The sequence below is a fragment of the Podarcis gaigeae genome, assembly GCF_964106915.1.
Source record: "Podarcis gaigeae genome assembly, chromosome: 16".
Lineage (NCBI taxonomy): Eukaryota > Metazoa > Chordata > Lepidosauria > Squamata > Lacertidae > Podarcis > Podarcis gaigeae.
The window spans coordinates 16039787-16532492 of NC_139693.1; the positions used below are offsets into that span (position 1 = coordinate 16039787).

General features: G+C 47.1%; 20 protein-coding genes across 53 annotated transcripts; 9 read left to right on the forward strand and 11 right to left on the reverse strand.

Moving 5' to 3' along the window:
- Positions 1 to 27446: 27446 nt before the first annotated feature.
- EEF1G (eukaryotic translation elongation factor 1 gamma) lies at positions 27447 to 42635 on the reverse strand. Its single transcript, XM_083716504.1, has 10 exons — positions 42503 to 42635; positions 40607 to 40765; positions 39237 to 39300; positions 38482 to 38624; positions 37299 to 37442; positions 34801 to 34930; positions 32962 to 33148; positions 28910 to 29082; positions 28666 to 28790; positions 27447 to 27780 (listed from the first exon to the last, which is right to left on the reverse strand). Exons 1-10 carry the CDS (start codon positions 42515 to 42517, stop codon positions 27622 to 27624), a joined length of 1299 nt encoding a protein of 432 aa, XP_083572630.1. The 5' UTR covers positions 42518 to 42635; the 3' UTR covers positions 27447 to 27621.
- Positions 42636 to 42673: 38 nt separating this feature from the next.
- NAALADL1 (N-acetylated alpha-linked acidic dipeptidase like 1) lies at positions 42674 to 69122 on the forward strand. 4 transcript variants are annotated; one of them, XM_083716456.1, is made up of 20 exons: positions 42687 to 42794; positions 47854 to 47983; positions 49267 to 49439; positions 50509 to 50630; positions 51855 to 51977; positions 52542 to 52731; positions 54053 to 54146; positions 55159 to 55266; positions 56923 to 57008; positions 57899 to 58018; positions 59232 to 59317; positions 60280 to 60343; positions 61697 to 61764; positions 62135 to 62229; positions 62803 to 62893; positions 63721 to 63802; positions 64896 to 65069; positions 66068 to 66158; positions 67754 to 67846; positions 68732 to 69122. In XM_083716456.1, exons 2-20 carry the CDS (start codon positions 47943 to 47945, stop codon positions 68901 to 68903), a joined length of 2073 nt encoding a protein of 690 aa, XP_083572582.1. In that variant the 5' UTR covers positions 42687 to 42794; positions 47854 to 47942; the 3' UTR covers positions 68904 to 69122. The 4 variants fall into 4 exon arrangements, with proteins under 4 accessions (XP_083572584.1, XP_083572582.1, XP_083572583.1 ...); XM_083716458.1 differs by lacking the exon at positions 47854 to 47983 and having other exon boundaries at positions 42674 to 42794; XM_083716455.1 differs by lacking the exon at positions 42687 to 42794 and having other exon boundaries at positions 47153 to 47983.
- A 5940-nt stretch (positions 69123 to 75062) lies between these two features.
- LOC310833769 (uncharacterized protein) lies at positions 75063 to 82246 on the reverse strand. Its single transcript, XM_083716566.1, has 3 exons — positions 81895 to 82246; positions 79230 to 79412; positions 75063 to 75421 (listed from the first exon to the last, which is right to left on the reverse strand). The coding sequence occupies exons 1-3, from the start codon at positions 82219 to 82221 to the stop codon at positions 75308 to 75310; spliced, it is 624 nt and encodes a 207-aa protein (XP_083572692.1). The 5' UTR covers positions 82222 to 82246; the 3' UTR covers positions 75063 to 75307.
- An 8782-nt stretch (positions 82247 to 91028) lies between these two features.
- LOC310833759 (uncharacterized protein) lies at positions 91029 to 95141 on the reverse strand. The gene is made up of 3 exons (XM_083716556.1): positions 94674 to 95141; positions 92308 to 92463; positions 91029 to 91453 (listed from the first exon to the last, which is right to left on the reverse strand). The coding sequence occupies exons 1-3, from the start codon at positions 95091 to 95093 to the stop codon at positions 91277 to 91279; spliced, it is 753 nt and encodes a 250-aa protein (XP_083572682.1). The 5' UTR covers positions 95094 to 95141; the 3' UTR covers positions 91029 to 91276.
- A 4764-nt stretch (positions 95142 to 99905) lies between these two features.
- LOC310833770 (uncharacterized protein) lies at positions 99906 to 105668 on the forward strand. Its single transcript, XM_083716567.1, has 3 exons — positions 99906 to 100251; positions 102658 to 102837; positions 105300 to 105668. Exons 1-3 carry the CDS (start codon positions 99949 to 99951, stop codon positions 105399 to 105401), a joined length of 585 nt encoding a protein of 194 aa, XP_083572693.1. The 5' UTR covers positions 99906 to 99948; the 3' UTR covers positions 105402 to 105668.
- Positions 105669 to 107321: 1653 nt separating this feature from the next.
- On the reverse strand, positions 107322 to 116625 carry CST6 (cystatin E/M). Its single transcript, XM_083716575.1, has 3 exons — positions 116331 to 116625; positions 113871 to 113999; positions 107322 to 107717 (listed from the first exon to the last, which is right to left on the reverse strand). The coding sequence occupies exons 1-3, from the start codon at positions 116598 to 116600 to the stop codon at positions 107628 to 107630; spliced, it is 489 nt and encodes a 162-aa protein (XP_083572701.1). The 5' UTR covers positions 116601 to 116625; the 3' UTR covers positions 107322 to 107627.
- Positions 116626 to 118376: 1751 nt separating this feature from the next.
- On the reverse strand, positions 118377 to 124497 carry SSR2 (signal sequence receptor subunit 2). Of its 3 annotated transcripts, none has more exons than XM_083715456.1 (6): positions 124426 to 124497; positions 122823 to 122977; positions 121572 to 121670; positions 120722 to 120830; positions 120297 to 120374; positions 118377 to 118898 (listed from the first exon to the last, which is right to left on the reverse strand). In XM_083715456.1, exons 2-6 carry the CDS (start codon positions 122975 to 122977, stop codon positions 118788 to 118790), a joined length of 552 nt encoding a protein of 183 aa, XP_083571582.1. In that variant the 5' UTR covers positions 124426 to 124497; the 3' UTR covers positions 118377 to 118787. The 3 variants fall into 3 exon arrangements, with proteins under 3 accessions (XP_083571582.1, XP_083571581.1, XP_083571580.1); XM_083715455.1 differs by having other exon boundaries at positions 122823 to 123012; positions 124426 to 124483; XM_083715454.1 differs by lacking the exon at positions 124426 to 124497 and adding an exon at positions 124303 to 124323.
- A 1891-nt stretch (positions 124498 to 126388) lies between these two features.
- Positions 126389 to 131404, reverse strand: TSACC (TSSK6 activating cochaperone; the record flags this gene model as incomplete). Of its 2 annotated transcripts, XM_083715461.1 has the most annotated exons (6): positions 126389 to 126951; positions 127377 to 127535; positions 128309 to 128338; positions 129372 to 129439; positions 129546 to 129629; positions 131056 to 131188. In XM_083715461.1, the coding sequence occupies 6 exons, from the start codon at positions 131127 to 131129 to the stop codon at positions 126725 to 126727; spliced, it is 642 nt and encodes a 213-aa protein (XP_083571587.1). In that variant the 3' UTR covers positions 126389 to 126724. The 2 variants fall into 2 exon arrangements, with proteins under 2 accessions (XP_083571587.1, XP_083571586.1); XM_083715460.1 differs by lacking the exon at positions 129546 to 129629 and having other exon boundaries at positions 129372 to 129440; positions 131056 to 131404.
- Positions 131405 to 131481: 77 nt separating this feature from the next.
- CCT3 (chaperonin containing TCP1 subunit 3) lies at positions 131482 to 143561 on the forward strand. The gene is made up of 14 exons (XM_083715459.1): positions 131482 to 131620; positions 134256 to 134317; positions 134997 to 135047; positions 135176 to 135238; positions 135845 to 135941; positions 136719 to 136836; positions 137405 to 137591; positions 138130 to 138279; positions 138862 to 138994; positions 139092 to 139173; positions 139877 to 140057; positions 140870 to 141115; positions 141508 to 141639; positions 143155 to 143561. Exons 1-14 carry the CDS (start codon positions 131590 to 131592, stop codon positions 143260 to 143262), a joined length of 1641 nt encoding a protein of 546 aa, XP_083571585.1. The 5' UTR covers positions 131482 to 131589; the 3' UTR covers positions 143263 to 143561.
- A 1805-nt stretch (positions 143562 to 145366) lies between these two features.
- On the forward strand, positions 145367 to 155339 carry GLMP (glycosylated lysosomal membrane protein). The gene is made up of 7 exons (XM_083716505.1): positions 145367 to 145499; positions 149401 to 149658; positions 149894 to 150091; positions 151203 to 151421; positions 152670 to 152947; positions 153485 to 153634; positions 154588 to 155339. The coding sequence occupies exons 1-7, from the start codon at positions 145410 to 145412 to the stop codon at positions 154661 to 154663; spliced, it is 1269 nt and encodes a 422-aa protein (XP_083572631.1). The 5' UTR covers positions 145367 to 145409; the 3' UTR covers positions 154664 to 155339.
- Positions 155340 to 157759: 2420 nt separating this feature from the next.
- On the reverse strand, positions 157760 to 178545 carry TMEM79 (transmembrane protein 79). 4 transcript variants are annotated; one of them, XM_083716527.1, is made up of 4 exons: positions 178427 to 178545; positions 165020 to 165998; positions 162766 to 162979; positions 157760 to 160253 (listed from the first exon to the last, which is right to left on the reverse strand). In XM_083716527.1, exons 2-4 carry the CDS (start codon positions 165777 to 165779, stop codon positions 160037 to 160039), a joined length of 1191 nt encoding a protein of 396 aa, XP_083572653.1. In that variant the 5' UTR covers positions 165780 to 165998; positions 178427 to 178545; the 3' UTR covers positions 157760 to 160036. The 4 variants fall into 4 exon arrangements, with proteins under 4 accessions (XP_083572653.1, XP_083572652.1, XP_083572650.1 ...); XM_083716526.1 differs by lacking the exon at positions 178427 to 178545 and adding an exon at positions 173420 to 173508; XM_083716524.1 differs by lacking the exon at positions 178427 to 178545 and adding an exon at positions 173315 to 173465.
- A 2544-nt stretch (positions 178546 to 181089) lies between these two features.
- On the forward strand, positions 181090 to 213385 carry SMG5 (SMG5 nonsense mediated mRNA decay factor). Its single transcript, XM_083716433.1, has 22 exons — positions 181090 to 181437; positions 185937 to 186035; positions 186937 to 187060; positions 188736 to 188892; positions 191194 to 191283; positions 192384 to 192473; positions 193684 to 193762; positions 195723 to 195848; positions 196613 to 196681; positions 197380 to 197588; positions 198443 to 198580; positions 199597 to 200316; positions 201262 to 201431; positions 202248 to 202323; positions 203500 to 203675; positions 204127 to 204285; positions 205083 to 205142; positions 206170 to 206329; positions 206739 to 206829; positions 207837 to 207911; positions 208036 to 208174; positions 208658 to 213385. Exons 1-22 carry the CDS (start codon positions 181352 to 181354, stop codon positions 208739 to 208741), a joined length of 3177 nt encoding a protein of 1058 aa, XP_083572559.1. The 5' UTR covers positions 181090 to 181351; the 3' UTR covers positions 208742 to 213385.
- A 3460-nt stretch (positions 213386 to 216845) lies between these two features.
- On the forward strand, positions 216846 to 237682 carry PAQR6 (progestin and adipoQ receptor family member 6). Of its 4 annotated transcripts, none has more exons than XM_083716537.1 (8): positions 216846 to 217116; positions 227234 to 227442; positions 228531 to 228658; positions 229176 to 229381; positions 229516 to 229642; positions 232363 to 232459; positions 233013 to 233157; positions 234181 to 237682. In XM_083716537.1, exons 2-8 carry the CDS (start codon positions 227392 to 227394, stop codon positions 234450 to 234452), a joined length of 1026 nt encoding a protein of 341 aa, XP_083572663.1. In that variant the 5' UTR covers positions 216846 to 217116; positions 227234 to 227391; the 3' UTR covers positions 234453 to 237682. The 4 variants fall into 4 exon arrangements, with proteins under 4 accessions (XP_083572663.1, XP_083572665.1, XP_083572664.1 ...); XM_083716539.1 differs by lacking the exon at positions 216846 to 217116 and adding an exon at positions 217239 to 217359; XM_083716538.1 differs by lacking the exon at positions 216846 to 217116 and adding an exon at positions 218185 to 218644.
- A 5901-nt stretch (positions 237683 to 243583) lies between these two features.
- LOC310833125 (intelectin-1-like) lies at positions 243584 to 257843 on the forward strand. Its single transcript, XM_083715471.1, has 8 exons — positions 243584 to 243723; positions 245984 to 246056; positions 248695 to 248850; positions 249925 to 250172; positions 250722 to 250880; positions 252111 to 252231; positions 254085 to 254188; positions 257424 to 257843. The coding sequence occupies exons 1-8, from the start codon at positions 243616 to 243618 to the stop codon at positions 257574 to 257576; spliced, it is 1122 nt and encodes a 373-aa protein (XP_083571597.1). The 5' UTR covers positions 243584 to 243615; the 3' UTR covers positions 257577 to 257843.
- A 2144-nt stretch (positions 257844 to 259987) lies between these two features.
- NUDT17 (nudix hydrolase 17) lies at positions 259988 to 267215 on the forward strand. 2 transcript variants are annotated; one of them, XM_083716549.1, is made up of 9 exons: positions 259988 to 260089; positions 261022 to 261151; positions 261903 to 262025; positions 262479 to 262662; positions 263498 to 263523; positions 263871 to 263963; positions 264949 to 265047; positions 266332 to 266468; positions 266615 to 267215. In XM_083716549.1, the coding sequence occupies exons 2-9, from the start codon at positions 261056 to 261058 to the stop codon at positions 266775 to 266777; spliced, it is 921 nt and encodes a 306-aa protein (XP_083572675.1). In that variant the 5' UTR covers positions 259988 to 260089; positions 261022 to 261055; the 3' UTR covers positions 266778 to 267215. The 2 variants fall into 2 exon arrangements, with proteins under 2 accessions (XP_083572675.1, XP_083572674.1); XM_083716548.1 differs by lacking the exon at positions 259988 to 260089 and adding an exon at positions 260760 to 260870.
- Positions 267216 to 267754: 539 nt separating this feature from the next.
- Positions 267755 to 302341, reverse strand: PIAS3 (protein inhibitor of activated STAT 3). Of its 8 annotated transcripts, none has more exons than XR_014558889.1 (16): positions 299730 to 299869; positions 298050 to 298112; positions 289446 to 289911; positions 286963 to 287047; positions 284588 to 284638; positions 283965 to 284055; positions 282586 to 282720; positions 282139 to 282244; positions 281214 to 281287; positions 278764 to 278924; positions 277773 to 277909; positions 276542 to 276710; positions 275612 to 275742; positions 273947 to 273984; positions 268171 to 272457; positions 267755 to 268132 (listed from the first exon to the last, which is right to left on the reverse strand). XR_014558889.1 is itself a non-coding variant. In XM_083716467.1 (16 exons), exons 1-16 carry the CDS (start codon positions 299751 to 299753, stop codon positions 272179 to 272181), a joined length of 2082 nt encoding a protein of 693 aa, XP_083572593.1. In that variant the 5' UTR covers positions 299754 to 299868; the 3' UTR covers positions 271484 to 272178. The 8 variants fall into 8 exon arrangements, 7 of the variants coding, with proteins under 7 accessions (XP_083572588.1, XP_083572592.1, XP_083572591.1 ...); XM_083716467.1 differs by lacking the exon at positions 267755 to 268132 and adding an exon at positions 274604 to 274675 and having other exon boundaries at positions 271484 to 272457; positions 299730 to 299868; XM_083716462.1 differs by having other exon boundaries at positions 267755 to 272457.
- A 4488-nt stretch (positions 302342 to 306829) lies between these two features.
- On the reverse strand, positions 306830 to 339574 carry ANKRD35 (ankyrin repeat domain 35). 2 transcript variants are annotated; one of them, XM_083716432.1, is made up of 14 exons: positions 338593 to 339574; positions 331195 to 331329; positions 329914 to 330002; positions 329204 to 329268; positions 325974 to 326031; positions 322735 to 322805; positions 322181 to 322287; positions 321192 to 321376; positions 318443 to 318480; positions 315104 to 317455; positions 314259 to 314348; positions 312886 to 312951; positions 309971 to 310068; positions 306830 to 308485 (listed from the first exon to the last, which is right to left on the reverse strand). In XM_083716432.1, exons 2-13 carry the CDS (start codon positions 331215 to 331217, stop codon positions 310006 to 310008), a joined length of 3207 nt encoding a protein of 1068 aa, XP_083572558.1. In that variant the 5' UTR covers positions 331218 to 331329; positions 338593 to 339574; the 3' UTR covers positions 306830 to 308485; positions 309971 to 310005. The 2 variants fall into 2 exon arrangements, with proteins under 2 accessions (XP_083572558.1, XP_083572557.1); XM_083716431.1 differs by having other exon boundaries at positions 331199 to 331329; positions 338593 to 339573.
- Positions 339575 to 341771: 2197 nt separating this feature from the next.
- Positions 341772 to 345638, forward strand: LOC310833731 (relaxin-3 receptor 2-like). Its single transcript, XM_083716503.1, has one exon. The coding sequence runs from the start codon at positions 343467 to 343469 to the stop codon at positions 344805 to 344807; it is 1341 nt and encodes a 446-aa protein (XP_083572629.1). The 5' UTR covers positions 341772 to 343466; the 3' UTR covers positions 344808 to 345638.
- A 6198-nt stretch (positions 345639 to 351836) lies between these two features.
- ARHGEF2 (Rho/Rac guanine nucleotide exchange factor 2) lies at positions 351837 to 462815 on the reverse strand. 11 transcript variants are annotated; one of them, XM_083716423.1, is made up of 28 exons: positions 462502 to 462815; positions 449522 to 449949; positions 443652 to 443990; positions 438243 to 438414; positions 437222 to 437333; positions 434260 to 434299; positions 429783 to 429915; positions 382773 to 382917; positions 370810 to 370877; positions 369365 to 369428; positions 368458 to 368587; positions 367591 to 367700; positions 366829 to 366975; positions 365319 to 365569; positions 364844 to 364969; positions 364583 to 364700; positions 363131 to 363382; positions 362178 to 362254; positions 360755 to 360924; positions 360479 to 360546; positions 360195 to 360389; positions 359636 to 359740; positions 358881 to 358948; positions 358258 to 358299; positions 358107 to 358157; positions 356681 to 357091; positions 355637 to 355829; positions 351837 to 354461 (listed from the first exon to the last, which is right to left on the reverse strand). In XM_083716423.1, the coding sequence occupies exons 3-28, from the start codon at positions 443930 to 443932 to the stop codon at positions 354376 to 354378; spliced, it is 3615 nt and encodes a 1204-aa protein (XP_083572549.1). In that variant the 5' UTR covers positions 443933 to 443990; positions 449522 to 449949; positions 462502 to 462815; the 3' UTR covers positions 351837 to 354375. The 11 variants fall into 11 exon arrangements, with proteins under 11 accessions (XP_083572549.1, XP_083572551.1, XP_083572550.1 ...); XM_083716425.1 differs by having other exon boundaries at positions 355637 to 355826; positions 462502 to 462803; XM_083716424.1 differs by lacking the exon at positions 462502 to 462815 and adding an exon at positions 456818 to 456972.
- An 11728-nt stretch (positions 462816 to 474543) lies between these two features.
- Positions 474544 to 483046, reverse strand: LOC310834403 (toll-like receptor 2). Of its 3 annotated transcripts, none has more exons than XM_083717895.1 (2): positions 482927 to 483046; positions 474544 to 478148 (listed from the first exon to the last, which is right to left on the reverse strand). In XM_083717895.1, exon 2 carries the CDS (start codon positions 478121 to 478123, stop codon positions 475631 to 475633), a length of 2493 nt encoding a protein of 830 aa, XP_083574021.1. In that variant the 5' UTR covers positions 478124 to 478148; positions 482927 to 483046; the 3' UTR covers positions 474544 to 475630. The 3 variants fall into 3 exon arrangements, with proteins under 3 accessions (XP_083574021.1, XP_083574022.1, XP_083574023.1); XM_083717896.1 differs by having other exon boundaries at positions 482894 to 483030; XM_083717897.1 differs by lacking the exon at positions 482927 to 483046 and adding an exon at positions 481845 to 481940.
- Between the last annotated feature and the right edge of the window lie 9660 nt (positions 483047 to 492706).

Sequence of the window (492706 nt, forward strand, 5' to 3'; positions counted from 1 at the left end):
AGATTTTGTTTACAACAATTACATCCAGCTATCAATCTGATTAGCAAACCGGTAAAATGAAGATCAGAGGCACCAGATGAAATTGCTGAATCTGACAACCAGGAGAGAGAAAAACAGGAGGAAACAGCTCTAGAATTACAGTATATGCTGCTAACTAACAAATTAAAACTAGTAGGAATGTTCTGGCCTTCCCAAGGGACATGCAGCCAGTTTGAGCCTCTGAAATGCTTCCTTCTCTGGGGAAAAGAGATTAGTGTTATTTGTTTTCTGCCTTGCTGTAAGGTAAAGGTAAAGGTACCCCTGCCCGTACGGGCCAGTCTTGCCAGACTCTGGGGTTGTGCGCCCATCTCACTCAAGAGGCCAGGGGCCAGCGCTGTCCGGAGACACTTCCGGGTCACGTGGCCAGCGTGACATCGCTGCTCTGGCGAGCCAGAGCCGCACACGGAAACGCCGTTTACCTTCCTGCTGGTAAGCGGTCCCTATTTATCTACTTGCACCCGGAGGTGCTTTCGAACTGCTAGGTTGGCAGGCGCTGGGACCGAGCAGCGGGAGCGCACCCCGCCACAGGGATTCGAACCGCCAACCTTTCGATCGGCAAGTCCTAGGCGCTGAGGCTTTAACCCACAGCACCACCTGCGTCCCTGCCTTGCTGTACCAACTAGGAAATGGTCTTCAACTTTGACAGCCTTCTTCTAGCATCTGAAGGGCCGCCACGTGAACAACGGAGCAAGCTTTTTCCTGCTGCTTCAGAGGGGCAGACCTGAAGCGATGGATTCAAATGGCAAGAAAGGAGATTGCCTGATTTCCACTGCTACATATGCCATGTGTGTAAAACCGAATGTGCACAAGTTGCGGGCTTAGAAAAATCTATATATATATATATATATTCCTCCAGACTGGCACAGGCCTTTTCAAGTAGGAGCCTTTGGCTGTGTGCAGTGTGTGTGTGTGTGTGTGACCTTCTGGAAGCCCCCAGCGCAGCTCTGGAGAGAGAGAGAGAGAGTTTGCTGCTGAGCTTTGGCAGGCTGCACAAAATGAGCATGAGTAATTGCATGTCTGAGGCACTGGCTCATCGAAAGGGATGTGATATGGCCAGCCCTCCCTACACACACAGAGGCTTTTCCCGCCGGGACAAAACACAGCAACCCTGACGGTTGTTGCTGCAGTGGGCTTTGGGTCGCTGGAGAGATGGGCCACGATAGGGCGGCAGAGATGGAGAGTCCCTCTCACTTCATCCTCCCCTTAACAGCACTGATGGATGCACATCCAGGAAGAAGGGGAGCATGCCTCTGAGAGCATGCAGAATGCCCTTTGCAAGGGCTGGCGGTGAGTCGGTATGGTCAGGTACAGAGAGCTTCAGCACGGAGGTTTGGCAGCAGCATGGGACTCCCTGCCAAAGGCTATAAATCTTCCACAAAGACTGTCGTTTGTTCTCGGAATGTGATCCAGGGCAGTGCTTAATTTAAGAGGAAAGTCAGAATGGCTTATTTAGTCTAACAGGCTGCAATCACTCTGCGGTAAACAGGAGGCACTTTCAATATGCTCAGAGGCACCTTTATGCACACACACATTTTAAAGAAGAGGTGTGGCCAAAGGTGGAGAGGGATGGAGCTAAGAGGGCCTGGTTGAAGGAGCAAGGGTGGGGTTATCAGAATACAGAGGTCACATTGATACTATATGTTTAAAACACGGGTTTTCACCAAAGAATGCTTGCAACTGTAGCTTACCCCTCACAGCGCTACAGATCCCAGCACCCTTAACAAACAACCGTTTCCAGGATCTTGGAGAGGGGTGCTTTAAAAGTACGAAGAGGAAATGAGCAAGATTCTGTTTTATGCTATCTTCAATCAGCATGCCTAAGTGCTTATGTGCAGTGTGGTGTAGTGGTTAGAGTGTGAGGCTAGGACCTGGGAGAGCAGGGTTCAAATCCCAGCATGTTTTGCCATGAAGCTCACAGGTTGCCTTAGGCCAGTCCCTGCCTCTCATCCTGACCTACCTCACAGGGATGTTGTTGTGGGGAATATATGAGGAGGGGAAGCCTCAAAGTCAAGTGGAGATGTGAACCCTAGTCTCCTAGGTCCTAGCTTCTGAGCACTATGAAGCACTGCCTCTCTCTCTCAAATAAAAGACTTTCTCTTTCAATTTTTCTGAAACAAAGGGGAATGGGCTGCTAGACATTTTGTTGACTGAGGCGGAAGAGCTAATTTTTATGATTATGAATTGTTTTTAATGTTGTTTTGATCATAGAATTGTAGAGTTGGAAGGGACCCTGAGGATCATCTAGTCCAACCCCCTGCAATGCAGAAATATGCAGCTGTCCCTTACAGGGATCAAGCCTGCAACCCTGGGCATTATCAGCACCACAACATTGCAATCCACCCTGGGACCTTATGGTGAAATAATAACATAATAAAATAATGATAATGATAATGAAGATAATGATAGTAAGTGGCTCTTTCTCATCTGCTCTCTCAAGCCGAGATCCTTGGCCCCAAGGCCTATCAAGTTATTATTTCAGCTGAAATTCCCACAGGCACTTTCTCCTCTCCCCGGCAATAAAAATTCAAGAGCAATGATAATCTCCACTGAGAACCATTTGCTGCCTTTCCACGAGCTACAAACTTGGCCGCTTGAAGTGGCAGGGCCTGACTTGGCCTCTCCTTCTTCTTTGGCCATCACACATAGCCAAGTAAGATTGTCTTCCATAAACACGGTTTTAACAATGAATCCATAAGTGACTGTGAAGGTCAATTCTGGATCCACACGTCCTTCCACAGTGGGGACATTGGTTTCCAGGTGGAAGTTAATCACGGTGTGGATTTGCCAAGCGTGCCTTCCTCTTAGCACATTTCTCCCTTTCATCCTGAGTTCAAGTGTCTTCAAAGCCCACAACACCTTTGGTAAAGGCTGTTCTCCAACTGGAGCTCTCGCAGGCCAGTGTTTCCCAGTTGTCAGTGTTTATACTACATTTTTTTTAGATTTGCCTTGAGACAGTCTTTAAACCTCTTTTGTTGACCACCAGCACTATGCCTTCCATTTTTAAGTTTGGAATAGAGTTGTTGCTTTGGAAGACGATCATCAGGCATCTGCACAACATCAATCCATCAGACCAGTCCAACAAAGCTGATGTTGAAGAATCATTGTTTCTACATTGGTGATCTTTACTTCTTCCAGTACACTGATATTAGTTTGCCTGTCTTCCCAAGTGATGTGTAAAAATTTTCAGAGACACTGTTGATGGAATCTTTCGAGGAGTTGGAGATGGCATTTATAAGTGGTCCATGTTTCACAAGCATACAGTAAGGTTGGTAGTACAATAGCTTTGTAAACAAACATTTTGCTTTTCCTGCGAATGTCCCAGTCCTCAAACACTTTGCACTTCAACCGGGAGAAAGCTACACTAGCAGAGCTCAGGAGGTGCTGGATTTCGGCATCAGTGTTGGCCCTTGTGGAAAGATAGCTGCCTAGGTAGGAGAAGTGATCGACATTTTCCAATGTTATACCATTGAGCTGGATTTGTGGTGCTGCAGAGGGGTTATTTTGTACTTGTTGGTGCAGCACCACAAAATAACCCCTCTGCAGCAGCCCTGGGATCAGGTCACGGGCAGCTGCCCACATTCCTGGAAGAGGTCCTGGCTGAGGGATCCCCCACTCCCCACGCCTTGGCAATGTGGAGCCATTTTGGGCTCTGGACTGCCTTGGGCCAAGGGTTATGATGAGGACATCTCGGAAACGGGACCTCAGGGAAGAGTGGCTTGGACCGCCATCAGCTACCTCCATCCCAAGCCCTCCTGGCCGGCTGCTGCTTCTCCTGCTCCGAGAGAGAGAGAGAGAGAAAGAGAGAGAGAGAGAGAGAGAGAGAGAAGTTTGGCTATGTGGAGTACCTTGGCTTAAGTCCAGGCCACCTGGGAATCCCTTTTAAGAGCCCTGTCCATCTGGGGAAACTGCCTCTGTATGCGAGAAACGTCTTGCGTATGGATCCTTTTTACAACTGTCTGACTGCAAAAAAAAAGGGGGGGAGACTGCAGTTTAGGATGCGGGAAGGCCTTTGGGGTCCAGTTCCTCTGCAGAGGGTGGCGCTGTGGGTTAAGCCACAGAGCCTAGGACTTGCCAATCAGAAGGTCGGCAGTTCAAATCCCCACGATGGGGTGAGCTCCCGTTGCTCAGTCCCTGCTCCTGCCAACCTAGCAGTTTGAAAGCAAGTCAAAGTGCAAGTAGATCAATAGGTACCACTCCGGTGAGAAGGCAAACTGCATTTCCGTGCGCTGCTCTGGTTTGCCAGAAGCGGCTTAGTCATGCTGGCCACATGACCTGGAAGCTGTACGCCGGCTCCCTCGGCCAATAAAGTGAAATGAGCGCTGCAACCCCAGATTCGGTCACAACTGGACCTAATGGTCAGGGGTCCCTTTACCTTTACCTCCTCTGCAGTGAGTCGCAAATGGCCAACTGTGAAAGTGACAAGTGAATAGGGTTTTTTCTTGGAGGGGGAGCCGCCCCCCCATTTTGAGTCAGGCAGCAGAAATGTGGAGAATGATGTCCCCCTCTCTCTTTGGGGGAGCTCCCTGGCAGGCCCTTCAAACAGGAATGCTTCGTGTGGGGTGTGCACAGGGCAGAGGGTGGCCAGCTCACACTCTGCCCCTGTCAGTCTTCCACTACACAAACACACACACACACACACACACACACACACACACACACACAGAAGGCCTTGGCCTGGCAAGCAGTGCCCTGCGAAAGGGCTGAGCTAGCAGGGAAAGCGATGCTCTCTCGCATGACAGCTGCACACCACGCCAGGCACATTCCAACAAAGGAGGACATTCACACGCGGGCAGGCCCCAGAAATAGCCCCCTCCACGCTTCATAAATAAGCCCGGTGGGTTATAAAACCGGGGCGGCGGGAGGGGGCCTTTCCATGTTCTCCTAGGATTAGAATTGCATCATAACAACAACAACAACAACAACAACAACAACAACAACAATCCACTTCCTGGGCCATAGAATTGTAGAGTTGGAAGGGACCCCCAGAGGTCATCTACTCCAACCCATGTGACGTAGGACTCCCAGCTAAAGAATCTTTGACAGATGGCCATCCAGCCTCTGCTTAAAAACTTCCAATGAAGGAGAGCCCACCACCTTCCCAGGTTGTGGAATGGCTCTTACTCTCTCTTTTTTATATAATTTTTTTATTATGTTTTTGAAATGTTTTTATACATATAAAACATAGTGATTTCCAGCATTAAAATACAGAGTTCTTTCAAGCTCTTAGACCTCCTTCTCTCCCTCCATGGGTTCCATCCATCAAATTTACTGCATCTTTTACCCTTATCTAGTTATTATATACCCATAATTACCATTTAAACAATTCCACATTACAAGTCTTTACATCCCTGCCAAAGATTTTAACTGTTTACAGTGGTCTTTTAAATAAGTTACAGATTTACTTCAGTCTTTAGAAAATACTTGATCTTCCTGGTTTCAAATTTTCCCCATCAAGTTTGGCCATTACCACATATTCCATCAATTTCATCTGCCATTCTTCTTTAGTTGGTATTTCTTCTTCCCTCCATCTCTGGGCTAGTAGCATTCTCGCTGCCGTTGTTGCATATTATGCAAGTCTTTTATCTTCTCTCGGAAACTCTTCACCTATAGGTAAAAGGTAAAGGTACCCCTGCCCATACGGGCCAGTCTTGACAGACTCTGGGGTTGTGCGCCCATCTCACTTAAGAGGCCAGGGGCCAGCGCTGTCCGGAGACACTTCCGGGTCACGTGGCCAGCGTGACATCGCTGCTCTGGCGAGCCAGAGCTGCACACGGAAACGCCGTTTACCTTCCCGCTAGAAAGCGGTCCCTATTTATCTACTTGCACCCGGAGGTGCTTTCGAACTGCTAGGTTGGCAGGCGCTGGGACCGAGCAGCGGGAGCGCACCCCGCCGCAGGGATTCGAACCGCCGACCTTTCGATCGGCAAGTCCTAGGCGCTGAGGCTTTAACCCACAGCGCCACCTGCATACCTAGTAAAAAGGCTTCTGGCTTTTTAACAAATTTATTTTTAAACATTTTCTTTAGCTCATTATATATCATTTCCCAGAAAGCCTTTACCAATGTACATGACCACTACATATGATAAAAAGTTCCCTCTTTCTCTTTACATTTCCAACACAGTTGAGAACTTGTTTTGTACATTTTAGCAATTTTACTCGGTGTTAGATACCAACGATACATCATTTTCAGGAATGGCTTTTACTTTCAGTAAGTTCTTATTAATGTTTAGTTGGGCCCTCTCTCCTGGCCATTATGGATCTTATCCAGGAGACCAAACTTCCATACCTTTGAAAACTGTCCTTCCTTCCAGATTTCACAAATACACCTGAGCCCCATGGGCTTGTTTGCACCTTTGTGGGCCAGGAATCCCTGTGGCTAGCTTGCAAGGGATATTAGCAGAGAGCGTCTTGCACAGCAGCAGTTGTTGAGCCTTACCTCCTTCCTCCTCAGAGGCTGCCCTCTGAACCCCCTGTTTATGCCCATTTTACAGACGGATGAACTGAGGCAGAAAGAGAGAGAGAAGGTCGGATTGGTGAGCGCTACCCACCAGAGAGTTTGCATGGCTGACACTGGGAATCAATGGCTTTTGGGTGCCTTTGGATATAACTACCGGTAAATGTGGCAACTGCCTTCCAGAAGGCACAGAATCACAGACTCATAGAATTGGAAGGGATCTAAAGGGTCATCTAGCCCAACCCCTTCAATGTCACACAGCTGCTAAGGAAGGGTGGGGGGTGGGGCTATGTCAAAACTAATACTGTGCTAAGCCAGTCAGTAGAGCAGGAGACTTTTAATCTCAGCGTTCTTGCTTTGAGCCCCATGTTGGGCAAAAATATTCCTGCATTGTAGGGGGTTGGACTAGATGACCCTCGTGGTCCCTTCCAGCTCTAGAATTCTATGATCTTGGTCCCCTCCGTGTGCTTCCCCACATGGGTGGTACTGCCCCCTAGCAGGGGTGATTACCCAAGGCTGTGCTAAAAGGCAGGGGGACACTGGAGGTATCAACAACATCAGACTTTGGAAAGTTGCTATCACTGGATCAAGCCCACCAATTTTGTTGAATTAATTATACTAAATAGTTTTCATTGGATTTTGAATAAAGGTGCACTTAATTGTTAATGTTTCGACTTCTATTGTGTTTTATGCCTCAGTGGCTTGTGGAAACCACAATGTTCTGAATGTTGCCTTTTTACATTGTTGGGTTTATGGAACCAACGGGGTGTTGGCCGAAAAACTTTGGGAGCCACTGATCTAGACTACAACTCTCCTTAGTCACAGCTGGCCACAGCAACCCAAAACATCTGGAGGGCACCTGGTTGGGGAAGGCGCCCCCAGAGCAAGCCCAGGGTGTGGCCGATTGCATTGGGTGATGACTCTTTGGGAAAGCATTTGATAAATGCTGCTCCAGTAACACCCTCGCCACCACCAAGCTGTGGCTGATTGGCTGGGAAAGACCCACACCACTAGTCGCCGCTGCCCACGCAGGCCTGCCCTCGACCACATGGGATTGGCAGAAAAGTAGGCTAGCCTAAAGGGCACATCCAAGGGGGTTGCTGGGATTTCAGGGGTAGAGGAAGAAGGCTGAAGTAACCTCTGCCAGCCTGAGCTTCATGTGCTTGGAACTACAACTCCCATCATCCCTGACCATTGGCCATGCTGGGAACTGGATCCACAGAACACATGAAGCTGTCTTTTTCCTAGCCTAAGCTGCTTTTCTGCATTCTGCTACGGATCTGGGTTGGCTTTTTTTAAACAATTTAAAGCAAGAACAGCAACTCTAAATACATCACCAGACTAACAACAACAACATGTCGGGCTGGTAAAATAAAAATAGAAGTCTGAGTATGCTTTTAAACCTAGAATAAAGCCCATTGCTGTCATGGGTTGAATGAATCTTAAAGAAGAATAATGTCATATATTACTGAATCAACCAAATTCATTGATAAGCAGAGGGTGGTGACAGGCCACGTTCTTCCTTATTGACATAGGCAATAAAATCAAAAGCAAACCTCTGCAAATGTAGCCTTTTTACAATGTCCCTTGTAAACACGTAGGTGACTTGGAAACTACAACTAATTCAGAATGAGGCAGCTAGAGTGGTGACTGGGAGCAGCCGCTGGGGCCATATAACACTAGTCCCGAAATACCTACATGGGCTCCCAGTACGTTTTTTAGCACAATTCAAAGTTCCCTCAATTTGAGAATTGAAGTTACAGGGAACTGGGCAGAGGGCCTTCTCAGCAGAGGCACCCACACCCTCCCATCAGATGTCAAGGAGATAAATAACTCTACAACTTTTAGAAGACATCTGAAAGCAGCCCTATATCGGGAAGTTTTTAATGTTCGCTGTTTTGTTATGTTTTTATGTGTGTTGAGAGCTGCCCGGAGCGGCTGGGGAAACCCAGCCAGATGGACGGGGTATAAATATTATTCTTTATTTTAAGAAAACTGCATCCCATGCCTCCATCATTTTGCAGAGATGCAAAAAGGCAGAAAGAGGAAGCAAACGGTGTTTAAAAAGGGGACATCACTGGTTGTGGTGCAGTTAGGAGAAGTTTGGACTCTGATCTTTTTAACGACTTGGCTTGTTTCAAAATCTGGTGAGCCAGCCCCTGTTGCACTGTGGGGAGGGGGGGCACCTCCTTGCCATTCTTCAGAGTGGGGCCGCCCACCCTGCAACATTCCTCAGAAAACAGGGACATTTTACTGATGTGGAATAGAATGTCCCAATTTTCTGAGGAATGCCAGACATCTGCCCCAAAGTCCCCAGCTGAACAGCGCCATCAGCAGTCTGTGCTAAGTAGTGGCAGCTGGAGAAGTAGATGCAGTGAGGTGGGGGTGGAGAAATGTTGTTGTTGTTGTTGTTTAGTCGTGTCCGACTCTTCGTGACCCCATGGACCAGAGCACGCCAGGCACTCCTGTCTTCCACTGCCTCCCTCAGTTTAGTCAGACTCATGTTTGTAGCTTCGAGAACACTATCCAACCATCTCGTCCTCTGCCGTCCCCTTCTCCTTGTGCCCTCCATCTTTCCCAGCATCAGGGTCTTTTCCAGGGAGCCTTCTCTTCTCATGAGGTGGCCAAAGTATTGGAGGAGAAATGTTACGGTTCCCCTTCGGACAGCCAGAGCAAGAGCTAAGCTCCACATTGCTGCTAGATTGGAGCAGGCAGGCAGGGGCAGGAATCTGCTAAGAGGCTCCCGAATGTGAGAGGGATCACATTGCTGTAGCAACACAGCCCCCGATCTACTCCAGATGTGGCTCCACTGGTGAAATTGTGCGAGACCGGAAATGCCTCACCCCCTGGCTTTTCAGCTGCTCATGTCCAGCAAGGGCTTCCCACTCCTTTCCAGTGTGCGCAGCTTGGGGGGGGGGAGAAAGGTGTGGCGGGTGGGGGAGCCATAGCTAGCCAGAAGATCAGCGACAAATGGATTGTCCCCATTTTGCCCTCAAGAGCAGCAGCAGCACAGCAACCAAGTGGTGTTTTCCTTTGGATGTCAGAGAAGGTTCAGATGGTCTTCGTCATACAGTGGTACCTCGGGTTTTAGACGCTTCAGGTTACAGACACTTCAGGTTACAGACTCTGCAAACCCACCCAGAAATAGTACCTCGGGTTAAGAACTTTGCTTCAGGATGAGAACAGAAATTGTGCGGCCGCGGCAGCAGGAGGCCCCATTAGCTAAAGTGGTACCTCAGGTTAAGAACAGTTTCAGGTTAAGAACAGACCTCCAGAACGAATTACCGTATTTTTTGCTCTATAAGACTCACTTTTCCCTCCTAAAAAGTAAGGGGAAATGTGTGTGCGTCTTATGGAGCGAATGCAGGCTATACAGCTATCCCAGAAGCCAGAACACCTCCAAAAACTAGGTGTGTCTTGTGGTCTGGTGCGTCTTATAGAGCGAAAAATACGGTACCTGAGGTACCACTGTATTAGGAAATCCACAAGCAGAGGAAAACTGGAAGCAAATAGGCAAACGGTCTGCTTACGGAGGTTTGGACTCTGGCTTCATGGTCTCAGTGGGGAGGGGCCTCCCCAGTTCTGCCAGCTGCTTCTGCTGGATGCTGACTTAGGGACACAGGAGGCTGCTGTATACAGAGCCAGACCACCAGTCCACCTAGCCCAGTATTGTCTACACGGACTGGCAGCGAGTCTCCAGGGTTTCAGGCGGGGAGTCTTCTTCCCCGGACCTACCTGAATATGCTGCTGGTGATTGAAGCAGGGACCTTCTGCATCCAGGGCAGTTGCCCTACTGCTGATGCTCTTGCCTTTTGCTGGCCTACCTTACAGGGACATTGTAAGGATTAATGAGATCATATATATGAGGCACTCTAAGCATTTTAAAGCACTTTTACAAAGGCTCTATTTAATTATTGTCAACAGAATTTGGGGGTGTTAGAGGAGGGGTAGTGCCTCTGGTGAGGGGCACATCATGCTCCTTCTGGGGCAGTTTGGTCCCCACTCTGCACTTATCTCTCACCTGTGGCTCCTAGAAGCTATCATCATGCAACTGAGGACACACCTCTGGGAATGGCTTTGACTGGCCGGCTAAGCCAGGTGGGTCTCAAACCCTCAGTGAGTTAGGGACTTCCCCTGCATGCAATCCAGTGGATTACAAAACAACAACGAACCTATGGTTACGTGAAACATACTCAATAAACACACAAGACGTAACCGGCTGTACTTTTGAATAAATAAGGTATACTATTCATTGTATCAAATTGTAGATTTCAACAGAAGTCTCATAAAGTTCAACAAAAAAAAGCAGAAGACCCAGTGGATCAGTTCATTCTCTAGTCAGTTCATGCATAAGGTCCACTACTATGCTATAAGACCCACTATCCTGTAATATTACATATGAGACTGTACTACTGATGAAGCCTAGGATGGCGAAACAAGGCTAATATTCCGGAAATCCTTGTCTTAGACTCTGTGAAAGGATTCTGTGGAACTGTAACAACCCTTCATGTGGATTATTGGACTCTTTGAACAGACAGGTGGAATAGATACTTTTACGTGTATGGACCGGATTTAGGTTTGATGAGGCCCTAAGCTACTGAAGGTAATGGGGCCCTTTATATGTCCAGCTGTCCTTTGTCAACAACAAATTGTTGCTGTTTTTTTGTGTTGAATATATGCTCTTTGGTAATTTATGGACCTAATAGGTATCTAAAGCTTCCAGAAAGGGTTAAGTTTGAGAACCAAGGTACCACTCTATATAGAAATGAGCAAACCAGTGATATTTTAGGGAGCAGGCTAGCAGGTGGGGCCCATTACTTACATCATAGGAGCCTACACAACACAAAACACTGTTGCTGTATGTAGGTTTTATTTTATTTGTTTTTTATCTTGTATTTTGGAAATGTACATCCAGGTTTTTTTCCTTTAAATTTTTGTGGGGCCCCCAAAGAGAGTAGGGCCCTAAGCTATAGCTTGTTTAGCTTATATGTAAATTTGGCACTGCTTGCAGGATATCTTCGGGAGAGGAAAAGGCTAAGGAGTAAACCCTGCAAAATCCGGATTGCAGTCTCTTAAGACGGTTGGATGGTGCTTTGAACGCAACTCCTGCAGCCAAGCTGGTACCAAAAGCATTGCCCTGCTTTCCTTTGGACCACATCTATGAGGCCGGGATGGTGGTGCAGCCCAGGACCTCCATCCACACTGCCCAGGCTTGTGCCTCGGGGAGGCCACTTTGGTGCTGCTAATGCAATGGTTTGACTTCACCCAACTCCATTGCCTCATGAGGCAAACAGAGGCCAACAATTAATTAACAGAGTGGGATCTTATTTACTATCAGGCTTATATCAGGGGTTCTTGACAGGGGGCCCATGGATGGATTTAAGAGGGAGGGGGTCTGCAGTTTTCATGAAACAGCCCGTGGCCCCCCCCAAAAAGCAAAGAACCACAGGGCTTTAAAAAAGGCTGGGTCCTAGAAGTCGGTCCCCGGTGACTGTTTCACGCGTGGTCTGTTGCCCCAGCAACCAAAGCGTAACATTTTGGAGGAAGCCCGAAAGGGGAAGCCATGACTAAGACCCGTTTGCTTCTCAGAACACGGCAACCCCAGCAGGACGGCGCACGGGGTGGGGGCTGGGGGTATTTGCAGAGCTGGCTTCCGCAACATCCTTCCTAGCGAGTTCCGTTGCCGTGGCGACGGGAGACAAAGAATCCAGATATAATAGCAATAATGTGCCCAGGCAGGCGGTGCGGCCTCCGTGACTCACTGCTGGTCCGGATGCGAGCCCTGCCGAGTCACCAGCTTCATCAGCCGTTCCCCGTTGTGGCAGCATAAGCTATGAGCCATCCATGCTAAGGCGCAGCCTCAGGAATTCCCACCGTAACGTTGCCTAATATTTTTTTCCTTTCTGGAGAGAGAGAGAGAGAGAGAGAGAGAGAGAGAGAGAGAGAGAGAGAGAGAGATGCGTCAGGCTTCAAACTCGCACGGAATGCATGCCTTCTGCCCTCAGACATATGGGAACTGCCTGGGGTGACTTGGGGAGGAGAGCAAGGCACCCTGCACATGCTCAGAGGCACTGTCTTTCTGATAACTGCATCAAGGCGAGGAAGAGACGACATGACTGAAGTTTATAAAACCATGCACGGCTGTCTCATGGACGTTCCACGATGCTGAATGTTGTAAGATCCAGGGCAGATTTTTAAAATGTCCTTCTTCATGCAGAGCAGAGTTAAACTATGGAACTCACTGCCACAGGAGGCCGTGACAGCCAGCAGCTTGGATGGCTTTAAAAGAGGATGAGATAAATTCATGCAGGAGACGGGTGGTCAATGGTCACTAGCCAGGATGGCTCTGCTCTGCCTCCACAGTCAGAGGCAGAAATGTTCCCAAATACAAGTTACTGGAAGCCACAAGAGGGGAGAGGGCTCTTGTGCTTGAATCCTGCTTGCCAGTTTCCCACTGGGGCATCTGGCTGGACTAGATGAGCCACGGGCCTGATCCCGCAGCACTCTTCTTATGTTCTTGCTAAAATTCCAGCCTGCCCATGTCAATGAATCATAGAATTGTAGAGTTGGGAGGGACGCACAGGGTCATCTAGTCCAGCCCCCTGCCATGCAAGAATCACGGGAATCAAGGGAGAGAAGCTTTTCTGTCCTGGCTCCCCATGGCAGCAACTTCGTGATCTTTTCAGTGCCAGGACAAAATGTTTCTTCTCTTTGGGCGGTCCAGTCATGCATTCTGCCCTTGTGTGTTTCACGGCTTCCGTTAAAAGTTGTTTTGACTGCATTTCCTGGTTTTTAATCATTGCATTGCTATTTTGCTGCTCTCTTGTGCATCATCGCCATGCTATCTAACAAACAGTTTTAACGTATTTGTAATAAATGGTACATTTCCACTGAGCCCAATTTTTCAGTGCTGTGGAAGCAGGTTCTGGGCAGGCGCATAAATTAGACAGATCTCCCCCCTGAGGGTGATGCAAGATAAGTTAAAGGTAAAGGTAAAGGTACCCCTGCCCGTACGGGCCAGTCTTGACAGACTCTGGGGTAGTGCGCCCATCTCACTCAAGAGGCCAGGGGCCAGCGCTGTCCGGAGACACTTCCGGGTCACGTGGCCAGCGTGACATCGCTGCTCTGGCGAGCCAGAGCCGCACACGGAAACGCCGTTTACCTTCCCGCTGGTAAGCGGTCCCTATTTATCTACTTGCACCCGGAGGTGCTTTCGAACTGCTAGGTTGGCAGGCGCTGGGACCGAGCAGCGGGAGCGCACCCCGCCGCAGGGATTCGAACCGCCGACCTTTCGATCGGCAAGTCCTAGGCGCTGAGGCTTTAACCCACAGCGCCACCTGCGTCCCTCAGCAAGATAAGTTACCATATTATAAAAGAGTGCCTCTGAGCATAGAGCAGCGGATCTTTGTGCCATTTTGGAGAGAGCAGCCGGGTGCAATTTCCCTTTTCCAATGTGTGAGGCTGCAACTTCAGGGTGCGGGAATCTCTCAAAGATTTTGCCAGGCGGAACCCAGAGGCTTGAAAGCGCCACTTGCCACCCCCATGAAAAGATCCTTCATGCATTAAACCACTTCCTGACCCAAAAAATATCACAAGTATCAGGCCAGGCACTGAGCTACCTTGCTTTTTCAGCCTCTAAACAAGTTCTTAAAAAAGAGAGAGAGTTGCTCTCAGTGAAACACTGAACTGCGGCAGGTGCAAGTCTCGCCTGGTCACATGTTTTGTGGGCTCTGTAAATTCAGTTCCACCTGCAAGTAACATCTTGCACAGCTTATTTCATCACAAGGAAACCTGCAGAGCGGCTCTTGCCAGGAGCACCGGTTGCCCAAAGGGATTCAGATCTCGCCCAATGAACACCCTGCTTCAGCTTCCTCTTGCGCAGAACAGCCTTCCTCTTGCAAAGCTCATCTCCATACCCCAATTGCCCCTGCCTGCAATCTGGAAAGCTGTTTGTAACATTGGGAGAGGGGGAGAGAGGCAAACCACTAAATGCGGCAGAAAGGGTAGGGAGGCCCTTGATCCCTTGTTAGAGGCAAGACCACCAACCAAAGCGGCTAAGTTGCCAAACCCTTGCTCTTTTCAAGGGCTGACGGAGGCCCAGCCCACTTCCCTAACTGCAAGATCTTCTCCTTCCATGAAAACAATCTTGTGGCAGGGAGTGACTCACCCGCAGCGTGTCCAACGGTTTTATTTAGACACCGCAATAACTAGTTCTGCATTTTAGAGTGGGGGGGGGGGAGTTTTGTGGGTAGTGGCAGCAGGGACGTCTTGTGGGTGGTGTTCAAAGCGGAATAGTTTCTGCGAGAAAATCAGGCCCGTTGGAACATTTGTCCAAGTCTGAGCTACAAAGTCCTCCGGGGGGGGGGGGCTGCTCCATCCAGAGGGTCACTTTGACTTCCTTTCGTTTCCCCTTTTCACATCTAGATTAGGAACTCAATCACTTAATTTGCAAGGGACGCTTTGGGAAGCGAGTGCCCCAAATTATTCTCTTGGCTCTCAAGCCGGTTGTAAGCAACCGATTCATTTTGCTGTTGCAGCCCTGTTTAGGGAAGCTTTTCATGTTTGATGGATTATTGTATTTTAATATTTTGTTGGAAGCTGCTCTGGGTGGCTGGGGAAGCCCAGCCAGAAGGGCAGGGTATAAATAAATTATTATTATTATTATTATTATTATTATTATTATTATTATTATTATCATTATTCCACCTACCAACACTTGCCTCCGCAAAGGACATAATGCCAAGAGATCCATTTTCTTTACTTTATTGATTCTTAATTAAAATGCAAAATCAAGAATAGAACAAAATCACAGAAAACAGGTATGAGTCAAAAGAGGGAGAGGGTCCAGAAGGGGTAATTGTGTTGCTGTTTTTATTTTGATTATGTATTTTGTGATTTTATATTTTGATTTCATTATGTGAACTGCCCTGACACCTCTGGGTATAGGGCAGTATATAAATTCCAATAATAATAATAATAATAATAATAATACTGTTACATCATGCCATCCCAATTTCTGAGCGGCGAGAGACTCCAGGAGTTTCAGTGCCTGGTTTCCTTGGAATGAGGGTCAGTGGAGAAAGTGGTGTCTTTAGGATATATGGTTTTATTTACACATCTCTACAACTTGAGCATAGGACACAGAGGCTCACAGCATCAACACCCCAACAGATCTTGCTTCTCCTTCAGTTGCAGCTTTGGATCCAGCACAGAGCAAACAGGTCTCTGTGTCTCCAGCTTCCAGCCTGCTTTTCCAGCTCAGCTCACATTCACTGCACTGGCTGTTGTTCTCCTCCCTAGCAGCTAGATGGGTTGGGTGGGTGGAGGAGACCCAGGCACAGGCTTGGAGGGCACCATCACTTGGCTGCATCTCTTGCAACCTGCTCATTCTTTTGGGATGCTGGTGAGGACACTTAAGTGGCCAGCTAAGGCCACTGTCTTCCTAAGAAACTTGTGTGACTTAGTTCAGCAAATCTCCTCTATCAGATTTGAACCCTCCCTGCGTACAGTACCCCGGGATTTGGAAAGCATTAAGGGCACCATCCAAACTAACCCCACAAACCCACAACAATCATTTCAGCCTTTGGGTGTAGTAGAAAATATAATTATATAAAATTGAAAACACCATTAACATGGATAAGCCCTTATTATCGAGGTGGGGGGTTTGAGCTGCATTTCCAGCAAACCTTAATTTCTGAAGCTCTGCATGTTTCCCTATTTTATTGTATTATCCGCAACCATTTATGGGTGGCGGCGAGACTGATTATGTTCTGCATTATCAACGTAAACAATAAAACCACACCAAGACAGAAGGAAATTTGTCCTTATTTTTTTGACCTCCAGAGGTTCTCAATTTATACGGTCATTTTTTTCTAGCAGGGCTGATTTTCAGGCCTTCAATGTGTCAGTAAGAAATATCTTCTCCGGTGAGACCCATTTTCCAGTGGATAAATGCTGCCAGGCTAAAATTAGTGGCTGGGGGAGTTTTCTACACCCCCCCTTCCTGCACCTGGCCACCTGTCTCCCCAGTCTCTTCCCAGCTCCACCTACCACTCAGAGCTTTTACAGGTGAGCCAAGTCAGGTGTGCCACTCGCTTGGCTGAGCAGCCCAGTCCTGCAGGATGAGGGAGCCTTTACTGGGGGCGGTGAGGCCGATGAGATCCCAACAAGAGAGTGGCGTGGGTGGAGAAAGATATACCAACCCTGTCATTAGGCAGAGAGGATGGCCACATGGGTAGAGAGAGAGAGAGAGTGACAAAAACAGCCTCTGGGTCTTCACCCACGGAAAAGATTGCCAAGGGAGATTTGGAGCTGGTGGGGCTCCAGGTGCCTCATTTTCCACCTCCTGGTTGCCAGCGCTCTCTCTTTTTTTTACTCGTTCTGCTCCTGCGCTTTTAGCAGCCTGTAGCAGCAGGATTAAGCGGGTGAATTCCCTGTGCTTGGAAAAGCTGCACCGGTTCCTTTCCCGCCTGCCATTCTGCTGGTAAAAGGTCCAGGAGCAGCTAAACAATTTGGCGGCTTCGTGAAAGGGCAGGTGGGTTAGATGGTTACAAGAGCTGAGAGGGGATGGTCCCCACTCTCATTGCCCAGATGGGAAGAGATATTAAGTAGTTAAGAGGAGGGGGCTGAAAGGGAAGGCATTTGGGGGGGGAAGGGGAGAAGGCTGAAACAGGCAGAAACCAACAGGTGCAGTTCCCTCACTACCATTACAGGCAGATCTCCACAGAAAGAAGCTACATTTCTACATTAGAAAGCACAGGAGCTTTGTCAAGGAAAAAAATTGGCAACCGCAATTCTGAGCTGTTGCAGGGAGGGATGAGGGTGATGCCTGGGTGCATAGATCAGATCAGAAGCCTGTTTGGGTTTAATATGGTCATTCCAGCATAAATCCAGGAGTAGCCAAAGTGTTGCCCTCCAGAAATTCTTGCCCTAAAACTCCCTTCATTCCTGACCACAGGCTCCCCACTTGTGGTTTAGAAAGTCACTAAAGCAGGCAATGAAAATAACACTCTTTCTGTTTTTGCCTGTTCCCAGCATCTATTATTGAGAGTTAGACTGCCTTTGAATATGGAGGTTCTGTTTGGAATGCAAGAATGCAAAAACGTGCTTCCAACTGTTTTTACTTTATTGTTGATTTTTTTTAAAAAAATGTTTTAAATAGTTGTTGTTAACTGGTTTTTTATTATCTTTTCTCTTCATAAATTCATGTTGAGATGTTGTGTCTTCATTTTTACAATCAAGCAACGTATAAATTTCTTCCCTATGAAGAGTCCCGTGTCCTTTTCCCAAATGCAGCTCACCCCTGTTGCTAATCCTCAGAATGTGCTGCTCGAGAACCGTAGTGACAAATTCAGGGTCCCTTCATGACAGTCGCTGCCATGCCCCCCTCACAGACACACCCCCTTCTAAGATTACACAACCGTCTAAGATTACACAACCATCTTATTATACAATAATAATAATTGGGGGTGCATTGCAACAACCTTGCATGTTGCCTTTCTGCTAGATCTGCTGTTTTTCTGTGCATGCGGACGGGAAAATGATTTGGAGTGCTCCAAGATCTTCTTCCGGAGTGACTCAAGTTCTGTCCTGCTTCAAGCTCTATCATCCGCAACAGAACTAATACACACCCTTCTGTTGAAACTGAAGTGTTTTGTGTTTGCAATGTTCCTAAATGCTTAGCTTTGGAGCAGACAGAACAGGGTTCTTCCTGGACACCTCCAGAGTCTATCCTCTAGGAGTCCATCCTCTGTGGACAACTCACCTCGGTTCTGAAATAAAAAATTAAGGTCTCCTATATATAATAAATGTTCATGGATTTCCCAGGCAAACACGTACATAAATGTATGGGCCACATGTCTGAGGCAGCACAGGAGGGCGGCCCTGGAGCCATTTTGGCTCCCAAACTGACCAAATGTTTTATCTGCAAGGTCAAAGGAAAGTGGAAATGCCTCCCCATTGTCTTTTCATTCACAAAACCTGTCTTAAGGGTATATCTGTGTATGAATAGGGTGAGCCTGTGACCTGGCTCAGGAACTAAGTATTTGTCACTACAAAAGACTGGCCAGGCTCCCAAGGGTATCCAATCAAGTAAACATGAACAGGTAACCTGCCAGACAGGAGATAAACAACAACAGGAGATAAACAATGCGCTCAGATTTCTGTTGTAGACCGCCCTTTCTGTGATGTAGGTATGATGTGTCTAGGGGTGGTCTTGGAATCCAGGGCGGGCAATCTAAAATGTCTATATAACGGCGGGCACACCTGGGTTCTGGGTCCTCCTCCTTTCCTGCGTGAGAGGGAACACCCTGTTGCAACAGTTCAATAAAAATCAGGCTTACTGGTTGGCCTCTGTTCTTTTCTCCAACTGATGGAGAACCTACAAAGAACTCTACAAGGGCTCTTGTGTCCCCCATAAGGGAATAATGACAGATTTCCATTTATTACAGTTCACTCAGATGGGCTCCTCTCAGCACAAAGGGTGAGGAGACAGACGTCTCAGGGGTTGAAAAGCTCCTCTTTTTTCCTGCAATGGGTCTTTGACTTCATGTGACCCTGGACAGCCACACCGCTCCTCAAGAGGAACATGGATGTTGGAGGCAGCAATGCTTCTGAATACCAGTTTCTGGAAACCACAGGACGGGAAAGAGCTCTTGTGCTCAGGTTCTGTTTGCAGGTTTGCCATGATGGAGGAATCTGGCCAGCCACTGTGAGAACAGGATGCTGGACTAGATGGGCCAGTGGCCGGATCCAGCAGACTCTTCTTACAACCTTCTTCTGTTTGCAGGCAGAGAAAAGGGAGAACCAGCATAGGTCAGACGGGCACCGCTCCATCCAGCTTGCGACAGGCGCAAGGGGAGGGGAAAGCAAACACACGGCTTTCCTATTGCACATGCCGCACAGGGCACAACAGCAGGAAGCAGAGTGTGGCAATTGCAAATGACATTCGCATTTCAGATGGGCAGAGATGAGCCCCAGAGCCCTGACTGCTGCCTTCTGGGGGCTGGCTCCTTCCTCACTCACTGCCACTGCTAAGCTGGCTGGCTTGAATTGGGTGCTTCTCATCAACTGGGGAAATAAAGGCAGCCTTCTAAGCAGGCATGACCTGCCAATGGTGCCAAGACTGGGGGCGGGCAGAGAGGGGGCAGAGAGAGAGAAGTTTGCAAGGGAGATGGAAGCAGCAGCTTGTAACTGCCTGGCAAAGATGCCCGTTAAAACATGGGCATTGTTGTTAAACAAAAGGCTTGGGCGAGGCTGGGAGGTGCCCTGGGGAGGTGCCACAAGCTGCCTCTTTCCCAGAGGTCAGGGAGCTTTTGTCCCTCTCTCGTAACACACTCTTATAACTCAGGCGCATCCAATAAAATGGAAGGTTGGAACGTTCAGGGAAGTCCTTCTCCATGCGACGCATAATTAAACTGTGGAACCCCCTCCCACAAGATGCATGAAGAAAGGTTGTACATTTGGGACTGGTTTGTTTAGAGGAAAGCGGAGGAAGAGCAGGCATGATAGACGTTTATACAATTACGCCTGGCCTGGAGACAGTGGGCAGATAAACGTTTTTCTCCTCTCGTATTTTCCCCACACACAGTGCACAGTTAAACTATGGAACTCACTTCCTCAGGAGGCAGAGGTGGCCACCAACTTGGATGGCTTTAAAAGAAGATTAGACAAATTCATGGAGGAGGGGGCTATCAAAGCCTATTAGTCACTGGGGCTCTGCTCTTCCTCCACAGTTAGAAGCTTCTGAATACCAGTTGCTAGACGCCTCAGGTAGGGAGACGGTCTTGTGCTCAGGTCCTGTTTGTGGGTATCTGGTTGGCCGCTGAGAATAGGATGCTGGAGGCCTGATCCCTCAGAGTTCTTCTGATGTTGTTAAGATCTTCCTTTTGTCTTTCCTGAGGCTTCTGCCCAATCAATGTGCTTGGATGACCCCTGATTTACAAGAGAGGGAAACCTCTCTCCAGGCCAGGGATGGAGAACCTTTGTCATGTGTGCGTGCAGAAGCCAGGCCCTGTGACCAGGCCTGGGGCCTTCCAAAGTTTGTTCTGAAGAGGCAAGGCGCGGCCTCACAGGTGAGGCCAATTGGTAACTGAACGCACCTGGTGGCAAGAGCTGGGAAGGGATATAAGGTCAGCATTTCCCTTTAGCTCTTTGCCACAGCAACATGTTCCCTGCTTGGCTGCGTTTGGTTCCTTGACTCCTTGCTTCCTGACCCTCAGACCCTTAGCTTCTTGACTCCCGGCTCTCTGACCCTCGGACTCCTGGCTTCCTGATTCCTGGCTTCTGGACCCCTGTTCCTGCTCCTACCCTGCCATCTTGCCCCTGGTTCTGACATCTCCTGGCGGGATTTTGATCACCCGTGAACTGGACCATGACAACCTTTCCCTTCTGGTCAGCAGGAGCCTTCCAGGGGCCACCACCGAGGGGGCTACGTTCCAGCAAAGAACAGGGGAGTTAGACCCATAGCAACTTCAAAGGAGGAATAAGGGTCTTGTACAAACTGGCACTTCAGCTGTGAAGTGACACTTCACCCGTCCCCTTCGCCATTCACCTTCTGCCTTGCCAACTTTCCAGCTTAGGCAAGATTTTGAGCTGTCAGAGTGAGATCCTTTTCTGCCGCTGTTTTCAATCTGATGTTCTTATTTTTCATTTGCACATGTTCTTAGTCGCTTGCTGTTGTTTTTAATCATGATCTATTTATTTATTTTTTAAAATTGTTTTGCAATGCTGGCGTTTCTACGATTGCTTTTAGCAGCCTTGGGCCTCTGCAGCATGGAGAAGAGTGAAGGTAAAAAAAAATCTGACTTTGCGAAAAATAAAGCGGGCAGGGTCCTTTGCAAAGGAAGGGTCTTATTTTCACCCACAGCCTTTGCTGTCCTTTGAGCTATTTTGGTTCCCATTTCACAGGCGGATAACTGAGGCTGAGAAGAGACGCTCAAGGCCTTCATATAGAATCACAGAATTGCAGGAATCACAGCTCAAGAAACCCCTGGCAGGTGACCTCCAAACCTTTGCTGGAAAACCTCCAAGAAAGCAGAGCCCACCATCTTCCGAGGTGTTACTGTACCTGTGGCAGCGAAGGGGACCTGACCGCCACCAAACCACAGCACATTTCAGTTTAGGGACTAGCGTGGCTTCTCACCATGAGAATTCTCCGAGCTGGAGAGGGTTGGGTCAAGCGAAGGGGCCCTGAGTGCCGAGGAGCAGATTCAAAGCTGCGCTTTCTCTTCCTCTCCTCTGGCTGCCCTTTGTCCAAGCTCTCTGGCCGGAGCCTTTGCCACTTCCCAAGGAAAACACACACACTCAGCAGGGCTTGTATTCCAGGCCTGCATTCCTCCCCTGCTGCTCAAAGCCAGATGCCTGCAGGAATCTATGCCAGACCCCAGCCTTCGCTCCCCATAAACTGAACTCTGCCTCCCTCCTCCCGGCTGCTGCCTTCCACCCCCCTCTTCCAATAGGGAAGGAGTTGTAAATAACCATCTTATTTCAAAGCCCTGGCAGAGCTAAAAAAATTATTCCCCTGCTCTGGGGTTGAGAGAGCAAGTTGCTAGCGGAGGTTTGGATTACTGTGAGGGAAAGAGAAGGATGGAATCTCGTCGCGGGTGAAGCTTTTCCAGGCATGATGGGGGAAGCCTCTCCCCTGGCTTAAAATTAGTTAAAAAGGCGGAGGGGTCTGAGCCAGAAAAAGAGGTGGCAACCCTGTATTGTGACAGGACACAGGAAGTACTGCTTTATGGGACGTGCCATTTAACTTATTGATTTATAAAATGATTTGTATACCACTATATCATTTCTTTTTTTTAAAAAATCGAAGTGATTAATGGGAATAAAAACCTTTGGAACTCACCGCCACAAGATGTGGCTTATGATTGATTGGGCAGATTCAAGGAGGGGAGAGTCTTCCAAAGCCTATTAGCAGATAGGAGCCTCCACTTCCAGGTGCAATATGCCTTTGAGTCTTACATTGCTGGCGGCGAACAGGAGGTGAGGGGTGGTCCCTTCCGTTCTCTGCTCTGGTTTGAACACGCAGTGAAACTTGATGGACCCTAGACGTTGGGAGGGAGCAGGGCAATTTGCTCTGTGAGGATGGGAACTCTGCACGTGCTCAGAACTTCTCCAAAGACCAGCGGGCCTGAAGCCTCCATGCCGCTCTGGACAGCTGGGAGCTGCAATTGGCTGGAGCCGACCCGAGGAAGAGCAGAATTCGAGAACGGCTGAGTTACAGCCACCCAGCATCCAGGCCTTTGCGAGGAAGCAAGCGGGGGACGGGAAGAAAGCAGCTCACATACTCTGCCTTTCTCCAAAAATATTGTGCCTGGATGAGTCACTGCCGAGAGAGCCTGATCTCTCACACACAAGAACGGCGCTTGGGTGGGGCTGCGGTTCAGCAGAGGAAAAATGGATGCCAGATGTCCTGGCCGGAGGCCAAGGCTCCCTCCCCTTCCCCACAGCTGGGGTCCATCTTGAAGCGCCCCGCTGGCTGGCTGTCGGATCAGCGCAAAGAAATGGAAGTGAGGGGAGGACTTGGGCTCTAACTCCACCATCCCCGGATTTTAGGGGTTGTTGGGTTTTCTTTTTACACTCTCTCACACACACATTGAACTTCCCTCAACAGCCCTATCAAAGAACTCTGGACCCAGGCCCAGATTCCAGAAGCAGCCACAGAATTTATTGCAGCAAGTTGTTAAAAAACGAGAGAAGGGAATTGTTGATCCAGCCGTGCCCTGGCCCTCCCCCACCCCCAAAATATTTGCTGCTGCTCTCTCCCCCCCCCGCCCCGCCCTCCACCACCCCATAATTTTCCATTCCCTCCCCCACCAGAGGATAATTTCGCAGCAAGCCAACAAACAAAACTGGAACATAAAATTACGCAGTTTCGCTTGCTCTTAGCCCCAAGTCCACATCTCTTATTTTTGTTATTAGAATATGTGTGGTTCATCATACAGAAAGATGCTTTAAAAAAAAACAAACCCAGAGGAAATGTGTTTTAAAAAACAAACAAATCCAAACTTGTTTCTATGGCAGCCGAAAAGCAACAAGATTAAATGAGGTGGCGAGGACATCCGGTTCAGATCTCATCTCTGATATGAGCTAACTTGGGTGGTTTTTTTGGAGCCCATTCTCTCTCTGCACCTCAGTCTTTCCATCTGCAAAATGGGTGTGACGATTGCAGAGGATTGGGAGGGCTCTGATTGGCGGGACAAGGGTCAAATGCTGTGTTGTCAGTGGCTCTGTCAGGATAGGGTTTGGGTGCAGATGCCCCACTAAGCGGAACAAGGAGAACCCCCCCCCCTCAAAAATGTAGCAAGGCTGAAATACCACATTTTCTGAAAAGTAAGTCATCTTAAGAGGGAGGGGCTCTCATAACTCACTATGCCCAGCCTTTAATTACCTAACTGGGCCACTACTGTATGTTGTATAATTAAATAGCCCAAATCTACCTTCAAATCTGGAACTGTAGAAATGCAGCTCTCAGGTCTGCAGGGAAAATTAAACTCAGAGCAATTTTAAATTTTATTGATTACATTTCTACCCAGCCCTTCCTTCCTCCCCAGGGAATGGAAACCGGGACAGCATGTTTTCTTTGGCGGGGTGGGCTAAGGTACGGGGATTGGGGGACTCATCTGACGCAGGACAAACAGTTTGCGATGGGTGGCGGCAGCCTTCCAACGTTGGGGAAAGAGGCACTCTTTATACGCTTATGAGCGCTTGCCCCGTCCTTCCTTCCTTAGGCAAGCATGTTAAAACCCAGGCAGTGGCCTGAAGCACAGCAAGAAAGGCAGTGTGGCGCAGTGGTTAGCCATCTCATCCACTTTCCCAATTCATGCGTTTAACTCTGTGCCCACATCCTTGAGAGGTAAACCCTTCTGCACTAGCAGGCAACGGAATGAGTTCCCCGATGCCTCAACAGCCCCCAGCTGCATGCTAAGGGGCCAGGAAGTGGCCCCACTGAGGGCACTGGGGGTGGACAGCAGGCACCACTACCCTCCTTGAAAAGGGGTCCCAATCTGGCCGCGGAGCTCCATTCCAGGGCCCTTCTGGCTCCCTCCTTCCTCCCACCGTTGCATTTGGCCCTGAATGATAAATACCGAGCCGCTTGCGGCCAGGCCCCACCCGCCTAGCAGGATACGTGCATGATTCACTCTTCCTGAGGGCCCCCAAGAAGCCAGATGGAGGCGATTAACTTAAGCCCTTTCCTTACCCTGAACAAGCCAGAAAAGCAAATGTCCAAGCACATTCAGGAGGGACCAAGTTGCGGAAGAGGTAGCCAGGGAGACAGAGGAGGTCAGGTGGGGAGGGGGCAGAGGGCAGGAGGTTGCCAGAGGTGGCTTTGTGGCCCAAGGCCCAGATGTGATGTCTCTGCCTAGGATGGGTGTGAACCCAGAGAGGACTGCCCTCCTGGAGCAGCAGAAGCGAATTCATGTCCTCCATTTCTTTTGTTTACTGTTTCTGTTCCAGCTTTTTCTCAAGGTGGCCTGCACAGTTCTCCTCCTCCCGTCTATCCTCACGACAACCCTGTGGGGTAGGTTCGGCCGAGACTGAGCTCCAGGTCACACAGTGAGTTTTGTGATGGCCAAGAGGGGATTTGAACCCTGCTCCCTCCCAGTCCTGGGTCTGGAAACCATAACCCAGTTTTTGGACTACAGCTCCCATCATCCCTGCTGGTCCTGCTAGGTAGGGATGATGGGAGTTGGAGTTGAAAAGCTGCTGGAAACCCTGTTCTAACCCAACAACTGCCCAGGCAGATGGTGCCCCGGGGAGGCTCTTAAGTGTGACTGTGGCAGCTTTGAGGGCTCTGCTGTCCCTGAATGTTGTGGCCTCAACCAGCCTTTGTGGCCAACAGTGCAGTTTTAAAGCCACGAACTGGGAGGGTGGACGAGATTTGATGCTACAGAACGGCAGAATTCAAAGGGGAATTTCTCTGGGCCAAGGCACGAACCAGTTCGGCTGCCAAGACTTTCCCCTGTTGAGTTTCAGGAGAGTAAAAGCCAAGCCCTGAGAGGCCTGGGGGCCAAATTGAATTCAAAACACTGAAAACACCAGAGTTGGGTCATCTAGTCCATGCCTGCAATGCAGGAATAGTAGTTAAAGAATCCCTGACACATGACCATCCAATCTCCACTTTAAAATCCCCAGTCAAGTCCACCACCTTCAAGAACACACTTGATAGTTTTGTGACAGCCTAAACGGCTACCAAGTCCCTGGTGCAAAAAGCCATGAGGACCAGCAGCTTGTTTTCCTTTTTGAAAGACTTGCAGGATTAGCTCAGCCCCTGGGCTTTGCGCGTAGGAGGTCCCAGGGTCATTGTCTCCTCGCCAGAGATTCTGGAGAGTCGCTGCCAGTCAGTGTAGGCAGGCTGAGCTAGGCAGGCCGAGGGTTTGAGAGCATCCCCTGCTCCTGCGTCGAGTCCTTGGCCAACCCTTCTCTGCTTCCTCCGCTTGTCCCAGCGGGGCCTCAGAAATGGAAGGACATCAGTTGCCGGTTGCCAACACTGCCATGCACCAACTCTGCTTCCTTTGTAAAACGGTGGCATGTTAAATCCATTTTCTGACCTTTGTGGGACTCAGGGAGTGGCCTTCATTCAGACTGTTACGTGCTCAGCCTTCCTCTTGGGTCAAGGCCTGTCAGAAAGGCATGGCGGAATACCCAGATATTCCTTGCTGCTTGCTTGGGCATGGGGTGTCAGCCACACTCAAGCTTACAAGCCCATCTTATTTGTTTTAGGCAAGGCCTGAATCAACACCACAGGTGTGGTTCTGTTTGTGTTCTACCTTGGCCCTTACACCTAGCCTTGATAAGAAAATGGGTGGCGGCAGCGGGGGGAAATCACACCCTGAGTCCATGGCTGCTCCTGTGTTGCTCTTTGCAAAGCATCCACACTGTCCTCCCTTGGTTTAGCTGGAAAGGGGTGTGTCAGGGCTTAGAAACCTGTCTAGCAACTTCATGAAGGTGCCACTTCCACCCGCCCCTCCCCATTTCAAGGACTTAAGAGCCTTGATGGATCGGGCCAGTGGCCCATCTAGTCCAGCATCCTGTTCTCAAAATGACTGGCCAGATTCTTCCATCATAGAAAACCTGCAAGGAGAACCCAAGCACTCTCCCGTCCTGTGGTTTCCAGCAACTGGAACGCAGAAGCATTGATGCCTCCAACCGTGGAGGTGGAGCCCAGCCACTGCGGCAAGTAGTCATCGATAGCCTTCTCTTCCACCATGAATTTTTCTGATCCTCTTTTAAAGCCACCCATGTGGGTGGCCATCAATGCCTCCTGTGGCAGGGAGTTCCATAGCTTCGTGAAGAAGCCCTTCCTTTTATCCATCCCCAATATTCCAACATTCGGCTGCACTGGATTGTCCCCAAGATCTAGTTCTGTTCCAGAAACAGATCTGTGTTTTTCCTTGCCTTCGGAAAGCCTTCCCTACGGAGACCCCCATCTCTTTATCCCTTAGGCACAAGGCAAACACATCTGTTTCCCCAGGGGTTAAAGAACTGCTCACGTAGGCATTCTTAAAATGCAAACCAGCTAGACTTCCCCCATCCTATTTAAATATAGTGATTTAATGATTCCATTTTTCTTATGTTTAAAATTGTACATTGATTTCTCTCCGGCCCTCTTGAGTTTTGCAAGACGACTCAAAGGAGCAACAGGGCCTGCTCCCAACTTGTGCTAATGGAGAAAAAGTAAAGCGAGAAATTTTCACTGGTTTCTGACCTTTCTCCACCCCAGGACAAATCAGGGGGCCCCTCTATCTGGCAGGCATATTCTAGGGGAGCTGGAAGCAGCCAGGGGCAAGGGCCATGCCGTGGAGTGTAGAAAGAGGTTGCCTTGTAAGCCAAACTACTATCTGTAACCCCCTTGAGGAGCACAAAAGGAAACGTTGTCCCCTCCTCCTCCTCCTGGCACTGAGGCCTTCCACAGCCCCCCCCCCCCCAAGCACAGACCGGACACTGAAGCTACTAGCACACTCGGGTTTTTAATTCGCGTCTTTGAATGTCACGACGTCTCTCCCTGCTGAGTTGTTTCTAACGGTGGCGGGAGCTCTCACCGCTCCTTTGGAGACTACGACGCCCTTCCTTAGGTCCATGGTTTTGGGAACAGTCCCGCCCCCCTCGCCAGCTCTCTGGCCGCATCACTTGAAGATCTTTCCCTGGTTGAAGGCTTTGCCGACGTGCTTGAACTCGCCCTCCCACAGGAAATACTCCTTCACCATCGTCTTGCACTCCTCGCTCTCCGGGTCCAGCTTCCGCCAAGTGTAGGATTCGTAATCCACCTGCCAGTCGGGGCTCAGCTGAAGGAGACACGGAGGGAGCAGAGTCAGGATGGGCAGTGGGGGGGGGGGAGAGAGAAATAAAGGGGCCGCCTCCCTCCCTGCTTCACTTGTTAACTGTAAGGGCAGCTCAGGCTCGGCTGCTGAAGCCCAAAGTGGTAATCACCTTTAAATATTTAAACACTGGCACTGAATCTTGTTAAGGCTGCTTACGCCAACCTGGTGCCCTCCAAGTTGTTTCTGGACTACAACTCCCATCAGCCCCAGCAAGTATGATCCATATGTCAGGGTTTATGCGAGTCGCAGTCCAAACTATCAGGGCGGCACCAGGTTGGCAAAATATATTCTCCATTAGATATGACCATTGTGATCAGAAGTCAGTTTACAATGGTATTCTGCTTTTCTTACGTATAATAAAAATGCTGCAGGGTCGTCACGCTGCAGTTTGCAGTTCCACCGGCTTGTGGCCAGGCAAACTACAATGTGGCAAGAGGCGGTGGGTGAGAGGCCCATGTCAGCTGTGGAGGGACAACCAGAGTTGGCTGTTGCTAAGGTGTGCATAGCTTCACACTTTTTCTTCCTTCCAGGTGTTGTTGGACTACAACTCCCATCAGCCCCCAGCGAGCACAGGTTGGCAAAGGCTGCTGTAAAGTGCTCCTGGCATGGATGCCCACTTGATCGATCTATCGTGGCTCCTTGCTTGTGGAAGAGCAACATAAATCTAGCCTAGGTGCGTCTGACTAAAGATCCAATGAGGAGCCATCTGTCTGAGCTGCAGTGAGAACGGCTAATGGCAATGCTGCGTTTCCCTGACCCTCCTGCGAGATAAATAGCTAGGGAAGCTGTCAAGCTCAGCTCTCCCAAGAGGTCCGGTTCCTCACAGGTCTCCCTGAGGTGCAAACTCACCGGGAAGGCTAGCTCCTGCCCACGGAAGACCCAGATGCCAGAGATGCAGCTGGCATTGTTGGTGCCAAAGAGGATGACAGAAGCAAAGGCGTTCTTGCGCAGCTTGTCTAGGCGCTGGAACATGCCTGCCAGGAAAGAAAAGGGGGGGGGGACAAAGAGGTCACTTGACTGTCTGGCCCAGCTCAGAGGTCGCCAGCCCAGAAAACAATGGAGGTGGCGGCGACTGGAGTCACGGCAGGCTTACCTGTGATGAGGTTGCAGCTCATGAAGGTCTGAGCGAGCTCCTCGGGGAAGCGATACTCTGCATACCAGATGGACCAACCCTCCTTGTCGAAATGCTCCCAGAAGTGGGGTATTGCCACCGTCAGGGTGTCCTCGTTGGAGTACTTCCTCTTGAACTCGTCCATGACGAAGGAGCTGAAGGGAAGAGGACAGGAAAGGGTCGTAGGGAGCTGCGTTACCTCGGGTTGGACCAGAGGCGCATCTGGATCAGTATTGCCTGCACTGGGTGGCAGCAGCAGCTCTCCAGGGCTTCAGACAAGGGCCTCCCCCAGCAAGCAATACCTGGAGATGCAGGCAGGGACTGACCCTGGGGGGTCCTTCTGCATGCAGAGCCCATGGTCAGGCACTGAGCCACAGCCCTTCCCCGAAGACACCACTCAGCCTCTGCCGCACAGAGTGAACCTACTCTTGCTAAATTAAAGCGATGCTTTTAAGGCTTACTTTGATACCACAAGAGAAGTGGGCCAAATGGAGTTTTAGGGGAGGGAATTCTACCTCTGTGTGTGCGCTGGCAGGGGACACCCAACTGAAAAAGCCCCATCTTTGGTTCTCTGACAACTTGACTTGCTTAACGACAAGCAGCAGCAGGATCTCTTGAGGCAGACCTCCAGGTCCAGGCAGCCCACAGGCCTCCAAACAAACCCCATCCCAAAGCATTTTGCACTTCTGAAACGTTAGCAGCAGCACTCTGAAATGAGCCTGGAAATAAAGGAGCTAACTGATGCAAAATGCAGTTGACATCCCAATAAGCAGCCTGGCAGGGGAATTAAAAGCCCCAGTCTCTAAAGGCAATTGTGCGTAGAAAGAACAGTAGTCAATCCATCATTCTGCACAAGAAGAATAGAGGGAGGGGCACAGGTGAGCAGCTGCTGTAGGAAAGGTGACTGTCCTAAAGTGGGAGACCACAAGGTGTGGCTGCTAACCTTGTTCGATAGACATTGCCACAGCTTTTTCCAGAAAGTCGTCCACTTTTGTGTGTTCATCACGGGTTCAGGGGTGGGGGTATCTTAGCAAAACAGGCAGAAATTCTGTAGAAGCCCACTGGGTGACTGGGTCCCTAAGACGCTGATCCCAAACAGCAGCCCACCCACATCCAAGTTCACACTCACTGCAGAAGAGAAAAGCCAGCCGAAAATCTAGAAAAACCTGTTTTTGGGGAGAAGGGAGGGATCGCGTGGATGAAAAAACCCAAACCAAAACTCAAGTGGTATTATGACCCATCTGCCTTCAGAATGATGAACGCTATTAATTACGCCTGATACAGAACACATGGGGTAGGGGAGGGGGGCTTCCAAAAACAAGTCAGCTACTGTTTAAGAGTATATTGGCTCAGAGGATGGTTTGTGTTGGTAACAGCTGCAGTGTTGCATCAAGGCCAATATTAGCGGTGTGATTCCTCTTGTAGAAACACACCATGCTCTGAATACAGCTCGGCAGGGGAACATGTTTTACATGGGGGTGGGGGGGGAGAGTTGGCTGTCCCACCCAACCCAAGACTGGACAGGCCTCCTCTGCCGGATGCTTGAGGGTGAACAACATACATTTGAACATAGAAGGCAGCCTTACATGGTCAAGACCATCTAGCTCAATAGCGTCTACACTGACTGGCAGCAGCTCTCCAGGATTTCAGCCAGGGAGTCTCTCCCAATCCTATCTGGAGGTGCTAGGGATTGAAGCTGGGACCTTCTGCACTCAAGGCAGGTGCTCTGCTTCTGAGCTACGGCCCTTCCCATCTTCCGGAGCCAAGCCAAACCCAGTTTTCTAACCCCAACTTGTTTTGCTCTTTCACGCTTTAAAGTTTTAACACTTTCGCTTTACACTCTGCTGCTAGAGCTATTCAGCCTCCCAGCCATTCCAAGAGCTGCAGCTGACAGGGGTGTTGCAGCCCCAAACATGTGGAGGGCACCAGGTTGGCGAACCACCCAAGAAGTAAGGCTCCTTGCCGCTGCCCAGTGTTTCTTCCTCCCAAGCAGGGAATGTGGGCTCGGCCTGGCTGGGGCAAAGCACAAAAGCAGCCCTAGCACGCGGCAGGGCATGGGATGTGGGACAGCCAAAGCACAGCTATGGGCTGCCCCCTAGTGGGTGAACCAGGAGATTTTAAACAAGTGTGCAAGTTAAGCTTGTAATTTTAGGGGGCAGGCTATTTTCTTACAGCCGCTGTTAAGCCACTATTAAGCAACTGGGATTCAGAAACACTTGCTGTAGGGCGATTTACTTTCTGCCCACGTCTGGACTCCTAAGTGTCTAACAAGGGCAGCTAGGGAAACAAGGGAAGCTTGGGGGAGTGGAGAGGCCAGGAGAGGATTCTGCCCTGGGCTGATGCTGTGCAAAGTTCTGAGCATATGCTTGCCCTCCAGTTCCACTGGTTTTGCACTTGAAATGTAGCAGGCATATATACATATAGTGCAGCGGTGAGCCCATTTCAGTAATTTTTCTCCCTGAATGAGCAGATCTCCTAAGTTGTCTTTCATTTACTGCTTTTGGACAGAATGTGAGCTGCTGTGCTTGGCCAAGCCCCACATGAAAGGAGAGAAGCAAGTCCATTTGCCAAGCCCTACAGTACCTTGCCCTTCTTCACAAGGTCCACTGTGTAGACCACCTGAAAATACTGCTGGCCAGGATCCTTCCCACAGAACCATCTACTATTAACTCAAGAGCCTGCTGCAGCTGAACTATCCTTTCCCAAGGCCAACAACTGTCCTGTGCATTATAAGGTACGTGGTTCGCACCCCACCCACAGCCTTTGAAACAGAAGGGAAGCATGCAGCAAGCTACACACTCCCCTTTGGCTTGGAAAGCCATCCCTGCAGAGTTTGGGGGGGGGGGTCTTTGCCTGCACACTGCTCTCCCCCTGCCAGGGTTCTGGGGGACAGCTTGCATGCCCAGAACTGGACCCTCACCACCTGGGAGGCAGCAGGGGGTCATTCAGGAAAGGGCACCTCAACCTTCCCCAACAGAGAACCTTCCCTATCCCATCTCACTCCAAGCAAGCTGCACACAGGGAGCCTGTAAGGGCTGCACACCCTGGGATGCCGCCCGGCACTCCCTGCAAGTAATTGAGAGGTGGATTCTGAACAGAAGGCCTATGCCAATGGCAGCCAGCCCTGAATGTCTTCTGACACCACCCATAAAACAAGGGTCAGTCACCGGACTTAGGAACAGTCCAGGAACAAAAGCTTGGCTAGAACACAGCTTTTTTTTTTTTAAAGGAAAACTTCTAGACCTTATTTCAGAGGCAGAACCACTTGAACAACGCATGGGAAAATTTGAGGAGCCTCCAAAATGGCAGAATAAAATATCAAGTGGTTGGGAGAAGGGAGACCTGGTGCCTTGCACAACTCTGGGACTTCCCCAATATCACAAGCTGGGATTTTCTGGGGGAGGGGGGTTTAGGGTGGAAGGGACTCAGAACTGATTTGCTAAGTGGCCTCCAAGCTTGTACAACACACGCCCCCCCAATTCTCTGGCACTAGGGCTGAGCGATATATCAATATAACATGCAAAAATGGTTTGAAGTACACATCATGAGAACTGTTTCATAATATTTCAGCTGGCAAAATATCACAAATCACAATGTGTGTAACGGCTAGGCGATATCTGGCTTTCAACATCAGGACAACTCACCAGCTAAACATTGCAATGTTATCACAAGCTAACCCTCTCAATATCACCTGCTAAACATTGCAATAGGAGTCTAAAACAGATAAATGACAATATTCTCAATCATTACACACTCAGTTTCATCAGTAGGCAAGCCCCAAAGTAGTAGCAGTTGCCAGGACACTGTCCTGTTCACCTCTGCACGGTTCCTTCCTTGTTTCAGATATTGTGATATATCAATATATAACAATGTTTAGCTGGTGATATATCACAATACTGAAAACCAGTCATCGCCCAGTCCTATCTGGCACATGGACTTTTTCTAGCTATCCAGAAACAGAGGATTGTCCCAAGGCAGAAAGAGAGGATTGTCCTGAGGATTGTCCATCACCGCCACCCCGAGCAGGGCCTCACCTTTTGGGGAGGTGAGCAAAGGGGTCTTTGGATTTGGGCTCGGAGGCCAAGGCCTCATCGCACTCGTCCATCTCCTCCTCGGGCTCGGGCTTCTTCTCCTCTTTCTTCTCCGACTTCTTGTCCTCCTTGGGCTGCTTCTCCTTCTTGGGCACCTCCTTCTTGGGCTGGTTCTCGGCAAACTTCTTGGCTGCACAGAGAGGGAATAAGGAGGAAAAAGGTTTGTGGGGTGGGGGCAATGTCATATGTTGACCCCAGCCAATCATCTGGGAGTATGGGAAATGCAGTCCCAACATTTGGAGAGCCACAGGTTGGCCACACCCATGCCAAGCTACTTACTTCCAAGAAGGGACTACTGCATTGCACTCAGTGTGGGGCTTCACGCACACTTGATATGGAAAAGCTGCAGCTGGAATGCATGATTGCTGACAGGGGTGAGACCCTGTCTGCATGCACCTGGGCTCAAGAAACCTGCGCTCATTGCCAGTATGCTACTGGGCCAAGTTCAAGGTGTTACTATTAGTATATGAAGCCCTGAACAACTTGGGACCGGTTTACCTGCGAGAGCGCCTTACCCCATATATGCCCACTCAGCCACCTGCAGCTGCAAAACTGACACTGTTACGGGGGACACATAATGCCCATTTTGCACCCACAATTTGGAACTCCCTGCCTATTAACATCAGTCAGGCTTCTTTGAACTTTTTTCGGAAAGCAGCTAAATGCAGTTGTACCTTGGAAGTCTTGGCTCCTGAACAAATCAGCTCCCAAACGATCAAAACCTGGAAGTGAGCGTTCTGGTTTCTGAACGTTCTTCAAACCCTTCCCCTGTCTGATGGGGCTTCCACTGCTTCCGATTGGCTGCAGGTCTGGTTTCCAAACGTTTTGGAAGTTGGACTTCCTGAATGGATTCCGTTCGACTTCCAAGGTACGACTGTTCCTTTTTGCTTAGGCAAACCTGCCTAGATACTTAGGTATCTGGTGTTTCACACTTACTGAAGATTTTAATTTTCAAATGCTTTAAATAGCTGTTTCTAAGTGTCTACTGATAATTTTATTGCTTTATTATTTTCATGAACTGCTCTTTGGGGGGGGGGTTCCTTAGCCATCAAGTATTATAAATTTTTTAGGAAATAAATAAATAAAAATAAGCCAGCACATTGGTACGTACAAATGGCAACTCTGTTGTTAATTCCAAGCAATTTCTTTGGGTAGGCCGGTCATAAATTTGTGGCTGCCAAGCCAAACAGCACCAAGTTTTTCAAAAGCACCTTCTAGTTTTCTACTCTGCTCAAGACTTATTTTAATCTATTTCAGCAAGCAGATTTCATTAATTCCTAAGGCCGCAGAGGTGCCAAGTCAGCAGATCTGAAAAAGCATAAGGATGGAAGGTGGATTAATGGTTTAAGAAGCCAAGCTGGGTTGATTTGTCTAAGATCAGGTAGCTGAATCTGTAGATAACACTGGTGAGCTTTTTAAGAACAGTCACTTGTGATTAAGCATATGCTGCTGCCAGCAGAGAAACACAGTAAGGCAGACCATGCCCCTTCCTTGGGAGAAGAGTAAAGAAGGTCTTAGTTTCTGAACCACCCCACTTTCCAGAAGGAGGACAGATGGTATAGGGGAGAGATGTCATCTTTCTGCACCTGTGTCTCATTTCTATAGCACAAGGAAGAGAACCAGAGAGGGCAAGGACTGCCCAATACAGGGCACCAGTTCTCACAGAGCACATTTCTTTAAATTTATAAATCACCACTTTTTAGCAAGGACAATTCACAAACTATTTAAAGGCATTTTTAAAAACAAAATATGAATTTAAGTAGAGGCCTTTAGTTCCCTTACCATCAAACTGTGCCATCTTCTCACACAGCTTCACCTCTCCCAAGACAGCCTTGAACTGAGGCTGGTTTATGCAGGTCACAAACCAGCGGTTGACGTTTTCGTACGGCTGGCGGAAGGACGGCTCCAAAACCTGAAGACAGCAAGGAGAACCAGACTGAGTGGCACATGCTCATCTCCCCCGCCGTTTGGTCTGGGCTAGGCAGGTTGCATAAGACCGTGACTTCTGGATTAAACACGAATGGTCTGCAGCTTGTGTGAATAAACCGTAGGCTTCACATGACAACAAGGAGGATCAGACATCACCTAGCCCAACCCTGTGTTCAATGAAAGATGCAACTACACGCAGCGGTTCTCAACCTGTGGGTCCCCAGATGTTGTTGGACTACAACTCCCATCATCCCTGAGCTCTGGCCCTGCTAGCTAGGGGTGATAGGAGTTGTAGTCCAACAACATCTGGGGACCCACAGGTTGAGAAAGGCTGAACTACAGCATCCCTTATTTGTGGCCTCAGCCTTAGCTTAAACACCTCCAACGGAGAGCCCCCCTGAGGCAGACTCTGTCCCACTGCTGCAGCTTTCCCAAACCTGCAGGTGACATCTGCTTCCCTGCTGTCTCCACCAACCTCTTCCAGTTCTGCCCTTTGGAGCAACAGGGAGCAAGCCTGCTCCATCTTACATCAGCGTGAGACAGTTCTTCAGCTAACTCAGGGGTCTGCAACCCGCGGCTCCGGAGCCGCATGTGGCTCTTTTACACCTTTGCCGCGGCTCCGGGGCGGATACTAGCGAGGGGAGGAGGCGCATTGTGCGCCCTGACACTCCCCACTGTGACGGGCGCTGTACTGGCTGTGACGTCGCATGGGGGCGGTGCGTGCGTTAGTCACGCACTGTCCCGACGTCACCTTCCCACCCGCTGTCAGATCGCGGCTCTGGAGATATATTTGTTTTAAATGTCGCAATGGTTTTGCGGCTCCCAGTTTTTTTTCTTCTTCGGAAATGGGTCCAAGTGGCTCTTTTTGTCTTAAAGGTTGCAGACCCCTGAGCTAACTGGAGACATTACCATGTTTCCCCTTCATTTCCATCAGTTTAAAGAAGGTTAGAAGCTTTCACTTTTAAACCAGGGTGGATAAAAATCAATGTTTTTTAAATAAAAAAATAGGATTTTTAAAATAAAATGCTTTTGGAGGAAAAATCTTTCTAAAGATAGCTTTCTATTTAAGTTACATTATAGCCCAAAGGCTATTCATCAGGAAATAAGGATTTGTTTTAAGTTTTTCATATGTGCTAAAACTCAGACTAAGTTTTTAAAAAATTGTTTAACCACATCAATTACCAAACATGGATACATATGCTATAATGTTATTGTTTTAGTTCAATAAATTATTTAAAATTGTTATTAAGGAAATGATTTGTTTTCTCCTTCCAATAAAGTACAGCAGAAAAGTTGTTGAAATATAAACAGTTAACTTATTAAACCGCACAATAATTTCATAATTATCTATCTATGTATTTCTAATAGTATAACCAAATCAGTAATTCTTGATATAACTGTAAAACTACTCTGAAAATTTATTTTTCCAAAAATGAAACCTTCATCTGATTGTAAATATTAAGATTATACCAGCAAGAATGAGTCTTTCTGTTTTTTAAAAAATTATATCAAGTCTTACTGACTAGTGATTTAAATCAAATCCACTCTGTTTTATACTAACCAGTTGCCCACTGCAGCCAACCTTGGGGAATTTGGCAGTCTGAGCCATGGTTTGGTTCAACTCAATCATGGTCAAACCACTGGTTGTGATCCCAACTTGTTTGAACAAACCATTGTTTTGGATAAAACAGGGACTTCTTGACAGTTTAAATGTGGAAGTGAAAGCCCTCCCCCTCATGGCCATGCCAGAGAAAAGGGATGGTGGCAGAGAACGTGAGCCTCCCCACACCTAACAGAAGTAGGATTATGAAGGGAGATGTTTTACATATTGCATAAGGCTCATCGAGCAACTCTGGAGCATAATCTGGGTTTTTCTTCTCTTGACATTTGAGTTCCATCACAGCAGACCCAAAAGCCTGCTCCTTCCATGTTTTTCTACACTCTTTTCTATCCAAACTGCTCTTAACAGCCTTGTTCAAAGCATGCAACCTGCCAAACGGTGAGGATAGGACACTTCGCCCCCTGCAATCAGGTCTCGACCCACCTCAGCTCTGCACTGCTTCTTCCGTGGTTACCCCTGGTTCAGAAGAGGTGCTGTTTCCAACCCTGCCGCCAGAGGACTCCTTGCCCTGGGCACGTTTTGCCCCAGAAGGCAGAACTGCTAATCTGGCCCCCACAAGCTTCAATTACTCTCCGGAGTTGCAACTGGCCAGAGAAGTGGAACCTTGCTGCCCCTCCCCAATACCTACTAGGAGCAAATAGCACATAGGTTTATCGTGCCAGGAAATATGTTTACCACCATGCCCAGACGCTTCTGTCCTGTGCTCCTCAGCCAGCTCTCAGGAACTCACCTGCTTATAAAGCCAGAGAAGTGTGCAGACAATCGTGATGTCAGCCAGTGTGATGCATTCCCCCACCAGGAATGTCCTGGTCTTCAAATGGGCATCGAGGAGGGCCAGAATCCGCTTCACTTCCTCCTTGGCATACTCTGTAGCCTGGGGAGAGAGGGGGATGCACAATTTAGAAAGAAATCCTGAAGGGACAGCAGAATCTGCTGCAGCCAAAACAACCCTGAATAAAAGATTGAGTTAGTGCACTCAGAAGACAACAAAAAGGATAAAAACCCCAGGAAAATAGACCCACTGCAAAGTACATTTAACATGAACAAATTAAATACGCAACTCTGAAATAAGATGTGGAGTGCATCTTCTATTTTTAAGTGCCTGTCCTGTCCATCCAGCTCCACATGAATGAAGAACACCTGCCTAGTGTTCAAGGACATGCATAGCACATGTAAGACCCCTGAGTTCAATCCACAGCACCTCCAGTTTAAAAGACCTCTCAAGCAGAGGAGTCTAGCTTGCTAGTATGCACGACAGCTAAATGGGGCCTCTGGATTCAGGGGCAGTTTACCACCACTGAGTACCAGTTGTCAAGGGGAGGAGAAATAGCAGCAGGCTACTTGTGGGATTCAAAGAAGCCATCTGGCCTGCAGAACGTGTTGTGGCTCGATCAGGGCAAGGTAGAGAAATGGATACATCAACAGGGCCTGTTGAGACACAGCCAACCTTCTGTGGCCCATGTCAATGGGTAGGTGGGGCATGCTGCCTGCCAATCACATGACAGTGCAAACTGGGGTTGCAAAGGAAGAATCGAGGGTGCAGTCTAAGTTGGCTCTGCCAATGTAGTACTTCTTCTTGTCACATCTGACACTTCCTTTGCAGCTGTGGCTTGAACTTTTTTGTTGCCTGACATAATATGACACCTGGCACAGGAAAGGTAGGTGTGGTCCAGGAGAACTACCCTTATAGCTGGGAAATAACTGGCTAGAAACCTCACAGAACTAGAGCAAGGGGAACCTGCAGGGGCCCTTGAGATGCTGTTGGGATGCCAGTTTCCAGAAGCCCCAGCAGCCAGGGATGATGGGAGTTATTGTCCAGCAAAACCTGCAGGGCCAGAGCCTTCCCAACGCTGCACCAGGTGAGCCAATGGCCTGACTGTGCACAGGCAGCTTCACCTACGTCCAGCACTCACCTGTTTGTTGTAATGCATGATGCCCAGCGTGGGGAAGACCCACGTGCTGGCAGGAGGGACAATGTCGCTGTCCGCAAAGCTCACCCACTGGATGACCTGGGCAGCTGCCTCCTTGGTGGGTCCTCGCAGCTCCTCGTTACTGACTGGAGGAGGAAAGCAACTATTACTGCAAGGGCAAAGACCCGTCTCCCCACCCCATGGCTACCTCCATCTTATCCATCAGACTCTTGTTCTGCCTTTCTGTGCATTTTCCCCAAGGCAAAGACTAAAGCCACCAATTGTAATAAAAAAAAAATGAAACTATAATAGCCAGGATAAAGTAAATCAGAAACAAAACAACCAGAGGAGTTTTAAACTCAGCTTCCGAAAGTCAAACAAAAGATGTTGACCTGTCTGCAAAAGGATGACCAGGGAGAAGGAGGGTAAGAGAGAAGGGTCACAGGGGCCTCTCAAGGACAGCCTCTAGGCTGCTGTATTCAGAATCTCATCTGTAGTTCTTAAGAAAGCAGGTGAGGCATTTGGAAGAGTGAGCAAGTGCAAAACTCAGGACAGCGAGGGAAGGTGGCATAACAAGAACTGGCAGTTGCCCCAGGCCACCCACAGTTCCCTTGCACCTGCCACCAGCAGTCAACCAACCTCAAACCTTCTGCCTTGCACAGGAGTCCCCAACCAAGGAATTCTTGGTTCAATGCCCACAAACCCTGCTCCCACTTTCTATTAAGTTATCAGAAGCAGACAGAGGTGACTGGGCTTACCGTAGTGTGCAATGGCGTTGCTCTCAAACACACAGAATCCATCGTCCCCTTCGAAGGCTGGAACCTATGGAAGAAAAACAGCCTCTCTCAAGCCACTGGCTGGTCAAATGCAAAGGTCCCATTTGAAGCACCCACAACGCTAGGAAGCCAGCTAGTGCCCCCCTGCCAAGACCAATTCAACCCCACTCTTGGATGCTTGCAAAATACGCATAAAATTATAGCTTGACATTTGACATCACTACTGCATGTAGAAATCCATGCACAGCACTCCAAAAGTGGTACAATGGCAATACCAAATCTGGATTGTACAAATGGCCCTGTTTGTAACCAGAAGTCAAGAGGTGGGGCTACCTTGTCGCAGGTGCGAGGCTGAATACTTCCCTATTACAAAAACACAACTCCTTGCATATAAGAAAACAAGCATGTTTCGGAGAGTTCAGCCCAACCTTTTCAACACGCAGTTTCTCCCAGCCCCGCGAGACTTTCAGGATTGTGACTCCTCACCCAGAACAGAGTGGCAGCTCTTGAGGATTGTGCCAAACAAACATCTGGGTGTAACAATATGCTCCACATGACTATATAAACACTGTAGTAAATGTATTTACCATATTGGTCCAAATATAAGCCGTACCCAAATATAAGCCACACCTTTAAAATTCAGCGGCTTGGGGGAGGTGGATGGGCGCCGTTGCCCTGCACTCCCAACGACCATCATGGGCAGCTGTTTCAGCAGCGATATTGTGTGGTCAAGAATATAAGCTGCACTTTTAACTTTTCACAGTCAGAATTTGGAAAGAAGTGCTGCTTATATTCAGGCCAATACATTATATAAATGCAACACTTGCTGAGTTGTCATACCTAAGGAGGAATTCCCTGCAGACCAAGTGAGGAGGGATGGAGAGAGCATTGTCCTTCCTCCCTCTCCTGCCTGCCCACAGGACACAGTGTGTTTCTCAGGCTTACAGTAATTGCCAACTTATTTGCAGAATATACATGTTAAGAACATAACAAAGAGCTTGCTGGGTCCATCTGGCTCAGCACCCTGTTCTTATGATGGCCAACCAGATGCCTCTTACGGGAAGCCCACAAGCAGTTCCAGAGCACAAGAGCCCTCTCCCCTCCTGTGGTTTCCTGCGACTGGCATTCAGAAGCATTGCTGTCTCTGATTGTGGAGGCAGTTCTGATGTAGGGGTGCTGATGTTTTTACCAGGCATATCTAGAATACCTTTGCCACTATGCACAGTCACCTCCTGGCAAACTGGGAACAAGCCAAGGTGACCCAGCAGGCTCATAGGCAGCTCCCCTTTCACTGACTCTCAGCAAGGAGAGGCAGCTGGAAGACATCAGCCCAAGTGGGGCCAGTCACTCACCTTCCCAGCTGGGAATTTCTTCAGGAACTCCGGGGTCTTGTTGGTCTGCCCAAAGTGGAACTGTGGTGGGGTGGAGAGGACCTTGATCTTGGCGCCACTGTACTGGGCAGCTATGAGGGCTTTGAACGCCCGCCAGTTCTCGGGGTAGGTGTAAAGAGTCTGCGAAACAAAGGATCAGTGTAAGACACAATGCAGAACAGAGCTTTGATTTGCAAGAGGATATTCCTAGCACAGTACACCAGCTCCTGCTCTCTGGAAACACCCCCCCCCCCAAAATATATTTTCAAGTGGTGCTATTTTAGAACCAGAGATTTAACAGCTTACAGTTGACCGTACAAGATCTTACGGTTGTAGTATCCTACACTGCCGTCATACCTATCATTTCCTGCCTTGAGTCACTGCAACTCTGACACTGCAGTACTGTAGGAAATCTTGAGGTTACCACACCCGCAGCATAATGCTATCTCATCACTATGAACTAGAAACCTCAGCAGCCTTCTATTCTTGTATACACCCTGCCCACTGCCCATATAAACTACTTCCTAGACAATCACTCCACCACAGAGCCACACCCACCAATGAGCAGCCTCCAGGGTCTCCAAAAGGTTGCACTGCAGCCTGCTTTTCCATCAGACTAGTCTCCCCCTCACAAAAACCCACTCCAACTATACAGGAATCAGCCTTGTAAAGTCAAGTTACTGCTCTATCCAACTCTGCTACCCTGACTGGCAACTAATCCCCAGGATCTTATCCAGGGGTCTTTCCCAGCCATACCTGAAGGTGCTGAGGATTGAACTTGCAACCTTTTGTATGCAAAGATGCTCTACCCCTGAACTACGCCCCTTAACTCAGCGCCAAGCAGGCTACCCACCTTCTCCTGTATCCCGCTCTGCACTCAAGACTTCCAACCCACAAGCCCCCACTCCCATTTCACAAGCCATTTCCCACCGCTCCCCAGCAGTGCAGCAAGGCACCAGGCCCACCTCTCCTCTGACACACCTAATCAAGGCCTCAGACCAGATCTAGATTTAATCCAGCTTTCTTTTCCCATCACCAGACAGCCAGAAGCAAGAGTCTCCCTTCTTCAGCATAGACTGCTGCTAAACATGGAGGTTTCACTGCCCCACCATGGCTAAGAATCACTGAGCTATTGCTCTTTAGGTTGTCTAAGAGTCCCACTAGTTTACATTTCTCAGCAGCAGCCAGGGATGACCCCAGGAAATGCCAGAAAACCAAGAGTCCCCATCCTACTTGTTCACTCTCCAAATTGCCTGCTATTCTGCAGTAGACTGCCCCTACACACAGAGGATCAATGGCAGGCAGTGATTCCAGCACACACGAAGTCCCTTTAACACTCCTGCACCCCATAAATAAGAAACAGCATGGAAACATTACCAATGCCTTTACAAACACACCAGGGGCATCAATTTATGGGGAAGGGCCGCAGCTTAGTGTAAGAGAATCTGCCTTGCATGCAAATCAAGCCCCAGCATCTCCATTTAGGGCTGGGAGAGACCAGACTGAAACGCTCGAGAGCCACGGCTGCCAGTCAGTGTAAGCAATACTGAGTTAGATAGACCAATAGCCTTCCCACGGCGAGGTTCATAAATCTCCCATGTGGCTCCCTGGCACAGTCTAGCCACCCCAGAGAGGCAGCCTGAACCGAATGACATTAGAATTGGGGAGGGGAGGAAAGAAAGTATCCCTGACACTCCCACCTCGGCCCTTCCTGCCCCTCTCCTCCTACCCCAACCGCCTCTCCCCAGCAATATCCCCCCCAAAACAACTGGCTAGGGTCATTTTTTCTATGTGCCCCACTCCCGGCGCCCAAATGCTGCCCCCAAAGTCGGATGCAAACGGATTGCGAGGGGCCCCCAGGTGTAAACGCGAGCTCACCCCGGCCGCCGCCATCTTAGCGAGGAAAGGAAAAGGAGGAGCGTCGCGCGAGGCGGCCGTAAAGCGAGTCGGAACGCGGCCTATCCAGCGAGCGCGACGACAAGTCCACGCACGCCCCGCCCCCTCTCTTATAGTGCGTCACTGGAGAGGGGCGGGGCCTCCTGGTGACAATGCTGGAGGGGGCGGACGGCGCCACGTGGGAGGGGGCGGCGACAGCTAGAGCACAGAGATAAGAAAAACAGAAGATAGTTTACTGGCTGGATAGGTTATTTCGTGGTTCCCATTCTTGAAAGTGAGAGTTGTCTTATCGAAATTCATGTGGGGAAATCCAATATGTTGACGTGGTTGTGATTTAGTAATTGAGCATATCTGCACTCAAAGGGACGGTATAATAATAATATTTTTTTTCTGGGGGGACGCAGGGATACGCATACCCTAAACATTTTACAGATAGGTAGCCGTGTTGGTCTGCCATTGTCAAAACAAAAAAATTCCTTCCAGTAGCACCTTAAAGACCAACTAAGTCAGTTCTTGGTATGAGCTTTCGTGTATCTGAAGAAGTGTGCATGCACACGAAAGCTCATACCAAGAACTGACTTAGTTGGTCTTTAAGGTGCTACTGGAAGGAATTTTTTTGTTTTGCCTAAACATTTTGTGAATCTAAGTTTGGCCTCATTGAGGGACAGTATTTCAATATGAGTAGGAAAATGAGAGTACCCCTAAATATTTTTTTAGGAAAAAATCTCTGATAATAATAATAAATAAATAAATAAATAAATTCTATATTATAATATTATATAATATACTATTATTATATATGTATGGTGGCAACAAAGGAAGGTATTTTTGCTCTTTCTAACTTGGATCATATTCCATATGTTTTTAAGTTTGCAACAGAAACTGGCCCTGTCAATGTAAATTCCAATTTATTTATTTTTTTACTGTATTCCTGATTAATCAACTTAACACGCCACCGATGCAGACTGCCCTCGAAGTGCCTCAATCATGGGTCTGCATTTGGCAATGGCTGCCCATCTTTCCCTCCAACTCCCCACGTTCAGATGTTGCTCCTGCCACCCTCTCCAAAAGGGTATCTTCCCAGCAGGTCCAAAGTCAGCGCATGATGGCACCCCTGTGAGGGTATTGTGCACCCCCCCTCCCCCAGCACACACCCTGAGGGGGTGGGGGTGGCAACCCCCTGCCCCTTGCCCCCCCCCCCGCTGGGCATCTTGCAACCATATATATATATATTTACCTCAGAAGCAGCCTTCTTCTTTTTTCTCATCCCACTGTTTGTTTATATTATATATGCTCAGCCTGGTGTCTTGAATGGTGATGATACGAAAAACGGAACGTGCTGAATATCTATGTGTATATATTAAGGTTGCCAGATGTCCCCGTTTCCTGGGGACAGTCCCCGGATTTACAAATCAGTCTCCTGACAAAATTGATCTGTTTAATAGGAAGTTGCAAAGTGTCCCCGGATTCATTGAAAAAATTCTGGTAACCTTAGCATATACAGGAATTTAACATTTTTGATGATACAGTCATACCTCGGGTTAAAGACACTTCAGGTTGCGGACTGCCAAAACCTGGAAGTACTGGAATGGGTTACTTCTCCGTTTCGATGGTTGCACATGTGCAGAAGCACTAAATCACGTTTTGCGCATGCGCAGAAGTGCCGAATCGCAACCCGCGTGTGCACAGATGTGCAGATGTGGGTTATGAACGCTGCAGGTTGCAAACGTGCATCCCACATGAATCATGTTTGCAACCCGAGCGTCCACTGTGCTGTTTAATGGCAGAGAGAACCAGAGGCTTAGCATGAGTGGGGCTAGGGGAAACTTCACCCCGGTGCTGTTGTGTTTTTTGGGGTGGGGGGCGCATTCCTCACGACACCCTGCCAGCCCACAGGGTGAACAGGGCTTCATGAGCTGTTGCCCCCTTCTCCCGGCACCCTCTAGGTGAAGGACTCAACAAGCATGTGCCCTGCCAGCCCTATGCAGCTTTTGCGAGTCTCACAAAGCAGCGCTGGGCTCACAGGGAGCCATGACTGTGCCCATCTCTGGACTGAAGGGTGTATTCCCACCACGGCCACCGCCCTGCCAGCTCCATACCAATTTGCAAAAAATAATAATAGTGAGTTCTGGGATGTAATCTATATGGAACTTAAAAGAATGTTTAAAGTTCTTTTTTTAAAAAAACAGAGGCTTTCCTTTTGGGAATCTTAGGCCCCCAATATACCCAGGAATTCAAGGGAGTTATTTTTATGTGCCATCGTGGCGGCGAGAATCCTGATAGCCTCCAACTGGAAAGGAGAAAAGGTACCATCAAAACTGGAGTGGCAACAAAAATTAATGGAATATTCAGAGGTGGCTAAATTAACAGGGAAAATGAGAGACCATACAGATCAAATGTTTATTCAAAAATGGGACATGTATAAAAACTATCTTAAGAAGTACTGTAGTAACATAACGTCTGTGGCAGCTTTTGAATAACTTCGGCATTACATTGGATATGTATAGGAAAACATAATCCTCTTGATAATTGGTAGCAAAAACTGAGATAAACGGCACAATAAGGAAATGAATAATTTAAAATATATGGAGCTGATGTGAAGTCAATGGAACCTCAAGAAGATGATGACAAAGTGTAACAAACCTGTATAATTTTGTGTTATCTAGAAATAATTTTTAGGGACGCAGGTGGTGCTGTGGTCTAAACCGCTGAGCCTAGGGCTTGCCAATCAGAAGGTCGGCGGTTCAAATCCCTGCGACAGAATGAGCTCCCGTTGCTCAGTCCCTGCTCCTGCCAACCTAGCAGTTTGAAAGCACGTCAAAGTGCAAGCAGATAAATAGGTACCACTCTGGCAGGCAGGCATTTCCGTGCGCTGCTCTGGTTTTGCCAGAAGCGGCTTAGTCATGCTGGCCACGTGACCCGGAAGCTGTCTGCGGACAAACATCAGCTCCCTCGGCCAGTAAAGCGAGATGATCGCCGCAACCCGAGTCGTTTGCGACTGGCCTTAACTGTCAGGGGTCCTTTACCTTTTTTAAGAAATAATTTTATTTTGGATTCAATGTTACTTTGTGTTAAGTTCAATAAAGCATTAAAAAAAACACTGCCAGGCTGCCAGGCAGCGTCAGCCATGTCAACCCCACTGATATGGTTAGGATATATGGTTTTCTTTGCGCGTATAAACAAGCTGAGTCTAGGATGGGGGCGCTCCCAGCATCAGCTCCCCAACAGATCTTGCCTTCCCATTCTCCTTCACAGGAAGAATTGGCATCCAGCCAGGTGAGGTGGGAAAAGCCCACCCATTTGTCTTTGTGGCAGCCTCTTAAGGCACACATGTCTCCGTACTTAACAGAATGGAAGATGGCAGGGTGCCCAGGGATATGTTCTACAGGGAGCGGGCTTCAGGCACCCGGCTAGCTGACAGACCATCTCTGTATTACAAAGATGTCTGCAGATGTGACATGAACAGTGGCATAGCATGGGGGGTGCAGGGGGGCCGGCCGCACCGGGCGCAACATCTGGGGGTTAGGGGGCGCAAATCCACGGGTTAGGGGGTGCAAATTACTTGCCTTGCCCTGGGTGCTGACAACCCATGCTACGCCACCGGACATAAAGGGTGGAAACATCAATCCCACCATCTGGGAATCCCTTGCAGTGCCTGGAGATGGACATTCGAGTCTTGCATCCATAGCAGTGACCAGAGGAGGAATGACTGCTGGAGGAGCGCAGAGAGAAGGAATGCCACAATGCATCTGCAGCAGCACAAGTGGACGCCTTCGTCTGCCCCAGCTGCAACAAAACATCTCCACCCTTTATCAGTCTCTACAGCCACAGCAGGCGCTGCAACCTTCCAATGGTTTGACTCCACCCACAAAGGCACCCTCCTCCATTGTCTCCCAAGACAGATGGATGCCAACCACAAGGGTTGGTTAATGTTTCTAAATTTGCATCTATGCCTGTGCAAATATTTTGTACATCTTTGTCCTTCCTCTCTCCTTTTTAGTGATGCTGGAACGGCCACCCTAACAGGTAAGGGGAGCTGAACTCACACACCACCTTGTGAAGAAAGGAGGAATCTGCCTCCAGCATTCCTCTAAGTCAAGCTGTTATGTCTCTTCCTCCCCATCTCTTCAAATGCAAAAAAATAATAATAAGAGAGGCTACTTAAGATGCTTACCTGCAGGACCTGAGCAACTGGCTCTTGATCTTATTGTTCAGAAAGATGCAAGGGTCACTCTTCCCAGGAGAGGGCAGAGAGTAATTAAAAAACCTTTTAAAAGCTGAGCTGCCCTACACTAGAGCTGACAATATTTGCTGCTTACTTGTGGGCAAACCAGAACGATTATAGCATGGGTAGGCAAACTAAGGCCCAGGGGCTGGATCCAGCCGAAAAGCCTTCTAAATCTGGCCCGCGGACGGTCCAGGAATCAGCGTGTTTTTACATGAGCAGAATGTGTCCTTTTATTTAAAATGCATCTCTGGGTTATTTGTGGGGCCTGCCTGGTGTTTTTACATGAGGAGAATGTGTGCTTTTCTTTAAAATGCATCTCGGGGTTATTTGTGGGGCATAAGAATTCGTTCATTTCCCCCCCCCCTTCAAAATATAGTCTGCCCGCTCCCGCCCCCCAAGGTCTGAGGGACAGTGGACTGGCCCCCTGCTGAAAAAGTTTGCTGACCCCTGGACTATGGTGTCTAGGCTAGGATTAGTCCAGTTTTAGAGCCACAGAGCTCCTTAACTTTGAATTCTGTTTTTACCCACCTGCTTTTTCTCTACCTCTTTCTTTAAAATAAATAAAGTTTATTAATTTGGCATGTGTGTGATTGCCAGCCTCAGGGTTTTAGAATCCTCATGTGCTTAGAGGCTTGGAGTTCATGCTTAGGATCAGGATTGTTAGAGACCAGTGAGGTCTCTCGAGGTGTGGATGAGAATCGGGGATCGCAGGCTGCCTTTGCACTCTGAATAAATAGCTGGGAAACACAGGAAGTGTTGGTCTCAGAGTTCCTGGGATTTAGGAAGTTTAGTGTGGGTTTGCCAGGGAACAATTCTTTATAACCCAGCTGTTCAAAGGGCGCTCTGGCTCGGAGAAAATATCCTATCGCCCCATCATCAAACAGGGATAAAGACCTAGCAGAGCACTGGCCAAAGTGTCAAGAAGCAGCTCAGGAGGAATGGAATTCTCAACCGGGGCTTGGCTCTGTCCTTGAGGCCACACAGCCGCCTGTTTCATTCCTCCACTGGTGCTGGGGAGGCATGGCTGGGTGTGGAGTGCGCTGGCAGTACATTCTTGGGGCTGCGCTCTCCGGAGCCCTGCTGCTTACCGCTGGGATCTTGTTAGGGCACTATGCGATCTACAAAGAACCCCAAACCCCGGAGTGGCTTCACAGCCTCTCTAGAGACCTGGACCCAGCTCTGCTCGAAGACTTCATGAACCAGGTGGAAGCCGCACGCATTGGACAGAACCTCAAGTAAGGCTGGCGGAGGAAGAGGCAATGTCCTAAAGTTCTCTTTTTGTTCTGGGAGAAATGGGATTCCTTCCCAGGTCAAAGAGTCTAATAGAATGCCTGTACCTATTCATTCTCTCTAAAGATAGATTAGATAGATAGATAGATAGATAGATAGATAGATAGATAGATAGATAGATGGATGTATTATGGCTTTTGTGGATTAGAGTCCACTTCACCATCCGAGGGGTGAAGTGTGCCAGGGTGCCAGTCTTAAATGGGGCATTCTGGGATCCAAACAGAAAGATGTCCTACTTAAAACAGGAGAGTTGCGGGGTATGGAATGGGAGCTAAAACAAATTAAGCTGAGGTGTGTACATGCTCACATAGCACATGGTTATAATCAGATACTGAATAGGAGTTCAGAGGGGTTGCAAACATAGGGGAACCTGTCAGGTAATGCACACCAGGTGAAGGCATCCCCACATATGTCTGGATTTTCCCAGACATTACTAGGATTTCAAAGGCAGAAATGACGCCCAGGGGTAATTTCTGAAATGTGGCGCTTCGTCCTGGATCTTAGGCAAGTCAATCGAAAAATCACAAGTTCTTTTGTTTTTTGCATTTTTGTGAAAAGAAGCTCAACAATTTTGGGGGTTTCCTAAATAAAGCTCAACCATTTTGCTGGTTTCCTTTAAAAAAGCTCAAAAATTTGGGGGTCTTCCTAAAAAACACACTCAACAACTTTTAGGGTGTTCTGGTTTTTACTTTTTGAAATATGGCAGCCCTATCTAGGGTGTGCGCAGCAAGGGCCACTTGAAATGTAGTGGGGATAAATGACCTTACTGTGTTTCAAACTGCTAATGTGTACATTCCCTGCCCTCATTGGCTCGCTGGAGGAGTCTTAGACCCCTTGGCAAACTACGGTTCCCAGGATTCTTTGGGGGAAATGAAATGCTTTCAAGGTGCTTCAAATGCACCTTGTGTAGATGGAGCTGGCAACTGTATTGTGTGACGTGAGTGAACGTAGAATCAAAAAACTGAGGAGCTGGAAGGGACCTCAAGAGTCATCTAGTCCAACCCCCTTAAATGCAAGAATCACAGCTGAAGAATCCCTGACATATGGCCAATGATGCACGATAAATAAGGAATAAAATAAGGAGAAGCTTCTTGTTTCAAAAGCTGGGGGGGGGGAGGATGCTATGGTTTTGGGAAGGACTAATTATATGCCAGATTCCAAAATTTGCCCAAACTCCAAAGACCTACCCCACGCCAAGTCTGTTCCCCATTGCTCCCTCTTGCATTAGGGATCTGTCTTCCAAGCCCCACATGGCCACCACGAAGGGGGACGAAGAACTGGTGCAGCTGATTCTGAAAGCCTGGCGAGACCCCCAAACTGGCCTGGACAGCGCCACGGAAGGCCAGTACGAGGTGTTCCTCTCCTTCCCTGACCCTGAGAAACCCAACTCTGTGGCTGTGGGTGAGTGCTAGGTAATGGGGTGCAATGCAAAATTTATGTTAGGCCCATTATAAGTGAGGGCCGCGCCACATACACAGGAATGCAACCTGACCACCAAACTGGTAAGAACTGGTCAACGAGGAACCAAACTGCTCACTGCCAAAGAGAACAGCAACTCCAGATAAGGTACAAGGAGGGTTCCAATTTGTACAGTTAAAAAAATGGGTTGGGTAAATGTTTTCAAGGGTTGTGGTTGGATGAGAGAGGGTGGCAGGCTGGGGTGGCAGGAGGCAGTTGGGAAGAAAACAACCAGCTAAGATGATGTATATTTCCTGTATAGTGTGTGGCCGAATGGGAATGCTCTCTTGGACTAAGCAGGGTGTCAGGCTTCGGGAAATTGGCTTCCTCCCCCATGGCAGTAAATAAGCAGATCAAATGAAAGGAAATTCATACCAGTTAGTTTCTTTAATAAACACAGCGAGAGACAACAGAAAGCGTCTCCCTAGAATGGCGGTGCTCCCAATTAAGGCTTCCCCCCTCTCCTCTGTCCCTATTAATCTGCGTCACTCCTATGTCTTGTAATCTGAGCTTGCACTTTCTGTTCTAACACTCTTTGAGCTCCCCATGTCTTTGGGGATGGGGGTGGGGGGAGGTGGATGCTGTCCACAGACTGCAAATCTGTTAACCCTCTCTCTTCCTGTGTTTCTTCTCCTAGCTGTTCCCTATCCAGTATTTCCCAGATTCTGCCTTCTGAACTATGCCCCTCTGCAAACCACTGTTCCAAATCTATACTGTCCTCCTGCACCTGGGAAGATTCAGGGTCAGGGGGAAGGGGCGACTCCCACCATCTCTCCTCAGTGCAGTCCTCCTCAGCACAGTCCCTGCCACAGGGTAAAAACCAAAGCCAGCCAATGAGTTTTCAGAGCATATGTTTGGAATTGGGGAACAAAGACAAATTTGTGGGCCAAAATTTGGACACCAGGAAAAGGTGTGGGAATGAGTGAAGGCTGAGAGAGGAAACCACTGAAGGGAGAGGGTGGGGACACCTGCTACAGATGTTCTGATTAGACCCTCTTCTTCTTCATACCAGTGATGGAAAATGGCAGCCAAGCCTTTATCTCCCAGGAGACAGAGAAGAATCTGACTGCGGACCAGGCTGACAGAGACGTTGTGAAGCCTTATGCAGCTTACGCACCTCCAGGGAACCCCAAGGTGCAAAGCAAGGGCGTGGCCTTTTATCCTCCCTTATCTCTGATATCTTTATCTTATCTTCTGCTTGGAGTTTGCCCTCTTGATGGGCCAATCAAAGACACCACATGATCCTCAGGGGGCCTTGCCCTCCTAGGTGCGTTTTGCCTCCAACAGAAAGAGGCTTCACACAGACTATACACCTTCGGAGCACATTCAAAGTACGTTTTCCACCTCAAAGAATTCTGGGCCTTGTAGTTTGTTCAGGGTTGTTGGGAATTATGACTATGCGAGGGGAAAACTACAGCGCCCAGAATTCTTTGAGGGAAAGGACATGCTTGGAATGTACTTTATGGTACCGGAGGGAGATCCCAAATCTTCAGCCACCCTTTAAATGTCTGTGATGACAGTTCTGTCTCTTTGTGTAGCAGCGTCAAAGGATGATTTCAAGGTGTAAACCCCTCATATCTCATATCCTCTCCTTTCCAGAGACAGAAAGCGTGGGAAAGTGTGAGTTGGCAGCTAAGATATCCACTTTTTTCAGTGTGTGAAATATGTGTGATGCTGCCCAGACAATCTGGAGTAGCAGACATTGGAAGTCTGATTCAGGTCTGTCTAGGGATGGGTGGTTTGAGAGGGTGTGGGGCATTGCCTTGTCTGAGCAAGCAGGGATTTGAAGAAGAATTACAAAATGAGACCATTGTGGTGTTGTATGGTCTCCGTTTATGTGCTTCATTTAAAAAACAAAAAAACTTGTAGCTTAGGCTCCCAACAGCACAGGCCTTTGTGTGGTGAGGTCACCTTATTAATGATGATTATTTACCTGCCCTTCACACTAAGATCCTGGGGCAGGTGACATCAATTTAAAAAACAGTATTAAAAACAATTTAAAACAACTTACAATCACAGAAGCAAGGTGGGTCCTAAAAATATGCACCTCAAGTGTCAGAGAAAGAGGCACATATTCAGCATTTTCCAGAACCTTCCAGGCACACTTCTGTGGGGAGGGAGTTGATCAGTTTAGGGGCCACTACAGAGAAGTCCCTCTCTGTGACTCTTACTTCCAAAATGTCTCTTTGTGTGATCTATCTTGTTATGATGCCTGAAAAAGTATATTCCTCTTTCTGTCTTGGTTCTGTGATTCTTTATCGTTTTTCTTGTTTGTGTGGCATTGTCTTCGAAAACTCAATAAGCACTTAAAAACAACAACAACCACCCTCTCTTTTTTTAAAAAAAAAACCATTCCAGGGGAAACTGGTCTATGCCAATCAAGGAAAAATGAGCGACTACGAATACCTGGTCCAACAGGGCATTGATCTCAATGGCACCATAGCCATAACTCGCTACGGGGGTGCTGGCCGCGCAGACAAGGTAACTGGGAGGTGTTCCTGTTCCCAAACTTCAGCTTTTGTGGGACATTTTGAAATAACATCCCTAAAATCCGAAGTAGGGGTATACCTTTCTTAGGCCAACCAAGATGCTGCAGAATAATGAGGAAGTTTTTGAGCTCTCCCTCAGGCAAGATGTTCTGCAAAACTGGGGATGGGGAGGGAAAATGCTGGAGGATGCTGTTATTTATTCTTTTTTTAAAACAACAACAGTCCTGCCCTTCACCACCGGGTCTCCGAACATGCTGCAGCAATTTAAAATTCAGTATCTAAAACAGTTGAAAGCAAATTACGGTAACAGTCCAACTCCTGGAATGTAGGAATCCCAGCTAAATAATCCCTGACATATGGCCAGCCAACCTCTCTTTCAAAGCTTCCAGTGATGGAGAGTTTCTTGAACATCTTTTACCACCGGAAAGTTATTCCAAATGCTTAGCTGGAATTTCCTTTCTGACCATTTGAATCCATGGGTTGGGTCTTCTGCTGACATCTGGGCCTCTCGGGTCCCTGATGCACAAACACACCTGTCTGGATCTTGCCTTGACAGGCCATCAACGGCGCCAAATTTGGCGTGGTTGGAGTGGTGGTCTACACCGATCCTGGGGACATCAATGATGGCAAGGCTTCACCAACAGAGACGTACCCCTATTCGTGGTACCTGCCCCCCTCGGGCGTTGAGAGGGGTTCCTACAACAGCCACTTTGGAGACCTGCTGACTCCTTATTACCCAGCCAAAGGTGAGGAGGTTGAGGTGTATCAGCAAACACAATTTTAATGTATATGCAAGAATCCGTGTTTGGGGTGAGGGGGGTGGAGAGAGAACCAAGAGCCCACATGCCAAGCTGTTGTGTTCCAAAAGCAAGGAAGGATTGGACCCTGATTAGTAGAATACACACGAGGCTTGACCAGCAAGACTCTGGGAGGAGGTGCCAATAATAATCCTGTCCTCCCCTTGGCCCAGGTCGTTTTATTCACAAAAGAACTTTTTACACAAAAGAACTTTTTACCAATCAGATTTTCTCTGAGCATTTCAAAAAGCCCCACGTGGGACAAAGTCAGATCAGAAGAAATCCTTTTAACTACAGAAGACTACTTTGAGCATGCATACATATCTGAGAGTAAATAAAACAGGACTAAAGGAGGAATGCATTCAGCAAAACCCCGGAGGGTCATAAACAGGCAGGAAAGGAAGGAAGGATGGCAAGGGAAGAGTATTTACCATCTCCTTGTGAACTCTCTTCCTGGCCCTTAAGATCTACCTAAAGTTTAACAAACTACATCAAAGCTACCTTCTATCTTTTTGACCCAGGATGCCTGGTGAAGCAACTGGCCTGTGTATTTAGAATGCTTATACGTGCCTGTCAGGCGTAGAGAAAGCAAATGGCAGAGGTGCAGAGGCTTGTGGGATTTGATCAGAAATTATTGCCAATGAATCAAGCCCAGTCAACACAATGCTTTCATTGCGGACACAATGGCTTGCTCCATATTTCATAATTCCTCATAGCAATCCCACCTGACCCCCACACTCTGGATATTTGCACCCCCACACCAAGCAGACCTTATCCGGCAAGCAAGAAAGAGAGAGTGTCAAAGTTCTTTTCATGCCAGGTATTCCAACCAGACCCAGCAGGGAAACAGCTTTTAAGCTCCCCCCACCTTGCTTGGCGGGGCAAGGCACTGCTCATCATGCAGACTCTGTGAATCTAGAGATGCTCGCATGAGAGTTTGCAGGAGCTTAGCCCCGCAAGATATTGTGAGAACATCCCAGAGCCAACACACGGAGCAGGCTTTGCCCCACAAGCAAGCTTAAAAGTTCTTTACGTGCACTGGGTAACCCCAAGTAGACCCATTGCCAAAAGAGCTTTTAAGCTCTCCTCCTTCCTTGGATCTAACTTGTGCAAGTGGAAATAATGGATGAGCCCTAAGATGCGATCGATCGATCATGCTGTACATAAAAGGCTCCTGCCTGATGTCAACAGCCCCAGTGTGGAGTGTGGGAGGGTCCTAATATCATTGGAAACAACCCCATCTTTCTTACCTTCTCCTCCCCGCTTGCAGGTTTCACCTACAGGATTCCAGAGGACCAGATCACAGGGATCCCTCCCATCCCCACCCAGCCCATTGGTTTTGAGGATGCCAAGACGCTTATCTGGTGGGTGGTAGCTGTGGAGGAGGAGGTGCATAAAGGAGAGCGATGATGGGAAAGGAAGGCCAGGGTGTGCAAGGGGAGGGGGGGTGGAAGCTCAAACTTGGAGGGAAGAGCGTAAAATGAAATCCCACACAGATCAGAAGATGCTTAGAAATCTAGGTTTTGAGATTTTAAAATTCACATTTCAGAATTCAGTTTGAGGGAGAGTTTGGGAGGGAGAGGGGGGCTATGAACCTCGAATCTTGTTGGCTGATCTTTGGGGAGGGAAAGGTTATGTTCCAGTATATCATTCCCCCCTCCAAACCCCTCCCCTCATATTCAAGTAAGCTGCCATGCAACGGCTGTCTTGAATGTATACACCTCAACTTAACTGCAAAGTGAATGCAGCTTACGTTTTCAAATCAGATAGAAGCTGGTTTCGGGGGGAATGCATCCGACAGGAACATTTCTTAAGAAATTGCGACTAACATAATTTGTTCCCCATATACACCCATCCGACCGCCTTGATCTGCGGAACTGGCATTGTTCAACATGCCACATAATACCCATTCTGTATTTGTAAGAAATTATTCTTTCAGAGTGGTAGCCCCTACACTTTGGAACTCCCTGCCTCTTGATATTGGGCAGGTGCTTTCACTGTATTCTTTCTGGTGCCTGCTAAGAACATTTTTGTTTACACAAGCCTGCCCAGATGTTTAGAAAGCTGATGCGAGTTGTAATCTGTTTTCAGTCTATTGCCATTTTAACTTTTCGAAAGCCTTGAATTATTGTTACTTTTCTCATTGATAATTTTATTGTTTTAGCTTTTTTTTTGTAAACCACCTTGAGGTTTCTAAAGCAATGCAGTCAGTCAGTCAGTCAACACCAGCAGTGGGAGCACACTAGAAGCAGAATAAGTGGAAATGCACACCCAACCAACAAAATAGAACAGATGTGAGCTGAGGGCTAGGTCTTCTGGGATGGCAACGGAGAAAGGGCAGCATTTAGTCTTCACCCTCCCCTCTTGCACTTGCAGTAACCTGGCTGGCAATCCTGTGGCAGAGGCAGCTTGGCAGGGAGCACTGGGCTGTGTCTACCATCTTGGACCAGGATTCAGACAAGACGGGCTGTTCTCCAATGCCAGGTGAGGGATGAACAAATAGGCCAGTCTCAGTTTCTCTCTCCCCCACCCAGTATTCAGTTCAGCTTCTCCTATACGCAATTTTGAATGTAGTTTCACTTGACATCAGTAATTTTCACTAATACTGTATATGGATTGGATTGCACACGTTATCCTAGTATACACAGTCTGCCCCCCCCCCCGTACATTTTTGGTTAGCCAGATAACTTCAGTGCAACTTCAGAGAAGAGCAGACCTCGAAGGAAAGCTGTGCTTTGGTTCCTGCATTGTTCTGAGACTGTGAATGAGGATAAAAGGTAAAGGGACCCCTGACCATTAGGTCCAGTCGTGACCGACTCTGGGGTTGCGGTGCTCATCTCGCTTTATTGGCCGAGGGAGCCGGCGTACAGCTTCCGGGTCATGAGGCCAGCATGACTAAGCTGCTTCTGGCAAAACCAGAGCAGCGCATGGAAACGCTGTTTACCTTCCCGTCAGAGCAGTACCTGTTTATCTACTTGCACTTTTTGGGGTGCTTTCAAACTGCTAGGTTGGCAGGAGCAGGGACCGAGCAACGGGTGCTCACCCCATCGCAGGGATTCGAACTGCCGACCTTCTGATCGACAAGTCCTAGGCTCTGTGGTTTAACCCACAGTGCCACCCACGTTCCTGTGAATGAGGATAGGTTCCTATTAAAATGCAAACTGAACCACGTTATCCCCTGTACCTCCATGAAGTATCCATGGAGGGTTGTAGACAATGCAAGGGATGTTTGTCATTCTATATCTTTATGCGGCAGGTGGAAATGTTCCTCTTCAACCAGGCCGATTAATATTATTCAGCCTTTTAAATGTGTTTGTGGGATGAAGGGGTTATTTGTTTTGTTTTTCTTTTAACTATTCATTTGTGCTTTTACCTTGCATTTTTATCTTGTCACTGCCCTGAGATCATAGAGATTTAGAATTGTAGGGTTGGAAGGGATGCCAGGGGTCATATATTACAACCTGCTGCAGGTAAAAAGGTAAAAGGTAAAGGACCCCTGGACGCTTAAGTCCAGTCAAAGGCAACTATGGGGTTGTGGCGCTCATCTGGCTTTGAGGCCGAGGGGGCCGGTGTTTGTCCACAGACAGCTTTCCGGGTCATGTGGCCAGCATGACTAAACCGCTTCTGGCGCAATGGGACACCGTGAAGGATACCAGAGCACACAGAAACACTGTTTACCTTCCTGCCACAGTGGTACCTATTTATCTACTTGCACTGGCATGCTTTCAAACTGCTAAGTTGATAAGAGCTGGGACAGAGCAACGGGAGCTCACCCCGTTGCAGGGATTCGAACCCCCGACCTTCTGGTCAGCAAGCCCAAGAGGCTCGGTGGTTTAGACCACAGCGCCACCTGCTGCAATGCAGGAATCTCAGTTAAAGCATCTATGACAGATGACCATCCAACCTCTGCTGAAAAACTCTCCAAGGAAGTCCACAACCTCCTAACTTAGGTCCATTAATTTCAATGGGTTTATTCTGAGTCGGACTTGGTTGGAGACAACCCAGGAGGCCTCTTCTCTCTATCCTGCTGCTGCAAAGCGGGAAGCTCCAGTGATGTGAGAAGCCCAGAGCCAAATCACCCATATAAATGATTTCATTGTGTAATTGGGCGATTGAACCTGTCTCTCTTTTGTTTCCTAGTGAGGTCCAGGTCAACGTCCATAACTACGGAAGGATCAACACGTCTTCTAATGTGATGGGACTGATAAGAGGAAGTGTGGAGCCTGGTGAGTTGCTCTGGGCAAACAGATGCCTGGAGGGGGGGCATGGGGGCACAGAGGGAGGCAGGAGCATCCTTCTGGTGGTGAGGGGTCACTCCTAGGGCAACCAAAAGGGGAAGGAGTGACTCACCTATGAGGAAACGTTGAGACATTTGGGATTTTCCAGTGAAGAGGAAGAGGCAATGTGATAGAAGCTTATAAAAACTACACAAGCCGTGGAGAAAGTGGGAAGAGAAAATGTGGTCTCCCTCTCAGAGCTCTAGAACTCACAGGCATCTAGTGAAGCTAGAAGACTCAGGGATAAATAAACGAAAGCCTTTCTCCATACAGAACATGGCTAAACGCCGTGCTTTTCTTCTGGGGGTACTCACAGGCCCAAGTGTGTGGCACTGATAAAGATATAAGGTAAAGGTAAAGGGACCCCTGACCATTAGGTCCAGTTGTGACCGACTCTGGGGTTGCAGCGCTCATCTCGCTTTACTGGCCGAGATGACTAAGCCACTTCTGGCGAACCAGAGCAGCACACGGAAACGACGTTTTACCTTCCCGCCGGAGCGGTACCTATTTATCTACTTGCACTTTGAGGGTGCTTTCGAACTGCTAGGTTGGCAGGAGCAGTGACCGAGCAACGGGAGCTCACCCATGTTGCGGGGATTCGAACCGCTGACCTTCTGATCGGCAAATCCTAAACTCTGTGGTTTAACCCACAGCGCCACCCGTGTCTCTGATAAAGATATACTCTAATCTAATATTCTTAGCTCCCACCTAGTTGGTCCCCCTGTCCCCTAGGGGGCACTCCTGCCCACTTTGGGAGCCGCAGATCCATCCCTTTTCAGGCTCCTGTCCAACATGTGCCCTTCCATTTTTTGCCGAGTTCCTACTCCTTCCTCTGCTAGACCGATACGTCCTCTATGGTAACCACCGGGACAGCTGGGTGCATGGCGCTATCGACCCCAGCAGTGGAACAGCTGTCATGCTGGAGATCAGCCGAGTGCTGGGGAAGATGGTGAAAGAAGGTGAGCTTAGGGCGGGGGCTGGGATTTTATTTTCTTTGGTGGGATGTGAAACATGGCAACTCCAGGGGAAGGTGTGGTAGGTCTGGGCAGAGATGAAGATGCAATCCACATCAGCCAGTGAGTGGGCAGAAGTAGGTGGATATTCCTATGTTTGCAAACTAGGCAGCATCCCAGCTAGTCATTTTATTTATTCCATGTATATCCTACCTTTTTCTCCAAGGGGCTCCATGTGGCGCACATGATTCCCCGCTCCTCATTTAATCCTCACAACAACCCTGTGAGGTAGGTTAGGCTGGGAGGTGTGGGATGGGTTTTAATAGGTAGGAGAGGATATATTAACTGCTCTCTATCTCTCCAGGTACCCACGTGTGTGGGTTTCAAAATCCCATCCTTGGCAGCAAAATTTAAAGCATAGGATTTAGGCTGTAAAACCTTGCTTTGAGCAAATCCAGCTATGAAGTAAGCTGGCTCTCCCATTCTTACCCCACTTAAGATTCAGGCAACAACTTGGGAAGTAAGTTTAAAAATATAATTTACATATAGTCTTGCATTAGTTCACAGCAAAGGCAGCAGTAAAAACTAGGCAGGCAAAATACTTACCGTATATTTACAGGGCCTAAACCTTGAGCAAATGGAGGGATGTTTGCATCCAATGCTGGTAAAAGGAAGAGAGTGAGAGAAACAGGAAATACCAATGTACTCCTTCCTCTCAAGGAGAGGAGGGGAAATGACATCACATGGAGCCCTCTCTGTCAATTCTATTTCTATGGTCTTGGGTATCTGCCTATCAGCAGTACAGCTCTGTGGTCTTCACCTCTTCTCATGCTAACTAGCAAGAATGTGCATCTGTTAGGTTTGGCTGCTCTCTCCCACAGGAGGCAGGAACTGGCCCAATGTCACTCAGTGAGCTTCATGGCCAAGTGGGGATTTGAACCCGGGTCCTAGCCTGACACTCTAGCCACAACACCACGCAGGCTCTCAGAAGGAGAAGCAGGCTCTGTAAAAGCAGCCAAGGAAAGCAAGGAGCAGGACTGGCCAAGGGGCGTGTGTCTTGGAGAGAGCCTCAACTGAGAGCTAAAAAGAGAGACCCGTAGGGCTGCATTCAGCCTGTGGGTCTGAGGTGCCTCACCCCTGCTCTAGAGGTGCTCCACCTGTCTCCGATTTGCGCATTCTCATTCAAGTGTCTAGGAATAATGTGTCCGTTTCTTCTCAGGGAAGTGGCGCCCACGAAGATCCATTCTTTTTGGCAGCTGGGGTGCTGAGGAGTTTGGTCTCATTGGTTCTACAGAGTATACAGAGGTAAGAGGAAATGAGGTTGGTTGGATGGATGGATGGAGTAGGTGAGAGAGAGACTGAAGAACAGGTGGTTCTGCACTGTGCATTTAAGAATAAGAATAATAATTTTATTATTTGTACTGCAGCCACATTCAAAACACAATCCTATCAATTTAAGCAGTCATGGCTCCCCCCAAAGAATCCTGGGAAATGTACAGAGTAGCTTGTTTATCATGCTGAGATTTGTTAGGAGACCATTGTTCCCTAACGGAGCTACAGTTTTCAGAGTAGTTTAAGAATCAACTCCTCTCCCTAAGTAACTCTGGAAACTGTAGCTCTCTGAGGGGAATACAGGTCTCCTTTCAGCAACCTTAACAAACTACACTTCCCAGGAGTCTTTGGGGGAAGTGGTATCTTCTTAAAGTGGCTTGATTCTGCTTTAAATATATAGTGCAGATGGGGCTGAGTAGAGGTTGGAAAGGGATCATAGCTTGGTTGGGTGTTTTGTTGTTTACATTTGTGTTTGAGGGCTTATGTACTTCAGTTCCCAAAACGTCTGACCTCAGAGTCAGGAATCGGGCTGATGCAAAGCAACCGCCTTTTATTCTTACTATAGGAATGGGGGAAAGGCAGACTGAAATCTGCTGGGTGACTTGTAGCTGACTCCCAATACAGTAGTTTAATGCCACTATAACAAAAAGCAAACAAACATTTCCCGCAACTGCCCCTTCCCTCTGGCAAATTAGGCTGCTGAAAGGAAGGTTGGGGTTGAAACCAGGAGTGGATTTGGGGGTGAAAGGATCTGGTCCCGAAAACAAATCCCTGATAGGAGCAGAGAGCCTCTCTCTTTCGTAACTCCAAGCGCTCGTGAGGACTTTGTGGTGCAGGGGTCCTCAACATGCACCATGGGGATTGTCAGGGGGTGGGCTGGAGACCTCACACTTCCGCAGAAGTTTCTTTGCTTATCACATCTCTCCGCTGCACAGGAATTTTATAGCAAGCTGCAACAGCGCAGTGTGGCCTACATCAATGTGGACATTGCAGTCTTTGGTAAGCTCACCTCATCTTTCTACACTTTCAAGCTGCACTTGACTGACTTATAAATTTGTTGTAGTTATAATGCCTGGGAGAGTGTGGTCTGAGAGAAGGGTCCTTGAGGCAGCCCCCTGGCTGAAGAGAAGCAGGTTTGGGTCTGGTCAGTGTCTGGATGGGGGACCCTGGATGTGAAAATCCCACCTCATTTATTTTTTGAGGGATTTGGGTATGTTTAGCCTGGAGAAGAGAAAAGAGAAGAGAAGAGAAGAGAAGAGAAGAGAAGAGAAGAGAAGAGAAGAGAGAAGAGTGAGAGGTGATATCAGAGCCATCTTCAAATACCTGAAGGGCTGTCCCATGGAAGATGGAACAAGCTTGTTTTCTGCTGATGCTCTGGAGGGGAGGGCCCAGACTGATGGATTCAAACGACAAGAAAGGAGATTCCAGCTAAACATTAGGAAGCGTTTTCTGAGGGTTAGAGCTGTTCAGCAGAGTCATGGACTCCCTTGGAAGGTGGTGGACTCCCCTTCACTGGAGGTTTTCTCATTTTTCCTCATTTTGTTCTCTCATTCCAGATACAATGGTTCTGGCAGATAACATTGATGTTCGTTCTAGTGTACTGAAGTCAAGGAGTCTATAAAAAGACTTAAGAGGGAAAGAGAGAGGGCACTGGGGAGGGAATCAATGCAAAAATGTATATGCTAAACTGTTTGCAAGAGGCTCAGATAAGGGGCTGTAGATTATGCTTGTTTCCCAATGTGATAATAAGAACATTTGGATCATTTTTTTAATGGTGCTTCTGAAGGGAAAGAGTAAAACATGAACTCTGTTTTCACAGTGCATGACTGCAGTATGAAGGAGCAAAATGGCTCAACTTGATTTCCAAACTGCATTTCTTAAGGATTTTAGGTTGAGATGCTGCTGATTTACCAATGGTTATATACTGAGATTGTCATCTCAGCAAATTCCATCATTTTCATAAGCCAGTCTTCATTCGTTGCATCTTCTTCTTTCCATTTTTGCATGTGGGCTATTCTTGCCGCCGTCATAGAATTTTAAGGCCACAAAAGCTCTGGTCCAACTATACCCAGCAGAAAGGCCTGTGCTATCAGATTTTCAGCGTCTGATAATTGTTTATACCTCCATCATTCCCTGCCCGCCCTTGTCTCTTGGCCCCCTCCCAGGTATTCCCCCCACCCCCGAGGACATCCTACCCACTTTGGGAACCAATGGTCTACACACTGGCAAAAAAACTGAACGTACCCCTATCACACAAGGGACAGGAGCCTTACCAGGCAACAAGGGGGGAACCCTACATGTGCCCTGGGGTCAGGAGAGCTCCCCCTAATGCTTCTCTTTCTCCTTTGACAGCCAACGCCACCTTGAGGGCTCAAGGGACACCACCTGCACAGAGTGTCATCTTTGCAGCTGCCCAGCAGGTAACTGGAAGAGAATGGAAAGTCAACTCCAAAATAACAGTCTCTGTGTAGGAGACACGTTCTCGGTTTATTTTTCAGGGAAACAAAGGCTATCGGGGGTCACTGGCCTTACATTTGCAAAACTGGAGGAACAATCATGAGTGCCACACTCATTTTATTATGGGGAAAGGGACGGCAGCGGTCAGTCACACCTGAAGCAGCTTACAAATCAAAATAATGAAGTCAATCCAGCTTTGCAGCCTGAAAGGGGTCTTGGGCTTCAGAGCATCCTTGCAGAAGTGAGACCCCTAAAGACCAGCCTCCTCCCTAAGATGGGTTGTCATGAAACCTGCTCCATTTCTGATGGGGGCGGGGCTCGCTTCCCTTGTAGGTGAAAACCCCAGCTGCAGATTCTTCCCTGTCAGTCTATGAGAACTGGAAGCAACACTTCAGCCGAAACAGTTCAGTCTATGGCCTCATCCCCAGGTAAAACAATGCTGTGAATGTTTCCCTTTCTTAACAGCCCGTGGACCCCCTCACATTCACAGAGACCAGGTGTGTGGATGGGAATCACTGGCTCTCCAGAAGTGGCTGAACTACAACACCCATCATCCCTGCCCATTGGCCATGCTTGCTGGGAGCTGTACTTTTTCTCCTTTGTCAATCGCTTTAATGTATATATACTAATATTTATTTACAAAGGTGGTCTATTTTAGTGTATCATTTTTACAAAAAAAAATACATGGGTTGTACCCAGCTAAGTTCTACTCAGCTTACTGATATAATAGATTTAAATTCATCAAGCCGATTGATTTTGAGTAGGACTTCACGGGGGACAACTCGCAGTTAGGGTGTGTATATGATATATTCTCTGGTATTTATTTATAAAGGAGGCATCTTTAAAAAAAATTGAATATATATATATATATATGCATTGCTGTTTATAACTGACCAACCCGCAGTGGGGAGGGATTTGTGGGTTTGTTTCTGAGGGTTCTGTGTTCGAGTCTCTGCTTCAAAAGATGCTCCCCCGACTTACTGTCTTCCTCCTCCATTCAGCTTAGGGTCTCTGGGTGCTGGAAGCGATTATGCCTCTTTCATTCATTACCTGGGCATCACATCCATGGATATTGCTTACACCTACGACCGGGTAAATTGTAGCCCTGCGCTAGTTGAAATGGCCAATGGGTAAAGGGAGCTGGGAGATCCAGCAACAGCCCAAGGGGCACAGATTTCCCCTCTCCCTGATCAGTTTTTTAAATTTATTGATTCAAAGTATTTTTCTCCTGCTGTTCAAGAGGATCTTCTTGTAAAGCAGCAACTGCAATTAATCAACTTAATCAACAAATAGTAACAATGCAAAAATAAATAAATTGCAATGGATCACTTTACATTTTAAAACACCCAAAACCTTTTTTTAAAAAATCAGTTCCTAAATAACGGCAGTCAGCTGGTACAATCTATAAACCAAGAATAAACACAAGAATAAACCAAGAATAAACATTTGCCCAGTGAGGCTGCAGCAATGGACCCATTCATTTAATCAAAACATCAAACCCCAAACCTATTATATATTGTGGAAATTTGTTGGCTTGTCTATTTGCTATGAGTTTAGACACCTCTTAAGATATCACAACCAAATTTTGTATGATTGTTTCCAAGATCAAGGAGCAGCTTTTCATCTATGTTTGGATGCCATTTTCAAACAAGATGGAGGACTGAAGCTTTCAATACTGCTCTGATTTTATCCAAATTTTCTATGATAGTTCCTGAGATTAAGGAGCGGGATTTCCTCTATGGTTCAAAACCAATGGAAGCCATCTTGGATCAAGAAGGCTGACTAAGCCTTTGAAAACTGCCCTGACTTTAACCACGGATTTGAAAACTGAGCTGATTTCTTAGAATTCCTAAGCAATGCTGGGGGGCAAGGCTCCTGCTAACCACATGATTTGACCCTCCCTTCTTTCCTTTGCCTAGAGCAAGACTTCGGCCCGCATCTATCCAGCTTATCACACAGCCTTTGACACTTTTCACTATGCAGAGACATTCATTGACCCAGGTGAGGGGTGAGGGTGGAGCATAGAGAGTCAGCAAGAGAGTAAATCAGGGTTTGTTAAGGGTGCTGGGAATTGTAGTCCGGGGGTGGGGGCAAACCACAGTTCCCAGGATGCCTTGAGGAAATTCCTGTGCTGTAAAGGTATGTTGTCTACGCAGCCTAGAATTTCTGAGGTTGCCTTTGCTTCTCTCTTGGACTGCTGGGCTAATGGTTGGCAGCCATGAGAGCTACCTCATGTTTATCTGTTGCCTTAGCTGAATTTAAAGTACAGTGGTACCTTGGTAGTTGAACTTAATCCATTCTGGCAGTCTGTTTAACTCCCAAAACCGTTCAGAAACAAAGGCACGGCTTCCGATTGGCTGCAGGAGCTTCCGGCACTCAATCGGAAGCTGTGGAAGCCATGTTGGACGTTTGGCTTCCGAAAGACGTTCACAAACCGGGTTTGCGGCATTCGGGAGCTGATTTGTTTCGTTCGATTACCAAGGCACCACTGTATTCAATTCCAGCATACTTAGGAGCATAACGTTCGCACCTTAAAGGGTCAGTAGCTGACCAGGATACTATCTGTTTCTGTGGAGAGCAGGAGCCAGCCCTGCTTTTGCAAAACAGCGTAAATGTTGTTTGACAGTGAGGAGGCAGGACTGAAGATTTGGAGATATGCTTCAGAGGTCCAGACTACGGGGAGCCCGGAAAAATTAATAATTACAATTTGGATTACAATTTGGTCTTTTTTATTTTTGTTTTTAATTAGATTATGATGTGGACATGCTGACTGGCTGTCTTCATTGGAAAATCAATAAAAGTGATTTTTAAAAAGTTGTTTGACAGTGGAACGGTCTCCCTTGGGAGGTGGTGGACTCTCCTTCCTTGGAGAGGATTCTAAGCAGAAGTTGGGTGGCCATCTGTCATGGATCCTTTAGCTGAGATTCATGCATTGCAAGGGGGTTGGACTAGATGACCCTTGGGTCCCTTCCAACTATATACTTTTATGAGAGAGAGAAATCACTGGGACTGTGCTAGCTAAGTCTGCTAAGATTGGGCACAGGCCGGTTTGCACTGCTGCTGCATCTGAGGAAATTCTCTTGCCCCTTCCCAGGGTTCACCAGCCACCAGACTGTGGCACGGACAGCTGGCAACGTGCTGATGCGCTTAGCAGATGCCTTGATCCTGCCGCTCAACGTGAGCGACTACGGCGAGACGCTGCAACAGATGTACAGTGTTGCCAGAGAGGCATTCCAGGCAGACCTGACCCATCACAACATCTCGCTTGGTGAGACGGGTGGGAATGTGCGGGATTACAGGCTGGGTTAGTGGGCAGGTGGCCTGCAGGTAGGATCACCAGGTACAAAAGAGAATAAGGGGCCTGCCAGCCTTTTCTCCCCTTCATTAGGGGCTGGGTGTGTGGCAATTAGGGGTCATTAACTCAGATAAGTACTGGGGTTTACCCATGTGGGGTAATTAATAAAAGAATTGGCTGGATCCCTAAATCAGGCATTGGCAAACTCGGCCCTCCAGATGTTTTGAGACTACAGCTCCCATCATCCCAGTGGTCAGGGATGATGGGAATTGTAGTCTCAAAACATCTGGAGGGTCGCGTTTGCCTATGCTTCCCCTAGATCCAATGTGTGGGGCGAAGCGCATTCTTCAGCATGAGAAAGATCCCCAACAGCAGAGTTTTAAGGCCATAAAAGTAAGCCGTGTGTGTGAAGCATGAGGAATATAGGCTGTTAGTCCTTTTAGATATCTTGCTTAGTCCACTTACAGTGCTTCCCTTCTCTGCCCCTCTTGCAATGAACAGACCGCACCATTAGTAGTTTAAATGCTTTACTTACAAAGCACCAAAGGGTCGGATTCATGTGTTTTTCCATGCAGAAGCATGAAGAACACAGGTAGAAAATACTGGGATGTGAAATACCTCTAAGCACAAGGTCTGAGCTTGTAAAGGACAAGCTCAGGCACATCCTGTCTCCTTGGTGAGTTCACATGGTGAAAGGAGAGCGAACAAAGGAGGAAACTTAACTCCCTTCCTTCCAGGTGAGGGCTTACAGTTCTGTGTTCTTAACTCCTTCATGCATTAATGAGCCCCAGGCTTGCTAGTTATATTTGACTGCAATTCCCCATAGTTTGTAGGGCTGAAGTTTAAAACCACTGCTTAGGAATTTTGGCTTCAAATGGAACTATGGGCTTGTCTACTCAGGGTAGAAGCTAAACCTGGCCCTTAGGTAAACTCTTAAAGGCACTGATCTGTTTTGCTCTTTTGCCCTTCAGACCCACTCTGGGCCGCAATAGACCATTTCCAGGCCGCTGCTGCTGGTCTTAACCAGCGCATAGCAAACCTGAGGGAGGAAGCAAACCCCAGGTGAGAGTCTCCTCTTGTGGGGAACTTTGTACTATACATGCATATAGAAGTATTTGAATATGGTAGATTTATATAGTGTACAAGTTGTCTCATATCCACCAATCTGAATAACCCAGTGATGATGCCCTCTGGCCAGCCAGTGAGAGATGTTATGGGGCAGGGGCTTATTGGTAGTGTCTCCGCATTTGTGAAATTTGCGCTCCAGGAAATGTGATTCACCTCTTGAGATTTTTTAATGTGTGTTTCACTGTGCATTTGATTTAGTTGCTGTGATCCAATTACTCATTCTTAGGGGATATTAATCTGGTGTTCATACATTTTTGTTTAAAAAAAACCCAAAACTAATGTTTGCAACAACTCTGTAAGGTAGGCTAGTATTGTTATTTTATTTGCTTGTTTATGAAAATATTTATGGACAGTTATTTCATAAAGAACATCGAAGTGGTTTACAATAAAAATACACAAAACTATATAGTAAACACCATATAAAAAGTTTTTGAAGAGACATCGATTAACCATTGGGGATGGATGTCTTCTTAATTGTCTGCATAGGCCTGGCAGATTAGAAAAGTTTTCAGCAGGCATTTAAAAGTTGGCCCAAAAGGTGCCTGCTGAATGTCTAGTGGCAGAGAGTTCCACAGGACTGAGCCAATGACACTAAAGGCTCGGTTTCTTGTTGTTGTCAAATGAGCCTCACCAACTTGGGGAATGACCAGCAACGCCCCTGCAGATGATCTCTGTGACTGAGCTGGGACAGAAGGGTCAGGCGGTTGCTGAGGAACCCTCAACCTTAGTCACGCTGGGCTTTGTATTATTATTATTATTATTATTATTTATTTATTTATTTATTTATTTATACCCCGCCCATCTGGCTGGGTCTCCCCAGCCACGCTGGGCGGCTTCCAACAAAGTATTAAAATACAGTGGTCTGTTAAATATTAAAAGCTTCCCTAAACAAGGCTGCCTTCAGATGTCTTCTAAAAGTCTGGTAGTTGTTGTTCTCTCTGACATCTGGTGGGAGGATGTATCATAGGGCGGGTGCCACTACTGAGAAGGCCCTCTGCCTGGTTCCCTGTAACCTCACTTCTCACAGTGAGGGAACCGCCAGAAGGCCCTCGGCGCTGGACCTCAGTGTCCAGGCAGAACGATGGGGGTGGAGACACTCCTTTTGTAAGTCAATACAAGGACCTTTCTTCTGGCTTGGTGGTAGGTGAGCAGCTAATGCAGCTGTTTTAACAAGGATGCCATGTGTTGCCATCAGGTCAGGGGCTCTCATCAGCAGTCTGGTTGAACTTCCAAACCAGGCCCAAGGGCAGCCCCACACAGAGCACATTGCAGTAGTCCTGCCTCAATGGATGGATTACAGTGCATCAGGCTATCCCTGTCCAGGAACAGCTGTAGCTGGCCAACCAAACAAAGTTGGTAAACAGCACTCCAGGGTAGTGCTTGTTCCTGAGCAACTTGGCTTTCACATAGCAAACCAGCTCTGTGAAATTTTGCTGTGGGGCTGACACATTCTACGGTTGGTCCCAAGACGGCTCTGAGCCCAGCCCTCTTTCTCCCTCCTCTTTCTCCCCCCCCCCATTTCCTGAAAGCCCCCTGGACGTGCGGATGGTGAATGACCAGCTGATGTTGTTAGAAAGGGCCTTCCTGAACCCCAGAGCCTTTCCGGAAAAGTATTACTACAGGTAAGCAATACCAATGGACCGGCTTTCTGGCTTCTGTGGAATTCACTGCCACAAGATGGCAGTGGTGCATAACCTTTGAGATTTTGTTTTTTAACTTGCTTGCTTGTTTTAAAAAGGATGGGCTAACTGGGACCTCCAGTGTCAGATAAAGTGGACTTAGCAATGTCAGGCAAGGAGCAAAGAGCAGGAGCGGACTTGCTCATGGCTTCCTGGAGCAGTGGTGGGAAACTTGTAGCTCCCTGCACTTCAAAAGCCCTTTGCAAGCATTCAGTTACTATCTGTGGCAAGAGCAGTCTGCCCTCACTCTCTTGGCCATCTGCAGGGTGGGTGGGAGAGAGAAAGAAGGGGCTGGCTCCCTGCCTCCTATTGGCTGCAGTCCCACCCGCCACTGGCATACTACCCCTGATTGTTGCTCCCAAGGTGGTTTACATAAACTGTAAAGCCATGCAATAAAAACCATATTAAAATTAAATTCAGAAATCAGCTAACTTGTTATGGGAAAATGCATACCCGCATTTTCTATCCAAATGCGATTTTGGTTTTAAACGCAGTGTAAGGTGGTCTTTATGTGAGTATATTGTATTCAATTATGGGGTATCAGAGTTTTTAGGGACTAACCAGGCTGGGATAGCTGGGATAGCAGGCTTGTGGGTTTTTGAATGTCTGATGTAGATTTTTTCCAATTTTGTTGTTCTGTATGGGACAATGACAATAAAGATTACCGTATCGTATCATATCGTAGACCTGGCAGGATAGAAGAGTTTTCAGCAGGTGTTTTAAAAGTTGGCACAGAAGGCGGCTGCTGAATGTCTAGTGGCAGAGAGTTCCACAGGGCTGGACCAATGACTCTAAAGCCTCAGTTTCTTGTTGCTTTTCCTCATCCAGCCACGTCATCATGGCCTCTCGGTCATCTTCTCTGGCCACCTTCCCAGGACTTGCTGATGCCTACGATAACGCCAAGGAGGATGGCCGGTGGGGTGAGGTTCACAAGCAGCTCACCATTGTAATCCAAGCGATAGAGAATGCCGCCTCCATCCTGGAGCCTGTGGCTGAATAACAGGGATGATAAAATACAAATAGTAAGAGAAGCAGTGTGTTCTATTCCTCACTGACTTGCTTTTTCCACCCTGTTTTTAAAGTGGTTTTGTGGGTCATGGGTTTGTCTTATCATTGTTTTGTTTTTCTTCTATGCCTGTAAGCTACTCAGGGGATGCTGGGAATGGGGCAGCTTGAAAATTGTACCAATAAATAAATAAATGCTTTGCATTTGCACAACCCTTTGAACAATGTTGTAATTGGTTCACTTACATAGTCTCTGCAATCCTTACGACAGGGGTGGCTTTATAGCTCAAAAACAGCACTTTGAATTGGACCTGGAAACTAATTGGCAGCCAGTGCATTCAGGCCAGGATCCGTGTAATATGCGATCTGGCCGCTGAATTCTGCACCAGCTGAAGTTTCAGAACCGTCTTCAGAGGCAGCCCCATGTAGAACATGTTGCAGTAATCTAACCAGGGCCGGATTTAGGTTTGATGAGGCTCTAAGCTACTGAAGGTAATGGGGCGCTTTATATGTCCAGCTGTCCTTTGTCAACAACAAATTGTCACTTTTTTGTGTTGAATATATGCTATATAGTAATTTATGGACCTAATAGGTATCTCAAGCCATTTACACACACAAAAAAATGTATTTTATCAACTGAACTGAAATACAATTAAGAAGTATATTAATAGTGAAACACAATTAAGAAGTATATATACTTTATCTCATATTTTGGAAATGTACATCCAGTTTTATTTCTTTTAAATTTTTTGGGCCCCCCCCCCAAGAGAGCTTAGGGGGGTCCATCCAGGGGTCCTTTACATTTTTTTGTGGTAAAGGCCTATTTATCAATCAGGGAAAGCCTGTCAGAACAAAATTGCTTTGGATTGTTTCTGGAAAGGGATGCTCTTCCACAGACCGGGGCAGCCACCCAGAAGGCCCTGCTCTGAATCATTACACTGGGTCGAACAGAACCCTGACAAAGCTGCAAATCACCCCTCTCCTCTCATCAGATCAATCATCTGATGAACACAGAGGAGGCGACAACCCTGCCACTCTGCTCCCCATTACTGGATCTGTGGCTGGAGAGGGCAAAGTGCCCTCTGTGTATATAGAGTTTGTGGGGTACCCCCATCCACACACCTTTGACTGCACCCAGCACTGGCATGCAGCCCCTGGAGAGTTAACCAAAGGTGAGAAGGGTGGGGCAGATTGATTAGCTGCCTTTGCCTTACAATAAACCTGTGAGGTCGGCTTGAATTATTATCCTGCTGAGGAGGGAGAAAACAACAGCCTGCCTAACTTGGAGTTTTGCAGTGGATGGCTCATTCTTAGCCACTACGCATTAGCTGTAGGATTTGGGGGGAAATAGGAAGCCAGAAGTGTCCAGCATCCCCAACCGGAGGGCAGCTGTGTGCACACATCCAGAGACTGGGCAATGCTAGCAAATAATTAAATAAATAAACAAACAAATAAATAAATAATTTATACCCTGCCCTCCCCAGCCAGAGCCAGGCTCAGGGCAGCTAACAACAGTAAAATCACAGTAAAAACATAATGGGGGACGGGACCAATTTAAAATACTGGTTAAAATGCAATTTAAAATGCAGCCTCATCAAAACCATAAGGGGAGGGAAACATAAGGGTCAGACGAAGGCCAGGCGGAACAGCTGTTTTGCAGGCCCTGTGGAAAGGTGTCAAGTTCTGCAGGGCCCTAGTCTCTTGTGACAGAGCATTCCACCAAGTCGGAGCCAGTACTGAAAAGGCCCTGGCCCTAGCTGCGACCAATAGAATAGAATTGTAGAGGTGAAAAAGGCCCCAAAGCATTGTCTAGTCCAACCCCCTGCAATGCAGGAATCTCAACTAGTCCCCAGAAGCTGGTGGTGATCCCAGGGTTCCTCCCCCCAACTCACCCTGCCCCTCATCCAGCAAGAGCTCCTCTCTGCTCCCCTCGCTTTATCCCTCAACCCTGTGTCCTCTTCCTAGCCAGCTCCCTGGCCCCCCAGTCCCCTGCCTCTGGCCACACAGCTCCTGGTCAGCTACTGCCATAAGTGCAAAACACAGGGGAAGTCAAGCGCTATTAAAAAAAGACCATGGAAGAATATCAACAACCTAGTCACCGGAATGGAAATGAGGTTGGTGATAACAATGTTGTTTTTATAGACTTTTAAACAATTGATAGAAAGGTCCCATTCTGAAAGGGTCAGTTTATCAGGGTTTTAGTTGGCAAGGACTTTGTACAGGGTGTTATTCAAATACTTCAGAAGTACCTGCTTAGCAAACAACTCAGGAACCAGGTGAGAGCTCAGGTGATCTCGAGAGATGGGCCAGCTTTGGATTGTTATTTTTTAATGTCCCAATAAACTAACAATATTGGCACCTTTTGGTTTCATGTGAGCTCCTGAAAAGGTGATTGCTTTATTAAGTGGCAGCTTCGCTGAGATGGCAGATCTGTAACCTGGACCTCACCTTTCATCATCCACCTGATTTCATCTCTCTGTGGGACTTGGGGAAAGTGAATCAAACTTCATTTTGAATCCTCACCAATTCTCAACCATGAAACTCACTGGTTGACTTTGGGCCAGTCACTTTCTCTAAGCCTAACCTACTTGCAAGGTTGTCGTTTTGGAGATTAAATGAGGAGGGGGAGAATCATGCAGCTCACTTGGAGATCTTTAGAGGAAAAGGTGTGATATAAACAATAGGTAAATAAAGTTGTGCAAATATGTTCTAACAGGCGTAACCACAGATTGCCAATAAGGCGAGATAACAGCTAGATAAGCTGATTTTTAAAAGGGCAAACCTGTTGCAATCTTCTTGCAATTTCCAGTCTCTTCGAGGGAAAGACCCATGGCCTTGCTGTGTGCCAACTTCTGTGTAAATATTTTGCACTTTGCGCAATGTTCAGACCACCCATGGCATTGATGGGCAACGTGACTCTCCTGATATGCGCATATCAGAAAATAAAGTGAGGTCGCTGGGATACGTTTCAGATGATGGCTTCCTTCCAAGTCTATGACTTTTTGATCATCTTGTGGTCTGATACCCACAATAGGCATAAAAGGTAAAGGTAAAGGTAAAGGGACCCCTGATCATTAGGTCCAGTCGTGACTGACTCTGGGATTGTGGCGCTCATCTCGCTTTATTGGCCGAGGGAGCCGGCGTACAGCTTCCGGGTCATGTAGCCAGCATGACTAAGCCGCTTCTGCCGAACCAGAGCAGTGCACGGAAACGCTATTTACCTTCCCGCCGGAGTGGTACCTATTTATCTACTTGCACTTTGATGTGCTTTCGAACTGCTAGGTGGGCAGGAGCTGGGACCAAGCAATGGGAGCTCACCCCGTCACGGGGATTCAAACCGCCAACCTTCTGATCAGCAAGTCCTAGGCTCTGTGGTTTAACCTACAGCGCCACCCGCGTCCCCTTCAATAGGCATAAGTCTACTTAAAAGAGATGGTTCATCTAGGAATCTCAGATAGACTACCTCTGGACTTGGAGATTCCATAAGAAGATAAGAAGAGCCCTGCTGGATCAGGCCAATGGCCCTATTGCAGCATCACAGTGGCCGACCAGATGCTGGTGGGAAAACAGAAAGTAGGACCTGAACACAATATCCCTCTCCCCTCCTGTGACTTCTAGAAACTGGGATTCAGAAGAATTGCTGCCTCTGACTGTGGAGGCAGAGCTGAGCCATCATGACTAGTAGCCATCAATAACCCTCTCCTCCATGAATTGGTCCAGTGCTCCAAGTGGTGGCCATCACTGCCTCCTGTGGCAGCGAGTTCCATAGTTTAATTTCAGTGGGTCTTTGCTGGGGAAGCAGAAGTTGAATACAAGCCAAAGTGGGGCACCTGAACACTGCACCTTCTTTTTCTTGTTAGTCTTTCAAAACGTCTCACTTTTATGCACAAAGCCTCATGAGCTCACAATGAAATTAATTCTGTGTTGCGTGAAACGAGAGGCCTTAAGGAAGGATAGTGGAGAAATTTGGTTCAGCTCACATTTTAATGCAAACCTGCTTAATTCACACTTCCTGAAGCAGGACATAAAGTCCCCAAAATACAACCATTTTGAAATTCATACTTCTCCAAATTTTGCAATGCAGCTTTCTAACAAAAAATATGTAGGAAAAGGTATGTGCTTAGAGGAAAGTGGGCATGATAAGGCGTAAAGGTAAAGGTAAAGGGACCCCTGACCATTAGGTTCAGTCATGCCTGACTCTGGGGTTGCGGCGCTCATCTCGCTTCATTGGCTGGGGGAGCCGGCGTACAGCTTCCGGGTCATGACTAAGCCGCTTTTGGCAAACCAGAGCAGTGCACGGAAACGCTGTTTACCTTCCCGCTGGAGTGATACCTATTTATCTACTTGCACTTTGACCTTCTGATCGGCAAGTCCTAGGCTCTGTGGTTTAACCCACAGCGCCACCTGCATCCCGATATGATACGGTATACATTAGTGAAAATAACATACAAAAAAGCATGTTACGTTTAGGGAAATGAATTGCACAAATATTTAAATAGGAGAAATGTGTACTTAATTGTGAATGAATTTCCGTGAGAACTTTTTAAAATTTTATTTTAGCACCTCAAATCCCAGGCAGGAATGTGGCAAAATGAACTGAAGATTCGTCAGGAAAATGAGAAACTCAGAAAAACTAAAATGGACAGGTTCATCCAACAATAAACATGAATTAGAAAGATTCAAGGCTGCCTTTTCCTTTGGAGTAGACAGATAGGTGTGTCACCTGAGACTTTTGTCAAAATAGTGCCAATTTTGTTGGCTAAAACTACTGAAAAGTGAGACCGTATTATTTCCTCACCAAACAGAGGAGCACAATAGTGACTATATGGTTTGCTGCATATTCAGGTTCAAATAGAGACTTAAAATCCCCCCACAAGTTTTTATGACTCTATCCAAGTGATACCCCCTTCCTTCCTTCCTTCCTTCCTTCCTTCCTTCCTTCCTTCCTTCCCAGCTGCTTAAAGCAGTTAATATTTCCTTCCTTCTGGCACATGGGGGTGGAGGAAGCTATTTTAAGATGCTCCCAGGAAGTGGCTGCAGGTCATAACAAGCTGCCCCTACCTGGGGAGCTGCATAGGGAACAAGATGGCTGCCCCTGTCCAATGTCCTTGTAAGGATATGAGGGAGATTGTGAGAGATAGAGATGGCTGCCCCCTGCCCTGATACAGCCTTCAGACAGCCCTTCTTTTCTCTGTACGATTTCCCAGGAAGGGGCTGCACATTATAAAACAGCAGTATGTTATTGTTGTTGTTCATCTATGAGGGAGGTATCAGCTGCTCTAAGCAGGCCGTAAAATGTGAAAAAAGAGGCAGCCCTCAACCAACCTTGTAAGTACAGAACAGAACTTGCATGGGTCAGTTTGCGGGTTACTCAGCTTAATCCACAAATCCACGTTCTGGGCAGTGCAGGGGGTTGGTGTCTGTGTGTGAATGCGATGGGCACATTCACTCCAGACTGTGGACAAAACCAGAATCCTCCCTACAGTGGATGCTTGCCTGCCCCACCCCACTTGTGTGGGCATCCTTTTGGGGCATCTGGTTGGCCTCTATGAGAACATGATGCTGCACTATGTGTGCCCCCTTTGGCCTGATCCAGCAGGCACTTCTTATGTCCTTATGCATCTCCCCCAGCTTCCCTTTCCTCCCTTCAGCTACACTGTCATGATGACTTTCAGTTCATCCACCGGGTCCAGGTCTGGTCAATGCCAAAAACAGGGCAGAGGCACCGGAAGAACTTCCACAGTTGCCCATGTGGCAGAGCCAGGCTACTCCACTTGTGACACCTTTGGCAGAATATTTCACCATGTTGGGACTGTCCCACTTCAGCATCCCACCCAGTGGTCCTGCCTTGGAAAAGTCCCCTGTGCCGACAGCCCCTTGCACATATGAAATCTATCATGTCAGGGAGGTGGAGTTGAAGAGGTTTTTTATTTCCTCTGCCCTCATCAGCTTCCTTCCTTTTAGAGGGGGAAATATGCAATGGTCCGATTTCTCCACACTGATTCTGCTGATTGTGTGGCAGGGCTCCTAGCTACCATGCAGGGAGATTTCTTAGCTGTGATTATATAGGGGCATCCCTTCCAGCTCTACGATTCCATGAAGACACAGGTGTTTAAACTGGACAAACAGACAGAGCTGTCAAGTCACATGGCAATGCTTGTGCAAGTTAATTTTATTCTCCTATTTCAGAACAGTGGAAAACAGAGGCGGGGGGGGGGAGGGATCTATCAGAGTGTCTACGGGGAGGAGGGGACTGCGTTGGACTTGGACACCAGGTTTGCTTCTAAGTGATTATGTTGCAGCCGTGGAAGGAAAGGAGTGGACCAATCAGGGGAGGGATTTCTCCTTCCCCCACCTCACAATTGGCTGGCGGCAGCATCTGGGAAGGAGGCAGAGGCTTCAATCTTCACTTTCTTCAACAATTTTCACTTCTCTGCAGCGATGACCGACGACATGGTGTCGTCCCCCTTCGCCTTGTCCGCCAACATACATTGAAAACGTGCATTTCTGGATCTGAAAGCAGAAGAAGAAGAAGGCAGAAACGAAAGGAAGAAAGATGTCAGTCCGGGAGGGCCTGTTTTTATTCATTTCAATATGTCTCCACTCTTCTCTTAAAGACAAGCCCTATCAGGGCTCTCCCTGAGAACATGGCAGAAAGGGTTGCCTAGATTTGGGCTCCCTTGGGAGATGGAGGACTCCCCTTCGTTGGAGTTTTGAAAGCAGAGGTCAGATGGCCACTTGTCAGGGATTCTTCAGTTGTGATTCCTGCATTGCAGGGAGTTGGACTAGATGACCCTTGGGGAACTCTTTCAACTCTATGATTCATGACTACACACAGCAAACACAGGCAGGGATCCTGGGTGCAGCATTTGGCACTCGGGAAATATGTACTCTGGGTTTTAAAAGAAGTGTTCTGGCTTATATACGTTTAAGACTTGCGAAAAGCAAACAGATGAAACAAACCCAGCAGTGTGAATATTTGCAGAGCAATGGCCGGTCGAGTCCCAGGAATCAGAGGGAGGAGAGGACATCATTCTCCAGCCATGTCTCAAGGGTCCTTAACCCTCTCAACAAATAGTCAGATCAGTAAAGCTGACCTGGGCCAGCCTTAACATTAGGCAGAGGAAGCTGGGCTCCAGCAACAGCTGATTTTTTCAGTGCAACCATTGAGTAGCATTTGGTCAGTTATAATTTGGTATTAAGCAGAGCGTTTGCCACCAGGAAGAGGTGCTTTGGGGGAGTTTCCAGTCTCAGATTTTCAAAAAATCTCAGAGTAGCCTTCCTCACAAGGTTGTTGTGAAAATAAAATGAGGAGCAGCAGAACCACATATGCCACTTTGAGCTGCTTGGAGGAAAGGGTGGGATAAAGAATGCAATGAATGTAATATTTAAAAACTAAAAACAACAAAATGGGGCGGGGGGAGTGGAAACTTGCCACATGCCAGACCATTTCAGCCTATATAAGGCTTCAGCTGGTTCATGGAGGAGAAGGCTACTGATAGCTACTAGCCAGAATGGCTCTGCCCTGCCTCTATGGTGGGAGGCAGCAATGCTTGACAATACCAGCTGCTGGAATTTGCTCTTGTCTTGCTTGTGGGTTTCCCTTTGGGGAAGCTGGTTGGCCTCTGTGAGAACAGGATGCTGGACTAGGTGGGCCACTGGCCTGATTCAGCAGGCTCTACTGCATGGGTAGGCAAACTAAGGCCCAGGGGCCGGATCTGGCCCAATCGCCTTCCAAATCTGGCCCACGGACAGTCCAGGAATCAGGGTGTTTTTACATGAGTAGAAAGTATCCTTTTATTTAAAATACATCTCTGGGTTACCGTATTTGTGGGGCCTGCCTGGTGTTTTTACATGAGTAATAGGACCCTCGTATCTATGGGACCGCCTCCCTTGGTGTGTCCCACAGAGGAACTTATGGTCTTTAAATAAAAACATCCTGAAGGTCCCAGGCCTCAGAGAGGTTAGGCTGGCCTCAACTAGAGCCAGGGCTTTTTCAGCTGCGGCTCCAATCTGGTGGAACGCTCTGTCACAAGAGACTAGGGCCCTGCGGGACCTGACATCTTTCCGCAGGGCCTGCAAGACAGAGCTGTTCCACCAGGCTTTTGGTCAGGGCGCAGCCTGACTCCCTCCTTTGGCAATCTCCACAGAATTTTAGCTTAATGGTTGCCAACAATTTGATTTTAATTAATTTTTATAATGAAATGTTTTTAGAATCTTGTACTATTTTTATTGTTGTTAGCCGCCCTGAGCCCGGCTTCGGCTGGGGAGAGCGGGATATAAATAAAAATTATTATTATTATTATTATTATTGAGTAGAATGTGTGCTATTTACAGATAGGTAGCCGTGTTGGTCTGCCATAGTCAAAACAAAATAAAAAAATTCCTTCCAGTAGCACCTTAAAGACCAACTAAGTTAGTTCTAGGTATGAGCTTTCATGTGCATGTATCTGAAGAAGTGTGCATGCACACGAAAGCTCATACCTAGAACTAACTTAGTTGGTCTTTAAGGTGCTACTGGAAGGAATTTTTTTATTTTGTTTTGACTCTGGGTTATTTGTGGGGCATAGGAATTCATTCATTTATTTGTCCCCAAATATAGTCCGGCCCCCACAAGGTCGGAGGGACAGTGGACTGGCCCCTTGCTGAAAACGTTTGCTGACCCCTGCTCTACTGCCGGCAGAGGTTAACATCTTTATTGTGCTTCCCTTAGCCTCTTGGACCTGTCCAGGGTCCTGAATCATAGCTGATCTGTGACTGTACCCTGCTGGGCTTTCCTGGCAATCAACTGCCTGCAGAGGCAGAAAAAATAACGGTCTCTGGGAACTCCAAAACCTGATGAAGAAGCCTCATCCCAACTTAGTAGCCATTAGCTACAATGGCAGTTTCCCCTGCTCTGTACATCGGCTGCTGGGAACCATAAGTGGGGACAGTGCTGTGGTGCTCAGGTCTTCCTGCCTTGTCAGCTTCCCAGAAGAAACATCCAGTAGGCCACTGTAGGAATAGGCTGCTGGCCCTTTGGTAGAGCATAACCACTGTGACTAGTAGCCACTGACAGCCTATTCCTCCACAGATTCGTCTAATCCTCTTTTATAGCCTTCCAAGATGGTGGCCATCATCGAGACTAATGTGGGAGGGAGTTCCCCAGTTTAACAAGTGTTTTCTTCTCTCTGTCCCAAATCTTTCAACATTCAGCTTCATGGGATGTCCATAAGTTCTAGTGTTAGGAGAGAGGGAGAGAAGCTTTTTTTCTTCCCCCAGAGAATTCTGGGAATTATAGTTTCCTTTTCACAGAGGCACCCATTTCCAGCACCCTTAAGGAACTACAGTTCCTGGGACACTTGGGGGAGGGGAGGGCAAGTTGTGCTCTTTCAATGTGCATCAAATATGCTTCGAATAAACAGTGGTGCCTCGGGTTAAGAACTTAATTCGTTCCGGAGGTCCATTCTTAACCTGAAACTGTTCTTAACCTGAGGTACCACTTTAGTTAATGGGGCCTCCCGCTGCCACCGCGCAATTTCTGTTCTCATCCTGAGGCAAAGTTCTTAACCTGAGGTACTATTTCTGGGTTAGCAGAGTCTGTAACCTGAAGCATATGTAACCCGAGGTACCACTGTACAGAGTGCCTTTGCCCAAAATCAAGTTAAAGTCTCCACATAACTTCAATGAAACATAGAACAGGGAAAGAGACTCTGTGTTTTGAAGTTCGCAAGGAATTATGGTCCACCTCCCCTGACTTTGCGGGCTGGTTTCATTGGCATTGTTTAGAGCTTGCCAGTTGGTTGTCCTTCAAAACCATGGATGGTGGAGTGGAAATGCTGTGGTGGAAATGGGAACTTATACAACAATGCAATCTGGACAGGCAATGGATATGGGGAAAGGGGAAGGATAGATCCAGATTTTACACACAAGCAAGATTAAGAGAAAGAAATAGTAGAGAAACAACAAGTAATGATTTAAGGTGGGGAGGGCAAAGGGTTGGGTAACCTCATTTGTTGTTTTTTGTTTTTGTTTTTAAGGGAATAAGAAAATATACAAGCCGGAATGGATAAATAGACAGCCGAGAGAAAGGAGGGAAATTAAATTTTAAAATGTGGAATTTAATGTTAAATATAAGTAATGGAATGAGAATTGGAAAGAAATATGCAATATAAAGCAGTGAATAGGGGAAAGAAGGGACACATCTACGAAGAAGGCAGTGGAAAAATTGCATTACATTTGATGTCATTTAACACTGACATGTTAAAAACGTGGAAAACTAATAAAAATTATTCGACAGAAAAGAAAAAGAAATGCGGAACAAAACTGGTTGTTCTCTCACCTCCTCATCTTCATCGGACAGAGGATGGCAGTCCGACAGATCTTCTGCTGACGACGACTCACCCATGTAGTCATAATGTCTGATGCGGCCGCGTGGCGACGGTCTAAGAAGCTCCTCGTCATCCCTCGTGCAATTGGTCTTCACCATATACACCGTGAATTCCATTATGAACCCAGGGGCGTCCTGAAGCCAAGAAGGAGAGACATTTCATTATTACTTTTTTAAAATTCTTCTTTATTGATTTAAAATATCATCTTACATATATATTACAGACAGTTACATCAAAATTAAGCATATAATAGAATTAAAAATATAATAGAAAAAAGATAAATAAAATAAAAATAAAAAGCAAAAAAGAGTTAACAATCAGAAATAAATATTGGTTAGAACATCCTGTCTTTTCTAATAAAGTCTTCTGAAAGAAACTTCCAGTCGTTCTCGTTGTACTTTTTTCTATTGTCTTAATTTTATCGCACAGTTTGTTTTGTAACTTTTCCTGTATATTCATCCAGTATATTTATTCCATTTGTTTATTATAGACAAGTATTATTCAGTTCTGCTAGGATAATGTCATTATTACAATATAATCTTATATATTCTTTGAATAGTCTCCATTTTCTGAATATTTTTTGATTTGGGGCTCCTCTGACTTTTCCGGTCAGCTTTGCTAATTGAAAGTACTCTTTGTTGTTTAGTCATTTAGTTGTGTCTGACTCTTCGTGACCCCATGGACCAGAGCACGCCAGGCACTTCTGTCCTCCACTGCCTCCCACAGTTTGATCAAACTCATGCTGGTAGCTTCAAGAACACCATCCAACCATCTCATCCTCTGTCGTCCCCTTCTCCTTGTGTGAAAGTACTCTACTCTAGCATGAGTGATTGCCAGTCTATTATTGTAGGTGTTGTTTCACATTTCCAACTTCCAAGAAAGGGAGACATTTCAAGCCTTCCTCTTCTCAGTGTGAAATGTTGCATTAAGCCAGGGCTAGTTCAACCAAATCCCAGTAGCTGTTTCAAAGGTAAGGGCCCAACCCTGAGAACATACATAATTAAGGAAGGGCTCCTCAAAGCACATGCAAAGCTTTTCTTTTGCCTTAATGTTGTCTCACCCAGCTCTTCACAACAGCCTTCACCTTTCAGCCTGTGGCTTATGGGGGCCAGGTCAGAAGATGTAGGTTCTCAGGCATGGTCCCCTCAGGAGGCCCTTCCCTTTTAGAAACTGGGAGCAAGGCCTTCCCCCTCCCCATCCCACCCCCACTTCCTGGGCCTGTCCCTCTGTGGCCCACCAGCCTAGTGGGTAGAGGCAGGAGAGATTTTTGCACAAGTCCCTCAAATCCTATGGAGAGAAAGCCAAAAGCTGAAGGTTGCAATTTAGAAAAACAAAACAAAAAACTCACTTGATGTTCTCAGATGGCGGGGGGATGGGGGATGACTCCTGGAGCTGCCCAGTCATGGTTCTCTATTATTAAGCCCACCCATGAAATTGCAGTTCCCTTTCCACAGAATTGGGACCATTGCACCATCTATCTATCTATCTATCTATCTATCTATCTATCTATCTATCTATCATCTATCTATCATCTATCTATCATCTATCTACCTATCTATCTATCATCTATCTATCTATCATCTACCATATCTATCTACCAGCTGATATGTTTCATTTGCACAAAAGTAATATTTTATTTTTTTAAAATCACTCCAAATACCTGTAAAAATATTTCTAAAACTAATGTTGTTGGGGTTTTTTTTTTTGTTTTTTTTGTTTTTTGTTAATTGGTATTTGAGCAAGCAGAGGGAGGAGACCAAGACAGGGCGGATGCATCAGGACTAGAGAGACACCTACCAAGGAATCAAAAAAGAGGAGTGGGGAATATCAGTGGCCCTCGAGATGTTTTTGGACACCAGCAGATTCAGTAGCCAGAATGGCTAATGGTCATCAATGCTGGGCATTTAGCAACATCTGCAGATGTTCTGAGACTGGGAGCTGAAGGGAACCCCATGAACCCCAGAACATAGACAAGTCAGACCAGCTGTATTCCCAGCTGAGGGTAGCCTCGGTGGCTGGACGTGCCTTTTACCAGCTGTGACTGTGGTCCAGCTACAACCATTTCTGGACCAGGAAAGCCTGACAGTAGTTTGTGCACTGGTGACTTCGAGACTGGATTACTGCAATGCACGCTGTGTGGGGCACCTCTTCCACTTGATCCAGAAGTTGTGGTTAGCAGAATACTGCAGCACGATTGCTGACAGGAGTGAAGCCCTGTCACCACGACACTGGTGCTCAGATATTTGCACTAGTTGCTGATTTTTCTACTGTTAATGGTGTGGCTGGGGTCAGTTTCCTTGCGAGATCGCCTTACCCCATATGTGCCCGCTTGGCTGCTTCAGTTGGTACCACATAGTGCTCATTCCCCATCTGTGAGAATGAGTGGCAGCACCTACACTATGGAACTCCCTGCCTATTAATCTCAAGCTGCATTCTCTTTGCTGCATTCTTTCTGGCGCATGCTAAAAGCCTTTTTTGTTTAGGCAAGCCTGTCCAGATATAGAACATTGATGTGTATTTTAATCTGGACAAACTTTTTTTTTTTTGCGGGAAGGCAAGAAAAAAGAGCACACACACACCCCTCCCTGGGGCTTCCCAGCCACCTGTTCCTCTTACCTTGATTTTAAACTCTGCATCCTCATATAGCTTATAGAAATGTTTGGGGTTCTGCGCATTAAAGTAATCTGTAATCTTTCTCTTGAAGTAATCCCTGAGAAAGTGAGAATGCTCTTCATCTTTCAACCTAAGCCGATCGTGTTTCGCCCTTTCCTCGTACTCTTCCTCCGATGTGAGCGGCCGTGCTGCTGCCCCTCGACAACAGTGCCACTGTCCTTCGTCCCCTGATTCCGGCTGATTCTCTTCTTCCTGTGCCCCCCATGCCGGCTGACCCAAGAGCAGGACTCCCAAGAGGAGCAGCGGCAAACACAGCCAAGATCTGGTCATTGCGGCAAGGAAAGCGTGGGAACTCAGAGGCTACCCGGCTGAAGGCAAGGAGCCTACAGATATAAGGATGGAGGAGGCTCCGCCCCCTAGTGGCTCCGCCCACCCCAACTGGAAGGACCCCGCCTCCTTCAAGACACATCTGCCAGGTCAGAGACAAGAAAAGTGAGTTGAGTCTGAGAACCCAGCACAGGCTTCTGACCTCAGCCCCAGCCTCTGGGAGGTCCCTTTCGCTCCTCTGATTCAAATACCTCTCATAACAAGCTACTGTCTACTAATCAAAACAGGCGCTAGGAGATTTATTTCTTTGGCCCTCTGTTCTCCCCAGTGAGCCCTCCGGGATGCTACAGTCTACTTCCTTGGGATGCTGTGAGGCGAGAGGGCGTCCCAAGGATGAACACCCAGAAGAGGGTCTTGAAGCTGGATTCTTATTTTATTTTATTTTGAATATTTCATTCTTTTCACCAGTGCTTTTTTTCTGGGGAGGACGCAGGGGCAAACATTTTGTGAATCTTTGTACTTTTGTCCATTCACTGTATTTATTTTTCCTGATTTGTACTATAAAATGGTGATTTTCTGGAGTCAAAATGAGAGCACCCCTAAACATGTTTTAAAAAGAAAAAAAAGCACTGGTTTTCACTGACTTCTACAAGGAGGAACAGTCAATACTCAACAATAGACAACAGATGTCTATTTAATTACATTTAACTTTTAAGTCATTTCTGTTTTTAAACTAAGGTACCATTTCACAAATCGCCGTGTGTCCTTGGAGGCCTATAACCATGCTCTATCAAGGTTGCATAGACTATAAAACTATGCCAGGTAGATCAAATAGTGGGGGTTTTACGTCTTGGTCACTTGTTGTCAGTTTGTCCATTAACATCAAGTGCCAGAGTTGTGATATCCAGATCTCAGACAGTCTTCAATCTTAAATTAACTTTTTGCAGTAATTTGTGCGTGTTTTTTTAGCCCTCATGAAAATTATTCAGTATTTTTGCATGAATTTCTCTTAGTAAATGCATTTTTGTCTGCAGTCAGGGCCAGGGAATAGGGAGAAATGGGATGGGCTGTGCATTTAAAAGCCAGACTGATCAAACCCACAAATATAATATCAGCCTTCAAATCTCTTGCCTGTGTCTCTGATATCTTTCAACCTGAAGTTTTGGAAACCTCTGATTCCAGCGATGCCCAAGTGCCTTTTGCCAACAGCTGCAGAGACCACCAAATGAGCAGCAAAACACGGGCATTGACCCCCTCTGTCTTCAAGGAAACTGACATAGAATCAAACAATTGTAGAGTTGGAAGGTAACCCAAAAATTCATATGGCCCAGCCCTATGCAATGCAAGTGTTAGGAACTACACTGGATGGCAGAGCATTCTTTTTCCTGAGGAAAGAGGGCCCCAGCTCCCTAAGGACAGGGAACCCAGAGGTGCAAATCTGAGTTAAGGCTTAGCTTCCTAAGGTCAGGGAACCCAGAGGTGCAAATCTGAGTTGAGGCTTAGCTTGAAAATCAGTGCCCAGCAACGTGGCTCAAGCGTGAAGTATTAGCAAGCACTGTGGAGCTTGTGCATATTCTTTCAGACAGCCTTGGCATTTACAAGATGGCTCAAAACTCACCGGCGTTCCTCCTCATTCAAGGAAACGATTTGGGGCCGTGTTGGCAGAATCTGGACACACAGAGGTCTCCTCTCCCCTCTTCCCACCTTTCCAAGATTAGGGTGAAGACCTCTTGAGTCCTCCTCAAACTGACACCCTCCACACAGCATCACACACACTCCCACAAACTGGTTACCCTCACGGTCATTTATAGAGTGACAATTTTGTTGCAAGTGATAAAACCTGAAACTGAAGTGATTTCGAAGTGGTTGTTGTTGTTTATTGAATTTATATAACTCCCTATACCCGGGAGGGTGGTTCACAGAATAAAATTAAGATATAAAACCACAAAATACATAATAAAAAATAAAAACAACAACCCAATAGCCCTTCCCCAAAAAAACAACACAATTTAAAAGGGCATAGGATGTAAATTGGATCAACCAAAGTCCTGGTTTAAAAGGAACGTTTTTGCCTGGCACCTAAAGGTGTTTAATGAAGGCACCAGGCAAACATTCTTGGGGAGAGCATTCCACAGACGGGCAGCAGCGGAGCAAGCCAATTGGGCGCCTGGGGTGGCGCATGTGCCTGCGCCCAGGGGCAGAGCCTGCGCCCAGGACATTCTATGGGGCCTCCAGAGTCTGCCTGCCTCCTCCCATTCAGTCACCCTACAGCCGCTGTTTGGCAGACCATTTGGGCAGTGCGGAGCCTGCAGGCGCCCAAGCCACCGCGTCACTCCCAGGAGAGACGTGTGGCTCGGGTGCGCTGCAGGCCCCGCTGTGAGTGCCGCCTAGCATTTTGTCAGCCCCTTCAGTGATACCTCGGGTTACAAACACCTCGGGTTACAAACACTTCAGGTTACAGACTCCGCTAACCTGGAAGTAGTACCTCAGGTTAAGAACTTTACATCAGAATGAGAACAGAAATTGTGCAGCAGCAGTGGGAGGCCTCATTAGCTAAAGTGGTACCTCAGGTTAAGAACGGTTTCAGGTTAAGAACGGACCTTCGGAACGAATTAAGTTCGTAACCAGAGGTACCACTGTATACAGCCTTGTAGCTGCAGCCTACTGCTAAGTAACGTTTGTTCCTTCTAATGCAACCTGTGTGGTATTGCAAATGTCACATGGTGAGAGCAGTAGGATAGCTGTAGTTCAAAGTGCCACCAAGACGCCAGAGAAGATTATGGACTCTGATTCGCCTGTGACTGTATCACAGGAGGCGGAGTGACCCGGTACTCTTGATCACTTGTAATCTTGTAGATGCTACCATAATTGCAAATCCTGCATCTAGGTCAGGATAGACTCCAAATCTCATCCCCCCCATGTCCTTCCGGCTGAGTAGGTGGGAGTCCAACAACCTCAAAGGGGCGGGCATCACAGCTTCCTTATCCCTTCTCTGAGGACTCCCCCAAACCTCTTATTCTCCTCTCTGTACCCATGGAATCATAGCATGGTAGAGTTGGGAGGGACTTCCAAGGCTCATCGAGTCCAACCCCCTGGAGTGCAGGAATGGCAGCTCAGTTTTTTCTTTAGCTTGCCCCTCTGGCCCCACTGCCTGTCCTGCTCCAGGCAGCAACCCCCTCTTCTCCTCTCACTTCATCCCCTCTTCCTAACCAGCTCCCTGGCCAACCCAGTTCCCTGTCTCTGCCCTCACTGCCAAGGTCAGCAAAAGAGAAAACAGCATACGAAGCATGGGGGAAATAAAGCGCTATTAAAAAAATGAACAAGGGCATCCAATTGCCATTCACCTGGATGCAATTATGTCATCAGTAACTGTATTATTTCATTGTGCTTCTGGACATCTTACAAGGAACTGCCATTCTGAAAGAACTCACTCACCAGGATTTTCTTTGGCAAGGTCCAGCCGGGAGCATTATCCACGTGGAATGATGGTACCCAGTTCTCAAACACCCCATGGGCCAAGAAAAATGTCAGGTGATGTCTGAAAAGAGGCCAGCTTTGGATTATTGTCACAATAAGCCTGACATTTCCGTCGCTTTGATGGAAACGGTTCTAAATGTCACTGAGCAGTGTGGCACGGCGCTCCTTGAGCCTTAATTGCAAGATTAGAATGTGATTTGGCCAGGACACATGCTTGGCTTGCAGAATGCCTCACTTTCAGGCATCTCCAGGTGAAAGCAAAGCAAACTTTCCTGAGGCTGATTCTGGAAATGGAATCAGCACGTCACGTTAAGATCCTGGGCGCTCGGGGCCAGAGCTTGCAAACAGGGATAAGGATTGCTGGAGGAGACTAAAAGAGTGAGCTTGTGGCTATTGGAGCCTAAGGGTGTGTGTGACTGATTGCTCTGTGGGGACACAGGATCTGAAGGGGAGGACTTATAGCTGAGAGGCAGCCAGGCTGAGGGATGTTAGGGCCTGGACTGAAGAGGAGGGCTGGGGGTCGCCCCCTCCTTCTCCTCTGCTTCCCTTGGAGGAGGAAGGAAGTGGGGGGGTCACCCCACCTTCTCCAGCAGTTTCAAGAGAAAAGGGAGACAGGTTTGAATTGCAGCAGAACTCAGAATATTATTGGCACAAAAATGGAAGCAAGAAGAATTACCAACAAAAGAAGAACGGCAGATGAAATTGATGGACTATGCAGAATTAGATAAACTAACAGGAAGGATTCGAAACCTCTGGGACCAGAGATTCTTAGAAGACTGGAGTAAATATATGAACTATTTGAAAAGTAACTGTAATGAACAGATTACGCAAGTAGTACTGCAAGAAGTTTTGTAAGGAGGACTATTTGAAATATTGCAAGAAAGGCTATGAAGAGAATTATTAGTTAATGATAATTAAGAGTAATAGAGAAATTAAGAAATGAAGAATAAGTGATAAAAAATGGAAAATCATCAGAGGTGTTGATGGAAGTCTAAAATATTGTATAAGATAAGAAGTTATGTTATATGATTGTTGGAAATGGTATGTTAAAAAAACCCAAAAAAATGTGTGTGTGTGTGTGTATAGAGAGAGAGAATTACAGCAGAACTCAGGGCTGCCAAGTTATGAGGTGTTAGGAGAAGGACAGGGAGGGGGAGAACTGCCAGCAGAGACGTCCTTGCAAAGCATGGAAGAGCCACCATCCCCATGTACACGCCACTCAATTAGAATTCAAGAGCAAAGGGCCCAACAACATTTGACTCCTGAGGCCCCCCATAGAGCCACAGGCTGTTGCTGGGGAAAGAAGGGAAGGAGTTCAGAGTGAGCATCCAGTCCTATGGAGTTAAGGACTGGATTCTTTGTCTTGCACCACGATGACTGAATGAAACCATAAATATGAACTTTCTTGTTTCTCCCTTGATCCTTGATGCTACCGGGAGAGAATTCCCCCAAGCCTGATAAGGGAGGAGTTAGCAACCAGCAGCAGTCAAACTTAGCTCAGTGCAGATCCTGGGAGCTTGCAAACTGGGGCGTTTACGAAGGCGTTTAGTGGGGGAGTTTAAGGGGGAGACCTTCTGTCTCTTGGTGTTTATAGGACCAGAGACATGGAGGGCGAGGGAGCTGGTGCAGTGACCTATAACACCTGTGCCATGTTTGTCATTCTGCCAGAGGACAAGCAACAGTACACTTGTAGCAATGGCAGGCTGGTTGAGGCCCGCCTAGCCACAGCTCAAGCAACAGGGCAACATGCAGAGTTTCTTGAGAGAGCCGAGTTGGCTGAGACTGAGCACCAAGAGAGATGGGGTGCCTCCAGGGAGGAGAAAGATTGCCCGTTGCAAGTCTAACCCCTGGAGGAATGTGGTGCACAGACGTAGGACAGTCACAAACCACATTTTGCCATTGGAGTTGCAAAATTGCTTCCATGCCCTCACCTTAGACAATGATTCTGGGTCAGAGGAGCTAGGACAGCAGTTGCCAACCTCAGAAGACACAAAGGCAGCTGTGAAAGGTACAGTGCACAGTATGATTGTTGCCCCCCTCCAGAGGCGAAAGAGACAGGAGGAGATGGATTCAGAAGGGTCTTTTTCCATTCTTGATTTAACCCCGTCAGATCCAAGGCTACTGACCCGTGGATGAGTATGCTGATAGCGTCCTTGCTGTCTTCTGTGGAGTCGATGTTGGAGAAAGGGAATTGCAGCCTAGAGATGACAAGCTGGGAGGAAGGGGGCAGAGCACGCGTTCTGGGGGCGGGGTGTCCAGCGTGGTGGTGGTGGGCAGCTGTGATGGAACCCCACTGGGATTGCACTGCCAGGGGCGGTGCGCTCCCCTGCCCCCCTCTTCCTCCACCAGTGGTCCTGGGGTGCTTTATGCTCCTGTGAGGAGAAGGCGAGAGCACTTTGCATGCCTCCAAGTGGACTGTGAGAAGGAGTTGTTTTAAATATCCCACATAGAGAAAATACTTTGTAGATAATCCGGATTGTCTGTGGAGCCTGTTGTTTCACCCTTCCAAAACACACCCACACCGAGAGAGAGAGAGAGAGAGAGAGAGAGAGAGAGAGAGAGAGAGAGAGAGAAATGGTCAATTTCTCTATTTGAGGATGAGAAAGAAGTCTAGACTCACAACTGTTGTTATAGGTTTAGGCAGGGTGGGTGAGCGGGTGTGAGTCTGGATACCTCCTGTGGGTCTCTTCCAAACCTGTGATCCTGTGTGTATGTGAGGCTAGAAGATGAAAGATGAAAGTTTCAGGACAAAGGAAAGGACTTCTTCACTGAGTGCGTCATTTATACAAGTATATAATCTTCATGCCATTTTAGGCTGTACCTCCATGGTGAGAAGCTGAGGCACACAAGTGGAGCACTCAAGTTCTCCTTTGGGCTTCTCAGAGAGTCAGAGTGGTTAGAGTATTGGACTAGGCCCTGGGAGACCAGGGTTCAAATCCCCGCTTGGCTGTGAAGCTCCTGGGGTTTCATTGGGTCAGTGCTTGGGCATGTTTCCTGCCTCAGATATCACAAATCTCTCAACTGACCTCACAGGGTTGTGGGAATTCAAGGAGGAGGCAAAAATCCATGAACGTCTTGAAGAAAAAGGTGGGATATAAATGCAATAGATAGATCAATAGATTCTATAGGAGGAAGTTTCCTGAAACTGCCAGGCAAGTTCCTTTGTCAAACTAATGACCTACCATCTGCCATGCATATCTTAAGGAGTGAGTTCTGTTGCCATAGAAACAAATAGGTGGGCCTTTCCTGCCTCATTTGGCTGGAGACATCATCCTAGCCATTGTCCAGGGGTCAGCAACCTTTTTCAGCAGGGGCTGGTCCACCGTCCCTCAGACCATGTGGTGGGCTGGACTATATTTTTGGGGGGAAATGAACGAATTCCTATGCCCCACAAATAACCCAGAGATGCATTTTAAATAAAAGCACACACTCCACTCAAGTAAAAACACGCTGATTCCCAGACTGTCCATGGGCCAGATTGAGAAGGCGATTGGGCCGCATCCGGCCCACAGGTCTTAGGTTGCCTACCCCTGCCATAGTTAAAAAAAAATAATGTGTGTGTGAGAGAGAGAATTTTTGGATGGCACTGGAAGCTGGCTGCACAGAGTCTTGGTTCACTCTGTGCTAGACCCAAAGCTGTGACCTGGGGCTCCCCTGGAAACCTAATAGAGAAGTAACATCTGTTGGGGTATTGTGAGCTCCTCCATCCTATGCTCAGGCTGAATGTATGTTTAAACTAAACCATATATCCAAAAGACACCCATCTCTTTTGACCTTCATTCCACAGAAACCAAACCCTGGGTAAAGCATCGCTGGAGTCTCTCGTTGCCGGACAATTGGGTTGAGCACAACATTTATTGCAGGGCATAGGCGCCGACTCCATGGGGCCTGAGGGGGCCCGAGCCCCCTCAAAAATTCGTTTGGGGGGGCTCTGCCCCCCCAATAATTTAAGAAAATTATTAGTTATATTATGCTTTGTAAAATCACAAAATTATGTTGGTATTTTTTATTTTCCTTGTTTGACGATAGTTACCTTTTAAAATACATTCAGTAATGAGTTAAAACAAAGCCACTCCCGATCTAGAGAGGGGGTGGGGTTGTGGGCTCTCGACCCATCAACAATCTCGCGGGGCTGGCGTCAGCCCCACGAGAAGCGGGGATTCCCCCTAGCTCATTAATATTCACCGCACACGGCGGCAGCCAATCGGCTGCCGCAAAGGGCAGGCCCTCACAGGTTCACTTAAGGTCGGGTCAGCCCGGGGCTCGCCCCTTTCGTTCCCCCAGCAGCAGCGGTTTGGAGGTCTTGGGCCCCCCCAATATTTTTTATAAGTCGGTATGGGCCCCCCCAATATTTTTTATAAGTCGGCACCCCTGTTGCAGGGATGAAAGAGAGGTTGCTAAGAGGGGCACTTTCTGCTTCAAGGTCAAATAAAGTCAGGAGGAGGCCAAAAAAGACCCCGACTCATAAATGAATGTCTGTTACTCACACAACACAGCAGTCAAGTGGTGCAGCTCCTAGAGGACCATACCATGAAGGCAATGGGGGGGGGATGGAGAATTGAGATTGGACCTTTCCATTTCCCCTTATATAAAAAATATCCTTGCACTTAGAAAACTAGCCTGTTGAAGAAGATGGGCTCCGGCAGCCCTCACATTCTGTGTGTTGTATTCAAGCATGCATATCTTTCACCCGAACAGGTAAAGTTCAGCGAGGGTTGCGCTATCCATTTCTGATTATCGTGCTTCTCTATCCAGCCCACCCTCCAGAGCGGCCATGATGGCTTAAGGGGACACTCAGGAGAAAAGCCTGATGAGGAATGATTGAGGGAGTTGGTGGTACCAGAGCCCCCTTCAAGTATCTGAAGGGCTGTCAAACAGAATATGAGGCAAGTTCGTTTTCTTCTTCTCCAGAGGGGAGGATCTGAAGCAATGGATTTGATTTACAAGAACAGACAACTAAACATTGGAAAGAAATTTCTGATAGTAAGAGCTGTTCGACAGTGGAGCGGACTCCCTCAGAAGGTGGCGGACTCTCCTTTCTTGCATATTTTTAAGCAGAGGTTGGGTGGCCAACAGTCAGGGATTCTTTAGCTGTGATTATTATTATTATTATGGCCAAATAATACTTATGTTTTCCAAATTTTTAACAAATCAGTAAAAAATTACATCAAATTTAATATATTTTCCCTCAAATTTAATACATTTTCTCTCAAATTTAATACATTTTTTTCTTAATTTTTTGTTTAGCCAGGATTTCTGCATCGCAGGGGTTGGGCTTGATGACCCTTGGGGGAACCTTCTGACTCTTTTGTTTCTATGAAAACACACAATAATGCTTGTGCAAGTCAATTTTATTATCCTACTTTGGAACAGTGGGAAGAGAGCGATTCTGGGGTGCGGAGGGGACTGCGGTGGATTCCAACGCCTCCTTTTAGTGGGAGAGTTTTCTGGCTTGTATCTAAGTGATTACATTGCAGGTGCGGAAGGAAGGAAAGAAAGAAAGGGGTAAATCAAGCGGGGGCTTCTCTCCCACCGCTGCCAGCAAAAGTGGGCATCAGCATTCAGAGAGGAGGCCAAATCTTCAATACTCTTCAAGGGAGGGTTCAAACATTTCTTCCTCCTCCTCCTCCTCCTCCTCCACCTCCGCCTCTTCAGAGATTCCTTCCGTTCTTCCAGGAACATGTTCGCAATACTCATCAATCACAGTTGCCCCTCCATATTTTTCATCTAGAAATATTTTAAACGTGCAGTCGTATTTCTAAAAACGGAGGTAAGATGGGGGGGGGGGGAGAACAAGAGACACATGCAAATTAAGAAAACAAAAGATGAGAAATCCCATGTATTGAAGACAATCTGGCAACACACTTATTAGGAAAGAAGGAAGGAAGGGGCTCTTTGGTTCCAGTGGTTTGCCTCGGGTTAGACACAGCCATGGACTCAGGCTGCAGCATTCAGCATCCTGAAAAGGCCAGCTCTTTATGTTGGGGAAACAGTCAGAGACAGACGGCAACTGCTTGGTTGTCCAGGGAATACAAGCAAAGGAAGGCTGAGCTGGATCTAACATAAGGAGAGGCTGCTGGATCAGGCCAATGGCTCATCTAGTCCAGCAACCGGTTCTTACAGGGGACAACCAGGTACCTGTGGGGAGCCAGCAAACATGGCCTGAGCATAAGAGCATCTCCCCCCTCCTGCGGTTTCTTCCAGCATTATTTCCTCTGAGCGTGCAGGGACAGCACAGTCACCATGGCTAGGAGCCATCAATAGCCTTCTCCCCCATGAATTTGTCTAATCCTCCTTTAAAGCCACCGTGGTTGGTGGCAATCACTGCCTCCTGCAGGGGAGAGTTCCAAAGATTAACGCTGCTTAACTATTATCCTTTCCCGCCCTGCTGAGCTCCACAAGGGCAACCCAGAGACTGAAGGTGGGGGAAGCTGATAGGCAGGCCCACCCCTTGTAAGACTGTGGGCGGGGGGGGGGGCAGGCTGAGGTTGGTAGGGCAGTGCCCCATTCCCCCTAAAGGGCCAGCCTCCCTGTTGCTCCCAGGACATGTTAAGACATCTGACATAATCTGGCAGTCCGGACTGAAAAACAACACCGATTCTGTTATCTTACCTCCTGTTCGGATTCAGGTAGTAGCACACAACCCTGGCTCTCCAAGTACAGATCGGAGTACCGCGGGACGGAATCCTCCTGGTTGCTCACATCATCCTTTGTGCAGTTGGTTTTTGCCAAAGTCATCTCAAAGGTGAGTATTAACCCTTGCGCCTTCTGGAAGCAGAGAACGAGAAAGACTTTCGAGCTGAAGGTGACACACGGCTCTGCTTGGCCAAGTCGTCTCCAGAGGTGTAGGTTTGCATTAAGGCAGGGCTTAGCTTGGAATGTGCTAAGTGCGTAAAATGCAAAAAAAAGGTATCGAAGCATGTGCAGAGTGCCTTTCGCTCACCACCAGGGAATTGCTCCCAACCCTTTGACTGCTTGACATGTCAGGCCAAGTCAGGCTGTTGTCGTTTTTGCATTTGTATCTCACCTTTTCTTCAAGAAGCTCAAGGTGGAGAACATGCTTCTGCACACACACCCTCTGTTCTATCCTCACAAGAACCCTGCGAGGTGGACTAGGCTAGGAGAGAGTGACTGGCCCAAGGTCACCCTATGGGCTTCACAGGTGAGTGGGAATTCAAACCCTTGTCCCCCAGGTCCTATTCCAGCACTCTAACCACTACACCATGCTGGCTCTCTGAGTCCCTCCAGTCTAGGGTTGCTTTGTGTCTGGAATTTTGAAAATTCAACAAAATGTATGGGTTTTTGCCAGCAGAACCAGGAAGTGACTTTTTAAAGGGGGTGGTGGGGAGATTCTTGCTCTTGGATTCCAAACACACACACACACACACACACACACACACACACACACACACACCGGTGTTCTCTGACTACAGAACCAAACTTCATACTGTTGCAGATTAAGGAACCTAACCCTTGCCATTTACAGAAATCATCATCATCATTATTTTTGATAGGTAATTGGGATTTGGAGAAATGTAGAAAATAGGGAAAGGGGTTTGTGTATTGTTTATTAGTTAATTGTTTTATGTAGCCTCTACTCCATATATTGAAAGCACTCTTAAACCTCTTTAAACATTCATGGTTCTCCCCGCTACCGCAAGAAAAATAATCGTCAAAAATGTAGTTTCTTAAGGGTGCTGACTTCACAGAGTTCCAAACTTTCCTAACAAGCTACAATGCAGTTTTCCAACCAACCAATGTTTACAAAAATGCATGTACTGGGGCGAAAGTGTGCCTAAGAATGTACCGTAAGTAACATGCAGAAATGCATTGTGTTTGGGAAAAGATGCCTGCAAAAAATGTGAGACAAAACTGCATGCAAAAAATTTTGTTTATTAGGAGAAATCTGCACTCAGGTGGTAAGGGATTTTCATGAGGATTTTTTAAAAGAAATAAATCTGTGGATTGCTGGGATAGCTCAACTGGTAGAGCATGATAATCTTAATCTCTGGGATGTGGGTTCGAGTCCTATGTTGGGTGAAGGATTTCTACATTGCAGGGAGTTGGACTGGATGACCTTTGTGGTTCCTTCCAACACTACAGTTCTATGATTCTAAGCTGGATTACTGAATTTCAGACTGGGAAAATGAGGGACCATCAGGTTGGGAAGTCCTGGTGCAGAGGGAGGGCAGGGGGCTCAGTTGCACCCATAAGCCGCACCACCTGAATGCTAGAGGACCCTCCACCCTATACAAGGGGAATCTCAACAGAACAATATTTTCCCCACTTTATGTGCCTTTTCTCAGCCACAGGAGAGAGGATGGGCCTTCTCTGCAGTGGCTCCCCATTTGTGGAATGCTCTCCCCAGGGAGGTTTGCCAGGCGCCTTCATTATATATATTTTAGGCACCAGGCAAAAAACCTGGTTCCTTTTCAACCAGGCCTTTGGCTGATTAATATCCAACAGCCTTTTAAATATATCTGCAAGAAAGATGGGGGTTATTATTTTACTGCTTTGTTTTCACTATTGGCTTGTTTTTAATCCTGTATTGTATTCTGTGAACTGCCCAGAGAGCTTATGATGAAGGGTGGTTTTTAAATCTAATAAACAACAGTAATGAAGGTCCCCAGGTGTCTTACACCCAAAGGGTAGGAACCGTACCAATGGATTCAAGTGCCAAGAATGGAGATTCCGACTAAACATTAGGAAGGACTTTCTGAGGGCAAAAGCTGTTCAACAGTGGAATGAACAGTCCCTCAGAAAATGGCGGGCTCTCCTTCACTGGAGGTTTCCGCACAGAGGTTGAATGACTATCTGAAAGGCATTCAGCAGTGATTCCTGCATCGAAGGGGATTCAGCTAGATGATTCTTGAGGTGCCTGCCAATTCTACAATTCTAGGATTCTATGGTCCCATAGTCCACACCCACACCCACCCACCCACACTTGGGGAACCTTTCACAACCTCTGCTTTGCTCACCTCAACATCCATATGGCTGCTCTCATAGTGCTTGTAGTAATTGCCATATCTGCTTTGCCAATCATATTTGTTATAGTGAGCCACCGCCATATGCTTCATGAAGTCATGCACTGGCCGTGCGCTGTATGCTGCCTCCTCCTCCATAAACCTTCTACGCGCTTGAACCATCATCTTCTCTTGGTCCTCAAAGCTGCGTGGCCTCCAGTAGTCTGAATCTTCCGGGCTTTCCTCCTCTTCCCAATCCCCCTCTTCTTCTTCAGCCGAAGGTGGCACCATCTGCTCCTCAGGCTCCTCTGGGACAGGCTCATTGGACTCTCCCCAGGAGGGCTGCTCTTCTTCTTCTTCTTGCCCCCATGCCGGCTGCCCCAGGAGCAGGGCTCCCGCGAGGAGCAACGATAAACACAGCCAGGATCTGGTCATTGTGGCAAGGAAAGGCTGGGAACTCAGAGGCTGCCCGGCTGGAGGCGAAAGCTCTGCAGATATAGGGATGGAGGAGGCTCCACCCCCTGGTGGCTCCGCCCACCCCAACTGGAAGGACCCCGCCTCCTCCAAGACATGTCCACATCACAGAGGAGAAAAGTGAGCTGAATCTGACAAGCTAGCACAGACTCGTGGCTCCAGGCTCAGCCTTTGGGAGATCCCTTTTGCTCCTGCAGTTCAATTACCTCTCATGAAAAGCTATTGTTTACTAAGGTGCTCGGACAGAGGTTTCCCAAATTGTGGTCCATGAACTTCATGCTAGTGGTCCAAGGCATGCCTGCATTAAATATTATTATTATTATTATTATTATTATTATTATTATTATTATTATTGGATTCCTTTAATAAGATCTGCAAATACAATAAGCAAAAACCAAACATCAAGCTAGAAATAATAATTAAACAGTTGTAAGAGTAAGAGGAATAAGAATACAATAGAAGAAGAAGGAGGAGGAGGAGGAGGAGGAGGAGGAGTGTCACAAAATATATTCCATAGTGGAATGTAAGGTTCATATTTATGCAAAACTTATCAAATAATCATGAATCCATTATTGATTTCTAATTGCATTTTTACTACAGTGGTACCTCGGGTTACATACGTTTCAGGTTACAGACACTTCAGGTTACAGACTCCACTAACCCAGAACGGACCTCCGGAATGAATTAAGTACCCGAGGTACCACTGTATTTATTTTATTCCATATAATGTGTTTTCTTTCATAACCCTTTGAATTCCAGGGAATCCATACCAAATTCTATGGAATTTGTACCAAAACACCATCACAAGCTATTCCTCGCAGAAATGTTTAGCAACAAAAGTGGTGAGGTTGAATTGCATTGGCACTTATAGCCCTCGCTTTATCGCACTCCCAGCTGTGTGGCAGTTCCAGCTGCCACATGCAATCTATAGCACCATACTGTACAATTTTGTAAAGTGCCAAAGGTTCTCACCTTCTCCTCTTTTGCACTGTGCATAGTAAAACTGCTCCAATCAAACAAGAACACCTATTTTTGTTTAATTTCCCCTGCTTAATTTAGCTTAGTGCTTAATTTTCCTATTGGCACTAATCACCAGGCTGTGTGGTCAATGTTTTACTCTCTAAGAATTTTGAAAATCTGGCTATTACGGGCCGGTAAGATGCTTAAAATGCAGCTTTATATTGTTCTCTAGGTCAAGATTAAGCAAGGCCAACTCTGAGCCTTTGAGTGTGTTTTCTGCAGTTATCTCTCTGATTACTTGGAAGACTTCCTTGCAGAATGTAGCCACCTTGTCACAGCTCCACCACATGTGGAGATGTGGAACCCAACATTGCACATCTGCCCCCAAGTGAGCACCACTAATGTGGGGCAGGTGGACTGGAGTGAGGTGCCACTTCTGCAGAATTTCCCATGCCATTTCTTTGGGATTTTCCCTTTGTTAATATTGTTTTAAGCAACAGCAATAAACCTAAGAGCACAATAAGAGCCTGCAGGATCGGGCCAATGGCCCATCTAGTCCAGCATCTTGTTCTCACAGTGGCCAACCAGATGCCTGTGGGAAACCTGCAACCAGGACTCAAGCACAAGAGCCCTCTCTCCTCCCACGTTTTCCAGCAATCCTGCCTCCAGCTGTCTCTATCTATTTTCTTGTTGATATGTACAAAGGCATCTAATAGGTTCATGAGACTGGACCATGCTGGTGCTTCTTCATTAACAACAACAACAACAACATATTATTTATACCCCACCCATCTGGCAGGGTTTCCCCAGCCACTCTGGGCGGCTCCCAACCAAATATTAAAAACACAATACAGCATTAAACATTAAAAACCTCCCTAAACAGGGCTGCCTTCAGATGTCTTTTAAAAGTAAGATAGTTGCTTATTGCCTTGACATCTGATGGGAGGGTGTTCCAAGGGCAGGTGCCACTACCAAGAAGACCCCGTAACCTCGCTTCTCACAGTGAGGGAGCTGCCAGAAGGCCCTCAGCGCTGAACCTCAGTGTCCGGGCTGAACACTGGGGCTGGAGACGCTCCTTCAGGTATACAGGACCGAGGCCATTTAGGGCTTTAACAGTCAGCACCAACACTTTGAATTGTGCTTGGAAATGTACTGGGAGCTTGTTCTTCTGTATGCTTGGTCATTTTATCTTTAACAATACTTCCCACCACTTTTCCAGGCGAAAGCGAACCGCTCTGTGATTTCCAGGATCTCCCCTGGATCCCTTTTAAACATGTATAATCAGAGGAAAAATCAGGTGACACAAAGATTCTCATTCCCAACTTTCTGCACTATAGAATCATAGAACTGTAGAGTCAGAAGGGACCAGAAGAGTCATCTAGTCCAGCCCCCCGCAAAACAGGAATCTTTTTGCCCTATGAGGGACTTGAACCCGCAACCCTGAGATTAAGCTCATGCTCTACTGACAGAGGTATCTCTCTCCACACATTTATGATTACAGTGGTACCTCGGGTTAAGTACTTAATTCGTTCTGGAGGTCTGTTCTTAACCTGAAACTGTTCTTAACCTGAAGCACCACTTTAGCTAATGGGGCTTCCTGCTGCCGCTGAGCCGCCGGAGCACAATTTCTGTTCTCATCCTGAAGCAAAGTTCTTAACCCGAGGTACTATTTCTGGGTTAGCGAAGTCTGTAACCTGAAGCGTATGTAACCTGAAGCGTATATAACCCGAGGTACCACTGTACTGGGGAAAGCTTTCAATAATAAAACTGGGCTGTTGCAAATCCAAGGAACATTCATAGATGCATTATATGGAGAGTCAGGCCATGGGACAATCAAACTTAGCATTGTTGACATCCAGGAGATAGCCAACCAAATGCTTTTCAGATGGTGCAGGATTCCAGCTGCCATCATCCCGGACTATTGGCCATGCTGGCCGCAGGGGCTGCTGGGAGCATCTCGAAGGACACGGGTCCTACTCCCTGGTTTAATCTAAACTTAATGGCAACAGCTCTCCAAGCTTTCAGAGAAGACACAGACCTCATTTGTCCACAGGCTTGCTTTGCCTCAGTGTTGACAGTGTGTGTAGAAGCAGGAGCTCCCTCTACCCTCTCCAGTCCAACCAGTCACCTCACTGGGCCCTCTTCCTGGCCCAGAGCACCACCTGTCCCTGCCAAGGTCAGCAGTGGAGATAATGGAATATAGAGCACAGGGGAGATGAAGCGTTATTATTTTTAAAAGATGACCAAGGAAGAATATCAAAATGCAACCGAGCTGAATGGAAATGGCATCAATGATAACGATGATATTTTTGGATGCTTTTCACACAAGGAACAGGGAGCTCCCGTTCTGAAAGGGGCGATTCAGCAGGGTTTTTGTTGGCAAGAACTTGGTCCAGGGCGCTATTCAAATATTTTGGAGGTACATGATTAACCAACAGTCCAGGTGAAGCCTCAGGTGACCACAAGAGATGGGCCAGCTTTGGGTTTGTTTTAATGTCCCAATAAACTAATAATCCTCCCAACTTTTGCTTTGATTTGAGTCCCTGAAAAGATCACTGCCAATGCATCAAGAATCTTTATCAGATGTCCTTATCAATATATCTGACAAGAAGGGCTTTTGGGGTTTGCTTGTCTGTTTGTTCTACGTTTTAAACCTCTTAATCTCCCTTTGCCTCATTTCACCTCATTTGGGGGCCTGAAGAACGTTTGTTCAGCTTCATTTCTCTTTGCGTTCATCCAGAATGAAAAACATAACTGTAAAAGATTTCTTTGGTGAAGCAGAATACAGTGGTACCTCTGGTCATGTACTTAATTCTTTCCGGAGGGCCATTCTTAACCTGAAACTGTTCTTAACCTGTTTTTTCATACGTCAAAAACATGTAGAAAAAATTATATGATGAAGAAATACAATAAACATTAGAAGCTGTTTGCAAAACTGTGTATGCTGGTGACTATCAATTGCGCCTGTCATTTGCCAGTTCACTCAATACCTCATTTTCCTAGTCTTAAATTCAATTCCCCACATTTTTGCAGCAACTCATGACAGTTCTCCAGAGTTATAGCACAAATTTATCTGAAGCAGCACGTGTTTGTTGCAGTTCTGACTAATGTACCCATTTTTGCGAGAAATTCCCCTAATTTTGGGGAACATCGTTAGTTGGAGAGTAGCATTGCAAAATTCAGATAAACACAAATTTCAAAGAATGGCTGTGTTTTGCTTCTCATAAAGTATGGATCTGAGTGATTCCTTTTTAAATGCAAACTGAATCATATTTCTCTCCATTCCCTGGCAGAACTGCATACACACAAAAAATGCTTATTTATGGAAAAACACTGAAGAATTCTCATGAGGAATGAGAAACTAAAATGAGAAACTGAAGCTGAATTTAAGATTGAAAAGAAGACACATTCTTCCATTCCCAGGTGGAAGTGAAAAATCCAGCTTCTGGGCATTTGTACCAGCTTGGGACGCCCCCTCGCCTCACGACATCCCAGAGAACTGAATTGCAGCATCCTGGAGGGCTCACTGGGGAGAAAAGAGGGCTGAAGAAATAAATCTCTTAGTGCCTGTTTTGATTAGTAAACGATAGCTTGTTATGAGAGGTATCTGAATCAGAGGAGTGCAAGGGACCTCCCAGAGCCTGAGCGTGAAGTCACAAGTCTGTGCTGGGTTCTCGGACTCGACTCACTTTTCTTCTCTCTGATCTGGTTGCCTTGTGGACGTGTCTTGGAGGAGGTGGGGTCCCTCCCGTTGGGGTGGGCAGAGACACCAGGGGGCGGAGCCTCCATCCCTATATCTGCAGGGCTCTCGCCTCCAGCCAGGCAGCCTCTGAGTTCCCAGCCTTTCCTTGCCACAATGACCGGATCCTGGCTGTGTTTGCCACTGCTCCTTGTGGGAGCCCTGCTCCTAGGTCAGCCAGCGTGGGGGCAAGAAGAAGAAGAAGAGCAGCCCTCCCGGGAAGAGTTAGGAGAGCCACTTGTCCCAGAAGCGTCTGAGGATCCGATGGAGCCGACTTTGTATGAAGAACGGGAGGCAATGGAAAGCTTTGAAGAAGGAGAACTGCTGGATTTTGGGTCCCTGGCTGTGGACTATTTTAACAAGCTTCCATATTATGATGGTATTTACAGCAGCGTGGAGGCCAAACCTCCAACATTCAAGGTAAAGGAAACAGGCACCCCAAGGGCTCTGGGGTGGTGGAATGTCCCCCATTTGGAGCACCCTCTCTCTTTTGCCCCTAGGCAGACACCCAATAGCCATCAGACCACCATAGCGGTGTTTGAGGGCAGGGATAAGAGCCACTCAGCACTGCTCCCCTCCTCTTGTGGTTCTGGAGCATATCCCCCCCTTTGTAAGTTGTCCACAAGATGACATGGAAGTGGGTGGGTGAAGATTTGGAAGAATAAGGTTCCAAGTCCTTGTGATGGTAAAGAAGAAGAAGGCAGCCTTAGTGTGTGCTTTCCCATGTCTTGTGGGGCTTTTGCAGGCAAGGACTTCCCCCTAGTTGGCTCCCTTCTCCTGCCCTGACAACTGTTCTTTCTTTTCTTCTCTCCTTCTTATGCTTGTCTAAATACCAATTACTTCCATCAGTTAATAGCCTATAGCAAAGGTTTTCAAACATTTTGAGTCCAGGGCTCTCTCGAAAAGCTACATTCTTTCTGCGGCTCCCCTGTGGGGCTCAGGAGCCCAGTTCTGTCACCCCTTGCCTGAGGAGCCTGCAGCCCCTCACCCCTTTTTGAACACCCATGTGGAGTGTTCCCTCAGCCTCCTCTCCTTTCCCCTCTCTTTGGGAGTCCTCCGGGCAGCCACCACTGCCCCCGTCTCTGAGCCGCCACTTCCTCCCCCCCGCCACCCCAAAGAGAGGTGCCTGCTCACACCTACCCACAGGGGCCTGGGAAGAGGATGCCCCCCCAGAGACTGGCCAGAGGTGAATGTGAGGCCAGCACCCTGCTCACCTTGGGAGACAGCAGTTGCAGCGGTGGGCCCTGCTGGGCCTGCATGGTGAAAAGGATCTCCTTCAGCTCTCAGGCTGGATTGCCTACTCTGATGCCACCTCAGCTCCTGGCAACCAGCACCCCCTGGCCAGCGCCAGAGGCACCATTCGCCTGGGGAGCTTGTAGCCAGGGCTGCTGCAACAAACAGCTGTGCAAGACTTTGGGAGGCAGAGATGCTAGATGGCATCAGAGGAGGGAGGGAAGGAGAGAGGGACAGAGGCCAGTGTTGCCCGTGGCACCCCTGACCGTCATTCAAGGCATCCCACTGAAAACCACTGCCCTCAATTCCATGGTTTGGTTTTATGGCTGCACAATGCTGGCACCTTAGGTGGACAAAATGGTGCCTCCTTTACCACCAGGGAAAAAGGGGAGGGGAAGATCTACATGAGAGAAAAAGTGGGGGGGGGGAGAGAAAGAGAAACATTGGGCTCTGCTGGTCCTGTGGAACCTGCTGGCTGAGGCAATCGCCTCACCTTGCCTCATGGGTGGGCAGGCCCTGTTGCTATAGACAAGGGTGACAACTTGTCTTCGCTTGTCCCAGCCCCCTCCCATCTCTTGGGTGGGGGCTGAAGCAACCCCCCCAGGGGTAATGGGGGTTGTCAGCCCCCTCAGTATTGGGGGGGGGGTGACTGGACCCCCTGATTGAAAATGTTGAGGAGTCTGGAGCCCCTAGCACCCCCTATACCTGGCACCAATGGCTGTAGAATTCTGGGATTGCATGAGAACTAAGAGCAAAAATTTCCTCTCTCTTCTGCCAGCTGGTGCTGGAGAAGAAAAAGTGTGGGGGGGTGGAGCCAGAGATCACATGAAGGGAGGGGTGTGTGCAAAGTGCTTAATGTCAAAGAAGAAAAGGGGGTGGGAGAGATTTCACCCTCACATCTCTGAATTTGCCCTATAAGCCACACATTGTAAGGGCTGGGTGTGGTTCCCTAATAGCCATGAAAAGGCACTCTGCACATGCTTTGACACCCTTTCTTACACCTTTCACACTCAGGGCAGATCGGCACCATACATACAATGCACATTCGATACACATTTAAAGCACATGGCTTCCCCCCCACAAAAAAAAAACAAGTAGCTTGTTAAGTCTATTGCCAACTGCAGCTAGTTGTGGCACCAAGGAAACAAATGCGGTAGTTAGGCGGGCACAGAGGGATAAAGTATATTTCTAGGTGGGTGAGTTGCATCCCATACATCAATATCTCTCAAAGAAAAATAGCAATATGTGGTGATAACAGAGTCCAGCCATGGGGCAGGGAGTAAAGGGGGTGGGCTCTTTGGGGTGGGCACTTGCCCCTCTGTCCCACCCCCTTTGGTGTCTGTGTTGGTGGGAACTATGATGGGGGGGGGTCACCAGGCTAAAATGTGCTTTAACTGAACAGTGTAGACATTTGAAAGCTTGAGCCTTGTCCCTGAAATCAGATTTCAGGGCTGAAATTAAGACTGACTTGATGCAAAACCCTTATTCCCTGAAATATTGCCTCTGGGAACACACATGCACAATGCCAGGCCAGGAGCTGGTTGGCATCACAGAAGCTGGGAGCTTGAAGCGGCTCTTATTCTCTGCTTCCAGGATGCCATTGGAACAATGGTGCACATGAAGATGTTACTGGCGAAGACCGACTGCAGAAAGGAGGACCTGAGGGAGCGTCGTGACATGTTTGAACATATGGTGCATTTTATGCACTCTTCAAAGAAGGAGCCATTGCCGGAGCTGAAAGGTTGCAACCTGCCACCTCCAGACGAACAGGAGGTGAGCTAACAGCGTCCATTTAGTCACAGCATCATAGCATTGTAAGGTTGGAAGGGACACCCCAAAGGACATCTAGGCCAAGCCCCTGCAGATTAGAATCTTATTATTATGGTCACAGACCAGTTCCGGCTCACTTACAATATCGGGAAAATCATAAAACGCAACAGGAATACATTGAATTGCAATTGGGTATAACAGAGACTATTCAGATATAGCGGCAGTTAAAAAAATATATTAAATCTTGATCACTAAAATATAACCTAAAATTATCATTTAAAACTTTAATCATTTTGGTAGTACAGTGGTACCTCATGTTAAGTACTTAATTCGTTTCGGAGGTCCGTTCTTAACCTGAAACTGTTTTTAATCTGAAGCACCACTTTATCTTATGGGTTCTCCTGCTGCCACTGCACCGCTGGACCCCGATTTCTGTTCTTATCCTGAAGCAAAGTTCTTAACCTGAAGCATTATTTCTGGGTTAGTGGAGTGTGTAACCTGAAGCGTATGTAACCCGAGGTACCACTGTACAGCTTGTCCCCTAAGTTTTATGGCACTCACACAGAATTTGGCCACCCTTAGTGTGATCTCTATATCCATGTCCTCTACCAGGAGTTTTAGACATTGAAGTTCAGACCCATTTGGAGATTTTTGTATAACAGGAGTGATAAATATCGAGCGTATATCCCCGTAGAAATGGCCGCATAACAAGAGACAGTTTCTACCTCCATCAAGCCACAGAGGCAGACTTGTTCCATGTATGGTTTACTCTCGAATCTGCCCTGCAATAAGGCAGATGGCAGCACGTTGAATCTATGGATGCCCATATGGAGGGCGCGAGGGAGCAGCAGTCCGTACAGTTGCCATGCAAGAGGCGCCCATACTGACTGCACCTTCGGCCTCTCTACACCTGGGGGGCAGGGGCCATCTTGTCAACCCCCCCCGAGTGTCACCCAGGGTGGACCGCCCCCTCTGCCCCTGAAGGGAATGGCGGGGGGTGGGGGTGGGGACCCCTTGCTGCAGGCAGAGGAGAGAGAAAGGTGGAAAACCTTGCCAGCTACACCCACTTCCGCCAAGGCAGGATGGGGGAGAGCAAGGCGGCTTGGCAGTGTGGTGTCTTAACTCACGACTCACTTCTGCTGTTGAGATAAGGGAGGCGAGGCCAGACTGCAGGGTTGGAAGCAGTGGACTGGGGAGAATCAAAGGAGGCCAGAACAAAATCAGTAAGACAGGAGTGTCAAGCAGCAGTTATGTAGCAGGAGGAGAAGCAGACAGTCCACTACAAACTGACACTGAATGTGTAAATGTTTGTTGGGGCGTAGGGCAGCTGTCTGGTGGCACCCCAAGAGACCCAAATTATTGCTCCAGGTAGTGCCCCATGGTTTCTAGGTTTTTGAGGGGAAATGTTTGCATCACTGAGAGAGGGCTTTCCATAGTACTGTGCTGTCTTTATTATTTTTATTTTAACCAATTCAGTTTTTCTTTTCGTTCTGTTGAATTCCGTTAGAGTTCAATAACTTTTCAATGGCCTTTTTATATGCTTTTAGCTTTTTTGAATTTTATCTGCATTGTTTAAAGCTATCTGAACGATGAAGCAATACATAATAATGAAGAAAACTGATTGAAAGGCGGGCTTTGTTTTTACATTTCTGGAATGACAATGGAAATGATATTTTTAAATTTTATTCATGGTACTATAGAGTTTTTGTTATGTTTTGTGGGTGGGTGTCCCCCCTTTCATATGTCATTTTCTTTTTTCTTCCTTTCCCCTCCTCTCCCCACCCTCATTTTTTTCATTTTCTGCATGAGAAGCAAGGCTGCTGGATGCATAATGGCTTTGGCTACATTCTGTTTAAATATATAATATTATCTGTAAGCCGCCTCGAATCCTGTCAGAGGAAAAGGCAGAGTATAAATATGCAATAAAAATATTTTTTAAAAAAGAAAAAGTTTAAAACAACTTAGCATCACAGAAATAATGTGGGTGCTGAACATATACTCCTCAAAAGCCAGAATATAGAGGTGAGGCTCAGCTATATAGCTGCAAATATAATGGTTTAAGTGTGTTTTAGGTGCATTATACAAATGTGGCATTAGATGGTGCTAGTGAGCTAATGGCAAACGCCATTTATTTTTAAAACTTTTTTTTTAAAAAAAGGATTTGCACAGTGTTTTTCAAATATGTCTTGATTCAGCCATGTTCTTCCATTGAAATAAGGTTCGTTCTTAATGAGAGCAGATCTGCTCATGAGGCAGAAAGTTGAAGGCAGGATCCAACCCTGCTCTTACTCAAGGCCTCCACAGAATTCACTGGGAAACTTTCCATTTGCTATTAAGGAGAATTGCTGTGGCCACAGTTTTTCATCGTCATATTTGATGGCATGGACAAACCCCTACATTTCTAACTTGTTTCTTTCATCTCCCCCCCCTCCTCCCCCCCCCCGCACTGCCACACTTGTTCACAGAATCTGAACTGCAACTTCAGAATATATATGGATGCAAGAGAAGGCTCGGTATCTGTGGTTCACCACAAATGCAAACCGCTGCATGTTCGAGACTTGTGGTGAAGACCCTGCCTAACCCCTGGATGCTGCCGCCAGTCAACTGCGGTGGGGGCAGGAGGAGGAGAAGCCCCCACCTTGGTCTGTTCCTCTTCCTCCACAGCTGCAAAATAATCACGTAGATGCACGCCTAGAAACTCTCCCACTAAAAGGGGGTGTCTGAATCCACTGTGCCCCCTCCTCATCCTAGATGCTCTGGTCGCTCTCCATCTCTGTCTCTTTTCGTTCCGAAATAGGGGTAATAAAATTAACTCGCACAAGCATTGCCATGAAGTTGAATGGCTTTGTAAACTTTGTGTGTGTGTCTTGTCCACCCTCTCTGCCAGTAGTGACTAGTGCTTATTGGGATAGGTAGGGGAGAAGGCAGGGAGCTGAACAGCCAGTGGCGTACAGTGGTACCTTGGTTCTCAAACTTAATCCGTTCTGGAAGTCCATTCCAAAACCAAGGCGTGCTTTCCCATAGAAAGTAATGCATAATGGATTAATCCGTTCCAGGCTTTTAAAAACAACCCAAAAACAGTATTTTAACATGAATTTTACTCTTTAACGAGACCACTGATTTATAAAATGAAAGCAATAAACAATGTACTACAGCATGGGTAGGCAAACTAAGGCCTGGGGGCCAGATGTGGCCCAATCGCCTTCTAAATCCAGCCTGCAGACAGTCTGGGAATCAGTGTGTTTTTACATGAGCAGAATGTATGCTTTTATTTAAAATGCATCTCTGGGTTATTTGTGGATCCTGCCTGGTGTTTTTACATGAGCAGAATGTGTGCTTTTATTTAAAATGCATCTCTGGGTTATTTGTGGGGCATAGGAATGCATTCCTTTTTTTTCTTTTCAAAGTATAGTCCAGCCCTCCACATGGTCTGAGGGACAGTGGACCGGCCCCCTGCTGAGAGTTTACTGACCTCTGTACTAAAGTCACACAATCAATCAATCAATCAATCAATCAATCAATCAGTAGCTGAACTGGGTTCCACACAGTCACAGAAACAAAACAAAAAGAGCCACAAAAACCAAAAGGCAAAATAAATAGCAAAAACAGACAGAGCTCAGCGTAACACTCAAAACAGAAGTGTGGCACTCAAATCGGAAATCTAACACTCAAAACAGAGCATGTTCGGTTTCCGAAAAAAAGTTCACAAACCGGAACACTTACTTCCGGGTTTGCAGTGTTTGGGTTCCAAGTTGTTTTGAGTACCAAGGCGTTTGAGAACCAAGGTACCACTGTACTAGGACTTCCCTCGAACTAGACACTCTGCTTCTGTTGACGCAGCCTTGAATTCCATTACTGTTGTTTGTTTTGTTTTGCTGCAGCATCACACTGTTGACTCATGTGCAGCAGTGGTTAGGCAGCATTTCTCAACTTTGGGACTCCAGATTGTTATTAAGACTACAACGCCAAACATGGCCAGTGGTCAGGGATGATGGGAGATTTAATTCCAACAACCTCTGGGAACCCAAGTTTGAGAAAGGCTGGGTTCTGGCATCCGATGAGGACCTGGGAAAGACCAGGGTTCAAATCCCCACTCAACCATGATGCTTACTAGGAGCCCATAGGCCAGTCATTGCCTCTGAGCCTAACCTACTTCACAGGGTTGTTGTGGGACGGGGAAGAACTATGTTTGGCACCGTCAGTTCCTTGGGTCAAAAAGTGGGAAGCAAATGAACTAAAACAAACAAACAGGACTGGGGAGGGGAAGAGCTCATACACCGGCAATGTTCAACCTTGGCATGTATTGCAAACTCAAAACACTGTCTGGTGACCCACTTCCAAGAATTTAATTTCATTCCCCTCGAGGTAGATAACAGAAACAAGGTGGAATTATTTCAATACAATGGATGGAGTCCTTTAGGTGGTGGAATTCTGTGCAGGAAAGTGAGAATGAGCTCGTGAAAAGGAAAAAAGCAGTAACACCCGAACACTGACCAAGTGATATCTTTATTGGAATGAATCACCAAGTTACAAAGAAAAAAAGAGGTTTGCAAGACCATCAAAACAAAGAGAGAAGGAGTATATTTGGAGGCATGGTAGAAAAGCCCCAGTGCAATTTTAGAAATGTGGGAAATGTGATTTCAGTATTAAAATAGTGATTTTCCATTCTTGAGATAGGCGTGGAGTAGATAGTTTCAAGCTTGCACTGGCCCCCCAGGAATGATGCTTTGGCCTGAGTTCATCCAGGCAGCAGGGAAGCCGATGTCCATCCGATTCACCCCCAGGCGCGACGTTCAGGAACTGGCTGCTCTGCAGCTCATGTGTGTCAGTCGCGTGTCACTGAGCCATGGACGGGACCAGACGTGGAACTCACAGATTTGTTTCTGGAAAGAGGGGAAAGGAGAGAGAAAGAAAAATATCCAGACAATTAGAGCTAAGTGTGGGGGGGATTATTATAATTGATTCATTAATCACCTTCTAAACCACGTTCAAGGCAATTTGCATTATAGGTAAAGGTAAAGGTACCCCTGCCCGTACGGGCCAGTCTTGCCAGACTCTAGGGTTGCGTGCTCATCTCGCTCTAGAGGCCGGTGAGCCGGCGCCGTCCAAAGACACTTCCGGGTCACGTGGCCAGCATGACGAAGGTGCTCTGGCGAGCCAGCACCAGCGCAGCACATGGAACGCCGTTTACCTTCCCGCTATAAAGCGGTACCTATTTATCTACTTGCACTTTAAGGGTGCTTTCGAACTGCTAGGTGGGCAGGAGCTGGGACCGATAGACGGGAGCTCACCCCGCTGTGTGGATTCGAACCACACGATCATCAAGTCCTAGGCACTGAGGTTTTACCCACCCGCGTCCCTTTCAATTTGCATTATAAAAAACAGTTAAAAACGCAAAACAGCTAATGCATTTAATGCAAAATTAAAACCCTAACAAATGAACACATGTGGCAAAAATCCTTTATCCAGCTGGGAAAGCTTGGCAGAAAAAAAATATCTCCAGTTGTTTCCAGAAAGTGCAGATCGTGGGTGCCCTGTTATATCTGTGGATGCTATTCCACAGAAGAGGGGCAGGGTAGCCACCCTAAAAGCCCTGCACTCTGAGTTACTACAGCACAGGCTTCCAATACTTTAAGAACTTGCAGGAGAAACTCTCCCACAGACACAGCCCAGTCACAGTTGCCAAACATTTCTGGTGGGGGAATAGGAGAGAGGCCTGGAACAGGAGCAGTCTATCTGAAATACGGAAGCATCGACAATCAACAGCATAGGCCTCAAAGAGAGCAAGGAAGGCATTATTGCGAACTCGGAGCAGGAGCAGGAGAGTGGCATAGAATTGGGAACCAGCCCTGGTGTGGAAATGGCTCATCATGGGAATGTGGATTCTAGACAACCTTGTTCTAGCAAGAGCCTCATGAATAAAGAGAACAGCTAAAAAAAAAAGTTGGTCAAGGAAGGCAGAAGCACTGGAGGGTTTTTGTGCGATGACGTGTCCTCACTAAACAGGAGTGCAATGCGCAGGGCTGCTTCCTTCCTGCTCTCAGGAAGAACCTTCCCTGGAGAGGTCACAGGGATTTCTTCTGAAATCTCAGAAACTGCACAGGCAACATTTCCAAGACAAGCAGAACCTGTTTCAGGATAGACCTGCCAGTGCATCTTGAGACATGTCATGTTCCACTCCCACGTTTTTTCCAGTTTTGAGAACATGAGGAGGAGGCAGGAAAGAGGTCAGTGAAAGACGGGCAGCTAGCACACAAAAGGGAACTGGATGACGGCTTGGGATTCTTTGGGAGTCTCACCCCTGGATGCCTCAAACCCCAATTATGCCGTAGTCAGCTGGGCCTGCTCAGTGGTGAGTCAAATGAACTTCATACACACTCACGAGATTCGCATCTCTGTTGCTTCGTCAATAAAAACACAGGGTTAAGGCAGAGGGAGCCTTGGCTCAGATTCAACACAGCGCCAACAGGCTGAAACAAAATGACGCATTTTGAACCAATACAACTATAGCTGGTGACCCTGCTTCCATCGGGGTTAACTGGAGTCAACCTCAGAACATATTTGAAGCAAGAGAGCACCTGCCCCTTTGCCTGGACTGCACACATTCAAGCTGCCACTCATCAGAGGCACAGTTGTGGGGGGGGGGAAAGACACCAAACTGTCCTTGTTGTCTCCCCTAGTGCAGCAGGCTTGAAGAGTCCATCTCATTGCCCCATTGCAGATTTTCAGACCAACCAAGAACATTTCCCCAAACATTCCAGCTTCGTACAGAGGTGATTCTCAGGCACAGCAATGCGGATTCACTGGGAAACTCCAAACTGAAGATGATTCCTAATTGTGCCGATTTGCATCAGAACGGTTTCTGACGCCCTGGAGCATGATCTAATTTAGCAATGTTTCATTTCCTTGTATCGAATAAGCAAAGCTGGTTCCCTAATCTTGCACCTGTAATTAATTGCATCCATTAATTGTCCCTCTTGAGCCAACGAAATGTCAAATTTTCCATGGAAAAATTAAGCACTGCCATTTAATGCTGTATTGTTTTTAACACTTGATTGGAAGCCACCCAGAGTGGCTGGGGAAACTCAGCCAGATGGGCGGGGTATAAATACCGTATTTTTTGCTCTATAAGACTCACTTTTTCCCTCCTAAAAAGTAAGGAGAAATGTGTGTGCGTCTTATGGAACGAATGCAGGCTGTGCAGCTATCCCAGAAGCCAGAACAGCAAGTGGGATTGCTGCTTTCGCTGCACAGCGATCCCTCTTGCTGTTCTGGCTTCTGAGATTCATAATTTTTTTTTCTTGTTTTCCTCCTCCAAAAACTAGGTGCGTCTTGTGGTCTGGTGCATCTTATAGAGCGAAAAATACAGTAATAAATTATTATTATTATTATATTATTATTAATATTTGGGGGCGGAAGTGGAATTCTGATGGTATGGGGGCAAGAGGCTTTGGGAACCATTAGGGGACACAGATCTGGAGACAGCTCTCCTTCACAAATGAACAGAAGCTTATTCAAGGACAACATAGCAGTGTTGTTGTGAAGGAGAACTTGCTGGTGACTTGACTTGGGCCCTGGGCTTTATTAGCAGAAAGTGATGTAGGGTTGCAATTTGCTAATACAGCCCCCAGAACATCTTCAGTCAGCCCAGCTGGTGAACTATTTACCAGACCATATTTGGGGGCATCACCCAAAAACATGTACCAAGACCCATTTTTTCTTTACAGGCATTTGAGCTGCTGGCCTTGTAAAATCCTCATCTCCCCCTTGTCTGAGCTATATTTGCCAGCCATTATGTGTTTAGCTCATTACGATAAAAATATAAATGACAAAATAGATTACAGTGGTACCTTGGGTTACATACGCTTCAGGTTACAGACTCCGCTAAACCAGAAATAGTGCTTCAGGTTAAGAACTTTGCTTCAGAATGAGAACAGAAATCATGCTCCAGCAGCGGGAGGCCCCATTAGCTAAAGTGGTGCTTCAGGTTAAGAACGGTTTCAGGTTAAGAACGGACCTCCGGAACAAATTAAGTACTTAACCCGAGGTACCACTGTATATTACAAAACATAATATTCTACTATGTTAGCCGCTGAACTTTTTTTATAAACTGAAAGGTAAAATACAATGCTTTTTATCGCTAAATTACAACACAAAAACGATTTCATCTATAAACTATAAAATTATTGATCACAACCAAAACAGCAAACTCTTATTTCTTTAATTTTTTTAAAGCATGGCTTTGTTGCCCATTAGGCATAATTGGCCACTTTTATGATTTAAATGCAAAATGTCAGACTGTAAGAATGAATTTGTATTGGAATTTAAAATTCTAGTAACAAGCAAGCTCCATTTTTTAAAAAAAATAAACATATTTCACACACATCCTTCAATGTCTCATTGGCAACAGGAAAGGTTTGTTAACAAAGCTACATCCTCACACTTCCTTGTGCCATTGCAATATGCCAAGTGAAATGTCAGATTTCCAATTGTTTGCTATTACTAGTCTAGCCACCATTAGCTGTCACAAGTTTCAGGTCACCCTTGGGAGGTGAAATATAAAGGTATAACAATTTATCCAGACATAATGTTTGGACAGTTAAAATAATCTTCAGGTTGTATCCCATTTTAATTATACTCTGAGTAAACCCATTGAAGTAGACAGACATGACTAACTTTACACCATTAATCTCAATGGGCTCATATGACTAATGTCCTATGAGCCCATTGAGATTAATGTCCTATGAGCCCATTGAGATTAATGATGTCAAGCATCACAAGATATACAAGATGTGGCAATAGCCACTGGCCTGGATAGCTTTCCTAAAGGAATTGTGTGGGGGAGACATGTCAACTAACGGCTATTCAGCTAACAGCAAAACAAACCCTCCTTATACAGAAGCAGTCTACCCAGAGTGTGAACAAAAGAACAACCAGCACATTCATGTCCTATCTGTAAGTGTCCAAAGGTGGTCAGCTGGTTACTGATGAGCAAAACTACTATTGCTTTCTTTAAATAAATAAAACCCATGCCAAACCCTAGCAAAATGGTGAATGAGGAAGCCCCATGGAAATCCCATTTTTGCTCGGGTTTCAGTGGTCCTCCAGATGTTGCTGGACTCCAGCTGACACCAGCCAGAGACTACTGAGGTGGGAAGTCCATCAACACCTGGAGAGCCACAATTGGTCTTCATCCACAAAGGCTGCTCTGATTCACTTCTATGCAACAATGGCAGGTCAACAAGGAGGTGTGGTAGGAAATACCCACTGGCCAAGAGACTACACATTTCAAGGGTTTGTGGCTTTCAACAGCTCAAGTCCAAGCTTTTCTGAAAAACCGCACTCTCTCATACAAACCTGCTCAGGTTTTGAGGTCTTTTAGGGAGGCCTTTCTCTTGGTCCCACTACCCTTACAGACCCACTTGGTGGGGATGTGAGAGAGGGCCTTCTCAGTGACAGCTCCCAAATTTTGGAGCTCCTTCCCTAGAGAAGTTCGACTGGCTCCCTCCTTGCCTTAGTTCCTCTGGCAAGCAAAAACTTTCTGGTTCCAACAGGCTTTGAGAAACGGACCGCTTTTAATGAAAGGGCTGGTGCCATGCTCTTCTTGTTGTAATTGTCTGGCTTTAATAGATTTTATATATGGTCATAGTTTTCATTCCACCAATGTTTACTTTTTTAATGATTGCTTTTTCTATATTCTTAGAGGTTCTTATTTTTATCTGTAAGCTGCCTTGAGTTCCATCAGGGGAAAAGGCAGGGTGTGAACAAATATAGTAACTGTGGAAATGACAAGAAGATTAAACGGCTGGCTGGCTGCCAGTTTCAACAAGCGAAGCTGCCTCTTGCTTATTTACAATGATTAGTCATTATACACAGGAAGGAGTTCCTCACAACATTCTTAGGACATGATAAACGCTACTTATATAATGCTCTAATCTGACACCAACCAGGTGAAATAGGCCTAAGGTTACATTCTGCAAAAGGAAGGCTGCAGCTGAGTGCCAGGACATCTGCACTGCATGCAGAAGGTTCCCTGGTTAGATTCTTCAGCATTCCCAGGCAGGACTAGGAAATACCCCCTCCCATCTGAAAAACCCAGAGAGCTGTTGCCACTCAGCATCGACAGCTGTGGGGCACCCGGACCAAGGGTCTGATTCTGCTTAAGGCAGATTCCCTTGCGCTTGCTGGCAGTGGGGAATGCTAGGCACAGACTGGCTGCAATGCGGGGCTTCCCTTACGCTTGAACCAGAAGCTGCAGTTAGTGCAGAATGCTGCAGCACAATTTCTAACAGGAGTTGACCCTGTCAGCTTATTAACACCTATGCTCAGAGACCCACACTGCTTGCCGATTTGCTACCGGACCAGGTTCAAGGTGTTACTAGGAGTATATAAAGCCCTGAACAGCTTAGGACCAGTTTACCTGTGAGATTGCTTCACCCCATATATGCCCAGTCAACTACTTTGATCTGTGGAACTGGCACTGTTACAGGTGACACAGAATACTCATTTTGCATTCCTAATAAATCAATATTTTAGTGTGGTAGTGTAACACTTTGGAAATCCCTGCCCAATGGCATCAGCAGAGGCTATCACCGTATCCCTTTTGGTGCCTGCTAAAAACAGCTTTGTTCAGGCAAGCTTACCCAGTTAGGTAGAATATTGTCTTTTAACTGTTGTAACGCACCCTGGGAACTAAGGATGAAAGGTGGGCAATTAATAATTATAAGAATTATGCTCTCATCAGCTCTAGCATCCCACAGCTGACTGTGGCTGATGGAAGCTGTAGCCCAGATCACCAGATGAGCACCAGGCTGTTCAGGGAATCATTATTGTATCTTGGGATTATGCAACAAAACTGAGGATATTCACAAATTCCTAAGGCTGTATGAAGGGCTGGAAAGTCGCATCATCAAAGCTGCTCCATCTACGGCAGTTTTAAACTGTGTTGTACAGGGAACACCCAGCCTTTCTTATCACTGAATAAACACAAAGAAGCTGTGAGGTCGCCGGTCAACACATCTGGTTCCTAGTCTCACCTGCTGTTCTCCTTCCAAGGGCAGACTGCAGCGCTGGAGGTCCTCAGCACTCAGGTTTGACCCTCCCTTCTTCTCACACAGGGTATTCACCAACTTGACAGTCAAGTAGTATTTCACGCCCTCCACCACCTGGAAAACAAATTAGCCATTTGACATTTAGCAGAGTAATGCAAGATATATATATATATATATATCTTGAGAGAGAGATACGGAGGCAGGAACTAGATTGATGTAAACAGATGCAATTAAAGGTTAGTGTCATTAAATGAACCATGTGCTCAGTTCTACATGAAAAGAGTCCTGCTGGATCAGGCCGATAGCCCATGCAATCCAGCATCCTCACAGTGGTCAGCCAGGTGCCCCAGGACCCAAGTACAAGAGCACTCTCCCTTCGTGAAGTTTCCAGCAAACAGTGTCCAGAAGTATTACAGTGGTACCTCGGGTTACATACGCTTCAGGTTATAGACTCCACTAACCCAGAAATGGGACACAGGTGGAACTGTGGGTTAAACCACAGAGCCTAGGACTTGAGGATCAGAAGGTTGGCAGTTCGAATCCCCGCGACGGGGTGAGCTCCTGTTGCTCGGTCCCTGCTCCTGCCAACCTAGCAATTCGAAAGCATATCAAAGTGCAAGTAGATAAATAGGTACCGCTCTGGTGGGAAGGTAAACGGAGGCGTTTCTGTGCGCTGCTCTGGTTCGCCAGAAGCGGCTTAGTCATGCTGGCCACATGACCCGGAAGCTGCATGCCGGCTCCCTCGGCCAATAAAGGAAAATGAGCGCCACAACCCCAGAGTCAGTCACGACTGGACCTAATGGTCAGGGGTCCCTTTACCTTTACCCTTAGCCCAGAAATAGTACCTCGGGTTAAGAAATTTGCTTCAGGATGAGAACAGAAATCACGTGGTGGCGGCGCAGCAGCAGCGGGAGGCCCCATTACAACGAATTAAGTACTTAACCAGAGGTACCACTGTACTGCCTTTGACTGCAGAGGTAGAGAATAGCCATCATGACAAAGAGCCATTGACAGCCTTCTGCATCTGTGAATTGGTCCAATCCTCTTTCAAAGCCATCAAAATGGGTGGCCATCACTTCCTTTTCTATCACCAACTCGGAACCGATGGCTTTTTAATATGCTAATATGAGTTTGTATTTTCTGGGAATGTATTTGCAAGCCACCTGGGGGGGGGGGGATATCCTGAAAGGCAGGACAGGAGTTGCCATAAATAAGTAATGTTACCTCTGAATCTTTTTCAGTACCTCTCACTTCCTGCTCTGCAAACACACACTGCACCTCCACAATCCTCACCCTCAGTGAGGACTACCTTGTTCCTTTTTGTCTCAGGACCCTAGACTTCTACATCCCAGTGCCATTTCCCCCCAGGGATGGTGGGGGAAAGAAAGCCCAGTCTACCTACCTAGATATTTTAGCCTTTCTAGCGGGGGGGGGGGGGGCTGAGTTTTTAACCTTTTGCTTGACTTAAGTTCACACTGAAGCATTTAAGAAAACTGAATTTAAAATGAGCGTTTGTATGTACACATCATTAGTCTACAGCAGGTGTCAGAACATCATGCATTTATTCAGCTTGCCACTTGGCCTGGGGGCATTTAGCAGTCTGTGACAGCTCTTAAGGAGCCATGATTTCCAATCCTGTCCTTTTGTTAGGACTCCTCCCCCCTACAAAAAAAACATCACACACACACTCTCTCTCTCCTATTGTGTCAACCCATCTCAATTCTCTTCCCTCCGCCCCCAGCTTCCAGGAACTTAAGAAGTTGCCTTTAAACCGACAGACCGTTCATCCATCTTGCCCATTATTGTCTACACTGACTGGCAGCAATGACTCTCCAGCATTTCAGGCGGGGGGGGGGCGGTGTCTCTCCCAGCCCTACCTAGGGATGCCAGGGACTGAACCTGGGATCTTCTGCATTCAAGGCAGATAAATGACAACTTGCACTCTGCTTTTCAATTTGGGACATAGCTGTCAACTTTCGTATTTGAAAATAAGGGATCAGCAGCCTCGAAACTAAGGGATCAGTAGCCTCACCTGTCCCGGGGACAGTCTACGGGATATCTAACAATCCGGGATAGCAGCGGGAAACGGCGCTGGAATAAGGGAATTTCCCGCAAAAAAAGGAAGGTTGACAGCTATGATCTGGGACCTTCTACACGCAAGACAGATGCTCTACGGCTGAGTTACAGCCCTTCCATTCCCCTCTCCACCCCCCGAGGCCCTCCTTCCTTCAACGACTAGGCTACTTCTCTATGTCAGCCTGCGCCCTTTCGGATGCTTTGGGCTGTGGGCTGGAGGCTAATGACAGGCCAAGACAGCAGGAGGGCACCAGGCTGGGGAAGGCTGGTGTGAAGAAAGAGGTTAAGTGGTTTTTTAAAAAAATAGTTTTAGGGATGGAGAGTGGAAAAGGGGCCCAATAATTTCTTGCAAGCCCCCCGCGTCCTTACCTGGCTCTCCGCTTTGAGGATGCTCAGCTGCCGGCAATAGAACATGTTGTTGCTGGCCTGGTTGTAGGCGGACACGGCGAAGGCAGCGGCCTTCTGCACGTCGGGATCCGAGACGGAGCGAGGCGTCAGGCCTCCGGGCATCCCGATGCTTCCCGCAAACAGCGCCGGGAGGAAAAGCAGCAGCAGCCCAAGGCAAGAGGAGATGCGCATCGCGACAGGTGAACACAACTGCGCCATTGCTGAGAATGAGCTGGAAATGAGCGCGGCCATAGGCTGATATAAAGGCCGAGGCCACGCCCACGCCGCGGAGCCGGCCAATCAACGACGCCGGAGGCGGAAGCCTGAAAGGATAGGTAAGGCGCGGAGCCACGCCCACTCCTGGGGAGAGCTGCTCCCGCTGGAAGGAAGACGTAGGCGCAGCCTGGGAATGTTCGCGCCTTTACCTGGGAGTAAATCCCACTAAGCAGCGTGGGGCTTCCTTTTGCGTAGGCGCTGCAGAGGACGGCGTGGATCTTTCGGTGGTGGGTCACCTCTGGGTTGCAGCCTGACCGGAGGTGACCGATTCAGATTCAAAGCAGCGCAAATATAAAGGATCCTTCCTCAACCAGGTGCCCTCCAGATATTTGGACTCTGGTGGGACTTGTAGTCCGCTAGAGGGCACCAGGTTGGGAAAGGCAGCTGTTGCTGAAAGATCCTGTGCTGTATATGGACAAATGCACACCAGACATGTAAAACACATCCAATGCGCATGGTGGTGCTGTGGATTAAACCACAGAGCCTAGGACCTGCTCATCAGAAGGTCGGCGGTTCGAATCCCCGCAACGGGGTGAGCTCCTGTTGCTCGGTCCCTGCTCCTGCCAACCTAGCAGTTCGAAAGCACATCAAAGTGCAAGTAGATAAATAGGTACCGCTCCGGCAGGAAGGTAAACAGTGTTTCCATGCACTGCTCTGGTTGACCAGAAGCGGCTTAGTCATGCTGGCCACATGACCCGGAAGCTGTACTCCGGTTCCCTCGGCCAATAAAGCGAGATGAGCACTGCAACCCCAGAGTCGGCCACGATTGGACCTAATGGTCAGGGGTCCCTTTACCTTCACCTTTTACCTCCCCCAAAATTCTGGCAACTGTAGTTTCACATTCAGATTGTTCCTCAACAGCCTGAACAAGCTATTATTCCCAATATTCTGTGTTTTAAATGTGTATTGCATGTGCTTTAAATCTTCCACTTGGATCTGACCTGTGTCACTACAGCAGCACTCAGACCAGGCAACAGATTTGTAGAAAAGACTCTACAACCTGAAATTAGAGACAATGCATGTACTTTTGTAACCCAATAAAATCTTTAATAAAAATTATTTTTTAAAATTGAGAAGTGGGTCCTAAAATGCCTATTTAGGAAAATGGTAGGATCCTGCTCTGAAAAGATTGGATACTCGCGGCTTTAAGGCACTTAAAAATAAGTATTGTTTTTCATTCCTTTTAAATTTGTTAGCAATGTTATTACCTTGTAATTTAAATACCTTATTTTTCCATGTATAAAGACAATGTTTTTGCTAAATACTAGAAAAATACAGTATTTCCTTGATCTTCCCGCGGCTGCTTCCGCCACCATACAAGTGTTACCTCCTTCCCTCCTCCCCTGCTGCATGTGCCACTCTTTCTCGTGCGTGCACCCACGGGTGCAAGGTGCCACAAACTGTGCAAGGTTAAGGGCACCAACGGAGCACTGTGAGTAAAAGTGCATCCGGGGCCTTCTTCATTTCTCAGTTTTGGATTCAAAAAAATAGGGGTCATCTTATACATGGAAAAATGCAGTAATATCCTTTTGAACTGGGCCTGCACATATTTTACAGAACCTGACGCAGGTCAAACAATGCCATTTGTTTCTGTTCAGTGCCCCCACTTCAAAACATGCTGGTGCCAATGCCTTTCCACCCATCTGGTGCCCTAAAGATGTTTTGAGCGACAACTCCTCCCTTCCCACTTGCACCAGAGGTAGGAGAAGGCCTGCTTTTGTGCTAAGGGAAGAGAAAAGAAAGCACAGCAGATTCAAAGTTTGTGTTTTATTTTCCATGATAAAAAAACACACACGCACACACACCATTCTGAGGCACAACAGATTTCTCTGACAGATTATCTAATTCTTCACGTTTAGGGCTCTGATATTTTCCCTTCCTTCCAGTGCCCTCCTGTGGCCAAGAAGAGCAGATTTAACGCAGAGAAGGAAGAGGGGTGGAACCTCCGTCACTGAGGCTGGACGGATCCCTCAGCAGAATGGCTAGGAGGGCTGGCAGAAAATGTGGGGCCTGTTTTAATTCACTGATGGGTTGGTTTTTCTTTTTACGGCAGCTGTTTCTTGAAGAGCAACACCCCAATTTGTTTGGAAACGCTGGCTGCTCTGCTGTCGCTCCTGAGTACCCCTAGAACCGCAGAGGGGAACACAATCCACCTGGCGCAGCTCAGTTCTTCTTGCTCTTGGGGGTGTCGTACTTCCTTTTGCTCGAGTACCAGAGGAGCAGAGGGATGCCGATGGAGGGGAGCGTCATGACCCCAAAGGCTGCCCAATCCAGCTTTATAAAAGAAAAGGAGGTGAAAGGGAAATAATTAGTCGTTTCAATTCAACAAGTTCATTGTGCTGGTCCAGTGGTTTCCAAAGGGTGGGGGGAGGCAGCAGTGGGATTACAGAGGTAAGGGGGGCAGCTGGAGGTGTAAATGGCTATTAGACTTTGAAAAGCTGGCACCACAGGATCAATTACAGATAGGTAGCCGTGTTGGTCTGCCATAGTCAAAACAAATTCCTTCCAGTAGCACCTTAAAGACCAACTAAGTTAGTTCTTGGTATGAGCTTTCGTGTGCATGCACACTTCTTCAGATACACACACAGGATCAAGTTCATCAACTCTGTTGAGGTCATTTAACTAAATAGTTTAAACTAGATTTAAACTAGATTTTGAACAGATGTGCAACTAACTGTTAGCAAAACATCTTCCATAGTGGGTTGTGCACACCACTATTCTGAATAGTGCTTTTTATAGAGTGATGGACACTGGGGATTTAGTTTATGGAACCAAGGGGATGGCGGCCTGAAAAAGTCTGGGAAAAACTGTGCTAGTCAAAAGCTGTGACTGTGATGATTATATTATAGTGTTCCAAAACACAAGCATAGTGATAATATAACAAACATAAATAATACAGTGCTACCTCTGGTTACGAACAGGATCCGTTCCGGAGGTCCGGCCGCATCCCGAAAACTTCATATCTGGAGGCGCCTTTCTGCACATGCATGCAATGTGATTGAGCGCTTCTGCACATGCGGTGAAACCCAGAAGTATATACAGTGGTACCTCGGGTTACATACGCTTTAGGTTACAGACTCCGCTAACGCAGAAACAGTGCTTCAGGTTAAGAACTTTGCTTCAGGATGAGAACAGAAATCGTGCTCTGGCAGCACGGCAGCAGCAGGAGACCCCATTAGCTAAAGTGGTGCTTCAGGTTAAGAACAGTTTCAGGTTAAGAACGGACCTCCGGAATGAATTAAGTACTTAACCTGAGGTACCATTGTACTTCTGAAGACGTGTGCATGCACACGAAAACTCATACCAATAACAAAATTAGTTGGTCTCTAAGGTGCTACTGGAAGGATTTTTTAAATATTGTTTTGACTACGGCAGACCAACACGGCTACTAAAACCTGTTCTTAATGGCTGCTAGCCATAATGGCTAAGCTCTGCCACCGCAGTCAGAGGCAGCAATGCTTCTGAATGGAAGCTGCCGGAAGCCACAGGAAGGGGAAGTGCCCTTGTGCTCCAGTCCTGCTTACAAGTTTCCCACTTGGGCACCTGGTTGGCCACTGTGAGATCAGGATGCTGGACTAAATGAGCCATTGGCCGGATCCATCAGGCTCTTATGTTTTTAATGCCCCCAGTGTTGTATTGGAGCAGGCTGACAGCACTGCTTTATTTACTTACAAAGTGTGGCGAAAACCTCCGGTCAAATTCACGCTGGGCGAGGATCCCCCCTTGCCCTGGAGCGCTGGTGAAGCCCACCTGAAAAGAAAGAAAATTGAGGGGGTTTGTGTTTGTTATTATTATATATTTATTTATACCCCACCTTTTCTCCTGAAGGGCCATGGTGCTTGCGGTCATGCCAGGTCTCCTTGTCAAACAACCACCACAAAACTCTAACCCAGGGTTTCCCAGACTTGGGTCTCTAGCTGCTTTTGGACTACAATTCCCATCACACACACCCTTATCAAATTTCCCTGCACAAGTCATAGTACTCAAGAAAGGCAGGGGTCAGTGGTAACTACAAAGAATGCCTTTGCTTGTGAGCCGAGCCAAAGCCTGTGGGCCCCCGCAGACCCCGGGCTCCACCCAAGGCGCTTGCTACTTACCACCACCTGGGCCCCCTCCTGCGCCAGGTACGTGATAGTGGCCGAGGTGAAGTTGAAGTAGCCGGCTTTCAGGGGTCTCAGGACCACCGTGTGGGACACATTGCTGGCACTGAGCGACAGTGGCTAAGGAAGCAGACTGTGTCACAGGAGCAGAAAGGAAAGGAAGAGAGGGGGTTTTCGGGAGAAGAGACCAGGGGGTGGTTTGGGTCTTACTGCTCATGCGTGTAACAAGTTCACTTGCTCAGTGCTTCAAGATAAATAAGGGACAATCCCCAGGGCATGCTGAGGCTTATGATCTAAACCTAAATGTTTTGGGGGGGCCCTGCCCTGATAGTGCCACAAACGTATTCCCAATGTCCCTTCTCTATCCTAAAAAAAGCATTACATGCGACTCAATTTATGCAGGGGTTGTGTTCCAGTGATAACACAAGAAAGTCAAAGTTGCATCTAGTCCAAACACCTTGAGTGCAGTGGTGGGTGGGAATGACAAAGTCCGCCCCCCCCCCGATGCCTGCCCCCTTTTTATTTTTGTCAAATGCATAAAGCTGAATGCACACAAGTTAAAGGTGATTTAAGTGGTGAGTTACCTGCATTCAGAATAGCGGTTTGCACGACCCAGTAAGGAAGGTAATAACACAACAAAACTCAACACAGTAATATTTAACTGCACATTTATTCAAAGTCCAATTAAAACTATTGAGTTTGATTAATTGGATGGGTCATTGGTCTGATCCAGCAGGCTGCTCTACTGTTCTTATGACTCTAAAGGGTCTAAAAAGAGCCACTGTCACCCCTACACACACACACACACACGCACACCCCGCCACACTCTGTGCAAAAAAAAGGATACGGTGCAATCCTGTCCCACTTGACATTGAGCATCCCAGAAACAATGCCGAAGTCTTCAGGAGGAAACGAGTCGTCCGACAACTCCACCTCTAAGGCAGCACTTGACGCCAGCAGATAAAAGGATTGGGATAACAGTATTAGTAACAAGACACCATTTGAAGGCAGGGTGTGTGGGGTGGTGGGACCCTTACCTAGATCCCTTCCAATCTGGCTTCCAACTTGAGTTTGGAACTAAAACTACCTTGATCACCCTGGCAGATGATTTGTATTGTGAGATGGAAAGGTTGAGTGAAATCTTATGGATTCTGCGGAATTTCTTAGCAGCCATTGACCATGGTGTCCTGTCCTTCCCAGAGGGTAGGTCCCTGAAGTCTGGTGTGTAGGTGCCATAGCAATCCATCTTATTCCCAAATGCTATTCTTTAATACCTACATTATGGACCAATGGCAGGAGGTACCTGGAGATAAGGGCTAGGGTGCCATCAATATGCAGCTGACAGCAGCTTAATTTTTGATTAGCCAAGTAACCTTAATGATTACCAGTATTTTTTAAAAATTGAAAGTAACTTTTTTTTAAAAAAGTTATATGACGGTAAAGAAATATTGAGAATGATGATTTAATGCATTTGTACTCAATTTTTCTCCCAAATTGGAATTCAAGACAGCTTCCAACATTTAAAAAAGTTACAAAATACAATGGAATAACGACAACCTAAAAACAATAATTAAAAATACAACAAAACACATTTAGAACCAGCAATTAAAAGTACAGTTTGCCCCGAGAGCAGCCCAGTGGTCAGCATTGTCTGTGCCTTAGTTTCCAAAGGTCCGACTGAACAGGAAAGTTGTAGCCTGCCGGCCAAAGGATAACAAAAAGGAAACTAGTCTAACCTTTCTTGAGATAGAATTACACAATCTGGGAGCAGCCACACAGAAGCCTCTCTCTTGGGTCACCACCAGCCATGCATCTGATGTTGAAGGTGCACTCCCAAGGTTCATATAGGGAGATACACTCTTTCAGGTGGCCTGGGCCAAAGCCCTAGAGGGCTTTATACGTTATAACCAACACTTTGAATTTTGCCCAGAAACAGACTATTAGTCAGTGGCAAGAGAATAACATGCTTCCTGCAACCCGCTCTAGTCTGCAGGCTGGTCACAGCATTCTGCACCAGCTGCAGCTTCTAAAAACTTTTCAAAGGCATCTCCATGAAAGAGCATTAAGATACCACCAGCCTTTCCTATGAGGGATTTACCTAGAGCCAACATTGTAGATGTTGTACTGCAAAGTGAGATCCCGGCCCTCGACGGCATATCTGTTCAACAGAGACTTGGAGGCCAAGAGCCTGGCCCCTTCCTCACAGTACACTGAGGAGGTGGCAACCAGCACGGCAAGAATCAACAGCTTCATCTGGAATGGAGAAGAGGATGGATTTGTAGTTGCACCTGAAGCAGAATATCATTTGGTGAATCTGTTTATAGTGTGAGGAAGGGAAACAGTATCAGCATAGCAATTAAATGTCTGTTTATTTTTAAAAACCTGCTGCCAAATTAATCAAATTGAAATTTTGTTTTAATCGGTTAGCCTAACTGATTCACCAATTAAAACACTGCCATCTAACTAAACAGAGATTAGAACCCCTACTTTGCCTCTAAACGAATATGGTTTTGGGATGGCTAAAGAGTGTATAACCCTAATCCATGATAAATGATCTTTGAGCATCCATGCTCAAACATGAATGAAATATGGCCATGCCTCCAAAGTTAAACAGGTGACTTAAAATAAATCAGTAAAAATACAATTAAGAACCATACAAAATCTTAGCACAGTGGATTACAATTGCTACAACAGGAATAAAACCGATTTACGGAGATCTCTACCGTGATCCTGTCCTCTTTTTTTCTTCTGTCAGGACCCTTCCCCAATTACTCAGAAATTGCCCCATAATAAGATTCCATCAAGAGCCAGTGTCATGTAGTGGTTAGAGCATCAGTCTAGTAGGATCTGGGACAGACATGGGTTCAAATACCCACTTGGCCATCATGAAGTTCAGTGGGTGACCTTGGGCCAGTCAACATCCCTCTCAGCCTAGCCTACCTCACAGCATTGTTGTGGGAATTAAATTAGGAGAGAGATAACGGTGTGCGCCACCTTGAACACCACAGAGCAAAAGGTGGGATAAAAATGCAATAAACAGTAGTAGTAATAGTAGTTCATCTCGCCAAGTGGTCATTCTGACTGCCAGCTGCTCTCCAGAATCTCATTCCATGAAAAGAGGCAATATTGTGTAGCAGAGTGTTCGACCTGAGAGAGAGACCAGGGTTCGAATCCCCACCCGGCCAGGAAGCTCACTAAGGGGATGACCCTGAGCTTAGTCCCTGTCTCTCAGCCTAACCGACATAACACAACACGGTTGTGGTGGGGATTAAATATGGACTAGGATTTAGGAGACCAGGGTTCAAAACCTCCACTTGGCCATGAAACTGCTGGGCGGGCGGGGGGGGGACCTCACTGTCCTCTCAGCCTAACCAACCTCAAAGGGTTGTTGTGGGGATAAAACGGGGGGACGGGGACCCACGTGCACCACCTCGAGCTACTCGGAGGAAAGAAGATGGGACACAACTGCTGTCAATGAATGAATGAAACTTTCTCTGCCAAGCCTCCTTGCACCCAGCACCCAGTTCCAATCGCCCTCCTTTTCCCCTGGCAGAATAGACCCCCCTCCTCCACTCAACCTGCATTTCCCCAACTAGAAACCCCTCTCCTCCTTTTCTCATACACAGCTGTCCTCCAATCAGACCCCCAAACCCGGTTTTGCCTGCCAAGACCACCTCCCCTCCCCTCCTGCGCTCGCCCACCTCGGCTCCTGCAGCTGCCAGCAGAACGGAAGGGAGAGTCAGCACTCACCGCGGCCGGAACTCCGCCTCTCTCTTTCGCGCGCGCGCATTGCGTACTTTCCTCGCGTTGCCGCTGAGCTCGCTGGGAAATGTAGTCCTCAGCCCCTGCTTAAGAACCTAGGTGGAGACAAGCTGGAGGATGCCAGTGGCCAATTTGGCTCAGCATCCTGTTCTCCCAGATGAATCAGAGGGATGCCCATAGGAAGGTCCCGAGCACAACAACAAACCTCCTCTCTTGTGGCTGCCAGAGACCAGCACCTGGTCTGGCATTTACCGCCTGCTCTCAGGTTATTTTGGTGCATAGCTGTCAACTCATGAGAAGAGAAGACTCCCTGGAAAAGACCCTGATGTTGGGAAAGATGGAGGGCACAAAGAGAAGGGGATGACAGAGGATGAGATGGTTGGATAGTGTTCTTGAAGCAACTAGCATGAGTTTGACCAAACTGCGGGAGGCAGTGGAAGACAGGAGTGCCTGGAGTGCTGTGGTCCATGGGGTCACGAAGAGTCGGACACGACTAAACAACAACAGCTGTCAACTTTCAGATTTGAAAATAAGGGATCAGCAGCCTCGAAAATAAGGGATCAGCAGCCTCACCTGTCCCGGGAACAGTCTACGGGATACCTAACAATCCGAGATAGCAGCGGGAAGCAGCAGGAAACTGCGCTGGAATAAGGGAATTTCCCACAAAAAAGGGAAGGTTGACAGCTATGTTTTGGTGCTAGAATATGCAAAAAAACCCACGAAAGATCATTAGAAGAGCCCTGCTAGATCAGACCAGTGGCCCATCGAGTCCTTGCATAGTTTTATAAGCTTCTATCATGCCACCTCTTTCTTGCCTTTTCTCTAAACTAGCCATTCCCAGAAGCTGCAATCTTTCCTCCATCCTTCTCCTGAGCCTATTCTGAACCTTTTCCAAGTCTACAATATCCATTTTGAGTGGAGGTGACCAGAACAGTATTCCAAATGTGGTCTTAGATATGTATAAAAACATTTTGATAGTGGCAGTTTTATTTTCAATCCCTAGCATGGAATTTTCCTTTTTCATGCGTTCCACACACTGGGTTGACATTTTCATTGAGCTATCCATTAAGGCTCCAAGGTGTTACTCCTTTTCTGCCACCACCAGTTCAGCCCCCCTGAGAAATTAATATTTTATTGCCTCCACATGCATCACATCACTACACACTTGTTTACATTGAATTGAATTTGCCATTTTACTGCCCATTCACTCAGTTCAGAGAAGTCCTTTTGGTGCTCTTTGCAAACTTTTTAACAACCCTGAAAAAATCTAGTTTCATCAGCAAACTTTGCCACTTTGCTGCTAAGTCCTAACTCTAGATTGTTTATGAACAAGTTAAAAAACACAGGACTCAATACCAATCCTTGGGGGGACTCCACTTTTTACCTCTCTTCGTTTGGAGAACTGTTCATTTGGACATTTAACTATCCAATTGGTCACTGTAACTATTTTGTGTTCAGATAAATCACCAATTCCTCTGCCTATTTTGCATTTCATTGCTCACTGAACTCATTTTTCCACACCCACCCAGTGTGATGTATGCCAACCAATTCAAGATTTCACTCCGTGCATCTGATTGGCAGCATTGGCAAAGCCCTGTGGAAAACTTCACCCACAGCACTTTGCAAATGGACAAAAAAGGGGTTGCCTGATGTCACTGTGACATCAGGTGATTGACACGTGGCTTGCCCCACCCTCCTGTCAAATTTGGCCTGCAGGAGGTGGGGGAGACAGCCAGTTCCCCAACCCTGCTTTAACCCAAAGAACACCCTCATTCCTAGCTGCCACTTTTTATTTAGAGCAAAATGTTTTTGTTTATTTTAATTGCATTGGGCGAGCAAGCTGGCCTGGCTTGTCTTATTCATCATGAACCTTTCCCGAAAAGATCACACTGCAGAACCATGTTTATAACAACCATGTTTATTTTGAATCACTGTCTCTTCCCACACCACATAATACTGCCAGCCAGCGCAGAAAAAGAAATCAAATTTTACAAGCATTGCTAATCTACGGAAATCGTATATTGTTGCAGTGTGTGGTAGGAATAGGTACACAGTTGCTCTAGGGTAGCTTTTACCTACCTGGCAGCCCTCCAGATGTGTTTGACCACAATGCCCATCCACCCCAGCCAACGTGATGGGAATTGTCACCCAAAATATCTGAAGGACATGAGGTTTGCTACCGTGGCTCTAGGGAGACTGAGAGCTTTGAGTTGGACAGGAGGGCACGTGCCAAGGCTGCTAGCTGGTGGGGCTGGGAGAGGAGGCAGAGCTCTTCGTGGTGCGTTGATCTGACTGCCCCAGGCGCTCCTGGTTTTGTTTCTCCTGCCTGGCAAGGAGGATGTTCATGGACTCTCGCATGTCTTCGAGGAGGGAGAGCTGTGCCTGTGCGATCTGCGTCTGTGTCTGGATGTTGTTGTGCATGCACTCCAGCAGGCCAAAACACTCCTGGGGCTGATGTTCAGGGGCTGGGGAGAGAGAGGAGGAGGGAAGGGAACAGGCAGAGGTTGGCTGAATCATCCACATTTTCTGCAAAGAGAGGGAGCCAAGATGTTTGGTTTCCAAGGTATGACTGTATTTGGAAAAGACAACCTGTGTACCTATATTTTGTAAACTTGCTTATGTTTTTGTTTGTTTGTACTTTTGATTCCATTTTAATAAAAACTTAAAAAGCGGGGATAGGGAACAAGATAAAGAACCCTAGAGGGGAAGGGAGGGGTCAGTGAGTCACTCAAAGCAGATGGAGCAGGCATACAAATATTATATGCATCTCTACATATAAAGATGTGTACGCAATGTGTGCACAAATTGATGTCCACTTTTTTGGCCATGGGGCTACTCTAAGATGGTGCCCCACATGCATTTAAAGCATGAGGGGGTTCCCCTAACTTACAGAAATGTCTCTTTCCCTTCCCGATCCGAGCTGTCTGGGTATATGGCAGGCCTGGGCTGGGCCTCCACTGAGTTGACGGGAGTTCCAGGAAACTGGGGGAGGGCTTGGCCGGACACAGAGGCTTAAAAGAAGGAGGTGGAGGACCATCAAAGTCTTCTCCTGTTGAGAGAGAAAGAGTGGATCAGGTTGCATGGCCAAGATCTCTAGAATCCTGCGATCAACTCTCACATCGTTAAAAGTCATCTTAGTTTATTAATCGTATGAACTGGGTTAGTCGCTGAAATTTGATTAAGCGATTAAATTTGCATGCATTTGCATTTGGATATAAAAATTGTTTTGTGCAAGAAGCGTAATTTATTATGAGTAGCGGGCATTATCTTGGAAAATACATTCCCTCCTGTGTTAGGGAAAACAGGGAAAGTACTTAAGATGCTGATATCACAGACAGAAAGAGGAACTGAATGGGTGGCAGCTGATTTCAGCATCAACTTTCAGCCAGGCCTTTGGCTGATTGTCTTTGTCGTTTTAAATTAGTTTGAGGGAGGGTGGGGGTTGTTCTTTGGTTTTGTTGTTTTTAATATGTACTTTGGTTTTATTCTGTATATTTATGCTGTGAAACACCCTGAGATCTTCACGTGAAGGACAGTATTTAAATATAATAAATTAATAATAACTTTTAAACTGTTCCTGCTGCTGTACCATTACCAATAAAAGCAGCAGATTGCAACAAGAGAGCAATTGCTTTTATCTGTGTACCAGGAAAAGCTTCACTGTTAATTCTTGCATCTCAAACTGCTGTTAAAAGGTGCAGCAATAAGCACTTGACTGAAAAAACTCAAATCACTGGAAACCCAGATGAAAGTGACTGAGTTTGGCTGGGTCATCCCTCCCACCCCCACCCGGGGCAAAGATATCTAAATAAAAACACTTACGTGGGACTTGTGAAGATCTTCTTGGTGTACCTGAAAAATATAAAATTATAGTTATTATGGATCTTTTTGGGGGTGAATGGGTTGCTCTTTTTATTTTGTAGATATTCATTTTATTCCTCTGTAAATACTTTTGCTGTCTCTTTCGTCTAGGGAGAAAAGTTGCTAAGTACTTTTATCTGACCCTCCAAACTCAGCCCTGGGACTTTTAATAAATCTGCAGAACTTATTCTACCTCCACCTCATTAGCTTTCTCTATGGCTTGTTGTGGCCACCATTGCCTCGGGTGTAGCTGCCACGTTTTTCTCACCATAAGGCACATAGGAATGCAGGGAATTTAGGGCTGGTGCCATGGCTGCCAACACAACTTAAGAGGTACATGGTATAAGTGACATCCATAAGATACTAAAGGGTCTCAAACTGAGACTGTAGAGGGGCCATGCAGCTCACTTCTGGCACCAATGTTGCAGCTTGCCACAGGAGGGAACTTTGGGCTGCTCTTTCCTGGGCTGTAGCATCACCTCCCCTGCTGATGGTCAGGAAGTGGTACTTAGCGTTCCCATTTCCCCAAAGCATGGCAGCCCTAGTGGTACTGCAGTTACCAAAACAGCAAGTGCTAATACAGGGTTGCCAAGTCTCTTTACCCCAGTGTGTGTGTGTGTGTACATGTACTTGTGTGTAGAGCACAAAGACTGAGGGGTGCAGCTGGGGGACAGCACACGGAGGTATTGCAGTACATTGCTTGATGCCGCACATTGGGCAATGTTGGCCCCCTTAACAGCGTAGGCAAGTTGGTGCCTCTGACTGTGATAATATATCTTGCTCACTTGGGTGAAAGAGAGGGGTGTTTTTACGGACCTCTAACTTTTGTGTGGTTGTACGAAAGGGAAGAGTCACAGTAGATGCCCTGCCTGCTTTTTGGCTTCTGGCCTTGCCCACCGGGGATATGTGACTCCCACAAGTTTATCCATGAGGGAATGTGGCTCCCGGGCTGGAAAAAAATCCCCTATCCCTGGTTTAAAACGTTAGCTGGAGAAGGGGAAAGTCTGATGTGGGTCTAACCTACTTTTCCGATGCTGCTTCTCATCCTGGGGGTTGACATCTGGCTCCATCTGAACGGGACTGGAACTCTTACCTGGAACAGGAGGAGAGGAAGAAAATAGTTATTAGTATCACAAGCAAGAGTTTCCAGGTTGGGGAGGGTTAAAGAAAAGGAGGTCCAAGACTGGAAAGCAACTCCCCTTTCATATGGACTGGAGGGAGAGCCTTATGTTTCTTATTTAAGGCCAAGATGGTCTTCCGGTGTCTTTCTGGTTTCATACTGCTGCGGTTGGAAAAAAATGATAGATTAGAGCATACTCAACAGGGTGCACTCGCTTTCCTGGGCTGGCAGCCACTTCAAACCTCAGAAGACAAACCCTAGGTAGACCTTTTGAGCTTGTCACAACACGTCCCGCTGCATCCTGGCCAAAGGGGACACCTCCTCCTCCTCCTCAGTCAGAGGGGCCTTCTTGGTGGCTGCTCCCAGGATTTGGAACACCCTCCCTAAAGAAGCCAGACTCCCTCTCTCCTTGCTGTCTTTCTGCCTGCAGGTGAAGTCTTTTACTGTATTCCGAAAGGCTTTGGGAAACGGACTATTTTTTAAAGGAAATGGCTTTTGATAGGGCGGTGCTGTTTTTATGATCTGTGTTTTAATCGGTTGGTTTCTTGTATTGTTGTAATTCTATTAGAGTTTAATTACTTTAGAAATAAATATAATAATAGCAATAATAACAACAATCACTGACTGTCCCTCACTGTGCTCTGTTTTTACATTCTGGGCAAGACTGGGAATGTGTTTGTGAGGAGTTGCAAACTCCACCAACTGATGACCAGCCACTCTTCCTCTTCTCCCAGGTATAAAAAGATAGAGAAGTCCAAGATAGCATCTTGGCTAAATGCAAAGCAGGATGGTAGGTGTGCATCGACACTGCACAAAACATTGCATGGGTGACTATAGGAGAAGATAATATCTTTTGCAATCTATTGTGTGTGTGTGTGTTGCTTAATTTTAATAACGGGGTGTGTGAAAATATTCCAATAACTTTTAACCTGGCACTTGCCTAACTTCCAATTTATGCACTTTCGGGATTAATTTTAATTGTATTTATTTTGGCCTTGCATCCTGTCTCTGCCACAAACTCACCAGGTGTCCTAACCATTACATTCTCAGCCTTAAATCTTTTTATAGAGTGCCTGCAGCTGGCCCCGTGCTGCATGTAAAACCTGTTACTAAGAACCTGAAACTGAGTTTGCTTATTTCTTTCTCCCACCTGATTTATTTTCCTTTTGTGTCGTATATTTTAAAAGCAGATCTTATTTGTATTGTTCTCTGTAATGATGTTTTCTCAGCTGAAAAGTGGCCTATTTTCCTTTTTCTTTAAATAAAATGATCCAGAGGATGCAGCAAAATCCAACCCTATAACCCGTCTCCCAGGATATTTCACCCTGGAGAAAGCTCAATATCTAACTAGCTGCACTTTGGCAGCTCAAAAGGCATCTTCGTCAGGGAAAATACTACAGCTCCCATCATGCTCAGCGGTGAGGATGGGCAAGGGTTGGCTTGGGAGTGAATGGGGCACGGATTGAAACTTCAACTCCCATGATGCTCCTCTGACCAGAACTTAAAACGAGACCACAAATCCCATCATGCCTAGGCTCAGGCCAGTCAGGACTCCGGAGCTCCTTTTTGTGGTTTCCCAAAAACTCGCCTCTGGGGTGCGACTGCGCGGGGTCGGAGCGCGGCAAGTGCTGCAGCGACCGCCGGTGTGAAGACTCCATCCATCTAACCGCTGACTGGGGCCCGTGCGCGTGCGCACTTCCGCCTTCCTCAGAACTCTGCGCAGGCGTAGTTGGCGTCCTGCAGCTTTCGTTCTGCGCAGGCGCGTCCAGCGGGGGCAGAGTGAATAGGGTGGGAAGACGACGCGCAAGCGCATTGCTTTTTCCGTTTTGTAGAGAAGCGCCGCACGCGCTACGCGAAGGGCGGGGCGGGGGGGGAGAGCGTGAGTAGTCCGTTGTCCTATCAACCGATCTTGGTGGAAGAGGGGTGGGCGGGGCCATGGTGACAGAGCCCGCTTCCTCATTGGTGGCGGCTGAGGCGCCTCCAACCCTGATTGGCTGTGCAGCCGCAGCAGTCAATTTAGGCTGTTCGGGCGCGGTGAAACGGCATTTCCCCCCTCCCTTTCCTTTCCTTTCTCCTCCTCCAGAAGGTTCCGCGCCGGCTTCCCTCACGCGTCGTCGTGAAGATGATGGGCCAGCGCCCCGTCCTCGTGCTCAGTGAGTCTGAGGGAAAGAGGGGTGGGTGAGAGGAGCCCCTCCATGGACCCCGCCCCTCCTCTGCCACCCCACGAAGACCCCCCCTCAGAAAACCCCCTTAATTCGGTTACCTCACCCTTCCCCAATTCCCTCCCATAATATCTCTTTTCAGATATGCACAGAAAGTATATGTTGGAGGCCACTCCTTATTATTGCCCCCTCGTACTAAATTCCCCATATTAATGCTCTGCCTCCTTTAGCCCCCCCCCAGTATAAACTGAACCCCAACATTCCTGGTTGCTCCTGTCTCGCCTCCCCGACTGTATAATAAATATGCCCCATAATTTAAATATATCCCGCCTCTTTTATCTCTGGACACCCTCCCTGGAAAGTATGTTATGGAGACCCCCTTCCCCTCTTAACCACCCACATTCCTTGATGCTCCTGTTATGTCCCCCTCCCACAAAAAACCAAGTGTGTAATAGGAACCTTTCCTGTTCCCCTTCAAATTCTCCTCAACAACGTTCTCCTTCATTTATACCCTCCTCCCTCCCAAAAAAGTGCCTATTAAGAGGCCTTCTTGTTGCCCTTCAAATAATTTTTCTCCTGCTGTATTAAAACACTTCTTGCTCCGACCCGACCCACCTACGTTTCACTGAATTCTGCCCTGTTTCACGTTCTTCCACAATTTCCTAGATTCTGTTTCTTCCCCATCCCCCCCAAAAGTATGTGTTGGGCATTTCTCCTGATCATTCCAAACCCCTCCCAGAATGCCCCACTTCATTTAATCCCCCCCTCCATACTCAAAAAGTGTATATTGGGGGGGCTGCTTCTACTAAATCTTCCCCATAATTTCCTGCTTCTTACATGCTGCCTCCTGCCTTCCCAGTTAATAATCATGTATTAGGTTGAGCTACTATGAGCCTTAATAGGGTTTGGGTCCTGATCTGCTGTACCCCATTGTGTTTCAAGCTGGGCGTATATTGTGGATGTGCCTTCTCTTGTCAGTAAGCTGTTTGCGTTGAAGGTGCTCCCTTCATCAGTCTCCTCAAATATGCCCCCCAATAATTCTTCTCCCTCTGTATTAAACACCTCTTCTTCCTACCCACCTTTGTTTCACTGAATTCTGCCTTGCTTCACATTTTATCACTGTCTGTTCCCTCACACTTTACACATATTATTCTCCATTTTAAGATGCCTAAGGCAGCACACAGAACTAGGAATGAATGTTGGTGTCTTGACTCTGTTGATTCTTCTGTTATTTCCCTGGTGTCCATGTGCTTGGTTCTGCTGCCCTGCCTCCTTTAAAAAAATATTCTCAGTAGACTAGTTTTGCTATTTTGTTCTGATTACTAGTTTTTTGGCTCCAGTATTGGATTGATCTTGTTGGATCCTCCTTCCATTCATAAAAGGAGAATCAAAGTGAGATTTGACACACTATCGGAGTGGATAGAGAGAGTTTCCAAATATGGGTGTGGATTTCTGGTGCAGAACGCGCCACATGTAAATATCTGAAATGGGGATACGCTTAAAGTGTGTGCATTGAGAGAGTTCCCTAAATCAGCTTTCTGTTGCAGGCTCAAATATCATACAATACATTCCCCTGTCATTGCCAACAGGAGTTAGGTTTCCCTTGGTCTCTCCCTAGATTCAAATGAATGTAGTTGAAAATTGAATAAGCCAGTGATAGCCCTTTCCTTGCTCGTCATAGTTATTGGATGTTTTAATATACCTTCCTGTCTTTGTTGGGGTCTGGGGAATGGAGATTGTAGCTGTCTGACTGCAAACTGTTTCTTAAAGGCCCTTTTCTTAAAGAGATAGATAGATAGGAACATTAATATGTATAGAGAGATAGTAGATACTTAGCAATTAGCAATGTGTGTTTATTCTACACATTTAACAATTTATATACTGTACTGCTTAACTGCAAATTGTTTCAATTGCATGTTTAGTCAGGAGGACTCATGGGAAAGAACTCATAAATGAAATTAATAATAATAATAATAATAATAATAATAATAATAATAATAATAAGTAACTACCCCCAATTGGTAACAGTTTTTACTGTGGTATGCTGATTGTAGAGTTGTTGCAGTAAAGATGTTCTGTCATTAGCATTTGAACATTCTAGACTATTGTGGGGGGAAATAATGTGCCATGTAGCCATTAAGACAAAAATTGGTATTCCAGAAGCCTTGCTAGTACAGGAACATCACAAGCAACTATATTGCCATTTAGGGTTGGTTGGTTATGATTTGATTTGGCTACTAGAGAAGTGATGTCCTACATTGCCTGCTACAAATTGTGTAATATTCCATTTCTGTTCCTTTTAAGACATACTTTATTTACCTATGCTGTGCTGTTATGCATTCTTACCTGAGAATACTTCTCATTGAATATGGTGGGATTAATGTCTGATTAAGCATGCATAGGAATGTGCTATTTGTGGCAGAAGTCACAGATTATTGCACTGGGCCCATTCTAAAGTCCCAGGGTGGGGAGGGAATAGGAAAACAAGGAGGAATGAATGTGAACGAAAGAAGTAGTTAGGGTGAAAATGGGAGGTCTACAAAAGAAATTTTAAGAAAGAGAGCCTGCATTTTTGTGAACGAGTTGTATTAGATGATTTTCATAATTGTTTTTCTGTTTGCTTTAGGTCAGAACACAAAGCGAGAGACTGGCAGAAAAGTCCAGACCGGAAATATTAATGCTGCTAAGGTATATTTTTCTGTAAAATGCATTGGGGATGTGAAAGACAGCCTGTTAAAAGTGCACACAGGAGTGGGTGGTGACCAGATAAAAAGAGGGTAACACTTTTTTACTTTTAACCATTGCCTAGTAAAGAAAGTTTCATCAAGGACACAAAGCTCTGCTGCCAGCATTCCTTCTTCCGTATTTGGTCAGTCTAAAAGAGACGAGAGGCAGACACACAAACACACAAAAATAGAAGTGGTCCCTCATTGAAGTTTTGGGTTAAAGTTGGATCCTGGGTCTGAAAAGACTGAAGGCTGCTGATTTAATATTTGATGCAACAGAACTGTCAAGCCTTTGCATAATAATATCTAATTACCTTTTCCCCATGGTCTCCAGAGTTCACTGTCTTTTCACTTCCTTTCAGTAGCACACAGTTCTCCTGTCTCCTAGCCAAACAGATCTTTTTCCTCCCTGCACAGAGGATGACCTGTTTTTAAGTGTTCTGTTGGCAACAGCTTGCTCTGCAGATGCTGGAATGTTTATGAATATTCCATAGTGTCACAGCATGTTTAGGCTTACAGTTGACAGGCAGTAGCTAATTTTGTGTCTCATGATGTTTCTGAAATTCAGCGCATAACTATCAAGGATGTACCTAAGCTTTTCTTCTAAAATTATGTTGCCTTATCAATTCCTTCCATTTCAGACCATTGCTGATATTATCAGAACATGCTTAGGACCAAGGGCCATGATGAAGGTGAGAATACTTTTTCCCATCATTGCTCCATTAATTCACAGTAAAGAGAGAATCTGAATACACATTTTCTTTTGTTGATATTTCATTCCATGTAATTTGACATAAGTGTTTCTAAATCTCCAATGCAGATGCTGTTGGACCCAATGGGTGGCATAGTTATGACTAATGATGGCAACGCTATTCTTAGAGAAGTAAGTCTCCTTGGTGCTCACAGGAGTTGTAGTTTCTTAAGGCTTAGCCAAAAGGCAGGCACATCCTAAGAAATAAATATATTGTCTTGCCACATGTGATTTGAAGAATTGTGAAATTGAACGGTGGGAAGTGCCTCTTAATGGGAATGCCCCAGAATTAACTTTAACAGCCAAAATGGCAAAATGGCTTTTGAGAAGCACTTTAGGGCTTTTGAGAAGCTCTTATTCCACCTCAAACAGGAGTATGGGGCCTGCCTTACATTGTTTTTCAAAAGCACTGTTTGAAGCAACTTCCACGCTTCTCTTGTCCACTCGCAGGAGAAGTGCACAATCTGCTTCAAACAGTGCTTTTGGGAAGTGCTTTAAACTCTGCTCACCAGATGATGAATAGGGATTAATTCTGCTGCCTCAGCTGTATGATCCTGTTCCCTGGTAGGAACAGGATGCACGGCCAATATAGTGAAGCATTAAACCCTGTCCTGTAATCCCATTCCATCTCTATGTAGGTCTAATTCAAGACCCCCTGGTGTTTCAGGAGGTTTCAATAAGGGAGCAGGAGTGCTCTAGAATGCAAGATTTGTTCATGAGTCCTTCCTTCCCTTACAGATTCAGGTCCAGCACCCAGCTGCCAAGTCCATGATTGAAATCAGCCGCACTCAGGATGAAGAGGTGGGCGATGGGACCACATCTGTGATTATACTTGGTAAGATCACTCTGCGTATGCTCTTTTATGCCTGCCTGCACAAAAGAAACCATAAATCAGAGAAGCATGTTGGTGCATTAAATGGCCACAAATGATTCACCTCTATTGAGGTGTTGTGGGTATCATTGTGTGGGAGACAGGAGAAATATTGAGCACTGGACGCAACTTGTTATTTGAATGAATGGAAACTGGACACAAGAGCATTGTAATTCTGTTTCACAGATCCTTTTCATTTCAATGGGACATGCAGGAGAATCTCTGGCTTTTACCCTGTGTTAAATGGTGCAGGGGTACCATTTGGATTTGCCAGCTCTTTGTAAAAAAACAACATGTCCATAGGTGTTTGCATATTAATAAAGCCAATTTAACATGAAAAGGTGTTGGCTTTCCCCAATATGATCCATTCCCAAAAGAGCAAACCTAGATAGAGCTTGTAACATGAAAGAATCAGATAGTCTAGCATTATTAGCAACAGTCTAGCTCAGTACTTCTGTCTTGGCCCACTGTAAGTTACTTGCTGTCAAAAGGAACTATTTCTCCTCCATGCCTGGAATTGATGACATTTCTGGTTTTTGCCTCTATTTTGTACCAGCTGGCAGAGCGATCATTGGGGGAGACCTGGGGATAAAGGTCTTGAGAAGCTCTGACTAATTTGTGTCACTGGCCATAACTTGTGCTAACTGTAGAGCACACCTTTCGTTCGTTGCTGTGTGCAATTGAGAAGCATTGCGGTTGGTTGCAGAAATCCTCGTTAACTGCTCTCTGTTTGCTGTTTAGCTGGTGAGATGTTGTCAGTTGCAGAGCACTTCCTTGAGCAGCAGATGCACCCAACAGTGATCATTAGTGCATACCGAAAAGCTCTGGATGACATGATCACTGCTCTGAAAAAGATCAGGTGAGCAGGGAAGCTGAAAAGTAGAAGGGGATATGGTGGATGGGCAGGTGATCTGATGACCCATCTCTGGACACCTGAGGGATGTGACAAAAAAGGCAAATGAAAAGCCCAGAGCTAGGTAGAAGTGCTGCAGGAGGAGTTGTGATCATCACTTTGCCCAAGTGTTTGTGCATCTAGGTGCAAATTCACATTTGATCCCTGTCTATTCCTTTCTGAGGAGGGACCCCTGTTTACATGACATACTAAATTATTTGCATCTCAGGCAGGGTTATCCGCCTGAGATCTTGAAGTTCTGTTGTCAGAATGGACAGTACTGGAGTAGATGAAATACTTGACTTGGTTTAAGCATCTTTGTTAAGAGCAAAGCATTCCAAATCAAAATAAAGTTGAAACATGTAGCTGGGGCAGTTGCAGAGAACTTCATGACCATCCAATCTGCTTCAAGTGTGCTTTGATTTGGTCTTTGGTTGTCCCCAAAGTCTACTAGCACGCTCAGCCAGCAGTGAACTGCATAAAGTTCTATTCTGTTTGTCTTCTGGATGACATGCTTTATGCTTGGTTTTTGCAGCACTCCAGTTGACATTGGCAACCGAGAAGCCATGCTTAAAATAATCAACAGTGCTATCAGCACAAAGGCTATCAGTCGCTGGTCAGATCTGGCCTGCACCATTGCCCTCGATGCAGTCAGGACAGTGGAGTTTGAAGAGAATGGCAGGAAGGAAATCGACATCAAGAAATATGCCAAAGTAGAAAAGGTACAAAGGAAAAAAATGTACTTCTTTTTGAAGGCCTGGAAGAAAATGATTTGAAGCCCCTTAGGAATCACTGACACCATCTTACATTTGTGAAATAAACAAACAAAAATACAGAGAATGAATATAGATTGATCCTTCTGAGTTCATATTTGCTTTCAAGTATGGAAGAGCCTTGCTCTCAGAGTCAGAATATTGTTTAAAGCATACAGTAGTTTATAACCAATACCAAAACATGAAAGGTAAAAAGGTAAAGGACCCCTGGATGGTTAAGTCCAGTCAAAGGCGACTATGGGGTTGTGGCGCTCATCTCGCTTTCAGGCCAAGGGAGCCGGCGTTTGTCCACAGACAGTTTTTCAGGTCATGTAGCCAGCATGACTAAACCGCATATTTACAGTAAAAACAAAGGGAAGGTTATAATAAAACACATTCACATGCATTACGATCTACATGCCTTCGTAGCAACAAATACAAAAGAGATTGCCTTTCCCCCACTTTTCTCTTGTTCCTTACTTGTGGATGCCCTCTTTGCCTCATCCAGATTCCCGGTGGCTTTATTGAGGATTCATGTGTCCTGCGTGGGGTCATGATCAATAAAGACATCACTCACCCCCGGATGCGTCGCACCATCAAGAACCCCCGCATCATCTTGCTGGATTGCTCATTGGAGTACAAGAAAGGCGAGAGTCAGGTATGTTGGGCTGCAAGTCTCATCTACGCTTCAGTGCTGAGGGCTGGAATGGGCTGAACCCAACCACTTCTCACATCTTTTTAAACATTGTATTCTTATTGTTATCAGTTCAGAATACAAAAGATACAATTCAAGATATAAGAAAGGAAAGAAAGAGTTAGCCATCTAAACAATAATTGAGATTATAATTTGTGATCAAATGATACAGGCTCATCATGCCCTCAGCAGTCTTCATTGATGGGTTTATGTTTTCTTGTATCTTAGAAGGTAAAGCTAACTCCCAGTGTGCTGGCTGAAGCTGATGGAAGTTGTAGTCCAAAACATCAGAAGGGTATCAGGTTGGGAAAAGTTGACACACCATTTTATGTACCTCTTATTCTTTTAAGAGAATTATAAGCATTATATATTGTCAAAGTGGTCAGGAGTTATACTTTCCAGTTAGTGGAGGATGCATATTTAACTTTCCGGTTAGTGGAGGATGCTTCGGCCTAAAAGGCAGCAAATAATAAAATAAGCAAAAGTTTATGAAAGAACCAAATATGCCCAGTGGAGTATAAATCTCACTTGTCTTCTTTTATGCAGACTGACATTGAAATAACTCGTGAGGAGGACTTTGCTCGCATTCTGCAGATGGAGGAGGAGTTTATTCATCAAATGTGCGAGCACTTGATCAAAGTCAAACCAGATCTCATCATCACAGAGAAGGGAATCTCAGGTAAACACCAAAGTGTGTTTTTGTGGGTAAACATCTGGTTATTAACATTTTCTCACCTCCCTGCCTTTGCATTGTACTTAATATTTTTTGTTTTCAGACCTGGCACAACATTTCCTAATGAGAGCCAATATCACAGCCATACGCCGGGTGAGGAAAACTGACAATAACCGGATTGCAAGGTGATTGCAACACTGATTTTTTGTGTGTTTTTTTTATCCATACAAGCTGGTAATGTTGAAGTGAAGGAACATGTTTTTGATGGCATGCCAAGGATGCTTTCTCTTCTTCTGCATTCCATCAGTTTGTTTTTAATCTTTAGGGTAGCAGCTATCTTAGCCCAGGGCAGAGCATAGTGGTGAGGAGCCAGATATTCTTCTACTTTCCCTCCGTGTTACTACATGCTGGCTGAGGATGAAAGCTCTGATGTTCTGTCTGTTTAGTCATGGTTGTATATATCTTTTGGGGAAAATTTGGAAGCGTGGGAGAATGCTTAAGTTCTGGAAACTTCCTTTTATGCCTTAAGCCAGCTGTGGGGGGGGGAGTAAGGGATTAGAAGCTTCCTGATATCACTAGTAGGAAACACGGATGGTTGGGGGAGGAAACTTCACTGCCTGGCCTTCAAAACTGCAAACTTATCTGAAACCAGGCAGAGAGGCTAGGCATGCAGCTGATTTGTGTCCTGAAGCTAAGGGTTAGCAATCCTCTGAAGAGCAGATAAGGACACAATTTCCCAGCGGTTCCCAGACCCAGTTTTCCCCTCTTCAGAATTATCCACTAGCAAGAAAATGAAACTGTTGTTAATGCCTGTCCTCCAAGGAAGAGTCTTGGATGCAGGTGTGGAGCTACAGCATTGGAGTGGTGTCTTTTGCTCTTCTTCTGCAGGGCCTGCGGGGCTCGTATTGTCAGCCGCCCAGATGAGCTGCGTGAGGAGGATGTTGGGACTGGGGCAGGACTTTTTGAAGTGAAGAAAATTGGGGACGAGTACTTTACATTCATCACTGAGTGCAAGGATCCCAAGGCCTGCACCATTATGCTCCGGGGCGCTAGCAAAGAGATTCTGGCGGTAAGCACCCAGTCATTAATAGGAGACAGATAGGCAACAACTTTTGTTCAGGGCTCCCCCCCCCCCCCCAGGGAAACAGGAGAGATGTGGCTTTGGAATTGAATCACTTAAAGATGATCCAAATCTATGTCAACCTGTTTTGAATGTCGAGAGTTTAAAAGAACTCTCTGGAACATCTAGTCCAGCCTTCCTCAACATAGTGCCCTTCAGATATATTGGATAGCTCCTGTTATTCCCAGCCAGCATGGCCAACGGTCAGGGATGATTGGAGTCGAAAACATCTTGAGAGCAGCAGATTGAAGATGGCTAGTCTAGATCACTTCAAAGAAGCTCTCTGAAACTCAATATCTTTCAAACTCCTGATGGCTCTATGTGCACTGTTTGTTTTCAGAATTAAAGTTGGCACTTGCTTTGAGTGTAGTCCTAAAACCTTTTTGTTTTTGAAATGTTGGTGTGTTTGCTGCCCCAAGATCCTTCAGCAGGAAGGGCAGGAGAAAAATTCAGTTAAGAATAAAAAGGTTTATTAATTAAAAGGGTTAGTCCCTGTGGGTGTTCTGTGTGTATTTCTGCATCAGGAATAGTTGGCGCATTCTGTTGCTCCTTATAGAATTGCCTGTGCTCAGTGGATTTTGTCTAAGGCAAGGTAAAAACAGTGACGCCTGCACCAAGCGGCCTCCCCTGTGGGTGCTTCACGAGAGGCTTTCCGTATTTCATTCATTTAGTTATTGTATCCACCGCCATCTCCCCTTTGAAATGTTCACCGGTTTGCTAAGCATTTTGGCATGAAATGTGAACCTTCCCCTTTCTTGCAGGAGGTGGAGCGCAACCTCCAGGATGCCATGCAGGTCTGTCGGAATGTCCTGATTGATGCTCAACTGGTGCCGGGAGGTGGTGCTTCTGAGATGGCCGTTGCTCATTCCTTGACAGAGAGATCGAAGGTCATGACTGGGGTGGAGCAGTGGCCCTACCGTGCAGTTGCCCAGGCCCTAGAAGTCATTCCTAGGACTCTGATCCAGAACTGTGGCGCTAGTACCATCCGCACACTCACTTCACTACGGGTAAGGGATGTGTTTGCTGTTGCTGCTGTTCTGCTCTGATTCCTCTCCTTTTGTCCTTGCAGCTAATAGCTGAAGATTGCCAAAAGCAAGAATTGTGCTAGGTACTCTGTGCAGAGTAGAAATGATACTGTCTGCTCAGAGGCCCTAGAAATCATTCCAGAAAAGATTGTGAGTTTTGAACCTCAAATGTTAAATCAGCTTGGAGTGAGCGTGAGCTGAGTAGATGGGAGTCCTTTAGGAATGGTCACAGGGCTGCTTCATGACCTTTGGAACTTGCTTTTCAGAATTGTGGTATTGGTGGGTGGCAACTGGATTGTTCAGTTGAATAAATAAGTAGAAATCGGGCATTTCTGATATTGCATTGCATCAGGACTTTCTATTGTTGCTTACAGGCCAAGCACACCCAGGAAGGCAGTCAGACCTGGGGAGTAAATGGGGAGACTGGAGCCTTGGCAGACATGAAGGAGCTGGGTATATGGGAGCCTTTGTCTGTCAAGCTGCAGACCTACAAGACAGCTGTAGAGGTAAGAGAGAAACTACATGCCTGATTCCACAGAAGCCAAAGTTTTCACTACCCTGCCAAAAGAGGTCTGTGGCAAGAAGTGGGTGTAAAGTCTGCCTTGTTCATTGCAAGTGAAATTTTTATTCCAAAGTTCTCTTCTGGGAGAATGCTTTCTTCCCTCTGCAGTCTGCTGCTATGTGCCATGTTCATACAAGAGCACTGAAAGAATTTTTACTGGCTGCCCCACAACTTTGCTTCTCTTGCTTCTCTAAGCCTGTTGATCAGGCACAGGGAACCTGTAGCCCTTCAGACTACATACATCTCACATAATGCCTGAGTGTTGGCCATGCTGGCTGTTGGGAGCTGGAGGCCAACAATATCTGGAGGCCAATGGGTTATTCAGCCACGTTGAACATCTTTGGAAAACCCTTTTATATATTATGGGTTAAGTCTGATAATGAGAGTGAAAAGATGGCCTAGTTTGCTAGTCTGACTTTCTTGGATGCATTATATTTTTATTTTAGATGCCCATCTCTTTAATCTCATGCCCCCACCTGTCTTAGGACATGCTGTAATCTATAAAATATACCATATTGGCACAAATATCAGATGCACCCGCAAATAAGCCACACCTTTAAAATTGAAGGGGGAGGAGAACAATATATATAACCAGGCTACTTCCGGGGGGGGGGGGAGCTGGGCTGCTTTGCTGGTGGCCTTTCCACCTTCTCCCTTCCTTAGGCAGCTCAGGGAAGGCTTGGGAGTGGCGGGCAGGTTGAGTGTGGCTGCTCCACACTCCCGGCTGTTCTCTGGAGTGGGGGGGAGCCACAACACTTTGCTGGCGGTCTCCTCCCCTCTTTCCCCTGGTGGAGGCTTGGGAGCAGCGGGTGGGCTGCACACCATTGACCCATGCTCCTGGCTGCTCTTCTGCCCTTCACTTTGCTGGCAGCCTCCCCTCCCTTCCCCCTGACGGCCAGGGAAGGTTTGGGAGCGGCGGTTGGTACGCCGCATAAGGTCACAAATATAAGCCACACTTATATTCCACATGGGGGAAAGTGGCATATATTCAGTGTTCTAATTGGTGCTTGTGAAGTGGGTGGAAAAATTGAAAGGTGAACATCCAGTTATATGTTGGTATTGGGCACACCAAGGAGAAGGTCTAGGATCATGCAAGATTAAATTGGGCATTTGGATAGAATCTGAGCTTCGATGAAATTCCTGGAGCCAACATTATACAGTACTAGGTTTAAAGTTCTATGTCTCAGATGCCACAAATGTATTTAAAGTACAGGCACACACAAATCCTGGGGGCTGTAGTTTTCCCCTCAGAGCTACAATTCCCAGTGCCCCTTGTAAAGCTATAGTTCACAGGATTATTCGGGGGCAGTGCTTTAAATGTATGGTATCTATACAGCCATAGTATAAAGACCAGTTGGCAGCAACTTGTGTTACCTTACAAATCACAGGAGTATAGGATGGGAATTCTGCCTCTCCCAATATTATTGTTCTTACTGACAAAAAGTTTTCTCCACCTTAGACTGCCGTCCTCCTGCTGCGTATTGATGACATTGTTTCCGGCCATAAGAAGAAAGGAGATGATCAAAGCCAGCAGCAGCCTGGAGCCCCAGATGGACCCCAAGAGTAACTTTGTGGAGTTTGGAAAGCTATAGGGAAAGCCATGCGCTGGGATAGCTGGACATGGAAACCACCTGGATTGATTTCGAGTGCTGCTTTTCTTCTCTCCCCCCTCCCACACCTGGGTTCAAGGGCAGTCAGTGTCCAAATACCAATTTGTTTCAAGCTTGAAGCGGAGAGGAAAAAGGAAGGGCAATGATGTGTTGGTTACCCCCATTCTGTTAAGGAGACACTGACGCTTTATTTAAACGTATACTGTAGCTTCTTTGTGGCTTTATTAATAAAAATGTCACCACATTCATAGATCAATTTTCTTTGTCACTTCTTCCTGTCCATAGCTGTAATGAGACTTCTTTCTGTGGTGTGGTCTCAAATCCAGCTGCTTTGGAGCAGTTTCACACTTTTTGCACCAGCATAGCCAGGCTTGCCTTGGGCAAGGGCTACAGCCATACCCATCTGTCTTGTGCATGTATCTTAAGCACCTGGTTGATACAGTCAAATATTTTTGAAAATGTCCATTTTTTCCTCCCCGAAGGGAACTCCAAACAGTTAACATCAAGCAATATTAATTGATGCCATATCAAAGGTATGATAAAACCGTTATGGAACTGGTAAGCAGAACAGATTGCCAGTTTAGTTTTCCCCAGTTTAGCACAACTTAAACAAGCCAGGTCTTCATCAACCACCAGAAGGCATATAGTGAGGTGGCCATATTGAGAGGGTACTCCACAGTGCTGGTCCCACAATCATAGAGACCCTGTTCTTCAAGCAACATACAAAAACTACTGGACATAAAACTGTTACCAAATGCATTTTGACCCTCAGATCTTCCTCAGTGGTCCTAATTGCATATATATACCTACATCCAGATTGTCAGATGTTGGAGAACAATTTACAAACATCCCAGAAACAAATTGGTATCCAGTACAGTCAACCCAGGATCGGTATAATATGCTCAAACTGTCTTGCCCCAGAGAGCAACCTGGCACTGGCTGAAGTTTTCAAACTGTCTTCAGAGTCATACAATGTAAAAACCATATAAACAAGTTTAAATTGCATAATGTACTCTTAATTACCAGCATAGGCCTGGTGGAATAGAAAACTTCAAAGGCATTTAAAAGTTGAAACAGAAGGTGCCTGCTGCATCTTCATTGACGAGTATCCTACAATACTAGGCTGATAAAATTAAAGGCTGTTTCTTGTTTGCAAATGAGCCTCACCAACTTAGGGAACAGCCAGTGATGCTCCTGCTGATGATCTCTGATGGAGCTGGGGTATATAGAAGGTAACCTGGACCTATGTTCAGGACTTTGTAAACTAATCTGGCTTGGTAGAAGATAGGCAGCCAGACAAAGATATCCCATGTTCTTGGCCAGATGCCCCCACCAGCAGTCTGGCACCAGCTGCAGCTTCTGAACTAGACCCAAGGGCAGCCCCACATCAAGCCTGATACAAGTAGTCCAGCCTTTACGTTACCAATGCATGGAATACAGTGATCAGGCTATCCCTGCCCAGGAACAGCTGTAGCTAAGAGCCGAACGAAGCCGTCCAAGTTGGTGGCCACTGCCTCCAGTGGGAGCAACCTCCATAGTTTGTGAACTATGTGAAGGACTTTATTTTACATATACAGTGGTACCTCTGGTGCTCTGTTCACAACATGAGCAGAATGCAGTGCGCGGGTCGCCGCTTCTGTGCATGTGCGTGATGTTATTTTGAGCATCTGCGCATGCACAAGTGGCAAAGCCCGGAAGTAACACTTTCCGGTACTTGTGGGACGCAACCTGAAAAGATTTAACCTGAAGCAAATGCAACAAGAGGTATGACTAAAGTTGCTTCCAACAGAATACAGAAAAGACATCGAAAAAACAAGCTTTTGGGAGAGGCATTTGGTTAGCCATTGTGAGGCCAGGATGTGGGACGGATGGCCCTTTGTACATGCACCATGGCACTGTTATTCTCGTCCACAAGCCTCCTTGCTTTTCCTTCTGCTGCAGGAATCCGGGTTTCGTTCCACTCTCTCCCAAGAAAAGAAACCCAGGAAGCCGACTCCTCCACGCAGCGGCCCCTTTAAGAGCCTCCTCCCTTTTTAAGAATGAACCGGAATGATCAGCTGCAGGTGTCACGTGGTCTTGCAGCCCAGGCAGTTGGAGGAGCGACATGCAGGCAGGCGGTGGCGGCTGGGTCTGGCTGCCCCTCCTGTGGCTGGTGGGGAGCCGGGCAGGGGATCCCGCCGGGTATAAGAGGAAGGTAGGACGGCCCAGGGGCCGGTGGGTGGATGCCCTCCTTGGAGGAGATATATTTCTAAGGGATGTTTGAGGGCTGGGTGAGGTCAGCCGCTGCCAGCCTGGGCTGGCTCATGGTGGCTGGGGCTGATGGGAGCTGTAGTTGAAAACATCTGGTGGAGGGGCAGGTTGGCAAAGGCTAGGAGCCTCGGGAGCTGCCTTATGCAGAGTCAGAGCATTGGTCTATCTAGCTCAGTGTTGCCGGCACTGACTGGCAGCAGCAACTCTCCTGAGTTCTGGCCAGGGGACATTCCCAGTCCTACCTGCATTATACCGACTCAGACCATGCTCCATCTGGCTCAGTATTGTCTACACTGACTGGCAGCCGTGGTTCTCCAGGATTTGTGGCAGGAAGTCTATTCCATCCCTACCTGGAGATGATGTTGGGGTTTGAACTTTGGAGCTTTTAACATACAACCTAGGTGCTCTCCCACTGAACTGTGGCTCCTTCTAGTATAATGGGAAATTGCCTTATACCAAGTCCGACCATTTGCCCATCTAGCTCAGTATTGCCTGCACTGGTTGGCAGTGGCATTCCGGGGTTTCAGGCAGGGATTCTATTCCAACCTTACCTGGACATGCTATTGGAGATTGCACCTGGGATCTTCTGAATGCAAAGCAAATGCTCTCCAGCTTTTCTCAACCTGTGGGTCCCCAGATGTTGTTGAACTACAACTCCCATCACCCCTAGCTAGCAAGACCAGAGCTCAGGGATTATGGGAGTTGTAGTCCAACAACATCTGGAGACCCACAGGTTGAGAACCACTGTGAGTCTACCCATTGAGCTGCAGCAGACCCTGATCAATGTTGTGTACCCCAGGAATGGGGCGCCCCTTTGGTCCTCCAGGTGTTGGGCTCCATTGCCCATCCACCTGGCAATATAGTTCAGCAACACCTGAAGCTTTATTTTTACATGCTAATTTACACTTATTATGTTTTATTTTCTCTGTTACGCCTGTTGAAGGAAAGAAAAGTGGGGGGCTGGAGAGAGAACACCCAGTGAAAATGAGAAAAACAGGAAGAGAGAGGAAAACTGTGCTGTGTTGTGGGTGGATTTTAGGACTAGGGGATTTCCATGTGGGCTCCAACCATTTCAAAGACCCAACTTTGAATCATGTCCTGCCAAATGGGAGCCAGTTGTTGTTTTTAACCACTGTGTGTTTTTATGAGTTCCAAATCCTTGCTCCGTCATAAAGCCCTGCAAGATTCCTCTTGGGGCTAGTCAGCATTTCTGTTTTATATTTTAATCCTCCTTCCTCTCTGTTGCTCAGGAAGGCATGGTTTCCCATTTGTGTTATCCTCACAGCATCCGTGTAAGGTGGGCAAGGCAGAATAGAAGTGCCTGGGCCACAGAGGTCACCCAGTGAGTTTCATGGCTCAGTGGGGATTTGAACCCCTAGCCTGACACTCAGTCCACTGAACAATGCCGGCTCTCCACCTCTGAGCCTGGCCCACCACATAAGGTTGTTGTGAGGGTGAGATGGAAGCAGAGCCATACATATGCCACCTTGAGCTTCCTGAGAGGAAGTGTGGGGTTAAAATACAAAAAAAGGATGCATGTACATGTTTTTAAAATGGCAGATCCAATCTTGTAAACTGGGATTCGCAACTAGAACCAAGACACTGAGCTTTTCAAAGACAGTGTGTTCCTGCGTTGTCTGATTTTTGCCTCCTGAAAATCTTGCGCCAGGGCCAAATCTGACTCCTGGGAATCTCCACTTGTTCCTCTGATCTCTGAATGGGGCACCAGTGTGTTAGACTTTTCTGGTGCCCCATTTTTTATACTGAGGGTGAGGAGATCAAGCAGGAGTTTCAGACTCTCAAATCCTGCCTTCGGCCTGTGAAAAAGATGTAGGTGTGCATTGGTATTCCCTGCTTAGAAGCCAGATCAGGAGTCTGTGGGGACTTAATTTTTCTCCTGGTGAGACGCTACCCCCAAGTTGCAAAGTTAGGGAATCAAATCCATTCGTTTCCTGTCAGTGTTTGGGGTGTAATAAAACCCACATTCCAACCTCATTGCCTGCTTTCCCACTCTACGCTGCTTGGGCTGAGGCAAATTACAGGTATGTTTGTGTTAAAAAAAATACTTTTCTATTGACGTTTTTAAAACCAAGGCCCAAAATGCCCTGCAGTAAAAATACAAGGAAGGAAAATGGTCTCTTCCCTTAGTTCCGCAATCACTTTTGGTTTCACAGTACATTAATATTTTTTTAAAATGGAGATTTGTCCTTATTTGCTGGGCTAACATCAGAAAGAAGAGTAATAAACACAGTCCTGGACTGCCTTTCTCAATATGGTTAGAAGTTCTTTTATTTAATTTCTAAAAGTTGTCGACCCTAGAAGTAGTTCTTAGTGAGCTGATATGTAAGGCAAATATTCCTTGCTTTTCAGTTATGTAATACTTTCAGTTCATTCTTTTTTTACAGTGGGAATTAGATATGCTGATCTGGTCACATTTCAGTGTTTTGAAATGGCCATTGCCGGCTGGCTGCCTTCCAGTTGTTTTGACAAAGGCAGGAGGGATTTGCAATCCAAAACTGCTAGATCCTAAGTTGGTTTTGGATTGTAGTTTCCTTTGAAAATAAACTAAATGAAGCTCAAAGCACTCTCTGACAGTTCTCTACACCAGTGTTTTTCAACATTTTTTGGGCAAAGGCACACTTGTTTCATGAAAATAATCACAAGGCACACCACCATTAGAAAATGTTTAATATTTTTTTTCTTTAATGGCAAACAAAAACGTTGCGGACCGTTCTCTGCTCAGCGGGGATCGATCCGCTGATCCCCGCTGAGCCGGCAGCTCCGTCTCCGCACTGTGTGCGGAGAGGGAGATGTTGGAGCTCTGCTGCTCTCTATGGGGAATCGGATGAGAGCGGACCGCCTGTCCGCTCTCATCCGATCCCATCCGATCTGATCTCCACCCAGTCTGGCACCCGCCTAGTGGGAAAAAAATTGACTTTTTTTAAAAAAAAATCTTTCGAATTTTTCAATTTTTCCCACAGCACACCAGGCAACATCTCGCGGCACACTAGTGTGCCACGGAACAGTGGTTGAAAAACACTGCTCTACACAACGGGAGGGATTTTTGCATGCCCTCTGCCCCCACCCAGCACTGGCGTGAGTCTTCCAGAAGATTGCCCAGATGTGGGAATGTGGCCCCTGAGCTGTGTATTGAGTGTTGGACTAAAACCTGGGCAAGACCAGGATTCGAATCCGCACTCAGCTACGAAGCTCATTAGGTGACCTTGGGCCAGTCACTGCTTCTCCCAACCTAACCTACCTCACAGGGTTGTTGTGAGGATAAAAATGGGGAGGAGACAACAATGTATGCCCTTTCCTACTCCTTGGAAGGTGGGATGCAATAAATAAATAAGTGAAACACTCTTAGGCCACAGGTAATGAAAAGCCCATAAGGGATGCGGGTGGTGCTGTGGGTTAAACCACAGAGCCTAGGGCTTGCCGATTAGAAGGTTGGCAGTTCAAATCCCCGTGACAGGGTGAGCTCCCGTTGCTCAGTCCCTGCTCCTGCCAACCTAGCAGTTCAAAAGCATGTCAAAGTGCAAGTAGATAAATAGGTAAACAGCATTTCCGTGCGCTGCTCTGGTTTGCCAGAAGCGGCTTAGTCATGCTGGCCACATGACCTGGAAGCTGTACGCCGGCTCCCTCGGCCAATAAAGCGAGATGAGCACCGCAACCCCAGAGTCGTCCGCGACTGGACCTAATGGTCAGGGGTCCCTTTACCTAATGAAAAGCCCAAGGCCTGGCAAATAAGAAGTGTTTATGCCTGGTGCCTAAAGATACGTAATAATGACTTTGCCTGGTGTTTGTGAAGCAGATTTAACGCCCATTGGGACGCCCATTTCCAGGTCTCCCTGGAGTATAACCCTGGCTGGAACAGCTCTGCCGTGAACCTCCTGCACGTCCGGGCGGTGGGTCTCAACGACACCATCCATTATGTCTGGAGTACCATCGGGGCACCCACTGTGTTGCTGGTCTACACAAGAAGCCAGAGCAGTGGTCTCCACGTCAACTGGACCCGGCTCCTCTCCCCCTCGCCCTCCGGAGCCATCCAGGTCGAGCCAGCTGGAAGCGTTTTGTATTCCATGGCTGTCATCTTTTCCAAGGTAAGTTTGGGGGGCTGCGGAGTCTGAAATGAAGGCAGGAGGTGGTGTGTGGGGTTATCCAAGTGGGGTGGGACGAAAATGGCAGCAGTGGGGAGAAAAGGGGTGTGAATATAGCTGCTCCAGGACGTTGGGCATCATCTGGCTAGCCACTACGAGAACACGGTGCTGGGCTAGATGGGGCCTCCTTTGGCCGAATCCAGCTGGGCTCGTCCTACATTAACACAGATGTTTCTAGGTGTTTGAGTACAACGGCACAAAGACCTCGAATCTCTCCAAAGCTAACGCAAGCAGCTTCTACCCCACCTATGATTTGGCCAACTTCACCTGGGACAGCCTTGATGGCCAGCTGAACAAGACTACTTTGACAGCGACGTTTCAAGGGGTTGGCCCCGACTCTGGAGGAACCTTCCGGAATGGAAGCATCTCTTTCCAGGTAAAAAAGGGCGTGGCTTCCCCTCCGACAGGTCAGAGAGCCAGTTGCTGCGTGTTGTCATGACGGGCTGTTGTAGATCATGCCGTATATCTAATCAGTGATGAAAGGTGGAGTTTTTCTCTCTTCAACAATGGATGTGTGTCAGTTGCAAATAAATATAAGGCGGCTTCGTTGTTGTTTTTTTCAAACTTGGTTCGCTAGATGCAAGTCAAATAAACATGCTAAATCAGATCACTTTTTCGGGAGGGCATGGGGAACATCTGTGGTTGCGCATAGTTAAACTATGGAACTCGCTGCCACAGGAGGCAGGGATGGCCACCAATTTGGATGGCTTTGAAAGAGGATTCAACAGATTCATGGAGGAGAAAGCTGTCAATGGCTACTAGCCGTAATGACTATGCTCTGTCTCCATACTTGGAGGCAACAAAGCTTATGAATACCAGCTATGGAAACCACAGGAGTGGAGAAGGCTCTTGTGCTCAGGTGCTGCTTGTCGGTTTCCAATAATAATAATAATAATGATGATGATAATGATGATAATTACTTATACCCCGCCCATCTGGCCAGGCTCCCCAGCCATAATGGGCATCTGGTTGGCCACTGTGGGAACAGGGTGCTGGACTAGATGGGCCACTGGCCTGATCCAGCAGTCAAAACAAAAAATTCCTTCCAGTAGCACCTTAAAGACCAACTAAGTTAGTTCTAGGTATGAGCTTTCGTGTGCATGCACACTTCTTCAGATACACTTAGTTGGTCTTTAAGGTGCTACTGGAAGGAATTTTTCGTTTTGACTATGGCAGACCAACACGGCTACCTATCTGTAACTGATCCAGCAGGTTCTTCTTAAGAGAAATATAAGGAATGGAAGGAGGAGGGTTGGGAAACCTTTGGCCCTCCATATCCAGCCCCCATCGTCTCCATTGGCCATACTGTTTGGGCCTCATTGGCAGTCCAAAGATACACCTGGACAGCTGTGGCTTCTCCCCCCTGGGCTGTTTTTATCTAGCTATGCCACAGCGCGTCTCTCGCAACTGCAGGGCACGCACTGTGAGACTCTCTTGCCTAACCAGCCAACTCTCCACCGTTGGTGGTCCCCATCGCTGCTCCCCAGGTGACGGCGTACGAAGAGACCAGCCGCGACGGCCCGCTCCCGCGTCTCCTGCACACGGCCAACAGCTCCAAGGTGGACTTTGTCATGCGCGGGGTCGCTCCTCGGGGCAACCGCTCTCGCTTTGCGCTGGAGATCGTCACCGTGGAGGAGAGAGGCAGGCATAAGCAGTTGGAATCCACCCGCTCGATCGACGACGAGTATACGCCGACCATATTCGAGGTAATGAATACGGGGCATGAAACTTGCATTGTGCAGAAAGGGCGCCTCTGAAACGCGTGCAGAGTGTCATTTCCCTGCTAACTAGTCACGCTTAGCTCCAAGTATTGACGTTAGGAAAAGGGGCTTCTGGCTTAAGAGGGTACCAGGGAGGTAGGTATTAGCCCTAAAACCCCAAACTGAGGTTGGATGGCCATCGGCCAGGGATTCCTTAGCTGTGATTCCTGCATCGCAGGGCGTTGGGACTAGAGGGCTCTTGGGTCCCCTTCCAACTCTATGATTTCTCTTGCCTGGAAATTATTTATTTACCGTATTTTTCCATGTATAACATGCCCCCGTGTATAAAACGACCCCTATTTTTTGGGACTCCAAATTGAGGAAATGGGGGAAGATTGCCCACAGTTGGTGAGCTTGGGGGGGGGGTTGCCAACAATCGCTCACCCGCCTGACTGCCACTGCCAATCCCACGCATCGATGAAGCCACCAGCAGCCGCCAATCACCCGCCCAAATACCGCAGCAGCAAATCGCCAGCAGACCTTGCAGCACCCACCAATCACCAGACCAAACGCCGCAGACAATCTCCTGCTAGTGGCAGCCACCACTAGCCCGTCCCACCTCGGCACTATCCGTGTATAAGATGACCCCCAATTTTTAGCATTTTTTTATAATAAAAAAACCCTTGTCTTATACACAGAAAAATATGGTAGATAAATAGACCACCATTTCCTACAAGGATCTCAGGGTGCCATACAGGCTTCTCCTGCTTCATTCTGTTGTTACAACAGTTCTGTGAGGTAGGTTAGAGACAGACAGACAGACAGACAGACAGACAGACAGACAGACAGACACACAGAGAGCAATTGCCCCAAGTTGACTAATTATCAGTAGTAGTAGTAGTAGTAAGCCCCAGTGGTATCATTACACTTTAAATCAGGGGTAGGCAAGCTAAGGCCCAGGGGCTAAGGCCCTTCTAAATCCGGCCCGCGGACGGTCCAGGAATCAGTGTGTTTTTACATGAGTAGAATGTGTCCTTTTATTTAAAATGCATCTCTGGGTTATTTGTGGGGCATAGGAATTCGTTCATTTTTATTCCCCCCCCCCCAAAAAAAAATATAGTCTGGCCCACCACATGGTCTGAGGGATGGTGGACCAGCCCACAGCTGAAAAAGGTTGCTGACTCCTGCTTTAAATGTATGGTGTGAATATGACCCTAATTTCACGAATGCCCTCTTTTCCTTTTCTTGGAGCAGATGGCCCAGCTGGTTTCCGTCCCCCGCAACGACAGCACTGGGTTCAGCTTCCTCCAATGGAAGACGGCAGCGTACAGCGCCTTGCAGCCCAAGCGGGAAGACACTGTCCACTGCGAGTATTACCAGCTGGAGATGGAGAATCGCACGGTTCCTCGGCCTAGCATAGCCCACGCCTACTTTGGGGAGGAGCTGGAGGTCCACAACGGCGTGGCCGCCATCAACATCTCCTTCGGCAGCGAGGACAGCGAGGCCTACCAAGAAAAGAGCTACCTGAGCTGGTGAGAAGTGGTCTTGGGGGGCTAGGTATCTTTTCCCTGCGTAAAAAACAGGTGGGGAAAAGGAGGCCCCTCTTAACCCCTACACCACATGGACTGCGGATGGAGAGGAGGGAGAAGCAAGCCCATAAGGTGAGGTAAAGGGACCCCTGACCACTAGGTCCAGTCGCAGACGACTCTGGGGTTGCAGCGCTCATCTTGCTTTATTGGCTGAGACAGCTTCCGGGTCATGTGGCCAGCATGACTAAGCCGCTTCTGGCGAACCAGAGCAGCGCACGGAAACGCCGTTTACCTTCCCGTCGCAGTGGTACCTATTTATCTACTTGCACTTTGATGTGCTTTCGAACTACTAGGTTGGCAGGAGCAGGGACTGAGCAACGGGAGCTCACCCCGTTGCGGGGATTCGAACCGCCGACCTTCCGATCGGCAAGCCCTGGGCTCTGTGGTTTAACCCACAGCGCCACCCATGTCCCATATAAGTTGAGGTATTGGCTAACAATTTTTCTTCTCTCCCCCCACCCCTCCTGTCACCCCTTCCAGGTCTGCGCTGATTGGCTTCGGTGAGCCCCCCAAGGACGGCTTCTCCCCCCTCGTGATCGCAATCCTCGCAGTGGGGCTGGGGACTCCAGTGCTGCTCCTGGTGGGGGGCAGCATCACCGTCCTCGTCTCTCGGAAGAAGCCCTATTCAGAGTACGAACCCATCAACTGATTGTTGTCAGTGGACAGCTGCCCTCAGCGGCTTGGCCAAACTGGCTTCTGGTAGCTTAACTCCAGAGGCGTTTCATGCAGCTGTTTCTGGGGAATGTTTCTTCTGTTTCCTTCAGAGGGACGTCTCAGTGGCTTAATTTATCTCCTGGTGAAGATGCTCTGGTCTGCTTACTGTGTTTGGGTACCCTCGGTAGATGGATGGTGCTACCTGGTGGGGCCATTTGCATTGTCCCCCACCTGTATTCTCTTGTGGAGGGAGGAGGGAAGTGTGTTTCTATAGTTCGGCTGCTTATCAAGATCACTCCCCAGAAGTTTTCCTTCCTACCACTTGAAATTACTGCCACTTGGAAGACTCTACCGTGATATGTGCAGTTCTCAATATTCCAGAGGCACAGGGGTGTTTACAATGGGACAGGGAATGTGTGGACCATTAGACATACTTGGACTCCAGCTGCTGTCGTCATCCCTGATCAAGGGCTGCTGGGAGTCGGAGTCTGTCAGCATCTTGAGGGCTGCAAGTTCCCGGTCCCTGGTTTACGGTGCCCATTTCCCAAAGAGGGTTCTGTGGTTTTTCTTTCACTGGAGAGGCTGAATTGTCTTTTCATTTCCCCTGCCAAACACCCTGCGATAAGCTTTGGGGAGGCGTAGTATTTTGGGTCCTCCGTTCCCTCAGACATTCACTTTCTTACCCTCTCAAAATACCGGTATAACGGCGTCTTTGCACTGCATTGCTTCATCAACAATCTCTTGACCAGACATCTTTCCAAAGATACGTTCTGCCTTTCATTTTTTTTTTTTAAAAAAGCATTGTCTTTTTTTCAATGGGTTACATTTACAAAGTACTGTTTTTTTTATATAAAAAGATTGCTGAAATGCCTCCTACAGTTGCAAACTTCTTTTCCAATTGAGGCTCCTCTGTATTATTTTTTTTTAAGGGAACAAAGCTTTCCCCTGGTGGAGCCCTTCCGAGATGGTGGAGGCTGCAGCTGTTTCCCTTGCTGTGCAATATAATGATGGTGGTGATGATTTGAACAGCTATATCCTCTGGTTCTCTCTCTCCGTGATACAGCTGTCAAATGTGGGAAGGGAAGCTGGCAACCCGTTTGTCTTTTTTCCTCACAAAAAGGGTAAGCCACTGTTGTTGTGTTTACAGGCTAACGGCCATGAAACAAAGGACAAATTGCACTATTGACTTTTAAGTAATGCACCTTTTCCTTATTCTGGAAGTTGGGATCAGAAAACTAGGACACCCCAAAATTGTTGAGCTTTTTTTTTTAAAAAAGGAAATCTCTGAAATGGTTGAGGTCGATTGTCAGAGGGCTGCTTGAAGAGCCAGTTTGGAAGCTCTCGTTTGAAGCAAGAAGGGCTTCCATTTGGGCTACGTGGACATCTTTTGGGGTTGGTAAGGGGAAACCAATTCTGATTCCTTCTTTGGTGTGAAGCATCACAGCACAGCCTAAGGCAAATCTCCCCAACCTGGTGCCTTCTGGATGTTGTTCAACCCAGTCAGCACGGCCAATACTCAGGGATGATGGGAAGTGTAGTTCAGCAATATCTGAAGGGCAGCAGGTTGGGGAAGGTAGGTCATGGGGGGGGGTTCATTTGCAGAGGTTGTCGGGGAGTTTATGTGCATTTCCAGCTGCCACTTGTCTTTTGTGGACCAATTAAAGATTATTTTGTTTTGGAATTGGTTTTGTGTGGTTTCTGTATGCCAATGCCTCTTTCTTTTGGAGCTAAATTTAGGGAGGTGAAGAATCGTTTTTTAATTTTCAGTGTTGGTATGTGGTCGTTTTTTAAACCCTTTCTGTTTAAGGAAAGGTCAAAGGTCAGCCGCCTATTCATCTTTTCTTGCGTTTCCATAGAGTGACTCTGTGAAACAGTGGAATCTACGTGTTTTTCACTTCTGCCATTACTGTTCCTGGTTTTGCAATCCTCTGGCTGGCTTCTTGCCACCCGCCTCTGCAAACTGCCAATCCCACTTCCCATTGTGCAATGCAGGCAGCACTGATAACAGGCACCCTCCTAAGCCTGTGTTCTTCCTGGATCTTCCTTGTCCTCATCGCTGGTCTCTCTTTCAGGTAGCCTGCTTCTGTCACCATTTCTCCACCCTGCTTGCTCTCTTGCTCCACGACAGAAATGGGAATAAGCATGAGGGCAAGAGCAGAGCCTCTTGGCTAGGGCTGCTTTTGTTGCTGTTGTCGAGAAATCACACTATCGATAGTATTTGCAAAGATAGCAAATGATCCGCAGAGGCTGGATTATCTTTGCTGCTGCAAAGCTATATGCAAAACTTAGCTTCCTTGCCCTGCTGGTGTCACCCTGAACTGATTCCCCACCCCTATACAACCATGTCTAAATCACTTTGGTTCCTTCTGCCTTGGCTGCTGTCTTTTATTTATTTTGTAAAATTGATCGTAAAAGGACGCCCTTAAACCAGTTTACAAGAAATATTAAAATTGCCATTAAGAAGAATTAACCAATAATTTAAAACTTCTAGAAAGTTAATAAACTAGAGAATAAAACTCACACCAACTTTCTAAACACTGTATCAGCATAGACTTGTAGTGAGTCCTATTGTTTATCTATGTGCTGCGTGAAAAAAGTACTTTTTCATCTCTCCTGACATTTCCCTTCCTGCCCCCAACACCCAAAAAACACCCGATGAGCAAAAAACAACCCATTACCCAGTCACTGCTGCTGTGTAAGCAAACTGGCACTTTTGTGGTGAGCTGTTGGTCACAGACACATGGTGAGCTCTAACATCCTATCCCTACTTCTGCTTGCTTCTCACGGGAGCAGAACCGAGCAGTTTCTTTCCAGGGGCACAAACCTTCCAAGTGTGCCCATTTCCACCAACTGCTGCCTGCCAAGGCATGTTCAGATTTCAACAACCGGTTTAGGAGGGAGCTGTTCTCTCAAGATCTCCAGAGAGTTGTTGCAGCGTGTACGTCAGGTTTTAAAAATAATGATGATGATGATAACACAGAGGTGGTGTGCAAGCCTTAAGTCAGGAAAACGTCATACTTGTGCAAGACCTCCAAATTAAATGGCTATCACCTCTGCTTCCCAAAAGCAGCAGCTTTCATTGTGCCCACTGTGAAACAGAACTGCAGAATTGTAAGAGACCCAAAGGGTTGTCTAGTCCAGGCTTCCTCAACCTTGGCCCTCCAGATGTTTTTGGCCTACAACTCACATGATCCCTAGCTAGCAGGACCAGTGGTCAGAGATGATGGGAATTGTAGTCTCAAAACATCTGGAGGGCCGAGGTTGAAGAAGCCTGGTCTGGTCTAACCCCCTGCAATGCAGGAATAGGATAACTAAGGGTGATAGGATTTGCTTAAAAAGAATATCCTTGGACTTCTGGTCTGCCTGCAGAACGGAATGGCGGTGCGAAACGGGTCATCTTGTCGACAGACAACCATTTCAGGCTATTTGGACCTGTAGGGGAAGTGCCAGGGCTAGGCGCTCCCCTGAAAAACCCCCACGGAAGAGTGGGATCTTGAGGGGACCAGCTGTGTGGTGGGGGGGGGGGGAGAAGCATTTGTTTAAAAAGAATAGCTTCATGATTTAACTATGATTAACTATGCAATGGCATAGTTGTGATCAGTACAGTACACACACAAATAGAAAATGATAAGAAATAACATAGGTTATGTAATATTCTTAAAATATACTAGTGCCTTCAATGAAAAGTATATCATCCAAAAATAGAGAAATTGCATTATTACTCCTATATAGATGATATTACATGCCTGCCAGGTTGCAAAGAGAATTTACCAGCCGCTTGCTGGAGAGGATTTAAGGGACGGGGAGGATGTTGCTGCATGGGGTGGCAATGCCTAGCAGCACAAGATTTATGAGTAAAGGTCTTAGCTCCTCCATAGCACCAGACCCAGGTTTAGCCTTGCCATCACTTCCCCCCACCTGAGAAAACTCTGCAAAATATGTTATATAAGGACCTAATGATCCACCTAGTAACAGCAACTAGGCTGGAATTTGTCTGGCATTGGAGACAGCATTCCCACTTCACCTTAAAGGTTAGCAGCTGTAGAAAAAGTCACGTCACCAACATGAGCAGTTTGGAAAGCTCTGGCTTAGGACAACAAATGGTTTTTAAAACAATATTTATCACAGCATGAGTCAAAGACAAGTGTTCCACAAACAACTGGGCCTCCTTTAAAGGCCTTCACATTCCGAGATGGAGCTATGGGGCAGCTGTATCTCTAGAGCACACAGTCCATGTACATCCTCAACAGCAGCCTCAGAAGGATCTCGGAAGTCTCTGCAGAGGTGTTGCCACTTGGTGGAGGGAGCCTCCTGGGACGCGGGTAGCGCTGTGGGTTAAACCACAGAGCCTAGGACTTGTCGATCAGCAGGTCGGTGGTTCGAATCCCCGCTGCTCCTGCCCACCTAGCAGTTCGGAAGCACGTCAAAGTGCAAGTAGATAAATAGGTACCACTCTGGCGGGAAGGTAAACGGCGTTTCCATGCGCTGCTCTGGTTCGCCAGCAGCGGCTTAGTCATGCTGGCCACATGACCCAGAAGCTGTATGCCAGTTCCCTCGGCCAATAAAGCGAGATGAGCGCCGCAACCCCAGAGTCGTCTGTGACTGGACCTAATGGTCAGGGGTCCCTTTACCTTTACCTATGCAAGAGAAGCATCCTGGAAGGAGGCGGCTCCTGGCTGTCACTGGGTGTGGCATCTCAGAAATCCAAGACATAGGAAGAGCCCTGCTAGATCAGGCTAACAGCCCAAGTAGTCCAGCATCCAGTTCTGACAGCGGCCAGCCAGGTGCCCCCAACGGGACCTTAGTACCCTCTCCTGTAGCCTCCGGCAACTGGTACTTTAAGGGCAGTTGAAGAGGTAATATAGTCCCCACGGACCAATGTTTAACTCAAAGGTTGACAGGTCAGGAACGTCCCAGATCCTGAGACTTCAGGACTCAAACCTGAGACCAAGGGGTGGCCCTGTGGTGGGAACCCTGGTGGTTCTTGCTCTGCATTTCCTCCTATCACTGAACCCTGGAGACGGAGGTTAATTGGGAGAGAGGAGGCAGGAGTAAAGGTTGGAAAGCCCCTTTCCCAAGAGTCTGTGCAATAACTGGCAGAAACAGAGGTTAATTGGGAGAGGGGAGGGAGAGGGTAGACCACCACCCCATAGTGTATGTGCAATAATTTGCAGCCAGGTCCTGCCGGGCTGAAGCTTGCTATCTGCATACACAGTCCTCTTTTATGCTTTTTTATTAATTGCACTTGCTCAAGCCTTCCCTTTGCCACTTAGCAGGGGTCCAAGCCTTCCCTTTGCCACTTAGCAGGGGTCAGGCAAACCTGGAGACTTCAGGCCAGTCCTGGAGATCCAGCAACCCAATTCCATTCTACCTCTGCCTTAGGCTGGCTTTGGACTGGGACACTGATCTCTCTGACCAGACAAACTTTGCAGCCCAGATTCTTGTTGGCTGGAAGCATGCCTCATATCCAGGTTTTCCTATGAATCTAGGTGCACGTTGGGTCATGTGACAAGGAATCGATGGATTCAAATGACAAGAAATGAAACATCAAACATCAAGAAAAACTTTCTGATGGCAAGAGCTATTCAGCAGCTTAACGGACTATCTCGGAAGGTGGCAAACTCTCTTTCCCTGGAGGATTTTAAGAAGAAGTCGGATGGGCATCTGCCAGGGATTTTTTAGCTGTAATCCCTGAATTGCAGGGGGTTGGACTAGATGATTCTTGGGGTCCCTTTCAATGCTACAATTATATGGTTCTATGTAGTGTCCATTTCCTGCACAGCCTGGCCGTACCACAAGCATTTCTGGGTAACTCTGATTTCCTCCTACTTCCAGGAGATGATGACCTACAAATTGTGCTTTTTTTCCTTTAAAAAAATGTTTAGGGGTCTTCTCATTTTGACTCAAGAAAACCACCATTTTATAATTCAAATCGGGGGAAATAAATACAGTAAATGGACAAAAGTACAAAGATTCACAAAATGTTTAGGGATATGCGTACCCCTGCATTCCCCCAGATAAAAGCACTGCCTACAAACGTCCCTGCCTTCAGACTTCTCACACAATAAGGCTACCTGCACTTCAGATTTCAACTTTGCAGCTGGTCTAGAATAAGCTTCAATATTATAGGATACAATTTGGCCCCTGTTTTGAGGACAAAGTGGGCTCAAAGTAATGGGGAAGAGGGCTCTTGCCCTACAGGTGTACCAAACATTAGGACTACAGCAGGGGACGGTGGGCACCCCGTCAGGTAGTAAGACCAGAGTGCCATCATGTATAATGTCCATTGGGTCAAGGCCAGTGTCCAAGGCAAGGCAGCGGCCATCCAAGAGAGGGGGCCTGGGCTGAGGCCTCTCCCCCTCCCCCCGCCTGCCCTCTTCAGCCCCAGAACCGAGGCTTGGGGGCTGCCAGGCGCTGCTCCTTCTCTTGGGAGGACTTGTCACTGCTGTCGGCCACAGCAAACATGTTCTCTGGATCCAGGATGAACATGCTGTAGAGGTTGAACAGCAGCATGGTGAAGAGGGGCAGGAACGTCAGGCCGAATCCGAAACCACGGAAGGAGCGGCCCATGGCGTAGGCTAGCCAGTAGAGGAGCCTGGAGGAAATTAGGGGAAAGGGGGGGAGGGAGGAGAGAAAGCAAGCAAGAAGAGGGTCAAAAGATGACCGTGATTGTTATGTATTCAGTGGTCTCTGTTTGCCTGAGCTTGACTTTTGGACTGAGCCCCTGTGTTCTGATTCGATACATGATAACCAATCACAGGACATTTCAGGATTTGGGCCTCTGCCATTGGCCCTTAAACTCTGAGTTATGATTCGCAGCTTGGAAGTTTGGACAGCCAATCATGTTGGGAATGGGAGTGGCCCAGGCCTTCAGAAATGTATATAAGCAGTTGCTTTGCCCCTGTTGTTCAGTTGTTAGTTCAATGAAGGTTCTAGCTGTTATCACTGTGTCTTGCCTTGTGGGAACCCACTGACACTTCAGTGATGTTAGATGCCGTCACTACCTTGAAGATGAAAAATGGAGATTTAACTGGCTTTTGTGGGACAGTGCAGCAGGGAAGGGGTAGCCCCAGTGGTACCTCGGGTTAAGTACTTAATTCGTTCCGGAGGTCCGTTCTTAACATGAAGCACCACTTTAGCTAATGGGGCCTCTGGCTGCTGCTGCGCCGTCAGAACACAATTTCTGTTCTCATCCTGAAGCAAAGTTCTTAACCTGAAGCACTATTTCAGGGTTAGCGGAGTCTAACCTGAGGTACCACTGTATAGTGATTAGTGCGTTGGACTAGGGCTCAGGAGACCAGGGTTCAAATCCCCACTCAGCCACAAAGTTCATTGGGTGACCTTGGGCCAGAACCTGCCTCACAACCTAACCTACCTCACAGGGTTCTTGTGAGGATAAAATGGAGAGGAGGAGAAGTCTGTAGGCCATCTTGAGCTCCTTGGAGGAAAAAGCTGGCATATAATCAACCGCCGGTCTCCCAAGGAATATTAGACAACGTGCCTAAAACTCAGCCTCACCTCTAATGAGCTAGATTAAACTGGCTGGTCACCTGCTGGTGACCCCCACCCAGTTTCCCCCTCCTGCCAAACAGAGCAGGAAGATGGGGGCATAAAATCCTTTAGACTGAGACAGACCCTTCTAGGTCAGTACTACCTGCAGGGCCACCAGCCCTTCCATTAGGCAAACGGAGGCAGCCTGAGTGCCCCCCTGGTCTTGCAGCTTTTATCTGCTGGGCTGTCCTATCACCACCTGCCCAGTGAGGCTCTCTCCTTGTCCTGCTCGAGGATCTTCCTTCAGAGCAAGGCACTCTGCCTAGAGGGGCCCTGAAAGTGCATTTGCTGTAGCAGCTAATGATGGGAAGCAGGGCGGGGGGGGGGGGAGGAGAGGTATTCTAGGCTGCATTAGCCCCCGAAGCAGACTGTGGCAGCAGCACAGGTACTTTCATAGGATCCTAGGCAACTGCCTTATACTGGTCCAGTTAGTGTGGTGTAGTGGTTAAGAGCGGTGGAGTCGTAATCTGGTGAACTGGGTTTGATTCCCCGCTCCTCCACATGCAGCTGCTGGGTGACCTTGGGCTAGTCACACTTCTCAGCCCCACTCACCTCACAGAGTGTTTGTTGTGGGGGAGGAAGGGAAAGGAGAATGTTAGCCGCTTTGAGACTCCTTCGGGTAGTGATAAAGCAGGATATCAAATCCAAACTCTTCTTCTTCTTCTTCTTCAGTATTGCCTACACTGGCTGGCAGCAGTGGCTCTCCAGGGTTTCAGGTGGGTTTCTCTCCCAGCCTTACCTGGAGATGCCAGCAGGGACTGAAGGTTTGGGCAATTAATGATTGGGAGTTGCTGTGCCATTAAACTTCAGATAACAGACTTTACAACATCCTGGTTTGGAATGGAGTCAGAGGAAGCTGCGCTGATAAAAAGACAGTTGGAAAAATATATACTAACTAAGATGTATTCGACGGATGAAAGTAAATGATGTTTGATGTGATTGAGAATCGTGGACTCAAGGGCGGAGAATTATAAATCGTCAAAATCGAGATGTGGGAAATATGGAAACAATGAGGAGAGGCAGGACTGAGATGTGGAGATACGCTTCAGACATCTAGACCGTGGGGAGCTCTGAAAAATTAATAATTATAATTTGGACTATAATTTGGTCTTTTTATTTTAGTTTTTTATTTCAATTGGAGTATTATGATTGGGTATATTAATTGGATGTTTTTTATTGGGAAATCAATAAAAAATTTTTTTTTAAAAGAACCTGCGACCTTCTCCATGAGAAGCAGGTGCTCTGTCACTGAGACACAACCCAGAGTCTGCTTTCAAAGCCAACCTGCCCAGACCGTCTTGCTCAGGGAGAGGAATAGGGGCCTCCTAGCATCTCTCTGCACCCTTAACAAACCACAGCTCCCAGGATTCTTTGCGGGGAGAAGCCATGACTCTTTGAAGTGGTACCCTAGTGTTTTAAAAATGGATGGTGTGGACCTGGCCATGGCTGCTGCATTAGGGGCCTCCAGACAAGGAGGCTCTGCTGGGGCTGCTGTTGAAATTGTGCCTGTGCTGCCACCACTAACCATTCGTTGCGTTTCTGCTTTTCTCTCTTACCGTGAAATGGCAAAGAGGGCTGTCAGCAGAGGGATGAGCTTGAGGCCTTCCTGGGGCAGGTAAGTGGAGAGGACGGAGATGTTGAAGAAATACAGGATGAAGAGCTGGACCGACTGGGAGACGTAGTGGCGGTGGATCTCCACCTCCCGGCGCAGCTCGCCAAAGGGCTGCAGGGAGGAGAAGCAGATCCGCGAGACCCCGTACACGATCATACCTGCAGAATGAAGAGAGAGAGAGAGTGCATTCACACACCTGAACATGAAGATGCAGTGGACTTCAAAGGATGCCAGGACCCTGCATCCCAGGACATCTGCTTCCGAGCTGCATTCAAGGCCCTCGTATTAATTTACAAAATCCAGAACACCTAAACCCTTTTATTCCAGCTCAATCACCAATATGATCTGCAGGAACGTCTTTGACTATTCCCCAAGCTGGCAAGGCTCATTTGACAACTAGAAAACAAACCTTTAGTTTAGTGGTTCCCAGACTTTCTCAGGGACCTGCCACCTTGGTTCCATAGACCTGGTTCCAAGGGCCACATTCACACCATCCATTGAAAACATTGTGACACCACTTTAAACAGTTGTGGCTTCACTGAAAAGAATTCTGGGAAGTGTAGTTCATTAAAGGTGCTGAGAATAGTCAGGACACTCCCTATTCCTTTCATACTGGGAATTGTAGCCCTGTTAGCAACTGTTTTGAGCAGGCTATTGGGCAAGTGATTTGGTTAAAACTGGGAGGGGACAAGAGGAGGCATTTGTAAGAAATCCCTCTTTTAGTGTGGCAGCACTTACACTATGGAACTCCCTGCCTATTGACATCAGACATATACAAGAGAAGCAAGACCACTCTAGGGACCAGGGTAGAGAAGAGGTGGGTTGTTGATATTGCAAGCATTGGCCAATCAGAACTGTGCAACATTAAGTTCTACTGGAAATGGCACAACTAGTTTTTCCTCCAATCTTAGTCCTGGGCAGGGAATCCTAGATCCATTTGCAACATGATGTAGATGCCCTTTGGAATCACAGGTCCGATATTTAAATAGCATCCTCATTCAGCATAGCATCATGTACAGAGTAAAGCGAGAACAGGTCCCAGCTTGATCTGCCAGAAAAAGCAAGTCTGTTTACACACCCTCAGAATATCAACACGGAAATCAAACAATAAAAAGCCCTGAAGAATATTACAGGTCGGGGTTGGGCATCGCCTGAGAAGCGCATTTGTTCACCTATTGCACAAATGCAAATTCTGGGATCTGGCACAAGAGTGTACATATATTTAATTGCTCTCTGCTTTTATGAGCAAGTTTATAGTTTCCATAGTTTCTATGATCTCAGGCCAGAGAGGGAGAGCAAGAACGGTCGTCAGTATTGGTGGGGAAAGTTCTCAGCGCTAGCAGAAGCCATTATGCAAAGTGTGGAAATAGATTAAAGTGTGCTAGATTTGCATAACTGATACAAGTCAGCAGCTGGTACATTTGGGATACTGAGGAGGAGCAAGAATGGGGGAAACTGGACTGCAGGGGTCAAATGAACAACAGGACGGGGGTCAAAAGAGGCCCTCTCTTTCCAGCCCTCAGGACTCCCCTCAGGTCACACCTCCTCACACCAGGCAAACCCCCCTCCTTGGTCCTATTTTGCACCCTAGAATCATAGGGGTGGTACCCCATTTAATCCACCCTCCTGCAATGCCCTCCTTGAGTACTTTTGTCCTTGAATTCCAACCATGCCTTTCGCTCGCCCAGTTGGAAGAAGAAGAGTAGTTTGGATTTGATATCCCGCTTTATCACTACCCACAGGAGTCTCAAAGCGGCTAACATTCTCCTTTCCCTTCTTCCCCCACAACAAACACTCTGTGAGGTGAGTGGGGCTGAGAGACTTCAGAGAAGTATTACTAGCCCAAGGTCACCCAGCAGCTGCATGTGGAGGAGCGGGGAAGCAAACCCGGTTCACCAGATTACAAGTCCACTGCCCTTAACCACTACACCACACTGGTTCTCTCAGTTGGAAGATAGAGGTGTGTGTGCAACTATGTGTAAAAACCAGCCTACTATATACAAAGGTACAATTCACACTTGTGGTTCTGCCATCTTTTACCTCTGGCACCTGCCCCACCCCCAGGCAAGTGGCCCTTGACCAGATTCCTAAAAGGGAATGTGGCCCTCAGCCTGAAAAGGCTTCCCAAAGGCTTTTTGGCCAAACTTGGCAGGGAAACCCTTTCTCCCCTGGAGCAAAACCCACAACCAGACACTTACCTACGATGATTGGGAAGGTGGCAAAGACGCCGCAGCGCATGGTGTAGACCAGGCGGGAGCTCATGGTGGGCATGAAGGGCGCATCAAAGGGCAAGAAGACATATGCCCCGTAGATCAGGCAGGGGAAGATGACGGCGGCTCCAATCATGGAAGCCACTGCTTTGAGGTTGGCTGAGCTGCAGGTGCCGTTTTGAAGGCAAGGCCACCTCTCGGTGCAGGTCTTGCCTGGCTTCCCCTCGTAGCTGGGCGAGTCGTCAAAATGAGCCGAGTAGCCACGGGAGATGAAGTTCTGCTTCTCGAGGGCGGCGTTCTCCCTCTCGCAGCGGATAATCTCATCCTCTTCATCGTACGCTGGGTACCATTCCTTTTTCTCGGTTACTGGCGTGCGTTCGATGCAGTAGGGGTCAATGGGGATGAAGACTTGGGCCGCCACCGCAGGCATGCAGTTGTCATCCTCTTTCTCCTCCTCCTCCTCCTTCTCCACCACCACTTGGGTAGCAGGAACTCCAGAGAAGGCCTCACTGTCCACACCAGGCCCCATAATGGCCTCTTCCCTGCTCCCCTCAGGACTTGGTCTGGAGTCAGTCTCCAACGTTTCCAGCGTTGGCGTCTCACAAGACGTATCATGACGGGCTTGATCCCATGGCAGGGTCGCCTCAGAATTCTGCTCTGGGGTGTAACTTGTCACTTCCTGGTTCTCAGGCGGGTCCTTTCCCAAAGCTACCATCACCATCTCCTCCAAAGGGATAGCAGCCGCCATTTTGGGACCTCCAGGAAGATCTCCAGCAAGTTTGGACTTCTTCTCAAGGGGACAGTTGCATCCAGTGGGCTTCTCAAGCTAGCGCGCCATAACAGCAATTTATCCCTGGTCCTGATGACTCCCTGCTTCCGGGAGAGCAATTTAGATCTGGAAAGCGGAGGTGCAATCTGTTTCTGGACAAGTTTATAGCTAGGCTCGCCTCATCTTCTCCATCTGTCTCTACAAAGGGGTGGAAAAGCATACAACATGACTCAGTTTAAAGGCAGCCATTATAGGACTGTTCTATAAAACCAGGCTTCCCAACTCAAGCAAATAACAACAGTGGAAAAAGCTTAAGGACATAAAAATGTAAGAAAAGCCTGTTGGATCAGGCCAAAGGGGGGCCAAGCAGATGATTGTATTTACAAGCATTACTGCCTCTGACTATGGAGGCAGAGCATAGCCTCCTCCTCCTCTATGAATTTGTCTAATCCTCTTTTTTTAAAGCCGTCTACTGCCTCCAGTGGGAGGGAGTTCCATATGTTACCTATGACGTTCTTTTATCTTGTCCTGAATCTTCCAATGTTCAGCTTCATTGGAAGTCAACAAGTCGTAGCTTCAAGAGGGAGAAAAACTTATCTCTATCCACTTTCCCAATGCCAAGCATAATTTTATAAACTTCTATCACGTTGCCTCTTTCTTGGCTTTTCTCTAAAAACTAAAAAAAACCCCAAATGCTGCAACCTTTCTTCATTACGGTTACCCTTTTGTGAACCTTCAACCTTGGCACAGACAGTCTTGACTCATGAGAATCAATAAGGGCTCTCATGAGCGCCAATGACAGAACTGTAACCCTGGGTTAATATTTAGAAGGGAAATGACCAGCCTCGATCGTGAAACGGAAGCCACAGACTTGTGAGCTGGATGCCCGGGCTACTAAATCCAGATCAAGCAGGACTAGGTAGGCTCTGGTTACTCAGCGATGATGAACTGGGCTGTCACCTAGCCAGAAACCAGGACCCGGCCCAAACAGAATGCTACCTTCCTGGCCTGTTGTAAGAAGACTTGGAGGATTATAAAGCCAGGAGGAAAAAGGGAAGGAGCCACACCCCACAACTCTACCCATTTTCCCTAGCTACTCTCATGATTCCAGCTACAACCCAGGACACCAATGTGGCATCACTTCCCTCCAAATTACTCATCATGGCCTCTTGGGTGGAACATTTGGCTTAACACTGTCTGCTACCGAGCCGGGTCCCTTGTATTAATTTTAATAGTGCTGTTTTTATCATCTATACTTTAATATATTTATTTGTGAGTTCCATAGTTTAACTATGTGCTGCGAGAAAAGTTCTTTCTTTTATCTGCCCTGAATCTTCCAACATTCAGCTCTGTTGAATGTCCACAACTTCTAGTCTCACGAGAGAGGGAGAAAAAAATTCTCCCTTAATCACTTTTTCCACCCCAAGCATAATTCTATAAAAGTCTGTCGCTGAAGTACCTTAGCAGTACTTTTTTTCCTTTTCCTTTTGTACCTTAGCAGTACTAAAAAAAAAAAACAAGCAAAAGAATTCATGAGCTCAGATTTCTTTAAATCTGTTTGTCTTCTGTTAGTGATTTCAGAGTTCTAGATCTCGCTGGCCAATGATCTTTCCATCCCTACTGTAAAATATCACCTGCACATTGGCCTTCCCTAACCTGGCGCTCTTTAGATGTCTCACGCTACAACTCCCATCAGTCATGCTTATTGGGGCTGATGGGATTTATAGTCCAAAACACCTGGAGGGCTCCAGGATGGCAAAAGCTGATAGACGTCAAAACATGTATATATGAAGTAATAACAAATAAGGATTTTGCAAAAGTGCAACCACATTTGGACTATTCTGTACAGGAGGTCACCTCACCGCAAAAAGGATATTGTGGAGTTGGAAATGGTTTAGAAAAAGGACCTCAAAATGATCAAGGGGATGGGATGACTGCCCTATAAGGAGACGTGGCAGTGTTTGGGATTTCTTACTTTAGAGAAAACGTGGGTAAGACGTGAAATAGAAGTTTATAAAATTATTTGAGGCACGGAGTAAGTTTTTCCTCCTCTCTCACAACACTAGGATTTGTGGGCTTCCAATGAAGCTGAATGTTGGAAGGTTCAGGGCAGAGAAAAGAAAGTCCAGTGTTAAACTCGCTCCCACAGGAAGGCAGAGATTGCCATTTGTTTGGGTAGCTTTAAAAGATTAGACAAATTTATGGAAGAGAGGGCGGTCGACAGCTGCTAGTCACAATGGCTATGCTCCGCCTCCACAGCAGAGATAATAATAATAATTTTATTATCTACACCCCACCCATCTGGCTGGGTTTCCCCAGCCACTCTTCTGAATACCAGTTGGTGGAAACTGTTACGTTGTGGGTGAACATATCAGACGACACAGCGATTCTTCAGACAGCTCTTGTTTATTCAGAACTGAACTGAAGGGTTTAGCCAACCTGCATATATGGAGCTCAACTACAAAGCAACAGTAACAATTTTCTGTAACTATCCAATCACTGAACGTCACTTTCAATTCCTTATTTGCATATGCTGACCTGAGTGAAAACTATCTACAATTTCCCCCTGCAGGTCCAGGGTGAGAACTTCAGTACAGTACATAACAGAAACCACAGGTGGGATCAGAGCTCTTGTGCTTGAATCCTCCTTGCTGGTTTCCCACCGGGAATTGTTTGGTCATTGTTAGAACAGGATGCTGCACTACATGGACCACTGGACTGATCCAGCTGGCTCAATCTTATGCAATGGGGCTCTAAGGAGAGGCTGCCTTTGCTGTGAAGGGACATTGCCCTGAGCTATGAATGCACCAGTGCAGGCCCTGTGGAAAGGTACTGGTGCCTGTGTTGGCCTTGGAGATCTGGAGACAGGCTGGACAGCCTCAGCCAGTTGGGTGCCCTTAGTGATGAAACAGTTTGACCGGGTCAGCTATTGGTCAATGCAGCCTGCAGTCCCAAAAAATATTAGCCGCTCTTGCCTTGGCTCCCTTAAATGAAAGGAAGCTGCTTGTTTTGTTTTTAAAAGCTGGAATTGTAGAATTGAATTTTATAGTTCCATGAAACACCTGCTGTCTTGTTCAAAATCACTGTCCAGTCTGCTGCTAAAACAAAAAATAAAGGCAGCTTATTTTCAGCTGAAACAGGCAAGTCTAGGGTGGCTAATCTTGTTGGGGCCCCGGCCGCAGTGACCCATGGCTGACCCTCACAGAGGGGAGAGATGCTTGTCAAAGTGGGCATGGCAATAAGTCAGTGTTCAAAGACTGCCTCCCAAAAGGGTACATGAGAGAGGGGTCAGTAAATGTACAATGCAGAAAACCGTGCCATGTTTTTATTTTTGCATTTGATTGAAGGCCCTAGCTGGAGAGGTCAGTGGAGACTGAACCAGGAATTTTCCGCATGCCAAGCGGGCACTCTGCCACTCAGCTATGGGTCATAGGTAAGGCAAGAGTAATGGGGGATGACATCAACTGAGCTCCTGCAAAAAAAAAGGAGGAGCGGGAAGGCAGGCAAGGTGGAAATTCCAGAACAGTTCCTGCAAATGGTCCCTTCCAACTCTATAATTCTACAACGCTATAAAACAGTCTGTTCTTTTAGGTGTTTTCCTGGGCAGCTGCCTCCAAGCCGTGAGTTGTTGATCAGGAATGACCGGCTCCATTAAATAACCGTCCTTCTCTCACCACCAATACGCAAAAAATCAGGATTATTATTATTTGTGGAACAGTATGGAAGCCATGCTCTCTATGTGGGGCTTCCTTTGCGCTCTATCCAGAAGCTGCAATTCGTGCATATAGGACACAGTCCTTCTAAGCATATAACATCCCTGCTCAGAAATCCACACTGGTTAAAAATTTGCTACCAGGCTAAGTTCAAGGTGTTACTATTAGCACATAAAGCCCTCAACAACTCGGGGCCGGTTTACCTAAGAGATTGCCTTACCCCGTATGTGCCCACCTGCTTAGACTGGTGGAAATGGCAATACTACAGGTGCCACGTAATACCCGTTCCACATTTGTAAGGACTCAGTCTGTTAGTTTGGCAGGACCTGCACTTTGGAACTCCCTGCCTGTTGAGATCAAGGAGGTGTCTTTACTATACTCTTTTCGGCACCTGCTAGAATTTTTTTTTTTTTAGACAAGCCAGCCCAGATGTTTAGAAAGTTGAGGAAATTTTAACCTTCTGGTTAAGATGGAAACCAGTCAGGCAGCTGGACCCAGAGCCTCATAGTATATGCGATTCATTTCAGTTTTAATTGTATCTATGCAGTCTTAAATCAGACTATTTTTGCATCTTGGAAAAGCAGCAGACAGCAGGTTAAAGATGTGGAGCTGTGTGGCTTGCTGCAATTAATAGAGTTTATGTCTAGTATTTTAACTTTTGTATGTTTTAAAGTAGGGTTGCTAATTTCCCTCGATTTTGTCATCTTTTTGTAAACCACTTTGAGGAGTTTTTTCTTACAACCAAGCAGCGTGTAATTTTTTAATTTCTTATTGAAATAAAAATAATATATAGGTTAGTTATTGTTCCCTATGAAGGGAACGATCATCACTGGCACTCTTGTAGGTGCCACACAATATTCTTTCTACACTTGATGTTTTAATGTGGAACCTCCCGCACTGTGGAACTCCCTGCCTTTTGACAGAGAAGTTCCTTTTTTGCACTCAAAAAGAGTGCATGTAAAAAAAACCCCAAACATGCTTGTTTAAACAAGCTCAGATACGCAGAGGATCAGCGTGTGCTTTAATTTGTTTTTAGTTTATTGCTGATTTTATTTTTATTTTCAAAATGTTTTAAATAGTTGTTTTTACCAAATAATTTTATTGTTTTATTCTTTCTGGAAACCACATTGAGTTTGTTTGTTTGTTGTTGTTTACAATTGTGCGGTGTATACACGTTATGGAAGAAAAGTAAATAGAATAAATCATTTGCTAAGCTTCTGCTCTGCACATAGAAGGTTCAAGGTTCTCCAAAAAGACACCTGCCAGTCAACAATGCTGGGCTCGGTACACAAACAGTCTGACTCTCTATAAGGTCCCTTCTTCCGTTCTTGTGAACAATGGAACTGCACCATTTAAAACAGCCAGCCGACAGCTGCTGCCTTATTAGGAAACGTTAAAACTGATAAGGAGAATTACTTTCCATTTGTACGGGGCTTTTTACATTGTCCCAATGCTCTTCACATACAGCAAACCACACTGAGTTTGGCTCTCACCATAGTTTAGAAGCCAAAACATGATTAGAACTTTGAAAATGTACAACAGGCAAACAGGGTCCTGATCAATTACTTATTTCATTTTTCTGCCTGCTCAATGTTCCTGGCTCAGATAGCTCTCATGCTGTCCTCCAGATACTGATTGATTGACTGATTGTATGTTTTTCAGTCACCTGCCCTTCTCCCTAAGGTCTCAGAGTGGGTTACAACAATTATAACAGAATATTAAAAACCAGTTAAAAGAGCTTACAACCACAACAGTAAGGTAAGTCTGAAAAACATACGCCTCAAGTGTCAAAAGCCAGGAGAAAGAGGCACATCTTCAGCATCTTCTGAAAGCTGTAAGGTAAGGGTGTCAGATGCTCCTCATATCATACCATATCTTAGGGGCTGCTACAGAGAAGGCCCTGTCCCTAGGCCACCACCTCCTGAAGATTTGAGAGTGGAATTACCAAGAAGTAATCTTAACACCCAAGAGAGTCTGTGGGGAAGGAGGCAACCTTAAAGGCATTTGAGGTCTGAATTGTTTAGGGCTTTAAATGCTAACATGAGCTCCTTGTATTGAACCCAGAAACAAATTGGCAGTCAGTGCTGCTCGTTTAAAACAGGAATAACTTGGGATATAAATGGAACCCCTGCCAGTAATCTGGCTGGACCAACTGAAGTCTCCAAGTCATCTTCAAGGGCAGCCCCATGCAGAGTTGTACTTTAGAACTACAAGTTCCAGCATCCCATGCTGGCTAGGGCTGATGGGAGTTGTAGTCCAACACATCTGGAGGACACCAGATTGGTAAAGAATGACAAAGATTAAACTTCGGGGTCCCTTCCAACTGTACAATTCTAGGCAACTGATATAAAAGAATTAAAACATCCAAATAGTACATCAGAAAATATATATATACACAGGTGAACCAGGCATTCTCATGACAGACTTGGGAAATAATATATAAATGCCAAATATATATAGGATCAGTTACAACAACAGGCTTGCAAAGTTAACAAGCTTCTGTCAACCTTGGAGAGAGTCAGAGACACGATATCTAAATAATGAAAATCTGGATAAAGTTCAGGCTCATACACCTTTCCAAAAGGAAAAGGGAACAGAAGGTGTTCTAGGCTGTTCTGGTGAGGAATTAATGAAATAAATGACGGGAGGTGAGTCATAACATTTATCTGTGGTAACATCACCTCTGACTACAATGCAATGTTGTGTTAGTTTGTCCACAAGCACAATCTTCAATCGGCAGAACTGGCACCATCACAAGTGCCACATAATACCCATTCTGCCTTTGTAAGAACTCGATATTCTAGTGTGGCAGCACCCAAACTCTGGAACTCCCTGCCTGTTGATATCAAGCAGGCGCCTTTTTTTCGGCACCTACTACAAACATTTTTGTTTAGACAAGCCTGCCTGAGATAGAATCATAGAACTGAAAGGACGTTTCGAAAGCTGATGCGAGCTTTCATCTGTTTTTTATTTATTCCTATTTTTACTTTTTGAAAACCTTAAATTATCAGGACTCAAGTCTTCTTATTTACAATTTTATTGCCTTCTTTTTTTTTGTAAAACACTTTGCGTGTTTGCTTCCAAATCCTATACCACTTTTGCATAGTTAACATACAGCCCTAGTCTGACTGGGAGTTGCACATTCTAAATGCGCCCAGAGGCCCCAAAAAGTTGGCAACCCCTCATTTGAAAACTAACAATTTAAAGCAGCAATCCTGTGTGCGTGCAGCTCAGTAGAGTTCCGTATCCAAAGCAAACATCCACAATATTGCTTCGTAATGCTGCCGATTCTATCTACACCTATCTGGGAGACCCATTGAGCATCACCATTTACCTCTTTTGAGTAAGGATCACAGAACTGTGTCTAGAATTTCCCTAGAGTAGAATTCCCTGTGCAATTCAGATGTGCAAAAAGATTTCTTCCTTTCTTACCTGGTTTTCTTTGTGTATCACTAACACACAGGTCTTATTTTAAAACTTTGGAGCCCAAAGCCTGTGGCATTTATTAAAAACACTGACCATTTTCTAGGAAATGCCAGTTTTCCCACCACACAAACACAACATGATGCTGGGGGGGAGATCACAACCGAAACACAATGGAAAATATTTCTGCAACCCGTCTATGTTTAGGAGAGAGGAAGAACCCAAGGTGGCTCCTATTTCTGAAGAGGAAAAGGTACAGAAGCAAATTAAAACAGGGCTTACCCAAATGGAGGAAGGCATGGCTCCCACAGTAGCGTCCCCACTTTCTGCTCCCTCCAAATCCCCTCTTCCCCAGCCTTCACGTCCCCCTTTTTTTACCTGGGGGGAAAAAACTGAGCTTGTTCCAAAAACCAGGAAGCAGATCCAGTTTAAGAACGGTTGTTCTCTATAGCGACTATAATTCTCTGGAAATGCTCACCTTACCCTCTGCTTTCGCTTGGACTTTCAAACCTGTTTAACCAGCCCAGGTGGAGCTGGGATTAAAGGGCCAGGGGGGTGGCTTGCCTGGCCCCACCCTCCAAGCCTCTGAGTTTTGAAACACATGCACATCCCTCCTGGAAAGTGTGGATGGAGTCGGCTAAGTCCCGCAAGTTCTGATCTCTCTTTTAAACATACACGCCAACTTTATTTATCAGTCAAAACAAAATAAATTCCTTCCAGTAGCACCTGGTATGAGCTTTCGTGTGCATGCACACTTCTTCAGATACACTGAAACAGAAGTTACCAGACCCTTCTATATAGTGAGAAGGTGGGGAGGGGTATTACTCAGAAGGGTGGTGGGAATGGGTGATTGGCAGATAGCTGTGATGAGCCTGTTTATTTATCAGTATTAGCCATTTATTCAGGGATCAGCAAACTTTTTCAGCAGCGGGCCAGTCCACTATCCCTCAGCCCTTGTGGGGGGCCGGACTATATTTTTTGCGGGGGGGGGGGGAATGAATGAATTCCTATGTCCCACAAATAACCCAGAGATGTATTTTAAATAAAAGCACACATTCTACTCATGTAAAGACACCAGGCAGGCCCCACAAATAACCCAGAGATGCGTTTTAAATAAAAGGACACATCCCACTCATGTAAAAACACGCTGATTCTCGGATGCAGGCTGGATTTAGAAGGTAATTGGGCCGTATCCAGCCCCCGGGCCTTAGTTTGCCTACTCATGCATTTATTCATTTCATTTCTATCCCGCCTTTCTTTCCAAGGGGATAGATGTGCTTCTCCCCCTCCTTTTTCAATCCCCACAACAACCCTGTGAGGTGGATTCAGGTCGGTAGCCATGTTGGTCTGAGGCAGTCGAAATAAATTAAAAAATTGTCCAGTACCACCTTAGAGACCAACCAAGTTCGTTCTGGGTATACTAAGCTTTCATGTGCACGCACACCTCTTCAGATACCTGTGAGGTAGATTAAGCTGAGAGGCAGTGGCTGAGCTCAAGGTCACCCAGGCAGCTTCATGGCAGCCGAGGCTGGATTTGAACCCTCATCTCTCCCAGGTCCTAGTTTGACATTCAAACCACTACACCATACTGGCTCTCAAGATCAGGCTCAGCCCTGATTTTAGGGCGCCTTACACCTGGAATTTCCAGGATATACACGGAATACCGCAGTAGGAAGCAGTGTCTGGATGGAAATGGGAGGTTGTCTGGGAAATCTGAACGTATGGCAAGCCATGTTGGCAGTGTCGCTTATGCTCAACAACTTTTTTGACCGCATTTTCACTTTTTGAAATATGGCAACCCTATTTTATGTGACTCCTTCTCCTCCTTTGTTTTATACTTCACAATAACGTCTCTTACTGTTTTGGTTTCAGGTAGCAACGCAGAGCAACCAAGAAGTTCCGTTTCTGAGTATGAGTGGGGTGTCGTTCAAAAGGGAAATTTCAGCATGCACAAAAAAAGTATACATTTCCAACAAAAGAGACACAAATCTTTGATTCCTGAGTATGCTAAAGGTATCCAAAATTAGAAGCGCTGGGGAAGGCAGCAGTATTATTATTTTTAATCACATGTTTTGATGGGGATTTCTTTTACTTCAGACCTGGGGATGGATGACCAAGTTGTGGGTGCACTCTAATGGACATTTTGCTGCCGCCCAGTCACACTTCACAGTTCAAGTGACTGTGAAGGAAACCAGAACAGCCAGCAGTTTTGGGAAGAGAAGTTTGTCTTTCACATTCCAGAGGACCGATGTGAGTGCTCGCTTCTGTGTCCCCAAAACACCTTCTGAACCTGTGTATTTGCAAATACCCCTCACAAAAACAATGCAATCGGTTTTGCCTCTTATGTCCTCTTGAAGTGTTAAGTTCTCTTCACCTTCCCACCATTTGAGAATGGCAAACATGTTTTTTGGTTTTGGTTTTAAACTGGTATCGTTTCCAGAGCTGAGCCAAGTCTGAGCATGATTCCTGTTGAGCAGAGTGCAGTTCTGCTGTCAGGTCAATATTTGTTTTGCCCAGTTGTATACAGGAGCCTGAGCCGAACAAGAGTTTGAACGGCAGGTTTCAAACTGCTGGGTCAACAAAGGCAAATTCCGGAGGGGAAGGCATGCAAACCTGCTAAGGTAACTCCTCAAAATGATTGATTTTTAACAGGCGAGGTGCAGGGGTAGGGGCAGGAATGCACAAACTGGCTAAAAGGCCACAAAATGCACGTGGCACAGTAAATCTGTGCCATTTTCAGGCTAAGCTCAAGTTTATATAAGGTATAAGATAAGTGCATTCACAATACAGTGATTGGTGATAACATTATGTTCCCAGAGTTTCCTGGGCTGTAGCTCAGTGAAAGAGTAAGTGCCTTGCATGCAGGAGAGCCCAAGTTCAATCAGCCATTAATTGGGAGCCATAAGGACTAGAAACTTGTACAGTATCTAGTTTTAGGAGGAGAGCTCTGGCTCACTGGCAGAACAGAAGGTCCCAGGTGGAATCTATGCATATATAAAAAACTGTGAAAATACTGAATTTGCCAATAGCTCACCATTGCCATCTAGTGTCACAGTTGTATAATGCACTTAAAATGCACTTAAAACATTATATTTGCAGCTGTATAGCTGAGTTCAATTCCCTGCCTCTCCAGATATGGCTGAAAATGTCCCCTGCCTGAAACCCTGGAGAGCCATTGCTGCCAGACAGTGTAGACAATACTGAGCTAGATGGAGCACCTGTAGTGGGAAATAAAAGCTTGGACCCAATGAAGTCCTAAACAAATGTAACTTACTGCAGTTTCACTATGAAGTTTCCCTTTTGAAGTCATTTTGCTGGAAGTCCAGTGACCCTGAGGTAAGGACTGGCAGACTGAACTTTTATCCGAACCGGCTTCTGAGCATCACTTTGGGTCAATGTCAAATTTATGTCAATTTATCCTTTTGAGTAGCAAATGGGAAATGATGGACACGTCACAAACAAATTTTACATGGTGGTTCCTGAGATCTAGGAGCATGTTTTCATCTATGTCTGTATTAAATTGGATGTCATTTTGAATCAAGGTGGCAGAGGAAGCTTTTTGGTTTCTTAGAATTCCGCTGGGTATGAGGCTTTGTGTGTGTGTGTGTGTGTGTGTGTGTGTGTGTGGTAGATGCAAATTTAGAAGTAATTACTATCATTGAAACAGAAACATAAGATAGTTGGTTAGATAGAGCATGGTGTTGATAATGCCAAGATTGCAAGTTCTCCCTCCACTTTTAAAAATAATAATATTATTTTCACATATCCAATTATTCCAACAACTGTATTTCCCCCAAATTTTTTCCTCCCATCTCCCCCTCATACCCCTCCCTCCCCCCTACGACTTCCCTCAGTTCCTCTTTCTGATTTATTAACACATATTATTCCCTGCATGTTATAAAAATGTAAAGATCCCTGGATTATCCATCTATTATATTAACAAATAAATTTGTGTACACTTATTCAACACTTGCCAGGGAGTCCAGTTCATTCTGTTGTTTCTTCAAATATTTTGTAAAAAGTTCCCATTCTTCTTTGTAGTCACAGTTGTCCTTCTCACGCAATTTGTACGTTAGTTTAGCCAATTCCACGTAGTCCATCAACTTCTCTTGCCATTGTTCTTTTGTCAGGATTTCTTCATTCTTCCATCCTTGTTCTATTAAAACACTTGCCGCCGTTGTTGCAATAATGCCAAGGTTGCAAGTTTGATCCTCTTATGGTACAGTTGTATATACCTGCATTGCAGAGGGTTGGACTGCTAGATTATCCCAACTCTACAATTCTAATGATTCTACACCTCCATACCCACTGGGCCTGCTTAGTGTTGTTGTTCGGGTGCTGCTAAGCCATTTAAGCCTTTTTGGGGTTATGTATATTTCATAGAATTGTAGAGTTGGAAGGGACCCCAAGGGTCCGCTAGTCCAACCCCCTGCAATGCCGGACTCTCAGCTAAAGCATCCATGACAGATGACCATTCAACCTCTGCTTAAAAACCCCCAAGAAAGAAGAGTTCACAACCTGCCAAGGGAGACCATTTAAACCAGATTTGGGCCAGGCAGCCCCACAAACAGAGGATTGCCTTCTCTGAAGAAGGACACATGGCCACCCTACTTTGAATGTAAGTGGAGAAACTGGGTGTTCTTTTCTTTCTGCAATCTGACTGAGCCAAGAACAATTATTAATACATATTAGCCTCCTCTCCACAAACTCTTTTCTATTAATTCATGGTGTTGGATTTAGTCAGGGATCAGTACCTGGTAGGGTTGCCATATTTCAAACAGTGAAAATACAGACAGAAAAGTTGTTGAGCTTTCTTTCGTTGAGGGCGGGCAGGCAAAGTTGTTGACCTTTTTTAAGCAAAATCGCAAAAAAAAGAGAAAAGAATAAAGTTTGCCATGAGTTGCCATACGTCCAGATTTTCCCATACATTTTTGTTTTTGATTTTTGCCCAGACACTGCTTCCGATTGCAGTGTTCCTTATATGTCTGGGAAATTCCCTAGTATGGTAACCCTAGTACTGGCAAACCTGGGCAGGTATTGGGGGCACCAGGACTCGGAGGGGGCTCATTGGTGCTGACCCCTGCCCCTTGTGAGCCAGTGTGGTGCAGTGGCTAGAGAATTTTGACTAGGACCTGGGTGACCTTGGGCCAGTCGCTCATAGCTGTCAACGTTTCCCTTTTTAAAAGGGAAATTCCCTTATTCCTTGCAAGAAAAGGGAAAAGTCGACAGCTATGCAAGTCGCTCTCTCAGCCTAGCCTACCTCACAGGGTTGTTGTGGGGATGAAATGAGGAGGGGCAGAACCACGTGAGCACATTCAAGTTCCTCCTTTTATTTTATCTATTTATTTAGCAACACACACACACTTTGATCGTAGTAACACCATTAGCAAATTGGCAACCAGCACTGGTCTCTGAGCAGAGGTGTTATAAGCTGCCAAGGTCTTGCTCCTGTGAGCAATTGCACTGCAGCATTCTGCATTAAGCCCTCACCTGGTTTAGCCAGCCAGTCGAAGCCATTCCTGGGGTGTGGCTGCTGTCGCATGCTGACAGCTTCTAGGAGCCATAGGTGAGAGCTGAGTGCAGGGTGGGGACCAAAGATGGACAAAAACTACCCCAGAAGAAATACGACATGGCCCCCACCAGTGTACCCCTCCCCTAACACCCCATACACGTATCATCATCATACTAATAATAAACCGCTGATTTCCTTCCTCCCCAATATGACCACGTTTGCTTGGCAACCGATTATGTTGTCAATAAAGTTTATTTGAATGCAGTTTGAAGCTGGAAGAGCGGCCATCTTGCCCTTACTATAGTCCTGGCAAATCTTATGGGAAAGGAAACGCGCTTAGCGACCAGTGTACGAACTCGCGCGGCGATCTAAGTTGATATCGCGAGAGAAGCCGAAGCTGCCCTTTTCTTTGCCAGTCACCGGGGAACTGTCGTCACACAGAGGCCCCCTGCTGGATTCTTGCCCTCAGAGTGCTGTAGAGGGATCAGAAAAATAGAAGAGAAACACAGTCTTTTCCTTGGATTAGGACTTCCAAGTTTAGTTTGAAAGATAAACATTTTAAAATCTCTCGGGGGAGGAATCCATTTATTACTATTTTCAAAAATGACCTGCTAAAAATTCCCCTGCCAATTAAAAAATTCAGTTCATTATCGCTATATTGCAGGGGAGGACTGATAGATAGAGCAACTTATTGGTGACGAGCTACAATCTCCATGGTTAATATTGCAGGCTAGGGGGTCAAGCTGAGAAACGACGTTTACACAACAGCCCTGCAGTGTTGTTATCTCCACATTGTAGGTTGGAGCCAGGCTGAGACTGTGAGTAAGGTAAAGGGACCCCTGACCATTAGGTCCAGTCATGGCCGACTCTGGGGTTGCAGCGCTCATCTTGCTTTATAGGCCGAGGGAGCCGGCGTACAGCATCCGGGTCATGTGTCCAGCATGACTAAGCCGCTTCTGGCGAACCACAGCAGCATATGGAAACGCTGTTTACCTTCCCGCCAGAGTGGTACCTATTTATCTACTTGCACTTTGATGTGCTTTCGAACTGCTAGGTTGGCAGGAGCTGGGACCGAGGAACGGGAGCTCACCCCGTCGTGGGGATTCGAACTGCCGACCTTCTGATCGGCAAGTCCTAGGCTCTGTGGTTTAACCCACAGCGCCACCCGCATCCCTATGAGACTATGAGTAGTGTATGACAATTCAGCAACCACTTGTAATGTGGTAAGTTAGTTGAACCAGGCAAGCTAGGTAAGTTAGTTAAAAAGATGACTGAAATCCCTCTTTGCCCACAAAGGTCACTGAGTGACTCCTAGCAGTCAGCCTGGACAACCTCACAGGCTTGTTGTGAAGATAAAATGGAAGCAGGGGAGCACTGACTGGTAAGATGGCTCTTTTTGTTTGTAAATATTTTTAAAACAGAGAGAGCAATTATAACAGCAGGTGAACATTGAAAGGCGAAAAACAAAACTATAAAAAGGCACATAGGGTAAGCACAGTTACACATGGGTCAAGTAACAAAATCCAAGCCATGGAAGAAAAAAGTTAGAATAAATGTCTTCACATACAAAAAAAAAAGTTAGTGTAATCTGATTATCAAGTCTAGTTCAAGATTTGCCAGGTTTGTGATGAGCGTTGTCTTGAAAATGATGTCTCCATTGAATATATAGTAAAGGAATGCCAAATTATATAAAAGCATGTGGATGTTCTTGTCAAATCTAAAATTATGCACAATTTTCTTCATTATAGCTACATTCCAGAGTGAGTGGTGCCAAGTGTTCAACAGTTAGATTTTGGGCTGCTTGCTTCCCATTGAGTTGCAAGTATTATCTGAGCTTCGAAGGGAATTTACAAGGCCAGTTCTTTTGGCAATATTGGTATCATCAAAAATATTCAGTAACATTAACTATGGACAGCGAGCAAAAGCTTTTTGCTTTTCTGCCAATCATTTCTGCCAAAATTAAAACTGAAAAATCTTGCGTAAGGTGGCACCTCAGAGTTACAGGCTCTTGTAACCCTACCTGGAGCTGCTGCTGGGGATCAAACCAGGGACCTTTGGCACTGAGAGCCAGTGGTGGTGCAGACAGTGGTTCGTGTCAGACTCAGACCTTGGGAAAGACAAGGGTTCAAAAATCCTCACTCATTAGCCATGAAGCTCACCTTGGGCCGGTCCTTGCCTCTCAGCCTGCCCTACTTCTCAGGATTGTGATGATTGTGTGTGTGCGTGTGTGAAGAACCATGTACGGTACATCAGAATGAGGGGGAAAGGTGTAAAAGACAGACAGACAGACAGACAGACAGACAGACAGACAGACAGACAGACAGACAGAAAGCAAAGCTTGCCACCAGGCCACTGAATGCTCCCTCTTTACTTTTCTAGATCTATGTATGTATATGTATGTATCTATGCGGCCCTGGCGGTCGGGGTGGGTGGCTCTCGCGCGCGCCAGGCCCGGTCTCGCGAGAGGCGCGGGCGAGTTCTCGCGCGACTTGGCTGAGGTGGGCAGCCTCCTCCTCCGCCGCCGCGGCAGCCCCCGGGATCCCGATCGCGGAAGGAAGGAAGGAAGGAGGAAGGAAGGAGGGAGGGAGGGAAGGGAAGGGAGGAAGCGCGCGCACGGCGGGGCGGGGGAGGAGCCGGAGCGCGATGGCTGCCGGGCGAGGGGGCCGCCGGCGGCAGCAGCAGCAGCAGCAGGCTCGGCGGCAGCGGGGGAGTCTCGAGAGGCAGGCGGCGGAGGAGGAGCAGCAGCAGCGGCGGCGGCCCCTGAGGCAGGGGCGGCGGGACGAGCAGCAGCTGGAGCGGCGCCGCGGGGAAGGCTGGGCCTGGAGCAGCGGCGGCAGGTGGAGCTGCTGAGGGAGCCCTTCGGAAGCCGCCGGCCACACGCGGGGCAGGCCCGGCTGGGCGCCATGAGCCAAGGCAGCGGAAGCGGAGGAGGAGGCGGCGGCGGCGGGGAACCCGAGGCCAAAGCTCTCCACACCAAGAGGCTCTACCGGTGAGGGAGAAAGGCAGGGAGACCCCACCCCCATCCCCGGTTTATCCCCCTCGGAGGCCTCTTCCCCGCTCCCTCCCGCTAGGTGTAGATACCTGGTCAAATGTTAATGTATCTATCCAACTATATCTCTGTGTCTACCGAGGTCACGGTGGCGGGCATGGTCCCCCCCCCCCCCAGTCCGCTCATATTTCTAACTCGCCCCACAACCAGCCCCGGGGCGGGGGGGGGGGGTTAGGCGAGGGTGGTGGTGATTTGCCCGGTACCAGGGCGGGTTACAAGAATTAAAACGCAATACTGGGACCCAAGGCTCTTTCTCACACACACACCCCACGGTCGTCCCCCCCCCCACTTTATCCTCTCCTGAGGTTGAAAGGGCGCAACTGAGTGGCCTAAGGTGCCCCCTTTCCCTCCCCCGTTTTATGTTCTCACCGACCCTGAGGAGGAAGGATAGGATGATCACCATTATTTATTAGCCACCCACCCAATATTATGACCTGGGGATCTTTCTCACATCCATCTCTTCATCCTCTAGTCCCCCCTTTTGGGTTTCTGAGAGAATAAGGGGGGTTAGGACCAATTCCCCACCTAAGGGCCCAGAGCAGGTTACACCTGTTTAAACCCAAGGATCTTTCTCATCCACCCACCCCTTATCTTTTGTCTTCCTTTGCATTTCCCTTTGCAACCCTACAAAAGAGCACAATTGACTGCCTTAGGTGGCCACCCCATTTTGTATTTTTAGTGACCCTGAGAGGGATTGTAAAGGTGAGGGGAGCTGTAGAGGCCAAGGTGCCTTCTCACCCTTCTTATTACAGTACTAAAGTTATTGTGCCCTTTCACCAGGAGGTCCCGGGGCAGATTACAGCAATTTCAAATTCAGAAATTTAAAATAGTTAAAACTTATTTTGTATAGCTCAAGGTTCTTTCTAACCTCTCACACACCCTTTATTCTCTTTATTCCCCATGAGGTCAAAAGAGGACAACTGAATGATGTAATGTGCCCCCCCCCCCCAGTTTTTCTTCTCAACAATCCTTAAGTGAGGATGAAAGAGGGTGACTGAATGATACCGAGGTGGAACAATGTGACTGAATGACTCAAGGTCCCCTCCCCATCTTCTGAGCAAACCTGTGAGGAAGCCTGAGCTGAAAATGGGCCCAAATCCCTTCATCCCCATCTTATCCTCACTTGTGAAGGGGTATGCTGTGAGAGAGAGGCTGGACCAAGGTCACCCAATGGCAGCAGGGATTTGTACCTGGTTCTCTCCCAGCCACCCGTTTCTGCCTTGATCCCACAGATAGCTTTCTCTCTTAGATGGAGCTTGGCAAGGAGGAAGCTTTCCTTAAATTTGGCAAACTCCCGCAAGCGTATGGATCCGTTGTTCTTTTTTCTTCTCCACTGGGTGATAGGAGGCATTTGCAATTATTTTATTTCACCTTGCTCTGGTTTTTTAAAAGGTCCAGCCCTGCCCTTTTTTTTAATCCACCCTGACCGTATCAGCCAGTTTCTTCTTCTATTCCCACTTAAGCAGAGTACGATGGGGCAGGAAATCCAGAGTCAAGGGTGTAAAGAAGTTGACAGTTTCTCCATCCCAACCTTTTTTTGGCAGGGAGGTAAAGGCAGACATTCTTAAGTGATTCTCTTCTGTGGCACTTAACAAAGCCCTGTCCGCTGCATCTGCCTAGTTCCCTCCATCATAATTTTCAGAATGTTATATGGAGGCAGGTTACTTCACAGATGGATTATGGCAACTCTCAGTGGCTATTGCACTGCATGCAAGTTGAATGCTGGATGCACTTGGTTGCCCTGTCTCTCTGCTTCATAGCATATCACTAAAGAGTAAATAATTCTGTTCCTTTCTGTCCCCACCTCATCTGCTTTCCCTGTGGCTCCACATAGATTCTCCTGTCTCCTTCCTGACATTTTCTTAGACAGCAACCTGGATTTAGACCCTCCAGATGTCGCTGAACTACAACTTCCATCAGCCCTAGGCCAATGACTGGGAATGCTCAGAGTTTTGAGTTCAGCAATGTCTGGAGGGCCAAAGGTTTTCCACATCTGGTTTAAGACAGAGTGGCAAACCCATGAAGCAGATTAGGCCCACCAGTACTCATTTTCCTCCCCATAATGGTGCTGGATTGGGAGGAAATATTTAAAGCTCTTCGTGCAGCCATCATGGTGATGGGGTGATCTGAAGCTCCGTTGCAGTGCTGGGATGAAATTAGAGGTTTAAACCTTGTCACCAGGTACTATGACAAGGATATGTGTGCTGTGTGAATGGTTTGTGAAAATGCTCATGAGAGAGTGGCACATGACCCTTGGAGGGTAAGCCAGCCTTTTTCAAGGTTAGCTTTCTATGGTTTAGGCATTTCCCTGCCACATCGTAGGTCACATAGCTGTATTTTTGTGAAGGGCAGTGTGGAGTGAAGGAAGAAAATTGATGATGTAAGTGGTTTTTCTAAGGTCACTTGGTGAGCCTTTGGTTGAGTTTGAATCCTTGGCCAAGTACAGCTGAGGCTTGAGATGCAAACAGCTTTCCCTGCCTTCTTCCCTACAGTCAGAATGCTTGTCATTGGCTTGTGTTCATGGAGCATGGTATGCATTGCCATTTTCGGGTCTTTTAATAGACTGAGGCATTAGACTTGCTTTCTGCCAATGAGCAAACCCAGCAGTAGGTATCGAAATGCGTCAGCCAGGTCCAGTGCCAACCTCTTAATACCCCAAAGTGGCACTGCTTTCAGTTATATTGAAAATATCAAGTAGTTGGAAGGTCAGTACTTCTTAACTGTGAAGCCTTTAGGTTTGCTTAGAGAGTAAGGGGAAAGGGTGTGTTTGAAGCCTGGTGCTGAGCACCAGATGGCTAACTACTGCCCCAAATAGTCTTCACGTATTCCTTGCAGGTTTCTCCAGCTAACTTTCCTGCTTCAAGTTACCCTGCACAAAGTTGTGCTGTACAGTACGTGTCTTTCTCACTGTCAAGTGAGCCCAAGTCACACCCGGCTTCCCCCTAGCCAACCTTGCCTGTGTTTTGCTTCTATTGTGCAGTCCCCAAGCTCAAAATTTCCCTGTGCAGAATCTTGCTTGCAGAATGTCCTTCATTTTTTAAGGATGTGTACTGTGGGTCTATTAATGTGGACATGTTACCTGTGTCCATGCCCATTTTTGGCCCTGGCTGCACCACCCAGTACTGGCATGTGGCCCCTGGAAGGCTTCTCACCAGAGAATAGAGCCTACCCTTACATTACAACCTTAGAACCACATGGTATTTGGCACCTGTGCAAGCTTTTAAATCTTGGAGTGGGACTTTCCTTCAAGTTCAGAACTTGAGGGTAGTATCTGCTTGCGAGTTGCTGCTTTATGGGAATAGGTTGTGTATAGGCTACTCTTTGCACACACAAACATACCCAGAGTGTGTGTGTGTGTGTGTGTGTGTGTGTGTGTTTATTGCCTGCCCTTCAACCTAAGGGTGGGTTTTAACATTAAAGCCCAACAACCTGCAACTATAAAAATTGGACCTAAAAACATACACCTCAAGAGGTTTGCTTCCAATATCTTCATCTGGAAGTATGGAGAGGTAGCTAACATTCTGTGGGAGCAAAGGAGAGAAAAACATGAGTGTACTCTCTAGTCAGGATTCAGCCACCGGCGGAGCTATGGACTTTCTCCATGAGTGGAGACTAGCCTGTCAAATGCGCCTATTCTTTCTTCCTAACAGGTATAGACTCTGAAAGGGTGGCTCTGTTAGATTCTTGTCTGAAAACAGTCTGGTTACACCGTGACAGACTTATTATGCTACAAGCATTTGTGGACTAGAGCCCCCTGTCAGATACATTTTCAGCTGCTGATGATGTGGATTGACGGCCAGGGAGTAGCAAGTGACGTGCTAGGTCAGGCCTGACTTCCTCCATGCAGCTGAATTCTGAGGGATGCTTGGAGAAAGGAACAAGCACCTGAACTGGCTGTGCATTGCTTAAAACTGGAGGCTTGCCTCTTGCAGTAAGGGTAAACACAGTGACCAAAGGTAACTAGCCGGGTGGTGTGGCTATTGCACCCCAGAATTTTATCTGCAGAACTTGCACTTTTGCAAGTGCCACATGCTGTTCATTCTGCATTTGCGAGGAGTCGTTCCTTTTGTGTGGCTGCACTGGTGCTCTGGAACTCCCTGCCAATTGACATTAAGCCTCACAATACTATTTTAGACACCTATTGAAAATGTTTCTGTTTCAGCAGGCTTGTCCAGACACATGATTTGGTTACATCTGTTTTTAAACTTGTTTTAGTGTGTTTAAATGTTTTCAGAAGCTTTAAAATGTTTTAAATACAGTATGCTTTTATTTTATCACAGTACAGTATTATTTTGTCACCCATGTATCTTGATTGGGTGAACAAGCTTTAAGAAACCAAGGAAAGGAGGAAGATCATGGCAATACAGAATTCCCATGCAGCTCTCAAAAGTTGTGTCTTCCTTATGTTAATACTTTCTGTCCTTTTGTGTCACTTGTAGAGCTGTGGTAGAAGCCGTGCATAGACTGGATCTCATTCTTGGAAACAAGGCAGCTTATCAAGAAGTTTTTAAACCAGAGAACATCAGCCTGAGAAACAAGTAAGCAAGCTGAGTCTCTCTTTATTTTTTTTAAAGTTTTGTGATATGATATATACGCCCGCCTTTTATCAAGCCAGTGGATTATTCAGTGCAGGATATTGCTTTGTTCTGCAGCAGATTTCAAACCTGTGGTCAGAGCTGTTGCTTTACACATAATGTTGTTTGGGAACACCCTTGCAGAAAATTTCCCCCATAATAAAGTTTACCTAGCCTATTCACCCGCACATACCTTTGTTAATTATGTGACACAGAAGAAGCTTCCAAGCAGACTGTGCTCCAGCTCTCCCAGTTTTAAAAAGCTATCTTGCCTGGAGACAGTGACCAGGCAGTCTGGAAGCTAGACTGACTGCCACCTTGTCCTGCTTTTTCCTTGGCTATTTAGTTGCCTCGACTATGTGGGGCTTCTTTTTTTAGTATAAAAAGTATTTTATTGCTTTTTCACTTATACATTTTTTAAAAAAATAGAATAAACTACAGCAATACTAGTTAGTTTGTCATTTCTCAGGGGAAATGCCATAAGAGCAGCTTAAAGTTGGAACTGCTACTTAAAACAGGTTTATACTGCATATTAAAGTTTCAGTAAGTCCCTCCAGATGTTTCTATGGGTTGAGGAGGTTGTCTTGAATGATTGCCATGTCTCATATGGGATGCCAGGTGTTGTAAAAAGTAAAGGGTTCATCTGGCCTCTGGCTGCCCTGCCCTGACATTTTGTGTTAAGTTGTATTTTGTTAAGCTGTATTGTGCCTTTGACCAAGATTGCAGGATGCAGTGGAAGATGGCTGGCTTCAGACTGTACATCTTTTGGGTCTGCTGGGAAGGGATCATAGCTTAAGTGGCTGTTTTTGCTAAGTTGAAGGCTAACCCCCCTCTCTTTTGCCCACTCTCCAACTTCCTGCTCTAGGTTACGTGAACTATGTGTGAAGCTGATGTTCTTGCACCCAGTGGATTATGGGAGGAAAGCAGAAGAGCTGCTGTGGAGGAAAGTTTACTATGAAGTCATTCAGCTCATTAAAACAAACAAAAAGGCAAGCTGTCTCTGAACCTTTTTGGAAAAAGCATTTTAAAATTGAAAATAAAAAATAATAATGTACCCCTGCTTTCCCTAGCCTGGAAGCATAGTGCAGATGTAAACAGTAATAGCAAAGTTCCTACAAGACCTGAAGTGGAGAGAGACTGAAAGTTGCTAATATCAGTATGAAGGAAAATGTTAACACAACCGTATACTGCGTAATATGGCAGGTGCAGCTTGTCCTGTTGTCTTTCTTTGTGTACTGGATGAATGGCCACCAGTCCATCATAAAAGTTGGTGGGATTTTGTTTGCTTTCTGGCCACATGATGTTTTTGCGTCAGTTTTTCAGAAAGTGTTATGTCCCAAATTTCGTTTCCCCCTTGATTTTTGCATTTAAACCACTGGTTCTGAAACTTTTGGCCCCCCTCCCTCTTGATTCCATAAATTCACCCCCAGTGTCCCGTATCACATAAAAAACATTCAAAGTAGCAGTTTACACAACCCATTCAGGAAGATAGTAACACAATCATATTCAAAACTGCAACGATTAAATGCACATTTATTCAAAATCCAATTAAAACTATGTAGCTTAATTCACCAAAATGGATGAACTTCATTCAGTGATACCAGCTTTTCAAAGACTGATAGTCATTTACACTTCCAGTACCCCCATGCTGCCCCCTTGCATCTTAGTTCTCCCCCTAGGTAATCCGCCCTGGGGGCAGTGTCACCCTTTTTGGCAACCACGGATTTGAACCCTTTGCTTCTTTCCAGTTTCTAGCTACCAATATTCCTGCTGCCATTAATAAGTAAACAATTAAATGTTTGTACTCAACCCTTGGTCGCCTCCACTGAATATGCTCAACATTGCTATTTCAATGGGTTTCTTTTAAAAAGGTTTCCCCAGTATTCTATTTTTACAAATACCTCATCCCATGACTCAGATCTCATCCTTGATCTTGTTGTTCTAACATGTAAAGGCAGCAACATAAAGTGGATGAGCTACTTCTCTTGTGGGGTCACAGTGGTGGTTCTTAAGCTGCCTGCAGCCTTGGCTGCAGATTACACAGAGCAGCACCCCACATGACCCCTGGTTCTCCTGACTTTTTCCTTCCTTGCTTCAGGTTTGTGGAGTGAATAGTGCAGAGAAATGGCTACGACCATGGAAGCCTAATTAAGGAGGCAACGGACGGTGTACTTGCATGCAAAACTCCTTTTGTATGCAGCATGCAGAGGAAGGCTAACTTTTGAGTTGGTGATTGCTCCTTATTATCAGCTGAGGGGAGAGAACAGCAGCAACGACTGCCCCAAATCCCCTTCTGTTGACTTAAGGGAGGGTGCAGCTGTTCACAAGCCCACCATTGGAGAATAGCGGAGTTATACTTGCTTTCCAAAGCGTAAAAGCCGTAAACTGACTTTTCACCAGCAAAGTGGCCCTCAGGCTGGCACATCTCATCCGTGGTAGGGAGACGACAAGTAGCAAAATGCCAGTGTCAGCCTACACATTGCAAGTTCTACAGAAGAGGGGTGGCATAGAGTGGCCAGAAAAAAGAGTTTTCCGCCGAATTTAGCTATGGCTTTGTCTACCTTTTGAGAACAGGGAGGGGGATGAAGGTGATGATGAAGCAACTGGGGATATGTTCTAACTTTATTTTCCCCTCCCCTCTTCTTTTTGCTCCCCACCCCACAGCACATTCACAGTCGCAGCACCCTAGAGTGTGCCTACCGGACCCACCTTATTGCTGGCATCGGCTTTTACCAACACCTTCTTCTCTATATCCAGTCTCATTATCAGTTAGAGCTGCAGGGCTGTATTGACTGGACACATGTTACGGATCCTCTGATAGGTCAGTATCCAGATGCTGACATACGTTTTATTTACCATTCATTTATTGCATTTGTACCCCTACCTTTCACCCCAAGGTAACATCCGTGATTTTCTTCCATCTCATTGAATACCCACAACAACCCTGTGAGGTGGGGTAGGCCAAGAGGCAGTGAGTGGCCCAAGGTCACCCAGTGAGCATCATGGCCTAGTGGGGAATTGAACCCTGGTAATGGAGGCAAATTTAAAAGCCAAAGCTATAATTTCAATGGGCATACACTACATTTCGCCAGAGTGGGGATGGTTGCAACCACTTGAGCCGTATGGCTCCTAGGATGGCCAAGTGTCCTACTTTACAGGGGGGCAGTTCTCTGTTTGAAGGAGCATGCAGTCCAAGTCCAGTTTGAAAATAAAGAGCTCTGAGAAGAGCAAGTGGGGGTGGTTGTGGGAAACGTTGAAATACCTCGGCTGCAGTTTGAGCAGGCACACATTATGTTTAAATGATGGCAATAAGCTTGATGGCCGACTAGGGATTCAAGCCCTGTTCTTCCAGGTCTTAGTCCAGCACTCTAACCACTACCCCACACAGGCTCTCTGTTTTAAGAACATTTTATTCAATGCAATGGTTACTCAAATCATCTGCACTTAACCATTTACTTATGTAATGGAAAAGCTTAGTATTTGAGATGTCCCTCCCACTGCAAACTTTGCACAAACCTTATGAAAACGATGAGAGCACCCAGCTTTTAAGAACAAGGGCGTAGTCCTTGTCTACTGTCTACCTCTTAGTGTGGCAGGAACCACCTCTGGGATGCCCTCCACTCTGTAACATACACATACGTCATAGTCATATGGAAGCTGGGAGCCATTGAACCTAGAACCTTCTGCATGCCAAGCATGTGTTCTGCTGCTAATCTTTGCTCCTCCCCATATCCAAGGTGGTTTGATTATCCTGGCCATGTTTGTATTTCTCAGGAGCACTTACGATGGTCTTTCTTGACTGGGCTGTTGCAGCATTTTAACACACATTTGGGCAAGACAATCAGAATTCAGAAATTTGTACATGATTGGCAGTCGGATGACTGACTCCTTGAAAAAAAGGGAGTCCATACTGAAAAGTGTCTAGATACAGATATTTTATTTTAAGATGTTATCAGTGTTATGCTTAAATCTAGGAATGTGAAAAATATGAGGTAAGGTGTTGTTTTGTATAGAATTTTGTTGTGAGTTTTGCATTTCTAATAGGGCTTACATAATTCACTTCTTTCGTTTAAACACGTATGGGTCTTATCCATCTGTTAAATGGGGCTTTACAAAATGGCATCTGGGTTGGTTTTTACAGCTTTGCTCTTGGTGTAATTAATCTTGATTGCATTATAAGCTGCTGAGTTCTCAGTAAATGACATAACATGGAATTTTCCAGACAGTTTGTGAAGGATCTGGTTTTGCAGAGGCGTTTGAGGGAGGATCTGATGTCCAGATGAGTCCTTTGACCCCTGTGAGATGGCTAGAAACGGCTTTTTTGTTCACTTGGACATGCTCAGTTCTTGACTGGTGGGAGTCCATCGCTTTCTTGATGGCTGCCTTCCAGAATGATGCACTGAGAGACTCGTGTCCTTGGCAACCATCGCTGTGAGAATCCCATTAATACTGCTGCAGAACTTAAGCCCTCAGAATGCCTTCTAATCCACATTTAAGATTGTGTAGCTTTTGACACATTAATTGCACTTTGAAATCTTACCTGGGTTGCTATTGTGGTGGGGGCAGAACTAAAACCCATAGCTGTGGGGCTTAATGTATGTCCAGAGTATGTATGGATGTCGTTTTTGTTCCAAACATTTCTTACAGTACTCTAGTACAGAAATTAAGGGGACCTTTTTGTATTGCATGTTGTTCTCCAGCCTTTGCCAACCTGGTGTCGCCCACATGTTCTGGATTACAAACTCAGCTGGCTCCAGCCAGTGGAACTAAAACATCTGGTGCACAGCAGGTTGCTGAAGGCTGTTTTGCTGTCATGAATATTGGAGACGGGTGGTGGACAGCATAGGACTGAAACCCCACCCCCTTGGCCACATGAGGTCATCTCTGCCCCCCTGAGGCTGTTCAAGCTTTTTACTTTTCCAAAAATAAAAGCAGAGGCTTTCAGGAGATCACAATCTGCAGTTTGTGTGGTCTATTTGTGGAACATGCCGAGCCATATGAGCAAAGGCAAACATGGTGGTTCTGGTGCGGGCAGACTCTCCACCATCGGTTTAGAGCCCCAGCTGCCTTGTTCTTGAGCAGTGCTCATCCCAGGTTACTCTATTCCTTGTGTCTTCCATAGGCTGCAAGAAGCCTGTATCTGCATCGGAGAAGGAGATGGAATGGGCGCAGATGGCCTGCCACCGGTGTCTGGTTTACCTGGGGGATTTAGGTGAGTGCTAACAGTGAAAATTGGGCTGCTGCTCTGGCCCAGTGAATCCACAGTTTTCTTGCATTGCAAAGGGAAAGCAGACTCCATTCATTAAAGGTAAAGGTACCCCTGCCCGTACGGGCCAGTCGTGTCCAACTCTAGGGTTGTGCGCCCATCTCACTTAAGAGGCCGGGGGCCAGCGCTGTCCAGAGACACTTCCGGGTCACGTGGCCAGTGTGACAAGCTGCATCTGGCAAGCCAGCGCAGCGCACGGAAACGCCGTTTACCTTCCTGCCAGTAAGCGGTCCCTATTTATCTACTTGCACCCGGGGGTGCTTTCAAACTGCTAGGTTGGCAGGCGCTGGGACCAAGCAACGGGAGCGCACTCCGCCGCAGGGATTCGAACCGCCGACCTTTCGATCGATCGGCAAGTCCTAGGCACTGAGGCTTTTACCCACAGCGCCACCCGCGTCCCGACTCCATTCATTACCGACTACCAAATGGCTTCGGACTGCCTCATCAAAAGCCCCTTTAATAATTCCCTATTTGAACTCTGTGTAGATGACAAGGATGTGTTAATGATATTCCGTGCTTGTTGGGCTTCCTCCTTTTGGCATTTTTCCTTAACCTGAGCTTAAGACTCTTCCAGGATTCCGCCCTCCAAGTTCTGGGGTTTGGGAACTAGAGTTATCCTAGTACAGTAGTACCTCGGGTTAAGAACTTTGCTTCAGGATGAGAAAAGAAATTGTGCTCTGGCGGCGTGGCAGCAGCAGGAGGCCCCTTAGCTAAAGTGGTGCTTCAGGTTAAGAACAGTTTCAGGTTAAGAACAGACCTCCGGAAGGAATTAAGTACTTAACCCGAGGTACCACTGTAGAGTTGGAGGCATTTATGTTGTGTTTTTAGATATTGCATTGGACTTCGGTAACTTCAAGAGGATTGTGAAAAGTTATTTAAACTTTCCAACTGCCCAGAGATGTGAATTTGTTTCATTTATTGAATAAAGCCTCACTATTTCACTTGCCCGTAAGGCCTCCCAGATGGTTTTGTCACATTGTGCTGCAATTCTACACCTTTTCTTACTGCAATCCATAAGTCTCTTGTGTGTGCTTCTTCCTCATCAGCTCGGTATCAGAACGAATTAGCAGGTGTGGACACAGAATTGCTGGCCGAGAGATTTTACTATCAAGCCCTTTCTGTTGCACCACAAATTGGTAAGTGTTTAGTCCATGTCATGATCCTTCCACCAGATTTGTCTACCAGGCAATTTTGTCTTCAAGTTACTAGCCCATTGGAATGTTTGCCAGCCTGCTCACAATGTATTTGTATTTGTAAATTACTGCCCTGCCTCGGGCTGCTCTTGGCTCTTGTTGGAGGCAATGGAGCAAGGGAGTCTTTGACAGATCTGAGCTAAATCAGGCCTGTGATGGTAATCTCCCAAGCTGAAAGCAATGTGGGTGTATAATGTACATGCACACTGTCCTTCCTGTGTGTTGTCCGCTGAGAGAAATCCCCAGTGCTCAACAGCTTCAGGACTTTCCCCACATGGTTTGTGGAAGCATCTCAGGCCCACCCAGCCCGTCAACCATGGATGTGGGAGAACAACAGCATCGCTGTGTGCCTCCATGACTTCTCTCCCTGGATTCAGGGGGCCGTGGTGGAGTTGGCAGTAACCTTTCCCACTGTTGCAGCTATTTTCTCTTTCTGGTTACTCTGGACAGGAAGGTGGTGGAGAACCCCTTGCCTCTGTCTCTCAGCCAGCACAACAAGAAGTCACTTAATTGGCAGAGCCAACATTGCCAGTCCATCAGCCAATTTTTATGTATTTAAAAATGTGTTCCTCGCTTTTTGAAGAACTGTTTCCACAAAGCAACTTCCTGTGTCCAATAAAAAACAGTTCCACAGTTCAAACGATGTTCTTGGGTCTGTGGAAGCTCAGCCTGTGTGGATCTGGCCTGTAAAATCTTGATGACAGCTGTAAGACCAGGCTGCACAGATGTTTTGAAAGCTGTTTTGGCTGCTTCCAGGGCTTTAGACACAGCCTGGCCATAAAGGGAAGGGGGTTGAGGGATTCAGGCTTTGCAGGATGAACGATCAAGCTCCCACTCCCTGTCACTTTTGGGTTCCTCTTAAGTTCTGCCTTCCAGCTGCTCAAATGGTGGAAATGACTGGATATGCCTTTCTGGAAGGAGCCTATCTCTGGTCCTTTATGGGCTCTAACACAATTCCTTCTGCAGTCTTCCTGCAAAGTAAGGAAGAGCAGCCCTTGTGCCCTCTGATTTCACTGGGACTGTTCTGAATATGACTTGGTCAGGTACAGCCGCAGATCCTCGGTGGGATTTTAGACTCCAGGGTTTTTTGTTGTTGTTGGGAGATTTGGACAGGCACACGTGGAGCTGACTCACGTCTGCCTTTTTGGGACAGGTATGCCTTTTAACCAGCTGGGGACATTGGCGGGGAGCAACTACTACAACGTGGAAGCCACCTACTGCTACCTGCGCTGGTGAGTGTGCCTCCCAAGGAGAGTGAGTCCACCTGTTGCTTTGGGGCAGAGAGGACTTTTCACTGTGCAGTGCATATCGCCTGTTGACTTTCTTGCTCCGTGCATAGTTGGAATGTGGTTCCCATAGCTGCCTAACCTGACTGCCTGGATGCTGGTTGCTCTGTTACAAGTGCGCATGCAGCCTGTGCCCTTGGGCTGTCAGTCCTTGAAAAGCAGCTAAAAATAAATCAATCCCAGGAACTTGTGAGCGGGGTTCTGTGTAGTTTGCAAGTCGGTTTTAGGCACCAGATTCCACAGAATTTCTGCTTTAATTATTTTTAAAATACATTGTAAACTTCAAGTGAGAGATGAGTAAGTCTCCCCAAAGAGGCCTGCCAACTCAGAAGATTCCATCGTTGCTAGTATGTCTAATGCTGTCACCTCTCCAGATCTAAGTTGGTTCCAATATTGTACAAATGGGGTTCATTTTTTTGTTTGTTTTGGAAATGTGCTTGTTGATCGAGTCTTTCCACACCACAAATGTTGGAGCTTGTAGGCCTGCTCAGAAGCATAATGTCCCTTCCCTCCTAGACCTTTTAAAAGCAAAATTATAGCCGTTTCTGGTGGCTTTTCCTCTTCCCCTCTCAAGCTGTTTCTTACCACCTTCCTGAAAAGGTGGGAAGACCTCATTCATACTCTGAACCCTGTGGCATGCATAGGAGCTTCAGAGGAGAGGCAAGGCATTCTGTCGTTTGTTTATTTATTTATTACATTTGTAGCCCACATTTTGTTCAGTCAGCTCAAGGTGGCGTACATAGTTCTCCTCCCACCCACCCCCAATCTATCCTCACAACGCTATGAGGTAGGTTAGGCTGAGAGTGAGTGACTGGCCTGAGGTCACCCAGTGAGCTTCATGGCTGAGTGGTGATTTGAACCCTCGTCTCTCCAGTCCTAGTCTTACACTCTAACCTCTATATCACACTTGCTCTCTTAATTTGTGTAGTCGGAGAGAGTCCTGTTTCTGACTGTTTCTCTACAAAGAAGAGAGAATCCCACACTTTTCTTTCAGAACTCTGTGGAAGAGGGTGACTATGCTAGACAGGGTGGGAAAATTATCCTAGTTGATGGGTATGTGGAGCTCTGTGACTTAAAAACATGAGCGACTCTGCCTCTCTCATATTACATTTTAGATACGTACCCAAAAGCTGTGTGTGAGAAAGAGGTGTTGGTAATTTTGTCAAATGAACAGGCACATTAATGAGAGAGGATTAGCTGAGTTTGCTCAGTGGTAAACATGGGGTCTTGCTCTGGAATGGTGTGAATCAGCCTGCATGCTTGGGTGTGTGAGTGATGCTTGACGAAGTGACTGAAACCAGAGGGGACACTGAATGAGATTTCTAGTGGTTGACAGGGGAGTGCTGTACCTTGGGTTTATTGTGAAGGGAAGGAGTCTGACCTCACAGGGCTTGCACCTTCTCCTATTTCCAGCACAGCCACAAATAGAAATTTTGAAGCTTCTGTTTTCAATTCAGTGCAGCCAGTCATGTTGCCTGAACTTGGCAAACTATTATTAATTATGGTTTGTTTGAAACAAACCAGCTTAAAACTCTGGTTTGTGCCAGCAAGCCATGGTTATGATTAGCCACAGTTTAGGCCTCGAATACAATGGTAAGCTGTTTAACTGAAACCAGAAGTGAAAGTTTCTGAACTTCTGCTTTGATGCCAGGAGGAAGGAAATGTCATTCTTAACAAAATATGACATCTGGATGCAGCCAAGGACTTGCAGAGCTTTGCTCAAAGTATCACAAGTGTAAAACTAATTAAGTGAAAGAAGCAAAGAAGTGCAAACTTGCTTGATTTCGATAAATTCTGCAGGTGGCAAAATTCTGCTCTTTTGACCTTGTCAAGTGTAACCCGCTGCTTGTTTGGGGTTTTACTGAGAATTTAACATTTCTGCTTTTGGGGTTTTGTGCCTGTTTAGTATCCAGTCTGAAGTGTCCTTTGAAGGTGCTTATGGGAATCTCAAACGCCTGTATGATAAGGCGGCCAAAATGTATCACCAGCTGAAGAAATGTGAAACCAGGAAACTGTCACCCAGCAAAAAGAGGTAAGGACTGTGGTTCAGTCCTGTGGTGATCAAATCTCAAAATCTGTCCAGTGTTCTGATAGACATGTCCAGAGGTAGAGTGTTATCTGGCCTCTGTGAACATTACCTAATTCCATAGAGAAACACCTGTGACTGACCCCAGTGGGATGACATGCCAATGAGCACATGAGAGATGGAAAACTGTGGCTTTGTGCAATTGAGGCTTATTCAGCATTAGGACTCTCACTACTTGTCTTTCCTGACTGCTCTTCAGTTGAGGCTCCAGTGCACTTTGGTGAGTGAAGTGGTCCTTTGCCAAAGCTGCTGCTGTTGGATTCTCCTCCCTCCTATTCCAAATTGGAGAATGTGCCTGCCACATACTAATATTGGCTGTGCCTGAAATTTCATTTGCCTATGTGGTGCTGGCTGCATAGCTATAGGACTTCTTCAGAGTCTTAAGAAAGCATTATATTACAAGGGGTGAAAATGACCAGATGACGAAAAAGAGAAGGAACAGTCTAGGTTCTGTGCCAAGCAAAGTGAACTCTGCAATCTGTAGAAAATAAGTAGCTTGAGTAGATTTGCCACAGTTCCTCATTTTGCACAAATGCCTTCTCCTTTGCTGAACTTACTCTGCTTCTAGTAGTCTTGGGGGTGGAGCTAGAGCTGTTGGGCACTAAGGCCTTATCTGAAACCACTGAAAAATATTCCTTGACTACCTCCTTGGGATAATTGTGCCCTTCCACCTCTCTTTCCCTCTCCCAACTCCACCCCCCCCCCCGCAGGTGCAAAGACATTAAGAGGTTACTGGTGAGTTTCATGTACTTGCAGAGCCTCCTTCAGCCAAAGAGCAGGTGAGTCTTCTGCGTCTTTATTCTTACTGTGCTGTTTTGTTAACTCCTGATAGATTATGTAGCTGAAGCAAAGCACTTTTACACTGGGATAATATACTGGTCCAAACAATCTTAAGGGAATAACTTCCCATGAGAGGAAGGATAATTCCTTGCTCCAACACTCTTCTGCATTTTTGTCATGGATTGACAGCATTGCCTTTTCACCGGTTGAGAGGCTCCCACCACTAGGGAGGATGCATCACCCTTGGCCTTTGAGAAGGGCCATAGCTCAGCAGTAGAGCATCTGCTTTGCATGCCAAAGGTCCTGGGTTCAATCCCAAGTAGGGTTGGAAAAGGCTTTCTGTCTGAAACCCTGGACAGCCACTGCTGGTCAGTGTAGACAATACTGATCTAGATTGACCAGTGGTCCAACTTAATATAAGGCAGCTTCTTAAGTTCCTAATTTGTCGGGTGAGTCTAAAGCACCTTGGGGAGAATGTGCCCTCAGATCAAGTATCGGGGTTGTCTGGTTCTTGGTTACCCACTCGTTGGCTCAGCCTCTACAGATGAGGACTCTAAGATAGCTCATTAAGGGGGTTGTATAACCACTGTGGTTGCCTAGGGTTTGGAGAGGCTTGACCTGTTTCAGCTGCTTGCACCTCCTGTTTGCTGTGGGACAATCCTCTGTGGCTCACCTCTCCTTGTCACCCACCTCTCAGTTCTGCAGACTCTGAGCTGACGTCTCTCTGCCAGTCGGTACTGGAGGATTTCAACCTCTGCCTCTTCTACTTGCCCTCTTCGCCCAACACGAGCTCTGCCAACGACGATGAAGAGGAGTGCGAGAATGGCTACTCCTTCCTGCCAGACCTCCTCATCTTCCGGATGGTCATTGTCTGTCTGATGAGCGTCCACAGCCTCAAGAGGGCAGGTGAGCAGCTTGGCTGTGTGTGGTGTGTCCTCCTCTTGCAGACTTGGTGTGCAAGTTTTAAGCTGCCCTGTCGGCCTCTCCTTATAATATGATTGGTTGAACTGAGCTAGCATCTCTGAAACTCTTCCTGTTTCCAGAACAGCAGCAAAGATGAGGTGGTTGAGCATCCACTTCATAAAACACAATCATTGACTCCTGGGCTCAGGTGCTCACAGATTAAATCTGGGATCAAAGCATTTTCATTTCATTTCACTTTTCATAGAATCATAGAGTTCATAGACTCAAAGAGTCTGGGTATTTAGCATATCATCATTAGCATTTATTAAATTTGTTAGTTGCCTTTTTGCCATGGCAATTTGAAGCAACTAGGATGGGATAATATATTAAAACATCCCACTCTCTCTAAAAGGCCATAGATTGTTCAAAGCCAAAGGCCTGGTTGAAAAGGAGTGTTTTTGCCTGGCGACTGAAGCCTATGTAATGATGACACCAAGTGATCCTTCGCAGGTAGAGCATTTAACAAACAGGGAGCCAACACTGAAAAGGCCTGATCACAAGTTGCCACCCTCCAGACCCTCCTGTGGAAGGCGGCACATGATATATGCAAGTGGCTGAATGGAGTTCTTAGTTTTGTTGCAGAAAGGATTTTAAAATCTCTGAATAACAGTGAGTTGACAAGAATTTTAACTTTGATCGCATAAAGAAGCGCAAAGCCATTTGGGTGCCTGCAGTTGAATATAGGTAAATGCATAATTATGGAGTTTGCTCCCCCATGGATGCTGCAGGCACTGTTTTTTCCCATTCAGTTGCCAGCTCCCCTTGACGCTGATGCTGCCTCATCTCTCTCCTTACAGGCTCCAAGCAGTATAGTGCAGCCATTGCATTCACACTGGCCCTCTTTTCGCACCTCATCAACCACGTCAATATTCGCCTGCAAGCAGAGCTGGAAGAAGGCGAGAATCCAGTTCCAGCCTTTCGGAATGATGGCACAGGTGAGGGCTGCAAGGAGGGTTATGTTTGCCCATTCTAAGATCCTTGCCTTCCATCTTCCACGCTGCGTTCTGTTCTTGTGACGAGGCAGGCAGTGGTGAAAATAATCTGGTTAACAGTTATTTACTTTTCCAAGGGGATCCTGGGAAGTTCTTTGGGGACAGTCTGTAAGAACTTGAAAACAGCCCTGCTGGATCAGACCAAAGGCCTGTCTGGCTCAGCACCTTGTTTACAGAGTGGCCAGCCAAATACCTATAGGGAGCCAAATACCTATAGAAGATAGTAATCGAAGCCAGTGATAGCCTGTCCAAACCCCTTTTAAAGCCATCCAAGTTGGGGGTCATCACTAGATCTATGGGAGTGAAACCTTAGTTTAACTTACGTTCTCTGTGCAGAAGTCTTTCGTTTTGCCTGTCATGAATCTCCCACCATTCAGCTTCACTGGAGGAAGATAATAACACAATACTGTGGTACCTTGGTTGTCAAACTTAATCCGTTATGGGAATCTGTTCGGCTTCCAGAACCATTCAAAAACCAAGGCACGGCTTCCAATTGGCTGCAGGAGCTTTCTGCACTCAATCGGAAGCCATGGAAGCCGTGTCAGACGTTCGGCTAGTGAAAAACGTTCACAAACCAGAGCACTCACTTCTGAGTTTGCGGTGTTCGGGAGCCGATTTGTTTGGGAGCCAATCCGTTTGACAACCAAGGTACCACTGTAAAACTATAAACAGCAAGAATGAATTCCACAGTTATTCAAAATTCAGTTAAAACTATTTAGTTTAATTAATTCAACAAAATGCATGAACTTTATCCAGTGAGACCAGCTTTCCAAAAATCTGACAGTTATTTACATCTCCAGCGCCCCATTCCATCTCTTGCCCCTTTGCCCCCTCCTACCAGGTAATCCCACCGCCCCCCAGGAGTGTCAACTTTGTGAACTACTGGTATAAACAGTAGTCAAGCCAGTTTGCGTATCTTAAGAGTTTCCAAAAATGTGTGTTCGGCTGCTCTTTTGCAGAGGATCTGGAGGCCCGGGAATCCTTGAACTCCATTGAGAGAGAAGCCGAAGGGGACCTGGCCAACCACCGACCCAGTGAGGAGCAGCGGAAGAGCGAGAACAAGAAGGGCAAGAAATACTCACGCCTTTCCTGCCTGCGCCGTCGCCGCCACGTCCAGAAGGTGGACGAGAGCGACCTGAGCGAGGGCTTCGACTCCGACTCTAGTCCGGATTCCACCAAAGGGAGTGACGGCTCAGAGAGCGGCTCAGAGAAGAGTGACGAGGAGGCCGAGGCGGCTTTTGACGTGGAGACTGACTCGGACATGAACAGCCAGGAGTCACGCTCAGACCTGGAAGACATGGAGGATGAGCCAGACGCCGAGGGGGGCAGCCAAGCCAAGGGCATGAAGAACGGCGCCCCGGAGGCTTTGGACTCTGCGGAAGGGGATGTTGGCAGGCTGGTGGACTTGAAAAGCCCTGGCGTTGCCAAGACTGAGCCCCTGCTGGAGCCTCCTGCGGCCAACGGGCCAGGCTTGCTGGGCGCCAGTGATGCCAGTATTGCCAGCAACCTCCAGGCCATGTCCACGCAGCTCTTCCAGACCAAACGCTGCTTCCGACTGGCCCCCACTTTCAGCAACGTCCTCCTCAAACCAAACTGTGAGCTGCCTGCCCCGAAAGAGGTGACAGACAGCAAGCCATGTGTCAATGGGGACGTGGAGAAGTCCAAAATGACTGAGCAAGGTGAGAGAGAGAGAGAGAGAGAGAGAGAGCGCGCGCATGCACGCTAGATTGGAAAGGAGATCCCTTCCATGAATGGAGAAAAGGGTGTGTGAGCAGAAGTTGGGTGGAAAGACCTTAGGATTTTGTGGAGGGTGATTTGTAGGTGAGATGTGGCTGGCACAGATCCCGGTCACCAACCCTGAGGTGTAAGTGGGGAAGGGGGCAAGTTGAGAACTCCTTTGATATCCGTTTCCAGGCCAGCATTAGCTACGTGCCCCCCAAATATTGCTGTCTTAAAGTGGGGTGACAAACCTGTCTTCTAACCTTTGACATTATGTCCCCATCTGCACTATACAGTCAAAGCAGCAGCATATCACAGTCGTGGCTTATTCCTCCTAAGAATCCCAGAAGTGTAATATGTTAAGGGTGCTAAGAGTTAATTGGAGGTCCCTTTTCCTCCCTACAGAGCTGCAATTCCCAGAGTTCCTTGAGAAAAGGGATTGATTGTTAAACCGCTCTGGGACTTGTAACTTTGTGAAGGGAATAGGGGTCTCCTAACAACTCTCAGCACCTTCAACAAACCTCATTTCCCAAGATTCTTTGGGGGAAGTGATGACTCTTTAAAGTGGTATGGTGCTGCTTTAAATTTATACTGCAGATGGGGGCAGAAGTGTGGCAGAAAGGAAGTTGAGGCAGGGTGGTGTACTAAATTGTGCACTAATTCTCCTCCACCATCCCTACTCATAGGGAGTGATTTTCTTTTCTGTGAAGGTGCCAGCTACTGCTTTTCATCACCTCTAGATTAAAACTTGATAAAACCTCTCGATTCCCAGGGGCCAAATAAAAAGCACTTGGCAGGATAGGTGGGTGTCTCTCCTCTGGAGGGGAAATTGCATTTTCCAATCTGCACTCCTTGTTTAATTATCTAAGTTCCTTGTTTTTAACGATCCGTTTGTCTTGTCCAAGACGATGTTTCTGAGTCGGAAGAGAGCGTCTCTAGCAGTAAATCCTGCAGGAATGAGCGTTCTCTCCAGGAGAAGCTGGAGATCATCACCAATGAGGGGTTGCTGCCGACTGTCAAAGTATTTCTGGACTGGCTGAGAACCAACACTGATCTCATCATCATGTGTGCACAGGTAGGGAGGGGTAATGGGGGAGAATCCCACTTACACAACTTCTTCAGCTTACACCTCTGGGCTGGTGAATGAGCCTCTATCTCATGCACTCAACCACTGCAGTTGGCAGCCTGTATAAAGCAGTTTGCCATTAACTGCTAAAAGTAGAAGTACTGTAGCTGATAAAAGCAGTGGGTCCCAAAGTGGGTGGTACCAGCCCTAGTGGGGCAGTGGGATTACTGGGGGCGTGGGGAGGTGCACTAAGAGGCAAAGGGGCTCTGGAGGTGTAAATGACCCACAGTTCTGATATTTATCAGATATATCGTAGGGAAAAGGATGGGATTTCAAGTAGACCTCAAACTAATGTGAGGGTGACAGACCCATGCCTTCAAATACACACTTCATGTAATCCTTGTGATTTAAAGTAGCAAGGGGAGCTGTGAACCCTTCCCTCCCAGGTAATTTTCTCCCAGCTGAGCTCTATTCCACAGTCAAAGCCAAGCTGGGGAAGAAAGGGACTGTGGTTGGGTGGGAGAGGTTGAGTGTTCCAGTGCCCTATTCTTGCCCCATTTCTACCTTAAATCTATGCACACCCACCCACCCTCTTGCGCTTTATTTCAAGGGCAGACCTTCATGGGCCCCCTGCTCTCAGCTGTAGTTTGGGCTTGAGGGCATCCCATTTTATCCTTGTGCTGACTTTGTGTGGTAGGTTAGGCTGGGAGGTGGTAGCAGCTGGCCAGTCTGAGCAAGGGCTTGAACCTGGATCTCTGGCCCAAGTCCTAATATTCACCACATGCTCAACTTGCATTTGTTTGTGGTGCTTTTTCCCTCCTCCAGAGTTCTCAGAGTTTATGGAACAGACTTTCTGTCCTTCTGAACCTGCTTCCTTCAGCTGGAGACCTTCAGGACTCAGGTAACTTTTAGAAGAAATTTCCTTTTCTTATGTTCCCCCCCATCCCCGACACTCAAACTTCAACTTCCTGTGCAGTTCAGGCCCTCTTGCTAGTTTCCTGGGTCTTTTTCGTGCTTTACACCTAGTTTTTCTGCTGTTTTTAAGTGGGGAGAGATGGTGGGAAGTCTGGTCACACAGAGTGACTTCTTTGAACCTGGAACCTTCAGTTTGCAGTCTCCACCATCTCTTGGTGAACCAGGGAATGTCCCTTGCTGGAAACCCTTGGAGACCTACTGTCCCAATCTGCATAGACAATACCTGAGCTTGGTAGACTTCTTACATTCTTCTGGAATTCCATTGCTTAGTTCCAGAAGAACTGGAAAAGTCTACCAAGCTCGTGTGCTATGCAGTGGAGTAAGCACAAAGCCCCTTTCTGTGGGAGCAGCTTCCCCCAGTTCCACCTTCAAGGCCACACTTGCTTACCTGATGGTGGCTTGTCTGGATTCAGAGAGGGAAGCTTCTGCTGAGGTCTTCTGTATGCCTCATGAAAAGAATCAGAATCTTAGAATTGTAGAGTTGGAAGGGATCTCAAGGGGTATCTAACCCAATGTCCTTCAATGCACAAATAACAGGTGCAGAGTCCCTGGCAGATGTCCCCATCCCCAACCTCTGTTCAAAAACCTTCAATGATGGAGAGTCCACCAGCTTCCAAGATTGTCCATTCCACCATTGAATAGCGCTTATTGTCAGAGCTGGTCATGATATAGAAATGTAATGAGCCACTTTACACAGTATCAAGTTACTCATCTAGCCTAGTGCTGTCTACCTTCATCTGGCAACAGCCTCTGTGTGTGTGTTTGTTACCCATCCCTACCTGGAGGAGATGCTGAGGATCGATCTGGGAAACCTTCTACACACAGAGCATTTGGTCTTCCACTGAGCTACAACCCAGTTCTTCCAAGGAGACACAAGCGTCCCAGGCTGGGAGCATCTTCCCCCTTTGGGCTTTCTGCAAGGCCGACTCCCGTGTGTGGTGGAGCTAGCACCGCGAGGAGTTGTGGAAGTTCCAGTTTTAGACTAGACGTGCCCTTGAGGACTAGCGTTCTGTGTGACTTTCTAGTTGCTCCTTCTGCCCCTGTGACCCAGAAATATAAAGCCGCCCTTCTGTCCCCTCCCCTCCCCACTGCTGATGCGCAGGGCTGTTCCTCTGCAACGAGGTGAAGAGCATGCTGCCTGGGTGTGAGCTGCCAGACTTGCCTGCCTGCCTGCTGCTCCCAGAGGACATGGCCCTCCGCAACCTTCCCCCGCTGAAGAACGCGCACAAGAGGTTCAACTTCGATCAGGACAGGCCTCTCCTTGCAGAAGTGGAGGAGGTAAGAGGCTGGTTTTGGTCCTGGATTTCAGAAGTAATGGGAGGCTTCTGGACTGGGGGGGAAGCAAGGAGAGTGAGGGCAAGTAGAACATTTGCTCCAAGACTTCAGGGGTGGGGAACCTCTAGCTCACAGGCCAGTCCTGTCCTACCAAAGGAGCCCAGTTTGGTGCGCAAAGCTATTTTCCCAAACCACGCCCACCTGTCAGTCAGCTGGTGTCGCTGGGTGGGGTTTGATCCTTTTGGCCTAGGAGCTCTTTGCAGGGAGCAGCGCTGAACATTCCCTTTGATCCTTTGCAGCAAGAGGTCAGCCGGCTTGTTCCATCCTGTAGCCTTTCAGGTGTTCAGGAAGGAAGCTTTTGCTTTGCTTTAGTGTGTGTGAGCTCCCATCTCGGCCTCAAGTGGACGTGCTCCCTGCCCTCCCCACCCACTTTCCTCCACTTTCTTCATTACAGTCCGTGGTTCGCATCTGTTGCATCCGGAGTTTTGGACACTTCATCACCCACCTGCAAGGTAGCATCCTTCAGTTCAACCCGGAGGTTGGGATCTTCATCAGCATCGCTCAGTCGGAGCAGGACGGCTTGCTCCAGCAGGCCCAGGCCCAGTTCCGCATGGTGAGCTTTTCCAGGGTGGGCTGGGGGGGGGGGGAATAGTGGGACAGAACAAACATGTTCCAGTGAAGAGCAAGGCTTGATAGCCATGCAGGGACCTCCTCTTGCATTCCGTGTCTTGTCACATGCCTGTGCATTGCACAGCTCTTCTCTTCCATATGTAAGTTTATGTCACCAGTGAAGCCTGAGAAAATATCAGAAAACGCATGGGAAGCATCTGATGGAGTTTCAGGGGTGATGTGGAAGTGAGTGGCTGAGAAAAGACTTGTAGTAGCCAAGTTTCTAGTCCTCCACTTAGCACGTTCTTTGCCCATAAAAAAAAGGTCTAGGGAAAGTGTAAAAATACTTTACAGTGTTATTTCTGTGGCTACATTTCAACCAGGGGGTGGGGGGATATCCAGGGAGAGTATTCAGAGCATGCAATTTTATACTGTTTATATTGTATTGCATATTTAGGCCTTCGTGACCTTACAGTAGATTTATTTCTTATATTTATATGCCACCACCTTCTCCAAGGAGCTCAAGGGGCTGTACACGGTTCTCTCCCTGCTCCCCATTTTATCCTCAAAACAATCCCTGTGAGGGTAGGGTAGGCTGAGAGGCAGTGACTGGCCCAAGACCACTCAGTGAGCTCCATGGCTGAGTGGGAATCTGAACCCAGGTCATAGTTCCAACATCCTCTAACCATCTCACCGCCCATGGATAGCAAAAGGAAGTGGAGGAACCATTCAAGATTTGTGGAATGGGACCATAGGTGCAAAGGCAGTTTGACGTGCATCATTCCCTTTGCTCTCCCTTAGGCCGCAGAGGAAGCTCGCCGGAACAGGCTCATGAGAGACATGGCTCAGCTTCGGCTGCAGGTATGATGATGGACTGTGCATGGATGGGGGAGGCAAGCGCAAGTCAGTGGAGGCCTCCAAATACCTGGGGTGGGGGGGGGGTGGGGAGGCTGTATCGCTTGTGCTTGCACCTGACATAGCTTGCAATTAAAGCACTTGACTGAATGAGGACAATGCCAGCAGGTAAGGTTCCCATCCTGCGCTGTAAACTGCTCAGGCCTGTCAGCTTTGTTGGTCAGAACCTGGGGTACCAATAACAGCGAGTCTTCATCATTGGTGGAACTGGTTCATAATACCCATTCCCTGTTTGTAAGAACTCATTGTTGCAGTGTGGCCTCACCCACACTTGGGAACTCCCTGCCTATTGACGGCAGGCAAGCTCTTTTCACTGTACTCTTTTTTGCGCTGGCTAAAAACCAAGTCTACCAAGTGGTTTAAAAAGATGAAGTGAGTTTTAATCTGCTTTTAGTCTGTTTTAACTTTTCAAAAGTATTTAAACTATTGTTAATTTTTCCTATTGATAATTTTTAGTAAACTGCTCTGAAGGGTATTTTTTTATAAAAATATATCAAACAGTGGATAAATTTTATGAAATAACTAAAAAATACAGTGACCTACACGACCATGCAGGGAGAGGAAAGGCCAGAGCCATATGCTTTATACGCATCGTTCAGTCCCTGATTTATTCTGTTAAAAAATGATCTTGAGCAGCTCGTGTTGAGAAAGATTTCCTGCCTGAGACTCTGGATTCTTGCTGAAGCCAGTTCTGTGAAATCTTGCCACGAACTGAGTCAAACCATACAAATCCCAGTATAGTCTTGTCCTTTTCACAGTCTCTAGCAGAGAAGAGTCTTTTTCCCAGCTTCACTACCTGGAGTTGTGTGGGGTTGAACCTGCACCCTGCTACATAAAACTTCTTGTACTCTGCTGGACGGACTGGTCATCTGACAACACAGGGTGGGCCACTGAGAACACTCCTTAACGGATTTGCTGCCCTTGCTGAGAGCTTCTTCCCTTAAGGCTCCTGCTTCCTTCTCTCTTTCTCCAGCTGGAGGTGTCGCAGCTGGAAGGGAGCCTCCAGCAGCCCAAAGCACAGTGTGTGATGTCCCCCTACCTGGTCCCCGACACCCAGGCTCTCTGCCAGCACCTCTGCACCATCAGGCAGCTGGCTGCCAGTGGAAGGTTTATTGTGATCATCCCACGGACAGGTAAGTGGCCCCTCCCACCAAAAGGCTGGTATCCTGAGCAGGACAGTTGCTGTTGCCAGGTAGTGAAAGGGTTGATTGCCCTGGGGGGGGGCGAGCTGTGGGATTACCTGGGGGGGGGGTGCTAAGAGGCAGGTGGGCAGCTGTATTACCAGTAAAGGTTCATCTACTTTGTTGACAAGTAAACTAACCAGTTTTAATTGGAGCTTTAATAAATGTGTGGTCGTTAACTATTTCCTGTGTGTTTCTTAGCGGATTGTGCAAACCGCTGTTCTGAACAATGCTTTTTATAGGATAGCGGGCACTGGGGATGAGCTTGTGGAACCAAGGGGGCAGTGACCAGAAAAAGTTGGGAACCGCTGCCTTAAGGGAAGCAGAAGATGTAACCGCCTTGTTTTTCTTCGATCCTTAGTAATTGATGGCCTAGACTTCCTGAAGAAAGAGAATGCGGGAGCTCGTGACAGCATCCGATATCTAGAGGCAGAATTTAAAAAGGGAAACAGGTAGGTTGAGTCCCCTGGTCGACAATATTCATTTTTGTTGTACATTGGAACAGGTAATAAAGTGTTTAAGAAGCAGCCACTCTTGGGATGTCTCTCATTAGGTTGTATTTTACACATACATCTTGATCAGGCTGCAGTTCTCATATGTAAAACAGCTGTTTGGGTCCTGCCCTCGAATGTGAATACCTGTTTGCAATAAAAATTTAAACATTGCATCTCCATCCCTTTCCCAGTATAGGTGTGCAGGCATTTGAACTTTGTTTTTGATAATAATAAATATTTACAGTGTTACCTTGGTTTGCAAACAGTCTGGTTTGCATACGTTTTGGATTACAAACATGTCAAACCCGGAAGTGCGTGTCCTGGTTTGCAAACTTTTTTTGGATTACAACCCAATTTTTTTGGATTACAACCCAATTTTTTTGGGAGGCCCCATTGGCGAAAGCGTGCCTTGAGTTACAAACTGTTTTGTTTTACAAACGGACCTCCGGAACGGATTGTGGTTGTAAACCAAGGTACCACTGTATTTTGTTTCTTTTGATTTCTGCTCCACCTTTTAGGTCAAGTCTTTATAAGTCAGCTTACCATAAAACTTAAATTCAGTACAACAGTGGAATAAACACCATGCAGTAAAAAACAGCTGATAAAATTGCAATAGAGGAACCTGCAGGAGAACCAGTACAGTATATTGTGGGATCTCAAGCAAGGGGTTTGAGCAGAGTTCTCCAAGGAGGGTTCCCACAACTGTAGGGCCACCACTGCCAGGTGGAGACTTTTAACTTTGATGAAGCTTTTGGGAAGAGCTGGGTTCAGATTCTCTCTCAGCTTTATCTTGGTCATTGAGCAAATCTTCCTTTAACACTGGCTTCTCTCACCTGGAAAACACGGACACTGCTTAGCAGGGTTATTGGGATAAATATGCATAAATGTACTGCAAATAACTTTGCAATTTCAGCTGTGCTGAACACATGCACACATCCACCCAATGTGTGATCTTCTGTCTCCAGGTACATCCGCTGCCAGAAAGAAGTTGGGAAAAGCTTTGAGAGGCATAAACTGAAGAGGCAAGATTTAGATGCTTGGTAAGCATTCGCTTCAACCTGCATCAAATTTTAAGCAAAGCTGCATTCACGAGCAGAGAGCTGTTTTTACTAAGCCAAATGGTGGCACTGTTTTCTCTCTTTTGCCTCAATACTAATATAACAGGAACCTCTATAAGATACTGGATAGCTGCAAACAGCTGACAACCTCTCAAGGGGGCAGCGAAGATGACTCCAGTGGGATGGTGACCATCCTCACAGGCTTCCAGCTGGATGACCCAAGCAAGCTTTCTGCGCCCATGAAGGTGAGTGTGGTCTGAAACCAAACTGTTCTGGCTTCGTGATGATATTTTGACTTGGGGTATGGAATACTTTTTAAAAAAGCAGTGTTTGTTGAAATAGAAAGAGAGTACCACTCACGAAAACAAAATTTATATCTGCAGAACTCGTTGCCACATGATGAGTGCAAAGTAGTGGTTGAAAGTAACTGGGGACGTGGTGGGATAGGCTTTCAGTTGGTTAATCTGCCAGGAGGCAAGATTCCATTTTTACTATTTAATTATTGCTGGCAGCAAGTGAGCAATTTCACCACCATGCTCTGCCTGTGATTTTCCCAGGATTCAGCTGCCCAGATACTGTTGGAAGACAGAACTCAGGGCTAGAAAGGCCTGAGATTCAGGGTGGTGAGGATGGTTACATCACGGGTTACTGGGCAAGATGCAAAGAACAGTACCTCCCCTCCAGGGCCTTACTGCATTTGGATGCCAACTCCCTTGTTCTTTCCCCAGTCTGCGATCCAGGCGGCAGCCAACGCCAGCGTCGAGATAAAGAACGTTCTGGAATTCTACAAGCAGTGGAAGGAAATGGGTTGAGGGGAGAGAAGCCGCTGGGTTGGTTGAAGCTCTGTCTCCCCGTCTTTGGACGCGCAGCGTTGGAACGAAAGAAGTCAAAACCACAGGCGATATTTGGACACGAAGCAGCTGCCGCCGCGGCAATCCATGAAAAACAAGCAGCTGGGCGTGTGCACGATACACCCCCCCCACATCCACACCCCCGCCATCCCCTCCCCATCTGACCAAACGGGCGGTGTCTGTGGCAGACCACGCAGCCGCTTGGGGAAGAGAGACAGATCTCGGCCGGACAGAGGAGAGGTGGTCTCCTTTTCTCCCAGCTGATGGGGACGGGTGTGAGCGGTGGGAGGGAGGGCCTCCATTCATCTCCAAAAAGCTTGCTTGGTTTCTCGTCTCCAGGATCCTGCAGGCAGCTTGCCGCCTACGCTTGAAACAAAAACACAACATTTGTGACTTTTTGCCACCGGATCCACGCTGCGAAAGAGCCAGTGATCCTGAGAGAGGGGATCAGGATTTGCGGGAGGCTCTTTCAGAATCTGGTGATGGGGAGGAGGACGTTTTCTCTCCCATTTTTATTTCATTTCTGCCCCTTCCCCTTATTGTGTTTTTCTTTTTTTATGCTCAGTGAACACCCCTCTTGTTTTTTCTTTCTTTCCCCTCCCTTGTCTCCTCCTTCCCCCCAAAACTGGGGAGGGTTCGTCACTTTTGAGTGTTTGAAAGATGTCAAGGTGGCAGGGGAACAGTGATCCTGTCTCAGCAAAGCAAAACAGCTCTCTATAAGAAGCTTCCGAATGAAAACATTATTTATTTCCTTGTGGGTGGGGGTGGGATGAGTTAGCTGTGAAAAGGAAACAGTGGGCCTCATTCCCCTCCCTTTCTGCACCCTCCACTCTGCCTGTCCAAAAACTGCACCATCTTCTCACGCCTTGCTTTTCTCATAAAGTGTTGCGTTTTGTGAGTGGTGTCACAGACCATCTTGGGCTGCTTGAGCCAGGGAGGGAACAAACCCCACATTACAGCTCTCCTTTTATTCCCTGGGGTTAAACGTCCATCTGCATGGTGCTGTTCCATCCGCCTCCCCTTTCTATTCCCCTGTTCACCAGACAACAGGTAATTAGAAAATGGTGGCCCTTCTACTGGGCTTGCTTTGGGTTTCTTGGTTTGCCCTGAAAAACAAACAAACCCTATTTTCTGTGGCTCCTTGTGGCTTTTGTAGGAGGGATGAAGGCTTAGCTCTTGTGCGGAGCTTTTGGAGAGGAGCGAAGGGAGGCTTTGCGGGCTAAGCAGGAGGAGGAGGAAACCTGACGGTATCCCTATGCCATTTAGAAAGCCATGGGACCTTCCTTCCCCCAGTTTTCTCTGCCTCCTCTGAAATACCATAAACCAGGAAGGGTTAACTAAGGTCTGAGTGTTGAGGTTCCTGAATGGGTTCTCTACGCCTGACTCCCTTCCACATTTGCCAGTGTTTTATGTTGAGCCTGCCAAAGGGTCACTGTTGGAAAGATGCAGGTTAGTGGCAAACCATTTCTTCTTGAAGCTAGCTTTTTCTTATGGGGGCCGGGGGAAGCCACCTCAGGGCCTAATAATCTTTTGCCCTATACACCTCCCAAGTCTTCCTTCCCCACCCCCCAGGCCTGGTTTTGACACCCTCTGGGAAGGGAAGATACTGGAAGGGTTTGGAAGCAGTTTCCTGCGAGGACTTCCTTCTACATTCCACTTCCCTTCCGCCAGGCAAATAGGAAATGGGTGAGTTGCCAGCCAGGCCTCCCCCTTTCCCCACTCTTGTTTTCTCGGAGAGCCAGGTGTGGTTTCCTCCGAGGCAGCAATGCCTCTGGTGGCTTTGTGGGCCATCCAGTGCCGCCATCCTGGATGCTTTTCTGCGGGTTCTGTATTTGGCCCTCGTCGCCTGCTCCTCTCGATCTCTTCTTAATCAGGTTGTGTTTCTTAAGCTTTTGAGTTTTCCATTAAGGTTGGGGTTTGGCCCCAGGCGTCCTTCTCCCCACCCCTAACATGGCACCCAGGATGAAATTCTTTGCTGCTTCCATTATGCCCCTACTTTTGGCAGGAAGGTGACAGCACAGCCACCACCCTTTGGGAACCATAGATTAGATTTCTCTGGCTTGGCACGTGCTTGATTATTTTTTAAGCCATCCTAGCGCTCTCAAAATAGCAACCGAACACGAGTCCCATCATCTGCCTCCAAGAGGATACACTGAAAACAAAGGTTTTTGTTTTGTTGCTCACCTGCTCATTCCTGGTTTTCATTTGGGGTTTTGTTTTGTTTTTTTAAAGGGATTCTGGGCTGTTCCGCTCGAAATGGTAAAGCAGAGGGCAGGGGAAGAGAGAGAAAACCCACTTGGTTTTCTGTTTGAGCTTCCATGATGCAAACTGGGCCAAGGAGAGGAGAGGAAGGTACACAAGAGCATGTGCAGAGTTCAGAAATGCCAGCAAACTAGACCACTTTGTAGTTATGAGGGGCAAGTTTTAGCCTTGGTGGAAGAGGCAGTGGAATCAAGAAATTTAGTTGTTACCTGAGTGATATATTTTAAAACCAGGGGCAGGGCAAAATGACTTGACATAAAATGGGCATTTTTAAAAAGAAGGGTATATGTAGTTCTGCAGGCTGAGTGCAGCCCACCAGCTGTGTAAGGTACTTTTGCAGCACTGAAGTCCTCTTTGTACTTTGAGAAATAAGTAACTAAGGATTCTCCAAGGGTTTGACTGTGGGAAGAATCCTGCCCTTCTGAAGTACAGGCAGTTGAATGCTTCTATCCTGCAGGGTAAGGTTTGGCAGAACCTCTCTTCCCTCCCTTGCTCCTCCTGCAACTGGGGAAGGTGCAGGTGGACCCTTTGTGATTTGAACAGGGTTTTTACAGAAATGGTGAGCTGGACTGCCAGAGCAAATAGGTATTGGAGGATTTGAAGGAGTATCAAAAGAGGTCTAAGTGGCCCACCAGAACTCTCGAAAGAGCTTCCAACAAAAAAATACTTCTGTACATTTTCTGCATTGCGTGTGTGTGTGTGTGTGTGTGTGTGTGTGTGTGTGTGTGCGTGTGTGCGTGTGTGTGCTGTTTGTTGCGCCACTGTTTTGGAGAAGTTAAAATTAGATTACAAATTATAAATGAACCCCCCCAAAAACCACTTGGGGAAAAAATAATCGGCTCAAGCTAATTGGATGTTGTAAATGTAAATTCTGACATTTCTGCCTCCATTTGGAGATTACTTCACCCGAAAGTAACTCTTGCTAAGGAGGTCCAGGCTGATCTAAAGAAAAAGAAAAGGTGAGGCTTTCAAGCCTGGAGCCTTGTTTCTTTTGGAAGCACGGTTTAGTGTGGAAATTTATCATCATCATTATTACTATTGAGGAAACAGATCCTGCCAAATTTGCAACCAGCTCTATCGGCACCCTACTTGGCTTCCAGCAGCAGGCCCTGTGGCCTTCAGCTTTGAAATCCAACCTGTTTACCAGCAAACATTCAGCAGCAGATGCTGATGGGGGCAGGCCCTTTGTTTTCCTCTAAGTGGATGGAGGAGTAAAGGGATTTTGAAACATCTTGTTTGGGCTACACCGTCAGTATCGCACCCGCCTTTAGACCATCTCTGCAGTGTAGCCTAACTCCTAGTAAGCAGTAAAACATTCTGGTTGGATTTTCTCTCTTTTTAAAAAAGTTCCCTCTTTCTGTCCTCACTTGTTGGGAGTCTGTGACTGGCTTGTCAGAAGGAAAAAGGGATGGTAAATGTGCAAGGTCTCCTTTGTAAGAGCTGCTTCTACCTAATGCTTAGCACATGGCAAAGGTCAAAGGCACAGCGGGCATATTTGAGTCTACTGTTTTTTTTTTTGGGGGGGGGGGGAGTTCCTCTTCCTAACCCAATGATGTACAACCAAGCTCTGGCCCTGGTGATAATGACTCTCGAGAGCCCCAACAACTCTGGCTAAGCAGGAAGAGAGAAACCATGTGGGAAATCCATCTTAATATTTTATGTTCCCTGAAATTGGGGTTTCTGCTGCTCATCCACCCAAGTAAACCTGATCTTTTGGACTGTCATCAGAAGCCTGTGTGTGTGTGTGTGTGTGTGTGTGTGTGTGTGTGTGTGTGTTTCACATGGGACATTAGCCATGGGTGGAAACATGGGTTTGAATTCTATAGATACCCTTGTAGGCTGTGCCAAATAGCCCTCCAGTTCTTTTCTTCCTGCTTCCATCGCTTAACTCTGTTCCTTCAATGTTGTGTGCGTGTTCTCTGCATCTAGAAAGGGAGAAAAAATCCAGCCGAGATTCTCTGGCTGGGAAAACTGGTGGCAGGAGAGAAATTGGGGGGGGGGGAGCTGCCGCTGATGCCAGTTTGCACACCAGAGCTGGCTGCTTCCAAAGACTTGGACTACAGCAGAAACGGTGTTGGGGTATGGCCCAAACTGCAGCTTCTCTGAAAACTGTGGGGAGTTCAAAAGTCGGTGGGAAGGGGGGCGTGTTACGAGATCTGCAGTCCTAAAGGTGGCCAGGAGCCATATCTGAGCATCCATATAAAGCTCTTCTCAGTATGAGTTGGGCGGGAGGAGGAAGAGATGTGAACTGGCCCCTGACTTACCGGTATACGGCCCTCCACTATGTAAGATTGGAACACATTGACTGGCTTAATAAAAATGCAAGATGTTTGTAAATCTTTATCTGTGGTCACTTGTATTTTATTGGAGAGGAGGGATTGGTCTACTTTTCCTGCGATGGTGTGTTCCATTGAGGTGGGGAAGGCCACCAGCGGTCCACACAACCTGCTCCCTAACATGGGTCAACTGAGCAAAGATGCCAAGCCAGGGGCCTTGGATGTTGAACTATGGAACTCCCTCCCACAGGAGGCGGAGATGGCCACCAACTTGCATGGCTTTAAAAGAGGATTGAACTTCATGGAGGAAAGGGCTATTGATGGCTACCAGCCATAATGGTTATGCTGTGCCTCCACAGACAGAGGAAGCAGTGCTTCTGAATACCAGTTGCTAGAAGCCTGAGGAAGGGCGATGGCTCTTGTGCTTGGGTCCTGCTTGGGGGTTTCCCTTTGGGGTATCTGCTTGGCCCCTTGGGAGGAGGATGCTAGACTAGGTGGGACATTGGCCTGACCCAGCAGGTTCTTATGTTCTTATGGCTTCCAACTTTTCCCTGTATTCTGGTTTGCTGGTGTCTCTTGAGCAGGCATCCCCAACCTTCGGTCCTCCAGATGTTTTGGACTACAATTCCCATCATCCCTGACCACTGGTTCTGTTAGCTAGGGATCATGGGAGTTGTAGGCGAAAACATCTGGAGGGCCGCAGGTTGGGGGTGCCTGCTCTTGAGCCTTCATGTGGTCTGAATTGTGGGGGATGAGATGGGGGCAAAGGTGGGTGGGGGAACCCCTTGATTTCCTCCCACCTCTCCCTCTACAAAGAGAGTTGTTCTTTTTCCAGTTGATTCTGAAACGAGCAGGGTGTACCCAAGAGAGTTTGCCCATGCCCAACTTTAAAAAAGAGGTTCTCGTGAGTCCAAATCGCCCTGTGGCATCTGCCCGATTCTCTGATCTGGACTGGCCTCCTTGCCATCTGGGGATGGATCCTGCCCCAACCCTATAGTATAGGTTATAGTATAGTGAGGTTTCAGGGAACCATGCAGAGGGCCTTCTTGGTAGTGGTCCCTGCCCTTTGGAACGCCCTCCAAGCAGATGTCGAGGCAATAAACAACTATTTTACTTTTAAAAGACACCTGAAGGCACCTGTTTAGGGAAGCTTTTAATGTCTGATTGCTGTATTGTTTTTAATACTTGGTTGGAAGCCACCCAGAGTGGCTGGGGAAACCCAGCTAGATGGGTGGGGTATAAATAATAAATTATTATTATATTGTTGTTGCAGGGGTGGACAGGACTTTAAATCCCTTAAAATGTGGACGTGCAACATAATTAAGTTTCCACCAAAGTGGAACTCCCATGGGGCTTAAAAACAAACCACTACTCTAAGGCACGCTGTGTCCCGTTGCAAGATGCAACATCCTCTTTAAGGCATGGGGGTGTGCCAAGTTTCTGTGGCGTCCAGATGGCCTTCTGCACTCTTGAGCATGTGCAGCCCGTGTTGCTTTTGAGGGGCAGATCATCCTTACTCGAAACATGTTTGAGTGTAACTGAAATGGACCTGCAACTTTAAATTGGGAAGTTTTAGCAGAGATTTGGGAAACTTCTCTAGCACTTAGGTTTGCTGAGCTCAACCAAGACCAGGTCTGGAGCCCGGTGGTGCTTCCAAGTTAGGCATGACTTGAACACTATTTCAGTGGGACTTGGCCCTAGCTAACACCTGCTAGATCATAGCGGGGTTTTGTGCCGTTGTGCTAATTCTTGCTGTGTACGTTACTCTGGCTTTGCAACCTCTTCAGTTGGCCCAACCTTGGCCAGCTTAATTCCCTCCAGATGTTTTGGGCTACAACTCACATCAGTCTCAGCCAGCATTATGCCTGTCACTTGGAAGAAGGGAAATATGTCGGGTGGCTTCTCTCCCATAAGCTCTGCTGGTTGCACTTCAAGAACATGGGAGGAGCCTGGCTGCTGGGTCAACCCAATGGGATCTCATCTAGTCCAGAATCCTGTTCTCACAGTGGCCAACCAGGTGCCCCTTCTGGGAACCCCACAAGCAGGACCAGAGCCCTCCCTCCCTCATGTATTCAGAAGCATTTCCTGCCTTCAGCTGTGGAGGCAGAACAGAGCCGCCACTAGTAGCCATCCTTAGCCTTCTCCCTGAACTTGCCTGATCCTCATTTAAAGCCTTCTAGGTTGCTGACCATTACTGTGGCAGAGAGTTCCACAGGTTATGTACTGTGTGAAGAATTCCTTTTATCCATCCTTAATTTTCCAACATTCTTCCTCACTGGATGTCCACAAACTGTGCTCATAAGAGGGGCAAAAATAATAATAATCCTCTATCCACCTTCTCCATGACATCCATTATTTTATAAACTTCTATCATGTTGCCTCTTCTTTGCCTTTTCTCTAAATTTAAAAGTCCCAACACTTGGGTCGCTTTTTCCCTCTTGCAAGATTTTGCTCCGAAGTTGGTCTGAAGCCTGCCTTTTTACAATGAGCTCTCTCAGCGCTGAGCTCCACATCTTGCTGCGATGCCCTTAAATCACTTACTTAGCCTCTGTGCCCACTGCAGAACGCCACAGCCGTCTCCCCAGTCAACTGACCCAGATCGCACAACAATAGCAGAAAGAGGCTTTTGTGTTACCTTTTTTGTCAAAAACATCTTTCAACCTCCTTCGAAGGGAGCTGGTTGTGAATTCTGGGTCAGGGCTGCGTTCCACAGACATTTTGTTCAGTGCGCAGTTTTTTTAAAAGGGATTTCTTCTCCCACCCCTTTAAAAATCCTTAATTGCCCCTACGGCAGAAATGCGAAGCCAGTCTCACCCTTCACCCTAAGTCCCTGAGATGGGTTGCAATATTAGAACACACATTAAAAACAGTTCAAAACAACTTGTTGGCATCCATGTGCCTCGATAGACAGTGGAGTGCACCTCCAGGGGTGAAGTCAAACCTCTCCATTAGCAGCACCAAAATGAGGGTGCAAGCCTGGGCAATGTGCGTGGTGGTCCAGGACTGCCTAGATGACAGACCCCCCCCCAGCCTTGCCTATGTGGTCCAAAGGAAAGCAGAGCAGTACTCCCAGGTACCCCCACTGCACTGGCTAGGAGTAGTAATAATAATAGTTGCTATTTTTAATTACAATTTCAGTTATTTAATATGAGACATTTTGGATTGGAGAGTTCCAGTCCTCAGTTAACGCCCGCCTTATTTCACTGGAAATTGTCTCTCAAAATTCAAAAATCTGGAAGCAGAAATTTTGGGTCACTTCAGAAAGTGCAAAAAGGCTGTCAGCTTGACATCTGGCTTTGCTCCGGCTGAGTAACTCTGGGACCTCCCGAAATGCGTTCCACCCACCCAACCTAACCCCAAAAACGAATGTCCTCAAGGAACCTGCTGTGGCTCACATCTCCTCCCACCCCTCCACACTCCAGCTGCAGACCCCCTGTTTAAAAAGACACGTTAGGTTTCTGCCTTGAAGGAGGGAGGAATAATGAGGGCTCTTTTATTGCATTTCTGGCTCCTGATGGTGGTGGCTTCTGCGAAGAGAGAGAGGCCCATTTCTTCCCCTTCCGCCCATAAACTCCAGCCAACGGGGAGGGCGGCCTGGCACTCCGCCACCAGAACTGGCAAGGAATGTAGCTTAGGGAAGAAGACGGCGGGGGGAGTAAAAACTAAGGGGGGAAAAACAGAAACACACTGAGCTCGCTTGGAGCCCGGGCTGCAGGCCCCACAACTCGGACAAGATGGAGTGCTGGTAGCGGTGCATTGGGGGGGTCTGCCCCGCAGGGTCCGTCCTCTCTGGAGCAGGTAACTGCTTGCAAGCTGGCAGCCTCCTCGGCCTCCTTGCCTGCCTTTCATTCTTCTTGCCTGGGCGGTGGTTTCCTTCCTTCCTGCTGTGCCAGCTGTTGAGTTATTTTTTTAAAAAAACTAACTTTTGAGCTTGCCTTGGTCAAAAGTTTTTCAGGATGCAGCTGAAAATCTTTCCGGGCGCATCAATGTGCCTGGTCCTCACAGTCTTGGCGCTCTGGACCCAGTGGATCTCAGCCTGAGGTTGGATGGCTGTCTATCAGGGATTTATTAGCCATGATTGCAGGGGGTTGGGCTAGATGATCCCTGGGGTCCCTTTCTTCTCTACAATTCTATGATTCTGGCCTTAAGGTCTTGGCGTAGCCAGCCATTATCTCAGGAAGCGGGACTTTAGCAGGCAGAGTTGAGAAAAAGGAGGAGGAGATCAAGCCACCTGCTCTGCACCAGCCTGGTCCTGCATCCATTCCTTAGCAGAGAGCCTCAGTTTACCCAGCTCTAAAATGGGCTTAAATTTGAAGATAGTGTGACTTTTTGGGAGGAGAGGGAGATTGGAATTTCCCCCCTACAAATCAGAGCAGCTGTGGCCAGCTCAGGAGAGAGAAAACCTACATCCCCATAATGGCTTGCCCACAGCTGCTAAGCTTTCAATATCCTTTTTAGGTGGACCAATGGAATTAGAAATAGGACTTAACTGTGCCCTTTTTGACTGCTGGTACCAAATTTGGATTTCTCTGAGCTTTTTTGGTGCATTAGCTGTGTGCCCCTGGTGTGATTCCTCTAGCATTAAAATTTCAAAACTAGTGTGTGTTGTTCTGGTCATCCCATCAGATGGGATGGGGTTGGAGCAGTTCCCCTGCATGGAGAGTCTAAGGCTATTGGGGGCTTTTTAGACTGGGGGGGGAAGATAACTGGGGGTGGAGGAATGGATGGCATGACAGAAATTTATAAATCAACGGTGTGATTGATCTCTGTGAATGATCCACAATTTCAGACAACTGCATAGTTAAATGTGATGTTAGCGGTGGGGGTTTTAAAAGTGTGGGGGGGGGGTGGACAACTCACGGGGGAGCAGATAACTGTTCATACTTATCAGCCACGAGAGCCAGGGGTGGGGAAGTGACTAGGACCTGGAAGACCAGGGTTCAAATCCCCACTCAGCCACGAAGCTCAACGGGCGACCATGGACCAGCCACTATTCCTCTCGGCCTCACCTCGCAGGGTTGTTGTGGGGATTAAATTGAGAAAGGGGAGAAAAATACGGGCTACAAAGGCAATAAAAATGAATTATAGGGAAATGGAATCTCCATGTTCAGCCCTGAAAGCCAGATGCTGAGGACAAATGATAAGGGGTTGTACGTCATCCCTGTGCCCTGCTTGGGAACTGCCAGAATCAGCCTTCACTCCTTATCTCATAAAGAAGAGGAAAGTGAGGGTTGGAGTCAAAAATCAGATTTTCTAGGCATGAGAAACCAGTGTGTATGGAGAACGCCAGTGCCATCACTCAGGAGGGACTTGGGGTCAACTCAAGGTAAGCATCTGAGGGAAATATCCATGTTGGATGTTTGTGGGTTTGTGTTCTGTTCTGCGCAGCCATTAGGCTTCCTTTGTCTTTTCTCAACATGGACTAGAAACTTGGGGTGGGGGGACGACTTGTTTCCGGCTCAGCATGGCAGGAATGAAAAGCACTGTAGTAAGCAAAACTGTTGACTTGCCTTTACCGTTGGAAAAGAGGTCCTTGTGTCTCCCACCCAAATGCCTGATAGCAATGTCGGCGATCCCTAGGAGGAACTGGGGGACTTGGGGAGTTGGGGCTGCGGACCAGCTGTTGAGGACTGCCAGGTATTTCATATACCCGTGTTTGTATGACACGAGAACATGGAATTTGTGACAGCTATAAAAGCAGATTTGCGCAGGGGGTTGGATTTAGGTGACCCTTGGATGATTGAAACCTGGGAGTGAGGGGGAGGGGTCCTGGGTGGCTTTAGGATAGGATTAGACACATTTGTGGAGGAAAGGGCCAGTGCTTTTTTCCTGGGGGTGTGCAGGGGTACACACACCCCTAAACATTTTGTGAATCTTTGTACTTTTGTCCATTTACTGTACAGTGGTACCTCGGGTTACAAACACTTCCGGTTACTGACTCTGCTAACCTGGAAGCAGTACCTCGGGTTAAGAACTTTTTTTTTAAAGAAATATTTATTAAAGTTTTACAAAAACATAAGTACAAAATTACATGAAAAAATAAAAAATAAAAATACAACATACAAAAGACAAAAAAGAAAATAAGAAAAAATTAAAAACAAATCCGTTTTTTTATAACTTTAAACTCATTTGCTTGTTTCCTTGACTTCCTCACACCTCCCCTTTTTGTATCCCAATTACATAATCAAATCAGCAAATCCTTAGCCTCTTTCATTTATCTTAACTCTATGTCTTAACATATTATAACTCTATATTCCCATCCATTATCAATTCATTTTTGCATATTCTTATTAACTTTGTTGCTAATGCCACTTATTTTCAATCCAACATCATTTTAACATTCATTGATTTTACAGTGTTTCTGCAGATAGTCTTTAAATTTCTTCCAGTCAACTTCCACCAAGAACTTTACCTCAGGATGAGAATAAATCGTGCAGCAGCAGCAGAGGCTCCATTAGCTAAAGTGGTACCTCAGGTTAAGAATGGTTTCAGGTTAAGAACGGACCTCCAGAATGAATTAGGTTCTTAACCCGAGTTACCACTGTAATTACTTCTAAATTTGCATCTCACACACACACACGAAGCCTCATACCCAGTGGAATTCTAAGAAATCAAATAGCTTCCTCTGCCATCTTGATTCAAAATGACATCCAATTTTTATCCAACCTTGCAACCTTGGCATTATCAACACAATGCTCTAACCAACTATCTTATGTTTCTGTTTAAATGACAGTACAGGTGGTACCTCGGGTTACAGATGCTTCAGGTTACAGACTCCGCTAACCCAGAAATAGTACCTCAGGTTAAGAACTTTGCTTCAGGATGAGAACAGAAATCGTGTGGTGGTAGCGGGAGGCCCCATTAGCTAAAGTGGTACCTCAGGTTAAGAACAGTTTCAGGTTAAGAATGGACCTCCAGAATGAATAAGGTTTGTAACCAGAGATACCACTGTATTTATTTTTCCCAATTTGAACTATAAAATGGTGATTTTCTTTAGTCAAAATAGAGTACCCCTAAACATTTTTTAAGGGAGGGGGGGAAAGCACTGGAGAGGGCTATCAACGGCTGCCAGCCACAGTGGCTGTGCTCTGCTTCCACAGTTGGAGGCAGAAATGCTCTTTGAAGCCTGGAAGCTGCAGGAGGGGAGAGGACTCTTGCGCCCGGGTCCCGCTTGTGAGTTTCCTACAAGCATCTTGTTAGCTGCTGTGAGAAAAGGATGCTGCATTAGCTGGGCCATTGGTCTGATCCAGCGGCTCTTCTTCTGAATGCAGAATTTGGAGCCCACAGCATCATTTGCAATGATTACCTTGGAGGAAGGGGATTTGTTTTGTTTTTCAAAGGAAGGCGGGTGGCTTCAATTAGCTAATGTCTGCTAAGTGCTTTTGAATATGGAAAATCTCTTAAGCGCTAAAAAAGCTTTTGCTGCCTGAGAAAGCCGGCTTTATTATATTTTTCAAGGTTGTTTTTTTTTAATTGCCAAATACCTCCTTAAAACCTTGCCTGTGGCAGATGCGTGTGTTGGGTAAATCCAGGAGAAAAATGAAGCTCATTGTTGGGTTTCAAAGCAACTGATGTTTTCCGCAGGCGTGTTAGGGTTTGGGGATAATTTTGTTGGGGTTCTTTAAGTGCATGGCTCCATTGGCTGTGATGTGTGGGGAGGGGAGGGGTCCCAGGCCTTGAGCAGTACTAGTGGGGACTATTTGTTTAACAAAATTTATATACTTCTGGTTTGTAAAGCGGGGGGAATCAACAGTAGGTAAACAGAAATAAAGCACATGCCACTTCTACGTTTCTGGGTGGGCTTTGCCTAAACCAGTGTTTCCCAAACTTGGGTCTCCAGCTGCTTTTGGACTATTTAGTAAGTTTAAATGCTTTACTTACAAACTCCAAAGGTCACATTCATACGCTATTCCATGCAGCAACAATAAGAACACAGGTAGAAAATTATTGGGTTGGAAAATACCAATAAATACTTCTGAGCATGTGGTCTGGGCTTGAAGCAGTCAAGCTCATACATGTTGCCTGGTGAGCTTCACATAGTACAAGAAAGTAAACAAAGGAAGCTTCACTTCCTTCTTCAATGGAGGTGAAGCGGTATGACCTGAGTCTGGGATTACAGTTCCATGGTCTTAACCCCTTCATGCATTAACTAGCCCTAAGCTTTCTAGTTATATTTGACTGCAATAACCCACAGCGAAGAGCTCCAAAAGGACCTCCCCAAAATGGGTGAATGGTAAATGATGTTCACTGTGAAGTGATGCAGGTTGTGGCAAGAATAATACAGTGGTACCTCGGGTTAAGTACTTAATTTGTTCTGGAGGTCCGTTCTTAACCTGAAACTGTTTTTAACCTGAAGCACCACTTTAGCTAATGGGGCCTCCTGTTGCTGCCATGCCGCCAGAGCACAATTTCTGTTCTCATCCTGAAGCAAAATTCTTAACCTGAAGCACTATTTCTGGGTTAGCGGAGTCTGTAACCTGAAGCGTATGTAACCTGTGGTACCACTGTAATCTTAATTTCACATATGTGCTCATGGGGTTTGAACTGTGGAGACTGACCAGGAATGAGACCTTGGGGTCATAGTGGACAGCTCAGGGAAGATGTTGACCCAATGTGCTGTGGCTGTAGAAAAGGCATATTCCATGCTAGGGATCATTAGAAAAGGAAATGAAAGCAAAACTTTGCCAGTATCAATACCGTTATAGAAATCTATGGTGTGACCACATTTGGAATATTGTGTGCAATTCTGGCCTCCTCACCTCCTCCTCACCTCAAAAAGGATCTTGTAGAGTTGGAAGAAGGTTCAGAAATGGCCAAGCAAAATGACTGAGGGGATGAAGTGACTCCCCTCTTGTGAGGAATGGTTGCAGCCTTTGGGACTTTGTAGTATAGAGAAAAGGCAAGCAGGAGGTGACATGGTAGAAGTTTATAGAATTATGCTTGGCAGGGAGAAAGAGGATAGGGGGAAAAAGGTTTTCTCCCTCTCTGATAACAAGAGAACTTGTGGAAATCCAATGAACTGGAACATTGGAAGATTCAGGACAGAGAAAATAGTTAAACTATGGAACTCCCTGCCACAGGAGGCAGTGAAGGCTACCAGCTTGGATAGAATTAAGAGAGGACTGGACAAATTAATGGCTGTCAGTGTCTGCTACCCACAATGGCTCTGCCCTGTCTCCACAGTCAGAGGCAGGAGTGCTTCTGAATCCCAGTTCCTGGAAACCACAGGAAAGGAAAGTCCTCTTGTGCCCGAATCCTGCTGGACAGGCATCTAGTTGGCCACTGTGATAACAGGATGCTGGACTAGGTGAGCCACTGGCCTGATCCAGCAAGAATCTCCTTATGTTCATTTTCCCTGCTGCTCCCAGCTCCCAAACCCATCATGCCTTTGAGACCGCGCTTCAAAAAAATATTGCTGGGACGATGGAAAGGGTGATTTTATCTCCCAAGAATTCAGCCTTGGCTTGGGTCTTTTTCAGCAAGAAGGGAGCCCAGTGCTGGTTGGCACACAACAGACAGAAAGCAGGAAGGGAGAGAGGCAGGGCCAGGATGGAAGAAGAGGAGGAGTGTTTGGGATGATGGGGTGACGGGGAAGCACAACTGGTGATTTTTATTGGATGCAACATTTTGCCAAACTGGAAAAAATGGATAATGAGATGGTGGGGGAGGGAACCTCTTCTGACCTTTGAGCTTTGGGTGCCCTCCCATCTTTCTGGCGGGTTTTTCCTCAGAATCTTTTTTGTCTGGGTTGGTTACAAAGAAGTAATTAATCTTTTATTTCCTTCCCTGCCGAAAGCCTTCATCGTTTTGCCTTGACTCCTCTGTGGTCAACCATGTGACTCAGAGGGCCTTCAGCTGTCAATGGTGGCCTTGTGCGAAGGAACAAAAGAGAACTTGATTTCTAGTTTGGGGGAAAACGGGGGGGGGGGGGAGAGATTTCTTCCCCCACCTCTGTGAATGAAAGGTCTCCTTGGTTGAAAGGAAAAAAGATTCTGGAGGGGGAACTGGGGGACAACTCCATGTCCCACTCCTCTCCCACCTCTCATTGTCAAAATAGAGATGGTCAGCGCTTTACATGGACCAGAACTGCGGAACTCCTTGCCTCATGAGGTTGGTTGCACCCTTCTCTTGCTGTTCTTTGCTGGCTCAAGCTTTTTTTAAAAAAAATCTAGCAGGCTTTTGTTTTAGCAGATGCCTATTGTTTTTCTGTCTGATTTTTCTGTTTTATCACTGGGTCCAATTTTTGGGAGGGAGGCCTGGAAGGGGATGGCAAGGGAAAGGGCCTTTTCAGGGGCCCCTCCCCATCTGTGGAATGCTCTCCCATAACCCTCCAACATTTCTCCGATGAAAATAGGGACGTCCCATTCCATAATGATAATTTTACTATTTATGCCCCACACATCTTATTGGGTTGCCCCAGCAATCTGGGCAGCTTCCAAAATATATAAAAACACAATAGAACATTAAAGCTTTTTTTTTTTTTTTTTTTAAAAAAACCTCCCCTATACAGGATTGCCTTCAGATGGCTTGGGGGTTGGATAACTCCATACTCTTCAACAGTTCTCTGAAGAAAATAGGTACGTCCTAAGGAAAAGAGGGACATTCTGGGATCCAGTCAGAAACTGGGACAGCTTCTCTAAATCAGGGACATCCCTGGAAAATAGGGACACTTGGAGGGTCTGCTCTCTGCCAGCAAGGTACGTAAGCCTTGGGCCTTCACTGGCATTTTTTCAGAGCCAGATAAAAAACTTTCTCTCTCCCCTGCCAGATTTTTGGTAGACTCCAATGATGATGCTTTTAGGTAGAGCCACACATTGGTAAGTGCATGATTTCCCCCAGAGAATCCTGGGAACTGGAGTTCCCCTCACAGACCTACAATTCTTAGTACCCTCAACAAACTTAAGTTCCCATAATTATTTGGGATTTAAATGTATGCTGTGACTCTGTGTCCTATGCTGTTTGTGTGTGGCCAAAACTTCCTGCTGCTATTATGGCAGATGAAAAGAGTGATGTTTTGTATATATTTTTCTGAACTGCATGTGTCAATGTGTCAGCATTATAATGCATTTATGTTCATGTTTTTAAACACACTGTAAGTCACTAGGAGGCCTTTGTGCAACAACTCAAGTACTATGACTAAATAATCATCTGATGAGCCTATCTCTGTTTTATCACATCTTGTGGTTTTATGGTGTGTTCTTGCATGATGCATCTGGCTTCAGTTATTTATTTCCAATATTTCTCCGCCTCCCCATAACTCTGAGCTTCTCCAGGGGGGCACACACATGACAGAGTTTGAAACCCAACACAGTATTAATGCATTTCCTGTCTAAATTGCGCCACAGCAGAGATAAAAGCAGTAAAACCAACCAATTCTATGCTGTTAGGGTGTCAAAAATTGAAACTTGCACACAGAATTGGGCCTGGAAATGGTCCAGAAGCTGTTTTGTAGCTGGTGTGATCGGACCAGGACATTCTGCCCCTGTTAACAACCCTGTTTTGGAAGCTACCCCCTTCTGCACCCAATAGATCACTGCAGTCTGCCAAAGAGTCTCTCTTGCAAGTTCCAAACTTCTGGGGTGGCTACCCCTGTCTTGTAGAACAGCACCCCACACTTTCAGGAAACAGTCAAAGATATTGTTGTTCTGGCAGATTTTCCCAGATGGATAAATGGGTCTTTACCTGAAGTGTCCACCTGTTAGAGTTTTAGTCTTGCTATTGTTATTAGTTGGGGTGGGGAGGCTGTACGCTGAGACCCTGCTAACCCCTGGATCCAGCAAGAATCAAAATTTAAGCAAAGGTAGCTCCTGGGTGAGGCAATCACCTGGATGATGGGTCATTAAAGGGAGCAAAAGGAAAGAGCTTCTGTGTGAGATGGCAAATTCCTTGACTCACAGGTAGTTAGAAAGGTGTAGCGAGTGGAAAGTTGGGGTGATGTGTGCTAGGGGGAAAGCAGCAAACTGGGAGGCAGAGCAGTGTTTGGTTTTTGTTTGAATCCAGGGCTATAGCTATGGGAGAAACAAGTCCCTTTTTGGGGGGTGATAATACTGTGAACCCCTCCATCGAAGGCTCAGGTTGCATGTATGTGTAAATAAATCATATAGCATAAAGACACCACAGTCTCTGCTGTGCCTCATTACCAAAAGGAAACAACACAAAGCTGCTTGGAACCCCTGGAATCTCGCCCTGCTCAGAGATTGGGGTGGAATGCAACACTGCAAATGTATTTGCTGGTTGTTGGGGGGGGGGTTGTTGTTTTTTTGTGTGTTTTTTTGCATTAACTGTTTTAATTATTCTATGTGTAAATCATCTTGGGACAGTGGTTTAGAGAGTGTGCTGTAGTGCAGTTAAGAGTTATGAGAAATCTCCCACCCTGCCAAGCATCCCTTTCTTTGGATGGACAGAAAAATAGACGTAGGCTTTTCAGAGTGTGACTTTGGAGACCAGAGTTTGAATCCTTCGTCAACCACTGGGTGACCTTGGTCTGTGACCTCTGTTTCTGCCTGTGTGTGATCTGCAACGGTCGCACAATAAAGGAGAAACAGATCCAATGTGACTTGAAAAGTTTTATGAAGCTTAGAAAATGATGAGTTAAGGACTCTGTTGTGGGGCATTGCGTCCTAACACGTGAACACACACTTCAGAAGCTTCTGGCCATTGTGCTGAATGGTGGACCAAGACTGACACACCCCGCAGCAAACCCTGACCAAAATATCTCTAGACAAATTGTTTGCAAGGGAGAAACATATATCATTGTTCCTGTTCTGTGAATCAGGAAACCCTCAGAGAACCTTTCCATGACCTCGTAAACAACTATTCCCCTGGGCTCGCCTTTCTGGCATTTGCTGGCTGGGGGGTCGTGTTGCTGACCTGCCTTACTGGGCTGTTTTAGAGCTTGCAGCAAGATCATGCCGAAGAAGCAGTTTTGAAGCTCTCCCAGGTGCTGAATTGCCAGAAAATAGGAACAGCTGGAAGGCCTCTAGGTGCTCCCCTGGCAGAGTGGGTTTGGCAGTCCCTGGAGCTGGAGGGGAAGGGGGTCCCACAGCCTTTGGGAATCAACCCCACCCACCACCCACTTCTGAGGTGCATCAGGCCGCTGCCATTTTTGCATTCAGATTGACAGGTCTGGACACAATTCTCTGCCCCTTGATGGCAGCGGCACTTTATACAAGCTGTTCACCAGTGAAAGGGACTCCCTCGGACAGCGGTGGACTCTGCTTCATTGGAGGTTTTTAAACAGAGGGTGGGTGGCCACCTGTCAGGGATCCTTTAGCTGTGCATGGCAGGGGGTTGGACTGGATGACCCTTAGGGGCCCCTTCCAACCCTACGATTCTAATGATTCTATTTCTGCTTCTGCTCCCTGTTTTATTTGTGACTATTAATTTTATGATGTCGATTTGTTTTGTTTTATTTATCGATTTATCAACAACTTCTTAATATACTTAAAAGACCACTGTAGACAGTTAAAATCATTGGCAGGGATACAAGGACACTTGTAATGTGAAATGAATTTTGGTAACTATGATTATATAATAGATGGATAATGGTAAAAGATGCAGGGGGAAAAAGAAAATTTTATTTTTTTAAAAAATGGAACCCATGGAGGGAGGGGAGGAGGTCCGAAGGTTCAAAAGAACCTTTTTATTTTTATGTTGGGGAAGGTTAAAGTTATTGTGTATAAATATATATTTTATTTTATTTTTTAAGTTGATTGCGAGGTTATTGCTTGCCACGCTAGGGCTAGGAGGACCTCAGTTGTACAAACTCTGTAGCTCCATGTTTGGTGACAGCAACTCCTGGGTTCTGATCACTTTTGTTTTGCCCCTTGGGTGAATTTTCACATCTCTCTGTCTCTGTCTCTCCTGTATATGTATATGCCCCGGACCCATCCTCCTTTTTCCTTTGTCATTTTAGGACATAAATGTTGACCCCCTTCCCCATCTCCAGAGCTACCTGGAGGAAGGGGGTTGTGGACTGCAGCTGCCCAGGACCACTTGGCAAAATCTCTCCCCACAAACAGAGTTGCCTTTAAAAACACATCTCCAAGAGAATCCCGTGCGCTGTAACTGGAAATGCTTACAATAAAGCTGCCTCAGATCTTCAGGGTCCACCAAGTACCTCGTGTGAGTAACTTATTCTTCCAGTTTTTACGATGTAGGGGCCATCTCCCTCCAACCCAGTCCCACTATGCATGGTTCTGTCCAGGAGGGTCTCTTAAAATCAACACACCAGGGTGTCTAATCAGTCAAGGAAACTGCACCGGTTGAATTTCCACCACAGGGTGGTCCTCTGTTTGAAGGCTGGCCGTTCCAAGTCGCGCTTAAAAGAGCATGAACTCTCTAAGCATTTTCACGTTACATGCAAACGCAGCCTAACAAGATGAAAGCCTCCTGTTTGGATTGTTTCTCTGCTCATAGACTCTGGGAATGGGATGGAAGGTCGTTATTGGCTGGGGGTGTTTTGTTAAAATGTGAAATAGGGAAGATGTAAAATGGGAGTCTTTGGGGCCAGTGGGGCCCATTTGGAATCTGGAGAGTGTGCTGTGGGCACCAGCCACAAAATGGCTGCTCTGTGGGAGTGGCATAACACAAAATGGCTGCTGTGGGGCCGTAGCATTATGGCTGCTACATCTGAATGAGCAGAAAGAGAGGCAGGAGGACAACAACATGGCGTGGCTGTGCCCTCCTGTCAGCAGGGAGAAAGACCCCTACAGCAGTCACTGCCACCTTCACTCTTAGAGACAAGCTCTTTGTACCTATCCTCTGTTTAGAACAGAAAGGAGGGAGGGCATCCATTCTTGGCGCCCAAGGAAATGTGAGCTTATATAGGGGGACATGTTCAGTGTAGGGGAGGCTGAGCAAACAGAAGCAGTTGTGGATTTTTGAGGGGATATCTACTGAAAGCTTTTGTGGGTGCCAAAGGGGGTCCTGGTTGTCACACTGGTGACCTTTGACCTCCCAAATGCTGCTGAACTACAACTCCCATCACCCTTCAGCTAGGGCTGATGGGAGTTGTAGTTCAGCAACATCTGGAGGGCCAAAGGTTCCCTACCTCTGAACTAACAGAAATGAAGTTAAGGAGAGTCTGTTGCTGCAGGTGGAGTTGTAGTGATGGGACACTTCAATAAAGCTTTTGATGCTTTATTGCACTTCTGCTAAATTTCTGTCTTGGCAACTCAAAAGTGTCTCTTTGGGCAAATCCTGTCCTGTAGATCTTCTGGGAAGATGGGATCATCTCTGGCTACCGTCACCCCAAAAGCTCTGCCTTGGATTGCGTCCTCAGCTCTTTTCAGCTGAACAATGAAACCATCAACATTTGGACACATTTTCTGCCGACGTGGTAAGTCTGCAGCGTCTTTCAGCCATGTTCTGTGTAGAGTTACTTATCTCCTTGGCTTGGGGGGGGGGGTCACATAACTCCATACCTTCCAACATTTCTCTGATGAAAATAGTGACATCCTAAGGAAAAGCAGGACATTCGGGATCAAATCAGAAACCAGGATGGCTTTTGTAAATCCAGGACTGTCCCTGGAAAACAGGGATGTCTGGAGGGTCTGTAAATGACTATCGGACTTTGAAAAGCTGGTACCACAGGATCAACTTCATCAATTTTGTTGAACCGATTAAATAGTTTCACTTGGATTTTGAATAAAGCATGCAGTTTAATTGTTCCTGTTTCGGATTTCATTGTGTGGTTACCTTCCTTACTGGGTTGTGCAAACTACTATTCTGAACAATGCTTTTTAGATAAGGTCACTGGGGACGTGTTTATGGAACCAAGGGGACTATGGGCTGGAAAGGTTTGGGAACCCCTTTCCCGTTGTCCTTCTCCTGGATGCGTCCTTTGCCTCTTGTAGGTATTTTCTGTGGCGCTTCCTGATGCTCTCCTACAGCCTGGACTTCTGGCGCGACACCTACAGCTGGCCTTTCCTGGCCTACATGGTCCTGGTGTGCCTCTACCCCTTCACCTCCAGCTGTGCCCACACGTTCAGCACCATGTCCACCCATGCCAGGCACATCTGCTACTTCTTGGACTATGGAGCGCTCAGCCTCTACAGTTTGGGTGAGGCAGCTTTCAAGTTGCTAGTGGGAGGGAGTTCCGCAGGTTAACTGTGTGCTGCATTTAGAAGGACTCCCTTTAATCTGTCTTGAATTTTCCAACAGAGGTTGCACAAGTTTCTTCTCTGTTTATTATAGGCTGCGCTATCACATACGGAGCCTACGCAATGCCTGACGTCTGGGTAGACGGCCCTTTGCACCACTGCTTTGTCCCCCTGGCGGCCCTGAATTCCTTTATCTGCACCAGCCTGTCTTGTTACTCCCGGTAAGTAAGGCCAGTGCTTTTATTTTATTTTTTTAAGGAAAAAGAAGGAGCCGTTCCTCACCATGAAGTTTGTACTGTTATTGCCACACTTTTAACATTTGTGGGGGTGGGGGAGAAGGTGCTGTTATTTCATAGCCTTGGGTGCCCCCAGAGGAAAAAAAAGCACTGGGTAAGGCTTTTGTGTCGTGCCGAGGTCAGAGCTGAAATGAAAACAGTGTATCTTGCACAGATGTGAAGTTGTGGCATATCAGATTTCAAAAAAGGCTGCATTTTGGAGCTCAGTTTATTTTAAAGATCTTATTGCCAGCAAAGCAACCACGGGCTAACAATGGTTTCAGATCCAGCGCTTTCTATAATTTGGAACCTTGTCAAAAATCAAACAGGGAGTGAGACTATGCAGTTGATGTTTGCTAGCAAATATGAGTTAAAAAGTGACACTCTTTCCCCAAAACCACTTCAACTCAAACCAAGAACTTTGTTAAATCATCCTCGAAGGATGTCTGTATATTCACCTGCCACCAGATCATTAAGTAACCTTGAAACCGCAAATAGTTTTTGTATGTAGATTTAAAAACACAGAAGTTACCGGTTATATGATAGGAGGGATTTGTGGCAGGTGGGGGTGCATGGGAAGAGAACAAGGGGAAATGGAGATGTCCTGTCCTACCACCAACCATATACGGTACTTGGGATGGGAGGGGGGTCCCTTTGCTGTTAAAAAAGAAAGAATGAATGCAAAATAAATAAACAATAAATCACCAGGTGAAAGAAGCTTGGGGCAAGGGTCCATTAAGGTGGACATTACAAGTCCCTGGCCTCATATCTGAGCTGCAGAAGTGCAACCCACCCACCCTGATTTCAGGTGAGGGTGGAGTTCTGGGACTGAAAGTGCTGGGGTTAGGATTCCTCCAGCGAGTCTGTGGCTAAGAGGGCCTTTTGGCTCACACAATTGCAGGGGGTTGGACTAGATGACCAATTGGGTTTCTTCCAAATCTACAATTCAATGGCTCTTTGACCGCTGAAGTCCCAGAGCTTACTCCTGTGCAAGCGCACTGAGGTTTATAGAAGACTACTACTCACGTCTGCTCAGAAGTGAGCCCCATTGACTTCAATGGGGTTTACTTCTAGGTTAAGTGGCAGCCTAAGTCGTCCTGGCCCTGAGTTTGCTGCGTGGCTGCAGACCTCCATTTTCTTAATCAATGCCTATCTTCAGAATGTAGATTAAAAACAACAACAACAACAAATTACACCTCTCAAGGAGCCCCAGGTAGCAAACAGATACACAATTTAAAAAACAAAGCCAATGCTTTCTAAAACAGATCAAGATGTTCTTAAAGCAATTACAATATGAAACCATTACAAGCAATTACATTTGAAAACATCCTTCTGCCCACTGATCTTGAGGTTGCTAGGAACAGTATCTTTCAGCCACCAAATGTCAAGGCAAACAGGAATGTTTTCAAATTCCTCCTGCAAGTTATATTTATTTATTCATTCATTGTTTCTTCTTCTGAAGAAGTGTGCATGCACACGAAAGCTCATACCAAGAACTAACTTAGTTGGTCTTTAAGGTGCTACTGGAAGGAATTTTTTTTGTTTTGACTATGGCAGACCAACACGGCTACCTATCTGTTCATTGTTTCTGAAGGCAGTCCTGTTTTGAGAAGCTTTTAATGTTATTTATTTATTTCCCACTTTTCCCCCTAGAGCTCAAGGTGGCTTTCATGGTTCCCCCTCTCAATTAATCTCCACAACAACTACCCTCTGAGGTAGGCTAGGCTGAGAGTGAGTGACTATCTCAAGACCACTCAATTAACTTCATGGCGGAGTGGGGGATTTGAACCCTGGTTTCCCAGATCCTGGTCCAACACTCCAGCAACTACGCCACACTGAGTGATAGAGACAGACACATCGTGCTAGGAAGGACATTCCGCACCTGGGGAACTCAGACGGGTAGCTGGGGGGGGGGCAGGCGGGCCCAGTGGCTTGGGCTCCTGCAGGCTCCACACTGACCGAAATGGCAGTGTGGGACTTGCGTCCTGTGGAGGCTCCGCGCAGCATGCTCTGCTCTGGTTTGCCCCGCCCTGTAGGCAGCTTGCTCCACCCCCATGGGCAGCTTGCCCTGCCCCCAGATGCAGGGTGCATGCGCCGCCCTGGGCGCCCGAGCAGCTAGCTACGTCGCTGGGGGAACTACCACTGAAAATTCCCCCGTCATGAGGCCAGTGCCAATTGGGCTGCCGCCCTCTTACAAGGTTGTTGTAGATGAAGTGACAGGGGGCTGTTTAAAAGCCCAATCTAGATGCTCCGTTTCAAGCCAGAGGTTCAAAACTGCTAATAATAATAATAATAATAATAATTTATTTATACCCCACCCATCTGGCTGGGTTTCCCCAGCCACTCTGGGAGGCTTCCAACAAAATATTAAAATACAGTGGTCTGTTAAACATTAAAAGCTTCCCTAAACAGGGCTGCCTTCAGTTGTCTTCTAAAAGTCTGGTAGTTGTTCTTCTCTTTGACATCTGGTGGGAGGGCATTCCACAGGGAAGGCGCCACTACCGAGAAGGCCCTCTGCCTGCTTCCCTGTAACTTGGCTTTTTGGAGTGAGGGAACCGCCAGAACCGCTACTCCACCCTACTACCCTGACTTTTTTTTTCATAAGCTGTTTTCACCACCTCTTAATTGGAACTTTCCCTCCCCCTCCCGTTGGTCTCCTGGTCTAGATTCCTGGAACTGGAGTATCCTTCTTTGTGCAAGATCTTGAGGACTACAGCCTTCGCTTACCCTTTCCTCTTCGACAACATTCCATTGTTCTACAGGGTAGGATGACGGTGGGGGCAATGTAGCCACGGGGGGGAGGGGCTCTGCTGGGAGAGGGTTGTCAATGGTTGCTAACCACAAGGGCTAGGCTCTGCCCTACCAGTCAGAGGCAATAATGCATCTGAACAGCAGATGCTGGAACCGCAGGAGGAGAGAGTGTGGCTCTTATGCTCAGCTGCTGTTTGCTGGGTTCCCTGGTTGGCCACTGTGAGAACAGGATGCTGGACTAGAAGGGCCATTGGCCTGATCCTGCAGGGCTGTTCTTACGTTAATATATTTTTTTTACTTTGGCCTCTAAGGACTGAATGTGCAGTTTCCCCTACCTTCGCAATCGCATACCAATAATCCAGATTAGTCCCAATAGTTTTTGGGGTGAGCCTCCGCACACCCAAGTCTTGCTATGCCATGCAGATGCAAATTCTTGCCTTCATTTCTTTCCTCTCCTCATGGTGCCACAGGAAGCAGGTGGCTTCGCTCTTTGGCATGGTGTCGCTGTTCCTCCCCTCCAGGGCCACCCTTCCTGGCTGACTCATGACACTTCCTTACCTTTCAGCTTTTGTTCTGCTTTGGTGAAGACTGTGCCTGGAATGACTCCGTCCCTGGTTACTTCTACCACCTTCTTTTCGCAGCCCTCACCGGCTTCCTCTTCGCTTCCCACCTGCCAGAGCGCCTGGCCCCTGGGCGCTTCGATTACATTGGTAAGAGTAGGGGGGATGGGGTGGGCCAGGGTGGAAATAATTGAATCCCTGTGATGGGGTTGCTCTGTCCCAGCTCCTGCCAACCTAGCAGTTCGAAAGCATGCCAGTGCAAATAGATAAATAGGTACCACTGCAGCGGGAAGATAAACGACATTTCCATGTGCTCTGGTTTTTGTCACAGTGTCTGGTTGTGCCAGAAGCGGTTTAGTCCTGCTGGCCACATGACTCGGAAAGCTGTCTGTGGACAAACGCCGGTTCCCTCGGCCTGAAAGCGAGATGAGCGCCGCAACCCCATAGTCACCTTTGACTGGACTAAACTGTCCAGGGGTCCTTTACCTTTACCTTAATCAAGTCCAAAGCAGGAAATGTTTCTGAATACCACTTGCCAGAAACCACAGGAGGAGAGTGTGCTCTTGGGCTTGACCGATAAAGGCAACTGTGAGAACAGACTGGATGGCCCATTGGCTTTATCCAGCCCCGGCTCTTCTTCTTCCTCCCCAAGGAGGACCTTAAGGTCCACAAATGACAACATTTTGGAGGTCCCAGGTCGCAAAGTGGTTAGATTGGTCTCAACTAGGACCAGGGCCTTTTCATTACTGGCCCCAATTTGGTGCAACAAGAGACTAGGGTACTGCGGGACTTGACATCTTTCCGCAGGGCCTGCAAGACAGAGCTGTTCCGCCTGGCCTTTGGTTTGGACTCAATCTGACCCTTCTGTTTCTCTCCCCTTATGGCCTTGATTTACCAGCTACTTTTAAAATGAGGCTGTATTTTAAATTGTATTTTAACTTGTATTTTAATTTTTTTTCTTTCCCCCCTATTATGTTTTTACTGTGATTTTATTGGTGTTAGCTGCCCTGAGCCCAGCTCTGGCTGGGGAGGGCAGGGTATAAATTATTATTATTATTATTATTATTATTATTATTATTATTATTATTATTATGTTACAACCATTTTTTCTCTCTTGATCTTCTCTTATCACCCCATCTCTTCTCTCTCCCACCTCCCTTCCTCCCGCCACAGGACACAGCCACCAGCTCTTCCACATCTGCGCTGTCGTGGGCACCCATTTCCAACTGGAATCTGTTTTATGGGACTTGCATTCGCGCCGGGCCTGGATGAGCGCTCATGCCCCAGCGGCCACCTTCACCCAGACTTTTACCATCCTCGGAGCTGCCCTCCTGGGCAACCTCACACTCGTGGCTGCCTTCACCATGGCCCTCCTCCGGTCCTCCGGCACGACACTGATTCTGCAGAGCAACGTCCCCGAGGTGGAGCGGCCCAAGGAGCAGTGATGGAGCCCTCTCTGGCGGTGCTCTTTAGCTTTGATTTCTCTGAGGGACCTTTGTTCGGCCTCTCTCAGACGGCGACTCCTTTGAGAGCCCCTGGGTGAGCCTTTTCTCCGCTGTCGCACTTTATACCTCAGTGTTCTGTGTTCCGGAGGAATGTGGCGCCTGCGTCAGAAGGGGGGGGGACCCTTTTGAATGTTCCTCCTAGGTTTGAGCACTTTAAACATTTGGTTGGGACTCGACTGTTCATGGGTGTGCAGCGCGGAGACCCACAAATGAATGCCTCCCCCCACAGTATGTCAGAGAAGTGGACTTGGGTTTCTGCCAGGACGGCCATTGCTGGCTCTCTCTCTCCTACTACACAGAGCCTGATTTCCACTTTCCATTCAGCTCTGCTTCCAGGGGTGCTAAATTCTAAATATCTGTGCACCGCGTCCTTTCTCTTCAGATGTTCTCCTCAGGAGAGTTGCTGTTGCACTGAGAGTCCCGCTCATGGGCTTCCTGTTGTGGGTATCTGGTCAGCCATTTTGAGGACAGGATGCTGAGCTAGAATGGGCCTTCAGCCTGATCTAGCTCCAGGCCTCCTCTGATGTTCTTACATAACTCTTATCTCCAACGATGGCAAGCAGATACCTCCAGGGAAAGGGTGAAGGCACCCTGTATTCTGAGGGAGGCTTCCTCTGAACATGGAGCCTAGACCTGCTCTGCATCCATTTCTCTCACCCCCTTTTAAACCGCCCACACTATCACCGCAACAAATTCCATCCATTAATCCTGCATCGTACGAGGAAGGCCCTCCTTTTGATTCGTCTACCGCCAACCCAGTTTTCTTCAGCAACTTTCCTCATGCTTCTTGCATTCTGTCTCAGATTCTCCAGCTGTGGCTCCTGCGTTGCAGGGACACGGACTAGATGAGAAGGTCCGTTCCGATTCCACGATCCTGTGATTCTCATGTGACACAAGAGGGTGGAGGCATCCTCTGTGGGCCAAAACCCCAGAAAGAGAGGACTCTCTCCACACTTGGCGCAAGAGAATAGCACCGCCCACAAGAGAACTAAGCGTGTGTGCCTTTCTTTTGGATTGCACAGCTTATTGTCGCACAAAAACCTAAATGGCATCTCTCCCCACCCCAAGTTGCACTCATTAATTGCTAACCAATTATTGGGAAGTTCCCCTTGGAAAGCCCTGTCAAGAGAGGAGATGCTGAGTGAGTGCAACTACTGTGGTTGGGTGCCATTGTGAGGTTTTTTTTTACGCAAGAAGGCCCCAACCTAAATCCATTTGCTGTAAGAAAGGAGAGCAACAGCAGGATGAGAATTCTCTGTGCCTCCTGTAAGCAAGATTAGACATAGAACAGGCTCAGATTGCAAAAGACGGTTGGATGCTGGGATGATCCATAAAGGTGCACAACTGCAATGGATTAAACATTTTTGGTCCATGCCCCCTTGGTTCCATAAACTCATCCCCAGAGGGCCCCCCCATTAAAAACATCCTTCAGAATAGCAGTTTGCACAGCCCACGAAGGAAGATCATAACACAATAAAAATCAAAGCAGCAGCTATTAATTGCATATTTATTCAAAATCCAGTTGAAACTATTTATGTAGTTCATTTAATTCAACAACAACAAAATCATCATCATCATCATTTAATTTATATCCCGCCCAGCCATTCTGGGCGGCTTACAGCATATATAATCAAACATTATAATCAAACAGAATATACTATACAGGCAACAAACAAACCAATAAATCAATAGAAACCAATAATAACAACAATAATAGCAACAATAGTAAACAGTTTACAGTTATACCCAAATTAAAATAACTGCCAACCCCAACTAAACATTTCCAGTGAGACCAGCTTTTCACAGTCTGATAGTCATTTACACCTCCAGCACCCTCTGCCACTCGCTTGTTTCTTAGCCCCCCCCCAACTAATCCCCCTACCCCACCCCCCACAAAGGGGACATACCATCCACTTTGGAAACCATTGTCTAAAGCTCCTGTTTTGCAACTAGTAGGTTGGGATGACCTACAGACCTAGATGGGTTGCACTAGCAGCACAGTCGTGATAACCAGTTGCTGGCAGGGGCTTATGGGAATCGTAGTCCAAAACAGCCAGCAGGCAGAAGATTGAGGGGAAAGCTGCAATATACAAATATTTTAAAAAATATTAATAATTAAGAAGTGGGGTCTCCCAAGGTGTGCCTGAGCTAAAGATGGGTTCTGGGTCTGAGAAGGTTGGGGACTGCTGAACTCAAAGTATTGTGGACTCTCCATTGCTAGAGATCTTTAAGCACAAGTTGAGGAAACGTTTGGCTGAGTGGCGTTGACGTGGATCTGATTCACAAGGCAAGATGGTTAGCTGGATGAGGCCAAGAGCCACTTCCGTTCCTGTCTTTCCAGGCTGCCCATCAGTAGGGATGAAAGATGGAGATGTTGCCAAGACCAGCAGAATCTGAAGGCCACAAGGCTTAGGTTGTGGCTGGTCTAGGATCATGACTAGAGGAAAATAGTCTCCACAAACTCATTCCTTTCACTACAGAAACCCCAAGATGTCCCATATTTTGTACAAAGAATGAGATCTAAGCCAAGGAAAACCCAGACTTGCAAATCTGAGGATGTAGAATTGTAGATCCTTAGCTGTCCTAGCAAGCTTATAAGGAACACAGCCCTGGTGGGACATTGTGTCTGGACATTCCCAAACCTGATAGGAAATTCTGTCCAGATGTTCTGTCCAGGAAATTCTGTCCAGATGTTCCCAGAAAAATGAAAGGCCAAAGAATGTAGTGGGCGATATACTTTTGAGTGTTTGAGGCTGTTTTTAGTGTGTTCTTGAAGAGGATGGAGCCTGGATAAGGCCGGTGGCTCATTAGCTGATGGTGCTAATTGTTTGACTGTTAATTATCAGAGCCGGGTTGGCTGAGAGGCATGAGGGTCCTGATGATGGAGATGGAGTTTTAATATGGTTTCCTGGAGGTGTTTTTACGAAGGATCTAGCGTTGGAGCAAATAGTTGTGGTATCCAATATGGAAAGTGGGGCCCTGTCTTCACTTAGATTGTTCCTTGCATTGCGCCCAGTTCAACCAACCTGGGCGATGGACATTTGCAGGCTGAACTTGAGTGACCGTGAACTGGATTTTCTAGATTGATCAGAATCAGCATTTGTGGCTTTGGGCTGGTAGTGGTAGAAATTGTCCAAAGCCTTCCATTATCTACTTTGCTGCTAACTAACAATTACGTAAGTAGCATGCAAACTCAACAAGCACAGTTTTTGTGGATCACAGCAGGCAGGGGTGAAAGCCACAGGAATAGAGAGAGTTGCTTTTGTGTTCAGGTCCTGTTTGCCAATTTCCCCACAAGCATCTGGTTGGCCACTGTGAGAACAGGATGCTGCACTGAAGGAGCCTGGACTAGATGATCCTTGGGGTCCCTTCCGACTCTACAATTCTATGATTCTATGGCTAGATGGGCCTGATCCAGCAAGCTCTTGTTATGCTCTTATGTTGCCTTAACAGCAATGCCACTGCTAATGGTGTAGAGCAGTTCTGTGGTTGGGAGAGAAGCCAGGCAGAGGAAGAGATCTCTTTGTAGAACTCTCTGTGCCTCCTTGAGTGATAAGCAGAGAGCAACTCCTTAATTGTGATAAGTGAGGCCTTCTCTTTTATTCGGTAAAACAAACTACCCAAATCAGACAGAGATAAGAGCATAACCCTGTTCCTCTGAGTTTTAGGACCTCGGAAAGAAAGTTCATTGAACCCTTGTAAGTTCAATGGCAAACAAAGAAGGCCAGTAACAGATTACTCTTGGTCACCTCTCTTTCCGAGCAGCGGCAGAGCAAGCTGATTCGGGCGCCTGGGGTGAGCAGGGGCAGGTCGCTCCGCGGGTCCTCCAGAGTCTGTCTGCCTCTTCCCACTCAACCGCCCTACAGCTGGGGGGAGGCAGCAGGCAGACTATTTGGGGCAGCACGGAGCCTGCAGGTGCCCAAGCAACCACATCACTCCCAGGAGAGATGCGTTGCTTGGGCGTGCTGCCGGCTCCGTGGTGAATGCCACCCAGCATACCGCCCCCACCTTACCCCCTTCCTCTGCCCCTGCTTCCCAGAGATGTGCAGTTACTACTTGCTTGAATATTGCAAGCTGAAGCCCTGCATTAAGGAATGATCAAAACAGGCTCCAGCCCTTATGAGGAGCCCCAGATTGAGACCTTTAAAGGCCCTGAGCACTGAAAAGGTGCTGCCACTACGTAATTTAAAATAAAAATGGCATGGGGGAGGACTATATAACTCTTGGGGTCCCTTCTAACTTTACAGTTCTTCTGGTTGTTTTGTGTGTGAGAGAGTGCTTTGCTGGTGCCTGATTGTGGCTACACTGTTTACTAGGGAGCTGAGGTCAGTGGGCCTTACTTCTGAGTAAACATGCAGAGCTTTGTGCTGTTAATGTCTCAGTAGGAAGGGGAGGCCCAGGAACAACTGGACTAAAAGGGCTCTACTTTTGGGCAGCCACACTCTCCCTTTTTAAAAAAGAAGAGTTCTGTTTATGTTTACAACATTAGTCATTGTTCTTGCTTTCTGTTTTTCACAAAGCTTTTCATAGACATTGCTGCTTTGGTGGGTTAACATTTAAATGTCCCCCACCTTCTTTTTGTATTAACATTAAAAACACATATATTTTTGCTTTGGAGGGGGTGGTCTGTTGTACTGGGCAGAGTGCAAGTAGGGAGGGAAATTATTTGTTCTTGAAGAGGCTTCAAATTGCTCTTCTGGGTGTTCTTTTCTGCTCCTAGACTGTGTCTGAGGGCTGCCATTCCTGTGCCTTTAGATGCATGCAATGGACAGAAATTCACTAGGTGCATCACCTGTTGGATTTCAGCCTGCTGTGCAAGGGAAAAGTGCCTGAGGGTTGCCACCCATATTCCCGGCAAAGTTCCTGTGCCTTAGATGCATGCAGCAGACAGAAATTCTGCCAGTCATGAAAGAGGAGAGGTGGGGAGAAATAGCAATTGTTTAAAAAAATGTTTGAGGATAGGGGATGTCCTGAAACCTTAGTCTTCGCTGACATGTGCCTTTTACTGTGTTTTGAATGTGTTTTGAAATATTTTATTGACCTCTCCTTGTTCACGTAACCTTAACAAATCTGTGCTTGCTGCTAGGAAAATCCTGAATTCCACAGAAACGAGAGATGCCAAAATTACATATTTATTCCCTGTCCAAGAGAAACCACTTTTTATGGAAAAGCTGTATAAAATGTTTTGCTACCTTAACTGAATGATGCTGTCTCTTGGTTTTCTGTTTTGTTTTTTTAAATAATAATAATAATAATACCTGTATTTGAAATAAAACAGCTTTAATTCAAAACTGGAATGACAGAACGATAAACTCTGAAACCAACAATGCCCTGCTTGTCTGCTGTTCTGTTCTGTGATTAAGATATTTAGGTGCTTCCAAGATGGAGCATAATACTACAAACAAGTAAATCAGATATTACAAACAGATGACAACTGGTTTGGTTTTTTAACAGACTGGCTTTCCCCTAGAAAGGGTAATTACAAATTAAAATAGCGGGGGGGGGGGGGAGTGTCAGCTGGCATTTTGATGCCAACATTGCAGATCCTACTGCTCCCACCAATGCTGCATGCACCTCAATTTCCAAGCAGTGACACCTGTGTGTGCAGCAAAAAATAGGGTGGGGCGAGCTTTAATAGTGTCCCTGAAAATCTGCCTGAATCAATCTAGTTTTTGGAAAACCGAGGTGGTTTTTTCAAATACAACTATACCTTGTATTCTCAGACACAGAGCTCTTGGCCTTCTTTTAACACCATGTTTGAAAAACTGAGGTGTTGAAGGGCACCAAGAGGTCTGAGCAGTCACAGGTGGGGACTATTTAAACTCTTCCAATGTTCAAAACTCCCATTGTACTAGGCGCATTTTGCATCAGGGGATTTCATTGGCGCGAGCAGTTTCTGGGCTCTGGGTGCAGTACTGAGCCTAAGATTTCAGATTAAAACTGCAGAATAGAAGGAAAGGAGGACCTTTTTCTGCCTCCCCTCTTCCAACTACTTTCTGAAGACTGGAGAAGAGACCCTCTTAAGAATACTAGGGGGGTGGGCAGGGGAATGACTAGACCATGTGAAAAACGAACATAACATTTTAGCCGCAGTTCGTTCATTTTCATCTTTGCATTCTTGTTATAAAAAAGCGCACCTAGACATTCTGTGGTTGTGCCCATAACCTAGGCTTAAGGTGCCATTTAGCTCCTAGCTTTCATATCTCAGTTTCTAACACTGAACTCTTCCATCTATGATCTATTATCCACGAACACTTGTACATAAAAGGGGTTCTGTCTAGCTCTGGAGCTTGTTGGTTCCAGAGTTTTGAATGCTATTGGGCTTGACATGGGACTGGCTAACCACCCCGTTCAGGGGCCTGATCTGCCCACCCCCCTCCCCAAGCAAAGGTCACACTGCTTTCAAAATAAAGCAAGCCACAGCCTGTCTCCTTTTTAAGGTGGAACGGAAATATCCTAACAGGGACCCCATGGGGATGCAAATGTATATAGGCATTTCTTTCCCACCCTTTTCACCAAGGAGCTCAAGGTGACATACACGGTTCTCCTCCCCATACTGATTTAATCCCCGCAAAAACCCAGTGAGGTAGGTTAGGCTGAGAGGCAGCAACTGAGCTTCATGGTCAAGTGGCATTCGAACACTTGTCTCCCAGGTACTAGTCTGACTCTTAAGCACTAAAGGTAAAAAAGGAAAAGGGCCCCAGGACAGTTAACTCCAGTCAAAGGCGACTCTGGGGTTGCGGCGCTCATCTCGCTTTCAGGCCAAGGGAGCCAGCGTTTGTCCCCAGACAGCTTTCTGGGTCATGTGACCAGCATGACTAAACCACTTCTGGTGCAACAGAATGCTGTGACGGAAACCAGAGCGCACGGAAACCCTGTTTACCTTCCCTCCGCAGCGGTACCTATTTATCTACTTGCACTGGTGTGCTTTGAACTGCTAGGTAGGCAGGAGCCTACAGGAGCAACAGGAGCTCACCCCGTTGTGCGGATTCGAACCACCAACCTTCTGATCGGCAAGCCCTAGAGGCTCAGTGGTTTAAATCACAGCGCCACCCACTGCACCTAACTGGCTCACAACAGCTCTGGGGCAAGTGGCATTGAAGCTGAGTCCAAAAGGGGTTGCAGGTACCATGGATGGGCAGGGCCTGCAAGGCACTTCAAAGCCCCATCAGCTGGTTGTCGGGCCTTCAAAGCGCAGCAGAGGGCTCTCTGCAAGCACCCATCTGCTTAGTTTGGCTGCAGTCTTCATGATTAGTTCAGGACTCCCTTGCAAGAGAAGTTGCCTGCACATATGACATTTTAAATGTACCAGATGCTCTTTGCATAATCCATCAAACCACATGACACTCAGAACAACCTATTCATTAAAATCTAGTCAAGGCTGGCTTTTGTGAACCTGTCACTTTGTGCCTTTTACACAACCACCAATGCTCTCAGTAACTACTGATCAACATACCCAGAAAGGGGTTGAATTTGTTGTGGGTTTTTTGCACCCTTTATTACCTTGATTTATGAACTTTTCTTTCTTAGAAGCAGGATCTGATCAGGAATTCTATCTTTAAATAAATAAATGAGTATTTGACTTGGGTCCCTGCCCCCCAGAAAAGCACTGTAATATATATTTTAGTGATCCAATATGCAAATACTTTTTCTCCTTACCTAGCCAAAGGTTTTATCTTGTTCAGATTTCATTTTCCTCATTATCCTGGCACTGTTTCCATGTTGCACAATATGCAAATACATTTACGTCTGCAGAGGACTCCCCCCCCCCTTTTGCCACAGCAATGTTGTTCATTGAATATGCGCATGGGGCTACAGCAGAGCTCTCCGAACTTTTCATGTTGGCGACACACTTTTTAGACATGCATCAATTTCACGACACAGTAATTCAGTTTTACTAGCAAACCGGAGGTTAAGCTAACCCCTTGTAAGAGATACAGACGCATACATAAACTACATTGGCAAAATGTACGGGGACACAGTTACACACCACAACTGGCACACAGCAGGCAGAGTTTGGAAAGCTCTGGGATATCAGGTCCCTGACATTTCCACACTTAATGTAAAGCTGTAGATAAAAGAGTACAGGCCACTAACTGATGGAAGTAGGAAATGCAGGGGATAACATTGCGCCCAAACCCAGCCTGCTGCAGGTCTGCTGCACGCTGAATAGAGTTGCAATATAGCTATTGGAATAAGTTACTGGACAGATAGATGGGTGCCTGGGCCATTTCTACCTCATTGTCAGCTAGCTCCTTGGCACTCAAACAGTGTGGCTGCTGGCTCACCCCAAGAAAAATTGTCTCTGGGTTAAGTGTTCTCTGTGGGCATAGGCACCAACCCCCAGGGGCTGAGGCAGTTTCAGCCCACTCCATGTATTTTTTGAGCCCCTCAATTGTGCCAGGCCACCTCAATCTTCTGGAGAGGTTGTCGCCTCTGGTGGTGAGGGTTTCCTTATGGTAAAAGAGGGAAGACTGCAGGGGTTAAGTAGTTTTGCACGATCCTCTGTTTTAGAGCAGCAGGTTCCAAGCTTTTCTGAGCTTCCACCCCACTGCATAGCTTTATACCCAGTGGTCCCCTACCCTAACTCTATAAAAAGAGTTAGCGGTTTGGAAAACCCACTAAGAAAGTTTAATTCAACAAAATTAATGAACTTGATCTAGTGAGACCAGCCTTTCAGAATCTGAGAGCACCACTGCAGCTAGCAAAAGGCCCTAAACCATGAGTGGTGTGTGTAGGAAGATACTTGGGTCAGCTTCTGGTTTATCATGTCCGACAAAGTTCCCCCAAAGACAGGGCAGCAACTGAACACATAGCAGGAGGCCAGTGATATCCTTTTGGAGGTTTCTAGGTGCAATTTTAATTTCAGTGATATGCGACTCTGGAATGCAAGGCATCCAGTAACTTTCACTTCTGCACCTTCTGCTGCAAAAAGTCTTGACTTCCCACCCAACAAGAAAGCCAGGCTTGCAGGGGATGCCCCATGTCTGAAAACGAAGTCTTTTCCCAGAAACATTGCTGAAACCGTGAAACCCTTCATCTGCCGCTCGGCAAACTCACCCAGCTCTTTGTACAAACAATTCTGGAGTCTGATAGTTCCTTGATGTTATCCCCCTGGCTGTTGACTTTTGCCAGCAAGCTGCTAATAAAAGGCAGGACAGAGGCGACCTCTGCGCACCAGAAGACCAGAACGTTGACATCTCCTAACCAGGTGAGCCAGGAACTTTCTTTCAAAGCATAATAGTGTGATAGAATATGGAGGGAACAAGTCACACTCCCTTTGAACACAGAGAACCCACCACTGTAGAGCAGTAGGATTCAGCGGTCGCTGTGTTGATATCAGTTTTGGACAAACTTGAAGACCCAAAGGGAGGCAAGAGGGTTGTGGTGTATCAGTGACTGGTCTCTTTGCACTGCGGCAAATAATAGCTGCAGGTGGGTGATGTTCCTGGTTGCTGCTGGTAACAAGAATAACAGTGGTGGTTCTGGTTGGTGGGGTGGGGTGTTACTACTACTAGGTTGGTATCAGTGGTCCCGACTGGTATTGTTGCACGATACCCCAACCTTCAAGTGGTGCAAGATCCCGTGGGTTACAGGGAATGAGGCACAGCAGAGACTACGGTGTCTTTAGGATATATGGTTTATGTACATCCTGAGCCTACAATGGAGGGATTCACAGCATCAGCACCACAGAAGGGTTGTTTCTCCCATAGCTGCAGCCTGGATTCAAGCAGAAATCAAACATTGTGATATCTCTCTCTCTCTCTCTCTCTCTCTCTCTCTCTCTCTCTCTCTCTCTGCCTTTTCCAGCCAACAACTTTCCCCAGCCTTCTTATCACACATCACAGCCAGCTCTCAGCTCTGGCTTTTGTCCTTCTAGCTAGGAGGAGCTGAAGGAGGGTCCCCACCCATCTGCCTCTGGCAAAGGGTCCCCTCTCCTTTCCCGCAGGTTGTCAGGTAACGCCGCATCTGGCTCCAGGCTAGGATCTGCACCTGTGGGCAGAATATTCAGAGCAGAAGTCCTTTGGTCTTGCAGTTATGGCTGTAATCGTGGAAGAGCAGGCATACAACGCTGCTCAACTTCAGTCATGGAAAACTTCAGATGGTCTCAAATGCAGGGGCCAGATTACTGATTTGGGTTCCCATTAGATCTTATATATCTCATTGTTTCAAAACAGCGGCACTGGTTGCCCGTTCATTCCTGGACCCAAGTCAAGATGCTCATGTTAGCATTCCAAGCCCTAAATGACTCAGGCCCCAAATATCTGAAAGACCGTCTCCTTCCCTGCAGATGCTCTAGGAGGTGGTGTGATTAAGATCAGCAGAGGGGGCCCCTCTTGGTAGTTCCTTTGCCCTCAGGTGCTCGGGGGGGGGGCGGTGGCCCAAGAAGAGAGGGCTTTCTCTGTGGTGGCCCCTAAGTTGTGGAAGTCCCTGCACAAGTGCATCTGGCACCTTCATCCTACAGCTTTCAGGGGATGCTGAAGACGCACTGCTTTGCCTGGATTTTCACACGAGGGATATATTATTAGGACCCACCTTATTTTTATGGTTGTAAGCTGTTTTTTGATTGCTTTTAATGCTCTAACCCACCATGGGACCTTAGGGTGAAGGGATGAATGAATGAATGAATGAATGAATGAATGTTGGTGTGGATGGGCCGTGGATAGTTCAGTTGGTAGAGCAGAAGACTCTTGATCTTAGGGTTGTGAGTTCAAGGCCCACATTGGGCAAAAGATTCCTGCATTGCAGGGGGTTGGACTAGATGACCCTCGTGGTCCCTTCCAACTCTACAATTCTAAAGCAAGTGATGAATCATGTTGATTGCAGGGCGCCGGATTAAGAGAGACGAATTGTTCAGTCGTTTGATTAAGACCACTGCTTTTTTTTCTGGGGGGACGCATAACCTGAAACATTTTGCGAATCTTTGTACTTTTGTCCATTTACTGTATTTCTTTTTCCCGATTTGAACTATAAAATGGTGATTTTCTTGAGTCAAAATGAGAGTACCCCTAAACATTTTATTTTTATTTTTATTTTGGGGGGCGCTGTGGGTTAAAGCCTCAGCGCCTAGGACTTGCCGATCGAAAGGTCGGCGGTTCGAATCCCTGCGGCGGGGTGCGCTCCCGCTGCTCGGTCCCAGCGCCTGCCAACCTAGCAGTTCGAAAGCACCTCCGGGTGCAAGTAGATAAATAGGGACCGCTTACCAGCGGGAAGGTAAACAGCGTTTCCGTGTGCGGCTCTGGCTCGCCAGAGCAGCGATGTCACGCTGGCCACGTGACCCGGAAGTGTCTCCGGACAGCGCTGGCCCCTGGCCTCTTGAGTGAGATGGGCGCACAACCCCAGAGTCTGTCAAGACTGGCCCGTACGGGCAGGGGTACCTTTACCTTTACCTTACTGATAAAGGCCCACCAGTTCCTAGGGGTGAGCCACCCCTGCCATTGACTCACCAGCCCTCTCATTTTCACCCACAGAAAAAGCCCACCATGAAGCGATTTGCTCTCCTCCTTTTACTCTTGGCTGACCTCCCAAAGGGGGACCTGTGTGGTAAGTATATGCTGGTGCCTGGGGGGGGGGGGAGAGACTGTGCCAGGATGTTGTGCTTTTCTTTGGTCTTTTTTGGGGGGGCAAGGGGCCTTTCCATACACATTTGGCATATCTTGGGGCAAACTCTTGGAACCGTTGTGTTGGAAGGGCACCTCCAAAGGACATCTAGCCAAGCCCCCTGCCAATGAAGGAGATGCACGCCTGCAGTACCCAGTGATAAGTACCTATCCAGCCTCCACTTAAAAGCCGCTAGTGATTGAAGAGTTTCTCACCTTCCAGGACTCTGTGTTCCACGGCTGAACACCTTGTGCCATCAGGAAGTTCTCCCTGCTATTGAGTCAAAATCCCATTTCTCGGAAATCGAAACTGCTGGTTTCAGCCCTCGCCTCCGGAGGAACATAAATCAGATCTGCTCTCTGTGAGGGCTCTTCAAATGTTTGAAGGCGGTGATTGTATCTTAAGAGTATAACAAACATCTCCGGGGTCAGGTGGCCAACCAGCCGTCTAGTCCAGCATCCTGTTCTCACAGGGGCCAAACAAGTGCCAGTGCGAAGCCCACAATCAGGATCCAAACGCAAGAGCCCTTTCCCCTCCTGCGGCTTCCAGAACTGCTAGTAGCCATTGATAGTTTCCTCCTCCATGAATTTGCCCAATCCTCTTTAAAAACCATCCAAGCTGGTGGCCATCACCACCCCCTGTGGCAGGGAGTTCCATAGTTTAACGATGTGCTACGTGTAAAAGCCCTTTTGTTTCTCCATTGTGACTCTTCCAATATTCCACTTCATTAGATGTCCCCTGGCTTCTAGTGTCAGGAGAGCGGGGGGGGGGATCCCAACCTTTGGTCTCTTCTCCAGATTGAACAAAGCTTCATAAAACTTTTCTCATGGTCTTGGCTCCCATTTCCTTTTTTTTATTTTAATATTTTTATTAGTTTTTTAACATATCATTTTCAACAATTATTAAACATACTTTTATATCCTACACAATTTTTTTACTTCCATCAATCACATCTGAAAATTTTCCAATATTTTATCTTAATTGTCAGAGCCGCCCCTAGGTCCCAGCTCACAAAGGACCAACGCCCGGCTGTAGTTATTTACAAAAGTCTTTATTGAAGTTCAGTTTCCATTTCAAAGCCGGAGCGTGCTGCTCTACGTCTTAAAGTCTAGACCGGCGAAGTTCAATCTGAGTCTCCTCCCCCCTGACACCAGTTTAAGACCCTAGCCTTGCTCCACCTCTTCCTTAGCTCCTTCCTCCTCTGGGCCCTCCTGCCCGCTGGGGTTTCATCCTTTCTGGACTCTTCTGACGCTGACCCCCCTAATTCTTGCCCCTCCTTCCGGCGGGCTTTAGGACCTGGTTCCCTATCCGGGCTACCTGCTGTGCCGCTCGCCTGTACATTTGAACTTGGCGCGCGCGCGCGCGCGTAGCCGGCAACCTTCCTCTCGACCGTTCCCTCGCTCTCCGATGGAGGCGTGGTCAACCCTGACTCATCTTCTCTCGCTGGTGGTGAATACGCTGGCCCTGATACCTGGGACTCTTCCCCCCCATTACGCTCTGGTGGGGAAGCTGGTCCTGATTTCCAACTGCTGCTCTGGGAGTCCCCGCTGGCCCCTTGCTTCTGGGGTGTCCCCCTTGGGGCCCCCCTTGCCCTGGCCATCGGCGCCCCCTTCTGTGAATCTTCCGATTCGCTGGAGAGGCTCATGGAATCTCTCGGGCTACTGTCCTCTTCTCCTACGCTCCCCTCGGATTGCTCCCCCTCGCTCTCCATCTCCTCCCCTCCCTGCGCTCCCGCTGCGTCCCTGACATTAATATACATTTCTTATTCTCACTATTACATTTAAATCTCGTAACTAATGTCTCTCTTCTTTCTCTTCTTTGCAATATTTCATATATTTCTCCTTACAAAACTTCTTGTAATCCTACTAGCATAATTTGTTGATTACAGTTGCTCTTCAAATAGTTTGTATATTTCTTCCAATCTTCTGTAAATCTCTGGTCCCGCAGGTTTCAAATCCCTCCTGTCATTTTATCCAGTTCTGCGGTCCATTGACCGCCCCCATTTCCAGTTTGTTCATATCCCTTCCTGACAACCAGAACTGGAAACAGTATTCAGGTGAAATCTGACCAAAGTAGAATGGAGCAGTACCAGTGCTGTTGGGTTTTGTTTTAAAAAAGGGTACTCACGGGTACCCAGTACTGACACCTCTCTTTTTTTGTTAAAAGTTGTGGCACTTACTGTAACAACTTCATAGTGAGTACCTACACCTATTTTTCCAGGGGGGAAAAACACTGACCATTACTTCTCACATTCTGGACACTATACTTCTCTTGATACAACCTAGAATTGCATTGGCCCATTTTGCTGCCATACCACACTGCTGGCTCACGTTTCGCTTATCCATTAAAACCCTGGATGCCTTTTCCTAGTTTCTGCTGTCAAGCCAAGTTGTCACTCTTCCTGTATTGTCTGCCTACCTAAGTGCATTGATCTCTGTTGAAATTCATGTTGTTAGTTCTGGCCCAGTTCCCCATCCTGCCAAGGTCACCCTGGATCCTGCTTCCGTCTTCCAACCTGGGCAACTCCCTCTCCATCTGTCTGGGTGAGTCGACCTGTTCACACCTATTGTCCTGCACGCAGATAGCAGCTGCTGCCTCAGCTCCGCAAAGCAAGATGTCCTCGGTCTGCTGCAGAAGTGGGAAGAGGCCTCATCCTGCAGCACAAGCAATCCACACGGTCTTCACAAGCTTCCAAGGAGCTGCAAAGAAATCAAGAGCTCCTTGCCAGGGTGCACAGGTGAGGAAATAAGCAGCTGTTCTGTGGACTACAACTCCCATCATCCCTAGCTAGCAAAGACCTGTGGTCAGGGATGATGGGAATTGTAGTCCGTAAACAGACCCAAGTTTGGGAAACACTGATCTAAAGGTGGCCAAGTCTTCTTAAGACCACCCAATTCCTTGATCCTGTATTGATCCTGAAGGAGTTAAGACACTTATGATTAAATGGGCGCAAGATTTTGGTCACAATATTGAATTAGAGATGTGGGAAAGATTATGGACAAAAACAATTAAATTCACTGCATGTAGGGCATTAAAAGAAAATTTAATGAAGATGATGTATAGGTGGTATTTGACGCCGACTAGCTAAACTGTATAGAATTTAAGATAAGGTATGTTGGAAATGTAAGGAGAAGGAAGGGAATTTCTTTCATATGTGGTGGACGTGTCCTAAGTTTAAAGCCTACTGGGGTATGATATATAATGACCTGAAAAAGGTTTTCAAAAATACCTTTATTAAAAAACCAGAAGCTTTCTTATTAGGGATAATAGGTGAAGAAAATCCCAAAAAAGACATAAATATATTTATGCATGCTACCACGGCAGCAAGGATACTTTTCGCCCAGAAATGGAAGCAGCAAGAACTTCCAACGTTGGAAGAATGGCAGACAAAGATGATTGAATAGGTTAAGCTGGCGAGACTGACGGGGAAAATCCGAAACCAGTGCAACTATTTGAAAAGGACTGGAATAAATTTGTATAGTATATGAAGGAACACTGCAAACATTTGCAAGATTGATTTAAAATATTTTGTAAGGTTATGATTTGATGCCTGTTTATAAATATCAGAAGTAAGTCTTTTAAGTATGGAGATAAGGTAATTAGGGTGATGATTTAGAAATGCGAAGATAAAAATGAGTACATATGGAAGTCAGGGAGGGGGACGGGAGGAAGTCAAAGCTCAATTTGAGCAAAGATACCGGTATATGTGATGAAGAAATTTTATTTGGTCGTTATAAAGGAAAAAAGAAAATTTAATAAACATCATATTAAGAAAAAAAAAGATCCTGTCTTGATCCTGTCCTTTGAGCAGATGGGTTGTATTTCCTGGCCACGGAAGACGGAGAGATCTACCAGACCTTCTGTGACATGACCACCAATGGAGGAGGCTGGACTTTGGTGGCCAGTGTCCACGAAAACAACATGTATGGGAAATGCACCGTGGGGGACCGCTGGTCCAGCCAGCAAGGCAGTAATGCCAACTACGCTACAGGAGATGGAAACTGGTCCAACAACTCCACCTTTGGGTCAGCTATAGCCTCAACCAGTGATGACTACAAGGTGAGACTGTCTTTGTAGTGGCGCAATAGGTGAACAATACCCTTTGCCTGCCTATTCAGAAGTCCACTGCTACTGAGTTCAGCAGAGCTTGGCCCCAGCAGTAATGTAAAACATGCGAAAGGTTAAAATAACAAGAAATGGAAACAAATTAAAATCCGCGTCAACTTTCTAAACATCTGGGGAGGGTTGTCTAAACTGGAGGCTCCGAGGAAAGGTACAGTGACAGCACCGGCTGATATCAAGTGGCAGGGAGTTCCAAAGTTTCGCCATATTAAATGACTGAGTTCTTACAAATGTGGGTCTTATGTGGCACCTGTGTCAGAATGGCAATTCTGCCAATTGAAGGTACATGGGGAAATGTTTCAAAGACATCCCCCTAAAAGGCAAAAACAGGGACAAAAATAGACTGCCACAAATAGGAACTTGCAAGGGGGAAATGCAGAGGAAATGGCTCTTTCTCGACAGTGTCTCCTGTTACTGTAAAAGATTTACATTTAAAAACCAAACCCCCCTCCCCCTCTAACACCCCTGATTTCTCTTTCTTTCCAGAATCCTGGCTATTATGACCTTGAAGCAGCAGACATGGCCATATGGCACGTCCCCAACAACACCCCCATGAAGAAATGGCGTGAGTCTTCGCTCCTGAGATACCGCACCGAAAACGGGTTCTTGTCTGAGCTTGGAGGGAACCTTCTCAGGCTCTACCAGGTAAGCAAGTGGTGACTCAGCATTTCTGCCGGCTGACTCGGTATTTGGGATTTGGGTGGTTGAGCAGGGCAGGAGAATTCCCCCCCTTTTTTTTTAGTAACGGGGACCCAGGAAGCTCCCTCAGAACCGTCTACACTGACAGACAGCAATGGCGCTCCAGGATTTTAGACAGGAGTGTCCCTCTAACCCCTCCTGGGGAGGCCACCAGCAGGGATTGAACCTGCGACCTTCTGCTTGCAAGGCAGACCCTCTGCCACTGAGCTATAAGGGCCCTTCCCCAGGCCTCCAAGTTTCCCTAGGAAAGCCCTGCTGTGGCAGAGACCCCAGATCAGGGCCCCATCTAGGCCAGTGTCCTGGGGCCTCCAGCAAGCCCACAAGCAGGGCAGGAAGGCACCCCCTGGTCACATACTGGGGTCCCACAGACCCTCCAAGTGCCCCCATTTTCCAGGGACAGTCACAGATTTACAGAAGCCACCCCAGTTTCTGATTTGATCCTGGAATGTTCTCGCTTTTGCTTAAAAGGTAAAGGTAAAGGGACCCCTGACTATTAGGTCCAGTCGTGGCCGACTCTGGGGTTGCGGTGCTCATCTCGCTTTACTGGCCGAGGGAGCCGGTGTACAGCTTCCGGGTCATGTGGCCAACATGACTAAGCCGCTTCTGGCGAACCAGAGCAGCGCACGGAAACGCCGTTTACCTTCCTGCCGGAGCGGTACCTATTTATCTACTTGCACTTTGACGTGCTTTCGAACTGCTAGGTGGGCAGGAGCAGGGACCGAGCAACAGGAGCTCACCCCATTGCAGGGATTTGAACTTCCAACCTTCTGATCGGCAAGTCCTAGGCTCTGTGGTTTAACCCACAGCGCCACCCGCGTCCCATCACTTTTGCTTAGGACGTCCCTGTTTTCATCAGAGAAACATTGGAGGATATGGAATAGGGTGTCCCTAATTTCATCCAAGTCTGGGATGAGGCTGGGTGGGAGATTTGGGGGGTCTCTCTGAGGTAGAGGAGACAGAAAAAGTGGGAGCAGCTGCACCCTAGAAGGGGCCCAATTCACCCGTTGTCTTTTTGTACTGGGGCTCCCGTCCCCTTGGCCTGTGTCACGTTCCTGTGCTGAGAGTAATTAGATGTTCTGGATCTCCTTTCCTCCCTTATGGATCTTTTCTGGCTGAGCATGAGGAACGCCACAAGCCCAAAGCGAGCCTCAGATCCCTTCCTGCTTCTCTTTTCAGAAATACCCCGTGACCTATGGCATTGGCACCTGCCAGACCAACAACGGCCCAGCCGTTCCCGTCACCTACGATGCAGGGAGTGCCCAGAATACCTCGGACTACTATTCTCCAAACGGGCGAAGTCAGTCTTGCTTCCTTTGACCAGACTATGGCTGAGCATAAATAATAAATGGGGGGGGGGGCAGATGAGGGCTCTGATGAGGTCTCTCCTTGACCTGCTGCTCAACTCACTCAGGTGCCTAACTTGACTGCCTAACTATTTGCCAAGATGCTTGGTTGCAAGGCCTGAGACACATTTATTGAAAAACTGGGTTTACTGAAGAACTGGGTTCCCTCGCATGCTCACCTTACCTGGCTTATTTTTAAAAAAATACTGTATTTTTTGCTCTATAGGACAGACTTTTTCCCCTCCAAAAATAAAGGGGAAATGTGTGTGCGTCCTATGGAGCGAATGCAGGCAGCTATCCGCAAGCCTTCGGAGCCCGGCGGGAGTTCCACGGCTAAAAACGAAGCCAAGACAGCGAGCGGGATCCATCCCGCTCGCTGTCTTGGCTTCTGCCAAACCGCGCGCAGCCTCTCCCGGATGGAGAGGTTGCGTGCGGCTAAAGAGGAAGCCAAGACAGCCAGCGGGATGGATCCCGCTGGCTGTCTTGGCTTCTTTGCTCTTTGGGGCTGGGGGAAAAAAATAATTTCCCCCCTTTATTTTCCCCTCCCCCTCCCTAAAATCTAGGTGCGCCAAATGGTCCGGTGCGCCCTATAGAGAGAAAAATACGGTAAATAACAAATTATGTATCTCTGCAACAAGGGTTTAGGATGCGGCAGTGCGACTGAGGCTCAAGTTACGCAGTTATGTGTGGCACGGAGAAAGCAAATAGAGGAGTTTTTGTCCCGCTCTTGTTTAACACTAGAACTCATGCACATCCCATGAAGCTGAATGTTGGAATATTCAGGAGAGACCAAAAAAACGAGGGCTTCTTCAGGAAGTGCATAGATAAATTATTATAGAATTTGCTCCAACTTGGATGGCTTTAAAAGAGGATTAGACAAATTCATTGGGGGGTATTGGTTTGTGGTTTTGTTGTTGTTTCTATCATGTGTTTTGTGCTTTCATATTATATTTTTATGTCGTGAACCACTCTGAGTTCTGCTGATGAAGGGCGGTACACAGATTTTAATAGTAGTAATACTAGATGGCTATCCTCTGTCTCCAGGCTCAGAGGCAGTAATGCTTCTAAATAGCAGTTCTTGGAAACCATAGGAGGAGAGAGGGGCTCATCTGCTCTGGCCCTGCTTTTGGACTTCCCAGAAGGGGCATCTGGTTGGGCCCTGTGAGAACAGGATGCTGGGCCATAGCTGTCAACTGTCCCTTATTTGGCGGGAAACTCCCTTATCCCAGCGCCGTGTCCCGCTGCTGTCCCTTATTGATGATGTCCCTTAAATTTCCCAGGTTTCAAAGGAAGCAGCTCATCTCCCTCCCTCCCTGCTGGCCAGGGAAGAGGGGGACGCCAACTGTGTTGCTTGGCTGCATTGCTTATCCAATAAGGAGTCTAAGAACGACTGGGGGGTGGAGCTTGCATGCCTTGTGCCCATCAATTTGGCCGCGTTGCCTGGGGACTCGCCTTTGCTCAGCCCTTCCCAGTGGAGAGGCAACAGTGGTTTTCCTTGCTGCATCCCCTTTGCCGGGTTGCTGTGAGGGGAACCACCGCTTGAGGCTTCGTTTGGCTGCTGGCTGGGCTTTCTGCCTTTGGCTCGGAGGGGCTCAGAAGTTGAACATACCTGTGCCCGGAAAATCCCTTATTTTGGCTGCTGGTCCCTTATTTTCAAATCTGTAAGTTGACAACTATGTGCTGGGCTAGGTGGGCTCCTGGCTTGATCCAGCTGGCTTTTCTGATGTCGTTACGCCCAGCTGCTGGCCAAGGTTTTCCACCAGAGGGACTAAAGACACTTCTGCTATTTCTCCTTTCTTTTTCTCAGCCGAATTTGTCGCTGGCTTTGTGCAGTTCCGAGTGTTTAATCACGAGAAAGCCGCCATGGCTCTGTGCCCTGGTGTTAAAGTCACGGGATGCAACACAGAACACGTGAGTCTCCTCACCAGCCTTGAATCTACAGCAAGATGCCCTCTTGTCTCTTCTTGGCTTCTGCCAGTTTTCCCTCCCAACAGCCACTTTTAAAGGATTTGAGTAGCCTCTGCATGTCCTCCACTTTCAACTTAGGGTGCTGAGGGTTTCCTGTATCTCCTGAAGTTCCTTTTGCCAGCTGGGGCCCTCCTCTTCCACAAAACCCTCAACTCTTGCTTGCCTTCTGTTATAAAACTGCTCCTTTTCCCTTATGGGGTACCCAAGAGTCCATATAGAGTCCTAAAGCGAGTTCCCTATCGACAGGAGAAAATAACAGAGGCCAACCAGAGAATATTGAGAAGCAAAGCAGCTAGTAAGCCTGATCTTTATTAAACTGTTGCAACAGGGTGCTCAAACCGCCCGCCCCAAATGCAGGAGGGAGGAACCCAGAACAATGGTGTGCAAGCCCTTATATAGACTTTTGAAATTGCCACCCTGTAGATCAAGACGCGGATGACACTGTGGTCTAAACCACTGAGCCTAGGACTTGCAGATCGGAAGGTCGGCGGTTCGAATCCCCATGACGGGGGTCCCAGCTCCTGCCAACCTAGCAGTTCAAAAGCACGTCAAAGTGCAAGTAGATAAATAGATAAATGTTGCATTCCAAAAGCAAGGAAGGATTGGACTCTGATTAATAAAACACAGACGAGGCTTGCCCAGCAAGACTCTGGGAGGAAGTGCCAATAATAATTTGTCCACCCCTTGGCCCAGGTCGTTTTATTCACAAAAGAACTTTTTACACAGTGTTCGTAAGCACCAATCAGATTTTCTCTGAGCATTTCGAAAACCCCACGTGGGACAAAGTCAGATCAGAAGAAATCCTTTTAACTACAAAGAAACTATTTCCTACTTGAGCATGCATACGTGGTTAAGCTAAATAAACAGGAACCAAGGAGGAATGCATTTAGTACCCCTCGGAGGTCATAAACCCACGGGAAAGAAAGTCGCATTTACCATCTCCGTGTAAACTCTGTTCCTGGCCCTTAAGATCTATCTGAAGATTAACAAAACTAACAAAAGCTACATCAAAGCTACCTTCTATCTTTATGGCTCAGGATGCCTGGTGAACAACTGGGCTGTGTTTAGAATGCTTATACTTGCCTGTCAGGCGTAGAGAAAGAAAATGGCAGAGGTGCAGAGGCTTGTGGGATTCGATCAGAAATTATTGTCAGCGACTCAAACCCAGTCAAGCAATGCTTTCATTGTAACACAATGGCTTGTTCCATTTTTCATAATTCCTCATAGCCATCCCACCTGACCCCCACATACCGCTCCGGCGGGGAGGTAAACAGCGTTTCCGTGCGCTACTCTGGTTTTGCCAGAAGCGGCTTAGTCATGCTGGCCACATGACCCAGAAAAACTGTCTGCGGACAAACACCAGCTCCCTTGGCCAGTAAAGCAAGATGAGCGCTGCAACCCCAGAGTTGTTCGCGACTGGACTTAACTGTCGGGGTCCTTTACCTTTTAGATCAAGACCACCCCACAATACATCATACATACATCACAGAAGGGGCAGTCTACAGCAGAATCCTGTCTGGCAGGAAACCTGTTAATGGGTTTACCTGGACAGCTTGGCCATTCTTTTGTCAGGATAAATACAAGTAATTCCTGAGTCCAGGTCACAGGCTCACCCTATTCATACCCAAATGTGCCCTTAAGGCAGGCACTTCCATCCAAACTGCGGATGAATATTTGAGGTCACTGAAAGAGTCAAAATGGCTTTAGGATTGTTTTCCTGTACTGTTTCAGACATGTGTTTATATAAAAAAAATTCCTTCCAGTAGCACCTTAAAGACCAACTAAGTCAGTTCTTGGTATGAGCTTTCGTGTGCATGCACACTTCTTCAGATACACTGAAACAGAAGTTTCCAGACCCTTCTATATAGTGAGAAGGTGGGGAGGGGTATTACTCAGAAGGCTGGTGGGAATGGGTGATTGGCAGATAGCTGTGATGAGCCTGTTGACGACTCTTAACGACTGCAATAGGTCTTACAGGAAGAAGCAAGGGGTGAAAAGGTGAAAAATGGCTTTGTCATGTATAATGAGATAAGAATCCAAGGTCTTTGTTCAGGCCAGGTTTCTCCATGGTTTTAAGTTTGGTGATAAGTTGTAATTCAGCAGCTTCTCTTTCCAGTCTATTTCTGAAATTCCTTTGTAGTAAAACAGCTACTTTGAGATCTTGTATAGAATGTCCTGGGAGATTGAAGTGTTCTCCTACTGGTTTCTCTGTCTTGTGATTCCTGATGTCCGATTTATGTCCGATTATTCTTTGGCGTAAGGTCTGGCCTGTTTGTCCAATATAGAGAGCTGAAGGACACTGTTGGCATTTGATGGCATACACAATGTTAGACGATGAGCAATTAAATAGTCCCGAGATGGTATGTGTGATGTTGTTGGGGCCAGTAATGGTGTTGTCCGGGTGTATGTGGCAGCAAAGTTGGCATCTGGGTTTATTGCAGGCTCTGGTGCCAGTGTCCGTGTTAGGTCTGGTTGTAGTATTATTGTGGGTTAGGAGTTGTTTAAGACTGGGTGGCTGTCTGTAGGCAATGAAAGGTCTTCCTCCCAGAGCTTGAGAAAGAGAACTGTCATTGTCCAGGAGAGGTTGTAGATCTCTGATGATGCGTTGTACTGTTTTAACTTGGGAGCTGTATGTGATGACTAGAGGTGTTCTGTTATTTTCTTTTTTGGGTCTGTCTTGCAGCAAGTTCTCTCTGGGTATCAGTCTGGCTCTGTTGATCTGTTGTCTAACTTCATCTGTTGGGTATTTTAGTTCTAAAAATGTGTTTATATATTTATGTATGTGTTTGCCTGGTACATTTATTTTATATCTTAGACCTTATAATTCTCATAACACCTTCCTTGTTATAAACAAACTGGGGGTGACCAAAGACTGGGCAGTCAGTGCATTTAGTAATGCAGCTCAAAAGTGCCACCACCTTGCTGTTGCAAAAAAATCCCATTGCTGGCTGGCTGACAGTGGCCTGATCACACTCTGATGCTTAAGTCTCTCAGCAGAGTTCATAAGACTAGGTGTATTTTGTATTTGCCCCCCCCCGAGTTTCTTTTTCTCCTATGCTGCTGAGCTCTGCAATCCATCACGCGCATTTCAAATTGTGATCCCATCCTCTCCGTAGGGCTTGCATCCCCTCCCAATTTGTCCCACCTCTCTCCCCTTGTTCTTTCTTCCCTTTCCTAGCATTGCATTGGGGGAGGAGGGTTCTTCCCAGAAGCCAGCCCTCGGCAGTGCGGCGACTTTGTCAGCTTCGACTGGAACGGATACGGAACTCACAAAGGCTGGAGCGCTTCCAAAGAGATAACGGAGTCTTCCGTGCTGATCTTTTACCACTGATTCCAGCAGAGGCCGGTGCTGCAGAAACAGATGCATCAGAGCCACAACTCTGAAGACGAGAAACTTCTATTTGGGGGTGCAGCTGTTGACCAGCATGGCCAGTGATCAGGAATGCTGGGAGCTGCTGCAGTCCAACAACAGCCCCCCAAATAATTTTTAATAATTTTCAATAAAAAACCAACCAATTATTAACTAATCAAACCAAAACAAATTCCAAACACATAATACAGAAACCTTCAAAGGCAATAAAACTGTAAAAGCACTGCATTGAGGTAGTCCCTGTGGGGTTTGTTCTCTGTGTGACCTAAGGAGATGCATTCCTTTGGAGAGCGCTTCCAGGTGAACATCGCCCTAACCTAAGAACATAAGAACAGCTTGGCTGCTGGATCATGGGTGGCCCATCTAGTCCAGCCTCCTGTTCTCACAAGGGCCAACCAGGTGCATCAATGGGAAACCCACAGGCAATTCTCTTTGAAAGCCATCAAGGTTGGTGAGCATCGCTGCTTCCCTTGTGCTGTGTGAAGGACTTCCTTTTCTCTGTCCTGAATCTTCCACCATTCAGCTGCATTGGATGTCCACGAGTTCTAGTATTACAAGAGAGGGAGAGGAACTTTTATCCTTCCACTTTCTCCATGCCATGAATAACTTTAGACACTTCCATCACGTTGCTTCTTACTTAAAGGTAAAGGTAAAGGGACCCCTGACCATTAGGTCCAGTCATGACTGACTCTGGGGTTGCGGCGCTCATCTCATTTTATTGGCTGAGGGAGCCGGCGTACAGCTTCCGGGTCATGTGGCCAGCATGACTAAGCCACTTCTGGCGAACCAGAGCAGCGCACGGAAACGCCGTTTACCTTCCCACCGGAGTGGTACCTATTTATCTACTTGCACTTTGACGTGCTTTCAAACTGCTAGGTTGGCAGGAGCAGAGACCGAGCAATGGGAGCTCACCCCGTCACAGGGATTTGAACCACCAACCTTCTGATCAGCAAGCCCTAGGCTCTCTGGCTTAACCCACAGGACCACCTGCGTCCCACTTCTTACTTACCTTTTCTCTAAACTAAAAAGTCCCACACGCTTTTCTCCATATCAACCCCTGTATATCCACACAGGAATTTTATCTGCTGATCCCAGCTAGACTTAGTGAAGGTTGTAAGAATCACAATATCATCATCATCATTATTAATGTTGCACTTCTGACACCAGTGTTGCATGTAGCCCAAACTCTGAGCAGCCAGAGACTCTAGGTGTGCCTGCATTGACCCAAGGTCCGGTTTCCTTAGAATGAAACCAAATAGAGACCATGGAATCTTTGGGATATATAGTTTTATTTACAGTACACATATACAGTATACAACCTGCTCTCAGCGTCAACACCTCAGTAGATCTTTCTTCCATGTTAGGGTTCCAGGGAAGCCCCAAGCCACAGCTTGGGGTCCAGGAGGGAGCAAGACAATATCTCTGTCTCTCCATATTACAGCATCAACCCAACTCACACACAATTCCCCACTTTGTCCTTTTGGTCTCCATATTAGGGTGACGGTGGCATCCAGCCAGGTGGAGTGGGAAAAGCCCACTCATTTGTCTCTACGGCAACAGAGCTCACTTGGTTAAGATGCAAATGACAAGGACTGTACTTACGGTAGCTTTCCTGACAAAGATACTCATAGACAGAGGATCACAGAGGCCCAGGGTATCATTCAGACTGACCCCCCTAACTCTAGCTAAATGAGGGGTATGTATTTGGGTTAAATGTGGGTCCTGGGTCCAGTGGCGTAGCGTGGGTTGTCAGCACCCGGGGCAACACAAGTAATTTGCACCCCCTAACCCCCAGATGTTGCGCCCGGTGCGGCCGGCCCCCCCTGCACCCCCCATGCTACGCCACTGCCTGGGTCTGAAATGGTGGGAGGTGACTGGCCCCCGCTGGCAGCAGCTCTCCAGAGTTTCAGGCAGGGAGTCTCTCGCAGCCCTACCTGGCAATGTCAGAATTTGAACCTGGTGCCTTCTGCAATGCAAGAGGGAAGCGCCACCACTGAGCTACGCCTCTTCCCCTAAACTTGGGAGATATGAGTTCTCTACTGTATTTAAAAGGATGGGATAGGTTTTCGCTAGAAACGTTGCTTAAAGGGGAACCGACAGGGAGAAGCTTGAGCTATGTGAAAGCGGAAGAGAGATGTTTCAGCCAGCTGGCAGTCAGAATGGCAGGAGCCTCAAAGTTCCGAAGAAGCGTCAAGGCGCAGGAGGCACAGGATTGGCCCAGGGAGCAAGTGGGTGGGTTGTCAAGGTAACAGTGACCCACCCTCCTTTGTGACATCTTATTTTTCTGCTCAGGGTGGGAGTTAGAAGCGAGGTAGTTAGTGTGTATGGTAGAGAATAGAAGAGGCTCTTGATTTTGATATTTACATATATATATAAATATAAATATATGTGTAATATTTATACATTTGCTTGCTTTTAAAATGCCCTGTTCTTCGTTTCCAACCTGCTAAGAAAGATCTTCTGCATCTCTCAAGGTGCCTCCAGACTAATGCATCAACACCCCATCTGCTGCCCAGATCTGTTCCCCCGCCCTTGCACTTTTAAGAGCATAAGGCGAGCCTCCTGGATCAGGCTAGTGGCCCACCTGGTCCAGCATCCTGTTCTCACAGAGGCCAACCAGGTGCCTTATTGAGAAACCCACAAGCAGGCCCCAGCACAACAGCCCTGTCCCCTCCTGTGGCTTCCAGCAACCGGGCAGAGGTCGTAGGTAGTAGCCATCCATAGCCCTCTTCTCCATGAATTTGTCTAATCCTCTTTTAAAGCCAGCCAGGTTGGTGGCTATCACTGCCAACTGTGGGAGGGAGTTCCACAGTTTAACCGGGCGTCGCATAGTATTTTCCTTCGCGAGGGCAACTGTCCAGATCCTTGCATGGGGGCTGTTAGGAAATGTTTATATCAATCACCCCCAAACTTGGCCCCCAGCTGTTTTGGGACTACAATTCCCATCATCCCTGATCACTGGTCCTGTTAGCTGGGGATGATGGGAGTTGTAGTCCAAAAGAGCTGGAGGGCCGAGTTCGGGGATGCCTGGTTTATACCTACAGTTGTTCCATTGCAAAGAGAATAATCGAAGGAGCGCGCTTTAAAGCAGCCGCAAGAGGGCTCTCTCTAGCTTTGCAAAGGTTGCAACCCCTCCCAGCAGAAATTGCATTTCCTCCCGCAGCAGCTTCCTGGGGCTGCCCTTAGCCGGGAGTCAGCTTCACTTCCTGCCTGAAACTCACAAGCCCCTAAAACAAGGGATCGTGCAATGCACAGGTTGCAACAGCCTTTGCAAGGGGGGAAAACCGGGTCTCCTGTTCCTTTGCAACCTCTGCGTGCAAATGCAACGCTCGGACGCCGCGGAGCCTTTTGCAGCGTAGAGGCAGCATGTTTCAATTTTTCATGATAGTGAATTTCCTCCAAGCAGCCAGGCTGAAAAGCCTCTGAAAAGCCTCGCTCCGATGCTGGCTAGAAGGGCGAACATGAAGAGCATCACCAGGGTGGTGGTTTACCTGTCCAAAGAGAACAGCTGCCCGCAGCGCGCCAGGTTCCAGCAGGTAGCGACGAAAACTGTGTGTGGGTCTGTCACTTGCTGTCCTCTGTTGGGATATTGTGGAAGGATCCGGGTGATTTGCAGGTGGATGTGGTCCCGCACCCACAGCAGGCATTTAAAGCAGTGGATCCTGGGGTGATCCCTAAAGGCCACGGCAATGGATTAAGCCAGGGGTTCCCCAACAACTGGGTGGCCCCCTGGTTCCATAAACTCGCCCCCAGTGCCCCCTACCATATAAAAAGAACAAATCAGAATTGCACTTTGCAGGACTCCCTAAAGAAAAGAATAGCACAAGAAAATTCAACACAGTGACAAGTATTTCCACACTGGTTCAAAATTTGGTTCAACAAATTGATGAACTTGATCCAACAACAGCAGCTTTTATTATATTATTATTATTATTATTATTATTATTATTATTATTATTATTATTATTATTAGAATTTATATATCACTCTATACCCAGAGATCTCAGGGTGGTTCACAAAAAAGATCAACATAAAAACCACAATATATATATAATCAAAATAAAAACAACAACCCCCTCACAAAAGAGCCACATTTCAAAAGGTTATTAGGATGTCAGTCAGGTGAACCAAAGGCCTTTTAAAAGTCTAATAGTAATTTACACCCCCCGAAACTGCAGCATTACCTACAGTCTTAATTGGACACTGCCCCCACCCAAAATAATCTTGCATACAGTATTATGAAATGGTGACCAGGGTTTTGTTTTGTTTTTTGTCTGCTTCTCCCAGAGCATCGTTGGCCACTTTTGCACAGGCGACGAAGACAGCTGGATGGTGAACTGCGCTTTGGACCAGCGCCGGTTCCTGATTTCTGACAGGGAGTTTGCTGGCTCCAACAGGGTCCTCTTGCAGGTTGGTGGGGGAGATGGATGGGGTTTCCAGAACTGAAACACTCTTTTTATAATGTTCAGTTCTGCTTCTTTTTTTAAAGATGCCTTCTTCCATTTATTTTCACCCAAGTTGCTACTGTGACCTTTTTTCTTTTTCTTTTTGAAGGAGAGAATAAAAATATAAAACCAAAAAATATACTCTTTAGCACAGGCTAAAGACTATTCTTGGTAGTCCTTGTGTCTCTGGTGGTTCCAGTTATAGGTTTATGTTTCTGTATCTCAGGCAAGTCATCTCTGATTCCCTCATTTCTTATGATGCTGCTCTCCGCTTACCTGTCACAGGTATCTAAGGATAACCAGCTTTTATTGTTCTTCTTGCAAATGTAGCATCCCAAGCTAACCTTTATTCGGTTTGGTTTATGTGTTTGTCTCATGAAGAAAGGAAAAGATTAAAAAAAGAGACCTTCTTCCACAGAGACCGCCTTTCTGCCCCATCAAACACTTGACGGAGGCGCAAGCTTCTTCCCTCCCTGCAGAGATCCAGGAGCGAGGGGTGGATGTGGGCGTGGCCATCCTCCTGCAGTCGGCCAATCAGAAAGTGTTGCTGACAAGGCGGTCCAAGACTCTGAGCATCTTCCCCAACATTTGGGTCCCTCCAGGTGAGAGTTGGAGGTGAGGCAGGGGAAGGGAATGTGTTTGTGACGCCGCAGTTAGAGAAATTAGAGGTGGAGAAGGGATGAGGAAAGCTGCCATGCTCCAAAGGCAGGAGATTACACAGTCATCCTACAGCCGGACCCTACAGGTGGTCCACAGGAAGGTTGAGAACACCTGTATTTCCCCCTGCAGTTTGTATCCCCACCCCACCCCAGGTAACTGGGATTGAGGCTCTTTAGACTGAGCCTGTATGCTTGAACAGGCCAGCCAAGGACCTTACCTGGGGCCCCTGATTTTCATAAGAAAGTGCTGTGAATTTTTTTTCTTCTTCTTAAGACCAGCAGTATATAAATTTTACAAAATTAATAAAAGAAACAATACCACATTGGCTTTGAGTTGGATCCTGGGGCTGAAGGACCTGACCATTAGGTCCAGTCGTGGCCGACTCTGGGGTTGCGGCGCTCATCTTGCTTTATTGGCCGAGGGAGCCGGCGACAGTTTCCGGGTCATGCGGCCAGCATGACTTAGCTGCTTCTGGCTAACCAGAGCAGCGCACGGAAACGCCGTTTACCTTCCCACCGGAGCGGTACCTATTTATCTACTTGCACTTTGACGTGCTTTCGAACTGCTAGGTTGGGAGGAGCAGGGGTAGTATATCTTTATCCCCATCGTGCATGCCTGTGGAAAGCTGCCCCCCCCCCAATGTTTCACCCCCTTTCCTTTGTGTCCAAGAGCTGAGCCGGCAACTCCAAGAATGAAACGCTGAGATGAGCGGTGGGCTTAGAGGGGGATTGAGCCTGTCAGAAATAAATTGGCATGGACCTTTCTTTTCCTTTGCAGGTGGCCACATCGAACAGGACGAACAGGTAACGAAACAGCTTGCTGTGCTCTGGAAGGAGAGGAAGTACAGAGGCAACCTGTGTCAGGGGAAACCAGGCTGGGAGGAAATAAGTTTATTTATACCAGGGAGGGTCAATGTGGTTCCTTCTGCATGTTGCTGGACTACGCCACCCATCAGCCTGGCCGAGTCAGGGGCTGATGGGAGTTTAGTCCAGCAGCATCTTCATGTTGGCTACCTGCAATTTATAGAGATTTCTGTCCCATCCTTCTTGTACCTCAGAGTGGCTTCTATCAATCTGAATTTGTGTTTTTCCTTAAAAAAAGGGGGGGAGTTTCAGGATCTGCTCCAAACCTGCTTTTTCTGCTCCTGTAGTTGCTGGATGCTGGGCTGAGGGAACTGGGGGAAGAGACAGGCCTGTGGCTTGAGGACGGGGAGTTTTCCTGGCGCCCGCTGGCCCTGTGGGAGGTAAGAGTCACTCAAGCATCCCAGAAGAGCTGAGGTGAATTATGGGGTGCCCAGAAGGGCTGGGCAGGACTGGGGTTCAAAGTTCAGTCCGCATGAGGCAGGGGTAGCCATTTTAGTTGTGCATGACTTTGCCCTCTTCATATCTAAAATGCACAAGTGTGAATTATTTGCGCACTATTAGTTGTGCAGAGTTACCCATGAGAGACTCTTTGGTTTAGCAATCTGGTTAAGGCTGAGGAGACACCAGTTCTGATTCCCACTTGGATGCAGTTTGCCAGGTGACCTTGTCATCATCTCTCAATCCTGGCCTACCTCACAGGGTTGTGTTGAGGATGGAATTGGGGTGGGGAAGAGCCATGCCACCCTAATCTCCTTGGGGCTATTAATTTTCAAGAATAGATAAAAGAGAATTATGAAACATGGCAATACTTGAGACCTATTGCTCTATCTACTGTATTTTTCACTCTATAAGACGCACCAGACCACAAGACGCACCTAGTTTTTGGAGGAGAAAAACAAGAAAACAAATATTCTGAATCTCAGAAGCCAGAACAGCAAGAGGGATCGCTGCGCAGTGAAAGCAGCAATCCCTCTTGCTGTTCTGGCTTCTGGGATAGCTGCGCAGCCTGCATTCGCTCCATAAGACGCACACACATTTCCCCTTACTTTTTAGGAGGGAAAAAGTGAGTCTTATAGAGCAAAATATACGGTACCTCAGAATTGTCTACACTGACTGGCAGCAGTGGCTGTTTGTGGTTTTCGATGGTATCTTCCCAGCCCTAACTGGAGATGCCATTGGGGTTTGAACTTGGGACATTCTGCATGCCAAGCAACTGCTCTGCCCCTTGAGATAGGGCCCTCCCCCCAGTGTTCAAAACAGTCCACTTCCAGCCTGCTCCTTACAACACCCCTGTGAGGAGGAGTCGGTCTTCTCGCACAGCCTAGGGGTTTCCTCACGGGTGCTGCCTTCTCTCGTCCCCTGCAGTCTGTGTACCCTCCCATGCTGAGCAGAGGCCTGCCAAAGCGTCACCATGTTGTTGTCTACCTCCTTTTGCTTTCCCGCGAGAGTCACCAGCAGCTCCAGGTGAGGTGGTTGGTGCTGTTCAGGGTCACGGGAAGCCTAACCGGGTGTCCAAGCGACCCCCCAGAAGAGAAGATCAGAAGCGCGCGCGCACACACACACACACACACACACACCTGGTTTTAAACTATGCACAGCATCCATATGTCAAGAATGCTCAAGTTGTGATTGCAGGGGGTTGGAATAGATGATCCTTGGTGTCCCTTCCAACTCTACAATTCTGATTCGCTCTTATGGGCAAGCTCTGGTGACTCTGGTTTCTTGGAACTCTAGTTCAGCCTTTTTCCACCCGAGGGCTGAATTCCTTGATGGGCAGCCTGCCTAGTTCCTAGAGTGGTTTAACAATCTATCTCTTCACAGTGAACTCTGGGAGCTGCAGCTCTAGGAGAGCATTAAGGGGGTCTCCTAGGAACTCTCAGCACCCTTAAAAAACTACAGCTCCCATAATTCTTTGGGGCAATTTAAAGTGGCACCCTAGGACTTTAAATGTATGTCGCCTCTTCCTCTTACATCCAACCAGCCTTTTCATAGAATCAGAGAATCATAGAGTTGGAAGAGACCACAAGGGCCATCGAGTCCAACCCCCTGCCAAGCAGGAAACACCATCAGAGCACTCCTGACATATGGTTGTCAAGCCTCTGCTTAAAGACCTCCAAAGAAGGAGACTCCACCACACTCCTTGGCAGCAAATTCCACTGTCGAACAGCAACAGTGGGTGACAGCGACTTTTAACTGGGAATGGCAAACCCCAGATATTTCATGGGCAAAGATGGGGGCATACTTTTGTACTGGTGATAACCTTGTTTACACACCCAGCTTTGCCTACTTAAAATTATCATAACAGTTTTTTTAAAAAAGAAAATGGAAATTTATTAGATTTCATCTCAGAGTAAACAACAGAGCGTCTTGTGGCATAAGCTGAAAAGTTTGGGGGAAGCTTTTCTGATCAGTGGGCCAGATATCCTGACCCCTGGCAGGCAAAATTTCACAGGTGGGTGGGGCACTTACCTGCCAATCGCCCTATGTCACAGTGACATGCTGCACTCTAAAGTGAAGCCCTGGTTGTCGGGATTTCAAAGCACGGTGTGGGGCTGTTTGAAAGCCCTTTTGCAAGGAGATACAGACTGCTTTCAAACCTCTGAAAACCTGTTTGCAAAAGGGCTTTTAAACAGCCCCACATTGCTCTTTGAATCGCCAGTTTTCTTTTAAAATAATATCCCACCGTACTCGACATGCCTAGAGCAGTTCTGGTTGCTTGGCTGTGCTTACTTTTGTGTCACATTTCAGGTGAGACTGAAGCCCAATGAAGCAGAAGTGAGCGCTTACGCCTGGCTGGACAAGCCAGTCTTGGCATCCATCGCTGCTACGCAGAATGAGATTGGGGCCACCAGTGCGATGGCAGGCGATCTCCCACCAGCTGTCAGGTATGTGGATGGTTAGGCGATGCGGAAAACGGGGGGGGAGGGGGAGAGCACCCCCCTCTCCTTCAGCACCTAGGTCAAAAGTGTGCTGGCAGCCCCTTGGGCAATGTTTTGGGCTAACTGGGCATCTTCTTTGCCTCCCTGAACAGCATCACCGAACTGCAGCACGGCTCAGCCAAGACAGTGGCCATCCCCACTACAATGTTCCTCAGCTCCGCTCCGCTACAGGGGGAAGATGTGGAAAGAGTGAGCACCGGGACAAAGTTTGCCCTGAGGCTCTGGCTGGACACTTTAGTGGTGCAAGCAGAGTGAAAGGATCAAAACTGGGAAGGAAGAGAAAGAAAGAGGTGGCAAGCCACATGGGGTATGATCCGGACTCAGCCACTGGCTTCAATCCTAGTTTTATGCTGGCGGCAGTTGGCTCTCTCGATACCACTAAGGTTGATCAGGCTTCCCTTTTTGGGGTGTGTGTGGGGGGGAGGACTGATCTCATGGGGAAATTGTATTTTCACATTTTATTGTTCAGTGACCAAGGAGCAACAAGAGTTTCACTTCTTGCCTGGACTTTCAGAGATGTAGGCACACTCCACATCCACAGGGGCAGGAAAGCAAATGAGGGTTTTTAAAAAGTTGGGTGTGTTTTTTTTTTTAGCAGAACATGTCATTGTACATACTTAAAATTTGAGGCAGTCCACTGGACAGCAGGGAAGAAATAAATGAATGCAAACGATAGGACGCATCTGAATTTCACACCATGAGTTCCAGAACTTTCTTTCATGTGCTTATCTGGTTCCTGTTCAAAGGACTAGCACATATGGGTTCCCTTCGCATTCAAGATGACAGAAAATAACCCGTGGAAGTGTGGCGGATTTGAAGCCCTGTCTTCTTGCCCCAAAGTCTTACAACTTGTTCACTGTGCCACCATGGCCCATGTCTAGCAACCACTGCCGTGCTTTTTAGGAAGGGGCAACACATCTTTTGTAATCAACTGTTGCTGTTATTATTTTAAAAATATTATTTGTTTTGAAAAATCCAACAAAAATAAAAGAATGGGCGAGGTATGGCTCCACTTTGCTGCTCTGCTCAGCAGATCGGCAGCTGTATCCTGTACCAGCCGTGGCTTCCAGCCTGCCTGCCAACTCTACAATTCAAGGGTAGCCCCGGGTGCAGCACTTTGCAGTAGTCTAGTCAGGACTGCCAACCAGGCTCTCTTGGTCCAGGGACAGCCATAGCAGGTGAACCAGCTGAGGCTGGAAATTGGCACTAATGAAGTCAGAACTCCACAGCAGTTCTTTTGCCAAGAATTTATTTTATCTAAAAGGTACTTTTTGCATATACACAATGGCTCCAAGCTGATAAAACAAAGAGATTCAATGGACAGAAAAAGGAGACCCAAAAGTGTGAAGCGAAGCAGTCCTCTTTTTTGCTATTGGGGTGCAGATGAAATGTTTTATGAGGTTAGTGAGATGAAGCAGGTGTGTGTTCTGTCTGCAGACACATTGTTTTAAAGCAGTTGATAATGGCACTGAAAGAAAAACCAGAACCCCTGACCTTTCTTTGTCCCCAAATGCTCACTGTTAATGTACAAAACATATATGCCTGTAGAGCTTGGCGGTTCTTCATGTGGCTGCCTGGTCTTAACCCCCACTTGATAAACAGCCACAAGGCTGCATGCCAAGGGGGGCGGGTAGGAACCTTGGGGGACACCTGCCCAAGTTCCAAGAAAGTATCTTCCTGAAGGCTCCCCACACCCATCCTTGAAAGACAAATCAGGTCAGCGCAAATAGATGCATGTGTTGTTGGAAGAGAAATTTGCGGTATCGCTTACCAAGATTTCATACTTCGAAGGAGCTGGAATGTTGGCAGTACTCAGGAGGAATGGGGGAAAGGTGTACCAAGCATGGAGATTTGAGGTTGGAAGATAAGACTGCAGCTGTAATATAGGGCAGGCGCTCCCTCCCCACCCCCAGCTCTTTATTTCTGGCTTCAAACTTTGCTCAAAGAATAGCCTCACATCACGACGCTTCCCCTCCCAAGGACTAGAGACTTGAGTTTTTGTTTAAACAGAAATGGAGTTTTCAGGAGACGAATGCTTAGGGCTGGGTGACAGGAGTCGGCGCGTTTTGCAGTCTAGCGTTATAGATTTATGTCAGCTAGAAAAGTGGCGCCCCACCAACCCTGAAGGCGTTAATCTCTCAGCGTTTGACCGTTCTAAGCAGATGCCTTGAAAAACAACCCCCTAGATGGAAATGACTAGGGGACACCCAAGTCACACACCTAATGGCACATAATGAAGAACATCAGAAAAGCCTGCTGGATGAGGCCAGTGGCCCATCTAGCCCAGCATCATGTTCTCAGTGGTGGCCACCCAGATGCCAATGGGAAACCTGGAAAGCAGGATTTGAGCACACAAGTGCCCTCTCCCACCCTGCGGGTTCATGCACCTGGCATTCCTGGAGGCAGCGATGAGCAGCTACTGATAGCCCTCTCCTCCATGAATCTGCCTAATCTTTTAAAGCCATGGAGCTTGGTGGCCATTGCTGCTTCCTGTAGGAGGGAGTTCCACCGTTTCAACTCTTCATTATCTTTCCGATTCAAAATATCCCCGCACTTCTACAGCTGCAGATCACAAATGCAGATTAATACTGCCTGCCCACCAAAGGATGCTCTGAAGAAACGGTGTAGCGTATTTGCATCCATTCAAGCATCCTCTAAAATGTTAGTGAAATGATATATTGGGATGGGGTGAGGTGAGGAAACTAATCTGTGTTAAAGCAAAGGTTGGATGACCTCCAAGGCACCAACCCTTACGCTGTAGTCTGGCAGACATAAGTGCTGCTGAAACGTAAGACATTCCCTACAGTGGGAACTTCCAACAAACTCAAATTTGGATGGCCGTGAAGTACCGTATTTTTTGCTCTATAAGACTCACTTTTTCCCTCCTAAGAAGTAAAGGGAAATGTGTGTGCGTCTTATGGAGCGAATGCAGGCTGCACAGCTATCCCAGAAGCCAGAACAGCAAGAGGGATTGCTTTCTTTCACTGCGCAGTGATCCCTCTTGCTGTTCTTGCTTCTGAGATTCAGATTTTTTTTTCTTGTTTTCTTCCTCCAAAAACTAGGTGCGTCTTGTGATCTGGTGTGTCTTATAGAGCGAAAAATACGGTATGCAGATTTTATGTGTTGCTACTTGGAAGTGAAGCATTTTGAGGCAGCTTTGGCCCAGTGATGCTAGGAAGTTTTCGGGCTGTTTAATTCTGACTTCCACCTCACTTTGCCAGCTGATCCTTTTGGCTGGAGATTGGGGGTTTGCGCCTTCTGCTTGTAATGGAAGGGCTCTACCACTCAACTATGGTCCCAACGCAGGGAGCGAATGTCTCCTATTACCTTCCCATTCAGGAACCCCAGATAAGCTTCCAAAGAAGCCCAGGATTCGTCAAACCTCTTTCTTGTTCCAAACTCAGATTTAAAACGAAACATGAAGGACTTATCGAAGCAAAGTTCTCCGATGAGTGGGAGATCTGGGTAACGGGCTACGCCAAACGGAATTAACAGCTCTGATCAAAATGCATTGGGACATTTCCTGCCCTGAAATTTCTGGCTTTTTGATCTGCACACTGTGGAGTCTTTTGTCGAGTGATTAAAAAAAATAAAGTTGAAAAGAGGCAAAAGCTTCCTCATAAGGCTGTCACTGCTTTGCTGCATCTGGCTTAGTGCTCCTGTTGCTTTCAAGCAGGGAGAGATTTTAAGTTCTAAACTGCCTTTCAGGGCAGAACCACTCCGCTCAAGGCTTGTTCTTGTTGTCGAAAGCAACAGGATTTGTTAGAAAAGGAAAAAGTGCTTAGCTTTCCAGAACACTGTCTGTCTTTCTCACCGCATCGTCTGGCTTGGAAAAGGCGAGACGGGCAGGTGCAGGAAGCGGAAAATGCAGAAGCAGCGGCTACGAACTTAAAACACACACACGCAAAACAATTATACACTTAAATACATAAATAAAGTTTGTGCAATGGACGATGCGCTGCCCCCACCTGGGCAGGGAGGGAAGTGCAACCTTCATTTCGTCCTCAGAAGGGGGGGGGGGGGGACACAGAAAAGATCTTTGGAGTTTCTTATGTACAAAAACTGAAAATATAGATTATAATAATTATATATATCTATATATATATATCTATATATATATATCTTTTGTTCTCTGTACAAGATTGGCAGGAAATATTTTAAGAGGAGTGGGGATGGGAACCCTAGATCTACAGCTTTAGAAAAATACACTGTGGTAACAACAGTCTCGAGGATGGGCAGGTCCGCAGTGGATGTTGGTGATGGAGGAGAGGAGGACAGAGACACGGGGGCGCAAATCACGGGACTTTTAAGGGCATGCTGGTTTCGGAAGCGTCCCCTGGGGCTGCACATTAGCCTAAGTCCGAATGTCAAGGAAGCACAGCTGCTAAGGAGGTATCTATGACAAAGAGTCAAGACAGTGTTGCCTGCGATGGGTCAGGTTTTGTGGGCGTGGGGGGGGTACACAGACGGCGAAGTCACAGCCCATTGCTCTGTAGAGGGCACAAGCTCTCCACCCACCCGCAGCTCCCGTCAAGTGTGCACGCAGCCCAGGGGAAGAGGAGAAAACAGTCACGGAAGTCCCCAATGCGGGAAAGTCAGCAGGAAAGTGGAATCACGGTTCCCCAGTCCTTTTGAGTCCTTGAGCTGCTCCAAAGCTCATCCTGGGCTTCTACTTCATCTTCATTATGAGTAAGTCTCTCGAGTACAATAATATTGAAAAGTTTGGGCACGTGGAGGATCTTTGAGAAATCTGTTTTATTTGTGGCAAAACTCTCAGCTGGAACCGGCCACTCCTCACTGTGGAAGTGAGTTATGCCCTCGCTGGATGAGTCTGTTAAAAATCTGCTTGGGTGGGGGGCGGCTTTGGTTTTGGCAAATTAGTACACTGCTTTCAAGTCTCACGTTAGCCCTTCATCGGGCACATACAGTATGTCCTTCCCTGACAAAAAATTCGATCAGACTTCCACTTTTTTGTTTTTTTTAATGCCTGTCTGAAATGGTCCAATATAACCTGCCTGGGATCTCTGGTCATTTGTTGCAGAGCTGGCGATGTGCTGAGTATGAGCTGTGCCCAAACACCAAATTTATTCGTGCTTATGATAAAGTTGCCTTGATTTCACTGGCATTCTGCATTCACAGGATTCTGCATTCAAATCCCGGACAGAAGAAACCCAGGTTTCATGCTCCAAACAAAAACAAAAACAAAAAAAGGGGGGAATTCTGCAACTCCTGTTGACGAGTCTTCGTTTGCCTCGTTTTGCATAAATAATCCTGCTTCCGTTAAGCCGTGGGGACCTGGAACTTGACCCTCCCATGACTGAAATTAATTCTTGTTTCCCCAGTTCTTCAGGGCTTTCTGGACTCCACCAGCTCAAAACTCCCAAGCAGCTTCAAGGCCAAATGAAAAAGCGAGATTCTTTGGGCCCCCCAAACTGTCCCGAGTCAATTCCATCATTTTTCAAACCTTGAGTGGAATTGCAGAATGAAAAAAAGAGCCCTGAAGGAAAACAAGAGAAAGATCTTTGCCCGATTTGTCTCTTTGCAAGAAATAGGCTTGACGGAATTCTGTCTTTTCCTTGTTTCGCACCAGTGGGGGAACGACGATTCCACCTCCTGCCCTCCTGTAGGGAAAGGGTATCTTCCATGCTGCAAGCTTTTAGTCTAGAGAGATGATATCTGGCCGGCACCCTGGCAAGATGGGGCTTCCCCCCACGGTGCCACTGCGCACGTGGCTTTCCCGCAAGGCCGTGGTTCGCGAAGAGACAACACTGTTCATGCGGCTGCTGGTGCTGGTGGGGGAGCCCACGGTGCCATGGGACCCCACCACCACAGGGGCCAGGGGGTTCATAAAATGGGGTGAGGTGCCACGATACTGGAAGAAGTGGCTCAGGGTGTCTTGCTCATCCAGGGAGGTGATCACGGAAGGGCTGTAATGCTGTCAGGGAAGGAGACAATCAGTTATTTGATGCAAAACAAACAAACAACAACAACAACGAGTTAAAAGGTATTAACCAAGGCTGTGAGCCGGCATGATCCATTATGTCAGAGGAGAGGGGTGGGAAAACTTCAGGGAAAACAACTTAAAAACAAAACCCCTAGGACTCCCATGATCTTGTCTGCTGCCAAATAGACATGGACGTCAAATTAAAGGAAGTCTGATGTAAGAGCTTGACCCATGGAAACGAACAAACCCCCAAGTCTGGCACACAGACAAATAAACCAGAGCTTATTTCTCCAAAGTTTGGTTTCTTGCCTGGTGCCTCTGCAGCCTGGCGAGGGTGTGGAGTGGCCCCAAACTTCCTAGGTGAAGAAGAACCCTGGGTTCCTGCACAATCGCAAGCCACAGTTAACAAAGAACCAAAGTCTGTAAGCATCAACAAAACTCTGGATTGCGGGCAGTGAAACAAAAGGACAATTAATCTGCTAGGCTGGGTTCAGACAATCAAACCAACCACAGTTTCATACGATGGTTTAATAAGCTGTGGCTGGCATTATGAGCGAAGGATATCCCCATGAAAAGGGTAAGAGGAACTGTCAATTTACCAAGTCCGGCCAGACAGGCTCCCTGCTTCCCCACCCAAATCCAACAGGCAGCAACAGCTTTAAGAAGTCCCAGGAAAATCAAAACTCCTTTCTCTAAAGGCAGATAGAGGAGATGACTCTTGAGTTGCAGAGTCTTGCAGTTCATGAGGATTTCCTCAGAGTGGGAAGCAGGTGAGGCAACTACCACTAAGACCAATTAACATGCCTCTCACAAACATTTGTTGCTCGGGGACAGTTTGGAAAGGAGGAGGTGGGCAAAGTCCAGCGGAGAAAGAGAAACTGCCCCCTCCCTACCCCTGCTTCAAAATCCAACTTTGTTCTCATCAGGCTAAGTTCCCTCGAAGTTTCTCAGATTGTTACTGGCAACCTCAGGAGCTGAGCTCGCTAGATCAAAGCAGAACATTTTGCAAGACAAGAGTGACTCTTTTGCAAAGATTTTTATAGGAGCTCATTGCACAACCTGAACTGCTAGCTCCAAGCCAGCCTCTCTGCAAGGGCTTCAGTGCAGCAGCCCAGCTCTAAGGTCCCAGAAATATCACCCCAGACAAACGCAATTTGCTTTCCACGGAGCCGAGGGCTGTTAAGCTGGTGAATGCACTTTGAAAGGAAGGTGCTTGGGGGGGGGGACAGCAGCCTGCCACCCACTGTGAAAACAGACAGAGCGAAGCAAGGAGGTAGAAATTTGCAAGAGGCAGGGAAAAGACTGATTTCCCCCAGCCTGTGTTTGCTGGGTTAGCTCAGTGGCAAGAGAAAGGCTAGGTTTGCTCAAGGGTGAAGGGTGGAGAGAAAGCTCACTGGGTGGCTATGTTGCTGAATACATGGAGAAATGAAGACTGGGGAAGGGAGGATGGGGAGATGAAGGAAAAGGGGGGGGAACATACCTGATTTTCACTTTGAAGGAAGGAAAACAAATCCAGACCTAGAAAAATGAAAAGGTGAAAAAATAATCTTAATGGTAAAATGAACATATTGGAGGAGAGGAAGGGATTACAAAAAAAGTAGTAAAGTTGGGAGGGGTGTAGAGAAAGATATTTTGGTCGTGGCCTGCCAGGGTGGTGCCATTGAGGAGCACTCTTGGGATGGGTGACCCACCTGCCTCCATACCCCCACCCACTGCCTGCAGTGGCAGAGGGGTCCTCCTGTGAGCAACATCCCCGCTGCAAGGAGAAAACGCTGCCCCTTCCCTGCCGCACAGCTGAGGAAAAGGGATGTTGCAACACACCCAGTCAAAAAACTGGCATTGTCATTTCGGCTGGAGCAGTATTGCTTGGCCTGGGGGGCACAGGGCACTAGGGTTCGCTTGGTATGGAGGCACCTAGTTTGGGGGCAGCTGGGAGAGAGACCAGTTGGGGGGGGGGCGCTCCCTGGCCTTGTGGCTGGTGTGCAGAGAGGGAGCTGTGCCACACAGCGACTGGCCCATGACATGCCAAAGCGCCTGACAATCTCTCTGGGCCAGGTTTGGGTGGGTATTGAGTTGGCAGCTTTAGCGACCGCAGTTACACCAGCATTTCCTGTCTGTCTGTCTTCAGAGCCTTCACCTTTTTTTACTTTTCGGACTCTGCCTTCTCTCCTCTCCTCTCTTGCACTGCCAAATCCCCAGGCCACAATTCCTTTGGACACAAACATACAAGCATCATGACGGGAATGAGGCTTATCAATCAGGAGGGGCAGGGAGCATCTGGCGGGATGGGGAGCGGCTCACTTTATACCAGGCAAGAGTGAGACTGTGTATTCTGCCAACTGAGCAACAATGGCACATTGACACACACCAGATCCTGGGGGCTGTGCACAGTGTACGGCATCTCTGCCAACTCTTAACATTTCTAGTTCTCAAGGTTTTGAAAATGTGCCAGGAAGGATGTGGGGTGGGCTTAAGGAGAAAATAAAAAAATGTTTGCAAATAAGCTTACTCTGCTTATATCCATGCAGGTCACAAATATGTTTTCTAGGGTGTATTTTGGCATGGACAATCCCAAGCAAGCCGTACGTTCTAACAGAGTTCATGCCACTCAATCCCGCTCCATCCCACTACACCCTGAAAGCCAGGAGTAAGGTCGATTTGCCTGCCTGCCTGGTTCTGACCAGCAACCCTCAGCTCTCTTTCTCCGCAGGGCTCTGTGTCCACAGCTGTATCCTTCAGAGGTATACACCAGGATTGTGTAAGAAGCATTAGATTGGCTGTGGTTCTTCACAGCCTCTCTCATTTCTGAGGCTGTCCCTAGGCGCATTTGCATTCCAATAAAGGCCTCTCTTTTCACTTGGAGTCTGCGTAGTATACTTCAGACCATTTAAATTTATCCAACATGGGAAGAAGGTACAGGGGAACAGTTTATGGAACCAGGGGGGCGATATCCCCAAAAAGTTTGGGAACCACTGGTCTAAGCCTTCACAGCGCAGAGAGTCTCATGAAAACACTGCTTGGTTCTGGCGTGGTTGTTTTTAAGCAGGAGAATTAAGTTACCCTGCTCCTATGGGGATACAAAACAGAGCAACAAGGAACTAAACGCAAGCTTTGGCCCTGTGCTGAGCGACGCAGCCCAAATTACCTTGGATGTCCGAGGGGACCTGGTAAGGGTGGTAGTCAGGGATTGGAAGGCTGGAGAGGTAGTCGCTCCCCACAGTGGCCATCGGGGGGCTGCGCAGCACGGAGGAGGGCTGGTGGTCAGGGCTTAATACTCTGAAATGAAACAGAAAGACTAGGCTTGGATAAGGAAAATAAAGGGGGCGCACATGGCGGACAGGTACCAAATCATATGCATAGTGTACTGACAAAAGTCTTTCTCCCTCTCTCGTAATACTAGAACCCAACAGGGTCATCCAATGAAGATGAAGTGGGACGACTCAGGAGAGACAAAACAAAGTCCTTCTTCACACAGCACACGACCTAAAACTATAGAACTTCCTCCAGCAGGAGGCAGTGAGGGCGACCAACCTGGATAACCTCCACGGCCAGAGGTAGCAAAGCTTCCACATACCACTTGCTAGAAACCACAGGAGGGAACACAGCTCTTGTGTTTGGGTCCTGCTTGCGGCTTTCCTACTGACCTCTGTTTGGTCCCTGTGAGAAAAGGATGCTGGGCAAGATGACCCCCCCCTTTGACCTGATCCAGCAGGGCTCTCCTTATTGTTCTCTGCTCTTCCCCATTCTGATTAACCCGCTTAATCTGGACCTGGAGCATTCTGCACAAGAGAGTGGGTTCGATGAAACTATTGATGGCTACTAGTCATAATGGCTACAGTAAGGATTCTGAATCCCAGTTGCTGGAGGACAGCACAGCCGTGGTTTAGCATGCTCACATCCTGCTAGCCGATTTCCAATGGGCACCTAGCTGACCACTGTGAGAACAGGATGCTGCATAAGACGGATCCCCCTTGGGCCTAATCCGCCAACCAGGCTCTTCTCAGGCTCCTACACTCCCTTCTTTCCACGCAAAAAGGTTTAACCCAACACAGAGTAAACACAAAGCGAGCCCCACCCCTTGGGTCCCGCTGCAGACGGGATGGCTGCAGTGGTGAGTGGGAAGGGCTTCTTGGCGGGGGGCTCCTCCTCGTCCGAAGAGCTGTCCAGTGTGAGGTCGATGACTTCCACTTTCTTCTTGCCTTCGGCCAGCTGCTTCCCGTCAGAGCCCACTGTGTACAGCGAGGCTGCGAAGAGGAAGAGAAAAGAGGCTAGGGTAGGAGAAGACAGACAGCCCTGCCGTAAAGCAGCAGCAGGGCTCTGATCTTGAAACTCGTCAGCACTCAGGTTAGCACAGATAGCAGGGAGTTCCTTGTCTGCCCGTCAGGAAGGTGTGCAGTTGGGCTCCCTGATCCCTTCATCCCTGATCACTAGCTGTGTCAACCAGGAGTGGTGGAAGTTGGGAGTCGAGTAACACCAAAGGATGTAAGCTAGGCTGACTTAGGAAGGAGGAGCAGGAGGAGCTGCAGGGGTCCCAGGACTATGGCACTTCTGTTCCCAGGGTCTTGTATCTTGCCCCTGTCATACAGACACGTAGGCAAGACTTGAAGAGCTTCTTCCTCTTCAAGGCTGCCTTTAACTGAGATCATGATGAGCTTGGATGTCTGAAGAGGAGGAGAGGGGCTGTGGCTCTGCCTTGCCCTGCCCTCTCCTCAACTGCTTATGCCTGGCTTGGCCGTGCCCTTGCACTGTGACTATAATACCTCTTGCCTGCTTAAATGCAGGAGGGGTGTGAGTGCAAATCTCCAAATTTTGCACAACTACAACATCACATGCTGCACAAAGGTGGCATCAGTTGCTCGACAAAAAGTGGCAAAAGTGTGTCAATGCAGGAATTTACAGCCCTTGGGCTGGTCAAGAACTGTGTGTTTTGCTTGCTAACTTGGCTATTGTATCTTTATCTCTTGCCTTGCTCTTGTCTGTCTGTTGTGAAGATCTGTCCCAAAATGCCACTCTAAAGTATTTTGGCTCTTCATCAATCTGCCATTAGCCATGACACTGCTAGGCCCAGACTAAAGGGCACCAGTCGAGGGCCCCATGAAGGTCAGAATAACTCAAAGATGTCTCATCTTCTTCTAAAGCCACCAAGTTGGCGGCCGTCATTGCTGCCTCATGTGGGAGGGAGTTCCACAGTTTAACTCAGTGTTGCATGAAGAAGGGGACTTTGAATCTTCCTCCATTCAGTTCCAATCACACAATGGCCAACTAACATGCACAGAGAGGTGCCAGGCCTCCCCAGTTCCTCCTACCTTCCAGCCCGTTGTAAGCAGATGGCTGGCAAACCTCCTGGTTCTCTTTCTTGGGCTTCATGGGGCACCAGGAGCCATCCTCCATGAATTGGATCTCATCACAGTCTGTGACAGAGTTGAGGATTTCCATGAACAACCTGGGGGGAAGGAGGGGAAACAGAGGAAAACATAGGGGTGATTCAACATCTGGATGGTGGCTGAAGTGCTATAGCCCTAACCACCTGGGGGGCACCACTTTGGTGGAGTCTGAGATTACTATAATTGATCTACAGCTGGCCATAATCTTACATAGTCCCTACGCTCTTCTTCTCTTCTTTGTGCACGAGGAGGAGGAGAGGAAGCTTCCTCATTCCTTTAGAACAGGGGTAGCCAATGTGGTCCCCTCCAAAGGCTTTTGGACTACAACTCCCTTCATCCCTGACAACTGCAATGCTGGCTGGGGCTGATGGGAGCTGCAGTTCAAAAACATCTGGAGGATTCCAGGTTGGCTGCTTTGGAACTCGCCACAGTTCAAACTCCAGAAACCATGACTCGTTTTAACGAACGTCGGATAGAACCAACCACAGGCCCAAGTTTGTACGTGGCATAGAACTGTGGTTTGTCCTTAAAGCAAAAGCAGGTGTCTGCATGTAGGAAAAGTGAAGGAGAGCTATGCCAAGCCACAGGGCCATCATGGTTTGTTCGCCAACAGTCTGACGCAGGCCACACAAAAGATGGACAAAACTGTAAGTATGGCTGCAATTCTTGAAGATCAAAGATGGCGGACAGAATGTGGCTTCTGGAGAATCTCATCTTGTACTAAATCACTTACTAATTTACAGAGGTTGTGGGACCATTAATTTCTAGGTAATAAAACAGTACATCTATGCAGCCCTGAAGATAGACAACACCACCATCCCTCCAGAATTTAGTACCGTCTGATGGCAAAAGCTGTGGGCAGGGGGGGCCATGCGGGGAGAGAGCCTGACCTCTGAGCCTCCCCCAGCATTACCCGTCAATAATCAAGGCCTCGTAGGGGGCCTTCTTGTCACAGACAGGGCAGGTCCAGGTGGGCTTCTTCTCATTCATCTGAAGGTAAAGGGCTGCGTCAAAGCACTGCAGGTGGGTGCAGGTGAAAGCTCGGCAGGGGACGATGAGCCTCATCTTGCCCAGCTGAAAGGAAGAGGGAGCTTATTTATCATAATCTATCTACTGCATTTATATCCCACCACTCTTGAGAGTTAAGAAATCCTTGCTGGTTTACTTCAAATTATCCAGAGATCTACCAGAAGATCTCAATCCACCTTCCGCCCACCCTGGTCCAGATCACAGACTGGGAGCCCTTCGCAAATAACACTGGTATTGGTGAAATTTCACTGATAGAAGCTTCACATAGAAACTCCCTATGCTCACATACCATACCATTGAGCTTTCATGGAGGTTGCAAGCTTTAGCGTAACTAAAGCTTCTAGCGGCTGCCAGATTAGTAATTGCCTGTTATTGGAAGCGTCCTGAAGTTTTACTGTTTTGAGTCTGGAACGTCGCTTTGTTGGAACGCCTGACCAGACACAGATGGGAGAGGCTGAATCTGACAACTTCAATGCAGAATGGTTTCCCTTCTTTGAACGTCCCTCCGGATTTTCATTCTTTGTTATGAGGAGTATTCAAATACCATCCGATACTCAGTGAAGCAATATTGTACACTGGTTTTCTGTTATTATTTTATTCTGCAGCTCTGTATTACTTTTTCTCTGTCAACCTATTTTGTGTGTGTGTCTACATATTCTTGTATAAGCATAAAAAGAAGAAGAGAACTTTAGTATAACTATATCAACCCAAATGTAATCACAGATGAAGAGGGCATCTTATTCAGGGCATCAAGCAAAGGCTGGGCCTTGACGTCAGATGCCTCCTGTTCAGAGAAGCACAGAGCGGCATGGAAGCTTCATTTTCAGCAGCGCCCTGGAAGCAGGCTCTGCTGCAGCGCTTGGGAGTCCCCAACTGGGGCCTCACACTGAATACAATGAGCAAAAGTGCTGGAGTGGGATTTTCCTTGTGCTCAGGGAAGGGCTGCTGATCCAGTGGAGCCACTCACTAACGGAAGAGGAGGGAATTGGGTTGATTCTCCCTGCAGTTCCCAGGCTTATTTTCCACCCTGTTCTCTCAATGTCCTGAAGTCGGCTTGAGAGAGAGAGTTGCAAGGGGAGAGGGAAAGCCCTCTGGGTCTCTATGTTCAGGGTAGAAGTTGTGACCAGGACAAGGACCTAAGAAGAGCCCTGGCGGATCACGCCAATGGCCCATCTTAGCCCGGCATCCTGATCTCAGTGGCCAACCAGATGCCCCAATGGGACACCAGCAGGCAGGACCTCAGCACAAGAGCAACTCTTCCCTGCTGTAGTTTCCAGTAAGTGGTATTCAGAGGCATTGCTTCCTCCAACTGTGGAGGCAGAGAAGAGCCATAATGGCTAGAAGCCATCGATAGCTCTCTTCTCCTCCATGAATTAGTCCAATTTATTTTAAAAGGAATCTAGGGTGGGAGCCTTGACTGCCTCCTGAGGGAGCAAGTTCCACAGTTTATCTAGGCACTGCGTGAAGGACTTTATTTGCCCTGAATCGTACAACATTCAGCTTCTCTGCATGTCCCTGAGCTCTAGTGTTAGGAGAGAGGGAGAAAACCTTTTCTTTATTCACCTCCTCCATACTCGCCTTTTCTCCAAGCTAAAAAAATCCAAATGCTGCTGCCTTTCTCCATAAGGGGATTTGCTTCACCCCCCTTGATTATTTTGCTGGCCCTTTCCTGAACCTTTTCCAACTCTACAATATCCATTTTTGTACACAATATTCCGAGCACAGTTGCAGTACAGATTGGCATGACAGCATTATATCAGCCGTTTTATCTTCAGCTCCTTTCCCAACGATCCCTAGCATGGTATTTGCCTTTTCCACGGCCGCTGGGTTGGTATCTTCATCAAGTTACCTACCACAACCCCAAGGCCTGTCTCTTCCTGGCCAGATTTGAGAGTATATGGAAAGTTAAGGGGGGAGGGTTTTGCCCCTAAATGCATCTGAGATTAATTATCTTTGGTTAAGCTTACAGCTGCCTTCACTAACCCCATCCCCTCCAAATTTTCTGGATTACAGTTCCCAACTCAGCAAAGGCTACTGTAATCCAAGACATGTGGAGGGAACCAGCTTGGTTAAGGCTGGTTTGCAGCATTACACAAAATCAAAGAGGAAACAACAATGGGAGGAAGGCGATTTGTGTGCATAACAAGCAAATCATCAGTTGCAGGTTCCAAATACATATTTATGAGCTTGGGCTGGAACAATCTCCTCATCTGTTTTTGGACAGATTTGGTTTAATTCTCAAGGCAGATTTATAGTGTTTTGGTGGTTCTTCATGTATTTACATATATACGGCTTCATGCGAAATAAAGAGATAAAAGGAGAAACCCAACATACCGGACACATGAGAGAAACTCGTAAGCTCGTTGTCGCTATCTCGCTGTCAGGATCGGCTGTCAGTTTTTCTTTGACTGTGAGGTGTGGGGAGAGAAAGCAAAGAGCCCACTCAATATTAGGAACAGACCGTGATGCACACTGTGTGGGACCAGGCATGGCTCCGGGGTGAAGCATCGGCTGGCATGCAGAAGGGAAATGGTTCATCTCCAGGGGCAGCTGGGGAAGACCCCTGCCTGAAACTTGGGGAAGGTGATGCTTGTCAGGGTAGACCTGAGCTAGACGGACCAAGGGTCCAACTCCGTACAAGGCAGCTTCCAAGTCCCCCCTAAACACTTGGTGTGCGAGGGTGGGACTCCACTCAGCAATCTCTTTTTACACTGGGACTTTTAAAAAATATGATCTGGAGTAAAGCTCTGCTCCACATTTAGGCTGGGTGAACAATTTCCTGCAGGCAGGAGGGCAAACAGATCATAGAACTGTAAATTAGAAGGGACCCCTTGCTCACAGCCGTCCCTGGGTGGGCTTGAACCACCAACCTTCTGGTTAACAGTCAGACAAATTGACCCATTGAACCATCCAGTTCTGGGAGTAGTATTCAATTCTTTGCACTAGCGGGCAGCACTTCTGCTCATGAGAGATGAAGCACATGACTTTCACCAGTCCCCAACACACAGCACAAGGGCTGCAGTGAGCCAAGATGATAGCAAAAAGGTGCTTTGCCTTGTGTGACTAAGAGAGCTTTTCACTAGTGCTAACCTACCACCTGGAGATAATTGCAAGAAAAAAACACACACACCCCTGACGCAGAATCATAGAGTTCGAAGGGACCCCAAGGGTCACATACTCCAACTCCCTGCAATGAAGGAACCACAACTAAAGCGTCCTTGACAGATGCAGACAAGATTTCAAAGGACACAGAACTTACTCAGGGCTCGTGAGTGGTCTGGGTTTCGGATGCCCTTGGCTCTCAGTTTCTGTAGCAGTGTCACTGATGTCAACTGTTTCACCAAATAAACCGATAGGGAGTAATTCTAGGCAGAAGGAAACCAATTATTATTCAGTTGTACAGAGGAATTAATGTATTCACTGATCTACGTAACAGGCTAAACCCTGGCTCTCGTCCATTGGCTGCAGGCCTCCCTGCCCTTCTTCAACCATTGGCTGAGCTTTGCTGATGTCATGGAATGTTCACAAATGTTTAGCTGCCAAACTGGAGAGGCTGCTCACAGGATGTTCAGTTTATTTATTGCCGATCACCTAACTGGGACAGGCACTTTCATACACACAGTTGCAAGGATGGACAGGAAAGTGGAATAATTCTGTTCACACGTGGGGAGAAAAGTGCAACATAAACCACAAAGCTTCTCCTTACCCTGCCAAACTCAGAAGACCAGTTCACGACGATTGTATTGGGGACGGTGGCCGAAAGCCGCACCAAAGGGGTGATGTTGATGGGTCGACTGGGCCGCTTGGGCTCTGCCCCATTTTTGGTGGGGGGAAGATAACCCTGCAGAGGCAGAAGAGGACATCTGAGGTCAGGCCCCTTGGCCCTTTGCCAAGGCTGGACATACAGGGAACCAAGAATAAGGATGGCGGGTGGGTCATCAAGGGGCTGCAGTCAAATACGGCCAAGAATCCCATGAAGCCAAGAATATACAATGGTGGATAGGAGGCAGTTCACCTTTCCATTTCATTATGGTGTCATTTGCTAGGAAGGGCAGCCATGCCCCCAGCTCTCCCCTAGGGGCAGAGGAAAAGCTCACTTACTGCCTCCCCCCCACTCTAACTGAAGGCATCTCCTGGAAGGAACATGAACACAGGCAGGCACTAGTGTGCTTTCCAGAACACCACCAATAATAATAATAATAATAATAATAATAATAATAATAATAATAACAACAACAACAACAACAACAATAGTTTATTACCTGCCCTTTACCTTAAGGTTCCAGGGCAGGTTACAACATTAATATACTGTCAGGATTAGGGTCCTGACGCCCCCATAACTTTTCTGGTATGCATGCCTGGTCTCTCAGACCCCAGGGCATGTACAGAGTTAAGCAGAGTGTTGGCAGCAAATGAATCACACGAACAGCTCACTCCATCGGCAAATATGCTTTACTGAAGCATTTCGATAAGCATTGCGGTTGCAAGTCCTCAGCCAGATCCCTGGCTGGGTGCATAGCTCAAAAAACAGTTACAAAGAGACACTGGCAAACTGCATAGCTTGAAAACAAAAGAAAGACTGACTGACTCTCACACCTGCATACAACTATATAAGGAGGGCTCAGACAGCCTGGAACCTTCTGGTCAGCAATGAATACTGATGAAAAAGGTCTGCTGAGTCACATGTGCAATATTTAAAGCCGTTTAAAACAATCACAAAAATAAGGGAGATGTGATGAGGAAAGTGCTTCTTTGAGACACTATATAAACTATACACCAACTATATGGGGTTTGACAATGTGTAAACATAGATGGACTCTCTACACCTTTTACTTGTGCAAAAAAGACTGCTATTAATTCATTGCAAAGATGAATGGTGATGGAGACTGTTGCCTGATGTATATTGTACTACAGGCCATGTACTGTTGCAGGGTTGTTTGATTGTACTATAACATTAAAACATTTATTTGAAAAGTACAACTTGGGAGATCAGAATGTTCTGCATGCAAAGGGTGCACTTTTGCCACTAAGTCATGGACCCTTCTGACTGAACCGAGGAGCGGGTGGGAGGAGGGGCTTACTCACCGGAAGAGGGCAGAGCTTCCCATTGATCTTGACAAACAAATTGGGTGGGAAATAGTCCTCTTGCGGGCAACTGGTTTCACACAAACAAAACCTGCAGAGAGGCAAAGAGACCGGAAGGGTGAGGGGAAGACTACCCCAAGGACAAAATGGTAACTAGAGAGCGAGAGTTTCCCAGAGTCAAATTCCTTATTAAGAGAGATGGATAAATGAGAACACAGAATCACAGAATTATAGAGTTGGGACCCTGAGGGTCATCTAGTCCAACCCCCCTGGAATGCAGGAACCACAGCTAAACCACTACGCAGGCAGGGCCTCCTAAGTTGCTCTGAGCTCTTATAGGGCAGGCCTCAGGGATTTTGCTCATTTGTAACTACACAAATGGGGAGGAGGACAGGTTCAAGGGCAGACCCACCTACAGCACTTCACAATAATACAACCTAGAAGTCTCCAGAGCATGGAATACATTGGCCAAGTCATAGCTGGCCACCCAGCCTTGGCTAAGGTTGAGCCAGGACTGCTTTATACAAAGGAAAAAGCACCCCAGGAGCCAATCCCTAAACAGTGTGAGATTTGTAGAAATGTATTTTTTGTAAAAGCCCAAGAAAACATCAGGCTCTGCTTACCTCAGCTGTACCTGGACGGTGTAGTCACATTTGGCAGCAGGTAAGATATCGCTGGAAAAAGGAGGGGTGGAGGAGAAATTCTTAAATTTCCCAGAACAGTCAAGCTACTTGGAAATACTGTCATTATAATACAATACGTAACAGGCTGAAACCTACTTTTCAGGTTAGATTTTTGTTTTGTTTTTAAAGAACACATACACAACAAAAACCAGCCCTCCACCACCCCCCACTGGTGGAACTTCTGTGACATCACAGAGGGCTTGTGGGCTTTCTAACAGCAGAGGGGAAACAGCCTACCACAGATTGTTGCTGTGAGGGAAATGGGAGAATTGTTGACCTGCATGGGGACAGGGAAGAACCTTCTCTTTGGCTTGTGTCTTGGAACATCAGAGTCAGCCTATAGTTAGAAAATTAAAATTATAATAAACAGGGAGCAGAGAGCCTGCACTTCACGCAGCAGCAGCAGCCTGGAAGGGGTTCTCTGGTTTAAGAGCACAATAAGAGGCTGCTGTTCTCACAGTAGCCAACCAGGTGCCCGTAGGAAACCTGCAAACAGGATTCGAGCACAGGACCACTCCTCTCCTGTGGTTTGCAGCAACTGGTATTCCAAAACACTGCTGCCTCCCGCGCAGGGAAGAATTTGTCTGAGCCTCTAGGCTGGTGGCCATCCCTGCCTCCAGTGGGAGGGAGTTCCATAGTTTAACTATGTGCTGCATGACTTTCTTTCACCTGCCCCCGAATCTTCCAACCTTCCATTTCTATAGCAAGCAAGATGGTGTCATTTGCTGGTCCACAGCCCAGGCCTAGAACTGTGTCACTGTCTGGAGTTACAGCACGGAGCCAGTGGGAGATGTTTGGCTAGGCTGCTATATTTGCCCCTGATTGCTGCCAGTCTCCGCAGCAAGCAGCCCTTGTTCCTGCCCAAACAATGCCCAAACTCCTGCTAACAAATGTGGTACCTAAGGCTTCGTTCAAACTGACTACAGTCAAATTATAGGTGGTCAATTAGTAGCATTTGACAAGCGTGCTAAGCCTAGTTGCCAAACTTCTAGTTTATTTTTAAAGTAACTCTTTATATATGAAGTCCGCAGCAGGGAAGGGTAAAAACCTTCTGGAATGCCCATTTTGGTTGCATATATGTTTATGCGCAGCTGCCTCGGTTGGTGATACCCAGGGCGGGGGGAGGGGGTTGAAGTTTGGGAGAGGGAAGTAGATTATATTAAGAAACCACTTAAAGAGGATAAAAACTGATAGAAGGAACTTTAAAATGAAATTATATTACAGTTATAAACACCAAGGACGGGTGAGCAGGAAGTCATTAGTATTGCAGAATAGGGTTATAATTATTGAGTGTTAAAATGTGATTTTGAATCTTGAAATCAGATAAAATATTAATATTGGGGGGGGGGTGAGAGGTCATCTTTAACTATCCTCTAAACGAAGGAGCCGGCCTGGTTGCCTTGTTCTACTGTAGACTATCTACTAAGGCTAGAACTAAAAAGTTACTCCCCAAGTTGTGTATATCTGACAATAAACATAGCTTCTTTACTTTCTTTCTTACCTACAAACATCTCTCTCTCTCTGTATGTGTGAAAGCAACAGGAAAAGCCTGCTCTCTAAGCAAGAGTCACTGGTTTAAACACAACTCATCCTGCATACTATCCCATTAGTTTGTTTGTGTGGGTGAATGCGTACATGTGAAAATTGATTTGAGGTGTGGACGTGTTAGGCAATGTGGAATTTGTGTGGGTTTTGAGTGAATGGAATTGTAAAGTCCTGTATTGTGGTTTTTTTCTTCATGTTTTATATAATGTATTTAATTTTGGGTTTTTTCCTTTGTAAACCACTTTGTAGGCATTTCTGGTGAAAAGGAGGATGCAATACTTGAAATAAACATCCTGGATGTAGTATTGCTCTTATGTTACTGGCTCGGTTCAGACACCGCACCACAGTTTGTATCAATCACAGTTTAGAACAAACAAGCCAAACTAGGGTTTACCAGCTGCTTATTTGACTTCATTTTCTGTCTGGCTGAGCACTCCTGTTTCGAGGCAAAGAACCGGTTGTCACTTTGGTTTGCCAATTCAGACACTGCACAAAATAACAATAGTCCTAATGCGTAATTAAAATTTCTTGATGCTCAGTGCAAACCACAGTTTGCAGGCACACTTCAAACCAGCTTCCGATTTCAGTTTATCAGGCAATCACAAAGCTCAGACATCACACCAATTAAGCACCCTTGACTGGTTTCATACGATGTCTGCACTCAGCCATTGCATTTGTGTGTGTGTGTGTGCGCACGTGTGTGTGTGTGTGCACATGTGTGTGCATTGAAAGAGCTACTAATCCTAAACAGAAAATAAAATGGCCCTTACCGAGAGGCAAGGATCTGCTGCACCTGCTGAGGAGTCAGGGCAAAGGTGAAGTGAGCCTCCTCAAACCTCTGGCTGTTCACAGATGCTGCAAAGAGAAAAGGCCAGAGGCTAAGCAGTGATCAGACAAGGCCGCAATCGGAAGCCCACATGGGAGAGGCCAAACCAAGCATTCTGCTATGCACAAAGGAATCCTGAAACAGAGGGAAGAGGATGGGGTGGGGGGAGCTCAGCAGGCTCCCTGGACCACCTATTTGCCCTCTCCATCATAGGTGGAATGGAAATGGGCTCCACATGTTTATCCCTGGCTCCTTAATATCTAGCACAGGGGTGGGGAAAATGCAGCTCTCCAGATATCCTTGGACTCCAACTCCCATCGCTCAGCCCTAGCAGTCAGCAATGGTCAATGGTCAGGGATTATTAATACTATTATTACACTTAATTTATTAACTGCCTTCTAAACTGCCATATCAACTAGGTTTAAAAACAGTTCAAAACACAAGCACAGCTAACACATTGCAGCAACAGTATTGCATGGAGGTAGAGAGGAAACTGGTGAAGAATCACCAGTGTGCACTACCAGTTGGGAGGGAAGGAATGATTCAGTGGGGGACCATGTGCTCTGCATGCAGAAGGACCCAATCCATGGCATCAGAAGTTAAAAAAACGGATCAATGTGCAGCAGATTACAGTGAAGACCCTCCCACCCAAATCCAAACCTGCCGACTGGCCATCTGATCTGGCTGAAGGCAGCTTCCTATGCACCTCAATATATAGATATTTGGGACTACAACTCCCATCAGCCCCAGCAACTATGACCAGTCCCAAACATTTGGAGGGCCCTACGTTGGGGAGGTTTGGCCTGCACAATTCAGGTTCCTGCGCACAACTTGCAAAGCAAAAAAACCATCACAAAATAGTTAGGGAAGGCAGAAGGCATTGTGCAACTTGCACAATTGACACAGATAATGGATTTTTTTTCCTTTCAGTGCAGAATGCATAGTGCCTGGTGTATATGAGACTAGAATCTCTGTGTCTTCATACTCTCTCTCCTACCATTACAGGGTGAGACGCAAGCAGCTCTGCCCCTCAGCAGAAAAATCTGAAAAATGCTAGCCCTGGGATAGAGAAATTCCCGGGCCCTGCAGGTGAAGCCAAGGCAAGAACTATCAGTTAAACATTCCTGCAGCACTTCATGCCACTCCATATTATTATTATTATTATTATTATTATTATTATTATTAAGCTAGCATTAGCTCACCAACACACTTGCCATGACAAATCTGTCAATTTTTCACGTGCCATAAGACACATATAATTACTTTTGGCCCTGACAATCAAACCAAAACTTGCAAGGATTTGTCAGTGGTCTGCCTATACCATCTCTTTCCATCTCCTTGGAGACACACACAGCACTAATGCTTTGTTAAAATCTCAGAAGAGTGTTTATTTTTTGGAATCTTGGGACTCAACAAAAATTGTCTCACAGAGAAGCTTCTTAATCTGTCCCCTGGTTTCAGTGGCTTATTTTCCACAGCACAATGAACCATGGCTTGCCCTAACCATCATTTAGCACCCTACCCACAACGGACAAAAGGCAATCCTGGGTGAAGAGCTGCTTGCCTCTTTCCATTTTCTTCTGTTGATTATTGGACTGATTAAATAATTTAACCAGAACACAAACTCTGCCGCACAAACCGTACCCACTCCATCCTGTAACATATGGTTGTATTAAAGCCTTCCTTAGACTGACATCGACTTTTGGACTTTCTCTGCTTATACGAACCTTACAAATATTATTTAGATCTGAACTATGCTTTCAGGATGGGGGGGGGAGGGGAGGATGTTTGGTTTGTCATTTTTATCTTTCCAATATGTAATTCAAATTAGCCAGTCTATTTTTCATTTTCTATCCCTTCAGCATTCAACTTTGTAAGTTCACCTCAATGTCTATGGCATAGAAGACCTCACAGGGTCGAGCAACAGCATAACTAAGGTTTAGGAGCATAGGGAGCTACCTTATTCTGAGCCAGGCCACTAGTCCATCTAGCTCAGTACTGCTTACACTGACTGGCAGCAGCAGTGGCTCTCCAGGGTTTCCACACAGGGGACATGGCCAGCCCTACCTGAAGATACCAGCAGGGATTGAACCCGAGACCTTTTGCAGGCAAAGCAGCTGCTCTATCGCCGAGCCTTGACCCTTCTCTTCCATTTGTCATCACGCCAAACCAGAGCTAACCACAAACCCAGGTTTGCAAACCCACTTCAAGCCAAGGCTTGCTGGCCAATTGCAAATCATGATTTGTCAATTCAGACATAATGGTTTCCTCTTGTGGCATCTTATTTCCCCTGGCTGGCCCAATGTTTTGGCAGACAGTGTTTGCAAGCTTCTGGGTTCCACAGCACTCTTCTTCCCTAGCTATCTCAAGTTCTAGAGTCAGTAGGGAGGAAAGGGCAAAAAGGAAGAAGCAGCTTGGAAAACTTACCCAACGTGGTGGGCTTGATGAGCTCGTCGTATACATCGTAGAAGGGCAATCGCCGCATTTTCACGTCCGGGTGAACCGGGTGGATGGGGGGAGACAGGTGTGGGACGTCCGCTTCATGCTTGGGTCCCAACATAGGCACCGGGGGCAACATGCCAACCGGCACCCCAGAGGTCACTGACCCGTTGTCGTAGGGCAAGTGGCACATGGTGCCCTGGGTCAGCGTTGTGGTGGAGGGCAGCTGTCCCGCCTGGAGGTGCAGCATGGATAAGTCCGAGGGGGTGAGGATCTTCCGAGGGAACCGTCGCCGGTACAGCTCCTTGATTTTCATCTGAACGGCCGGGCTGCAGCCAGACTTCAGCAGCTGCAGGGCCTTGGTGAGCAACTCATGCTTCCTCCCACTCTTGTTTCTGCCCGCAAAACCCAGAAGCACCTGCAGCTCCGACACTCTAAAGCTCATAACCATGTGCTGGAAGGGGGTAGAGAGAGGAACAGAATATTTAGAGAAGCATATAGATTTTGAGATGGCACTCCTTGAACTCCAAATTTTACTGCTAGCAATTTCTGGCATGAAAACATCTGATATTGTACACATCTGGTACTAGTGACTTGGAGTGGCGGTCAGGACCACATAACATCGGTCCTGAGAGATCTGCATTGGCTCCCAGTACGTTTCCGAGCACAATTCAAAGTGTTGGTGCTGACCTTTAAAGCCCTAAACGGCCTCGGTCCTGTATACCTGAAGGAGCGTCTCCACCCCCATCGTTCAGCCCGGACACTGAGGTCCAGCGCCGAGGGCCTTCTGGTTCCCTCATTGCGAGAAGTGAGGTTACAGGGAACCAGGCAGAGGGCCTTCTCAGTAGTGGCGCCCACCCCGTGGAACACCCTCCCTTCCGATGTGAAGGAAATAAGCAGCTATCCTATCTTTAAAAGACATCTGAAGGCAGCCCTGTTTAGGAAAGTTTTTGATATTTAATGCTGTATTGTTTTTAACACTTGATTGGGAGCCGCCCAGAGTGGCTGGGGAGACTCAGCCAGATGGGCAGGGTATAAATAAATAAATAAATAAATAAATAAATAAATAAATAATTATCACTCAGAATGAAGCACCTATCCCCAGCTCCTGATTCCATCTACACAAGAACCAAACTGACTCTGCAGGATTTCTAGTTGTGACGGTGGAAGACAGGTGGGTGGGGGGTACTCCTAGACAAAAGGAAGGTAAAGGGGTGCTGCTTAGGGCACAGAGTTTGGGCTAAAGAAGCAAAAGCCTGGGGAGGAGGAAGAAAAATTCAGGTTCGCCTCACCCCATATAATCAAGAGAGAAATGGGAGGGGAATTGATTTTTTTTTTCCTAATGGAGAAATTGGTGGAAGAAAACCATTTAAGAAGAGTTTTCTAGAACATAAGGAGGGCCTGCTGGATCAGGCCAAGGGGGACCTATCTAATCCAGCATCCTGTCTTCACAGTGGCAAACCAGGTGCCCCAATGGGAAACCTGCAAGCAGGATTCAAAAACAAAAAGCCCCTCCTGTGGCTTGCAGCAACACGTATTCAGAAGCATTCTTGCCTCTAACCATGGAGGCAGAGCATAGCCATCATGCCTAGCACCCATCGATAGCCCTCTCGTCCATAAAATTGTTAATGAAATTAATAATAATGAATTTGGTCCAAGCCTTCTCTTTCAGATCTGCAAGTAAAATACTTTTTAAAGCAGTTTTAAAAATACTACTTACACAGCTAATTCATAGTCCTGCACACCTCCCAGTCAAATACAAGATTCAAAAGCAGTAATATCAGCAACTGCAGTGCTGATGTACTTGATTGGATGGCCAAGCAAGCAACAATTCTAGGATCTGGTGCTGGAAAAACAATTTCAGATGTTGCCAAACGCAGACCATCTTCAGGTGCTTCATAAATGTGTGCAGCCTAAAAGGTAAGGCGTTTCAACCTTCTGGACCTGGGCTCTTAGCTCATTAAGTCACCTGCAGGAACCCGAAACATTCTCTCTCTCTCATTTTCCCAAATGGCAAAAAGCTCTTATCACTAGCTCCTAGATACATTCTCGGTTGCCATTTCAATAAAACTAAGACATGTATACTATTAAAAATTGCATAGCTTTACCTTAAAAATAAAAAAGTCAAGCAGTGTGTAAATTGTGTGAAATAAATAAATAAATAAATAAATAAATAAATAAATACACACACAATACAACTGTGAGCACTAAGATATACATTAAATACACACACACACTTCATATTCTCAAATCAGCAAAATAAGTTTAGGGTTAATGAGAAAGCACTGCATGCAATAAAACATTTTCCTAAAATCCACCCCCCTAAACACTTCCCCCAGGTTTTCCCCCTGGCTACAAAATGTTTTGGAATGTGATACCTTTAGCCAATTTGCCCCCCTGCTGCCTGCTTCCTATCATGCTACATTATAGGCTAAACCAGGGGTCAGCAAACTTTTTCAGCAGAGGTCCCTCAGACCTTGTGGGGGGCCGGACTATATTTTGGAAAAAAAAAATGAACGAATTCCTATGCCCCACAAATAACCCAGAGATGCATTTTAAATGAAAGCACACATTCTACTCATGTAAAAACACGCTGATTCCTGGATCGTCCAAGAGCCGGATTTAGAAGGCGATTGGGCCGGATCCGGCCCTGGGCCTTAGTTTGCCTACCCATGGACTAAACCATCCCAAAGAACTGAGGGGGAGCAGGACATAACCTACATTCAAGAGGCATTGGGTCATACTTGGAAACTTTGGAGTGGGGGGCAGGTTAGCCATTAATGTCTCCCAAGATCTGGATCATGCCAAGGTGGTCACCTGAGCTCAGTGGCAGAACACCTGCTTTGGGAAGAGAAGACCCAGGTCTAATGCCTCTCAAATGCAGCTCAAAGGATCCGGTAGCCCATTAACTCAGTTGAAAGTACCCGCTTTGCATGCAGAAAAGGGATACCAAAATTATCAAGAAGATGGAGTGACTCCCCTATGAGGAAAGGGACTTTACTTCCTCTCTACAGAAGCAAACACCTTTCCTCTCATTTCAAGATGGTAAAATGTAGACTGGGGCAATACCATGGTTAGGCAACTCAACATCTGGTTGAGTGCTCATTATTGGCTCTATGTCAGCCTTCTCCAACCTGCTGTTCTTCAGATGTTTTAGACTACAACTCCCATCAGCCCCAGCCAGCACTACAGCTGGGTGGAAAGCAGGAAGTGGAAGGGGGCTAACAAGTGTGCAAGCAAGGGGTAAGGGGAATGGAAGCTTGCAGCATGTCTCCAGTTGCTGGTTTGAAAGATTACCTGAATTTAGACACCCTTTAAATTGGTTTCTAGTCCTCACTGACTACCAAGATCAAAGAGAGAAAACTGACCAGCAACACATGTGAGGTTTGGAGGGAGAGGAGGTGGACAGTCTTTCTTGCAAGGGTACTCACCTCCCACCCCTTCACCCAACTTCACATTTGCCAGCCACATTTCCTCACCTCAAACCTCCACAGGCTTCTCTCCCTGCTCAAAACTCAAGAACAACCAATTCAGAAGATAAGGCAGGGCAACTCTGGTCCAGCAGATAAAGAACTGCTTTGGGGCCTAAGAGAAGATGAGTTGAGAGTCTCACCTCTACTGAGTGTGCAGACCCAGGAGGATGAGAACAAACACCTAACTCACAAGGCTGTTCTGAGGATGAATGTCACAATTACCGGTATTTAAAACACTAAAAGTTTGTAATATGGGAGGAGCTACTCAGAGATGGAACACAAATTATAGGACAACCTGAGAGGAAGGCTCACAGAGCATCACCCCAGGGGTTTTCAATTAAAGATAAAATCCTTTCCCTTTAATCCTCAACAGCATTCTAAATTTGGGAGTCTCAGGGTTGTTTGGTTTGTAAATCGGGCAGAGGGCTGCTCATTCCTGTTTTTATGCTATTTATATGGTTCAGTCTGCTTTTAAGGTCTTGTTTGTTGCTTTTTTGTTTGTTTCTTGTTTAACAGAAAATAAATTGAGAAATGTTATGAACGCAAACAACAAAACAGTCTATATCATAGAGATACGGGGACAATGCGTGGTTTTCAATCTGCTTCTCAGATTTTCAGTGGGAGCTCTTGCCAGTGCAACAGACACAGAGAAGGTTGTCTTGAAGCCAAGAGCCTCTCTGGTTTCCAGAATGCAGCATCAAGAAGGCACTCTTACTCTCAAGAATTACAAAGATCTCTCACTAAGCTCTCGTGGGCATTTTGTTTTTTGCTTCTGCGGCCCAAGGGATGGGCCACAGCAAAATGGTAGGGTGTCCCTCTGGCTGCCAATTGCTGGGAATCACAAGTGGGGCTGCTGTGCTCAAGTCCTGCTTTCGGGCTTCCCATAATGGGCACCTGGTTGGCCACTCTGAGAACAGGATGCTGCAGTGGCCAGGCCATTAGCTTGACCCAAAATGCTCTTCTTATGATAAACTTTGCACACAGGAGATCCTAGGTTCATTCCCAGCTTTTCCAGATGGGGCTAGGAAAGACTCCTTTTTGAACATCTTGGAGATCAACTTCCATCAGCCTCAACCAGGATGGCCAATGGATGGAACGATGAGTGTACTAACCCAACAACAACTGGAGGGTCACAGTCTCCTCGGTCTTTGGGCAGGCTCTACTGAGCGAGACCAACCCATCTTCTGTAAAAAGAGGTTTCCCATCTTCTAAGTCAAAATATCTGTGCAGCACCTGAGTTAAGCCCTGCAGATCCACAACTTCTCTGTGCAAAGATGGAGCACTGCTACCTGGGGCAAAGAATTTTGTATCATGACAATATTTTTCATTAATATAAGAGGAAAGGCAAGTTCCTAGCCTCTGAAGATTAGATTGAAATCATGTGGGCAAAGGTGAAGGAGGAAGCTGGATAATGGCAGGAAACGGGGGGGGGGGGGCGCTGCAGAAGATTTTAGTGCCCACCCAAGATCTAAATTCCCCCTTTGTTCCATGTGTACCTGACAAAGCATTGCAAGTTCTTGGGAGTCCTATATATGTATAGTTATATATACAGTGAGGAATTGCCTAGTCTCTGCTTGCCTCTGAGTCTGGGAAATCTTTTATTTTATTTTTAGCTGCCAAATATGCAAAATTATCAGAGCTAGTCCTAAGTATACAATTGCTGAAAACAAACCCTGCATTTCTCTTTCCAAAGGAGCCCCTTCCTGGACACTGCAGCCCCCCCCCAACCCCAGACAGACAGACAGACCTCCAAGGTGGGGAAACCAAATCTTTCTTGGTCTCAGTCAAATAAATATGGAACAAACGAAACAAAGCAGAACATGGAAAAAGGGTTGATGGGGGCGAGAAAGAGAGACAAGAGGGGATTCAGTTTGCCGGGAGGGAGCCTTCAGACTTCAAAGAGGTTAAGAAAGCCATCAAGGCAGCCAGCTGGGCAAATGCTCCAGCTCCATGGGTGGGCTAAATCAGCCTTTGAAAATGCAACGCTCTACACACACACACACACACACACACACACACACAAAAAAAAAAAAAAACCAACCCATGTGCTTAAACATTACTCTCCTCCAAGTGAAATGTCTTAGCTGAGGCCTTGTTTGCAGAAGGGGGGATTGGCAGAAAAAGGGCCTGGAAAATTCCATCCTTTAAATGGAGGAGTTGGGGGTGGCAATGCAAGGCCCACAGGCGGCTCCGAGCAAAAAGTGGGAGGGGGCAGGGGAGAAGAAGGGAGTTTGTGCAGTTGTGCTATCTCCTCCGACCTGACCCACTGTATATGCCTGACACTCCCCACACCTCTTACATTTTTGCAGTTGCAGGATTTCCTACTTCTGCCTACGTTTACTCAAAAGTATGCACTGCAGAGTTCAGCAGGACTTAATCTCAAGGAGGCATGTGTGCATAATATTGCCACCTAAACCTTATATGCACATATCTGAGTTACTATTATTATTGCACTATTATTATTATTAATTAAAATTTATATACTGCCCTTCATCTGTAGATCTCAGGGTGGCTCACAACATAAAGGTAACCCAGGGATATTAACAATGTACAGTAATTTAACTATACAGCGAGTCCTTAATGAGAGCCTGGTCTTTAGCTTCTCTTTGCTGTGTTTTCACATTTTGCATTTGCCATGGGTATGGGGGGAAATTGTCTAACACCCACCCACCCTTATTGCGCAGCAGGGTTTGCGGAAAAATAACTTCTTCTAAGGAGTATCTGATCTCAGATAAACAACATGAAATATGCACCCCACCTGTGGTGGGGAAACGTGGAAACTACAGAGATCCCAAGAACTAGAAAATGCAACAGGAGCCAGACAAGAAGAAGCCCTGGGATCCTGTCTGGTCTCCAAATAACTCAATTGGCAGTCACTGATCTTTCTTCACTCATTGGCTAAAAACACGTAAAATTGGGAGCAGCCAGTTTGGCCCGTCTCACAAAAATGGCTTGGAAGAAGACCTGCACATTTTGCTTCATAACTTACTTTCAAGGAGAGCTATAGGCTTACTTTCTTAAAATAACAAAACAAACAAAACAAAAAACAGAAAATTTAGAATCTTGGGCCCCGGCTGGCTATGGGACCAGTATACCAGGAGCTCCTCTGCCCACCTCTCCAGGTGTTAAAAGCAAAGTGTTCCAATTTAATTTCAGGAAAGGTGTGCTCTGGCTCTCAGAAGTTCAGGAAGTGACACCTTACATGTACAGAGGTGCTTCTTTCAGGGCTCTCCAGTTCAACCCTAACCCCAAAGAGATTCCGGCCATGAGGGGCAGGTACCCTGCACAATGCACCTTGAATAGCTTGCTTGAGCCACCTGAAGCTATTTGGTATAAAAGTATCTTTTCAGTCACTGCTGCTGGCATTTGATCACCTGCTATTAAACCACAGTCAAACCTTCCACAGCCCTGAAGATGAAAAGCTGGCCTGCCAACTTAGCCTTTTAAAAAGTAACTTTTGTTCTTTTTGTTAGAGTTGCTGTCCCTGAGCTTCATTTCTTCCTTTTAAGCAAACTGCAACTGCAGGCTGACCTTGCTTTCCAAGATAAAAGGGAAAGAAAATGAACTTTCCCGTGAACCTGTTCAAATTTGAAAAAAATCTCACATAACATTGCAACTCTTAACTGTTCTTTATATATTTTTTAAAAGTTCGTTTCATGGTTTCGCAATAAACAGTAACTAATTTGTTTCTTAGCCATGAGTATCAAACTTGCAGGTAGCCGAAGTTACCTTTCCCCCCTTTTCTTGTTCTAATCAAACTAATGCTTTCAAAAGTCTTGACCATTAACTGAATCTTCCTTAGCCAGTCAAATGCCTCAGTGTGGTCTGGATTGCCTGTCTGAGGGAGTGTGTTACACGCTAATGACTCTCTCTCGTTACACACTAAAGATTCTTTAGCCCTTTCCAAGACTATGGCTCCTTGCAGTCTCTCAGCCCCATTCATACATTAGACCTAATTCCTAAAATGTCTAGTTCTGGCTCTTCATGTCCCCCTTCAGTTCAAAGGCATTATTTTATTTAAAACGTTTCTTACGCAATGACACAACCATTTCAGAGCCAGTCACAACTATAATATTAATGTTCTCAACTTCATTCTTTTCTGCAACAGGTGTGATGGATGCGGTCTGGTTCACACTAACAGCAAGGGGAAGATTGTACTAATCTGGGCTGTATGGGAATCACAAGACTGATCCACGTAATTTTAAAACAGAACAAAACTCAGATTCTGTGCACTTAGAAAACTAATACAGCGAGGAGAGGAGTTGTAACCTAGCCATTTCCCTGCTGTAGTACGGAGATTTGATTTTGCATGGAGGAACATTCTGTTGTGTGAACTCCCCCTCCCTTGCAAAGTGGTACATTGGAGAAACTGTTTTAACCACCTCCTCTGTTAATGCAAATTAGACTTTTTTGGGCAAAGAAGCAGAGGGCATTATTCAAGGGCTGTGTGTATGTGTGAACAAGCTTTAAAGTCTGTACATGTGCACAGCCTATACGAAAAGCCGCTAACACATATTTGCTATAAATACTTACAACGACCTGAAGACAAAGCTCCCTTACTACTAAACAATGTGTGGCCACACCTGGCTGAAAGCCCCACGTGAGGTATTCACCAGTCAAGCCAGCTTGTCATTTTATTGACAGAAGCTGTCCAGTCTGTCAGCATTCTACGGCTGTCATCTTCCCCCATCTCCCCATGCAGTTAAAACATAGTGATTCCTTTACAACGCAGCCCCTTAAGCCAATGGAAAAAGGATCAGAGATAAGCAAGCGATGATTATTAATATGCTTGGGTAGGTGAGTTTAAAAATGATGGATTCACAATCCTCTCCTGCAATTTCAAGACCTAGATTTCCCAGCAAGCTCAACGTTGGGGGTTAGTAAAGATCAAAGAGACAATAAAGTTGTTTCATTAAAAATAAGATGGAAGGTAAGGAAAGACAAAAGCTGGAAAGTCTTAACAATTCTATGAATGTTTAAAGATGTCCCCATGACTATTCCCAGCCAAGGTGGGTAGAACCTCAAGATTTATCCCCAGGAAAAGCCAGATAGGAACCCGTGCAGGGGATTTTAACACACCAAGGAGGACCCCAAATTGGTTTCAGAATTCGTTAGTTACCAGGGGCAACTGCATATTCCGGGGTCTGGCAGTGGGCAATGATGGCAGTGGGCACTCTGACTCCTAAAGATGAGAAAGAAAGAAAAAAACCATATATACAGGAGAGCAACCCCACACCAAATTCTCTAGTTATGGGATCATATCATGAAACAAACTGCAGCACAGGGGAAACAGGAAGCTGCTTTTACCATACTTATTAGCCACATGTTGTGGCTGTATTTGAGCAGATTATACGGAATAAAGCCATTGGTTCAATTAGCTCAATATTCTCTACACTGACTGGCAGCAGTGGCTTTCCAAGGTTTTAGACAATTGTGGTCTCTCCCATCCCTACCTGGAGACGCCAGCAGGGATCGGACCTGGGACCTTCTGCATGCCAAGCAGACCACTGAGCCATGATCCTTCCTCAATGATCTTATCCCTCCTGAACCCCAGATCACACTCAATCCGTACACCCCTGCCTCCTGCCACAGCCCACCCTTCCACCTCTGGTTTTCATTGCACAAAACTACACATACCCAATGTCCCTTTGGGTCTTCTATCAGCTTCACATCACCCCAGATGTTCTGCCCCTACCCCAATATTATTTGTCTCCCCCACCCTAATATCCTTTTTACGACACAGGTTTTCCCAACTCCTCACCTCCCCAATTCATCCTGAACTCATGTCTGATTCTCTCTGCTCTCTCTGTACCCCAAATACCCCCATCTCCCTATAGCTCTCTCTCGCCAAAATACCCCTCCCTCCACATCGCCACTGTACCCCATCTTCTGTTTTGCAGCCCCTCTTTCCCACACTAATACCCCTCCCAGGCAAATTCTCTTCTCACCCCATCACCCCCTCACTTTGAACTCCAACCCCCCACCCCCTCATGATCTCCTGTAGGAGTCATTTCCCGCCCCCTCCTTGATCCCATGTTCTTACTCCCCAAACCCTACCAAGGCTTCTCACTCTGCACATGTTCTTACTCACCCCCCAATATCAACCCCCCCACAGCTACTCACACCCCACTCTCTTTACACCCCTCACTAACCTAACCTATACCCCATTGCCCCCCACTCCCCCATTATTCCCTCCCCCTTTTACCCTGGGCTTTACTGCACAGTTGCTTTCCACACCCACCTCTCTTCTCCCTCCCCCCAACCTGCCAAAAAATTGTACCCTCAGGTACCCCCCTTCCAGCCCTCCCCTCCTTTTCTACCACCTCCTGGGGGGAGGATGTCCCTCTTTCTACCCCCAATTATCCCAGGTACCTTCCCCGTCCCTCTTGCCTATTGCAACCCTCCGTTTTCTATCCCCCATTTGTTTTGTATATATTCAAGGCTCTCTCATATTCTTCACACACCCAAATAGCTGGGGGGTGTTTCCCTTCTGCCCCCACAAAAACGCGCCCCAAGTACCCCCATTTTACCAACTACAGCCCCCGTCATCTTTACCCATTTGCTTCATGCAGCAAAGGCTCCCTCATCTTATTTGGGGGCTCCCTCCTTATATCCCCCCCTAAAAAAAAAATGCACACCAGGTTTCTCCTCCTCCCCTATCTCCCCCCCCCCCATTTTTCTACCCATTTGCTTTATGCAATAAAAGCTCTCTCTTATTTTTTGTTATAATTCTCCTCCCCCTCCCCTTTCCTGGGGGGCGCCCTCCTCCCCCCCCCCCCGCCCCGCTTCCTCTTCCTACCTTCAGCTCGGCCGCCTCCGCCATCTTGAGGCATCGTAGCCGCCGCGGCCGAAAGCGGAGGGGGCGGCCCAGGGAGCGGCGATAAACTCCGCCGCCGCCCGAGAGCCGCACGGTGTGCCAGAGGGGGCAGGAGGAGGGAAGACAATAGAGGGTTGGAGCGCTGGAGGAAGCCCCGCCCCCTTCGAGCTCCGCGGAAGGGCGGGGGTAGATGAGAGGGGGCGGAGGAAGCGCCGTAGAGAACAGCGGGGAGGGCCTAAGGGAGCGGCGCTAAATTCTTCTGCCCGCAGTCAGGCGCACCGTGCTCTTTTCAGCCGCTCTTTTTTGGGGGCGCAAAACCAAATTGTTTAGTTTTGGGGGGGAATCCTCCCCTTAAAAATACGCTTTGGGGGCTGTTTTTCCATCGCGTTGCCATATATCCGGGGTTTCTCTGACAAAATTTCCCTGACAAAATCTGTATACCGCTTGGTTGTAAGGGGGTGGGAGGTGGGGGAGCTCAAAGTGGTTTACAGAAAGAATAAACATTTTAAAATTGTCAGCTGAAAACAGCTTAAAACGACTATTTCAAACATTCAAAAACAACGATGTTTGACGATCAAGTAAAAACCATGCCTAACCATGCTAATCTCTGATGCAGCGGCCCCGAGGCTGTCATTTGATTGCAGCCCCCCCACCCCATAATAATAAATGTTGTCACTGACACCTTAATTATTAGCAGATTTATTGTGGCAAAAGCCTGCCCTGTTTGATGCATGTAGTGGCACCCACAATTTGGCAGAGATACGTCTGGGACTGGGAAGGTAAAGAGTAATAATGCTAGGTAGGTAACCAGCCTTGTAGCTGGAGGGTCTAGCGCCGGTGTCAGCACACTTTTCCAGCAGGGGGCCAGTCCACTGTCCCTCAGACCTTGTGGGGGGCCGGACTATATTTTGAAGGGGGAAAATGAACGAATTCCTATGCCCCACAAATAACCCAGAGATGCATTTTAAATAAAAGCACACATTCTACTCATGTAAAAACACACTGATTCCCGGACCGTCCGCAGGCCGGATTTAGAAGGCGATTGGGCTGGATCCGGCCCCCAGGCCTTAGTTTGCCTACCCATGGTCTAGGGTAGGAGCAGGAAGAACAATCAGCCCAGAGTAGCTGCAACCAAAATGTTATTATTGTTGTATTAGATTTATTTATATCCCACTTTTCCCCCAGTCTGGGATTCAAGGCGGCTTACACAGATAAAATATAACGAGCTAAAAGTATAGAAAACACCATCACTAAAATGTAATTAAACACAAATAGAATTAAAATAGTATTTTTTAAAAAAATATCAATTAAATGTAGGCAGTTAACAATAAAAGCATCATAGCACCAGCCCTTTCTTCAAAATACAGGTAGCCCTGATGCAGGAACCACCCTGGGCTCCTTTGTGAGGAAGGGCAGAATGTCAATTAAATACAGTATGTTTCTATGAAAATTATACAGGAAAGTTGTATCTATGAGGTTTTAAAACATGCGGGCTGCAAGTCAGCCCATGGACTTCACACTCACTAACTGGAAGTTTCCTGCTTTTTTCAAGAGCAAATGGGTACAAGTCACCTATTTGTACAAAATCAGCTCAGGAACAAGATGGGGAAAGGGTTAACACTTCTCCTGCTCCCCACTCATGCTATTTTCTTCATTAAACCCAACCACAAGCTTCTATAGAGGGAAACTCAGCTATCATAAATGCACAGCATTTTCAAACAACCAATCCATTAATGGATTAATTGGATGAAAAGCAGGCAATTGAAATCTTCTAGATGGCTGATGGCCTTCCAGCACAATCCAATATTTGTGTTTACTGAAAGCAGATCCATTTAAAGCGTATCCAAGGCATGTTTACAGCACTGTGGTCCATGAACGCTGATGATGTGACACGGAGCTCATGGCAGAGTCGCGATTTGAACCCAGGACTGTTTGGTTTGTTGCTCACCGTGCTAGCCTGTATGATGTGTGCTGTGCGACATGGGAGAGGGCCTTCTCAGTGGCTGCCGCAGCTTTGGAACTCCCTCCCTAGAGAAGCCACAATAAGATTCGAAGCACTATCAATTGCACATTTATTCAAAATCCAGTTAAACCTATTCAGTTCAATTAATTCAACAAAACTGACGACCGTGATCCAGTGATACCAAAGCCCAATACATTCATTTGCCTCCAGAGCCCCTTGCCCCTTAGCCCATACACCCCTGGTTAATCCCACTGCCCCCCACAGGGAATCGCTACCACCCACTTTGGGAACCACTGATTTAGGGGGGGGGGGTCAGGGCAGGAACTGGTCTGATGGTACCTGCCAAGGTGCTGAAGCCAGGCCCTACCTCAGACCACACACTTTGGTTGCCAGTTTTCTACGTGGAAGTGAGTTCCGTGTACAAAGTCTCGGCAGAGTGTGTCCCTGTGACTTTCACTTACCAAGTTATTTTTTATAGAAGGTGGTGTTTTCCCTGCCGGCTCAGGAGTCCCAGCTGTCTTCAGAGAAGTCCAGAAACGGTTGTGGTCTTCTCTGCAGTTCCTGCAAAGGAGCACTATGATCAAGGCTTTCTCAGTTGTGTGTGTGTCTTTCCCTTACTCCACAGAAAAGGAAAGTATCAGACTCTCCCAAACAGCTCAAAACCACTCCTTCCCCGTCATCTGGGAGGTTTATCTTGGCAGTTGGAACCCGGAAACCCAAGTTAACAGACCCAGGCTGGTTAAAAAGAATTCATCACAGTTAAAAATAACTTATTTCTTTCTTTTTGCTGCCAATGCTGTGCTGCCCCCTGGAGCTCAGCACTCCACAGCGCCAAGAAGAACTGAACCATCCTACTCATTTATATGGCTCATATTTATCAGTGGTTTTCAAAGTGGTTCCTCGCCCCCCCCCCCCGGGTGGTGGGGTTACCCATGAGGGGTGCTAAGAGGCAAGGGAGGTGGCAGGGGGGCCCTGGAGGTGTAAATGACTCTCAGACTTTCAAAATAAAAGTCTGGATCAAGTTCATCAAGCAATGTGCGTGATTTGCTTTTTCTAATACTTGCTTATTGCCATTGCAATTTATTATTTAATGTGAAGTGTTTAGGCAGACGCCTGATACAAGCATAATGTGTGAAGGGCACATAGAGTGAGTGTCTTAAGAATGTAGATCGGCAAGTGAGTTGCTCTTTAAAACAAGGGCCTCCTGCCACTTGCAGCAGTTGCAGAGCCCTCTCCGCAATTTCCGTGTGGGCCACAGTTCCTGGTGTGGCTTGAAAGGACCCCACGTTGTGTCATTTTGCTCTGAAACCCTTTGAGGAATTGTGGAATGTGTCTGAGAAGGCCTCGCGCTCTCAAAACCCGCCTTTGGAAGTTAAAAAACAACAACAAAACAACAAAAACCACTGGACATCTCGTGTGATTAAAGGTAAGTAGCTGTCACAACATCCCACAATGATGAAGACTTTGGAGGGATGCAAGCTTGCCCCCAAACCACCCTGAGAACGTTTTTTTTTTTGGGGGGGGGAGAATAAATAATATTCAATGCAGCACATTTTTTGAGTGCATAAATGCCCAGTTTGCACGTTCAGCAATAACAGGAAAAGCCAGACAGACAAAACCCACCTGAAGTGTAAGTGGAAGGGGCAACGTCAAGATGTTGGCTGAAAGTAATATTATTTATTGTGATTATTCACCAACAGGACTCAAGGTGGGTCATAGCAATTTTTAATTCAAAATTCAGAACAGTTAAAACAGATTGCAGTTACAGGAACAGGGTGGGCTCTGAAAACAAACATCTCCAACATCAAAGGTCACAGTAAAGAGGTGTCTCTTCAGCATTTGCTAAAAGCTGTATAGTGAAGTAGCCAGGTGCAACTCCATGGAGATGGACTTCCACAACTTTGGAGCCACCACAGAGAAGACAGTGTCCTGGGCCCCATATTTCTGAGGGTGGTGGAACAACCAAGAGGGCCCCCTCTGCCAGTCTCAGAGGGTCTGTAGGGAAGGAGGCGGTCTTTGGGGTATTTGGAGCTCGAGTCTTTTAAGGCTTTAAGCACCAATGCGAGCTTGAATTGGGTCCAGAAATGAACTGGGAACCAGTGAAGCTATTTTAAAAGTATGGGTTTTTCAATGGAACCTCATCCAGTCATCTGGCCACTGCATTTTGGACCATTTCAAGTTGTCTTCAGGGCATAGCTGTCAACGTTTCCATATTCCGAATAGGATTCCTCGCAAGAAAAGGGAAAAGTTGACAGCTATGCTTCAGGGGCAGCCCTACTTAGAGCATGTTGCAATAATCCTCTCTGGAAGTTTCCAGAGCATGAAGTACACGTACTTTCAATCAAGTTTTACCTTTACCACACCCAGCTTTTGCAAAGGAAGGTGCTCACTCAACTTATCTAACATGGGCAGTAAGTACATAAGGTCCGAAGAAGAGGTTGCTGGATCAGGCCAATGTCCCAGCATCCTCTTCTCACAGTGGCCAACCAGTGAGATGCCTGTGGGGAACCTGCAAACAGAACCTGAGCACAAGAGCTCTCTCCTCGCCTGTGGTCTCCAGCAACTGGTCTTGAGAAGCATTTACAGTGGTACCTCAGGTTACAGATGCTTCAGGTTACAGACTCCATTAACCCAGAAATATTACCTCGGGTTAAGAACTTTGCTTTAGAATGAGAACAGAAATCGTGCTCCGGCAGCGCGGCAGCAGCAGGAGGCCCCATTAGCTAAAGTGGTGCTTCAGGTTAAGAACAGTTTCAGGTTAAGAACGGACCTCCAGAACGAATTAAGTACTTAACCTGAGGTACCACTGTACTGCTTCTGACTATGGAATCAGAGCTAGTAACCATCAATAGCCCTCTCTTCTGTGAATCTCTTTAATCCTCTTTTAAAGTTGGTGGCCACCCCTGTGGCAGGGAGTTCCATAGCTTAACTTTGTTCTGTATAGAGAAAAGCTTTGGTCTGTCCTGGATCTTCCAACATAGTGGGCCATAAGCATCCCCTTTCACTACCCCTTCTCTCCAGTCTCTGGGGAAATGGCCACAGTCAGAGGAACAGCTTTGTGTTAGTTCCTCCCAAAGGCATTTTTTAAAAATGGACTATAATTACTCTGTGCGCCATTTCCAGCGTCCCTTTCAAGGAAACCAAGCAAACAAGGAAGTTGGCAAGGCTTTCCACCAACCGTGTCAGTTTCATCGGACAAATTCAGAACGGATAAAAGCAGAAGGCAGATCAATTCAGTACATGCATATCTAATAATTTCATTTGCGATTTGTTCTGTTGATGGGTGGGGATGGGGGGCTGAGAGCAATGCCGGGGGGGGGGGTGGAATCCCCACTCCAGGGTAAATGGAAACTTTGCTCAGATCTTTGGCAGACATTGTCTACACCCTGGATGCAGCAACACTTCCAGTTGCTGAAAACCACCGAAGAGGAGAAGGCTCTTGTGGATTTCCCATTGGGGCATTTGGGTGGCTACTATGAGAACAGGAGGCCGGGCTAGATGGGCCAGTGGCCTGATCCAGCAGCCTCTTCTTTAGCTCCTCCTTAAGGCAGAGCTGGCCTGCCCCTAAGGTGATATGGAGCGCCGGCCTCAGGTGGCAGAACTGCACCTGCCCCTTCACTTCAGCCGCCAAAGTGGGGTTCTGGTGTGCGGTTTTGCCGTTCATCTTCAACCCAGGCAGAGGAGTCGCTTGGCAATGCTTTGAGGAGTGACCTGGCTGCTGTCGAGTTTGGTGAGAGCTGGGGCCAAGGGAAGTGGTGTAATGCAATGGGTGGCAGAAGACAGTGGCAATCCCCATTTTGTCTCAGGTGGCAAAATGAGACAGGCCACCCGTCTTAAGGATTAGGGACTTTGAGCCAGGGAGGATGCAGCAATTCTGTATTCTGTACACAGCACCCAGCAGGTTCCCATTCCTTCAAAAAAAGAGTGCTTTATTATTTTTTTGCCCTGTGAAATTCTGGGAAGGTCATCAGCTTGAAAACTGGGCTATTTCTCTCTGTTCCCTAACTGGGTTGGCAACCAACTCTCCCATTCGCTCCACCCTTTCTCTATGGAAACAGGTTTTTTTGTCCCTGGCTTCCCATTGCATTGTGGGCCGATGCAGAAGGTTGGCTGCTCTTGCTTAGTTAGCTTTGGAGGGGGAGGGGGACCCCTCCAAACACAGGGGGTCCATTTGGGGAACAGAAATGCAGGAAAAGGGGAGAGGTAGAAAGGAAAGGGTGGACCTGAAAGAGGTTCACTTTGCCAGACTACCCTCTTAAAAACGGGTTGTGCCATTTGAGGGAATTTGCAAACAAGAGACCGTGGGCCCCAGTCCCTCCTTAATTTTTTCCGTACCAGAATGAAGCACACGTGGAGACACTCTGCTGGATGGTTGCCATTTTTATCATACAGCACGAAAAGGAATTTTGTGCCGGAATTCAGCTACAACCAGCATGCATATTGTCACAGGGGAGAACTTCACTGCACAAGATGTGGTGCCTATCGCTGACAGTTTGCCACAATAGTTTAAGGACCCTGCATGGCCAGGAGCAATGTACCTTTCAATGTACCACTGCTAGGAAGCAACAGTGTGTGGACAGGCTGTTGTCTTCATGTCCTGCTTGTGGACATCTGATCGGCTCCTGCTGAGGCATCCGATTGGGCCCTCTTGGAAAGAAGATGCTGTGGTGGATGAGCACCCACCTTGGTCTGATCCAGCAGCCAGGCTTTTGGGGCTCATCCACATTTTCACTTGAACCATATTTTGATGGTGTCACATCCCGATTCATTCTCCCAGGTACGAAAGCATTTTTTCGTTCCTCTGCGATTGCACATTGCGAAAATTCAAGCCCACCCGCTGAATCGAAGCTCGGTTAAGCAGATCTCTCTCCAGGCTTTCTACACAACTGATAAGATCCGATTCAGCCCCAAAGATTGCGTTTCCGCAAGGCAAAGCCACGGGACAATGAGAAAAGCTCTCAGACTGGGTGGGAGCAGTGATGGGATTAATTGGCACACGATGTGATCAAAATATGAGTGGAGCAAAATTATGGACAAGCCCTTTGACGTGCTCAGAGAGGGTGACCCATGGGATAGACATGTGGGGAGGAGGGAAGAGACAGCAGACTGAAGGCATTACTGCCAGGCACACATAATTTATTTGAGTTCTTTCCGCAGGACTCAATGCAACCTGCATTTTTCTTTTAAAGAAACAAAACTAAACACAAGCATGCACACTTTCTCACACAGTTGTTAAATACACAGTAGCACAGATCTTTTTTTAAGATGAAGCAGCAGCAACCACCCCTCTCCTGGTGATCCAAACGAGATTAAACAAATAATCCTTGGCAGAGGTCAGAGTGCATGGCCTTGGGGTACCTGCCAACGTTTTATGATTCCAAGAGCTGAAGGATGCATCTTGTGCAAACTGTCACAGCCGTGATCCTCGCAGAAGGGCTCAGCCATTAACCTAAAAGCCACCCACCTTCAGAGCAGGGGAAAGCAGCTGCCCCAGACAGTGGATGTGAGGCACTACTATGGATGGCAGAGGGGGAGATGGGCAGATCAGAGGCACGTGGGACCCAGTTTGCAATGGGGCATCCTCTTGCGTAAGCGTTGCTAAAATGAACAGGAGTAGCACAAGAGCATTACTCCCGTTCTTTACAGCGGGCAATTCTGGATCACCCAATGGAGGAGAGGGTGATTGATGGCTCCTAGCCACAATGGTCCAAGGGCCGGAAGCAGCAACACTTCTGAATACCAATTACTGGAAAGCCCAAGAGGGGAGAGATGCTCTTGTGCTCAAATCCAGCTTGTAGGCTTCCCACAGGCATCTGGTGCTGGCCACTGTGAGAACAGGATGCTGGACTAGATGGGCCCATGGCCTGATCCAGCTAAAAGCTCCTCTCATGTTCACTCTGCCAGAGACTCCAGGCACAGGTTATCCTGTCTAGCACAGGTTACAGTGTCGGACTACTAGGACCTGAGTTCAAATCCACACTCTGGGTGACCTTAACCTCCACTCTACACTTGTCTTCCCCAATTTCTCTGTTCTCTTTTTGTTTCTTATCCCTACCTCGAGTCAGGGGGTGTCCTGCTAATATTGATCGATTTTTTAAAATAAAAAATAACGTTTTCTTTTTATTGTTTATAGCATGGTTTTTATTTTAAATAATATGTGGGAGAAGGCACCATGCTCTGTTCATTGCTTGCGGCCTCTAAAGGTCTTAATCTGGCCATGTATGTTGGGTCTTGACCCCAGGGAGGGAAAACCCTACTGGACCGAGGCCCACTGTCAACTGTGTGGCTGCAGGGGGCACCTCGCCATCTCTGACACCAAATGCCTTGGGGCTAAGGCCCATCGCCCTGGAATAAGCCAGTGTCAAGATGGGGATATTGATTCACTTCCCTTATAGTCTCTCTTTTACCCCCATTGCTCACTCTCCTTTCTGTTCACCAGCCCATATTCCCCATTCTACAATAATAATTTAAAAAGAAAAATGTCAGGGGGTGGGGGGTGGGGGGAGACAGAGGAAGATATAATACTATTTTACAAAATAAAAATAAAAATCCCAGTACAGCACATGGGTGGGCATCACGGTATGGAATCTTTCCTCCCTGCCGCATAGATTTGCCACTTGGACAACTCCGGAAATCAAAGCTGACCTCTGGGAAGAGGTGTGTGTGTGTGTGTGTGTGTGTGTGGACGGGTGTCTTGATGCTAGAATGGTACAGGAACCCCAGGCCATGATTCTTCTTGCCCTCCTGGTATTTGCCTCTGCCATGGAATGGAAACCTGGAATGAGAAAATGATTCGAACACTGTGAAGAACCAAACATTGAAAATGTTACAGAACACCTGAAAACGCCATCTTGGTAGTCACGATAACCCCAGGGCTAATTGTTCATTGCTGCAAGAATGAGCTCACATGTGTTAATCTGCTTTGAAGCCTTTGTTTATTAGTTGGGAGAGGAGAGGCTACTTACAAGCTGCCTGCCAGCTACTCCCTTATCTGAGAGATGGATGAGACAGTTGGGAAGGGGCCTCTGAGCCAGGGGTGCATTAATTGGGCTACTGATGCCGGCCTACATAGTTTGCTTGGTGTGTAAAGGTAAACGGACCCCTGACCATTAGGTCCAGTCCCCGATGACTCTGGGGTTGCGACGCTCATCTCGCTTTATTGGCCGAGGGAGGCGGTGTACAGCTTCCAGTTCATGTGGCCAGCATGACTAAGCCACTTCTGATGAACCAGAGCAGCGCATGGAAACGGTGTTTACCTTCCTGCCGGAGTAGTGCCTATTTATCTACTTGTACTCCGTGCTTTCAAACTGCTAGGTTGGCAGGAGCAGGGACCGAGCAACAAGAGCTCACCCCGTTGCGGAGATTCGAACCGCCGACCTTCTGATCAGCAAGCCCAAGAGGCTCAGTGGTTTAGACCATAGCGTCACCTGCTTGGTGTGTAAGTAATGCTTAACATATTAGTGCTTGGCAGACAAGTCATGACGACCTCTCACTGCTGCGGTGTCCAACTCGTGTCTGTAACGGCACCGAGGCTTTGCAGGTTGTGTTGTTAAGATGACACTTTTCTTTAATAAAGGGCGCTTTTGACATCCTTTGGTATCCCTGCACCAAGCCACTTTGGGCCTGTGGATCAGCACAATCGGCATAGGATTCATGAGCTTTGCAGCAGAGCTGTCTCGCCTCTTGGGGGCAGCACTTGCTTGGAGGTCCCGATCTTCATTTTGGAATCAATTCCTAACCCAATGCAGCAAGAAATCTGCTTGACTACATGGGAAGGAAATGAACTTTAGACGGGCTCAGAAAGTATTCTGAGTGCTCTGAGCATGTTCTTCGGGTGTGCAAAATAGTTCCCCCCCCCTCTCTTTTTGACTAGGAGTGGGATCTTTGATGGTTGGTGGCTTCTACAAGCTACCAGAATATTACAATTACAGTGGTACCTCGAGTTACAAACGCCTCAGGTTACAAACGCTTCAGGTTACAAACTCCGCTAACCTGGAAAAGTTACCTCAAGTTGAGAACTTTGCCCCAGGATGAGAACGGAAATCGTGTGCCAGCGGCGCAACGACAGCAAGAGGCCCCATTAGCAAAAGCACACCTCTAGATAAGAACAGTTTCAGGTTAAGAACGAATTAAGTTTGTAACTAGGGGTACAAGTGTACTATTATTACTGTTGTTGTTATTATTATTATTATTAAATTGCATTGCATTCAAAGGGCACAGAGCAGTTCACAACCAAAAAAATACATAACAACAATCTCACATGAAGGGGAAGTGGGAGGCCTGGAAATTTGCCAGTCAACCGTCGTTTGTCCTCAGGATCCGTAGCAGCATCGCATGGACTTCCTCGTCCATGAAACCCTGAATTGGAGAAACACCACATGTCAGACCCTGGGAAAATTCACCAGCATCTTAGCTGAAATTTCTCCTAATAATCACTTTTCTGCATTTATTTATTTTATTGCATTTGCAGTCCATCTTTTTCTCCAGGGAGCTCCATGTGGCACACTTGGTCCCCCCCCCCCATTTTATCCTCACAACAACTCTGTGAGGTAGGTTAAGTTGAGTAGCAGTGACTGAGCTCAAGGTCGCCCAGTGAGCCTCACTGTCAAATGGGATTTTGAACCCTGGTCTCCCAAGTCCTAATAGTCTGCCACTCTAACCACTATACCACACTATATGCCGTTTTGCCTAATGCAGACATGGCAAAGTGCCTTATGGTATGTTATTTCCTTTTTTTATAACAGTTTATTAATTTTCAAAAATAAAATTCAAAAATAAAATATAAAAACAGTATAAAAACAAAACAAAATGAATCAATTATGACAATTCAGATCATACATCTTAACTCAATTGACTTCCCTCCACTCCCCCTCTTGGTTCCATTGTATTAACCTATTCATGCATGTTCCTAGAGCCTTATATTCTTAATAATCCAATCTTAAAACCTTATTCATCTTAATACAAGTAACATTTAGAAATTCTACTAATGTACAAATCTATAGATTTATTGGTATGTTATTTCTATTAAAATATGTGGCCTTATACATACTCCCCCGATACATGCAATGTTTGCAACACATCTATAGACTGGGAAACTGCACCCAAAAATCTGGAGAAATGTGAATTTTGAAGGATAGCGGAACAGTACTCATGTATTGTTCCAGAACTGTCAATTAGGTACCTTGTGGGCTGGCAAGAGATCATGTGACTGGATGCTCCTCCCCATATTACAAAAACAAGCACATCCCCACGCATAGAGAAAGCTAGACATCACGGAGGGGCATTTCAAGCCTAGTTTTCTTTTGCTGACATGCCAGAGTTCTATATGCCTTTTTCAATAATAAAAAATAATCCCCACCTGGGAGTTTTTGAAACATGCAATCCAGATCTGCTGAGAGAGGGGGTTCAGTAGAGGAAGGTCTGCTGTGTGCATAGATCAGCCCTTATCCTTCTGACTCTGTATGGTATACAGCAACCTTCTCCAACCTGGTGCCCCCAGCATGGCTGGGATGCGTGGAAGTTGGACTCCAAAACAGCCAGAGGGTTGGCATGGGAAGCAGAGGTTCACTATTCCCACTGGAACACCATCCCCTGTCCCCCCAAAGTTATTAAGTTTCCAGGGGTCCACGCTAGAGAACAGGGAATTATTAGACTTGGAGGGTTACGATAACAACTTCGGCTGGCACGCCTACTTATGGCGGGATAAATGGAAGATACACAAGGGATTTGGGAATCATATTTTCAGAGGACCTTTAGTTGAAATATGGGATAAATATAAAAATCTGTTGGAACCAAAAACCCCACATTGGCTTTCACCTCTAGAAGTCATGTGTGCGAGGACTATTAATATGAGAAGTAAATGGGCAACATATAACCAGTTAATAATTAAAGAAGATGGGAAATGGATTGTACGACCATACGACCAGGTTAAAGAACATGTCTATGACTGGTTACACCATCTCCAGGTGAACCAAATGTTCAGGAAGGATCTTAAAGAAAGAGGCTATGCAGAGAAGGAATCTAAGTTTCAGACGGAGATTATAAACAAAGAAGAAAAAATTGTTTCGAAAATGTATAGGATACTGTTGGATTGGAGTTTAGGGGATGAGGAGGTTAAGTGTGTAATGATTCGCTGGGCAAAGGATGTAGGACATAATATACTATTTGAAGATTGGGAAAAACTCTGGAAGGAAGGACTAAATTTCACGGCGTGTGTAACGGTAAAGGAAAACATAATGAAGATGTTTTACAGATGGTATTTAACACTTATGAAATTATCGAAAATGTATAAGGTGGATAACAAGTGCTGGAAATGTAGGGTTAGTGAGGGTTCCTTCTATCACATGTGGTGGGAGTGTGGAAAAGTTAAACAGTTCTGGGAAAAAATCTATATAGAACTGAAGAAGATTTTAAAATATACGTTTCCAAAGAAAGCAGAATTTTTCCTACTAGGTATATTGGGTTATGAGATAAGAAAAGAAGATCATAGATTAGTATATTATGCAGTTACAGCAGCAAGAGTAATGCTGGCCCAGATGTGGAAAAAGCAGGAGACACCAACGGTGGAGGAATGGAGATTTAAGCTGTTGGATTATATGGAACTGGACAGACTTACAGGCAAAGTAAGATACATAAGAGACCAAAAGTTCACTGAGGATTGGGGAAAATATGTAGATTACTTGGAACTTATTAGTCAAGGGAAAATAACGCTAAAGGGATTTAGAGACGCACTGTGAAAGATTGTGAGTTATTGTTTAAAGAGAATAGGAGACTAAATAATATGTAAGGTTAATATACACTAAGAAACGTATATAAAAAGGTACAATGACAATATATACTAAGAAATGTGTAATTTAAAGTGTTACTTCGAATGATTTTCGGGAAAGCTAAAGGAAGTTTTGAAAATGAAGATTAAGAAATGCGACCAAAGTGAAAATTAAGTTTTTATATATTTCTCTTACTTTTACCTCTTTCTTTATCTTTATTTGTCTGTGTAATACTTTTACTTTTGTATGTTTATATGTGTGTGTGTGTACATATTCTTTACTTCCATGAAATAAAAATTTAATGAGGAAAAAAAAAAAGTTTCCAGGGGTCCACCTCTTGATCCCAGACTCTGAGAAGGAATATCTCCTCCACTCAAGGCTTAGGGACAAGCACCTCTGAAATGCTTACTTGGGCTGCGTTGAGCAGGTGTGTTCTGTAGATGGCTACAATCTCTTGGTGGTTCTTCTGGACAACCTGAAATACATATGAGTAAGCCGGTGAAATGAAGTCCACAGACATTCTGCTGGCAGAAAAACGGTGGGGGACTTCAGGAGCAGGTTGCACAACAGCCTAACCTACCTCACAGTGTTGTCGTGGGGATTAAATGAGGGGAGAACCATGTATGCCCCCTTGAGCTACTTGGGGGAAAAGGTGAACTATAAAAGTAATAAATCAATAACAGCAGGGGAAACAGGATGGGAGCAAAAAAGGAGAAGGAAGAAAAGTGGTGGTTTAAATCAATGGGAGAGGTCTGAATAGATTGGGAAGGGAAAAACATAGAGGGGCTGCAACTAGGGTTTTTAATTTTATTTTAAGGAAGTCTTAACAAGGAGAAATAGTGGAGGTGGGTAGAACACAGCAAAACCTTAACTCCCTTTTTGCTGTACTCAGTCCTCGTTTTAAACCTCCACTTTATTCCTCTCAGTGTAACCTCCGGTTTGCCATTACAGTGGTACCTCTATTAAGAACTTAATTTGTTCCAGAGGTTCGTTCTTAACCTGAAACTGTTCTTAACCTGAAGCACCACTTTAGCTAATGGGGCCTCCTGCTGCCACTGCGCCACCGCTGCACGATTTCTGTTCTCATCCTGAAGCAAAGTTCTTAACCTGAGGTAATATTTCTGGGTTAGCGGAGTCTGTAACCTGAAGCGTATGTAACCTGAAGCGTCTGAAACCCGAGGTACCACTGTACTTAAAACTACCATTTCCCCCCTCTCAGTGTGTCTTCATCTCTGCTCAACTCAAACCTGAACCTTGGTCTCTCCTAGTCCTCATGTAATCTCCACAACAATTATGTGAGGTAGGTTAGGCTGAGAGTTGATGTCCAGCTCAAGATCACCCAGTGAGATTCATATGTGAGTGGGGATTCAAACCCTGGTCTCCCAGGTCCTAGTCCAACACTACTCCAGTGCATTATAAACAGACAGACAGACAGACAGACAGACAGACAGACAGACAGACAGAGATAGATGATAGATAGATAGATGATAGATAGATAGATAGATAGATAGATGAATAGATAGATAGATAGATAGATAGATAGATAGATAGATAGATAGATAGATAGATATAGATAGATGATAGATATAGATAGAAGATAGATAGATGATAGATGATATAGATGATGATAGATAGATAGATAGATAGATAGATAGATAGATAGATAGATAGATAGATAGATAGATATAGATAGATAGATGATAGATAGATAGATAGATAGATAGATAGTAAGCAGTCTCTATAAACTGAAATAATTTGGGGACGATGACCCCCAAGGCTCACTTCATTCTGCAGCTGGAGTCGGGCACGTTCGCTGCGCAGATTAAGAACTTCGCTTGAAAGCTTCTCTGTTTCCTTCAGCAACTTCCTGATCTGAGGGGATATGATAAAGCAGGTGGCATCCAAGTCAAATCTATTGCACGGAATCCCTGAGCAGACTCCTCAGTCTTAGTCTTCCCAGCTATATTATGGGGTAATAACATTGTAAGGTGGGTTGGACTAGATGACCCTTGGATCCCTTCCAACTACAATTCTGTGATTCTATGTCCTTACCAACAGGGTCACTGGTGCAGACTGGTCAAAGTTAATGGTATATTTCTAATAATGCTAACAATAATATTTGTTCCCTGTTCCCCCAAGATGGCCCTTGCAATTCAGGCAGGCCCAGTGATGCCAGAGGTTCCAGTGAAGTTATTGCACAGATCTTTTCTAATTCCCCACTTGCTCCTTTGATCCTGACAAATTTACTGGTTCCGCTAAAAATATGACTAATTCTCACATATTAATTAATTCTTAAAAGCATAAAAACTCAGCTGTTATCGGGCACCTCATACTCTTGAACTGTGCTAGCCAGCCATTATAGGAACAGCTGTTTCAGAGGGCTTTAATATATTTTTGTGACATAACATTATTTACGTATCTCCATAAATAAACAAGAACTGGTGGCTGAGATTGGATTTCCCCCCTCTTCCCTCCCTGTCCCTTCCCCTTGCATGTCGTGGGCAGGGACTGCCTTGCTTGAACTGATTCTACATTTAGCCATGTTGGGAGCCCTTTTGGACACAAATAATAAAGGCATAAGGCCGAAAGGGGTTAGCTGCCCCAGCCCTCGAAATTTCCCCTCCTACCTTCCCTTCTCTGTCCTGGCAGGTCCTGGCCAGCTCTTCCATCTTCCTATTCATCTTCTCCATTGCACTTTCCATCATCTGGGACTTCCCTCTCAGCTCCTCCACCTCCTCCTCATGCTCCACAGCCTCAGCGATGAGCTCCTCGTTCTTCTGCTTTTCAGAAGCAAGGTTTTCCTTGAGGCGGGAGCACTCCCCGCTCTCTTCCTCGTATTTCTCCCGAAGGGCGGCCAGCTCCTCTCCCAGGGCTTGCGCTCTGACGGACAGCATGCCACGGACTTTCTCATGCTTCCTGAGGGCCTCCTCTTCCTCCTGGCGCAGTTCGGCCATCTTGGTGACGAGGCGATCAAGCACCTCCTTCAGCCGGGCGGCCTCCTTGTCTCTTCCTCCCAGGGAGACCTGGACGGCTTCTAACACTCCTTTCAGCTCTTGCAGGCCTTCCTCCAGCTCGCTCATCCGCTGCCTGACCTTCAAGTTGTCTCCGATGGCATCTGAGGCCTCGGAGGAGCCTTCCCGCCAGGCCTTGTCCTCTGCCACGGACGAGTCAAGGCCGTTGGCAAGGAGGCTGCGGTCCACCTCAAGGGCGTGGTTCTCCTCCTCCATCTCGGACACCAGCTGCAAGGCCTCATTCTGCTTCTTCACCACGTTGTCCAGCTTCCAGTGCAGCTCCTTCAAGATGCAGCTGTCGAGATTCTCTGGCCTCAAGTGGCCGGCCTCTTTGGACATTTGCCTCAGGAAGGTGTCCCTCACGGATACCATCTCCTTCCTCTGGGCCTCCAGCCTCAGTCGCAGCTTCCTCGATTCCTCACTCTCGGCCGAGAGCTGCTGGTTCAGACAGTCCACCGTCTGCTTCAGCTCTTCCACCAAGCTCCCTGGTGCCTCTGCCTCGGCAGGTCCATCTTTCGGAGAACACAAACTCCTCAGCTGCTCCTGGAGCTTCTCCCTCTCCCTGCTCAGCTCTGCCAGCTCCTTCACGAGGCTGCCATTGTTCTGCTTGAGGTCCCACACCTCCTTCTCCAGGTCGGAGCTCTTCCGGCAGGGGCGGGCCTTGTTTTCTGCCACCTCAGGCTTCGGCCTGAGCTTGACCTGCCCGGAAGAGCCCTCAGGGAGCTGGCTCTTGCCTTTCTCGGCTTTTCCCAGTTCCTCAGGGGCTTTGGCATCACCCGCGGGCAGCTTCTCCTCATCTTCCATGATACCATTCTCTTCTTCTCTGTGATACCCATTCCTGTTGGCCACAACTCTCGACCCAGAGGCCAAGATGGCTTCCCGGAGAGGCCTGGCTTTCTCCAGGAGAGCAAAGTTCACTTGCTCCAACTTAGCCAGGGCTCCTTCCAGACCCACCACAATCTTCTTCCAGGCGGACACGCTCCTCTTGACCACCCCTGATGGCACCGCTTGGAACTGCAGCTTGCTTCTGAGGGCCTCCTCTGCCTCCCACTTCAGGGCCTCGTTCTCAAAAGCCACCTCAGCGTTCTCCCTCTGCACTCTGGCATATTCTTCCTCCATTTCTGTGAGGAACTGGGACAGCTTCTCCCCAGAGGGGAGCCCACTCTCTTGCTTCCCCACCTTCTCACACTCTCCCAGGTGCTTCGCCAGCAGCCCACGCAACTGCTGGTTCTCACCCTCCAGCTCCAGCGTACGGGCCTCCATCTCCTTCAGCGTCCCGCTCTGGGCCTTCTTCTTTCCCTCGTAGACGCTGATCACGGCCCGCATGTTCTCCATGTGGCCCTCCATCTCCTGCACCCTCCTCATGGCACTCTCTTTTTCCTCGAGGGCTGCCGCAACTTCGTCCCGGAGGCGCTTCAGCTCCTCGTTGTGGCGTTTCCCTTCTTCGGCCTCCTCCTCGCCAGGCCACAGGACTTTCTCCTCCTGGGCCATAGGGGCCTTCGGCTCCTCTTTTCCTGCCTTTTGCGCGGCCGCCATTTTGGCTTGCTCTTTCTGAAGCTTCTCCTCCTCCTGCTGCTGCTTCCTCCTCTTCTTCAGCTCTTGCACTTGCGCGGCCAAGAGGTTGAGGTAATAATCTTCTTCTGTGGCATCGCGGCTATACCGTTGGCTCAGCTCCTCACAGCCCTGGCTCCCTCCGCCCCCCTCAGGAAGGAGCTGGTTGATCTCCTGCACCTGGTCCCAGACCCTCTCCTTTGTCACTTTGCACCCTTCCAGGAGGGTGTCACATTCTTTCCTCTTCTGGTCCAACTGCAGTTCCAGCTGGATTACTTTCATTTTCTCGTCTCGGTACCTGCTCCTCCACTCCTTCAACTCAGGATCCTCCTCTTCTTCTTCATCGCTTTGGTCCCCGACTTCGCTCTGGAGGTTCAGGCTACTCACATCAGTCTCTCTCCCGCTCTCAGATGGAACCTGGAGGCACAACCCAAAACAATGCATGAGCTAACTGAGAGACAGAAGGTTCTGACCCATCTGCAACAGGTACACATGGCTGCAAGGCAGGGGATGTTGGTTTCAGTACCATGGATAGCTCCTTCCTTGGAGATGTGCCCCCAGGAAGAAGCTGTCTGTGGTACTGAAATCACCAGCCAGTGGTCTGTGAGGCCAAAGACACAACTGAGCAGATAAATTAAGGTTAATGTTACCTTTGTACAGTTGGCTAGTTTGTATTCTCCATCCAGACAAGCAAGAGGTATTCATAGAATCATACAATTGTCGAGTTGGAAGGAACCCTGAGGGACATCTAGTTCAATGCCATGCAATGCAGGAATCTCAACTAAAGCATCCATGACAGATGGCCATCAATAACAACAACAACAACAACAACAACAACTAGCCTTTCACTCTAAAGTCCTAGGGTGGGTTCCAGCAATTAAAACACAATATTAAAAACAGTTTAAAACAACTGCAGAAAAAAATGTGAGTTCAAAAAATATACATTTCAAGTGTCAAAGGCCAGGGTAAAGAGATATGTCTAATGAAAATGCCAGACACACCTCAGGGCGGGGGGAGTTCTACAACTTAGGGGCCATCACAGAGAAGGCCCTCTCCCAGGCTGACACTACCCCAAGCTTTTGAGGGTGGTAGAACAACCAAGACAGCTCCCTCTGTCAGTCTTAAGACCTGATAGGTTCTGCAGGAGAAAAGGCTCTTTTTCAGGTATTTGGGACCTGTGTCATTTAGGGCTTTAAAAACTAACATGACCACCCTGAACAGGGCTTGGAATCAAACTGGCAACCAGATTTTTAAAACAGGGGTTATAGGAGATCTAAATGGAACCCTGGCCAATAATGCAACTGCAGTGTTTTGGACCAGTTGAAGTTTCCAAGACATCTTCAAGGGCAGCTCCAACAGTTTCCAGGAAAAAGTTTATTAAACAAATAAGCATCCCCTTCTTACCTGTGAACCAGTCTCTGATGAATAATCGCATCCTAGTTCTGTGGAAGTTGAGAAAAAAAGGATTTGAGCGGAATGATATTCTGGAAGCGCATATCCCCAAAGCACTTTGTTTGCCTACCTCTGCCCTGAATTCCTTCTATCCAGGTCACAAGATAGGACTCAGATACTGGTAAGCAACAAGAAAGCGGAATGAGTAAAAAAGGTTATTGCTCTTGGACAGTTAACCACATTACAACTAATGCTTCTGGTTGTGTGAGTTGGACCACCTTGATCATTGTGAATGAGTGGTCAAGGTCAGGGTTGGGGAACTTCTTTGACCCCAAGGGCCACATTCTCTTCTGAGCAGCTTTCTGAGGGCCACATGCCAGAACTGGCAGAATAATGAATGTGCCTTTTACCTTTGTACAGTAGGTTGGTTTGTACACCCCACCATCCATCCAGTTAAGTAAGATACGGTACGTTTTACCAGAATTTAACAATAAATTCCTGCCAGACAGAAATGCAGTCTGAAGCAAAGCCGCTGACGGATGCAGAGTCCTATAGGTCAGATAGAGAGGCCTAGATGCGCCCCCTTGCTTTGAGCCTTAGGGGCCCCACCCCTTCTGTGATCACACAAAGCCATTTGGGGAGAAGGGCCTTTTGTGGAGAGCGTGGTGCTAGAAATGTGGTTTTGCTGTATTTGTGTACAGCTGAAAACACTGGCAGCGTTAAGATAAATTCAATAGTGTAAACAAGTTTTGATGGATACAATAATGGAATACTGAATCGTATAGCTTTTGTAAAACAGAGAAGAAGGGAAGTCATTGATATCTTAAGGATGTATAATGAAGAAGAAGAAGAAGAAGAAGAAGAAGAAGAAGAAGAAGAAGAAGAAGAAGAAGAAGAAGAGTTTGGATTTGATATCCCGCTTTATCGCTACCCGGAGGAGTCTCAAAGCGGCTAACATTCTCCTTTCCCTTCCTCCCCCACAACAAACACTCTGTGAGGCGAGTGAGGCTGAGAGACTTCAGAGAAGTGTGACTAGCCCAAGGTCACCCAGCAGCTGCATGTGGAGGAGCGGAGACGCGAGCCCGGTTCCCCAGATTACGAGACTACCGCTTTTAACCACTACACCACACTGGAGTATTTTAAATTGTAAAACAGAAAACTTAATAAAATTATATACAAGATACAAAAGAAATAAGAAATGTGGTTTTGCTGACTGTAGTGGGAGTGCCTGTTTTCCTCCACTTATGCTCTACTTGTCATTTTGCAAACAAAACAAATACAGTGGTACCTCTGGTTACGTACTTAATTCGTTCCAGAGGACTGTTCTTAACCTGAAACTGTTCTTAACCTGAAGCACCACTTTAGTTAATGGGGCCTCCCGCTGCTACCGCGCGATTTCTGTTTTCATCCTGAAGCAAAGTTCTTAACCCGAGGTACTATTTCTGGGTTAGCGGAATCTGTAACCTGAAGCATATGTAACCTGAAGTACCACTGTATTGGTGCTTCCTCATCCAAAGAAAACAGGGATCTCCTTAGTGCACCTGATCTCACTTGCAAATGAACATTCCAGGGCTCACTCTAAGCTCCTGGCTGTTCCTTTGTAGCCACACCCATACCTGCCACACACCTGACATCACATGGGACATCAGGTGTAGGGCACGTGGGTGTAGTTTGTGGTGAATGACCTCACAAGTCAAACTGAGACCTTTGCTGGACTGAACTGACCTGAATCTCCTAGCTGTACCCTAAGGAACCCTTGCTACCCCCAAGAATAGTGGAAGAAGCTGTCCTGTCACCAGTGTTGAATTAAGATCCAACCACTTGTCTGACTGGCTTCAGTACATAGAAAGATACGGCATATTGTCCACTGGTTAAGAAGCAACGTGTTTTGGACCAGCCTTGGAACACCCTGGGGAGAGGCCCAGGAGCTTGAGAGGTGCAGATCTGGATGCTGGGCAGGGGGAAGATTGGGTTGTCCAGAGAAAGTCCTGCCTCAGTGTCTTTGGATGCCCCGAATGTGTTAGCAGACCCTCCTGATGTGATTCTGACACCATGTCCCACCAGGAAAGCTCTTGTGTCCGAGGCCACATCAGATCGATAGGTGGCAATAGAACATGGCGACGGTTGTACCCGTGCAATGAGATCTAGTTGCCTTGCAGGAGTGCCCGCTTTCTTGCCCAATCACATGCCTAGGGATGACCGCCCTAGGCAAATGACTGTACCTGCTCCACTGTTCAAAAAGGGTATTCGTGGTGGGGTGCATGTCAGGCATTGGGAAAATGTCTTAGTTTGCACTTAGCCATATGCCTTAGAACTCTGCTCTGAACTTCGCCACCAGCATGGTGTGGTAGTTAGAGACTAGGACTTGGGAGACCTGAGGTCAAATTTCCACTCGGCCACGAAGCTCATTGGGTGACCTCAGGCCAGTTGCTGCCTCTCAGCCTGACCTACCTGACAGGGTTGTTGTGGGAATTAAATAAGGGCTAAGGCCCGGGACAGACCAGGATTCAAGTCATCCCCCCCCCCCCACTTGGCCATGAAGCTTGCTGGGCGACATTTGGGGTCACTCACTGTCCCTCAGTCTAACCTACCTTGCAGGGTTGTTGTGTGGATTAAGTGAGGATGGGGAGAACCATCTAAATAAACAGAACCTACACCATCTATGTCTGGGCATTATAGTGATTTTGGAACCGAGTCTTTGGCAATGAGCCAGCTGAGAGTCGGAGAAGCCAGGGCACTGGCCAGCCAACCGCTCCCTTACCTTTTTTCTTCCACTTCTTCAGGGCAACCCGGACCAGCCTCCTCAGTTTGCGATTCTTGGCCTGCGTGGCGTAGTAGAGGGAGTCGTGGCCTGTCTTGTCAAGAAGCGTCACATTGGCCTCATTCTGCAGAAGCAGCTCAGCTGACTCGGTGCTTCCACTTTCACAAGCAAGGATGAGAGCTGTCCTGTGCAGGAGCAGAGGAGAGAAAGATAGGTAGTGTGGTGTAGTGGTTAGAGTGAAGAAGTAGGGCCTGGGAGAGACCAGGCTTCAAATCCCCACTCGGCCATGAAGCTCACTGGGTGTGACCTTGCACTCAGCCACGGCTCCTCAGGCTAACCTACCTCACAAGGTTGTTGTGAGCATAAACTGGGGGGGGGGGGGGAGGGATGACGCTCCATGCCACCTTGAGCTCCTTGGAGCAAAGAAGGTGCAACAGGCATGCCGGAAATAAAAATAAATAGCCTCCTCACAGGAGGAAAGACAACAGCAGGAGATATTTCAGCTGGGTTGTTCAGGAGATCATTAACAGCAGCTGAATCAGACCAGTGACTGTGTGGAGGGGGAAAGGGTTAACACCCCACCCACTGCGCTCATGATCTTGATCCTCCCCCATCTGCTGCAATTTGAGGGAGTGGAGGAGGGGGAGATATATAAAGGCAATGCTGTTTGGAGATATAAGGGTTAAAGTGAGTTAGAGTTTGTGCCTAGAGACAAGGGATGGACCACAGGGAAGGCAAGAGCAATCTATACAGGCCATAACCCAGCCAGAATAGCTATGCAACAGGCTAGCTGCACCTGGGAAAATAGTACAGCTGTTTCACTGAGGGTTTTTTTTAAAAGTGGGACTTTCTGAACTCCTGGGGATGGGAGGAATGAAGGTTGAACAGATAAAGTATGAACAGGAAATTTGCTGTTGTACTGTTCATGACATCCAGAAACATAGCTAATCCCCAGGAGATGCCCAGTGTCAAAGCCTCCAGAGACTCACTTTCCATCCTTATCAATGAGGTCAACCTTGGCCCCTCTCTGCAGCAACTGGGAGCAGATAGCAGGCTGATTCCCCTGGGCAGCGATCATCAAAGGGGTCCGTCCATTCTGGAGAAAAAGCGTGGAGAAAAGAAAGAAGATTCTTGGAATCTTGCTTTGTGGTGAGAAGGCATGTAAAATTAAGAATAGTAATAGCTATAACTGTGTAACTTCCAGCTGTTCAAGAGAGGGGCAACTGGTTCTGGAAGACACCCCCCGCCCCAAGAAACTATCAATTCACACTGGACCAATAAGCTCCATAACAGATGTCAAAATTCTAGCCCTCAGTGGGTAGAAGGACCAGCAGCAACTTTCACAGTCCAGCCTGGTAGGGCTGTTTTTTTTGCAGCTGGACAAGGAAAAGGGCAGGAGAGGCTTCTCTTGAGGGTCTTCCCCCCCACTTCATCACACTCCTAACTATAACTAATAGTCAGCTGCCCCAAGTCCGATACTACCGTGGAACCATCACCCCCAGATTTTATTTTGATACACCAAGCAGAGCCTATTCAGACGTACATTATCCATGACATCCAGGAAGGCCTCTTGATCACACAGGAGCAGCACGCTGGAAGCACACCCGGAGATGGCTGTTAGTGGGGGCGATTTTAAAAAGTGGAGGAAAGCAAGGGTTAAAAGTCAGGGCTTTTTATACCGTACGCATAATAATATATACATGTAAATAACATACATATTTCGATAGCAGTTTTCTCCCAGGCCAGCTAGCACACTCTAGAATATAAACAATGCATCATACTTGTTTTAAAAATCTGAGAAAAACCTATTTCTTTAGATCCGGATGGCTGCAATGTGCTTTATGTGGGGCTTCCCTTGTGCTTGACCCGGAAGCAGCGGTCAGTGCAGAATGCTGCAGTGCAGTTGTGAGATGCTGTCTGCATGCAGCAGTCCTGCTCAGAGAGTTGCATTGGCTGCAGATTTATTACTGGGTCAAGTTCAAAATGTTACTATTAGCATATAAAATGCTTAACAGCTTGGGGCCAGTTTACTTGCAGGATCCGCTTATCCCACTTGACCACTTCAATCTGTGGAACTCCTAGGATTCCAGGTGGAAAAATCAAAGTTGGAAACGGAATTGTTAGAACCTAAGACTAAGGTACTTTCAAGAATGTATAATTTGCTGCTAAAATGGAATACACAAGATGAAACGGTTAAATTGGCTATGATAAAATGGGCACAGGACATTGGGTACAATATCATGTTTGCTGACTGGGAAAGGTTATGGACCACCGGGTTGAAATTCACGGCATGTAATGCCTTGAAAGAAAATATTATGAAAATGATATATAGGTGGTACATGACCCCAGTCAAGCTTGCAAAAATATACCATTTGTCTGATAATAAATGTTGGAAATGTAAAGAAACTGAAGGAACGTTCTTTCACCTCTGGTGGACCTGCCCTAGAGTTAAGGCTTTCTGGGAAATGATATATAATGAGTTGAAAAAGGTATTTAAGTATACCTTCCCTAAGAAACCAGAGGCCTTTCTTTTAGGCATCGTCGGCCAGAGGGTGTTAAAGAAGGATCGGACATTTTTTATGTATGCAACAACAGCAGCAAGGATACTTCTCGCCAAGCACTGGAAAACCCAAGATTTGCCCACACTGGAAGAATGGCAGATGCAACTGATAGACTATATGGAGTTAGCAGAAATGACTGGCAGAATCCGAGACCTGGGAGAAGAGGCTGTGGAGGAGGACTGGAAGAAATTTAAGGACTATTTACAAAAATATTGTAAATTGTATGAGTGTTAAGAAAGATGTAAGATTATTAATAATATGGCACCATTAATATAGTTAAAAGGAATATGAAGATAAATGAAAATACAAGAAAAGACAAATTTTGGATAAATATTATGCTAAAATTAAGCTTTTAAGGTTTGGGTAAAATTATCTAAAATTAGGGACACAATATTGGAAATTATAATATAAGAATTGAAACAAGGTGATAATTTGCTGGGTAAAGTTCGAAAAACTTAGAACGCAGGAACGAGAGATGTGAGGAAGTCCAAAGAAGTGAAGAAAATGTGGATATTGAAAAAATTATATGTTATTTTGTTTGCTTTTTCTATTGTATTAAGAAAACCTTTAATAATTTTTTTTAAAAAAAAAACAATCTGTGGAACTCCTGCTGCTACAGGTGCTACATAGTACCCATTAAACATTTGTAATAAATTGGTCTTTTAGTGTGGCAGCACCCACACTTTGGAGCTCCCTGCCTGTTGACACTGGGCAGGCCCCTTCACTGTACTCTTTTCAGTGCCCACTGAAAATATTTTTGTTTAGGGACGTGTACTCAGACACTTGGGACGCAGGTGGCGCTGTGGGTAAAAGCCTCAGCACCTAGGGCTTGCCGATCGAAAGGTCGGCGGTTCGAATCCCTGCGGTGGGGTGCGCTCCCGTCGTTCGGTCCCAGCGCCTGCCAACCTAGCAGTTCGAAATCACCCCTGGGTGCAAGTAGATAAATAGGGACCGCTTACCAGCGGGAAGGTAAACGGCGTTTCCGTGTGCGGCTCTGGCTCTGGCTCTGGCTCTGGCCAGAGCAGCGATGTCACGCTGGCCACGTGACCCGGAAGTGTCTCCGGACAGCGCTGGCCCCTGGCCTCTTGAGTGAGATGGGCGCACCAACCCCAGAGTCTGGCAAGACTGGCCCATACGGGCAGGGGTACCTTTACCTTTACCTTTACTCAGACACTGGGCTTTTCCACACTTACCTTTTGCCCTGCTCTTTCCAGGCAGAGGTCTGTGCATTAAAGCTCTGTGTCTGTGGTTTTTGCTTTGTTTTCTCCCAGAGCTAGTCCCGCTCTTTAAAGCTGAATTGGAGCAAATGGCTATTCAGATTTTCTGTGGATTGCTGTTTGCTCTGACTGAGCTTCAAAGAGCGGGTTTTCATAGGGAAAGCTCCAGAGCACAAAAAAACAGTGCTCAGATACAGATCTTTAAAGCGCAGACTGCCTGAAAAGAGTGGGCGAAAGTGTGGGGAAGTCCACTGATGTGTTTTAATTTAGACTGAAGCAAGTGCTTCACTAAGGTAAAGGTAAAGGTACCCCTGCCCGTACGGGCCAGTCTTGACAGACTCTGGGGTTGTTCGCCCATCTCACTTAAGAGGCCAGGGGCCAGCGCTGTCCGGAGACACTTCCGGGTCACGTGGCCAGCGTGACAAAGCTGCATCTGGCGAGCCAGAGCCGCACACGGAAACGCCGTTTACCTTCCCGCTGATAAGCGGTCCCTATTTATCTACTTGCACCCGGAGGTGCTTTCGAACTGCTAGGTTGGCAGGCGCTGGGACCGAGCAGCGGGAGCGCACCCCGCCGCAGGGATTCGAACCGCCGACCTTTCGATCAGCAAGTCCTAGGCGCTGAGGCTTTAACCCACAGCGCCACCTGTGTCCCAAAGAGTTGAACCAGGCTTCCTCAACCTCCGCCCTCCAGATGTTTTGAGACTACAATTCCCATCATCCTTGACCACTGGTCCTGCTAGCTAGGGATCATGGGAGTTGTAGGCCAAAAACATCTGGAGGGCCAAGGTTGAGGAAGCCTGGGCTGAACATTCTTGCCAAAGGCCTGGGCTGTTATTTGATGCTCCAGGCAGGAGGCAGGAAGATCAACTTTAGCACAGGAAGTCTCCCACGCTGAGAAGGATCCCAGTTTTCCTTTGGGGTCTGGCTCAAGGATTTGATTATTGATTCAAATGCTACTCCCCTAGGTGACCTCCACCTGATTTGAATCATTTAAGGACTCACCCGCCCAATGTAGTGGTGTCCGGTTCTCCCCATCTACACAGTCTTCATTGGCTCCATGCTGCAAGAAATAAGTTTTTTTTTTAAAAAAAAAAAGCATTTCATTGGCATTGATAACTTGCCATACCCTGAAGGCTCAGAGTAGCAATACCCTCCGCCCCCAAACAGCAGTGTCACAAACCAATTCAGTAAAATCATAGTAAAATCTGAAGGAGTGTCTTCACCCCCATCGTTCTGCCTGGACACTGAGGTCCAGCGCCAATGGCCTTCTGGTGGTTCCCTCACTGTGAGAAGCCAAGGTACAGGGAACTAGGCAGAGGGCCTTCTCAGTAGTGGCGCCCACCCTGTGGAACGCCCTCCCACCAGATGTCACAGAGAACAACAACTACCAGACTTTTAGAAGACACCTGAAGGCAGCCCTGTTTAGGGAAGCTTTTAATGTTTGATGCATTACTGTATTTTAATATTTTGTTGGAAGCCGCCAGAGTGGCTGGGGAAGCCCAGCCAGATGGGAGGGGTATAAATAATAAATGATCATCATCATCATCATCAAATTGTAGAGTTGTGGAAGGGATCCAAAGGGTCGTCTAGTGCTTTTAAATCCTCATGGGGAGGGAGTTCCACAGCTCAGGGGCCATCACAGAGAAGGCCCTCTCCCTGGCCAACACCACCACCCTGAGGCTCTCAGAGGGCAGAGGAACCACGAAAAGGGCCTCCTCTGCGGGCCTCAGCATCTGAGATGCAAAATGTATTTCCATGTAATATTCTGATGGTCCAGGTTGTAGGACGCAGCATCCACCTCATTGCAGGAAACAACAAGCACATCATACATGCTCTGCATACATTGAAGCAGATTTTGATTTATGGACACATCCTAGTGCCAAAGGTTTCCACCTTCTCCCCCCTCTCCCCCAATATCTAGGAACAGCAGGAATTATGTCTGGCTTCAAGAAGAAAACGCTTAATCAGCGACTCTGTTGCTCTCCCCAAGGTGCTGTTTAGAGAGGCATCACTGGCACAGAGACCTGGGCCTCTATGACCCGGAGGCTCCTCAAAGGATGATAAGCCGCCAAGCAGGAATCTCTCAGCTTTCCTGATCTTCACATCAACACACCCTTTTCTCCCTTTTGCTGTAATAATTCTCAACCCAAGATTTCACACCCCACCCAGCTCTTCATTTTCCCCTTCGCCTCTGTGTTGAAACTGCCTCCCAGGTGAGCCTTGCAGAATCACAGGGAAACGATTAGGCCCAGAAATTATTCCATCACTGCGAGGGCGGCTGTTTTCAAGTGGTGTTGATTATCGTTAAAGATCAGGCAGGAGTATTATAAAACAAAGAGCTTTATTTAAAACAGCGGTGACAGCTTGGGGCACACAGACAGATGACAATCGGGACAGAGACCACAATTCCTCAGTGGCGGATATAAAAGGTTTTTGCCTCTTCCTTCCATCTATTTTCCTTCCCTTTACTGCAAGGCTTGTTTGATTACAGGCCTTTCAGGCTCAGGGATTTAATATTTAATAACAAATAAAAACAAATTTATTTATCCACTCCCCTCAGAAGTTTGAGGCTATGGGGTGTTGGCCCAGGAGAGGCCTTCTTTGTGGTGACCCCTTCTCCACCTTCCTTCTCACGGAGCTGTGCCTGGCACCTTCATGGTACAGCTTTCAGCAAATGCTGAAAAACCTGGGTTTGGGCACTTGAGATGCGTGTTTTGAGGACCCACCCACCCAGATTGTAATCTGTTTTAACTGTTTCTAATTCTGAATTTTAAATTGTTGAAACCAGCCCTGGGACCTGCTAAAATGTATCATTATTATTTCAGAAAATGGAATGAGAGCCTTCTGGCTTCCCATCAGCAGGGCCTGTTTGCTGTTTTTAAGAAATCATACACCTCTTAGAGAATTTTAGGTTTTATTATTAAGGGCAGACATGGACCCTAAGCACAGTGCAAATGTGTGAACGTTCCAGAGAAGAAACTGTGGCTCCATTACTTCTCTGGTCTTCCTGACGTCACCCTGCTGGGAGCCATGTTTTCTGGGGCCTCATGGTTTGTCTCATAACCAAACCACAGGCCCAGGTTTGGACGACATGCTCAGCCAAACCATGTCTTAAGCTCACAGGAGCAGGACCGAAGGTGGGATGATGCAGCTGCGGCCTCCTCTCTAAGGACCCTCACACTTGTGCTTTCACACCCAACCTTGTATAGACTGAGCAGCTCTTGATCATTTACAGCAGTGCTTCCCCAAAGTGGGTGGTAGCACGCACTGTGGGATTACCTGTGAGGGGAAGGCGCTAAGAGGCAAGGAAGTGGCCTCAGCTTCTGGAGGTTTAAATGACTCCCAGACTTTGAAAAGTGGTGTCACGGCATTAAGCTGATTTATTTGGTTGAACTAATTAAACTAAATAGTTTTAAATGGATTTTGAATCAAATTGCAATTAATTGCTACCTTTTTGCATTTCATTGTGTTATGATCTTCCTTGGTGGGTTGTAGGAACTGCTATTCTGAATAATGCTTTTTATATATGCCAGCTTACCTGGGAGTATGTCCCGCTGGATTCATTGGGGCTTACTTCAAAGTATACCTGCACAAGGTTACACTGTTCATGTGCTCTTTTTATATGGTTCAGCACAAGGTAAGACATGGGGTTGCGGGGGGGGGGGGTCAAAAATCTCAGGCAGCAAAAAAAACCTCAGGCCAGCCCTTTAGGCCTGCACAGCTTGTCACCCCCACCAAGCTGAAAGCTCCCTCTGCACACCCCCAGGCAGACTCTCTTCTTTGAACCTCCCATGTTTCAAGGCTGAACCACTGGTACAAAAACCACATTCAAGATTAAAGCCTGCCTCAACATTAAATCCTTGTTACCCCTGATAGAAAGGAACATAGGACCATAAGGGGACCCTGCTGAATCAGGCCAATGGCTCATCTAGTCCAGCATGTTGTTCTCACAGCGGCCAACCAGATGCCTGTGGGAAGCCCGCGAGCAGGATTCGAACACAAGAGCCCTTTCCCCTCCTGCGGTTTCCAGAAACTGTCATTCAGAAGCATTATGCCCTAGAACATGGAGGCAGACCACATCCATCCTGGCTAGTAACCACCCATAGACTTGAATTTGTCCAATCCTCTCTTAAAACCACCCAAGTTGGTGGCCACTGCTGCTTCCTGTGGGAGGGAGTTCCACAGTTTATCTACGTGCTGCACGAAGTTGTAAACATGGGAGTCCTATTTACCTGCAGAAGGACCTTCACGCACTGAGGCTGGCAAGCGATGGTGGATAAATGCAGGGCAGTGCTGCCTAGAAAGACAGAAGGAAGGAGAAGTCAAAATATGACAAACGGTGGCAGAAAGGGAAGAGCCAGGCCTTTTCTTCCAGGGGAGGCTGGGTGTGCTGTTGTTGAGACTCTGCTGGAGCAGATTCAGAAACAAAGTGGTAACTCTGCCCTTGATGCTTCAAAAGCACTTGGCGCTTACTTGTGGATTGAATCAAAGGCAGCAAAGGAGGGTGCTTGGCAACAGCCACTCTCCACTTTGCTGGGCACTCGCAGACCCACCAAGCCAAACTCCCCTTCCCTGGCTGAGAGGCTGGACAGACAGTCTGTTTTAAGGCCAGTGACCCATCTAGTCCAGGATCCTGTCTCACAGTGGCCAACCACCCTCTCCAGAGTGCACAAGACCCCTCTCCCTTCTTTGTTCCCTGCAACTAGAGTTCAGAAGCTTTGCTGCCTCCAACTGCATTCCCATTGTGGCTGGTAGCCGTTGAGAGCCCTGTAAAGAAACATCAAAACGGATTGAAAAGCAACATGGTTTTGGAACAACTATATCCCACTTCTTATCCAACGACGTTCTCAAGAAGATGAGATTGCTTGGGTTTTTATCTTGTGGGAGGGCGGTAAGCACACTCGCTCCCCTGTTACAGAATCGCTCCCCCTATGACACCTACCATCGTCATTCTTATCATTAACATCAGCCCCATGAGAGAGCAGGATGGTGAGGCATTCCGTGAGGCCCTTGGAGGCCGCCAGGTGGAATCTGCAAGGAAGAGGAAAAAGCAGGATCTTGACAAGCAATACTTTCCGGATGTCTTGTAAACTAAAAGTACCCCAGTGGGTAGCTCAGCCGGAAGAGCATAAGACTCTTGATTTCAGGGTTGTGGGTTTGAGCCCCACTCTGGGCAAAAGATTCCTATATTGCAGGGGGTCAGACAAGATCATCCTCATGGTCCCTTCCAACTCTACAATTCTATGATCTAAAGGGCAGAGCTCAAATGACAATTTTTCGATATATGGGGTGGTTTTGTTTTTTCATGGAATCAGATCGCCGTTCAGTGCCATCAGTGTATGAAAATGTCTGGCTCATTTAAGGCTATGTAAAACATTTATTCTCAATAAGTGAAAAACTCACAGGTGGAGAATACTTTTATTTTGTATGGATCTTTATTATTTGTAAAGCGAATCTTTGTATGAGTTAATACTTTATTATCCCTTTGGAGCTGCACTAGATCTTTGGTACTTTTGCCCTTCTAGGCTGTGACGTGTTATGGTTTAAACCTTTGGTTCTTTTTCTTGTTGTATTTTTGTTACGTTTGAACTTTTGTTCGTTAATAAATCAATAAAAAAGAAAAAGCAGGATCCTGAACCAGGCAGAGCCATTCTTGGTTCCCCTATCACCCCCCCCCCACCCCCAATCCATCATCAGCTTTAGACAGTGAAATAAATCATCACCAGCAATGCAATCTGCTAAAACTTCTCCACCTCAGGCTCCTAATCACTTCAGTTTTCACCAACCATCAATTTAGTCTGGCTAATCATACTATGATCAGGTGTCAACACTGAAAGCAGCTGTTTCCTTAGATCCAGAGGCATGTGCTTATTAGCCCACAGAAACAAATTTGCATGTGCTAAATATATAAGTACAGTGCAAATTCAGGATGTAAATGTTGCAGAAGGCCAGCCACCTAATTTCCCCTCCAGGTCACCTCCTTCCCCCTCCCCCCCCAATTAACCTCCGTCTCCAGGGCTCAGTGGTAGGTGGGAGCGCAGGGGAAGAATCGCCAGGGCTGTATGCCCTGTGACATCACCAGGGGCTGCCCCTAGGTCTCAAGGTTTGGGCCCTGAAATCTCGGGGTCTGGGATGCTCCTCACCCAGCAACCCTACCCAAGAGACCGCCTTGTCGTTTGCAGAGCCTGCGAACAAGAGGGATTATGGGGCAGGGAAAACTTACGTACGCAGATTGCCCCAGGGCATTCAGTTTGGTAGCTTTGGCTGTCTTCTTGGAAGCGAGGACGGATACGCGCCCCACGTCGCCTTTCTCGACAGCGTCAAAAAGCTTCTGGTCATGCTTGTTCCAGCTCTCTACCTGGTTGTCATGAGATAAGGAAAGCAGCCATTTAGTGTCGGAGGCTTACCAAGGGCTGTTCTGTGCCAGAAGAGAGACCTGCTCCCCTGAAATGAGCAAGGGTGAAAGTGAGCACGGATGTTGGCCATTCTGCAGGACTGGAATTGAATCATAGAACTGTAGGGACCCCAAGGATCATCTAGTCCAACCCACCCCGATGCAGGAACCACAGCTCATCAATTTATAACCCTTTACAAATGAAAAGCCATAGCACCGCATTATTAAAAAATAATTACAGTGGTACCTTGGGTTAAGAACTTAATTCGTTCCAGAGGTGCGTTCTTAACCTGAGACAGTTCTTTTTTTAAAAAAAAATAATTATTAACTGGCCAATCACATCGCATAAATTCCAAATTACAAAGCCAATTTTTTATATTTTGTTGGGGGAACCCATACTTCAAGATCCAAAGGGGGATTCAGATCATCTTATTACTGCGTTAATGTCCAAATCAGTCCCAATCAGCCCAGACAAAGTTCATAATTCTATCCAGTCTTATCTTGGTGTTTCCACATCATATCTTGTTCATATAATTTCTCTTTTTCCTTTACGATCTCTTCTGTTAGTCTCCTTAAGACGATAAGCAAGTATAATAATCCTGTGTGGATTTCCCGATCCTCCACTAAGTCCAGATGGTTTCCATATATCTCCTTCGTAGATAACATCACTTTCCATCATAAATTTGGCATTTGTCGCTCTTAAGTCCCACCGAGGAGTTGATCCACGATATGTAAACAACTCTATTTCTCTCTTTCTCCTCCCAGACCCAAGAGCTCCAACAATGCCTCCCAAAATGGCGACGGCATTTTTAACTGCTTCATTCCAAAACTCTTAGCTTTCCAGCTTCATCTTGAAACATTGCTTTGGATCGAAAGTTTATCTCCACAGAGCCTTAAATCCACAGCTTAAGTCCTTAATTTCTGACTCATTAGGGGAGGGGATTCTTGTTAAATCACATAAAAAAAGGGAAGGCAGGTTTTTTCCCCCCTCCCCCCAACCTGAGACGGTTCTTAACCTGAGGTGTGCTTGAGAACCAAGGTACGACTGTATAAGCCAACATTAGTCATACTCAAGAGTAGACACATTAAAATCACTGTTGTCCTGATTTCAAGAGGTCTGCTCTAAGAATGATAGGGAATCTGACCTCTTAATCCTGACTACCGGTTGTATAACACCTACTTATCAACATTCTCCCAAACAATCCTTCAAACTGTTGTTCACTGGAGAGAAAGGACCTGTGATTTCTTGACCACCTTCCCATCTCAACAGCATTACAATTCCCTGGAAATTGGGAATTATTCTTAAGTCAGTTAAACTTGAAGAAAATGTCTTAATCAAAACGTTTCCTCTGATGACAGCTTGCACTTTAAGTTAATGAATGTTATCTGGGGAAATACAAAAACATTGAGGAATAACTTTCTGACGGTAAGAGCCCTTGGAGGTTGGTAGTTTCTCCTTCACTGGAAGTTTTCTTTAAGAGAGGTTGGGTGATCTGGGATTATAGCTGTGATTCCTGCATTGCAGGGATCTAGTTCAGTGACCTTTGGGGATCCCTTCCAACTCTACAATTCTGTGTTTAAGTAAAATGAATGGAAATGGCTACATTAAAGGCATAAGGCATAGCTTTCAACGTTTCCCCTTTTTAAAGGGAAATTCCCTTATTCCGAATAGGATTCCTCGCAAGAAAAGGGAAAAGTTGACAGTTATGGCATAAGGTATATCATGCAGTGATAGATTGTTGTTGTTGTCAGAAAGAATACCCTCCAAAAAATTCTAGTAATCAGGGAAGACAGGAGATCCCTTCTGATCTAGAGGAAGATCTAGGGAGAGCCATGGACTCCACGTTGCTTAGTAACCGCCATTCAAGCCAGTAATAAAAGAGGAAAGAGCCTCAAAGCTGGAATGCGGAATGTGGAAAATGTTATTTTTATTTCATCGCCTGGCTCCATCCCACACAGGACAGGTGGCCGACGGCCATTCTCCTTTCTCCCATGACAGCCATTCTTTTTGCAACATCACACACTGCCTCCAAGCGGGTTGGCAAATTTCCCAGAAAATATATACTGTAGTTAATTGCCCTGGAATAAGTTGCCTTGGGAAAGCGTAGGTCTTAAAAAAGAAAGGTGGCATGAAGCTGTGCAGGAGGCAACAGGGATTCAGGCAGCAGTGCAAAGATAGCCTTTGTTGGGATGGATATAGAGATCTAGGCATTCACAGGCAGCTTCTAGCTCATTTCTTTCCAAGGAAAACAGGGCTCCAGTCTGGCAAAACTTAAAAGGGGTTCAATGACACCCACACCCACACCCACACCCTAAAGGTAGAAGGGAGGGAGATTCAGGATAGAGCCCCTTCTGCCAAAGATAACTGAATTGCAAAGTTGGCAGGGACCCCCAGGGGTCATCTAGTCTAACCCCCTGCAATGCAGGAATCACAGCTAAAGAATCCCGGACAGAACACCGTTCTCCAATGAAGGAGAATCCACATATATAAAAGGCAAAGCCCTGCAGCTGCCCGGGCAGGAAGTCAAGCCAAAGAAAAAAAAATCAAGGCTTTCTTTTGGGGTTGCGGGGTGTCATGCTTTTGGTTAAAAGGTTCACTTGTCCCTTCAGTCTCGGGATTTTTATTTTAAGCAGATCTGTTTCAGCAGCTCTGTGAAGATGGGCAAAGAATGTGCTTGGAGACAATCCGGTTCTGAATGCCGTTGCTGACGGAGCAACACGCCCAGAGTTTGCGGAGGGCAACATTTCACAAGGGCCACACACCCCGCTGTTGCTTAAGTTCTAATTACGCTGGGAAACACAGTCCTCCTACAAGATACAGCTGGGACCTTTCACTCTCAGTTCTCTCCATTCCCAGAAAGGCAAGAGGAAAGTCTGCTTTCGTTGGACAATTATGACTATTAATAGATTTGCTTTCTCTCTCTCTCTTTTTGTAAAGTTTTAATTTCATTTTATAACGAATATAAAACAGGGAGAAGAGTTATAAGAACAGGTGAAAATTAAAAGAGGAAAAACAAAAGCACAAAACAGGCTCCTAGAATGATGAATTAGAATGAATAAAATAGCAAAGTAAAGAGTATGCGGGCTATCTGATTTTGATCAAGTCTACTTTCAGATTTGTCAGGCTTGTGTTGAGGGTTGCCTTGAAAATGCTGGCTCTGTTGCATATATAATTAAAGAACACCAAATCATATAAAAAATGCTTGAAGGGCTCTAGTGCTTGTAAAAAAAACAACCCTCAATTTCTAAGTCATTTTCGCCACTATAGCTCCTATGCATTTGCTTTCAGCCTGCCATTTCCTCCAGGGCAGTGGTGGCTAAACTCGGCCCTCCAGATGTTTTGGAACTACAATTCCCATCATCCTTGACCACTGGTTCTGTTAGCTAGGGATGATGGGAGTTGTAGTCCAAAAACATCTGGAGGGCCAAGTTTGGCCACCACTGCTCCAGGGGAATCAGGATAGCGTGCAGAGCTCCCCCTGCTTTTGTCTTCACAACAACCCTGTGAAGCTGAGAGAAAGCAGCTAGCCCAAAGTCACTTAGTAAAGTTTTGTAGCTAAGTGGGAGTTTGAACCCAAGTCTCCCAGTACTCTAACCACTGCACCACAACTGCTCTTGGTAAGCTGTAAGGTGCCTGAGAACTTATCCCAGCTGTTTTGCAGCCCCATAGAAATACCCACCTGATGAATTTTTGCCTGTAAACACAGCTGTTTAAAGTATGGGAGCCTTGCAAGAACAAAAAAATGCATTGGCGAGCATAAGGCAGATACAGAGAAAGGCTAGGGTGATGTACCTTCTGGAGAAGAGAAGGTTTTAGACTGGTGCTGCTTGTCATTTCAGGCAGCTGTGGGGCAGACAGAGAATCCGAACTGGCTTAAATTCTGCCTTCTCCCCAGCTCTCTTTAAAGGCACAGGAGCCAGGTCCTCTTTTGAACCAGGCCACCGCTATTCAGGGTGAAATTGTAAGATATTTTTCTCTAGAGAAATGTTAGCATGCACCGACATTTCATAACCGCTCTTCCGCTCTTCATAGCGGACATCATAAATTCAAGGAGCCATAAGCAGGAAATGCAATTTGGGCAACCAAAGGATTCCTGAGCATGTGTAGAGAGCTCTCCGTCGTGACCAAAAAACACAAGCAGTTGGTGCCCATTTGGGATCCAGGATAAAGATGTTCTGAGAGAAGACTTGGTGGTCTTCTTGAACCCATCAGTCTCTGCTGCCTAAGTCATTGGACAGGTCCCTTGGTTTCAATAATAAAATTCTGGTAAGATGTGCAGATGTCAAAAAGTGAAGGAATGTGCCTTCGCAGGGCTGATGATCACCCGATTTTATTTTGTCTCCCCATGCAAAGAAGAAGATCAGCCCAGAGAGCTGACGTCAGAGCAGTAGATAAGCTGCCATGACCGGGCCTGTTTGTCAGGCCTCGAAGTCACTTTGCTCAGGGCCAATTTCATGCTAAACGCAAGTCGTCCCCAGGAGTGGATACACCCCAAAGGCAGGATGGAGCAAGACTGAGCAAAGCCTCATGTCAAGAAAGGAATTCATGCTGAGACTTCCAGTTGGTCATGCTTTGCTTTGAGCTGAGTTTGTGTGTCAGCCTTCCCATCGTGGCCTCATCTGAGCTGGGACTTGTTATTGATTGATTGATTGATTGATTGATTGATTGCATTTATAAGCTACCTTTTCTCCCTCGAAGGAGCTCAAGGTAGCTTAGCTGGTTCTGCCCCTTCTCATTTATTCCCCACAACAACCCTGCGAGGTGGGCTAGGCTGAGAGAAAGTGTGACTGGCTCAAAGTCACCGAGCGAGCTCCATGGCCAAGTGAGGTTTTGAACCCTGGTCTCTCAGGTCCTAGTCTGACGCTCTAACCACAACACCACACTGGCACAAGGACTCAGATCAAGATCCTGTGGTATGAAGAACAGTGCCTCTGAACACGTGCAGAGTGCCTTTCATGCATCACCTATCTCCAGCCTACTCCTAGGAATCTGGGGAAACGACTTGCCGTCATATATCCCCAATGTTCTGCACAGACAAGAGCAATGGTTTGCCCTGAAAGATACCTCAGGCCTCTGTGAAGTAAGGTTGCCAACTGACCAGGAACAACTACAAAAGCAGGCATGCTTGCTCTTAAAGGCACAAGAGCAACTTAATCAGGATAAACCACCCAGTAAAGTTTTTTATTATTATTTGTCGCATGGAGACAGACGCAATTACCTATTATTATAGTAATATCATCATCAGGCCAAGTGGCCCTTTAAGGAACAGGAGTTGATTAAAACGTTGGCAACCTGAATGGAGCCTCTTTTTAAATGAACAAGAAAAGTGTGACACTGTGCTTTATTGGAAACAGCCACCCACACGTTGCACGTTGTTACATTATTAAATGCATGGCCTGTTTATGCAGCCAGGAGTTATTGGCTCCACAAACCAGACGCCCCTGTCCTCTGCTGATATCCCTGGAAACAATAAAAGGAGACTGCCCAAGTAGTTTTTGAGAGAGGCTGCCACTGGTTTGTCCTGAAGGACACTGGTGCCTCAGCGGGAGAAACCTCTTTACAAACGCAACTCGTGTCTAGAGCTGTCAGGTCAGGAGCATCCTAGACCCTGAATTGCAAGGCCCAGCCCAGCTCTTTTCCTCCCTCCGCACTTCCATCACTGAGCCTTGGAGATGGAGGTTAATTGGGAGAGGGGAGCCGAGGACAGCAGACCCTCCCAGAGTGTCTCTGCTACAAATGGCAGCCGGGTCCTGCCAGGCTGAATCTTGCATGCTGCCTGCACAATCCCAGGCTCAGACAGACTTGCACCTTGATCCTTTCTCTTCCCATCTCTGCATGATTCTGTCATTATTCTAGACTTGGAAACAGGGCAGAGGCTGGTGGCTTACCCAATCTGGACCTTCTAGATCAAACCTTTTTTGGGGGGGCAGGGGTGCCCCTTTGTTCCATAAACTCATCTCCAACACCTATCACCCTACCCTATCAAAAGCATTATTTGCATGACCAACTAAGGAAGATAGTAACACAACAAAATTCAAAATTTAAAATTTAAAAGTTGTGCTTTTACTCAAAACCCAATTCAAACTATTGAGTTACTTAAGTCTGTCAATTAACCCCACAGTCTCCCACTGGTTTATCCAAAGGTTTGCATTGTCCTCACTCGCCAATCGGCAAACGCTGCCCCACAGAAACTAGCCTCTGGGTTGGCGAAACTTATGCCCCTGCTGCAAAAAGAGGTCAAGAGAAGCTGCCATTTGGCATAACATTCAAATGGGTTAATTTGTATGCATAGTGATGCAGATATAGATAATGACTATATAAATATAAATACGGAGATAATTAAAAGAAATGCAATACAGTGGTACCTCAGGTTAAGTACTTAATTCGTTCCGGAGCTCTGTTCTTAACCTGAAGCACTGCTTTAGCTAATGGGGGCCTCCTGCTGCTGCCGGGCTGCCAGAGCACGATTTCTGTTCTCATCCTGAAGCAAAGTTCTTAACCTGAAGCACTATTTCTGGGTTAGCGGAGTCTGTAACCTGAAGCGTATGTAACCTGAAGCGTATGTAACCCGAGGTACCACTGTACTTCTCCCCATAGTACCAGTGTGGTGTAGTGGATAGAGTGTGGGAGACCAGGGTTCAAATTCCTATCTGGCCATGAAGCTCACTGGGTGACCTTGGGCCAGTCACACACTCTCGGCCTAACCGACCTCACAGGGTTGTTGTGAGGATTACATGGGGAGGAAAAGAAATATGTACCCCACCTTGAACTCCTTGAAGGAGAGATGGGTTATAAATGTAATAATAAGTAAACAGTGGGAAAGGCTGCACTCAGTGATCTGTATGCTTGCCTACTCAGGCTGCTGTTCTCCAGGTGCTGCTAACAAGCACCACAACTACCTGCTCTTCTTTTCTAAGGTTCTTCAAGCCAGACTAGGCCTGGACAGACCTTCAAATGGAGGATTCATTGAAATGGAGGGCAAGTTGGACACATGGCCATTTTCCTTACAGCGTCCAGGGAGCGTTTGCAAGCAAAGCTGAACCACATGTGCATGCTGGGTGGGTGTTTGTTCTATGATAGTCTCAAAGGAAACACACTCTGCCCATGCTCAGGAGTACTCTGTTTTGCTCCCTGCCTATTCCACACAAACTTTTATTTCCAAAATGAGAGCCACTTGCAAGCGATCGGAAACGGAGATTAATAACCGAGCAGTGCTTGGAACTCACCGCCACTTGATTGCTGGAACAGGAGAACATCTTCTTCATGGCTGCTGCAGCAGCTGCTCCTGCGTTCTGCCGTCTCCAAACACGAGTGAGATGAACCACATTCAAACCATCTCCGAGAAGAGGCCCGTGGTCAGGAGGAGAAGAGTCCGTCTGCTCAGCCCAGGCGCCCGGCCTGGATGGGAAAAGGAGGAACCAGCAGAGACATCCATGGAGCTGGAGCCCCAGAGAAGCTCCTGGCTGGCTGCTGGAGCCCAAAGAGGTGTCTGGCGGCGTCCAGGGAGCGTTTGCAAGCAAAGTCCTGTCGGCCCGCAGGCCTCACCGCATGAAACCTTGGTGCCCACCCCCAGCACACCTGTTTCACAGTCCCAGGTCTGAACTTGCCTCAGAGAGAGACGCTCTTTGCTAATCTCGCTTGTCTCCTGACTTTAAAAGGACGGAGGTTCCCGCCCCGCCCTCTCCCTCGAAATGATGGGCGATTTTTTTCTTCTTCTCACATTCCGTCACCAAAGAGGCAAAAGCCGGAGCCCTTCAATGATAGCTTGTTTACCTGTGGGCAACTTGCAAATGACAGAAGCCACCCTTTCTCCAAGGAGCTCAGTTGCGTCAATGAGTTCCCCACTCAGCTCCGCTTCCGTCCGCACAACAACCCTGCAAGGGAGCCTGAGAGAATAGTGCGTGGCCTAAGGCTGCCTAGCGAGCCTTGTGGCTAAGCTGAAGGGCTTGAATTTGGGCCTTCTCCACCCTAGTCCAAAATCTTGCTCAGTTTCACTGTGTGTAGATGTTCTCTACCTGTATTTACAGACCTATTTCCACACTTCCGATCACTGTCTCAATTTTTCACTCGGTTTCTTAAAAGACAGATGCCAGGCCTGTCAGGGAACCAGGCCTTTAGATGAAAACTCAGCCTGCTAATCCCAAACATGTTCCATCTGCTCATGATCAGAGACACTATTTCCTTTGACTGGTACAATTCCTTCACATTATTATTAGTATTATTTAATTAAATGTGTACACCAGTGTTCATCCGTAGATCTCAGGGCAGTTCACAGCGTAAAAATACATACATAATAAAACAAGAACAAAGCAAACCAATAACGTCCCCTCCCACAGAGACAAATCCTAGCAGGAATAACAATTTCTGAAGTCAAATCCTGGAAAGTAGAATCTCCAAGTTTCTTTTCCTGAGCTGAGCACCTGAATGGCCAAACCTGTTGGATTTCTGCCTGCTATATTTCTATTACTGTACAGGATAGCTTCCTGTAATAGAAATATAGCAGGCAGAAATCCAACAGGTCTGGCCACTGATTTCTGTGTTTGTTACATTAGTTAGTGGCTTCTCTCTCAGAGTGACCCAAAATGACTTACAGCAAAACCAATTAAGAACATCCAATAAAAATATAAAAGCACAGCTAAGTAGATAAATGGATCAGGACTTCCTGATCCCACCCTACTAAAAGAGGCCATGGAATTAAGGGCCAAAAATCTGCTTGAATATAAAAGTCTCTGCCTGGTTCCTAAAAACAGATAAAGGCAATGCCAAGTGTGCCTTCCAGGAGAGAGCATTCCACAAGTTGGGGGGAGGTCACCACTGATAAGACCCTGTCCTCGTGTTGCCACCCTATGGCTCTCTCAAGGAGCGGGCACATGGAGATGATGGTCATAGGATCCAGGTTGGTTCGCATGTGGAGAGGTGGTCCTTGAGATCTTGAGCCACATAAGGCTTTATAGGTCAAAGCCAGTACTTCAAACTGAGCCCAGAAACAAATTGCTAGCCCGTGCAGTTGTTCCAGGGCTGATGTTATATGTTCAGACTGCCCTGCTCCAGTCAACAATCTGGCAACCGAACGCTGCAGCAGCTGGATTTTCTGAACCGCCTTCAAAGGCAGCCACATATACAAAGCATCACAGTAGTCCAACTTAAGGGTTGTCACCCCCAAGCTATATTCCTGCTCCTCAGAGAGAGTGCAACACCCACCAAGAGCAGGCCATATCCTATTTGTCTGGTCTAGGGAACGACCCACTAAAAGTGCCTCCTTCTTAGCTGAATGGTCTGGGCATAGCAATCCAAAACATCTGGCGAACACCAAACTGGCTAGCCTTGGAATAGCCAATAAGCATAAGGGGGACCAGTGATGACTCACACACACACATACACCCATTGGACAAACCAGTAAATAATGGGGTAAGTCTTCAGGCCCATTGCCTCCACGAGGGCCTGGGGGAACCCTGAAGTTTCCAGAAGTTTTTAATGCAACACTAAGGGGACAACAACAACTCCTTACCCCAGAACAACCCAATGAGGACGGAGCACACTCAGTAGCCACAGGCAGGGGGAATGCAAGGGAGAGGGAATAGTGGAGTCCTCTGATTGGCTGGCTGAGACCTAGCACTCTGGCTAGGAGGAGGATATACTGCAACATTCTGTTGCAGGTTGCAATTGTCTAAAGCAGGGGTTGTCAGCCTGGTCCCTACTGCCCACTAGTGGGCGTTTCAGGATTCTAGGTGGGCGGCAGGGGGTTCTACAGCAGAAGCTGACTCCTTCTTCCATCGAGCACTGGTGGGTGGTAAGGAAATTTTACCATCAAGAAAGATGCATTAGTGGGCGGTAGGTATAAAAAGGTTGACTGCCCCTGGTCTAAAGCTCTGGCAAATTCTGTGCTGAGATATCAAAAGCCAGCCAGTATGCATCTAAATATATGTGTTAATTTTGCCTTGTGGGCTGAGGCAATGAGCTATGCAGGCAGGGCCGTCTTTACCCAGGGGTGCAAGGGGTGCAGGGCACCCAGGCGCCGAATTCTGGGGGATGCCAGGCGCCCGCAGCTGAAGCCGCCTAAGCTCTTAACTATCTACCTGTTATGAAATAATAAATACTTTTGATCAAGCTAGAAAAACAAAATACATATATACATAGGTATTACTGAAATGTATACCTACTGTTTTCCTAAAGGGCTTTTGACTTTGTGCACTCATTTACTAAAGATGCCCCACACTGCGCCAGCGGTGGCGCTTGTCATTCATAACAGCGGTGCTAAATGAACAAATAAAAAAGTTTGGTACTTTTCCCTCCCTTCTTTTGTAAACAAGAGATAAGGCATAAGCGTGGTGTCTGACACAAGCATAATAAAAAATAATTTGGGGGCTAAACTAAATTTGGGGGCGCGGGGCGGATCTTTGCATATGCTAAAGACTGCCCTGAATGCAGGGCACTCTTTCTCCCCACTTAATGACAACTTCATTCAGGCACCCCTTGGAGGCTTGAATGTTATGAAAACGCTTCTCCAATGCATTTTTCAAGCATGCCTTGCTCGTCACCATAGGGACTAGGAACTTGGTTTTCTTTACTTCTTTTTTTTTTTAAGCTATTGGGGCTTCTCTGGAAGTCTAACCACATGCTGCAGTTTCAGTTGTGGCATATGCACAGCCCGCCCTCCGAAACAAACACAAAAGCCATCCAACCATCTCCTCCTGGCTGGAATGCACTGGAGGCGTCTGCGGCAGATTATCTGTCTGGAGCATCACAGCCAGAGGCAATTCTTTCAGCAGAGCTAAATGTCGCAAAGAAAATGGTGAATCAGTTCCCTGCTAACACGCAACTTGGGTGGCTGGAGGAAGCATTTGTAGGTACCAAGATGGTGTACATTATTCTCCCCCTCCTCATTTAATCCCCACAACAACCCTGTGAGGTAGGTTAGGCTGAGAGGCAGTGGCTGAGCTCAAAGGCACCCAGTGAGCTTCATGATGGCCGAGTGAGGATTTGAACCCTGGTCTTTTCTAGGTCCTAGTCCAATACTTTAACCACTACACCACATTTGACGGTGTCTTCAGTGCAGTTCTCATCTCTTCCCCGTATGAGAGGCAACGAAAGCTTCGTCTGACACAATTCCTCCTATTCACAGCTACACAAAAGCCTTGGTAGGCCGACCCAATGACAAGTCTCCTTGTTTCATTAGAATATGCTTTTAACCACCAGAAACAAAACTCGGCTGAAATTTTGATTAACGCCCACCCCCAGAAGTGGCGAATCTAAGCCAGCTTGTGAATATCTCACATATGTGAGGGAAACTGAGGCAACTGGCTACTCAGTGGTAGCCCAGAGGCACTCTGCAGAGACTCAGCTAGGCCCATTCTTCTCTCAGGCGCTTTTGTTGCAAGCCCCCCCAGCATCCAAGCAGGGCCGAGGGATAATGCACCTTTCTCCTTTCTCCTTGGGAAGCGGTCTCTCTGCAAAGCCCCTTCGATAAGAGCAGCAGAGGTTTCCCAGAATGCCTTGCTTCTTGTCCAGGGTCCTGCCAGCCACGTCAGGCCTGACTCAAAGTTCCCTTTGCACCTGCTGCTGGTTTGCATCACAAAGAAAGCTTGGTGTGCCAGAGAAGATAAATAACCGAGCAAAGAGTTCAAACAACCCCACGTGAAGAGAGGCCAGGACTTTCTACTCCCCGCCCTCCTCTTCCTCCTCCTCCAAGAGAAACCCTGCCCCACCCCATCTAAATGAGGGGCTGTCCACCATCACACAAGGCGTGGTTAGAACATTCTCAGCTTTGCCAATTAATCCTTTTTTCTCATTTCCCCAAGGAAGGAAGGGACAGACACCAGCCTGGACTCGGGAGAGACAGGCATCGATGCCAAGGAAGTCCCCTGTTTCTCAAAGGGGAAGACTGAAGGACCTGGGACCTCAACCACTTGCTCTCTTCATCTGCTGTGTCCGGAAGGTTCTGGAAGAATGGACTTTGGGTTATTCAAGGCTACTTTTCAAGCTTCCCTGCTGTGCAAACCAACCTTCACAGCCTAGGAGGATTCGACGGCCGGCTCCTTTCTGCTCTGGCTATGCAAACAAGCCATGGCAATCAGTCAGAGTTTTCGGCAGGTTTTGATGGATGACGTTTTCTCCAGCCGTGAGAGAAGCAGCACGTGCCACGCCTGACCGGCGCAAGGGTCCCAGCCACGGAGGCAACACAGGATTTCAGCCAGTCTCAAAGATGCAGTCAAGCGGACTCTGGGAGCCTGAGCGGAACAGCAGCCTCGCGGATCCCAGAATTGGGAACTGGTCATTGATGGGAGGTTTCGACCTTGTGGGGGATGGCAGTGCCTTGACCTCATCGCCAGACATCTCATTTGGCCTGCAAATGTTCATCGCTTTCATCTATTCGGTGGTCTGCTCAGTAGGACTCCTGGGGAATGGGCTCGTGATGTACTTGATCTGGACTCACAAGGGCAGGCCCACCTCGGTCATCAACATTTTCGTCTTTGGCTTAGCAGTGGCGGACTTCCAGCTCTCTCTGACGCTTCCCTTCTGGGCCACGGAGATCACCTTGGACTACAAGTGGCCCTTTGGGCAGGCCATGTGCAAGGCTGTCCCCTCCCTCACCACCCTCAGCGTCCACGCCAACGTGTTCTTGCTGACCGCCATGAGTGTCACACGCTACTGGTCCGTGGCTTCGGCCCTCAAGGACGGGTCGAGGATGACCCCTCGCGTGGCTCAGTGCATCACTGTGGCTCTCTGGGCCTTGGCTCTGGTGGCCACCGTGCCTGTACCAATCTACACAAAAGTGGTGGAATACGGCGGCATGAAACTCTGCTTCTACAAGTTCCCCACCACTCGTCTCTTGGGCGTCTACCACCTCCAGAAGGTAGTGTTCACCTTCGTGGTCCCCCTGGTGGTCATCTTGACCTCTTACCTCCTCCTCCTGAAGCTCCTCAAGGCCCACCAAGTCCAAGGCAGCAATCCGAACCGGCAGAACCAGGTTGCCACCACCGTCCAGTTGGTGGTCGGATGTTTCTTTGCCTGCTGGCTCCCCAAACAGGCGATCACTCTTTGGGGGGCTCTGGTCCAATTCGAAGTGGTGTCCAGGGGGGATGCCTTTTACTTCCTCCACAATTACATCTTCCCCCTGGCTACCTGCTTGGCTCACAGCAGCAGTTGCCTGAATCCTGTGCTTTACTGCTTGATGCGCCAGGAGTTCCGGGAAGCCACAAAGGAGATCTTCCAGAGGCTCTCTTCTGCGGCTTCTTCCTACCAGTACTTTTCCTCTCGCAAGACTTGGGAGGACGGCGTGTTGGTGGCTCTGCCCCGTAGCCCGTCTCAGAACCCCAGCAAGATCTCTCACAGTGAAGAGAAGGAAGACTCTACCCTCTCCACCATCTTGGAGCCGAGAGCCAAGGAGCCAAACGCAGTCACCGAAGTGGAGTTGATCCCTGGGGTAGAAATGCTCATGTGACCCTCTGCAAGTTGAATTACTGAAGGACCCCGGGGCAAAGATTCCTGGATGCCGAGGAAAACCGGTTCGTGATCACTTTCTGACCTGACAGAAAAGTTTTGTTATCATAGAACTAGAGGGGGCTTCTTTGAGCTGGGGGTCTCCAGAACTGACCCCCCCCCAAGGATCTGTGGCCAGTGCTCAGCCTTGGCACCTATGACGCCATAACAGAGCTCCCTTGACCATATGCAGAGGGCGTTTCTTGCTACTACACATCTGTGGTTAAGAGAAAGGACTTCTTCTATGATAGTTAGGCAGGATTGAGCCCCTGCACCTGCCAGCTTAGAACTAATCATTAGCAATGGAGGTCAGAAAGATAGCTTGAGATCCCCCGGGGGTCATCATCTGTGGCCAGGTTATGTCAAATTCCTCATTCTGTAGCATTTCATGCCAGAAATTGGCCAAAGAGATTGTTATGAGTTTTCGAGGGGAGGAAGTAAGATGAATGTAAGAGATCCTTCTAACCCCTGTTAAAATATAAGCCAGGCTAGTTTCCTGTGATGAGTTGATAGCCTGGGTGATGGGCCATTTAGAGAAACAAAGGGTGTTTGTGTGAGACAGCAGCTTGGGAATTGTTAGGCCAAAGCCTGAGTTTAGAGTTGAGTTGCAGTGATGTGACCTAAAAGGAAAGCAGCAAGATGGAGTCAAAGAAATGTTTGAGTGCAATGTTTGATTTCTGTAGGAAGCCAAGGTTGCGGCTATGGGAGAAACAAGACCCTTTTCGGGTCTTGTGAACCCCTCCATCTAGGCTCAGGCTGTATATGTGTAAATAAACCATATATTCTAAAGACACCACAGTCTCTTCTGTGCCTCATTTCCAAAGGAAACACAAAACCTGGAACCCCTGGAATCTCTCACTGCTCAGAAATTGGGGTGACGGGCAACATTATAATGCTTCCCACCATGGGCAGTAAAACTGGATGTGGGGAATCTGTGATCAGAGGTCCTGACTTTTAAAATTATTGTCATTTCAAGCCAGACGGGGCCTGAGGAGTGGCAGCCGGGAGGGGGCTGTTTAACCCTGTCCACTGCACCATTTCCCTCATCTAAATGGCACCTGACACTCCTGTGGAGCTGTGGAGAGAAAAACACAGGCCCAGTTGAGGTACCCAAACATTTCCCTGAATAGCAGCTGGGTCGGGGGGGGGGGTGTCATTGACACTGGGGAAACAGCCAGCTATAAAGTTTTCCCTCACAATGTATATTTCAATTATTCCCATCAATTAAAAAAACCCATTTATTCCATTTGTTGCTGAGAGGGTTTTGTGGTGAACAGTTGACACACCCCTTCCAAGTCGGGGGGGGGGGAACTTCTTTACTCCAGTGTAGGCCCATTGAATGCTGCTAAACTTGTCTGGAGTGAACCAATTATACTCAAATGGCGTCCCTCCCCTCCCTCCTGACTCTTCAGTTATCTCCTGGAGGCAGATCCCAGGTAGATTTACCTGGAAACAAGCCCACAACTTACACCCAAGAAAGCAGGTTCAGAGCTTTAAGTGTTTGTTCCACATTCCCCTCAGCGGCTTTAATTTCCAAAGCAGCTTCTTCCTTTCTTTATCACCGTTAATCATTAATTTGGCCCTATGGAAAGAGCCCTGACTTCACCCTGGCCAAGGGCCACAGCTCAGCAGGAGAGCACCTGCTTGGCATGCAGAAGGTCCCAGGTTCAGTCCCTGCTGGCATTTCCAGGTACGACTGGCAGAGATCCTGTCTGAAATTCCAGAGAGCTGCTGCCGGTCAGTGTAGACAATGCTAAGCTGCCGGTCAGTGTAGACAATGCTAAGGTCCTGAGTTGGGTATTTTCCTAGTCCTCTCTCCCAGTGAGTCCCGGGCAAGCTGTGGTGAGATTTAGAAACAGGGGGGAAGGTCTAAGTTTAAAATACAAATATAAGTTTCTATCTTCTGCTGAGTGAGACTCCACTGATCCAGCTATGGGTGTAGCCAGGCTTTATGTTGTGGGGGGCAGAACAGATGTATCTGTGACGTAATTGTTCCGTTAGTTTTTTTATTTATTTACTTGATGGGGGGCAGCTGTCCCCTCTGCCTATGCCCATGGGTCCAGCTAACCCCATATTGACTGCTGTAGCAAAAGCTCTCCAGACTCTCAGTCTAGACCAGGGGTCAGCAAACTTTTTCAACAGGGGGCCGGTCCACTGTCCCTCAGACCTTGGGCGGGGGGCTGGACTATATTTTGAAGGAAAAAAATGAATGAGTTCCTATGCCCCACAAATAACCCAGAAATGCATTTTAAATAAAAGCACACATTCTACTCATGTAAAAACACACCGGTCCATGGGCCGGATTGAGAAGGCGATTGGGTCGGATTCGGCCCCCAGGCCTTAGTTTGCCTACCCATGGTCTAGAGGGTCTTTCTTAGGCCCTCCATGGACTGTTCCCAACCTGGAGCCCTTCAGGGGCTCATAGGAGCTCCATTCCCAAACAGCTGGAGGGCACCAGGTTGGCAAATGTCTGCCCCACCATGCAAGAACAGCTGTGGGGATCCTCTGCTTTTTAAAAAAGAGTTTTCACTTGGTGGGGTGTGAACTCAAATTTTGAACTTTTTAAGACGTAGATAAATCAGTGCTGCAGGAAATGCGGTTTAACATTAAATATGATTTGGGGCAGAGTTGAGCAGGCACATTTATTGGCAGAGTCCACACACATTCGTTGGCATCAAAAAATACCCAGCCTGTATCTCCGTTCGGGGCCTGGCACAGGATTCAAGGAATGCTGGGAGGGTATAAGAATCTCCAACAGAGACGAAAACAGGTTTCTCTTCCCCTTGACCTCCAGAATACTCTCTTATTAATTGCACATTAATTACATATGAGCAAAGCAGGGTTAGCACCTTCAGCACCAAGAACAATTCAAAAGCCTGTGTGTTGGGAACTTTCCACTTTCTTATTCTAAACAAGTGACTGAAATGAGATCTTAACATGTCAGGTTTTCATCACATTCTGTATTGAAGTTTGCATTTATTTCAATGAAGCCTTGCCATGAAAATTTATATTAATCCCATTACTTCCAATGGGCTTCCAGGTAAGGCCCCCAGAGTTTTCAATGGGTGTTCTTCTCCCTGTATCTGCGCAGTGGTGCTCAACACATTTTGGAGGAGGGGGCAGCGTTAAAAAAGGCACTTTTGCAGGGAGAAGGGGCAGATGGTGAGGAGAGGAGCAAAGGGCCCGCAGAAGGAAGCCTTCCTATCCAGACAGTCTCACTGTTTTCAAGAGGCAGCATGACATAGTGGTTGGAGCGTTGGGACTCCAACCTGAGAGAGACCAGGATTCAAATCCCCAACTTGGCCATTAAGCTCACTGAGTGACCTTGAAGGCCAGTCACTGCTTTTTGGCCTAACCTACCTCACAGGGTTGTTGTGGGGGTTAAACAAGGAAGAGAGAGAGAATCACGCACACCTCCTTGAGCTCTTTGGAGAAAAAGGTGGGCTGGAAACACAATCAGTATATAAACATTTGTTTATGAACTGCAGCCAGGCAAAAGGGAAGATCCTGCCGCCCCACAGACATTTGCCTTGGATGATGGTAGACGTCAAAACCACGCCTGGCCTTCAGATTTATGGGCTGTTTTGAGTTCAAGATTTATTGGCCTGAAACACTGTTATCAAAAGGTAAAGCGATCCCTGGGAATGGGCCAGAGACGTTCCTTGGAGGGGTGGAGAGCCATAACTTTTCCTTCCACCAACAAGAAGGGCTGCTCCCCACTGTCTATGCTCTGCAGAGTCCATTACCTGCCATCCAGCCATGTCTGATGTGAATATGGAAGACCTGCATGGGGCCACCTTGAATTAACCCTGACTTCACTCTTTTCCTCTCTCTGTCACCCATTCACCCCAACGTAAATGCAAGTACTTCATTCTCTCTGCAACAAGAAACTTTGCAGTGTGATGTAGCGGTTAAAATGCTGGACTAGGACCTGGGAGATCAGGGTTCAAATCCACCACTCAGCCACAAAACTCACTGGGTGACATCGAAGGCCACTCACTGCCTCTTAGCCTAACCTACCTCACAGGGATGTTGTTTTCTTGTGGGGAAGGTGGGGGATATGTATGTAGACCGCCTTAAGCTAACTGGAGGAAAGCTGGGGTATAAATGTAAGTAAGTAAGTAAGTAAGTAAGTAAGTAATAAATAAATACCTTTCCATCCATCCATCTATCTATCTATCTATCTATCTATCTATCTATCTATCTATCTATCTATCTATTTATTTGCATCCTGCCTTTCTCTTAGTGCAGAAAACCCAGGGTGACAAATGGCATAAATTAAAAGTGATACTAATAAAACATGCTCGTGTGTGTGTGTGTTTTAAATAAATAACCCTGTTAAAACTGGCGCTGAATATCATTTAACACATAAAAACACAATGCAAGTGCTCTTTTTGGGAAGTTTTTGCGCTTTTTTCACGGTTTAAATCAGTTTAATTATTACCCAAAGTCTGTTCAACACTTCAACTCAGCAGAGGCTGCCACAACGGCCAGGTTCAATTCCTTTATGTCAGAAAAGCTGACTGGGAGACCTTGGCCAGACTGCTGCCTCTTAGTCTAGCCTGCCTCCCTGGGTTGCTGTGTTGACAATGTGGCGCTGGGACAATGTGGGGGCCCCACTCTCTCTTTGGATAAAAAGTACAATCATGATCCATGATTTTTAATGTTTATGGGAGTTTTTAATGTATGTTCTTTGCAAAGCAAGCAGAGACTGGGCAGCGTTGAGCTGTGGTGGCGTAGACATGCTGCCTAAGGGGACCTCAAGGAGAAAGGGAAACAGAAGCAGATCCCTCGAATAAGCTGCCCACAACCTGTGTTGTGTATGGAGCAGTCCAGAGAAGGTCGTGACAAAGATCCATCACAGGAGAGATATCACAGTAATAAAGTTTGGAGCAAACACAATAAATGCAAATCCGGGCTTCCTGTTTAGAGAAATTAAATTACAGGAGTCAAAAGGCGGGGCAGCAGAGATTTCTTGAGAAAACACCAGCTGCACATTTTCCATTTCCACAGTCTGTGCTGTGTTTGTGCTCCGGGTGGAGTCAGATCATTTTTTAAAAAACACATATTAGCCACAAGGAAAGTCCACCAGAGATCTCACTCTTCAGCTGCCTCAGAGACTAGGCTCCTGGGGTGAATATCCTGGTTGTGTCCCAGATTCTTTTCCCCCTTTGATTTTTAGGCTGGGCTTTTTCTTTATTCCAAACTCCCCCTCTCCAATTTAGCTGTGGTTCCTTCATTGCTGGGGGGTTGGACTAGACCAGGGGTGTCCAATTCCCAAGAGACTGCGATCTACTCCCACTGTAAAAGCACTGGCAGTGATCTACTCATTGGATTGACAAAGGTTGTCGAGCTTATTCTGGGGAGGCTTCAGCAAAGTTGTTGAGCTTTTTCCCTTTTTTCTTTTCTTTTGGTGGGATAATTTAAGAATTACGCAATCGACCAGGAATGCCCCGCGATTGACCGGTGGATCGCAATCTATGATTCAATGGCACATCTTCCCCAACCCAGAGTCAGGGACAGGCAGGTGGAGATCAACTTTTATTATTATCAAAATTGTAGTACAACTATATCAACCCAAATGAGCCCTGTTCAGATGAGGCAAATTGCTTCGCAATATCATGACCAAAAGCTGTTCCTCAAGATACAAATGGCCCAACTCCCAGCTTCCAACTGGCCTGGCCTAATTAGCAGCAAATTGCTACCAGCAATCAAGAGTAACTTGGTTATTCTAATTACCTGCCCGCTTCTTGCTTTCCTCCCTTACTTTTGTTTGATGTAGCATTTAATTTCCTCTTTCTCTCTGACAAACATGGAAAAAGGTGCCCTTTATCTTTGCAATCACCCAGGCACTGGTCTTCTATATTATCTCTCCGTTCTTCCCTTCTGTACAAACAAACACACCCCAACCCACCTCTTTCCAACTTCTGCTTATTTTTCTACTTTAAAGCAACTGATTTAACAGGTTCATTCGAGATAGCAGGTTTGGGATGCAATGTACCTGCCTGCCACTTTGAACGGAGAGTTCATTTTTTTTGAATTCGCACCCACCACCACGCACATTCTTGGGCGACTAGTCAAATATTAAGGACTTGCTTTGTATGCAACTAGATTGGGCTTATTCAGGCAGGCCTTTGGGCCTCATAAGATTAATAGTTGCCGTCAGGCTAACATTTGTTCTACAATTGTAACATACAAAGCCAGATTGAAGGCCAGGAACCTAGCAAACCTACAGAAATATAACCGTCAGGAAGGATCGACTTGGAGACTTTATCCCTGGTCCAGGCATTCAGACTGCTTCTGCCCACCAGGTGCCCTCCAGATCTTTCAAACTACAGTTCCCACCGGCCCCAGCCTGTTGCAGCCCAAAATGGCTGTGCTGACAAGGACTGACGAGAGCTATAGTCCAAAATATCTGTAGGGTGCCTGGATGAAAGCAGAAACATTCGTAGCCTGAAACACCCGCAATCCCAAACCAAGGATCATTTTGAACCCTGCTCCCCCCGCTATACACTGTTGAAAGCACTTTAGGGCTTGCTGTATTCGCCTTGGCTGCAACCACACCTCTGGCTGACTGGAAAGCCAATATAGCACTTTATATATTAGGAGGGTGGAAGCACATCTATGAAGGCAAGCTGTATCAGGGTCCCTTTCTGCAGGTGCTTCCAGAAGGGTGTGGATCAGCACCTGGCATCTCCAGGTGGCTACTAGCTCAAGTGGCTCTGCTGTGTCTCCACAGTTAGAGGGAGCAATGCTTCTGAATCCCAGTTGCTGGAAAAGGCAGGTTTGCTCTTGTGCTCAGGTCCTGCTTGCTGGTTTCCCATTGGCCACTGTGGTTGGCCACTGTGAGAACAGGATGTTGGACTAGATGGGTCATTGGCCTCATCCAGCAGGGCTCTTCTTACATTCTTATGTCTTGGTCTTGGATGAAATTGCCATCTTAATCCCTCCCCCCGCCCCAAACTCAGCCCTCATCAAAGTCGAGACATTCTTGGTTTTGACTTCTTTAATTAGCCTTTTTTTTCTCCTTTCAGTTTACAAGTTAAATCAACAGGAAACAATAAACCATTTTTTTCTCGTCATATAATATATATATATATTTATAAAAATCAGTCTTGAGAATTAATTTAAAAACAAAAAGTCCTTTGTAGCAATCACTCCCTCTTCTTTAATGTTTTCTATTAAGAGGTGTTATTGGTCAGCACAGCAGGATTTAATTTTTTAAAATTACCTTTACAAAAAAAACAACAACCCAATGTATCTTTTTCTAAGATGTTTTGGAAAAATGGGAGTGGGGTGGGGGGGGAGAGAACATCCATTGAGTTTTACTTCTGGAGATGGGGGAGGATGTATTTGCCATCAGAAACGCAGCATTTGAGGAGGGAGCAGCATTTTACTGTATCAAAACTTGTGTTATCCAAAATGGGTTTTCCACACTGGATACGTACATACATACCTCTCCCTGAAATAGTTCAGGGATTTTGAGGTGTGCATGCAATTTTCTTTTTATAAGATGGGGAAGAAAAGGCAGCTCATTTACAAACCCCGTAACCACTCCTTTCAAATAATATTCACCTTGGGCAGAAAATTTTCTGCTGTGTAATCTGCTCTAGGGCTAACTCTCCATGGGTCATCAAATTGGGTTGAAAACCCTGCTTGTTTCAGTGGAGTGTGTTATGGTGTAAAGTCTAGAGCTGCAGCCTAATCAAGCTAGCTCCGGGACTTCTTTAAAAAATAATAATCCCTGGATTAAATCCCCCCCCCCCCCGACAGATATCTGTAAAGAAGAATCCCTAGCTTTGGTACAGAAAGGAAGTCACTAGACTGAGTTAAAAATAAAATTTCCACTGCCCCTCCCCCAATATACAGCAGGGCCCAGTCTTCATTACCTGCAAACTACAGGTAACACCATAACTTGGGAAAAATTCTCCCTCCAATAACACGGCAAGCCTGGTTGGGCAGCCAGGAGGAATCGTGTCTGCTCCCCAAATGTCCTCCTCATCATTTTGAGTAGCTTTAGGGCAAAATTTAGAATCTGAGAGGCAGTCATTCCATTTACTGTCCTCTAGGAGGCAGTGTGTCGACATATTTTTACAAAGCAGCAGAGGCTCTGCTTGGAATGTTAAGGGCCGCAATATTGTAATGCAGAATTTGCGGGTGCAATACCCTCTGGGTGTTTTGGGCTACAATTCCCAGCCTGTGCACCATGGGGCTGATGGGAATTGAAGTCCAAAATATCTGGCGGGTATCAAGTTGTCAGATGTTTGCAATATCTTAGTCTCCTGCAAACTGCAATTGTGTTAACCAGCCTTCCTGAGGCCTGTCTCGGAGCGATGAATTGTTGAGCTTTAGCAGCTTGAATCATTATAAAGATAAATCAGGGGCTTCTGGATGTATTCCCCAAAGGAAGTTCCCCTGTTTTAGCACTTGGGTCAACATTCTCTGGAACTGAAAGTCCTTGGCAGGGCGCAACCATTTACTACTGAAGCACTTTGTTTCCTGCCACAACTATGAACCCTGAAACTGTGTGTGTGTGTGTGTGTGTGTGTGTGTGTGTGTGTGTGTGTGTGTGGAACCTGCAACCGGTGTATGTGCAACTGGTTTGCCAATTTGTAATGTAGAGTGTTCCTTTAAAGAGGCATTAGAAAGTTTGTTCTTTGTGCTGTGTGTCACAGGGAGAGAGGAATGCCTGTCTTGGTAGCAGATTTGTGTGAGAGAGAGACAGAGAGAGAATGGGAAGCGGGGTAGGTAGAGTGTGTCTTATCCAGATAAAATACTGGATTCAAAGTGTGTGTGACCGAGGGGGGGGGGAATCCCTGATGAGGGGTTAAATCCACAACTCCAAGGACACCAGGCACACAAACCTGGTGCTGGGACACATGCAGTGTAAGAATTCTGTGGACTCATATGGACTGTCTTGGGTTGACAGACCTTCCTCCTTCCCCTTCTCAAGATGCAGAGGTTGGCCAGGAAAGCAGAAAACACTACTTCTTGCCCTGTGCACAGAGACCCATGGAAAGCAATAAAATAAAATAAAGAATAATTTAAAACTTATTCTTTGTAAGGAGAGGGGGGCAGGCTCCACCCATTCCCAAAATAAATAAAGTTCAACTAAACAGAGGTGGGGTGGGGTTCGGAATCAGCCACATCCCAGGTATTCATGGCACCCGAACGCTCCGGGTCATCCCCCGCCCTCCCCGCAATATGAATTGAAGAAGACGCCCTGTGGGGCAGTAAGAAGGTGGTTCTCCCCCTGCCCCATCGCCCATCAATGAGGAATGATCAAGGCCACAGGTCAAGCGGCGGTCCCCAGGGGGGAGCTCTGACCCAATTCCCGGCACCTCTCCCCACTCTCAGGGCGTGGTTTCCCGCTACCCCCTCCCCTCTTACCCGCCCACAGCCCACTCCAAAGTTAGCTTGGTGTGGCCTTTCCAAGTCCCTGAACTTCCAGGCATGGCTTTGATTGGAGGAAACCTGGAGTTTGGTTGGGGGCAGCGGTACCCCAACATAACCCCACCCTGCCACACCATCTAGCTCTCTGAGGAGCCGCCGTCTCCGACATTCAGTTCCTGGGTGTTCTCAGCCTCCTCTGGGATGTCCTGCATCCTCTGGAAATCTGGAAACCAGGCAAAAAAGACCTTGTTATCTCAAAAGGCAGTGGTGGATAACGGCCGTTAATGAAGATCAAAAACGGTAAAGAAAAAGCAGATCGACTGTAGAATGCGGGTCTTTTCTGCAGAGACAACTTGGCTCTTACACGTGGACGTTCGCATCAGATCTTTATGTGCGTGCAGATTTGGCCGAATGTTTAGAATCTGAATCTAGAACCTCAAAATGTAATATTCATACATGTCCAAACTCAATACTGCACAGTCTACATTACTAGGGCAATGAGCATTGGTACCTTGAGAGGGAGGGGATATCTCTCAGTCTGGTATCAGCTGGAAATCTGATGAGCATTCCTTCATCCATGTCATTTATAGAGATGTGGGACAACACGAGGTCCAAGACAGAAGCTTGTATCTTAATTATTGTATTTTATTTGTTGCTCTGTGCAGGGCCACCCAAAGAACATATACCGATGGACATATGTACAGATATGGAAAATAATCAGGCAAGTAAATAAATAAGTGCTCAAAGGGTATGGGAAAAAAGCTACAGGACCATGATGAAAAGGTACCTACAAAAGATTATACCAGCTTAAGCAACAGGATACTTGGCTGGCCATGCCAATGAAGACCTACCCTTGACTGCTGTTCCATTTAAAAGCAAATCCCTCTTTTATTTGATTTTATTTAAGGCATTTATATGCCACTTAATAATTAGCATTTCTAAGTGGTGTATATAAAAATAAGCCATGCAGAGAAAAAAAGTCACTGTAAAGCTGAACACCACCTACAAATGTCTGCTGGGACCAGAAAGTCCTGGTCATGCGCCTAAAGTTCAGCAAGGAGGTTCTCTGTCTAATCTCTATTGGGAGGGAGTTCCAGAGGCTTGGACCAACTGTGTGGCTTCTAGCAGTTACGACCTGTGCATCTGAGCCGTGGGGGGCCACCTGCAAGGAGCTTGGTGATTGGGCAGGGATCTGAGGGATCAGGAGGTCCTTATAATATCCTGGACCCAAGCTGTAAAGTAACGCAAGGCCCTAGAACCTGGCCTGGCGTCATATGGATTTGGCTTCGATTTTAATCTCTCAGGAGAGCCTAAACATAGGGAAAGCTTGGCTTGCAGGGGCAGTTGGATGACATCACAGCTTGCAGCATCTCCAGAGATAGACCTTTCATCCCTCACCTCTTGGGCTCGAAGGGGGAGAATGTGGGTGGGCAACCCCTCCTCCTTCCTCGGGGAGCACCTCCAGATCATGGTCACCCTCCTGGAGTCTACCAGGCGCACCGTGGTAAGCCATGTCATCCCGCTGACAACCGACGAAGGTCTGGTGGAAGGAGTGGCTGCCAGGAGAGAGCAGGTCGCCTCCTCGGCTCTGCTGTCAGAAAGAGAAGAAGGGGTGAACCTGGATCAAAGCCTCAAAAGGGTGTGTTCCGATGGAGCTGTTGGCATTATGGACATACCTTTCAATACTGTGGTTTTATTAATGTGGGTTGTAGCCAATTACAAATAATGGGCACGATGGACCCAAGTCCAATCAATTCAGTGGACCTACTCTGAGCAGAAGCAGTAAACAACCCTGGGTCTTTGTTACTGCTAAGCTGCCTTGGAAGGATTTTGCAGAATTGCAGAATTGTAGAGTTGGAAAGGACCCAGAGGGGTCTTAGCTAAAAGGTAGGCTATAAACAATTATGCATAAATAGATTTAAGCTTCAAAGAGACTTAAGTTTCCTTAAAATGGGTCTCCCGCCCCCTCCTGCAGAGCTCAGGGAAGGAACAAGGTTTTCCCACTCCCAACTTAGGCATCTCAATGGGGGAACCTAGTATCTTTCTTTTTTTTAAAAAAAAGGGCAAATGGGGGGGGGCGGCAGCAGGAAAACACAAAAACCCCATCCTACTGTAATTAATTGATCTAACACTCCTCCCCTGTTTATTCTGCCACCATTTGCTCTATTTTCCTACGTTGATTTTTAGACTTGGAAACCCTCCATTGGACCCTACTGAGATTTTATTGGGATACCTGAAGGGAAATGGCTTAGGGATGGGAAAAGAAGTATTTTATTATTTGCAGATAGCAGAAAACATAATTCAGTCCCAGCCAGCATGGCCATTTTGCACTCCCACCATCCTCGGCTAGTTCAGATTGATGGGAGGCACCTGGAGAGTGCTGGGTTGGCAAATACCAGGCTGACCGGAAAGCTTTCGAGCTCAATGGGAAGAAGCACTTACCGGAGGTGGGGTGAAGCTTTGGTACAGAGCGTCGCCTGCAGGCAAGCTGCGCCTCCGAGGCTCTGCCCCCTTGCGCCCCCAGGCCACCTCCAGGGGTTGCCGCAGAGCCACCATCTGTCTGCGTGCTTCTTCCGCCTCCTGCTCCTGCCGGGCCCTCTCCTGCTCGCTCTCCCGCAGACGGACCTCCAGGGCAGCCACCTCCTGCACTTTCTCCTGGCAGAGCTGCCGGCAGCGGCTCAGCTCCTCCTGTAGCAGCGTGTGCTGCTTCTGCAGCAGCGAGAGGTCGGTGGCCTGCCGGTCAGCGGAGGAGGAGCCTTCCTTGCGCGAGTTGGTCCGGCTCAGCCTCTCCCGCCGCTCACCGGCCTCCTGCAGCTGAAGCTCCAGGAGCGAGTCCTGATGCGCCACAACACCCTGGAGGGGAGCAAAGGGGGAGGCGCCATTAGCAGGAGGCAGGATTGCCTAATCGGCCTTGTTATTGGCTCTCAATATCCAGAAGGGCATTGCAAGGCTGTTGTGCTGCCACAGTCTTGCATACTTGGCCAGCTACAACAGAGGTGAGGATGACAAGCCAAATATAATCCTGCCCAGTAGCCCTGCCATTATTGAAGAAACTGGCCTCTGGGAACTCGAAACCAGGCTTTCCCAAGCCGGCGCCCACCAGTTGTTTTAGACTGCAGTGCCCATCAGCCCCCGACAGCACTGCCATTTTGGACTACAATTCCCACCAGTCCCTGGCAACACGATCCTGCTAGCTGGAACTGGTGGGAATTGTAGTCTGAAACATCTGGAAGGCATGAGGTTGGTGGGGGAAAGCTGCTGAAAATGTCTGGGCTTCCTCAGGAAGAGAACTGAATAACTGCAGGTGCAGAGCAGTATACAAATTTAATATAACAACAACTGGATTGTGAAAAGCAAGCACATTCTGCTCCTGTTTTAACTTCCTGGGGCTGGTCACCTGGCTCAGCAACAGGCCATTTTCTACCCTTGATATACTGCATGATTGCACATTACATGGTGGTTCACTTTCCAAGCACCTCACGTATAAACAAAAATTGTGCATACCCTAAACTAAACTTTGGAACTGCCCCACAGTCAGACAGTTGTTGTTGGGGGGGGGGGAATGAGAGACTCCCCAGCACTCCCAGAGTCTCCATGCAGAGCGGGCCTTGCCCCCCAAGCAAGGTGGAGAGCTTAAAAGCTCTTTTCGCGCTTGGGTCACGTGAAGCAGACACAGAGCAAAAAGAGCTTTCAAGCTCTGTGCCTTGCTTGCAATTGAACTCATGCAATTTCAACCAGCCAAGTTAAATGCACGTAAGATACAACTGTGCTGTACCAAAAAATGCAAGCTCTTAGCAGACACAGCTCTGAAACTAACGGCATCCTCTTTGAACAGGAGCCCTGGAATGGAGGCTCGAATCACACTGACCTGCAGGTTGTGAAGAAGGGAGTACAGAGTCCTGAGCCGCTGCAGCACTTCCTGTGGGGTGGAAGGACAAGGCAATCAGTCCGACAAAGCTGCGCCACCCCATAGCCCCCGGCCCCTGCCCCCTGATCCAGGTCTCCTCTGTTCCACTCACCTCCTGTGGTACTTTCTGTTGTAGTTGATTGCCGTTCCCATCCTACAGTAGGGATGCAACACAAACTGTGTCAGGTGCTACCTTGGAAAAACTGGCCAGGAAATCACATATCCACCTAGCTCCGTATTGTCTACACTGACTGGAAGCTGCTCCCCAAGGATTACAGGCATGGGACATTTCCAGCCCTACCAAGAAGCACCAGCAATTGAACCCAGAACCTTCTGCAGGCAAAGCAGATATTCTATCAGTAAGCTATGGATATATATTTTTTCCCCTTGGGGGGAAAAACCTCCAATGGAGATCTTAAAGCTCTTGAGATGTTTCAGCTAGTGAGGGACAAACTTCTTTTGGGCTTGCTGGGCAGAAAAAATATTTGGTTTTTCAAGCTTTCTTTGAGAATACTGATGGTGGTGAGAGGGTTCCATAGAGGTAAGAAATGACTTTACAGTTTCTCCTTAATTGAAAATGAGATCATTTCCTGCTGGGGAGGCAGGAGGGCGTTGCTTTCTCCCAGTTTAGTTTGGTCCATCTTGACCCAAGAGAACCTTCTGCTCCATTCTAGGCTTCAGGCCAGACCCAGAGCTCAGGCACAAACTCCCCACCAGCCTCACCAAAAGACTCACCCGTTGATTTGAGTCAGACTCAAGCCTGATGAATTCGAGAGAGCCGTTGATGGTTCCAGTTTCGCCATCTGCAGGAGGAAAATAGATGAAACCAGGTGAGAGGGGGGATCCCTTTCCAGGCACCTTGATCTTAGCTCCATGCACCCCAAATCTTAGCTCCATGCAAATTTAGCCAGCAAAGAAAATCAAGTTGGGGCAAATTCATTTACTATCCAAATTTACACCAAACAGAGGTCGCTTCCGAATGACCTGTTTATTGAGCCTTCACCCTGGAGCTTTAAGATTATATCCTGATTTTCACCATGAAGGTCTCAAAGCAGCTCACAACAATAAAATACACAATATGCAAAATTTAAAAACATAAACCTCAAAAATTTTAAACCTCAAGGATTTATAACTGCAGACGGTTGTCTTTTGGATTTTTCTGTTTTGATTCGTGCTGGTTTTTATGTGTTTGTTTCTTCATTGTTCCACCTCGCTTTGAGGTTTTTTTGTGTGAAAAAAGCCGCCAATAAGATTGATCAATAATAATGAAAATAATTAATTGCACAACCCAATTTTCCTGGTATGTGACTGAATCCTACCCATGAAACAGTGATAGTCCGGAAGGGGCGACAGGAGTCGCTCAGCACATGGGGTTATGAATTCCTTCCCTAGGACTAGCTCAGCAGGGGTGCTGCTCTACCCCATAAGGTGAACTTTGGGGTGGGGGATGGACTTGCTAGGGGAAACTGGCAGGGAAGAGGGGCACGTACTTGTGGAATTGTTGGGGTTTGGGCTGGAGCACCCGTTGGGAGCCTGGCTATGGTTCTGGTCTCGGTCCCAGCTGGGTCCCACGAAGAGATCTTTGAGAAGTTCCACTGCGCAGGCATTTTGTCAGTAAAGAGAGAGATTGGGGGCGTGAAGACAAAGGGAAAGAGACGCAGATTGATTAAGCCATGTAATATTTGACGTAATGTATTAATATGTACAATAAAGCCTGATTACCAACATTGTCCCCCTGATCTCCAACCAACCCGTCACACTTTATTGCAGCCTTTGTCAACTCAGTGCCCCCTGCAGCCGCTGTTTTGGACTACAACTCTCACACTGCAAAGCATCCTCACCTGCTGGCTGCGCAGTCTAGCCTGCCAGCCGTGTCTTCCTATGGGACAATGCAAGCTCTTGGGAGCTCAAAGAAGCCCATTTGCTCTTTCCTCCCTCAAGCCACCTATGGTTTGTGGACACCCTATTTGCACCTCCTGTGACCCCTCATCGGAGGCAGGAGACTTGGGCCAAGGCGGGGAGTGTCCCTTGAGTGGCACAGCATGCTACCTTCTTTGACAGCCTCCTGGATCAGCTTCTCGCCCTGGGGGGTGTCGGACGACTCGGTGCGGAAGAGGGTGCGAGGGTTCACGCAGCTCAGGGGCCCGTCCTCGCTGCAGCTCTGAAGGGCCAGGATGTCTGCGAAGAGCCTCACTTTATCCTCCAGGAGTTCGGAGATTTCCCGGTCACACTGAAGTATCTTATCTGCACGAGGGAGGAAGAGACATGGTTGCTGGAGGGAGGTGGTGGGTGGCAGGAATAGCACCCTTTCCTGGAGTTCTTATTTGCCCTACCTTTCATCTTCCGCAAGGAGGCCTCGTTCTCTGTCTCAATGAGTGGGAAATCAGCCCGGTCGGGGCAACTGTAGTGGGCAAAGAGACAGCAAAAAAAGTTCAGTTTAAGATTCCTGGCAGAGCAAAGGATGTAACTCACACCTTTATGCAGGAAGCTACCTTCCAGCCACATAAAAGCCAGAGGAGGACAGGGCAGAGGAAGGCACGTGAGGGTGTGTGGCCTGGGGAGAAACCAGCCCCATCACCCACAACAGCCCCATCACCCACAACACTCACAGCTGGACCGCCTGCTGGATGTGCCTCATCCAGGTGTTGCGCTCTTCGCGGGAGGCGGTGTGCACCTCGTACATCTCTGGCGGCGTGTTGCTGAGGAGGAACATGCCCTTCTCCTGGTTGGCAATGTCTCGCACAATCAGTCTTTGGAGGGAGATGACAGAAGGCTTGTCCTGGGAGAGAGGGAAGAAAGTCGATAGCGTTTGTGGCGCCTTTCTGGTCGTTTTTTAAAAATTCATTCCTAGAGTCATGCCCCAACATTTCATCCAAAGGGGTTTACATGGTTTCCTCCCTTCCCTGATTTTAACTCCACAGCAACCCTATGAGGTAGCTTTAGGCTGAGAGGCAAGGACTGGCCCAAGGACACGTGGTGAGTTTGGACTCACATTGGAAGTTTGAACTCTGCAGAGGTTGGACTCAAGTAGAGGTTGGGTAGCCATCTGCCAGGGATTCTTTAGCTGTGGTTCCTCTATTGCACAGGGTTGGACCTCTACGCTTCTATGATTCCCCCATCTCATAAATGCTTCTGCGCTGACATTATGTTGTCACATTGCAGCATCGTGCCAAATCAGACATTTTAGAGAAGCATGGAGGCCACTTAGAGAGGATCCCACTGACTTTCCCTAACTTCCTAAAAGCTCTTTATTTCCACCCATCCCAGATAAGCAAAAAATGTAGATTTTATTCCTTCCTTTTGCCAAAGATTCCCGATTTCCTGAAATTTTGGCTCAAGTTAACCGTCTTAACAGATGTTTGTGAGAGACAGCAAGAGAGTGTGATTCTCTTCCCCCACCATTTCCATTTTTCTCCTTTGTATTTTTGTAAAGACCTCAAGATGGCTCTCGTAACGATTTGTTGCCAATCCTTAGTCACCTGTGCATCCCTTATCGTGTGATTTAAAAAAGAAGAAGATTCAAAGGAACCTGTCCCATTTTCAGGGCAGAACCCTGTCCAAGGTAGTGTACAATGCACATCACTAAAACACATTAAAAACATATAGAAGAGCTCTGCTGGATCAGGAGAGTGGCCCATCTAGTTAGTCCAGCATCCTGTTCTCACAGCAGCTAACCAGATGCCCCAATATAAAGCCCTCAAGCAAGATGCAAGCACAAGAGCACCTTCCCATCCTGCGGCTTCCAGCAACTGGTATTCAGAAACATTTACTGCCTCCAACCATGACAGAAGAGCACAGCCACTCTGGCCAGTAGCCATCAACAACCCTCTCCTCCATGAATTTGCCCAATCCTCCTTGAAAAGCATTCAGGTTGGAGGTCATCATTGCCTCCTATGGGAGCAAGTTCCCTAGTTTAACTATGTGCGAAGGGCTTTCTTTCGTCTGTCCTGCTTCCCTTAGCCAGAGTATGCAGTTTGAGAGGCTGGGCCCTTTACACCAGGGAATAGGCACAGCCCACAGAGCATCTCTCACCAGGGTGGGGAAGGTGTACTTCTGATCCTTCTCCTGAAGGAAGATGAGAACATCTGTCATCAAAACTACCAGGACGTCTGCAAGAGAAAAGGGGAAGAAACAAGGCGTTAGGGGCTGAAAGGTCTTTCGGCTTGTTGCTGCACATTCAATCCCTTGCACTCCCCTATCAAAGTGAAGATCCTGTAGAACCACTACCCAGCACTGCTGTTCTGGAAGCAGATAACGAGGTCCCCTTTATTATCCTGGCTGTCACTCAGATCCTCCGTTCTCAGAACTGCCTGCCTTGGAAGGGGTTACATCCCCCTGGAAGGAAAAGGCTCACACAACTTGGGGGTTGCTACTGGATTCTGCACTACCACTGGAAGCTGAGAGGCTAAGAATGCCTTTTTACCACTCCATCTGGCTTACCAACTATGGCCCCTTTTAGAGAGAGATGAATTGGCCACTCTACTCCATGCTCTGGTAATTTCCAGAGCATTGGATTATGACAATGTGTTTTCCATGGGGCTGCCCTTGAAGACTACTAGGAAACTTCAACTGGCCCAAAACACAGCAGCCACATAGTTGGCTGGTTTTCTGTTTGGATCTCGTATAACCCCTGGTTCAAAACAGCTGCACTGGTTGCCAGTTTGTTTTGGGGCCCCAAAAGTTGTTTTAAACTCTTTTTAATTTTGCATTGTTGTGTTTTAATGCCATAACCTTCCCTGGGACCTTAGGGTAAAGGGCAGGTTTATAATAACAACAATAACGTCATTCTTTCAAACTACGATGTGCCTTGAATGTGCTGGCCAAAAGCCGATGTATAACCATAGCAAACACATATATAAAGCATGACTGTGCCTGTGCAGAATCAGGGATTCTTTTTGCCAACTGGGAGACCTCCCTTCTGGAGAGCCACATGCCACTAGAGGGTAGCAGTGAGCTACACACACAACCCCACAGGCTCCACCCACCTTTGAAGCGCCCGGTGGCCGTCTTCCACAGCATGCAGCCATCGTGCACCAGCTTGCGCCGCAGCATCTCCTCTTTGCAGAAGGGGCCATGCTCCCAGGGCAGGTCGGCCTTGGCGCGCCCATCTACCCGCCCGTAAATCTCCTGCAGCCGCGCATTCTTCTCATAGTCGTGCACTTCCTGGTCGACGGTGGAAATGAGTTCCTTGATCAGAGTCAGGGCGGTGCTCAGGTCCCGCTGGTCCGCTTCGTTCCCTGGGGTTGGGGAAGGCAGGTGGAGAGACCATGATCAAAGGCTCGGTTTGGTTATCAGGCTTTTTGGCCCCAGGGAAAACCCCTCTTCCAATCAGCTTATGCCCAGAACCCATTGCAGCCTCTCACAGTTGCTGCCTCCCAATTGCACTGCAGATTCAATGCCCCTCTGTCTCGCTCACTTCTGGTTCCTGGGTCTCAAAGGGGTACCAGACCTTGCCCACATTCAGCAGGGCTATAAGCATCACTAGACCATTCTGAACAAAGCAACACAGCAGGCTCTGGGTATCAGTCTTAATTTTCTCTCCCTACCAAATGGCTTTACTGAGCTTGGGAAGTTCATCAAGGTTACATTAGGATGGTTATCAGCAGCTGAATATTAATTTGTTATGTCCTGGGAGCTGTGTACAATTCCACTTTTGGTAGAGTGGTACCAAAGGACCTGGCAGGTGATGACGATGAATAGAGTATCTAGGTCTGATTTTTGTGCAGGCACTTTAAATACCGTGCAGGGCATCTTGAATGAATCGCCCATCTCCCTTAAATACAGTATATATGAAAACTGCATATACCCAAACCCTTGGAGCTGCTCCCATGGCTAATGGGTGAGGGGGCAGAGAGTATGGCCAGTACTCCCAGAGCCCAAGTGCTGAGCAGGACTTGCCCAGCAAGACAGAGAGCTTAAAAGCTCTTTCCACATCAGGTAACCCAAGCAGAACCCCACGTGAAAAGAGACTTGAAGCTCTATGCCTTGCTTGGGGGGGGGGGGGAGGTGTGTTTGGTGTGCTAGCTCTGGAAACTGAGGGGTGCTTGTGTGTGACCTTGCAGGAACTCAGATTGCCCAAGAGATCTCGTGAGATCACCCCAGAGTCATTGTACAGAGTGGGCCTTGCCATACAAGCAGGACCAGCACAAAGAGAGCTTTTAAGCTCTCCGCCTTATTTGCATTTAACTTGTGCAATTTCAACCAGCTTGCCTTCAACTGTGCAAGCTAAATGCGTGTAAGACACAATTCTACTGCATTACAAAGAAAGAAGATTCCTGATGATTGATTGCATGCATATATAACGAGGCTACAGAAATACTTCAGAGGGTTGATATTGTAGGCATTAGTTGATTGTTTGAAGGTCATGCTTAAGAGAAAAAGAAGCCAGGTTTTTGCCCCTTTGGTGAAAGGTCACCCTGCCCTCCATTCTCTGGTACCTTTGGAGTTCTGCAGGATCCGGTCAATGAGCCCGGGGTACTTGGTGATGCGCTGGGTCACCAGAAGGATGCACTCTTGAACCCCATGCCGCCTCAGCACCGTCGACCGTGTCAGCCTCTGGAGAAAGGGGCAGAGAGGGGCAAAAGGTCACACTGGGGAACAGGTTTCACAGCCTTGGGAGTCGGAGTTCCCATTTGGGGCGGAAGGGGGTGAGGTGATAGACCTTCCCAGCAGGAAGGAAGGACGGAGAGGCCCTTTACCCGGATGAACTGCTGGAACCGCTTGTCTCGTGCAAAGAGCTCCTTGTAAAGCTTCACGGCCTTAGTGTGGCGGCTGCAGAACTCGGAGTAGGCCTTCTTCATCTGCTCGGCGCTGCTGCCTGAAAACTGGAAGGCAGAAGTGCAAGGAGGTGAGATCACAACAGGAAGACAGTCAGCAGCTCAGCTGGAAGAGCACCTGCCTTGCATGCGGCAGGAGGGCCAAGGTTCAATCCCCACTGATATCTCTGGGTAGGGTTGGGACTCCCTTGCTTCAGACCCTGGAGAGTCATTGCTGCCAGTCAGTATAGACAATACTGGGCTAGATAAACCCATGGTCTTACTCAGTTCAAGGCAATTCCCCGTGTTCCTGACATACTAGCTGGGCAGGGAGAAGGGAGATAAAAGAGTTGCTTTCTCCCTCTATGCCACACACCCCACTCCAAATGGGTGCCAGCAAGAATGGCGGCTGCTGCACCTGTTGGATGAGGATGTCCCCCAGCCGGTTGATGACGAAGTTCTTGTTGCTGTCGGCAGCCAGGGACTCCTTGCGGCGCTCCAGGAGCTGGACGAGGAAGCGGTCGTGGATGTCGCTGAGCTCGTCCACACAGGGGAACATGCTCTGCACCAGGGCCCCGTCCATCTGGAGATCCTCCAGCATGCCCTTGCGAAAGAGGTTGGTCATGATCTTCAGCGTTTGCACATGGTGGAGCTCTGTCTGGATCAACTCTGCAGGAGTGGGAAGAGGGAAGATGTGAACCGGTTTGCATTGGCATAGTAGAGGCAAAAGAAGATGGGGTGGGGTGGGTGTGCCAGGGCTCATCCACACTTCTGTTTTGCCTGTGACTCCCAGGCATGCGTCCAAGAGGCTTTTCATTCGCCCCATCACTTTCCCCTGGGAAAAGCTGCTGTTCACTGCTGAATTGGAGCAAACATTAGTCGGGTTTTCTGCAGATTGATCTTTGCTCCAATTCTGCGATAAATGGTGGGTTTTCCCAGGGAAAGCGGCGGGACACAAGAAAAGCCTCTTAGACCTGTGCCTAGAAGTCATGAACCAAACGGAAGAAATTGTGCGACAAAGGAAAGCGTGTAGGAACACTGAGTGCAAATAGCACAATTCTTTTTCTGGAAATGAATCGGTTCAGAATTCAGATGGTAGCTCGTGTCTGAATGTTCCACCCACACCGGAGTGTTTGTGTGCCATTAGGGAGAATTCTGTCTCCTCCCTGGTGTGCTACTTTTTTACACGCTGGGTAGTTTTATTCATTTTTTTCACAGGGGAGCATTTAAATATGCAATTTCCCCTTCCTTCTGCATGCGGAAGTTGTGCAATCCCAGGAGGACTGTGCCACCTGATCCTTCTAAATGTTTTGCTCGGCTCATGGTGTCAGAGGTCTGGGTGGGACCTCTAATCCTCCTTTAAGGTTGTTATTCTGGCCAACAATAGACCCAGCCCCAAAATCAAAACGGTAGAAAGACCACTCAGGGGGTTGTATTTGGTTTGAGACACTTATCAAGGTGGATCCTAACAATTTCTGTATGCCTCCCTGCAAAGAGGCTTATAAATACCAGGCAAGGCTTAAATTCCACAAACTCTGTATAGCAATTTCCACTGGGGGGGTTGAAGGAAGGAAGGTAGGAAGGAAGGTTATCTCCCATTCCCAATGGCTGTGAGCTTCAAGCTAAATGACAGACAATGTTAAACATGTGCTTTAAGGCTTATCCTGCCATCAATCTGCTAGTCCTTAAGATGCTTCAAGATTCTGTTGGTTTTGTTGGTGCTGACTCACACAGCTACCTTTCTGGAGGTTGCTACTTGTGCACTGACAGCATTTCATGTGTCTTTCAAGCTGTACATTGCTGGGAAGACATTGACAGGCTGTGACTATGCTTCTCCTTCCAAGGTGACGTGGCGTTTGGGACAAATTGCTTTCAGAAATCCTCAGCAGGTGGGGTGGAGGGGTAGCAAAAGTGGCACAAATCCTCACCATAGATGACATCTTGGCGCTTCATGACTTCCTTTTTGTGCTGCTGCAAGAAGTTATTGTCAACTGCGAGGCTCCAAGAATCAGCCTCAAAATCCTTCTCACCAGTCTCAAAGTCGCTCATCAGCTGGTTGTATATGACTTCCGCTCCTGGAGGAAAAATGAGGGAAAATGTGTTTGTGTCTATACGTATGTGGAAATGACTTTGATGAAGGAGGGGAGCAGGGAAGAGGATGAAAGCCTAACTGAGCCTCAAGGGCACATAGAAAATGTGAACCGCTGGACATTGGGAACTATCAAACCACAACATGCACACTGAATAAGTGCATCTGGGGTTGTGGTCTTGGAACCCAGGTCCAAGTCACACAGAGACACTGGCTCTGATGTCCTCTCCCCAAGACTTCATCCAGGAACGCTGTATGCTTTGATTGGTCAGAAATCCCAGGCAAAAAAGGGGGGGCAGCTCAACCACAGAGACAAAGCAAGCAGGTTTGATGTTTACAATCAAGCAGTATATAAATTTTATGGAGGGAAAATAAAAATAAAGAAAGAAATAAAAGCATCTGGGAATTCAAGGTTGATGAACACTCAGCACGCTTTAAAACAGATCCCTCCTCATTTGTCAGGCAGCAAATGAATGAATGAATGAATGAATGCCCGGCCTGTCTGTTCTTATTTGTGTTAAACTCACCCAGATTCCTAGTTTTCTACACGTATGCACAGAATATTGACACAGGATTTCATCACCCACACTTCCCATCTCACCTTCATCGATGAGGGACTCGACTGAGAGGGTCCGGTTGCGCATGTTCAAGGAGTCAGTGGACTGGGACAGGATCCTCCGGAGGCCAAGAGGAGATTCATCGTTGAAATTCCTGGACAGGAAGAGGAGAATTTTCTAAACCAATGCAACTGTTGCTTTATCGTCTTTTTTAATACACAAAACAACCCTTTGAAGTAGTTGAGGTTGAGATAGAGAGGGGTTGCCCGAAGGTCATGAGCCATCCTAGTGAGTTTCAAGGAACCCGGCAGGAATCGGAACCCAGGTCTTCTTAGTACAAGTCTGATAAGAAATACAAGACTGACGCTGTCTATTACAAAGAGGGTTCAAGTTTTGAGAATATTCGGGTGGGGAACCCATAGCCCTCTCCAGGTGTTCTTGGACTAAACTCCCATCCTCCTTGACCATTGGTCTCCATTGGTTGGGGTGGACGGGAGTTGGAGTGTAGCAACATCTGGAGGGCACTGATCAGGGAAGACTGGGCAGATGTAAGTGAAGAGACAGATGACCTGCTCCACAAAGTTCGCAACGTAAATCTGGGCACACAAGCGAGAGATTTGTGCTTTCTCTCCCCACTAGTTTAAGAGCATAAGGAAAGAGCCTTCTGGATCACGCCAATGAACCATAAAGTCCAGCAACCTGTTCTCACGGTGGCTAACCAGGGAAATTCGCAAGCAGGACCAGAGCACAAGAGCCCTCTCCCCTCCTGAAGCTTCCAGCAACTGGTATTCAGAAGCATTGCTGCCTCTGATTGTGGTGGCAGAGAACAGTCATTGTGGCTAGCAGCCACTGCCAACCCTCTCCTCCATGAATTTCTCCAATCCTCTTTTAAAGCCATCCGTTCAACTTACCCTGCAATGTTAGTGGTGGAGACACTTTTGGAAAGAGACAAGGTGGGGCGACCCCGGCGAGACCCCAGCAGGGTCTGGCGGAAGCTCTCAGAGGGGTAGATGGCAGAATTGGGGCGCTCCCTGATGGTGGCTGGAGATTTGAAAGAGAAACGGGGGTGATAAGAATTGCAAGACAGCCAAATGACAAGTTGCACCATGCAATTCAGGCAGCCGATAACGCCCCACCGGGTTTCTACAAACGACTAAGGGTGCTGGTGCTTAAGACAGCCTGGAGGCAACACTTCCATCCCCACTGTATACAGAAAAGATCTCAGAGGTGTGGCTTTGGCAGAAAGGCACTCTGCACATGTTCAGAAGCACCCGCTATTTTCAGAGCTGGCCAAAGAGATTTCAGGGCCACAGTTTATCGAGGGGTCCATTAGACTAAAGTGAGCCTCACTCTTCCCCTGCCCCACCCGAAAATGGGAAAAGCACCTCAGAAGCAGTATCTCCCCAGCTGCCCTCTCCTCTTCTCAGCAGCACAGGCCCTACTTACTAAGGCCCCATCCATAATAATAATAAAAATATTATTAATAACGTAAAGCAGCAGCATCCTACTTTTTAACAGATTTTTTAGTGGAAGCCATGACTCTTTAACTGTCAGTCCCACTTCCCAGAGAACTCTGGGGATTGTAGTTCTGGTAAGGGAATAGGGGTTTCCTAGCAACTCTCAGCACCTTTAACAAACTACACTTCCCAGGATTCCTTGGGGGGAGCTGAGACTGTTTAAAGTGGTATGATACTGCTTTAAGTGTATAGCACGGGTGGGGCCTTATAAGGCAGTTCCTTTAGCAGAGGAGAACTGCTTCCGCAGCTGACTCCCTGCCCTGCTTCCCCTTCCTGGCGTGGGATTCACAGCTCCACTCACTTTTGTTCCTCAGGGACACCGTCTGCAGGGCTGAATTGTTCTTCAGCAAGGCTGCCTTTTGCTGCTGCAAGGGGCGGAGGCGGAGAGAAAGAAAGAGAAAAACGATGAGCAGCAGCTGGGCCATTGCAATAAAGCTCTGGTGGAGGAGAAAGGGGGTGGCTTTGAAGTATCTCCTGTGTGCTTTTGGGTGGTTCGCTCTGGAACAGGAAAGCAAGCACTGTAGCTTACGCTTGTCTCTATTTCTTGGTACTCCTATCTGGTAAATTACTGCCTTTGTGTTTGGGGGACAATCTCTCAAAGTGCTGCTATCACAAGCAGATTCCCAAAGGCTCTTATTTATTTATCTTTTCAGCTGCCTTTTCAGTCTGTGCTCAGTCAACACTTTTCAGTCAAAACTCAGCATAGGAACATTGGAAGAGCCTGTTGGATCAGACCAAAGGGGGCTCATCTAGCCCAGCATCCTGATCTCACAGTGGCCAAGCAGATGCCTATGGGAAACTTGCAAGCAGGATCTGAGCACAGGAGCCCTCTCTCCCCTCTTGTGGTTTCCAGCAACTGGTGTTCACAAGCACTGTCTCCGACCATAGAGAAAGAGCATAGCCATGCTGGCCAGTAGCCATCAGTAGCCCTCTCCTGCTCCATGAATTTGTCTAATCCTCTTTTAAAGCAGTCTAGCTTGGTGCCCGTCACTGCCTCCAGTGGCAGTGAATTCAATAGTTTAACGACTCGCTGTGTGAAGAAGTACAAAATGCCATCCTGTAGTAAAACATTCAAAATCAAAACAAACGCCACCACGTTATAATATAAAACCCATTTCAAAAGCAACAGCAGGAAAACAATAAAGCACGCACACACACAATTTTGGCTGGCATCCAACTGAAGTAGGCAGGCTTTTAAAGCTTTTTTTAAAAAAAAATATTGCAACTGAAAGGGGCCCTGAGGATGACCCAGGGATGGCCTGAGCAGCTCAATTCTGTACCAGTACCATAAAATACCCACTCTGAATTTGCAAGAAATAAATCTTTTAGGCACCTAACACTTCGGAACTCCCTGCCTATTGACATCAGACAGGTATCTCATCCGTACTCTTTTCAGCACCTGGTAATGGCGTTTGTGCTTAGACAAGCTTGTCCATATGTTTAGAATGCTGATGTGTTTTTAGTTTAATGCTGGGTTTAAATTTTTTTTAATGTTTTTACTTCTTTCTTTTTTTTAACTAATAATTCTCTTGTTTTTTTCTTTTGGTAAACCATTTTGAGGTTTTTTTCTCCAATTAATTGATATATAAATTTCATGAAATAAAATGAATATAAGTAAGTAAAATAGTGTAGTATGAGCCACAAGTTGCTTAAAAACGTTAGTCTCTCATGTCCCCGCCACCCTCCTCTTGCTCATGGCTTACAAGAGTTCCCCTCTCTCACACACATCTACATGAACACACTCACCTTCTGCTTGACTTTAGTGCAGTTGGGTAGAGTATCTTTGCACCGGTTGTGAATGGTGACATTGCAGGCTAGAAGGGAAAAACAGAGGGGGCATGAGTGAGAAAGAGACAGTGTCGATCGGATGCTCAGATTCATCCACTAAATCAGAAAACCGAACATCATATTTTTTAACAGGCCCTTTCAGCTGGGGGGACCAAGCAGACAGGGCTTCAACTGAGCTAAGCTCTCCACTAGGCCCCATCTTGCAGTGACATGATTGATTGAAAATGAACATAGGTTTGCACAGGCAGAGTCACGGCTGGCCCTACCATTAAAGAGAGTGAGGTCATTGCCTCAGGCAGCAGAGGCTGGCAGGCAGTGGCTATAGCCCCTTGGCTGTTCCCCTGTGTGTAACAGTGGTGACCTGCCACAAGATCACATGTGATTCTATAAGTACATAAAACAATATTGACAGCCCCTGCACTAGCCCTCTGCTCTCAGCTGTGTTTGAGGTTCAACGGCCAGCCCGCTCAGCTTCTATACATATGAAATGGAGGGAAGAGGAGCCATCCTGTTCTCTGCCTTGGGCAGCAAAATGTATTGGACCAACTTCAACCATCTCAGACTCTACAATTGGCAGGTGAGGTCATGGTGGTGGTAGTGCTGCCTGGCTGGCATTGACCCACGGCAGGGTCTTCTCAGTGGCAGCTCCCTGTTTTTGGTGTACCCGTCTCCCTTGTTGTGCCAGCCAATTGGGCAGGATGCATCTGCGCAAGGTGCATCTGTCTCCCTTGTTGCTGACCTTCAGGAAGAACTGAAAAACATTCCTGTTTGCCCAGGCATTTGGTGGCAAGTAGATACTGTTCCTGGCATCCCTGAAATCATTGGCTGGCAGAACATTTTTAACTACTTTTAAAACGTATTTTGTTATTAATGTGTTTACTGCACCAGGGTGCCTTTGCGAGGAAGGGTAAGATATGATGATGATGATGATGATGATGATTAGTGGGGCAGTGTCTGTATTTTACCACAATGCGCCAGAACAAGTCAACACCTGAGTATTGCCGGAAACAAAAAAGAAAGGTTTCCACAGATCCTATGGGGAAATCATCATTGGAGGCGGACCATGAAACAACACTTTGCTGAAAATGGACCCCCCATCTTGAAGCCAATCAGGCGTTCAAAAGGAAGTTTAGAAGCAACTTGTAAAGCACCACCAAAGTTTCTGGGTCTGTAGGAAGAAGTGGCAGGTAGGGTGGCCATTTGTAAAAAAACAAAACCCAAACAGCTCTGCCTTCTGGATGATGCCCACCGCCCTCACACTGCAGCCTGCTGTTTCCTCCACCCCCAGAGAAGAGTGAAGGCCGACATCCTGCCCATTTGGCTGGCACACAGATGGCAGCTTGCCCCTGCTGGGCATGGCCTGTGTGCCAAGATTTTGGCTGCAAGGAACTATCAGGGAGAACACGGTGATCACTCCCCCATGCTACAGCCTGTTCCTTCCACGATCCGCTCGGAAGGATGGTGTGAGTGAAAGGGGGGGGGGGTAGGAGAAGGCTGCCTCTGACTGCAGGAATAAATGGATCAAGGACACACAGATACAAGAGTGGCCACCTCTTTCTTCTTCTTCATCCGCAAGATTCTCAAAAGGAGATGTGACCACAAGGCAACCATTCCAGTCCCACAGACTACATGGTGTTGCGTCACTGTGTCTCCCCTCACCCCGTTTAATCTAGATTACTGCACTCCACAAGCAGACAGCAACGCCACCATGGAAAAGCTGCCACAGAGCAAATCTCTCTAACTGATTGAAGCAAGCTGTGAGTGTTCACATGGGAAGTCCCTGGATAAAGATTTTCTCTGTGAAAAGAATGTTCAGTGCATTCAAGTATGGACCCTTTTGGTTTTCTGAAAAAGGAAGAGGAGAAATAAAAAGGCTCAAATCGGACCTGGGGCGGCGGCACAGTGGGCTTTGTCTGTGATTAGCCAGATAGCTTCAGATCCAAAGAACACCTCACCTGCTTTCTTACAAATTCTGACTAAATATTAGGAAGGACTTTCTGACAGCAAGAGGTGTTCAACAGTGGAACAGACGATTTTGGAAGGTGGTAGACTCTCCTTCCTTGGAGGTTTTTAAGCAGAGGTTGGATGGCTGTCTATCAAGGATGCTTTTGGTGTGATTCCTGCATCTAGATGATCAGTGGGATCTCTTCCAACTCTACAATTCTATGATTCAATTATTCTAAATGATGCCCTGGCAAAGGGCTGGTTTAGCATGGACATAGGTGCAGGCACTTGAACTCTTCTCTCCAGTGCGGAGCTCTCTCCCCAATGCTCCCCTCCAAACACTCAGACCACCATGAGCCAAAAGCTGAGGTGCCTTATGAAGGCCTTTGGTGCAGTTTATGCTGAGGAGGAAAAGGCCAGGGAGCCCCAAGTCAGTGGGGCTGTGGGGCAGTTACATGGTTATGTAACCAATTTAAAGTTTGCAGTGTCAGGGCATGTCCTCACTACAAATTTAAACCAATTTCCAATCTAGCTTCAACCTTCACTGTTCCCAGATTGGGAATTCTGGAAATAGTAGGGTGGCGCTGAGGGAACACTAAGAGAAAAATCTTAGGTTGGACTTAGCCAGCCTGAAGAATGTGTGACCCCATGTCTCAGTCTCCCCTAACCACCACAACCATCACCACCCTCATGAAACCTCACTGGCATGCCTGGTAAAATGAAACCTGCATTTCATGTATCTTCCTTCTCCTCTGAGCAACAGACAAAGTTGCAGGGAATACAGTCTCCTCTGTATTTCTGGCCTAAGAATTCTGTTGGCAATCGATTCCCAGGACACTCTGTGGGGGAAGCCCATTCAGTTTCACATCACTGCCCAACTGGTTTACGCCTGTACTTAAGAGGGCAGGGAAGCAATTAAGATCAAGGAAGCAAATGGGCAGCTCATATTCTGAGCTACCCCTCCTGGGCCAGCAAATCAAGGCCCTCTTGTGAGCGACCGCCAGATGGGATAGAAAGTCAATCCCCGTTTTTCTTTTCATGCATTTCTCCTTCAGGATATACGACGATGTTTAATCAGAGCCTGCCCCCCCACCACCAGCCCTCCATTTGCTCAATCTGCTTATGCTAGGAGAACCACAACAAGTTCACCAAGCTCAGTGACTCACGGAATATCCAAGAATGCATGAGTAGGAGGAAGTGATGCACACAGGAAGTGGATTTCTCTGGCAGGAACAGTCATTTCTCGGTTATGTCTGTACGTGGATGGGAAGGTGGGAGGCAGGGAGACTTTTTTAATGTGCGGGTTTTTTGTTTTTTAAAAAAGAAAATGCCTACAGCCATCACTGCCTGTGTTCACACCTGGAAGACAAGCAGGTTTGGGATACAGTCTTTTGGAATGAAAACCTGGGTCTGTTCAATGCCTGGATGGGTGACTGCCTGGGATATGTTCCAGGATGGAAGAAAAGCATAATATAGATGTAAAAATAAGAATTTACTCGTTTAAGGACCTACTTCATGTCTGCAGCTGGGAATATATAAACACAATATTGGAAAACAGCTACTAACTTAATTCTAGAGGCACGGCTCACTCTGGGACACTCACCTGATGGAATCAATTCTAAGCTATTTACAAACTTTGTGTCTGACTGTATTATTTGCATTGTGTATAGGCATGGAATGTTTCTTGGAAAGTGGTATATGAGAATCGTTTTGCTGCAAGTATTTTCATCAACAGATCACTCCCTCAGCGGCTCCTCAAAGTGCAAATGGCCTTGCCTTTGATGTAGGATTAGAAAGAGATTTCCAGACAACAGCAGTAAAATGAGTCAAGATACTCAGATCCTTGTAAGTACAGGATGGGGGAGTGAAAGTTCTCACACCTCCCTCCTCCTTGTGAGTCACGGAGCTGCTCAAAAGTTTTTAGCCAACCCTCACTCCTGAACTTTCTTTAAAAGACCGCAGGAGAAGCAGAAATTCCCCAGGCCAATATAGTGTTACAAGCCACCCCAATCTCCAGGGGTCAGAGACTCTATAGGTTCCAGGCACTTAAGCAGGTTCAGAAGCCTTGGAATGAAGGCCAGTGGATACTGTGTTGTTTTTAGGGTGGATGGTTTCATTTACATTTATATATGGTTTTGTATAAAACCTGAACATAAGATGGAGGGGCTCACAGAATTAACCCCACAACAGGCTCATGTTTCACCTTTAGTCGCAGCTTGGGACGTAGCACAGAGAAAGCATGTCTCCCTGTCTCCAGCCTCCGGCTTGCTTCCAGCTGAATCAAACACACAGCTCTGGCTACGGTTCTCCTACCTAGCGGCTGGGTGAGAGGAGGTGGAGGAAAGGCCTACCCATTCATTCTATGGCGCAGAGCATTTCAGGAGGTTGGAATAGAGGACCTCAGGGTCTCTTCCAATGCTACAATTCTAGGATCGCTTATGCTAATCATGGTACTTAATCCGTCAGACACAACCAAACTTTTCATGTTGGTGACACTTTTTAGACATGCATCAAACTGAAGCTGGCACATGAACGTGTTGCGACACACATTTTGGAAAGCTCTGTCCTGGACAAAGAGACTGGTTTGGCAAGCTCAATCTTTTACATTCTACAACCCCCCTACAGGATCCCCCAAACTCCTAAAAATATTGTCTGCCTGACTGGCAAAGAGAGGCTCAATAGGATGGGATAGGGACTATGGGAAATGCTCCCCTTGATTGATTTCTGCCTGCTACAGTGCCTAGAACCACCCCAACATTTATAAAGATCGATCTTCTCCCACAAGAAAATAATATCCAAAATACAAAAGTTTAGAAGACAGAGGAGCTCGTTCAGACACAACAGCCTGGGACTGCCAGCAAGGAAGTGAAGTCATGTTCTTCCTGAGAAGGAAGAAAATATTGTTTTTCGAGATTGGCAAGTCTGCTTGTCTCACGCACTGCTCCAAGTGGCAAAAGGGAAGTGAGAAATTCCTTCCCGCTCCACAGGACCAAATGTCTGCAGCCTAATCTACCTTCCTGCACTTGCTTCATTTCTGGAGAGAGATGCCCAACGCGGCAATTAAAAGAACAAGCCGTGAGCTGCAAGGGAACTCGGGTTCAGATCTTGCCTTGGCCACAAACTCACTGGATTGGTCTTTCAAACCTGGTACCCAGCTGCTGGTTGAGCCTGATGGGAGTCCAAAACATTGGGTGGAAGCACCAGGTTGAGAAAGGTGGATTCTGGCAGAAACCCGCACTGTTATTCTAGAGAAGGCATTGAAATTGGTGCTGGATTTTTCAGGGTGGAGGTTTCCTAAGAAGGGAAGAGAGCTGCCCTACACACACACACACACACACACACACACACACACACACACTTTGCACGCAGACACAGGGAACGCAAAACATGGCAGATATGAAATGTGCAGGCTCACTTTTGCTAACCACACACCACACACAAGCTGGGTAGCTGGGTATATTCCCATATCTGCTTCATTCATAGGTGTAGGGACATCTACCTTTTAAATAACCCGCTTTTTTTTAAAACCAAAATGATCCAGGGGCTGGAGTGGCAACCCCATGAGGAAAGGCTGCAGTGTTTCAGATGTTTCTCAGTTTGGAGACAACGCGAGTAAGTGGCCTTTGGTTAGCCACACACATGCTCTCTCTGCCTCGCCTACCCCACAGGGTTGTTGTGAGGACAGAACAAAGGAGGGAAGGACCATGTCTGCTGCCTTGATCTCCTTGGAAGAAAGGAGGGTATGAATATAAAGCCCTGCCTTGGTGACCCTGCTTGAGACTTGGCAGCCCTGTGTGCTCTGTTCATTATCTGCTCCACTCTAGCCCCAATCTTTGAGAGAGATCACAAGCACAGGCAAATCTTGGCCCAGGAAAAAGGCCAGCCTGAGATAACAGCAGAGCACAATTGGAGCATACAGGCGGACAAGGAGGCCTGCAGTGCCATTTATTTGCTTCCACAAATACAAGTGCCCCCCCCCCATCCTAGAGATCAAAGCAGGGGAAACCAGCAGAGTCCCAAATGTGGCTGCAGGCCAATTAGGAGATAACAGATTCAGGGAGGGAAAGGCGGGTGGGGTGGGGTTAATTAAAAAAGACCATGATTTGCCTCTAGAAGATCCATCATCATCATTTATTATTATTATTATTATTATTATTATTACTACTACTACTACTACTACTGCAAAAACAATTGCATTATTAATGGCCTTTGAAGCCACCACCTCAAGGCAATGTGCTCGTAAGGTGATTAAAAACACAAAATCAACGAACAAGCCCCAAACCCAGACAAAGCAGACACTCCTGGTGCATAGACTGTGTGGTGTAGTGCTTAGAGCATGTCAAAAAAGTGTGTCATCAAACTTTTCATGTTGATGACACACTTTTTAGGCATGCATCATTTCATGATGCAGTAATTCAGTTTACTAGCAAACCGGAGGTTAAACTAAATCCCTTCCAGCCCCAGGAGGAGTGCAGGGAGCGCACACTAAAGCCAACACACAGCTTGGAAAGCTCTGGCTTAGTGTGTCAGACTAGGAACTGGGAAAGACCAGGATTCACATTTCTACTTGGCGATAAAGCTCACTGGGCTAGTGACTGTGCTGGCTGGGGCTGATGGGAGTTGTAGTCTGAAGCACCAGGAGAGCACCAGGTTAGCAACCACTGGTCTATTCAATCCAGGTGACAGAGGCCTTTCCGTTCACCTGACACCTGATTATATATTGTGACACACTTGGAAGGGTTTGACCCTAAAAGGTGGCTAGATAGATGGCTAGAATCTTTAAATGGAGACACCCAGTTCTGCCCCTCTACCACTGAGCTTTGGCCTCTCCCCTAAGAACCAACCAGACCCGACTATTGGTTTCAATCTCCTGTTCCCTTGTTGGTGGTCCTAGGGGTCCCCCTGCTGCCCCATTTCTAATGCTGCGAGGCAGAGCTGACTTTTAAAACGCCTCCGTTTGTTAACAGTTTTCAGTATATTTCACGAGGAGCTTTGATGTTTCTGATCAATAATGCAAAAGAGCTTCCAGGAGATTCCCCCGCACCCGGAAAATTCCAGGCCCACCCCCAACCATTGGGGAGGAGGGCTGAGGAGAAAAACACCAAACGGCCGACTTGTTCAGAGGACCATCTGCTGGGCCGGGAACAGTTGCCAAGTCCTGTAGCCCACGTGGAAGGGACAGTCTCAGCCGGAAGGAGAGATGAGCTCCTTTTGTGCCTCTCACACGGATGGGAGGAGGAGCCTTAAAAACTTTTGGCAGACCTGTACCAATAATTTAAAATGCGCATCTAATGCAAAGGATCCTGGGAAATGTAGTTTGTAAAGTGTGTGGGTAATGGTTGGGAGGCCCCCTATTCCCCCCACAGAGCTACAATTCCCAGAGTTCCCTGGGAAGTGACAATGTAGCTCTGCGAGGGGGAAAAGGGGTCTCCTAGCAACTCTTGGCACCCTTAACAAATTCCAGCTCCGAGAATTCTTTAGGGGAAGCCCTGAGCAGATTTGGCCCTTGATGGGTGAGGATGCTCTGTGGCTACTTGGGAGCAGGGGAAAGGAACTGTGCACCTGCATGCTACTTCTCACCTCCCTACTATGCCATCTCCTGTCTGACAATGAACGCAGGTGTTCTAACAGGTTGAGGGGCTGAATCCCAACTAAATGATGTCCTAAATATATATATGCTTTGAAAGATCAAGGATAGTTATCTTTTTGAAGTGATTCTCCGCTTGGAAAGGTGCTTGGTCCAAATTGGGTTTAAAGATAATGACACTTATAAAAAGGATGGGTTTGATGTTGCCTCTGAGTATCTAGCATAGAATCACAGAATTTTAGTGTCCCCAACGGTCATTTAGTCCAATTCCCTGCAATGCAGAAATTACAACTAAAGAATCTCTGACAATGACCACCCAACTGCTGTTGAAAAACCTCCAATGAAGGATGGTCCACCACCTTCCGAGGGAGTCTGTTCCAGCAGCACTTGGGAGCAGAGTGAGCCGGCACACAGCCTTCCCCACCATGACAAGATATACTGTGTTTTCATTTAAATGATAGTAATTGCCTCCATTCATGAAAGTTGGCACTTGTACCTGTTATGCAGATCTGTGTCCTCTGCTGCTCTCTTTTTTGGCAAGGCCTTATGTGCCCAACCTGTTGAATTATCATGTTCAGCAAGTAAGCTTTGGCCTCAGCCTGAACTCAGACTGCAGTAGAGCAACTCCAAAATGTAGACTTGTGTATAAAACCAGGAGAACCAACTTGTGGGAGCGGGGTGCTGCACCAGACCAGGAGCACAGGAGTAGCTCAGAGGTAATCTCCTCCTTTCCCAGAAGGAAGTGTCCGCAGTGGGCATGGGCAAGAGGGTAACTATAATGAGCACCTGGCCAGGCTGAGATCCAGCCGCCAAGTAGCTTGGCAAAGGGAAGCCCAACTCTTGAGATCCCAGGCCAGAGGTAGTGAACTTATTTCAACCAGAGGGCCACTTTCTCTCACAGGGTCACATGCCATGTACCGTGATGGCGCTATATAACTATAGGTAAAAGGACCCCTGACCATTAGGTCCAGTCGTGGCCGACTCTGGGGTTGTGGCGCTCATCTCGCTTTATTGGCTGAGGGAGCCGGCATAGAGCTTACAGGCCATGTGGCCAGCATGACTAAGCCACTTCTGGCGAACCAGAACAGCGCACGGAAACACCGTTTACCTTCCCACTGGAGCAGTACCTATTTATCTACTTGCACTTTGACGTGCTTTCGAACTGCTAGGTTGGCAGGAGCAGGGACCGAGCAACAGGAGCTCACCCCATCGCGGGGATTCGAACTGCTGACCTTCTGATCGGCAAGTCCTAGGCTCTGTGGTTTAGCCCACAGCGCCACCCGCGTCCCGCTCATATAACTATAAGTTTGATAATAATCATAATAACGCCAGTGGTAGATGGAGCCAGACACAAGAGTGGCTGAGGCTAGAGAGCCCGTGTAGCATAGTGCTTAGAGTATAGTATTTAGATAGTTGGACTAGGTCCCAGGAGAGACCAGGGTTCAAATCCTAAACTGGAGGTCACTAGGTGACCTCAAGATCAGTTACTGCCTCTTAGCCTAACCTAGGTCACATGCCTGTTGTGGGGGTTAAATGGGGAGATGTGTGGAGCCACATACACCGCCTTGAGCTCCTTGGAGAAAAAGGTGGGATAGAAATGCAATAAATAAAAAAACGTAGGCATAGTGTCGGATGTGAGTCTTACCATGCAAAAATTACTAATAATTACTTAGTGATTACTCACACTCACAAACATCCACCCCTGCCTCTCCATCCAGGCCTGAAAGAGCCATGATCACCCTTCAGAGAGACATTCCAGCCAGGCAAACACACTTAAGGAAGGCAGAAGAGAAAGCTGGTGAGGGGTGTGGCCAGGGAAGAGGGTGTGTGGCCTAGGGAGAATCCCGAGGGCCACATAGAGATGCCTCAAGTGCCACATTCCAGCTCTGGACCTGAGGTTCCACCTCCCTGGTCTAGATTCAAGCTGCTAGCCACCACCAATATATAAATAAAGCACACTGCCTGACAATGTTTATTTACTTAAGGAGACGGCTGCTTTTGGCATGGCTGCCGGCAAACTCTCTAACAGCTCAAGTGTGACTGCTCAGATGCAGCTGGGGCCAAGTTTTCAGGCCAGGGGCTGGTGGGGTCAGGAGAAAACAAGCCGCAACATCAAAGGCCCTTCCAGGTCACCAAGGGAGAGTCAGACAACAAAGCCTAAAAGCAAAAGCCCCTCTGGGAGGCCCAGACCCAACAGCTGTCCTCGCAGGCAGATGTTCCAGACTGAAGAGGTTGTGGCCCAGGACTGCAGCTGTTCTGGAAGGCCTCTCTCCAGGCGAAGGGGGCAGGGACAGGCCCAGAAACAGGTTAGGGGGTGAGGAAGAGTCATCTAATCCCACCAAGTCACAAGAAAAGGAGATGGGAAGAAAGGAAGGAATCAGCCTATTTCAGGGAGTTGGAGGTGGCTCAAAGCAGGCACAGTTGCTCACAGTGAGCACACTCAGCCTTTTGTTCTCTCTAGTGAACAGGTTTGGTAGGTTTTTGCAGGGTTTCTGAAACCTGCGGAGCTCATTTCACCAATGACAATCAAGGGGCAGAAGCAGTGAGGCTGGAGCATAGTTTCTGAGAGGGTTTGTTTGACTGAGGCTTCTATGGTGTAGAAAGTTCTGCCTCACTGTTGCCCCTGGTCAAAGAGGTCTAGCAGTTTTTTACCTGAAAAACCTGCACACCATGTTTAACCAAAGACAAAAGGTGGGATGATTGCCAGTTATGGTGGGTGCTGTCTCATTCAAACCACCATCAGCTCTCAGAACACCCACACACCCCACTACTGTCTGAATCCAACCTAAGATATGTAGACCACAGCCAACAATGCCTCTGGTTCCAGTCTCCAGTACCACTATGCTGCACATTTCTATAAAAAGGTTGGCAATCCCTGTGCTCAGATCATCAGCAGAGAGCCTTCTCTGACTGCCCACTCAATCTAGGAACAGCTATAAGGGTGAGGGGCTTCTCAGTGGTACCCCCTATCCCCAGGTTTAGAATACTTTCTCTAGAGAAGTCAGAGGACTATATCATGGGGCGGTGACTAAATAAATAAATAAATAAATAATTTGTGCCACCAATACCACTTGAGCATCCATGACCAGGGCTGGATCTCATAGCATCTAGAAGCTGTGACCCCACTTCTTAAATGGGAGGGCAACTCCATCCAGAGCAGGCCAAATGCCACCTCCTCCATCAAGGCCAGACGGAGTACTTAATCCTCATGCAGCCCCATTACTGAGTCTGGGCATGGACTGAGAACATCCACTTGCACATTTGGGGCAGATGGAAAGCAGCAAGAAAACTAAGCCTCATCAGCACACACAGAACAACCCTTCAGGGCTCCAACTACCTGAAAGAGCTTACCGTACACCCGCATTTCATGAAAATTAGTTGCTGGGCTGGGGGGAAATCACATTTTTCCAGCATTTAAACACTAACTGTTTTAGCATTGGAGAAATGGCCAAATGGTTATAAAGACAAACATCTTTCCTGGCTGGGTGAGAAAGTGGAGTCTGATTTGGATGTGGTTCCAAGCATGAATTTTCTCACGCGGACTTTGTGTTTAAACTGGGTCCTCAGCCACTAAGACAGCAAGGCTGGCAAGCATGTCTAGGCAACAGGTGCCCTGGCATGCTGGCAATGCACATGGCACACAAAGGAAGCCAAATGAAATCCTCCTCCGTCCCTATCTGCCCTTCCCCAAGGGAAATTTAGAGAAGGGCATTCTGAAGCAGCCTATGTGCTTATTTCAGTTCCTAATGACCCATAACTTGAGGTATCGGTTGGTTGGGTGGGATACAATACACCCACACCCCAAATCCTTATTTACTGGTTCCCCATTTGCTACCGGGCCAAGTTCAAGGTGTTACTATTAGTTTACAAAGTCCTGAATTACTTGGGGTCAGTTTACCCACAAAATCATTTTACCCCATGTACGCCCGCTCAACTGCTTTGATCGGCCTGAACTGGCACTGTTACAGATGTCACATAATACTCATTCTGCATTTGTAAGAAATTGATCTTTTGCTGTGGCAGCACTCACACATTGGAACTCCCTGCCTATTGAAACCAGGCAGCCGCCTTTGCTGTACCCTTTTCGGTACCTGCTAAACACATTTCCCTATCAAGACATATAGAACACTGACATGTCTTTTAATCTGGTTTTCAGCTTGTTGCTAATTTTAATTCTTTTTTAAAAAAATGTTTTACATAGTTGGGTGGTTTGGTTTGGTTTTTTGTTTTTACTGTTTTACCGATAATTTTATCGTTCTATTCTTTTTGCAAGCCGCCTTGAGGTTTTGGGGTTTTTGTTTGTTTTTACAATCAAGTGGTGTATAATTTATTTATTTATTTTGAAATAAATAAAAAAGCAACAAAGAAAGAAGGCTAGAGGCCTACTCACTGGGACAAATCAGTGCCTCCTTGGCAGTGATGCTCTTGTTGCAGGCATAGCACATGGTCATGCCTGAGACGGTGATAGAGGTGAAGAGGTGCCCGTTGGTGTAGCGGGCATCTTTGCTCTCCTTCATCCTTTCTTTCTCTTTGTTCTGTGGGGAAGCAAGAAAGAGATGGGTTAGCAGCAGTGAGCAGTGGCCTCTCCAGAAAAGGGCCTCTGAATCAGAGGTGTGTTTCAAGCTTGCCAATGTGGCTCCGCCCCAGCAGGTGTTTACAGCCTGTATGCAGTTTCCATCTTGCCAGCATTTACACATCCAAGGGACTGGGGAGGGAGGTGGCCCCACAGACAGGTGTAACACAGACACGAGACAATATAACCTTCTAATCGTTAAAACCCCATTTAGATTCTGTGTGAAGAGAAAAACACACCTGAAAACAAAACTAAGCAGAATACCCAAGTCTTAAGCCCTGCTGCTGATTTAAGGCAATTGTGTTACAGTGCCGACATGCTCTGCTCTTTTTGCACTTGCTGCTCAAAGTCCGGCTGCATCCAGAGTTGGAAATGTCATAATCAGGAGCGCATGAAAAGCCAACCCAGAGAATTTGTTTCCTATTTCCTCTTGAGCCACCCTAATTCCCTTCAAATACATTGGGCACATAGACACCCCAGAAATGCGCCCCACTCTTCCTTTGCTACCCTCTGCCTCATCTTGAGGTTCCTCTAAAATGTTTTGGCACCAGGATCATTTCTGTACACAGTCACGGTGGCCAGGCTAACCGGGGATGTTCCTTTCACGCAAGAGCATGAAAGGAATTAAATGCTACATTCAGACTGGTGGGGGGTTTAAAAAAAGAATACTGGGCTTTCAAAGTTACAAGAATCTTAACGTTTGCCTGTTCCAAACTGCTACCCAGAGGCACAAACCTCTGTCCAACAATTCCACACACACAATCTACAATAAAGGGGCAATCTAGGTGGCTAAAGTGAACAAGACAAGCTACATGGAATCATTGAATTATATATTTGGAATGGGCTCCCAAGGGTCATCTAGTCCAACCCCCTGCAATGCAGAAATCATAATTAAATATCCCTAGCAGATAGCTATTCAAAATCTGCTTGAAAACCTCCAACGAAGGAGTCCACCCCTTTCTGAGGGGTCCATTCCACTATTGAACTGCTCTTACCATCTAAAAGTTCTTCTTAACATTTAGTCAGAATTTCCTTTTTGTAACTGGAATCTGTCAGTCCAGGTCCATCTTCCATGTGACAGCCCTTCAGGTATCTGAAGATGGTGATCATATATCCCCTCTCAGTCTTCTCTAGGCTAAACATACCCAGTTCCCTCAACCGTTCCTCACAAGGCTTGGCTTCCAGACCCTTTATTATCTTGGCCGCCTTCCTCTGCACAACTACCATCCTGTCAATATCCTTCTTGAACTGTGATGCGAAGAACTGGACACAGGACTCCAGGTGAGGTCTGACCAAGGCAGAATAGAGCCGTACTATGACTGTCTCATGAGCTGGACTAATTTGTGAAGGTTGATCCAATCTGGAGTGCGAAAAGAAACCGTTCTGCCAAATCATTCTTAGGATGATTCTGCCAAATCATTCTAAGTGAAAAATAAATTAGGCACAAGCCCCCCACCCCCAGCAAAAAATAGCACGACACAAAACAACCTTCATGGAAACAAACTTCTGCTAACGAACACACACAAGCAGAATGGTTGACCCAGCCTTGGTCCTCCTCACACACCTTTGCCACAGTCCCTCTCCGGCTTGGCTGCCGTCTGTTCCAGCTCATCCCCGGACTAGGGGGATCCCGGCAGGGTCTTGAGACTCCGAGCCTCAGCTGTCTCTCATAAACCGTAGGGTAACTCATCTTCCGTTGAGGTGGGATGCTACTGAGACATCTAACCACCACCACTCTTACCAACCAAGGCTCCAGAAAGAAGCAGGAAGGAAGAAACCAGTATGTAGACCCAACTTGAGCCTGGAAAGCCCAGATTGCAGAGATGCAGAAGGAGGAGGTGGATATGAGGAGGTGGATGGAGGAGAGAGAGAGAGAGAGAGAGAGAGAGAGAGAGAGAGAGAGAGAGACACCCATGCAGTTCATCTTCTCCTGTACCTCTCTGCTTCCAATAACCATGACAACCATATGTCTGACTGAGAAATTCCACCACCACCCCCAGCGCACGTGCCTACAGTCCTCAGCCTCGAACAGTCTATAGAGAAAGGTCTTGCTTCATCATGTCTTCATTATCAGGGCGGGGGCGGCAGGATTATTTGGAAGCTGGGTCCAAGAAATATTTAGTTGAAATAAAAAACGGTGCGAATGCTCAAGCCAAGCCCCGCTTCCCCCAGTATTTGGGTAATATATATATATATTCCAACTTTTAACCATTTTAAAAAGGATGTGAGGTATAATCAAGTGCATCAACCTGCAAAACGTCAGGCTGGCTGACCAGAACACCTGGGCTGCCTGCCTTGCAAAAAAACAAAAACAAAAGTGTTTTCCTTCTGTCTACAAGGGGGCGAGCTGGCTTGCAAAGGGACCAAAAGGGGGGGGGGCACATGCACAAAAAAGGACAACAAACAGGGACAAAGATTTGTATTAAAATTCATGCATGCTAATGTATATGCATATATGTATGTTTGGTGCACATGCTTCTTCTCCCCCGTCTGTCCTCACAACAACCCTGTGAGGTAGGTTCGGCTGAGAGTGAGGGACGGGGCCCAAGGTCACCAAGAGAGGTTCACAGCCAAGTGGGGATACGAACTGTGGTCTCCCAGGTCCCAGTTCAACACTACAGTCATTTATGGCATTTATATCCCACAATCTTCTAGGGGTGGAGGCCCTGTTTGTTGAAGCAAAAGGTTATCGCAGCACATTGAGGGCTAAAGACCAGTACAGTACAATCCAACAGTGTCTACTCAGTAGTAAACCAATTCTTTAAAAAAAAATCTCATAAAACCTTGTCAGTATTTAAATGCAAATTATCTTAACGAACACATATTTGTGTGCAGTTTTGACAAAGTACAAGTTGGACAGGTTTGCCTTTAAATGCAAACTGGCTCATATCTGTCCCTGATTCCTTGCTGGGACTAGTGTGTGTCTGCTGAGCCCCAGAGCCCTCCTCTTGCACAGATTTTGAGAACTGACATTGTGCAACATCATTCCCTGTGATTGACAGGCAGAATGAAGCTTTTTGATTGGCCAGGCCAAGTAGAAATACTGGGATCCTGATCTTACGCACTTCAGATTCTGGGGGAGGTTTCAACTTGGGGATTTTGGAACAGGTCCTACCTGGCTCGGATAACTTGAAGAAGTGGAAACTGACCCAAACAGAGGGAAAGGCAGAGGGGGCGCAATTTCAAAACCGGGAAAGCTCAACCTGGAAAACTGGAGCTCTGCTGGCAGGCTTTTGCCCGACAATCAAACTGCAATACTGGGGAGCCCATCAAAGGTCAGCCTAAATATGGCCAAAAATGCAGATGGAAGAGTGAGAGGGTTGAGGGCCTACAGGCCCTGTGACCTGCTCGGGGCATAGCCAGGCAACTGGGTTGCCATGGCAGCTTCCCTTGAAAAGGGGAAGTGAGACAGGGACTTCCTGTTGCCAAAGCTTTGAGCAAGAGGCGCAATCAGAGGCTTGGCTATTTTTGACTCAAGAGCCACCCTAGCCTCACGTGTCTGGGGTGGTGGGGTGGTGGCAGGCACTGCTGCATTGCACATTTTATTGGGAAACAGAGAGGCTGGCACAGAGCGGTTGTCTTTGGCAGGGATGCCACATCCGAGGCTTTGCAACATGATCAGAACCGATTGCATAGAAGGCACCGGTGCGCTCTTAAATTTGCTGAGCCATCTGTGTGTCCAACAGCAATTTAAGGCTGCTGGGTCACTGTCTCCTTGGTTCCATAAGTTCTCCCCTGGTGCCCCCTACCCTATAAAAATAATAATACGCAGAATAGCATATTTTGCACAACCCACTAGGGGAGTGATGCTTGGGGAGTGGCCCAGCTGCGCCCCTACCTGGAGAGGGGCAGCCTAACTTCTGTTGTCTGTGTTCTGGTAACCTCTAGGTTAGATTACCGCAACACATTATATGGGGCTTGGAAACCAGTGGTTTAAGGCCTGCTTTTAGCACACCAGCAACACTGCACTAGAGGTCTGAAGGTCGTCCCTTTGAGTGTGCACTGCAGAGAAGGCATTTCAAGACACACACTCACTTCCCTCGGCCGCAGGGCCTCACTGTCATGTGTGGCTTGAGAAGGGAAGGATCAGTAAAGGCAGACATTTCATAAGTAACTCTGATAGGCTTCCTAGGAACCCACTATTTAGAAACCAGCAGGCGACACTGTCACAAGGGAAGCAGATTGGGCAATTTCCTGGTTAGTCTGGTGAGGCAGAGCAGATGAGCTGGATTGCAAAGTCTTTGCTTCTGAGAATGAGAGAGGGTCCTGGGAGCTGAAGGGTGGTCCTTGTCAGATTGGGGGTGGAGCATGGTGGGGCAGGGCTGGGGCTGGTGATGTCTGGCAGGGGCACAGGATGGGGCACGACTGTGCCTGGCACTTCTAAGGGTGAAGCTTGATGGACACCCCAGAGCAGAAGGAAGATAAGCTCATCCACCAAATCAGAATTCAGCCTGCACTCTTGACCTGGGGTCCTGAGGTTTTAGGGCTTCCTTTGGTGGAAAGCAGTGCCCCCCGAGGAGGAATACCCTGGAGGGGGCGCTCAGAGGTGTGGGGGGGCTGGGGGCACAGGTGGATTTTTTTAGACGGGGCGCAACTAGACACCCCCTCCCCTTATTAGAGCCTGGTTCCAGCATGCAACAAGCTTTCTCAAGTCAGGTCTGACCCGGGGACAGAGGAGAGGCGGTGGCAGCAGCGTTGCCAGGGCGGTGCCCCTCTGCTGCACTGAGCTGTGCACACGAGGGAACAGCCAGCTCCCTTGCGCCTAGCCACAGCTCTGCTCCTTTGTCAGCCCTGACCCGGGAGGAGAGTCGCAGTACAGCATTGCCTCCCCTCTCCTTGGCGGGCAGCATTCTCAAGCCCAGCCCAAGTGGTGGGAGCATACGCTCTACCACTGGGGGCACTAGAGGCGGGGGGGGCAGGTGCCGGAGGTGTAAATGACTTTCAGGCTTGAAAAGCCAGTATCACTGCATCAAGTTCATCTTTTTTGTTGAATTAAATAAACTGAATAGGTTTTTTTTTTTTTTTAATAATTTTACAATGATTGTTACTGTTTGCATTTTATTGTGTTGCTATCTCCTTTAGTGGGTTGTGCAAACCGCTATTTTGAATAATGCTTTTTATAGGGATGGGAGGCACTGTGGATGAGTTTATGGAACCAAGGGGGCGGTGGCCCGAAAAGGTTTGGGAACCACTGCCTTAGATAAAGGGGAACTTTAAGCCTGGGTGGTCAACCTTTTTCCAGCCTCATTCACTCTTGGGCAACCCTCTGGGGGCCACACACCAATGCTGGGTGTGGTCAAAAGTGGAAGCATGTGCCCATCTCTCTCATGCACACGGTCCCTCCTCTCATCTGCTAAGTGCAGATCAGTTGATGAAAAGGGGCTTATCTTACCCCCTCTCTACTCATCAAATGGACAATCTGATGGGGCAATTTGGGTTGTGAGGACAAAGCGGGGAGGGGAGAACCATGTACAACACCTTGAGCGCCTTGGAAGAAAAGGTGGCCTATAAATGTAACAAACAAACAAATTGCTTGGTGTTTTCTACACTGATGGACAGTGTCTCTCCAGGGCTTTTGATGGGGAATTTCCCCAGTCCTACCTAAAGATTTTGGGGAATGAACCTGGCACTTGTTGATGCAATCCATGTGCTCTACCACTAAGCCATGGCCTTTGCAAAGTCTTAAATTACAGTCTCAGGACAAGAAGGGTTTGAAATTTAAATATGCTTCTTTGCTGCTTGTTTGGTTCCAAAGGAGATATGAGGCTCATTTGCAGAGAAGATGCCAAGTTTGGTGTCCTCTATCTGCCCAGGCCAAGCAGACAGACAAAGGGAGCCTTGTTCTCTGTTGCATGCCTACAGAACCTCTGCCCTGAGAGGAGCGAGCCTGTCTGCCCCTCTCAGCAGAGACAAGCTTCGGGTCTCCAGAGCAGCAGCAGGAGGGAGTTCAGCAATACAAATATGTTATTCTGTACTGTTTGGGCAGCAGCCAGAAGGCAGGAGCGATTGCGGCATCAAGCGAGAGGAAGCTGGCTAGATAATCTAAAAAAACAGAGAGAGAGATCAACCTACCACTCCCTTCTACACTGCAACTGCTTGAAAATCTCAGTTGCCTGGAGGCTCTTTGGGATGGATTTGTGGAAGACAGGAAGGCGGCGAGTATTTATAAAACGTTTCTGCAAATCCAAACTCTGCCATACAAGTTTGGTGCAACGGCCCATGCAGCAACCAAGTGGAGCAGCCCTGTTTGTACAGCTGGGGGAACAAAGCCTGAGATGTAGATGATGATTATTTTTAAATATAGTGCCCTCCATCAAAGTACATAATGCTTTGCAGCAGCCTTTGCCAAAATGCTGCCCTCTGGGTGTTTTTGACTCCAGCTGGCTGGGTGTCACGAGCTCCTTGGAGACTTTTTGGTAGGGCTGGTCAGACAGGGAAGAGATTGGGATGGGAATATGGAGCTGGACCCTCAGGGAGGGGGCCCAGGGGCCTGGGAGGCATTGATCGGGATGCTGGGGGGGGGGGCAAGTGGGATGTCTGATGAGAGGCAAAAATCCTTCCAACACCAGCTCACCATTCCTGGCCAGTTTTAGCCATGCATGGGGGCAGGGAAAATACCCGCCTCACTCCAAATATCAGGATCAGTTGGACCTTGAGCAAAACCCACCAACTGGATTCTCCAAAAGCAAGGAGGTAGTCTAGAGTTTCTTGCCCCCCTCATCCAGGAGTTCTAATACAAAGTGATCCAGGCAGGGAGCCCATACTGTCACAGAGACCCACAGCTACCCCCCCTCAGTGAATGTATGCAGGAGGGGGTTTATCACTGCCTCTCAGCTCATCAAATGATCAATATGAAATGGAGAGGGAGCTTCACCCATCCCAGTGCTGTGTCTACTTTAATTTTTCTTCTTCAATGCTGCTACCCCAGCCAAAATGGATGGAATGGTGAGAGATCAGAAAAACCTGCTTGGGAGTGGAGTAGGGGCTGGGTTAGCCCCATCCCAACAGACAATTAGCCACCCCTGACCTTAAGGGGGGAAACTCCCAATATGATACAGGCAGTAGAAATATATACTTTTAGGCAAACTGAAAAATTTGGGTATCCAAGTGAGAAGCACCCTTCCCCCCCCCTTTCTCTCCCCTCCCCACAAACCAAGCCCACTCTGATTTTGTATAATCTGCTTTAAATGGGGCCAAGCAGCTGGAAGCTTCTTAAGCGTTAACCCCACTGAGCCATGGGGATGGATTTCCTTGCAGCACTTGGGCACCTCTCAAGGCAAGAGAAGATGTGCTTGTCCTTGTCCAGCACTCCACCCTGCTCTGCCCACTGCCTCAAGGGAAGAGCTGAGATTTCAGGATTGCGGTGAATATTGCTAAAGCAGGGCTGGCAAGGCACAGAGTTGCTGCCTTGTTGGTCCCACAGGGTGGATGATACAAAGGAGCATACATGGGGTGGAAAAGGACATCTTTGGCTGAAGTGTAGTTGTTAGTGTGTGGGCCCAGAACCTAGAAGACCAGGGTTCGAATCTCCACTGGGCCATGTACCTTGGACTAGTCAATGTCTCTCAGCCTAGTCTACCTCACAGGGTTGTCATGCAGATGAAATGAGGAGGAGGAGAACCATGTGCATGCCACCTTGAACTCCTTGTGGGGGGAGATGGGATATGAATGCAATAAGCAAATAAATAAGAGCATGCATACTTTTGAGTTTCACAGACCTTTTCTGGGGAAAGAGCAGTTTCAAACACCTTTCTACCAGTGATTCCTTTCTGCCACTAGTTTAACGTCACCAGTCACACAGGCTTGCAGTCTAGGACCCCCAGCACTGCCCTTGCAGAGGATAGCAGCATGTGGTTACTTTGAGCAGCAAAAACGTTGTCTCTTTCACTGCCCTGTCTTGGTGCGGACCAAGCCCTAAATCAGTCTTCGCTAATTTAGTGCACTCATCAGCCCCATCCAGCCCAAAACATCTGGAAGGCACCATGCTGGCAAAGGCTACCCAAAACTATTTCATAATGTCTCCTCAATTGGTACTTTTTGCCCCAAAGCAGAGCCTGAGCACTGGCGGCTTTCAGTTTTTGCAGACAATTGAGCAGCTGTGGGTTGAATGAGAACAGCCAGATTCTCAGTTTGTGTCCATCCCAACTTCCTCTCCTCTTAGCTGGTCTAGCCAGAAGGAAAGGAGCTAGGAAAAGAGGCAGGGGCTGTCAAATCTGTTCCCCCCATCCCCAGAACTTTGCTTGGTTTGTGGGGGAAGGGGGGATAGGCTGGTTGGCTGGCATCGTGCCCGGTTTACAAATCTAGATTTAATGGGTGCAAAGCTGTAGAGCCTCGGATAAAGCCTGCTGAAGATGTGACCCACTTTTTTCTTTCTTTTTAAGAATACTGAGGCTCTCTGAGCTGATGGAGAAGAATCAACTGGGGGGGTGGGGGTGGGAAGTAGGTGCCAGGGCTCAAATTAAGCCCCCACCCATCTCAACAGCTGGAAAATATCTAGGCTGAAAGCACAAGCACCATCAGCCTGATCTCAGTGCAGCAATAGGCTACATCAGTGGTTCTCAACCTTTCCCCCCGCTCTGGATCATTTTGAAATAGTCAGGAGTCTTGGCAAGCCCACCAGCATTGGCATAACTGCCAAAATGAGTACTGTATTATGAAAATCATGGGTCCTAGGTCAGGGGCTTCAAAGGGAAAAGCTGTAGCTCAGTGGTACAGCTTCTACTACTGTATGCAGGAGGTCTCAGCTTCAAACCCTACTGGCACTTTCAGGTAGGGCAGGACGGTGCTGCAGAGAATGGGTTTGGGTCCTGGTGAAAAATGGAAGGGGCCCCCCAGCATGGGCAGACGAGCTAAACATATTTACATGGGATATAAAATAAATGCATGATCTAATTTTAATAATAATAATAATAATAATAATAATAATAATAATATTCATACCTGTTGAGAATATTAAGATCCTAATGACTAATATCAATAACATAAGCACCCACACAAACATTACTGAACTATCCATACACTTAACCATTAAACAACAACTTTGTTGTGTTCACACGGTGTTTGCTTATGAAAACACACAAATGAGACTGCGCATCATAAAATGAGACTGCACCATTATACTGTCAAAGAGCAGGAGCGAAAGTTCGCAGAAAGTTGGAAATACTCAGAAATGCTCAGTTCGTGACACAAGTTCCCAAGCCATTATTCAGAATTGTGCATGCATTGAACATAGTGCATAGGTTTTGTTAACAATTTCATGAAACATATGCAAGAGAGTTGGGCCCCGGGACCCCTTCTGGACCACTGGGCCTGGTAATTTGTACCCGCTTTCCTGCCTCTCATAAGCCCTGGGACTGGAGGAGACTCCTGCCTGATAAACCTGGAGAGCTACTGTCAGTCAGTGTAGACAATATTGAACTAGATGGACCAATGCCCTGAGTACCAATGAGTAGGCAGCTCCTATATTGCTGGCTTGTTGAATACAGAACTATCTGAGCACCAGAGCACTCTCCCCACCTGCAGTTTCCTACAACTAATATTCAAGAGCACTGACTACCCCTCCTGATCTAAATCATGGGTGGGGGCAAAGGGAAGATTGAGTAGCTAGGAATGGCTGCAACAAGAGCGTCCGAGAACACGGGCACTTGAGATGTTACCACAGAGACACATGAATTGTGGGCAGCAATTTCTGAGCTGCCTGAATAACAGTCCTAAAAGCTTAAGAGGTTCTAAATGTGGGGCACCCTGACCAGAAGCATTCAGTGTTTATGGTGCTATATTAATCTTGGTATCATGCAGCCCCGCAACCTGGGACAGAAGAGGCAGAGGCCGGTGTTTTGGATATGAGGAGAGAGGGGGCCGATCTGGCTGTCATTTGGCCCCTTCCTTCTCTCTGCCTCTTCCTCTTCTCCCCTCCTCCACTCTAACAGAGCATGGGAGCTCCCTGGGGCAGGGACCATGGCTCCTTGGCTGCTTTCTAGAATGCTTATCAAGTCATAAAAGGTAGTGACAAGCCTTGCCTTTTCTTTTTTTTAAGGACAATTAGAAACAGTCAGTAACTCACAAAGGCTTTACATAAATCAAAGTCTTGGGGGGGGTAATGGGGGAGAAGGGAAGCCCCCGGAGGATAAATGCTCTGGCTTTGGTGGGGGGAGGGGAGGGGAGGGTTAAAGGTCACATGCCCCACATTCACCCATGCATGGCTGGGCAAGAGAGATTCAATTCCAGGGAGGTGTTTTAGTGGTGGTAGGGACAGTGGAATTATACCAGGTGCTGACAGCCTGAAAGCCTTTAACAAAGCATCCTATGAAGAAAAATCTGGCATTTCAGCCTAGAGATGCCAGTCCTGGGCTCCTGCAATGTGAAGGGGGCGATAGAGGCCATCTAGGCCGACCCTCTGGCCCAAAGGCAGGATCACAAACCCCCTCCTGCGTTTCCATCCCCAGGCAATCTGACACAGACCTACCCAAGCCAACCCTGGAAATGAGCAGAATTAGAAGCATTTCAGGCAGTTTCAGGTCACCATTGGGATAGCTGTGGCTACCTGAATTTGTTGTGGCCACCTCCACCTTCAAACCAGACAGCTGCATGCTGCTGTTGCAAGAATACTTTTTTGCACACCTGGCCACACAGAAATGCAGATTTGCTGTGCTCTACAAAGCAGCTTGATCTTGTGTGTGTCAATGGTGCAAAGGGGGAGGGGAAAGGACACCCAATTTCAAATGCCTCCCAAGAGGTTGTTGCACTGTTTGCCACACAGCCCCACCTAAACTAACTAACACACTCTCTCTCTCTCTCTCTCTCTCTCTCTCTCTCACACACACACACACACACACACAGAGAGAGAGAGAGAGAGAGAGAGAGAGAGAGAGAATGGCCACTCCTTGCTGTTTGTCCCCGCTATCTGGTATCCTTGGATACACTGAACATGGAGGTTCCATGTAGGAATCAATAGCTGTCTGTAGGTGGTCATTTATTATCCAGGGAGCATTATCAGTGTACATTTACAAAGTCAACAAAAGCAAGAGTGAAAGCTCCATGCTCCATGGGGCCTACAGTGTCTCATTTCAATGGTGGAAGATCCAGCAGAGAGGGAAGGGGCAAATGTGTCTCCCCTAATCCTTTCTAAAACAAAACACTTGACCATCTAACCATTCGGCAGCAAATATGTATTTAAGAAAACACACACGCTGCTGCATGAGCACACACAAACAAATCAGCACAGCTCTAAGGTTTACTCCCTGTCCTGTGCTCCTACTATGCTCTGCAAGAAGCCAAAGCAGCAGCATCATACAGAGGACTAGCCTCTTTCTGAATCTAAAGCATCAGTGCCAATCTTGCAACAGCAATCCTTGCAAATAGCTGGTCTCCAATCGACCTTAGCTGAGCCCAGGGTCCACTCTGCTTCCCTCTCGCTATAACCTCCTCTATCTACAAGTGAGGGGCGGGAGCAGGGAGGAGAAAGGGTTGGGCTCCAGAACACAATAGCGGCTCAATGTTTCTGGCTTCAGTCTGAGCTACTAGTTGGGAACTGAGCCAGGTAGATAAAGAAAGCAGAGCTGGAAAGCATGGTGTGGGTAAAGTTGATAGAGAAAAGTTTTTGTTCCCTCTGTCCTAAAATGAGAACTCGTGGATACTCAACGAAGCTGAATGTTGGAAAATTCAGAACAGGTAAAGAAAAGCCCTTCTTCATGTAGTGCACAGTTAAAACTATGGAACAGGAGGCAGTGATGGCCACCAACTTGGATGGCTTTAAAAGAAGATTGGACAAATTCCTGAAGGGGAAGGCTATCGAAGGCTACTTGGCACGGTAGCCATGCTCTGCCTCCACGGTCAGAGGCAGAAATGCATTTGAATATCAGTTGCTGGAAATCGCAGGAGGGGAGAGTTCTCTTGTGTTTGAGTCCTGCTTGTGGGTTCCCCGCTGGGCCATCTGGTTGGCCACTGTGAGAATAGGATGCTGACCATACATGGGCCACTGGCTTAATCCAGCAGGCTCTTCTTAGGTTGCTCTGCAGAGTTTCCTTGTGCTCACATCCTGCATGTGGGCTTCTTACAGGCATCTGGTTGGCCACTGGGAGAACAGGATTTAGGATTAACGGAAGTGAAACCCACACCTACACAGGGCTGTTTGCCTGCCAGTCACATCTGGCTTCAGCCTGGCCTCAGTTTCTTCCTTCCTTTTTCATCTTCTTCACTTTCAACACTGACAATGTAAGCTCCTGGGCGGCAGGGTCTCATCTTTTTTAAAAAATAAATAAATCACAAGAGTTAGAAAGGCAGCATTCCCAGCAATGTAGGACATAGGAGCATAAGAAAAGCCCTGCCGAATCAGACCATTAGCCCACTTAGTCTAGAATCCGGTTCTCACAGTGGCTGACTAGACTGTGGGAAACCCGCAAGCAGCACCCAAGCGCAGGAGCCCTCTCCCCTCCTGCAGTTTCCAGCAGCAAGAGCATCTGCTTAAATACCTTAAATACTTTGCTATAGCAGGTGCCTTCCTTCTTCCTCATACAAAGGGAAAAAGCAGCCAGGAGGGTTTTAAGACACCGCAAGAAGATCATTGGCTCAGGTCAAGCAAAGAAATGAAAGTGAAATTGAGGTTACAGGTTCCTCTGGAAACAGGTTTTCTCCTCTCGATCAAGCAACCCACAGAGCCCCAGGCCTCCTGGAACCTGACATGTGGAGCACTGATCTGAAGTGTATTTATACATACAGATACTTGAAATCTTCTTTCTCAGAGTTTATTTAATCCCAAGGAAATATCGCTGCTTGAACTCCTGTTCACAGCTCTTTCAGGATTCGCCCTTTGGCCTGAACATATATATTGGGGTAGGGTGGGGTAGGAAACCCTGGCCATGAATCTAGGTATAAAATCTCCTAACCTCAAAGGCAAGGATGAAGAGGAAGGTTTGGTGTTCCTGTAAAAACAGCTGAGTGGGAGAGAAATGAGTTTGACCTGTTCTCCACAAGCCACTGCTACAGCCTCATGGAAACAAATAGGAACATAGGAAGCTTCCTTTATACTGAGTCAGAGCACTGGTGCATCTGGGTCAGTATCACCTACACTGGCTGGCAGCAGCTCTCCAGGATTTCAGGCAGGGTTCTCTACCAATCCTACCTAGAGATGCTGCTTCCAGGGATTGAACCTGGGACCTTTTTCAGACCACCCTCTCTTAAAGGCTCTCTGGATACTGCTGGACTGCAACTCCCAGCATCCTTCCCAATCCCTGGCCACGCTGGCCAGGGATCATGGGAGATGGAGTCCAACAGCACCTGAGGAGTCCCAGGCTCCCCATCCCTGTAGCAAAATGTTGTAGTGCTTGTGTTAACCTTTGGGTTCTTTGCCCCTTTGAGGTGTGCAGAGTTCTTAGTATAAGAACCTAAGAGGAACCTGCTGGATCCGGCCACTAGCTCATCTAGTCCAGCATCTTGTTCTCACAGTGGCCAACCAGACGCCCCAAAGGGAAGCCTGCAAACAAGACCTGAGCACCATTAAGAATGTAAGAAGAGCCTGCTGGATCAGGCCAATGGCCCATCTTGTCCAGGACAATACGCCTGTGGGAAACCCGCAAGCAGGACCCAAGCATAAGAGAACTCAGGTCCCCCTGTCATTTTCATGCCTTAAGAGGAAAAACTCTTACCCAAATATCTAAATGCAGATTGGCTGCCTCTGCCAATCACCAGAGACAGAGTTCTGGGCTTGATGGGTCGTTGGCCGTTCTCATCTCTAAATTGCTTAGACCCTTTCTCTGTTCCACCCAGGTAACAAATGTCACCAGAATGAGGGTCAGGGAAGATCAATATTTGAAAAAAAGAATTTATAGAAAAAGTAAAAGTTGGCAAAGCATTACATACATACATACATACATACATACATACATACATACAGCAAGCAAGCAAGCAAGCATTATCTGACACTATGTTTGCTAAGCTGGTGTCCTCCAGATATCCTGGACTACAACTTCCATCATGTTGGCTGGTCCTGATGGGTGTTGTAGTATAAAATGGCTGTGCTGGCTAAGGATGATGGGAGTTGAAGTTTAGTTTTTCCATTTATATCCCGCCTTTCCTCCAAATAGCTCAGGGTGCTACACATAGTTCTCCTCCACCCCATTTTATCCTCAAAACTACTCTGTGAGGCAGGTTAAGCTAGGAGGCAGTGAATGGCCCAAGGTCACCTGGTGAGTTTCATGGCTGAGTGGGGTTTTGAACCCCGGTCCCTCCCAGTTCCTAGTCCAACACATATCCAGAAGGCACCAGTTTGGCTCACAGAAACACAGAAAGATGCCTTATCCTGAGTCAGGCCATAGGTCTGTCGAGCTCAGCATTGTCTTCTCTGACAGGCAGCAGCTCTCCAGGGTATCCGCCAGGGCTCTCTTAGCAGACTGCCCTAAACAAAGAGATCCACTTCTTCCACAACATCCCAAGAGAACAAAGGACAGACAGATCAATTCAGCTGCTGGCAATCTCGACACAGGAATGAGATGGCGCAAGGCGGCTCCCCTTCCCCTGTCCCCCCCTCACTCCCCCCTTCACCCCGCCTGAGTGCACATGGCTACCCTCTTCCTCTGATCTCCACAAACAATAACAATGGGGGAAAGAGGCCGGAATTTGCAGGGCCTATAATGAATTTGTGGATTATTATTGACTAAAGGACATGGCAGCTGTTTGGGGAGGGGTCCTCGGGAGATGGCCGCATTCCAAAGGCCTGGCTCATTCATTCCTGGAGAAGCTCAAAATAATTGGGGAGAGGGAGAGAGGACTGACAACATGGGACTTGTTTTGAGTTAATGCCAGGATCACTCATCCTGCTACGTACTCTGTAGAGAAAGCCCCCACACCCAGCAAATTCAGGGCTCCCTGCTACAGGATTAACCATCAGGGGTTTTATTCCCCCTGATGAGAAAGGTGTGTTTAATTCTGGCTACCAAATACGTAACAGGGTAGTGGGAAACTTACACCTTCTCCAATATAACATTCAGATAAAATTCTCTCTGCTGCTAAATTTAAAAATTGTGCGGAAGGCAGTGTCTGTGGCAAACTGTGTGTGTATTTGTGGAGCGAAAGACATGGCATGAAGGATGGAGAGATATTTGAATGTTGCCCTGAACCAAGGCTTTTAATCCTGTATTAGCACATAAAATGAGAGTACTGACCATGTGCAAGGCATAATTTGCAGACATGCTCAGCCTGGGGCCTGCTTTCAATGTCAGGGATCAGCAAAAGCAGAGAAAGGCACTCTGCATATGCTCAGGGCTATTTTAATTTTTATTATCCCAACAGAGACAGGAGGTGACCCAGAGCATGTGCAGAATGTGTTGTTTCCCGCTGTGTAATGACTGAACATGCTCCTAAGCATATGCAGAATGCCTTCCCAGATGGGCTACCACATTCAGGTCAAGAAATGCAACATCCAGCGCCAGCCTCTTCCTCTAGAAATTAAGCACCAGTGAAAAAAACACTGGGATTACATGTGGGAGACCTGAGTTCATGAAGCCAGTCACCTTAGTTGCCTTTCCAATAGAAAATAGCTTACCTCCAGGGGGAAATCTTAAGGACAAAACAGGGGGGTGGTTTTCTTTGTGGGTTGCCTTTTGGCTTTTGGCTCTTTTCAAACTGCAAGGCCCCATTCACACATGCAGGTTCGTTTGCATGTGTGAATGAGTTTGTGGTAGAACAAACACCAGGCAGGAAGAATTCCTTCTGCCTCTCAACCTCAAATCCCTTGCTCTTTCCCATAGAATTGGTTTCACAGACACTCAGCCGGGTGTCATCATGTCATCAAATGCTGAGTAATGGAGAGAGGCACATGAACGGGGTGATTTTAACTCCTCGGGTTAACATAGCATATTCAAAACCCTAGTCTTTGGGGGCATGGGGAGTGATTATTCTTCAACCCTGCCTGCAAAACCTCAAGTTTCCGCTGGAACATCTGCCTTATTATCGCCTGCCTCGTTTGGCACCCAAGAGGGACTTGGGGCTTTGTTGGCAGTGCTGCCCAATACAGCTGCCAACTGCAGAGGGCCTGGCTGGCGCCTCGCCAGCCTGACGGAAACCTCTGCCTCTCCCCACCCGCTCCCCATTCTGGCAGCACCAGCTGGGGCCCCGGGAGCCTCCCACCAGGCGGGGACGGAAACCAGGCTGTTGGGCTTGCTTTCGAGATACTGAGAGCTATTGCATCATGCAAGGCCGCCTCGTTTCACAAGATGTTGGAGGAGAAGAGAGAGGGAGTAGGTCACTGCTCTTTATATTTGTAAAATGAGAGGGGCTGGGGTGGAAGTCATGGCCTTCCACAATGAAAGGTAATTTTGAATGACTATGTTGAACTGGTAATTTACCATTGACCTACATGAATAGGGGCAGGCTGTGGCTGGAACCCAGCACATGCTCAGGGGCACTCTGCTTGTCACTGTAGCTTTATCACAGTTCTCAGCTGTGCCTTGGCACTGAAAGGAGTGCTCCTGCCCCTTCTCATGCCAAACAATAGGGGCACAACAGAGAACAGAGCATAGCCTTCTTCTTCGGGAGAGGACCCTCCCAAAAAAGTTTACCCCTCTCTTCTCCTCCCCCACCTCGCAAAAAACCCCTAGTGGAACCAAAAAAGTTAGCAGGTATACCAATGAGTCATCTATCCCAACCCCCTCTCTCCCAAGAAAGGATGTATTTTACCTAAAACATCCTCAGCTCCAAGGAGGGAGATTCTCACATTTCTTAAGACGCTCACTCCAGTGTTAGGGTAATTTGAAAGCTTTAGATAGGGCTCAATCTACATCTGCCATGGCATTTGTTCCTTCCATTGTCTGTGGAACTCCCTGACACTTGATATATGCTAACAACTAAGCAGATGCACAGCAAGACCTTGAGCACTATGTTGCTACAAAAGTTTACTCAGAAGGAATGTCCCCCTGACTTCAATAGGACCTACTCCCTAATATTTGTGGCTTGGGGTTGCTGTGCAATAGTGCAAGTTTTTGAGGTTTCAGTTCTATTCCTGCTATGGGCTCAAGTGGCCTTGCTCAAGTCACATTTCCTCTCAACTTTGGTCCCCCATCTGTAAAATGGAAATATGTCACAGGGTGTTTGTGAGAACAAATGTAGTGCATTTGCAAGTTAAAAGATACAGTGGTACCTCGGGTTACATACGCTTCAGGTTACATACGCTTCAGGTTACAGACTCCACTAACCCAGAAATAGTGCTTCAGGTTAAGAACTTTGCTTCAGGATGAGAACAGAAATCGTGCTCTGGTGGTGCAGCAGCAGCAGCAGGGGGCCTCATTAGCTGAATTGGTGGTTCAGGTTAAGAACAGTTTCAGGTTAAGAACGGACCTCCGGAACAAATTAAGTACTTAACCCGAGGTACCACCGAGGTACCACTGTTTGGATCATCCTGATGTATAAGCAACTTCATGCATTGCAGGGGTTAGACTAGATGGCCCTTGGGGTGCCTTTCAAGTCTACAACTGTAAGATTCTATCCCCCACCCCTGTTGGCAAATACACTGCTTATTTTTAACCAACCCACTAACACCAGCCTCAAGTATTTAGGTGTGCTCCATATTTACTAAACACATTAATTTGTGGCCGTTTATCCTCAAGCCATGTTAACATTCGCTTAAAAGGAAAAAAAAAAACTCTGAGGAGGAAAATAGAAGTTTTAAGAAGGAGCAGCTATTTTAAGCTCGGCGGTTCATATTTTGTTTTGAAATAGCTACAAAAATCCGTGCCTGTTATAGACATTCTTCCATCACGCACAACGGCCAATAAATAAATCTCCCCATAAGGGCAGCTGGAGCATAAAAGGTCCCCACCCCCCACCCTCTCTCTGCCTAATGCTGGGGAACTGAAGGGGTTAATGGTGGGAGGAAGCAGATAAACAGAGGCTGTTCCCTTTTCTTGGCTGTTTCATTTCACAAGGTTACTCCAAGGCTTTACTTTTGAACATTTTTTTTTTTAAAGAATCCACACTGTTAGGTCGCTCTCTTCTAGAGAAGCAGAGAGTTCCCTCCCTCCGCTCCCCAAGTTTGAATTAGCTCTTGATTTTATTTTGTTTTGACATTGGGGGGGGGGGGAATGGACGGACATAAGTAGATCAATTTCAGGCAAAGAAAAAGGCAACCTAACAGGGGTGCCCACACCATCAGCACCCCAAAGCAAAAGGGATCTCAAGCCACAATGTGTTAAAAGTCTGCCCAGAAACAGGGGTCCAGTTAGCCAAAGTTTCTGAATTGTGGTACCAGTTTTGCAACCTGATCAGAAGCACAAGGTCCAATACTGTATGCAAAACTCAAAAGAGTTCTGCGCTAAACAGAGACATCTTGGAGAATGGCACGTGCTGTGGCCCTTTTGTGGAACCCATCTTGGGCTGGAGGACCTCCATCACCACGTGGTTTTGGTGTAGAGAGCCCTCCTTTCCCAACTGGCCCTGTTAGGTTAAAAGCGCACCCCCCCCCCAATAGCTCATTGTCTTGCCACACACAAAGGAACAGTAGCAAAAGCCAGGCAAAGGCTGAGCAGCCAGGGAGGCACAGAAGCAGAGGTGAGAGTCAGCTAGAAAACATGGTCCAACTTTTGCTCCCTGGATGCAGGAATCAGAACAGGGGAAACCACAGAAGGAAGATTTAAGCAATGTAAGAAAAATAATGGTGAGGAAGGGGGGGGGATCCCCAATGAAAATGACCCAAGGGCAGGGGAGGAGAGAGATGCAAATACCCATTCAGAAGTCTGGGAATGAAATTTCTAAATATCTGGGACACACAGCAGAGCTGTTCTGTGCCCCTTTCATGTGGCATCGACAGAGAAACTTGATTGCTCACCCGTTGAAGAATAATAGGACATCTGGCAAGGCGAGATCTGGGAGGGGAAAACAGGGTGTGGGAGGGAGGATGCATTTTGTTTTAAAAGAGTAAAATAAAATTGAGGGTTTCCTTCAGGGCCACAAGTCGAAACAAGCTTGCCAAAACGCACATGCAGGGTCATGAAAGCAGATGGAGAATATTGGGCTTTTGGCTGAGATCCTTGGCGAGAATATTTATTTGCAAGTCAGTGAAAGGCAAATGTGTTCAAGGGTTGAGCTTGTGGGGGTCGCTAATTTCACTGAGTCTCAACAGCCTGGAAACTTTTACAAATCAAACCAAATCAGATTAAGAGTCGGACATGTGTGTGTTTTGTTTCTCTCAAACAAACAAACGATTTCAAGGGAATGTTTAAAACATAGAATAACTTCTGAATCTGAGACAGGAAGCTTCCCCTCCCAAAAAAGAAACAACAACATCAACGTACAGAGACACTTCTAAGAGTAAAAAGAGGTTACAAAGAGCAGGCTGCTAATGTCCCAAGATAATGCCCCCACCCCAATATTTCTAAAACCTTCTCTCATATGCCTGTCCCACAAATGTGTCCCCACCCCACCCCACCCCATCATGCCACAATAGTCCAGCTGCTCTCAAAGGCACCCCAGAACCTTTGCTCCTCTTTCCAGAAGGTCACCCCAACACATCCAGTCCCCCACTAGGCACACAGATGCTAGACAAGGCAATGTGAAATGTCCCTCCATCACCCCCAAACTTCAAGAGCTGAACAGGGACAAACCTTCAAGGCGATCTCCTTCGCACGATCACTTCTCGATCTGGCCAACGACTCTATCCGAGACATAATCCAAGACTGAGGCCAAACGACCCCCCAATCAATCCCCGACTGGGTCTCCCACTAGGTGAATTGCTGGGGGCGTTTTGGGCATGAAAAGCAACGGGGGTTTAGGGTGGGGAATCAGAACCAAAAAAGGACCAGCACAAGGGATGAATGGATGGATGAGGCTCTCTCCGGAGGACAAAAAGAAGGAGAGAGGCAGGCAGGCAGACGGACCAACGCTTCAGGCTTGCTCAGCTCGGCACATCCAACTCAGAGCAGGAAGTTAACTGGCTAAGCTCGCTCAAAACTGTACTCTGTCTGGGCTGTTCAAACTGCATCGCTCCTCCTCCCTCTTGAAAGAGGAGATGGAGGGGGAGGGGGGACACTAGCTGGTGGCTTGGAACAAACAAGAGAGATGTGAGCACCACAACCAGCAGCTCTGATCCTGAAGAACAGCAGCCTGCAGCAGCAGGAGGGTCCTCAGAGGTCTGTGGCACAGAGCCGGGTGGTCCCCGTGTCCAGGACCATGCAATGCGCTCAGGTTTTCAAACCCTTTTACCCAGGATCACCACCTCTGGAGCCACACGTGGATCACTCAAGTGGCACAGACCCTGCAAGGGTTCTGACTCCTTGCCCTCCGGAGACGGGGAGAGAGATGGACCTCCTCCCAAGAATCTCAGGCACTGGGGTGATCTGGACGCAATGCCTCATGTCAGTCAGCCATGTGAAAGGGTTGAAAGCACTGCTGTCAACTTTTCCTCTTTTTTTTTTAAGGGAAATTCTCTTATTCCGAATAGGATTCCTTGCAAGAAAAGGGAAAAGTTGACAGCTATGGTTGAAAGTAGCAACTGAAATGGCCTTCCCTATTCCCAGTGTGGTGCTACAAGGTTTTTCCACACACCTGTCACAGGCACATAATAGCCACAATAGGGTAACAATTTATCAATCAAGCAATTAAGAATGCAAGAAGAGCCTGGGCTCCAGATAAGGCTAAAGGATCATCTAGCCAGCATCCTGTTGTCACAGTGGCCAGCCAAGATATCCCTGTGGGAAGCCCACAAACAGGATCCGAGCACAACAGCTTGTGTAATCCCGGCAAGCAGCCTGCAGAAAAGCATACTGCCACTGATAGTGGAGGAAGCATATAGCCATCATGACTAGTAGCCTTGTGCATTTTGAAAGGTGCATTATCTTTGCACCTTTTAAGCCGGCCAGGTTGGTGGTCATTGCTTCATCCTATGATATCAGAGCACAATCCTATACACATCTACTCAGCCTTCTGTCCCTGCTCCTGCCAGCGATCGAAACTCACTAGGCACTAGGTGCATTTTGCACCTGGCTATTGGTCATTTGTGACCTGTGCGCCTGGTGGCACCTATCATCTCCACCATCTGGTTAGCTGGCACATAGCAGTGCTTTTTTGCTGCCATGCTAGGATGTGAGTCACCTGGCTCCCACCCTAGCACTTCAGCAAAAGAGCAGTCTTCTTCTGCTGCGAGCCAGCTGATTCGCATAGCAGCGCAGCAGCAGAAAAGTTTTTCACTGAAGTGTGTGGTATGATTTCATTTTGAAACTGGCATAGTTGAGACCCAACCCTAATGTGGAATTGAACCTAAATGTTTAGCAGTATTTCTTCTCTCTTGTCCTGTTCAGTTCTGATCCAGACATTAACTTGAAATGATTTAACAACTGGCTCAGTTACTTTGAACTTATTCAGATACATATTGTGCAGAAAGATGTCACCAACTTTTATTCTTGCGGAGTAACTCTGGTGGGAGTGAATATAATGTTGAATATTTAACTAGAGACCTATTTAAAACATGGTGATGGATCCAAAGGACACTGCTTCTTCCTCCATGTCACTCCCCTGAACAGGATTTGCTGAAGCCTGAGAACTTGCAGTTGGAAGGGGAAATTGTAGAAGACTGCATAATTGCTTAGGTGCATGCCTGGGGATCATTGGATCTTGACTGTTTTCACACATTAATGCCACATCCTGTGTAGAAATCTATCAGTTATATTTTATCTGCACAATCAGAATGAATTTCAGGAACCAAAGGGCTTTTTCTGTGCCGCCTGAACAGGAGCGGTGAACGTTATTGTTATTTGTTGTAGCTTGTCTTCACTTACCCCACCACACTGCCCTGCTCACAGTTGCGAATAATATTCTTACATTATGAATGGTCCATGTCACCATTAAGAAAAATAGGTAGGAATGGGCCAATATATATGTGGACTGTCCCTGAATCAAGTGACTTTTCTTCTTTAAGTTCTCAAAGTTCTTAAATCTAGCTCAAGGCAGAGGCTGACTTTGCCACTTCAGGGGTGTGTAGGTGTGTGTCCAGCTGAGCACCCCATGTCTGAAAGAGGAAACATTCCTTCATTTAGGTTTGGGCTTGTCTTTTCCCCTTCTGTGGCCCTTGCCATATTCCACCTTGGAGCGCAACTGAGAGTGACCTTCAAAGGGGGGGAGAGAGAAGCTGGGGCACTCCATGTTAGGGGAAGGGCTGCAGCTCAGTACTAGAGCATCTGCCTTGAATGCCAAAGGTTGAATCTCCAGATAGGGCTGTGAGAAAACCCTTCTTCAAATGCCGGTTGTCTACCAGCCAGCTGTAGGCAATACTGAGCTAGATGGGGCAATGGTCTGGCTCATTATGACGCGGCTTCCCATGAGAAAGAGACCGGTCCCTGACCCAAGGAGCTTGCAGTTTAAGAGTGGACCACAAGGAAGGCAACAAGATGGATGCAAGGCCTTTGACTGACCCATTTGTACAAAAGATTGATTGCCACAGTTAAAGATAACAAACCCAGATTTTCATGGTAATTTGTATTCAGAGCTGCTTGCCGTTTCACGAATTATCTCCCCACCTGACCCCCCCCCCATCCCATGTTAATCATCCCCGTCTGAACTGCTCAACACATTTTTTCAGGAGCAAAATGGGTGTTTTTTGGGGCTTCATCTGAGCTAGGCCTCAATTCCAGAACATAGTTTCAAGGAAAACAGTCCTAGAACACGTGAAGTGTCACAAGCGTGCCTCCAATACAAGCCGAGTGTGCCATTCTCCCCACCCCTCCCGGCCATCTGAGATTAGGGGCCAAACTGCAGGCAGACGATAACATCATAAACTTTTAGAAATTCATCTCTCTCCCTCCCCCTCTTCCCAATCTGTTTTCTGAGTCTCCTCCACTCTCAAGCCCCCACTTGGCCTCACTGTGTTGGGGAGGGGTTAGGACAGCAACTTACTCAATAATGGTTGGGGCACAAAGCCTCTTGGCTAGCTTGGCAGCTGCTGGAGTAAAGGACTGGCTCTTCTTTGCCTGCCACACCAACTGGACATCCAGCTTTGACTGACCCGGTAGGACGAAAACAAAATGACTCTCTGGCTGAGGCTGCAGAGCCCATCCCTGCCTCAGGGCATTTGACTGCGACTCACAAGGGGGGAATTTCCTTTTCCTTGACCTTCCGGGCTATTCATTAACTGAGGTCAACTGGGTCCCAGCAGCAGCTTCAGCAAAGCTTCCAAACCCTGCATTTTGTTAGGTCACCCTGTCTCTCTCTCACACCCACACACAACAAGCATGTGCACAGGATTGTTTCAAAGTACTTTCCTACAAGGAGCTCAAGGAGCATCCATGGCTCTCCCTCTCCTCATTTTAGCCTCAGAAACCCTGTAGGGCATGGTAGGCTGCAAGAGAGAGACAGAAAGAGAGAGAGAGAGAGAGAGAGAGAGAGAGAGAGAGAGACTGATCCAAGATGGGACAGGAAAAGGTGGGATATAAATGCAATAATTTAACAACAAATCCTAGTGATAAAATTGACCCATAGGTATGTGATAGGGTGTTAAGTTCATTGGAGCACAAAAAGGCATATACTGTACTTTTGGTGGACTCAATATTCATGGGGTGGAGGGAGAACACAGTTCACCGCCTTGAGCTCCTGGAAAGAAAGGTGAGATATAAAGGCAATAACAAGCAAACAGCACTCCCTCTTTAGAAGTGAAGCTGTGGGCAAGAGTTTTACCACATCCTAGATTTTACAAACTGTCAAAGAAGTGCCATGGCTCAGCGTTTGCATGTGACTGGCCGGCAACCCACTATGGAGAGATCAGGGCCTGGCCTACAAACCAGCAGGGTCTGCGGTCTCACAACCCACCCCCCACCCAAGACTTTGCTGGCCCAGAACACATCTGTCAAGCTGGTCATGGGGCATCATAAAGCCTTGGCTGGTCACATGTTGTTCCACCCTTGCCATATGTCTCAGGGCAGCGGCTCTGATACAAACAGCCTCCAGATCCACACCACACGTTTAATGCACAGGCTTCCCCCAAAAGAATCCTGGAAGCTCTAGTTTGTTAAGGGTGTTGGGAATTGTAGCTCTGTGGGTGGGGAAACTACCATTCCCGGGATTCTCTGGGTGAAGGCATGTGATTTAAGTGTGCATTGGGTGTGGTGGTGTGAGACAGTGCTACATCGGTTCATCCTTGCCCTGTTTTTCTAGCGAGCAAGAGTCCCTGGAGCCCAACACTTACGTGGCTCCCCCCCATCCCCAAAAAATGTCCATTGCCCATCTTTTTCTTCTGAGTGATATAAAACTGAAATCCCCCAGGCCAAGTTTAAATGTTGCTTCTCAAGTTGCATAGTTGGAGAAAACAGGTACCCTGCATTACTGAGCTGTTTAAAAAAACATAAATCCTGGCCAGAGATCAACTTGAGGATGGTTTGGTGCTTTCTAAAAAAAGGTCCAAGCTCTGTGTCATTCTTTCCAACTAAAGTTGGCAAGAAGGTCCACTCGAGGAAGAATAAAAACTCAACTCCCATGTCACCCCCCACCCCCTTTCCGTTCCCACCCTCAGGGATTTGGTTTCCCTCTCACCAAATAAGAAAAGCATAGCCTTCAACATCCAGAATTTTAAGAGGGAGAAGCTAACACCAGCCTTATGGAGATAACTATATTTATCCCGGGGAACATTATGGTGCAGGAGAACACCCACAGTCATTCTGTTAGGTCTCAAGAGACCAGAGATGGAATCTTCGGCTGACATCAAGCCTCTTAAAAGACAATGCAGAGCAATCTGCAGGTAGTCAGTTGAGGGATTGGCTTTGTAGTCAGTCTTGGAACATATAGCACAACAGCAAGAGCATTTTGGAGCAGCTGCAAAGTGCTTCTATAGCTCACCACCAATTATGCACAATCGGACTTAACGTATCTAGGGTGAGGGGAAGCATTGCTCTGCTGCAGATTGGAATTCTGCCCGCAAAAGTCATTTTCATGCCTGGGCTCAGCTCTGCAATATTATGAGAATGTGCAGAGTGCCTGTCCCTCCCCAGTTCCTTGATATGGGATTAAGGGAGCAGGGCTTCCAGATCAGAGGATCAATGTTGGGCCCTCAAACTTAACATTTTAGAAATGAATAATCCACCCAGTTCTGCGAAGGAGCAAAGCTCAAGAAGTCACAACGTGTGGTGCTTCTGGAAAGGCCACAAGCAGGACATGAAGGCACAGGATGCTCAGAGGTGTCCTCCTTCAAAAGATGGAGGCTCCGTGTTGCTGTCATGACTGGTTGCAGTTGCTAGAACCAACTTCCTCCATGGACATGTCAAAAGGTCTTCTTAAAGACAGACAGTGGCTTTTGTCACATCTTGCAGCAGTGTATTCCTAGGATGAGGTATGCACTGTGTGGAGTATTTCCTTTAATCTGTGCTGTATTTACTGCCCCTTAGTTCCTTTGGTGGACCCTGAGTTCTAGTATTATAGGACAGGGATTCCCTCCCCCCTCAATCTACTTCCCCTACACTACATATAATGAGTTGGAAAACTTTTTCAGCTCAAGGAGAGCTGCATTCCCTCATGGGCAAACTTCCAGAGGCTGCATGCCAGTGGAGGGCAGGGCTAGAGGCAGAAGCAGTCCAGCCCGTGGATGCGATGCTGTATAGAAGGCAACATTCCAGCCACCCAAAAGCCAGAGGTTTCAATACACCTGCACATCTATGTGTCCCCAGTCTCCACCCAGGCAAGGATGGGTTCCTCCAGATGGCCTGTTATGTACTGAGCACATTCATCCTGATTTGCTTGCACAAAGCTTATCTGGAGGTTAGACTATTTACATTCTTTATTGAGCATTTATTCCGATTTGTTTGGGCATTTATCCTAATTCACTTGTGGGCGGGGGGTGGCGGCAGTAAACATCTTCCCATTCATCCTTCGTTTATCCCACACTTTCCAGAGCATTTCCCTGTCACTTTCCAAAGTGCAAAAGCTTGATTTTTATTTTTTTTAAAGTGGGCTTGCTGTGCTAAGGGCAAAAGAGAGGTCCATCATGATTGCACAAACCTAAACTCATGGGATGCACTTGACACCCTCTGCCAAGTCTGAAGGCACCACATAAGGCATCATCACAGCCAGGCAAAAGCACCTGAGGGCATGGAACAGGGACAGTGAGAGTCCTGAGGGCCAGAGACAGATGCCTGGAGGGCCACATGTGGCCAATAGGCAGGAAGTTCCTCATGCTTGATGTGTAACTTTATAAACCTACCCAGTGATTGTCTGCACACCACCTCTCTTCACAAGAGGAGCTTGAACCCAGTTTTACGTTTTGGGCATCTAAAAAATGATGTCCAAACTGACATTGAAATACACATGCACGCTAGTATTAAAATTCTCATCCTCTTCCATCCTTTTCTGGTATGGAGGAAAACCTGGACGTTGACCGTCTTGCTGTTAACCAGACGGTTGGTGGTTCAAGCCCATCCAGGGACAACTGTGGACTGGATTCCTGCATTGCAAGGGGTTGGACCAGAGGGCCCAAGTTATACAATTCTATGAAAACCATCAGTGTGCATCTATAGAACTTCCTTTGCAAGGGGGAACACATTCTTCAGACCACTCACATTCAAAAGAAACATGTTTAGAAACTGTTATTCCCATTTAAAATGTACTACTCCTGGGTTTCCACATGTTGTTAACTGCATTTGCACATATCCCAAATGACAAAAAATGTAAAGCCTAGATGTGTTTGTTTGAGGGCACTGTCTACGTTTATCGCAGCACAACTGCTGCTGCTTCCCTCCCCATCTCCTGATTATTTAGCTCTTCTCCTCTTTATTCCCCTCCCAGCCTGCCTGTCAAATGAAGAGTAGAAGCTGCTGCTTTTCAGCCATTCCTTTTTTTTTTAATTATCTTTCGCTTCCTGGCTTAAGTGGACCCAGCAGTGGTGCAAGCAATTAATCCCAAAGAGCATTAACAGCGGGGCCTGGCTGCCTTGATTGAAACTCATCTCCCAGCCCTTACACATCCTCAAACCTTGCCCCACCACAATGGCTCCATGGGCCACCTCTCCAGGATTCATTAATATGAGTAATTAAAGAAAGAGCCTTCCCTTGGGGAGGGGGGGTGGAGCAGGAAAAAGAAATTGCAGGGGGGGGGTTAAGCAGAATAGGGAATCCCCTAACACTGATCTCTGAACCCTACTTTTGATACCAGGGAATAGTCTTTAAAATTAATTATAGAGGAGAAAGCACCTCCATTTGAATCCATTGGTTTGGGTCCTAGCCTCCTGAGCAGAAGAAAACAGGCTTCCTCCATCTTTCTTGTGACAGCCCTAAACCCCAACTGATTATTCTCCGCTATGAATTATTCTTCTCTACAGCTAACAAAACCAGAATAAAATTATGCAAAAATAAATACCATGGAAAGGTGCTTGATTTGCACAATGTACCTAAGACACAGGGTTCAAATATCCTTAAGCATGTACTTTGGGCACAACTGAATTCTGATGGATCTTCTCACTGAGAAGCAGACACAGCCATTTCTCTGTATGACAAAGGCCCTCAAAAATCAGCTCTGTGTCCATTAAGTGCTTGAAATGTAGGAAATAAAACATGAAGGAGCAGTAAGTGGGTCCTAAGGCAAAAGGGGAGCCATCAGCTGGTGCACAGCCAATCTTCAGAAGGAGAATGGAAGCGCCACCAATCTAAGAGAGGGGTGGGAGGCTATGGTATATTTCTGACCAGAAGAGAATGAAAAACTACAAAGAGACAAGGAGGGAATCTTTCCCTGAGGCCTAAAAAGCATCTGAGAAACATAAAATGAATTAGAGGCAAAGGAATTCGACACACAATAAATTCACTCAGCTCAACAGGACATGTAAAAGGCAGGAAACTACGACGAAGGACAATGGAAAACGGGATAGACAAAAGGTGCAGTGTCCTCCCTTTGGAATGTGGGGCCTGCTTTTCGCAGGGGAGGCGAGAGCAAACAAAATGCTTTTCTCCCCCAGCTAGGTGTGCAAGGAGAGGTGGCAGCTGTTGCAGAGATATAATAATTTCCCAAGCTGGTTTTATGTTCAGCCACGGTGGCAGCAACTTAACCCAATGGAAAAAGTGCCAAAGGGCAATTCTGTAGTGATCAATGTGACGTTTGGAAGCTTCTTTACATAATTACTGATGTTTTAGGTAATATTATCTGAATTCCAATTAAGATTAAAATATTTGTGTGTTAACTGGACTGGCTTGATCTTCCCTACAAAAATATTCAAGAAGTATGCTGCAGGTAGTTCAAATGCTTTCTTTTTATTGTGTTTTAAAAGATGTGACCAATGTAACAGTTTCACAACTGGGGTATAAATGCAATCAATACATAAATAAGGCAAATGTGTTATCTAAAAGTATGAATAAAAAATAATTTCATCATACTAATGTTTCATGAGCAAGTGTCAAATTTATGGTAATGTTTATTTGAAAGTGTGGGGAAAAGGTTTTCCTGCAAATTACCTGTGGCCAACATAACCACTCTGAGGTTTTTATTTTATAATAATAATAATAATAATAAAGTGGTGTATAAATTATATGAAATAAAATAAAATTAGGAAATAACATGGCCAACGTAACCTGTGTTAATTAATGGATACAAAGGTGAAGGTAAAGGACCATGTGGTAAGTTGTAATGTCCAGGGTAATTTAAAGTTAGCTGTGGCAAAACCCTCATGATTTGTTTCTTTTCAACCCAATGTTTTCAGGGAAGACAAACATTACAGAAGTCTCCTTATTAAGAAGAGGATATTGCATCACCTGGCCAACCAATTTTCTTTTCAATTTCCCCGTCTCAAACTCAACAACAACAAAATTGCCAACCAACACATCAGCGGCTGTTTCTGCTTCCGCTCTTTCTTTCAGGATAGCCACATTATCCACAAGGACATTGTTCTCTGCGTTTGTGGTGTTTTATTTTAAATTATGTCGAAAATTCATCTACATGTTTCGCAGGGTTGTCAAGTTCCCTGAGGTAAGGCAAGAAGAGGCCTTCAGTTCCTGAGGTGAATTTTTATATCTCTAGCTCAGGAGTGGAGAAAACACCCAGTGCCATACAGGTCACCCAGTGAGCTACATGGACAAGTGAGGATTCGAACTCTGGTCTCTCCATAGTCCTAGTCCGACAGTCTAACTCCTACTGGCTCTCTTCCTCTGGGTCAGCCATCCCCTTCCTGGTTCCTTCACCGGCTGCCTTCCCCTGGCCCCAGAACTGTTCTGCCTCAGACCCTGCCAAGGCCAAAAGCCCCAATTGGCAAACTCCCTGTCTCACTATCTCAGGCCAGCAAAAGTGCAGCTGTTGACTCTTTGCACATTCTGCAGCTGTTAAAGGCACAGGAGCTGTGCCAGAAGCAAAGTGTGGCAATGCCAAGGCCGAAAAGATTACCTTCTGAGACAAGCCTACCCTCTCAGACTGGAGAACAGAGCCTGTTATGTTGACCAGGACCAGGACCAGAGAAGACTCCCATCCATAAAACAGCCTATTCTGTGCCTATTTACTTGAAAGTTTGATTGGGGCACTTGCAAATGACCAGTTTATTGAGCCCCTTCATCCGGATTTGCCTTTATGGAGGTTATAGCATAGAACTGTAATGCTGTGAACATTCATCCCAGTATGGTTGCAGGTTGTTGAATCATTCCTTCCTCCCACAATTTTCAATCCAACTCTCAGTCTCTTTCCAAACTGTAATAATCCATATGTATTCCTTTTAGAGGAGGGTTTGTTGCACCTTGGATGCAAGATGGCATTAACCCACTTTAACTGTGTAAACCTAAATTTACGTTATGCAAAATAGTGACTAGTCTGGAGGCACCCAATGTTGGGTTTGGCTGCTGTAAAGCACCTAGGGATTTGTACAAAAGGTGGCATAATAAAAAATATTTCAAATAAATAAGCGAAGTAAAAGCCCACTAAGCTGAACGGTGCTTCTTTCCATTAAGTTCAGTGTGCATGACAAACAGCTTCAAAAGTGGCACCCAAGGGAAAAGTCCATTGGATGCAGTTTCTCCTATCGCTGTAGACGTGTGATAGGAAAAGCTGCACATGGCTGAATTCTTACTTTTGTGCCATTTTCCATGCACACCCAAGTGCATTGCAGGAGGTTGCTTTAGATGACCCTTGGGGTCTCTTCCAACTCTACAATTCTATGATTCTAAGAAATATCCACAATCAACAACATGTTTAAATGGGGTAACTGCTCTAATGCATAACAGCATTGGGACAATGTTCCCCAACCACAGATGCACAGAAACACATGTGCCCCCCACTTTACATTGGGCCTTAAAAGTTTTGGGAGCTCTCTGAAGGTTTGCATCTTATAACTCCATGCAGTTCGCAGAAGGGGGAAGAGACAGAGGGAAATATCATTTGCCTTCCGCCTTCTGTGGGAACTGGCTCCCTGCTTGCTGCAGCCTCCACGCCCACCCAGCTGTTGCTTCAACGGCTGAAATTACAATCTGGCTGGAAAAACCAGGGGAAAGGAGGGAAGGAACTAATCCCCTTGACTCCTCCTAACAGGTGCTTCATAGCAGCAGCATTAGTGATGGAAGGGGATCCCCACCCCCCACTCCAGCCGCCCTGTTCTTCCGCTGGCCCCCTAGAGGCCAACTTGCTTGAGTAACCAACGGCTAGTTGGCGCTAATAGCTTAGCATGCAGGTCAGTGCCAGCTTAAATCCTCTTCAAAGAATGTTGCATCTGCAATTACCGAGCAAAAAGCACCTGGGGTTTGGCTCAGGCCTGTTTGGAGCATGGACAGACCAACACCCGCAACCAGAGCTCAGCCCCAGGTCCTGTTTTGGACACAGTCCTGTAGTTAACTACTTGTGTGGTTGCCATTGGCGAGCTGGAATTTCACACAGGCGAGTCCTTCACTAGTCCATTTGATTTCCATGCTGGCCAGGGAAGGAGGGAGCATCCTGTTCCCAACAGTGACTGGTCAGATGCTTCTGTGAGTGCCAGTGAGAGCCAGTGTGGTGTAGTGGTTAAGAGCGGCGGACTCGTAATCTGATGAACCAGGTTTGATTCCCCGCTCCTCCACATGCAGCTGCTGGGTGACCTTGGGCCAGTCACACTTCTCTGAAGTCTCTCAGCCCCACTCACCTCACAGAGTGTTTGTTGTGGGGGAGGAAGGGAAAAGAGAATGTTAGCCGCCTTGAGACTCCTTCGGGTAGTGATAAAGCGGGATATCAAATCCAAACTCTTTCTTTCTTTCTTAGGCAACCCACAAGCAGGGCATGACAGAGAGGGCAGCTTTCCAGTTTGTCCTCAGCAGCTGACACTCAGAGGTGGACTGCCTTTGGTCATGGAGGTTTCACTGAGCTAGTTGCTGAGGACAGACTTATGCCCCCCCCCATCAGTGGCTATTCCCCCATCCCACCCCCATCCAGACATCTCCCACAGCTGGTCTGTCACATTAGTGCTGTCCCACCCTGCTGCTATTTATAACAACCTACAGCAAGCCAGCCCACTTTGCAAGAGGAAACTGATCCCAATCGAACCACCCCAAACTTCCCCTTCAGCCCCACTGGGGACTTTTTTTTTTGCCAGTGTGAGACTTCCTCCCTGCTTCTGTGGCTGAGAAAGCAAAGCTGGGGACTCCCCACCCCCTCATCAGGAACCTTATCAGGCCCCAGCCTCACTCAGGGGCTCTTCCTGGGATGGGCAGGCCCACTGGAACAACAAATAGACGATGGGGTTTTTTCTGGCATGCAGGATGGAAGCTACAAGGGGGTCTGGTGAGAGGGGCACTGCAGGGTGGAAGCCCTGAGACTCCAAAGAAATGCAAGTTATTGCCAAAGCAGCAGAAACCCAAAAGGCTCAAGGCATAGAGCCCTTTGCCAGTTGTTTTTGCAGAAGTCTCAAGGCAAAGGGCTGTTGTAGGCACAATGTCTAATGTAGAAAGCACCGCTCAACCAAAGCAGCCGTATGGGCTGCTGAAACATGAAAGTGGTCCTCGTAACCCCCTCATGGCTGCCACTAATTCACAGGAGGGATGTGCAGCAGATTTGGGTGAATCCCAAATCTCAAAGCAAAAGTTGGTTGCTTAAAAGGGACTTTTGGCTTTGCAGAAGGGAAGCCAGTTCAGTACAAGGAGGCACGAGTTAAGGTGTTTTATGGCACCTCAGCAATCCGGGCATAAGTTTACAGACTTCTATCATGTGACATGTTACCCGCCTTTTCTCTAACCAGAAAGTCCCATATGCTGCAACCTTTCCTCACAGGGGAGTTGCTCCATCCCCTTGGTTGTTTTGGTTGCCTTTTTCTGAACTTTTTCCAGCTCTACAATAACCTTTTTGAAGCAAGGCAACAGGAACTATGCACAGCCCCACTCTGCTGGCTGAACCCGAGGTTGGGATCCCAACGTGCCCCTGATGTTTTGGCCATGGGTGGGTGTTCCTGGCTCCACATGCTGCCACAAATTTCATGGGTGTTCCACCCAATGAGTCCCCACAAACAACATGCCACGCAGCAGCGCTCCATCCAAACAGCAAGGCCTTGGGAACAAAGGTGGTTCCCTCGAGGAAAGCCACCTGTGGCTCAGGTGGCAAACGAGAAACAACCATGTGCGTGTGAGGTGAGTCACAGGATGAAGACTGCAAGGCCCCCAAAGTAAGGTGGAAAAACACACAGGTGGTGTAGGAAATGCTTTTGACACTGGCTTGCTGAGCTGAGCCTTAAACCAAGCTGCCTCTCCACCCTGCCAAAAATCAGGCCTTTCTCTGTAGACTGACCCTGGGAACCTTGGGTCTTTCCTAATAAAAAATGTTCTCCTTGGCCTGGGGAAGATCCCTGCTTTCCCTCAACTGGGACAGAAAGGACCGTGTGAATGCAAACCCACAGTGTTGCAACCCAAACACATGGTCTGCCCCAGCAGTGCTGAATTTAACTCATTTTATTTCATGAAATTTATACACCCCTTGATTGCAAATAAACATATAAACCTCAAAGTGGTTTACAAAAAGATAAAACACTAAAATCAAGGAAAGATTATGACAATAGTTCAGAATGTACAAAAGGTTAAAATACTAAGAGAGATTAAAATTCGCACCAGCTTCCTAACCTTTTCTTCAGAGAACCGACTCTTTTGAGGGGAATGGGTGAGGGGGAAAGTGAGACCCCTGCACTGAGAGCATGCTTCCCTTTGCTTTACCCCACATGACCAGACCAAGCTCTGCCTGCTTATGAGGACGGGAGGCACAGCAGCCCCAGGAAGCAGTAGGCGTCAGTAAGGCAAAGGTATTTCTGAAGGACTGAGTCAGAACTACGCCAGAACGTCTGCCCCACAGTGTGGAGGTCTTGTGACGTGAGGGTGGAAAACACACTAAAGCTCAACCTACCCACGGCACCTAGAACCTTCCCTGACACTTAAAATAGAAGAACAGAGAGAAAAAGTGCCACCAGCGTGAATAAAATAATAATTGTGAGGGGGGGGGCACAGTAAAAGGCTCGGTGGTTTGACGATAGTGGCTGGATGTGGAAGGGCAGAGGAACTGGAAGCCGGAATCCCCTCTTAGCAATGAAGCGTAATGAGAGCCAGAGCATCAGGCTAGGACCTAGGAGTCCAGCATTTGAAAACCTGTGATTTAACACTGAATTGGGTTCCCCGCAGATTACCATTTAGCGCTAAAGAGTGGATTTCCCAGGGGAAGGTTGCAGGGTAAAGGCAAACCAGTCAGCTCCATGCCTAGAAAGCATGGGACAAGCAGAAAACCACTCCGGCCTGTGTTTTTTAGGCAGGGGACAAGCAGAAGTGTGGACAAGCCCTCAGTCACAAAGTTCCCTGGGTGACCTTAGACTACTCACTGCTTCTCAACCTAACCTACACCTACCTCACAGGGTTGTTGTGGGGGTTATATGAGAACTAGCACCTGACAGACCAGGGTTTGAATCCCCACTCGGCCATGGAGCTCACTGTACTCACTGCCTCTCAGCCTAACCTACCTCACAGTGGAAACACTATCATGCATTTGTGTTGGGGTGGGGTGGAGATGATTGGAACCCTCCCCAGGTGCTCCAAGGTCCTCTCCCCATGGCTCGGGCTCCCCTCTTCCACCCCTTGACCACCCAAGATATAGGTACGGTGATTTTTGTCTTCACCAGAAGGCCCTGAAAACCCCTGGCACCAGGCATGTTAGCCGAACCTTGAAGCTTGCCCCAAAGTGTTAGGCGAGCTGGATGCTAAGTTTATATTTTATTTTACATTATTACACTCTGCTTATCTCTTGCTCCTCCTTCCTTAATCATTGCTTTTCTAAAATAAACTCTTTATCATCCAGAATACTGGAGGTTGGCTGGCTTTTTTAGGCCACAACCGCCTTATCTCCCACACACCAGGCACTGAAACTACAAGCTACAAGCTTTCTGCAGAGACTCAGGCTGACTCTTGCATCTAGCAGAGACTAGAGGAAGTTGGCTGGCAAGTTTCCCAACTCCCAGGATAAAAGCCGGGAGGATCCCCACTGCCCTATAGCTTGGAGGCTTATAAGCAGTATTGCCCAAAGGTTAGAGAGGTAGGGGGTGTTATACAGGGTGGATATACCCAGAGGACGCCATAGCTGGTGGTCCCCTGCTACTCCCATAAGAACTTAAGAGCAGTCTGCTGGATCAGGCCAATGTATCATCTAGCTCAGCATTCTGTTCTCACAGTGGTCAACAAAATGCCTGTCCTTTTCCCATGGTTTCCAGAAACTGGTATTCAGAAGCATTTCTGCCTCTGACTGTGGAGGCAGAGCACAGCCATCATGGCAAGTAGCCATTGTTAGTCCTCTCCCCTCCAGGTCACGTAGAGCTTTATAGGTCAAAACCAGCACTTTGGATTGGGCCGGGGGGGGGGGGGGCAGGATCAGAAGCCAGGAAGTTGGCATGGAAGATCCATCCCTGCTTAAAGAAAGCCTCAGGGACAGTTTATACTTTCAAGGGAATAAAGTGGGTAAACGTTTTCTTGAGCTGAATTGCTTCCACACTGCAGGTGGAGGAAATGATGTGACCATAAAGAGCCAAGTCAGAGCAAAGAAGCCTTCAGACACACAGCCACCCTGAAGGGCTACAGTCAAGTAACCGCTTGCTTCCCCAGTGATACCATTTAAATCAGCAGGACGTATTACAAACCAGTCACAGATCTCTCTCTTTCTCCCCCTCCCCACCCACAAAACTCTTGGGATTGCTCATGTGGCCGTAAGTTCCAGAGGATGCATGCAAACTTATTTCCTTTTGCCTGGCTCGAACCTACTGCAAATCAGCTTAACTGGGTGACTGCCATCATATGATGGAAACAGCTATAACTGTCTCCGCACTGTCCATCACCCTGCAAACCTCTGCAAATGATTTCACAGGCCAGTTGGAGTGAATCTACTATGAAACTATTGAAGCTTAAGCTTCAGGGCTCCTAATCCTGGAGGGGACCCTAGAAGTTACTTTAGTCCACTTTGCTTAAAAATGTTGGGTCCAATAGACCCAATTTGAGTTGCACGACTCAAAGTGATTATTTTTGTTGTTGTATATATTTCAACAATCCCAAAGTTTGAGAGTCAGTAGTACAGATGCTCTAAGGGTGGAGAAACCCCATTGAAGAAGATAAGTCACTAACCAGACCTTGTTGCAAAGGGACCCCCTTGACAGTTCAAGCTTCAGGGCCCCAAAATGTAGGTCCACCACTGAGGTCAGTGCAGGGGAAAACTGGAGAAGGAGAGAGGCAGTGTGGTGTAGTGGTTAGAATGCCGGACTAGGACCAAGGATATCCTCACTTGCCCATCAGGAAACTGAGTGAGTGAAGCTCGCTTGTCTGACCTGCCTCACAGGGTTGTTGTGAGAATAAAATGAGGAGGGGGAGAACCATGTGTGCTACCTTGAGCTCCTTGGAGGAAAAGGTGGGATATAAATGAAAGAAATAAATAAATAGTAAATAAATAATAAAACTCTTAGATTCAGCTGTAAACCAAGCTAAACACCATTTCAGAAGTCTGCTCCTTCCGAAAGCGTCACCTTCTCTATTTTTGTCATCACAGCTCCTGCTTGCAGGAACAGCCTGACGTTCTAAAATGGGAACGCTGTGGAATAATTTGCCTTTAATGAGTCGCAAATATTAGCTTTGTTCCAAGCAGGTCAGACAGTTTAACTTGCTAATAAGATACAGTATATATCTTTAAGAAAAGAAAAGAAAAAAAACGAGCCACATTGTTGAGGCACCCCTTCCTTCCAGTAACAAACAAAGGGTGTGATCTACTGGGAGGTCCTTCTGCAAAAGTCCTATGGAAATGAATGTGGGAGAACATTCCCCTGGACTGTGCCCACCTGAGATAATATGCTTGTTTCCTGCTATGCTGCTCTTAAGGCTGCCCAGCAACTTGTGACCTCACCAGACTCCATGGTCAGAACAAGGACTGCCCCTGTATGGCCACATTCGCAGCCTACATTTAAAGCACTATGATACCGCTTTAAAGGATTCTGGGAGCTGTTGTTTGTTAAGGGTGCTGGGAGTTGTTACGAGACCCTTCCTATTCCCTTCTCTCAAGAGCTAGAAATTCTCAGAGTTCCCTGTGAAGAGGGATTGATTATTAAACCACTCTGAAAATTATAGCTCTGGGAGAGGAATAGGCAAGCCTGGGGCTGACGGGAAATGTAGTCCAAAATGCCTGGAGGACATCAGGGTTGGCAAAGGCTGGGCTACATGCTCAGTTGTACACCAATCTATCCTTTGACTCCAAGAACAACCAGCATCTGAAACCAGTTAGTGGCTTAACTGGGTTCTCTTAACAGCGGCTCCATTCAAAGACAAGTGAAACCTGTGGATGGAGTGCTGTGTGCCAAAGGCAAATCTTGGATCCAATGCACTGAACAAAAAGTAAAATAAGAACTACCAACACCACCATATTAAGAGCCAAGACAAAGCTTAATTAGGCTTAATTGTGTCTTCTAAAAGTGACTGAAGCTGAAATATGCTGGATAGAAAAATGCAAAAACAAGTTGTTCAGAGTCAACTGATAGGCCATTTGCATGTGGTGGAATTGCAGAGAGGACAGATGAGCCAATGAGAGGCAAAGTCAAGTGCTGGATTTGATCCCAGGATGCCACAGGAAACGCTTCTCCTTGGCAGGAGCTGAAGGTATTAATTTTTCAAAGCCCTGGGCAACTTAGGTCCAAGGTACCTCGAGGTCTGCCTGAACCCTTATATCCCATCTTGATCACGGAGATCATCTGCAGGAGCATCGCTGGTTATTCCTAGAGTTGACGAGACCCATTTGACAGTAACAAGGAACTAAGTCTTTAGTGTCATTTGTCCCCAAGGGTGTTCCTGTTCATTCCGCCTCCATGTGGAATGGCGGAATGGAGATTTAGCAGGCAACTTCTGTGTCAACTTCTAAGCACCTGCTGAAAACTTTTCTATTCCATCAGGTTTATGCAGTAAATTAAGAACACATACTTCCATAATAGCTGATTTTCCATTTTAATTTTTTTATATAGTTTTCATTGTGCTGTTTTTAACATGTCATTGTTGTAAGCCACTCAGATTTTTCCTCTCTCTTAAGAATAGAGGTATATACACATTTTTGTAAATAAAATAAATCAAGTGATGTGACGGATGCAACATGTCTGAGCTGCTCAACACAGGGATCAGCCTGCTTTCGTGCAGACAAGGCTGGCTCTACCGTTAGGCTAAAGTGAGGCAGCCGCTTCAGCTGGTGTATTTTGAGGAAGAGGCCACAGGCAGAGTTGTGCGCTGCAGGCCTGCCTTGCACTCGCTAAGCTAGTCTGCTGACCTCAAGTGCAGGGAAGGAGGACACTGACACATCACCAGTGTTCCTCAAATACAATTCAACTGCCCATGTGGCACATGGAATAAGGGGATGCGCCATTCTGTCCTTCACCACAGAAAGCAATATGACTTGGGCCGGCCCTCCTTGGAGAGCCTCATAGGAGTCTCCCAGATTTAAACGTCATGAACACGGCCTCGGCTCAGGTTTCTCCCTTTCTGTTTTAGCAATAAAGCGCTGAGCCCAAAGGGCAGGAACCACCTGTGCAAACAGGCCACTTTTGAACTCCAAATCTGTTTATTCGGACTGCTTCAAGACAGGCAAAAGGGCCTGATGCAATCATTGCACAAAGCATGCCGTGTCCTCCCAGACTGGCGGGGAACAGCTGGACCCGTTTTTTCTCCCCTTCTAACCCAAATCAGCTGGAGATCCCTTTCAAGTTGGAGACGGGGAAAGAAATCCGTTCCTAATGACAAGTCCCAGATTTCCTGAAAGGAATCGTGAGCTGGAGAGGAAAGGAGGAAGGAATCAGCCCCTCCTTCTTCCCCAGGCGACAACGACCACAAAATGCACACAGGCGCAGACACCCTGGATAGTTAAGCAAAAGGGAGCTCACACACTGAAGCAGGTATCAAAGGCCAGATTGAGCGAGGGGCTAATTGGGGCAAAATTTGAGCCCAGGCAGACCAAACCCAAAGCAGTTTTGTTACCCGAGGCAATTAATCCACCTGCTCCTCAACGTACTGACTACATTACTGAGCATTCTGTGATATCGCAGCAGGCAGCTCAGAGTTCAAGTACACACAACCGTGTGGCAAGTCTGTTTGTTTCAACGCAGGTCTACCCCAGTATCAAACAGTGGCAGAGTGCCTCCCCCCAACCCAGCTTTCGAGCAAAGGAGGTATTTGTGAGAAGGGAGTGCTATTTCCCCTGAGTCTCTCTCCCCTTCCCCCTCCCCCCCATACCGGCCAACATTTTTCTCTTCAGTCAACTGAAACCAGAAGTGAGCTCAGATGGGGCTACCATGCATAGGGTGAGAGGCTACAGGAAGATGGGATGGGGAAAGTTCAGCTCACTTCACAGGTGTGGCCTTTACTGCTTCAAAAAGAGCACACTCTGCCCACTTTATTTACTACTTAAGTTATTCTTTCTCCACTTAAATCTCAGCTTTCAACCTTATGAGCCCCCAAGGTGGCTTGCCAGAATCATTTTAAACTACTGGAGTAAAACGAGGTAGGCATAAAGACAATTTCTTCTTGGGACTGAGAAAGATAATAGCATAGTAAATGCCAGACAAGCAGATCAAGAGTTCCCCAAGCAGGGTGCCACCAGAAAAAAGGCCCTGTAATACCACTTAGACACAATTGGGGCAGGTGAGGGTTTTAAAAAATGATGCAGTGCCAGGTTTAGCACTAGGGCTGAGGTGTGCAGGCTACAAGCAACAGCCAGTTTTAACCCTTCTGCCAGTGAACTCTCCCCCCCCCACCCCATCAGAAAACACCTGGCGCTTGGGAGTTTTGTGGATACTGATGGCAGCAGTTCTCTGTGGTCTCATAGAGAGGTCTCTCCTGGAGATGCTGCAGGGTATTGTACCTGGTACTCTTTGCCTGAAAAGCAGATGCTCTGCTACTGAGCCTTGGACTGTCCCTATTGAATTGAGTAGGACTGATCCAAGCTAGTAATTTGAAGTTAAGTTCTTAACTGTGTGTGCGTGATTTCTCATTTCCCCTCCTCCCTATTTAGAAGCCCAGACAAGAATGCAATTGTAAGGAAATGTCTTTAAGAAGGAGGAGGGAAAGAAAGCTTTGCAGCAGCCTAGAGGGGCACAGAGGGCAAGCATTTACACATCAAATCCATCACTGGGCAGAGCCTGACCATGTTATACAGCAGGCTGGTAATCTAGATTCCCCCCCCCCACACACACTTCCTTACAGAAGTGGGAGAGGGGAGAAGGGGCACAAGACTGAGATTAGATCTGGAATCCTGGGCTAAACTACTTCTCTATGAAGAAGGAAAATAATCTTGGCACAAAGGTGTGGATTCCTAGGCAGGCTTTCCTCTTGTGTGTTTTGAGAAATAAAGGAAATGCTCTGAACTTCAAGGAGGAAGGACGTTGTCATCAAAGACGCTTGAAAAGAGAGGCTCACCATCCCAAAGTGCTTTTATTATTATTATTATTATTATTATTATTATTATTATTATTTTTAAAGCGCAGCCTGTAGCTGGTGAACTAAGATATCACAAACCGGATGTTAGAAACTGTTGCATTTATTTATTTTTTTACATTATTTGGGGGCAGCAGCAACCTTGGCATCTTTCAAGTTTTCCCTTCCCTTTCCCCTCTTACTAGAGAGCAGCCACTGTCTAGAGGAGCTGGCCATAATGGCTGGGGCTGGTGGGAGTTGTAGTCCAAAACACCTGGAGGGCACCAGGTTGGCGGAGGCTGCTATAGTGAGAGGTAAGGAAGGAGCACACCACATGTTTAAAGCACATGACACCCCCCCCCCACAAACAAATAATGCTGGGTAACTGTAGTTTGTAAGGGTTGCTGGAAATTGTACCTTTGCGGAGGGAAAACTACAGTTCCTGGGATTGGGGGCGTCTCGTGTGCTTTGAATGTGCGTTGAACATGCTTTAAATGTGTAGTGTGGATCTGGTGGTGACTGGAGTTTTGTGTCTTGTGAAAATATGGGGGCAAGACAGCTTGGATCCCCTTCCTTCCAGGGCCATCCTGAGACATTTCGTGCCAAAGGGGGAACAGCCTCCACCCCACCTTGTATACCCTAATCGACACAGGGCACAGCCTTGAGGGAATTTATCCTGGCATGGGCTCTACTGAAATGAAAGGAAGCTGGTCAGACTATATCTGGAGACATAAGAGCATGGGATCAGGCCCATGGCCCATCTAGCCTAGCATCCTGTTCTCACAATGGCCTACCGGATGCCTGTGGAAAAACCAGCAAGGAGGATCTGAGCACAAAAGCCCTCTCCCCTCCTATGGCTTCCAGCAACTGGTATTGAGAAGCACTGCTGCTCTATCTGTGGAGGCAGACCATACCATTGCCATCATGCATCCAGTTCTGAATGCTCAGAGGAGGTGAGCAGGTTGGGGAGGGAGCTGGGAAGCTAAATCGTCTCTGTGGAATGGTTGAAAGAGTTGCAGAAAAGAAGAATGAAGGGGAGACACAGTTCTGGTCACCTCACCTCAAAAAGGATGCAAAAGTTTCCAAAAGGAGCAACTGAAATCATCAAGGGGATGGAGCAATTACTCTGCGAATAAAGGTTGTAGCATTTGGGATTTTATAGTTTACAGAAAAGGCAAGCAAGAGGCAATGTGATGAAGGTTTATAAAAATATGTGCGGCATTGAGAGAGTGGACAGAGAGAAGTTTTTCTCCCTCTCTCCTAACATCAGAACTCGTGGACATCCAGTGAAGCACAGAGTTAAACTCTGAAACTCGCTCCCATGGGAGGCAATGATGGCCACCAACCTAAAATGGCTTTAAAATAGGCTTAGACAAATTCACGAAGGCTATAACAGAAGGTATGTCCCACCTCCACTGTTGGAGGCAGCAATGGTTCTGAATACCAGTTTTTGGAAACCACAGGCAGGGAGGCGGCTCTGGGGCTTGGGTTCCTCCTTGCTGGTTTCCCCCATGAACCTGTTTTGCCACTGTGTGAACAGGATCCTGGACTATAGGCAGGCCAATGGCCTGACCCATCTTACGTTGCAATCTTCGAATCATATCTGAAAAGCTGTCACACAGAAGCAGACTGGTTCTCTGTGGCTCCGCAGGGTGGGATTAGAAACAGTGGGTCAAGAGCGGCTTGGATAACTGCACGGAAGGAGATTTTGGCCACATTGTAGGAGAAGCTTCCTAAGGGTAGCAGCTGTTCCATACTGGCACAGATCACTGGGAGGGGGGTCGCTCTCCTTTGCCGTAGGTACTTAAGCAGAGTCTGGGCAGCCATCTGTCAGGGATGTTGCGGTTGTATCCTGCACTGTGAATCCTGCATTCAACCAGGACGGGCATGCTAGGCGACCTCCAAGGCCTTCCCAGTGGCTCTCTGAGTATCTCCTGTGCGGCCGCCTTTCCTTCTGGAGGGGCTTTTGCCAGAGAAACATCTCACTGGGCTATGCTTCCTCAGTCAGATCAGAATCCATTACAGTTATATTAGCCGTAGTGGCTTAGTAGAGCCTCCATATTCAGCAGGAGCCTACCACTAAATACCAGCGTCAAGCGACATGTCCAAGATGCAGCCTTCCTGCCCTACTCGTGGGCTGGGAAATAAGGAGGTGGACTTGAGGGGTATTTGTTCCCTTTGCCCCTGGCATTCTTAGACTCTGATTTGGACACCCACAATCGGCCTCCTCCTATTTGTGCTGTGGTAGAGCTACCTCTAGCCCTGCGCGTCCTAAGCGTGTGAGGAAAGCCCCGCTTTCTCTGGCTCTGCTCCCAAGGAAACAATGGCTGGAAGCTCCTTCCAAACCAAAGAGGCCATGGCTGAAAAAGCCCAGGGTGGTGTCCTTAATCGCTGTGTAAACAAACCCTCGGCCTGGCATGAGGCAGGAAAAGGCCACGACTTCTTCTGACCTCATCACTCCAGAGGCTGTTGTACAAGATATAGGGAGTTTTTTGAGGAACTGAGAGAAGCTGAGGAGAAGGCAGTTTTAGGGGCTCAGGGTTTTGGAAGGGCCAGCGCCTCTGGTTCCCAAGGATAAGCCAAATCAAGACTTAGTGTCAATATGCAAACAGGTGGCGTCTCCTAAAGAGGAGAAGGTGCCTGCTCTGTACCTTCTCTGGTCTTTCTGCTGCTGCACTCAGCCATGGTTTGATGTGTTGTCCAGAACCAGACTTGGGCCGCATCTGCCCTATCTGTTTAAAGCAGTACCATGCCACTGCTTCCTCCATGGCATCCCCCAAAGAATCCTGGGAAGTGCAGTTTGTTAAGGGCGCTGAGAGTGGCTAGGAGACACCCACCCACCACTCCAAATTCCCCTCACAAAGCTCCATTTCCCAGAGTTCCCTGGGAAGAGGGACTGACTGTTTAACACCTCTTGGAATTGTAGCTCTGTGGCGGAGGTGGGTGGGGAGTAGAGGTCTCCTAACAACCCTCAGCATCCTTAACAAACCACACTTCCCAGAATTCTTTGGGGGAACCTGTGACTGTTTAAAGTGGCATGGTCCTGCTTTAAATGGATAGTGCAGCTGGGGCCTCACACATGTGTCGAAAGCCATAGATAGCACATGACATTTTGCTGCCTGAGGCAAAAGCAAGATGCCACCTTCCCCTGTTCCACCTGCTTAAACCATTCATGAATGAGACATTGATAGCGGGTGGTCTGATAGAGGTACCCTGCTCTTGATGGGTTACAATCCCTCTGAAGGAGCAGGCACATAGCTCAGGGGTACTTCTGAATCCTTTGCTGTCACTTGAAACTCTAGTGGCCTCAGTTGATGAAGTACCTTCCATTAGCTTTGACTGCTGGCCCAGCTGTACTCCTATCTGGAAAGGGATAGCCTAATGTCTGGTACCTATGCTCTGGTAATGCCTAGGTTGGACTACTGCAATGTGCTATATGTAGGGCTGCCTTTAGGTTTGGAAACTGCAGCTGGTGCAAAATTTTGATGGCAAAGACAGACAGAAGCATGGGCCTAGATCAAGTAAAACAACAGAAATATTTAACTGACTAATCAAGTCAGTTCTGCCTCCCACAAAAAGCCCTGCCCCCCCAAAAAACCTGACTACACTCATGGAAGGAAAAGGGTTAAGCAGCCTTATCCATTCACCTCCCCATCCCTCCAACTACGGCAAGGTGAGGAGCAGGGGTAAAACCTCAGTGCCACAACCCCGGCATTGCATGCAAAAATGTCCTGGGTTCAGCCCCTAGTGTCTCAAGGGAGCAGGTGCTGGAAAAGACTATTTTTCTGCCCAAGCCCCCCTCTGGAGAGGCCCTGCAGGTCTGAGTAAATAACACCAGGCTGAGTGGGTGAATAGTCTGACATGGTGCAAGGCAGCTTCCCTAAAACATGAAGTCTCAAGTGCTGCTTCCAGTTTAGTTTTAAAAGTGGGGAGTAGGAGAGAATTTATTATGTAGTGCTGAGCATATAAGGTGCCTTTTGGCCCTCGGTGATGTAGACTTAGAAGATAGTTGTGGTGGATAAGTAGGGAACCAAATAAAAACTGCTAAACACTTTGCACATTTTCTTTTTTTAAAATCACTATAAAACTGGCCAAAATGGTAGACTTTGCTCATTTTCAAAGTGGGGAAACAGCACCACCTCTTGAACAGTTTTGCCACTCTTTCACCCGCCCCGAGTCTGGTTAAGTATAAATGCTCAGATCTTAGTCAGTTTGGAGTCACAGTGAGAAAGACTCATTCCTGCTTGCGTAGCCTGTGCCTCTGGAGAGTAGCAAAATAGTTGGAACAGGGGGGTTCTCCCCACCTTTTTACGAGGAGCCCTCAAGCTGCATCAAAAGCTATAGCTTTAGCAGCTGTGCTCCTGCAATGCTTTTTATTGCAATTATAAAATGAGGAAAAGGCTCTCCCAAATATAATCAAATTGACAAAGTGTTAATTGAGATTGTCCAAACAGAGATAGGTGATGTAATTAGGCTGATCTATACACACACCAGCTAGGAATCACTCAGGGGCCCAAAGGCATGCTCTGGGAGCAGTGGGGAGAAAGGGACACATCAGAGAACAGCAGGGTTTGCAGAATGGTACAGACTGCAGCAGAGTACATTGCACAATTAATTCCTGTCAAAGCAAACCCAAATACAACTATTTTTTTAAAGGCCACATACAATTTTTAAATAAAATAGGACAGGCCCCCATCAGTGTTGGCAACCCGCTGATTGATGGAGGCACACCTGTTTAGGAAAGCAATACCCCGGACATGAACTTCTGGTTTTATTATTTAAACTGTTTTAACTGTGATGCTTTATAATTTTTTGTTTTATTGTGCATTGCAATTAAAGATGTTACTGTGCATTTTAATTAAAGATTGATTCTATAGTTGTAAACTGCTTAGAAGCCTTTTTTATTATTATTGCATTTATATTCCACCTTTATCTCCAAGGAGCTCAAGGAGGCATGTCCATAGTTCTCCATCTCCCCATTTTATCCTTGCAGCAACCCTGTGAGGTAGGTTAGATGAGTGACTGGCCCGGATTCACTTGTTGAGCGTCCTGGTTCAATGGTGGCTTAAATCTTCGTCTTGCCCAGGTCCTACTCCAACACTCTAACCTCTACACCACACTGGCTCTCGAATTTTGACATACAAGTTGCATATAAATTTATTATTATTAACTATAATAATTAATTAATGCTTATAAATGTAATTATTATGATTAATAATAACAACAATCACTGCGAACAAGAGCTCACATTGCGCCAGAGCCTAAACTAAAGCGTGAGACAGCAGGTACAGAGTGCTGCTCTCCCAGTTCAAAGGTAATCAAAGCCCAACACACAGACTACTGGGGACTGTGGCCTGCTTAAGGGTGGTGCTTTTCATGAAGTCTCTACTTAACAACAGGCAGAACAATCCTCAGTCCTGCTGCTGGCCAAGGAGGAAGGAGTCAGCAGGTTTTCCTACCCTTTTGTTTCTGCTGCACTAGCTCCAGGATCAGGCCCCTCAAGGAACCTGAAGCCTGCAGCAGTAGTTTCTGCATTTTTACACTAGTGAGTGGCCTGCCAGTGCTAAGCCCCAAGTAGGGGCTCTGCCATATCCTAATTTCCTCCAAAGGAAGGGACCAGGGGTTAGGATTGCACTGGTAATCCCAGGGTGGGGATTAGTAGGATCTGCTTTAAGTGCTAGCACAGAAACAAAGTTGAAAAGTCCAACATAAAAATACCCAGAATAAAGGAGAAAGACACTAGCACTCCCCCCCCCCCGCCCCCAGTAAGAATCTATAGGCATCAACATATTTAAATTAATACACGAAAGCAAATTTACAGGCCACCTTGGAAGTTTAGTAGACCCAAAGTGAGATGAAAATGGGGGGGGGGGGGAATCGGATGCCCACATAAACATACACACACACACACACACACACACACACACACATATTACTGGGCAATTAATGCAAAATTTCACGGGGATATTCAAATACATGTTATCCAATTGTTATGGAGTATCAAAAGCACACTTTCAGAGCCCAAATAGCTTTTTTAAAAAAGAGCTAAGCAATATAAAAAGCAGCCAACATGTGATGGGGAGACTTGTAGGGCATGTATCAGCTTGGGGAGGAGTGGGGACTTTTCCATTCTGAAAACAATGCTGGAGAGTGAAAGCCACCACCCCTCAACACTGTGGCTCTCTCACACATCCCAGGCTACTATTGCTTGAAAAAAACAAAGTAGGGTTTTGGGGGGGGGGCACATCTAGTTTGGCATAGTGTTATAAGAAGCAAATTACCAATGCCCGAAGTTAACAGAAGGGTTTAAGGAACTGCAAAGCTTAACGGTTAACAAGACAAAGAGAAAATGAGATCTCAATGGAAAACAACCCAAAATCTTACATTGGACTGCTGGTCCCATTGACTCTGGAATATAGCTATAATGGAGAAAACTACGCATAATCTGAGATTTCGACAAGGACTAGAAGCACCAGACACTTTTTATATGGCATGACAGTCTGGTGTTACGCATACAATGGAACCATCATTTTCAAGGCAACCCTTCTGCAAGCCTGGCAAATCTGGAATTATACTTGATAATTAGATAATGCTGATGTTGTTTACTTGGACTTTGTTATTTTAACTCATGTGCAACTGTACTCATTTTACATGCTCATTTTATAGTTTGCTTTTGCTCTTTTGATTTTCATCTGTTATAACAATTTTCTTTGTTTTATATACACTATAAAATGAAATAAGAAATATTCACCAAAAGAAAGAAAGAAAATGAGATGCTGAGAAAACTGTGAGCACTTTGTTCAGGGGTTTTTTTGGGGGGGGCAGGGAAACCTGCATTGGGAAACTGATTGAAAACAATTAATTTTCATTACTGTAGGCATTAAGCTGTTAAACCGGAGAGATTTGGAGGCCGTGTACAAATCGATGCTTATACAGGATCAGTTTCGCATGGATGAAAGACACAGCAATGAAATCAAACTGTAAACTTCCAAGGCCCTACCTTTGACTTCCCAGTCATCTTCTTTAAGAAGCTGAGGGTCCGCCCCAGGGTGGTCCCCTCCCTCTGTGGGTGCACCTGGTCTTCGGCCTCCACCGTGGTGGCGTCCAGCCGCCCGCAGCTCCCAGCGCCGAAGCTGAAAGCATGGAAAAAGTGAGAAAGGAGGAAGGTAGCAAAACAAGCACACACTCACTCACTCACTGGTACCCAAGCCAAACAATCCCCCTTTTTGTTGTTATTGTTTCTAGGCCAGGAAGTAGGGAGGGGCCGGCTCCCTTGGCGGCCCCCAGTGACCTCAGAGGGTGGCTGCTCCTATTCCCGGCTGGGGAGAGGCAGCACAGAAGCATCACTGTTTGCTTAAGCTCCACTAGCAGAGAGCAGAAAAGAGGCAGGCTGCACATCATCACCTGGGCCATGAGCAGAGATTTCAATGCCCCAGAACCTCTCACAGGCAGCGAGGCTCCCCCTCTGGTCCCATCTTGGGGTCTCTCCTGAAAAGGACTTCCATTTGTGTGGGAATCGACTGCCACAGATCTTTCACTGCTACCCTCATATTTGAGCTCATCACTCCAATCATAAAAAACAACCACCAGTGCTTGGTGCTTCCCTTTAAAGCCCTAAGTGGCTTGGCATCCAAATTCCTGAAAGCACACCCTTCTGCCCATTCCAGCTTGCTAGCTGCCTCAGATCTTCTGCTGAGACCCTGATCCAAGTGCCTTCCTTACTGGAAGCGCAGGATGCAAATCCCAAAGAGGAGGTCTGGAATAGCATCCCTCAAGAGGCAATCCTGGTGCCGACTTAATGATGTTTTCAGCACTGGGTTAATACATTTTTATTTACATCTTAATTCCCGTAATCCCTCACTCTGCTTTGTAATTCTTACCTGCTGTCTTTTATTGCAGATGCTCAGGTGAGTTTCATATTGTATTGTATTAGGTTAGTTATCTATATCTGTTTTGATTAAACTGATTAAAGAGCCAGAATGGTTTTGCGGTTAGAGTGTTGAACTACTAGGACCTGAGAGAGATCAGGGTTCAAATCCCTGCTCAGCTGTGAAGTTCACTAGTTGTGACTTTGAGCTCAGTCACTGCCTCTCAGCCTAACCTACCTCACAGGATTGTTATTGGGATTATATGAGGATGGGGAGAACAATGTACATCACCTTGAGAAAAGATGTACTCCTTGGAGAAAAGATGCAATATAAATGCAATACAACAACAACAACCTGCCTCAAAGTCAAAGCGGGGGTAACATATATAGTAATAATCTTATTATTATTTGTCTATTATGAAGAGAACAATATCTCCACCCCCTTTATATATTCTGGGGAAAAGTATTACTGAACTTTATTTATTTAGCTCATTTGTACCCCACCCTTCAGCCAAAAGGGCTCCGACAGCAGCTCACATGCAATCCCTACCTTACAATCTAAAAAATGTGGCATGTAAGGAAAAGGGACGGGGAGGGAAGAGGAAAATCAAAACCAAAACTCAGGCACCAGTTTCTGAACAGCTGTTCCTATAGTGCCCAGCTGGCACAGTTCAGGGGCAGGAGGTGCCTGGTGGAGCTGCCACAGCAGCGCTGATAGAGCAAATTCTGTTTCCCAGCTCTCCCACTGCTGGAAAGGCAAGACACAGCTCCTAAAAAAGCCAGCCCATGGAATAGCAGAAGTCCTACCAGATGAGTCCTGGTAATGAAGATGGGAATACGAATTGGCAGGGGCAGCGATGGGGAAGAACGGACACATTCTCAAATACTGGGGTGGGGGGTTGGGGAGACTGTACTCTGAATTTATAGAGAGGATGGTGGTGATAATGTGTGATTGAGAATGCTGGGATTTTTATGGGACAGCCCCCTGACCTCTCCTCCATCTCTTGTCTTTGTCTTCCCCAGTATAAGTTAAGCCCTCTGTGCCAGAAGGTATTTTCAATGTGTATGTTTTGTTTGATTTAAGAATTTATAAACTGCTTTATATAGACTAAGCAGTCAACAAGAATATATAAAACCAACCAACCAAATAATAAAACAAAACCACAAAGCTTTAAAAAAACTCTTTCTGTGAATTGGCTGCGAACTAAGAACAGCAATTCAGCCAGGGGAAGGCCTGAGTTAGGTGCTTCTTTTTTTAATTGTTTTATTTAACTTAATGTTGACATGCTCCATATCCAAATGTTAAAATTCATGGGGCAAGCAAGTTTGCTTATTGGGGGTGGGTATTTGGTGAAAACTCCACTTTGGATCTTGTCATTCTCTAAGCAGCATAACAAATAACACATGGTCAAGAGTTGTTTGGGGTACAATTTTGTTATGTTCAGTGCCTGTCTCTTCTTTAAGTTTTCCCCCTTTTACAATTCTGCTTATGCCTCAGGAGATGTGTCAGAAAGCTCTCCCCCTCGGGAGAAGCAGATTAGTCAATTTCAATTACTTTCTGCAGTACTCCACATTTCCAGTTTGTATTATAAAGTCTTCAGGAAAACCCATCATAATTTTACTACAGTTTCTCTTAATATACACATTTTTGTATGCAACTTTGCCAAATAGACACATTTAACAAAGCAATCTTCCTAATGCATTGAAAACAGGAGTGGGGAAGTTATTTTTGCTTCCAAGACCATATCCTTATCAGGATTGGCTTTGCAGGCCAAATTTGACAGGCCACTGACCTGTCATGTGATACCGTTATGATGTCACATGATTGCCAGCAGGTGAAGCTGCCAGCACCCTCCTGTCAAAATTATTCATGCAGCTTTGCAGGTCTTCCCACGCTTCCCCCTTAAACCCAGTACTGGGGGTTTAAAATAAGAACACAGGGAGACTTGCAAAGGCAACCACTATAGAGCAGTCTGTCTTAAAGCTGTAAGAGGTCTTTTGAAGTAGTCTCCAACCTGTTCTTCTCAGGCGGAGGTTGCTTCAAAGTGTGTACAGTATTTGCCAAGCACTTTAAGACAGGATCGACTGCTTGTGCTCCTTTCTCTCTCTCTTCCTCTTAACTCTAAAGAGAAAGGTGTTTTTGCAAGCAAAGGCAAGGATGGGTGGGTGTGTCTCCCATGCTCTGGTTTGCTTGCAAAACGCTCCCTTTAAGATCAGAGGAAGATGCGGACTTAGAAGGGAAGAAAGAAGAGACTGGCAGTTACTTCTGTGAGTCTCGTTCTTTTAAATCCCTAATCTTACAGTGATCTCTAATCTCCATTCACCAGCAGATGAGCGGAGATTAAATCCTACTGCTAGGACTTGCGATCCAATGCAAGGTTAAATCCTGCCCTCCTGCCCATCAGCTGATGTCACCAGTGATGTCAGCTGATGGGAGTGGTTTGGGTAAAACAGCCTGATGGGCCAAAATGGACCCTCTGGAGGTCCAAGATAGGTCCATTTGCCATAAATTCTCCACCACCAATTTAAAAGGTTTTTAAAAAACATTTAATATCTTTTAAAACTCAATGTGGTATACACTGTTTACAATGGAAAAATAATTTGCATTAAGACAAAAATATACCCTAAGAGAATAAAACAGTGTTATTTATCTATTTAATGCCCTTCTATCCCATCTTTTTATTTTATTTATTGAATTTATATATCGCCCTATACCCGGAGGTCTCAGGGCGGCTCACAGAACATATTTTTCTCCAAGGAGCTCAAGATGGCATATATGGTTCTCCCCCTCGTTTAATCTTCACAGTAACCCTGCAAGGTAGGTAAGGCTACTGGCTCTTAACTGGCTCAGCAACTAGATTTTGTAGTGGGGGTGGTTTTTCCTTGTCATCCAAGGTCACGTCCAGTGAGCTACATGGGTGAGGGGATTTGAACCCTGGTTTATTCCAAGTCCTAGCCCGGCACTCTAACCACTACACCACACTGTTTTATTTTATCAAACCGATTGGGAGGGATTCTTACGTATAGATCAGGGTCTGAGCATGCATTTTTGTACATGATTTTCACTAACATGCACATTTATATGCAGGCTTTACCCCAGTATATGCATTTTTGTACAAATGTCTTGGCTGGAGAACTACACTGCAAAATTCAGAGAAGTGTAGGTTTCAAAGGAGGGCTGCATCACTAGCACTCCAGGTCTACCCTAAAGTACTTGGCCTACACATATGCCTGGTTGCTTTCTTTTTTGTATCCTCCCCACCCCAACCCCACTGCCTGCAAACTTCTAAAAATAAAACTGGTGCCAGTGATCCCTAGAGGGTAGGGGAGAAGGAGGTTTTTCCTGGAGCATCAAGGGACCGACAGTGGGGAAGATTTAACATTAGTGATAATTAAACAGCTACGATTCTCCCCTTCAAAGTTAGACCTGTTATGGAAAAGTTGGATTACACATCTGAGCAGTGCAAAGAGAATCGTGCAAGTGCGGCCATATCAGCCAAACAATGCTGCCATTCCCCTTGAGACCAAGGACTCCCAGGTCAGGAGCTGAGCTACGAGCTCAAATCCCACCACCCTCAGTCATATCTGAAGGGCAAGAAGTGTGACTCACCCATTGGACAGGCTCACAGTGTCACCATAAAGGGAGATCCCTGGCAAGGGAAGGGAGAAGAGACATATTTTATCTACTTGAATGACAAGGTATATATCCCACCTTTCTACTTCAGAAAGTCCTCATGTGTTACCCGCTTTAAAATCACAACAGTGAAATATCAACAATGAAAACCATGAAAACAAAACTGACAGCGACAAGGAGGGTGATTCCAGATGGGGGGGGGGGGGCAGATCTTAATGCTGGAAATGGGTTGTTGAGATATCATAGAATCAGAATTGTAAATGTCAAGCCCCTGAAACACAAGAATATGCAATTGTCCCCTATGGGGATCAAACCTGCAACCTTGGCATAATCATTGCACAGGGCTTGTTTGCAACAAGTCCCCCCCCCCTTCTTATACAAATATTGAGGCACATGGTCACCCAGAGCTACCAGTATATGCAAATGTCTGCCCCATTTAAGAGTATAGAACCTTTATTCTTAATAATAATGGAACTCACAGGTGGATAATACTTTTATTTTTACATGTCTTTATTATTTTGTATTATTATTTATTATTTGTAAAAGGAATATTTGCATGAGTTAATATTTTATTACCCATTTGGAGCTGTGTTGTATTTTTATACTTTTGACCTTCTGGTCAGTCATAAAGGTAAAGGTAAAGGTACCCCTGCCCGTACGGGCCAGTCTTGCCAGACTCTGGGGTTGTGCGCCCAACTCACTCAAGAGGCCAGGGGCCAGCGCTGTCCGGAGACACTTCCGGGTCACGTGGCCAGCGTGACATCGCTGCTCTGGCGAGCCAGAGCCGCACACGGAAACGCCATTTACCTTCCCGCTGGTAAGCGGTCCCTATTTATCTACTTGCACCCGGAGGTGCTTTCGAACTGCTAGGTTGGCAGGCGCTGGGACCGAGCAGCGGGAGCGCACCCCGCCGCAGGGATTCAAACCGCCGACCTTTCAATCAGCAAGTCCTAGGCGCTGAGGCTTTAACCCACAGCGCCACCTGCGTCCCTCTGGTCAGTCATACTTTACAGTTTATATTTTTGATTCTTTGTTTCTTCTCTTTTTTTTGTTTACACATTTTGTTGCGGTTAATAATAAATTAATACTTAAAAAACAAGTTTTTTTGAACACTGGATTTTCATATAAAAGATAAATCCAGATTTTTAGGGAGGGGGGATATGGACTAGCATTTTGATGCCAATAATGGTGCCTGGGGGCTGCAAAAAACACACACACAAAAAAAAACTTGCAAGCATGAGCAGCCCCCATCATACAATAAACCCCCATCTAGAAGCCCCACAACTAAAGCAGCAGCATAAGCAGAGCGAAACTGCCGAAGTTAATTACAGGTTAAAACCCCAGCAGTACAGAACAGGGAACAACAACAGGGACATCTCCCTGGAGAGGGAATTTCAGAGGTGGAGTGGAATTGCAGAGAGAACCCCCTCTCCAGTCACAACCCCACCTGACTTTCAAAGGCAGCTGGCAGCTGGATGAAGACCTCATCTCAGAAGAGAGTCTTAACTGGAGGGAAGGCTTCACCTGAGAGAGCAGATGGTCCTTCAGACACCACCTGCTTGTGGTCTGTTTTGGTGTTTGAACATGCAAGAACCCCACAGAGGGAGCAACGAGGAGCAGCTAGATGCTAGAGGCTCAGTGGTAGAACATCCACTCTGCATGCCTAGGGCTGAACCCAGGCTCCAGAAAATCCTACTTTTTAAAAACACAGTGCAACAACTGTGCAATTTCCCCAGGTGTAATGACCCATTGTGCAGCTATTCAACAGCCTGGCTAGCCAGTTATGGCCTATATAGATTGCTCTAGCCATTTTCCTCTCTCCTCTCTAGGAATCATCACTTAACCCAGTGCTTCCCAAATGTTTTCGGGCCACCACACCCGTGGTTCCATAACCTCACCTCCAGTGCCCCTTGCCCTGTAAAAACACTGTTCAGAATAGCAGTTTGCACAAGCCACTATGGAAGATAATAACACAAAAGAATTCAAAACACTAACAATTAATTGCACATTCGTTCAAAATCTAGTTAAACTATTCAGTTTAACTATTCAGTTTAATTAATTCAACAAAACTTGATGAATTTGATCCAACGATACCAGCTTTTCAAAATCTGATAGTCATTTACATCACCAGAACCCCACTCAGGAAATTCCACCACCCCCTCAGGTAGCACTACCACCTACATTAAAGGTAAAGGTAAAGGTACCCCTACCCATACGGGCCAGTCGTGTCCGACTCTAGGGTTGCGTGCTCATCTCGCTCAAGAGGCCGTGAGCCGGCGCCGTCCGAAGACACTTCTGGGTAACATGGCCGGCGTGATGAAACTGCAGCTGGCGAGCCAGCACCAGCGCAGCGCACGGAAACGCCGTTTACCTTCCCGCTATAAAGCGATACCTATTTATCTACTTGCACTTTGACATGCTTTCGAACTGCTAGGTGGGCAGGAGCTGGGACCGAACGACGGGAGCTCACCCCACCGCAGGGATTCGAACCGCCGACCATGCGATCAGCAAGTCCTAGGCACTGTGGTTTTACCCACAGCGCCACCCGCGTCCCACCACCTACATTGGGAATCACTAAAAGAGAATCACTTCCCTTTTCATATAGCATAGCCTTTATAATGTTTGCTTCCCTGCAGCCCGCCCCCCTTTAAATTGCACTTGGGGTGGCTAATCATGATCAGGAGTTCTGTGAGGGCAAAAGCCAGCCAGCATTTAACCCTTCTCTCAAACCCCCCCCAAGGCTAGTGAAAATCACCCTCCCTTTCCCCTCACAAACATATGGGGCTGGGGAAAGTAGGCCAGCCCAGCTACAGAATGTTATTTGGATTCCAAAGGTCTGGAACCAGAGTTTCAATTCCACTTCCAGGATAGCAGTGATTGGGTGCTGCTTAATGGTCCATGCCTAGAAATGCCCCACCCCATGAGTCTCCACACTCACCATCTGCTTCTGCCGGGTAGCTGTCGATGCCACTCATGGAAACAGATTTGGACAGAGAGCTGCAATTGGAGTTCTGGGATGCATGATATGCTTGCATCCTCTTGGCATGTTCCTGAAAATGAGAGCAGGCTATTAATGTCACAAACACCACCACCAACCCTGGGCAAAGGATTCCTCACTTCAGCAGCAGGAGAGCATAGAAATCTGGAATACATACACTCTACCAATCTAAAGCCCAGCTTACTACTTCTCTAGCTTTCAGTAAACTAAAAGCTACCCACTTCTTCATTATTATTTCAGAAGTCACCCATGGCCGGTCCTTAATGAAACTTGGCTGAAACTAAGTTTTGATACAGGCTGAAGTAAGGGGAAGATAAAAACACATTCTTAATATGACGTTCTACCGTTTTTAGCAACCATTATGACAACAACAAAGGAGAATATGCAAGAGCTTATTTTCAGTCACTAAACCTGCTTGAAATGCCATGGGATCCCCTAAAGCATCTGAAACTGGATATTCATTCTTTCATTGACATGGATACCTGTGAGCTAAATGGCTCCAGACAGGTGTATCAGGAGAGGCTCCAACCTCCTCCACCAGCTCTTGGGGCCCCAGCCAACAGCCAGAGCAGTTGGAAATTCTGTTCCAACTGCCAGCTGCCCAGGGACTGCAACAGCCAAAGGGGAGGGTCACTCTGGCCTCTAACCTTGGCTGGAGGAGCAAGAGCCACTGAGCCACTGCACTGCCTCCATCCCTGCAAGGGAAAATCAACCTGGCTCTGAAGCGGAGATGCAAGTGACTGTCAACATCTTGCTGCCTCATTCTAGCATGATCAAATCAATCCCTCCTGTAACTTCCTTCTGTCTAATATGACCCTTTTGTTTCTTGACCTTTTTCATCTGTAAGCCAGGCATCTACTTACAGCGTCTTCCACCAACATTTTGCATCCTGAATTTTAACAAAATGACCTCTCTGGGGGTCTGGAAAGCGGGATTAAAAAATCTAAACATACATCCGTACCTGAGAGAATTCCTGGTCATCCTCCTCTTCATCCTGAGAGAGCATGGACTCCGTCTCATTGTTGCTACGGATGATAGGGGCTCGGCGGGGGTCTCTTTGGCTCTGAGGATGTCCGTCCAGTTGCTCAGTGGAGGAGTCAACTTCCTCGTGGGCTAGTCCTTTCATACTCATGCTGGAAAGGAAGCCAATCAGACAGTCAAGAGCCTAAATGTGATCCCATGTTGTGCTACCCACACCCAGTTATAAAGGACCTTCCCACTGCAGACTCAAACCTGAGCATTATTCAAAAGTGCACAGATGTAGGAGGGTGCAACTGTTAAAATAGTGGTTGCACCAAGTTCATATTCACAGCCTGCTAGCAGTTTCCCAACTTGCCATGTACTCATGTGCGGGCCAGCTAGCCAAACCAGTGTGGCATAGAGGTTAGTGTGCTGGCCCAAGACCTTGGAGGCCACAGTTCTCGCAGCTGCAAGAACCATGGCCTCCAAGGTCTTGGCCCAGTACACTAACCTCTATGCCACACTGGTTTGGCTAGCTGGCCTGCACACGAGTGCATGGCCATACTCACTATACTCACCAGAGCTTGCTGGACTTGACATCCATCAGAAACCCAGCAAATCCCTTCTGTGCGTAATGTGATTTTTGTCTCTCTCCCACCACCACCTTCCCAAAGCTCTTGAGAAGCTGCTTCTGACTTGTAGAGGCACACTTCCTTCTCTAAAGCTCCCCACCGCTGAAAACATTTGCAGAAGTGGGGAGAGTTTCAGTCTTTCCAAGCAACTCTTTTTGCAGAGAAAGGGAAGGCAAGGGGGGTGGCGCTGGAAATCCCAAGTGGGTTTGTCCTCAAGTCAGAGGCAGAGGAGCTATACTTTAATATATGCTATTTAATTCTATTATTATTATTATTATTATTATTATTATTATTATTATTATTATTACAACAATTTATTATATGCCCTTCACCCTAAGGTCCCAGGGTGGGCTACAACAATTAAACCACAATATTAAAAACAGTTTTAAGCAACTTACAAACACAGAAACAAGGTGGGCCCTAAAACATACATTTCAAGGGTCAAAGGTCAGGGTAAAGATCCACTAATCTTGGTGCCAAAGATGGTAGGGAAGAAGGTGGTATTTTAAGTTTTGGGGGATCTGAATTGTTTAGGGTTTTGAACGCTAAGGTGAGCACCTTTGATTGGGCCTGGAACAAGCAGCTGTTTCAAAACACAGGTGTTAAAGGGAACCCCAGGCAGAAATCTGACTGCAGCATTTTGTCAGAAGTCAAGGTTGAATAGTTAAAAAGGTATGATAAAGTTAATTTTAAAAATTGCCTTATACAGAGTCAGGCAAATTGACCCATCTTGGTACTGCTTACATTGAATGGCAGTGGCTCTCTAGATTTTTCAGGCAGGGGGCATTCCTAGCCCTACTTGGGGAAGCCAGGGATTGAACCAAGACTTGCCCGTCTTATGCAGAGCTTAGACAAAATTTTATAGATCCACTCCTATGTCAATTTAGCTTCCTACCCGGAGAAAACCAGGTTTTACACTTGCTGAATAATGTCACTAGAGCTATACCTTCCTTGGTGGCCAAATTTCTTTTTTTAGCTTTTAAGCGTCGCAAGACTATAATTGACTGTATTGATATGGGGCTATCTGTTTAGCCCATTTTAGTGTTGGCTAAGGTCTAAAATCTTCCTGGATGTTTAACTGTGTATTAACAAATGTACTTTTTTCTGACTGATGGTCGAATAAAAGGTTGATGATGATGATGATGGTGATGATTGAACCAAGGTCTTCAAATCTCCCTGCAAACAAATTAGGATGCTCAGTGAACAGGTTGTCTGGAATAGACTGTAGCAAGAAAACACCTTACTGCCAGCAGGGGGCAACCCAAGACTGGTTTGGATGGGACCATCCAACCAAGCTGAGTTTGGGAAGATCCCCACTCCACGCCACAGAGTTCAGGTGATTCCAGGTGCAAGTTTACAGTCAAGTGTTGGAATAGCAGTGAAAATAGCTGGAAAAATGGGTATAGGTACCAATTCCATACACAGAGTGGGGCTGGGAGGAACAGACCTGAGACAGCACTCCTGTGTGGAAGAAGCCAACTCACACAGCACATAAATTCTGGGGGATTTGCTGCCACAAGGTGCAGTGATGGCTGCAAACTTAGACAACTTTAACAGGAGGTCAGACAAATTCATATAGAATTCAGAAGGGTATCAATGGCTACCAGTCACAATGGCAATGTTTCTTTTACTTATTTATGGCATTTATATCCTACTTTTTCCCTCCATGGAGCTGAAAGTGGGTCTCCCCCTCCTCCTTTAATCCCCCACAACAATCTTGCAAGGTAGGTTAAGCCAAAAGGCAGTGACTGGCTGAAGGCCACCCTGTGAGCTTCATGGCCTGGTGGAAATTTGAATCCTGGTCTCTCCTAGGTCCATGTCCAACACTCTAACCACTGCACCACACTGGCTCAATGTTTTACCTCTTCTATCCGATGTGGCCAGGGTCAGAAGCAAAAGTGGGCAGAGCAATAGATGTGTACAGTAGGGTACATTCTATTCAAAGTTTTTGTACACACACACACACCTCTCTATGCAGGCAAGCAAGACGCATTAACACAGTTCAAGGACACATTCCAGCCAAGTAAGAGCACTTGATGTAGGTGAGCAACAGAGCTAGTGAGTGGCCATGCCCAAAGGCAGGACCCAGAGAGGCCTGGAGGGCTCTATCTGCATACACACCCACCCACCCTGAGCCTGAGATCTCACATGCCTGCTTTATGATGCTGGGTCCCAAGAGCTTCCAAATTTTACAGTAGTTTGGACCATTTTCTTCGCATTTCCTAGCTAGCTTAAGAAGTGAACTATTTTGAGCACCTGCAGAGAGCTAGGCCCTCATCACTGCTGGCTGTACATTTAAATTGGATTTGGTGTTCTTTTGCAACAAACCCATCCTCCACCCCCGGAAAGCAACCTGGAGGTTTTCATAGTAAGGAAAGTCACAGGAAAATGCACCAGACAGTGTGAAATAACAATTGCTTGATGCAACATCTTATACCCTTCCCCACAAATGAGAATGAATACAGTGGTTACAAACTTAATCCGTTCCGGAAGTCCGTTCTTAAACCCAAGGCATGCTTTCCCATAGCAGCAGGGGACTCAATTTACAAATGGAACATACTCAACAGGAAGGAAAACATGTTCTGCTTCCAAGGTAAAGTTCACAAACCAAAATACCTACTTCTGGGTTTGCAGCATTCTTAATCCAAGTTGTTCATGAACTAAGCTGTTCTTAAACCAAGGTACCACTGTGCTCAATAAGCAGCCCAGTGTTCCATAACCATCACCCCGCAAACAAATCTGGATAAATGCCAAGAAAGCAGCCTTTCTGTGGTCTGGATGACGGTTTTGTGTGGACACCCCACAACTATTCTATATTAAATGGTTTGTGTAGAAGCAGCCACGGGTACTCCCAGGTGACCTGTTTATTAAGAATTCAATCCTGATTTTTTTTGCAGGAAGGTTAGATGACAAAGCAAGTGTTATTCCATATTTTCTATTGCATTTGCTCAATACTTATTTTCTCATCACTCATTACTGCAAAAAGTTTGATCACAGGAGCAAGCAAATTTGATTGAATGCCTACCTGAAGTTAGTCTGTATTTGTGAGCTTCTACTAAAATACATGAGCACAAGAACTGAGGTGCATCGTATTTCCCACTAAGATATTTAACAGAGTGTCTGAAACCTGAAAAACAATGGTGTTTGTAACAAGGCAAAAAGGGGGGCAGGGGGGCAGGGATTTTCCAGAAACCTGGATCAGAAAATAGGAGCTGTCCTAAGTAAAGAGTGGCAGTTGAAGTAAGTGTGTGTGTGTGTGTGTGTGTGTGTGTGAGAGAGAGAGAGAGAGAGAGAGAGAGAGAGAGAGAGAGAGAGAGACTGAATAGAGCACTTCCAGGTGTGGGTTTATTGTGAGATGGGTGCTCCTCACACAGGCAACTGCATAGCCCACCTTTTTCTCCTAGGAGCTCAAGGTGGTATACAGAGTTCTTTCCCTCTTCATTTAATCCCTACAACAATCCTATGAGGTAGGTTAGATTGAGAGGTAGGGACTGGCCCATGGTCACCCAGGCAGCTTCATGAACCCTGGTCTCCCAGCTCCTACTCTGATACTCTAACCACCAGCTCTCAGCATCCACAGGACCTCATTAGCATCAAAATGCCATATTGTATTTCTACCCCACCCTGAATTTATTCCAGATCTACCCTTTCAGTTACAAAAAAACCCACCCTGTGTTGCCCACAATCCATTTGCTATCTGCTGCCTTCTGGAGCAACCAGTAGAAGCCTGGATATACTCAGCCCTGCTTAAAGACTGCCTTTTCCTGAGTGAGGTCAGCTTCTGGCCTGAACAAGCACCTGACATAGTTTTCCACTCAGGATCAAGCCCTAGCACCACCCTTGCGATAAATTCAGTCTCCCCCACCCTTGCCAGCCTAGCTGTTTTAAGCTCTTAAAAGAGTACAAAGGCTCCCTGAACATGGAACTAGCTAGAACCTCAGAGCCTAAACTCTCCTACAGAAACAGTGCGACAGATTTGCAGCCCCCGAAGCCAAGGCTTTGTCCAGACACCATAGATCAGGAAGGGCTGTTTTCCAAGACAGGCTGCTGAGAGGGAGAGATAAAGGGGGAACAAAAGCAGCAGAGACTGATGGGAAGACCAAAAAGAGACACAGGACTTCAGAAAAAGAAGCTGGGCATCACTTGCAGAATCTGAAAGACTCTATTCCCTCAAATGAGATTTTTCAGGGGAGCCCTTCTCTCAGTCCCATCACCCTCAGAGGTATGCTTGGTGGGCTAACAGGAGAGGGCCTTCTCAGCAGCTGCTCCCAGGCTTTCAAACTCCCTTCCTACAGAAGTTAGACTGGCTCTTTCTTTGTTTTCCTTCTGCCAGCAGGTGAAGATTTTCCTGTTCCAACAGGTTCTTGGAAATGGACTGTTTTTGAGCAAAGGGCTGGTGCTGTGATGTTTTTTATTACAATTATCTGATAGTTCTTATATGTAGTTTTAAGTCTACCCATGTTTAATTGTTTAATTATTGTCCGCCCCCTGGCCCCTGGTCTCTATTTTATCTGAAAGCCGCCTTGAGTCCCTGTCAGAGAGGTGAGATATAACTAAATAAATATCATCATCATCATCATCATCTACCCTCTTGAAAGGACACTAGGATCGCTTCCACATTACCTGTTTACCCAGCTTTCTTCCCGATTCATTTGCAGGGTGGTTATATTCGGATGATTACGTGGGTTGCTCACTGAGCATCCATCCTGATTTGTTTGCATTCACCACAAACAGACAGATGAATGACCAGTTACATTTCAAATATTACTATGGTTTACCTTCGCTGATCAAAATCTGGGTCATCCTCAAGTACTTTCCCTGGCTCCCAGCTGTGTCTCCGGAAGGAGTCGTAGGCATGTCCAGAACTCCCAAGGATGCCCAACCTGCGCATGTTAACACCCAGGAATCGACCTTCCTCCTCCTCTTCTTCCTCTTCCATCTCTTCCCAGCCTCCTGCGGGAGGCTCCACAGCTGACAAGCAGCGGCGCTTCTGGACCCGTGAAGGGCAAGGGGTGCATTCACAGGGGGTCAGGACCAGTTCGGAGGCAGAACTGCTCATTTCCCAAGGAGCTTGTGGATCCAAAAGGCAGAAAGGCTTTGCAGAATGAAAAGGGGGGCTGGAGAAAGAGGGTGCTGATGTTAAAAAAAGAGCATAGCCCAGCTTGCAAAAACCATCACACATTTTTATTACCCTTGTACATACTCTTGTATCAGTTTACCTGCAAAATCCACTCAACCACTTCTATCTATGGAACTGGCACTGTTACAGGTGCTACATAATACCTGTTCTGCATTGGTGAGAAATTAGGCTTTTTTTTAGTGTGGTGGCACCCACACTTTGGAACTCCCTGTCAATTGATATCAGGCAGGCATCTTCAGTGTAATGTCTTGATGTTTTTTTGAGGTTTTAAAGAGTTGTTTTTAGCACCAATAATTTTATTGTTTTAGTCTTTTGTAAACTGCTTTACAGGTTGTTGTTTTATTTTTTTTACCATCAAGCAGTGTCTACATGTTACTCATTTATTTCACTTGGTCCTGAAATAAATGGAAAGATCCAACTCTGTAAAGATGCCCTGCCTGATGACTCTCTCACAAGCCCCTTATTCAGGCAGAATCAATACATGGAGGTGGGGGGTGCCAGGATCATGCCCACTGACCCTACCCACATCAACAGGCTCATACCTATGTAAGCAGCGGCACAGTTCAGGAAACCCAACCATCGTGGAAAGGCAGGGCCAACGGGCACAAACCCAATCTCACTCCCTTGTCTGGACAGGGATGTACACACCTATTTGCAGGCCTGCCTGAGGCCTATTTAGTGTTGGCAAAGTGGGAATGCAATTTCTAGAGGAACCCAGAACCCCAGCCATCAAATCTACACCAGGGCTGGGGGGGGACCTCAGGCCCAGGGGCCAAACGTGGATCTGCAGGCATCTCCAAAAATACATTTTGGGGTGCGGGGTGCAAAAATGCCTCAGCCCCTAGGAGTTGGCGACCTTTGGAGCAGCTGTTTGTGAAAGGTGCTGAGAGTTCTTAAAAGCTTCTTTTCCCCCTTAGCAGAGCTACAATTCCCAGTTACCCGGAAAGACAGATATGTTTGTTAAGCCACTCTGGGAAATGTAGCTTTCTTAAGGGAATAAGGGATTCCTAACAATACTCAACAAACTGCAGCACCCAACATTTCTTTGGGGGAAGCCAGAGGGGCACCATAGGGCTTTAAATGTCTGGTGTGGATGTGCCTAGGCCAAATGCCTCATATACAGCTATAGGCCCTGGACCCCCATTATAAATGTATATTTTTTCCAAGATACCTTTGCAACATTATCATTCCTAAAGCTGGCCCGGAATAATTATAATTCCTGAGGCAACAACCCAAAGGGATCTGGTTTCTCACACACCACCAGCCTGGCATTGGCCATTCAGACCTACCTCACAACTACCAGCCAGGCCTAGAGTTGCTACGCTTTCTTTCAAAATATTAAAGACCAGTGGGAGACTAGGGTTCAAATCTCCACTGGGTCATGAAGCTGACTGTTTGAGCTTGGGGGCCTTAGCCACTGCCTCTTTGCCTAATCTACCCCACAGGGTTGTTGTTGTGGGGAGGGGGAGAATCATGTACTCCACCTCGAGTTCCTCGGCAGAAGAAGGGATATAAATGCAACTAAACAAATAAATATGCCCTTATACTTTCTTTTGTTTACTTTGGCAGGCAAATGGGAGAGCAAAAAGGAGGAAGGGGAGGCTCCCCCCCCTTTTAAGTGCACTCCCTCCATTGCTGCCTTAGTTACTGATTAAACTTTGAAGAATTTTGGCAAAAGTGGGCTCTGTCTCCAGCGGCCGACGCCTGAGCGTCTGGACGGGCAGACAAGGGGAACAGCATAGAGCCTCTGCATTGTTTGTGCAACGTTAATGGGGGGCATTAAAAGGGGAGACGGGTAAGACGGCAAAAAGAAACGCCAATTTAGATGGCACCTGCAGATACCTCAGAGGGGACGACATAGCAGGTGGGGAGAGAGGCCCAGAAATGGGCCACATTCATACCACACACATTCATACCTCTTTTAAGCAGTCATTGTTTCCCCTGGGAGCTGTAGTTTGGTAAGGGCGCTGAGCTACAATTCCCAGAGTGGTTTAACAATTCCCAGTGTGTTCCCCTTCACCAGAGTGGGAACTATAGTTCTGAGGGGGGGATAGGAAATAGCAATGGAGTGAGCTTGGATCCACTGTCAGAGTCTGTAACCTGTCAGTTTGCATTTCTTAGTGCAGAAAGTATTGATCTGATGTGTAGAGATCTTTCCTATTCTAATTAATTCAAGAGGGTTCTGGAAGCTTCTCTGTGAGAAAGAAACAAGCAGAAGGTTCGTGATGTTTGGGTTATTCCTTCAGAGAAGCTGAGAACAGCTGGTTTAAACTGGTTCTTCTTATCTTCTGTCAAGGTCATGCTGACTATAATAGTAAGGACAGAAGGAGCCTGGGTTTCCCTTTCTTTCTATCTCTCTTCCTTCTGATGTGGGGAGCTGCACGTAGTATGCTTAGTATTAAGATTTTAGACTTATTGTAAGTTATTGTAAGTTAGTTAAGTCTGCTGCAATTGGATTTCTAATAGACAGTGCCAATCCTGAATGTATTGGATTTGTGACCATTATGCTCATTTGCATTCAGTAGCAGTAAAGCTCTGCTGGATGAAATATTCATTGCCTCTGGTCTATTTTTGGGAATCCTGCAATGTGTTTAAGTTGTTACGCTGCTAACTATACATTGGAATCTGCTCTGGATCAATACTGAGTAGAATTTCATGACATAACCCTCTCCCTGTAGTTCCAAGGGCTTAAAATTCCCATGGGTGGACCATTTAATTGAAGTTGTAAAAATATTTATACAGTGGTACCTCGGGTTAAGTACTTAATTCGTTCCGGAGGTCCGTACTTAACCTGAAACTGTTCTTAACCTGAAGCACCACTTTAGCTAATGGGGCGACCTGCTGCCGCCGCACCGCCGTAGCACGATTTCTGTTCTCATCCTGAAGCAAAGCTCTTAACTTGAAGCACTATTTCTGGGTTAGTGGAGTCTGTAACCTGAAGCGTATGTAACCTGAAGCGTATGTAACCCGAGGTACCACTGTACCTGTAACCAACTCATCTCTAAATGACTGTGATTTAAAAATGAAATGATATGCGAAGAAAAGCTGGAATTTCAGTTTTGCAGACTAAGCAACTATGTATAATTTACATCTGCCCTGCCTGCAGAAGGCCCCAACTTCAATCCACAGCATCTTCAGGTAGGGCTAGAAGAGACTCCTGCCCCAGACCTTGGACAGCTGCTGCCAGTCAGTGTAGGCAATACTGAGTAAGAAAGGCCAATGGTCTTGACTCAGTAAAAGGCAGCTTCCTATGTTCTTAAAATCCTGCAAATTAAATTTCTGTTTTCCACAAGGAATTCTGGAGGCTCGCCAAATCTCTAGCCTGAGCATGGTGCATTAATGGATCATGAGTGTATATTCAAAGCCCAATGCCACCATTTTAATGAACAACTTTATTTCTGGTACTGCTGGCAGGAGCTGATGGGAGATGTAGTCCAAAACAGACAGGATCCTGGAGACAAAGGTCTGAGTTACATGTGAATTAAGAATTTTGGGAGGTATTTAGACCAGGGAAGTGTCACAGAGACTTCTTTCCCCACTGCTAATGCCCCAATCCAAATTGGGGACCCTCTGTGGCTGCTTTTAAGTTTTTAAAAGCACTCCTCAGGTAGCCTGATTACAGTACTAATTGCCTGAATGTGTAGCTTGACCCAGTATTTAGGCAGAGGAAGTGTAAAAACAGAGTGAAACAATGTACTGCTTTCAACTGGGACCAAAATATTTTACTAACTAAGCTTTAGGATGCCAGACAAGGAACGTGGCTTCATGATTTTAGCCTTCATCTAAGCATTTCTCCCTCATAACAACCTAGCAGTTCGAAAGCACGTCAAAGTGCAAGTAGATAAATAGGTACCGCTCTGGCGGGAAGGTAAACAGCGTTTCCGTGCACTGCTCTGGTTCGCCAGAAGCGGCTTAGTCATGCTGGCCACATGACCCAGAAGCTGTACGCTGGCTCCCTCAGCCAATAAAGCGAGATGAGCACCACAACCCCAGAGTCGGTCACGACCGGACCTAATGGTCAGGGGTTCCTTTACCTTTTTAAGCATTTCTTCACTTGGGAAGATTCAGGATTGGGGGGTGCAGTCAGGCAAGTTGTTAAAAATAAACCATCTTTTGTTAATCCAGCCATAGCACCAAATGTGTACAGCAAAGAGATGCCCGTCATACAGTCCTGCTCAAACATTCCTTTGGCTTTGATCTTGCACTTAAACAGCTTTCTAACCCAGCTGGGGTCAGATGTGATAATAGTTTTGAAGAAACTGTGTCTCCAACAAGGGCCTAGCAAGAGTGCACCTGTCGGAATGGCAAGGGTGAAGGTAGTGCCCACGGCAGAACCTGTTGGGTCACCTCAAAAGTTGCAAATTTCCCAACAAGGAAAACAAGTCCATGACATTGCATAGAGCATACATTGCTTTATACATTTATTTCTAACTACTGGAATTCCTAGGGCTGCATTTTAGGGCTAAGGCAGGATACCCAACCCAAACAAGGCAGGATACCCAACCCAAACTGTTTTAATTAACTCACAACAATCACCAAATGATAACGCAAAAATGATTAAAGATATTAGCATACTTGAATAGCCAACAGTTGCAGGGGAAAAGGTCAGGTGGGCCAAAGCGCAGAATGAACTCAGGCTTGCAAGAAAGGATAAAAATGAAACTATAGCTGCATATGTCTAAACCAGCCTTCTTCAGCGTGGTGCCCTGCTGACTGGGGGTGATGGGAGTTGTAGTCCAAAACAGCTGGAAGGCAACACGTTTGAAAGGGCTGGTCTAAACACTTGGGCAACTGCTCACCCCCTTGCGATACTGACACCTCCCCTGCCTCCATGGAACATTGCCCTTGCCTCTTCTTCCCCGCCTCTCCTTTTTTCGCCACAGTCAAAAAAATTAGAAGTGTAGACTCCTTGGGGCAGAGTGTTAGCCTTTCTGAATGAAGCACCACATACACACCATACATTTAAAGTGCTATGATACCACTTTAAACCATCACGGCTTCCCCTGGGAGTTGTAGTTTGGTAAGGATGCTTAGTTGTTAAGAGACACCCTCCCTCCATTCCCTTCCCAGAGCTACAATTCCTAGAGTGGTTTAATAATCAATCCTTCTTTCCCAGGGAACTCTGGGAATTGTAGCTCTTTGAGAGGAGTAGGGGTCTCCACACAACTCTCAGCACCCTTAACATACTACAGCTCCCAGAGTTCTTTGGGGCATGCCATGACTATTCAAAGTGCTATGATACTGCTTTAAATGTAGGGCATGAACATGACTAGAGCTACAATTCCCAGCACACTTAACAAACTACAGTTCCCAGAAATTGCTAGTGGGGGAGCCATGACTTGTTTTAAAGAGGCATGAGACCGCTTTAAATGTAGTGTGGGTGTGGCCATGGATGGATAAAATAGTTGCATCTTCTAGGAGGCCTGAACCCCCCACCTCCACCCCACCCCACCCCCCAGCTTCAGGAGGAAGCCTGTCCCAGGGCCCAAATAATTCACCTCTGCTCACCTGCTGTGCTGCTCTCCCCGCCAGTGCCTTCCACAGAGAACGAGGATAAGTTGTGGGCAGGATTGCAGCTGCCCCTAGGATGGCTCAGGGTAGAAAAGGAAACAGGATGATCTCAGCTTCTTTCCTGTTTCCACAGTCAGCTGGTGGGAACTGTCCTTTTTTATCCCTTTATCTCCTGCACATCAGCACTAAATCTTCCAGAAGGTCAGGGAGCCCCAGGGTTCAGATATGGAGGAGGAAGAGGACCATGGCAGCCAGGAGGGAAGACATCTTCTCGGGGAGAGAACCTCTTGGTACTATTATTTCAGGCTCTCTTGGCTGTAAGGAAGCTTAAAGGAGGAAGGAAGATGGGCAGAAAGCGGCTCAGTCCCTCTTCTCAAAATCCACGTCTTCGTTTCTCCACTTCCTCCACAATCCTGGCCCTGGTTCTGAGAATTAAGAAAGGAGAGGTGAGCTTGCCAATATTATTTATTTGTTTGTTTGTTTGTTTGTTTGTTTGTTTGTCGTATTTCTATCCCATCTCTTTCTCTGAGCAGCTCAGAGTGACGTCCATAATTCTCCCCATCCTCATTTAATCCTCACAACAACAACAACAACAAAACAACCCTGTGAGGTAGGTTAGGCTGAGAGGCAATGATTGGCCCAGTGAGCTTCATGGCTGAGTGCGGGTTTGAACCCTCGTCTCCCAGGTCCTAGTCCAATAATCTAACCACTGGTGAGTGTGCGTGCTTGTGTTGAGAGGGGTCCAACTGGGAGCACATTGAGGGCTCCAAGTTAAGGCAAGTTTGGCATGTTGCTCCCAGGAGATCAGAACAGGGCTTCTTTAGTTAAGCTGTGGAACTCCCTCCCACAGGAGACAGTGATGACCACCAATTTGGATGGCTTTAAGAGAGAACTGGACAAATTCATGGAGACAAATGGTTTAACAATAACTCTGTAAGGGGAATATGGGTCTCCTAGGGGACTCTTGGCACAATTAACAAGCTATATCACCCAAGATTCTTTGGGGGAAAGCGACGACTGTTCAAAGTGACACCTTAAATGTATGGTGTGAAGGTTTATCTGTGATGGTCAAACTACAGTTCCCAGGATGCTTTGCTTCAGATGATTGGTGTGTACACAGCGAGGCAGAGAGCCCATGAGCAAGCAGACTGCAGTGCCAGAGAGGGGAAGCAGATCCAGGAGGGCTCTCCTCAGTGGGCGCCCTGCTGGAGGGTGGGCCGTGGGCAGGGCCCCCATCATGCTGACTCCCGGCACCAGCTCTGTAGAGAAAAGGTGTTCTGGGAGAGAGGAGGGGCGCCTGATAAGAAAGCCAAAAAAAACCTAGTTAATCATTTTGCGTTCCAGAGTTGTGTGTTATCCTTTCTTTGAATAATGAAGTATGAGGTCAGAAGGCAGGGGTGATCTCAGCACTGAGGAGAGGGGAAAGGGAGTCAACTCTGACCATTTTTGGAGGAAGCGCTTCCATGGGAACCTCAGCAAGTGTACATAACAAAGCGGAGCCATGCTGCCAGGCTGGGCACCTGGAGAAGGGAATGGCAGGCAGAGGGGAAGGGAGAGCCCGTATATCCCTCTGGATCTCTCTCTGCAATAGGGGAAAAAGAACTTTGCTTGGGGAAGGAAAAGCAAGCCATGAGAGCTCGTCCACACCTTGCTTGTGCCATGCCTAAAATGCACAGGTCCAAGAGGTTTTCCGCTTGTCTTGTGTTTTCTAAGTGGGGGTACAAGAGGTTTTTTGTTTGCCCTGTACTGCACACCCACCATAGAGTGACTATTCCAGCACCTGTAACAAACTATGGTTCCTATCATTCTTTGCGGGGAAATTGTGCGCTTTAAACATGCTTTGAATTAGTGGTGTGTACACAGGCTTAGGACACATTAAATGTGGAATCCCAAAGATCTGGAAAGCGGCTGAATCCCTCCTGCAAAATACAGTCTAGAGGTGCCCGCTGATGTTATGCGCTTTTTAAGCTTTGCATTGATTTATTGTTTTGTTCTTTGTAAGGAAATCTAAAACCGAACAACAATACTGGATTGGCTAACACTTCTTTATCAACTTAAACCATCTCAAAAGTAGCTATTGTGTTATTAAATTAGTAAAACACACACCAACTTTTGGAGTCATTTCGATTGTACACGGATCCATTTTCCCACATGCACTTAAACTTGGATGGGGTGGGGGGCTTTACATACCTTTTTTATTGTTTGGGTGTCAAGTATGACCTCAGACTTGTAGGACGATTTAAGTGGGTTTACAATCACCCACAAAGCAAATCGAGTCAGAGATCTTACTAGGGGGCTGTCCTGAATGAGTGTGAACTGTTTATACGGGCAGGTGTGCCTCTGAACATCTGCAAAGTGCATTTTCCTACAGCTGTACAATTTCCAGTCCCCAAACATCTGGGGTTTCATGGGGGCTTATCTCCCAAGAAGTGTGCATCAGGTACGGACCCCATGTGAGAAGAACTAGGCTTCTAAAATGTGAGGGCAAAACCTCTAAAATGTAGAGCCAGTGCAGCATAGAGTATTGCACTAGGACCAGGGAGGCCTGGGTCTGGGTTCAAATCCCTGGCCACAAAGCTTGTTAGAGGACTCCTCACAGGGTTGCTGACCGGAACACAGAGGAAAGGGATGGAATCACACTGTCCTTAGAGAAAGGGCAGGATGGCAACATATTAAAATAGATAAAGTAATGATTGTCCACCGACCTAACAAATTTGTAAGGGCCTGTTAAGCTCACACTGAGGCGAAGAAAATCCAATCAGGAGTTTAACAACAACAGAAACAGCCAAGAAGCGAACACAGTTTTAAGATTGTTCCAAGCTGAACTCATGATTCTTGGTCAGTCGCTTTACATTTCTATCATTCCTTTGTAGCAAAAGCCATGCACGATAACGGGCTATTTTAATTCTCCACCCAACCAACCAACAAGAAGACTTCCTTCCATGCCTTTCTTGCTACATCCAGGCTTTTCAAAGTCGCTTTGAGACATTCGGCAGCTTTCAGACCAGAGTTGCCCTCAAAATATCTCAACACTGAAATGCTATTTTAGTCTTCGTATGGAAATTTAAGAGACACCCTTCAAGATCTGCATTTTAGAGTAAGAATTGCCAGTCCTGGGAGAGAAGGGAAAAGTCACACTTATTGTGCGTCTACCCAAGCTGCTAACCTGGACTTGCCTCCTGACTGGACACGGACACCCCAGGGTGGTGACTCATACAGAGACCTGATAAGAAGTCATAGGGTCATCTGAAGCCACTCCACAGCAAGTCAAGCCATTGGGTCCATATAGCTCAGTACTCTGAGTGGCAACAGCTTTCCAAGGATTCAGGCAAGAGTCTGTCCCATCCCTACCTGGAGATGCTGCTGGTGATTGAACCTGGAACCTTCTGCACACAAAGCATGTGTCCTACCACTCAGCCACAGACTTTCACCTGCTCCCTGTCATGTGTGACGGCAGAGGAGGCCGAATCAGGAATCACTGAATGGCCCACATATTCCCGGTGCACAGAGACACAGAATTACAGTGGTGCCTCGCAAGACGAAATTAATTCGTTCTGCAAGTCTTTTCGTCTTGCGAGTTTTTCGTCTTGCGAAGCACGGTTTCCCATAGGAATGCATTGAAAATCAATCAATGTGTTCCTATGGAAACCGCCTTCAGACCAGGTTTGGGGACAGTCTGTCCCCCGACCTCTTCTGAAGGCCGACGGGGGGGGGGGGCGAAAGTCTTTGCTTTCCCCCCCCTTCCCGGGACAGCGGAGACTTCTCCGCTGTCCTGGGGCGATTTTAAAATGCTGGCGGGCGGCAGCGAAGGCTTCGCTGCCGCCCGCCAGCATTTTAAAAACCCCGGGACAGCGGAGGACTTCTCCGCTGTCCAGGGCGATCTTAAAATGCTGGCGGGCGGCAGCGCTGCCGCCCGCCAGCATTTTAAAATCCCCCGGGAAGGCAGGCAGGGGGGACAAAGACTTTTGCCCCCCACCCGCCTTCAGAAGAGGTCCAGAGGGCTCTCCAAGCTGCGGATAGCAGCCTGCTGCCCCGCGCGAGGGGCAGACATTTGCAGCTTGGGGAGCCCTGCAAGACTTCCCCTGCAGGGCTCCCCAAGCGGCGAATGTCTGCCCCGCGCGAGGGGCGCTCTGCTTAAGAGCGCCCCTCGCGCGGGGCAGCAGGCTGCTATCCGCAGCCTAGGCGGGAACTCTTCTGAAGGCTGGGGGGAGGAGGGCTTTCCTCCCCACCGCCAACATTCAGAATGCTGTTCTGAATGTTGGCGGTGGGGAGGAAAAACCTTCCTCCCACCGCAAGCCCCGGGAACAGAGGAGAAGCACTGCGCACCTTCCCCTCTGTTCCCGGACCTGTCCTGAAGGCTTGCGGTGGGAGGAGGGCTTTCCTCCCCACCGCCAACATTCAGAATGCTGTTCTGAATGTTGGCGGTGGGGAGGAAAAACCCTCCTCCCACCGCAAGCCCCGGGAACAGAGGAGAAGCCCTTCGCGCCTTGTCCTCTGTTCCCGGACCTCCCACCGCAAGCCTTAGGATAGGTCCGGGAACAGAGGAGAAGGCGCGCTGCGCTTCCCCGCTGTCCCCGGAGATTTCCCTATGGGCTTTCGTCTTGCGAAAATCGGAAAACCCTTTCGTCTTGCGGGTTTTTCGTTTAGCGAGGCATTCGTCTTGCGGGGCACCACTGTATCCATCCAACGAAGGCTGATTGGGAGATCAGCAACTCACACGGAGATGCAGCAGGCAGACTCCCTCCTGAAGGTGGGCATCCAGGAGCTTCTCGTGGCTTTATTTAACTCATTGGTGACTTTTTCTGAGCTCGGTGGCTGAGAACTGCTGGGTTAAGGGCTTCCAGTAAAAAGAGAACCACAGCAAGAGTATCATCCTTGAGGGTCTTGGAAGGAAACCACAACAGCAGAACTGGTTTCAAATGGTTGGCACTCACCCTAATAATGACAACTAGGCATGCCCCAAAGGAGGAGTGGGGCATAAAATGATAAGCAAAGCCCAGCTCCATCACAGCACGGCACCCTGTTTTCGAAAGTGGCCAGCCAGGGGCCTCTCAGGAGCCTGCAAGCTTCTGGAACTCAGCAACTGAAACTTGGAGAAATATTGCCTCTGATCCTGGAGAGTATTTGAGATATTTGCCATAGAGGGAAAGAATTACCCTTGGTGTGTGTTTATGGTGTATCAGAGGGATTAAGTCCCAAATCATTGGAGCCACACACTGCCTGCGCTTGAGAAAATCTAATGGGGTCCCTTCCAGATCTACAATTCTATTCTTCTAATGGGACACGTTGATCACCAACGATCAGACGCAATGGTCCCTGAGCTTTCATTAGCCTTCTAGACAAATTCAACGCAACAAGAAAAGAATTAAGAATCCAACAGCAGGTCTGACCAAACTAGCCCACTCATCTCCTGAAAGAGGTAGGGGTGGCCAAGAAATCTGTGTTACAATACACAAAAGGGGGGCAGGGGGAGGGGGGAGAGAAATGTGCCAGGCAAGAGGAGGAAAAGTACATAATAAAACTCTCACTTCTGCCGGAATGTAAATAACTCTTGAAGCCTAGGCTCAAGGAATGTCAAAAGAAAGAACAACAATATTGAAAGAGGATGGTGAGTGGAATTCAGAGATAAGGAAGGAGAAAGCCTTAGAATCACAGAATTGTAGAGGCGGAAGGGACCTTGAGGGTCATCTAGTCCAACCCCCTGCAATGCAGGACTCACGGCTAAAGAATCTCTGACAGAAGGCCATCCAACACCACATTTCAAAAGAGTCCAATTCCACTGCTGAACAGCTCTTATAAATTGTTGTGACTCACCCTGGAAGGGTGGATAAATAAAATAAAGTTATCATCAGTTAGTTTCCAGGTTCATAGGTGCTGCTTTTACTCATCGTTTGTGGGGCTTGGTTCACTGCCTTGAGTTACCTACACTCCTGACTTGTGGCAGCTTGATATGCTAGCTGCGTCTGGCGTCTGTATTGTGCTTGGATGCAGGAAATCAAGGTTCGAGAAATAACTTGACTTGGTCCTGGGTGGCCATAATTTCCCAACCTAGCCTACCTCACAGGGTTGTTGTGCGAGGCTAAAACACTGCTCTCGATAGAATCAAGCAACTGTTTCCTGTTTATACCCTGGATAACGTAGGCGTAATCTAGAATGCAGGGGAGGTGCCCCACAAGTCCAGGAGGCCAGATGCAACTATGCTAGTTATTTGTGGCACACCACCAGCCAGAAAAGGAGGGAATAAAACTAGCTCTCTTCCAGCTTGTTTTCTCCTTTGCAGGATTCTAACGCTACAGGTGACAAGGCAAGAATTTGCAAAGCTGGCTTAGAACGGAAAGATAAGTAGCCAGGCAGAAACTCTGCCCCTCCATTGCTTCACACACAACGGATCCACGTGTAAGAGAGACACTGCAATTGCCGTTGAACGCTGATGCATCATGCCTGAAAAATCTCAAATCAAAACACTGGCAGGATTAATGGAAGCCAGGCCTTGCAGATAACGGATGGCAGAGGAGGAAGACTCCAGGATTCACCACTCCCTGCCCCAGATCGCTGAAGCATTCTTCACCTACATCCTTGCAACATCAACGCATAATGCATTCATCACCCTGCTCATTTATGCCGGCTGGCGTGTGCCGCTTGGGATCTGTGCCCTGTGACTAAAATCTTTGCCCTGTTAACCCCCCCTCCTCACAAGAGGAGGCTAATGTAAGGGTCATAAAGCAGGTAGACTGCAAGTGCTCAATGCCCCCCAAGGAAGCACACCTTGGGAAAACTGTCTGGGTTTGGCTGGAGGCACAGCATACAGGAGAACATAGGAAGCTCCCTTATACTGAGTCAGACCATTGGTCCATCTAGCTCAATACTGTCTGCACTGACCGGCAGCAGCTCTCCAGGGTGTTAGGCAGGACTCCCCCTCCAACCGTACCTGGAGACGCTGGGGATTGAACCTAGCAACCTTCTGCGTGCAAGGCAAATGCTCTACCAATGAGCTACAGCTCCTCAGTTTTTGGAGCCTATTCGCATTGTTTGTTGTTGTTTAGTCGTGTCCGACTCTTCGTGACCCCATGGACCAGAGCACGCCAGGCACTTCTGTCTTCCACTGCCTCCCGCAGTTTGGTCAAACTCATGTTTGTAGCTTCATTGTTACCAGAGTAAAAAAGGAGCAGGAAATCAAGAGGCTTTTTTGCAACCACATCTCCAGGGTCACACCATTCGAACCAGCAGCAACAAGAGCTGCATTAACTGAGAACAGGCCACTGATGCGCAACAGGAACTACAGCCCCTTGTTACCCTGCCTTATCTCCTGCCTGTCCTCTTTCAGTTGTGTCCCAACATGGCGCCTGTGGGTGCAGTGGTACCCTTGAGGTCCAGTCCAGCATCCATGAAGCCTCTGAGTCATGAGACGGTGAAAAGGGCTACTTTTTCCTCCCTTAAAAAAGTATCCAGAGCTGAAGGAGGAAGTGGGGAAGAGTGACTCTCTTTCCCACTTCCTCTTTCAGCTCTATGGGCTTTTGATGGCTCAGATGAATGCTACTGGATGTTGTTGTTGTTTAGTCGTTTAGTCATGTCCAACTCTTTGTGACCCCCTGGACCAGAGCACGCCATGCACTCCTGTCTTCCACTGCCTCCCACAGTTTGGTCAAACTCATGCTGGTAGCTTCGAGAACACTGTCAAACCATCTCATCCTCTGTCGTCCCCTTCTCCTTGTGCCCTCAATGGACCCCTTCATGGATCACTGGCTTGCCGTGGTGAAAGGGATTGAATAACTCAGAGAAGCTATGAGTTATGCCGTGCAGGGCCACCCAAGATGGACAGGTCACAGTGGAGAGTTTTGACCAAACATGATCCACCTGGAGCAGGAACCGGCAAGCCACTGCAGTATCCCTGCCAAGAAAACTCCATGGACAATGCTAATGGATGCTACTGGCCAAATCCCGTGGGAAAGTGACACGTGTGTGTGTGTGTGTGTGTGTGTGTGTGTGTGTCCCCATTTCCTCTCCTTCTGTTTTTCAGGGAGAGGTTAATCCAGGGGAGAGAAGTGACAGGAGGGGGCACCCACCCCCAAAATACAATGCTGCCGACATATCTGAAAAGGTGGCAACCCCTGGCTTAGATCCTAGCCTCCTTAGGTCACAGGGCACAGGTTTCCTTTCACTTTTAGTTTGTGCTATGCCGACTTTCTACATTGCTATACACAAGGTAGTTTACAAGATTCAAACAGCATCTGGTCTTCAGAAGCATCGCTGCCTCTGATCGTGGAGGCAGAGCATAGCCATTGTGGCCAGCAGCTGCTGACAGCTCCCTCCTCCACAAATTTGTCCAATTCTCTTTTAAAGCCAACCAAGTTGTTGGCCATCGATGCCTCCTGTGGAAGAGAGTTCCACAGTTTAACTTTGTGTCGCATGAGGAACGGCTTTCTTTACCCTTCCTGGATCCTCCAACAAACCCTCCCCACTTTTCTGCTATGGTAATACTGTGGTAAAATACTAATAAAGAACGTATTGATCCATTTAAATGTTGCCTTTACTACTGTGCCAGTCTTTTAATTGTTTTATTATTGCTGAACGTGCAAACAGAGTGAAGTGCTGACCTACTTTACAGGGGCGGCCCCATCTTTGAAGGCCCGCCCAGTCCAAGAGTGGTTTAAAATAAAGGCCAAGAACCGCAGGAAGTGGAGAGTGGTAGCCCTGGCATTGGCCATATAGAGGCGGCAGCACCTGGATGGCAAACTGAGCAGCCAGGGAGGCCCCAGACTTCTTCCCCTCCTGAGATTTATTATAGTCCTGTTTAAGTTTGCCTCTGTACATATAAATCAACATATGCAGATTTTAAGAACAAATCTCTCCTCTTTGTTTTTATGGACAATGCCAAAACAATGCCACCCTATCTATCACTGCAGAGCCAGGCTACGGGCCCATCTCATCTAAAAAAATTCCCCAGGTACAAAAATGGAATTTCCCACCACTGGCTATCCATCCCCTTTAATTTAAGGTTGTCATGTTTCAAAAAGTGAAAATCCAGACACAGCTTTTGAGGGGGGCAAAGCTTTTTTTTTTTTTTTGCCAAAGTTTTTCTTGCAAAAGAAGTTTTTGAGCTATTTTCCTGGAGATTTCTGTGATTTCTGCCCAGACACTGTTTGCGGATATGTCTGGGAAATTCCGGACATATGGCAACCCTACTTCAATTGGCAGTGCCAGAATCCAGCCTGGGGACTCGCTTCATGCAAGACAGGTGATATGATAGCCGCCATCAGATATCTGCTGTCCCATGGAAGAAGTGAGTTTGCGTTCTGCTGCTTCAGAGGAAAGAACTCAAACCAATGGATTCAAATTAGAATAAATGAAATTTTGACTAAACATGAGGAAGAATGTTATGGTGGCAGGAGCTTTTAACAGTGGAACAGACTCCCTCGGGAGGTGGTGGACTCTCCCTCATTGGAGGTTTTCAAACAGAGGTTGGATGACGAGTCTGTCAGAGATTCTTTAGCTGTGATTCTTGCATTGCAGGGGGTTGGACTAGATGACCCGCAGGCCCCCTTCCAGTTCTACAATTCTCTGATTCTAAAACAGATGGTATGGCTCCCTCTCCAATAGGAAACTGTACTCATTTCAGCGCCAGATAAAAACATTTTTGTTTAGACAAGCCTAAACAAAAGTTTAGTTTTAATCTGTTTTTAGCCTCTTGCTATTTTAGCTTTTTGGAAGTTTTGGATTGTTGTTAAATTTTTCTTATTGATAATTTTATGGGCAGATTTTTGTAAACCACTTTGAGTTTTTGGGGGGTTATTTTTACAATTGAGCAGTATATAATTTTTATGAAATAAATACATAAATATTGAACCTTACAGGTAAAATGAAGAGTGTCAAAAACACCGCCAATCATTATAATTGTGTGGCAACTATAAATCTCTTGTCTTAAGACCTCTAGGAGCAGCGGATGTGTTTTTTTAAAAACTTTGTTTTACCACCAGGCAAAGCCCCATCCTTGGAGGCAACATGGAGGTGGTTATTCCTAAGGATCATTCAAGGAGAATGCAAAAAAATCACCAGGGGGCGAACCCCACAGGAAAGTGGACCCACTTAGCTGTGGAGAACAAGGCCCTCAGTTGCCCAAGCAACCAGATTTCCATTTCTAAAGGTCTTTCGCAGGGAAACATTTCCCCCCATTAGTAAGCAAATGAGGTCTAGATTCAAATCAGGAAAAGAGAAGCATTAACCTCAAATGTCCCCAAGTGTAATTTGCTGTGAGGGCTGCTCTTCTGCCCTCAGCTTATGCCCACACAACAGAGTAAAACCATTCACCAGAGGAGCCACAAAATGGTGTAAAGTGGTGCCCTGACCTCAGTCTTGCTTTTTTATTCAAAACTGGAAATCCTCAAGAAGGGAACCCCAGTGCTCTAAATTTGCACCCCCGGGATTATCTTCAAGCAACAGCTAATCTAATATGTGCACAGCCTATAAAATAAAAAATGAAAATGAAAGGGCAATATCTCTCATAGGCCAATATCTCTTAACACCGGAAGAGCCAAACCTTCAGTTTAAACAGAACTCTCCAGCAGGGCAGAATTTTAAAATGGCAAACAGTGGCAGAGGCAATTGGAAAACCCTATCCTAAGGGAGGAAACGCTGAAATATTTGCCTGGGGTAGGGGAAGAGGAGATGAGGGGTAGGCAAAGCAGCTTGCCTTCAACTACCTAGAGACCTGGGTCATGCAAAAGGCGGAACAGACCTGCTCTCTGTTGATCCAGAAGCCGAGAGGAGACCCAGTGGGCGGAAATTGCCAGGAAGCAGATTTCAGATCAACCTGAGGAGAAGATTCCTAACCGCAAAAGCTACTTGGCATTGGGAGTTTCTCTGGTGACTATGTGGGTGGGGCCTTGTGGAACACCCTCCATGAAAAGGATATAAATAACTATATAGCTTTTAGAAGACACCTGAAGGCAGCCTTGTATAGGGAAGTTTTTTTTTAATATTTGATGCTTTACGGTGTTTTTATATTTTGCTGGAAGCCTCCCAGACTGGCTGAGGCAAGCCAGTCAGATGGGTGGCATATAAATAAAAAAATTAGTAGTATTAGTAGTAAAGTAAAGTAAAGTAAAGTAAAGGTAAAGGACCCCTGAACGGTTAAGTCCAGTCAAAGCCGACTATGGGGTTGCGGTGCTCATCTCACTTTCAGGCTGAGGGAGCCAGCGTTTTTCCACAGACAGCTTTCTGGATCATGTGGCCAGCATGACTAAAACGCTTCTGGCGCAACAGGACACCGTGACAGAAGCCAGAGCGCACGGAAACACCATTTACATTCCCGTCGCAGCGGTACCTATTTATCTACTTGCACTGGCGTGCTTTCAAACTGCTAGGTTGGCAGGAGCTGGGACGGAGCAACGGGAGCTCACCCCGTTGCAGGGATTCGAAAAGCCAACCTTCTGATCGGCAAGCCCAAGAGGCTCAGTGGTTTAAACCACAGTAGTAGTAGTAGTTGGAAATATGGCTGGATGGCTATCTGTCACTCACAGGATGCTGCAGTTGCAGCATATAGGAACATAAGAGGAGCCTGCTGGGTCAGGCTAATAGCCCATCTAGTACAGCATCTGTTCTTATGGAATTGCAGACATGGAAGGGACTCTGGGGGTCATCTAGTCCAACCCCCTGCAATGCAGGAATCACAGCTAAAGAATCCCCTAACAGATAGCCATCCAACCTCTGGTTAGAAACCTCTACTGTAGGAGAGAGCCCTCCACCTTCCAAGAGAGTCTATCAAACAGCTCTGTACCATCAGAAAGTTCTTTCTAACTTTTAGCTGGAATCTCCTTTCCTGTCATTTGAATCCATTGTTCACATCCTACCCCCTAGAGCAGCAGAAAACAAGCTTGCTCCATCTTTCATGTGACTTTTATTAACTGCCATGTTTGGATTAATTTCTCCTTGTTCATTTTTCAAGGAGTGACTGTCTCAAATGTCCTTACGTTCATTATGGAATTTGTACACCACTTGCGAGAGCGACTGAGTTATGTAAAGTAGCAGAGAAGTCTTAAAATGAACCAATGTAATTAAGCCTGATTCTTTAGGCTTGCCTCGTATCAAATACCCTAAAGCTTTCCTATTTCTCCCACCACCACCACCACCACCTGCCTTGGGGAAAGACGGCAGATTATCTTCAGCATCAGTCTGGAGGATAGTAGAGAGTGCCCCTTAACATGTGCAGAGTGCATTTCCCTCCACAGCAAGCTGGCATATCCGTGATCCCACTCTGAGGCTCTCCAAGGAGGCATCAGCTTATTTCCAAAAGCCAACAGGATGCTTTACAGTCCCAAGACACAGGGTAAAGGTTAGAGAGGAAGTAACTTGGTGAAAATCTTGAAGACAGGAGAACAGCTCAGAAGGAAGCTTTTTAAGCAACCACAACAAACCTCCGACAATAACAAATCAGTACCGTTGCCAAAGAACCAGTTTTAAAAAATAATTATCACAGACCCACAAACCAACAGGGAGGATAAAAACTTTCCAAACTCATATTCAGGTACTGCGTGCCTCAGCCTCACAATGCATGACCTACATCTCTCATTAGAGAATGAAGGCACGGCTCACTCGGTGAAAAGAACTCTGCCCATGCTCAGAGAGACACAACCATCCTTTTCCACATGCTCTAGGGCTAAGCCTTGGTGCTGAGTCAGGACTGAAGCAAACCCCCATGAAGCCGTCACCAAAAAGACCTCTGGGCACGTGCAGAGTGCCTTTGCTCCAACCAGCCCTGTGTGGCTGATCTTAAGGAGCAAAAGCTTCCAACCCAGGAAGGTCAGAAGCTATAACTCCGGGCATCAAACTTCTGGCATCTCTGGGGTCCTCCCCAGCAAAAATAATAATAATTAAACTTTCTTTTGCTGCCAAGAGAACAGGAGAGCATCACCACCTGAAACCCATTTATAATAAGGGAGGGAGAAGGCAAAATCAAACAAACAAGCCCCTACAAAACGTACCTTTTGCAGAAGAGGGAGCAAGCCACTCTCTCATCAGCTCAATTCCTCAGTTTCCCCCCAGTGTTGCTTCTGCCCTGGAGTTTCAGGGGGGTGGATAAGGGTGAAATTAACCAGGATATCAGGTGTCCCTGTGCAGAACCAAAAGCCACCTTTTGCACCTCCTGGCTTGAGGGCTGCTTCCCAGCCTTTTCCCTTTCTTCCTCTTCTCTGCTCCAGCCTCCTCCTCTCCTGACACCAAATAAACCAGGAACAGCCGCCGTGCGTTTAGATCCTCCTCGGAGTTAACCCTTTGCCCTTCCTTCCGCCTGCGGGCTCTTTGCAGCCACAGCCCCGAGGGGGGAAACTTCTGCTCCTCCTGCAAAAAGGTTAGGGTCCATTTCTCTCTCTCTCTCTCCCCCCCCCCCCACCATGCCAGTTCTCCAGGGTTTTATATGCGCCCCAGGGAAGCCAGAAGAAAGAGGTCCTCTCTTGAGTTTGAGAAACAGAGGCACTCATAACTTAAAGGGGACAGCGTACAAATCATGTGTACGAGAGGATGGAGGAGGGTCGTCTTGAGCTAACACAGCCCAAGAAATCCGAATCAATCTTCATCTCAAATGGGGAGAAACTATTGTTTCTATTACCACCCAGTTTGCTCCAATGTATGCGCCTTAGGGGCAGAGACCAGATATTTTTTTTCCATTTTCATTCGTCTAAATAACCTTATGTATGTAAATAATAACTAATATTGCATCATCATAAACATATTTGTGGACTAATCTAACCACTGTAGTTCATTTACCCTATTTTATAGTCCTTGAGGGTTTTCCAATTAGCTGTTTTTAAAAAAAAAAAAAGGAACGAAGAATAAAGTGTATTTGAACATGCACCTTTTCTCTTGAAAGGAAACAAGAGGCTGTTATTAGCATCTATTAGGCTAATCTGCCGCCCTTCCTCCAGACCTCCCATCTGCATATGCACAACACGTGTGCCTTTAAAAAAAATTAAAATATGTACTTTGCATTCCCTTTTTTGTTGTTTTGTGTCATGATCCTCGGGTGAGGGGTGATTATACAAATTTAATAATTTACTGACGATTTGCTAATTATTCTATGCAGTTTATGTTGTATTTGCGGTATCCTATAATTATCATTCAGAATCATATAATTGTGAAGCAGGAAGGGACCACATGAGTAATCTAGTCCAACCCTTGCAATGCAGGAATTTTTTGCCCAAGGTGGGGCTCAAACCCATGACCTTGAGATAAAGAATCTCATGCTCCACTAGAGCTATCCCAGAGATTATGTTATCATTATTTATTGTTTGTAAGCTGCTTTGCAATTCATGTGAATGAAAAGCAGCATAGAAATATAATAAATCATTTTTTAAAATCCCCCTGAGCACATGCAGATTGCCTCTCCTTTCTTTTTAAAAAAAGTTTTTTTTTTTAAAAAGGTGTGAGTACAGAGTGCTTCAAGGTACATGCAGAGTGTTGTTCCTTCATGTTTACCCTTTGGCACAGGTCTAAGCATACACTGTTGAATGTATATTGAGAGGCAGTGTGGTGTAGTGGTTAGAGCGTCAGACTATGACCTGGGAGAGACCAGGATTTGAATCCCCACTGGACCATGAAGCTCACTGGAGGTGACCTTGAGCTCAGACACTACCTCTCAGGCCAGCATACCTCACAGGGTTGTTGTGGGAATTCAATGAGGAAGAGGGAGAGAGCCATGTACGCCACACCTTGAGCTCCTTGGAGAAAAAAAGGTGGGATATAAATGCAATAATTAATAAATGAATAAACAATACCATGAAAACACACTTTCCACCCCTCCGGACTCTTAGAATCACAGAACTGTAGAGTTGGAAGGGACCATGACGGTCATCTAGTCCAACCCCTTGCAATGAGGAATCTTTCACCCAACGTGGGACTCAAACCCTCAACCCTGTACCAGCTGAGCTATCGCAGGTCTTTGTTGACTATTGGGCCTGGAGGGTGAAATTCTGGCTGGTCCATTGAAACTCTGACTTACCGCTCACCTTGAAATCATGTTCAGAGCCACTCTCTTTCTATTCATGTTTAGATGTGTGTTTTTGCCACAGAGGGAGGAGGAGAAAAGGCTTCTGGGTGGGCCAAAGCAGTAAATAATAATAAACCACCAATAATCCCGGCTGGCTAGGAGGAGGTATCCTGGAAGAGAGAGAGAGAGAGAGAGCGAGGAGGGAGGATGGCAAAGTCAGTGTGATAACAGAGGTGAGGCAAGGAACACACAAACACACGTCACCTTAAGCCCTCACCTTGTGCACACAGACACACAAGGCACAGACAGCAGCCCTCGTGCAAACATTCACACGCATGGGTGGAGCCTCTCCCAGCTGCTTCTGGGCACTGTTAAACCCTTCAATGTAGCAGAGGAAATAGAGAGAAATTTCTCTCTGTCCCCCTCTCATACAATACTAAAACTTTACGTCACCCAGACTGAACCAACAGTAGATTCAGGACACAAACACATAATTAGCCAGTGGAACTCCCTGCCACAAGATTAGGTGATGGCCGGAGGCTTCAGAAGGGGTGTGTATCATCAGAGTTCCCTGGGAAGAAGGGCTGATTGTTAAACCACTCTGGGAGTTGTAGCACTGAGAGGGGACTGGGGGGGGTGTCTCCTAACAAGCACCCTTAACGAACTACACTTCCCAGAATTCTTTGGGGGTAAGCTGCAACTGTTTAAAGCGGTATCGTAGTGGGAATGTGGCCTTTACGATCCAGAGTGACTGAGCTTTCCCAACCGAATACAGTGGTACCTTGGGTTACATACGCTTCAGGTTACATACGCTTCAGGTTACAGACTCCGCTAACCCAGAAATAGTACCTCGGGTTAAGAACTTTGCTTCAGGATGAGAACAGAAACGTGCTCCGGCTGCGCAGCAACAGCAGGAGGCCCCACTAGCTAAAGTGGTGCTTCAGGTTAAGAACAGTTTCAGGTTAAGAACGGACCTCCGAAACAAATTAAGTTCTTAACCCAAGGTACCACTGTAATGCAAACAAAAACACGTCTCTTCTAGGGGAGTTTGCAAGCAAATGGTAAATTACACCACTTAATTCCACTCACCCCCCCCCCCCGGAAAAAACTAGATTAAAGGAAAACAAAGCTATGTGTCACAAATAAAACAGAGCAGTAAGAGTGAAACTAGCGTACAAAAACGTGCTACTGTGCACCGATGAAATTTATTGCAAAGAAAGGTAAATATGGAGAGAAACCTGCACTGAAATTTTCACGAGGGCTTTAAAGAAACCTTTCAAACTGATGCAGAAACATGTCAAATTTAAGATGGGTAAAAATTAGAAATGGAGAGAAACTGAAGTCAGTCAGTTTTTTCTATCTCCTGTCTCAATGGGTGTAGCCAGGGGGGGTGGGGGGAGCTGCTCCCTGCAAATCAGTACAAATCAATACAAATCTTAGGTTCTGCGCCCCCCCCCAACAAAAATCCTGGCTGCACCCATGCCTGTCTCCTCTTTGCTACTTGCTGCCCTTTCAAACGCAGACTCTTGGAAAGCAAACAGGGGTGGCTCCTCCTGAGGAGACCTTTGTGCAGCATGGCAAGGATGGCCTAGTGCCAACCTCTCAGCCGCTGCCCTCCAAGGAAGGCTCCGCTCTGCTCAGGATCCTGTTTGCGGGGAGGGGGTGCCTCCGAGGACGTGCAAAGCGCTGCCTCTCGCCACCGCTCAACATCCACAACTGTCCTCCAGTGCAGACCACTGGGCCCTCTGAGCATGTGCCGAGTGTGACATTGAGCTGCTCCTGCGGGTGGAATCCAGGAAAAGCAAGTTGGAACTGCACCCCCCCCCCTTTTTAAAAAGTCTTAGCTATGACTAACTTCAGCCCTGTTTCAATTAGCATGGTGTGTGGCCTGATCCTGCTCATGTCAGCCCCACTGAGTTCAACAGAGCTGACTCCCCAATAAGTCTTGATTGTCAGGTCTCTTGCTGGGTTGGGCTCATGGAAGTCTGGATATGTTGAGGTGAATTTTCTCCACAGCACACTAGGAAGACAGAGTGGTGTAGTGGTTAGAGTGTCAGACTAAGGCCTGGGAGGCCTGGGTTCAAATCCCTTGAGGGCCAGTCACTGCCTCTTGGCCTAACCTACCTCACAGGGACGTTGTGGGGAATAAATGAGGCAGGGAGAGAACCATTCACACTTCCCCACACCCCTTGAGCTTCTTGGAGGGAAGTTAGGATATAAATGTTGTAGTGTAGTAGTAACAACAATAATAACAAATAATATTTTCAACACACACACACACACACACACACAAACACACACACACACACACACACACACACACACGGGAGTGGACTCCTCTGACAGCAGATCAATCTTACCATTTCTCACTTCATCAGGAAACTATTTCCGCTGCAAGACCCACAAGATTTTTGAAGCGGAGCTCTTTATCCTCGTCTGTATTGGATTTGAAATTGTTTTTCTTTTCTTTTTTCTAAGTACGAAAGTGGATTTCCAATTGTTTTTAATAAATTGCCGTAATAGTTTTTAGTTGCGGGCGCTTCCACTGTGAAAATGCTTTTGAGATGCTTTAGGGGAGGCAATTAATCAATGGGAAACAAACTCAGCTCTGTGTTTCCAGCTTTTCAGCGAAAGAGATCACCTCAAAAGTCAGCAGGGCTCACCCTCGTGGACACAATGATGTATGCTCATTTGGGCAAGCCGAGAAACTGAAGCCAAGTATTCATATAAGTTGCCGCAGCCAGAAACTGGGAAGGCTCAGTGGCAAACCGCTTTCCTTGCATGAAGAAGTTCCCAGGTGCAATCTCCCACTGGCACCTCCAGAAAAAGATAAATGTTTGACAATAGGTTATTAGGGATCAAAAATGAACCTCATTAGCATCTGGGGTCTGTGAAATGGCAGGTGCCTTTAATGCAAGTGTGCTAGAGATGTGTCCATTTAACTTCTAGGGACTGCGGAAGCAAAGCTGGCTCTAGCATGAGCCCGAATGATGCAGGGCGCTTCAACAGCAGATTTGGGGAAGTGGGCGGGTGGCATTTCAGAGTCCTTTCTCACCTTCCTTCCTTCCTCCCTGACTGGCTACCCGCTCCCTCCTCCTTGTCGCTGGGTCTGCTTAACAGGTTTCCGCCAGGGCAGCCTGCTTCAAAGACCTTAACGACTTTAGGGGGATCACAGGCGGGTGCCAGTGCTGAGACTTTCAGCAGGTTACATATGCATGTGTGCGCAGACCTTTAAATTTGTGGGCTGTGCAGGTTTTCTTCAGGCTGCCCTGGTTGCAAGGATATTTAAGCTAGTAAGTCAGGTGTTGAATGTCTCTTGGCCATGGCGGTGCAATAGAGCAGGAATTCAAGGGACATTAAGGGAACTGAGACCACGGACAATCAGAGCAAGAATCTCTTCTGGTTCTGCCTCTGCAGTGTTAATTTTCCAGTCTAAAAACCAGGCCTATATGTTGCACCTATCATTGAGGTGCTACTGGAAAACATATCCCCAGGGCTGAGTTCTCTGGCTTCTCTGTCTCTTTGCTGCCAATTCTTATACACTGGATGGAGAGTTTCATTTGGGAAGACGTTTGGGAATCTTTGGAGAGCATGAAGTTGTTATCTAACTCCTGACTGCCTCTGTTGAATTTATTGCCTGGCGTCGTTTTAAAAATCTATTTCACCGGTTGTTTATCGATATTGTTTTGTTACGCTTTCTATATATAAAATGTCTGTTTTCAAAACATAAGATACACAGTGGTACCTCGGGTTACAGATGCTTTAGGTTACATATGCTTCAGGTTACATACTCCGCTAACCCAGAAATAGTACCTCGGGTTAAGAACTTTGCTTCAGGATGAGAACAGAAATTGTGCTCCAGCGGCAGGGCGGCAGCAGGAGGCCCCATTAGCTAAAGTGGTGCTTCAGGTTAAGAACAGTTTCAGGTTAAGAACGGACCTCCGGAATGAATTAAGAACTTAGCCCGAGGTACCACTGTAATTTCGCAGTTAGAGGTAAGCTACAAAGCGTAATACCATTGCACAGTTTAGCATACCACCCGCCAATTAATTTGAAACAAATTTCATATTATGGGCCCTGCTTGGGTAAAACTGGAAAGGGGAAATAGCTTCAGTCAAAGGATGGAATGGGGTGGTCCTTCAGGCATCTTGGTGCCAGGTCTTGTAGGGCTTTGTGGGCATTCCCCAACCTGGTGCCCTCCAGGTGTTTTGGACTCCAACTCCCATCAGCCCCAGCCAGCACTCTGGAATGTCCGGCAGAACCACACCTCCCTGCTGCTTTTACACAGAAGCCTTTAAAAACAGGAGACTCCAGGGACTTGCAGCTGTGTTGTTAAAGATTGTGGAGACAAAAGGAAGGCTATAACATGCATGTTTTGCCTGCAGAAGGTCAAATCCGGGTATCTCATGTTCCAGGCAAGAGAATCTCAGGTGCCGGTGCTGACAAACAAAGGGGGAACGGCTGCCAACCAAGGCAAGCGATAGAGGACAGGTCAGAGCTCCAAGAGCTCATTGTTTATGTTACTTTTGATAGAGCAGCTTCTCCAAAAAACTGGTGCCTCAAGCTTGGATCTCAATAATTCAGACCCTGATGACTTCAAGACCAGAGTACTGCAAGGCACTCTGTGTGGAGCTTTCCCTTGCACTTGGCCCCAGAAACTGTAGCCAGTGCAGAACGCTGCAGCGCAGTTGCTGACAGGAGTGGCTCTGTGCCAGTGGGCAAATGGGTGGGTTCCCGTCACGTCCCTTAACCGTCTGGTAGTTAGAAAGACAAAAGCCAGAGCTGAGGTGTGTGGGAGCTAGAAGCTAGAAGCAGGCTGCAGACTGGGCAGCTGAGAGACAGAGCCATGCCTGATTTCTGCTGCAGCTAGGGGAAAAGCAAGACCCTCTGGGGGTGTTAATGCCGTGAGCGCCTCTGTCGTAGGCTCAGGTTGTATATACAGTGGTACCTCTGGTTACGTACTTAATTCGTTCTGGAGGTCCGTTCTTAACCTGAAACTGTTCTTAACCTGAAGCACCACTTTGGCTAATAGGGCTGCCGCGCCGCCGCCACGCGATTTCTGTTCTCATCCTGAAGCAAAGTTCTTATCCCGAGGTACTATTTCTGGGTAAGTGGAGTCTGTAACCTGAAGTGTATGTAACCCGAGGTACCACTGTACGTCTAAGTAAACCATACATCCTAGAGACACCAGTCTCTGCTGTCTCTCATCCTGAGGAAACCGAACCTGCGAATCTCACACCACTCAGGAGATTGGGGTGGTGTGCAACATTATTTATGTAAGTATATATTACATAGCATGAATAGCTCTCCGAGTAGCTTCTAAAAATCACTTCTAAGATGGCTAGTGAAATGGGAAATAGGGTTGCCAGGTCAGCAGCATATCTGACCTTGAGATTTCAGGATCTAAACCTGAGACCTAGGGGTGGCCTCTGGTGATGTCACAGGGGAGGGCCCTGGAGATGGAGGTTAATGGGGAGAGGGAATGGGAGAAGGGAGGACACCTCCCTAGAGATAATTTGCAGTCAGCTCCTAGCAGGTTGAAGCTTATAAGCAGCATGCAGTCTTAATATTTTTTTTTTCTTATTATTAAAGGCACTCTTGCCCCACCCAGATATTCAAATCCTCTCTCCCCACCCCCGCCACCTGGAGGACATCAGGCAAACCTGGAGACTTCAAGTCAGCCTTAGAGATCTCACAGCCGTAATGGGAAGCCAAGAACCATGTCCCACGAGGCCAGCTAGTGTAATTCTTACCTGTCTCTCTGAGGTCAAGTCCCCCCAGATCAGATTCCCACCTGGATTGCAGGAGTCCTTGGCTCTCAGAGTTGTTCATCACATAATTAAACTGCAAAGTCCTTGAGAAAGACTCCAAATCATCTCCAAATCAGCAGGAATCTTGTCCTGAGAAACCCCCCTTGAAAGGAGCTACCCTGGAAAGCTAGTGGGAAGGGAGACACCCTCAAGGGCAGCCCTTGAGTTCGCTTTCATTTCTCTTGCTTGTTTTCTGCTTCCAGAGCCATCCCAGAAGAGTGACTCGGCAGCGGCAGCAGCAACAGCAACAAACACCGGTGGTGTCTGAGGGGGTGAGGAATCCAGAAAAACGCTGCAGCAACAAAAGCTGCAGTGTTCACTCACAGAAAAGCCAACGGGGCCTTTTTCTGCCTACACCGCAGAATTCCCAGAGAACAAGGCCCCGGTGGCCAGAGGCTCTGAGGTTGGGCCAGCTTCCCTCTAAAAGCCTATGCCCATCCAAAATTTAGAATTGCTGCACTGAGCGAACAGGTCTGAGCGCATCTGAAGCAGAAGCGAAGGCACAAGGCAGAAGCTGGGATTATGGGCTGTGGAACTGACCTTGATGAGTGCTTTTGCTTTAAAAGGAAACACAAGCAAATTTCTAGTCCTTGTTGTTTTCAGTGTGGCAGTGTATAGCATGACCTCTGACATTTCTCAGGTGAAAATAGGGCCACATTTGTAGCAGAGCGCCAGGGCTATAAAGCTCACTGGGTGACCTCGGAGGCCAGTCACTGCCTCTCAGCCTAACCTACCTCACAGGGTTGTTGTGGGGATTAAATGAGGAGGGGAAGAAGAACCACATACGCCATTTCGAGCTACTTGTGGGTGGGAAATAGATGCGATCTACAACTTCAGCATAGGAGCCAACTGCTAGCCAACTCAAAATATTTGAGGGGACCAGACCCCCCCCCCCCCCGATGATGGGCATTGCCATTCAAATGGTGTATGTGCACCATGTCATGTGATTATGTGGTGTGGCGCTTACCTGCTCCCAATATTTTATTCAAGTTGGCACCCCAGTACTGTACTGCAGTCCTCACTCAGAGTATCACTGCCCAACCTCCCTTACATATTGGTAAGGTGCTAGTGCTCCATGTTGATGCTGTCCTTTGTTACCCTGCAATGAACTGCCTCCCACCCATTTCTGTGCTGCAGAAATGTTCATTTCAGTGTGTGTGTGTGTGTGTGTGTGTGTGTGTGTGTGTGTGTGTGTGTGTATGAAATATATACCTGGCCTGTGATCCATTTTCAACAGTTCGGACCATGCTATTAAAAATCATAACCACCTCAGCCTGTGCATTCATACAACTCTCAGCAAAATGATGGCAAAAACGTTTTGCCAGCCTCACTAAATAAAAAGAAAACATTTTGACCATGCACAGTTTCATCTTTGAAAGAAGCTCAACTCAGTGTTCTTTTTGCTCACTTTCTGCTTTGGGGGCAGCCCCCAACTCCCAGCCTAACGCAACACACACAAGTCTTGTGAACATATTGAAGGGTGTGCAAAATGGCTGCAAAGGGGGACACTGCTCTTTTGGAGCTCTTGGCACTGCTTGGGTCTTATCTGCACCATCTAAAAACTGCTTCTTCATTTTTGGGTTATCAAACATTTTTGGGGTGTGACATTTCCACTCTCCAGGAAATACATCTGTTTTCCAAGGAGCTAAAAATTCGCCTTTTTTGCCCAACTGCTGGAAAGCACGAAAATATTTTCCAAACTGATGAAAAGGTGCTGTGCTGTGCAATGTGCACCTGCCCTTTTTGAATATCTGGAGGGCTGCTCCATGGAAGAAAGAGCAAGCTTGTTTTCTGGATGGAAGAGAAGGGAATTGCGCTAGCAGTGAAATCTTGAGTGAATTGTTGCTCTGAGACCACAAGCCCACCACACTCTGCTTGCACCAGAAGCGGGCGGGCGGTGTGTGTGTGTGTGTGTGTGTGTGGCATCCCCAAGACTTCCTCACCCTCGCTGGAGTAACAGGAGAATGTTGAAGGTCTTCATTCTAATGTCTTGGCCTGCTGCATCCTCTTGTGCCTGTACAAAGTCTATGCAGTCCTCCAAATCTCCCCTTCCCCACCTTCACCATACCCTTCCCCAGTCCTGCTGGAATGAAAGAACAAAACCTCATCAGAAAGAGACCCTGGGGTTGTGACGGTGAAGAGGAGGGACCTGTGTGCGAAAGAAAACAAAAAACAGCAAGAACAATGTCAGCATCGCCCTTGAGCCAGTGCCACTAACTGGACTCATCCACTTCAGCCCCGACTGGGCTAGGTGAGCTGGGTAGCACTTCCAGAGACCACCTTCTGGACAGGAGCAGGTCAAAGTGCTGTGGACTCACAGCTTAGAGTTGTGAGCACCGGATTCACTTCACAAGTAGACAGTCGTCACACAGCAGTATAGCAGAGTCTAGCAGAGTATATAAACAACTTGGAGAGCAGTTCTGTAGAATATCTTCTTTATTCTGTCTACAACTATTATACAACTATATACAGAGCTTAATGGGTTCCAAGCATAAAGAATGCTGCACTTCACTGTCTGCAGCTGCTCTTAGCAGCAACCTTATCTCTACACACGATCTGTAACACTCAGTCTCTCTCTCTCTCCCCCCCCCCCCCCCCGGACACACTGACTGACTGACTGACTTGGTGCTGGAGTAGAATAAGTAGAGAGCAGAACACGCCTCCTTCTCTCTGGAGAATCAGCAGAGATCATCAGGAGATTCTTGGATATGGGAGGGGTGAAATCTCCTCAAACAATTGGGAAAGGGGCTCCAAACAGGGGTGGCCCATCTGGGAAGCCGACTGTAGGTGGCGCCAGAGCTAAGACAGGTGCAGCCAATTAATCAATTCTACTTTACCCCATCTTTGTGGTGTGTTATAAGAACAACACTGAAACTAAGGAGGAGCAGGCAGGCAGTGCCACACCCCACACCCTGAACTGGGCTGACACATGGTGGATGGAGCAAGCTTGTTTTCTCCTGCTCCAGAGGGAAAGACCCATGGATTCAAGTTACAAGAAAGGAGATTCCGACTAAACATCAGGAAGAACTTTTGGATGGCAAGAACTGTTTGGCAGTAGAATAGACTCCCGAGAGGTGGTGGACTCTTCTCCCTTGAAGGTTTTTAAGCAGAGGTTGGACGGCCATCTTGTCATGTATGATCTAGTTAAGCCTTTCTCAACCTTGGGTCCCCATGTTTTTTGGCCTACAACTCCCATCATCCCTGACCACTGGTCCTGTGAGCTAGGGATCATGGGAGTTGTAGGCCAAAAACATATGGGGACCAAAGGTTGAGAACCACTCAATTCTATTTGAAAATCCTGCACTGCAGGGGGTTGGACTAGATGAGCCTCGGGGTCCCTTTCCAACTCTACAAATCAATGTTTCCATGATTCTAAGGAGGTGGCTGAAGTTGGTGGGGCAGTGCCCGGTTTGCTCTAAAGGACCAGTCTCCACTGCACTGAAGACACACAACTGCCTCACTAGGAATACTATGTAAGAGGGAGGCAGTGTGGTGTAGTGGTTAGACTAGGACCTGCGAGACACCAGGGTTCAAATCCTCATGAATCTCACTGGGTGTGACCTTGAGCCAATCATTGCTTCTCAGCCTAAACTACCTTCTAGGGTTGTTGTGGGGATTAAATGAGGAGGGGAACAACCACGTATGATGCCTGAAACTCCTTGGAGAAAAGGGCAGGATAGAAATGCAAAGAATACAAAATAAATAAAGTTCCCATTGCTGTACCTCAAAAAGGTACAGTGGTACCTCAGGTTCCATACGCTTCAGGTTACAGACTCCGCTAACCCAGAAATAGTACCTCAGGTTAAGAACTTTGCTTCAGGATGAGAACAGAAATCGTGCTCCGGCGGCACAGCGGCAGCAGGAAACCCCATTAGCTAAAGTGGTGCTTCAGGTTAAGAACAGTTTCAGGTTAAGAACGGACCTCCAGAACGAATTAAGTACTTAACCTGAGGTACCACTGTATATTGCAGAATCAGGGGAAAAAGACAACCAAAATGACCAAGGGCTTGGAGCAACCCTCTTACGAAAAAGGGTTACAACATTTGGGACTCTTTGTTTAGCTTGGTTCTTTTTAAAAACTCATTCGTTGGTGCAGCAACCCCTAGTGGACAAAAACACACCCAGCTCCCAGCTCCCTTCCAGCCCCTCATTGTGCAATCACACCCACCACAAAACCAGCATCCTCTTAACGAGGATGAAAAGAGATTTTTAAGGAAGGAGAAATACAAGACTGGAGCAAACTTGGTTTATTAAAAAAAATAAGATATATATAGCACAAAAACAAAGGCCACACAAATAGAACACTAGCTGGAGACTTTTGAGGAAGAAATGTCAAAAAGGAGGGTGGGTCACTGCTGCCTTGACAACCCACCTACCTTGATCCTGGGGGGGTCAATCCTGCCCCTCCTGAGTCTTGATACTTTTCAGAACTAGCTTCCTTCAACATCCCTCATAAGCCAGGCTGTTCTCCTTTAAAGCAACATTTCTCAAGGGAATCCCTCCATCTTTCCCTCCTTTTAAATGCAGTAGAAAACTATTATCTCCCAAGGGTTAGGAGAAGAGCCATAAACTGAGTGGCAGAACACCTGCCCTGCATGCAGAAGGCCCCGGGTTCCATCCCTCAAGGCATTTCCCGGTGGGGCTGCAAGACGCCTGCCTGAAACCTTGGGACAGCTGCCGCCGATCAGTGTAGACAATACAGAGCCAAAAGAACACTGGTCTGGCTCAATATACGCAGCTCCTTCTGTTCTTATTTAAATCAATCCAATGAGGACTAGAATCTTGCATTTAGTTTTAGGAGGAAAGTTCTAGCTCACCTGGCAGAGCAAAAGGTCCAATCCCTCACCTCTCCAGGCAAAGCTGGTAATGTCCCCTGTCTGAAACTCTGGAGACCCGTCTCTGCCAACCAGTGTGGACAATACTGAACTGGATGGACCAATGGCCTGACTCGGTATAAAGCAGCTTCCTGTGCATAATCCTATTTTGTCATTTATGCCAAGAGCCAGCTACTCAACTGGGAAGGAAGCACATGCACTGCAGGCAGAAGGTCTCTGGTTCAGTCCTTGACATCGCCACTTAAAAAGATATTGGTTTACTCAAAGGAAAAGCCCCCTCTCTGCCAGGATAGCCAGTCAGTGGTCAGCGGTGACTAGTTGGACCAAGAGGAAGCCCAATTCCTAGGCTCCATCACTTTCCTCCCCCCCCCCTCCACACCAGGAGCATCTTATTGCATTGACCTCAACACTTCTAAGTCAGACATAGATGACCAAACAATGAGTCTAGTGGTTGAGCCTTGGCTTGAGTTAATCCTTTCCTAACTCAGCTACATCCAATACAGTTTTCTTCAGCTGTAGGACCCATCTCAAGATGATTGTCAACTGCCCCATTCACATCAGTTGGGTCACTGCTTGGGTCTGAGTTGACTGGCTCGGCTTTACCCAGCACAGATGTCAACTGGACCCAGAAGAAGGCCTGCCGGTTGTGATCTGAAGGCCACTCCAGGTAAGTCTTTGTGCTCAGCATCTTCCGTAACCTGCAGAATTTGTTGGGCAACGCCTGTAGGTCAATGGCTTCCTTCACCACCAGCACCACGTCCTCGAAGCTCAGGCCCACGGCCCGCTGGTGGGCGAAGTAGAGCTCATAATTGCACCAGTCGCTGTCAACAAAGCTGCGCGAGAGGACGAAGATGACCTTGCGGCTGTTCTCAATGTTGTCAATGATGTTGTCAATGATCCATCGCCCCGGCGTGAAGTCGCGCTCGTGGATGCAGACGCGGTACGGCGGGCAGGAAGCCTCCAGCCTCTGCAGGAGCTCTCGCCTCACCCATTCAGCGTCAGAGCAGCTGTAGGAAATGAAGGCGTGGTAGGCAAACTGCCGTGACAGCTGGGAGCGGCCAGCTCGGTACTTGGAGCGGACAATCTGGAAGGTGGCCTTGAGATACCATGGAACATCAAACCTCCAGCACAGAACCATGCAGGCGATCAGCACCGCAGCTGTGATGGAGACTGCAATGGCCACCACCACTGTGACGTCACACTCTGTCACCCTCGGGACGTAAGCAGCCACCGCAGTGTCCAACAAGAATTCAGGGTGGTAACAGGTCCATCCAGCCGGCCAGTCCTGCAGCCTGAGTTTCCCGTTCCTCAGTGTCTCTTGAACAAAGCCGTAGAGATCACAGATGCAGTGATAAGGGTTGTTGCCCGCCTTCAGTTGGGCAAGACGAGGCATGTTGACAAAGGAACCTTTGTTGATGACGCCGAAAGAGTTGCCGTCCAACTCCAGAACCCTCAAGTTTGGGCATCTCCACTCTGTAGGGATGAATTTGATCTTGTTCCCACTCAGCAGCAGCTCCTGGAGGTCAACAGCAACCTCAAAGTAGCCCATATCTAGCCGTTCCAGCTGGGAATACGATAAGTCCAGAAAGCGCAAAGTAGTGGGGAGACACCGGAAGATTTCTGTGGTAACTGCGTTGTTAGGCAAGGCCAGCCAAACCAGACTGGGAGTCCACGTACAGGGGGACTGACCTGAGCCCCCAATGCGATTGTGGGTCAGATCTAGTTTGGCGAGTTGGGACCAACTGAAGGTCAACTTGGCAAGAGTGCTCAGGTAGACTAGTAAGTTGTAGCTGAGGTCAAGCTGTTCCAGCTTGGGCAGAGTGCCCTCGTACTGGCAGGCCTCATTGTAGACGTATCCATCTTGCAAGCGGTTGTTGGAGACGTTCAAAGCCACCACGTTCCTCATCTCCTTCCAGGCGTCGCAAGGCACCATGTTGAAGTTGACGTTGATGATGGAGAGGTACGTCACGCCCGCAAACCATGTGAAGGTCCAGTCAAAACGCAGGACGTCTGGGTTGCTGATGTCCGCCAGAACCAACTGGCGCAGGGTGAGGTTGGCCATGCCAACTTCTGGCGCCTTCCATTTGGGCGACCGCGCAAAATCGATAGCTATGAAGGACAGGTCTTGCACGCGAGACCTCCGGACATTCAGCAGGATCAGGCGCAGCAAGTTCTCGTTGAATTTCCCCCGGCGGAAGACCAGCTCTGTGGCCTCCACCCCAGCCAAGTCGTGGAAGAGGTCCGTAGAGCCTGTGTAGTACGTGAACTCAAAGAGGTTGCGGAAATGGAGGTATCGCAGAGGCCTTCCCCTCAAGTCCCGCAGCAGCAGCGGCAAGACCTCTGTGTGTCCGTCCAGCGACATGTCGCACCACAAGTCGGTGGTGTTGAGTTTGGAAAAGGCCCCCTCTTGATACTCCTGCAAACTGGCTGCCGTTTTCAGCGCAAACTTTTTCAACGGGGTGTCTTTCAGAGGAAGGAAGTCCTGGCTTCCCACCGTGTGGACAGCAGGGCCCCCCATGGAGAGGGTTTCGAGGTTTTTCAAAGTGCTGAACACGCCATCCAGCGTCGAGCGGGGATAAAAGTTGTTCGACATTTCCAGCACCTTCAGATTCCTCAGCGGTTTCAGCGCCTGAGACGGGATCTCCCTCAGCGAGTTGTTGAAGAGTCTGAGCTGCTCCAAGAGGACGTTGGAGGCAAAGGAATCGTCAGCGATAGACACGATGTTGTTGAAATCCAGATTCAGGCTTTTCAGCTGGGTCAAGGCGGAGAAATCGCCGCGGCTGACCTGCTGAATCTTGTTGTAAGATAGGTCCAATGACTCCAGAGTGCCGGGGAGATCCCCAGGGACTCGGAGCAGGTTCTGACCTCGGCAAGTGGCCGCCTTGAGGGAGATCTGGCAAAGAGATGCCTCGGGAGGTTTCGCAAGAGCCAGGATCGCCAAATGCAATGCCAGGACGGCGATGGGCGGCAGTTCCATGCCACTTCACATCTTTACTGTCAACCTGAGTGGAGAAGGAAAACAAAAACCAAGACAGTAATTCAAAACTCTTCTCTATATTGCTAACACTCTCTTTAATTCCCCCCACAGTGAATTAAATTTAATTCCTGGAAGTAACAAAGCAGCTGTCTCCCTTAACACAGCCTTCCTGAAACTAGTGCCTCCCAGATATTGTTATGCTATAGCTCCCATCATCCCTGACCACTGCCCATACTGGTTAGGACTAATGACAGCTGGGAATCCAAAACTTCTGAAGGACAGCAGGTACAGGGAAGGCTGCCTTCACCCACTGGATGGATGATACTCATACATTAGTGCTGGGTAAAGTCAAATTGATCCCAGCCCATTAAATGTTTTGGTCTAGCAGTAGCCGTCCAGCTATCCATTGCTTCCAGGTTTAAAACAGAACAGTCTCATGCTTTACTGGGTTTCAAACTGTGTCTTGGTGAAGCCAGAGAGCTCATTGGAAGCTGATCAGAAGTTCCTTGATGTGCAAATCAGACAATGCCCTTCCTGTAAACTACCACCCTTCCATTTCCTGGAGAGCAGCTGGGGAGTCTAGTGATAAGATCACCCATTAAATTAGTTGGTTTCTGTTCCGTCAAAGGAGAGGGGATTAAAAAAACCAAATTTCCTTACTTTCCCCCCTTTCATTAGAATATCACCAATTTTGCTGTGAAAGAAGAGGGGGGGGGGCTCGTAAGTTTACCAGTAATGCTGTACACACAAAAGGAACTAAAACTAACTCCTTAGACATACAGAATAGAAGCCAAATTCCAGAAGCTTGGCATACCTTTGTTAGACACTTTCACTTGACTGCCTTTCTTGGAACGTCTAAAACGACAACTATCAGCCTCCATTTTTTGTTGTTTTCTTAACAACTACTAAACTCTGTATTCCTTGCATGGGTATGTTTCGTTACATGAAATTAAACATCAATTTTGTTTTTGTTTTTTAAAACTGAGTTCTTAAAGGCACTGCTTTCATCTTGTTTATTCTGTGAACTGACTCAGCCTCCAGCTGGAGACAAGAATGGACCTTTGGTCTGCTCCAGCTAAGCAGTGTCAAATGGGATGGCACATGGTGGATAAAAGCAAATGCACCCTGGAGTGAGGGCTCCAAGCTGTGGTGCTAGCATGGAGCTTGCCAGGATCCTCGACTGCAAAGACAGAGGCACACAGACCAGCATATCCAACACCATTCCATGCATCAGTCTTGCTTTTTTAAACCCTTTTTTAAAAGGCAGCATATACATTTATATTTATAATGATTTTATCAAAAACCCACCTTATTTTATTCCTTAAGCCCACAAAACATTTTAAAGAAGAATTGCAAAGTCTGCACCAAGAAGGTCGGGGGGAAGTGGTGTGTTTGTGACATCGCAGTCACTGGCCAATCACCCCCTCTCCAAAGCTCCAACAGTTTGTGCTTGCAAACATTTCCTATGAAGGAGGACTGGTTGTTAACTACTCTGGGAATTTTAGCTCTGGCTGGGGAATCGGTGGTGGTGGTGGGGAATTCCTAACTACTCTCATCACCCTTAAGAAGCTACAGCTCCCAGGATCTTTTGGAGGAAGCCATGAGTTTTTAAAAGGCTTTAAATATATGGTGTAAGTGTGGCTTAATTGAAAGCCAAGGCCATTTTAAAAAAGTCCTTCGCCTCAGGACAGATATGCCCTCCTTCTTCTCTTTCTTGCTTTACTTTTGAGTCCTGTCACTCATTTTCTCTTTTGGAATACTTAAGGATCCTCTTTTCACTCAAAATGTGCATTCACTGTACAAGTTGACACCTGCTTGTATTGTAACTTGGCCGTCTGAATCAGCATCCAGACACACCGTCACTTTCATTTCATGTACTAAACCAACCTTTATTTCTTTTGCATGTGAACTTCTCGTGAGCATAAGAGTGAACGCATATTCATTACAAAATGCACATTAACTCCAGCAAAAGGTCCTCTTTTACCTCCTGGATTTCTGCCCATTACACAGCCAGTAAAAGCAAGCACACCCAGGAGTCACTGCTGGTAAAAAGCAGTCATGGGTTAATGATATATCAGCCATTAGCCCATGACTAGTTTGTGTAATGTGTGTATAATGGGCAGAAATCCAGGGGAGCTCACTGGCTCAGAACCCCCTGCTGTTATTTATCAGATATACAGGGGCTAGTTTTAGATTAACTGGCTGGTGAGGGAAGGTACTCTACATGTGCTCAGAGGCACCATTATATCACACACAACTGAGCTTCGTAGGAGTTACTGAAACAGGGCCGTGTTCTCATTCCAAATCTCTTTGGCATATTTTTATTCCTGCTGCTCTCCTGTGTCTTCAGCCCGACAGAAGACAGTACAGTGGTACCTCGGGTTACATACGCTTCAGGTTACAGACTCTGCTAACCCAGAAATAGTGCCTCAGATTAAGAACTTTGCTTCAGGATGAGAACAGAAATCATGCTCCGGCAGCGCAGTGGCAGCGGGAGGCCCCATTAGCTAAAGTGGTGCTTCAGGTTAAGAACAGCTTCATGTTAAGAACGGACCTCCGGAACGAATTAAGTACTTAACCCAAGGTACCACTGTACATAGTTCCATTCAAGGAGCGACGGGGGGCTGTTGAACCTGGCACATCTCCGCCCCAAAATATGTTGTTTCCAGATGACGCAGCCTTGACAGCGCACTCTGAGAAAGCTCTAGAGTCTCATCAACCATTTTGCCCAATCCTGCATGGAGTTCAGCCTCACTATCTGCCTGATGAAGGCCAACATCCCTGGTCAGGACGTCGTCGGCACTCCACACATCAGCCCTGGTGACCACACACTTGAGGTGGTAGACAATTTTGTCTACCTGGGCTCCTTTGTAACCAGCAACCTTTCCAACAACGCTGTGCTGGACAAGCATATTGGGCAAGGCAGCTATGGCAATGGCTCCCCTCTCCAAAAGGGTATGGGAGAAGGGGATGCTAATAATGGCCAATGCCAAGCTTACTACACACCGAGCATGCTGCTTTATGGAAGTGAGTTGTGGGCACCTGCCAGGAGCGACAGACACCTCAATGCCTTCCATATGCTCTGCATCGGGAAGATTTTGGGCATCGCACGGCAGGACAGATTCTCAAACAAAGCGGTCCTCTCCCAAGCACACATTCACCACATAACACCAGTTCTGAGAGATCTGCATTGGCTCCCAGTACGTTCCCGAGCACGATTCAAAGTGTTGGTGCTGACCTTTAAAGCCCTAAGTGGCCCTACGTGGCCTTGGTCCTGTATACATGAAGGAGCGTCTCCACCCCCATCGTTCAGCCCGGACACTGAGATCCAGCACTGAGGGCCTTCTGGCGGTTCCCTCATTGCGAGAAGTGAGAAGGGAACCAGGCAGAGGGCCTTCTCGGTAGAGATAAACAACTACCTGACATTCAGAAGACATCTTAAGGCAGCCCTGTTCAGGGAAGTTTTTAATATGTAATGCTGTACTGTTTTTAACACTTGATTGGGAGCCGCCCAGAGTGGCTGGGGAAACTCAGCCAGATGGGCGGGGTATCAATAATAAATTATTATTATTATTATTATTAATAATAATAATAATAATCCCAGCATGTTTGCACTTCTGTCTCAGCGATGTCTATGCCGATCTTGGTCATGTACACAGAATGGAAGATGGCAGGATCTGCAAGGAGGCGCTTTACAAGGAGTGGGCATCAGGTGCCTGACCTGTTGGCAGACTAGCTTTGCACTACAAAAGATATCTGCAACTGCGACTGAAGGCTGGCATATCAACCCAGCTGTGTAGGAATCCCTTGCAGACGGCAGGACTTGGAGATGGACATTCAGGGCGTGTAGCCACAGCAGTGCCAGAGGAGGAACGGCCGCTGGGAGGAGAGCAGAGAGAAGAAACCGCCATGGTGCATCTGCAGCAGCACAACCGGACGTCTTTATTTGCCCATTTGCAATAAAACATGTCTCATATCAGTCTCTGCAGTCACAGCAAGAGCTGTAACTCTCCAACCATTTGACTTCCCCCCAAAGCCATTATCTCCAGAGACAGAAGGGTGCCGGCAATAAATGAAATATCTCAACGCATAAAACTCTCCCCGTGAAAAGCAATGTCACTCCTCCAGCATAGCTGTCAACGTTTTCCTTTTTTTAAGGGAAATTCCCTTATTCCGAATCGGATTCCCCACAAGAAAAGGGAAATGTTGACAGCTATGCTCTCCAGATTGGCAGAGAGAAGTCCTGCCAGACATCTTGCAATGCAAGCCAACCTAGAAGGCATTTCAGTGGGTAAACTCTACAGCCTTGCAGTGTAGGCCAATAATCACAACTTGAGGTGGGAAAGGGCTAGGCAGAGGGAGAGAGAGAGGCTGGCTATTTGGAGAAGTGATTAGGAAAACTCTGCCTTGCACAGAGTCAGGCCACTGGTCCACCTTGCCAACTCGGACTGGAAGCAGCTTTGCAGGGCTTAAGGCAGAAGTCTCTCCTAGCCCTGCCGGGAGATGTCAGCAAGAATTGAACCAGAGGCCCTCTGCTTGCAAGACAGGTGCTTTCCCCCTGAGCTGCAGCCCTTCACAGGATCGCTTAGCCCGAGACTTAGTCGTTCTTCCTCTCTGGAAGATGCCATAATAACAGGCAGGCATAGACTCCTGGAAAACCACAAATCCCAGCGCAAGGCAGCCTTCTAAAACCACGGATTAGCAATACATACAAAGCTTCCTTTTGAGTCAGGCGTTTGCGGGACGGACAAACACAAAAAACACTCACACCGCCACGCGGAAGAAGTGAGCAGATTCCTTTACCTCGGCTGCCGCGTACGCAGATCCAAAGCCCAAAACAGGCGGCAGCCTCCTAGTCCTCTGTGATCACGCCACTGGGTCCGACCGCGCAGCCACACCGCGCGCTACAGCTGCGAAACGAGCACACGCCTTCCTTTAAACCCAGCAAAAAGGAGGGGCGTGGCTTCTTAAAATGACCGCTCCCCATTGGCTTGTTATTCCGCCAGCCAGCGGTGGGAGGAGCTTTATCTGTTACCGCCCCCGCCCCCCAACCCGGCTCCTGCGAGGCTTTTTTTGGGGGGGGGGGTGCAGGGTGCTGATCTCTTCTTCAAAGAGTGGCATGTATATCAGCCAGGCAGGGGTGCCAACTTGAATAAAGTATGGGGGGGGGGGGGTTGCAGATAAGCCCCGCCCCTCATAATTGATCACATGACGCGGTGCTCAAACATTATTTGAATGGGAATCCCCCTCAGCATTTGCGAGGGGGGACTTCCATGTATACAGTTCCGTCCCCCCACTACTGTGACTGCTACATTTAAAGCAACACCCCCCCCCCGCCGCAAAAAAGAACTTTGGGAACTGTAGTTTAAGTCTTGTGGGAATTGTAGCTCTGTGAGAGGTAGGTATCAGTTTGCAGGATTCTTGCTGGAGGGAGGAATGTGTTTAAATGTGGGTCATGCAAATCGTTATTCTGAATTATGCTTTTTATAGGGTCGGGGGTTACTGGGGATGAGCTTATGGAACCAGACTCCAAACCTTGATTTTTTTTCCAAATGGGGCGTTGGGCCTTTTTCTGTCTGTTGCAAAACTTTGATGAAGTCTGCCAAGGCTTAATCTAAGAGAGTTCTCCGTTCCCTACCTGCCAAGTACGGTAATAACAAAAAAATGAGGTGGTCTCTGTGGGCGTTATATTGCAACCAGAAGCAACCACAAGCCAGCTCCCTTTCCACTAACTGCCATCTTCTGCCTTGCTGCCTCCTGTTGCTGCACCTTTAACAACATCTTTAGCCTGTGGGTATTAGAAGATGGTTGTGTGTTTTTATTTGCATACCATAAAAAAGCTTCATTTCTGCAGATCAAGCTGCTGTTTCAAGGCAGGCCAGGCCGGTTTGGAGGGTTTGTTCGCTGTTTTCCTAGCCAGCTGGCACCCTCAGCTCCCGCATCTAGGAATGCATAGAGGAGTGGCTGTTTCAGGTCTGGTGTGTCTCTCTTTAGATCTGAAGCCCTTAAGTTATACTCAAGGCAAAGGCTTGAAAGATTAAAAAAACAACAACCCACAAACACTGTTTAAGAATTAGGTTTCTCTTAGAAACAGGAGTCTCTCAGAACTTTCTCTGACAATAAATAGATCGTTTTTTGGTCTTTGAAACCATGCAAATGTTTAAAACAGTGTTTGCATGTGCAGCAGTTGCAAAAATAGCACATTTCACACCTGGGGTCATTAGGAAAGGAATGGAAAATACAACTGCCAAATTGTTTAAACTAAACAACATAAGTTGTGCAAGAGATCAGCTGCAAACCACCTAAGGGTGCTGTTATACACAATCAATGATGCAGCTGCATTTGAAACAATGTGGGCAGTTCTGGTTGCCTCACCTCCAAAAGGATATTGAAGAAATGGAAAGTGTTCTGAAAATGGGATTAAACGATGAAGGGGATGGAGCAATACCTCTCCTATGAAGAAAGGGCACAGCGCAGAAAAGGTGATGTGGCAGGGTGGAAGTGTGAAAAATTATGCATGGGATCAAAACATGGTGTTATGTACTAAGCTTGGATCCTAGAACAATAGGCAAGTAGGATCCTAGAATGCAACAACTGATTGGCAGGAAAAGACCAATCAGGCTCCAGGAGGAAGTTAATCAGCCTATTAGGCTGATAGGATCCTAGAATGCAACAACTGATTGGCCTGCAGGAAAAGACCAATCAGGCTCCAGGAGGGAAGCAGAATCAGCCAATCAGATGGGACTCACTGTGTAAATAATGTACAGTCATACCTCATGTTACGTTCGCTTCATGATGCGTTCTTTCAGGTTACGTCCCGCCGCGACCCGGAAGTACCGGAAAGGGTTACTTCCGGGTTTCGCTGCATGCGCAGATGTGCAAAATGACATCACACGCATGCGCAGAAGCAGCAAGTCGCAACCCGCGCATGCGCAGATGCACTGCTGCGGGTTGCGTTCTTTTCATGTTGCAAGCGGACCTCCGGAACAGATCCTGTTCGCAACCAGAGGCACCACTGTATATAAAAGCCTGAGGTTTGGGGGCAATTCAATCACAGTTTTACAAGCTGCAATAAAGAGCATGAAATCACTACAGGACTCCGAGTATATTTCACATGGAGACCAGGAAGAAGGTTCGCCGAAGAGCGTATGTTATATGCCAACTTTCACTCACGCCATAATCTACAGTGATAAACCATACAAAAAGTTCTGAGGAAAGTGTTCCCCCTCGCTCAGTGGAAAATTGTGGACGTCCAATGAAGCTGAATGTTGGCAGGTTCAGGACGAGGGGGAAAGGAAGAGCTTCTTCCTGCGGCACATAGTTAAACTGTGGCACTCACTTCTGCAGGAGGCAGTAATGGCCACCAACCTAGAGAGCTTTAAACATGGAATGGACACATTCATGGAGGAGATGGCAGCTATCAGTGGCTAATAGCCACCATGGCTGCCCTCTGCCTCTACCGTCGGAGGCAGCAATCCTTCTGAACACCAGTTGCTGGAAACCACAGGAAGGAAGAGGGTTCTTGTGCTCAACTCCTGATCATGGGTTTCCCATTGGGGTATCTGGTTGGCCACTGTGAGAACAGGATGCTGGACTCGATGGGCCACCGGCCTCATCCAGCAGGGCAATTGTTATGTTCTGATGGTGCCCTCCAGATGTTTTGAACTAAAACTCCCAGTGGCTCCAGCTAGTCCCTTGAGGGAACCAGGCTGGCGGAGGCTGACTTAAAACACCACAGGAGATGGGGAGAAATAAAACATCATGATGCTGAGGAATATTTTCCAACCCAGACACCACCCATCCTCATTCCCAGGAGCCAAACCTGGGCTTCAAACCTGGCTTGGCTCCAGCAGGAACAGCGTTTTATTTCCATCACCCCAAGGTACTCAAAGAGCCAAGGAATCTACCTTGAGTGTCAGAACAAGGCCAAAATCCACATCTTTATTTTTTTTAAAAGAATTTTATTAAGTTTTTCAGTAATTATATAAAAGCAAAATAAAACAATAATAAAACACAAACAAAGAAAAACAAAACAAAAAAGAACAGGTATAATTTCATTCCCTTTTTTTCTTATACCTTACTTTCCCGACTTCCCCATACCTCCCCTCTCTGAATTCCAATTTCTATTATGTTAATTCAGCAAATCCTACCCCTTAATTTAATTTAAATTTTTAACCCTTCTTTTCTTGTTACTTATCCAATTCAGCTGGAAACCACGCAATTTCTAAGCCAACGCCATTCTAACACTCATTAATTTTGCAGTATTTCTTAAGATAGTCTTTAAATTTCTTCCAATCTTCTTCCGCTGTCTCTCTCCCCTGGTCTCGGATTCTGCCCATCATTTCTGCCAGTCCCATATAGTCTATCACCTTCATCTGCCATTCTTCCAAGGTGGGTAGATCTTGTGTCTTCCAATACTTTGCGATGAGTATTCTTGCTGCTGTTGTAGCATACATAAAAAATGTTCTATCCTTCTTTGACACCGTTTGGCCGACAATACCCAAGAGAAAGGCCTCTGGTTTCTTCAGAAAGGTATATTTAAATACCTTTTTCAATTCATTATATATCATTTCCCAGAACGCCTTAATCTTAGGGCACGTCCACCAAAGGTGAAAAAAGGTACCTTCATTTTCTTTACATTTCCAACATTTATTATCAGGCAAGTGGTAAATTTTTGCAAGCTTGACTGGGGTCATGTACCACCTGTAAATCATTTTCATAATATTTTCTCTTAAGGCATTACATGCCGTGAATTTCATACCGGTGGTCCACAACTTTTACCAGTCAGCAAACATAATGTTATGACCAATGTCTTGTGCCCACTTAATCATAGCTGATTTCACTGTTTCATCCTGCGTATTCCATTTCAACAGTAAATTATACATTTTTGACAAATTTTTAGTATTGGGTTCTAACAATTCTGTTTCCAATTTTGATTTTTCCACCTGGAAGCCAATTTTCCTGTCCATCTTATAAACCTCCATTATCTGATAATAATGAAGCCAGTCTCGCACTTTATCTTTTAATTTCTCAAAACTCTGCAATTTCAATTTGTCCCCTTCTTGTTCCAAAATTTCCCAATATTTCGGCCATCTGGACTCCATATTATACTTTTTCACTGCTTTCGCCTCCATTGGCAACAACCACCTTGGGGTTTTACTTTCCAGCAGATCTTTATATCTAATCCAGACATTGTACAATGCTTTCCTGACAATATGATTTTTAAAAGCTTTGTGTGCTTTAACCTTGTCATACCACAAATATGCATGCCACCCAAAAGTATTATTAAAACCTTCTAAATCCAGAATGTCTGTGTTTTCAAGAAGTAGCCAATCCTTCAACCAGCAGAAAGCTGCCGATTCTTAGTATAGTTTAAAGTCTGACAGGGCAAAACCCCCCCTTTCCTTTGCATCAGTTAAAATCTTAAATTTAATTCTGGGCTTCTTGCCCTGCCAGACGAATTTCGAAATGTCTTTCTGCCACTTCTTGAAACAGTCCATCTTGTCCACAATTTGCAATGTTTGAAACAAAAACAACATTATAGGCAATACATTCATCTTTATAACCGCAATTTGACCAGTCAAGGAAAGCTTCAAATTTGACCAAATTTCTAAATCCTTCTTCACTTCTGTCCAAGTTTTCTCGTAATTATCTTTAAATAAGTTCGCATTTTTAGCTGTCATATTAATCCCCAAATATTTCACATTCTTAACCACAGTTAATCCTGTCTCATTCTGAAACCTCTCTTTTTCAAAAGCTGTTCAATTTTTCTCCAATACCTTAGTTTTTAACTTATTCAATTTAAAACCTGCAACTTGACCAAACTCTTGAATTATTTCTAAGACCCTTTTTGTACTAGATTCAGGCTCTTGTAGTGTAAGTACCAAGTCATCAGCAAATGCTCTCAATTTGTACTGTTTGGCTCCGACCTGTACCCCTTTAACTAGCTGATCCCTTCTAATCATGTTCGACAAAACCTCCAGGACTGATATAAAAAGTAATGGAGAGATTGGGCACCCCTGACGTGTTCCTTTCTCTATCTTAAATTCTTCCGTAACCACATTGTTTACAATTAACTTTGCTTTTTGTTCAGAGTATATTGCACCTATACCATTTTCAAACTCTTGGCCTACCCCCATCCCCCGGAGATTCTTCCTCATAAATCTCCAAGAAATGTTGTCAAAGGCTTTCTCCGCATCTACGAATATCAAAACTGCCTTAGTGTTTATGTTCACTTTTCCAACTTTTCCAAAATGTCTATTATATTCCTTACGTTGTCTGACAAATGTCTTCTTGGGAGAAAGCCCGCTTGGTCTCTATGAATCTCCTCCATCAAAACTTTTTTCAATCTCTTAGCCAAAATGTCAGCAAAGATTTTGTAATCCACATTTAGTAAAGAAATAGGGCGGTAGTTCTTAAGTTGAGTCTTTTCAGTCTCTGTCTTTGGTATAAGTGTAATAAATGCTTCTTTCCACGATTCTGGTGCCCTTTTCGTTGCAGACTTCCTTCAAAGGTTGTAATAACCACTCCTTCAAAGCTTTATAGTATCTGGAAGTCAGCCCATCAAAATCCACATCTTTATTAGGCCCAGCCAAAATGTTGCATGAGAACAAGGAAGCTTTAGAATTCTTTTGCAAAGAGGCGGATGGAGACTTTTACCATGTGTGGTGGACTTGTGATAAAGTTAAGAACTTTTGGGAGTTACCCGGTAATTTATAATGAACTCAAGAAAATATTTAAATATACCTTTCCCAAAACACCAGAAGCCTTTTTGTTGGGTTTGATGGGGAAGGAAATTAAGAAAGTGGACCAAAGACTCTTTATGTACGCCACAGCAGCGGCAAGAAACATGCTTGCCCAAACTGGAAATTGCAAGAAGTTCCTGCTATTGCAGAGTGGCAGACGAAAATGATGAGTTATGCGGAGTTAGCCAAACTGACGGAAGAATTCGGGATCAGGACAATCAGAGGTTTCAAGAAAATTGGAATAAATTTATGGTAGCTGTAAAGCTTTAAAAACACTGGCAGGATTGAAATAGCTCTTACAATGTATGACAGATATAAGGTTAAAAAATAGAATACGCGATATAAGAAAAGAAGGGATACTCGCTGAAGGGACAGAGGGAAGTTGCAAGCTTGGCAGAGCTAAAAATATCTATGTGATGTATTGTATTGTAAAAGTGTGTATAAGGAAAATAATAAAAGAATTCTCCAGGACTCTTCCACAGGCCAGATGCTGAGGGGAGAGGGCTCTTGTGCTCAGGTTCCCATTGCTTGCGTGTTTCCCATGGGGGCATCAGGCTGGATGAGAACAGGGGGATGGAATATATGGGTCAAAGGCCTGATCCAGCAACCTCTTCTTATTCTGTTGTGAGTAGTGTGTGACTGTTGAGGTGTGTTGACAGGCACCCAGTTTCTCCTGCCTAGGAAAAGACACCTGCAAGAGTTCTGGTATTTGTTCCCTGGGACCTGAGGTTGTGTGAACAGGTCCAAGGGGCTCCTGCCTAGCAGTCTTGAATTTAGTGGCTCTTGGTCAGCTGGCTAAGAACTAGAGATTTGGTCTGACTCCTAATCTGGTGACCCTGCAGCCTCTGACTGTGTGCCTTGATTGCTGCTGGAGTCTGGTGGGGGGTGTCATACCATCCCATAGGCACCCAACATCTCCTTGGGAACAAACCCCTGGTATGCACTGCTTTTTGTTCCTCACAAAGACTCTGCCTAGGCTGTTTCGTTTCCTGACAGAAGTCATTTGTGCCAAACGGGGCAGCTCGGATTGCCAAATTCTCAACCGGCTTCTGCAGCTGTGCCGCTAACAGCTGCACAATCTACAGGCATGAGCTAGCGGCTTTGCTCATCTCAGTCCAGGGTGGTGCCCCACCCATTGATTTCTGCAGGTCAAAGTCCTGTGAAAGGCAGAGGAGCAGGCGAAGCTGTTGCTTTGTGGGTCAGCTGGCGACCCTCCTGGAAGCCACTCCTTTGCTATCAGCGCGCAACCGAGGCCCAAACATCTGTATGCTTGTAAATGAAGGAGTGACACTCGCTTGTATTGTGTGTCGAAGGGGTGGTACTCGGCGGAAAGTCCTGAGGCCAGGTTCTTGAGGGGTGGGTGACATTTAGGACAGCTCAGGAGACTAGTCCACATGGAGGAAATCTCTTCACTCGAGGCTAGCCTCCACACCAAGAGGAAAGAGTTGGCCTTTTCCTTCACATTAACTTCACCAAAACTATTCCCTCAAATCCTTGTCCCTCTCAGAAAATAAATAAAATAAAATCCAAAGAACAATTTAGCCCCCAGGGCAGGGAGGCGCTTTCCCAAAGCTTCTTTAGCAAGCAACACCTTCTGGCCTCAGGGTACTTCCAATACCAGACATTTTTCTGGATTCTGAATTGCGAGAGAACAAACTGGCAACCTCCCACCCTCATGCCATGCTCAGAAGCCTCCTGGACTGGCAGATGGGTCTAACTTCAACACTGATGATGGGATAGCGTCCCCCACTCCCAAGTGCTAAAGGGCTAAGGACAGGCTGCCGCGCTGCACCCCACCATCTTCCGCATCAACTGCCACCTGAGGTAGCCATTTCACCCTGGATAAAAGCAGAGCCAGTGTGGTGTAACTGTGTTGGACCAGGACCTAGAAGACCAGGGTTTGAATCCCGGTCAGCCATGAAGCTCACTGGGTGACTGGGGGGGGGGGCAGTCACTGTCCCTCAACCTAAACTACCTCACATTGTTGTGGGGCGGCGGGGGTGGGGACGTGGAGGAGAACTATGTATGTTACCTTGAGCTCCTTGGGGGAAACAGTGGTATACAAATGAAATAAACAAGTAGTGCTGAGTTTAGTTTGGCTCCTGCGGATGGTTGAACCCCTGCAGACCCAAAGAAAGAATTGCTTTAAGGACATTTTGGCTGGTCCCAATATAGTGGCACCTCGGGTTAAGAACTTAATTCGTTCTGGAGGTCCGTTCTTAACCTGAAACTGTTCTTAACCTGAGGTACCACTTTAGCTAATGGGGCCTCCCACTGCCGCCAAACCACCACCGTGCAATTTCTTTTCTCATCCTGAAGCAAAGTTCTTAACCCGAGGTACTATTTCTGGGTTAGCGGAGTCTGTAACCTGAAGCGTCTGTAACCCGAGGTACCACTGTAAATGTATTCCCCTACATTTTAGGTGTTTATCCCTGTCATGCTTGTCTCTGTCTGTCTGTCTGTCTGTCTGTCTGTCTGTCTGTCTGTCTGTCTGTCTGTCTGTCTGTCTCTCACACACAGAGAGAGAGAGAGAGTTTGCTTATTGCTTGCTTGGATGGCGGATGGAGAGGGATAAATCTACTGAACAAAGTCATCTCTGTTGCTCCACCCACTTCCTGCCTCTGGCCACACCCACTCCTGATGCACAGTACCCACCCTGCCACTCCCCAGAAAGTTGTCCCTGACGAAATGTGGTTCTGGGCCTGCAAAGAATTCCCCAACTCTGCTCTACTGTGCACCGACCACATGGGTTCATGTTATGGAATTTATTTATTTCTCTGTAACCTCCCAAGGCTGTGAGGGCCACACATTCTTCCTTGGGTCAGCTGGCAACCCGACAATCAACAATTTTAATCAGCTCCTGAACAATGGAGGAAATCGATAAGAACATTTCACAATGAGGAAGGAAGCAAGCGTGGGTTTCAGGAAGTCTAGGGAAACAAGCCAAGCGAAAACAAGGAGAAGCCTGCCAACCACTGACTGCGGAAGCGGGAAAGCTCCAGAGGCAACCTGCTTTTGCAGCATTGCATTGTTATCTGGGAGGTTGAAATGATCCTACCAGAGGGAGACAAATCCTCATTTTTCCTCCCTGCCCCATTAGTGGTTAGAGTGCCAGTCTCCTAGTACCTGGGAGAAGAGGGTTCATGACCCCACCTGGCCATCATGAAACTTTCACACCAGGCAACCTTGAAAGCCAGTCCCTGTCTCTCAGCCTCACCTAACATGAGTCAACAGTGTGATGCACCCGCCACAGTGGGTGGCGCTGTGGTCTAAACCACTGAGCCTCTTGGGCTTGCTGATTGGATGGTCGGTGGTTCGAATCCACAAAATGGGTTGAGCTCCTGTTTCTCTGTCTCAGCTCCTGCCAACCTAGCGGTTAAAAAGCACACCAGTGCAAATCAATACATAGGTACCGCTGTGGCAGGAAGGTAAACAGCGTTTCTGTGCGCTCTGGTTTCCGTCAAGGTGTTTCCGTTGCGCCAGAAGCAGTTTAGTCATGCTGGTCACATGACCCAGAAAGCTGTGGACAAACGCCGGCTCACTTGGCCTGAAAGTGAGATGAGCGCTGCTCCCCATAGTCACCTTTGACTGGACTTAATCACCCAGGGGTCCGTTACTTTTACCTTTTTTTTTTTACCTTACAGTAGCAAAAAAGCTCATTCATCAACAGAAGTATAGGCTACATCAACAGAAGTATAGTGTCCAGGTCAAAGGAAGTAATAGTAATATTCTATTCTGCCTTGCTTAGACCACATCTGGAGTACTGTGTCCCATTCTGGGCGCCAGAGTTTAAAAAGGATACAGTGGGACCTCAGGTTACATACGCTTCAGGTTACAG

Coding starts and splice junctions, on each gene's coding strand:
- EEF1G (XM_083716504.1), bottom strand. Junction 39,301..40,606: donor AGAAATTCCCAGCTGGGAAG/GTGAGTGACTGG, acceptor TTTCTTCCATAG/GTTCCAGCCTTCGAAGGGGA. Junction 34,931..37,298: donor TTCTCTGGCTTTATAAGCAG/GTGAGTTCCTGA, acceptor TGCTGTCTTCAG/GTTTTGGAGCCGTCCTTCCG.
- NAALADL1 (XM_083716455.1), top strand. CDS start 47,769: ATGGCTGGGTGTGGAGTGCGCTGGCAGTACATTCTTGGGGCTGCGCTC. Junction 57,009..57,898: donor AAGAGGAAGTGTGGAGCCTG/GTGAGTTGCTCT, acceptor TTCCTCTGCTAG/ACCGATACGTCCTCTATGGT. Junction 58,019..59,231: donor GGGGAAGATGGTGAAAGAAG/GTGAGCTTAGGG, acceptor GTTTCTTCTCAG/GGAAGTGGCGCCCACGAAGA.
- LOC310833769 (XM_083716566.1), bottom strand. CDS start 82,221: ATGACCAGATCTTGGCTGTGTTTGCCGCTGCTCCTCTTGGGAGTCCTG. Junction 79,413..81,894: donor ATGCAGAGTTTAAAATCAAG/GTAAGAGGAACA, acceptor TCTTGGCTTCAG/GACGCCCCTGGGTTCATAAT. Junction 75,422..79,229: donor TGTCCGATGAAGATGAGGAG/GTGAGAGAACAA, acceptor TTCTGCTTTCAG/ATCCAGAAATGCACGTTTTC.
- LOC310833759 (XM_083716556.1), bottom strand. CDS start 95,093: ATGACCAGATCCTGGCTGTGTTTATCGTTGCTCCTCGCGGGAGCCCTG. Junction 92,464..94,673: donor GCAGCCATATGGATGTTGAG/GTGAGCAAAGCA, acceptor CTCTGCTTCCAG/AAGGCGCAAGGGTTAATACT. Junction 91,454..92,307: donor TACCTGAATCCGAACAGGAG/GTAAGATAACAG, acceptor CTCCGTTTTTAG/AAATACGACTGCACGTTTAA.
- LOC310833770 (XM_083716567.1), top strand. CDS start 99,949: ATGACCGGATCCTGGCTGTGTTTGCCACTGCTCCTTGTGGGAGCCCTG. Junction 100,252..102,657: donor CCAAACCTCCAACATTCAAG/GTAAAGGAAACA, acceptor CTCTGCTTCCAG/GATGCCATTGGAACAATGGT. Junction 102,838..105,299: donor CACCTCCAGACGAACAGGAG/GTGAGCTAACAG, acceptor ACTTGTTCACAG/AATCTGAACTGCAACTTCAG.
- CST6 (XM_083716575.1), bottom strand. CDS start 116,600: ATGGCCGCGCTCATTTCCAGCTCATTCTCAGCAATGGCGCAGTTGTGT. Junction 114,000..116,330: donor TCCTCAAAGCGGAGAGCCAG/GTAAGGACGCGG, acceptor TTTGTTTTCCAG/GTGGTGGAGGGCGTGAAATA. Junction 107,718..113,870: donor CCTTGGAAGGAGAACAGCAG/GTGAGACTAGGA, acceptor CCCTCTTTCCAG/AAACAAATCTGTGAGTTCCA.
- SSR2 (XM_083715454.1), bottom strand. Junction 120,375..120,721: donor AGGAGGGGGCCCAGGTGGTG/GTAAGTAGCAAG, acceptor CTTTCTTTTCAG/GTGGGCTTCACCAGCGCTCC. Junction 118,899..120,296: donor GGAGGTTTTCGCCACACTTT/GTAAGTAAATAA, acceptor TCTTTTATAAAG/CTGGATTGGGCAGCCTTTGG.
- CCT3 (XM_083715459.1), top strand. CDS start 131,590: ATGATGGGCCAGCGCCCCGTCCTCGTGCTCA. Junction 137,592..138,129: donor AATATGCCAAAGTAGAAAAG/GTACAAAGGAAA, acceptor TGCCTCATCCAG/ATTCCCGGTGGCTTTATTGA. Junction 141,116..141,507: donor GCACACTCACTTCACTACGG/GTAAGGGATGTG, acceptor TGTTGCTTACAG/GCCAAGCACACCCAGGAAGG.
- GLMP (XM_083716505.1), top strand. CDS start 145,410: ATGCAGGCAGGCGGTGGCGGCTGGGTCTGGCTGCCCCTCCTGTGGCTG. Junction 150,092..151,202: donor ATGGAAGCATCTCTTTCCAG/GTAAAAAAGGGC, acceptor GCTGCTCCCCAG/GTGACGGCGTACGAAGAGAC. Junction 153,635..154,587: donor CGGAAGAAGCCCTATTCAGA/GTACGAACCCAT, acceptor TTTTTTTTTAAG/GGAACAAAGCTTTCCCCTGG.
- TMEM79 (XM_083716527.1), bottom strand. CDS start 165,779: ATGGCGGCTGCTATCCCTTTGGAGGAGATGGTGATGGTAGCTTTGGGA. Junction 162,980..165,019: donor CACCTTCCCAATCATCGTAG/GTAAGTGTCTGG, acceptor TTCATTCTGCAG/GTATGATCGTGTACGGGGTC. Junction 160,254..162,765: donor GCCCTCTTTGCCATTTCACG/GTAAGAGAGAAA, acceptor AATTTCCTCCAG/GCTCCTCTACTGGCTAGCCT.
- SMG5 (XM_083716433.1), top strand. CDS start 181,352: ATGAGCCAAGGCAGCGGAAGCGGAGGAGGAGGCGGCGGCGGCGGGGAA. Junction 193,763..195,722: donor ACCTACTGCTACCTGCGCTG/GTGAGTGTGCCT, acceptor GTGCCTGTTTAG/TATCCAGTCTGAAGTGTCCT. Junction 202,324..203,499: donor TGGAGACCTTCAGGACTCAG/GTAACTTTTAGA, acceptor GCTGATGCGCAG/GGCTGTTCCTCTGCAACGAG.
- PAQR6 (XM_083716537.1), top strand. CDS start 227,392: ATGCTTACAATAAAGCTGCCTCAGATCTTCAGGGTCCACCAAGTACCT. Junction 227,443..228,530: donor GGGTCCACCAAGTACCTCGT/GTGAGTAACTTA, acceptor CCTGTCCTGTAG/ATCTTCTGGGAAGATGGGAT. Junction 228,659..229,175: donor ACACATTTTCTGCCGACGTG/GTAAGTCTGCAG, acceptor TGCCTCTTGTAG/GTATTTTCTGTGGCGCTTCC.
- LOC310833125 (XM_083715471.1), top strand. CDS start 243,616: ATGTTATCCCCCTGGCTGTTGACTTTTGCCAGCAAGCTGCTAATAAAA. Junction 252,232..254,084: donor CTATTCTCCAAACGGGCGAA/GTCAGTCTTGCT, acceptor TCTTTTTCTCAG/CCGAATTTGTCGCTGGCTTT. Junction 254,189..257,423: donor CGGGATGCAACACAGAACAC/GTGAGTCTCCTC, acceptor TCCCTTTCCTAG/CATTGCATTGGGGGAGGAGG.
- NUDT17 (XM_083716548.1), top strand. Junction 261,152..261,902: donor AGCGCGCCAGGTTCCAGCAG/GTAGCGACGAAA, acceptor TGCTTCTCCCAG/AGCATCGTTGGCCACTTTTG. Junction 263,524..263,870: donor ACATCGAACAGGACGAACAG/GTAACGAAACAG, acceptor CTGCTCCTGTAG/TTGCTGGATGCTGGGCTGAG.
- PIAS3 (XM_083716467.1), bottom strand. CDS start 299,753: ATGGCGGAGGCGGCCGAGCTGAAG. Junction 277,910..278,763: donor GAGGCCTTGATTATTGACGG/GTAATGCTGGGG, acceptor CCTTCCCCCCAG/GTTGTTCATGGAAATCCTCA. Junction 273,985..274,603: donor AGTCCGAAAAGTAAAAAAAG/GTGAAGGCTCTG, acceptor TCATTTTTCTAG/GTCTGGATTTGTTTTCCTTC.
- ANKRD35 (XM_083716431.1), bottom strand. CDS start 338,631: ATGAAGAAGATGTTCTCCTGTTCCAGCAATCAAGTGGCG. Junction 330,003..331,198: donor AATGCCCTGGGGCAATCTGC/GTACGTAAGTTT, acceptor TCTTCCTTGCAG/ATTCCACCTGGCGGCCTCCA. Junction 322,288..322,734: donor TCCTGGATGTCATGGATAAT/GTACGTCTGAAT, acceptor CTTTTTCTCCAG/AATGGACGGACCCCTTTGAT.
- LOC310833731 (XM_083716503.1), top strand. CDS start 343,467: ATGACGTTTTCTCCAGCCGTGAGAGAAGCAGCACGTGCCACGCCTGAC.
- ARHGEF2 (XM_083716420.1), bottom strand. CDS start 444,593: ATGGTTGGGTTTCCTGAACTGTGCCGCTGCTTACATAG. Junction 357,092..358,106: donor CCCTTCTTCACAACCTGCAG/GTCAGTGTGATT, acceptor GCTCCCCTCCAG/GGTGTTGTGGCGCATCAGGA. Junction 355,830..356,680: donor AAAGCTTCACCCCACCTCCG/GTAAGTGCTTCT, acceptor TCTTTCTGACAG/CAGAGCCGAGGAGGCGACCT.
- LOC310834403 (XM_083717895.1), bottom strand. CDS start 478,123: ATGGAACTGCCGCCCATCGCCGTCCTGGCATTGCATTTGGCGATCCTG.